The sequence below is a fragment of the Triturus cristatus genome, chromosome 4_1 (assembly GCF_964204655.1).
Source record: "Triturus cristatus chromosome 4_1, aTriCri1.1, whole genome shotgun sequence".
In the NCBI taxonomy this organism is placed as follows: Eukaryota; Metazoa; Chordata; class Amphibia; order Caudata; family Salamandridae; genus Triturus; species Triturus cristatus.
This window is the reverse complement of record NC_140585.1, coordinates 101,048,657-101,625,372: the sequence shown is the minus strand read 5'-3', so window position 1 is coordinate 101,625,372 and position 576,716 is coordinate 101,048,657. Positions and strand designations below refer to the sequence as shown.

General features: G+C 46.9%; 1 protein-coding gene across 5 annotated transcripts; it reads left to right on the top strand.

Moving 5' to 3' along the window:
- Positions 1 to 280,441: 280,441 nt before the first annotated feature.
- Positions 280,442 to 524,387, top strand: LOC146839649 (serine protease FAM111A-like). 5 transcript variants are annotated; one of them, XM_085651740.1, is made up of 11 exons: positions 280,442 to 280,763; positions 290,452 to 290,493; positions 312,382 to 312,423; positions 316,002 to 316,072; positions 348,598 to 348,711; positions 374,544 to 374,657; positions 396,498 to 396,611; positions 450,952 to 451,065; positions 485,021 to 485,134; positions 507,151 to 507,921; positions 523,203 to 524,387. In XM_085651740.1, exons 4-11 carry the CDS (start codon positions 316,025 to 316,027, stop codon positions 524,253 to 524,255), a joined length of 2,442 nt encoding a protein of 813 aa, XP_085507866.1. In that variant the 5' UTR covers positions 280,442 to 280,763; positions 290,452 to 290,493; positions 312,382 to 312,423; positions 316,002 to 316,024; the 3' UTR covers positions 524,256 to 524,387. The 5 variants fall into 5 exon arrangements, with proteins under 5 accessions (XP_085507866.1, XP_085507867.1, XP_085507869.1 ...); XM_085651741.1 differs by lacking the exon at positions 312,382 to 312,423 and having other exon boundaries at positions 280,446 to 280,763; XM_085651742.1 differs by lacking the exon at positions 450,952 to 451,065 and having other exon boundaries at positions 280,452 to 280,763.
- The last annotated feature ends 52,329 nt before the right edge of the window (positions 524,388 to 576,716 follow it).

Here is a 576,716-nt window from a genome sequence, read left to right as displayed (position 1 = left end):
CTACAAGAGTTATATTACTATACTAAGTGTACTAGTAATGAGTTATACTATTTCTAACATATGTGATCTGAGCAGCTGTTTGACTATCTGTATCAGTGTGTAAGTGGGTGTCTGAGTGCCTGTATTGGTGTGTGAGTTGGTGCATGAGTGGTGTATGAGTGAGTGGGTGGGTTTCTGAGTGGCTGTGTGGGGGTGTGAGTGGTTTTGTAAGTAGTTATGTGTGTATATGTGGATGTGTGAGTAGTTGTGTAAGTGATTGCGTAAGTGGCTGTGGGTGTGTGAGTTTCTGTGTGAGTGGTTGTATGGGTTTGTGACCGGGTGTGAGTAATTGTACGGATGTGTGAGTGGGTGTATGAGTTGTTGTGGGGGGTGTGAGTGGTTGTATGGGTGTGTGAGTGGTTGTGTGCATGCATGTGTGAGTAGTTGTATGGGTTTGTAAGTAGTGTGTGAATGGTTTTTTGGGTGTGTGATTGGGTGGGTAAGTCTATGTGTAGGTGAGTGAGTGGGTATCTGAGTGCCTGTATGTGTGAGTGAGTTAGTGTCTGTATGGGTGAGTGCTTGTGTGAGTGCCTGTATGTGTAAGTGGCGTTTGGGTGTATGAGTGGGTTTTGTGAGTGACTGTATGACTGGGTTAGTGAGTGGCTGCATGGGTGAGCGAGTGGGTGCATCATTGGCTATATGGATGAGTGACTGGGTAAGTCAGTGTATATGTGGACATATGAGTGAGTGTATGAGAGACTGCATGGTGTTGTGAGGGGTTGTGTTGACGATGTCATCAGTTATGTTATGTTATGTTAGTTCAATTTGTAACGCGCACAGATACTCAACAGAGTGACCCGGCGCGAACTAAGAAAAGGGGCCATAGGCTAAGACATTATCCAAAGAGATGAGTTTTTAGCTTTTTAAAAAATAATCGCAGGCTCATGATTGCAACGAAGCGCCAAAGGAAGAGCATTCCAGGCCAAAGCGGCCTTGCGGACAAAAGAGCTCCCACCCAGCCTCTGACGTGTAAATCTAGGTGTTGACATCAGAAATTGGGAGGAGGACCGCAGCTGTCGCATAGGGGACATAAAAAGCAAGCCTCTTCTGCAGATATGAAGGGCCTAGGCCATGCAACGCCCTATGGGCAATGACCAGAATTTTAAATCTTATACGCGCCTCCACCGGGAGCCAATGTAAAGAGCGCAAATGAGCCCGCACACCACATCTGCGAGATATACCCAACAAGAGTCTGACGGCTGAATTTTGGATGACCTGTAGTTTATTCAGGAGAAAGCCCGGAATGCCCACATACAGAGCATTGGCATAATCCAGTCATTTGAGATGTCATCAGTGATAACAACAGTGAGGTTACTGACCATGTCATGAATTATGTAATAGGTGAGGTCCTAATCAGTGCATTGGCATAAGTTATAGTTAGCTCAGGTAACTATAACTGCTGAATTTCACTGGTTTTGTACGAGTGAAATATGAGCATACCTATAACATTCCTGTAACTTTTGGTTTGTTCAGTAAATGTCTGCGTTTTTTAAACTCTTTAATCTTAACTGTAACCTGTCACCTTTGAGGGTGGGTGTGTGAGTTTCTGTGTAGGTCTGTGAGTGGGTATATAAATGCCTATATGTGTTTGAGTTTATGTGTGTGGGACTGTGAGTGGGTGTGTGAGTGCCTGTTTGTGCATGAGTGGATCAGTGAGTGTCTGTGAGTGGGTGTATGAGTGCCTGTGTGTGTCTGTGAGTGACTATGTGGGTCTGTGATTGCCGTTCTGGGTCTGTCATTGCCATTGTGGGTCTGTGAGTGGGTATGTGAGTGCCTGTGTATGTGTGTCTAAGTGGGTGTGTGAGTGCCTGTGTGGCTCTGCAAGTGTGTTTGTGAGTGCTTGTGTGGGTCTGTGAGTGGGTGTATGAGTGTTTGTATGGGTGTGTGAGTGCCTGCATGAGTGTCTGAGTGGTTGTGTGAGTGCCTGTGTGGCTCTGTAGGTGATCTGTGAGTGCCTGTGTGGGTCTGTGAGTAGGTGGGTGAGGGCCTGTGTATGTCTATGAATGGATGTGTGAATGGTGTTATGCATTTTGGACATTTGCATACTTAGTATATTTAAAAGGATACTTAGTATATTTAAAAGGAAGAACCATGGACATGAAAAGAAAGAAACAACTCATCACAGTTACTACATATCAGATTGTGCTCCAATAGATCAACGATGAATTGACCTCCATTAAGCATTTCATATCGTTTTTCAACTTGGGATACAAGAGGAAACACACTTGGTTTGCCTTCGTCAAGCCAAATAAGTTAGTATCATTTGTGCTTTACTGAAGTGGAACTTCAACTGGTGCACCTGCTATGTTTGTATTTGTAAGAACTTCCTGTTGAGGTTTAATTTCTGTGAAATCAGCACCAGGGCTAGAATTGAACCTCATTTTTTTTCAAGAAAAGTCCCTGGTTTTCTGAAAATGTCTACCAAACTGGAGTACTTTCATTTGGTTAATTAGTAAGTGCTACCTCGTTGGGTAAATGTCTTGTGAATATTCTACACTACAGCTGTGTAAAGGACCATAAGGCGTGCATATAATTTCCGCAATGTTATTGTTCCTCGAGCATCTTCATCCACAAATCTGTGAAAACATGAATCCTTGTCAAGAGAAGACGACGAGACTGCAAAGAGGTGAATCTCCACCAAACAGGGTTACTTGACCTTAACTAAATGAAGCATCTGCTTCGTTGTTTGGTGGAAATGTCCTCGTATTCCTCTGCATCAATAAAGCATCACCACAATTGGCGGAAACACGCTCGAGGCCCTTTTGTTAAGCTGTCCATCAAGATAGGAAAAGGGTGGAAGACCTTTGCATACTAGTAAGGAAAAAGGGGCATGACTAAATGGGAGGAACTTGCAAATGATTTAGGGCATTTAAGTACTCAGGATGGTTAAAAGGGAGAATCTCACCAGGAGAGATGAAAAAGAAACCACTCGTCACAGTCACCCCAGATCAGATTGCACTCCACTAGATCAACGATGCAGTCAACTGCTTTAAGGTAGTCAGATTGTTTTACAACATGGAATACAAAAGGAAACACACTTGCTGTGCCTTCCCCAAGCCCAAGAAATTAGGTTTTTTTTAAAACAAAGGGAGGGGAGCCCCAGGGATCCCACCCCCGTGGCACAGTCAAAATATATTAGGTGGGGCTGCACAGGCCCCCACCCTGGGCTGATTGTGGCCCTGGGGACCCCATCCCCAGGAGGAGGTTTTAAATCAAAATGTTTCAGGCTCCCATGTGTGGTGCCACAGGGCTCATCTTTGAGCCCTACCCTCTTCAACATTTATGTCACCCCTGTGGCGTATGATTAAAAATCATACACAGATAATACCCAGATTATCGTATCAATTTCGAGCAAAAATCAGGATACAGCCCATAATTTGAAGGAGTGCATGAGATGTGTAAGTGAATGGATGGCCGAAAACTGCCTCAAGTTGAACTCCAATGAAACAGATGTCCTACATTAGGCAGAGATACATAATTCTGGTCCTTAGAATGGTGGCCATCGGAGCTGGGGACTCTTCCCACCCCAGTCACCAAGGCCAAAAATCTTGGAGTCTTTATTGAAACCACCTTATCCTTTTCCCATCATGTAAAAACGCTTACTGTATCTATTTATTACACTCTGAAAATCTTGAGGAAAATTCTTCCATTTAAACCAGCAGAATTGCAGAAAACAGTGGTGGCGGCTTTAGTGTTGTCAAAACTCGATTACTGATACGGGCTACTGGTTGGAGCAATCAAAACAGTAGTGGCAAAATTTCAAGTACGCCAGAATTCTACAGCTAGATTGCTCCTTGGATTAGCCAAATATTCATCAGCTAAACATGCTCTTAACACCCTGCACTCGCTTTCGCTTGGTAGGAGAGCTCTCCTGCCCAAATCAAGCAAACTGCTATGTCAAGGGGCTGGGCACCCCGGGACAGAGCAGGAGCCAACCCTGGGGGGTGACGGTGCGTAGGGCCATTAACAGCTCTATAAGCTGAGCCATGCGGCACCCCCTTCTTTACAATGCGGTGGTGGTCCCCGGGGCCCCCTCCCATTATTATATACATGGCTCCGGGGAGGTGGTAGTTGCTGGGATGCTAGAGCCACTCGAGGAGGGCTGCGTGGCCCTCCTCCATTTTAAATGAGACTTGCCCAGCCCCTCAGAGGTGGCAGTCCCTTGCCCCAAGTTTGGCCATGGGTAAGGGTTCCTCATGCACCCCCTCGCCTTATTAAAAAAAATAAGCCCCCGCGATCTGGCCCACCAGGGAGCAAATCTTCAAAGAAGCATGGGAGCCTGCCCTTCTTTTGTAAATATTTTTGCCACGAATTCGCTACTCCATCACGTTTTCGCGGCCAAATATATATCTTTAAAATGCTTTTTTGCCCTGGTGGGGTTTGAGGGGGACCCCAGGACCAGAGCTAAGGGGTCAAGGTATTTCTACCCTGCCCCCTTTTCTTTTTTGCCAACTTTTTGGGGGGTTTCGACTGAGGTGAGTCCCAAGATGGCTGCCCACACTTCCTGGTTGTAGTGTTGGCAGCCAATCAGATTTAATCACGGGTCTGTCGGATCCTTGGAGGATTTGCGTCCCTATAGATATACAAATTTGGTTTTCTTTTAATATCTTGGAAACTACCAAACAGATTTACACCAATTTACAAAAGATCCCTTACTGGACCAAGAGCTACCTTTCTGCCAAATTTGGTGCAATTTCGTATTGCAGTTCGGGCTGTAGTTGTGTCTAAAATTCCTACCTGATTTTAAATTGAGCAAACACATTTTAGTACCCCCCTTTTTCTATGCCGCCGCTTGACAAATCACCCCAAAACATTCAACACAGCAGCTAAACGGACTGTCATACTAATTTTGAAAATTTGGTGAAGATTCATCAAACTGTGCCAAAGGATTTGGCAAAACAAAAAAGGCTTTTCCTATGGAAACTAGGTCCTACCTAAAACTACCTACTGGCAGCCACCAGTAGGTAATGTTTATAAACACACACACACACACACACACACACACGCACATACACGACATGCAACTGAGAGCCGAGACACTGGATGAATGCCTCAGACGAAATTAGGGGCATATTAGCAACGCTTTGCGATAACTATCGCAAAGCGCCCTTAGTGCTCATTTATTGAACGCCGGCTATTGCAGGTTTTTATCGCGGAGATATCGCGTTATTAGCAACGCATATCTCCAAGGCGATAAGAATTCCTGCGATAGCGGGGAAATAGCAGTTTTGCAGGAAACATCGCTGGTTTTCCAGCGATGTTCCCTGCAAAACGGCGATAACCTTGCTGATACGACCCTGTGGTCGTATCAGCATAATCCACCCTCTATGTTAGGGATAGCTAAGTCAGGACCGCCGCCGTTTTTGCCAAATTCAAACGTCTGCTGAAATCCTGTGGGCTGCCTTGTAAATATCGCCATGTCAACATCAGCGATATTCTACCAGGTAGTCCATTGGGGTACGCCCAGTGACGCCCACTTTGCATCTCATTAGAGATGCAAAGGGAGGCGTCAGGAAAAAGGGTGCTAACATGCGATTATGCATGTTAGCACCCATTTGTAAATAGGGCGATAGTTTTATCTCCGCTATTTTTGGCTTTTTAAGGTAAAGAAGTGAAGATAAAGCCCTTGTTAATATGCCCCTGAATGCTTGGGCTGAGTTATAAAGTCAAGGTACCAGCCACTAACAGGGGCCCTGCTCATGAGCTAATTTCTTTTTGTATGACAAGATGCGTAACAAGGCTCTTTCTGCAGCAATGTCCCTCACGAGTCACATGCAAAAGCATTGAAACCCTTTCATGAAACTTTTGCATTTGACTTGTGTCGACTCGTGAGGGACATCTAGTAACGACGAGTGGAACTGCAGCTTGAAGTAACAATAATTTCAATGCTTTTGCATTTGACTCGTGAGGGACATCTAGTAACGACTAGTTGAACTGCAGCTCTGTGTAGAATTATTTTGATATTGGATACTATAATATTCACTGCCCACTGCTAATCTTGTCCCATAATGCTTTGCAGGGCCTTTGGTTGGGATTGTATTTTTGCCAATAACTGTGCTTGGGGTGGTCCTCAGAGGATGGGACCACCGCCGAATCGTTCAAGAAAATGTGCTTTTTGTTTTCAAGGCATCTGCTTGGTTCTCTCCCTAGGTTAGGGAGGATCCCAAAATCATCACCTCTCTCACTGCTTGCTAATGTATCATTTTCACCTATGTGAAATGACTATATGCGTTATAGCATATAAAGACAGAAATTCTAATTTTATTGTAACTTGCAGTGTGCAAGATGCTGTGTTACCAGCTACGCATAGATAAAAGTGTACTCCGCGTAGCTACGTGTAGCGCCACTACGCCCAGGGTTACTCCTACCTCCCTCTCTAGGGAGATAAAACTGCCTATTATCCTTTTTTGTTCTTTCAGCGCAAAGGAACTTATTATCCTTATCATTCCACAGTTGGGATACATTTTTTGGGCATTAACCATGATATTCAATTTTCTGTTCAACCGAATAGTCCTGGATATTTCCGCACAGGCGGGGTTGCTCCTTGTTGCATGTTTCTCACCAGCATTTTATTCCTCTAGAGCACTCGGTGATGTACAGCGGCTGTACCAGAATTGGAGACGTTCTGTACGAGGCTCTTTCCAGTTCCACAATGAGGTACAAGGTTCGTTGTTGTCCCCATGTTACTTCTCTTGAAGGTGTTGGCTTTATGAGTTCAATGTCTTCAGTGTTTCTCAATCTTTGACACTGTGGGAGGCTCCTGCTACTACTCGCTTAGTCTGGAGAGTGGATGTTCAGAGTCTGTCTGTCCGTGTTCCTTCCTTGAGATTGTTCCTGCTAGAATGAACCCCGTTGCATATCTAGTTTTGTTTTAGGAGATTTGTTTGTCCACCAGATGCCATTCCCTACTCAGTGTACATGGCGGGTATGCTTTACGCAGTGCATAGGTGGCTGTGATATGGTCGTCCTATACTCTGGCCATAAGGTTGATTGATTTTAACCCGGCTTACCAGCATTGTTTTTTAACTTCAACGGTTTATCATCAATTGGGCTTAGGACGATTCTTAAGGCCAGGTCCGTTTCATAGACTGAGGCTCAGGATGTCTCTGCTAAGGGCCCAGTAGGATTGCTACATGAATTACTGTCTTCAATTCTAGAAGATGGGCTATGGCAAAGTTGGATGCATGTTTCCTTCTGACGGTGCATTGTTCAGCTTGAGTTCCTTGAGTTGGGGTGCTGTATTGTGAGTCTTGCACAGGTACGGTTTCATTTCAACCACTGTGTGGGAGCCGGCCTCGTGGCGTGGTCCTGTTTCCCCGCGCTAAGCCGCACGAGGTCCCATGCACCTCGGGGCTCCTCCATTTTGGACTATACGTCACTCCACGTGACCACCTATGTGACCCCGCTTCACCCGGCCTCTGTCCCAGCGAGGCCCGACATCGAGGCGCCAACCCCTGGCCCGGGGGATACCACGTGAACCCTTCCCACTCCCGGCGGAGGGCAGTATCGATGGGACCCCCAACCGTCCTTCCACACCTAGGTGCGATCGCCCCACAGCTCTCTGGGGCCTGGCGCCTCTCCTGCTGGGCGTCTGGCCGCTCCCTACCCGGCCTCTCCGCCCCCTCCGGGCGCAAGGGTCCGGACATCAAAGGGCTCCAGTCCTATATCTGGGGCGACCCGACAACAGGAGTAGTTGTATCCTGGAGTCAAGAGCCCTGCTGATCGGATCGCGGATGACCCTACGGAGGAAGACTCTGCCTGAAACTACCTGTTGAGCCCTGCTGACGACGTCGCGGCTCCATCGTACTTACAAGACCTTTACGAACCTTTGGGGCCCTGCTGACGCCGTCGCGGCCCGACCTTGTGAACTTGCCATCAGAGCCCAGCTGACCTCGTCGCGGCTCGACCGAAGCGGACCTACCACCGAGCCCTGCTGACTGTGTCGCGGCTCGACCCAAGCGGAACTACCACCCGAGCCCTGCTGACGCCGTCGCGGCTCTCCTCGACCAAGCCGCTCTGAGACAGCATCCAAGGTCTGGCACAGAGCCCCCTTCACCGTACCTGGTTGGTACTGAGACTGTCCCGCTACCCTATTCCCTTCGAGACATTGAGACTCTTACTGGATCCCTCGACCCCACTGTAAATATTGAACGTACTACTTTTTGATAAAGAACCAAGTCAAGCAACCGATATTGAGTCCTGTGTGGTGGTGTTACTGGGCCTAGTACGATCATAGGAGAAGGACCCCCCCCTGCAGCGGCTTCTCAGCGGCGCTCGGCTATATTTGTGCGGTAGGAAGGTGCCCCGGAATAGTCTCCCCGACTCCCCGGTGGTCCTCCCTCCAACACACTGCTTACTTTGTTATGGCTGGGAATGTGTCTTGTTGGCCCATCTCAGGAGTTGCTTTGTTATTCCTCATTGCTGTAATGAGTAAAGGGGCGAAGGTATAGTTACTGCGAGATTGGTCTTCCTTGCTACAATGAGTACTAACTACTCTTCCTTCCTCCCCTTCAGTTGCTGGGTCTGGCCACCTGGGAGCTTGGGGACATCACAGGATGCTTTGTTATAGGTGGTTCTTCTATACCACTACTGAAGGGGAGGGCTGAGCTCACAATTGTACTGTGGGAAGGGGACAGAGTGCCTGCCTGCAGAGGTGGACTCACTACATAGATGTGAATGGACACAGAGAAATGAAATTACTTAAGTAATCAAAACATTCATCCTTTAGACGCAGTAAAATGCAATGCTGCAACCACATGCAACTGACCCTAAACTGTCTCTACGCTGGGAAATTTCAGAATGAACATGTTGGTGTGCAATTTGGGCTGCATAGTGGGCCCTGCGCTCTTTACTAAATACAGAAGGGTTGTGAGAGTAACAGGCGCTTCCCACGGTAAATACTTTAAAAGTTAGAAAGTATGCCCATTCCCCATAGCGACACCCACCTGATTTTGTTAAAGTTTTCTTTGCCTCCGTGGGGCAAAAAATGACTCCACGCCAGGGCTATGTCTAGGACCCCAGAAATCTTGGTGCTTTCCCACTCTGCTCACTCACTCACACACTGCCCTGGGGAGGATGGGAGAGTGAGCGGTAGTGTGTGCCGCACTTACTTGCACTGGCAGAGGCTTGTTGGACTAGTCGAGGTGCCGCCTATCTCACTGATTACTCCTTATGCCCACGCCCTGCCTATCGCGGGGTCTATGTTTTCATTTGAACTATTTCTGTAGAATTTTTAATTTGTGATACGATGAGCTATATAAGTGAAGTGTTTAATTTCTGAAAAAATCATAACTTTGGCTATTGTCAGCCTGCACTTTTATCCTCTTCTTTTGTTTACCCAATGTGTGCCAACTACTTGGACCGGGAGTAGCGTAGTCCTTGTACGGACTTTGGTTCTCCCCGACTGGACCGGTCTCTATTTTATTGAATCTAGCATATTAAAATAAAGCTGTGGCTTTCTCAATAAGAATAAAAGACAAGGGGGCATATTATCAAGAAACGCAGTTAAAATTATCGCCGCTTTAGCGGCAGAAAACTGCTGCTAAAGCGGCGACAATGGGCTTGATAATATGCCCTTGTGAATTCCCATAGAAGCCCATGTTCTGATGTCAAACTGGGCTTCTATGGGAATTCTCTGCGGCATATTATCAAGCCCATTATCGCCGCTTAATCGGCAGTTTTCTGCCGCTAAAGCGGCGATAATTTTAACGCAGTGCTTGATAATATGCCCCTCAGTTTTTTAATGCAAAAACAGGGTTTCCAGGATATGCACCAATGGGGAACGAGCGAGCAGAAACCTTTTACTACAGAATACATTCGAAGATTCTCTCATAATACTACTGCGTTAGATACAGGTTGTCATTCTTGAGGTACGTCACGTTCAGCGTAACTGGGAAAGGCTCAGCTTTTCAGTGTATGCTCACAACTATTTATTAGAGCAAGGAAAATAACTGCAGCCATGATCACGTGGTGTACTACGATGTCACATTCAAAATGGAAGAACGCATGAAATTAGCTTATGTTAGCATAGGCTTGATTTCTAATAAATAAAACACTATAATTCTAAAACAGATACCACACTACCACTTGCCTTTTGCCTCTGAATCTACACCTGTTGTGTCCTGTCAGGCTTGTAAACAGTTCAAAGTGTTTCATTCTCAACATGGAGCCAACTATTGTGTAGTACGCTTGAGGCAACACGTCCAAGAGCAACACTGCTCTGTAGCAGGCCAAAAGGCGCGAAGGCAGAGCCCTGGTGCTACAAAGTGACGTACGTGGTAAGCACCGAGGCCTATTTACTCTAGCTCTTCCTGTGGGATTCTCACATATGCAGTAGTCACCCCTTCAGACCGGTTTATAGTTCAGATGCAGCCATGGTTCTTATTTGGCATCCGTTGGACCATGATGACACACCTCTCCTGTACCTACTTTATACGTAACATGAGTTGGGTGGGGTGTTTTCACCACAGCTGCACCCCGCATATTTCCCAATGCATACATATACTGATATCAGTGTAGGGTAGAGGTAGGGGAAGATAGGGAAGAAGGATAAGTTACTTACCTGTAATCCTAGTTCTCTTCCAGGGGTATCCTCACCAAAGTCATAAGCACTGAATATTCTTGCCCATGTGCGGGGACCCCGAAAAAATATAAAATTATATATGGAAATCATATATATACAGCTCTACATATATATATATATATTTACACATAGCCACCTCTGTGAATAAATCTCCTTTTGCAAAGCATTTAACGTCCACAGCATGCTGTTTTCTTGAATCTATCGGCGTTGGATTGGATATATACACATATATCATTTTTTCTCATACCAATGCAGCTCCCAATAGGAGGCTAAACAATGTAATTACACACATAAAGACTGTATTTGCCAATATATATATAAAAACACAAGAGGGCAAGTGGTACTTGAACTCTGTTTTTTAATGAGCAAAGTACTCATAAATAGTAAACTGCAAATAAAGTAGACATTGTTAGCCTACAGGCTGCACTGTAAACCAATAGCATAGAAAATGAAAGCATTTTCAACAAAAACTGGCACCGTGCCTTTAAAGCAGCCATGAGCCCTAGCTTCCCATCATGCCTCAGGGGTGAGTTAGGTCAGTTGTTCTTTGCATAACCCTGAAGGTCAGGGCACAAAGATATCCTTTAACACTTTAGAAACATCTCATTTACCTGGGGAGGCGGGTGGGTTGCTTATGACTTTGATGGGGATACCCCTGGAAGAGAATTAGGATTACAGGTAAGTAACTTATCATTCTCTTCCAGGGAATCCTCATCAATAGGCATAAGCACTGAATAGAATAGCAAGCCCATCAACCACCTGCCGGTAAATGAGAGCAAAAATGACCCAACATATTATAACAGCTGAAATCAGCTGTTGAACAGATTCCTCAAGGAGGCCTGGCCTACTTGGGTGTCTGTTCTGGTGTCTGAATCCAGACACTAGTGCTTCGTAAATGTATGGACGGACCTCCAAGTTGCCGCCTTACAAATCTAAGACATGGGCACATTATAAAAAAAAACAGTAGTAGCCGCTTTTCCTCTGGTAGAGTGCGCTTTGGGAGTAAACCCAAGGGGCTTCTGCACTAATTGATAAGCAAGTTTGATACATGAAACTATCCATCTGGAGATGGACCGCTTTGAAGCTGCAAAACCAGTTCTGATCGACCCATAGTTAACAAATAGTTGATCAGATTTTCTCATATATCTGGACCTATCCAGATAGAATTTTAAAACCCTTTTCAGGTCCAGAGAGTGTAAGGCCCTCTCAGCTGGAGTGGTGGGAGTGGGAAAAAAGGTGGGTAGAGAGATGGTCTGATTCACGTGAAAATCTGACACCACCTTAGGAAGGAAAGAGGGGTGCGTTTTCAACATGACCCTATTCAGATGGAAAACTGTATAAGGTTCTTTAGAGCAGAGAGCCTGTATTTCGCTCACTCTGCGAACAGACGTGATCGCTACCAAGAAAGCCGCTGTCAGGCTCTAATTACGGTACTCAACTTACACAGGAACAGAGATGCTAGTTCCCAAATCCACCCAGACAGCAATCCAGAGCTTAGTGTGACAAGTCTCTAGAGTGGCTCTCTAGGGGGAAGGGGGAAAATGGATAAAATAACAAAAGAGAGAAGAGACTGTTCTGCGGCTTCCTTCAGGAGTCCGTCCAGCAGACTTCTTTTGCTGAAGAGATAACCTGTAGACAAGAGTTATTGTTACCAGAAACTTTTAGTCCTTAACCTCTCTTATCTCTTAACCCCTATTGCCTTATTTCCTTACCATGCCAATTTCAGAACTCAGCTTCTCTTCTATTTCTTTTCTGTGTGTGCTTTTATTCCTTAACTATATTCTTCGTCTGCAATTAAAAAGGAAATAGCTAGAACCCAAGGTTTATCTGCCTCATATAAATCTTTCTTTCTGTACTTCTTACTTACTTTCCTATTTTTCTGTTCACTCTCCTATGTTTTATCTTCCTTGGTATCTGCCTTAGTTCACAGTTTCTTTTTCTTTTTGCACACCTGCAATATATGTACATTTATCTGTTAAGAACTGCTTTCTTTTTAACTAGGTGTTATCTAATTTAACTTGGTATTCTACTTACTGAGTTTGAGGTCTTTTCCTATTGGTAATTATTCATCTGTGTATTTAATGCTTTCTCTTCTTTTCGTGGTGGTATTTTACTCTCTGTACTCAGCTACTGTTCGACGACTTATTTCTGTGGTACGTATAGTTTTATCTTATTCTAATTAATTGTAGTTGCTCAAGCGTTTTAACCTGTATTGCAATTCTCTCTCTTCGTTTCTCAGGACTTGCTGTTACAACTCGTTACCTCTGTGAAGAATTACAGTAAAGCCACTTTCCTCAAAGTAAGTTCTATGACTCTATTGATATCAGTAATTTACTTCAGTTCTCTGACGTGACAAATATACACTCGTTAACGTAGCTTCGTTTTTTCTTTTTCTTCCTTCAGATGCTCCTGTTGATGCTGCTTCCTCTCCCTGACGACTCGTGCGAAATCTTCACAATCTGAGATTTGCTGTTCTCCTCAAACGTCACTTTACTTCATTAAACTCGGATTTCGAACTTGTATCTACTGACTTTCGAAAACCCTTCATATTAGATTCTGAAAAGCCTTCGAACGAAACCTGAAACACTTTTTGTCAGCGCGCTCTGAAATGCGCACCTGACTCTCTAGAATTCTTGGTGAAGTGCGCAGTTCCAAAGCAGCGCGAGACTCACCTAGGATTCCAGCACGTTCTCTGCCAAACACTAGAACGCTAACAGCTACTCGGTTCTGGTGGCCTTTTCTGGCGCCATTTCCGAGTCAGCTCCACCCATGCACCTTCCATTGCTCAGGGTGTACAAACTTTGAATCTTCGATGCGCAATTAAACCTATCTGTAATCTTGGGATCCTGACAGTACCCTCCAACAAGGTAGGTTCTCTCCTCTGGGGTTTAGTTGGTGATCATAGGTGAAAGGCCTTAACTAATCTTGGAGCATGGACATCTTCCTCTTGTTCCCAAGATCTCTCCTCGGGCCCATAACCCTTCCAGTCCACCAAATAGTATAACTTCCCTTTTTGTATTTTGGAGTCTAGAATTTCCTTGACTTCAAATTCAGTACCAGTCTCCAGCTGAAGAGGCCTTGGAGGCAGGTTTTTTCGTAGATTTTCTGGAGCCTTCTTCAACAGGGATATGTGGAAAACTGGATGTATTTTCAACTTTGGTGGCAATTGAACTCGGTAAGTCACCGGATTTATTTTCTCCTCTACCAGATATGGACCAATAAATCTCGGTTGAAACTTCCGATTACCTTTCAATCTCAAATTCTTAGTACTTAACCAAACCCTGTCTCCTATTTCCAATGAGGGGCCTACTCGTCTCTTTCTGTCTGCATAACTCTTATATTTTTCTTTAGCTAGTTCAAGATTTTCAATTGCCCTCTTATGTACCTGATCTAACTGTGTTACAATCTCCTCCACCGCCGGAACTGTGAGCTCGGTTTGTCTGAGGGTCGAGTTGGGATGTCTTCCATAATTCATAAAGAAAGGGGAATACCCAGTGGAAACATTCTTTGCATTATTATGGGCGAACTCTGCTGCCCACAAATAGTCCGACAAATTTCCATCTTGTTTCAAAAGAAACAATCTCAGATACTGTTCAAGTTCCTGGTTCACCCTCTCGGTTTGGCCGTCAGTTTCCGGGTGGTAACTGGTGGAAAAATGGACTTCTGTACCCAATCCTTCCATGAAAGATTTCCAAAAGTGGCAAATGAACTGTGGACCCCTATCTGTGATTACTATTTTAGGGATTCCATGTGTTTTCACTATTTGAGCACTAAAATGAGTCGCCAACTGCTTAGCTGTTGGCAGTCCCTTTAAAGCTGTAAAATGAGCCATTTTAGAAAGGGAATCTACTACTACTAAGATGGTATTGTAGCCTTGACTAAGGGGTAAGTCAGTTATAAGGTCTAATGTAACAGTGTGCCAAGGATAAGGTGGAGTGGGTAAGGGCATAAGTAAACCTTTTGGGGCCTGCCTTTCGGATTTTCCCTGAGCACAAATCTCACAAGTCTTAACATATTGCTCAATACTCTTCGACATTTCAGGCCACCAGTAGTGTCGCTGGATCAGTTCTCTGGTCTTTGCCTCTCCCTTATGTCCTGCCAACTTTGCATCATGGCATTCCTTGATAATCTGTTGCTGCAACTCTTTAGTGGGAATATACAGAGCTCCTTGGAAGTAGGGCAACTGATTACGAACCTCTCTTCCTTTCTTCTTCGCCCACTCTTTCAAGGTCTTTTCATCCATTGCGTCAGAGATACCCTGTTCAAGATCAACTGAAGTGATTGCTCCAATAATCTTCTCACTTGGGATAATGGATTGATTTCCTAGAGGCGTCTTTTGATTTTCTGTGTCTATCCTAGACAAGGCATCTGCTTTTCCGTTCTGGGCCCCTTGTCGATAAGTAATGACGAAATCGTAATCAGCAAAGTACAGCGACCATCGCAATTGTCTTGGTGTTAAGGTTCTGGCTGTTTTTAGAAATTTTAAATTTCTATGGTCTGTATATACTGTGACTTGATGCTGTGCCCCCATTAAATGATGTCTCCAATCTTTGAATGCGTCTTTTATGGCCAATAGCTCCTTCTCTGTGATGGTATAGTTTATTTCTGTCGGAGTTAATTTTCTTGACCTATAGGCGACTGGAGGCAGCTGCCCCGTTTGCTTGCTTCGTTGGGACAAAATTCCTCCCACCGCCTGATCAGAGGCATCGGTCTCCACATAAAATGGTTCTGTCGGGTCTGCATGTTGTAGGATTGGGGCTGACGTAAAACTTCCCTTTAGGGATCGGACGGCTTCTTCAGCTTCAGTTGTCCATTCAAATTTGACCCCTTTTTTCAATAGACGGGTGAGTGGTAAAATCTTATGCGAAAATTCTCCAATGAATCTCCGGTAAAAATTGGCAAAACCAATAAAGCTTTGTACTTCTTTGACGCTCTTGGGGGGACTTCCAATTTATCACCGCTTCGATCTTCTTGCGGTCCATAAGAATGCCCGTTGGTGAAATTACAAAGCCCAAAAATTCAACCTGGGAGACACTGAAAGCACACTTCTCTAGCTTTACAAACAGTCGGTTTTCTCTCAGCTTCTGTAAGACCCTTCTAACCTGATCCTGATGTTCTTCCTTGTTCTCAGAGTAGATAAGGATGTCATCGATGTACACCAGTGCACACTGGTCAATGAATTCCTTCAATACATCGTTAATGAAGTGTTGAAAGGCTGCGGGAGCGTTACATAGCCCATAGGGCATAACCTGATATTCAAATAGGCCGAACCTCGTTCTGAAAGCTGTCTTCCACTCATCACCCTCCTTCATTCTCACCAGATGATACGATCCCCTCAGATCCAACTTCGTGTAAATTGTTGCTCCTTTCACTTGATCTAGCAAAACAGATATTAGCGGCAATGGATAACGGTTCTTTTTTGTAATCTTATTGATGGCTCTGTAGTCGATGCAAGTCCTCAAATCTCCTTCTTTCTTTGGCACAAAAAATAGGGGCGAGGAGACTGGGGACTGCGAGGGACGAATGAAGCTGTTTGCTAGATACTTATCCAAATACTCTTTTAGGTGATGGTGTTCTTTTTCCGTAAGGGCATACACACGGCTGCAAGGTAGATTTGAACCGGGTTCTATCTCAATTTTACAATCATAAGGTCTGTGGGGTGGTAATTGTTCTGCCTCCACTTCATTGAATAAGTCTTCAAAATCTCGATATTCCTCTGGTATGTCTTGTACATGGATTACACAAATTGATCCTCCCGTCTGACACAACGAATGTGCAGGATTCACCTCTTGCTCCTGCAGCTGGCCTCTGAAACAATTTCCCAAACAATAATCTGATTCCATCTTAATGGCTCTGGTACTCCAGTTGATTGTGTTCAGTAAGCCAGGGAAGCCCAAGGATCAACTGGAATTGGGGGGCATCGATCAAGTTAAACTGGATCTTCTCCTCATGTCCGTCATTTGAGATCAGATGAATTAATTCTGTGTGACTGATTATTGGACCTGAGGACAGATTGGTTCCATCCACAGCCCTAACGGGCTCAGCTTTTAACTTTTTGATGGCTTCGATTCCCACCTTGCTCGCAAACATTAGATCACAAAAGTTTCCAGTGGCTCCTGAGTCGATCATCACTGAGACTTCCCTCAGCGTTACGTGTCGAAACCTGATTTCCATTGATAAAGTTAGATGTGGCGCTGCAGACTGTAGAGTATTGGCCACCCTATGTTCTTTTGGAGTCTGATCGAAAATCGCATCCACCTGTTCAACTCCTCCAACAGATGGTGCCTTTAGTTTTCCTTCGGCTTGAACCTTCCCTTGGGTTTCTTTGGACACGCACGTACAAAATGACCTCCCGATCCACAGTACATGCATAGGTTGTTGGTTCTTCTCTTTTCCTTCTCTTCTTTGGAAAGAGGACCCCTTATTGTACCAATCTGCATTGGTTCGATGCTCTGCTGACCTTCATTGCTTCGTCCTCCTTCCGACCTTACTCGATCAAATCGTGGAATCACTGACTTGAAATCTTTCCTCTTTTCACCTTTTCTTTCCCCATGACGGAAATCGATTTCAAACACTAAATCCACCAACGCTGAGATTTCTGTGGGTCTATTGGGTATTCCGGCCAATGCATCCTTTAGCTCATCTCTTAAACCTCGATAAAACACCGCTGCTCTCTTACTCTCAGGCCAGTTGGTTTCCACCACTAGTTTATTGAATTGAGCCAAATAAGAGACCACATCGCGGTTCCCCTGTTTCAGGTCGAGTAGCTCGTTGTCTACGGCTTGGGATATCCGCCTTCTGTCAAATTTTCGAAGGAACTCTTCTTTGAAGTTCTCATAATTCCGCAATATGGGATCGTCCTTTGAAATCAGAGGCAAAGACCAGGATGCTGCATCCCCACTTAAGTATGACAACACAAAGGCCACTCGAGACTGAGCATCGGGAAAAATGGAAGGGCGGCACATGAAGTGTAATGAGCACTGCTTAATGAATATTTGAGCCGTCTGCGGATCCCCACTAAAACGCTCGGGTGCCGCTAATGGAATGATAGGTGAGAGGGAGTGAATCACCTGGGTTGTCATCCTATTAGTCCCTTCTGTCAATGAAGCTTGAGCGTCCGACCCTGAACCAAAAGGTTGTCTAAGCCTTTGCACCAATTCTGCGGTTTCTTATCTAGAATTTACTACTTCTAATCTGAGGCTCTGGTTTTCCTCTCGGACTGCACTTAACTCTTTTTGTATGGTATCTAATATTGTTCCTAAACCTTGTACGTCTATTCCCTCAGCCATCTCTGTTCGGGTGTAAAATGCAACGTGGGGACTTCACTCTGTCAGGCTCTAATTACGGTACTCAACTTACACAGGAACAGAGATGCTAGTTCCCAAATCCACCCCGACAGCAATCCAGAGCTTAGTGTGACAAGTCTCTAGAGTGGCTCTCTAGGGGGAAGGGAGAAAATGGATAAAATAACAAAAGAGAGAAGAGACTGTTCTGCGGCTTCCTTCAGGAGTCCGTCCAGCAGACTTCTTTTGCTGAAGAGATAACCTGTAGACAAGAGTTATTGTTACCATACACCTTTAGTCCTTAACCTCTCTTATCTCTTAACCCCTATTGCCTTATTTCCTTACCATACCAATTTCAGAACTCAGCTTCTCTTCTATTTCTTTTCTGTGTGTGCTTTTATTCCTTAACTATATTCTTCGTCTGCAATTAAAAAGGAAATAGCTAGAACCCAAGGTTTATCTGCCTCATATATATCTTTCTCTCTGTACTTCTTACTTACTTTCTTATTTTTCTGTTCACTCTCCTATGTTTTATCCTCCTTGGTATCTGCCTTAGTTCCCAGTTTCTTTTTCTTTTTGCACACCTGCAATATATTTACATTTATCTGTTAAGAACTTCTGCTTTCTTTTTAACTAGGTGTTATCTAATTTAACTTGGTATTCTACTTACTGAGTTTGAGGTCTTTTCCTATTGGTAATTATTCATCTGTGTATTTAATGCTTTCTCTTCTTTTCGTGGTGGTATTACTCTCTGTACTCAGCTACTGTTCGACGACTTATTTCTGTGGTAAGTATAGTTTTATCTTATTCTAATTAATTGTAGTTGCTCAAGCGTTCTAACCTGTATTGCAATTCTCTCTCTTCGTTTCTCAGGACTTGCTGTTACAACTCGTTACCTCTGTGAAGAATTACAGTAAAGCCACTTTCCTCACAGTAAGTTCTATGACTCTATTGATATCAGTAATTTACTTCAGTTCTCTGACGTGACAAATATACACTCGTTAACTTAGCTTCGTTTTTTTCTTTTTCTTCCTTCAGATGCTCCTGTTGATGCTGCTTCCTCTCCCTGACGACTCGGTGCGAAATCTTCACAAGCTGAGATTTGCTGTTCTCCTCAAACGTCACTTTACTTCATTAAACTCGGATTTCGAACTTGTATCTACTGACTTCCGAAAACCCTTCAGATTAGATTCTGAAAAGCCTTCGAACGAAACCTGAAACACTTTTTGTCAGCGCGCTCTTAAATGCGCACCTGACTCTCTAGAATTCTTGGTGAAGTGCGCAGTTCCTAAGCAGCGCGAGCCTCACCTAGGATTCCAGCGCGTTCTCTGCCAAACACTAGAACGCTAACAGCTACTCGGTTCTGGTGGCCTTTTCTGGCGCCATTTCCGAGTCAGCTCCACCTGTGGTAAATATTTTAATTACCTGTACTATTTTTTATGCGGTAAAGTCTAGTAAGAATAACTCAGTAAAAATAAGAGGCAGAATCCGTGGTATTAGAGGTTCTGAAAGGCTTTATTCCTTACAAAGGAATTATGGTTCGAACCATGGCATCAAATTCCATCACCACGAAGGTTCAGGAAGGGAAGGCAATACATTATTGACAAGTAATAATATATATAAGAAAAACATTACATTGAGACAGATGCAGGAGGCGTAACAGCTGATAATATAGATAAGAATACACATACGTAATGAAAAGAGGCGTAATTAATAGGCGTATATTAGAAACGTCATTAAACATGATGTCACAGGTGGGTGGATCCATAGGAAAATCCTGCAGTGTCAGCAGAAATATTTGGCAGAGATGCGCGCGCAGCCGCATGACGTGTGATTGACGTGCAACTAGAGGGTGAAGGGGACTTGACATTTAGCTCTACATGTGGAGACAGAAGTCTGGGGGGTCAGGTCAACCTAATCCCAAATCATATCTAATATCTTATGTTTAAAGAACTGTATTATCCAAATGGAAAGGTCTCTCGGACGGAATCTATTCTATACTGACTGTTAGTGCGTGTACAAGCGTCTAAGTGTCTACGTGAGATGCGAGGGGGCAGGAATCTTCCATGGTAACAGGGGCTATGAATTACTGGCATGAAGACAGTGAGGCCGGGCCCTTTGCTCGGTAGCTGAAAGGATGTTTACCTAAACTACTAGACAGGAATGCATTGGATGAGGAGCGGAGCAGATAATCTTGAAGGTGAAATACAGTTTTTGGCAGGCAACAGGCCGGATCAGGCACCGTTAGCCGTGCAGGGAGTAGGACAAAGTTCATGGATACAGATGCAAGCTCAGACTGGAGCTTTCAGAGGCAGAAGGCAGGAAAAGACTTGATGGCAAAATTCAGGGCCTACTCGCTTGAACTGTAAAATGTGGAAAGTGAACCACATAAAGTCGGTGGCCTTTCATACTTAGGAACAGAATATCCGACCCATTCATGGCGGATCTGAAAGAGGGCATGTTGACGGTGGACGCACATGTATTTGCGTCTTCATAACTGGAACTGGAGGGAACATACATGTACTTGTAGCATGTACATGGAGCCGTTGGGGTCTAAGATAGGGGACATAACTAATCATAAAATTCATATTTCCTCATTCCCTCCTTGTCCCCTACGGACCCTTCATGAGATATCAATCTTTAGCAATCCATCAATCTGTTCATATAGCATCATTTGTTCTTCTTTCTTCTTCCGGGATCTTGAGCGAAAACTGTGAAGGCGGGATACACGATGTGGCACACAGACCACAAATCGCTGGTCCACATTGTAGACATAAGCAGCAACTGAATAGTATGAGAAAGCCAATACCTAGGAAGGATAGGATCCTCCATCCCCAGGCTGACAACACGCTCCAGAACCAACCGGACCAAGTCCAGGTGCCTGGATTCTGGTGTATCTGGCTTACAATCTTATGAAGGCGAGTTATGGCTTCATATACTGACGGCGAGTTTTCTGGTATGAAAACGCAGCAACCTGATCCGATGACCCTACAAGCTCCGCCCCTATCGGCCAGGATGACGTCAAGGACAAGACGATTTTGAAGAACAACAATCCGCATCGTGGACTGCTCCTCTGTTAAGTTGCCTAAGGCGGAAGTAGTTTCATTCACTACTGCTTCAAGGGTTCTAGTTAATCTACGTATCAGCTTACTATTAGTAACTGTACCTATATAGGGAAAGAAACCTTTATTGAAATCTGTGTATTGCTCCCATGCCGTTTCAGTGTAATCGACAATCGGGAGATCTCTCTGCTGTCTATTGTGTACTAAATGGGTTTTTCTGTGATAATCAGGAGGGGCTAGAAAAACAGGTGGTAGAAGGAATGCAATGTAACAAGTACCATCCCAATCTAGAGGTAAACGTATATATGCGGTCTGGCCACATATGAAGTTGGAATGACGAGAAGCTCTAAATGTAGATTTGCCTTGATCACTGAATTCTATTACAGTGGTACATTTACTATGGCCCATGTGTATTGAACCATTCTTACTTACACATAATTCACCTTTAACTGGAAATACTGACATAGCGGGCAAGATTGGTGTAGCTTCGGATTCAACATTCAGAATCATGAGGTTAAGTGTAAAATTACCTAATCCATATACTTCATTTTCTAGATCAGTTCCTGTTCTTTTGGGAAGTCCCTCCTTGTTAGGGTAGCAGACTTTAAGTAAAACTAGGTTCAGGTTTCCCCATACCCAGTTGTCTTGATAAACTACTGAATTTGAATCTAGGGAATTAATCAAACTAAACCATGCTCCACAGGAGCCATTGTGTGTGAACGGATACGGAAAGAGAGGTAGAACTCCCTTATAGTTCTGATAGGGAGGGAGTCGGCCACATATCCAACAATTGGTAGCATTGCTGGTCTGATGGGAATGATGTAACATACTAATGAAAGTGTTGTTACGCAGCGCAAATCTATAGGACAACTCATGCGGAGGTAATTCGCTAAAAGAATGTTCAGCAGTAGCATTGAAAACACGTTTAGAAATAGGGTAATACATATGTAGCAATATACTAACAGCAATTATCAGAAGACTTAGGAAAAACATAATTAATAATGTCACTATGCAGTGACTACGAAGTGATTTACAGTACGCATGTTTTTTAAGCTGTATCTGTCTATTTCTCTCTCTATTTCGGTCTAGAGGATACATGTCAGAGACAAATTCAACCGATTCACCTTGGAGAGGACTTAAACAGTCAAATTGTCTGACTTGCTAGACCTTAGTTTCAGTTTATACGTTTCACTCTCGGTCTTTTCAACCAGGGGTAGTTTTAAATCAGTCTGTGAGGGAATGCAGGGCTGAGGGTTCACGTCGGACGGTAGTCCATAAATTTTTTTGATGTGGCTCGAGTGCAACCACCCTTTACGTCCCTCAATCTTCACGGCTGTCCTTGTGGTCAATAAGACGAGTTTCTGCGACTGCCACCGAGGCTCCAGCTGGCTCCTCCTGTCAAAATTCCTCACAAGCACGAGGTCCCCCGGAACCACGTCGTGGGGCTTCACCTCAGTGTTGTCGGGAAAAGCTGCAGCTACCTGTGAACGACAAGATTGTAGTGCAGACATCAAGGAAGCCAGGTAATCTGTCAGCATATTACAGTCAACATCAGTGATTTTACGAGGTATAGGCGTCCCCCACATATTTGGCGGTCTACCGAAGATCACCTCATACGGGGATAGCCCTGTTCGAGAATGTGCTACCATTCTCATGTAAAAGAGCGCAACTGGTAAGGCTACTATCCAGTCGACACCTTTTTCTCTACATACTTTAGACAATCTAATTTTCAGAGTTTGATTATGGCGTTCCACGAGACCTGCTGCCTCGGGATGTCGGACACAGTGGAATTTCCATTGATAGCCTAACAGAAGTGAAACGTGTTTCATTAGCTCGGATGAGAATGGCTGGCCGTTATCTGAGTACACGACACGGGGCAGACCGTACCGTGGGAAGAATTTTCGAACTAACTGTTTGGCAGTAGTCGGGGCAGTGTAATCTGAAACCGGGTAGGCTTCTGTCCAACGGGAAAGAGCACAGACAACTACGAGAACATATTTGAATCCTCGACATCGTTCCATCTGGATATAATCCATCTGGAGGACTTCAAAAGGGTGATCGGGAGGTTGAAATCCACCTTGCTCTACGGGAATGCTTTTACCTGGGTTGAACTGACAACATATCATACAGGTACGTACTTTCTGTTTAGCTGCTGCTCGCAAATGTTTGTTGAACCAAATGTGTTGAATACTATCTAGCATAGCTTTCTCTCCTAGGTGCGCTGGACTATGTATTGTGTTAATGATGACTTGAACCATGGAGTCGGGAAGAAACCATATAGATTTTCCCTTCGTCATCCATCCTTGATCCGTTTGGATCCCTCCTAATTCAGTCCATTTCTTTATTTCTTCTGGTGTAGCATGTGTCTGTATGTCAATTACATCAAGGGCGGGATCCTTAACTGTCATGCAATGTGTTGGTGTCGGAACTATTGTCTTTGTCGTGTCAGTTGTATGAGTCTGATTCTGAGCAGTCTGTTTAGCTGTTCTGTCAGGGAGGTCGTTACCCTGAGAAATGATATCGGTAACTTTCGTATGGGCCTTGCACTTCATAATCGATATTGCAGTAGGTAGATGAATTGCGTCTAATAAAGCTTGAATGAGGGGTCCGTGCTGGATGTGGGTACCGTGAGAAGTTAAATAACCTCTCTCTCGCCACAGCACGCCGAAGTCATGGACGACTCCGAATGCATAACGTGAATCTGTGTATATGTTGACTTTCTTATTTGTGGCTTGAATACAGGCTTGTGTCAGAGCGATGAGCTCTGCTGCTTGAGCTGACAAGGTATCAATACAATTCGTTTCAATGACTTCAGTGTCTGTTGTGACTGCATAAGCGGCCACTAAATCTCCTGTACTTGTTCTCATGCATGAACCATCTACATACAATGTCAGGTCTGGATCTGGAAATGGAATATCTGTCAAGTCTTGTCTGGGTTTCGTCGTGATAGTAATGACTTCAATACAATCATGTGCCAATGGGTCTGTTCCATTTACTGGCAAAAGTGTGGCAGGATTTAATGTACTACAACGTCTGATTTCTATGTGTGGTTGGAACAATGTTAATTCATAACCTGTCAGTCTTGCTATAGTCAAGTGTTGTGTTTGTGTTCTGTTCAAGAGAACCTCTACTGCATGTGGTACTTGTACTGTTAATTGATGTCCTAACACTATGGCATCGCTTTGTCTGATTGCTAAAGCTGTTGCTGCCACTGATTTCAGGCACGCAGGAAGAGCCTGAGCTACGGGATCTAATGTACTAGAAAAATAAGCACATGGTTTGTGTGATCCAGCTTGTTCCTGAGTGAGTACTGACAAGGCAGTACCTTCGCGTTCTGTAACAAAAAGTGTAAAACGTTTGCTGTAACATGGTGTTGCTAGAACAGGTGCTTGACATAAAGCTTTCTTTAAGCTTTCAAAGGCTTGTGTATGTTCTTGAGTCCAAGGGAGGACAGTCGATGTGGCTGCCTCCTGTGTTGTCAACTGAATGAGTGGTTTTGCTAGAAATGCATATTGAGGGATCCACTGCCTACAGTACGAAGTGAGGCCTATGAAAGCCCGCACCTCCTTTTGTGTCTTGGGCGGCGGCATGTTAACAATTAACTGGATGCGGTCGGGTGTAAGCTGTCTCCCCTCCTTGGACAGCAAGTGCCCAAGGTAAACAACTTGCTGGACACAGAATTGCAGCTTAGAAGGGGACACCTTGTGCCCCTTGTCGGCTAGAAATTGTAAAACCGTCAGTGATGCTTTTTCACATTCAGGTTCGCTTCGGGCGGTGATCAGCAGATCATGTGGATACTGTCAAGTTCTCGTTTCAGTGCTTGGCTATAGATGCTGGGGCTTTCTGTGAATCCTTGAGGTGCGCGTGTGAATTTAAAGCTTCGTCCATTTAAACTGAATCCGAACAAATATTGACTTTCCGGATCGATTGGGACACTAAAGAAGGCATTCTTGAGATCAATTACAGTAAAGAACGTTGCTTCTGAATCAATGGCTGTTAGTAATGAAGAGATATCTGGGACCACAGGGTATTGTGGTACAATGCATTTATTTAATTCGCGCAGATCAATAACTAGTCGATATACTGGTGGCGCTTTTGGATCCGTTCTTTTAAGAATCGGAATTATCGGGGAATTACATACATTGGAGTCGGTTTCCACGACCACTCCTTGGGCAATAAGCTCGTCAATGATTTGCAGCAAAGCCACTACAGCATCTGGAGGTAACTTGTATTGTCGCATTCGGGGTAGTACCACTCCTGTTTTGAGTGTGACTCGATATGGTGTAATGTGCATGCAACCAACATCAGTGGGGCCTTGTGCCCATAAATGTGTAGGTAAATTCTGTAACCGGTGATCCATGTCTCTGGACACATAGTGACCTTTAAAGTCACGCAAAAATAATCGTACTCCTTCCGGAGAACAACATATTATGGCTCCTAGAGCTTTCAGTGTTTTTATGCCTAACAAGTTTTCTGGACATGATTTAGTAAGCAATAAATCTGTAGTTCGTGTCAATGGACCAACCGTAAGTGGAAGAGGTAGTGATACTTCATTAATAATAGGCTTTCCGGAGAATCCAAGGGAAATATTCTGTGAGCCTGAGAGGGGTGCCCCCGGAACTTCGCTGCGACGTATAGTTGTTCTGCTTGCCCCTGTATCAACTAAAAACTTTCTGTCTTTCCCTAATATTTCACTATGTACATAAGGTCCTTCTTGATCTACAGGAACCTCGATAAGGGGTAAGCCTACTTCCCTCTCTAGGCTATTTCATGTGTATCGCTGGTAATCGGGATAATCGGCTTGTGCATACTGGTACATCTGTTGTGTCGTTGCTTGTGTTGCAGCAATAGGCTGCGCCTGTGAAGTTGCTACGGTCTGTTGTTGTGGAACTGGCATAGGTTGCACATGCTGAGGTACTTGTTGCTGGATCTGATCCTGTCTAGGTGGACGTGGTCTCTCCTTAGTTTTACCCGTAGAGATATTATGTTTCAGAACTGCACAATCGTGTATATAATGACCTGGCTGTTTGCAATAGTTGCATGTCCCTTTTACAGGACCTGCTGAATCACTGGACTGTGTTGTACCCTTTCTGTGACCGTCAGCTGGAACTGACTGAGCAACGAGCATTTTCATTTTCGTGTCTTTCATACGTCTTTGTTCATGTTCTTGTTCTTCTCTAATTCTATTGTGGTGATATTGTAACATTTGTAACATCTGTGACGGGGTGTTACCTTGCCAGGTACTCTCGAATTTCAATACTCTATTCTTAACTTGGGGCAAGGAATTTTCAACTAATTTTGTCACAAACAGATGTGGATATGACTCGCTATTTGCTTTTATGCCACTATTAATACCAAAACATTTTTCAAATCGGGAATAGAAGTCACTAGTGTCTTCATCTTGTTTTTATTTACAGGCTGAGATTGCACCCCAGTCCTCCTTTTTCGTAGTTAATAAACGTGGCAGTACCTGCACTAGTAATCCTGGTAGTGCTGTAGTCTTTTCCCCAAGCCCTGATCCTGCAGCTCGGGCCTTTTCTTCGGTTTCTAATGCTGTCCAATCTATCTTTTGGTCTCCCACCTCCCATTCCTGTCTGAGTGCTTTTTCTGTGCGTCTATGCGATTCTTTACGCCATAATTCAATGGCATCTTTCTGTGACTGTCTGGCTTTCTTTTTCCATAATTCTTCTTCTACTCTCATGATGCAATCTGCATCCCAGGTCCCAGCTGCGGGCCACCTCTGACTTTCTGGTAAATCCTTGGTGTAGTCCACCCATAAATCAAGAAATAATACGGCATCTAGGCCATGCTTATGGTACATAAAGTACCCTGGAGTGTCCCTAGGTGGAATGGGAACAGCTTCTTCGAGTACCCCTTTTCTAGTTTTGATCTGTCTTAATTTTGAAAAGAGCGGCATCTTTAAACCTTGCTACTTGATTCTGAACACCAGTAATACAATAAACACAATAATGAACAATCATTCATACCACAATTTTGAAAACATATGAAAACATTTAACATTTAACATTTAACGAACAATGATAATTAGAAGAAAACTAGTTACTGACATAATACTAATACTAGAGAATACTGGATTATATACAAGACATACTAGATATACTGCTAAACAGTACAGATACACTGCTGAAACAGTGCAGACCGGATTTGTGTACCCAAACCCGTCTTGACCGGCACAACCTAATGTGCACGTCTAAATGCCTCCCCGGCAACGGTACTCACCGGGTAGCACGGAACGGAAGGCCTCGGAACTGAACTGGACTGGACCGGACTCGACTCGACTCGACACGGAACTTCGGAACCTGGTGGGCCTCTGTATACCTCGGATCTTGCTCTCTCAGCTAGGCTCTGGTCGGGATACTTCGCACTTCTCACCGCCTCGTCTGGGTGTTGATCGCAGCCTCAGTCACCCCCGCTCGGCCGGAGGGAGATACAGGAAATCCTGCGGGTACGCGTTGTTGTCCGTCCAGCTGTGGCAGGAGACCGGGCCTGCAACGCACCTCCGGCGCGTGAGATGAGAAAGTGTCCCTGTTCGGGCGCCAATTTATGTGGTAAATATTTTAATTACCTGTACTATTTTTAATGCGGTAAAGTCTAGTAAGAATAACTCAGTAAAAATAAGAGGCAGAATCCGTGGTATTAGAGGTTCTGAAAGGCTTTATTCCTTACAAAGGAATTATGGTTCGAACCATGGCATCAAATTCCATCACCACGAAGGTTCAGGAAGGGAAGGCAATACATTATTGACAAGTAATAATATATATAAGAAAAACATTACATTGAGACAGATGCAGGAGGCGTAACAGCTGATAATATAGATAAGAATACACATACGTAATGAAAAGAGGCGTAATTAATAGGCGTATATTAGAAACGTCATTAAACATGATGTCACAGGTGGGTGGATCCATAGGAGAATCCTGCAGTGTCAGCAGAAATATTTGGCAGAGATGCGCGCGCAGCCGCATGACGTGTGATTGACGTGCAACTAGAGGGTGAAGGGGACTTGACATTTAGCTCTACATGTGGAGACAGAAGTCTGGGGGGTCAGGTCAACCTAATCCCAAATCATATCTAATATCTTATGTTTAAAGAACTGTATTATCCAAATGGAAAGGTCTCTCGGACGGAATCTATTCTATACTGACTGTTAGTGCGTGTACAAGCGTCTAAGTGTCTACGTGAGATGCGAGGGGGCAGGAATCTTCCATGGTAACAGGGGCTATGAATTACTGGCATGAAGACAGTGAGGCCGGGCCCTTTGCTCGGTAGCTGAAAGGATGTTTACCTAAACTACTAGACAGGAATGCATTGGATGAGGAGCGGAGCAGATAATCTTGAAGGTGAAATACAGTTTTTGGCAGGCAACAGGCCGGATCAGGCACCGTTAGCCGCGCAGGGAGTAGGACAAAGTTCATGGATACAGATGCAAGCTCAGACTGGAGCTTTCAGAGGCAGAAGGCAGGAAAAGACTTGATGGCAAAATTCAGGGCCTACTCGCTTGAACTGTAAAATGTGGAAAGTGAACCACATAAAGTCGGTGGCCTTTCATACTTAGGAACAGAATATCCGACCCATTCATGGCGGATCTGAAAGAGGGCATGTTGACGGTGGACGCACATGTATTTGCGTCTTCATAACTGGAACTGGAGGGAACATACATGTACTTGTAGCATGTACATGGAGCTGTTGGGGTCTAAGATAGGGGACATAACTAATCATAAAATTCATATTTCCTCACACCCATGCACCTTCCATTGCTCGGGGTGTACAAACTTTGAATCTTCGATGCGCAATTAAACCTATCTGTAATCTTGGGATCCTGACAGCCGCCTTCCAAGAAAGATGTTGTAAGGTTGCTTTGTGTATGGGTTCGAAAGGCGGACCCATCAATTTCGATAGCACCAGGTTTAGCTCCCAGGGTGGTGAAGGAGGCCGGATCGGAGGGTAGACCTTCTTTAAACCCTGTAAGAAATCCGTAACAGCCTGCAACTGAAATAAAAAAGGTTGAGAAGGTGTGCGTCTATATGTAGTTATCGCTGCTAAGTGCACCATAATGGAAGAAAACTTCAACCCTTCTTTCGCCAGATAAAGTAGGTAAGAAAGGATGACCTCTTAATGACCCTTGGTTGGATTAAAGTTGTTTTGCACACACCACATATAAAACCGCTTCCACTTGCATGCATACGAATGCTACATGGACGGTCTTCTTGCTTCCTTCAAAATGGACATGCAGTCCTGTGGTAGACCTAGGTGGCCATACTGGAGGACCTCAGGAGCCATGCTGCCAAGTTCAGTGAGGGAAGGTTAAGGTGATGAATCCTCCCGTTCATCTTGGACAGCAGGTCCGGTCTGCACGGCAGCTTCCTGTGAGGGAATTCTGATAGGTGCAGAAGGTCCGGGTACCACCATTGTCTCGGCCAGTCTGAGGCAATCAGTATTATCCTCGTGCACAAATGAGACAGCTTGGTCACCACCTTCGGGATAAGCGGAAGAGGTGGAATGGCGTACACAAATGCCCCTGAACAGTCTATCAAAAGGGCATTCCCTTTCGATTCTGGTCGGTAGAACCTTGAGGCAAAGTCTCGGCATTTCGTATTTTCATCGTCCGCGAAGAGGTCGATGGTGGGACGACCCCATGACTGGAAGATGTCTTCGACAACCTCGTCATTGAGAACCCAGTCTTCTATGTCTTCGAAGTGACGGCTGAGAACATCCGCTCTCACGTTCTGTTTGTTCAGGTAGTACATTGTCATTGTACTGTCCGTCTGTACTAATACTGAGCTTGCCTGAATCGAGGGAAGGAAAGCTTTGAGGGCTAGGTGAACAGCTCTCAGCTCTAGCAAGTTGATGTGGTAGGATCGCTCTTTTGGAGACCATAGTCCTTGAGTCTGGAGAGGACCCATGTGTGCCCCCCAACCCTGCAGTGAAGCATCCGTGATCAGCGTCTGAGCAGGCGGAGACTGATGAAATGGAATTCCAACTTGCATATTTCCTTTTCTCATCCACCAAGGTATGGACGCTCATGCAGCATTCGATAGACTTATCTTGTCATCCCAGCGAGCTGTCTGTTGGTCCCACTTGTCCTCCAGATCCTGCTGAAGAGGACGCATTCGAACACTGTCTCTCCTCCGAAGGAAACACTTTTCCTACCTCGGAGTCTAGCAGAGCTCCTAAGAAAAGTATTCTATGCGTTGGCTGTGAAGTTGACTTGTCTAAATTCACATGCAGACCCAGCCGGTGACACAGTTTGAGACAGTTCAAGAAATAAATTAAATAGAAACTCAGTATTGGGGTTGTCAGAGGTACTATACATTACCAATATTGTACAGCATAGATCTTATTGTGATTTAGATGGCACATGTTACCGTTAATTTTCTCATAGCAGGTATTGTGATTAATGTTTGTTGATAAATTCGATGATGTGGGATTAAATACATGTCAGGATAGTACTGTTATGTGAGGGTATCATCTTTTGACGGTTGTTGTAACGCCAAGTTCGGCGATACACAGGAAAAGTATGAACTGCGTGGGAAAACGGACGTGAATAGGTAGATTTGTGGTGGTGACATATTGGAAATAGCGGAGCGACTAGAATAACTGGACCGTGATAGGCTCGAAAGGATTCATATGTCATCACATGCGCAGCAGTCTCGCTAGGTAGCGGACGTGACAGGAAACATTTCGTTTTGGTGACTTTAGAGTAGAGGACTTTATGGTATTACGTACGAACGGTTCAGAGACTAAGGGGTAATTTTAACCACCTTATCGTGATTGGTTTGAAAGGGTTTTATATGGAATGGACATGCGCAATAGTCGCGCATGGTAGCGGACCTGAATGGAAGCATTTTCCATTTGAAATTGTAGAATGGTGTGACCAGAATAATTGGTCAACTTAATTGAAATGATGAAATAATCGATGAAATAATCGAATATAAGACGAAGAATCACATTTTATTCTACTGGAAGAATTTTCTTTTTGGACATTATTAATGAACACTCAATATTTTCTAGATTGTAATTGCTGATTATTTATACGCTCCTTCTTGTAGTAACGTGTGTTCATAGATTAGTGGCTGGTTGACGATGGGCCACTAGAAGTAGAGCGTAACTGATGAATATTTAGTAACGCATTGATTTGGTTTGGATTAGCCTGCCTGTGCACTTATTGCTTAAACCCACATCGTCTTGTTCGGATTGGTAATGAGAGGATCCCACGAGAAATCGTAGGTATTGTCTGTGATGCTGATTGATCGGGACGTGAATGTGAGAAGTTGGCCGGATATATGCTGTCCACTAATTATAGTGGGCACCTTGTATCAGTCCAAATAACCCTTTATAGTGAATAGGTTAAAGACAACCTTTATGGAAAGCATCCTTTGTCCAGTTTCGCACCAGAGCAGGGGCAGGTAGCCCCTGCAACCGGTTTGAGCTGGACTATACACAGGGACACCAAGTGTGCCCCCAGTGCAGGACTTCAAAGCACCAGAGAGTTCTCCCGCCCAGCCCCAAAACACATCTGCCTGTCTGGGGAGGTGGTTCCACCTCCCTGGGACAGAAAACCTATTGTCCAGGCCTCCCCTGCCGGAGTTTTGGTCAGCAGCAGGATTCCAGACCGTGTCTGTGGCAGAGGCATCCATTTTGTGATGCCTGGGCTGTAGAAAGTCCTACCGGGTTAGCCCAGTGTGAACATGTCTCTCCCTCTAGAAGGGTGGAATGCTACCCCCGCTGCCAGAACAGGCGGGGGGGCGTAGTATTCCAAAGCGTTTGACATGTTTCCGTGCAGCCATCCCAAAGTTAGCATTTACCGCGAGGTTATAATGCACTTAAGAGTATATGGTCAGGCTGCACCACAAACAGCATCAGAGGAGGTACTCCGAACGCTGCAGAAGGGCTCTGCTCATGCAGGGGCACCCTCTCACATAAAAACCAAGCTCTCTGCCTTCAGGATTGTTAAGGCCTGCAATAGGAGTGACTTATAGGTTTTATATGTGTGTGCAATGGTAGTGATATAGGTAGCCTATACCACAGTAAGGGGTGCAAGCACACCCTTACCCAGGCTGCAGTAGCAGACCTGTGGTGCCATTTTGGAGTGCTTCCCAGGGGTGGTATAATACATGCTTCAGCCCCTGGTAGGCCTCTGAGGTACCTATGCCCTAGGTACACAGTATACCATATACTAGGGGCTTATAAGGCACCCCAGAATCCAATTAGATATGTACCTAAAGGACATGGAAACCATTTTAGAGAGGAAGCAGCTAGGCTGGGGTCCTGATTAGCAGAGCCACAACCAGACTAAGGTCGAAAAACAGTGAAACACCAGCAAAAAGTGGGGGTACCCATGTGAAGCAGATCCTACTCTCCTACAGTGAAAGTATGCATCTTGCAGATCCAGCGAACACATGTCTGAGATGTGGATATATTTGATGGAGAGCCAACATGCGAAACTTCTCATTTTTGATTGATTGCTTGAATGTCCGCAAGTCCAGAATGAGTCTGTATTCTGCCTTCTGGCCCTTTTTCTTTACCAAGAAGTATCTTGAGTAAACACCTTTCCCTCTTTGAGATACTGGTACCCTCTCGATGGCTGACTTTCTGGCAACTTCTCTCTGCAAGAGCTTTAACTGGTGTCACGACGGTGGAACTGGAGGGATTGAGGGGGGACGGTGTCAAAAACGTAGAGAGTACCCATTCTGCAGCGTAGCTAACACCCACTGATCCTTTGTGATAGCTCGCCACTCTTCGAGATGATTTGCGATACTTCCCTCCACTGGAGTGGTGAACGGCAACGGGGGAAGTGAGTACTCATTGCTTTGTCTGCGTCTTGGCAGAGTTGTTGCCTTGATGCTGATTTCCTCCTCCTCTGGAGGAACGCCTGCCCCGATAATGCGATCTTTGCTGGCCTTGCGGATCCTGATTTTTCTGCCAATGAGGGGTTTGAACCCTCTGTTGGGAGGATCACCGATAGTAAGGACGGAATCTCTTGTGGAATTCCTTCTTCCTTTCAAGGCCCACTGCCTTCAGCGTTTCCAGTTCTGTTTTCATCCAGGCCATCTCTTCATCCGTGTGAGTCCCGAACAGAGAGGAACCGGAGAAAGGAAGATTGAGGATGTGTGACTGCACTTCTGGCTTGAGCGCTGCAAGGCGGAGCCTAGACGTTCTTCTTGCGCATACCCCATGAGCATAAGCATGAGCCGAAGGGTAGCTCCCTCTGCCGCAGCACTGATGACCTGGTTAGACACCAGACTGCCCTCTGTTAGGATTTCCTCAAAATCTTTGCGATCTTCCTGTGGCAACTTTTCAGTGAATCTCTATAGTGAGTCCCACAGAGATCTTTCATAGCGGCCCAGGAGCGCCGATGCGTTGGAGACCTTCAACATGGAGGCCGAAGAGCCACAAACCTTCCTTCCCCAGGAATCTTGCGTCTTACTCTCCTTATCATGAGGAGCATGCTACCGCATGGGTCTTCTTTGCCGCAGCAATTATGACTGAATCCAGGGGAGGATCAGCTCTAAGGAAGAGCGGGTCGTCCTCTGGTGAACGGTACTTTTTTAAGATTCTCGCTGGGGCGGTCTCAACACTCGCCGGTGTGAGAATGCTGTCCATCACTGGCTCTATGAGGCCTGGTACCAAGGGGAGCAGAGGCTTAGATGCTGCTCTTTGGTGTAGAGTCTCGAAAATCACAGAGTACTTGCTTTGATGAGTAGGTACAGGGATACCCAGCTTTACCGCCCCTCTGCCAAGAATGTCCTGAAAAGTGTAGATGTCGTTCACCGGAGAGACCCTCAACGGCGGGCTGTTGGTCAAAGTAGGCGAGTAGTCTCTGTGGGACGTACGAGTGGAAGAAGAGGACGGAGTCGGGGATCTGTGCGCTCTCCTCCTGCTTCTTGATCTATACCTCCTTCTGTGCGAGTGCACAGGGGTACGGCTGCGAACTCTGGCTCTTGAAAGAGATCGTTCTTTATCCACTGCTTGTATTAGATGAGCCAACGGAGATCTGTGCCGAGGGCTCGAGTAATGCTGCTCCGCCGTGACCTTGTCAGTGGCCCAGTGATGCAACGGCCTGTACCATCGTGGTAACAAATGGATGGAAGGCAATCTGTGCCTCTCTCACTCCTCAGTGGATTGTGCAGGAGGGGGGAAGTTCACCTCCTCATGTGCAGACCTGTTTGGGGAATCTTGGTACCACTCTGACACTGGACTGCTGGACGTCGAGATCACCACCTCCGGGAATCTTGACGTTGACCCTCGGTGAGAACTGTGGTTGCTTGAAGGTGATGATGATAGGTTCACTGGAGGTGAGGCATTTCTGGAAGGGTGCCTTGACGTTGATCTGGAGCATCCGTGCGCCGACTGTCGTCTCAATGGAGATGTATGCCTCGACGTTGAATTTCCTCTCGACATTGAACGTCTCCCGACGCCTCGACGTCGACCAGCTTTGGGCTTCCGGCGACAGAGACTTCTGCCTCGACACTGCAGATCCTTGTACCGATCTTGGTGGCGTTTTCTGTTTCAAAGTCGATGATGTAGTATGACGATCGACGTTGAAGAGCCTTATCCTGACTTCGACGGAGACTTCTGCTTCTACGCCGAAGGAGGTGTCCTGTGTCTCGACGTCGAAGATCGTTGGACTGATCTTGACGTAGACCTGTGCCTCAACGTCGATGATGAGACGACGACGTTGTGATGTGCCTCGACGTCGATTGCCGATGATGAGGCGATGACGGAGCGATGTGCCTCGACGTCGATCGCCGATGCGGCGATGGAGTGATGTGCCTTGATGTCGAATGCCCAGTTGGCGCCGACGGAGATCTGTCTCTTGACGTTGAGCATCGCCTGGTTGACGTCAACGGAGGACCTGTTACCTTTGTCGACGATGATTTCATTGTCGATTGATGATGCGCCAGCATCACCGAAGACTTCGACGCCTATTTCTTCGTCATCGGCAGCTTCGACTTCGATCCCAACGGAGAACAGGTCGGGACTTTTCCTCTCGACGTCGACCGAGTTCTCTTCATCTGCTGCCTCACAGGAGACCTACCTCTTTCAGACAGGCCATAAAGTCGAATCCTCACCCTGTCCTTGATGGTCCTTCTTGACAACTTCTTACAATGATGATAGTTGTTAGAAGAGTGAGACCCAGGGAGGCAGAGAATACACACAGGGTGTGTATCTGTTCTGGCCTTCTTTTTGCCACAGGAAGGGCAAGGATTGAATAAAGAAGGCATTTTTAAAGAAAATAAACCTTTTCTGGAACACAAAAAAGGTGTTACTTGCACTCTAAGACTAAAAGATGTTGAGTGAAAGCAGAAAAACTAGATTTCTATAAGAAAGGAAGAGCTGAAAATCCAGGGTCCTGACTGAAGGAGCCGGAAAGAACAACTGGCCTAACTGTCACCCCTGAGGCATGATGGGAAGCTAGGGGTCATGCTGCCTTAAAGGCATGGTGCCAGTTTTTGTTGAAAATACTTTCATTTTCTATGCTATTGGTTTACAATGCAGCCTGTAGGCTAACAATGTCTACTTTATTTGCAGTTTACTATTTATGAGTACTTTGCTCATTAAAAAACAGAGTTTAAGTGCCACTTGCCCTCTTGTGTTTTTATACATATATTGGCAAATACAATCTTTATGTGTATAATTACATTGTTTAGCCTCCTATTGGGAACTGCATTGGTATGAGAAAAAATGATATATGTATATATATATCTATATGTAGAGCTGTATATATATATGATTTCCATATATAATTTTATATTATTTCCGGGGTCCCCGCACATGGGCGGGAATATTCAGTGCTTATGACTATTGATGAGGATCACCTGGAAGAGAAGTATCCTGTTTATTCAGGTGCTCACAAGCATGCCAGAAACTGTTAGCATGCTTGAAGCTGAATGTGGATACATGAAGCTGCCTTCAGGCAGCAGGGGTTTGGGCTAGAAAGCAACTGACCATGGAAAGGGAATGAGCAGACATAGGAGTCATACTATCAGCAAACCAGTGTAAGAACCAATAATAAAACAGGATATGAAGGGATGTTGTGCAAGTATTTTTTGAGTTATTAATGCTCGTCTCACCCTAACACACATCGCCTGTGATGTCACTCACTTGCTTAAGTCATGGATGCTCGATAGAACATTGTAGCATGTGAGCCATAAGTTACATCATGAACGCACACCTTGCCTTACCCCTCACTGAAAAGAAGGAAGCTTTCTGCGTTGGGGTTGAGGAAAGTCTTGACGGCTTTACTGAATGAGGCGTGGGTGAAATGGATCTGATTGGTATTTATATATGTATGTACGTTTGTGGCAGTTATTTAGCAGAAACTAAGCCAAAAGGCAGTGGAGTGCTGCACAGGGTCAAAGGCAAAGATTCAGCCAACGAGTGATGGGAGAAGCAGCTGGCTCTGTAGGTGGAAGTAGCTCTTTCATACATTTGAGCAGGGTTGGGGTGGTACTGATGGATACGTTGATGTCGTGCCACATTTGTGCACAGTGTTTAAATCAGAGGGAAGGGAAACAAGTAAAATACATAGGCAAGGTGGTTGCTAGCCATACTTTCCTAGGCATGTGGCTCATGAGAAGACTCCAGACGGATCCTCAACCTGACTAAAAGGATGCACATCACGCAGCACCTGAGAGACCTTCACTGGCTCCCCATCCAGAAAAGATGCCAATACTAGCTTCTGACCCATGCCTACAAAGCCCTCCAAGACCAATGACCGTCATACATGAACCACCGACTAAAGTTCCACCAACCAACCACAAACCTCCGCTTCGCTTCACCTAACCCTCGCACAGACACCATGCATCTGCCGCACCGGAGGACGATCATTCTCCCACCTTGCTACCAAATTCTGGAATGCCATTACAATCCACCTTCGAAAATCATACTCGTTGACAGGTTTCAGGAAGGGACTCTAGGCCCTGACTCTTTGACTGAGACCCGCAGCTCAGCACCAGGATACCCTCATGGATGATAAACTGTGCTATACTAGTACTGCTTGATTGATTGATTGATGTGGCCGGGGGCTAATGGGGATAATATTTGACCTTTATCTGCATTTAGTCATTCAGTCACTAGATACCAAGAGAACGTGCTCAGTTGACCTAGATATTTTAAAGAAGGAATCAAAACAACACACATTTTTTATGGAAGACAAACATATTTATATAATGTATGGATGTGAAAATATGCATATGGCTATCCTATGACTACCTTCTGACATCATACTCAAGCATGTAGTCCAGAGAGGACTTTTGCCCAAGGTTGCACAAAAAGTTCCCTGCAGGATCTGCAAGTAGATGGTGTCTTCTGGCAATTCAGTGATACACCCACATTTCAGATAACTTAGTCTGAGTCCTTTGGCAGGTGGTTAACACACACCTGCAGATGTGCTTGTGCTCAACACAAGTGAAGAATCGTCCTGGCACAATCGAATACACAAAAGCAAGAAGTGACCCCTGGTGACTTCCACTTAATACTTTAACTAAGATTGGATTGGTGCAACTAGAAGCGGTATGTATTGGCATCTAACTGCTGCACATCCTTTAGTGGACAAGGAATGCATCACAATTGGCCAAGCCACACACACATCTAACCCCATTCTGTTGCATGAGTGTGCAACTTGGACTTTTTCACATGTGCATGTTCAGATACAGTGACACAAACATGTTTCATGAATTTCCATAATTAGTGCATTTATGCATCTCTCAGTTTCAAGCAAAATTCATACCGCACGTCTGAAATTGTTTCCAGGAGTGAAGAGAAAATTATATTGTTTTGTTTTTGTGTTGTATAAGATCCAGGAAATAGATCATACTCTTACAATTGATTATTTTTTTATTTCTCTTCAAAGATATACAGGCTTTCACAGCTTGCTATAAATCGGGCGTCCTAAGTGGTGATGGAGAAAGCATTGTATGTTCTTCCAGGAATCTTCCTGTGCTCTGCTATGGGCTTCCAACTCCCCTCCCCACACCAACAGCTTGGGAAAATTGGATATGTGGGATATTCTGCAAAGGGGGGACCCTGGAGGCTCAATTAGGTGTCCAGCACCTGGGTAGAACAGGAGGTGACCATTCGTCTTCCCGTTCTTCTTCAGCCGCACCAGCACCTCATCCGCGTACAGTTTGCTGTTGTAGTTTCTGTCATCACCAGCCACGATGAAGAGTATGGAACCCAAGGCTCTCTCCACGGGCAGCAGACTGTCCTGATGCTCTGGTGCCCTTGGATCCACAAAAGCACCATGCACATCCACTGCCCCAGAATCAGTGATGTGAGCAAACTCCATCCTATAAGCAGGACCATTAATGCAGAGGTCCTGGTAGCGTAGTGTCATGCCATTGATGTTGTTGGTACCATTGATGCAGATCGTGGCTCCCACCTGTTTTAGGAATGTCGCCATGGCCAAGGCAATCTCCGCTCCTTTGCAGGTCGCCACCACTCCAACAGTGGGACCCAAGACCTGAAAAAAAATACATTTGTGATTAGGACATACCATTGACTTTTTAGCTTTACTGCCAGAAACAAGTGGTTTATCCTAAAATAATGGCCAGAATATGAGATTGAGCATCCTGACTTGAAGACATCCACTGAAAGGTGGATGTCATGGATGAGGTGGTAAGCTTAAGGACCAGTGGTAATTTGACCACATGGAATAAAACATGCATAAAAGAGGATTTACAAGGAGCTTTTAGAAAAGACATAGAGACATATATTGTGTCACGTCACAACTTCTCTTGTCTTCCAACATTGTTTTGTAATTCTTCACAGACAAAACACATAATTATTTACATACTTATACCAAGGGCATGACAACAACCCTAAGAGCCCGATTTCGATGTCAGACGGACCGGAGTCTGTCCGACATCAGTCATGAACTGGAACCGAACGACATCCTGTAGTGGGGTCCAGCCCTGGAATTAGGATGCAACCGAACCCTGTTCGGTCGCATGCCTATTCTTTTCAATGGGAGCATGCATTCCGAATGGAATGCATGCTCTCATTGACTTTGCAGAAATTGTGTTAACCAACTATACCAGCAACATAACTAGGTGGGGCTGCTACCCTGTACCGAGAAAGCGATGATTGATTATATGTTTTATGTTGTACGTTCAAAAAATACCAATAAAAACATTTTTTTTTTTAAATTTAAAAAAAGAAAAGAGCAGAGGTGCAGTTCATCCCTGCACCCCATGCCAGGCACTGGGTGCAGAGATCAATGGGGGGGGACTATAGATGCCCTCTAGGCTGCCATTCAGTGGCCTTGCACCCATGGGGGCCCTGCTGGGGGCCCCCAAAGCTGTTTCCGAATGCCTTTCTGTGCTGGAAAAGCCAGCACAAAAAGACAGTGAGAAACTGCCATCGTAGTCCCTCGGCCGGAAAGAGCCAGCCGGGGGATTACTGCAGAGTTTTCGAATGGCGGATGGGCTCTCTGAGCCCATCGGAAGCCATTCGGTAAACCGAATCAGATTCCCTTCCGACCGAGTCCATTGAAATGGCTAGGTCCGAAGGGAATCTGAAAAGCAGATTACGATGTGGTCAGGAGGGCTCCGACCAACAGTCAGAGCCCATCCTGTCCGCATTGTAATTGGGCCCTTAGTGTGATAAACACCACTCAGTTCTTCAAAAACATAAAATGTGTTTATTCTAGTACTTCCTCTTTCTGACCTACAACTCTCTATTAATTTGATAAGGCTAAAATCAGTCATTAGAATGTTGAATAAAAGCAATATAATTCTTAGTTCTAGTACAAACTAAAATTATTACCTTTACCTTTACATTTCATTTTTGTTTTACCAAGTGTTAACAGTATATGCAATTATTATTGACACTGTACGTTTTTAGACCACAATATGTTATATATTAGTTTTCAATATACAATCACCCAAATAAAGTATTCATAAGATAATAAAAAATACAATCTAATAATAGATCCGAAAATTAACCATTGTTAGTTGCACCTAGGCAATTCTGTGGTCGAACTAGAAAGAGAAATTAGCTATTCCATTTACAAAAGCCTTGACAGTACAGTAGCCTATCAGAATGGTTTTTGGCACAAGGTGTTGTGGTTCTGATTGGTGGCATTGGTTGTGCCGTCGTGGTATCCCTCACCCGAAAGGTTAGGTCAGTGTTCACTGTGGCAGCCAGGGTAGTGTCAGGCAAAATGACTTTAATCCAGTTGTATGTGATTTAATTAAAAAAGGATTTCATGGAATACCATTAGTAAGAAACCAAAGTACAAATACTGTTTAATGGAAATTTTCAGAATGAATGGCTTTTACCATTTCAGAGAAGTCAATTCAATGAATATTTATTTTGAAAATGTGCTTTTGGATGCTTATTTACCAGGGTGTAAAGGCAATGGCTATCAGTGGTAATTATTTCAGTGATTTATGTCTTTATGTCTATGTGTTTACATTGTCAAACAATATATCTGGTTGCTTTTAATCCGCTGACCCCTCACGACCTCTAAACACCATCCATCTCTGACTCCTAAAATCCCTCATCACACCTAAACTGCACCCACCCCTGATCCCTAAAGTCCACACATCTTTTTTTTTCAAACTCTGTTTATTAAAGTTTTCTCACATACAAAACTACAATACAAGGACAGTTTAGACTCCATCGCTTGTAACAAACATAACATAGCACCCCCCGAACCGGTCAACATTGCTCCATTTCCCACCAGTCATGGTGGGCCCGATTCACAGAACTAACTTAAGACAAAATCCTAAACTTACTACCATTTTGGTATTCACAGAAGGCACTTACTCATTTTGGTATTCACAGAAGTTAGGAGTCCTTACTTTAGGACTCCTAAATGCCTTCTGTGAATACCATAAGTCTTAAAATTAGGATTTTTCTCAATTTAGCAGTAGTAAAGTTAGGACTCCTAACTTTAGGACTCCTAAATGCCTTCTGTGAATACCGAAAGCCTTAAAATTAGGATTTTTCTCAGTTTAGTAGTAGTAAAGTTGGGAGTCCTAACTTTAGGACTCCTAAACTGAGAAAAATCCTAATTTTAAGAATTTCGGTACTCACAGAAGGCATTTAGGGGTCCTAAAGTTAGGACTCCTAACTTCTGTGAATACAGAAGTGAGTAAGTGTCATCTGTGAATATGAAAATGGTAGTAAGTTTAGGATTTTGTCTTAAATTAGTTCTGTGAATCGGGCCCAATATTCACAGTAATGCATCCCCCCACTGGGGATTCCCAATCACTAAAACAATCCTATCGCCTTTTAAGGTGGCATGTTGTTTGAGAGATCCATGCATCTGGTTAACATTTCACTCCATACTGCAAGGTCCTCCGTAGGTTTTTCATCTCTGCATTGATTTTAATATATCGGCGAGGGCCCACTCACTGAAGCCCTTTTTCCATGTAGTCACTTCCGATGCATTCGGAACCACTCAATGGATCCCAATTCTGCCTTTTGCCAGCACTCTCCCCTGTGCCACCCTTCGGAGTGCCATTGTACCCCGTTTCCATATCAGGAATATTCCAAGCAAACATACATTTATGGAATTATCTAGAAAAATTCCAGTAACTTCGCAAAATCTCCATTACCTCCCTCCTAAATCCTTCCAGGTGCAGACATGTCTAGGTAAGGTGCAAAAAACATAAGGCGCAATCAGCCTACATCTACTGCACTCAGAGTTGGCTTCTGTGGGGTATGGTGTGTCCTATGCAGGTCTTGAACCTGTACCAGTTTAAAGCCAGCGTTTGGGGATATGTGCATTTTGAACTTGTTCACAGGCCTTCTTCCATTCAGACGCTGACAATTCTGGAGCCCAGCGATCTCTCGCGTGTCTGTGTGCCAACCTCTGGCCTACACCAATGCTGCATGCAGGTCTGATTATCTTCATCTGGTCATCTTTAGCAGCTGCTGCATGCTATGTGTTCCTTGGGTCCTTTCGTAAAGGAGACCTATATACCTTGGGCCATATGTGCCAACCTCACCTCCTACAGAAACTGCCCAGGCCCACATCCAAACTGCTCCTGTCCCTCTAAGGAGGATATGAATCTGTTGTTGATAGACCGACCCCTTGCAGTTATACACACCCCCTCCTGCCATCAAAGGAAGGACACTTGAGTGAGCACATTTCGGGAGGCTTCAGGGACCAACAAGGAAGTGTCATTGCAAACGGTGCTCTTTTTAGGACTTTGATTACCACCCTGTGACAGGTTTCTGCTATCTGAAGGAATAAATACAGTAAACCTCTCAGGGCTCCCCCACCCATCACAAACTGCTCCGGTGATGTGTGATTTGAGTGCATGCCTCTCACCAGCTGTAGGAGAGTAGGATCTGCTTCTTATGGATACCCCCACTTTTTGCTGATGTTTCACTGTTTTTCAACTTTAGTCTGGCTGGGACCCTGCTATTCAGGGCCCCAGCCTAGCTGCTTCCTCTCTAAATGGATTCCATGTACTTTAGGTACACTCCAGATTGGATTCTGGGGTATACTTACAAGTCCCTAGTATATGGTATACTATGCACCCAGGGCATAGGTACCCCAGAGGCCTACCAGGGGCTGCAGCATGTATTATGCCACCCCTGGGAAGCTATTCAAAATCACAAAACAGGTCTGCTACTGCAGCCTGTGTAAGGTGATGTATGCACCCCTCTTACTCAGATATAGGTTCCCGATATCTAGCCATATCACTGCACATATAAACCTATCAGTCACCCCTATGGCAGGCCTTATCAATCCTGAAGGCAGGGTGCTGGGTTTTATGTGAAAGGGTGCCCATGCATGAGCAGAGCTCCTCTGCAGCCTTTGGAACCTTTATTCCAGGGTTGTTTGTGATGCAGCCAAACCATATACTCTTAAATGCATTATAACCTCACAGTAAATGCTAACTTTGGAATGGCTGCATGGAAACATGTCGTGTTTGGTGTCAAACACCTTGGAATCATACCTCCAGACCAGTAACTGGTGTGGGAGGTATGATTCCACCCTACTAAAGGGAGAATCATGACTTCACCGGTACACCCGGTACCAGCTTCACAGACCCTGGCATCACAAAATGGATGCTGCCAGCCACAGACAAGAGTCTGCCCTCCTGCTGCTGGACGAAACTCCGGCAGGGAAGGCCTGGAAAATAGGTTTCCTGTCACAGGGGAGGTGTAACCACCTCCTAGACAGGCTTTAGTGTATTGGGGCTCGGTGGGTGCACTCCAAGAGTGCTTTGATGTCTGGACTGGGGACACATTTGGTGTCCCTGTCCATAGTCCAGCTCAAACCATTGCAGGGGCACTCAGCCCCTGCTCTGGCGCGAAACTGGACAAAGGACATGGGTGTAACCACCCCTCTGTCCTGACACTCCCATTGGTGAGTCCCCAGAGTTTGTCCCACCCCTTCCTTGAGTTTAAAGTAGGAACCCCTGACTACAGGACTTCAGATTTACCAGGACGAAACTCTGCTACAGAATCCCAGAACTTCTACTATCTACACGTCGTTGCATGACCGAAGAATCTCCCTTGGAGTAAAGGAATTACTCCCCTGCAAGGCAGGCACCAAAGACGCATCTGTCCAGTTTGCATCGATGCTGCTCCCGAAGGACACCAACAATTTTGCAACACAGGAGGTGGTTTCCAAACTTCCCCGAGGCCGATCCGTGCTCTTAGCAAACCTGAGATCCAAAGCCCTCGTGGGGACCGTGCAACCCGAACCCCTGGACACCGTGACCATTTGCAGCAGCATATGCTTCTTGGCAATCCCTGAGACTGTGCTTGGGTCCCGAGCAGTGATTCCACTGAAGATTGCTGGCCTACACTCCTCGAGTGACCCGTGGGCTGGTATCTAGTTATTCCTCTTGAGGTCCCTTCGCGATCCCTTGCCTGTCGACTTATGGGTCCCTGAGAAGGGTACTTTGACTTTCAATGGGCTTACCTGGTTGCTCCAGACGTGCCCTGACTCTCCATCGCTTGGGGAGTCCACAGGACCTTGCTGGTCCACACTGAAGCCGTTTTTCTCTCACTGCGTGGGTTGCCGTTGCCAAGGCTTGTTGGTCTCTAATCCGGACACCGACCCCCCCAGCACTCAACATCCTTTGGGGACAGCTCGCCTGCAGACTGTGGTCATCCTCGACGCTTCCTGGTCTCCGTGGTAGTGGAGTCAAGCTTCACCTCATCGCACCTGAAACACCCGACATCGGTGGGCATTCGTCTATCGTGCCCCTGGTCACTGGCAAGTGACCCAGACTCTGTCCCCTCTGCTTTCAGGTTTTTCACATCTTTGATCCAGGCTTGGATCACACTGGACACTTCTCCTTTCCACGGCAGCAGCACTTTGCAGCACATCGCCATTGAAATCAACAACGATTCCCGACATCATTTGACACCTATGCACCCGGCTTCCCTGGGTGAGGTAACACGAGTACTCCAGTACTCCCATGGGTGCTGGCCCTAGAACCCTCTAAGTCTGAAAGCGTTTACTCAAAGTCCTCTCCTAATTGTCCTTATTCTTTAAAATTCCAACCGCGACTTTCCCATTGAATTGTACGGGGCTCGCGGCTGTGTTCTCACACTGCACATGTCCCCCGTGGGTCCCCTGTGTCACTGCCTTGGGTGGTTCCTTGGGGTCCCAGTGATTCTGCGTGCTCTAGGCACTGTGTCTAGTCAAGTCGTGGTTATTATACCACTTTCTTAATATATGTTTTGGTCTCCCCCTGGGGTCCATTGTATTATGTGCTATTTACTGTCGTTTAATAACTGTATTATTGTGTGCATTGCTCTCTAACTTCATAAAGAGGTTAGTAGAGAGTGTTTAGAAATAAATACATATATTTTAAATATATACCTTGTGTGGTTCTCCTTTCATTTAGTTATTCAAGAGGTTATAATCTGGTAAACCAAGCTGCTTTACGCTCCTTCAAGACGTAGCCTGAAGGCTGCTCTCCATAGCTACCACTAGGATAGTTTTAAATAAAGGTTGTCTTAAACCTATTCATCAATAAGGGTTGTTTGGACTGGCTCAAGGTGCCCACTATAACTAGTGGACAGCATATACCAGGCCAACTTCTCACGTTGGTGTGCAGCGGTTAGATTCAAGCTTGCTATTGCTTTACCAGATAATCTCTTTGAGTGACTAACTGAATACCACTATAGGTCCATAGGTACATTTAATACAAGCTTTAGAATACAGTCAGTTCTACTGAACTTAGAGTTGTGTGTCAAGGGCTTAGCACACCCTTTCTACAACTCAAGAGAATTTAGTAGTTCCCACTAGGTTAGGTAGGTGCAACACCTCACTACACTAGTATGTCTTCAAGAGCAGAAGCCATCGACTCCTTGCTGACTAAATATGACCTCGTCTCATTTCAGGAATTGAGAAACATGTGTGCATCTAGGGAATTGAAGACAGGGAAGAACCCAGGACTAAACGCCTCATAGAGGCCTTGCTTTTAGATGGCCTCAGAAAGACCCCAGGGTCTGATGAGGCAGGCACGTTGGGTGGGGCAGCAGATGAGGACAGGCCTAGAAGTGAAAACATCCAGGACCTAAAATCTGAAGCTGACCAGGAGGATCAAGATGATTCTAATCTGGACAATCCAATCTTTCCTGAGGGTGGAGGAGAGGTGCCAAGTGGTCCCCTTTTTACTCCACCTGGAAGGGTTAACAGTTTACCAAGAAGGTCTAGATCTCCTTCTCAGGAATCTAATCATTCTGGTACTTTTGTAGGGACCTCTGTTTCTAATAGGACCACTGCCTCTCATAAAAGGGAGTCCTCTTATGACAGTAAGTGCAGACTGCTTGACTTTGAGAGAGCAAACCTCAGAATCAAGAAAGAGCAGCTGGCCTTAGACAGGGAATCTCTGGAACGCCAGAGAGCTTCACAAAGATGGGGGCTAGAGCCCCATGGTGGCAGCAACAGTGTCCCTAGAGGTAGAGACCATTCTTGTGACCATAGGAACCTGAACAAGATTGTCCCTCCCAGAGTGGGGATGACATCCAGAAATGGATAACTGCACTTGAGAGGGCCTGTAAAGTACAGAGGGTCCCTCAGCAGCAGTGGGCAGCAATCTTGTGGCTCTCCTTTGCAGACAAAGGTAGAGACAAGCTCCTTACTGTTAGAAAAGAGGATGCTGACAATTACAAAGTCTTGAAGAGTGCACTGATTGATGGGTTTGGCCTAACCACTGAACAATACAGGTTAAAGTTCAGAGACACCCAAAAGGCACAGACTCAAGACTGGGTTGGCTTTGTAGATTTGCTACTAAGGCTCTAGAAGGGTGGTTGCTTGGCAGTAAAGTGTGTGATTTTAAAGGAGTGTACAATTTGATTATGAGGGAGCAGATCCTTAATAATTGTCAAAACTAGCTTATGCATCAGTACCTGGTGGTCTGATCTGACCTCTCCCCTAGAATTGGGCCAGAAGGCAGACAAATGGGTCAGAACCAGGGTGAGGCAGAAGGTTCAGAACCAAGGTGGTGACTCCAAGAAGCAAGATTCTAAAAACTCTGATAATGGTGGGGAAAAGGGTAAAGACCAGAAGTCTTCTTAAGGGCCCCAATAATATGCATCTGGTGGGGAGTCCCAATCTAACAAAGGAAAAGGCCAAAAGAAACCATAGTGTAAAATCTGTACACAGAATACCCACTGGACTAGTGATGGTACCAAGTCCAAAGACTCAACTCCAGCCACCATTGCCCCTAAGGCAACTGTTCGCCCTAGTTCAGCTCCAAGTGGTGTTACTCAGAATAAGGGTGTAGTAGGGTTAACCCTGGGATCTGAGATGGACTCTGGCCTAGTCAGAGTTCCTACTCAGGCTGTACTGTTCTGTGATGGAGGCACGGATATGGCCTCCTTATTTGCCAGTCGCAGTAATCTGGGCAAATACAGACAGCAGCCTTTGAGAAATGGAAAAGAGGCTTTGGCATCCAGGGACACAGGAGCAAGTGACACAATGGTGACAAAAGATCTTGTGGCTTCTGAGCAAATCATACTTGGGTAAATGTACCAAGTGACCAATGCTAGCAATGTCAGGCAGTTGTTAATTTTTCCTGGGGAGGGGTAACTGGGCGTAATAAGGTTGTGGTACGTGCAGACCTCCCTTTTGAATGCTTGCTTGGCAATGATTTAGAAACTTCAGCTTGGGCTGAAGTGGAGCTTAGGACCCATGCAGAAATGTTGGAAATCCCTGCAGATGTGTTTGCTATGACCAGGTCACAGGCAAAAATGTCTAACACTGGACAGGCCCTGGATTCTGGAAGAATGGACCAGGTGCCTCCCAAGAAAAGGAGCAGTAGGAGTAAGGCAGTGTTTCCCCCTGACTCAGAAAGCAGATCAGTCTCTTGAGGGAGATGATCTCAGTCCTGAAGAAGGAACTGTCCCAGAGGAGCTTGAACCTGATCGGGTTGAGTTCTTGGGGACAGGGGGCCATTCCAGGGGAGAGCTGAGCCAGGAGCAGCTAAGCGGCCCTTCTCTTGAACCCCTCAGAAAGCAAGTTGCTGATGAGGCTGCTGGGAATGCTATAGGAACCCATAGGATCTATTGGGATGATGGACTCCTGTACTCAGAGTGTAGAGACCCCAAGCCTGTTGCCACCAGGAGGTTGGTTATACCTCTGAAGTTCAGGAGCTTCCTATTAACACTAGCCCATGATATTCCCTTAGCAGGTCACCTGGGCCAAAACAAGACCTGGGACAGAATTGTCTCTCACTTTCATTGGCCCCACATGTCCGCAGACACCAAGGAGTTTTGTCCCTCCTGTGTCACCTGTCAAGCCAGTGGTAAGGCAGGTGGTACTACAAAGGCCCCCCTGATACCACTACCTGTGGTGGGGGTCCCCTTTGAGAGGGTTGGGATTGACATAGTTGGTCCCATGGATCCTCAAAGAGCATCTAGGCACAGATTTATACTGGTGGTGGTGGACCATGCCACTAGGTATCCGGAGGCTATTTCCCTTAGGACCACCACAGCACCTGTGGTGGCAAGGGCCCTACTTGAAATCTTTTTCAGAGTCTGTTTTCCTAAGGAGGTAGTATCAGACAGAGATGCAAACTTCATGTCTAGTTACGTGACTGCTATGTGGTAGGAGTGTGGTGTGAATTATAAATTCACCACCCCTTATCACCCACAATGGAATGGGTTAGTTGAAAGGTTCAACAAAACCTTCAAGGGCATGATTAAAGGTCTCCCAGAAAAGCTGAGGTGCAGATGGGACATACTTTTGCCCTGCCTTTTCTTTGCCTACAGAGAAGTTCCATAGAAGGAGGTTGGTTACAGCCCATTTGAGCTTCTGTTTGGACATCCAGTGAGGGGTCCATTATGTCTAGTGAAGGAGGGATGGGAGTTACCTCTCAAACCCCCTAAACAGGATATTGTGGACTATGTACTTGGTCTCCGCTCCAGGATGGCTGAGTACATGAAGAAGGCAAGTAAAAACCTTGAGGCTAGCCAGGAATTACAAAAGGCCTAGCATGACCAAAAAGGCTGTGCTGACTGTTTACCAGCCAGGGCAGAAAGTATGGGTGTTGGAGCCTGTGGCCCCAGCAGCCCCCCAAGATAAGTGGAGTGACCCCCATACCATAATTGAGCAAAAGGGAGAGGTTACCTACTTGGTAGACCTTGGAACTCCCAGGAGCCCCCACAGGGCACTCCATGTCAATAGGCTCATACCATATGTTGACAGGGCTGACATGGGCTTGCTCATGGCTACTGATGAGGGACAGGAGGAAGAGAGTGACCCAGTCCCTGACCTTCTCTCTCAGAACCCTGATGATGGATCAGTAGATGGTGTAGCCTTAGCAGCCTCACTGTCCAGCAACAAACTGACTGCAGAAAAGTTCTCAGCCAGCTAAGGCATATGTTTTCACTGACTCCAAGTCAGACTACCTGGTGCACTCATGAAGTGGAAACTGGGAACAGTCTGCCTGTTAAAAATAAGATTTACAGGCAACCTGACCATGTCAGGGATTGTCTCAGGGCTGAAATCCTGAAGATGTTAGAATTGGTAGTCATTGAACCCTCAGATAGCCCTTGGGCTAGTCCAGTAGTCTTAGTGCCTAAACCTCACACCAAAGATGGCAAGAGATAGATGAGGTTTGGTTTTGTGTAGACTACAGGGGTCTCAATGCAGTCACTAGGACTGATGCCCATCCAATCCTAGGGCAGATGAGCTTATAGACACTTTGACCTCAGCCAAGTTTCTTAGCACATTTGACCTGACAGCTGGCTGATCAGACTAGCTGATGATGCAAAGCCAAAGACAGCATTTTCTACCCCTAGTGGGCACTACCAATTTGTGGTGATGCCCCTTGGTTTGAAAAATGCACCTGCCACTTTTCAAAGGTTGGGGAATAAAGTCCTTACAGGCCTGGAAGCCTATAGTGTAGCATATCTCGATAATATTGCTGTCTTTAGCTCCACCTGGGAGGATCACCCGGTCCACCTATGAAATTTATTGGAGGCACTGCAAAAAGCAGGCCTAACTATCAAGGCCACTAAGTACCAGATAGGGCAGAGTCAGGTTGTGTACCTGGGCCACCTTGTAGGTGGAGGCCCAGTTCAACCATTGCAGAGCAAAATCCAGACCATAATGGACTGGGTTGCTCCAACCACCCGGGCTCAGGTCAGAGCTTTCTTGGGCCTGACTGGGTACTATAGAAGATTTGTCAAAGGTTATGGATCCATAGTGACCCCTTTGAATGACTTAACTTCTAAGAAAATGCTGAAGAAAGTTCAGTGGACAGTTAGCTGTCAAAAGGCATTTGATGACCTGAAGGAGGCCATGTGCACTGCTCCCATTCTACAAAGTCCTAACTACTCCAAATAATTCATTGTCCAAACAGATGCATCTGAGTTGGGGGTAGGGGCTGTGTTATCACAATTGAATGATGAAGGTCAGGATCAGCCAGTAGCTTTTATTAGCAGAAGGCTGACCCCCAGAGAGAAACGTTGGTCAGCTATTGAGAGGGAGGCCTTTGCTGTGGTTTGGGCTCTGAAGAAGTTGAGACCATACTTGTTTGGCATCCACTTCATTGTTCAGACAGACCATAAGCCCCTCTTATGGCTAAAACAGATGAAGGGTGAAACCCCCAAACTTTTGAGGTGGTCCATTTCCCTACAGGGGATGGACTATACATTGGAACATAGACCTGGGAGTAACCATGCCAATGCAGATGGACTCTCCAGATATTTCCACTTAGAACATGAAGACTCAACTGGTCAAGGTTAGTTTAATGTCCTTACATTTGGGGGGGGGATGTTGTGTAGGAGAGTATGATCTGCTTCTTATGGTTACCCCCATGTTTTGCTGATGTTTCAATGTTTTTCGACTTTAGTCTGGCTGGGACCCTGCTATTCAGGGCCCCAGCCTAGCTGATTCCTCTCTAAATGGATTCCATGTACTTTAGTTACATTCCAGATTGGATTCTGGGGTACCTTTATAAGTCCCTTGTATATGGTATGTACCCAGGGCATAGGTACCCCAGAGGCCTACCAGGGGCTGCAGCATGTATTATGCCACCCCTGGGAAGCCATTCAAAATGACACAACAGGTCTGCTACAGCAGCCTGTTTAAGGTGGTGTATGCGCCCCTTACTCAGATATAGGTTCCCTATATCTATCCATATAACTGCACAAATAAACCTATCAGTCACCCCTATGGCAGGCCTTATCAATCCTGAAGGCAGGGTGCTGGGTTTTATGTGAGAGGGTGCCCATGCATGAGCAGAGCCCCTCTGCAGCCTTCGGAACCTTTATTCCGGGGTTGTTTGTGATGCAGCCAAACCATATACTCTTAAGTGCATTATAACCTCGCGGTAAATGCTAACTTTGGAATGGCTGCATGGAAACATGTTGTGTTAGGTGTCAAACACCTTGGAATCATACCTCCACCCTACTAGAGGGAGAACCATGACTTCACCAGTACACCTGGTACCAGCTTCACAGACCCTGGCATCACAAAATGGATGCTGCCAGCCACAGACACGAGTCTGCCCTCCCGCTGCTGGCCAAAACTCAGGCAGGGGAGGCCTGGACAATAGGTTTCCTGTCACAGGGAGGTGTAACCACCTCCCAGCCCAGACAGGCTTTATTGGGGCTGGGTGGGTGCACTCCGAGAGTGCTTTCATATCTGCACTGGGGGCACATTTGGTGTCCCTGTGCATGGTCCAGCTCAAACCATTGCAGGGGCACTCAGCGCCTGCTCTGGCACGAAACTGGACAAAGGACATGGGTGTAGCCACCCCTCTGTCCTGACCCTCCCATAGGTGGGTCCCCAGAGTTTTGTCCCACCCCTTCTTTGGGTATAAAGTACAAACCCCTGACTAAAGGACTTTAGATTTACCTGGACGAAACTCTGCTACAGAATCCCAGAACTTCTACTATCTACATGACGTTGAATGACCGAAGAATCTCCCTTGGAGTAAAGGAGTTACTCCCCTGCAAGGCAGGCACCAAAGACGCATCTGTCCGTTTTGCATCGACGCTGCTCCCGAAGGACACCGATAATTTTGCAACACAGTAGGTGGGTTTCAAAGCTTCCCCGAGGCCGATCCGTGCTCTCAGCGAACCTGAGATCCAAAGCCCTCGTGGGGACCGTGCAACCCAAACCCCTGGACACCGCAACTATTTGAAACAGCATATGCTTTTTGGCGATCCCTGAGGCAGTGCTTTGGGCTACTTGTAGTCCAGACCCCAAGCAGTGATTCCACCGAAGATTGCTGGCGTACACTCCTCCAGGGCCTAGTGAGCTGGTATCTAGTGATTCCTCTAGAGGTCCCTTCGCGATCCCTTGTCCGTTGACTTGTGGGTCCCTGAGAAGGGTACTTTGACTTCCAAAGGGCTTACCTGGTTGCTCCAGACGTGACCTGACTCTCCATCGCTTGGGGAGTCCACAGGACCTTGCTGGTCCACACCGAAGCGGTTTTTCTTTCACCGCGTGGGTTGCCGTTGCCAAGGCTTGTTGGTCTTCAATCCGGACACCGACCCCCCCAGCACTCGACATCCTTCGTGGGAAAGCTCGCCTGCAGACTGTGGTTATCCTCAATGCTTCCTGGCCTCCGTGGCAGTGGAGTCAAGCTTCACCTCATCGCACCTGAAACACCTGACATCGGTGGGCATTCGTCTATTGTGCCCCTGGTCACTGGCAAGTGACCCAGACCCTGTCCCCTCTGCTTTCAGGTTCTTCACATCTTCGATCAAGGCTTGGATCACACCGGATACTTCTCCTTTCCACGGCAGCAGCACTTTGCAGCACATCGCCATTGAAATCAACAACGATTCCCGACGCCATTTGACGCCTATGCACCCGGCTTCCCTGGGTGAGGTAAAACGAGTACTCCGGTACTCCCATGGGCGCTGGCACTAGAACTCTCTAAGTCTGAAAGGGTTTGCTCAAATTCCTCTCCTAAGTGTCCTCATTCTTTAAAATTCCAACCGCGACTTTCCCATTGAATTGTACGGGGCTCGCGGCTGTGTTCTCACACCACACGTCCCCCGTGGGTCCCCTGTGTCACTGCCTTGGGTGGTTCCTTTGGGTCCTAGTGATTCTACGTGCTCTAGGCACTGTGTCTAGTCAACTCGTGGTTCTTATACCACTTCCTTAATATATGGTTTCGTCTCCCCCTGAGATCCATTGTATATTGTGCTATTTATTGTCGTTTAATTACTGTATTATTGTGTGCCTTGCTCTCTAACTTCATAAAGAGGTTAGTAGAGAGTGTTTAGAAATAAATACATATATTTTATATATATACCTAAGTTGGTTCTCCTTTCATTTAGTTATTCAAGAGGTTATAATCTGGTAAACCAAGCTGCTTTACACTCCTTCAAGACTTAGCCTGAAGGCTGCTCTCCATAGCTACCACTAGGATAGCTTTTAATAAAGGTTATCTTAAACCTATTCATCAATAAGGGTTGTTTGGACTGGTAGAAGGTGCCCACAATAACTACTGGACAGCATATACCAGGCCAACTTCTCACACCAGCTACTTTTCCAATTTAGGACAATCCTGAAATCTGTGAACCACATGTTGGAGTTGGACTGCGACACAATTTAAGAACAGGCTTGGCAGCCCTATCCCCCACTCAACCCATGGAAGTTTTAGTGTATCTAATTTTACCCTGGACCAGTGTATACACCTCAACCTGTCCAGTCGAGAAAATGTCAGGACCAGGCACACATATAGGCAGCAGGGGAGGAATACCATCTTGGCCAGTGAGATTCGACCCACTAAGGAGAGGAGCAGGGGTAGTCAGAAATGTACAGAGCGGCCTTCCAACACTTTGCTGATTAAGTTTGTTACTGTGCTCGAGGACGTGGCCAAGATGGCAGCCAGAGCAGATGTCTCGGGGTGAGTGCAGGTACGCCTCCACCCAGCATTATCCTGTGCTCCAGAGACCATTCTTGATATTTGGTAAGGCGCCTCAACTGCCCTCGCATTCTCTGACATTACTGGGCCACTGATTGCCTGCTGGTAAGAGCGGGGACCCTTCCCACAGTGAGCAGCAGGAACGGCCGGGTCGATGCTGCGGTGCGTCTCCGGCTTGGGAGGCACACAAAGAAGACCTGTGGAGTGGGGATGGGGGCCAACATCCGTGCAGGCTCAGATTATCTCCCTGCATGAACTTAGCAGTGCGGGGCTCCCAGGCCCTACCGACCGCTCTGGGGCCTGAGAGCAGAGATGGTGTCCTGGGCCTGCAGGGCCTTGTTTCTTGTGTGCAGCCTGCTCCCCTCTGCAGTCAGCGCAGTGTGGAATGAGACCAACTGGGCTAATGCTGTGGTGTGGAGGCACCCGAAGAGCACCCGGTGAGCGTACGAGCATCGACATCCATGCAGGCCCGGATCACCTGCTGACGAGGCACTCAGCAGTTCAGGTCTTTCGGGCCCGCCGACCACCCTGAGGCCTGAGTGCGGTGACGGCCTACTTCCAGGAGAGGTGAGCGGCAGGCAAGGTCCCGCCTGGCCCGGGAGAGGTGAGCGACAGGCAAGGCCCCGCTAAGTGAGAGCACCCGCTGACCTGTGGAGGGTAGCAGTATTCACCTTGTGGCCTCCTCCCCATGGTCCCAATTACTGAGGTAGATGTGGGGAGTGTCTGGACACTCGGATTGTCGAGCTCCGCTTGAAGGTAGGCCAAGCCTAGCGTGAACTGTGCATCCGGTGTTGTGCTGCGGATTGAGGGCCCATGGAGGTCGGTCTCTGTGAGGAGGGCTGGAGCCTGTGACCGGAGGACACTGAAGTGCTGTGACTGGCCCTTGGGGGCATCTTTAGCATGTGGGGCGGCGACAGGTGAGGGCGGTCCCACCCGAGGCATCTGCAGTGGCTAGTTGAATATCTGGGACCCGTGCCACTTGAGATATGGCAGACCAGTGATAAATGAGCACACTATTGCTCCGGGAGGGGAGTGACAACATTTTACAGCAACTAGCGTCTGATGGAAGTGACAAGAGGGGATGAGCAGAGGCCTGGCACACTGTGGTCAAATTGGGGATTCATGGTTTTGTTTTGCTTGTTTTTGTGTATGGGATTTATAAAGCGGATAGCTACCCGAGGGCTTCCCAACGCTACAGAGAGGAGGCGGTAGGGAATCATGTGAATAACCAAGTTTTACGTTTTTTCCTGAAACACTGTTCATTTTTAGCCTGTCACAGTTCCGAGGTTATTGAGTTTCAGAGCTTTGGGACCTGGTGTGAGAAGGATCTCCCACCCCATCTTGATCTCTTTTTCTTTGGTATGTTCATCAGCAAATCAGATGAGGACTTGAGAGACCTATTCGGGACATATGGGGAGACAAGGGTTTTTATCAGGGCAGGATATCTACCCTGCATGGCTTTCTGGGCTAGGCAGGGTGCTTTAAACCTAACCCTAGATTGAATAGGTAGCAAGTGCATTTTTTTCAGAAAGGATCTCACTGATTCCTGTCTGGGGATCTTCAGGAGCATCCTAGCTGCAGCATTTCGGCCAACCTGTAGCCTTACTTAGGAGACCCCAGATACAGGGAATTGCCGTAGTCCAGTCACGAGACCCTAGAGCCTGGACCACCGTCTTCCGAGCCTCTTCTGGGATTAGGTCTATGATCTTCCGGATAATCCGTAGTATACCGAAACAGGTTGCCGATAATTTTTTGGCTTGTGATTCCATGGAGAGATTCTGGTCTAGAAACATCCCCAGGTTTTTTGTGGATGGCTTAGGAGCGGGGGATAGACCCCAACCCCTTGGCCAACTGATCCCGGCCCATGGACCTGGGCCATTGCCCAGGAACATCAGCTCTGCTTTGTCGCCATTCAGTTTTAGGCTACAGTTAGTTAGCCATTCAATTTGCTATTTTTTCCATGCATGGTACTAGCTGCAGATGGTTCGAATTCATCTCTTCTGACAATGAGACTGTAACGCCCTGAACGTCTCAGGATCAATTAACAGACACGATAATGAGGACGCAACCACTTGTGAAGGGTTAGTTATTTTAATGAAGGCAAAAACAATACAACAAATAAACAAAAGTTATAGTCACTGGAATCCTCCAGGCTAAGTACGTTACCAGCCCACAGCACGGATGGTCCTAAATGTCCTCTGCATATACGCCGATCCCGGCGTATGCCAACAGAGGGCAGAAATGAAATGGCCGACAATGCCAATCGGTAGGCTGTGAGGGGCACGACGAGTGTTGGGGAGAATCGAGGAGTCAGGGAAACACCCAGCCGGGGTCTCTACCTGAAGGGAGCAGCCGCTCAACCTCTTCCTCCGACTGCACCGGGACGCGGAGTCACCTCCTGGTGATGCGTCACCGATACCCCAATCAAAAGCAAGAAGACTGAACCGAGAGCAGCCGCTCGATCGATCCTGTGGACTTCCGAGTCTGTAACGCGGCAAACACCTCCTGGTGTGCGTTACAGCTGGCAGTCCCTGTATCTCTGGTTGGGCTGGGAGTTACGACTCCAACCAGCAAAAGCGCCACTGCGCTTTGACTCAGCCGAGTCAAAAAGCGAAGCTCAATGGTTGACCGGTAGAGCTTCCGGGTCCTTCACAGGTGACGATGGGGCAAGACACGGCCCAGGGAGTAACGACTCGACCTACCTCCGTTCTTGCCTTACTGGAGCACCACTCCGGAACACTGCTCTTCACGAAGCAGGTACGTCGGTGTAAACACAATATCCGACAGCCTTGTACCTCCCGGTTCCTCCCTTTATAGGGCGTGTTTTCCTTGAGTTATGTAACAGCTCTCCTGTTTACATAAGGGCGTGTTTTCCCTTGAGTTATGTAACAGCTCTCCTGTTTACATAAGGGCGTGTTTTCCCTTGAGTTATGTAACAGCTCTCCTGTTTACATAAGGGCGTGTTTTCCTTGAGTTAGGTAACAGCTCTCCTGTTTACATAACCTCTCAACCGCTAAGCATCCTGGGAGATGTAGTCCGTTTACGCTGGTTACCGTTTTCCTCCCCTCGCATGACAGGAATTCTTGACAGAGACTACTAGCTGAGTCTCATCAGCATAGGAAAAAACTGACAAGCCATACTCCTGTACTATATGTGCTAGAGGACTCAGATAAATGTTGAACAGGGTCAGGCTGTGCGCTGAGCCATGAGGTACTCTGTAAGGGGCTGGGAGAGTGTCTGAGAGGATGGTCGATTCCATACACTGGGACGATCTGTAACTGAGGAAATCGGCAAGCCATTGATTGGCTTTATTCTGAATTCCTATCTCTCTGAGTCTATGTATTAAGATCTTGTGATCCACGGTATCAAAAGCCGAACTAAGAACCAAAAGTAGAATCGCAGCGGCTCACCCCTGGTCGAGTATCATTTTCAATTTCTCAGTAAACACTAGGAGGGATGACTCAGTGCTATGTTCTGGGCGAAACCCCATCTATGTCTGGTGCAGGATGTTATTCTACTCCAGGAACTGAGAGATGATGCAATTGACATGTTTCTCAGTGACTTTACCCAGAATGGGTAGTAGTGAGATGGGGCAGAAATTCCACAGTACCGTAGAATCATGTTGAGGCTTCTTGAGCAGAGGCTTCACCGCGGCATGCTTCCACTCTTTGGGCACTATCCCCATGCTTAGGGATAGCGAGATAAAGTCTGCAATTTTGGAGAGGATGGGATCCTCACCCTGAAGTAAGATGTCGGGAGGAGCGGGATAGAGTGGAGACCCAGATTTAATGTTGCTCATGAGGAGGCCCGTGCGTTCGTTGCTCAACGCTGGGAAGGTACCTAATAATGGGGGTAATGAAGGTCCAGGATGGTCTCGCCTGGGGAGTTGGCCATTCATACCAGAGCTGTCCTGTCTCACTTCGAGGTTGTCCATGGGACACTTGTGTAGTGAGTTATATATGTTTTCCACTTTGTTTTTTTAAAAAGTGGCTAACTCATTGCATCTCTCTTTTGAAGGGTGATGTGAGTGGGAGGGTGTGCTTGGGGGTACACAGTGTACCTCTTGCAGTGACCTAACCTGCAGTTAACAAGACCCTGCTAGGCTCTAGGAAGATGGTGAAACCACAGCAGCCTAAAAACTCCTCACCAACTGATGGGAAGCACTCACACTAGGATGGGGAACAAGCCGGAGGGGATGGCACACTGCGCTATTGTGAGGACCCTTTTAGGACCTGGGTTGGTGACCCCTGTTTTAGCTTAGTTTTGCAGTTCATGTTTTAATCCACATATTATTCATGTTAGCAAGGCTGATTTTTAGAGAGAACTTTCTACACATTTTATCAGTTTGCTTTTATTATAGGAAAGCAAGGATCATGCTGTTCATTTAATCAGCCTTCACACCAATATAATCAGTATTTCTTGTTACAACAACTATGCTCTCAGAAATAGACAGAGGATGAGGTAGGAACCTCCAGAACTTCTAGAATCACATACATCATGGTTGGATTGTTTATCTTTTTTTACCATGTTCGTAATGCTGATTACCTTGCTTTCTTTTATCTGCCTAATTATTGCAGCTTACTCTTTATATAGTAGATTGTGCTTGTTTCAATAGATGTATTGAAAACGTATATCGCATCTTTGTCTCTCACCTTGGCATGCATGGGTAACCGAGCAAAAGGGGTATGACCTGTTTCCACGGCTTCCCTGGGGAATCACCTTTACCCAGATAGGTTTGGAGGACTAAGTGAGACACTGTGAGCTATCCAGGAGTTAGGCCGGCAGTTACTAACTGTGTGGATATACTCAGGGTCAGATATATGATGGATTTTTGCATGCGCAAATGGGTTTTAGACCCGAGTGTGCATGCAAAAAACGTATGGCCCATGTACTAACCCTATTTAGCGAGTCATAAATGGATTTGCGACTCGCTAAATAGGATTTGGACTTTATAAGGAAGGGGCGTTCCACGGGCATCCCTTCCTAATAGTGACTCAGAACCCTATGTAAGAATGTTTTGTGACCGCAAATGCGGTTGCAAAACACTCGCCGTTTACCACCCTTCTCAGAAGGGTGGTAAAGCACTCGCAAAGGGGAAAGGGTTCCCAGGGGACCGCTTTCCCTTTGTGAATGCATGCAAAAATATTTTTATGGGGCTGGCAGTGGTCCCAGAGACCACTGCCTGCCCCTAAAAAATGAACCAAAATGTTTTAATTGTTCTTTTTTTAAATGCATCCCGTTTTCCTTTAAGGAAAACGGGCTGCATTAAAAAAAACTGCTTTATTTAAAAGCAGTCCCAGACATTGAGGTCTGCTGAGCCCAGCAGGCCACCATCCCTGGGAGGGCCAGTCATTCCCAATGGGGTTGCAAATTGTGACAGCCTCATTAATATTAATGAGGCATGCAATTTGCGACCCCATTGAGAATCGCAAACAGTGCCTCAGACACTGTTGCACATATCATTTTGTGACTCGTAAATTGCGCCTTGCAATTTGCAAGTCGAAAAATGTTATGGTCGTACATTTGGCCCTCAGTCTTTACTGTTCTGCCATCTTGAACACGCAGTCTTATTACCAAAATAGGAACCACATAGCGCAACCTCGAGGCCACCCTGGACGAACACCCAAACCAGTTTGAATGTATTCTACAGGCTATCCTGGCCACCAAAACAACCCTGGAATCTACAATAGATGAGGTCCCCTGGATGGTGGATTGCTCAGCGCAGATCATCGATGGCTGGCACAGAGGGTGGATGACACTGAGTCTGCTCTGACCATGATATGTCCCACGCTACACAACCAACAATCGTAGATACAGGAAATCAGGGCTGCTATCAGCTCCTTGCAATGGAGGATGCTGAAGGGCGATCAAAGTGCAATAATGTTTGCTTTGTGGATTTCCCAGAGCACTCTGAAGGTCGTAACAGGGAACTTTTCCTCAAAAAGTGGTTGATGGATACAGTATTGGCTGGTAGGGTACCGAAATTCTTTTCAGTAGAACCTGCTTCCCTCATGCTGGGATGCTCTTCCCTGCTGGGAGCCCTAATACGCTCAGTGATTGCATGGGTACTCAATTATAGGGACTGAGACCTGCTTATTCAGCTTTTCTGGACAAAGGGCCCCTGGTGGTTTGAAGACAGCTTCATCACTGCGTACCTGTACTACACAGCAGAAGTGCAGTGGTGACGTAATTCCTATGTGGCTGTGAAGGTTTTGCTGCAGAGCTTAGTAATGAAGTACACTCTTTTGTTTTCAGCCAAACTTAATGTGATTGATTGGGACTCCGCTCACTTTTTTCAGACTCCTGAGGATGCCTGGACCTGGTTGCATGCCAAGGGACTGATGGAGCGGCTGGCGCTGTCTCAGGGCTGACCACGTGGCCGCATCACCGGCATTCAAGGAAATCTCATAACAGGCCCACATCCAAACAGACAGTCATAGAACACGCACAGGTGGTGGAGGAAGTGTTACAGCAAGCCTGCAACCCCTTTGAGTTCTGTGCTTCGATTGTGCCTCCGACACTGTCATGGACACTGGTGGTCACCATGAATCGGGGTTGACATGACGGCTGACAGATGACCTGCTATGATGGATATTTTGCCCATATGGGGTGGTTAGCCCTGTGACTCGCTATTTCACCCCTGAGGCGGAAGCCGGAGGCTGCTCATTAGCTTTTTAAAAAATTTGTATTCTTTTGCACTGTTTGTTTGCTTTTTAACGCAATTGTTGTCCTACCTTGCTTCGCGCACTGCTGGGGGAAGGTCATTCTCCCGGCATCGTCATCGTCACCTCCCACGTGATTCGGAGCCACGCCCCTTTTTTAGCCACGCCCCCTCCCGGAGGCTTGAAATACGCCGCGCTGAGTAGCAGCCGGTGCTGACTCGCTATTTCACCCCTGAGGCGGAAGCCGGGGGCTGCTCATTAGCTTTTTAAAAAATGTGTATTCTTTTGCACTGTTTGTTTGCTTTTTAACGCAATTGTTGTCCTACCTTGCTTCGCGCACTGCTGGGGGAAGGTCAATCTCCCGGCATCGTCATCGTCACCTCCCACGTGACTCGGAGCCACGCCCTTTTTTAGCCACGCCCCCTCCTCTTCTCCATTACTATGCTCATCGCTCGGAAGCGCAGCGGACGAGCGCAGCGGGCACTTCCTCGGCACGCCGAAGACTAGCCCGTCTGTGCCCGTCCGGGCCCGGACGGGCATAGGGCATACCACTCTGCTCAACTCGTCCAGCCCTCGGGCCCCTATTCACAGGTATTCGCGGGACACACTGCTTGCTCTATGCACGTCCAGACACCCCAGCTGCTGCTATTATTGGACTGAGGGTTCTACATTTAGACATTGTCGTGTCTGTCGCCCGCATAACTTTTGCAAGGACCCTGACCCATTGACTATGGCTCTGCTTAATTGCAGGTCACTGCCTTGTCATGCTACGGAGGTTCACTCCGTCCTTTTGGAACATAGTCTTGATGTCTTATTCCTGACGGAAACGTGGCTGACCTCAGGTTCCGACCCCGACATTATCAACGCTCTCCCCACAGGATACCTCATATTCCATCTTGATAGGCCAGATGGGAGAGGGGGTGGAGTGGCCATTGTCTACAGAGACACATTCTTATGCAAAGCAGTAGACTGTGGCATCAACAACGCTGAAAGTTGTCAGTTTACCCTTTGCGTCTCCTCTACTGTCTCTATCTCTGGTCTCCTTGTGTATCGGCCCCCCGCTACGCTAGGGCACTTTGTGGATTCCTTCATGGAGGCTGTTATCCCCCTGGCTGCTGCCTCGTCCAACTTTGTCATTCTTGGGGACTTCAATTTTCATTTTGACGACCCCAATGACGTAGTAGCAAGGGATCTTTTAAGTTCGCTCAGGGCACTGGACATACATCTCGCTAATATGGGAGCTACTCATATTAGAGGTCATCAGCTTGATGCGGTTTTTGCTAATTCTGCTAACCTACTGGCTCTCCAGATGCTGGCTCTCCCTTGGACCGATCATCATCTCATTCCGTTTAGCTGGTTGCTGGGGAACCGGAGAGACCATGCACCAAGACAATATATTGTGGAGCGACTCTGGTCGAAGCTCCCGGTGGACAGTTGGGCGGAAGAACTGGCTATAACCTGTCCTCACCCCGTAGATGACCCCAACATCGCTGATCAGCTCTTAGGCAAATGGCTGACTAATTCTCTGGACCTTCTGATCCCAAATAAAAGGAGACTTGTCAGGGAGAGAAGAACTGGCTCTGCCCCCTGGTATACCCCCGAACTTAGGTGCATCAGAACCTCTTGTAAAAGGCTTGAACGTGCTTGGAGGAGAGAGCAGACGGAAGAAAGCCGGGCCAATTACAAAAGGGAGTTGAGGAAATATAAAAGCGCACTGAAGGACGCTAAAAAGATTTTCTTTAGTAACAGGATTGAGAGAGCAAGCAATTCTTCTGGAGAATCGTTTAAGATCTTCAAGGAACTTCTGAAAGCCCCGGTCCCTCCAGTGCTGTATGATAACCCTAAAGAAAAATGTGAGGAACTAGCCAGTTTCTTCCATTCAAAAATAGAGAATATCTTATCTTCCTTACCCACTATTCCTCAAAGCCATGAACCGGTTACTAACTTCACAAGTCACTCGATTGAGCTAGCATCTTTTGGCCCCTTCTCGGAAGAGGAGGTGATAAAAGTCCTGTTGGAGATGAAGAGTGGTTCCCCGAGTGACCCTGTTCCCATAAAACATCTTAAGTTTGTGGCTAACACCTTGTCAACTCCTCTGACTGATCTCTTGAACCTCTCACTCGCTCAGGGCACAGTACCCCAGAGATGGAAAAAGGCTGTCGTGAAAGCCCTATTGAAAAAACCACGATTGGATCCATCCAATTTGACCAACTTCAGGCCTATTTCACTTCTGCCTGGATTTTCGAAAATTGCAGAAAAGTTGGTCAACCGTCAGCTCTCTCACCATCTTGAATCTAACCACCTGCTAGGAGATTCCCAGACTGGTTTCCGCCCCGGCCATGGAACAGACACTGCCCTGCTGGCAGTAGTGGAGGAGGCAAGGAGCACTCTAGATACAGGAGGGTCAGTGGCAGTGATCCTCCTGGACTTGAGTGCTGCCTTTGACACCGTGAGTCATCAGGTGCTCCTCCAACGTCTGTCAGAGGTAGGTGTCTCAGGGACGGCCCTGAAATGGTTGGGATCTTTTCTTTCTGACCGTTTCTACCAAGTCTGGGAAGGGTCAGAGCAATCTGCCCTAATCCCTCTTCACTGTGGAGTCCCGCAGGGCTCATCGCTGAGCCCTACCCTATTTAATATATATATGACTCCACTTGAAAGAGTGGTCGCCCCTTCGGGGGTGAAGATCATCAGTTATGCTGATGATACTCAGCTGGTGGTGGGCCTCACTCAGTTGGCGGAACAACCTGAGGTGTTACACGACTGCCTTGCCAATGTTTTTCGTTGGATGTCCATCTCCGCTCTAAAGCTTAATGGAGGTAAAACCGAGCTGATGCTCCTGGGCAACCCCAGCCCCTCCATTATTGCTAGCTGCTGGCCCCGGTCTCTTGGTGACCCTCCATCTCCCAAGAAGGAGATCAAGTCCTTGGGAGTATGGTTGGAAGAAGACCTGTCCTTCAGGACTCATGCCAGGAAGACCGCAGGGGTTTGCTTTGGTTTACTGAGATCAGCCCGAAAGGTGCTACCTCTGCTTCCTGATTCAGCAAGGAAGCTGTTGATACGTGGCCTGATTCTTTCGAGGCTTGATTATGGGAATGCGTTGTTTCTCGGTGCTCCTGAAGCGACCTTCAAAACCCTCCAACAGGTGCAAAACGCAGCTGCGAGAGTCCTTATGGATGTTCCCAGAAGGCAGTCTGCTGCCCCGGCCCTCAAAGCGCTTCACTGGCTCCCCGTGAAGGAGCGGGTGAAATTTAAAGCGCTATGTACAGCCCATAAAATTTTACATGGCAAAGGCCCCCCCATCCTTGCTAATATGGCCCGTCCTTACAAACCCCCACGTCTGCTGCGCTCGGACCAAAGACATCTTCTGCAGTTAGCGAGAGTAAGAAGAGCTCGTTCTGGGGGCAGGCGCTTCTCTGTGCAGGTGGCCTCTCTTTGGAACTCTCTGCCCCTCAAGATTCGCTCAGAGCCCAAGATCCTACCATTTAGGAAACTTCTTAAGACCCACCTGTTTCCATAGCAGTGATTAGCGGTGTCTCTCCTTCAAGTCTTTTGCGCCGGGATGCCCCTGGGTAAGCTGAGCGCATTATAAATTTCATATTATTATTATTATTATTATCTCTGTGGGCAAGTCGACCTTTGGTGTCATTTGCAAGGGAGGACTGGGATGTGGACTACACACACACGAGCCAGAGGGCTGGTTTGCATTGCATATTGATTTCCATGCTACGAACCAATGTAATGGACTAGAGTTATACATTTCATGCTGTAATTGTGTGGTTGTATTATGCATAACTGTGTTGGGGCATTGGGAACTGTCTCAGTGTGGAGAAGGACTTGTTGTATATGTTGTTGGTTGAGAATTGGAGTTACCCGTACACAATAGCCTGACTGCCACCCGCGCAGTTAACACTCACACACTCACTAGAGAGCGGTTGGAAAGGGCCATGCATTGGGACCCGTAATGCCAGTGGGGCATGACCATCTCTGTCTGTTTGACCTTACACATGTTGCATGGGTACACCTGACAAGAATCTGACCCAAAGTACAACCTACAGACTTGGAATGCGAGGGGCATGGCCACTCCGATTAAGCTCTACAGGGTGCACAGTTACCTTACGTGACGTCACACGCACGTGGCATTCCTGCAGGAGATGCACTTGATGCAGTCGGAACTGCAATCGTTGCACACAAAATGGAGGGGCCAGGTGTATGGTACCACAGTCTAAGCCTCTGCCATGGTGTTCTAGCCTGGATAATCCAGGGGGGCTGGTTGTACAGGAATCTCACAAAGTTCACCCAGATGGCCAGTATGTTGTGGTAGAGGTGCATCTGGAAGGTAGGTTTGCTGAACTAGTGACTATTTATGCCATCTAACGCTGATCAGTATGCCTTCATTGACTAAATCACGCCAACTCTATTGCCTGACCCTCATACTCCTACCATATGTGGTGGGGATTTTTAATTGTCTGCTAGACGTTAACAGGGACTGATTGGTCTGGATGCCATTGGGGGCGATTTGTCACAGAAGCACACAGCATTTTCAGGACTGACTGACTAGCCGTAGGGTGTGTGATGTGTGGCACCTGTAGAATAGGGGATTCTCCTTTGCATCACTAGGCACCCTAATACTCTGTATGGAGTACCTGTTGCACTGACCACTTCCCGCTTTAGTGGTTGTTATGATGGGGGTATGCTTGCCCCCACATCCGATGTTGGAACTACAGGCTGATTCACTTCTCGACCCCTCACTCTTCTGCGAGGACTTGGTACTTCCAGCACAATGCTGGCTCCGCATCCTGTAGGGTATCTGAATGAGATGGTCACAAAGCAGTGGTGAGGATTATTGCATCACAACCACGTGGGGGTCCAGTCAGACTCTACAGAGGGACATACTGGCTAAAGAGCAGAAAGTGTGTCGCCTAGAGATTGAACAGCTGAGTCTCACTGGTAGAGCTCAGTCTCTGCTCCAGTTATGGCGGGAACACTAGGAACTAGAAACGCGACTGGAGCAACTTGATTATAAGCAACACCTTCTCAGACTACATGGGGAGAGAAATTGTGCTGGTGGGATGCTAGCCTGCCTGGCACACGATGGCCGGGTGGACGAAGATGAAATCCTCAATACCTAGAAAGGATCTTAATGCTGCCTTTGTGAGTCTTTATCAATCCCTCTATGTGGCCCTGGCGGGCCCCTCTGGGACCGCTTTGCATGGCTACCTGCGTGAATTGCCGCTACCCCATCTGAATGAACTGCAGAGGGCTGAACTGGATGCACCTCTTCAGCTGAACGAGATCCACATGGCCATCTCTAAAATTGCTCTTAATAAGGCTCCGGATCCCGATGGCCTCCCCATAGAATACTATGCTACTTATAGCTGTACCCTAACACCAAAGTTGCTGGAGATTTATAACAAGTCATGGGAATGTAGACACCTCACAGACACGCTGTGAAGCTCTGATAGTGGTGCTTCCCAAAATGGGCTGGGACTCGCTGGATGTTCATTCCTAAGGGCCGCTTTTGCTGTTCAATCTCGACTATAAGATTCTGGTGAAGTTTCTTGCAAATAGACTTCTCCCCATGGTTGGTACTTTGGTGCATGTAGATCAGAACATGTTCATTTCCACCTGCAACACTTCCCTTAATATCCGCAGGCTTTTGCAACTGATGAGGGCTGACCTGAGGGGCACCGGGGTGGCAGAGGAGGTGATGTTTGATATTGCAAAAGCCTTCGCTGGCCTGGGCTGGGACTAATTGTTTGCGACAATAGAAGAAATGTACATGGGTCCGAGTTACCTGAGCTGGATCTGGACCCTTTATAGGGGTACGGGTGTGAGTGTCAAGACGGGGCAGCTGATATCTGACTGATTTGATATTCACCAGGACACTAAGCAGGGCTGGCCTGTATCACTATGATCTTTGCCTTGACCATGAAGCCACTGGCCTGCCGTTGAGAGAGTAGGGGATTGAGGCACACAGGTCCCACTACGTGATCTGCCTATATGCGCCTGATACTCTGATACATTTACGTAACATCAGTCAATCAATCAATCAATCAAACATTTGTAAAGCGCGCTACTCACCCGTGAGGGTCTCAAGGCGCTGGAGGTGGGGGGAGAGGAGGAAGCAGCTACTGATCAAACAGACAGGTCTTGAGAAGTCTCCTGAAGGTCAGCAGGTCCTGGCTCTGTTGCAGGTGGGTGGGGAGGGTGTTTCATGTCTTGGCGGCGAGATGGGAGAATGATCTGCCGCCGGTGGTCACTCGGCGGATGTGTGGGACAGTGGAGAGGGCGAGGTCCGTGGAGGGAAGCTGGCGGTTCGAGGTGTAAAAGGTGAGTCGTGGTGATGACATTGATGGATGATTTTGGGGCAATGGCAGGCCGAAAAATTAGTGACCTGGGCCAAGCCCTGTCTGTTCCCCCTCTGTCCAACCTTGAACCTGTCTGAAGTAGACTGCCCCCGGCTTGACTCCAGTGGCAGTTCGGCTCATTTAAATATCTGGGCATTCAGATATACCACACTAATGGTGACCTCTTGGAGGAGAATGTGTATAAAGCGCTAGGTCCAGTGCGTTGATATGTACCGTTCTGGACGTCTCTCCCACAATCTCTGTTAGGCTGGGGGGCAATATCGAAAATGCTGATACTGCCACTGTTGCCATTCTATTTTTCAGCTCTACCGCTTGCTCATCCCACGCATTTCTTCGTTGAGTTCAACACATTTTTAGAGAAACTGATATGAAACTCAGGAAGGCAGAGAGATGCTCTTGACAAATTGTATAGCCTACTGTATGAGGACAGCCTTGGAGCGCCCAATTATGAATTGTACTATGTGGGCGCTGAGTTTGCAATTGCCGCTATGAAGGCTTGGGATGGTATTGTATGCTGAGATGGAGGATGTCCAGCTCTTACTGGACAGATTACACATCCAAACCTGGGCACTAGTTGCATCAGATGTGGATCACTAGATGCAGTTAGCAATAATATATCCATGGTAAGACAGCCCACCCCCCATACTCACCCTTGATCCAAATTTTGCATATGACGGCTGTGCAAGAAGTCATCAGATTAGACATCATGACATAGTGTGCTAGGGGGAGGTGGTTATGACATGTGTAGGGGAGTTTTCAGTGGGGTGTACACTTTGGTCTTTCCAGGAGATCAGTAACACAACATACATACTTGTAGGATTTTTCCTGACATATAATGCTGTTCAACACGCACTTACCTTGCAATTGGAATAGGGGTGCATGGAACCCCCATAGCGCTGCCACCTCCATGCCATGCTATCCTATGGTGGCATGTGTAGTCCTACTGACCCATAAACAGAAGCCGGACACTAGGTCCCATGAACGCTGGATGTTGGTCCTTCCAACGCAACTGTTGGAGAAACAGTGGAGTCAGGCCCTGCTGCAGGTTATAGAGGTCTCCCAGAATCGCTGCTTTTTGTTTACCCCATTTAACTACCTGCACAAATGTATTTCATGTCACACCACATAGCACACATATATTCCACCACTAATTCAGGGTGTCCTATATCCCAGGTGCTTGAAGTAGGCTTTTTACATTTAGTGTGTGACTGTCTGGTGATTGGGTGGGGGTGGGAGGAGATAGAGAGGACTTCCTCTCCTCTGTGTAGTCTTGGCCACCCCTGAATCTTGTTTGCTGGGCATCAGACCCAGGGCTAAGGGTGATAAATATCTCCATGGATTACTTAACCTGGTCTTTATCTTATATAAGTGCCAATTTCCAATAGCATGGAAATCTCCAGTAGCCCCGGAAGTGAAGAACTGGCTTTGCAATCCATTAAAATGAGTGAGGGACAAAGCAGATGTTCTGGTGGAGGCTCGTGGAAGGGGGGCACCAGACAGGGAATCACAGCCTGGGTTGCACCTCCCACCCTTTTCCAAGCCTTCCGCTCCATAGGCCATCCTCTCCACTAAGTGAAAATCGCCGGTTTGCCCTCCCCCCGACACTTCACCTTCTCCCTCCCTATATTACAGCTGGGCAGCACCAACCGTACAGGGCCCACTGGGGGGCTTCGGATCGCATACAGGCTCCCTCGGGTCAACCAGCTAATGCGGCCTAGCACAGTTTCTCCTCCATGACAATCCACTAAGGAGAGCTGCCTGTTGGCTACTTGGGTCTCTCTGCAGGTTCAACACGAGGCTGTCCTCTGTCGCTCTCCCTTCCTCTGCCAACTCCAAACAGGTTTCCACTCCAGAGACAATGAGCTTACACTAGGAGGCAGGTCACACACTCTGCCTTGGGGCTGCCATTCCGGCTTGTCAGGTAGCCTGACGGAGAATTTAAGATGGCCACTGGGTGTTTCTGCATCATAGGCCTCCAGCCCTGCTTCGGCACTCTGGGGTTGGGTAAAACATCCTCACCACCTCTAAACACCATCCATCCCTGAACATTAAAAATCCTTCACCACCCTAAACTCCCCCATTCCTGAACTCTAAAAAGTCCTCACCACCCCTAAACTCTACCCATCATTGAACCTTAAAACCTTCATTAGCTCTAAACTCTGCCCATCCATGAACCCCAAAAAAACCATTTAACGCCTGAACTCCACCCATCCTTAACCCGAAAACAACAACCCCAAAAATGGCCTCTGTATGGGTTACAGTAATGTATGTGGATTAATGGAAAAATATAAACTAAGAAACCACATTGGAGGAAGCTAAATCATGGAAAACCAATACTTAAGGAAAGACAATTTTAAGGAAATATAAATAAATTTAAAGAAACGTTTTAAAGGAAAGATCATTTTAAAGAAAAATCCAAATATACATTTAACATGGGGGGAGTTTAGTGGTATGAGCGGTTTATGTGATAGGCGATGTTTAGGGGTAACTAAAAAGTAAAAAGCACCTGCGCCATTTTGTAGGTGTGCTCATATGTTGTGCACGTGCCTACAAACGGATGCAGGCAGCCACATCAAAATCTTTCTTTTTTTATTTAAACTTTAGCCACACTGCACAGCATCAAATCGCAGATGCTGTGCAGCATCCCAAAAACGATTGGTGAGCCAATAGGTCATATAGGCGAAACCTATCAGCTATGCCAATGCTTGTTCTATTTTTCCTTCTCCCAGCCACCTTCTTGCCCAGTGGGGCTGCAGGATGCTTCCAGGGACAGGGGTTGTATTACAGGACTTCAACAACTCCTCAGCTTTTCACTAGCAGCTGCGACTGGCCGTCAACTGGGCATGGGGAAATGTGCGCATTCTCAAAGATGGTGTGTGTTATTAACGTAACATTAAAGGAAGGGACGAAAAGCTATTGTGAACACCAGTTATGGTCGGTATGGCTCACGGTTGGTTGGGCGGGCGTGGGGTCATGCGGGGTGGGAGGGACGGGCGAGGGTGGGAGGGTCGGTCGAGGAGGGGGTTCAATAATAACAAGCATTTGCAATGCAATAGGTCTCGCAGTTGTTAGAGTTTGAGCTATTGGCATTGTAAATGGCAATGCCTTTTATTTACGTGTTGGTTTTTAAAACATAAATAAAAGGCATTGCCATTTACAATGCCAATAGATTAAACTCTCGCAAATGCGAGACCTATTGCATTGCAAATGCTTTTTTTTTTAAGCAGAGGGGCAAGTTGCATGCTAAGTGCGGCCGTCCTGCCATTTCTTTTCTATTACTTTACTTTTGTTACAATCTAGGCACCCACGCGGGTGCCGTGATTTCAGCAAAAGTAAAGAAGTAGAAATAGAAAAACATGGTGCCGCGATTGCATCAAAAGTAAAGACATTTTCTATTTCTTTACATTGGATGCAGCAATAGGTCACGCATCTGCATTGTGACAGAACGGAATATTCTCTTCTCCTCTCTCTCTGTGTACACCCAGCCCTGCTGGCGGGAGCAGACGTCACGGCGTTAGCCAGGCCGAGCTTATGACATATGACAATGGATCATTTAGTTAAACTCTCACCGCTGCTCTTGGCATTTATCCATATGTCACTAGCTAGAATCCCAGCAAGATCAACTCTGCCTCTAGTTGTTCGAAATGACAGAAACGGATACATTTAAATTGGTAAAATTGCCTCCTCATTTTTACAGGCCTTAAAAACGGCAGGCTCAGTATGAAGCGCTATTTAAAAAGCAAGCCGTTATTCCGAAGTTACGTTTCACTGGAATGTATTCAGTGTGGGCAATGCAGGACTACAAATTAAAGAAGCATTTGCAATGCAGTAAGGCTGGCATCATTGAAAGTTTGAGCTATTGACGTTGCAAATAATAATGCAGCGCCAATATCTCAAACTTTCAAGAATGCGAGACCGTTGCATTGTAAATGCTTGTTTTGAACAGATGTCTCTCAAGCGCAAGCTGCAAGGACTTCAGTCCTGCTTCTTGGCTGCCGGTGCTGATGCGTTTGAGACTCAGATGCACGCTTGTTCCGATACCCAACTCATTTGCCACCCAATCACTTTTACAGAATAGCTTTGTCCGGTGGTAGAAACTCTTCTTCTTTCCAAAGCGTTTTAGTGCATCAGAATTGTCTAGAGGAAGTGGCGCTGTAGAAACGCAACTGCAAAACAAAGGAGTAAACTGCCATCGTAGTCCCGCTGCAATCAAGACCACACGAGCAATAACATAGCTACAGGCAGCACCAGACAACAGAGGTGCAACTAGAGCCAAATTTCGTGGGGGGCTAAGAAAAAATTTCGGGGGGGGCTGAATCTTTTAAGCCTTAGGCAGAGTGGAGCTGCAATGGCTCTTAGAAGGGGTGAAACAATAGCGAGGCCTCATTAACATGCAAATGGTCTTTTAAAGACCTGTGAAGTGCTTGGGTGCGGCTGGGTGTGTGCCGGGAAGCTGTCTCAACCCGGGCTGCCACACACGACGGGGGGGGGGGGGGGCTGAAGCCCTGTGAGTCCAATGGGTGTTGCGCACCTGCTAGAAAAGGCTGTATCACACCACAGAATGTGTCCCAAGATCAAAAGCTTAATTGTAACAGAGCCGAGCTCTGTTAATTCAGGAGCATGAACAGGGATTCGGGCAACCAGAGCTGTGACAGAGACCTTTCACTGCTGTGCTTCTCTGAGAGAATGAGACAGAGAGAAGGAGGGGGGTGGGGGGGGGCAACTGTCACAAGATGTGGGTCAGGGAGGAAGAAGGAACACCCACGGATGCGTTATATTCCCAAATGTTGTGTTGTTCTGGGGTTTGTGCAATTCCATGTCTCAGTCGGCATTCAATGTTTATGTGGCTTGATTCAAGAATATCAGGCTCTAGCGATTAAAAGCGGAGAGAGAAATGGAGCGTCACAGTAGACAGAGACGGAACGCCCCATTAATAACTTGTTTATTAATGTTCAATAAATGATTTTGCACTTTTTTTCACTGCGTATTCCTTTCAACAGGATAACAACAGTGAGGTCCAGCACGCACCTAATTATTACCATGGGGTGCAGCACTTTGTTCAACTGATGCAGTGCCACTTACTTTCGCTTTCTCTCACATAGGTCCATGGGAGGCCTCATAAGCAGTAAGAGTGCGAGATAAAACAGTGCTCATGAAAAGTGCTTCTAAAGGAAAATAAACTAGGTGAGCCCCCTTAAGTAAGTGTCTGTTCTGTCGCGGATACAAGTGAGCCTCAGATTCTTGCTTAGTTACGCAGCAGGAGAGTTGAGGTCGCTTGGCACTATTGACATCACCCAGTGGGTCAAGGCACCCGTTGCTGTCGCGTTGAAGGGTATTTTGTTCGCTGACATGGAATCTGGCACAGAATGAAACCGAAAGCAGCATCCCGGAGGCAGGGGAGGTGATGGTGTAGGATCTTGCAGTGGCCGTTGTTGTCCAGTATTTTCATGCATGTGGTTAGGCGTTGTTTCGTTTGCAGGCTATAAGTGCTAAAGAAGCATTTGCAAAGCCAATAAGTTTCATCTATGCGGGATCTATCGGCGTTGCCGTTCTATAAGATGTTGCACTTGCACATCAGCGCGGGCCGTTGTACAGTATGGCTCAAAGTAATTAAAAACAAAGCGCCGCACCCGTGTCGTAGCACCTTTTTGTGTTTACTTTAAGTAGTGGTCGAAGTGCATTCAAAAAACGCATGGGAACTGTGATGCTGTGCGCAATGCGAGTGGGGTAAATGAGCATGGAACGATGTAAAAGGTGTGTTTAAATTCTAAAAAAAATTCTGTCTTTCACCTTCAGATAACTTCATATGAAATAAGGAACAGCTTAAATGAACAAGCGGCACTGAAAGCGACCGCTTTCGCAATCGCTATTGTAAACAAGCGTTCTACACGCTTATCAAAAAGTTTTTTTTAAACTGTCGTAAAGTGACTGAAGCACTTCAAAGTATATCATAATGTCCATAAAAAGCTAGGAGTGTGTCACGGTGGGGAAGTATATCATAATGTCCATAAAAAGCTAGGAGTGTGTCACGGTGGGGATGGAGATAGCGATGTATAAAACAAACGAGAAGGGAGGGGGGAATGCCAGCAACAGAGGAGCCCGCGAAAGTGAAAGTGATCGTGATTACGATCGCTACGGAGTTAAGACACATGGCGCTGCGCGCGTGCACGTTCACGTGCACTGTAGCTTTAGGCCACGGCAGCACTTTGAAATGCCCAGATATAAAATGTCTCTTCGAGCCTTTGGCTCGCGAGACCTAAAAAGAAATTAAAACCTACCTTTCTGCCAGCCTGGGTCACGCGTCTTCACTGCTTGGTCTGCTCCTGCTTTCCGGACTCCATCAGGATCAGGAAGCAGACAGCCTCCCTCCCCTCTGTCAATCACAATGCTCCAGTGGAGCGTTGTGATTGGTTGGGATGCCGCCCAGCTTGGGGCTGTCGGGGATTGCATGTTTTCCATGTAGGCTTCAATGCAGCCTGCATAGAGAAGTGCAGAGTACGCATGACTGGTTTTCTCGGGCCGACCAAACCAGTCATGCGTACCCAGGAGTGGGCAAACCACCGCTACCCTGCCCGGTCTGCTTCGCCCACCCACTCGCCTGCATTGCGGAAAGAAACATAAAATGGTAAGAACCAAAAGTTATTACCATTTTAGGTTTTGGCTTGCTCGCACTGCGAGAAAGCAGTAGGGCGACGCTCCTACTCCCTAGTGGAGGAGCCACTCCTGGTGAACACTACAGAGATTATCATCTAGAATCATTTATTTTCTAAGTTTGCTTTGCTTTCAGTCCTAGTAGTATCTGCATTAGAACGTGTGAGATTCCTTCTCCATGCAAACCTCTGATAAACATGCATGCCTCTCGTGCGGTCAGACATTTCCTATTTCTATTTTTATATTCACAATGGAACTCTTCATTGTAGGCTGACCTCTTACTGGATTACTCATATGTTCATGCATATGTCCTCACGACTCTCATTGAGTGCTCATGGCTAACATGGTTCTGTCCTTAAATGTAAATATGTGGAGTTAAGTGTTACAAAGAGGATCTGCGGCAGAAGAAGCACAAGATCCAGATGGGTTCAGGTATGTTTATTCACCGTCTCCACTCCTCTCACAGCTTTGGTACCTCAACAGCCACCGTGAACATTCTAAGGTTCTAAGGTAGCGTTCAGAGCCAAAAGAGGGAGCTTTCCACTTTACATAGGAAGGGAGGGGGGTAAAGGAAGGTACCAACTTGAAGGAATAACATTACAACACATCTTTCCCCTTAGAGAAACTAATGGAAGAAGGGAAGGCACGGGGAAAGAGAGAGAGCAACCAGAGTAAAGCCAAAGGGGGTAGACAGAAGAGGGAAAATATTCAGGTGTCCATGACATAGTCTTTATGGCAGACCGGCATTTTGGATTCTCGGTGAGTCGAGGTCTCTCTGCTACGAGGGTTAGACTCGCTCCCGCTTCAAGATCTGTCATGGGAGTGCAATTGACGAGGGTCATGGGGTACCAATCTGTCCATGCTCCAACATCGTCCAATATCCATAATGTCTACATTTAGTTTTGTTGTAGCAATGCGCATTGGTTGGGAGAATTTGAACATTGACCCTTCCCGGCCGGTAGGCCTCTTTACATACACCCAGTCCCCAACATTCCATAGTTGACTTTTGGTGCCATGTTTGACATTGTATTGCCTTTCATTCTTGGCTTGGTGGAGTGCAATTTTGTCTCTGGCCAGGTTGGGGTTGTGAGAAACTCTAACCCCTCAACCCAACCAACCCAGAAATATTTTTGTACAGGGTTTTCTTCCCTTCAGAGCAGTGAAGGGTGAGACTCCCGTTACAGAGCTGGGAGTGGTATGGTAAGCCCACAACATTTCCTGCACAGCATTTTCTAAGTCCAAGTGGTTGGCCCAGGCTAACTGGATGCATTCCTTAACCATGCAGTTGATTCTCTCCACCGACCCATTGGCCCTGGGGCAGTACAAGGCAGGCTTAATGTGGCAAACATTAAGATGAGCTAGAAACTCCACCATGGCAGAAGACGTAAAATGCACTCCGTTATCAGTTATCAGTTATCAGTTACAATAGTGGCCGGAATGCCTTCACAGTAAAAGGAGTCTTTAAGAAACTTTTTTATGTGCTCGGTGCTGATTTGGTGAACCATTTTTGTAACCACCCAGTGAGAATTGTAATCCACCATAGCATTTGGTCACCCCTGCCTTGTTGATGGGACCAATAATGTCTAGGGCTACTTTCTCCCAAGGTTTGTCAGGGAACTGTACAGCTGATATGGGTGCATGATGGACAACCTTGGTTTTGTCGCTGTTGGCACATATCGTGCAGTCTTTCATCTTGGCCTCAACCATGCTGTCCATACCTGGGACCCAGAAGTTCTCCCTCACCCGTGACTTGGTGAGGCTCCTACCTAATTAACCTTCATGTGTGAGATTGATAACTAGGACTCTTAACCTTGCAGGGGGTATGATTTTGTTATTCCTGGTATTCATCTCATGTCTCACTTCCCCACAACGATTTCGCCTCATCTTCTATCTTGTTCCTGCTGTTAGGCCATCCCTGAAGAGCATATGCTCTGACTTTGGCCAGCACGCCTTTCTTTGCGATAGCTGTGTTCCATTCTTCATCGGTGAGTGCCAGGAGGTTGATGGCTAAGGTCGGGTACTCATATGTTTCGAATTCTTCTATTTCTTCTAAAGGAGATCTGGAGAGGAAATCCACGGCCTTGTTTTGGTTCCCTGGGACAAATTCCAGTTTGTAGCAAAAACTCTCTACTCAACAACCATCTGGCTATCCTAGGTGTGCTACTGTAAAAACCTTTTGTTGAAAACATGTGTATGAGGGGTTTATGGTCTGCTCTGATGTCAAATTGGATGCCCCACAGAAAAAATGTAAAATGTTTTACTGCCCAAAAACAAGCAGGGCTTCTCTTTCTTCTACAGAGTAGTTGGCTTCTGATTTGTTATGGCACGAGATGCAAAAGCCACTATGTGCTCCTCATCCACAATGATTAGTGAGAGGGTAGGCCCCAGGCCCTTGCTGCTTGCATCTGTGGTGAGAAGGGTTTTCCTGGAATGTTCGGAGTTACATAAATATGGGGCTGAGAGAATGGCTCTGTTGATGTTATTGAAGGCATTTTGATGTTCCTCTGTACAGTTGAATTCAGTATGGTTCTTCAGAAGTTCTCTTAGGCAGCATGTAAGTTCAGAAAATGTATGAACATATTTTGACATGAACTCTGCAAGTCCTAAGAAGGACTTCAACTCCTCTTTGTTTTTTGGAGCGACTACCTCTTGAACAGCCTTGAGCAGGCACATTTGGCTTGAATCCATCCTTTGAAATGGTATGACCCAGGTATTCTACGGTGCTCACCCCAATATTGCATTTCTCTCTCTGTAGGGTAAGTCCTGCATCTCTTAGTTTGCACATGACTTTTCTTAGGTGTATGTCGTGGTCTTGTAGATTAAAACATCATCCTGGAAGCAGAGGGTTTTGGGGATTCCCTCCAGGATACTTTGCATGATCTTTTGGAATACCGCGGCTGCGGACGCCAGGCTGAACGGCATTATGCAAAACATGAAGGATCCCATCAGAGTGGTGAAGGCCGTCAACCACCTTGACTCAGGATGCAGTTCAACCTGGTGGTATGCACTGGATAGGTACAGAACCGAGAAGCACTCAGCATCACCCATGGTGCTCAACATTTCCTGGATCCTAGGGAGAGGGGGTATGTTGATCCAGATGTTGCAGTTGAGGTCATGTAGGTCCACACACATTCATACATCTTTGCCCTGGTCCTTCTTGGCAATCACAATGGGCGCCAACCGTCCGAACTCTCAATCGGTTGAATAATCCCCTGACTTTGTGATCTGGATGGTTCCATCTTTAATGGCTCCTTCATGAGGTGCGGAATGGGTCTGGTCTTATGCACTACTGGCTTGAAGTCTTTTCTGAGTTAAATTTTGTGCTGAAACTCTTTGAGTAGGCCAAGTCTTTCACTGAATATTTCAGGGAATTCTTTGCAGTTCCAGTGCATAGTATTGGATTGGCTGATTGATCAGACTTGCTCTGGGTTGTTGGGGTCTAGTTTGATCCCAAATTCCTTTTGATGGTGGCAACCCAAAAGGTTGGACCCTTCCTTGACCACATAGACTTTGTCTACAGTAGTGGGATTTTTAAAGGTGAATAGGGATTTAAACATTCCTGTAAGAGGAATGGGGTCACGGTTATACCCACTGGTGGCAATGTCCAAGGTTTGAAGACATTCCACTTTAGCATTTTACATCTTGCTATAATCTGCAGAGTTGATAAAGGTGTAGGGGGAGCAGGAGTCCACATACACTTTGATAGGGTTGCTATCTAGGCTGATGTCGCAAACCGAGTAGTTGACAGCATTGATAGTGGTGAGGTCACCTACTTGCTAAATTATTTTCTTGACCGACTGTGTGACCTCCTCTAGTTCTCTACTTCCATTGCGTTTCTCTGTGTGAAAGGAGTCTCTGCAGACTCTCGACAAATGTCCCCTTCTGTTGCATTTTTTGCAAGTGGCGGACTTGGCCTGACAAAATGGAGAGTTGGCAAGGTGATTGCTACTCCCGCAGCGGTAACATTTCAGTTTACTGTGCTCGTTTTCACTTTCAGTTCTGGCACCATTGTGATTCCTTTTTTTGTATATTTCATCTTCGTGTTTACCTCTTTTATGACTGAAGTAGGTTTATTGGAGGTTGTGGATCTGATTTCTTTCATTTCTTTCAGGCATACTGCAGTGTGCTCTATAAATTTGGCAATTTCAATCGCTTCTTTCAAGTCAGGTAGTTTTTGTAGTAATTTCTATTGGATCCTTATGTTGTTGGTGCATCTCACTATTTGGTCTCTGATGAGTGAGTCATTTAAATCTCCAAATTCACACACACAAGTCAGTCCCCTCAGAGCAGCCACATAGTTTAAGATACTCTCTTGCTTACTTTGGGTGCAACAGAAGAATTTGTGCCTTTCTAAAACTAGATTAATTTTGTCTCCAAATTGCTTCTCTAATTTAAGGAATGCTACTCTATATTCATCTGCTCTGTCCTCTTCTTCATCAATTCAAATACTGGTTCAGGAAGTGAATTACATACTTTTCTACCATGTGTCCCCAAATTATGGAGACAAATGTGCTGTTTCCTAATTGGACTAAACTTTTCTCCTCCTATGGCTATTAAATATGACTCAAAAATGTTACCCCACTCCTTCCAGGGGATATTTGGTTCTTCCACCTCATTCAAGAATGGAACAGGTTGGGACATACCTGCAGCTTCCATGTTCTAAATGAGGGGCAATACAGAGGTATGAGAGTAATAAATTAGGCAAGGCAAAAATCACAGATTATATAGGCACATGCAATATCTGAAGTTATACTAAACTTTAAGAGGTCCAAGAAAATAGGGGGCATATTTACAAGCTGGTGATAAAAAATTATCGCCGCTTTTGTGGCCGTTTTCGGCCGAAAAGCGGCAATAATTTTATCGCCTAATAACGCGTGAAACCTTGCTTTAGCGTGGGGATTCCTAACGCCCAGCTTTGCATCTCTAATGAGATGCAAAGTGGGCGTTCCTGACCTAACATGACAGGGGAAATGTCGCTAGGCGACATTTCTCCTAACATCAAGCCCCACGCTATGAAGCATAGCGTTAGGAAAAGTAGCGATAACCCCTGTTATCGCTACTTTCCTTACGCCTGCTTCAGGACTTAGCCATGATATCCTATGGAAGGTGGATATCATGGCTAAGTTTGTGAGTCCCTATCAGCAGCGTGAGATTATCGCTGGGTTTCCAGCGATAATCTCACATTAGGCCGTTAGTGTGAGGATTTGTATCGCTGAGGAGATAAGCGTTGCTAAAAGCACGCTATCTCAGCGATAAACATCCACGTTACCCGGCGATAATTATCCTCACGCTAAGAGCGCTGAGCGATAATTATCGCCGGTTGTTGCTGATACGCCCCCACATTGTCTACTCCCAACAGTTACAAACCGCACAATAATATCTGTAAAGTGAATGAAACTTGAAAGGAAACTTGGTAATTACAGGGGGCATAGCTCTGGAAACATGGAGGCAAAGGAGAAAACCAAAGAACGCAGGGAGCGAACCTTGAAGTAAAATAGAGTCACAGCAATGTGGAGAGACACAGTCCCCCAATCAGGGAAGAAAAGGACCAGCAGAGAAAGCTGTGCTAGCCAGCGCAGAGCTGAAGAATGAATAGGGAAACCACTCTGTGTCGTAGCTGCAACTACCATATGTGAGGAACACCAAAGCTGTGCCCATCAGCGTGAAAGGAAGTAACTGACATAAGCTGTGCCTGTCAGCAAACCAATCCAATCCGAATGACTTTATTTCGGCCACTAGGGCCATCAAAGTACAGTTCACAGTAAAACAAGTATAATACATTTTGTAGTTAAAATTATACATTTCTCAAATTCATATATTAAACAAATCATCCAGTGGACATACACAAGTTAAAAATCTCACAAATAGTTTTTTTAAAAAAGCTTATGATAAAAGCATCAGCTGATAAAAAAGATAAAAGATAGAAGCAGCCGACTAGGGGAAAGCAGCACTCAAGGATTAATACACAGCTAAAAATGTGGGACTACGGCACTAAACCCAGAGCATGCATATAATTAACGAACCTATCTTAATTCAGTGCATTTCTACAGCCCCATGGTTCTGCTTTAGAATAGCTCGTCGAATGTGCCACATGCCATTTAAAAATCGAGACACAGCAAAGACTATTGGTGGATGGGTGTCATACTTTAAAACTCTGCAGCCCTCTGTGCAGCGCGCAAAGTCTAGGTTCTTGCAGAGTTGTATTAACCAGGGCTTGCGCGGCAACCAATAGACTGGAGTGAGGAACAGAACATGTATTTCGGACTCCGCCTTATAATTACAAATAGGGCAATCCCCCTTTTGTTCTGTGACCCACTTGCTGGTAAATGCTAGTAAGGGGAGGTTCCCTAGTCTAAATTGCACATGAAGGTTCCTAGCCAGTGGGGGTTGAATGAAGTCCAGAAACTGTTCCTTACTGTATGTATTTTTAACTAGCAAAAATTCTGCTCTTAAGCGACCACGTGGGGCACTTTCTTCTAGTGACATTAGATTGGTTTGTCTGAAACATTTGACTAGTTCAAGCCTCGATGTCACGGCACATGATGCTTCGGGAGTTCTCCAGAGGCCCGGGTTACCTAGCTTGGTGGCTATGTCCCTTATGTGATGGAACCACGGGAGCTTTTAAATAGTACTTAGGGTCAGAAGCTCCTTTAGCTCGGCCCTTTAAACGGACAGCTCTGGGGTCACCCAAAGCCTCCTCCAAAATGTTAATGGTCTCAGGGCAATCTCTTGCTCAAGGGGCCTAATACCCATGTCCATGCGGAGGGGAATAAGGGGGGTACTGAGGGGTAGGCCCACGAGCTGCCCCACAAAGTTGTTCTCGACCTTCGCTAAATTAGAGGTGGAGCAGTGCCCCCATAGCTCCACCCCATATAACGTGGCACCCCTTGCTTCAGCTTTGTAAATTTTCACCACAGAGGCTACTGGTTTAAAAACTGAACTTCTGTACATCTTCATTATACCACCCGCTTAACCGGAGTCTTGCTTTGGCCAACTGGGTCCCCCATTCAAAATGCTCTGACAGGGTGACTCCCAGATAGTCAAATATCTTTACTCTTTCTAAAGGAGTACCATTAAGCAAAGGGTTTGGCCTGGACATGCTAGGAGGGTTTTAGTTAGATTGATCTCCAGCCTTCGCAGCTCACAATAATTAGCAAAGCCGTCGAGTGTGTGCTGGATGCCCATTGATGTTTTTGAAAGTAACAGGGTGTCATCGGCAAACATCAGCGCAGGCACCCTCCCTGATGCTAACTTGGGAGCATCGATGTCCTTGATGTTTGTGAGATAATCAACCAGACCATTAATGAAAAGACAAAATATGGTAGGGGCCAGAACGCATCCCTGTCGTACCCCCTTTTGGACAGGGAAGCGAGAAGTAAGTTCCCCGTATTTTCCACAAAGTTTCCCAGGTGGAGCCTCTCTATGACCTTGAGAAGATAGGGAGGAATCACAAGATCACTCTGCACCTTCCAAAGCTTCTCCCGAGGAACCAGATCGAAGGCCGACTTCAGATCAACAAATATAAGGTAGAGGCTGCCACCCTCTATAATCACCGTTTTCCAGAAAAGTAGTTGTAATCTGAATATCTGGTCTATGGTTGACATGTTTGATCTGAAGCCGGCCTTGTAGGGACTTAGTCTTTGTTCTTCCTCCATCCAGCCCTGGAGACGGTCCAAAAGCACCCGGCCGAGACGTTTTTGGGTGATATCAATTAAGCTATTCGGCCTGTAGTTAGAGGGTGAAAGGGGGCAACCTTTTTTAAGTATGGGCACTATCTCCACCCCACGCCAGGTATCAGGGGGATCCAGACCCTTCAGAACAGCATTAAAAAGGGCACACAGATAGGGTACCCATATTTTTGGTTCTTCTCGGAAAAGGTCCCCCGGTAGTTTGTCTAAACCTGGCGCTTTGTTGGGGTGTAACTTTTTAATGGCATTTTCCACCTCGGTCATAGTGATCTCCAGAAACCCCGCCAAGTGGGCCTCAGCTATCATACCAGGGGAGTAGAATTGTCAGAGCCACCATCCCCTATGGCATATAATGACCCAACGTTGGTTTCCCAAGCTCCAGGCGCTATGTTAGGCTCAATAGCCGATCTCCCTTCTCTGTCACCCGAGCTTACTATGGCCCAGAAGGTTTCCAAATTTTTATCATTAAGGGCGATCCTAAGGGATTCCCACATTTCTAATTCCCAGGTTTATTTTTCCTGGTAGGTGATCCGTTTGTACGTGGCCCTAGAAAGCTTGGTTAGTGTCCTATCCTTCGCCTTCACCACATCCAAGAGGTCCTTCTTGGCTTTGCGGCAATTATTGTTAAACCAGGAACATTTATTTTGATTATTTACCCATCTGCGCAAATGAGGAAAAACACATCAGCTAGTTTTGTGGTTAGCTCGGTGTGTATTTTTACTGCCACTTCTAGATCCCGGGTGGGCCCATCCACCTGCGTTGCCTCCCACATTTTAGCTATCATTGGGATTGCTAGCTGGTACACTTTAGCGAGCTTAGTGGGAGACCGTTGTATATTGCCCCATCTAACCTTTCTTCTATTATTTGTTAGAATTAGTGGGCCTGTCCCATTTGTGGTGCTAGGAGGGGGATTGGAAATGCCAAGGTACCATGGTTTTAAAATCAAATTCAGGGCATTGTGGTCACTGTCCTGCCTCTGCGTGATGTAAATATCGAGGACCTTATCCCACAGTCTCGTTTCCACTATAATATAATCAATTAGGGAGGATTGACCTACTCTATTAAATGTGTGCTGGCTTGGCTGATCGGATTTGGTCCGTCCATTGCATGCCCTGAGTGATAGAGTTAGGGTAAGTGAGTTAAGCTGCATTACCAGTGGTGACCATACTTTGGTTGGGGCAGTCAAGGGATCCGGAATTGACCAGTATAGATCTTCTTCGGTGGAGGCAGAATGGTTAGGGTCAATGAGGGGTTCGAAATGGCAGTTAAAGTCACCTGCCACAATCAACCATATCTCTGGTTCCAAGGTAGGAATAAAATGAGCCATGTGGTCGATTGTGGCGGATTCTTGGCTATTGTTGACAGGGCGGGAGTACATGTTGATTAGGGCGATTTTTGTCTTTGAGGGAAAGGAGAGCAGGACACATTGTGTTTCATTTGTGGGTGTTATCATCTGCTCTGACCTACAACCAAGGTGAGTACCTACCCAGATGGAAAAACCACCTGAGGGTCTGCCCCTCCTCCCCGAGGATGCCAGAATGTTAAATGAGGCAAAACCCATCCGGTGGGGGTTTTCCCTCACCCATGTCTCCTGAAAGAGACATATATCGTGTTCATCAACAAATTCACCCCAGTCAGGGCAGGGCAATTGTTTTGATACCTGCCAGTTCCACAAAAGTAACCTCATTCCGCTTGCCTGCCCTCTTTCCTGCCTTGCAACCTTGGGGGCACCAGCACGGTGAGATAGAGGGTCACCAGTGCCAACCCCAGCCTGACTAACTAAAGCCCCCCTCAGTTGACCTTCTCCTTTAATGATGCCCAGCAGGACAGAGAAGGTCACATTTTGTGTCCTGCTTGTTCCTATCCAGCCACCTGCCAGAGCATTCTGATGAGGAAGGCCAGAGCTGTTACTCCTATTTGTAAATTTCGAGCCACCACCCTCTTTGCTCGTTGTGTAATGACCTGGCGGATCTATATCCACCCCCTTGAGGAGTCCCTCCATCAGTCAGTGTAACCATCTGTCTAAACTCAGTAAGGTAGATTCCCACAACGATCGACAAGTATCTGCGGAGTTTGTCAGCGGTAATAACACTGGAAGTCAGTAGGTGGCAGTAGATTCCTATGAATCTGATGGAGCGGGTAGTATCAAAATGTTGTATACCCCCCCTATTTGCATGTTCATACTAATTAGAATAATCTATTAATAATAATAATATTTTTGCATGAAAATTTAAACAACATTACTGATTTATCAAATACACGCGGGATTTGCAATTTGCATGGCTAAAATAATTTGTTATTAACATACGTACGCATATTAATATTAGAAAAATAGAATATTGCATGATATATGTTGCGTTGTGACGTTATCGTATGTTGCACCAGATGACATCACTGGGTGAATATAAACGCTTTTATTGTTGCTATCCGCTAGATAATTACAAGCACATAGGGGAATTAGTGAGGGTTAAACATTTTATTCGTTATTTCTATGTTTTAATTACTTTTTGTGTTTCTTTTGCTTAAGTTAACCGTTGCGCCTAAAATCAAGATAGCCACCAAAATGCCACGATGTAATGGCCACCGTTCCACGAGGTTCGGGGTGAAGTGCGCTTGCGCCACCACATGTACCAGTGGCCTCGTCATGACCCTAGCCTTCCTGTACCCTAGCAAGGACACGATGGCACGAATGCCAAATGCGCAAACAAAGGACTTGTGCAGAGAACCGGATGGATTACGTCCTCTGACCTAAAACTTTTGGACTGTGTGAAACCGAAACGGACGATCTCAACCAACCAATCGAAAGAGCCCAAATTAAGAAAATGTTACATTTTGACATTACTTTTATTATAAAAGACGGTAGAATAGAGAGGGGAAAAAAGCTTCTTTTCTGCTGCTGAATGGCGTATTTCCATGCTGACGGAGACGACGGTGACTCGACAAGACAGCTATAATCCTGAAACTTTGACAGACTGAATCGCTGCACAATTTCTTGATAAACTATGGACTACCTGAAAATTATGGGCACTGATTGATGCTTGCACGTCTCTGGTCCTTGACCAAATCTATGGGACTGTAGCGTGCTGCATGAAGAACTTTCCATTTTTGACAAATTGACTACCAAATTTGATGACTTAGAGGACGACTAATAGCCAGATTGGGTAAATATGACGTTCTCTGCTTACATAACGATTCATTAAAATTCTTGAATTATTTAGATAAATAAAATTATTGATTAACAAGAAAATGTGTTTGGTCCTTTATTGAGAGGGGATAGATCAGGATTTGAATGTGCTTTAGAGAGGATTAAATCACCACTCCAATTAACTAAATGATCTATCGATCATTGTGGAAGGGTATCTTAAGGTTCAGGCCTAAGATGTGCAGGAATGAGAATATTTAGTGTATAGATATGTAAATAATTTTTCTTTATAGGTCATAAGGTATTCCTTTCATGTCAGCGCTTGGAACAGTCCTCCCTCCCGTAAGTGTAGATCAGTGAGAAAGTGAATTATGAGTGTTTGTGTTATGGGCCCCACCAAAGAATACATTGAGTGAATGTGTTAGTGTGATATCTGGTCTGTGACGAAGGGAGGATTTTGGTACGGGGTTTGGTTCTGATTCCCGTTGCCCAGGTTTCCGCGCTGCATCAGTTTTTCTGGTAGCAGGATGATGGTTTTATTGTTTTGGTTTGGTGATTATTGCTTGTACATTGCTTATTGATTATTGATTAAGTATTGGTTTATGTATTAACACTCTATGTCGAGTTGCGTCGAATTCTATGTTGTTTGCACGGCTTCTGGGATGTAGGAAGTCGGAAGATTGTAATGGTTCCGTAGTAGAGCAGAGGTAAGCGCTGCTTTTGGGAAAGAAGGAATTGTTGTTGCCCTGTAGGTACATGGGGAAAACATGTAACGATTGGAGTTGCACGACGCATTGTCTGGGTTCGATTCGGTAGCATCGTCGTGTGTTGCCAGAAGGGACATTTTCTGTATGAAAAGTGTGTGCATGGTAGCAAAGGTCACCTGTGTAATTTTGGTCTTAGGTACCAGGAGGCCAGAAGGTACTCTGATAACGCTTATCACCGGAAAGGTAGCAGGTATTCCCTAAGCTTGCTAGAAGGATAAAGTAGAGGAAAGTGATACTTTGTTAACGAGTGTCATAATTCTGTAGTAGGACAGACTGTTCGCTGTTCTCGGGAAAGACAGAATTCTGTGTGAATGTACTATATTTTTTTCCGTGTGAAAGTGCGTGAATGAAAAGGCATTCGGGTTAATTGCGAAACTCTAGTTTTATTTCTCAGGAGCATTGGGTCTCCAACTAGGTGTCCTAATTCTGGAGAAAACAGTTAACTAATGCTTGCTAGAAGGGTAAGGTAGGGGGATGTGCTACTTTATCAACGGAAGTAACGATTCCGTAGTAGTGCAGAGGTAAGCGCTGCTCTCGGGAAAGAAGGAATTCTTGTGAAAAAGGTCTTTTTCCTATTCCTTGGTTAGCGAAGCGGACAATGGTGGTGTTTTTATATTGTTACTAACAGATTTGTAAGTTAGAAAAAGCGAAAAGAGCTTACCGAGAAATTTTATGTAAAGGAGGGGTCAGTAGAAGCAGGAGTAAGAGCAGCGGCTGTTGACGTCAGAGAGACTGCGCTGGGATTGGCCAGTCGGATTGGTGCGTTAGTGAGAGTCGCGCTAGGAGTGGAGAATTACAGGGTGACGTAATGCTCTGGATTGGTGCGTTAGTGAGAGTCGCGCTACGCTTGGTTAGAACAACAGAATCGTCGTAGGGAAAATCTAGCGATACACGGAAGAAAAATGATGTATTACGATCAACCAGAAAAAGAGAAAAAGTCCTGGTTTGGGAAAATCAAGAAATGGTTTAAAAAGGACAAGCCGATTGTGACTAGGGAAGGACAGTTACTTCCTCCACCAAAATCGCCCGCATCCTTTATGGTTGCGAAGTACGGATATCATACTTGTATTTGGTTAGACAATTGGGTAAAGTACATGAAGAATGACGGAGTCTTGGCATTTCCAGAGCATGGTTCATTTAATTTAGCGGTTTTAAGAATTTGAGAGAGAAAATAATGAATCTAGAACCAAGACCTAGACCAACACAATTTGAAGCATTGACAGAATGGGAAGATGAGATGCATGACAGAGAAAGACAGAGGAGTGGCGAAGATATAGGTACATGTTTGGTAGATCATATGGACATGAGAATCATGATGACAGAATAAGAAGGTGGCAGAATGCTAGTATGACCGAAGGTCTATCTCCTGTAAGAACTGCTGAAGAAATTGGAGATAGAAAATGTACGGAAAAAAGACATAATATAGAATCAGGAGGGTATGGAGTGCATGAAGCAGAGGATAATGTTCTTGATGACATGTTTTATAAAAATCCACCTCCGTATCAACCAGAATCTGAAATGTTGACACCAAGTGCCCCAATGAGAGAAACCTTGCGAATCATTAAGACTGAACCAGTATCCCAAGAATTAGGGAAAAATAATTCTGTTAGAGAGGTAGAGAGAAAATCAGATAATAAAGTGAGTGGGGAAAATTCAGCAGAATTAGCAAAAACAACTTTAGAATTAACTGAAAAGATAAGAGAATTGACTAAAAATTTAGAAGCTGTAACTGTTCCAGTGACAATAGGCCCTGTGATGCCCATTTTTGATAAACAGAAAAATAGTGAAAATGGTCTAACGGTCCCTTATAATAGTCATAAACAAATAGAAAAACCAAAGCAGAGTCAAAATGAAAATCCATGGAGACAGACGATGAATATAATTGAGCCAAACGTTTCGAATAATCCATTTGTAGGTCAAAACATAGCAGAGAGACATACAATGGCAGTGGAATCAGTAGTGGAAACCCAAAGGGACTTAGAACGAAGTAATGTTGAAAAACCAGTAGGTCCAACTTCTGATGAATTAAGTGAATGGTTGCGAAGCTTGCAGAGAAAAGACAAGGAATCACAATCAATAGATGTGGCCAAATTACGAATGGTACTAGAAGAATTAATAGTAGGGACCATTCCCACAGAGAAACTAAAAACTTACCAGGATGAGGAATTACTGTTTTTGTGTAAAAGTGTAACATGGAGAGCAAAAAATCTGCACGAAAGATTAGAAGAAATAGCAAATGAGATGGGTATAGATATTGAAAAGGTGAAGGCTCTACAAAAACCATATCGAATAGACTTTACTGAAAAGGATATTGAAAATCTGAATACTGCAGGACGAATAAGTCAGAATAAGGAAATAATTATCTTGTTGAGAAAATGGGGAGATGTGGATAAATGGAGGAGCAGGTGGTACCGAAAACGAGATGATGCCCCAGATAAAACCCTTGCAGCATTCCCTGTAAGTGAAAAGGAAAAAGTAGTAACAGAATGCCCCATGAGAGAAATTCCAGGAGGAGGATATGTACATGTCCCATGGACAAGGCAGGACATTTTGTCATTTACCAATGACTTCCCTCGACTACGTGAAAAGCCTATCAAGTGGTATAGACAAGTGGACAGATTCGTAAAATTGTGTAAAGTATTATGGATTGATTTGAACAGTCTATTTGACATAATAGTACCAGCAGATTTATGGACAGAGTGTAAGCTGATGATTAATTGGACTACACAAGAATACCCTAGAGATCCAAAGACAGGAGCACCTGATCCCGAGGTAATGAAGAAATATGAACAGGTTATTGCCTTTCTGAAAAATAAAGTACCCCGCAAAGAGACAGATTGGGTGAAAATTGACAAAACTCATCAGGAAAGTAAGGAGTCGGTACATGCCTATTACGAAAGGTTGATTTTGGCCTTTAAACAGTTTAGTGGTGATGAGAATTTGAGTGAAAAGGATTTGAGTCATTTCGTATACAGATTTGTATATGGTTTACGTCCAGAAATTAGTGAAATGATCAAACAACATACTGTAGATTGGCAAAACAAGAAAATAAATGAGGTATTAAGACACGCAAAATATTTCAGCGATGAAATTGAAGCCAAACAGCTTAAGCTAAAAGAAAAAGCTATGTGGGTGTGGAAATAAAATTGACAATTGTGCCCCATCATTTCCCTGTTTCTGCCTGGTAGCCATTTTCCTCAGACAAACACCCATTTTGTGTGTGACATGCTCTCAGCAACTTGTCTGAAAACTGTCCTTCACATCCCCATTGAATCTTGCACAACCCCCTGCTCCTTATGGTCGAGCCAATTCCAAGAAGCCTGCCTGTGTGCCTTCCCCCAGTTGTGCCAGAGACTAAGCCACATCCTGTCCATTGTTGGTGACTCAGCCTGTCACACCAGCTGCCCTGTCACCACCCCCAACTGAAAGAGGAAGCACGAGGTTAGACCCTGAAACCACACCAACTAATAGAGGAAGCACAAGGCTGTACACTGTGAACACACATTTCTGTGGTTCTGCCAATTCCTAGAACCAGCAAGATAGTTCCTGTTTTACACAAGATGGTTCCTGTTCTTGACTCTAAGCCATAGATAAACCCCCGAATGAGTAAGGGCCTTCAACTGAAAGAGAACACATTTCCACACATCACATGCCCTTTCACGAGACACAAGACATGCCCCTACCTTGACACATCTGTTGGAAATTACTGCTTGTCACTTCCCTTTTTCTTGTCACTTCTCCTTTCTTCTTGTTCCTATTGACTGAAAACTGTATAAATATTCTGATGTGTGAATAAAACTGCAGACCACTCCTGTACCCGCTTGGTGCTGGAGCTCTCCCCTTAACTCGAGTTACTGGACCCTTTTTTTGTACTCAAGCACCACGGACTCCTCTCTTTGCTTTGACTGAAATTATGATTATTAAGTATAGAAATTCTGAGATGAGGTAATATTGCAATAATTTACCACATTAATTGGCGCCCGAATAGGGACGTTCCCTTTTCCCCACGCGCCGGCGATATTGGACCCGGTACTGTCCCCTCCTGACCCTTGACGGACTTCAAAGTGCACAACGCGGGGAATTCCCGCTGACTCCCTCGACGCAAAGAGGGGGACCAACTGCGGCTCGGCATCCACACGAGGCGGTGAGGAAAATTGCGGAACGTCCTGACCCAGAGCCCAACCTGTGAAGAGACGAGTCCGAGGTTCTGCGAGCCCCACCTTAGAAGCTGCACGCATTTCAAGATCTTCAAGAGGCCTTCCAGTTATTTTTTCGGTGAGTACTGCTGAAAAGTATAAAGACAAACCCACAGCTTTTGTGGGTGCGGTAAAGATACATGTTTTTGTTGGCTTCTCACCTATCTTTGGTGAGGACTGCTAAACTAGTATAAAAGACGGACTCACCATTTTGTGGGTGCGGTAAAGATACATGTTTTTTTTGGTTTCTCACTTATTTTGTGAGGACTGCTAAACTAGTATAAAAGACGGACTCACCACTTTTGTGGGTACGGTAAAGATATATGTTCTGTTTGTTAAATCTTTGAAAAGTCTTGCCATCATGCCTATTTTCTCGAAAATACGTAAGATAGCAACCAAAAGGAGTATTCTTGAGAAGGAAAGTCCCCTTCCTCCTCGGTATACTCCAGGACACTTCATGTATGCAAAACATGGTGTTGGTGCAATTATTTATTGTGATTTATGGGTGGATTATACTAAAGACCTAGAACACAGATATAAATGGCCTAAAAATGGTACTTTTGACATGGAATGTATTATAAAATTAGAGGAACAGTTGTGGAAGAAAAAGGGAGTCCGCCAGTCACAAAGTGACTCGGTGGAATTATGGAGAAAAGAAGCCCATAGGAAGCAACAGAAGGAATTGCATAAAGTTGAAAAGGGTAAGAGAATGTCAGAGCAGGCCAAGAAAGAACAGTTACAAGAAATAGGGAAAGAAGTAGATAGTGAAAGGAATAAAAGGGAACAATCAGCCATTTCTACTGGTTTTTATCCTGTATTGCCATCTGCACCTGAAAACCTTAACATTGCACCACCTAAGACACAACCTACCGCCCCATCACCAGAGGATACTTTCACCAATTTCCTCTTAGATACTCCATCTCCATATGAGGTTCCAGTAATTCAGCACCCTCTGCCTCCGCCACCCCTTTTACAACATAACACACCACCTCTCACTCCAGAAGGGGGTGCCATAGGTCAAGACCCAGGTAAAACAATTCCCGACTGCCCCTATGACCGGACTCCGAGCAACACAGGGGAGGCGGGCCGAATAAGTAAAATACTTCATGACTCCTGGGAAGAAAAAAGACATCTACCAGCAATTGACACGTTTCTTCAAGGGGCCTCTGAGTTTCTTCGTACTGGAGAGAACTCACGAGCCATTAACGCTATGACTACAAGAAGATCACACCCTGTAAAAATGCACATGTATAGGTTCCTTCTTTGCTGTTTCATAAAACACATACAAGCAGAGGAAAGAAATGTACCAGTTTCACTTTTTGACTTATTAGATTCCGCATCCGACCACACTAGTCTAGAACTTATAAATGATGTACTAGACAGGTTCACCCGTAAGGTGACCCGTATTCTGCTAAACAGAACGCAAACACAGCATCTGACAATAGCCAGACTCACCGGATATGAGATGACGCTTTTTCAGCCACATATTTAGATTAGACGATGCAACATTTTAAACCCAGCAACACTGCTGCCACTGACCTCTCCTACTGAACAACTTCACGATTGTATTGACATGATTGATTTAGTGACCAAACCCAGACCAGATTTACAAGATACTCCCCTTTCTAAGGCAGAAATGACACTTTTTGTTGATGGTTCTTGCATGAGACTCCCCACTGGAGAACTAGCAGCAGCCTATGCCGTCACAAATGGTACAAACACTTTGGAAGCACACAAGATAGAGATACTGTCGGCACAAGCAGCCGAACTCATAGCACTAACACGAGCATGTCACTTAGCAAAAGGAAAATCAGTTAACATTTACACTGATTCACAGTACGCTTTCGGGGTTGTACACAACTTCGGCACATTATGGAAAGAGAGAGGATTCCTCACATCACACGGGTCTAAAATACAGCATGCTACACTCATCACTGCCCTCTTAGAGGCCAGTCAGTTACCAGCGAAAGTTGCAGTATTAAAGTGTAAAGCGCACACAAAAGGAACCGATGAAATATCAAAAGGAAATGATTCCGCAGAAAGTGCATCCAAATTAGCAGCAAACACAGAATTGAAAATACTACACCGCCAATACGCAATACGAGACCCCTTTTCTGACATCCAGGATGTCCAAAGTCACACCACACCACAGGAACTGCTAGAATGGAAGGAAAAAGGAGGGGTCCTTACAGATCAGGGTTAGATGACACCTGAAAGAGCAGTATGGTTTCTGCCGGATGCTATGGTACAGGTTATAATAAACACCATACATGGACCAGCGCATCTGGGAGAAAAAGCAATGTTAGACAGCATACAGAACATATGGCACAACAAACATTTGAGAGCTGCAGCCAAACAAAAAGTTAAAACGTGCATGATTTGTAATCAGTTCAACCCAGGTAAAGGCACAAAGGTGGAGCAGGGTGGGTTCCAACCCCCTGACCATCCATTTGAAGTTCTCCAAATAGACTATATCCAGATGGAGAGATGTAGAGGTCACAAGTATGTGCTAGTTGTAGTATGTGCTCTGACCAGATGGACAGAAGCCTATCCCGTCCCAGATTACACTGCAACGTCAACTGCTAAGCAACTAGTAAGAGAATATTTCCCGAGATATGGGTTGCCCCGCGTCATCTACTCAGACCACGGCCAGCCCTTCTCCTGTGAACTCATGAAGCAAGTGTCTCTTCTGTTAGGGTACACTTGGAAATTTCACTGCGTGAGACATCCTCAAGCAGCAGGTCTAGTAGAGAGACACAACCAAACTTTGAAGACAAAATTGGCCAAGATATGTACAGACAAAGGCGTGGACTGGATGGTAGCCTTACCGGTTGCCCTCTTCTACATGCGTATGGTAGCACATTCCAGAACTGGTCTATCTCCGTATGAGGTGGTCTTTGGCAGACCACCAAATATGTGGGGTACGCCAATGCCTAAAAGAATTACTGATGTAGACAGCAGAATATTGACTGATTACCTGGCTTCCTTGATGTCTGCACTCCAATCTTGTCGTTCACAGGTCGCTGCAGCCTTCCCTGACAAAAACGCCCCTGGAGAACACACCATCCGACCCGGCGACTGGGTGATGATAAGAAACTTCGACAGGACCAGTCCTCTTCAGCCCAGGTGGAAGACTCCGAAGCTCGCGCTCCTAACCACGCGGACGGCGGTGAAGGTCGAAGGCAGGAAGGGCTGGCTACATGCGAGCCACTGCCGGAAATATTTTGGACAAAGGGACACTGTTGCCGGCGACGCTGCCAACCCTAGTGACATTGTAACAGAACAATCTTTTGTGCCTTTGGAACTGACCCCACAACAAGAATATAAGTCAAAGTTGAGGTCTGCCATCCGGACTCTGGCTAATTAAGTCCACTGGGCGCAGGTCCAGTGGTGAAGCGGTTTGAGCATGGGGATGGATTTAAACACCTTGACTATGTAGGAAAAAGATAGTATGAAACGCAGAAACAAGAACTTTAAGAAATTGCGTAGTGGTTCTATCATATGTTTAATGATATTGATTTTCTTCATAACCATTATGACGTGTCTTGGTTGGATCCTCCACACTGTTTTTCCTCCAACACCACACACCTCTCATGCACCCAACAGCACTCAGGAACACACATATCATGACCTACCCCCTCATGAACAAGCCCATAGACTAGCCTTGCAAAACAATACCTTTATACAGATGCTACACTACACTCATCAGGCCAGCAATAGCACAAATCGCTGGATATGTGGACGCCTCCCACCTCATCAGAAAAAGGGAGGGATGCCTCTTTTCCCCTTTCCATTTTCCTATAATGGGACTTGTGAAGCATGGTTCGCCCTAATAACAGCTGACGATACCACCTCCACCTCCTGCCCTGACGGAAATAATTCATGCAAGAATGGGTGGCCTTGGGGGAACTTAAACAAGGTACTTAATGCTGCCTGTCACCCAAATAAGGATGGAAATCCTCAGGCGACAGGTACAGTCCTAGAAAGTGAAGAATACAAGCAAGGGAACATGACCATGTCCTACAAGATGTTAAATACCAAACCTAAAAAGAATGCTGGTCCCCCTTCCATCTCGGTCTCACCAGTAAAAGGACACCTGTGCATCCAGAAAAATGGCTCTGTTCCATTAGGACACAGTGACTGTCATACCACTATAAGTTTTGAAGACAGAGGACAGTCCTCATTTCAAGCATCTCGCCATACTTATTTCGTCTGTGGCCAAACGGCCTATGTGCAGCTGCCCTTGAACTGGGGGGGAACTTGTTATATAGCATTCCTGTTACCCCCTGTCTTTGTGGCCCCATCCACTTACCACCGAGACCTCCTAGTGCCCCATGTCAGACATAAAAGAACGATCGATACCTCCTTGGTTGACCAAACAGAAACCTCATGGGAACAGTACAAGGGGTTCTTCTTCTTTGTTGGCCCTGTACAGAACAGCAAGCTTATACGCAGGTTGACAAGGAACTTAGAGGCTGTTGTAAACCAGATGGCATCTGCCCTGGGGAGTTTAACCCAGGAGCAGTCCGCCATACGATTGGTTACTCTCCAAAATCGCCTTGTCCTTGACATCATCCTGGCTGACAGAGGCGGAGCCTGTAAAATTATAGGCTCTAGCTGCTGTATATTTATTCCTGATAATTCCCCATCTGTATACACGGCCATAACAAAATTACACAAGATAGCCGTAAGTTTACATCAAGAACCTGGCACTTGGACGTGGTCTGATTGGTTCTGGAAGATAATATCGTCCTGGGGATGGCAACTGCTGTCAGCAGCAGGTATAATATTCCTGATAATAACTGGATGCTGCCTTTGCATCCAATGTGGTCTTGCCCTGTGCGGTCTATGCGCTGCAAACTGCATTCCTAAACCACTTGTCCAGCAGAGAGAAAGGGAAAGAATTATGCTACAAGAATGTATAGATGATCTCATGCAAATTGAGATATAATATAGGTACACTCTGGGGCAAGGAGGGAATGTGGAAATAAAATTGGCAATTGTGCCCCATCATTTCCCTGTTTCTGCCTGGTAGCCATTTTCCTCAGACAAACACCCATTTTGTGTGTGACATGCTCTCAGCAACTTGTCTGAAAACTGTCCTTCACATCCCCATTGAATCTTGCACAACCCCCTGCTCCTTGTGGTCGAGCCAATTCCAAGAAGCCTGCTTGTGTGCCTTCCCCCAGTTGTACCAGAGACTCAGCCACATCCTGTCCATTGTTGGTGACTCAGCCTGTCACACCAGCTGCCCTGTCACCACCCCCAACTGAAAGAGGAAGCACGAGGTTAGGCCCTGAAACCACACCAACTAATAGAGGAAGCACAAGGCTGTACACTGTGAACACACATTTCTGTGGTTCTGCCAATTCCCAGAACCAGCAAGATAGTTCCTGTTTTACACAAGATGGTTCCTGTTCTTGACTCCAAGCCAGAGATAAACCCCCGAATGAGTAAGGGCCTTCAACTGAAAGAGAACACATTTCCACACATCACATGCCCTCTCACGAGACACAAGACACGCCCCTACCTTGACACATCTGTTGGAAATTACTGCTTGTCACTTCCCTTTTTCTTGTCACTTCTCCTTTCTTCTTTTTCCTATTGACTGAAAACTGTATAAATATTCTGATGTGTGAATAAAACTGCAGACCACTCCTGTACCCGCTTGGTGCTGGAGCTCTCCCCTTAACTCGAGTTACTGGACCCTTTTTTTGTACTCAAGCACCACAGACTCCTCTCTTTGCTTTGACTGAAATTATGATTATTAAGTATAGAAATTCTGAGATGAGGTAATATTGAATTAATTTACCACATGGGCACAAGCAAAAGTGGCAGAAAGACAGGAAGCTCAGTTAGCTGAACAAGCAAATAATACAGGACCGAGATCAAAGTTTATTCCTGGGAAAGGTAAGGGAAATTTTAATATAGAAGAAGCTAAAAAGAAATTCCCATGTCATAATTGCGGTAGAATAGGACATTGGAAATCCGAGTGTAAATTTCCCCCAAGTACTAATAATGAAAATGCATCATTGAATCCACAGGTGCAGAATGAGGTGAGTGGTCAACTGCAGGGACAGCAGCAGGTTGTTACCCAACAGAATCAGGTGCCAAAACCGCCTTTTCCGCAGAGCAAAAACTCACAGAAATACAGTAGTGAGACAGGATTCTACAACGAAGAACAGGTAAATAAGCTGCCGCGCGCTAGCGCCGTTTCGCAGTATTGGCTGCAACGCGATGAGAGCGAATCAGACGAAGGTTACTGACAGTGCCGAAGGGAGGAAGAGGCGTTCGTACTTGGCACAACTCTAGAAGTAGACCAGACAGGCCCATTTGTAGACGGAAAGATAAATACGAGAATATTACTTTCTTAGTCGACACTGGTGCTACTCAATCAACTGTTAGGTCAGCTGATGTTAAGAATCTTCCTCTCTCGGATGAAACAATCCAAGTAGTTGGTGTATCAGACAGATTAAAACATATCTTACAGAACCTGTGAAAGTTAGCATAGGGAAATTCTCTGAAATGCACCGCTTTGTTGTGTGGATACAAGTCCTGTGAATTTGTTAGGCAGAGATTTGTTGTGCAAGATGAATTGCACTATATTCTGTACTCCTGATGGTATAGCATTTGAAACCCCTGATGAAGATGTACTGTATAAAGTGACTATGACTAACAGGGAAACTGAGGTTACTGAAGCATACGCTGTATTCAACCCTGATGAATAACCTAAAGAATTGAAACAGACCGTAAAAGTCTGGGATTTTACAGTAGAAGATGTGGGACTAATGAGAAATGTAGACCCAGTAAAAATAACAATAAAGGAAGGAATACGTTATCCAAATGTCCCTCAATATAAACTGACACCTGACATAATCGAAGGAGTTATTCCTATAATTGAGAAAATTATAAAACAAGGCATTTTGAGAGAAATAATGAGTAGTCTGTGTAATTCACCGATTATGGGACTGAAAAAGCCTAATGGACAGTTCAGGATAGTGCAAGATTTGAGAAAAATAAACAAAATAGTTGAGCCATGTTGTCCCATTGTACCAAATCCATCTGTGATTTTGTATCAGATTCCCCATGATGCAGAATGGTATACCGTAATTGATTTATGCCATGCTTTCTTTTCCATTCCATTGCACCATGACAGCCAGTAAATGTTTGCGTTTCGTTTTGGCGAACGTATTTTGGCTTGGTGCCGAATTCCACAGGGGTATACAGAAAGCTCCTCAATATTTAATCAGATATTGAAGAAATCATTGGAAAGTCTAGAAATGCCTGAAAATTCAGTATTAGTCCAGTATATCGACGACCTTCTTGTGGCGTCAAAAACTCGCGAAGCTTGCGAATTAGACACTACAGCCTTGCTGAATCATTTGGCTGATGGAGGATTTAAAGTGTCACCATCAAAGCTACAATTTTGCAAAAAAGAAGTGCATTATTTAGGCCACAATATTGAAAAGGGACTGAGGAAGGTAACAATAGACAGAATTAAGATCATTAAAGGAATGAGAGCTCCCATGACTCAAAGAGAGGTGTGAATGTTTCTGGGAATCGTTGGATATTGTCGCCAATGGATTAGCAATTTCTCCCTGATTGCAAAGCCTTTAGTACACCTGACACGAAGTGATGTGAGAGACCCCATCGATTTGAATAAAGAGGAATTGGCTGCTTTTAAACGACTGAGAGCTGCGTTGTGTGAAGCGCCTGCATTAGGATTGCCTGATTATGAGAAAGAGTTCAGGTTATACTGCAGTGAGAGGAATGGATGTGCACTCTCTGTTCTAATACAGAAGCATGGAAAACTGAGGAGACCAATTGCATATTGCTCGTCAATGCTGGACCCAGTAGCTGTAGCTTTGCCTGGGTGCTTGAAAGCAGTAACTGCTACCTGTCGGAGTTTGGAACAGAGTGAAGGGATTGTGATGGGATATCCTGTGAAAGTGTTTGTACCACATGACGTGTCAAGTCTTTTAACAAGGAGTCGCACTCAATACATGACACACAGTCGGCTGACTAAGTATGAGAAAGTCATATTAGGTGCAACAAACGTGAGTCTTGTGAGATGCTTGAACGTGAATCCTTCAACGCTATTGCCTGATGCTGAGAATGTGGAAGTCAGAGATGAAGCAGATCACGATTGTCTGGATGTACTTGATTTTTGTATCAAACCACGTCCTGACATAAAAGATGTACCATTGCCAGAAAGTGATTTTGTGATGTTTGTGGATGGTTCTTGTCTGAGAACAGATGATGAAATGTTGAGCGCAGCATATGCCGTATGTACAGTTGCAGCTGTGATGGAAGCATCCTACCTGAAAGGAGTAAGATCAGCCCAAGTAGCTGAATTAATTGCTTTAACAAGAGCATGTAATATTGGGAAGAGAGTGAGAGTGACTGTGATAACTGACAGCCAATATGGATTTGGTGTGGTCCACGATTTTGGCCAAATATGGCTACAGAGAGGATTTTTGACATCGAGTGGTACTCCCATTAAGAATGCTGAGGTGGTTGGAAAATTGCTTGAGGCGATACAGCTGCCTAGGCAATTGGCTGTTGTGAAGTGTGCTCCTCACAGTCTAACTGGTGATTATATCGCCATTGGGAAGAAATACGCCAATGATATGGCTCAATACTGTGCACGTAACCAGAATTCAATCAATAGGGCAAAGGAGAGAGAATTGATTTCTTGCACCTTAATGTTTAATAACATTGTGGGTACTTGGGAGGAAGTAAGACAATTACAGGAAGAAGCAGGAGATGAGGAAATGAAGCAGTGGGTAAAAGCAGGATGTGCACCAAGGGAAAAGGATCATGTGTGGGTCTATCAGGATGGAAGACCAGTCATGCCTGATAGCATGATGTCTGCCATGGCACTGATGTATCATGGACAGGGACACATAGGGAGAGATGCTATGATCAGGTCATTTAAGCAGACCTGGTACAATGCAAAATTCAGACTTGTAGCAGAGAGTCTTTGTCAAAGATGTCTTATATGTCAGCAATATAACCCTTGGAGAAAGACAGTGGTGAGTCTAGGAACAATAGGTCGAGAGGGAGGGCAAGTAGATTTCATTGAAATGCCTCCCTGTAACAGAGATATGTCCTAGTTATGGTCTGTTTGTTTTCAAGATGGGTAGAAGCATACCCGACAAGGAGAAATGATGGAATTACAGGGCAAAATTGCTTTTGAGGGAATTCATTCCCAGATTCGGGTTCCCAGTAACAATTGAATCAGATCGAGGAAGACATTTTCATAATGAGATCATAAAATTGATTTGTGAAGCATTGAATGTACGACAAAAACTACATTGTGCCTATCGTCCAGAAGCTTCTGGTGTGGTGGAGCAAATTAATGGTACTATCAAAAACAGGACAGGAAAAATGTGTTTAGCCACAGGTATGAAATGGCCAGATGTCTTGCCTCTAGTACTCATGACTATTAGATTAATTCCTGACAGAACTACAGGGTTGAACCCCATGAAATCCTCATGGGAAGGGCAATGCGACATGTGTTCATACCAGTCAACAAGCTGTTGCCTATAACTGATGACATGGTGTTGGATTACTGTAAAAGCTTCGCTATTGGGGACAGGAGTGTTCTCTGCTGCTGCCGTTACCTAGGAGGGGCTAAGCCTGCTGCCATTGCCATCGCTGTGCTCACGGAAGGTCTTTGCACGGGACTCACTCACCCAGGAGTCCGTGCGCGTTCACAGCTGCACCGAGGTCCGCCCTCCCGCCATTGACCTTTAAAAATCCTTGCGGAACCCGCTGGCGCGGGTCCCGCTTCGCTATTGGGGACAGGAGTGTTCTCTGCTGCTGCCGTTACCTAGGAGGGGCTAAGCCTGCTGCCATTGCCATCGCTGTGCTCACGGAAGGTCTTTGCACGGGACTCACTCACCCAGGAGTCCGTGCGCGTTCACAGCTGCACCGAGGTCCGCCCTCCCGCCATTGACCTTTAAAAATCCTCGCGGAACCCGCTGGCGCGGGTCCCGCTTCGCTATTGGGGACAGGAGTGTTCTCTGCTGCTGCCGTTACCTAGGAGGGGCTAAGCCTGCTGCCATTGCCATCGCTGTGCTCACGGAAGGTCTTTGCACGGGACTCACTCACCCAGGAGTCCGTGCGCGTTCACAGCTGCACCGAGGTCCGCCCTCCCGCCATTGACCTTTAAAAATCCTCGCGGAACCCGCTGGCGTGGGTCCCGCTTCGCTATTGGGGACAGGAGTGTTCTCTGCTGCTGCCGTTACCTAGGAGGGGCTAAGCCTGCTGCCATTGCCATCGCTGTGCTCACGGAAGGTCTTTGCACGGGACTCACTCACCCAGGAGTCCGTGCGCGTTCACAGCTGCACCGAGGTCCGCCCTCCCGCCATTGACCTTTAAAAATCCTCGCGGAACCCGCTGGCGCGGGTCCCGCTTCGCTATTGGGGACAGGAGTGTTCTCTGCTGCTGCCGTTACCTAGGAGGGACTAAGCCTGCTGCCATTGCCATCGCTGTGCTCACGGAAGGTCTTTGCACGGGACTCACTCACCCAGGAGTCCGTGCGCGTTCACAGCTGCACCGAGGTCCGCCCTCCCGCCATTGACCTTTAAAAATCCTCGCGGAACCCGCTGGCGCGGGTCCCGCTTCGCTATTGGGGACAGGAGTGTTCTCTGCTGCTGCCGTTACCTAGGAGGGGCTAAGCCTGCTGCCATTGCCATCGCTGTGCTCACGGAAGGTCTTTGCACGGGACTCACTCACCCAGGAGTCCGTGCGCGTTCACAGCTGCACCGAGGTCCGCCCTCCCGCCATTGACCTTTAAAAATCCTCGCGGAACCCGCTGGCGCGGGTCCCGCTTCGCTATTGGGGACAGAAGTGTTCTCTGCTGCTGCCGTTACCTAGGAGGGGCTAAGCCTGCTGCTATTGCCATCGCTGTGCTCACGGAAGGTCTTTGCACGGGACTCACTCACCCAGGAGTCCGTGCGCGTTCACAGCTGCACCGAGGTCCGCCCTCCCGCCAATTGGTTCCTGCCCCCTATTAATATCTCCGCCTAACGCGGCGCGGGACGCGCGCGGGACGCCCAGGACGAAGCCCGGACAAAGGGCGGACAGTCTGTGACAGTCCGGGACAGGAGCGGGTAGGAGCGGGCTATTAACTTTGATTATTCGCTGGTTAACATATGTACGCAGTCAATTAGTGTGCTAGTTTGTGTATATTCATATTGATTGTGTAACAGCCGATATTTATAATGCCCAAAGCTAAACCAGCGGCTGCGTCGTCCACTATGGATAACTATTTAGTAAAAATGGTGGACAAAATTAACCAGGAAAGGAGAAAGTCCCTAGGTCGATCGGGGCCACCTAGTGTTAGTCATTGTCCTCCCACTGAGTCAGCTTCTCAGCCATCCTCCCCCGTAAATGTTAGTGTCCATACGAATGTATCTAATAGCCCCATTTTGGGTGATCTCAACGATTCTATAAGTGAGACCACAGATACTATCACGCCCACAGTTGAATCAGCATCAGGTGTGGATCTGTCTCTAGACCCAACCCCAAATGCGCAGGCCCCTAGGACACAAAGATCATTACGTTCTTGTAGAACTAACAGTAAAACCAACCAGCCTAAACGAGGGGGGAATCGCCCTGTGAAAAGAATTGACCCCTTAACGTCTAATATCCAGCACGATCTAACTAAGTCACAGGAAGGGCCCACGATCAGTTTGGATAAGGGGCAACTAGACTTTTTGCTGAACGCTCTAGAGGCCAAGCTTGACCTCCTTGTTAAACCCCTACTGACCAAACTCGCTACAATCACTAATGAAGTAGCTAGACTGGGTGGTTTAGTGGATACCCTCATAAGTTCAGTAAGTGCCATTAAGGCAGTATCTGTAGTTGATAAAGAGAAAGTATCTGCTGCGGTGTCCTCCAACCACCATATATCTGACACTATGATGATTGATCGTAATAATGTTAGTTCTGAGAACGTTCGGGTAGTTATCCCTGCTGTACCGGTCATACCTAACTCCCTTCCGCAGCTGCCGGCTCAGGCTAAATCCACTCTTAATCTAGTATCGAGGGAAAATATGGCCCCCAATTTAAGTCATAATAGTTCTAGCAGACCCCAGCCGGATCTACCACCGTCCTGTGCACCATTTGTAGCAGTTTTAACAAATGTCCCCCCTTTTAATACCTCTGGAAGCAACCACGGGTTTGTTGAATCACATTCATCTTTAAAGAACAGAACCGTGGATTGGCTCCATAGGCAGTGCGGTTTTCCAGTTGCACTTTCGGGGGATATTCTAAGCACTAGAAGAACGAATTGGGTGGGGAAATCACCCAAGACTTGTGGAGGGGATTGTGTAGTCATCAACTTTCGAAACCCCCAACTTACATCTACAGTGCTGATTAAAGCTGCTTCTCTTCCGGCCCGGGATGGAGGAATATCCCTGCGCCCTTTGGGGTATTTTTACAGGGATTTCAAAATTCTACCTGACGTTGAGTGTTTTCAAGCGAGGTCTAGCGGCCTGAACATGTGCGATGGCCCTAGTATCTCTTTGTTTAACAGATTCCAGCCCCTGAGTGGCCTTGACTGTAATGACTGACTGGGGTTACCTTTGGTGGTTTCAGAACCTGCTATTGTTTCCTTGGGAAGTGGAAATTGTAGCCCGATCAAGGGGGCTCACGAACTAGCTGACACCATCTGTATAATAGACTCTAATGTTAAACTAAATGATGTCTTAGTGGACAGCAGAATTGTAAGGCCATCCAATGGCGTAGCGGACATGACTGACCAAATTACGCCTACCGCATTAGACAATAGAGGCCGGTGCACTATTGCATGTTGGAATGTTGCTGGTCTCTCACAAAAGGATACTTGTCTAGGATGGTCTGATTTTATTAATAATTTTAGTATCATTTGTTTTCAGGAAACCTGGAGTTTGGTACCCATTAATTATTCTGGTTTTGTTTCTTACCACTTGCCGGCTGTGGCATCCACTTCAGGCAGAGCAAAGGGTGGGCTTCTGACTCTGATTTCTGTAGAGGTGCCACTTATTGTAAAGGAACATGTAACCATCGGGGTCCACTCCCAGGTTTTATGGCTTTCTGAGGAGCTGGGTAGAAATATCCTCTTAATCAATTTTTATAATAATGTGTTTGATAACACCAGACATGAGGTGGCTTCTGCTTTAGAATCCGCTTTGGCGGACATAGTAACGGGTAACAATGTTATGTTTGATTTCATTTGGTTAGGGGATTTTAACACTGTTGTCTGCCCACCTCTGGTTCAAAGGGCATGTGGTTTCGTTAATTGTTGCGGGGAAGGTGTTTGTCATTTTCCCCACAATATATATGGAGAATCACTTAATAAAATCCTGGTGACCTATGATATGGAACCATTGGAGAATTTGACAGGGGACTCTGGTGAAACTATCCCCACTTTTACGGGCCGGAATGCAAACACTGTGATTGATTTTATTTGTATTTCATCCAGCCTTAACCAGTGGTGTACAGCCCCTCTGATAGTGGAAAACCTTATCAGTGATCATAATTGTTTAACTATGGAAGCTGTACTATGGAAGGCGAAAAGGGGCCCTAAACCTAATATTATTGTTAATATTGAACCCCATCGTCCCAATGGCATTAGAATTAGGTGGAAAGGGGGTAAAGCAGATATCTTGTCCAACTCCATTATTAATAGCTGTTTAAACGATATTATTGCTATTTTAGAGAACAACGAAGTATCGGATGTAATCATCCCTAAGTTTACAAATATTAACACTACCATAGATGCCAAATTTACAGTGTATCTAAAGGGAAAATCATGCAGGTCTAGAGGATGGTTTGATCATGCTAGCACCAATGCACTTAAGGGTCTCAAGGAGGCGCTTGCTGCTAAACCTAGAGACATAAATTTGGTAAGGGAACTAAGAGCCAGTTATCGGTCTTCAATTAATAACAGGAAGGCCGAATTAAGATTAGAGGCATGGGATAAGTTAGAACAAGCTGCTGAAACCTCAGACTCTTCCCTATTCTGGGCTACTGTTAACAGTCCATTCCTTAAAAACGAGGAAATGCCAGAGCTGACCGCTAACGTCAGCGTGGAAAGCTGGGTCTCCCATTTTTCAATGATTTTTGAGTCTAACATAAATTTGGATGTAGTCCGAAATGACTGGTCTGCCATTCCCTTAGATATCTCCATAATTGAGGTTGTGAACAGTATCTCTGCCAGCAAGGGAGGCAAGGCCCAGGGGCCAGACGGGGTTCCCATTGATATCTACAAAAAAGAGCCAGAGATCTGGGGCCCGTTATTAACGACTGTGTTTAATGCAGCAGTCTGCCTCTGTGTCCCACCCACATGGGAGGAATCTATCATAGTTCCAATATATAAGAAGGGGGATAGAAGTGATGCTAAGAACTACCGCCCAATCTCCCTTCTTGATTCCTCCGTGAAAATCATGAGTAGGGTGCTCTTGGTTAGACTTGAAGAATGGGCTGATTCTAATAATATCCTGGCCAATTCTCAATATGGTTTTAGGAAGGGACGGGGAACAATAGAACAGTGTCTCAATCTTGAACTTCTAATAGGGAAATATACGAGGGCAAAGAAAGGATCTCTTTATCTCTGCTTCGCAGATCTGAGCAGCGCCTTCGATATGGTGAACCATAAGATCTTATGGGAGAAACTCCTGGAAATGGGTGCACCTGAGGGCATTGTTCACTTCCTGGCCCGGCTCTATGCCAACCTTAGATCGAGCGTACGTTACGGCTCGGCTGGGGAATGTACCCCTAAGTTCCCCATTAGACGTGGTATCAGGGAGGGTTGTGTACTGGCTCCCCTGCTTTTTACACTTTTTATTAAGGAGGTTGATTCGGTCTTAAAGACCGTTGCGGCCGACACCCCTAAAACCCCTGATTTTCATATTCCTGTCCTACTTTATGCAGACGATGCCGTTATTTTATCTAGGACTCCTATCGGTCTGCAACGTTTAATGGACAGATTTTCTCTGTTCATTAAGGACAGGAAGTTAAAGATTAACAAATCTAAAACCTTTGTCATGGAGTGTGGCAAAAGTTGTAAAAAGCCACATTCCTTTTTCATTGAAGGACAAAAGGTTTTAACAGTGGACACTTTCAACTACCTAGGTATTACCTTTTCTAAATCTGGTAGCTGGTCTAATGAGATTAATTATGTAAGGGGTAGAATGGCGAAAAGTGCCCATGGGGTATTCCAGTTCGCTTCTAAATTAGGGGATAAACGGCTCATGGACATGTTAAAAATTTATCAAATGAGGTGTCTTTCTATTACTCTCTATGGTGCCGGTATCTGGGGGCATGCACCGAGTAGCAGTCTTCAAGTGGAAGAAAACACCTTTCTCAAAAGACTTTTAAGTCTACCTACTTCGGCCTCCACTGATCTGGTGCATAGGGAGTTTGGGATCCAACATCTCTCAGACCATGTAGCCCTTAGACCGCTTATGCTTTGGCGTGCAATATGGATAAAGGAAGAGACATCTCTAAATAGAGCCACTATTGAAGATTGTCTCTCCGCCGATAAGCATTTATTGATTCCATGGGTAAAATTTGTTTCTGAAAGTTTTTCCAAAATTTTTGATCTCAATATATTAGAGGATCATCATGCAGCCTCTTGTTTTACCAAAAATGAGCTGAAATCTACTTATATGAATCACAGAAATGAGAAGCGTGGGAGGACCAGTGACAACTTAATAACCTGTCGTTTTTATGGAAGTTTTAGTGAAACGATAGGATTTCAACCATATCTGAGTTTTGTTTCTAGACCCTCCCATCGATTTGTTTTGACAAGGCTCCGTTTTGGTATTGTCCATCATCTGGTCGCATTTCCAAGCATTAAGAAACACCCAACAGGTCCTTGCCCATGTGACCATATTACCGCACAAAGTACTGTACACTTCTTATTGTTCTGTTCATTTTATGGAAACCTCCGATCTGCTTTTTTAAAACCTGTTTTTAAGAAACACGGAGTCAGGACTGTAAAAGACACTATGAATCTGCTATTTAACATGCCACCTGATGTATGTTTCTTTACTGCCACCTTCCTTTTGCGGGCTATCAAAGCAAGGCCTAATCTGTCATTTTAAATTGTTTTTAATGTATTTATATATCTAATTGTTAAAATGATGAAGTTTTTATGTATGTTTTGTGCTTTTATGGACTTTGTTTTAAGCTCCGAATAAAGCCTTATGAACTGAACTACTGTAAAAGCCTGGCAGACGCCGTTCATTCTGTGTTTCATCAGGTTGGAGCTGATGCCACCACCCTTGAAAAGAAGCAAGTTCATGATCTGAGCCCAGGGGACTGGGTAAGAATAAAGGTACACAGAAGAAGAAACTGTTTGGTTCCAAGGAGGGGAAAACCAAGACAAGTGATTTTGACCATGACAACAGCTGTGAAGTGTGCTGGAATTAAAAACTGGATACATGCAAGTCACACATTGAGAATTCCAAATCCAGTGGATAGCACAGAAAGAGAATACTTTGATGAATCAGAATCAAGTACTGAATCATATGATGAAGAGACAAGAACAAGAGAAAACCCTGAAAGGGGGGAACCAGGATCGGATCTAACTTCTGTCCAAAGAAGTATTTCCTTGAGAAGAAGATTACAGATTTCTGATACTAGCTCAGACTCCGAGACTGAACAAGGAACAGTACGCTCGAAAAAAAGAAAAGACAGTGAGAAGACCATTTAAGAGATTGTTGATAAACAAGTTCCAGATGAAAAATTGAGAGAAATTCCACCTGAAATAACAAATTTAGATGGACAGGTGCCATATACAGAGAGAGAGGGAAAGATTTTTGCGGAAAACCCCCGAGGAGGTGTAGGGAACTCCAACATCCAGTTAGAGGAAGGGACAAGTAGCCAGCAGGAAGATTGCTTGACGGAGATTCGAGGAGGGACAGAAGTAGGGAAATCAAAAGAAGTGGTGGAGAAGGAGACTGTTGAAAGTAAAAAGCAAGTTGAAACAGAGTCAGAGGAAAGCGTAGACGAAGTACCAGAAGGTCGAGTTCTAAGAAAAAGAGCTTGGAGAACTGAAAAGAATAATAAAGAAGGTAGACTGAAAAGAGCAGCCAGAGATGAAGTTTGTCCAAATAAAATAAAGAAACTGAGATATCGATTGACACGAGTGAATTCACCAGGAGCTGAACAGGTGAATGAAGTGACAAGTCAAGAAAAATCAAAAGACGAAGAAATAATTGTAGTAGAAGAAAGCAAAAGAACGAGAAAACCTAACCAGAAGTATAAGTCGCCAGAATGGACCTATGTGGCCCTGCCTGAAATAAAAGAAGAGGCAGATAGTCAAGGAAATCCAGAGGTGACTGTACTGGAAGTGGCTGAGGAAGACGAAGAATCGGAAATCCTGAGAGTTCTCTTGTCCGATATTGGAGAAGAAGAAGCGGATGTTCAGGAAATTCCACATTCAGATCACGAAGGAAGTGTGAAAGATGATGAAATGCCAAATTGAATGAAACAAGGAGGCTGCTTATGGAAAGACAATAAAACAAAGAAAAGACAAAAACTGGTAGAACCAAGTAGGTGCTTAGAGCCTTGGGTTAGAAAACTAGTTGTGAAGTAGAAGAGGCTAAGTCAAAAGACACTGTTCATTCATCAAAATGGCTAACACAGATAGTAGAAAAGATAAATAGATTTTTGAAGAGATGGAGTAAAATGTGTTGTTGTTGTACAGGATTACTAATGCTTCTATGGAGTATATTAGCTCTAACGATCTCATTTAAGGTTACTATAGATACAATAGAAGGACATAATGAAAATAAAACTAATATAGAAAAGATTCAGAAAATAATTCCGACTAGAATAGATAGAAATTATTTGCATAAGGATAGGTCTATAACTGATTTTTCTAATAATCAATCAATCAATCAATCAATACATTTGTAGAGCGCGCTACTCACCCGTGAGGGTCTCAAGGCGCTGGAGGGAGGGGGGATGCTGCTGTTGCTCGAATAACCAGGTCTTGAGGTGTTTCCTGAAGGTGAGATGGTCCTGGGTCAGTCATAGGTGTGTGGGGAGGGAGTTCCATGTCTTGGCTGCCAGGTAGGAGAACGATCTTTCTCCGGCGGTGGTTCTGCAACTCCGTGGGACGGTGGCGAGGGCGAGGCTGGTGGAGCGGAGCTGGCGGGTGGGGGTGTAGAACGAGAGGCGGTTGTTGAGGTATTCGGGGCCCATGTTGTGGAGCGCTTTGTGTGCGTGGGTGAGCAGCCTGAACGTGATCCTCTTGTTGACGGGGAGCCAGTGCAGGTTTCTCAGGTGGGCGGATATGTGGCTGTGGCGAGGGATGTCGAGGATGAGTCGTGCGGAGGCGTTCTGTATGCGCTGAAGACGTTTCTGAAGTTTGGCTGTGGTTCCTGCGTATAGGGCGTTCACATAATCCAGTCGGCTGGTGACGAGGGCCTGGGTGACCGTCTTTCTGGTCTCGGTGGGGATCCACTGGAAGATCTTTCGGAGCATGCGCAGGGTGTTGAAACATGAGGATGAGACTGCGTTGACTTGCTTGGTCATCGTGAGGGAGGAGTCCAGGATGAATATCAGGTTGCGTGCGTGGTCCGTGGGTGTCGGTGCAGTGCTCAGCATCGTGGGCCACCAGGAGTTGTCCCAGGCGGCTGGGGATTGTCCGAGGATGAGGACCTCCGTCTTGTCTGAGTTGAGCTTCTGACGGCTGTGCTTCATCCATTCTGCGACATCTTTCATTCTGTCCTGGAGGTTGGTTTTGGCGGTGGATGGGTCTTTGGGGCGGGAGAGTATCAGTTGGGTGTCGTCGGTGTAGGAGATGATGTTGATCTTGTGTTTGCGTGCGATGGTGGCGAGGGGGCTCATGTAGATATTGAAGAGGGTTGGGCTGAGTGAGGAGCCTTGGGGTACGCCGCAGATGATCTTGGTGGCCGCGGAGCGGAAGGGAGGGAGGCGGACTCTCTGGGTTCTGTCAGAGAGGAACAATGTGATCCAATCCAGGGCCTTTCCTCGGATCCCAGTGTTGTAGAGCCGGGTTATTAGGGTGCAGTGGTAGACGGTATCAAAGGCTGCCGAGAGGTCCAGGAGGATAAGAGCGGCTGTCTCTCCATTGTCTCAGGGTCCTAATGTCATCGGTGGCTGCGATGAGGGCGGTCTCGGTGCTGTGGTTGGCTCGAAATCCGGACTGGGATGGGTCGAGCGAGTTGTTTGCTTCGAGGAATGCAGTCAACTGTTTATTGACGGTCTTCTTGATGACTTTAGCCGGGAAGAGGAGAAGAGAGATGGGGCGGAAGTTCTTGAGGTCTTTGGGGTCCGCTGTGGGTTTCTTCAGAAGGGCGTTGATTTCTGCGTGTTTCCAGCTTTAAGGGAAGATGGCTGACGTGAAGGAGCTGTTTATGACGTTCCGGAGGTGGGGTGCGATGATGGTGTCGGCTTTGTTGAAGATATGATGAGGGCATGGGTCGGAGGGGGTGCCAGAGTGGATGGTGCTCATGATGTGGGTGGTGTCTTCAGTGCTGATGGGGGTCCATGCGCTGAGGGTGGTGGTGGGGGTCGTTGGTTTGGTTGCTGGCGGCGGAGTTTGGGGTCCGAAACTGTCGTGTATATCTGCGATCTTGCGGTGGAAGAATGTGGCGAGGGAGTTGCAGAGGTCTTGCGATGATGTGATGTCGTTGTTGTTGGCGCTGGGGTTGGATAGCTCTTTGACGATGCTGAAGAGTTCCTTGCTGTTGTGGGTGTTGTTGTCCAGCCGCTCTTTGAACGATGTCCTTTTGGTGGTGCGGATCATCTGGTGGTATTCGCAGGTGGCGCTCTTGAGGGCTGTCTTCTGATGTCCGTTTGTGGCGCCAAGCTTTTTCGAGGGTTCGGCATGATTTCTTTGCGACTTTGAGGGCATCTGTGAACCATGAGGTTTTTCTGTTGCCAGTGTTGCCTGGGGGTTTCCTCAGTGGGGCGAGGTCGTCGGCGCAGTTGGTGATCAACTGTGCGAGATTGTGTGCTGCGTCATTGGTGTCAGGGGTGTTGACAGGTGGGTTCTGTCTTAGCGATGTGGTCAGCTGGTCTGTGGTGACTTTGCTCCAGCATCTGCGGGGGATCTGTGGCGTGTGGTGGTGGGATGTAGTCTTCTTGAAGGTGAAGTGGATGCAGTTGTGGTCGGTCCAGTGTAGTCCGGTGGAGTGGCTGAAGGAGACGTGGTTGCTGGCGGAGAAGATGGGGTCGAGCATGTGGCCAGCGAGGTGGTTGGGTGTGTCCACCAGTTGCTTGAGTCTGAGGTTGGCCAGGTTGTAAAGCAGGGTGGTGGTGTTGTTGTCTTTGTTTTTCTCCAGGTGGAAGTTCAGGTCCCCTAGGAGGATGTACTCTGGTGAGGCTAGGGCATGCGGGCTGATGAAGTCGGCGATGGTTTCGCTGAATTGTGTCCGTGGGCCCGGGGGTCTGTAGATGAGCGTTCCTCTGAGGGTGGTCTGGGGGTCGGTGTGGATCTGGAAGTGTAGGTGTTTGGCGGCGGTGAGAGTGTCTTCGGCGTTGGTCGTGACGCTGATGGTGTTCCTGTAGATGATGGTGATTCCCCCTCCAGTTTTGTTGACGCGGTCTTTCCGGGTGATTTTGTAGCTGTCTGGGATGGCTATGGCGCCGAGGAGGCGTTCATCCAGGTTTCCATGAGGAAGGCGATGTCTGGTGCTGTTGTATCAAGGAGTTCCCAGAGTTCGACAGCGTGTTTGTGGACGGAGCGAGTGTTGAGGAGGATGCACTTGAGGTGGTTGTTGTTCTTGTTGCTGTGTCCGGTGGGCGGGGTGCAGGTTCGGAGGCAGGTGAATTTGCAGGTTTGGCAGGTAAAGGGTCCGTGGGTGCGCTTCGGGGTGGCTCGGTGGCAGGCAGCAGGTCGTCCGGTGTTGAGTGCGATGAGGGCGGCGGTGTTGTATCTCAGTCGGGGTTACTGGCGTCGGCTGGAACCAGGGATACTGGCGCTGGGCGTGGTCCCGGCACGGAGGGGCGCAGATGGGCTTGCCTTTGGCACGCCAGCAGCATGCCCGCTGCGCGCGTCTGCTGCGCGGCCTCCATATGAGGGGCAGAGGGAGGGAGGAGCAGCTGGGAGGCGGGAGCGGGAGCGGGGCGGAGAATGGGAGGCAAGGGGCCGCAGGGACGCAGCGGTGGGAAACGGAGGCAGGGGGCACGAAGGAAAACAGGCAACGGGGGTTGCAAAAACACAGGGGCAAAGAGCAACGACAGTAACAATGCCAACAGGGAGAGCGGGGGTACAGAAATCAAAAATGGAAAGGAGGCAAGGGGTGACACAGGGGCAAAGGGCACGACAGTAACAACGCAAACAGGGAGAGCGGGGGTACAGAAATCAAAAAAGGAAAGGAGGCAAAGGGCGACAAAGCAGGAATACCAGCTGTGCGGGCGGAGCCCGGGTGGCAGAGCAGCGAGCACAGGTCACACAGGGGGCTGCGCGGCGGTGAGGGGAGCGACCTGCCTGGGGACAGGGTCAAAGGTCGCTCTCTCTACCGCTGCGCGGCCTCCATATGAGGGACAGAGGGAGGGAGGAGCAGCTGGGAGGCGGGAGCGGGCGGCGAATGGGAGGCAAGGGGGCGGGGCCGCAGGGACGCAGCGGCGGGAAACGGAGGCAGGGGGCACGAAGGAAAACAGGCAACGGGGGTTGCAAAAAGACAGGGGCAAAGAGCAACAACAGTAACAATGCCAACAGGGAGAGCGGGGGTACAGAAATCAAAAATGGAAAGGAGGCAAGGGGTGACACAGGGGCAAAGGGCACGACAGTAACAACGCAAACAGGGAGAGCGGGGGTACAGAAATCAAAAAAGGAAAGGAGGCAAAGGGCGACAAAGCAGGAATACCAGCGGTGCGGGCGGAGCCCGGGTGGCAGAGCAGCGAGCACCGGTCACACAGGGGGCTGCGTGGCGGTGAGGGGAGCGACCTGCCTGGGGACAGTGTCAAAGGTCGCTGTATTTTCAGAACTTTTGTATGAGTATGTAAAGACAATGGATGTAAGGGACTGCTAGGTTTGTATGCAGTTACCTGCATCTGTATCGGAGGGAGTGACCTATCACCACCTTCCAGTAACTTATGGAATAACTTGTAGTGTAATAGCTAGTTTATTTTATCAAACAGGGAAATTAGAATATTATTTTTCAGATGTAGATACCATATTTGCACAAGTACCTTCAATTAACAATCTAAATAAAGTAAAGCCTGCTAAGGTATTAGGTGAATTCTTCTTAGAGACTAAAGAACTAACATTAGAATATATTTTTAAACATCATTTAACTTGAAGTTTAAAGAAGGAAGAAAAGACATTCTTGGATATGGTTGAAGAAAGAAGACTAAAAATGCAAAGGAAGTTCAAGAGGAGGAAAGGTAGAAAAGACAGTCTGGGATGTAGAAATGGAAAAACACTTGAAAGGAGAAGCTAGTCCAACTATGGCTTTAGATTGGCCTCAGAAGGGAAAATTGTGTATTAGGAGGAATCAAACTGCATATGGTAATTACTTTGTAGGGAATAGTGAGTGCCATGATACATACCGAATCATGGGTGGATGGGGATTTAAAGGTGGAAAGGATCCAGTTTTTCCTGGATTATATTTTATTTGTGGGAACAGGGCGTATAATTGTTTGCCAGACCATTGGTATGGCACATGTTATGTAGGCCTTGTTTTTCCAAAACATTTTCACATGGAAAGAGGAGAAGATGGTGTACATAGTTTAGGCAATTACTTAACACGTAGCAAGAGAGAGACTTGGTCAGAAATTGTGGGTGACATCTTTGGAGCACTGATACCAGCAGTTGGAATATCTCTGAATGCAAACAAAATTAGAAAATTATCAACAGTAGTGGATCGCTTGTCAACAAGCACCGCTGGAGGATTCTTATTGGTAAATACTGAAATGGTTGCAAATCGTGCCATGGTGATGCAAAATCGACTTACCCTTGATATTTTATTGGCAAAAGAGGGTGGAGTCTGTGGAATGCTGAAAGTTCAACATTGTTGTACTTACATTCCAGACGAAAGTAAAGATTTGCAAATCTATATTAGAAACATAACTGAACTGCATGATGAAATTGCACCACTGGAGGTTGAAGGTGTTTGGGAAAAGATTGGAAAGAAAATAGCTGCTATTAAGAATTTCTTAGTAAATTTAGGTAGTACCTTTTTAGGTAAAATCTTATTTCCATTAACATGTGTGGTTTTCTTAGTATTAATAGTAAAATTAGGATGCCTTTGTCATAAAAAGAAGAAAATTCTGAAAAGATTAAAAAGAGAAAATTTAAAGAGAACAGATAAGAAACAAGAAAGGGAATTTGAAGAAATAGAATTAGAAGAATTCAAGGAAAATGTATATAAGACAGCAAAGAGAGAAGAGACTTGGGAGACTGAAATATAAATAAAGCAAGAAATCACTTTGAAACTCCATGAAAAGGGAAACAAAATGTTAATGGTGTGGTGATAAAATCACCAAAGGGGGGATTGATGGAGTGGGTAGTACAAAATGTTGTATACCCCCCCCCCTATTTGCATGTTCATACTAATTAGAATAATCTATTAATTATAATAATATTAATGTTTTTGCATGAAAATGTAATCAACATTACTAATGTATCAAATACACGCGGGATTTGCAATTTGCATGGCTAAAATAATTTGTTATTAACATACGTACGCATATTAATATTAGAAAAATAGCATATTGCATGATATATGTTGCTTTGTGACGTTATCGTATGTTGCACCAGATGACATCACTGGGTGAATATAAACGCTTTAATTGTTGCTATACGCTAGATAATTACAAGCACATAGAGAAATTAGTAAGGGTTTAACATTTTATTAGTTATTTCTATGTTTTAATTACTTTTTGTGTTTGTTTTGCTTAAGTTAACCGCTGGGCCTAAAATCAAGATGGCCACCAAAATGCCACGATGTAATGGCCACCGTTCCACGAGGTTCGGGGTGAAGTGCGCTTGCGCCACCACATATACCAGTGGCCTCGTCATGACCCTAGCCTTCCTGTACCCTAGCAAGGACATGATGGGACGAATGCCAAATGCGCAAACAAAGGACTTATGCAGAGAACCGGATGGATCACGTCCTATGACCTGAAACTTTTGGACTGTGCAAAATCGAAACGGACGATCTCCACCAACCAATCAAAAGAGACCAAATTAAGAAAATGTTATATTTTGACATTACTTTTATTATAAAAGACGGTAGAATAGAGAGGGAAAAGAAGCTTCTTTTCTGCTGCTGAATGGCGTTTTTCCATGCTGACGGATACGACGGTGACGCGATAAGACAGCTATAATCCTGAATCTTTGACAGACTGAACCGCTGCCCAATTTCTTGATGAACTATGGACTACCTGAAAATTATGGGCTCTGATTGATGCTTGCACGTCTCTGGTCCTTGACCAAATCTATGGGACTGTAGCGTGCTGCGTGAAGAACTTTCGATTTTTGACAAATTGACGACCAAATTTGATGATTTAGAGGACGACTAATAGCCAGATTAGGTAAATAGGACGTTCTGTGCTTACAGAACGATTAATTAAAATTCTTGAATTATTTAGATAAACAAAATTATTGATTAACAAGAAAATGTGTTTGTTCCTTTATTGAGAGGGGATAGATCAGGATTTGAATGTGCTTTAGAGAGGATTAAATCACCACTCCAATCCAACTAAATGATCTATTGATCATTGTGGAAGGAGTATTTTAAGGTTCAGGCCTAAGATGTGCAGGAATGAGAATATTTAGTGTATAGATATGTAAATAATTTTTCTTTATAGGTCATAAGGTATTCCTTTCATGTCAGCGCTTGGAACAATCATCCCTCCCGTAAGTGTAGATCAGTGAGAAAGTGAAGTGTGTGTCGGTGTTATGGGCCCCACCAATGAATGCATTGAGTGAATGTGTTAGTGTGATATCTGGTCTGTGACGAAGGGAGGATTTTGGTACGGGGTTTTGTTCTGATTCCCGTTACCCAGGTTTCCGCGCTGCATCAAATCCTCCCAGTGGTGGCTTAATTCCGGAGAAAAAGAAATTCCCTCCTCCTGGTCAGCTCAGTCCAGGGAAGACCACTTAGGTGTGCCAGTATGAAGGAAGTACGAGGAAAGGGGCGGCTCACCACAGGAAGCTGAGAGAACGATGAGGCAGATGGCTCACCATACACCATACAGTTGCTCCGAGATGCGCTGACTTAACAGAAATGAGGTGCCCACACGTTCGACGAGAGCTGCCCGGCGCTCCCCTCCCAGCTCCAGCAGTAAGCGAAGGCAGTGGAAATGTGACGCGCTAGCGAAGCTCCTTACAAAGCAGCATGGAAGAAAGGAGGCTAAGCGCTATGCACACAGAGATGCTGCGGAGGCTCCAACAGGCCTGGTTCTAGAGGGTGGCTCACCCAAACATGAGTCTGGCCCACCCAAACATGAGCCTTGGCCCTCACAGTGACTCTGCCAACGATAAATAAGCGGCAAATCGTGGCCCACCCTGATGCACCCTTGGCCCACCCAAATAAGAATTCCTGGAGTCGGGCCTGTTCAGGCCTCTTCTGAAACCTTCCTGTCTTCAGCTGTATTCGAGTTTCTTCACGTGCAGCATTACGACTGATGTTGCGAGGACGAGGCGATGTCGCAACGCCAAGTGAGTGTGTCAAGACTGGCAAAAGATCTGCTCTCTGGCCGCTGCAACTAAAGGGTGCATGTGGAGCCTGGATTTGCACCATCCTAGGGCACCCGAAGGTACATCTGCAGACTTCTACCAATGCTCGCCCTCGGGTTGGTAGGTGCATTTTGGGATCCAGTGTCAGATGCGAGTGTCTCTACATCCAGCAGGGAAGGGAAAGGAAAACAACGGCAGTGGTTACAACTGAAACACCCCGTATTTAATATTTCACAGAGAAACCGTCCCGTCACAAGTTAGCAACCTCCAATGAGCATTCAATGTACGTTTACATTAATGGGGCATACTTAAACCAAGGAAGACTCGTCCGTCGGCTGCGCTGCCGACTTTGGTGCAGGAAACCAGGGTTCGAGCCTCGAGGTCACGTCCACATCCTGTGATTCTGGACAAATCACTTAGGGGCAGATTTATGAGGCCCGTTGCGCCATCGGAACGTCACTTTTTGTGACGTTCCGTGGCGCAGAAGTCTGCGTGATATTTATCAGGCAGCACTGAGCCTCTTTTTGTGGCTTAATGCTGCCTCATAAATATCAGTCCCTTTAACGCAGTGTTCTGCGTTAAAGGGGCGTGCAATGGGTGTTGCTGGGGGCGTTCCCAGCAACATCCATGGCCTTTTGACACTGCCCCAGATTTACGAGAAATCGTAAATCTGAGGCAGCGCCAAAAGCTTCCGCCTCCCCAGGGGAGGCGTAAGGGAGGCGCAACGGGGAGAAATATCTTTATTTCTCCTCGTTTTTCCTTTTTCTATGTGTGCTGCATTCTGCAGCACCCATACAAAGAGGAAAAACCTCTTGTGATTATTTTTGTACAGAAAGGTTTCCCTTCCTGTACAAAAATATTCATCTCCGCAACGCAGGCACCCTTGCACCATGGTGCAGAGGTGCCTGCGTTGGCGCAGGCAGCCCATTGTGCGCCGGCGCAGGGGAAAAGGACAGGAATGCGCCGCATTTTATAGATACGGCTCATCCCTGCCCTTTTCTTTTGCCGTAGGGAAGCGCAGCAGGAAGGCCTGCTGCGCTTCCCTACGGCAAAACCTCATAAATCTGCCCCTTAAACTCCCCGTGCCTGAATGTGTAATGTAAATACGGTGCTATGTAAAGCGCTCCAATACCTTCGGGTCGATTTCGCGCTATATAAAAGATGCAACAAAATAAAGAAAGAGGTCCATCGATCCAGCCGATCCTGCTATGCTCAGAGGATAGGCCACAGATGGAAGTCGTACGGCTGCCTTCTTAGCAAAGGCCCCTGTGTATCCTAATGTAAAATAATGGGTAATATTAACAAGAAGTCTTAAGTCAAAGGTAACGTATTGCGGGCAATAGTTATAAATGAGTGCAACCTTTCACAAGCTTATAAGTAATCCCAGGAGCTAGACGGGGTAGTCCCCTGGCCCAGTGGGTCCCACTGCAATCACAGAATAAGCAACCAACACGGAACCCTGCCCATTAATAGACGAGCAGCGTTCTGATAAAGGAAGCCAAGCCATCGTATGTCCAGGATATAATGTCCTATAATAGAATTAAAGGTGATATTAGCACGGAGTCTAAGTAGTGGCTGAAGCATTATTAGCACTCCTTGTGGCCGAAGTCCACATCAAAGGCTTACTTACATCCAGCACGAACAGATCGACTTGCGAGGTCGACAGACAGCCGTCATTGACAATAAAAGTCCAAACAGCATGTGTTGGCAATTACGGGGTACGGACAGGGGTATGTGGTTGAAGTACATTACCTCCTCGTCAACCCTCCCGTCCCAGTCCTAACTACATGAGCATAGCTCCTCCCACCAGAAACTCCCAAGCAACTTAAAACCCATCCCTTCCCTCCAGGCCACACCCATACCCTGAGGCATATAACCCCGTGGCCCGCCAGTCCACCTCCTGTTTGTTTTTTCTGCTGAATCACTTCCGGGCAGACTTCGTCGTGGGAGGTGCTGGAACTGGCCTCCTGTCGGCGAAGTGTGAGACGGGATGTTAAGCGCCCATTTAAACCCCTTATGTGCCGGTTTGTTAATGGGGGCATATGCTTTGAGTCCCTGCTTTAGCGGGACCATGAGGTTGGGGGGTCCGGACTACCTGGTGTGGGGTGGTGACTCCCTGCTGCGGCCTCCCCTCTTCCGGGTTCGTTCCCTGCTCTAGTGGGATCACCCGGGGAGGGAGGGGAGGTGTGTGGGGCGCAGCTTGCCTTTCTGCGCGCCGAGGGTGTGGCGGTTTGGCTTCTCCACGGATTACCTGTCACGGTGCTCGTGTTGAGCCGTGTTTTCCCGTTTGTGGTAATTACTGCTGTCCTTCGGGGAATCTTGGGTTTAGTTTCTTCAGTGGGGGCACGAGGTTTGTGGATTTCATCTTGTCTCCTGATTAATTCAAGCCACTACGTTTATGTTGAGGTGTGCTCCCTCTACTGGCAGATCGGTATACAAATTGCAGTTTTTGAGTTGCTGGTGGAGAGTTGCTAGGGCTTACTCGGGTCTTTGACTCTGGCTATCATGGTTAGGTGGTCTACTCCTGTTGATTGGATGGAGCTGCTTTGAGGACACCCTGGTGGGGAGTTTTCCCTGTCCTCGAGTCTGTCTCTGCTGTCTGTGGGGGTCGTGTGGGGTTTTTGTGGCTCTAATTACAGATCTGCTGGAGCATTGGGGAGTTTCTTACCTCTGTGTTCGCTGGTTCCTGGGGCGGGGGCTTCTGGGTTCCTTCGTATCCTTACATTTGGGCCCTGTTCAGTCTTTTCCTTTTATAGGTTTGTAGTGGTCTCTGATTGGCCGGTTTAAGAGCCGGCCTTCGGTCCTGTTGGGGATTGGCTGGGGATCCGTGGGGCATTCCCTGGTTGGCCCTTGGGAATTTTTTTCTTTGTTGGTCTGGGTATTTCTTGGGGTCTGGTTCTCTGTTCTCCTGTTCACAACATGGAGGGTAGAGGTGTGGACGTACGTGAGCTCGGCTGTGTGGATGAGGTGGTGGTCGCTGGGTCTTCCACTGCTCCTTCCTTGGCGGATATTCAAAAGATGATTGAGGCTGCTGTGGCGGCGGCCTTTGTGGCTCGTGATCCCAAGGGGCCTAAGAAACAGAAATTGGATGCCTCGGCGGAGGTCGATCCAGATATTGACTCTGATGAGGAGGTGAAGGGTCGTTTTGTCCAGGGGTCAGACCTTTGCTGTGTTCTGCAGCATGTTCGAGACAATTTGGCATTCCCTGGTACCGTGGCGGGTGGAGAGCCTGAAGGAAGAACCTGAAAGCCTCCCCATTCATTCTTCTGTACGGAGGGTGCTGGAGGGGGAGTGGAAGGATGTTGACAAACATGCCTTTCCCCGGTCTCTGGCTAGGAGGTATCCCTTACAGGGATTCACGGAGGAATTTCCGGCCGTGGTGAAGGTGGATTCCCTGCTTGCTGGTATGGCATCTCAGAGCCTGGTGGTGTCTGAGGATGCGGTTCCTTCTGACAAGCGAGTTGAGGGGGCCTTGAAGCGGTCCTTTGCTGAATTTGAATTTTGAATTTGAATTGGGATTTGTAAAGCGCATAGCTACCCTAGGGCGTCCCAGCGCTGACCTGACTTAAAGTTCCAGAGGGTGGAGTAGAAGAGGTGGCAGTTTATGGGAAGAGCCAAGTTTTTAGTTGCCTGCGGAAAGCCAGAAGATTGTGTTCTCTCCGCATGGCAAGAGGAAGGGTGTTCCATAATTTAGGGGCGTTGTAGGAGAACAAGCGCCCCCCGGATCGGGACTTTTTTATTCTGGGGACGCTGGCAAGGGAGAGGGAATCCGATCTGAGTTGTTTGTTAGATTTATGGTGATTGACGAAGGATCTCAGAATCGGGGGGCCTCTGCCTTGCATTATTTTGAAGGAGATGCATAGGGTCTTAAACGTAATCCTTTCTTTAACTGGAAGCCAGTGCAGACTTTTGAGTGCTGGTTTTGCAGAGCATCTCGACTTGGTTCCGGTTAGGAGTCTTGCTGCGGCGTTTTGAGCGCATTGCAGTCTATGAATAACTGATGCCGGTGCCCCCAGATACAGGACATTGCCGTAGTCCAGTCTGGAATTCACCAGCCCTTGCAGCAGCAATTTCCTAGATTGGAAGGGGATCAGATGAAGGATCTTACGCGCCATTCAAATGAGGCCAAAGCAGGTGCCCGTGGTTTTTCTGGCCTGCGTTTTGAAGTTGAGGTCTCGATCCAACCAGATGCCAAGGCTTTTGACTTCGGGTTTGGGGGCAGGAGGTGTTCCCATACATGGCGGCCAAGAAAGGGATAGAGGGGGATTGTGTGAGTTTCCCAGGAGAAGTATCTCGGATTTTTCTCCGTTTAATTTTAGTCGAGATTCACACACCCAGTGGAAAACACTCTCGAGACACCTTGACAGATTGTCTAGGCTATTATTCGTCTGGTTGATAGAAACCACCGGCTGGGTGTCATCGGCATACATGACTGTTTTTATGCCAAAAGGAACAATAATATCCTCTAGAGGGGACATGTAGACGTTAAAAAGTGTGGGGCTCAGGGAGGAGCCCTGGGGGACCCCACACTGAAGTGGCAGGGCTGTGGACACTGCTGTGCCATCCGACACTTGGAAGGTTCTTTCTTCCAGAAAGGAGTTGATCCAGGACAGGGCGGAGTCGGAGACTCCTATCAAATTTAGCCGGTGGATGAGGATGGCATGGTCCACCGTGTCGAAGGCGGCACTCAGGTCGAGGAGGATCACTGCCACTGATCCTCCTGCGTCTATGATGGTTCTTGCCTCTTCAACCACGGCTAGTAGAGCGGTGTCAGTTCCCTGTCCGGGTCTAAACCCTGTCTGAGATTGGCGCAGGAGTTTATTGGTTTCTAGAAAATTGGAAAGTTGTTGGTTGACGATTCGTTCGGCCACTTTGCTGATTGCGGGGAGAAGAGAGATGGGTCTGAAGTTGGTGGGGTCTGCGGGATCGAGATGGGTTTTTTTTAGAAGAGCCTTAACCGTGGCTTTCTTCCAGTTGGCTGGAACTGTCGCAGTCCAACGTCCTCAGGGTCGCACGATGCTGTAAGGGGTCCACCTCCCGATAGCCCCTTGGTCTGGTATGTATATGACAGACACAAAGGGGTGATCAGGCGAGGGAAGGAAAGGAAGGGGACTGCGGGGAGGGAGATCTGGAAGAAAAAGCACAAGGCAATATGGTTAGGACAACCCCTAGACTCCCGTACTCAATGTCCCCTACTGTCCCATGCTGTACCTGTAAAGGAAAGAAAGCACTCCTGACTGGGAGACCTGGAGAGACGAGGAACAGCAGTTCGTGACCTACAGAAAGGACATGGTTTAGCCACAAGATACCCCTAGTTGCCTTTCCCCTCTCTCTCTCCTTTATCCCCTGAACAAAACGGACATACCACAATTCCTGAACCTCGGGTAGAACAGGGGGTGGGGAAGGACGTATGTCAGAAGTCCTCTCCGCCCCTGTTGGAACACAAATAAACAATTGAGGTGCAGCGAAGCTTAAGCCCTGATGCCAGCAGCTCCGTCACCGGTATCTGTACAATCTCAGAGCGCTACTCCCATACTCCAGGGATAGCGTGAACTAAGGATCCTCTTTCAGGAGGAAAATCGGAAAGGCTCCAATCCTTGGAGCGGCTGGTATACAATTACCAACAACACAGTGCAATGTCTCACCGCTCGGGCGATCCCGCAATACCTTAGAAAGGCGTCCAACGGAACCGCAGCGGTTCTATTTCACCCTCGGAATTTTGCACGGACACACACACCCTAGTGCGCAAAACAGGCAGCTGGAAGTCAAGGCTGGTGCGTAGCACCCCTACCAGAACGCCACTTATCGTCCGCACTCGATCTCGTCCGCACTCGAACCTGGTAATCCAAAATAACCGGCACCCGCTTGATGCCGGAAGTTCCTTTTCATCGTCTTCGCGCCGTGCGCGATGACGTCGGAGCGTCATCTCGCAAGGCGCGCTGGGATATGTAGTTCCTTACGCCCGTCTCCTACGGGCTTGCCGTCCTCGGACTGTCAGTGCTCTACGGTGCGCTATAACAGGAACAGTGCCAAGTGTGAAAGAGGCATTAATGAGGTGGGTTAGAGGAGGGGCAACGGTGGAGGCGACTAGTTTAAGTTTGCTCACGGGGGCTGGGTCTGATGGAGCGCCACTTTTTATGGTTTGTAGAGTGGACAGAAATAACTCTGTGGAAATCTGGGTAAAAGATCTGAGGTGTGGCGCATCTGGGCAGGGGTGGGGGGTGTCTGGAATTTGAAAGGAATTGGGGGCTGGAAGTGAGGTAAGGATTTTGTGAATTTTTGATGAGAAGAACTCAGCGAGCTGGTTGCATCTAGTGCCCGATGGGTCGGGTGTTGGTGAGGGGTCTGGAATTTTAGTGAGCGAACGTACAATGCGATATGTTTCTTTCGCTGAGTTGGCTGCTGCTGCTATTTTTGCCTCGAAGTAGGTTGCCTGTGTGGTTTTTATACAGTTTTTGTAGAGCTTGATGGCGTCCCTATACTCGTTTTTGCTTTCCGTCAACCAGTTCTTTCTCCAAATGCGCTCAAGTTTTTTGCATTTTTTCCTGAGATTTCGTAATTCTTGGGTGAACCACGGGGATTTGGCTGTTCTCTTTTTACTGGGGAGGGGTTTAGCTGGCAGGGTAGCGTCGAGGGATTGGTTAATCCATTCGTGTAGTTGAACGTCTGCTCTGGAGGGGTCTGGGTCCAGTACTGGTATGGTGGCAGTGAGTACTTGTGCCCAAGAATTGGCGTCCAGATTTTTCCATGGGCGGGAGGGTGCTTGGGGAGGAGGTCTTTCTGGCACCTCAGCCGATAATTGTAGCTTGAAGGGGACTAAAAAGTGGTCTGACCATGGGACAGGGAGGGGGGTACTTACAACTAATCTTGTGAGGTTGGTAAATATGGGGTCCAGTAAGTGGCCATTGTTGTGAGTGGGCAGGTTGCTTTGTAGGTGGAGATTCAGGGAGGCCAGATCTGCTTTGAGATCGGCGGCTAATTTATTAGAGAGGTCGTCGAAGTGGAGATTCAAGTCTCCCAAGACCGTGAAGTTTGGGGATAGACAGGCGAGGGAAGAGGTGGTGTCCATTAGGGAATCACAGAATCGTCGTTGCAGTCCTGGTGGGCGATAGACTAGTATCCCCGAGATGGTAGTGGATGGGGGCTGATGGATAGAGAAATGTACGTTTTCACTGTCCAGGATGGGGCTTTCTTTAAACTGGCAAGACAGGTAATCTCGGTAGATAATTGCTATCCCACCTCCCATACCGGACGGTCTGTTCTGGTGCTTTATAAGATAGCCAGAGGGGAGTGATTGGATAATGTCTGGCGCCGAGTCTGAAGTAAGCCAGGTTTCAGTGAGAAAAAGTGCCTCGATTTCCGAATCCTGTAGAAGTATGTTAATTTCTGCCTGGTGCTTCGGGAGGGATCGGCAGTTGAGCAGGGCCATCCTGAGCCAACTTGGTTTCGGGGGGGAGTGTGGGGTCAACCTATATGTGCATTTTAAACATCGGGAATGTCCTTCCTCTAAGGAGATGATACAGCGACAGGGCGCGGAAGGGAGATCTCTTAGCCTGTGAAGGGTTTCCTGGGTATATATAAGTGGACATGGAGACGGTGAAGCAGGGGTCCGGGGCTCTGGGCTCGGTCTGGCGCGGACGGGCGCAGACGGGCTTGCCTTAGGCGCGCCTTCGGCGCGCAGACGGCGCTCCCGCTGCGCTCGTCCGCTGCGCTTCCGACCGTGGCACATGATATATGCAGTTGCCCAGTGGGAGGGTCAGATGGGCGTGGCCTAGAAAGGGGGCGTGTCCTGATTCCTCGCGGTGCTGGCGTCGGGAGGAGAGATCAGGTGAAGGCTAGGCGGCAGCGCTGAAATCCGCTCCCCGTGCCAATTCGTGCTGGTCAAGTGCCCTGCGGCGTGGTGAGTTTTTTTTTAAAAAAGGTGCTCACACAGATCAAGTGACAGTAGTAATGTTTTAAAAAAGCTGTGCTTCGTTCGATTCTCTCCCGGCTTCCGCCTCAGGAGTTTTAGTCAGTTCTGGTATATGGCGCTCGTAGTCAGCGTCTTATACTCGTCGCAGTGGGCGTGGCCTAGAAAGGGGGCGTGTCCTGATTCCTCGCGGTGCTGGCGTCGGGAGGAGAGATCAGGTGAAGGCTAGGCGGCAGCGCTGAAATCCGCTCCCCGTGCCAATTCGTGCTGGTCAAGTGCCCTGCGGCGTGGTGAGTTTTTTTTTAAAAAAGGTGCTCACACAGATCAAGTGACAGTAGTAATGTTTTAAAAAAGCTGTGCTTCGTTCGATTCTCTCCCGGCTTCCGCCTCAGGAGTTTTAGTCAGTTCTGGTATATGGCGCTCGTAGTCAGCGTCTTATACTCGTCGCAGTGGGCGTGGCCTAGAAAGGGGGCGTGTCCTGATTCCTCGCGGTGCTGGCGTCGGGAGGAGAGATCAGGTGAAGGTTAGGCGGCAGCGCTGAAATCCGCTCCCCGTGCCAATTCGTGCTGGTCAAGTGCCCTGCGGCGTGGTGAGTTTTTTTTTTAAAAAAGGTGCTCACACAGATCAAGTGACAGTAGTAATGTTTTAAAAAAGCTGTGCTTCGTTCGATTCTCTCCCGGCTTCCGCCTCAGGAGTTTTAGTCAGTTCTGGTATATGGCGCTCGTAGTCAGCGTCTTATACTCGTCGCAGTGGGCGTGGCCTAGAAAGGGGGCGTGTCCTGATTCCTCGCGGTGCTGGCGTCGGGAGGAGAGATCAGGTGAAGGCTAGGCGGCAGCGCTGAAATCCGCTCCCCGTGCCAATTCGTGCTGGTCAAGTGCCCTGCGGCGTGGTGAGTTTTTTTTTTAAAAAGGTGCTCACACAGATCAAGTGACAGTAGTAATGTTTTAAAAAAGCTGTGCTTCGTTCGATTCTCTCCCGGCTTCCGCCTCAGGAGTTTTAGTCAGTTGCTGCCTCTAATCTTGCAGTTCGGTCTGCAGCTTACACCAGCTATCTTGTTCAGTCGCTTCTTAAGGACTGTCAGGGTATTTCTGCGCAGCTCTTGCAGGATGAGGATCCCTCAGAGTCTTTGTCCATGTTGGAACAACAGTTGCGTTTCTTGGCAGATTTGTCCTTCGACTCCCTTAGCGCTGCAGCGGAGGCTGCTGGTGCCTCTGTTGCTGCTAGGAGGCAGTTGTGGCTTAAGTCTTGGAAGGCGGAGGCTGCTCAGAAGGCAGCCGTGATGAAGATTCCCTTCACGGGCTCTAAGCTGTTTGGTGAGTCGTTGGAGGCTTTGAGAAAGAAGACAGCTGAGGACAAGAAATTGTTGGCTCCGGTCCACTCTTCTCAGAAGGGGAAGTTTGCGGGTTATAAGCGGGGTTTTGGGCAGGCGTTTCAGTCTAAGATGGCAGCCCAGCCCTTTTGTGGTAGGGAACGTGGCCGGGGTGTCCCTTCCTTCCACAAGTCCCGGGGTCAACAGGGTGCTTCCTCTTCTGCAGGTCCCTCCAAGTCATGACTATGTGGTGAGTTCCTTGGGGGTACCTGTTGGGGGTCGCCTCACTTCTTTTTGGTGGGTTTGTTGCATGCTCAGGGTATACAGGTGTTCCCTTACTTAGACGATTGGTTGATTTCTTCCTCTTCTTTCCTTCAGGCTCAGGCACATTCCCTGGAGGTTTGCAGTCTCCTTCAACAGTTCGGGTGGATTCTGAACTTGGAGAAGTCTCATCTTCACCCCACTCAGGAACTGCTGTTCATGGGGGGGGGGTGTTCAACACCAGGTTGGGAAAGGTCTTCCTGTCGGAACCACGCAGACTGACTCTTATGCACGAGCTGAGGAAGGTGTTGGGGGCTCAGTCTTCCATGGCTCGCCAGTGGTTGCGTGTTCAGGGGCTAATGTCAGCTACTGTAATGATTGTTCCTTGGGCCCGTTTACACTTGTACCCCCTGGTGAATCATCTTCTGGGACATTGGGATCCGGCCTCTCTGAATTACGAGCTGTTGATAACAGGGGGTGTGTCCATCACCCAAGAGTTGTCCTGGTGGCTGGTGGATTGGAACCTCTTACAGGGCTTGCCCTTTGTGTCCCAGGAGAGTTTGGTCCTGACGACCGATGCCAGCGAACTGGGTTGGGGTGTGGTCTTGGGTCAGGAGTCGGTGCAGGGTCTTTGGTCTGTGCCGGAGGCGGAAATGTCCTCGAATTGGAGGGAGTTGAAGGCGGTTCAGTTGGCGTTGACTCATTTTCTGCCTTGGGTCCTCCAGAGGGATGTGATGGTACGGTCAGACAACACGGTGGTGGTGTGTTCTATCAACCGCCAGGGGAGCGCGAAGGTGGCTTCCCTCTATTTGTTGGCACAACGTATCGGCCTGTGGGCGGAGTCTCACTTGTTGTCTCTGAAGGCTTTACATCCTCCGGGGATATTGAACACGGAGGCGGATCGCCTGAGCAGGGTGTTTCCCTCCCTGTCGGACATGTGCCTGTCGCAGGATGTGTTTGGTTGCCTGATGGCCCGGTTCGGGGTCCCGGTGGTGGACCTGTTTGCAGCCCCGGGGAATGCCTTGAGGGAGAGGTTTTGTTCTCTGGTTCGGTCTGCCGCGGTTTGGAGGGTAGATGCCCTGTCCTTCCGGTGGGAGGGGGGCCTGATGTATGCCTTTCCCCCTATTGCTCTGCTTCTGCGTGTTCTGCTGAAGGTGAAGCTAGATCGGGCTTCGGTGATCCTGGTGGCTTCGGATTGGTCCAGGAGGCCTTGGTTCCCTCTGTTATTGAAGTTGGCAGAGGGGCCTTGCTGGAGGTTGCCGGTGGTCCCTTGTCCCTTGTCGTTTCCCCCTCTGTCTCGGGAGTGTCTGGTCCGCCTGCGACTAGCGGGTTGGCTGTTGAGAGGATGAACCTTGTGGCTTTAGGGTGTTCTCCTTCAGTGGCGGAATTTATTCAGCGGTCCAGGTGCCCTTCGACTCTCAAGTCCTATGCCAGGCATTGGGTTTCTTTTCAGTCTTGGTGTACGGCGCGTGGGTGGTCTGCATTGGAGGTGGATCCGGTGCATGTCTTGGAGTTTTTGAAGGACGGGTTTGACTTGGGTCTAGCTGTGTCCTCCCTGAGGGCTCAGTGGGCTGCTGTCCGGGCCTTTCGGGGTTCGGTCTGTGACCCGGTGGTTCCCCTGGTGTCCCGCTTGTTGCGGAGTTGTTTCCTTCAGAAGCCTGTCATTCGGTCCTTTGCTCCTAGTTGGGATCTGCCTCTGGTTTTGGGGGCTTTGCAGGGGGCTCCCTTTGAGCCTCTGCATGAGGTGTCTTTGAGGTTTCTGATTATCAAGGTGCTGTTCCTTGTGGCTATTACCTCGGCTCGGCAGATTGGGGAGTTGGGCTCCTTGCTTTGTTCGGTCCCTTTAAGTTTTTTTCCTGATCGGGTGGTTCTGCGACCTCATTCTTCCTTTGTTCCCAAGATCCCTTCCTCTTTTCACTGCTCTGCGGATCTGGTTTTACCTGTTTTCTGTCCTGGTCCTCTTTCGGAGGTTGAGGTGCGGCTGCACTGTTTGGACGTTCGGAGGGCTCTGGAGATCTATTTGATGCATACTGAGCTTTTTCGTAAGGTGGAATCCCTTTTTGTGACCTTTGGGCTGGCTGGTCAAGGTCTGAAGCCTTCTGGGGCTACCCTCAGTCGTTGGTTGCGGTGGGCTGTGGGTGCTGTAGAGGCCTGTGGGGTGTTGGCTCCTGGTTCTGTTCAGGGTTGGCTTCCCATCGAGGCAAATCTATCTACAAGACTGCCTGCATCACCCACAAAGCCTTCCACTCCTCCTCTCCTCGCTACCTGGTGAATAAACTGAAACTCTCTGGAGGCTCTAGACCATCACTTAATGCGGAAAATGTATTGCTTGAACCTCCCACTTTAAACAAGCATTTGCAATGCAATATGTCTCGCATTTGCGAAAATTTGGACTATTGGCATTGTAAATGACAATACCTTTTATTTATGTGCTTTGCAAACCTGCAAGAGGTGCGTAAACACACACTTTGTACATATAGTCGTTGCTTAGGAGAAGCTAGGCTGCCAGTAACTGCACCTCTTTTACTGCCAGCCTTGCTTCTCATAAGCAAGGACTAAGTTTAAAGTGCGTGTTTCGCACCGCTTCCAGGTTTTGAAAACACAGAAGTAAAAGTCATTATCATTTACAATGCCAATAACTCAAACTCCTGCAAATGTGAGACCTATTGCATTGCAAATGCTTGTTAGTTACTTCTCACGTCGTTGCTTCGTTAGGAACTTAATGGAATACTTTCTGTACTTTCGTTTTTGAAGGGGAAATTATACTTATTAAACGATTATTGGAACCCACAGATCATGGAGAAATCACTCCTCCCAAAAACCAAAGAATATCTTCCAAAGAGATCTGAACTGAACTTACATTTTGTGCTTTCATTGTGAATGTGTGTTTACATGTGGCAAGATGTTGCTAATATTAAAGATGTTTTGAATCAATACTGCGGTAGAGGCATGTTCTCTCTGTCCCTTTCAGCTTCTTAATCAATCCAGTAAAGCCTTTTTGCAATAGTCCCATGGCCAGCTCTTTTTTTTTCTTCACAGTGACTTGCATTACAGAAATATATCTATTAGAGAAAGTTCAATTCTGGGGATTGGGATAAAAATCAACATTAATGAAATTGCATGCATATTTTTTTTGTTTTTAAGATTCAAGCAATAGGTTAAAACACATCCCTAAACTGAAATCACCAACTGGGGTTTAAATGATTGTAAACAGGAATAAGGATTCTGATTGCAGTGTTGGTCTGCTGAAAAAAAATACCCCACAAACCAGAACACATTCACATTTCTTGTACTTGTGCAAAAAACACAGATGCAGTTACTGAAAATATAGCTGTTTGAATACAAGTCTAAATTGTTGTTTTAAGTTATTAGGAGACTGGAAATTGGGTTTATTTTGGAACAATGCTGAACTAAATGAAGTCTCTCCTTTTGGGATTTTGAATTTTAATACCTAGAATACATTTGTGTAAGCATAGATGATGTTTTTTGCTCGCCTTCCAACACTGAAAATAAATTACATGTGATGGCTTAGAAGTACAAACAGTGAGAAAGGGAAAAAAAACGCAAATCTCTTGAGAGTGCGTTGAAATGTTCTTAACAGAAAGAGGGTTCTGTGGGCCAGGGATGTAAACTAACTAAAGTGAATATTAAAGAACCAGTAACAGTTGGTAATTTCTATCCAAGACACTTTTCGCAGGGATACAAATCCTATGAAGTAAATGCAGCGCCAGCCAAGAAGTATACTATAGGGCATATTAAGCATGATTTTGCGACCCCCTTGCACCACGCAAGAGAGGGGAAAGGCGACACAAAATCTAGAATTACATTTACCAAGCCAAGCAAAGCCTCCTTTGGTAAATGTGGAATAACGCAAGACAGCGCAAGCCGCTGCCTTGCGTTACTCTGCCCCAGGGAGACATTCCATGGGTGGAGGGTGGGTGTTCCCACACAGACACCCATGAATTTTGGTGCAGTCCCAGATTTACCATTACTGGTAGACAGGGGTGGCTCCTCCATTAAGGTGGAGAAGCATCGACCCACTGCTTTCTCGACGTGCGAGAAGCAGAAACATAAAATGGTATTATGAATACCATTTTATGTTTCTACTTCGCGCACTGCGAGAAAGCATAAGGGTTAGGTTGGGGGCGGGCTGGTGGGAGGTCCTGCTGCAGGGCAGGGGAGGAGTGACTTGCCCACTGTTGTTGGCACTGACTGTTTGGTCGGCCCCAGGGGTGACCAAACCAGTCATACACACTCTCCCATAGATGCCTGTGTGGTCGGCGTCACAGCCAATCACAAAGCTGTCATTGCAGCGTTGTGATTGACTTAGGGGAGGAGAGGGATGATGCCTGTTTCCTGGGATGAGTCATGGGACCACACCAGGCATGTAAGGGAAGGTTTTTATATTTTTAAATTAATCCCCACTGCGTGATCCCCTCCCCGCGTGACCTCACCTCCCCCCCCCCCCCAGCGAGTCATGCCAGCCACAACTGCTGGTACACCTGGAAATGCATCCAAATGCTAGGCCTCCCCAAGGCAAGTGTAATGAGGAGAAATATGCTTATTTCTCCTCTACTTTCCTCTTCTGTCTGGGCTGCATTCAGCAAATATAGAAAGAGGAAAAAGCCACAGAGGATTGTTTTTGTTCAGGAAGGTGTCCCTCCCTGCACAAAAACAATTCTGCATATAACTGAGGAATCCATGCACCATGGTGCAAGGGTGCCTGCGTTGGCCATAGGCATCAGTTTGTGTGCCAGCGCAGACACAGAGCAGGAAAGCTCCATATAATGTTAAATACTGCGCATTTCTACTCTCTCTGTTTCACACAGCGCCAGCAAGGTGGCTTGCTGCGTTGCCGTACGTGAATATTTGGTAAATGTTCCCCAACTTTTGCAGCCCTGGTTATGGTTAGATGGCTTGCACACAAGTCAGTATGCTGCGAGGCAAACAAAATAATGCACTTTTAAGTGCATCATAAAAATGAAATGCAACAGGTTGCACTTCTCAAGCGCATCCAATGCGGGTAGTTGCATTAAAGGAGGGCCAGAGCCCTGTTCGGGTCCGCAAGGCAACACTCTCAGCCACACTTGCATTTCAAGCACAAGACCACATGGCTTGCTTACACTAGCACACTATTAAACACGTCATGGTTGACACAATGGCATCTGTGTTTCAATATACTCATTCTATACTATATTCAAAAGTTTAAGAAACATACCGGATGGGTTCCATATGTCAATTGTGGTTGACAAAAACCTCCTAAATAGCATAATGTATTTTTTAGTTTGATATTTTTTTACATTTTTCGGGAGCAGAGTTATATTCCTATTGAATTTGGGAAAAAACAAAAAAAACCTTAATCCCTGATCCAATCTTACCAATTCCTACCATTCCTTTCTATGCACGTTATTCATCAAGCTTTCCACTTCTAGACACTTGTTGATTTAAGAGGGGGTGAGACCATGTCAACCAAACTACCGCAATATTATGGTAATTACTGTATAATTTTAATGGAAGAGTCAACATGTACTAGTGAGCATGAATGTATAGTAATCCGATATTCTGCAACTGTATTTTCACATGTTTAATCTGTAATCAATAAGAAGAATAAAAAGAAAATTAAAAAAAGCTTCCCACTGCTGTCTGTATTGTATATTGTGTGCTTATGGTGCACTGCCCCTTCCTAACTCCCATTGTGAATTATGTTACTGGAAATTATAATTTTGTTTCTCCCGCTGAAAACAACTCCTTTCTGAGCGGAAATACATTGATAGAAAACTACATGCACAATAATGTTCATGCAATGTTTTCTCTACCAGTGTAAATCCATTAGGGCATCGGAGTAGTTTAAACTTCCGGAAATGGAGCTCCTGGGTACCTGTCCACTTATGGGATGATCCGAGGATCGATGAAATGATATGTTCACCCCAACTCCCATAGCTGCAGGGACGCAGGCTTCTGTGTGTATTTAAGAAGCAGAAACCTAGTTTGAAAGCACCAAAGCATTGTCCAAAGTGGCAAGAAGATGTCAGTAGCACAGGGAGTATAAATATTCTGTCAATCAATCAATCAATACATTTATAGAGCGCGCTACTCACCCGTGAGGGTCTCAAGGCGCTGGAGGGAGGGGGGATGCTGCTACTGCTCGAATAGCCGGGTCTTGAGGTGTTTCCTGAAGGTGAGATGGTCCTGGGTCAGTCGTAAGTTGGCGGGGAGGGAGTTTCATGTCTTGGCGGCCAGGTAGGAGAACGATCTTCCTCCGATGGTGGTTCTGCGAATCCGTGGGACGGTGGCGAGGGCGAGGCTGGCGGAGCGGAGCTGGTGGGTCGGAGTGTAGAACGTGCGGCGGTTGTTGAGGTATTCGGGGCCCATGTCGTGGAGCGTGGGTGAGGAGCCTGAACGTGATCCTTTTGCTGACGGGGAGCCAGTGCAGGTTTCTCAGGTGGGCAGATATGTGGCTGTGGCGAGGGATGTCGAGGATGAGTCGTGCGGAGGCGTTCTGTATGCGTTGAAGTCTTTTCTGAAGTTTGGCTGTGGTTCCTGCGTATAGGGTGTTCCCGTAGTCCAGTCGGCTTGTGACGAGTGCCTGGGTGACCGTCCACCGGAAGATTTTTCGGAGCATACACAGGGTGTTGAAGCATGAGGATGAGATGGCATTGACTTGTTTGGTCATCGTGAGGGAGGAGTCCAGGATGAATCCCAGGATGCGTGCGTGGTCCGTGGGTGTCGGTGCGGCGCCCAGCGCTGTGGGCCACCAGGAGTTGTCCCAGGCGGATGGGGACTGTCTCCGAGGATGAGGACCTCCGTCTTGTCTGAGTTCAGTTTCAGACGACTGAGCTTCATCCATTCCGCGACGTCTTTCATTCCTTCCTGGAGGTTGGTTTTGGCGGTGGTTGGGTCTTTGGTGAGGGAGAGTATCAGCTGGGTGTCGTCGGCGTAGGAGATGATGTTGAGGTTGTGTTTGCGTGCGATGGCGGCGAGGGGGCTCATGTAGATATTGAAGAGGGTTGGACTGAGCGAAGAGCCTTGGGGTACGCCGCAGATGATCTTGGTGGCCGCGGAGTGGAAGGGAGGGAGGCGGACTATACTGGGTTCTGTTGGAGAGGAACGAGGTAATCCAGTCCAGGGCTTTTCCTTGGATCCCAGTGTTGTGGAGGTGGGTTATTAGGGTGCGGTGGCAGACGGTATCAAAGGCGGCTGAGAGGTCTAGGAGGATGAGAGCGGTTGTTTCCCCGTTGTCAAGCAGGGTCCTGATGTCGTCGGTGGCTGTGATGAGGGCGGTCTCGGTACCGTGGTTGGCTCGATATCCGGACTGGGATGGGTCAAGGGAGTCGTTTGCCTCGAGGAATGTGGTCAGGTGTTTATTGACGTCTTCTCGATGACTTTTGCAGGGAAGGGAAGAAGAGAGACGGGGCGGAAGTTCTTGAGGTCTTTAGGGTCCGCTGTGGGTTTCTTCAGAAGGACGTTGATCTCTGCGTGCTTCCAGCTCTCTGGGAAGGTGGCGGACGTGAAGGAGTTGTTTATGACGTTCCGGAGGCGGGGTGCGATGATGGTGTCGGCTTTGTTGAAGATGTGGTGAGGGCATGGGTCAGAGGGAGAGCCAGAGTGGATGGTGTTCATGACGTGGGTGGTGTCTTCAGTGCTGATGGGGGTCCAGGCGCTGAGGGTGGTGGTGGGGGGCGTTGGTTTGGTGACTGGAAGAGGAGTCTGGGCGCCGAAGCTGTCGTGTATATCAGCGATCTTGCGGTAAAAGAACGTGGCGAGGGAGTTGCAGAGGTCTTGCGACGGTGTGATGTCGTTGCTGCTGGCGCTGGGGTTGGAGAGCTCTTTTACGATGCTGAAGAGTTCCTTGCTGTTGTGTGTGTTGTTGTCCAGCCGCTCTTTGAACGATGTCCTTTTGGTGGTGCGGATCAGCTGGTGGCGTTCTTGAGAGCTGTCATGTTTTCTGTCGTCTGTTCGTGGCGCCAGGTTTTCTCAAGTTCGGCAGGATTTCTTTGATTCTTTGAGGGCGTCGGTGAACCATGTGGTTTTCCTGTTGCCGGTCTTGCCTGGGGGGTTCTTCAGTGGAGCAAGAGCGTTGGCGCAGTTGGTGATCTACTGTGCGAGATTGTGGGCTGTGTCATTGGTGTAAGAGGTGTCGGTTGGAGGGTTCTGGCTCAGTGATGTGGTTAGCTGGTCTGTGGTGACTTTGCTCCAGCATCTGCGGGAGATCTGTTGTGGGCGGTGGTGGGATGTAGTCTTCTTAAAGGTGAAATGGATGCAGCTGTGGTAGGTCCAGTGTGGTCCAGTGGAGTGGCTGAAGGAGACGTGGTTGCTGGTGGAGAAGATGGGGTCGAGCGTGTGGCCGGCATAGTGGGTGGGGGTGTTCACCAGTTGCTTGAGTCCGAGGTCGGCGAGGTTGGCGAGCAGGGTGGTGGTGTTGTTGTCATTATTGTTCTCCAGGTGGAAGTTCAGGTCCCCTAGGAGGATGTATTCTGATGAGGCGAGGGCATGCGGGCTGATGAAGTCGGCGATGGTTTCACTGAATTGTGTGCGTGGGCCCGGGGGTCGGTAGATGAGGGTTCCTCTGAGGGTGGTCTTGGGGTCGGTGTGGATCTGGAAGTGTAGGTGTTCGGCAGTGGTGAGGGTGTCTTCGCTGTTGGTCGAGACGCTGATGGTGTTCCTGTAGATGATGGCGATTCCTCCTCCGGTTTGGTTGACGAGGTCCTTACGGGTGATCTTGTAGCTATCCGGGATGGCTATGGCGATGTCGGGGGCTGAGGAGGCGTTCATCCAGGTTTCCGTGTAGAAGGCGACGTCCGGTGCTGTTGTGTCGAGGAGGTCACAGAATTCGATGGCGTGCTTGTGGACGGAGCGGGTGTTGAGTAGGATGCACTTGAGGTGGTTGTTGTTGTTGCTTGATCCGGGGGGCGGGGTGCGAGTTCAGAGGCAGGAGAATTTGCAGGCTTGGCAGGAGAAGGGTCCGTGGGTGCGCTTCGGGGTGGCTCGGTAGTGTGCGGGTGGTCGTCTGGTGTTGAGTGCTTTGAGGGCAGTGGTGTCGTATCTCAGTCGGGTTTCCTGGTTTCGGCGGGGGCGCGGTCCAGGTGAGGGTGGGCGCAGACGGGCTTGCCTTTGGAGTGCCTTAGGCGCGCCAGTGGCACGGCCGCTGCGCGGCCTCTATATGAGGGGAAGAGGAAGGGAGGAGCAGCTGGGAGGCGGGAGCGGGGCGGCGAATGGGGGACCAGGGGGGCGGGGCCGCAGGGGACGCAGCGGCGGGAGAGAGCGATGGGGGAGCGGGAGGGTGGCACAGAAGGCAAAAGGGGGCAGAATGGGCACAAAGAAACGGCGGGGGAGACAGTAGTGTACAGAAAAAAACAAGAGGCGGCAGTATTCAAACACAGATACAATAACAAAACACGAAGGAAGCAAAGACCAGACCACGGAGTACAGCGGTCGGGCACAGCGAGTGGCAGCATCGGGAACCGTCACACAGGAGGACTGTGTGGTGGCTGAGGGGGCGACCTACCTGGTGACAGGGTCAAGGGTCAGAACGGTATAGCTGTGGAGAAGGTGCTGGGAGTGAACCTTTTCAAGTGATTCCCTCGAAGAGACGTCTCTGGTGCTTTTCTGCAGTGCAGCAGGGGAAATCCTAGGCTGATGTGAGGTGGAGGGATTTCATTTCCTTGGTGTGGAGCAAGACATGGGTGGCTCTGTGTGTTTTGATTTTTGCACTTCTTCACTGCTGGCCTCGTGCATTGGCCTCTGGAGATATATCTATTTGTTTGTCCGGTAGCAAGGTGTGATGATGGTTACTGCTTTGCGGCTTATTTACAAGCCCCTTAAGCTGTCGTGCCTTCCAAATCCGAGTCCTCAGGGCTGTGTCGATGCTCTATGGGGGCCCACCTCTGAATCGACCCAAGTCTGGCACATGTAGAATACACAGACTCTTGGGGCAATTGAGCGGGGGAAGGAAGGGATGGGGACTGCAGGGAGGGAGACCTGTAAAGAAAAGAAAAGACAGCCTGGAACACAGTCACAGAAACCTCCAATGTGGCAATGTATGAGAGTCACCTGTAGCAGTCAAACCCAAGAGGCCAGGGTTCTCTACAAGATTTTTTCTTGTTCGTTCCTGAGGAAAATGAATACAAATAAAGAAAACAACACTTCTGCACAATAGTGGAGCACGCTTAAATGCAGGTATATGGCCCCACCAGGAGCTTGGCCAAATGAGGGAATTCAGAGGTCGTCGTCCCTGACCACAACAGTTGTGTGATTAACAACCACACTCTCACTCTCTCTATAAACTAAACTATAAGGATGATGTCGACGGAAAGTATACTTAATCAAGGTGGTGTGTTTCTTCCTCCACTCGTAAGTCTACTCACACACCCACACTGACTGCGTTGAGCGGTCGCTCATGTATGTACTGCACTTCCCAAAGTTCGAAAGGCAAAGCACACTGCACGCTCACCAAAGACTTGTTTATACGAATTTGCCTGTCTTTCCAGTAAGCAAAAGTCACTGCTTACTTTACGCTCACCACTCAAGGCGTTTTTTCCATATGAAGATAACTCGCGGGCACCACTCCCTCCCTGCAATAAAGGACCTCGAGTTGGCCTTTGTCCAACAGGGAGAAGGTAACCCACGCGCCACTACGGGCGACGAATCCCCTCTGCACGTAACGGCTGGATAGCCCGTTACAGCCAACAGAGGAGAACTTGGAACTAAGAATGTCCGATACTGAACCAAAGATTTAGGAAACGGCGGTTCCGAGAGAACCGCTCTCCAGAACCGTCTTACCGCTACCACGTAGACGAAGACCTACTTCCTGGCACTGGAACAGTCACGGAGAGGAATAATCGGCAACGCCGCCCGGGACTCAGCCTCCTTGTATCTCGTTTCCGGGTCCCGGCTCCGCCCCTACGTGCGCACGTCGCGTTCCTCGGGGCAGTCTGGGGAATGTAGTTCCTGGCCGGATATACGCGATCACAGCTAGCGTAACACCTGGCCAGGGAATCGTGACAGGACATCCCCCTTCCCTGAAAACGCTAGCTGTCACGAGGGGCATTCGGATGAAGTTTATAAAACTGGGCCATCAACTTAGGCGCATGCATTGCATCCTTGGGTTCCCAGGAGTTCTCTTCCGGGCCATACCCTTTCCATGCGATAAGGTACCACAGTTTGCCACGTACCCTCTTAGCGTCTTGTATCCCCTGTACTACATATTCTGGCTCCCCCTGCACCAACACTGGACCTGGCCTTTTCTGTATCTTTCCCTGCACCGGTTTCAGGAGGGAAACGTGGAACACAGGATGGATGCGCATATGCGAGGGAAGTCTGAGTTTGATTGCCACAGGGTTTATGTGTGTCACAACTTGATATGGACTTATGTATTTAGGATGGAATATGCTATGTCTCTTGAATCGTATATGTTTTGTGGCCAGCCATACCCACTCCCCCTTCTTATACTGGCGATTGGCTCTTCTGTGTTTATCCGCTTGTTTTTTATACTGCTCTTTAGCTTGGATTAAATTGTTTCGTGTTTGTATGAGCGTTTTCCGCATATGGATCAACTTCTCTTGAACAGTGGGAAAGCGGACTTGTGTACTAGGAAGGATCAAAGGAGAAAAGCGGGAGTGAAACCCATAAGTGCTGTAGAAAGGAGAGTGTTTTGTGGATGAATGTAGTGCACTATTGTAGGCTATCTCTGCAATCCATAGCCAATCGACCCACTCATCTGTGTTTTCTGTGACATAACATCGGAGGTATTGTTTGAGTGTCTGATTCAGACATTCGGTTTGGCCGTCCGTCTGAGGATGGAAGCTGGTGGACAGGGACGAGGAGATTTTGAGCTCATGACACCACGTTTTCCAGAACCCCGCGGTAAATTGAGCCCCTCTGTCTGATACAATGTCTGTGGGCAGGCCGTGAAGACGTACTATGTTGATTAACAACAGCTTGGCCAATTGGCTTGCAGTGGGTGCTTGTCTGCAGGCAATGAAGTGACCCATCTTTGTTAAAAAATCAATCACTACAATTATGGTTGTGTTGCCTTGATCAGCTGGCAAACCTACCACGAAATCCACCGAAATTCTTTCCCATGGGATCTTTGGAGTGGGCATGATTTGTAGCTGTCCTTGCATTTTCTGATGATCTACCTTCATCTGTGCACATTTTGAGCATTCCTGCAACCAAGTTAGAACGTCGGGGCGCACCGTTGGCCACCAGAACTGTCTTAGTATTCTCTCTAGGGTTTTCATACCTCCCAGATGCCCTGCCCAGGGGAGATCGTGACACCATGAAAATGCGATCTTGCATAATCTTGGAGTAGGAAGCAGTACTTGTCGGTTTTTTACCGGGAGCCCTTGCCTCATTCGCCATTCGGGATGACTCTTGATCCAGGTTTTCCATTTGAAGGAACAAATGCCTCGACGTACTTCCTGCAGGAACTCGTCAGTGCGGACTGCACACAACACCCTACTGGGTTAAATTATGGAGTGTTCACTGGGACTCGTATTTGGAATCGCGAGCTCTTGTCTCGTCAGTGCATCTGCTTTCTTGTTCTGGATCCCTGGTCGAAAGGTGACCACGAAATGATATTCTGCGAAAAAGAGCATCCACCAGAGTTGTCGAGGGGTTAGATGCCTAGCTGCTCGCATAAATTGCAGATTTCTGTGGTCGGTGTATACCGTTACTTGATGACTCGCCCCCATCAGCCAATGTCTCCATTCAAGAAACGCATCTTTGATCGCCAAGAGTTCTTTCTCTGCGATGGTATAATTCCGCTCTGCGGAATTGAACTTTCGTGACATGAACGCGACAGGATGGAGACAACTTGTCTCTTCGTGTCTTTGTGACAAGACCGCTCCCAATGCCACGTCCGAAGCGTCGGCCTCCACTACAAATGGCAAAGATGGGTTGGCATGTCGAAGGACTGGAGCCGTGGTGAATGCGGTCTTGAGGCCATCAAATGACTCCTGGGTGTCTGCAGTCCACACGAATGGTACTTGTTTTCTGGTCAACCGAGTCAAGGGGGTTACCAAATCCGAAAACCGATGAATAAATCGACGGTAGAAATTGGCGAATCCTAAGAGACTCTGGATTTCTTTCACTGAGCTGGGACGAAGCCAGTCCAAGATGGCCTTCACCTTTCTTTCCGCCATGATTTGTCCCGAGGGGGTGAGCATAACCCCTAGGAACTCCACAGTGGTGACATGGAACTCACATTTCGTGATTTTGCAATACAGGGAATGCTCTCGAAGGGACTGTAATATCAAGCGCACAAGAGCAGCGTGTTCTTCTTTGTTGTTGGAATAAATCAAAATGTCGTCAATATAAACGACGACAAACCGATCCAGATACTCCCGCAAGACTTTGTTTAAAAACTGTAACGCAGCGGGGGCATTACATAGCCCGAAGGGCATTACCAGGTATTCGTAAAGCCCATAACGCGTTTTAAACGCTGTCTTCCATTCGTTCCCTTTCTTTATTCGAACCAGGTGGTATGCTCCCCGAAGATCCAATTTGGTGTATATCTCTGCCATTCGTACTTGCTCCAGAAGCACGGGTATCAGGGGGAGCGGATACTGTTTTTTTACCGTGATGTCATTCAGCGCCCTGTAATCGATGCAACAGCGTAAATCTCCGTTAGCCTTCGCAATGAAAAACAGTGGGGACGCAGCAGGCGAACGAGATGGTCAGATGAATCCCAGTGCTAGATAATTGTCCAGGTATGTACGGAGATAAGTCGTTTCTGGCATCGTAAGGGCATAAACTCTCCCGCAAGGGACGACCGAACCTGGTATCAGGTCTATCCGACAATCATATTCCCTGTGGGGTGGTAGCTGTTCTGCCTTGGTATCGCTGAATACGTCCATAAAGTCTTCGTAGCAGGTCGGCAGTTCCACCTCCTTTTCGGCCGCTGTTGCGACGTGTTGAACAGTGGAGAGAATTTGGGCTGGCTGCGGACCATGGGTAAGACAATGGGTTTGACAGTACTCGGAGTTAAAGGTCAGAGTCTTGGTGGTCCATCGGATATTTGGATCATGTAGTTGTAGCCATGGGAGGCTTAATATGATCCCATAGTGGGGTGCTTGGATTATTCCAAACAACACCGTTTCTCGGTGTTGACCGTCGGATACTAATCCACAATCCGGGGTGTTATGGGTGATGGGGCCTGAGTCCAGTTCTTTCCCATCCACTGCATACACTCTTTCTGGTCTTGGCTTGGGTACCAACTGAATTCCTAGTCTATTGGCCTCTCCTTTATCCATAAAACAACCTGTGGCTCCTGAGTCGATCATGACCATTACCGGAGTGATGGTTTGATTTATTTCCAGAGTCATTGCGATAAAGAAGTGGTCTGTCTTGGTAAAAATGAAGGTATCCATAGAAGGGATAGACTGACCGCTTGAGACCCTCCCTTCTTGAGCGCTCAAGCTTTGGAGTTTCCCTCCTCTTTTTCAGTGGATAGGGCTACCACTTGTCCTTGTCTGAGTCTACTGAGCTTGGGTTTAACCGGACATTCCCTCAAAAAATGGCCCTTATTCCCACAGTACAGACATAATCCTTGTTTCCTTCGATAGTCTCTCTCGCTGATGGTTAGCGAAGCTCTTACTGTCCCTATTTCCATCGGTTCCGACGATGAGGTCGGTTTTTCCATAGGGTGTACTCGCTCCCCATTGGTAGGATGACGATCTTTTTTCTTATGATCTCCTCTGCGTTCTCGCAGTCTATGATCCAACCTCAGGGTGAGGTCTATGAGTGCGGAACAGGTTCGGGGTTGAGGATCTATTTGCGCCAACACATCTTTTAGGTCGTCCGAGAGGCCTTGATAAAATATCGCCGACTGTTTTGCTTCTGGCCAGTCTGTTTCGGCGACTAACCGTCGAAAGCTATTCAAATAACTGATCAGGTCGAAAGACCCCTGTCGAAGTCCCAACAGATCTCTATCTGCCGAGAACGTCTCGGCTCTTCTATCAAATGTCTTTTCGAAATTCTCGCGGAACTCATCCCAATCGTACAACGTCGGGTCATCTCTTCTTACTATGGGGACCGCCCACTGGGCTACTTCTCCCCCTAGGTACGAAATTAGAAATGCCACCCGAGCTTGGTTGGTAAGAAACATCTTCGGTTTGCAAGAGAAATGTAGAAGCACCTGAGTGAGGAATACTTGAACTTTCTTTATATCCCCATAAAACCTCTCAGGGGGTGCTAAAGGAATTTGTGCCGGCATTTCTACTACCACCGACTGTGGGTGCGAGGTACCACTCACATCAAAGGGGTTCTTTTGCATTTTGTCTATTCTGGTGTGGAGCGCTGCAGTTTCCTGACGTGAGGTGACTAATTCTGCTTGAACCTGTGCCAAAGCGGCCACTACGTCTTCTAACGTGGCCATCCCTACTTTCAACACAACCGGGAGGAAACTAATTCGTGGGCCGATTATTCTGTCGTGCCTTCCAAATCCGAGTTCTCAGGGCTGTGTCGATGCTCTATGGGGGCCCACCTCTGAATCGACCCAAGTCTGGCACATGTAGAATACACAGACTCTTGGGGCAATTGAGCGGGGGAAGGAAAGGATGGGGACTGCAGGGAGGGAGACCTGTAAAGAAAAGAAAAGACAGCCTGGAACACAGTCACAGAAACCTCCAATGTGGCAATGTAAGAGAGTCACCTGTAGCAGTCAAACCCAAGAGGCCAGGGTTCTCTACAAGATTTTTTCTTGTTAGTTCCTGAGGAAAATGAATACAAATAAAGAAAACAACACTTCTGCACAATAGTGGAGCACGCTTAAATGCAGGTATATGGCCCCACCTGGAGCTTTGCCAAATGAGGGAACTCAGAGGTCGTCGTCCCTGACCACAACAGTTGTGTGATTAACAACCACACTCTCACTCTCTCTATAAACTAAACTATAAGGATGATGTCGACGGAAAGTATACTTAATCAAGGTGGTGTGTTTCTTCCTCCACTCGTAAGTCTACTCACACACCCACATGGACTGCGTTGAGTGGTCGCTCAGGTATGTACTGCACTTCCCAAAGTTCGAAAGGCAAAGCACACTGCACGCTCACCAACGACTTGTTTATACGAATTTGCCTGTCTTTCCAGTAAGCAAAAGGCACTGCTTACTGCACGCTCACCACTCAAGGCGTTTTTTCCATATGAAGATAACTCGCGGGCACCACTCCCTCCCTGCAATAAAGGACCTCGAGTTGGCCTTTGTCCAACAGGGAGAAGGTAACCCACGCGCCACTACGGGCGACGAATCCCCTCTGCGCGTAACGGCTGGATAGCCCGTTACAGCCAACAGAGGAGAACTTGAAACTAGGAATGTCCGATACCGGACCAAAGATGACTCGCGGGCACCACACCCTCCCTGCAATAAAGGACCTCGAATTGGCCTTTTTCCAACAGGGAGAAGGTAACCCACGCGCCTCTACGGGCGACGAATCCCCTCTGCACGTAACGGCTGGATAGCCCGTTACAGCCAACAGAGGAGAACTTGGAACTAAGAATGTCCGATACTGAACCAAAGATTTAGGAAACGGCGGTTCCGAGAGAACCGCTCCCCAGAACCCTCTTACCGCTACCACGTAGACGAAGACCTCTTTCCTGGCACTGGAACAGTCACGGAGAGGAATAATCGGCAACGCCGCCCGGGACTCAACCTCCTTGTATCCCGTTTCCGGGTCCCGGCTCCGCCCCTACGTTCGCACGTCGCGTTCCTCGGGGCAGTCTGGGGAATGTAGTTCCTGGCCGGATATACGCGATCACAGCTAGAGTAACACCCGGCCAGGGAATCGTGACATACGCTGTCGGTGTGTCACTTTTTCCCATATTAAAAGTGACGCTCCAGCGGTGCAAAGGGCTTGTACATAAGCCCCTTTGTGAGCAATGCAGCATTATCTTAAAGATGAATTGTGCAGGAGAAACCCATATCAAATTTTCTATGTGGCACAGATGTGGTAGCATGTCTTCAGTTCTTTCTATAGAGCAGAGGACGAATCTCTTCATTGGGGTGAGGGGTTAAGTCAAGAAACCTGATAAGTAATGCATTGCCACATCCTGGTGAGATGACAATGGCTTGAATGGTGGGATTGAAACCTTCTTTGGTGAGGGAAGACCTGACATGCTTGGGAATGAGTTTTAATTTCACATTGTTTTTGTTTACTCTGTGGTGTGGGATTGACGGGCGCGGAGAGCCTTTATAATAAGACCAAGTGATTTCAAATATGTAGTGAGTTGAGTGAATTCTTTCAAGTTTATAATAAGTAGTCATGCCTGACTTTGAGGTTGTGGATGCAATTTGTGATTTGGATGATTCTGTCTTGATTGAGTTTAATTTCAGATAGACTCTTAAAGTCCATGCTTAGATGTAGTAGGAGTATTTTTTGTAGCATAGAGTTCCTTGTACTGTGCAGACTTCAGGAACAATTGTGTCTGTAACATATGTGAAGGTTCAATACAAAGTGAACAAGGAGGAGTCCAATTGGTTCCAAACACAAGTTGATGATCAGAGGAGGGATCCCTGTGGGAGAGCCCCGGGCAACGGTGGCTGCTAAGAACTAGCCCTCATGGATGATATGGTAGCAACCAGAGAGTTAAGGATGTAAGGCATCGAACTTCAGTGCCAGTAAAGTGTGTGTTGTAGGAAGCTATACATGAGGACATCCATGGTCTGGCAACGTGTTAGAAATGATTACCCATGGTTTGTCTATGAACATAAAATAAGGGTACGTATCAGAATGACAGCCTGTTGCGGGTGATCACTGATGCTCAAAACAGCTGGTGCAGTTTACTGCAACAGAAATCCCACTCGCTGGCTCACAGGGAATCCCGGATGGCAGTGGGATTGTTCAGTGTCTAAAGATTGGTGCAGGTTACTTATATACAATCTCAGGCCTCATATACTAGATGTATACATTAGGTTACAAGTTCTACCCTGGCCTCAAATAGTACATGCACACAGTAGGTTACTGGTTCTGCCCTGATATAGTATGCCCATTACCCGGGTATAAAAACAACATATTAGCATGGCATTGCCATTGTAGGTGTATTCACGATGCCTTTGTAGGTGAGCGCTCTTGTTTGTCAGAATTAATATTGCCTAGGTAGATGCAGTATCATTCTGATGAAAGAAACCATGCTGGTCTGGATTGTAATGCGCCATGACAGTGGACCTTGCTGTGGTTTTGAATGGAACTCTGACAAGGAAAAACGAAGCCTATGTGGACAGGAATCTGCTTTATTTCACAGGTCAGTAATAACAATGAAGTAGTAGCAAACAGATGCTACTGCAGGTCAGTCACTGCCTCTCCAACCGCCTCCCAGAATCTCCCCTTCCAGCATGACACCTTATGATTCCACTCCAAACCCAACAAGAATATATATATATATGCTTACATCTAAAATGCCACACAAACCATTTGTGGTCATGTCAGAACTCACATAACCTGGGAATAAACAGCACCATTGTCAAGCCAGGATTCACATTAGGGAGTTATTTACCGTGCTACTGTCATACCAGAAACCAAATTGCCCCAGTATGCGAAGATCCATTTCAAAGTCACAATTGCCAACCATGCTACCCACCCCACCTCCTAACCTTTCTCTGCCCCTCCTAACATTTATTTGCCCCATTTCTTCTCACCATCCTACACGCAGCTGGCTCGGCTGAAAGGGGTAAGTGGAACCAAAGGGCTGGACCTGCAAGCGCTCAGAGTTGAAACAAGCATTACAAATGCAACAGGTCTCGTCTTTGTCCAAGTTAGAGCATTTTTTTTAGCAAATGGTGTTTCTTTTTAGAAGTGTTTTTATTATTGTGTTAGCAGTTTTCAATGTACATAATATGCATGTTTATGCATGCATTTAGAGGTTACGTTATTTAGATATGCAGATGTATTGTATGTGTATATATGTGCATATACATGTTGGTCTATATATGTATATAGGTATATAATAGCATATGTGCATACATAGACAGATCTATACATGTATCAAAGCAGATTTTAGTGCAATTGGGATGGATATATGTATATATAGTGATATCTTTAATAAAATTGCTTCAACTTTCACAAATGCGAGACATTTGCATTTGTAATGTTTGTTATTTAGTGTATACATATATGTATATATGTGCATATATATGTGGTAAGATATATGCATATATATATATTGACATATGTATACATATACATCTATATATATGCATATATATGTATGCGCATATATATTTGGAAAGATATATGCATATATATATTGACATATGTATACATATATATCTTTATATTATCTACTGGCGGTCGCCAGTAGATAGTTATAGTTAGGACCTATTTTCCATAGGAAATCCGCTACATTCTATTCCCAATAAGTCTGGCGCCGGTTGACGAATCCTCGTGAAATTTTCCAAACTTTTGGCCAGCTCCGCTCCGCTCCTACCTTGAAAGGTTTATGGTGATCCGTCAAGCGGGGGCCGAGAAAAAAGGGGGGTCCCAAAACGCGTTTTCCCCATTGCAATTTCCCATAGGATCTGTTATCGCAGCTACAGCCTGAACCGCTGAACGGAATGACACCAAATTTGGCAAAGAGGTAGTCCCCAGTTCGGACTCGTGCCTTTTGCATATATGGTGTGAATCTGTTCAGTAGTTCCTGAGAAAATTAGGGTAAAGAAGTTAGTGATATCTATGGCCGGGGAGGATCCGCGGACCGTACCCGCACCGTAAGCGCACCCTCCCCGAACCGAGCGCGCACTCTCCCGATCACGCGCTGAATGCTAATTGGCTGTCGAGTGTCTCTCTACATTCGAAACCAGGAACTGTTGGCGGCCATTTTCTGCCTCGGTAGAAGCGAGGCTGAAGAAGCAAGGGGAATAAGTGTGTAAAACATATAAAGGGGGCAGAGAGGAAATACTCTGACCCTCTAGAGGTGCCTAGGGGGTCCCAGAAGGACCCTCTGGGGCCCCCTTTTTAAAAAACAAATACGGCGAAATGCGCGCACGATGCGCGCATCCTATCGCGATGGATGCACGGATTCTTGCGCGGTGGGTGCGCGGATCCACGGCAACGTTTTTTGAAAAACGACAAGAAATTATTGGTTGTATGACAACTTTGTACACTGAAAGGTAGGTTGTATATTTCTGTTTTTTAATCGTATGATTGTTATTGGTGAACAAAAACAGATTGTAAGGAACATTATATATGATAAACTGATATATTGAAAAGTCAAGCATACTTCCTGTCTTGTGTAGGAACATTGTGTGCTGAACTTGTGACCTGTGAGCTCAGTGCAGTGTTCCATGACCTGTTTCTATGGTGACAGGCAGAAGGCAGATTGGGGGAAGGGTTGAAATGTATTTCAGTTGGAAAGGGTTGAAATGTTTAACCAATAGAAATGTGTGATTGCTTTTGAGTTTATGTGTGAAGGATTGTGATTTGATGTTTACATGTATATGTGTGGAAAATGAAAGGGAAACTATTCCATTCTTTGCTTTTTCTGAGAGGTGCACAGTGCAGAGATTCTGTAAAAGAAAATATGGTGAGTGATTGATATACTTCTTAATCTACAAAAGAACTTGAAAGATGAGTTATTTAATTGTGAGGGGATGTATGTAGACTATTTTGATTTTATTCAGACTAATGTATTTTTCCTGCTAAAGTGTAGGGAGCACTTTTTTTCTCTACAATGTGTGTGCATGTAGAAACCATTCTGTGATAAGCATTTGTGTTTTTCATGTGTTTGTAAACAGATAACTTTTTTAAAACCTGTCACGTTGTGAAGTTTTAGTAGCATTAGAATCCAGTCTTTGTTTATATGTTGATTAAATGAGTCATACTTTGACACTGATGTGCTGTACTTAAATATGTAGATTGTGTGCAGTCCCCTTACCCCTTTCCACAGTAGTCAATGAGTTTTGGTAAAGTCCTAGGATAGTGTTGATTGTCTAAAATCACACTGTGAGTCTGTGTGCATTTGGGTAAGGATTGTGAGAGAAGCATTTGATAACATTGTGTATTTACTGACAGATAACTGTTTTAAAACCTGTCATGTTGTCAAGTTTTAGTAGCATTAGAAGCCAGTCTTTGCTTATGCGTTGATTAAATTAGTCAGGCATTGACATTAAAGTGTAGTCGTGAAATATGTAGATTGTGTGCAGTTCCTTTACCACTTCCACTGTAGTGAAGGAGTTTTGGTAAACTCCTAGGGCTAGTGTTGTTTGTCTAGAATCACACTGTGAGTCTGTGTGCATTTGGGAACCACTGTGAGAGAAGTGTTTGGTAACATTGTGTATTTGCTGACAGATAAGTGTTGTAAAACATGTCATGTTGTCTAGTTTTAGTAGCATTAGAAGACGGTTATGGCTTACGCTTTCATTATATGAGGCAGGCATTGACAGTAAATTGCAGTTGTGAAATATGTAGATTGTGTGCAGTTCCCTTACCACTTGCACGGTAGTGAATGAGTTTTGGTAAACTCATAGGGATAGTGGTGCTTGTCTAGAATCACACTGTGAGTTAGTGTGTATTTGGGATCACTGTGAGAGAAGCATTTGGTAACATCATGTATTTGCTGACAGATAAGTGTTTTAAAACCTGTCATGTTGTGAAGTTTTAGTAGGATTAGAATCCAGTCTTTGCTTATGCGTTGATTAAATGAGTCATGCTTTGACACTGATGTGGTGTACTTAAATATGTAGATTGTGTGCAGTACCATTAACTCTTCCAGAGTAGTGAATCAGTTTTGGTAAACTCCTAGGATAGTGTTGCTTGTCTAAAATCACACTGTGAGTCTGTGTGCATTTGGGTAAGGATTGTGAGAGAAGCATTTGGTAACATTGTGTATTTGCTGACATATACCTGTTTTAAAACCGGTCATGTTGTGAAGTTTTAGTAGCATTAGAAGCAAGTCTTTGCTTATGCTTTGATTATATGAGTCAGGCTTTGACATAAAAGTGCAGTCCTGAAATATGAAGATTGTGTGCAGTTCGCTTACCAGTTCCACAGTAGTGAATGATTTTTGGTAAACTCCTAGGTATAGTGGTTGTTGTCTAGAATCACACTGTGAGTTTGTGTGCATTTGAGAACCACTGTGAGAGAAGCATTTGGTAACAGCGTGTATTTAATGACAGATAACTAATTAAAAACCTCTCATGTTCTCAAGTTTTAGTAGCATTAGAAGCTAGTTTTTGCTTATGCATTGATAAAATGAGTCAGGGTTTGACACTAAGGTGCAATACCATGTACAGTTCTGTTCACTGTGGCAGAACTGAAAATGTAAAAGTTTTACCTAAGCACTGTCCTAGAAGTAGTCTGATTATTTAGTCAGTTTCTAAGTACCAAATAGACTGCTTCAAATGTCTATGCAGTATGCATGTAGTGTTCTAACATACTATACACTTGTCTTTTACACCTTCAATTCCCTAGTCAGTATCCATACACTTCCAGGAAACATCCTGTCACTTCCTTTGCAGTCCTCTAGAGACCCATTCAACAGCATGTACTAATCCATTCACTGTGCCAAAACCCAAACACTTATAAATTCACCAAGGCACTCTCCTTGCAGTACTCTAATCATTCAGTCAGTGCCTAAGTATTCATGCACTGAGCCAGGCCTTAGCACATGGACTGCTTCAAATGCCTATCCAGCATGCATGCAGTCCTCTAACCACCTACACAGTTGTCTTTCACACCTTCAATTCCCTAGTTAGTATTCATACATTTCTAGCAAACACCCTGTCACTGACCCAGTTTGTCTCCTTATAGTACTGTAATCATTTAGTCAGTTAGCATGTAGTCTTTTAGTGAGGTAGGCTTTAGGGCATGAACTGCTTCAAAGTAGTATGCACCATGCATGTAGTGTTTTAACCATCGTCACACTTGTGGTTCAGGGCTATAGTTTCTTAGTCAGTTTTTATATAAAATGTGTTTTTACAGTAATGGAATAGTATAAATTTGAAAGTTATTAATATACATTTATTTGTGATTCTTTTTTACAGATACAGAACAGGAGTGTTTCTCATCAGTCAGTCAAGAAGGCTTTATTTCGATATGAATATATCTTAAAAAGCAGAAAAACAGTAAAATACATTAAAATAGTAAAAAGGAACCGGAGCATGGAGAGGTAAACAAACATTTCATACTGCTACAGGTGCCAATAAATTAACTAAAAGCCATATGTATTTGGTTAAAAAAAAGATTAAACAAGATACAAAAGCCTAGATGATCTGATACGCCAGGCCCATCCTAAGAACTTGGCTAAACCACAAGCAAAGAGGGGCCGTGGATCATTTTTTAAGATTCGTAGAGCCTCTAGATAGTGTCTGGTTCCCAAGACTCTGCATAGTGGCTTAAGCCATCTACTCCGGGGGGCTGCATAGGCCGGACATTCAAACAGGAAATGGGCAACGGACTCAGAACTTTTTACACAAAGAGGACAAGAGGAGATTGTCTGGGATGGAACCTTCCACTTGGAAGTCAATTCACCGACAGGAAGTAAGCCTATTCTAAATTGAAAGTAAAGTGCTCTATCCTTACGGTTTGAGATTATATCCAAGTAAGGTTCGCAGAAGTGGACATCCTTAATCAGAAGAAAATCCATGGCGGACCTACACAGATTGGCATTACTACTTCTGGTGTCGGCTACCCAACTCCAATAGATCTTTTTCAAATCAGACTTGGGGGGTGCAGTTCTATTGTACCAGTCCTCACCACGTCCGAGGCTAAGAAGAAGACGCTTAACTTCCCTCAACCAAGGGATCTTGGCCCAGCCTGGTGACCCCAACACGTCAGTTAGGCCGTCCGCATAACTGGATAGTTCTGATTTTCTCCAGATTCTTGCCCATAAAAGAAGAGGGTGGAGCCTAGCCTGGTCACTAATTGACCGGGTTCCCGTGTCTAATAGCAAAGGAAGGGTTGGGGTACTGTACGGGAGCCCCATTAAATCTTTAAGGAATTTGCTTTAAGAGCGGGATAAGTAGACCATCTTATGAACCCCCCACAGTTCAGCCCCATATAGAGCAGCGCTAACACCCCTTGCCCTGTAGATGTCTAAAACGGGAGCGATGGGTTTTAGGGATGAAGCACGATGTTCCTTAAGAAGGGCACCCACCACCCTCTTGTGAATCAACAACATCTTTTGGTGGTGGCATTTCCAGGTCATGGAGTCACAGAGACGGATACCGAGGTAATCAAACTCTGAGACTCGCTCAAGGGCGACGGAATCCAGAGTCGGAGGTTTGGCCAAATTTTTCGGGGGATTGAGGACCAGGTACTTTGTCTTCGCTGTGTTGATGACCAACCCTCTTTTATCGCAAAAAAACTTAAAGTTAGTTAATAAACTCTGCAAGCCAGCCGGGGTTTTAGAAATCAGGAGGGTATCATCTGCAAATAGAAGGGTAGGTATTTTTCTACCAGCCAGGGATGGTGCATCTGCGGGATGTTGAAGCAGGTGCTCCACCACTCCATTAACATACAATGAGAACAGCGTGGGAGCAAGAACACATCCCTGGTGAACCCCTCTATTTACAGGTATGCGTGCTGTTTTTTTACCCTAATTACCCCACCTGATTTGTGCGAAATTATCAGCATGGAGGTTTATCAACAAACCCAACAAATAGGGTGGAATACCCTGATCATCAAGCACACGTCATAGTTGGCTGCGGGGAACTAGGTCAAAGGCAGTCCGCAAATCTATAAAAGCGAGATACAGACTGCCCTTGCCCAGTAGAACTGCTTTCCAATATAGCATTAAAAGTCGAAAGGATTGCTCTATTGTCCCCGTGCCCGATCTAAATCCTGCCTGGAAGTCCGAAAGAATTCCCCTTTACTCTACCCTCTGCAATATCCTAGTCAAGATCACTTTCCCAGCCACCTTTTGTGAAGTATCTAAAAGGCTTATTGGACGGTAGTTGGCTGGGTCATTCCGACAGCCTTTCTTAAAAATTGGGACGACCTCAGCACCCTTCCATGAGGTCGGGAATATTGCCCCTTTAAGACAGGAGTTCAATAGGGCAGAGATAAGTTTTCCCCATTCTTCCGAGTTGAAGCGTAGCAAATCTCCAGGTATACCGTCCGGACCTGCTGCTTTGTTGGGCACCAGACTATTAATCGCCCCTACCACTTCCTTAGATGTGAACAGAAGCTCATCCTTAGGCTGGGACGAAACATGAGGGTGTCGTGCTCTCGAACTATCCCCCTCTTCCTGGACCATTAGATAAAGTTGGGAGAAGTGGTCAACCCACGCACTCTCTGGTACGTTGCATGTAATCATTAAGTCCACTGGTTTTTCCCTAGATCTTAATAGGTCCCAAAAACCCTTTGCATCTTTCCTAGAGCTTTCAGCCTTCAAGTCCCACCAAAACTGATCTTCCCAGTCAACCTTAGCCTTTATTAAGGCTCTCCTATAGTTGCCCCTTGCGGTACAAACCAGGGCACTATTCTTGGATTTAACTGCCTTTAGTAGTTCCGATTTAGCTGCTCGACATGCAGCTGAGAACCACCCAGCAGGAACATTCCTACCACCTCTCTCATTAGCCCCCTTTCCCATATTGTTGGCTATGAATAACTCACCTATAGCCTGTGTAGTTTGTGCAAAAACTGCAGATACCTCCAGCGCACTGAAAGAGGGAGAATCCAGGCGGGGTATGAATTTAGCTAGTATAAATTGTACCTCCCGCATCTTACCCTCATTGCCGATGAAATTCTTCCATTTCAGGCGCCTGCCACAATTAGAGGGGCACACTTCATGTGATGATTTCCACACATGGGGAATTAAGAGAGGGGGGCTGCCCTTCCACAGAGGGGACAGAGATAGAGCTAAGGGGTTATGGTCACTATCAATGGAAGGCAGGACCTCCATATCCACCAGAAAAGACCACAAACGAAAGTTCAACATAATATAGTCAATCCTGGAGGAATGGCCTATTCTATTAAACGTGTGAGCCCCCAATTGGTCTGATTTGGATCTACCATTGGTTGCTCTAAGACCGTGCTCCAGACAGAGGGCATTGAGGTCAATTGCGTTTTGAGACCACCTTTTAATTGGGGCAATTGAAAGCGGCGGGATGCCTCTCCTTACATCATCGTCACTAATACCCAACATGTCGTCCACATCAAGAGGTTCAAATGTGCAGTTAAAATCCCCAGCTAGTAGAACAAGAGAATCTGGGCCACAGTTCTTGAGTTCCTCGTCAATACCCGTTGAGGAAAGAGTCGGTAAACCACCCCTAGTGCCTCTGACATAGATATTAAATATTTTGAGCCCTCCTCCTCCACACGGGCCTCTAACTGAGAGTCTCTGGAGGTCTGGGGAAGAAGTGGCTATGCATTTAATAGAATACCGCAGGGAGATGCTTGCCCAAATTAATAGACCACCGGAGGGACGCCCCTTACCTCCGTTCGGACGAACAGCTGGTAAAAAATAGGTGGTATAACCCAGCTTGTGCTGTGGTTCCAGGCACCAAGTTTCCTGGAACAAGCAAATCCCAAAGGATTCGATAAATGTATTCCAGTCTGGGGTATTTATATTCCGAACTAGACCGGCGATGTTCCAGCTAACTACCTCCAGGGGCAACCCTCCGTGCCCTGAATCTAATGTTCTTATAGTAGGGGTAATGACAAAGGTAGTGTCTATTTCGCCAACAGGTAGAGCCACAGCATGAGGGGTTTGAGAGTCTTCGACGGGCGACTCCCTACAATGCTGGGGCACCACCTGTATTTCTCCCCAAGGAGTAGATAAAGGCGAGAGAGTAACAATGGAAGGGCTCACCTGGCGCTCTTCGTAGGGTAAACTATCAATTTGTAACTCCCTGGAGACTTCAATATACAGTAGGGGAGATTACCTGTCAATAATTCTGTCAAAATCGGCCCTGCGCTTGGCTGAGGCTATTGTTAAATAGACTAAATTTAGAGGTGATTAAAATAACTAAGGTCGTAAGTGCCTATTGTGCCCGTGCTCCCTACTAAGCTGACTTCGTTCGTAGGTCCCCTGCAAATATAGTTAACGATCCTTGGGTCTTCAAAGTTCACTATGATACAATCCCCATTTATCGATTTTTTCCTAGTGCCAATCCATCCTACTCTACGTACATGGATGATCCGGCCCTCCCAAAAGTCGGGCAAGGGTCTATTCTCTTTGAGCCAGAATAAGGTCTTGTTAAATAATTCAGTGTAAGGCTCGCGCTTATCCGGGCTAAGCACCGGTACCCCGGTCAGCACAACTACGTAGGGCTGGCAGTCAGGGGGGAGATTTATATTAAGATCCTTCCCACAAGAAGGGCCCTCACTTGGCTGCAGCACCTGGCCCTTTACCGTTTCGACTGGATTAACAATTGGGGTCTCAAGAACATTGTGAACTACTGGAGAAGTAACTACAATACCAGAATTTTCCCTGCCAATGCAAACTGAGGCTGGAGGGCGTGCCATCTTTTTGCCTGAAGTAATAGTTGTAACCCTAGAGGACTTGAGTTTCTCTGCAGACTTAGAGAGGGAATGGCCAGGGTTACTGGAAGTATCTACCGTCAACACAGAAGGGCACAAAATACGATTAGTCGCTTCCAAAGCAACTGCTAAATTATCAACTATGGTGACTGAGCTAGGTTGAACAGTAGATGGTACCTGGTTGTCAAGACCCCCCCCTAGGCCATCATCCCTTATTCTTAACTGCAGTTTTAAAAATGATTTTAGTGAAAAAAAAGTTATCTAGAGTTGTCTGCTCCATTTTATCTATTCGCTCAATTAGCCCTCTAATTTTATCAAAAACTGGAAGGAGTTGGGATTTCATTATTTCCTCCATTTTTGAGATCAAGGAAGAATCTAGGGGGAGAGTCGCTACTCTACCAGCAGTCTGGTTTTTGGGAGCAATAGTTACAAGCCCCTCAAAAGTGCCCTCTTCGATCTCCTCTTGTAAAGGACTTGAGGCCCCCCTTACTACATTTTTGGGAACACCCCTCCTAACACTTGCTCGCCTCTGGTTCTTACATGTTTTGGTCGGTCTGCTTATTAGTGGGGAGTCAAACTTTCTCCTCTTCGTGGAGACTGGATGTATTTCTGACTGCACCCCAATAGCCGCCGGGGGGGGGGTGACATTGGAAGAGTAGTGCGGTCAGCCGGATGTGTAAAAGAAATGGCAGACTTAATTACTGCTAAGGCAGGAGCCACATGGTCTTGAACATTAAGTACCGTGTCCGACAGATTTTCGAGCCCTTCTATGTTGGCTCTCAAGGCCGCCACTCGAGGATGGTCCAAAGGAGGGGGGACAAAAAGGAGCGGGTCCACTGTTCGCTCCGGGGAAGGTATCCGAGCTATCGGGCCAATCGAAGATCGTCTATCACAAAACGGGCTTCGAGAAAGCCGCCGCTCGGCCATGGTGATTTCTTTGTCGATGACGTTGGCCACACGGGTGATAAACTGGTCCATGGTGCCCACCATGCCCCCCTCGCTCCCCCTCAATCTTTTACCTGAACGTGTTGACATTACTAAATATAAAAACAGTCCGTAAATAAGTTCAAAACAAAGCCCTGTCAAAAGTTTAGACAGTAGATTGCAGTGGGGAATACATGAGGATAACAGACAAGTATCAAAGCGGGGGGTCCCAGACACTAACAAGCCAAAAATACGTGGGAGGGCTTCCTCAAATAATGTCCAGCAGACACCACCCTAATCCGAGTCCACAACTTTAGGCAAATAACGACACACAACTGTAACAGTACCTGGAGTGGGACAAGTGCTCTAAGTCCAGGATTAGGAAGGTGGGCCCGGCCCGGCCTCCAGCGGCCCCGGACGGCCACAGACGGTCCCGGGCTTCTCCCGGCGCTGCCCGCGCGCGTCCCGCGTCGCGGGGAGCTGGCTCAATTAAGTAGCACCTCCGGGCGCGCAAGAAGCATCGCTTCCGTGACCCAAAGGATCCTGGGTGTCGTGGTCCCTTCAGGCGCTCCCCCCGCACAGCGGTCGCGGTTTCATGCGACGGCGGGAGGGAAACGCAACAGCCAGCAAGGAGACGGAAGCCACAGGAGTCTCAAGCCCCCACAGGTACGTAGCAGGGCTCACGAGGACGCGGTCAAGGATTCAGTACACGGCCCCCCATCTGTTTGCACTCTTCTTGTGCAAGATTGTTTGGATGAAGGGTCCTTAGGTGTTTCATCATACTTGCTGTGTCGCATGAGTATTTTTTGTTCGGATCCCCTCGTAACAGAACTCTTTGGCAAATCTTGCGAATGAAGAAGGTGGCATTGGTCTTTGTTTGCCCCTTGGAAAAAGTTAAACATTTCTTCACCACTGAAGAAAAACGTTGTGGGCGTGGAGCCTTCTGCAAAAAAAAATCCTCAGATTCGGTAAAAATTTTAAAGCGGCAACATTTACAGTTTTTGTAAGTTAAATTTATAAAATTTTGTTAGCTGTATGCATTTTATATATCTGTGATTTGTTTCTTGTGGCATTTTGTTGAGAATACCATATTGGTTTTTTTTAACAATCTTTCTGATTTTCCAGGTCTTTCGTCGACATCCGTGGTTATTTGCTCAGCTCAACCACACCTGCTACTTGCATTTGGAAGGCACTGTTCGAACTTAAAACAATCGTCAACTTTTAACCTGCACGTGTCGTTAAATGTTCAAGAAAATGTTACAAAAAAATATCTTTAAGTTTTAAAAAATTGATGAACTTTTAACCTGCACGTGTTGTAGAATGTTCTAGAAAGTGTGTTGATAGAATACGTTGCACTTTTGACTTCTATGTGTTGTTGAATATTTAAAAAACGGTTCATATGGAAAATTAAAAAGAAACCAATAGAGAAGTTTTGAAACCTAAAAGAATCAAGGAACTATTCTAATTTATTCTTTACATGTATTTATGTGTGCAGCAACAAAATTATAGACACAACAGCACTAGGAAGAGGAAGAAGCAGGGAGTGGGGGGAGTGGGGGAGATGAGCAGAATGGCACACATGAACAATTAAGTACAACACACATATAGACTAACAATGGCCAAAATGAAACACACCAACAAGTAGCACAAGTCACACAACCTGCCAACATCACACCACTGAACGAGCATAGAAGTGAAAACCACGCTGCATTCATACAGGATGTGTACAAAGGCCAGTCGTTGGTGTTGTGGGATGTCTGCGACCGTTGTCTTCATGGATGAGATGCCCAGCATGTGGCACATGGTCGTGTTCACTGTGTGTTGTGTTGCCAAACGGCCGCTCCTCCCTCCCACGAGCCCCCACACTTTTGTACGGTGCCCTGTTGTATCTCGTGCACTCGTACGGCACACCATTGTAATGCCTATTTGCGCATGTCCTGCTACATTCCAACTACACCATCACAGTGCCGTTTGGAGGTGGTGCATGCCACTTTGCAACATCGACTGCTGCGGCTCTTGTAGCAGGCCACACCAGAACACAGAGACACACTTACCGCACTTCCTGTACACGGACATGTCCGAGACACCCCGTTCCCCTTGCCGGATAGGCACACCCCTGCACTGACCTGTGAACCCCAGACCAGCACACGCCAGTTGTGCATGCAGGAGGATGCGTGCGTAGCTACACATCCAGGCTCACTGCCAACGCTGAGGTGACAGCACACTGTGATGTTGCAGGGCTTGTGCCTATCATGCTAAGACAATGACCACAGGGACACACTTACTAAGATGTGGGTTTGGGGGGCATTGGCGGTCCTGGAGTTGTTGAGATGAGTCTTCTGGCCCTCATGGGTATCCCTGTATCATGCTCATTGACTCTATGGCACGTGTGGGTGTTCTGGTGTGGCTCTTGGCTGTGTTCTGTTTCATCGTGCAGGTATTTGTCCTGCTTAACACCAGCAGAAAGCAGGTGTAAAATCCCTGGTGCTAGCGTGTCTTATCGCTGGAATTTGTTTCGCATTGCAATTAGTGTGAAAGTTGTGATGTGATTTTTTTCGTGTGCAGAACAATATACAAACTGAGCAGTGTATCTCGTCAAGATCCAGCACCTGGCGCACTATTCCCAATCAATATAAATACAATGAGATTTCTTAATAGATTTTGTGTGTACACTGTAAGTGCAGCCAATACCTCAGTGCAATTCAATACAGGATTTTAGTATTTAGAATAAATTGGAAAGGTGCACCTCGTGTCTTTTTGCACGAGAACGGCTAGTCTCCATTTCATTATCAGCACTTTAATGGAAGTAAAGTTGAGATAAATCTAACACACTATTCAGAAGTTGGTGCAAACTGGCGATATCACCAGTATTCCAGCGATAAGTGCCCCAAAATTTAACACCATGGTGGACTCCATCAAATAACAGTAATAAGAACAAGAAAGAGTCACACAGCAGTTAAGAGAACAACCAAAAACGTTATTAATTTTTTTTTCAAACTTTATTTTTTATAATAATAAATATATAAATGATAAACTATTTTCAAACTTTATTTTTTTATTAACATATATATGAACGATAAGCTAATAAACAAAATGTAACAACAATAATACAAAACAACAAGGCGGAACAATCCTGTGGGGACCATGGATGTCGACGACAGACCTGGAAAATCAGAAAGATTGTTAAAAAAAAACGAACATGGTATTCTCAACATAATACCACAAGAAACAAATCACAGATATATAAAATGCATACAGCTAACAAAAGTTTATAAGTTTAACCTACAAAAACTGTAAATGTTTCTGCTTTAAAATATTTACCGAATCTGAGGAAAATTTTTTGCAGAAGGCACCACGCCCACAACGTTTTTCTTCAGTGGTGAGGAAATGTTTTACTTTTCCCAAGCGGCAAACAAAGACCAATGCCACCTTCGTCACGCACAGGATTTGCCAAAGAGTTCTGTTACGAGGGGATCCTACCAAAAAATACTCGTGCGGCACAGCAAGTATGATGAAACACCTAAGGACCCTTCATCCAAACAATCTTGCACGAGAAGAGTGCAAACAGATGAGAAACACTCCTGTTCTGTATCTGTAAAAAAGAATCACAAATAAATGTATATTAATAACTTTCAAATTTATACTATTCCATTACTGTACAAACACATTTTATATAAAAACTGACTAAGAAACTATAGCCCTGAACCACAAGTGTGACGATCGTTAAAACACTACATGCATAGTGCATACTACTTTGAAGCAGTTCATGCCCTAAAGCCTACCTCACATAGGGCCATATGTAGGTAAATTACATTTACCGATTCTTAAATACCGAATTTTACCGATTCGGTATTTATGAATTGGTAAATGTAATCTGGTAAATAATTACCGAATCGTATATGTCGGTAATTTAGAATCGGTATTTACCGATTCGGTAATGGCAACTGGCTTCCCATTCATTCCTATGGGCCTGGAGGCCCATAGGAATGAATGGGAAGCCAGTTGCCATTACCGATTCGGTAAATACCGAATCGGTAATGGGGGAGGCATCATCATGGGTGGCAGGGTGTCACATTGACACCCTGTTGCACCCCTGATTCGTCCATGTGTGCACATGTGGCGCACATACATGCCCTAAGGGCATGTATGTCTGCCACATTGCACACTTCAAATGGTAAAAAAATGCTTTTTTACAGGTATTCGTCATATACCATCAACTTTTAGTTGGTGGTAAATAACGAATCCCCACACCAACGGCACACTCCCCCTACATATCTTTCCAGGATTTGGAATTTACCGAATCGGTAAAATTACCGATTCGGTAATTTTACCGATTCGGTAAATTACCGAATCCTGAAATATGCCCCCTACATACCAAAAGCCTAAATACCGGTCGGTAACGGGATATTTACCGAAAATCGGCCGTTACCGACCGGTATTAGGCTTCCTACATATGGCCCTAAAAGACTACATGCTAACTGACTAAATGATTACAGTACTATAAGGAGACACACTGGGTGAGTGACAGGGTTTTTGCTAGAAGAGTATGAATACTAACTAGGGAATTAAAGGTGTGAAACACAACTGTGTAGGTGATTAGAGGACTGCATCCATACTGCATAGGCATTTAAAGCAGTCCATGTGCTAAGGCCTGGCTCACTGCATGACTACTTGGGTACTGACTGAATGATTAGAGTACAGCAAGGAGAGTGCCTGGGTGAATTTATAAGTGCTAGGCTTTTCGCACAGGGAATGGATTAGTACTTGGTACTGAATGGGTCACTAGAGGAGTGCAAAGGCAGTGACAAGTGCTGGACTGTATGGATACTGACTAGGAAATTGAAAGTGTGAAAGACAAGTGTCTAGGTGGTTAGAAGACTGCATGCATAGTGCATAGGGGTTTGAAGCAGTCCATGTGCTAAGGCCTGGCTCAGTGCATGAATACTTAGGCACTGAGTGAATGATTAGAGTACTGCAAAGATAGTATCTTGGTGAATTTATAAATGTTTGGGTTTTAGCACAGTGAATGGATTAGTACATGGTGCTGAATGGGTCACTAGAGGACTGCAAAGGCAGTGACAGGGTGTTTCCTGGAAGTGTATGGATACTGACTAGGGAATTGAAGGTGTGAAAGACAATTGTGTAGGTGGTTAGAGGACTGCATGCATAGTGGATAGGGGTTTGAAGCAGTCCATATATAAAGGCCTGGGTCACTGGATGGGTACTCACTGAATGATTAGAGTACTGCAAGGAGAGTGCCTGGGTGAATTTATTAGGGTTTGGCGCAGTGAATGGATTAGTACATAATGCTGAATGGGTCACTAGAGGAGTGCAACGGCAGTGACAGGGTGTTTGCTGGAAGTGAATGGATACTGACTGGGGAATTGAAGATGTGAAAGACAAGTGTGTAGGTGGTTAGAGAACTGCATGCATAGTCGATAGGGGTTTGAAGAAGTCCATGTGCTAAGACCTGGCTCAGTGCATGAATACTTAGGCAGTGACTGAATCATTAGAGTACTGGAAAGAGAGTGTCTTGGTGAATTTATAAGTGTTTGGGTTTTGGCACAGTGAATGGATTACTATATGCTGTTGAATGGGTCTCTAGAGGACGGCAAAGGAAGTGACAGGGTGTTTCCTGGAAGTGTATGGATACTGGCTAGGGAATTGAAGGTGTAAAAGACAAGTGTATAGTATGTTAGAACACTACATGCATACTGCATAGACATTTGAAGCAATCTATTTGGTACTTAGAAACCGACTAAATAATCAGACTACTTCTAGGACAGTGCTTAGGTAAAACTTTTAAATTTTCAGTTCTGCCACAGTGAAGAGAATAGTACATGGTACTGCACCTTAGTGTCAAACCCTGTCTCATTTTATCAATGCATAAGCAAAGACTAGCTTCTAATGCTACTAAAACTTGACAACATGACAGGTTTTAAAAGGGTTATCTGCTAACAAATACACGATGTTACCAAATGCTTCTCTCACATTGCTTCCCAAATGCACACAGACTCACAGTGTGATTCTAGACAACAACCACTATACCTAGGAGTTTACCAAAAATCATTCACTACTGTGGAAGTGGTAAGGGAACTGCACACAATCTTCATATTTCAGGACTGCACTTTTATGTCAAAGCCTGACTCATTTAATCAAAGCATAAGTGTTAGACCTACGTCTAAGGGGGTAGCTTGGCTCAGGTCACTTGGCTCACCACTCCGTCTGGCTTTTCAGGCCTGCATCTCACTCAGCTCGCAATCCTGCGCCACATCACTCAAAAACAACGCTACACCGATTAATGTTAAGGATTACCAGTCGTCTTTATCCTCTTTTTCTTTAACTGTGGTTATACATGTTCATATTTAAACAAAACAGAGAATTTCATTACATTTGTTTTGACCATCTAGTTTCACATTTGTTACCCCTCTGTAGCTCTTTTCCTACCCCCCTCCCCTGTGATTCCAACCCAACTCTATGCCTCCGGGGCACCAATGTATACATCTACGCGCTCACCCTGACATCACATTTTTCTATACATCCGTTGGTTACACAGTCTCTGCAAGGTTCTTCTGACATGACTACTTTAACTATTCATTCTGGTCCTTATTGCTGACTCCAATTCTGCCACTCCTACACTCAGGGATAAGTGGGGGGGTATTACACTCTACTACTGGTCTTAGCAGGTGCTCTCTAGACAGTGTAAACTTATTTTATCATAAATTACATATGCATTTCAGGATAGCCACTGTCACAACCCCGCCACCTAGACATCTAGAGGATAACAGCTATTTCAACATTTCATTTCATTGCAACAGTACCTAGGCTTCAATCGCGTAGATGTCTGTATTTGTCTACTCTGAGTCTGGGCTTCACAGAGACTATAAAGGACATTTACTGAACTCAGTTGTGTGTTTCCCTGGACTCTCTTTCCCCCTTCCCCTCCAATACCCAGCTTACGGTCCAGTCCCGGTGTCCTCTTTTCCAGTGGTCCCGTCCGAACTGGAACCAACTCCCCCTCACTTCGTGAGAGACGGACTTCTTCGTCGGCGAGGCGTTCCCCTTCTCAGGGAGGGCGAGGACCCGGGAACTCCCACCAATCCCCACTCCCGAGGAATTACTTATGGGAGATCCCCTTTCAGAGGGATAATCCTCAATCGGGCTCTTTCCCGCCCCCTGTCCGGTTCCGTGCCTCCCTCCGCAACGGTCTCCTGGACAAACAGCTGCTGAGGACTCAAATCGGGGACCGGGACGTTGCGCGATCCCCGCCTCTAGGGACAGGACGGGACGCAGTCTCCCTCTCCTTCCGGCAACGAAGGGCGGCGCTTTGGCCCCTTCCCACGTGATCGGAGGACGGCTGCCTCCGGGCCGGACACGCCCCCCCTCCTTCTTCCTGAAGCGACTTCTCCTCAGAGGATTGGCAACGTCGCTGGCTCCCAGCCCCTCACCTCTCCAGCTCCTGGGCACCGCGGATCCACTTCAGAGGGCCCCCGGCCACGCTACCGACCACGGAGTGGCGGCAGGGTCCATTTCAGGTAGGACCTCGTCGAGGGAATAACGGGGCAGGGGGGGGGGGTCTCGGGGCGGCACCAAACGCTGCTAGGAATTCCCCGGTCCAGGTGGCACAGAAAGACACAGTCCTCTTAGCCTCTTAGCTACGGACTGCGGTCAGCTTCTCCTCACTTAGGGATAAGGGGGGTTAATCACCAGGGCCAGTCTAATTCTTCCTCTCCGGCCCGCGGGATGAGTCGGTCTCAGACAGCAATCTTGGACCCCCTTCAGGGGTTCTGGCCACTTTTGAAAATCCTAGAATTACGCTGTTCCACCAGTTCACTGCCTGCATTCAGGGACCGGTCACAAGGGTAGGGGTGGCGTTACTAGGATTAAGACTCAGTGCAGACCCGTGGACCTGTCCGTTCCTCTCTGAGTACAACCACCTCCTCACACAGGCGCCTTACTCCTGAATGACTCCACAGCCCAACTTGATTCTAAAATGGCCGCCCTCCTGCCACCTCTATTTATCACCTTGGGCTGGACTTGCCAGAGGGGTCCAGAAGGTTCTGGAACCTCCCATGGCAGTCATGGCCCGGGTGCTGAGGTGACAGTTGGAGCCACCATTTTGTGAATCCTACCTTCCTCATCTATCTACCTCAGGGGAGCACCTTGCGCCTTTCCCTCAGGTAATGAGGAAGAGGCGCCCAGAACCTCTACATCAGCACCCCAAAAAGCTTGGTAGACAGAAAAAATGAGAAGGGGACAAGGGATAAAAATATTAAAATGAGGAGGGAACTGCCAAAGGGCTGACAGGTCTAACAATAAGCAAAGACTGGCTTCTAAAGCTACTAAAACTTAACAACATGACCGGTTTTAAAACAGTTATCTGTCAGCAAATACACAATGTTACCAAATGCTTCTCTCACAATCCTTACCCAAATGCACACAGACTCACAGTGTGATTTTAGACAAGCAACACTATCCTAGGAGTTTACCAAAACTCATTCACTAGTCTGGAAGAGTTAATGGTACTGCACACAATCTACATATTTAAGTACAACACATCAGTGTCAAAGCATGACTCATTTAATCAACGCATAAGCAAAGACTGGATTCTAATGCTACTAAAACTTCACAACATGACAGGTTTTAAATACATGATGTTACCAAATGCTTCTCTCACAGTGATCCCAAATACACACTAACTCACAGTGTGATTCTAGACAAGCACCACTATCCCTAGGAGTTTACCAAAACTCATTCACTACAGTGCAAGTGGTAAGGGAACTGCACACAATCTACATATTTCACAACTGTAATTTACTGTCAATACCTGACTCATATAATGAAAGCATAAGCCATAACTGTCTTCTAATGTTACTAAAACTTGAGAACATGACATGTTACCAAATGCTTCTCTCACAATCCTTACCCAAATGCACACAGACTCACAGTGTGATTTTAGACAAGCAACACTATCCTAGGAGTTTACCAAAGCTCATTCACTAGTCTGGAAGAGTTAATGGTACTGCACACAATCTACATATTTAAGTACAGCACATCAGTGTCAAAGCATGACTCATTTAATCAACGCATAAGCAAAGACTGGATTCTAATGCTACTAAAACTTCACAACATGACAGGGTTTAAATACATGATGTTACCAAATGCTTCTCTCACAGTGATCCCAAATACACACTAACTCACAGTGTGATTCTAGACAAGCACCACTATCCCTAGGAGTTTACCAAAACTCATTCACTACAGTGCAAGTGGTAAGGGAACTGCACACAATCTACATATTTCACAACTGTAATTTACTGTCAATGCCTGACTCATATAATGAAAGCATAAGCCATAACTGTCTTCTAATGTTACTAAAACTTGAGAACATGACATGTTTTAAAACAGTTATCTGTCAGCAAATACACGATGTTACCAAACACTTCTCTCACAGTGGTTCCCAAATGCACACAGACTCACAGTGTGATTCTAGACAAACAACACTATCCCTAGCATCTTACCAAAACTCATTCACTACAGTGGAAGTGGTAAGGGAACTGCACACAATCTACATATTTCACGACTGCACTTTAGTGTCAATGCCTGACTCATTTAATCAACGCATAAGCAATGACTAGCTTCTAATGCTACTAAAACTTGACAACATGACAGGTTTTAAAATAGTTATCTGTCAGCAAATACATGATGTTACCAAGTGCTTCTCTCACAGTGGTTCCCAAATGCACACAGACTCACAGTGTGATTCTAGACAACAACCACTATACCCAGGAGTTTACCAAAAATCATTCACTACTGTGGAAGTGGTAAGGGAACTGCACACAATCTTCATATTTCAGGACTGCACTTTTGTGTCAAAGCCTGACTCATTTAATCAAAGCATAAGCAATGACTGGCTTCTAATGCTACTAAAACTTGACAACATGACCGGTTATAAAACAGTTATCTGTCAGCAAATACACGATGTTACCAAATGCTTCTCTCACAATCCTTACCCAAATGCACACAGACTCACAGTGTCATTTTAGACAATCAACACTATCCTAGGTGTTTACCAAAACTCATTCACTAGTCTAGAAGAGTTAATGGTACTGAACACAATCTACATATTTAAGTACAGCACATCAGTGTCAAAGCATGACTCATTTAATCAACGCATAACCAAAGACTGGATTCTAATGCTACTAAAACTTCACAACATGACAGGTTTTAAAAAAGTTATAGGTCAGCAAATACATGCTGTCACCAAATGCTTCTCTCACAGTGGTTCCCAAATGCACACAGACTCACAGTGTGATTCTAGACAAACAACACTATCCCTAGTAGCTTACCAAAACTCATTCACTACAGTGCAAGTGGTAAGAGAACTGCACACAATCTACATATTTCACGACTGCACTTTAGTGTCAATGCCTGACTCATTTAATCAATGCATAAGCAATGACTGGCTTCTAATGCTACTAAAACTTGACAACATGACAGGTTTTAAAATAGTTATCTGTCACCAAATACACGATGTTACCAAATGCTTCTCTTACAGTGGTTCCCAAATGCACACAGACTCACAGTGTGACTCTAGACAACAACCACTATCCCTAGGAGTTTACCAAAACTCATTTACTACAGTGCAAGTGGTAAGGGAACTGCACTCAATCTACATATTTCAGGACTGCACTTTTCTGTCAAAGCATGACTCATTTAATCAAATCATAAGCCATAACTGTCTTCTAATGCTACTAAAACTTCACAACATGACAAGTTAAAACAGTTATCTGTCAGCAAATACACGATGTTACCAAACACTTCTCTCACAGTGGTTCCCAAATGCACACAGACTCACAGTGTGATTCTAGACAAACAACACTATCCCTAGCAGCTTACCAAAACTCATTCACTACAGTGGAAGTGGTAAGGGAACTGCACACAATCTACATATTTCACAACTGCACTTTAGTGTCAATGCCTGACTCATTTAATCAACGCATAAACAATGACTGGCTTCTAATGCTACTAAAACTTGACAACATGACAGGTTTTAAAATAGTTATCTGTCAGCAAATACACAATGTTACCAAATGCTTCTCTCACAGTGGTTCCCAAATGCACACAGACTCACAGTGTGATTCTAGACAACAACCACTATACCTAGGAGTTTACCAAAAATCATTCACTACTGTGGAAGTGGTAAGGGAACTGCACACAATCTTCGTATTTCAGGACCGCACTTTTGTGTCAAAGCCTGACTCATTTAATCAAAGCATAAGCAAACACTGGGTTCTAGTGCTACTAAAACTTGACAACATGACCGCTTTTAAAACAGTCATCTGTCACCAAATACACAATGGTACCAAATGCTTCTCTCACAATCCTTACCCAAATGCACACAGACTCACAGTGTGATTTTAGACAATCAACACTATCCTAGGTGTTTACCAAAACTCATTCACTAGTCTAGAAGAGTTAATGGTACTGAACACAATCTACATATTTAAGTACAGCACATCAGTGTCAAAGCATGACTCATTTAATCAACGCATAACCAAAGACTGGATTCTAATGCTACTAAAACTTCACAACATGACAGGTTTTAAAAAAGTTATCTAGCAGCAAATACATGATGTCACCAAATGCTTCTCTCACAGTGGTTCCCAAATGCACACAGACTCACAGTGTGATTCTAGACAAACAGCACTATCCCTATGAGTTTACCAAAACTCATTCACTACCGTGCAAGTGGTAAGGGAACTGCACACAATCTACATATTTCAGGACTGCACTTTTCTGTCAAAGCATGACTCATTTAATCAAATCATAAGCCATAACTGTCTTCTAATGCTACTAAAACTTCACAACATGACAAGTTAAAACAGTTATCTGTCAGCAAATACACGATGTTACCAAATGCTTCTCTCACAGTGGTTCCCAAATGCACACAGACTCACTGTGTGATTCTAGACAAACAACACTATCCCTTGCACTATACCAAAACACATTTCTTCATCTAGAAGTAGTACTACATTTTAGTATAGAAACATAACATAACTCATTTCACAAATTCATAAACAATGACTGGTTACCAAAATATAAAAACAGCACAGTTATCTGTCTGCAAACACATGAAAAACACAAATGCTTATCACAGAATGGTTTCTACATGCACACACACTGTCAATAAGATTGTAGAGAAAAAAAGTACTCCCTACACTTTAGCAGGAGAAATACACTAGTCTGATTAAAATCAAAATAGTCTACATCCATCCCCTCACAATTAAATAACTCATCTTTCAAGTTCTTTTGTAGATTAAGAAGTATATAAGTCACTCACCATATTTTCTTTTACAGAATCTCTGCACTGTGCACCTCTCAGCAAAAACAAAGAATGGAAAAGTTTCCCTTTCACTTTCCACACATATACATGTAAACATCAAATCACAATCCTTCACACATAAACTCAAAAGCAAATACACATTTGTATTGGTTAAACATTTCAACCCTTTCAAACTGAAATATATTTCAACCCTTCCCCCAATCTGCCTTCTACCTGTTACCATAGAAACAGGTCATGGAACACTGCACTGAGCTCACAGGTCACAAGTTCAGCACACAATGTTACTAAACAAGACAGGAAGTGTGCTTGACTTTTCAACATATCAGCTTATCATATATAATGTTCCTTACAATCTGTTTTTTTTAACCAATAAGAATCATACCTTTAAAAAACAGAAATATACACCCTACCTTTCAGTGTAGAAAGTAGTCATACAACCAATGATTTCTTGTCTTTTTTCCAAAAACATTGCCGTGGATCCGCGCACCCAACACGAGAGAATCCGTGCACCCAACGCGATAGGATGCGCGCACCGTGCGCGTATTTTGCCGGTTTTTTTAAAAAAAAGGGGACCCCAGGGGATCCTTCTGGGACCCCCTAAGCACCTCTAGAGGGTCAGAGTAATTCCACTCTGCCCCCTTTATATATTTTACACACTTATTCCCCTTGCTTCTTCAGCCTCGCTTCTACCGAGGCAGAAAATGGCTGCCAACAGTTCCTGGTTTCGAATGTAGAGAGACACTCGACAGCCAATTAGCATTCAGCTCGCGATCGGGAGGGTGCGCGCTCTGTTCGGGGAGGGTGCGCTTACGGTGCGGGTAGGGTCCGCGGATCCTCCCCGGCCATAGATATTTATGTACGTTTAACTCTAATTTTCTCAGGAACTACTGAACGGATTCACACTATATATGCAAAAGGCACGAGTCCGAACTGAGGACTACCTCTTTGCCAAATTTGGTGTCATTCCGTTCAGCGGTTCGGGCTGTAGCTGCGACAACAGATCCTATGGGAAATTGCATGGGGAAAATGCGTTTTGGGACCCCCCTTTTTTTTCAGCCCCCGCTTGACGAATCACCACGAAACTTTCAGGGTAGGAGCGGAGAGGAGCTGGCCAAACGTTTGGAAAATTTCGCAAGGATTCGTTAACCAGCGCCAGACTTATTAGGAATAGAATGCTGCAGATTTCCTATGGAAAATAGGCCCTAACTATAACTACCTACTGGCGACCGCCAGTAGGTAATGCATATATATGTATGCATGTATATAGGTAAGTGTGTAGGCCTTTTCTTCGAGTCTCTTGGTTGGGAGCAGTCAGGATCCTCACATCTGATGCAAATGCAGCAGGGAAAACAAAGTCTCACACTTTGTTAGCACTTCACTTTTAAGAAAGGCAGCTTGTGGACAATGACACAAGCCAATGAAAAATATGGGCAGAGAGTGGGCGGAGCTTCAAGTCCATACCTGAATACAGCATGCCTCGCAGAGCAGCGCATGTACTGCCCAGGCTCGACCTAAAAACATTATTTGATGCCCAAATGCCTCAGCTAAGAAGCTTATAGGAGCAATTGGCTCTCCACTGGCTTACAATTGACAGTACCGATTATAAACTTTAAAGAGAGGTTTATTTTGCGCAGAGGCACCACATAAGAAATGACCCATCACTAATCTCCTCAGCAAGCAGCATTACTGGCATCCCACCAAAACCAACTTGAAAAGGAGAAGCCAACAAGAGGAGATCACTTCACTTCCCATCATTCATCTGCACAGGAAGTGACATCACTTCCTGCCTTCTCCTTACTTCAGTCAACTCCCCTGGGCACCCCAGCAAAACGTGGACTCAGACAAAAGCACTCACTGTTTGTGCCAGATACCCCTGTGCGTCACCCAGCCCTGCATACCATCAACCCCCACACCGAGATACAGACAAGCCAGACACTCGCATAGCATTGGTGCTACACATACACAACCTTGTACACGCCCCACTAACTACTGCACACACCTCTTTAACTACAGAACACACATTCCAACTCATGCTCATTAATGCTCACTCAGCATACTCCATGCACCAGACGTCGCAGATCGCATCAGCTATGACAAGCTTGACACCCTCCTCATCACACAAACATGGCGCACACCCACATCATCACACATCCTAGGAACCATCTCCAGACAGGCTACAGCAGCCGTCGTGTGGACTGTGCACAAAAGAAGGGAGGAGACTTCGCTGTCATCCGTAAATCATCCTGGTCCTGCACCTTATGCAAGTAACACTCAACGCCAAAGCCTCCTTGGGCGTATAAAATCATAATTGATGAATTCTCGGGTGGTCTCACCACCTCATCTTTCAGACACACCCACACCACCCTCTTGGGTAACTTCACCTTCCCAGAAAACCAAAGCTTAAAAACACAAGAGACACCGTGTTGGACCCGGCCTCGTAGCATGGCCCTACTTGCCCCCGCACCACATAACCTGGTACCTGCAGCCCCAAGCACACGGCCTAGCCGATCCTTCCCACCAGAACACACGCACCCGACCCGGGCATCCTCGTCCATGGCCTCTCTCCTTTCGGCCACCCCGGGCCCGCGTGCCCACTTCATGCACCAAGATGGCCGCCCGGCCCCAGCGCGACCCGGGCCTAGCGGCGCCACTCTGGCTGGAGGACATCACGCTTGCCAGGGGATGAGAGAGGGAGGAGCAGTTTCTATCGCACCTCTGAACTCCCCTGGGACGATGGGTTTCGATCGGCACTCCGGCCTCCCTGAGGGCTGGCTCCATGCCTGCTGGGTGTCTGGGACTCCTCCCGACCCGGCCCTGAAAGGATCAAAAGACAATGGCAGGAAACCTCGACAAGCGACCCCCAGGTGACAAGACCCCTGCCTGCACAGACTCCGGACATCAAAGAGGGGTCGACCTATAACAAGGGGTGCTCTGGGACTGTCCGGCAGATTCGACGCTAGAACAACGAGAGCCTGCTGACGCGGTCGCGGCTCCTGGAACTTAGAACCACCTGAGCCCTGCTGGGTGACTTGCGGCTCCCTGAAGATCGTAAGACCTCCGAACTTGTACCTGAGCCCTGCTGAGTGACTCGCGGCTCCCTGAAGATTGTAAGACCTCCGAACTTGTACCTGAGCCCTGCTGAGTGACTCGCGGCTCCCTGAAGATCGTAAGACCTACGAACTTGTACCTGAGCCCTGCTGAGTGACTCGCGGCTCCCTGAAGATCGTAAGACCTCCGAACTTGTACCTGAGCCCGCTGAGTGACTCGCGGCTCCCACAGACTCCCACGGTCCCGCCGGACCCCAACTACAACAAGCATATCCCCCAGCTCGAGGATTGTGAGCTGTGCGCCGGGTACGTCCCTGCCTTGAACCTTTGCCAGAGACTGTCCCGCTACCCCCTATCCCTTCCGAGACTCATTGAGCCCGCGCTCTCCTTGTACATATTTGCAGTGCTAACCTGATTGATAAAGATTGATTCCTAAGAACGCACGGTGTGGTGTCTCTGTGTCGTGTGGTGCCAGAGGTACGATCCTAGATACGAGATTCCTCCCCCTGAGGAGTCTCCCGCCAGTGCCCGGCTACGATACTTTGAGGGTGGGTCTCAGGATAGTCAGGACCCCTTTCCGGGCTCCTCTGAGGTCGCCGTCTAACATTGGTGGCAAGCGACGGGATTCGGGCCCATCACCTAGAGATCGTACCGTGAACGACGGACGCACTACCGACAAAGATGGCAGAAGGAAGCGCCATGAGCCCCGCAGAAACCAACGCCAACAGGGTGTTCCAGGTGGAACAACTAGAAGAATACACGCACAAAGAACTAAAGCAATTCTGCAAAGAACTTAAAATCGCTACCACCGGTCTCAACACCAAAGAAGATTTGCAGAAAGCACTGAAAGCTTGGGTGGATGCCGGGGCCTCCCGCCCAGAAGGCACGGGGGAGCGCCCCGACGAAGCCGAACCCCCCCAAGGCGAAAGCAGCAGCAATCAGGTGCGAGGCATCGTACCAGACGGGGGCCTATCCCCGGAAGAACTCGCGGACAGAGAGAGAAGCCGCAATCACGAACTCGAGTTAGCCAAACTCAAAATCGAAGGCGAATTGAAGTTAGCGGAAAAAAAGCTAGCAGTAGAGCAAATGCGCGTGCAAGGCGAGCTAGAAGAGAAGAAGCTCCAACGGGAACACGAAGGAAGGAAGCTCCAACTAGAACACGAACGCAGCTTGAAGGAAATCGAGCTCAAGGCCAGAAACGAGGAAAGGAGGCCCCCGGGAAACCGAGAGGCGGCCTCCCCAGCGGAGCAGAAGGTCCACATCCCCAAGGACGTGGTCAAAGAATATTATAAAAACGATGACATTCAACAATGGTTCAGGGCCTATGAGGTCGCCATGACCTCCCATCGGGTCCCGCAGAAGGACTGGGGGGCAGAGTTGTGGGGACGGTTTCTGAGCGAAGGAAGAGACACCCTGCTCGATCTACCCATCTCTCTGCAGACCTCCTACAGCCACATGAAAGAGGCTCTACTCACAAGGTACGGCCTCACCCCCGAGATGTACCGTCAGCGATTCCGGGACTGCAGGAAAATCCCGGGCACCACCTGGGTGGAGTATGTAAACTTTTTCAGTCGGGCCTTCGATGGGTGGATCAAGGGCAGCAAAGTCATCACCCTTGAGGAACTCACCGACCTCATGTTGTGGGAACACCTGGCTGCGAACTGCTTTGTGGAACTATGCCAGCATCTGCTCGACAGCAAACTCACCGATCCCAGGAAGCTGGCTGTGGAAGCAGACCGCTGGACCAACACCTGGGTCCCCCGGGGCATGGTAGGAGAATACCCCCGAGCCAGTCAGGGACCACCCCGCCAGAGAGGAGGAGGGAACCAGGGAGGACAGCGAGAGTCCCAGCCTAGCCCCCCAAAGACCCAACCTCCACCTTTCCCAGCGCCCCCCCCACCAGTAACCGGACCCCCCGGGAGACGGGGACACCGGGTAACCGTCACTTGTTTCCGTTGCCAGAAGCCCGGGCACTACGCCAATGACCCAGAGTGCCCCATGGCCACCCAAATCCCCCCTGCGGCAACCCCTGCGAGACAGATAGCCAACGTAGCTCTGGGGGAGGAGGTTGAGGAAACCGGGGAGTGGGAACCCGCAGCTATGGCCCTAGTATCCCTGGGAGATAGAGAGATGGTCCCTGGTAGCCTCCTGCCCTCCAACACGAAGAAATACGGGCAGCTCGTCAAGATCAATGGCCACCAAAAAGAGGCCCTGCGGGACACCGGGGCCAGCATCACCGGTGTCCTCAGGCACTTAGTCCCCGAGGAGCAGATCCTCCCCAACGTCTTTTGCCCGGTAATTTCCGCAGATAAAAGAGAGAGTATGTGTCAGGTAGCCCTGGTGCCGTTTGAGTGGGGTGGGGTGATAGGTAAACTAAGGGTTGCCGTAAGAACCTCCCAGCCGGTCGACTGCCTCTTAGGGAACGACCTGGAGAGTTCTCCCTGGAAGCACGTCGAGCGCAAGGCCCACCTAGGAATGATGGGACTCCCCGAGTGGGTGTGCGCCACCACCCGATCTATGTCAGCCCGACTCACCCCCCTGAGAGAAGTCGAAGACGCCCCGACCGAAGAAGTCAGAACAGTAACCGCCGAGGGTCCTCCCGTCCCCCCATCGGAAGTGTCAGCCGCCAGCGACGAACCCTCACCGTCCGACACCGCCCCGGTCCCCGAGTTAGGCGATCTACCCGAATTGGCCCAATGGCGCCACGAGGGCGGGCCCACCCGGGAGGAATTTTGCCGGGAGCAAGCCATTTGTCCTTCCCTGATCAGACTGCGGCGCCAGGCCGAGGGCCAAGCCGCAGGCGACCAAACCGGAACGCACCGAGTTTATTGGGAGAATAACATTTTGTACAGTGAGCAGAAGTCGGTGGAGCTGGGATCCGGACGGGTGCCGGTGGTACCCCTACGCTTCCGAGACTTCCTCCTGGGCTTAGCCCACGACGTCCCCCTCGCCGGCCACCTGGGTCAAGACAAGACCTACAGCCGTCTCGTGACCCATTTTTACTGGCCTAGAATGAGAGCAGCTGTAGAAGCCCTCTGCAAGTCCTGTCCCACGTGCCAAGCTAGTGGGAAGAGTGGGGGGAGGCGCAAGGCTCCCCTCCAACCCTTCCCGGTCGTCAGTACCCCCTTCGAACGAGTCGGGATCGACATCGTGGGGCCCCTGGACCCCCCACCTCCCAAGGTCACCGGTTTATCCTGGTCCTAGTGGATCACGCCACCCGCTATCCTGAGGCTATCCCCCTACGCACCGTCACGGCCCCCGTGGTGGCCCGGGCCCTGATGGGGATCTTTTCCCGGGTGGGTTTTCCCCGCGAGGTCGTGAGCGATCGCGGCACTAATTTTATCTCGAAGTACATGACGTCCCTGTGGCAACAATGTGGAGTGTCCTATAAGTTCACCACCCCGTACCATCCCCAAGGGAACGGCCTAGTAGAGAGGTTTAACAGAACTCTGAAAGGGATGATCACCGGCCATGAAGAGCCCCTCCGGCGTAAGTGGGACATCCTGCTCCCCTGCCTCTTGTTCGCTTACCGAGAAGTCCCCCAGAAGTCCCTAGGGTTCAGCCCGTTTGAGTTGCTCTATGGACACCCCGTCCCAGGTCCCCTCAGTTTGGTTAAGGAAGGGTGGGAGGCGGCACCCCAGACCACCCCACGAGATGTTTTCCAATATGTTCTGACCCTCCGGAACCAGACCAGGAAGTTCCGAGCACTGGCCGAGGCCAACCTAGAGGCAAGCCAAGAAGAGATGAAGCGCTGGTACGACCAGAATGCCACTCTGGTCGAGTTCCAGCCGGGCCAGCAAGTATGGGTCATGGCCCCCGTGAAGCCGTGCGCCCTCCAGGACAGGTGGACCGGGCCCTACAAAGTGATTGAGCGGAAGAGTCAAGTCACATACTTGGTGGACGTCCAGTCGCCTCGGGATCCCCTTCGGGTCCTTCACGTGAACCGCCTCAAGCCTCACTTCGTGCGGACAGAACTGAGCCTCCTGCTGGCCACCGATGACAGGGCCGAAGATGAGTCCGATCCCCTCCCGGACCTCCTGTGTGTCAAGGAGCAGGATGGCTCAGTGGAAGGAGTGAACCTCTCATCAGCCCTCACTGCCCAGCAACAAGAGGACTGCCGCCAGCTCCTAGGACAATTTTCCGACCTCTTCTCCCTGATCCCCCGAGTCACCGACTGGTGTGTCCATGACGTGGACACCGGGGACAGCCCGCCGGTGAGACACCGAGCATACCGGGTCCCTGACCGGGTCCGGTCCTGCATTCAAGCTGAAGTCTCGAAGATGTTGACCCTGGGGGTGATCGAGCCATCTGACTGTCCCTGGGCCAGCCCCGTGGTCCTGGTCCCGAAGGCAGCGGCCCCCGGTGTCGCCCCCGAGCTCCGATTCTGCGTGGACTACCGGGGGCTCAATGACGTCACCCGAGCCGATGCCCACCCCATTCCACGAGCCGACGAGCTCATTGACCGACTCGGGGCAGCCCGGTTCCTCAGCACATTCGACCTCACCTGCGGATACTGGCAGATTGCGCTCACCGAGGGGGCCAAGGAGCGGTCCGCCTTCTCCACCCCAGATGGGCACTACCGCTTCCGTGTAATGCCCTTCGGAATGAAAAATGCCCCGGCCACCTTCCAGCAACTGGTGAATAGAGTCCTGGCCGGGCTGGAACAGTTCAGTGTGGCCTATCTAGACGACATCGCCGTTTTCAGTTCCGAATGGAGTGACCACCTCCAGCACCTCCGGACGGTGCTAACCGCCTTGCGCCAGGCAGGCCTCACAGTAAACGCCAGAAAGTGCCAGATTGGGCAAGGATCAGTAGTCTACCTGGGGCACCAGGTCGGGAGCGGCCAGGTCGCCCCTCTAAAGCCGAAGATCGACGCCATCTTGGCCTGGGAACCACCCACCACCCAAACGGGGGTCCGAGCCTTTCTGGGCCTCACTGGCTACTACCGAAGATTCATCCGGGGTATGGCAGCCTTGTCGGCCCCCTCACAGAACTCACATCTAAAAAACAGCCAAAGAAGGTGCAGTGGACGACTGCCTGCCAGGAGGCGTTCGATGCCCTAAAGAAGGCCATGTGTACTGTCCCCGTCCTCCAGGCTCCCGACTACTCCAAGGAGTTTGTAGTCCAAACCGATGCCTCCGAGCATGGCATTGGGGCCGTCCTGTCCCAGATGAATGACCAAGGCCTAGACCAGCCCATCGCCTTCCTCAGCCGGCGGCTGTTGCCCAGAGAACAGAGATGGAGCACCATTGAGCGCGAAGCCTTTGCCGTGGTCTGGGCACTCAAGAAGCTACGCCCCTACCTGTTCGGCACCCATTTCAAAGTCCAAACCGACCATCGGCCCTTGCGATGGCTCATGAAGATGCGAGGAGAAAACCCCAAGCTACTGCGGTGGTCAATCTCCCTCCAGGGGATGGATTTCACCGTAGAACATCGCCCTGGTACGGACCACGCCAACGCTGACGGCCTCTCCCGGTTCTTCCGCCTCAGCGAAGAGAACCCCCCAAGATGATGGGCAGTTCTCTCCAGCTTTCAGCTGGGGGGGACGCGTGTTGGACCCGGCCTCGTAGCATGGCCCTACTTGCCCCCGTACCACATAACCTGGTACCTGCAGCCCCAAGCACACGGCCTAGCCGATCCTTCCCACCAGAACACACGCACCCGACCCGGGCATCCTCGTCCATGGCCTCTCTCCTTTCGGCCACCCCGGGCCCGCGTGCCCACTTCATGCACCAAGATGGCCGCCCGGCCCCAGCGCGACCCGGGCCTAGCGGCGCCACTCCGGCTGGAGGACATCACGCTTGCCAGGGGATGAGAGAGGGAGGAGCAGTTTCTATCGCACCTCTGAACTCCCCTGGGACGATGGGTTTCGATCGGCCCTCCGGCCTCCCTGAGGGCTGGCTCCATGCCTGCTGGGTGTCTGGGACTCCTCCCGACCCGGCCCTGAAAGGATCAAAAGACAATGGCAGGAAACCTCGACAAGTAACCCCCAGGTGACAAGACCCCTGCCTGCACAGACTCCGGACATCAAAGAGGGGTCGACCTATAACAAGGGGTGCTCTGGGACTGTCCGGCAGATTCGACGCTAGAACAACGAGAGCCTGCTGACGCGGTCGCGGCTCCTGGAACTTAGAACCACCTGAGCCCTGCTGAGTGACTCGCGGCTCCCTGAAGATCGTAAGACCTCCGAACTTGTACCTGAGCCCTGCTGAGTGACTCGCGGCTCCCTGAAGATCGTAAGACCTCCGAACTTGTACCTGAGCCCTGCTGAGTGACTCGCGGCTCCCTGAAGATCGTAAGACCTCCGAACTTGTACCTGAGCCCTGCTGAGTGACTCGCGGCTCCCTGAAGATCGTAAGACCTCCGAACTTGTACCTGAGCCCGCTGAGTGACTCGCGGCTCCCACAGACTCCCACGGTCCCGCCAGACCCCAACTACAACAAGCATATCCCCCAGCTCGAGGATTGTGAGCTGTGCGCCGGGTACGTCCCTGCCTTGAACCTTTGCCAGAGACTGTCCCGCTACCCCCTATCCCTTCCGAGACTCATTGAGCCCGCGCTCTCCTTGTACATATTTGCAGTGCTAACCTGATTGATAAAGATTGATTCCTAAGAACGCATGGTGTGGTGTCTCTGTGTCGTGTGGTGCCAGAGGTACGATCCTAGATACGAGATTCCTCCCCCTGAGGAGTCTCCCGCCAGTGCCCGGCTACGATACTTTGAGGGTGGGTCCAGGGTAGTCAGGACCCCTTTCCGGGCTCCTCTGAGGTCGCCGTCTAACACACCCTCACCTACCTCATCGACACAATCAACACGATACAACACATCGCTCAACCAACACGCTTCAAACGCCACAACTATGACCTCGGCTTCTCAACAGCACCAGCAATATAACGCAAACCACACATGCTCCGGACCAGACCACCTCACAATCTCTATCTCCCTTCTCAGCATCTATCAACAACGGACTGCCTGGTCTGCAGTGGTTTCTACATCGTGGTGCAAGAGGGCGCCTCTTGGCAGCAGAGTTCAGCCGCACAGGCACCTGGGGAGGATGTGGCCTAACACCCAGAGCGGATGACTTTGGAGCGGAGGATCGGGTAGGTTCGAGTCTCAAAAATGACTCCAAACATCCTGTGATTCTGGCCAAATCACCTATTCCCCCCTGCCAAGCAAAGATGAATGTGTTCTCGTGTAACACAACTGGTGCTCATGTAAAGCGCTCCGATACCCTTGGGTCGAGGTCGCGCTATAGAAAACTGCAAATGTAGCGCCAAGAAGCAGGAACAGACAGCGCTTGTCCTGCCAGCCTCATAGACGTGCGCTCTCTCCAGTTTATAATGTGTCCCAGCAGGAGGCGCTCTGCAGCCCTGATCTCTGCCCTCCATCACCAGGGACTGTCACCAGGGGGGTGGGGGGCACTCACTCTATTCTTCAAGGGTGGGCAGTGGCAGGGGCGCCGGACAGTGCTCTCATGCCCACTGTCCCTGTTCTTGCCCTCATCGCTTGGTTAATGCCTGGTGTGCAATGGTTTCTACATCCTGGTGCAAGAGAGCGCCTCTTGGCAGCAGAGTTCAGCCGCACAGGCACCTGGGGAGGATGTGGACTAACACCCAGAGCGGACGACTTTGGAGCAGAGGATCGGGTAGGTTCGAGTCTCGGCAATGACTCTAAACATCCTGTAATTCTGGCCAAATCACATATTCCCCCCCTGCTGAGCAAAGATGACTGTGTCCTCGTGTAACACAATTGGTGCTCATGTAAAGTGCTCCGATACCCTTGGGTCGAGGTCGCGCTATAGAAAACTGCAAATCTAGCGCTAAGAAGCAGGAGCAGACAGCGCTTGTCCTGCCAGCCTCATAGATGTGTGCTCTGTCCAGTTTGTAAGGTGTCCCAGCAGGAGGCGCTCTGCAGCCCTGATCCTCTGCCCTCCATCACCAGGGACCGTCACCAGGCGGGGTGGGGGGCACTCACTCTATTCTTCAAGGGTGGGCAGTGGCAGGGGCGCTGGACAGTGCTCTCATGCCCACAGCCCCTGTTCTTGCCCTCATCGCTTGGTTAACGCCTGGTCCGCAGTGGTTTCTACATCCTGGTGCAAGAGAGCGCCTCGTGGCAGCAGAGTTCAGCCGCACAGGCCCCTATGGAGGATGTGGCTGAACACCCAGAGCGGACGACTTCGAAGCGGAGGATCGGGTAGGTTCAAGTCTCGGCAATGACTCTAAACATCCTGTGATTCTGGCCAAATCACCTATTCCCCCCCTGCCGAGCAAAGATGAATGTGTCCTCGTGTAACACAACTGGTGCTCATGTAAAGTGCTCTGGTACCCTCGGGTCGAGGTCGCGCTATAGAAAACTGCAAATGTAGCGCCAACAAGCAGGAGCAGACAGCGCTTGTCCTGCCAGCCTCATAGACGTGCTCTCTGTCCAGTGTGAGGGAGAGAGGGGGGGCACACAGCTCATGTGCCCCTACAGCTCTCACTCAGTTGTGCGCCCTTAAAATCACAAATGTATCAAGCATTGACAAACTCAACAGGCGGGGCTTCGTTGCTTCTCTTTGTGTAATGCAAGCAGATGCCACAAAATTAAATCAAATCAAATGCAGGTGTCTAAACTTGGCTGCCGCACGTTTGAAATAAACATGTTAACATTATAAAACATTCACTGAGGCGGCTGCTTCACTAGTGGGGTTTTTAAATAGCAAGCCCTTCGGTTGCACGGGACATTGTACGATTATTTGAGAAGGAGACAAGAATAAATCAACACCAAACCCTCCGATCACAAGCGCTCTGATCACAGGGACCTCTGACGCGTCACTTACGGGACTTACTACAACAGCTTTAAAACAAGCGCTCGCCATGATGTAGACTTTTGGCTTTTTCACCCGTCCCACTTGGACAGCCGCGCCTGCTTTCCTTCTGAAGAAAAAGGTTTCTTATCTTTATTGGGCCCTATGGGAAGCAGGCGAGGCCGTCCAAATAGGACGGCTCAAAAAGCCGACGGAAAACATCACAACCAGCTCTTTTCCAATGGCTGGCCACCATTTAGCATGAACGGTGACGCCACCCAATGGAAAAGAGGGGTGGGGCTAAATATACCTAAAAACTTTAAATCTCGCCAGCGAGACTGCGCATGTGCGCAGCCCACGCTAGCCGAGACCTAAAAAGCTGTCGACCCATATGTGGCCCGGGTGCCAGCTGCACAGTATGCTTGTGCAGACATAGGGCCCGATTCACAGAATTAACTTAAGACAAAATCCTAAACTTACTACTTTTGGTATTCACAGAATGCACTTACTACTTTTGGTATTTACAGAATGCACTTACTACTTTTGGTATTCACAAAATGGATTTACGACTACTAACTTTACGTCCGCACTTGGGCTGGAAATTCCGGCCCGGAGGCGGAGCTTCCGGACCGGAGGCGGGGCTTCCAGCCTGGAGGCGGGGCTTCCAGCCCGGAGGCGGAGCTTCCAGCCCAGAGGCGGAGCTTCCGGCCCAGAGGTGGGGATTCCGGCCGGTGGCGGAGATTTAGCCATGGCCGAAATCTCCACCTCCGGGCCGGAAGCTCCGCCTCTGGGCCGGAAGCCCCACCTCCGGGACGGAATTTCCAGCCCGAGTGCAGACGTAAATTTAGTAGTCGTAAATCCATTCTGTGAATACCAAAAGTAGTAAGTGCATTCTGTGAATACCAAAAGTAGTAAGTGCATTCTGTGAATACCAAAAGTAGTAAGTTTAGGATTTTGTCTTAAGTTAATTCAGTGAATCGGGCCCAACGAGTTTCTGAGCAGACCCTCTGCTGTTTAACTTTTATTTCACCTACTTTTTACTGTGTTTAACATGTACTTCCCTGCTATAACTTCAAAGGCACTTTTCCACAGCCTTCATATGTTTAGTTACTCCATCACTTTTCCCAAAACATCAAGAAAACAAGTGACAAGGTTAAGTATAATTTGCCATTAGTAATAAAAACACTATGTTAGAAAAAAATAATTTATATCTGTAAATTGTTCTTTAATTTGGGATTGGTTGGTATAACCGGTAATTAATTGAAACACAATTCAAATAATTATAAACTTAAAAAGTAAGTCAATTACATTTACAGTATACAGGTACTAAACCAACCACTGTGTGTATTAAAATAATTGAACGCAATTAAAGAAATACAAATATATTGTGTATTGGATACTATTAGGGTTATCATTCAGGTTAGAATGAAGATTTGTGTTAAACTTAGATGAACTTATTTTAATTATTTCTGAAAGTGTGATTTCATTTCATTTGGGTGCCGATTCCGATAGGGTAAAAAAAATTCCCGTACGACTCGTATTCGAATATTTTTACGTACGAATCGTACAAGTCCCCTACAACCGGTGAAGTACGATTCGTACGTGAAAAATACATACGATTCGCGTCGGGAAAAGGTGTACGAGAGGGAGCAGGACAGTTTTACATACAAATCGTAAAACTGAAGTCCGAGCGTGCAAGTACGATCCGTTCCGCCCTTCCGAATACACAAGCGCATGGAAAACGCCCCGTACGAAGCGAACACAGTACCACTCGTATCCGGGTAAACTTGTGCCCGGGATACGAGTCGTACAGCCCACCCCTCTCCCCGCATATGTCAGCACCGTACCCCTGTATGTCATCACCGTACCCCCCCATGTCCTCACTGTACCCCAGCCCCGTACGTGTACGTGCCGTACCCCAGCGCCGTACCCCAGCTCCATACTTGTACGCACCGTACCCCAGCACCGTACCCCAACACCGTACCCCAGCCCCGTACTTGTTTGCACCATACACCACTACCGTACCCCAGCCCCATACTTGTACGCACCGTACCCCAGCACCATACCCCAAGACCATACCCCAGCCCCGTACATGTACGCACCGTACCCCAGCACCGTACCCAGCCCCGTACATGTACGCACCGTACACCACCACCGTACCCCAGCCTCGTACTTGTACGCAACGTACCCCAGCACCGTACCCCAACACCGTACCCCAGCCCCGTACTTGTACGCACCGTAGCCCAGCACCGTACTCCAGCCCCGTACTTGTACGCACCGTACCCCAGCACCGTACCCCAACACCGAACCCCCGCCCCGTACTTGTACGCACCGTACCCCAGCACCTTACCCCAACACCGTACCCCAGCCCCGTACTTGTACACGTACGTCTGCTAAGGTAGTACACGTACGTGTACAACCAGTGCGTACACGTACTTATACACGTACGTGTACTAAGGTAGTACACGTACGTGTACTACCAGTGCGTAAACGTACTTGTACACATACGTGTACAAGTACGTGTACTAAGGTAGTACACGTACGTGTACAACTGGTGCGTACACTTACTTGTACACGCACGTGTACTAAGGTAGTACACGTATGTGTACCAAGGTAGTACACGTACGTGTACAAGTACGTGTACGCACTGGTAGTACACGTACCCATACGTGTACTACTAGTGCCTACACGTACGTGTACAACTAGTGCGTACACGTACTTGTACATGTACATGTAGTACCTTAGTACACGTATGTGTACAAGTATGTGTACAACTGGTGCGTACACGTACTTGAAGGCACTGGTAGTACACATACGTGTACTACCTTAGTACACGTACGTGTACAAGTATGTGTACGCACTAGTTGTACACGTACGTGTAATACCTTAGTACACGTACGTGTACTATCAGTGCGTACACGTACGTATCAAACGCACTGTGCAACTGGTGCCGTAGGGGTATGCGTGGTACGGACCGTACCCACGCCCTCAGAGCGTGGGTACGGTCTGTAGCACTATATTAGTGGTGACATAGGGGTACGCATGGTACGGACCGTACACACGCCCTCACAGCGTGGGTACGGTCCGTACCACCATTGTAGTGGTGACGTAGGGGTACGCGTGGTACGGACCGTACACACGCCCTCAGAGCGTGGGTACGGTCCGTAGCACTATATTAGTGGTGACGTAGGGGTACACGTGGTACGGACCGTACACACACCCTCAGAGCGTGGGTATGGTCCGTACCACCATTGTAGTGGTAACGTAGGGGCACGCGTGGTACGGACCGTACCCACGCCCTCAGAGCGTGGGTACGGTCCGTAGCACTATATTAGTGGTGACGTAGGGGTACGCTTGGTACGGACCGTACCCACACCCTCAGAGCGTGGGTACGGTCCGTTATACTATATTAGTGGTGACGTAGGGGTACGTGTGGTACGGACCGTACCCACGCCCTCAGAGCGTGGGTACGGTCTGTAGCACTATATTAGTGGTGACGTAGGGGTACGCATGGTACGGACCGTACACACGCCCTCAGAACGTGGGTACGGTCCATACCACCATTGTAGTGGTGACGTAGGGGTACGCATGGTACGGACCGTACACACGCCCTCAGAGCGTGGGTACGGTCCGTAGCACTATATTAGTGGTGACCTAGGGGTACGCGTGGTACGCACCGTACACACACCCTCAGAGCGTGGGTACGGTCCGTACCACCATTGTAGTGGTGACGTAGGGGTACGCGTGGTACGGACCGTACCCACGCCCTCAGAGCATGGGTATGGTCTGTAGCACTATATTAGTGGTGACGTAGGGGTACGCGTGGGTACGGTCCGTAGCACTATATTAGTGGTGACATAGGGGTACGCGTGGTACGGACCGTGCCCACGCCGTCAGAGCGTGGGTACGGTCCGTAGCACTATATTAGTGGTGACGTAGGGGTATGTGTGGTACGGACCGTACCCACGCCCTCAGAGTGTGGGTACGGTCTGTAGCACTATATCAGTGGTGACATAGGGGTACGCATGGTACGGACCGTACACACGCCCTCAGAGCGTGGGTACGGTCCGTTCCACCATTGTAGTGGTGACGTAGGGGTACGCGTGGTACGGACCGTACACACGCCCTCAGAGCGTGGGTACGGTCCATAGCACTATATTAGTGGTAACGTAGGGGTACGCGTGGTACGGACCGTACACACACCCTCAGAGCATGGGTACGATCCGTACCACCATTGTAGTGGTGACGTAGGGGTACGCGTGGTACGGACCGTACACACGCCCTCAGAGCGTGGGTACGGTCCGTAGCACTATATTAGTGGTGACGTAGGGGTACGCGTGGTACGGACCGTACACACACCCTCAGAGCGTGGGTATGGTCCGTACCACCATTGTAGTGGTGACGTAGGGGTACGCGTGGTACGGACCGTACCCACGCCCTCAGAGCGTGGGTACGGTCTGTAGCACTATATTAGTGGTGACGTAGGGGTACGCATGGTACGGACCGTACACACGCCCTCAGAGCGTGGGTACGGTCCGTACCACCATTGTAGTGGTGATGTAGGGGTACGCGTGGTACGGACCATACACACGCCCTCAGAGCGTGGGTACGGTCCGTAGCACTATATTAGTGGTGACGTAGGGGTACGCGTGGTACGGACCGTACACACACCCTCAGAGCGTGGATTCGGTCCGTACCACCATTGTAGTGGTGACGTAGGGGTACGCGTGGTACGGACCGTACCCATGCCCTCAGAGCGTGGGTACGGTCCGTAGCACTATATTAGTGGTGACGTGGGGGTACGCGTGGTACGGACCGTACCCACGCCCTCAGAGCGTGGGTACGGTCCGTAGCACTATATTAGTGGTGACGTAGGGGTACGCGTGGTACGGACCGTACCCACGCCCTCAGAGCGTGGGTACGGTCCGTAGCACTATATTAGTGGTGACATAGGGGTACGCGTGGTACGGACCGTACACACACCCTCAGAGCGTGGGTACGGTCCGTACCACCATTGTAGTGGTGACGTAGGGGTACGCGTGGTACGGACCGTACCCACGCCCTCAGAGCGTGGGTACGGTCCGTAGCACTATATTAGTGGTGACGTAGGGGTACGCGTGCTACGGACCGTACCCACGCCCTCAGAGCATGGGTACGGTCCGTAGCACTATATTAGTGGTGACGCGGGGGTACGCGTGGTACGGACCGTACCCACGCCCTCAGAGCGTGGGTACGGTCCGTAGCACTATATTAGTGGTGACGTAGGGGTACGCGTGGTACGGACCGTACCCGCGCCCTCAGAGCGTGGGTACGGTCCGTAGCACTATATTAGTGGTGACGTAGGGGTACTCGTGGTACGGACCGTACCCACACCCTCAGAGCGTGGGTACGGTCCGTAGCACTATATTAGTGGTGACGTAGGGGTACGCGTGGTACAGACCGTACCCACACCCTCAGAGCGTGGGTACGGTCCGTTATACTATATTAGTGGGTACATACCGTACCTATGCTCTGAGGGCGTGTGCACGGTCCGTACCATGCGTACCCCTATGTCACCACTAATATAGTGCTACAGACCGTACCCACGCTCTGAGGGCGTGGGTACGGTCCGTAACACACGTACCCCTACGTCACCACTAATATAGTATAACGGACCGTACCCACGCTCTGAGGGCGTGGGTACGGTCTGTACCACGCGTACCCCTACGTCACCACTAATACAGTGCTACGGACCGTACCCACGCTCTGAGGGCGTGGGTACGGTCCGTACCACGCGTACCCCTACGTCACCGCTAATATAGTGCTATGGACCGTACCCACGCTCTGAGGGCGTGGGTACGGTCCGTACCACGCGTACCCCTACGTCACCGCTAATATAGTGCTATGGACCGTACCCACGCTCTGAGGGCGTGGGTACGGTCCGTACCACGCGTACCCCTACGTCACCACTACAATGGTGGTACGGACCATACCCACGCTCTGAGGGCGTGTGTACGGTCCGTACCATGCGTACCCCTATGGCACCACTAATATAGTGCTACAGACCGTACCCACGCCCTCAGAGCGTGGGTACGGTCCTTAGCACTATATTAGTGGTGACGTAGGGGTACGCGTGGTACGGACCGTACACACACCCTCAGAGCATGGGTACGGTCCGTACCACCATTGTAGTGGTGACGTAGGGGTACGCGTGGTACGGACCGTACGCATGCCCTCAGAGCGTGGGTACGGTCCGTAGCACTATATTAGTGGTGATGTAGGGGTACGCGTGGTACGGACCGTACACACACCCTCAGAGCGTGGGTACAGTCCGTACCACCATTGTAGTGGTGACGTAGGGGTACGCGTGGTACGGACCGTACCCACGCCCTCAGAGCGTGGGTACGGTCCGTAGCACTATATTAGTGGTGACGTAGGGGTACGCGTGGTACGGTCCGTACCCACGCCCTCAGAGCGTGGGTACAGTCCGTAGCACTATATTAGTGGTGACGTAGGGGTACGCGTGGTACAGACCGTACCCACGCCCTCAGAGCGTGGGTACGGTCCGTAGCACTGTATTAGTGGTGACGTAGGGGTACGCGTGGTACAGACCGTACCCACGCCCTCAGAGCGTGGGTACGGTCCGTTATACTATATTAGTGGTGACGTAGGGGTACGTGTGTTACGGACCGTACCCACGCCCTCAGAGCGTGGGTACGGTCTGTAGCACTATATTAGTGGTGACATAGGGGTACGCATGGTACGGACCGTACACACGCCATCAGAGCGTAGGTACGGTCCGTACCACCATTGTAGTGGTGACGTAGGGGTACGGACCGTACACACGCCCTCAGAGCGTGGGTACGGTCCATAGCACTATATTAGTGGTGACGTAGGGGTACGCGTGGTACGGACCATACACACACCCTCAGAGCGTGGGTACGTTCCGTACCACCATTGTAGTGGTGACGTAGGGGTACGCGTGGTACGGACCGTACCCACGCCCTCAGAGCGTGGGTATGGTCCTAGCACTATATTAGTGGTGACGTAGGGGTACGCGTGGTACGGACCGTACCCACGCCCTCAGAGCGTGGGTACGGTCCTTAGCACTATATTAGTGGTGACGTAGGGGTACGCGTGGTACGGACCGTACCCACGCCCTCAGAGCATGGGTACGGTCCGTACCACTCGTACCCCCAGGGCACCACTAATATAGTGCTACGTACCGTACCCATGCTATGTATGTGTGAGTACGGTGCGTATCACTATTGTAGTGTTGCCATAGGGGTACGCGTACACATCCACTTCCGTTGTTGTAGTGCAGGGATTGGTGGACACGCCCCCCGAAATGACCAGACCCTGGAGGTAATGTATGTCCTCAATAGTGTAGGTTTTAATTTGGGTAGGGGGTATGTTTCCTGCCCCTCACCCCCCCTTGACCCCTGGGTGTTGTTCTCACCTTCTGGGGCGTGTGCGTCGGGTTCGGTGCACCAGGTCGTAGGCTAAGAGGGCCGGGATGATACGTAGGATGGGGTCCATGTCTATCTGTCGCGTACCGGGGCTCCTTTTTCGCGTCGGACTCAGGTTTCCGGCTTTTTTTAGCTGCCGTAAAAAAATAGCTGTGCGGAATGACGTAGGGACGAATCGTACTTGCTGGTCCGTAAAACGCTGCCTGACTCCGTGCGGACGTCGCGTACGCGCTGTCCAGGATCAGAATAGTAGGTATTTTTTAGCCGGTCGGTGTTTTTTACGATTCGTACGGAAATGCTATTTCTGTACGAATCGTACTTGCTGGTTTGTAAGGTGGATTTCCCGGGTACGAGTCGTACGGAGAATACGCTCCGTACGACCATTCGTACCCGGGTTTTACAGGATTAGAATCAGCACCTTGGTGTTATTGGAGTTAAGGGTCGGTATTCTAAAAGTTGCTGTAAATAAATAAATTAGGAGTCAGGTCAAGGAGGTGGTAAACTTTATGGTAGGAATAGGTGACAAAGTGAATTTAAGATGAGCGAAGTAAAGCTTGTTTCAATATTACATACAGGTGGAGATGTAAAGTAAGGATGAAGCAAATGTAGGGAAGTAAATGTCTGAGGAAGCAAAGGTGGTTAAAGTAATAACACACCACTATGTCTATAGCAGTGCAAATCTGCTGAATTAGAACTGCATCATGTAAAAAGATTTCCTAAAAGCCACGAAAATCTCATTTTAATCAATTTGTCTCTGTATAAAAATGTTTTATATTCACAAAGCATGTGCTTTCTAAAAAAAAAACCTACAAGGTTTGCAACTGCAAACCTTTTTAACAGTGCATCAAAGGCCTTTTACGAGTCTGAAAAGTATTTGTGATTTGTAAAATAGGCTTCATGATGAATCACATAAAGCAGGGGTCCAAGGGGCGTCCCACGCCCCATGGGATATCTTTCCCTTTGGGAATTGTCGGCAGCATTGGAAGGGAGCAGGTCATTTGACCAGGGCTTGCCCCCCTTGAAGTACACCCAAATGAAAAACTTTTCTTAAGCAGTCCCTGTCCCTTTAATCTATATGGACTGATTAAAAAAAAGCTCTCTGGTCTGGCTAAGCAAATGTAGGGAGGGAGGTCGTTGCCCCTTACTGGCCTTCCGCTCTGCATTCACAGCCAATTACAGGGGGTTTTGAAATTGCAACCTGTCTATAGAACATTCATCAGGTAGGTCGTTGTGCGAATGGACAGTTTTCAGTGTGACCTATTAGTACAGACCCAGGACAACAGACACAAACACCTTGAACTTGACTGGTGTTGAATATAACTCCTTGTGCTGCAGTCGATTAAGACACCACCAGGATGCCACATTGCGTTGTGGGCAGTGTTGATTCCTGCCCAAGATCAGACGGTTCCTCGTTTGTTATGCCCCGTGTTATTATAACAGCAATAACTGATGCCAGACGTGAGGTAGGCTTATGGAGGTCCTGGTAAGAAACATTGGAGAATCCATTCAAACTATTAATAGTGGTTTTAGGATCACAACTTGAGATGTCAGAAGGTAAATTAGCAGGTCATATGTGGTGACATCTAGTGTTTGTATTGTTAGGGTGACATTAACGTGGCAAATCCTGTTTTATTTGCAGTGCTTAATACCGTAGTTTCATTATTTGCAGGCACTGAAAATGACAGGTGTTATTATTACCGAGTTTAATGGTATTCAATGTATCTACCTCAGAAGGATGACAGGCTAAGTTGGCCTTGCCAGATTTTGAACTTGCAGGCTATTCCAGATGCCAGTAGCGAGCGCTTATCCGTAAGTGTCATCTCGGCGGCCGACATTGGTGGTGGTGGAGATTAAGGCACCGGCAGGTGTTGTACTTTACAAATGACCCCTCTGACCTCACGTAACATAGGAGAGATGAGCAAATTGAAGCATTTTTGAGCGTGTTAATTTCAACGGTATTAGCAGGATGCATGCATTCTACAAAATGGCCACACGAGGGCTCTTAGACTGCGGCTGACACCACGCTCCACTGAAGTGATTTTAGGGCGAGAACGTCATTGATTTATTATGTGATGTTAGAAACACTGTAAAGTAACTGCCCAGGGCATGACCAAAGGGAGCATCGTACATAACATTTGCAAAAGATTTGTTTCTAATTATCTATACAACATTTTAAGCAATTTGACAGAACTGTCGTCATAACAAGTGTATGACTAAGATCACACTAACGATAAAATACTTTGAGTGATTTCATGTCGTGGGAACGTTTACTTCACCGGATCTGCATCATGGCAGTTTTGTGAGATAATATACTCCCTTTTTTGTTTGTGCTTATGTAGTATCCACTGAGGTGTTCGAGACGCTTGTATTCCTACCTGTCTGTGTTCCTTCAGCCTGTTAAAATGCCAAGAGGCGCGTGCCTCGCGGAGCAGCAGGGGGAGGGGAGAGAGGAGGGGGCCTGCGCAATTCCCTTGAGCGAGCAGCAAGGCGCGATAATTGCTACCATATGGCGCCTCCGCTCGCTCCTGCAAGGGAATCTCCAGAGGTACACGCGTTGCTATTGGAAGCAATGCAACGCGTGCACGTTTTTGCAGGGAAAGCTGTGCCGATGGCTAAAGGTCTCTTTCTATCCTTCTATGCTGCAAGGGAATCTCCAGAGGTACACGCGTTGCTATTGGAAGCAATGCAACGCGTGCACGTTTTTGCAGGGAAAGCTGTGCCGATGGCTAAAGGTCTCTTTCTATCCTTCTATGCAGCACGAGACCTAAAAAGGAAAGATCGATGGCCCAATCCTTTTCAGGCAACACAGTGAGAATCTGGAACTCACTTCCGCCTCCGCTACGGACCACCACCTCTTTCCGGTCCTTCGAAACTGACCTCAAAGTTCTCCTCCTTCAAAGACACTTCCAAATCTAATTCACGTCCTCTCTATTCCCTGAAGGAAGTTCTTCCACCAGGCGCGCAACACCCATTGGACTCAATGTGGAGAGGGATTGGGTGTGATGGAGTGTAATTATGTGCAATGGGATTTTGTGGTGTGGAGTAGTATGTAGTGGAGTTTAATTATGTGGTGTGCTGTTGAATTTTGTAGCATGATATGGAATTATGTAGTTTGGATTGGATGTATGCGTTATGTAATTTTGTTGAGTTGAATTATGGTGTTTGTTGGTGAATTATGTGGTGTGGAATGGAAATGTGTGAAGTTGAATTGTGTGGCATGAAACTGTGTGAGTGTGATGAGTGAAGGAGCAATGTGATAGAGAGATAAGGGACTGATGGGAAGAAAGGGGGAAGGAATTAAGAGAAGGGAGGAAAGATGGCGAGGATTTGAGGAAGGGAGCGAGGGACGGAGTGAGGGAGAGAAAGAGGAAAAAAGGATAGGAGAGAAAGCAAGAAGAACAATGTAAGTACTTAGTGAAAGGCGGAAAGGCAAGATATGATTGACTGGAATAAGTGAAGTTGAAATTAGGGTTTAGGAAATAAGGCGAGGGTATAGGATTAAGGAGTGAAGAGAGGGATTAAGAAGGGCAAGAAGGAGGAAAAGAGGTAATGAAGAAAGATTGGGCGGTAGAGAGGAAGATAGGCAGATGGGACAGTGGAAGTACATAGGAAGGAAGAGTTTGAGGGAAGGAGGAATCAAGGAAGGGGGAAGAGATGGTTGGAGTAATGAAGAGTGGGAAAAGGAAGGAGGGTTAGGAAGGTAAGCAAGGTAGGAAGGAAGGGAAGAAAGAAGTAAGAGGGATTAAGGAGGCCAATAAGGAAAAGGGGAACGAGGGAATAAGGAAGAGAGAGAAAAAGGAAGGAGGGGTGGGTCTGAACAAATTGTATCGGGAGGATGGGTGGAAGAAATGTTGAAAGCGAGTAAAAGGTAGGAGATTAGGGTGGATTTGAGGGAAGGAGATCAACAAATGTACATGATTGGTACTTGTTTAATTGAGTTAAGCTGCCAACCGTAAAAGGAGAATGTTATACTATATGATATAAATGAGAAAATTGTTCAGGAGTACTGACCATACCTATAGTTTATAGATGATGGTGAGAATTTTTGTTGTCTGCATGCTGTTTTTAGGGGTGGTGGAGTTGCTTGGTAGATAGGGGACACTTGTTGGGGATTCCAAGGACATTGTGTTTGGTATAGTGGTGAAAGTTTTGGTTGTGTGTTTGGTTCAGCCTGCACGAGAGAAAGCATGTTTACATATGTATGAAGCGGGAAGTTAACCAGAGGGGATTGGAGCGCTATGTATGAGCAGCAGTTATATATTTACACAAGGACACAGTGCTGCTTTTACTTACAGCGTCCCCGACCCCACTGAATGTGCCCCACCACTCAGGCGAATTCCTTCTCACACATTCAAGAAAATTACAGAAACAGAGCCGGAGGTGTAGCCCTCTTGTACACCACTCCTAAAACATGGGTGGGATGGCCTCACACCACATCAGGGCACTGCATGTATTTATTGTAATTAGCAGAATTGTATTACTAAGTAACATAGGTTTTGTAAATATTTCTTAGCAGAAACCTTACTGAGCATTATTAGGCAAAGTAATAGATTCCTCGCACCTTTTAACTGAACTCACATAAGAGCAGCTTTTGTTACACACGCCGCTGCCGGGGTGCTGAAAGTTAAACACCAGAAAGACACTCTCCCTTTAACTTACTTTCCTTTGAAGTAGCTGGGGGTGGCGCAGAACTCCAGGACCCGAGGCAAACAATTGTTTGTGAATCAGATAGGGCTGGGTCAGCGACAAACTGCTGACTACGGGGGGGGGGGCAGATCTGATTTCCAACACATGTGGAGTTAGGCGGTAGGAGGCCTCCTTCGTTAATTAGGGTGGTGAGTGGTGGTCGAAGAAGTTGCAGGCAGGTATAAAGAAGGAAGTAGGGGGGTGAGCCTGAAACAATAAAGGGCAAAAAGGTTTAGGGCGGGGCTTTACAAGTGCTGGCATGCCCAAGCAGCGAGGTATGCATTTGAGCACAATTGGTTCAGTGGAACGAAGGGGCAGGTCTGCAGGTTTATGGGGGCAGGCCAAAGGTCAGTGCAAGAACAGCAACACCCTCATAGGAAGAAATTGCTCATGTAGCAAAGGATGTATGTTTGCGGTTTTACTGTGGAGAGGCAGACAGTGGAAGAGGGGCGTGGCGAAGCACCCCCAGGCTGCAATATGGCTGCGAGGCACAATTCTGTGAATCGGACATACACTGCGTGGATTGTAGCCCAAAATATGGCTGTTAGCCCAACTTGATTTTCCCTTGCACAATTAAGTTAGGAAAAATATTGCCAAATTGTGGGAGATGTAGCCCAATGTGTCAAATGGGCACAAAGCGCGGAGGGGGGAGGAGAGATGGGGGGCTTGAGGCCTCAGAGCATGAGTGTGTGGGCTGGGGGAGGGGGAGCACAGGGAGAGGGTAGGAAATATGCTGTGGGAGCCTGAGCTTTCCCATTGTCGGTTGTTTAAAAAGCACAGAAAGCAATGTATATTATTGCTAGCTGGACGGCAGTCGGTGTGCTGCAGAGCGGTTCGCCCCTGCTGTTAAGGGTTTCTCTACTGGCACTGCTCAGCGGCGACAGTGTATTGTTGGGGAACTGTCACGAAAATGAGAGGTGGGGCATGCATGTTTCTGAGGACCAGAGCTGCAGAGGACCTCATTGGGAGCTTGGGGGGCAGCCGAGCACAGCGAGGTCTGCCCCCCGGGCAGATTGGGTGGGGGCGGGGGGGAGTGGCCGGCGCGGCCATTTTGGATGATTTGGGCTACATTTGGGAATAGCTCAAATGTAGCCCAATTTTGAGTTTGTAGCCCAAAGGGGATATAACGAATTTTCGCGCTAACCCAGCCACCATTTTAGGTTTGGTGACCTGGTGGCTGGGAGCGCTTGTTCAGGGCAGGTTTTTGTCCCCACCCGCCCACCCTAGTTTCTGGGGTTTTAGGGGGCGTTTTTTGCGGTTTAGCCTTTTTTAGTGTGGGGAGTTTTTTGCAGGCGGCATTTGTTGGAATAGGTACATAAGGGCAACTTGGTGTATTGTCGCTTGGAACAGGTGCAGGCGGGGTGGTTGACAGTTGGCCGGGATTGGCTGGAGCTTGTTGTTATATGTTTGGTAGTTTGTGAGCAGGAACAGGGAAAGGGTAACCAGGTAGGATTAGTTTAGATTAGAGGTTTGTTAGTTACAGTAGCACAAAGGCAGGTAGGGATTACGGTCAGGGGAGTTTAGGATTTGGAAAGGCTAGATTGTGTAGGATTGGGTTATATTATGGTTATGGAATGTTATGTTGTATTTTGTGGGATGGGGGAACTGATGTGGGGATCGTAGGGGTGGGGGGAGGAACAAGCGGTCAGGAAATTCTTGTATAGTGAGGTGATTAGATTTGTAAGGCAGTGGCCAAGGGATGAAATTGTGATATGCACCTGTTTCAATAAAGCGGCCTTTTACACACGATATACTGGTCTCGTGTCGGCTCGCGCCCCCCTCCTCCTTTATCTCCCAAGCTCTGTTGCTCGCAGTTCTGCTGAAGGGTGTTTTTCTGCAGGCTTTCCGCTTCGTCCAACACTTGAATGGCGCGGAGACTTTGGAGCAGAATGACGATTAAAGATCACTATTTTGGGGGATTAAAGCAAAGTGCCGATGGGGTGAGCTGCTAAAAAGCACGTTAGTGGACCAAAAGCACTGTTCACACAGAGTAACAGCCCGGCTGCAATTAGTGGCTGCAGGGCCCTACAAAAAAGTAATTATAATAATAAAAAATGTTTACATGCCTGCAAGCAGTTTGCTGAGGAGCGGGTGGGAGGGGGGCAACATGGGAATGGAGCAGAGGGGAAAAGCATCACACATGCAAGAGAGAACAAGGGAGAGCAAAGGTAAAACAGGCAGTGGACGAGCAAGCACATGCGGCCGAAGCTAATTGAAAATGCGCCGGAAGGAGAGATGTGGGGGTTCTGGAGGGCTCGGAGCACAAGTGTGCGGGCTGGGCGAGGGGGAGCACAACCTAAGCTTTACCGTGGTCGGATGTTTAACAAGCAGAAAGAAGGAAAACATTGTAGGAGGGAAAACAACGTGTAAAACAGAATATGTTCAAGTCACTGTGACATGCGTCTTACTATTTTCAGACCCTAGTTATACACAGAGATGCTAATGAGCAAAATGCCCTGTGACCAAGTCAAGTATGACTGACTTTGGAAGAAGAAAAGCTGCGCTCACGCGATGCCGCGAGACACAGAAAAGGGATTCGAGGAATTGTTGTTGATTCTTTTCTTGTTAAATTGCAGTAAATCCTATTTAACCATGTGGCGCTTTATAGTAACCAGCAATACATCCAATTTAAAGGTTGCTTAAAGGTATGGATGCAGTTGACGATGAGGTGGGGGAGGGGCAGAGCGAGGCGCTTGGGAGAGCACTGGGCTTCATGAGCCATGACGGCCAGACGGAGGAAAGCGCTTGTAAACGCAAGCTTGAGGTCAGGAAAAGCCTCTGGTGGCAGTTTTAAAAGCCACTTACTAAATGTCTCGAAGACACAGCGCATGCGCTGTCTCAGGGGAGACCTAAAAAGTAGCCCTCCATAGACCAGATAAAGGAGTGTAGCGTGATGACACCGTACTTAGTCCCTGCTGCATGGGAGGAACTGAAGTGAAAAAGGAGGGACAAAGAGGCAGGACTGACCACTGGCAAGCAAGCATTTTTGAACGACACTGACATAGACAAATAAAAAACAAAACCAAGCAAAGGGTGGAGTTGGAACTCCACAAAGCAATTACTATAGGTTGCTTAGCGTCAGCGCAAGCGCTGCCTAGGCTCGACCTAAAAAGTGGGAGTGCGCATGACTGCTTTGTTCAGTCCTGGGGCCGACCAAACAGTCAGTACCCACAACAGTGGGTAAGCCACTCCCCCACTGCACTCAAGCAGGACCGCCCACCCGCCTGACTCTAACCAGTCACTCCAGGCACTTCTACTTTCTAGCAGTGCCAGAAGCAGAAACATAAAATGGTACTTTTACCATTTTATGTTTCTGCCTTCTCCTACTACGAGAAAGCAGTGGGGGCAACGCCCCATGCCCCTATGGAGGAGCCGCCACTGTTGGCAGTGCTGGCAGTGGCAATGGGTGGAGCAAGCTGTAGTGGCCCCCTGACGAGGGTCCAGGCACATATTTTTCTACAAATTAAGCGCTGGTATCTCCCAGCAGCGGCTGGTGTCAGGGCATAGTGGCTGGGTAGAGGGATGAATAATAACGACGAAAATACAAACAAAAAAATAACTTACCTGCTGCCTTCCACATCGCCGCTCTTCTGGTCCTCTCTGGCTCCAATCCTCTGAAGGCACAGGCCCCCAGACTTCCGTGTGGCCAATCCAGGTCTCATGCATGAGAGCAGCGTCAGAATTGGCCTGAGACCCCTGGATTTGCGCTCCCACTGAAACTGGGAGCCTGTGCCTGCTGTCTCCAAACTAGCAATGCAGCTCGGGTTGGAGACATCTCCGTGCGTGTGTCAGTTTGGCAGTCCTAAGACGGCTGGCCAAACCCACATGTGCACTGACAGAAGTGCGCACCAGTCCTCCTGCAGCCTGCCACCGATTAGACCTTGCCCCCAAGACTCGGCCTGGGAAAGAAAAATAAAATCATAATAAATACCTTTTTATTAACATTTTATTTTTCCACGTTTTGAGGCCGGTGACGCTCGACCGCCATAGCGGAGGAGCTGCCGCTGGTATCACCAATGAAAGTTTGGGAATATTTGCCATAAATGGCACATTTAAAACAACATTTGACCAGTAACACTGGTCAGAACAGGGATATTATTTAAAAAACACTTTGCAAGACTTCTTCATATTTACAAAGTAGTGTCATGCGGCCTATAATACCATTCACAACCCCACGCATTTTGTTAAGATTGCTTTACATGCCTGTAGTTTTGAGCTTTTATATGTAATGTTAAAAGCAAAACTACGAGTCCCAGACTTCCATGTGCTATCAATTAAAGGCCAGTACAGGCCTATTGACAGTCGAGGTGAATGTGGATTCTGGCCCAAGCAATTGTTGTAAATGTTATGGAAACACTGCCTTTTTAAAGAAGACCATTCAAAGTTGGATATCATTTAAGAATAAATTTGCGGTAGAGGCAGATCCTAAAATGGCTGCTGTTTAGCTCAGCGTTGAGGTCCTGTGCCCTGGTTCTCCTAGTGTGAGATGTCCTATTGTAGCCATTGTGCCTGCATTTGCTGGCTTTTCATTGCACATTTTATCGGCCGCTGTTGATGCTGGAAATTAAAAGTCTCCCTCTGACCATCAGCTCAGTATTCCACCAAACAATGCTAAAGGCGCCCAAGAGGCTGGTGTTAGTTCCGCTCTGGGCTTGAGACAACTTGACAAAGGAGCCCAGGGAGCTGTCTCTTCCCACAAGACAAATGGAAGTGGAGGCAGTGGGGCTAGAGCAAAAACTGCCACCATCAGGATCTTTATTTTGAAGAAAAGCATCCATCTTCTGATCTGTTAAAAGCTCATGTGTCTGAGATATGACTGTCATTTGCAAGTACCAGCGAAAAGGAAAGGCTTGCGGCTCCTATAACTATGCAAGCGCACCAAGCCTCAATTCATGGCTTGCCACATGGAAAAGAGGTTGGTCCAGATGCCATTCACTCGAGTTCTATATACTTTTTCTTTCCATTATATATGAACGATTCCTTTCCCCATGGCTATGTATACATCACAATCTTGGACAGAAACTAAAATTATCATATTTTTAAAGAAAGACAATGAATGCCGCTACACAAGGGTCCCATCGCCCTATATCACTAATTGACAGGGACCCGAAGGTTTACTCTAAAGGATCAATGCCAGAGTCGTCTCACCATGGCAACATGGCCTGGTCGAGAAGCTATGAATCATATAAATTGTAAGGGTGGGCGGTATACTCCGCTCTTCCGGTGGAGTTCGAGGAGAATTTGCCACTTCATGCTTGTCTTGGAGCCCAGGGTTTCAGAAAAACTCTGCCAACCGCCACGTGGCGGAGTTTTTTCTCACGCATGGCTCGCCAACTGTAGGTTGGCGAGCACAGGTGTGAAAATCAAGTGCTAGACCATCTCCCCATGAGATTTCTCGACGGAGGTGGTTGCGGCAGGTCGCTACAGCTCACTTTGAGAAAGCTGCCGCTTGCAGTGTTTAAGCTGGCACTCAAGCGGAAGAATGAAGCAGTGCCCTCTGGAGTGCAGCGTGGTGCAGTTTGTGCTGATTTTACAGTGTGGCCAAGCTCCCGGCGGTAAAAATCAGCACGAGCAGTGCAACATACTATGACGCTGCCGCTCACGTAACTCCACGGAAACTTGCTGAGTATTTTTGTAACTTCAGGAAGTTCTTCCCGGCCTAATAAATTGGGCAATCTCCCACATTTCTTTGTTTGTTTTTTAAAATATATATTATTGAATTTTTCAATATTATCAACAGTCTGCTTTGCATTCATCACCATACATTGGGAAATTTTTTGTTACATCACATATGCTTTAAGGGTTACATGGTCGCTACAACTTACATCGCAGATGTTAATCAGGTTTAATGTGCCTTATTTATACATGGTATATCGTCATATCCCTGCGAGTGTAGGCATACCGCTTTTCACCATAACATACTGCTGTTACAACGTTTATGATTCATGATGCCCATCAACGTTTTGATGGAATAGCAGATTAGTTTGACTAAAACGGAGAAACCAAAAAGAAACTTTAAACCAACCCGGAGCACCCCTCCCACCTCCCTATTCAGATCCTCTTCATCTCTCTTATGTCTAATGCCTGCGTGCTCATTCCCTACAGTGGCGTGTAGTTATGTGTGTATGTGCATCAAATATGTTGTTACTGTCCAGGTGTCTCAATTATTCTGGAACTGCGGTGCACATGCTCGTTTTCAGTCTACTATGTCAGCTTGCTGAGGGGCCCCTCCTGTTTCGCCCATGCTCTGCTGTAGATCCGCCAGGATTGCTTCCCAGCTTATGACATTGGGGACTTTGCATAAGACTATAGTTTCTTCACGTCCAAAAGCAATGCTTTCCTCTTTGGCCCATGCAAGCACTGAGTGGCGCCATGCATGCGCGTGTGGGGAGTCTGGTGCTTTCCATCTCTCGGTAATCAGCCTCTTGGCGGCCACTATACCTAGATCCAGGAATCTAGAGGTTACCTTGGTGCTGGGGGTTCTACAGAATTTGTGCAGGAGATATGTCGGCCATTCAAAAGGTATCATACGTTCAGTACAGCCATACAGCATACTTGCAACCTCCCTCCAATATACGTGAATAAGAGTGCAGCTCCAGAGCATATGTAAAGATCAGTGTCTAAGATAGCGCATCTCGGGCATGCAGCATCCTCACGTTTAAAATGCCAGTTAATTTTGGCAGGCGTGAGATATGCTCTCTAAATTATATAGTACTGAGTTTGCCAGAACTACATATTTCTGGAGATACGTACTGGGCTTTCCAGCACCTTAGCCCACTCCACATCTGAGAATTGGCAGCCTAAGTCTCGTTCCCAGTTGTGCCGGAGGCAGCCCAAGCCAATCGATGCATGCAGTCTGAGAGAGGCCACTAATCACCGTGTGAGGTGCCTACCCTGCCTATGATGTGCAAGTATTGCATGGTGAGGTGCATCTGTGGCTCCATGGTAAGGTCATCTCACTTGGCTGTGAGTGTGGTTGATCCAGCGGTAATTACCTGGTAATTTCCCTATTCAAAACCACATTACCTATGGTTTACCACTGTAAAAGGGTGAAAAAAAATTATGGATCTTTTGATGACCGTGTTTCACCAAACAGGAGACCTTACATATATATGAAAATTAAATGCAAACAATATTAGAGGCAATAATGAGAGTGGTGAGTTATTTTAAATGGTTTTATTTTAAGTCAAAAGTTAAGGTTCTCTGACTCTTTATCCATTAGACAAATATCAATCAGGTTACAGAATTGATAAATAGGAAAAAATAGCATTAATACAGAACATATTACAGTCTGCATATAAGCATCACATATAGGAAGGGAAATGTGGCGCAAATTGTCAGTCAAAACTCTTAAAGAGTTTCTAAGAAAAAGAGTAAGTCTTACAAGGTTAATCAATAATAAATAATGGCAAAAATATTGCATAAAAAGAAATAAATGCAGCTTAGCACCTAAAATCTAAATCTGTTCTGATCCTTTCAGCTCTTTCCCTTTGCCTCTGCTTCGCTGTGCTAGTCTGTGTCTCTGTCTCAAGCTGCACCATAGCCCCCACAGAATGCAGCCCCTCCCTGTCTCTGTGTTCAGCACAGAAACTGGGCCTGGCCCTCAGAAAAATGAAAAAAGAAGATGGAGGCAAAAAGCAAGGCAAAAAGGCACTCCTCCCACTTGTAAGCCATATTTCAAGTAAAAGTTCACGTGCTCAGTCCTCATAGCTGGTCCAATCAGAACTTCAAGACATATCACCTCCCCATGGGCTGACTGGATACGTCATTTAAAAAAACCAAGAGAGGAATCCGAGGTCTAATATACAACCCTTGATCTGAAATTCAAGAGAGTTGACTAATAGCAATTTTTATGCCAATGGTGAGGTAGTATAGGTAAACATGTGATAGAGCGATACAACAGTTGAAAGAAGCAGAAGGTGAAGCAAAAAAGCTTGATCTAAGGATAATCAGCATCCCATCATTGCACTCTTAAAGTGCCCAGTGTCATCATCTGGGTTACCAAACAACTCTTCTCAAAGTCCTCATAATGTATCGAGGCTAAATGAATGAGTTGTATCCTCTTCTCAAGAAACATCCAGAAAAAGAGGAAAAAAGCGAAAGTATGTAAAAGAGTGCAAAGAAAATAAACAAATGTTTTTGTATTTTACCAGTGCTCATAAAACAGAATACACAATTGATATGCACTAGATATAAGTGAGTACTGAACTGTGCCCCATCAATCGTATTTCTATCTAAAATAGCGAGAAAAAGAAAAAGGAAGGCAGGTAACCAACGTTTGCTGCCCACTGATTGGTCGACATGTTTCAGCCTTCCGGAGAAACTCTCCTTGGCTTTCTTCAGGACCTCATGAACAAAGTCCCTAGTATGGACTTTGGAAAAGAAACTGGGTTACTACCATACCCTTGAATATGTTATCCAATTCCTCTATGTGATTGCTGATGTTAGTTGACATCTACAAGACAAGAAAAACAACAGAATAATAAATTAAATGAAGAAAAAATCACATGAGACATTTGGCTTCAGGACGTCTGTAACCTCATTCTTCTGAAGAACGCTTAGAAAAAAGAATCATGCTTACCGAACAATATCTGAGGAAAAAGCCCCACCTCACTCGGCACCAGCTTAAGTCAAGGAAGAGGCCCCGCTCTGTAAGTAAACGTGAGCCAATAAATAAACCGGTCTCTACCACTAGAGAACGGTACAATTGTCAAAACAATTTGTTTTACAAAAAAAGGGTTTTGTCAGCGCTTGACGATGTCTCACACTCATAGTAGTGACCGGGACATGTCAGCCGAGTTATCAATGGCATTAACTTAAAACAACATAGCTAAATTTGGCATGAAGACGAAATGCAAAACTCCACTTCCGAAAAAGACGGGTTAATCCACCAAACAATCTATTCAAGGCAGAAACTTTTCATCCTTAGATAACTTGTAAACTGAATAGCTCGTGTTACAGCGCTCAAGGTGCATCGTTATTTAAAGCGAAACTTCGCAGAATCCGAATTGCGGCATGCGAAGCTGTGAGCTTAAAAATAAATACACATGCAAGGGTGTAACTCCTGAGCCGTACCTGTCCGTCGGTACCTCCGGCTGGGACTCGTACTGGGATGGAGGTACCTGACGTGACGGGATCGGCTGTTTTTATGTCGAGTCGGGGAGAACCGCACCTGTCTACAATCAGTAACGCCCGTCAGACGAGTATCTGGCGCGCTGAGTGTGACGTCTATAGAACTACAAAAAGGAATCTCAAATGCTGGTTATTGTAGTTCTAGGCTAAGGCTGTGTTAGACAGCCTATAGTTGTCCCTTATCAGTCAAATTAACTCAATTAAGATGGTGATTCTACCAAAGTGTTTGTATTTTTTTTCAAGCAGTGCCTCTCGACCTACACGCTACTTGTCTCAAAAGACTACATTCCATGTGTGTTACGTTCTTTTAGGAGTATTCAAACTAACGTAGGGCATTAAAGTATCTCAGACTGCCTATATCAAGAGGAGGTTGGGAATTCCTGAACTTTAGATGTTCATGCTTTTCCTCCTTGATTCAACACACGAGTGTTGGAAAACGAGGCAGCATCTGTGAGGCCTGCACAAATAACATGACTACATTTGTCCTTCACTAGGATCGAAACACCCATTTGTAGTGCCTGATTCTCAGAGGGTAGCGTTGCAGAGCAGTCTGAGGCTTACTCAAGGGAGGTGGTGTAGGCTGGTAATCGCCATTTGCGGGTGCGCAAAAATAACACTCAATAATTGATTGTCCAGTCTGTACTTTGCTTCATAAAAGTAAGAGTACATTTATTAAACACACACAACTCAATACTATGCACCAATTTACAAATATACATAAGCTGTTGGAATTACTTTGTGACATTGCATAACATCTCCACCCCTCCCGTGGAGGGTGGGGTCTAGTACCACCACTCCCATGTATGCACATCATCTTGCCCCCAATGCCATTAGTTGAACATAACCTGGGGCGTGGGCCCTGCGCACTGGCACTATCCCAGTGGCGACCCACTCCATTACCTCAACAAGCATTAAAAATGGGTACACCTGCCTTGGTGACACATGACCTTGACTGAGCATCTCCTACAGACCATAACGTATGCACCTCTATATCTTAAGGGTTAGCAGTCTGGGGTCTTCACCTAAGTGCAGCAGCAAGAATACATGTTTAAGCACACTTTAGAATGAGAGTACTCAGCACATTTGTGGATCATTAGAATGTATTGCAATTACAGCCCTAAAGGCATCACAGATGAAATCACAGGATTACATGTACAGCCAGACACCCTAGTAGGAAAGTCTGGTCACATAACCCCACTTTGCTTATGACATCACCTTACACCAGTACTTCACATTGAACATGTGAACTTCAGTCCCTCTAAAAGAAATATCCATTAGTAAATGCATTTCAGTGCAATTACACCACTTTACCTCCAGGGAATGCCCTTCTCCAGACATCCGCACCTCAGCCCTTCACTCCTTGATGCAATTATCAATACACCCTCAGCTAAAGAACAAGTAATCCCAGCCCAGAAGGTATTAATTGCTGGCTGAGCCCTGGAGGGGTTATTCCTTTCGAATCACCAGGACACCTAGGGTGACTTGTCTCTTCATGGTGGGGGGGAGACTGCGCTTCTCCAGCAGCGCCCCCAGCACCTTTTCACCATTGAGGGTGACCCCCCTCCTCTGGGGGTCACCAGGCACCAAAAACGCTGCATTTTCAGATGCCTTGCAAGGCACTGTGGGGCGCTTTGTGCTCCGCTTTATGAATATTTGATGAGCAGCTCTCCCGCTGTGCCAGGGAGTGCCGCTGTGTGCTGCCTGCGGCTTCGCCACATCATCAGGCCTCGTTGGGGGGCCCGGTCCCACTCGGACACCCAGGTAAGTCCACCCCCGGCCGCCTTGCCCATTGTCGGGGGCCCAGTCCCACCCGGGCCCCTTTCCTCTTCTTTCGGGGTCCCGGTCCCACCCGGGACCCCAGCATGCCTTCCTGGTGGAGGCCAGCTCGGGGAGCCCACCCCCGGCTGCCCCCGGCCGACTCCCCACACCCTCTGGTGCGTCCGCGGGAGCCGGAGACTTCTTTGACGCCGGAATGGGCAGGCACGGAGGCGGCCTCCCTAGCCGCGGGTCGGGTGCGACGGCACTCCTCCCTCTTCCACCACTTCGCCGGGGCCCGGGGATGGGGTCCCGGGCGCCTTGGGCACCTTCACGGGGAGCGCGACGGCGCTCCCCGGCTTCCATCTTCAAGGGGAGGGGGGGCGACGGCGCTCCTCCGCCTCCATCTTCGGTGGGGGCCAGGGTGGGCTCCTGGCCCCATCTTGGGCACTTCCACGGGGAGCGCAATGGCGCTCCTCAGTTTACCTTCTTCTGGGGGCAGCCCCCGGGGCCTGACCCACCCTGGGGGCATCTCTGAGACTGGCGGCAGAGCCCCACGTGCTTCGTCATCGGTCTTCTTGGAGGTCAAAGGTTGAGTACCTTCAGGGGGGCATATCTCAGCCCCCAGGGGTCCGATCTTCTCCATTTTTATGTATTCTTGCTCCTGGTGGTGCCCCTCAGCCACTGGGAGCACTCTCCTTTGCCCTCCGGGTCTCCAAGAGGGTGCATTCTGCAGGGAGCGGTCTTCACTGGCTCCCTGTGCCAGCCTTTCTTTTGGCTCTCCTCCTTCGCCTCTCTTGTTGTTGTTGTATACTTGTAAAGCTCACAGCTGCCCCAGCAACGGGGCGTCCCGGCGCTGTGTACTGCTGGGGAACCCATCCTGGCTTTCCCTGTGAGATGGTCCCTACTGGGCATCTCCAAGGTGAAGACAAGCATCCCCGGCGCTGATGGGGCCGTAAGTGGAGATTAAGCAAGCTATTGCCCAGAGTTGCTGAGTGGGATCCATGGTTAGAGTAGGCACCGAGGCGAGAATTATCGAGTCCACTGACCTTGGCCCAAGACCCTGCCGCGTCGGGAATCGAACCCTGGTCCCAGGCCGACCTCTGCTTCCGGGTCTGCCGCCTCTAACCAGTGAGCCACACCAATCCACTGCGCAGAGGCCACTGCTTCTGCGCACCGGTCCTGGCCTCTTCTTCTGGTGCTGATAGGGTCCTGGGGGCAGTCAGGGGGTCTCTCCTTCCAACTGCCCATTGCGCCAGGCTCCAGCACCTTCAGCGTCAGCAGACCACACCCCAGAGAGCTTCTCTTCCTGTGCCAGCACTTTTTAAAAGTTGAGTAATGGGCTGGCAGGAAGTCTCTGTTGGTCCTATCAAACAGTGACACATCACTTCCCTGCCCCTGCTCCCTCCTTCTTGTCCAGCCTCTGGGCTTGTTCAAAATGGTGTTGTCCAGTGTCTCTTGTCACATGTCTCTGAAGCCCCTTCCCCCCACGCTGCCTTCCCTCCTTGGTGCAGCCTGGTGCCTGGCACCCAGTGACAGCTGCTAATGGATGAGCCTGTATCCCCACCCATCTTCTCTTCGTGGAGAGGAGGCCCTAGCTTGTGGAAGAAAGGTTATCAATCCATCCAACTGAGGTCAGCCCTCAGCCTGGGTCTGGTCATGGCTGGCTAAGAGAAATATGACTGTTCTGGATGACCCAAAAGCAGTACAAATATGACTTTGGCCTCTGCAGAATACTTCTTTTCACATCCGCCACAGTGGACTTAAGTGCGTGTCTGGATTCTGTAGGCCTAATGGAAGTTAATCTAGCCCATGGGCTCCACATTCCCATAGGGGAATAATGAAAAACAGTAAGACACACTGACTTTCCCTGGCATGTTTCTTTCCAGTGTATAAAGTCTATTCCATGTCTCCACCCAATACTGCATAAGTCCTACCACATCATTCCCTTTGTAGCTGCTCCTGGACTGCGCACGCTAGGAATCTCCCCTGCTCAGCCCATACACGTGTGCACACGCATGTACACATGTGTCTGCAGGTAACCAGCCCGGTGTCCCTTACTCCAGCTGCTGCGCAGTGGCCTGGTCAAGCCGAGGTACACCAGTAAAATCCCCATGCAGTCTCTTTCATAGTGAGTTCACTGTGGGTGAGTCCCAATTTATGAGGCTTCCCCACAGTAAAAGCTCAACAATTAGGTGCTCAAAAAGCGAAAAATCCGTGCGGCCCATAGTGTCAGAACCACCTTCTAACAACAAGTTATTTACTATCTGGCCAAGTTACTAACATGCAAATGTATTGAAGACTACCCTCTAATTGCAATGAGGCAATTGTTCTTAATGACATTTGTGGAACAAAGCTATTATTGAAAAGCAAAGTGTGCTTTAAGGATTTACTTGCCACGATCAAACTAATGAAAACTTGGTTAAAGATGTTTAAGATTATAAAATATTATTACTATACTCCTTTATGGAACTCTGCATCTTTAGTGACACTTTTACGTGATGGTCATCAAAAATCTGGAATCGAGAAGGTAAAGACTGGGTCATATCTTATAGATAATACTCAATATTTGTTTCCGCAGTTGCAAAAGAAATATGGTCTCTCTGATCAAATATTTTGTAAATTATTTGCAAATTAGAAAAAAGCTATTAGGTATCGCAGATGGGTGGAATAAAAGGCTCAGGTTTTAATATATGATCGTTCAGAAACGATCACAATTGATCCAGAGTCTCAGGTAGAATGCATGCCCACTCGATGAATAGAAATGGAAGGGAGTTTACATTACAGGAGTCTAGTAAATTAGAAAGGGTGTTACTGTCATCAGCAAATCTGTAAATGCAGCATTACAGACACTGGATAACCTTTACCACACTCCACGCAAATTATGTAAGTGGTGTTATCCAATAGGGTGACCAGAAGTCCCGGATTTCCCCGGACGGTCCCCGTTTTGTGAGAAGTGTCCCGGTGTCCCGACACTTTTCACCAAATTGAAGAAATGTCCCGGTTTTTGGGTAATGTCTGGGTTACTATACGCACCGGTGTCAAACAGATGTGCGCATACTTTCTTTTCACTGCTGGAAAAGTTACAACGCGATGAGGTCGCATAAGTGATTGTTGTAGCAGAAGGGAAATCTTTAAAGAGAGACATTTTCTCTCTGATTTTCACTTCTTTTTATGACACAGGACGCAGCAAAAACGTCCTTGCACCAGCCATCAGGACAAGAGTGCCTTTGAACCACGGGTGACCAGCAAGACCCTGCTTTGCTCACAGGGGTCAGAGGTCGCCACCTACAGCAACATCCAGCTAGCCACCTGTTTAACCCTGCTCTGCCCTTTTACGAGCGTGCAAAATACACCAGAATCAAGCAGCTGCCAAAAGTGAAAGGGGCCTGGAGTGGAACCATCCTGCATTACCCGTCCCCAGCCCTAACAGCACCAGCAAGTCGTGACCCAGCCTCTGCATCAGAGCTTTTCTCTTTTTTCCCACCTGTCCCCCAAAAATACCGCACATTTGTTTAATATGTCATGGGCAGTAGTCAAAGATGCTGAGGGAAGGAGGTCAGTGTGCCAGAGGGCCTCGATTTGTGAGTGACTGAGGGAAGGAGGTCAATGTTACTGTTGTAGGAGTGGCAGAGGATGAATTTATGGAGGGCCCATTGGAGCAAAAAAGAAACTGTTAGAAACTCCTATGATGGACTCTTGAGGTGTGGTGGGTCTTGTTTGGTGGTGGGTGGTTGATCCCTCATCCAAAACGTTCGTAAGAAACTTGTTACGGCCTGAAGATTATGCACCTTCATTGTGCTTTGCACCTTCCTCGTGCTTTGACTCCCAGAACAGAACATATAACATGCAGCTCTGAGCCAGATTTTCTCATTAGGGGGCACATCAACAACAACCGGCGATAATTATCGCTGAGCGCACTTAGCGCTCGGATAATTATCGCCGGCTAGCGCCGATTTTTATCGCTGAGATAGCGTGCTATTAGCAACACCTATCTCATCGGCGATAAAAATCCTAGCGCTAACTGGCTAACGTGAGATTATCGCTGGAAAGCCAGCGATAATCTCACGTTAGCTAGTTGATAGGGACTCACAAACTTAGCCATGATATCCACCTTCCATAGGATATCATGGCTAAGTCAGTCCTGAAGCAGGTGTTAGGAAAGTAGCGATAACAGGGGTTATCGCTACTTTTCCTGACGCTATGCTTCATAGCGTGGGGCTTGATGATAGGAGAAATGTCGCTTAGCGACATTTCTCCTGTCATGTCAGGTCAGGAACGCCCACTTTGCCTCTCATTAGAGATGCAAAGCTGGGCGTTAGAAATCCTCACACTAAAGCAAGGTTTCACGCATTAGCGTGACCTTGCTAATATAGCGATAAAATTATCGCCGCTTTTCGGCCGAAAACGGCCGCTAAAGCGGCGATAATTTTTTATCGCCTCGTTGTAAATATGCCCCCTAGTTTTCATGGGAAACAGCCTTAAACACTCAGCACAAACTATGCTAGGCTAAACCATGCAGGCGGTACCACGCACGTCTAAGCCACGAATATGCCTTAAGCACGCAAATGCGTCATTAAGACATATGCGCAAACTGGTTGCTGCTGTCGCCGGGCGAAAGAGCAGGAAGCAGGAAGAGCAAGGATCAGGACGAGGCAGAGAGGTAATTTGGGTTTTGTATGGATGTGTGGGGTAGTTTGTAGGGGTTGTTGGGTAGTCAGGGTTGTTTACAGGGGTGACGGGAGTCCGGAATTTTAGGGCTCAGGGAAGGGGACAGGAGTGGGGGTAAATAATTTGAGTTGGGGTAGTTTTGGGGGGTCGGGGTAGATTTTAGGGCTGTGGGGTTGGGATTTTTAGGGCTCAGGGCAGAGGACAGGAAAGGGGCAGTTTTAAGGCTAAGGAGGCAGTTGGGCGGGGTAGATGGGTTAGGTTTTAGGGGTGGGGGCTTGTTTTAGGGCTCAGAGAGGGACTAGGGTCAGAGTATTTTTAAGGGGTCTGGGTTGTAGGGCTCAGGGTAGGGGGCAATGTAGGTGCAGTTTTGAGGTTGAGGGGGCAGTTGGGCTGGGGTAGGGCGAAGTAACAATTTTAAGTTTAGGGTGATTTTAGGGTTTAGGGCAGAGGGGCAGGAGTGTGTTCTTTACCACACATGCCCATTTACCAAACACATTTACTGCCAAATTGCGTGGTGAAGGCATGCGTGGTAAAGGCATGCGTGGTAAAGATGCGGTCGGGGTTTAGTCTATGTCTATGACTGACAGCTGTCAAATAGTCCTTCTTTTATGTCGATTGTTGCTACAAACTGTAGTCCTACTTCTATGTCTATGGCATGTCCCGGTTTTTAGGTCTCGCCTGACCCAGCGCATGCCCTGGTCTGGCGAGACTTTTTGTGAGGGCTCTAAAAAGTGCTCCCATGGCCAGCCTAGAGCTACAGTGCATGTGCGCGGGTGCGCGCCGCGCTTGATCGCGATCACATTCGCGGCCGCACGGCTGCTTTGATGTTTGATCGTGATCACTTTCACTTTCGTGGCCGTACGGCCGCTTTGATGTTCTCTGTGAGCCAATGCTGGTTTCCTTTTGGCTTCTGTAGAACTAGTACGTATCAAATGTGAGACCTATAGGCTTTGTCAGGACTTTGTGAGCCTAAGACTCTAGTGCCCCTCCCCCAGCTCTTTATAGCCACCACATCTTTTTGGGTAAGTTTCTTTTGACCCACCAAAACTTGGTAAAATGTGTCTTTATTCTCAACACATATGTGCTTAAATTAAAAGCTTTTGTCTGCTATGTAACAGTTTGTTGATACATGCCAGATGGTGCGTTAGTTTGGCTGTAGGACATCGCTCGTTGCAATCGAAAGCAAGTTGGCTGTGTTGAGAAGCCTTCTCATATTGGCATCTGTCCTTTAGTGTGTGTAAAATACCTTGTTTGTTCTCAGAGACCATGCAGCGCAGGCTTGCTCATTAAATCATTACTTCTATTTAGGTCTGGCTATAGTTAACTTGGTATGTTTTGCCAGTATTCACGTCATACTAAAACTGTAGAGAGATTTGCCTTGATGCTGCCCATTTTTAGGTCTCGCCTAGTGATGCAGCGCAAAAGCGCTGCCATCGCTTTGCGAGGCATGCAGTATACACTATAGCTGGGGGAAGCTCCGCCCACTTTCCATCTATAAGTTTCATTGGCTTCCTTTATAAATTGAGCAGTCTGATTGGTTTTTAGCTTCTTAGTCCCGCCTCCTGACGGCCATGTTGTCATTATTATTCTTCCGAGGCTATCAGCCCCTTTACTGTAAAAACCGTTTTGTTCCCCTGCCTCTAACCCTTCCCTCCCGCAGTCCGTAATTTTTTTCACCACAACCACCCTCCCACCCCCTCCCATTCGTGCCTTCTTTAATGCCCGCACTTCTGTTTCAAATGCAACAGGGCTCGCGTAAATACGAGTCCTGTTGCATTTTCAGTGCTTGTTTGTTTTCTGATTGGTGGCCCAAATTGCACTCTTTGTTTCACATGCGCGCGATGCCTTACATCGTACGCATGCGTGACAAATCAGTGCCGCTTTTTCCAATTGACTGTGGGAGGCAGAGACAGCACAAGTAGCGGCCAGGAAAATGCTGGGAGAAGATAATGAGCATTTTCCTGGCCGCTGCTTGTGCTGTCTCTGCCTCCCACAGTCAATTGGAAAAAACGGCACTGATTTGCTGTTGGACAATGGAGGTCGCCATAAGTTTTCCATAGAAGCAGCCAGAGTTCAACAGGAGGACGTCAGGAGAACTGAGTTGATGCCTCAGCAGGTGACTTCCAGGGCGCCAGCACCAGAGCGGGAGGAGACGCGGAGGCTATATGAGTGTGAGGCACTTGTTCTTCAAGGCAGCATAAGAAGGTTTGTAAAGGCCATCGGCGTTCTCCGGAGCTGAATCAAACTTCAGTCACAGTGGGCTTGCAGCATCAGAAGTCCTGCAGGAGCGTTTGCAAAGCACCCTAGGCACCCCCATAGCAGAGCATGGCAGATTGATGTTCAGTAGTGACAATACATGCACGCTCCACCTAACTATGTCTTATAGCGCTCGAAATCATACGGTTGTATAAAACATGTTTGCAGCACATATGGACTACCACAACATACAGTCACCCAAATGCTTTCATATTTTGAACATTTTGTGCGCTATAAGTAAGTTTACAATTTTATTGGGTGAATGTCTAGAGGAAAATTACGTGTGTGTGGTGTCTGAGGCAGTAACAAACTCAGAGATGTTAAACAATAAACTTCTACTTGAGTGAACTCTTTCAGCTACCGTTTAGTGCAGGGTTTCGATAGCTCTTGCCATGCTCGTTTGCTCATTTGTTTTGTGCCGGAGGATGTGGGTGGGAGTGATGCTTGCTGGTATCTCCACTCATGAAAGCAGGCAGCCTACTTACTTCCTTTTACCCGCTGATGTCACAGTGTGAGACCAAGCACGGTCCGTGACAGTTAGAGGGAACAACAGTTAAAAGCTGGCAGCTATGAGATGGGTCACTTCTGAGACCAGAGGGGGTCAGCACATCTAACGAGGCTGTGTCACGCCGGCCTAGGACCAAGGGATTGTATGTAGAACTTTGTCATCTTCATGTGTTGTTCTTGCTGTGTCAAACTCGGAGAAACGTCTTGCTGGGTGGCCTCGTGTTAGCACCGTTTTGGTGCACGGAAAAGATGCAAGGGTGAGAAGACACATGTGACACGCGGTATGGAGTGCAGGGGTATCGAGAAAGGTCTATACAAACACAGAAAGAGTAAAGGACATGTGTTTTGAAGATTAGGAGAGAATTGGGGGAAGGGAGATTGTGGGCAAAGAGGCTGCAGAAGAGCTTGCAAGGAAAGGAGGACTGCGAGTGAGTTCACACAATGTGCACCAATCTAATAGTTACAGTGGCAGAAGGTTTGGTTTCATCTGAATTCCGTTAATTGTTTCTTTTTCTCTTCCTATTAATCACTGCTTACGTCTGCCTGTTTTTTCCCTTTCCTTATTGTTCCCCACTTCATTTATCACATTCGCTGGTACCGGTTTTCTCGGTTTCATATCCCTCCTCACTTCTGCTGCAGGTATAGCTATAGATGCTCTCCACACCTCAATTTCTAACAAAAGGAGGTAAGGATGGCCTATTTTTCTGTAGGGCCAATGACATTACTGTTAAGCCACTGTCTTCTGCCCCATTGTCTCTTTCACATGCCTCACCTCTTCTGCATGGTCACACTAGGTTTTTCAGCTTTTTCTGCACCTTATATTTGCTGAACTTAAAAACACTGTGTACTTTACCTCTGCTAAGGAGGAATAAAGTAAAACTGCTCACACTCTATACCTGGTTAAATTGGCATACAACTGATTAACTTGCCTACACATCCCTAGGACATGGTGTAGCAAATGCATCCTGGGTCCGGCAGCTAAATGCCACCTGTGGCCTGCAGTAACTGTTATGCCTTCCAGAAGGTGGGCCTGTAAAAACTTGGGACCTTCGCCAAGGGTCATTCAAACACGCATTTGCAATGCATTAGGTCTCGCATTTGCGAGATTTTGTGCTATTGGGATTGTAAATGACAATGCCTTTTAGTTATGTGTTGTTTTTTAAACATATAAATAAAAGGCATTGTCAGTTACAATGTCAATAGCACAAAATCTCGCAAATACGAGACCTAATGCATTGCAAATGCTTGTATGTGTATGTACTTTGTGGGCTCTGGAGATCAGCCCTAGGACTTGTCTGCTTCCGCTTAGGGACTTTTTTTATGTTCAACTGCCTCTATTTAACTGTCTAGATAGAAAACAATTAGTAAATGTAAGTAAAATACCAGAATTGCTTTCAGCTGAGGGACTTTCTTTTTTAAATTTTTCTGGCAACTGCCTCTATTTAACTTTCTTGACAGAAATTGACCAGCAGAGGTCAGTAAAATACCAGAATCACTTTAGCATTCCCTAGATTCCAGTCCATAGATATTGTCTTCCAAGAGCACTGGCAGTCAATAATATTTTTTTCAAATCTTGTATTTTCCGTGATATGAAGACCGAAGGCCCTGGTTTTATATTAAAAACAGAGCTTTGGGGAGGAGGAGCCTAGCGCGCAACCAAGATGGACGCGTAGGCACAGGGCTCCCGGGACCCTCGTGGCCTCCCACATCTATCCTGGCTGTAATCCTGTTAATTTGAAGGAATATTCCTGGTGAACCGAAGCGGAGGTGATTCCCGTTTTCGGAACTTAAATCGGACTTTGGGAATTCGACTTATCCTGTACTCCAGAGAGAGGCCTGTACCGTGGCGCCACCCCGGACTTGGGTTGGCACTGTCCCCGAGCTCCAATCGAACAACAACGGCTCTGGGGTCTTGGGCGGGCCCATCCCCCCCTGGTTTCACTTTCGCTTTTGACTTTCCTCTACGAGTCTGGTGACGGGCGCTCGCAGTCGCTCTGCGTTGGGACCGATCTGTAGCGATCGAGTGGCATTGATAAAGGGGGCTGTCCATCAGTCAGGTGGACTCCCCAGGGTGATTGCTGCACCTCACAGGTATACTAGATCTGCTCTCCCTGCTGAGTGATGACGACCCGGCTGGACGGTGACAAGCACAAGTCTAGAGCTCCCCGGAGGGGTAGCTACGTGCAAGCTAACAACATGGACCGCTACGCCCAGCAGAAGGGATCTCCCGGATCGAGTGGGCTTTCAGATGCAGCCAAGGAGGGCCCGTCACCCTCGACGGAATTGTCACTACAAGATGTCATGGGTGCCATCGACGCCATGAAGGTCTCGGTCGGCCAGCAATTCGACTCGCTGGCCCACAAGCTTGACACCGTGTTGATCGATATCAACTTACTTAAGGCAGATCTGTTAAAAACTAGTGAGAAGGTCAAATCGCTCGATCTCACGTCATCAGGCCTCAAGACGGATGTCTCTGAATTGCAGACGGAGATCCATACTTTGCGGGCCCTCAGCGACCTCTCTGCTAAGAAACTGGAGGATTTTGAAAGCAGGGCCCGGCGGAATAATGTACGCATCATCGGTGCACCGGAGAGATCGGAGGATGGGCCGGTCGATCTCTTTGTGGAAGATCTGATCCTGACCAAACTAGCGCCAAAAGGCCTCAGCAACTTCTTTACGGTGGAGCGGGCACACAGAGTTCCGGGGGGCCGGCCGAGGCCTGGGGCCCCACCACGACCTATCATTGCCAGGATATTCAACTTTCGGGACCGTGACGCAATCCTGCAGGCCTCCCGTGTGCATGGCCCGACGAAATATGAGAATGCGGATATCACTTTCTATCCTGACTTTACACAATCGGTGCAGAAACAGCGAATGGACTTTATGACTGTCAAGCGGCGGCTGAGGGACATGGGCTTGAAGTACTCTATGCTTTTCCCGGCCAAGCTACGTATTGAACTGGAAGAACGGACTCATTTTTTTGACCGGCCCGAGGCAGTTGAGGATTGGCTTGACACTTTGCACCGTCGGCACGGCGGGGAGGAACGAGCTGCGGATGAGGGTGGTGGATCAGCGGAACAAGGGTGAACGAATGACTTGTGGTTCCTTGACAATCTTGTGTTCACCCCTGACTTGGGTTTGATGTACTGGGGTTTTTCTTTTCTAGGACTGCATTACCCTTCCTTCATCATTGGGAGGCCGCGGGGTATCTGGTGAGATTCTTCCTCCTCGGGGGGGGGGTTTCCTTCTTTCTTTCCGTAGAGTAGGTTTATGGGGGCGGCGACAGGCACACTGCGAGTTGGGGTGGCTTAATGGTCCTGTGCAGGGGTGCAGGGTGGGGGGGTGTGTAGCGGGAGTTGGGGGGGTGGCGGTAGGGGTGTTGTTTTTGTGTGATGTTCGTTTTATACCAGGCAATCAGTGTGCTGTTTTTAACTCTCAACGTGGGTGGGGTGTCCGTTGCTGTGGAAATGGGGGGTAGGGGGTTGCGCATTTTAACATGGAATGTCAATAGTTTGGAGGACCGATTGAAGCGAGGGGTGGTGCTACAGTATCTGAAACGTCTCTCTCCTGATGTGGTTCTGTTGCAGGAGACGCATTTGGTGGGACACTCATGCCATGCTATGAATAGAAAGGGCTACCGTTTGGTGGCCCACTCTGGTTTTACTACCGGCTCCAGAGGGGTGGGCATTTTGGTTCGATCCTCTCTCCCGCTGGAAATTGATGAGGTGATACACGACGACCTGGGGCGCTACGTGGTGTTGGTGGGCTGGTGGGAAGGACGGACTTTGTGTTTGGTTTCAGTTTATGTCCCACCGGGGTTGCAAACCACTACCTTTGCGGACTTGGGAGGGTTTCTGCTTGGGCTCCCGGAGGGCCTCTTGCTGGTGGGTGGTGACTTCAATTCTGTGGTGTCGGGTAGAGAGGATCGGCACCCTCCCAGAGACCTCCCCGGGGCGCATTCCTGGCTGGGTGGCTTTATCGACACTATGGGGCTTGTGGACTGTTGGAGATCAATGCATCCGGGGCTCGCCCAATTTACATTTCACTCTGGCGTCCACGGCTCCTTATCTAGATTGGACTATATGCTGATGCCGGCCGCCCAAGCCCAAATGATCGGGGAGGTCAGACATCTGGCCCGTGGCATCTCTGATCATTCCCCGGTCCTGCTCCACTTAGATGTGGCCATGGGGGTAGAGGGGAGGGTGGCCCCGATTAATCCCTGGTATTTGCATGACCCCACGACTCGTGCCCTTTTGGTTAAGTCTCTGGACCGTTATTTTGAGGAAAATCAGGGTTCAGTCTCATCGGCCGTAACGTTGTGGGAGGCTTTCAAGGTGGTCATCCGTGGGCAGGCCCTGTCCTTGATCTCCCATGCTAAGAGGCGTAAAACTGAGGAGGTGGTACGCCTGAAGTCGGACATAACTAACTTGGAAGAAGATCTCGGGCGAGGGGTCACGTGTGACAAACTCCATGCCCTTTGCCTGAAACAAGCGGATTACAGTGCGTTGGTTACGGATGCTGCCAAGCTCGCTAGTAGGGAGCAACAGGGGCGCTTGTATGATGTTGGCGACAAGGCTGGAAGGTTGATTGCATGGCTGGAGAAGAGAGAGCGAGCGAGTTGTGTGGTCCCGGTGATTGTGCGTGCTGATGGTGTGAGTGTTACGGATCCGGGGGAGATTGTGAGCTGCTTTGCGGACCATTTGCGGGACGTCTACTCTCCGGTTTCGGAGAGGCCAGAAGATGACTCTCGTCAATTGCTGCGAGATATTGCATTGCCGTGCCTTTCGGTCGATGATAAAGAACTGCTGGACGCGGCGCTTACAAACGATGAGATAGCATTGGCGATTCGCTCGGTCCGTTCAGGAAAGGCTCTCGGCCCCAACGGCCTTCCGATCGAGCTCTACAAGCTTCGTCCAGATAGGTTGGCACCTCATCTCCGCGAGATGTTTATTGCATCCCGAGAGGCCGGCGCCCTACCGCGTGATCAACGTCTAGCGACCATTGTGGTGCTCCATAAAGAGGGCAAACCGCGTGATTGCTGTGCGTCTTATAGGCCCATCTCCCTTCTAAACGCTGAACCCAAGATTCTCGCTAAAGTGCTCGCTAATCGTCTGATTAAAGTCATCGGTGACCTGGTACACCCGGACCAGTCTGGTTTTATTCCGCACCGCAACACCGCGCTGAACCTGCGGCGCCTCCATGGAGTCCTCGCGAGAGTTGACTCTATTCGGGAGCCTGCCATTTTGGCGTCTCTTGACGCCACGATGGCGTTTGACACGCTGGAATGGTCATATCTCTGGGCGGCGCTGGCTAGGTTTGGTTTTGGACCTGGATTCATTGGATGGGTGAAGTTGTTATACGTGGAACCACTGGCGCAGGTGGTGGTGAATGGTAGAGTTTCTGCCCCCTTTTTGCTTGGCAGGGGCACGCGGCAGGGTTGCCCCCTGTCCCCGCTTCTTTTTGCTCTTGCGTTGGAGCCCCTGGCGGCGTGGCTCCGGTGGGAACCCTCCATGACGGGTATTCGGTGGACACCGACGTTTGAGGATCGCGTGTCACTCTACGCAGATGATATTTTGCTCTATCTCACCTCTCCGCGGAAATCGTTGATAGTCTTATTTGATGTATTGAACTCCTTTGGTCGCAATTCAGGGCTTGTCATTAATTGGGTGAAATTCTGTGTCTATGTGCTGGTTGGCGACCCCCCTCTCCTCCCGCGTGGCTGTCCAATTCAGATTTCACATTCTGGATTCAAATATTTAGGTATCCACGTATCCCTCGATCCGGCGGTCCGTTATGCTCTGAATCTGTTGCCCCCGCTCCAGCGGCTGCGGGCCGTTGTAACTCGTTGGCGTAAGCTCCCGCTATCACCGCTTGGCCGGGCAGCCTTATTCAAAATGATGTCTCTTCCACGCTTTCTGTATGCATTGCAGAATACGCTGGACGTGGTGCCCGCCCGATATTTTAGTGAGGTAGAGAGCTTACAGAGGCAGTTAGTTTGGGATGGGAGACCGCGCATTGCTCTCGCTAAATTGACCCTACCGTGGTACGACGGTGGCATAGCTCTCCCTGGTATTAGACGATATTATTGGGCGTCCCAGTTGGTGGCGATGAATCATGGGACATACGGCCCTGCGGTGAACCCCGCGTACGAGATGGATAAGCTACTGTTGCCGGGCAGAGATTTCAATAGGGCGCTTTATTCTACGAAGGGAAGTACTAAATTGACCGGTCCTACGAAAAATGCGGTGCGCGCCTGGCGTTGTGCCACCGCTGCTACGGGATGGACGGGCCGTCTGTCTCGTGCGACTCCACTGTATGCGTCGGACACGTTGGGAGGTTTATGGCGTTCGAAAGGCTTTAAGAAGTGGGACTTGATCGGAATTAGTCGTGTGGGGGATCTTTGGACGAAGGGCGCTTTTAAATCGTTTGAAGCTCTTCAGACGGAATATAAGCTGAGCGATAGGGAGTTCTTTCGTTATGCGCAGATGCGCCATGCGTTACTCTCAGCTTTCCCGAATCCTGCAGTTATCCCCGAGGCCTCCCCGTTGGAAGATCGTCTGCTTGATGGTTACCTGCAGTGGCGGCTGGTGACATTTGAAAGCAGTGGGCGTAAAAGTTGGGCATGATTTTAAGCCCCAAGCAAAGCGAGTAAGCGAAGCTAATAAAAGTGGGTACAGGTTTTGTCCTCCTCCAAAGAGAAAATTGGAAAAAGATTGGCAAATGGTGATTTTTAAAGCAAAACTATTCTGCTGTTAAGTGGCTGAAGAAGATTTGCTTTCAATGCAGGAATTCCTCCCTGCCAAGTAATAAAACCTTCCTACTGAACAAAAGCCACACTTTACATTATCAATACCGACTCAATGGCAAAAAACACTGCTGGCATGGAAAAGCTATTAATTTAACAGTATGACGTATGGGTGCAACACAAGCTTGGCTCACACCCGCTTTAAACACTTATGTGACTATAGGCGCCTCAGTGCGGGGATTGAGTGACGGCAACGGGTGTGCATCACACGCTCATTGCTACTGACATCATCTAACACCTGCAAGACAGTTGGCACTGCTTGGCAAACACGGTGGCAGCATTAGAGGCCGACAGCAAAGTTAAGGAATAACCCCAATCAATGACCTCTGTGGTTTTTAAGGCCCGCTGCTCGTGAATCTGGGTTAGAGCTGCCAGGGAACCTTAAGGGGGTGAGTCACTTAGAGGCACTTAACATACCAAACAGAGCTGAAGACAGCCCTCTCAGGGCTCCAGAGAAAGCTCGCTACGTCTGCTCGTATCAGCCAGCAGGCAGGGTTTAAGGCAGTACAAACAATGCAGTCCCTACAATCTGTGGTGCCCAAGTGTTGCTAAAATATAGCGCCTCTGTCTTCACTCTCCGAGGCAGGTTCATGACAAGAAGCTCTTACACTCGAAACCACTGGACTTCAAACACAAACAGTGCGCACTCCACCCTGTGTGAGAAAAGACAGCCCACTCGCACGTCACGTGTTCCAAGAGACACGAGTGTGCATTAGCAATGAGCACCCTATGCGACCTCTGTTTCACACAACTAAGAAACAGACCCCGGGCTGCCTGAATAGCACACCAGGGGTGTTTATGTAGGCAGGTGGGAGGCGGGGACACAGGGCCAGAAGTCCCTTCTGGTGTCTAATGCTACAAGCGGCCTCCAGCCCTCCCTTTAACAGACCAGCAGTGAGAGCACAAACTGCACTGGTGTCGGTAACTGTGGACTCTGCAATTAGCGGCTGTAATCTCACAGCTGATGTATAACACTCAAAGTCCTCAAGTCTTAAACTCCTGGAAACCAAAACAGCGCAAGATTAATGTCACTAAACAAAAAAACAACGAGCGCGAGATTAATGTCACTAAACAAAAAAACAACGAGCGCGAGATTAATGTCATTGAACAAACAAACAACACAGCAAGCAATTAATGTCAGAAAATTGAAACACAACACAGCGGGTTAATAATGTCATTAAACAGACACTGAAACGCCTCTTCCATAGCACGGGCGGAGCAGGAAATAAAATGAGCACAATCCGTGGTGAGACTGAGAGCACATACTGCCACCCTTCACTTTTCACTGTGATACAAACTCGCAGCACCAGTGGTTGCGGGTCCACTCACTATAGTGCACTTGTGGGACACCCCCGCGCCGCACGGCCACCAGCTGCTGCGTGTGCCCCCTACCTGCCCTCTGCCTCGCTGCCGCCTCGTCTGCCGGTTGCCGGCTGCCTCCGCTGCGGGGATTGTTTTGCCTTGTTTTGCCTGGTTTTGACGATCATTTGTGCCTGTTTTGTTTTACTTCGTTTAACCTCTTTTTTTCCGTGTTTTGTCGTTTATTTGTGCCTGTTTAGCATTTTTCTTTCTGCCCGTGTTTTAGGCTCTCCTTCCTTGTTGTCCGCCTACCTCGCCGCCCTCCGCCCTCCCTTCCCGCCACCGCCGCTTGTCCCCGCCCCTTTTCTCTTCTGTAACCCTCCCCGCTCCCGCCTCCCAGCTGCTCCGCCCACCCGCGCACTTGGCCTTAAATGGCGACCGTGCGACGTAGGTGAGTGTGACCCACTTGTGGGACACCCCCGCGCCGCACGGCCACCAGCTGCTGCGTGTGCCCCCTACCTGCCCTCTGCCTCGCTGCCGCCTCGTCTGCCGGTTGCCGGCTGCCTCCGCTGCGGGGATTGTTTTGCCTTGTTTTGCCTGGTTTTGACGATCATTTGTGCCTGTTTTGTTTTACTTCGTTTAACCTCTTTTTTTCCGTGTTTTGTCGTTTATTTGTGCCTGTTTAGCATTTTTCTTTCTGCCCGTGTTTTAGGCTCTCCTTCCTTGTTGTCCGCCTACCTCGCCGCCCTCCGCCCTCCCTTCCCGCCACCGCCGCTTGTCCCCGCCCCTTTTCTCTTCTGTAACCCTCCCCGCTCCCGCCTCCCAGCTGCTCCGCCCACCCGCGCACTTCGCCTTAAATGGCGACCGTGCGAACGCGCAGCGGTCACGCGCAGCGGGCGCGCTGATTGTGCACCGAAGGCGCGCCAAAGGTAAGCCCGTCTGCGCCCGTCCGCGACCGGATCGCGACCAGCGCCAGGACCCCTGGTCCTCGAAGACCCCGTCCGACCCGCAGGACGTACTCAACCGCCACCCTCAACGCACTCAACACCGGCCGACGCCCAGAGTGCCACCAAGCCACACCACGTCACACCCACGGACCCTTCAGCTGCCACGCCTGCAAGTTCTCCTGCATCCGGACCTGCCTCGCACCTACACCCGCCAAGGCAAACACCAGCAGCACCCACCTCAAGTGCATCCTGCTCAACACCCGCTCCGTCCACAGACACGCCATCGAACTCTGGAACCTCCTAGACGCCACAGCCCCAGACGTTGCCTTCCTCACAGAGACCTGGACGAACGCCTCTTCAGCTCCCGACATCGCCATCGCTATCCCAGAGGGCTACAAGATCGTCCGGAGGGACCGAAACGCCAACCAGATGGGAGGAGGCATCGCCATCGTCCACAGGAGCACCATCCGTCTCACGACCAGCACCGACAACACCCTGACCAGCGCCGAACACCTGCATTTCCAGATCCACACCAACCCAAAGACCACCCTCAGAGGCACCCTGATCTACCGACCCCCTGGACCACGCACACAATTCAGCGAGGACATCGCCGACTTCGTCAGCCCGCATGCCCTCCCCTCCGCTGACTACATCCTCCTGGGGGACCTCAACTTCCACCTGGAGAACAACAACGACCGCAACACCAGCACCCTGCTCGACAACCTCGCCAACCTGGGACTCAAGCAACTGGTGTCCACCCCCACCCACCTCGCCGGACACACACTCGACGCAGTCTTCTCTTCCAGCACAGACATCGACTTCAGCCACGCCACTGAGCTTCAATGGACGGACCACAGCTGCGTCCACTTCACCTTCAAGAGAACGACGACCCACCACCACCAGCAACAGGCCGCCCGCAGAAGCTGGAACAAGATCTCAGCAGACCAGCTCGCCACCTCCCTGAGCCAGCACCCTCATGCCAGCTCAGCGAACCCCAGCCAAGCCGCCGACAACCTCACGAAGTGGATCAGCAACTGCGCGGACGAACTCGCCCCACTGAGGACCCCGCCTAGCAGACTCGGCAGCAAGAAGGCCCCATGGTTCACCGACGAACTCAAGAGCTCCAAGAAGAACTGCCGAGCCCTCGAGAAAGTCTGGAGAAGGGAACCGACACCGGACAACAGGACCTCCTTCAAACTCGCCACCCGGAAACACCACCAGCTGATCCGCGCCGCCAAGAAAACAGCATTCAAGGACCGGCTGGACAACAACGCACACAACTGCAAGGAACTCTTCAACATCGTGAAAGAGCTTTCCAACCCCAGCGCAGGAAACAACGACATCACCCCATCGCAAGACCTCTGCAACTCCCTCGCTTCATACTTCCACAACAAGATCGCGGACATACACAGCAGCTTCAACAACCAACCAACGCACACCATGACCGAACAACCGCCCCCCACCACCACCCTCCACGCCTGGACCCCGATCAGCACCGAAGACACCATCCGCACGATGAACTCCATCCACTCCGGATCACTGACCGACCCCTGCCCTCACCACGTCTTCAACAAGGCCGACGCTGTCATCGCACCCCACCTGCGAGACATCATCAACACATCCTTCGACACCGCCACCTTCCCTGAGAGCTGGAAGCACGCCGAACTCAGCGCTCTACTCAAGAAACCCACAGCGGACCCCACCGAACTCAAGAACTACCGCCCCATCTCGCTCCTCCCGTTTCCAGCCAAAGTCGTCGAGAAGACCGTCAACAAGCAGATGGCCGCCTTCCTCGAGACGAACAGATCCCTCGACCCCTCACAGTCCGGCTTCCGAGCCAACCACAGCACCGAGACCGCCCTCATCGCCGCCACCGATGACATCCGAGCCCTGATGGACAAGGGAGAAACAGCGGCCCTCATCCTCCTAGACCTCTCCGCGGCATTCGACACGGTCTGCCACCGCACCCTAGTACGGCGCCTCAGCAACATCGGCATCCAGGACAAGGCGCTGGAATGGATCATCTCCTTCCTCGACGGAAGAACACAGAGAGTCCGCCTTCCACCGTACAAGTCAGAGGCCTCCGAAGTCATATGCGGCTTCCCCCAAGGATCATCTCTGAGCCCCACCCTCTTCAACGTCTACATGAGCCCCCTCGCGGCCATCGTACGCAAACACAACCTCAGCATAATCTCCTACGCCGACGACACCCAGCTGATCCTCTCTCTGACCAACGACCCCGCCGCCGCCAGAGCCAACCTGCACGAAGGGATGAAAGAGGTAGCCGAGTGGATGACAACCAGCCGCCTGAAACTAAACTCGGACAAGACGGAGGTCCTCATCCTGGGCTCCTCACCCTCCGCCTGGGACGACTCCTGGTGGCCTCCCGCCCTGGGCACCGCACCCAAACCGACAGACCATGCACGAAACCTGGGCTTCATCCTGGACTCCTCCCTCTCCATGACCAGGCAAGTCAACAACGTCTCCTCGGCGTGCTTCAACATCCTACGCATGCTACGGAAGATCTTCTGGTGGATCCCCACCGAGACCAGGAAGACCGTCACCCAGGCCCTCGTCACCAGCCGACTGGACTACGGCAACGCCCTCTACGCAGGTACCACCGCCAAGCTCCAGAAGAGACTCCAGCGGATCCAGAACGCCTCAGCCAGACTCATCCTCGACATCCCACGAACCAGCCACATCTCCGGACATCTGAGAGACCTTCACTGGCTCCCCGTCAACAAAAGAATCACCTTCCGCCTCCTCATCCACGCACACAAGGCCCTACACGACCAAGGCCCGAGCTACCTCAACAGCCGAGTCAACTTCTACGCTCCCAAACGCCACCTCCGATCAGCCAACCACGCCCTCGCCGCCGTCCCCCACATCCGAAGAGCGACTACAGGAGGAAGGTCCTTCTCCTACCTGGCCGCCAAGACCTGGAACTCCCCCCCGACCGACCTGCGCCTGACCCAAGACCACCTCTCCTTCAGGAAGAAGCTGAAGACCTGGCTGTTCGAGCAGTAGCGGCACCCCCCCCCCCCCCAGCGCCTTGAGACCCTACGGGTATGTAGCGCGCTTTACAAGTATCATTGATTGATTGATTGATTGATTGTTCACCACACTGCGAGCCTGCTTTGTGCTCCCGCTCTCTCAGCACCACGGGTTGAGAGACAACTTAGTGCTCGGCATTACCCCAGTCCCCAAACACTCGCGCAACACGTGAGTGTGCACACTTTTTAACTCACGCTGCCAACCAAAATGCCATGTGCTATAGAAGTGTTAAGTGTAGATACCGTTATTGAGAAGGGCCGGTACATTTCCATTAAAAATATTGAACTCCCACTAAGAAGTGTAGGCACCAGCGGCGGCCGGCCTGCTCGAGGGAGACGGGGAAGGGGGGAGTGGGGGGGGGGGGAATTAAACAATAAATATAAAACTTACCTGAGTGCCTGCCGGGTACCGCAACGCCTCCGCTCCAGGCCAGCCACGTTGTATTCAGTCGCGGCCAGCATAATGGGCGGGGGGGTGGAAATGGGGTAGTCAGGTGGGGTATGGGGGGAAGCGGGAGGGGTTAAATAACTTACTAATACTTCAAAATATTAAATAAAACTTACAGAGCTTCTGGATGGGTTCGACGACTTCCGACTCCCCCCGTCCGGTCCAGCGCCAATTCCTGCAGCTCCTCCTCGTCAACTGAAAACGAAAGGCCGCCTCGCTCTGGAAAGGCCGCCTCCCTCCACCAATCACAATGCTGGTGAGGCGCTGGGGAGAGCGCCCCAGCCGCGCCATTTTCCCCGCATTGAGAAAAATGGAGAGTGGGCGGTCGTGCTCGAGGGCAGGGGGGGGAGTGGCTTACCCACTCTTGTGGGTATTGACTGTTTGGTCGGCTTAGGGCCGACGGCCAAACAGTCAGTATCTACAACAGTGGGTAAGCCACTCCCCCCCGCCCTCAAGCACGACCGCCCACCCTCCCGCCCCCAACCAAGCACAGAGGCACTTCTGGTTTCTTGCAATGCGAGAAGGCAGAAACATAAATGGTCATTTTTACCATTTATGTTTCTGCCTTCTCGCACCGCGAGAAAGCAGTGGGGCAACGCCCCAACGCCCTAATGGGGGAGCCGCCACTGGTTACCTGCCAGACAGTACTATTTCCCTGATCTACAAAAAACTGATTAATACTCGAGCGGACCTTCTCACACATTTGCGAGAGGTCTGGGTCGCTGATGGCCTAGAGTTGGATGACGAGGACTGGGTCGCGGCCGTAGCCTCACCGAGGGAGGTTGCTATACCGGCTCCCCTTCGATTTGTACAGTTGAAGATACTACATAGGGTCTATGTCACCGGTCCCCGCTTGCTTCAAATGGGTTACCCAAGTGATGGTTTATGTCGGCGCGGTTGTGGCTTGCTTGGTACTTTTCTTCATATTCTGTGGGAGTGCCCAAAGGTGATACGTTTCTGGACTGGTGTACATGCAGTGATGGAGGAGGTTACGGGTGTGGCGCTGCTCCCTGAGGCTCGGCGATGTGTGTTGAATGTGTGGGAACCGACTGACTGCGATGTGGCACAAGAACGTTGGGTGACTTTGGGCAACATGATCGCTAAAAGGGACATTGCGCAGCTCTGGGGGTCCGGCCGGCCCCCCACAGTTACGAAATGGAAAGAAAACATGGATTGGTGCATGTTCCGAGAGAAGACGGTTTATGTGGCCAGAGGCAAGCCTAGGGCATGGAGTAAGATGTGGGGTCCCTGGAATTCCTATTGGGGGGATATCTGCGCCCCCCCCCTTGGCGGTCGCACCAGACGTAACGATGTCCCCTTGACTTTGATGTTCCTGGTCGCTTTGCGGGAGGGATGACCGAGCCTCTTCCTGCCCCCCGTGCCCTTTTTCACGCAAATAAATGTGTAATTGGCTTCGTTGTCGCTGTTGTCCCCCGCCCATGAGAGAGCAAGTCCCTGTTAATGGAGTTCTTTTGCCTGGTGTAAGTTTCTTTTTGTTGTTTTATTTGTAAAAAGTTAATAAGAAACCTTTCTGAAATACTATGTTCAGTTGTGGGCGGCTGCAGCCGCTAGGTGTGCGGTTCGCTTCGGCTCTTCTAAACTGCTGTATTGTTGTTTTCTCTACATTAGCGGCCGGCACGGGCGGTTGTAGGCCCATGACTGTCAATATTCGATGTGTAAATAAAGGTTTTTAAAAAAATAAAAAAAAACAGAGCTTTGGACATACCATTTCCCACTAAAAGGCAATATTTCGCTCCCTGTGTTCCGATACCTGGCGCGTCACGCAGTTTGGTGATTACTTTCCCTCCATGTCAAAGAACAGTAGATATTTCAGCACCCAGGTTAATGTGCTGCACAGCTAAATACATATAAGGTCCCAAAGGCGAGACTGATTGCATTGCAAATGCTTGTTTGATTAGCCTTTTGTTGTAGTGAATAGTGCTTCCATTGCAATTGCTGCTGGATCCCAGCAGTGACTGCTGTAGGTTTTCAGAGTCTATAGCAGCATGATGAGGCTAAAAACCACGGCAAGAACTGCAGCAGCACAGCAGGGAAAGCTTTGGCATGGCAGGGACTGTGGGAGTGTTGTCTGCACAGTGGATCTAGCAGGGAAAGGCCCTATGAATAACGCCCTAACCCCTTTCGATTATGAAACTCGCATAATATATGCATGGCCACCAAACAGAAACAAGCATTGGCATAGTCAATAGGTTTCGCTTTTGCGACCTTATAAGTATTTAGTTATGCAGCACAATATCCTTGGTGCAACAACATCAAGTGTTGCGTGGCTAAACACTTATAAGGTCCCAAAGGCGAGACCTATTGGCTATTCCAATGCTTGTTTGTTTTGAGAATCTGGTCACCCTAGTTATCCAGCTGATGATGGTTGTCGCAGATACGCTATTCCCGGAGCGGATATTGTGCAGATGTTGGCAAGATGCCATGGTCCTGTCCTCCTGAGACACCGGAAGAGAGTTGAGGACCCCAGAGGAGTGCGCGCCTTCCAAAAAGGCGTCACCGATGCAACGCTCCTCGTCGTACGAGACTTATTTCCTTATACTCCCCCCATCAGGCGCCCCACCTTTACGTGCGTGCCACCAGTGAAAGGGCGGGTTCTTAGTGCTGATTTCTGTGTGCCTTGGTCAGATTTCAACCTCACAAAGGAAGGGCGGACCCGAAACACCTGGGCCCGGCTCGCTCAGGATTTCCGCGTTAGAGGCTGTCACTAGGAGCAGAAGCACTTCTCTCTCCATCGAGCGGACACAAACAGGAGCAGAGGTAAGAGACCTTCTTTCTACTTAAAGGACCGTAGTCCGGCTCTTTAATTCTACACATTGTATGCAGTTTCGACTCAAACCCCGTCTCTCCAGCCCCCAAGCTCAGTGTTTCCCAAACCATGGTCGGAAGCCGACTTTTGGTGGATCGGGAAACTCCAAGCAATAAATAAAGGTGTCTTTCAATTCTGTGCTGTTGATGTAGCGCTTGAAAGTTTGAAAATTGTAGGGGTGCGTTATATTCACTGTTAGTCGGCACCCGCATATAACCAAATGTGTACTCAGGTATTTTGTGTGCAATGTATTACGAAGTGTATAACCTATATCGATTTTAATAGAAGTGCTAGCTATGTACAAGCACATTGTAAACGTATTAGAGAAATGTATAGAGTTTAGCTTGCGTGAAATGTAATGTGGTGTTAGAAATGTGTACCCTAGACTTCGTGTCTGTAGTTTGTTTAGTTTGACCACACATGAAAGAAAGACGTAAATGTCAATACTGTGATTTAAACATGCTTGTGTAACCGAAGTAGTGGCCAGAATTCGCATATATCGTTGAGGCGAAAGGCCTGGTATTTTCTTATGTTGGCCAAGGGCAATAGGCCAAAAGGGATTTATCTCAGTAGAGATTTTAAGCTGTAGTAAATTGCAACTTAAAAGATGTGAAGAATGTCTGCTTTGCATGATCTCACCCCAGGTGCAAGGACAGTTGCTCGTTAGTAGAGAAGCTCTTTGTTCACAACTTGACTTATGTAGTAAAAGCCAGACATGGGAGTGTATTGGAATGTGCCAATCGTAACTCCTAGTGCGGATGGCGTCTGGGACTCAAGGCCAAGCGATGGACGATGGAACTGGACAGCGCTCTGTGGAAAAGTACTGAAAGTCGACCCCGGAGAAGAGGAGGCGCAAAGGGCGTGTTCTGAGACTTGGGGTTCTGTATTAGGGACAGCGCCCCGAGGGTGGAGGCAGAGCAGAGCTGAGCAGCCCAAAGCAGAGGACGGCTAGGCGAAGGGTTAGAGGGGGCAACTTAGACCAAGCTCTCTAAGTGAAGACTTCTTAGGAAGTTTCACACTGACACCTTTATCTGATGAGGGTCTCAAGGGATTGCTATGTAGGGATGTCACCTAGTGCAGAGTAGGGACAGAGATGGTATGGTTCAGTGTCCCTAGTATCGACATTTGCTTGGTAGTGTTCTACCTCATGCTTTTAGAGATTGTACTTTTAGTTATTTTTAGCCGTATGCGGATTCTTCGTAGAGTAGCATTTGTGTTAGTGCCTATGTACTTGTTGTGCCTCGTATTGAGGACTTTGTATCTTCAAATCTTTATGTTGATAATAAAAACCAGAGAGCCAAGAGATTAAGTCTCGAGTCCTTGATTATGGCAATTTGTGGACAGTAATTTTGATAATTGTGTTTTTCCCTCCACGCTATTGGGCAAGTAAAAAGTTCCATCTGACCAGAGTGGGTTCCAGTAGATAATTGCGAGATACTAGAATGGGCCGGAACAGTTGGTAGCAAACGAGGATGGTTTCTTTCTGATAGCGAGGGAAGATTAGATAAGGATAAGTGACCCTTGAGGCCCGAGAGACGATAAGTGATGCTGAATCATCAGATGGCGAGCAGCAGACGGCAGCAGATGAGCATCGACGGCGAGTAGCAGCGCGGCAGAAAGCAGCAGTTCCAGGAGTGAGTATGAACATAATGAGATGTTGTAGATTGCGGTGTTGATTTGTTGTGTGATGTCTTGCGGAGTTGTTGTGTATGTCGTGTGATTGTGAGATCAGGCTGTGAGCGCGCGCAGCCCGGGAATTGTGGTGTAGAAGACACCTGAGAGAGATTTTGTTGACCACCCAAAGGAGATCGTGAGGTACCATCGATCACCTGGACCGAGATAGGGGGAGCGAATGCGTGTGTGTATGGCAACTTAACGCTGGTCGTGGGTTGTGGCGTGCAGATCGGAGTGTTAGTAACCTATCAGAGGCGATCTGTCTGGCCGGACGGGGGCAGACGGGCGCCAATTGAGGTCAACAAGGTCGAGAGACTGTGGACGGACAGTCAGAGGCTGTGGACGGACAGCCAGAGAAATAACTTAATTGGTTATTTCAGTGTATGAATGGGACGTGAGTAAGCGTGAAACGAGTTTTGGAGAAGGGAACTGCTGCGAACGAAGGAAGGTGACGTCAGAGAGTGTCGCGCTGTGATAGGCCGGTTGGTGTGAGTCGCGCTGTTATTGGAGGATTTGAGAACAAGAAGTAAATAGAGCGCGAGATCGAATTTGCTCATCATGAAGTGTCTTAGGGCTTTGCGGGAGTTGTGTAGAGGTGATAGGCATGTGGTTGTCCGCGGGGGAGAAGAAGCCCCTCCCGAGGATACCCCGGCACATTACATGGCACAGAATGTGGGGTTACATACTATAGTTTGGATCGAGAATTGGCACAAGGTTACGCAAGGTGAAGGGGAATTAGCTTTCCCGAGGTACGGCTCATTTAGATTAGCGGTGCTGTACCAACTGAAGACGGTGATGGGGTCCTTAAAACCCTTGCCAAGACCAGCACAGTTTGAAGCATTACATGCGTGGATTAGAGCAGCGCATGATAAGGAAAAGGGAAGAAGTCAGGAGAGGATGAGGAAGTCGATTAGGGCATTTCAGGATGCCAAGTGGGACGCAGCGGAGAAAAGATGGAGAGTGCAGACAATTGAGGAAGCGAAACTGTATCCCGCGATAATGGAGGAGACGGGGATAAGGCACGGGAAAGCACAGGATGAGGACAGTGATTCTGATGATGGTGTATTGCAAAGGTTGCTAGACGAGAGACCACCCCCTTATAATCCAGATGAAGTGGATGATAGGTGGGGTGGGAGGGGGGAAACTAGAAGGGTAACCACCCAGCCTGAGACCCGAGTGGAAGGGTTGGTCTCGTTTGAAACAGCGAGTTCACAGGGTCAGTCGGAGACCAGCGGAAGGATTGAAAGAGAGATGAGGTTACCGGATGCCTTGAGGGTACCGGTTACCATTGGACCGATTGTGTCTATATACAGTCCAGAATCAGAGGAGAGAGAGAGGTCTGAACGAGTGGCAGAAAGAACTAGGAGAGAAAGCGGGGAAAGTGAGTTGGAAGGGGCAACGGCCCGACCTCCAAGCCCTGTACAATGGAGTACACCATTAGCAGCGGTGTCAGACACATCTAGGGCCGAAGAGGACGAGAGACCGGTGAGGCCGAGGATTCTGATGGAGTCAAGACCAGATTTAGGGTCCTGGGTACCACCAAAGAAGCAAATGAGCTGGAATATGGGCCGAGCGGGGACAACCCCAGTTGCCTTTACGAGCCATTCTGCTCCCATAGAACCACCAGAAGAAAGGAGAGAGCAGGAACCGGAATGCGAGTATGATGAGGGACGTGGAGCAAGTTGTCAGGTGTTGAAAGGGACCTTGAAGGTAGGAATGATAGATGTAGTAAGACTTAAAGCAGAGGCGGATGAAATAATATATGGGAATCTACCTCTTGAGAGAGTAGTGACATATACTCCAGATGAATTGCTTTTTGTGGCAAAAGATGTGACTCGTAAAGCACGAGCGGCACATGAGAAACTGGCGGGTTTGGCTAGAGAATATGGGGTGGATCTATCCAAGACTAGAGCATTACAAGGGAACCATAGGATGCACTGTACCGAGCGGGAGTTGGAAGAGAAAAGAGTTGTTGGTCTAAGGTCACATACCAAGGAACTGATTGTAGCTATGAGAATATGGCTGATGCTTGATAAATGGCAAGAGAAATGGGCTAGGAAAAAGAATTCTAGGGGAGCGAAAGGAGGGAGCTCTGAAGGGGATTTGCAGGAGGTAAAGATTCTTCCCTTGAGAGAGGTGGCGAATGGAGGATACGTGCATGTACCATGGAGCAGGGGGGGATTTGGCATCATTTACGAATGATTTTCCCAGGCTCAGGGAGAAGCCTGCAGAGTGGTACCAGCAAGTTGAGCGTTTCGTTAAGATTTCGAAGGTGTTGTGGATAGATCTGAACACCTTATTCGATATCGTGGTTCCGGGAGATCTGTGGAACGCATGTAAAATTGCTGTTGATTGGCCGGACTATGAGCCTGATAGGAACCTGGTTACAAATGGTCCGTCGCCAGCAGTGATGAGGCTGTATGAGAAAGTAATTACTTGGTTGAAATCGAAGGTTTCACCCCAAGACATCGATTGGGTGAAGATAGACAGGACAGTGCAGGAGCCAAAGGAGACAGTACATGAATTTTATGAGAGACTTTTGAAGGCTTTTAAGCAGTACAGTGGTTTAGATGAGCTGGAAACGAAGGACATGGGACAGTTTGTGTCTAAGTTCGTGCTGGGTTTGAAGCCCGAGGTCAGTCTTATGATACAGCAGCATTTGATCTGTTGGCAGAATAAGCCCGTAGATGAGATCTTGCGGTACGCCAGGTACTGCATGGATGAGATTGAGTCAAAGCACAAGAAGATGAAGGATAACTTATTGCTCATACAGATGCAAGCGGCTCAGGGACCGCCGACTGGGGGTCCAGTGGTGCGGAGACAGGGAAATTATCAGACAGGGAATCAGAATGTGCAGGGTCAGGGAAGGCCGAGACCCGTGGACCCTAGAACCGGCATAGATGTAGCGATCTTGAAAAAGACGACTGCCTGTCACCAATGTCACCAGGTGGGACACTGGAGGCGCGAGTGTCCCCTGAACCCCTATAATCAGCCGCAGATGGAGGGAGGAATGGGTCAGGTCCCTGGGGCGGAGCAGGTACCGACGGTGACTGTACCGAGAATGGTGCAAGGGGGGACCGGCGTCTCGCAGGTGCAGGTTCCCCAGCCACCCAGGATGCAGAACATGCAGCAGGGAGCTCGGACTTATTTGCAGATGCCCATGTTCGAAGTGGAAGAGGAGAAGGATGCAGATTTGCTGGCGCAGTTAAGTTTGGGTCAGGATGATGATTGCATACTTAGGGCCATTCTAGAGGTAGATCAGAAAGGACCCTTTGTGGAAGCAGAACTCGATGGACGCCCTACTACCTTTTTGGTAGATACGGGGGCTACCAGGTCAACCATAAGATCAGCAGTAGTTCCGGGGGTAGCCCTTTCTGGAGAAAGCATACAAGTGGTTGGAGTGGCGAATAAGAGACTAGTTAGCCCCTTGACAGAACCGATTCCAGTCAGGATAGGAAACTTTAGGGATCGACATCAGTTCGTGGTGTGCGATTCTAGTCCTGTTTGTTTGTTGGGAAGAGATTTATTGTGTAAGCTCAATTGCACAATTTACTGTACCCCGAAGGGAGTAGAGGTACAGACAAGAGACGACGACGCGACCTTTAAGGTTGCAAATCAGCGGGTGTGCGTGGAAATGTACCCGGCTCTGACAGTGGAGGAGCTTCCACAGGATTTGAGGGAGTCTGTAGCGACCGATGTGTGGGATCTAAGCGGAGAGGAGATCGGCTTAGTCAGGGGAGTGGAACCAGTGAAGATACAGGTTAAGCCAAACGCGGAATTCCCGAGAACACCTCAGTATAAACTGTCGCCTGAAACGATTGCTGGGATTAAACCTGTGATTGAGTCTATGATTAGGCAGGGAATACTGGTGGAGATCATGGGTAGTCCATGTAATTCACCCATTATGGGACTGCAGAAACCAAGCGGGAAGTTCAGGATAGTGCAAGACCTGCGGAAAATAAACAACATAGTTGTTCCATGTTGTCCAGTGGTACCGAATCCATCTGTGATACTGTTCCAGATCCCATGCGAAGCTGGATGGTTCACAGTGATTGACTTATGTCAGGCATTCTTTTCGATTCCCCTACATGAAGAGAGCAGATTTCTTTTTGCATTTAGGCTAGAAAATCGTATATTAACGTGGTGTCGTATCCCACAGGGGTATACGGAGAGCCCATCTATTTTCAATCAGCTCTTAAAGAAGAATCTGGAAGGTCTTGTGTTGCCGAAAAACTCTGTTTTGGTGCAATACATTGACGACCTGCTTGTCGCGTCAGAGACAGAAGACGCTTGCAGGGTCGATACCATTGCATTGTTGAACTTTCTGGGAGAGAACGGTCACAAGGTGTCTCCAAACAAGCTGCAATACTGTTTACCTGAGGTACAGTATTTGGGGCACAGAATCGAGAAGGGTAAAAGGAAGGTGTCGCCAGATCGCATTGATGCGATTCTGATGATGAATACAAGCCCCAGCTAGGCCCGCAAGAGACAAGGGTTCGCTCTTCTGTAACGAAATCTATAAGGAAGTTGGCACGGAAACTGCAAAGTACAAAAACAACGTTTATTAACCCTTAAGGGTGGTCCTACAATCCACACAACACTCTTCAGTATTGCAAGGAGTAGCACAAAGAACTTACGTACACAGTCCCCTTATATACACAACAGAGGGGCTCATGAGTGGGTGGATAGCACATGAAGTCGAAGAACATTACCATTTAGGGTCATTCTCGATTCTAAATCAATACATGGGCGGAGCTAACATACTCCTTGAGCCCGCGAAAACACATGGTCAAGCAGAACTAATTATAACAGACGTGGTCAGTTCTGGGCATGCGCCAAATGGACAAGAGGACTATTTATAAACTGTTGCTAGGCAGATTACAAGAGCAACTAACACAGAGGTCGGACTCTCCTCATGGCGAACACGTGGCAGCATGTCAATACAAAATGGAGTCCAGACTTCGGCCAACATACTGAGGAGAACACGATAAAGGGAAACATTAATGTTTTCAGTGAATGCTTAATCACGATCTGCCTTAATTTACAACAGACGACCCTTTCAGCATTTACTGAAGACATCCGGCTTCCAGGAATAATCATCGTATATATCAATTATCATCATTCCTTTAACCTCTTTAGCTAGACCCTTCTGGCGAGCAACTTCGGCAATAGCTTTCTTATCTGGAATGCAGAATGAAATGCATACAGAACAGCATAATGGTCCACATTGAATACACATACAGAGAAAAAACAGAATTGCTATGATAATACAGAGGCCAGTTAGAACCTTCCAACCCCAGGCAGTAACCAACGCCCAAAACCATCCAGAAAAGGACCATGTGCCGTTTTCCGTGTGGATTTCGGCGGCTATTTTATGCAACTTATTAATGGCACTATAAACAGATGGCGTATGATCAGGGATAAACACACAGCAGCTACTTCCAATAATTTTACAAGCTCCTCCTCGATCAGCTAACATCACATCCAATACCATACGATTCTGTAATGCAACTATTCTGGTGATTTGCAGTTCTTCCGTAAGATTCCCAAGAGCAGCAGCAGTCTGATTAGTCACAGCCTCTACTACTCTCGTTAATCTTCGGATTTTCCTACTGTTCAGAGCAGTTCCAACAAAGAAGAACAGTCCCAAGTTGAAATCAATATACTGTTGCAAGCTAGTGTCCGTCTGATCTACTTCATTAATCGATAAAGTACGTTTATATCTATTTACAGTCACATTATTCAGCAATTTCAGATCTTTGTGATACGATGCAGGTGCTAGGAATACAGGGGGTAATAGGAATGATACATAACATACCCCAGACCACCCAGCTGGCAAACGGTAATAACCTTTATTCCCGCACACAAAGTAGGTATTATGGGATGCTAGGAAGGTGCTGTTGTTCAGCCCGTCAATATTTAATACCTTTATACAATCACTGACACCAACAGGAATAAAACCCACACTCTGGACACATAGGTCCGCTTGGGCTTGTGCCACTTGGATTACAAACTTATCCTTCCCCACAGTGTCTCTAGTATTTGTGAAGATATAGGGAATGGATTCATTGTCCGGTCGGTATTCTTCCCATTCCCAAATTGTTCCATTCGCTTGTGGGTATCCACTTCTGTCCTGATGACATTCTTTATTAAGTCTGAACAGCAATCGTCCCACTGTCGGTTTTCGAGTAGCAAACAGCAAAGTGTACCATGCTCTACAAGAGCCATTGTGAGAGAAAGGAAGTGGTATGAATGGCGTACCTCCTTTCTTCTGATGAGCTGGCATCATCCCACATATCCAACAGTTCGTAGCGTTCGTAGCAACGTGGGTATGATGCAGCATCTGGATAAAAGTGTTGTTCAAATAGGACTGCCGATGCTTCAATTCTTGATATGGCAATGTATAAAAGTAGTGCTCCGCAGGCACCGGAGTCGTCAGCACAAGTATATTCCGAGCAGGGGTAACCTCCTCCACAAACCATGTGGTTATACCAACAATAGCTATGGTTAGCATGAACCCCAACGCACAAAAGATTTTCTTCTTTTCCATGTCAAAAAGAAACAATGCCCTCATATCTTCCTGAAACTAAAAGTCTGTCAGAACTCTTCCCCTTGGGCAGCGGTTGATTTCTTCACCAACGGGCCAAGACGGGTGTCACTACACTAATGCAGGGCTGATCCCCCCCCCTTGCCACAGCGGCTCTCCGTTTCACTAACCCAAGGGCCGTTCTGACAGTATGTCCCGGTACTGGAAATCTCACTTCCTTGGTCGCAGATGATATCGCCTTCCTCCAGAAGTCGTGTGGTCCGAAAAGAGCTCCTCAGTGTCGTTTGGCTTCGCAGCACGGCCTGTCTCTGCTGCCAGGACTTCTCGTTGATCGGTCAGCACGGCAGACTCCACCAATCCGGGCGGCACCTTCCGACAGTGCAGGGAATGGATCCAGTTTTTCCTGTTCGAGACTCGTACTGCCGTCCTCGTCGCAAGAAGGACTTGCTCAGGTCCGGTCCATCTGGGCTCCAGACTGTTCGACCTGTCGAAGACCTTGATCATCACGTGGTCTCCGGGCCGCAGACCATGTCCTTCGCCAGTAGACCGATCAGGGAGCGCCTCTCGGACCTGTTGATGAATAGAAACCAAGTTATCCGTTAACTGTGCCAGATAATCACTCATCATCACACAAGGTACATCATACACAGCCTTAGGTCTCGGGGGACCCCAAATATTCATTGGGCGCCCAAACACAATCTCATAGGGCGTAAGGCCGGTTCGAGAGTGTGGCACCGACCTAATGGACAATAACGCCAGTGGCAAGGCGTCTGGCCAGGTCAAAGATGTCGAAGCTTGGATTTTGGCAATTTTAAGCTTCAGTGTACCATTGTACTTCTCGACTAGTCCTGCAGACTGGGGGTGGAACACGGCGTGGAACTTCTGGGTGATGCCTAGGCCCTTCAAGACATACTTTATAACATCCGCTACAAAGTGAGGGCCATTGTCACTCCACAGAAGCCTACAGACGCCGTATCGAGGGAAAAACTCTTTCAGCAATAGCTTCGCTGTAGTCATTGCAGTATTGTCTTTCGCAGGGTACGCCTCAACCCATTTACTAAAGGCGCACACCACTACTAGAACATACTTCAAATTATTACAGCGCTCAAGCTGGATGTAATCCATCTGCAGAACCTCAAAGGGTGCAGTGGGCGTCGCAAATCCTCCTGCTGGAGTTCGCGTGCCTTTCCCTGGGTTATACTTCAGACAGACCATACAGGTCTGTACCACCCTCTTTGCTGTGCTAGCAATCTCTGGATGCTCCCAGACTTGGGTAAGCAATTTCACAATTGCGGAAGCTCCAACATGTGCTAGCCCATGTGCCATTTGAACCATAGGTTGTACGAAAGCCGTGGGTAACTTCCATCTATCCATCTGTTTATTTCTCCAACAACCCTCGTCATCCAACTCTCCCTCGCTAGCCCATTGCTCCCGCTCCTTTTCAGAAGCGGTCCTTTGTATTTCTCGCACTTCTTCCTTTGCATCACGCCATCTCTCCATCTGTGATTTCACTACATACATGGCAGTAGCACCAGGCTGCATCGCAGTTTCCCGTGCCACTCGGTCTGCTAACGCATTCCCTTCTCCAACTTTGTCAACTACTTTCCTATGGGCGCTACACTTAACAATAGCAATTTTCTTCGGGTACGTCAATGCAGTTAAAAGATTGTGAACTAACTCTCCATGCATTATCTGTACCCCATGTGACGTGAGAAACCCTCTCTCCTTCCAGAGTAGACCGAAGTCATGTGCTACTCCGAAGGCATAGCGGCTGTCTGTGTACACATTCACACACAATCCTGTACTGAGCTCACACGCTCGTGTTAACGCTATTAGTTCTGCTGCTTGAGCTGACTTCTGTGGTATGCGTGCTGTCTCCACTATCGTTTGTAACGTGGTAATTGCATACGCTGCTGAAGTCGTACCATCTGGTAGCTTCAGACATGACCCATCTACCCATAGTTCTCCATCTACCTCTGAAAAGGGCGTATCCTGGAGATCGATACGACCCTTTGTCTGTTCCTCAGTCACAAGAATACAATCATGCGCTTTCTGCGCCTCCGGCTGGGTCTCGGGGTATGGCAACAATGTGGCCGGGTTTAATGTCACGCACCTTTTCAACGTAATATGAGGAGCCAAAAGCGTCAACTCATATCCCGTTAAACGGGCACTGGTCAAATGCTGCGTCTTTGTTTGGTTAAGCAGGGCATCAACAGCATGGGGGACTAACACCAACAGTTTAAGGGACAAAACACAATTCCTTCACTCTGCCGTATTGACACAGCTGTCGCCGCAACCGAGCGAAAACACCCCGGCAATGCGCGGGCGACAGGATCAAGTACGGCCGAAAAGTATGCACAAGGGCGCTGCTTATCACCATGCATTTGCACTAAAACTGATAATGCACATCCATCTTTCTCATGCACATATAATGAAAAGGGTTTTGCATAATCAGGGGTTCCTAACACTGGTGCTGAACAAAGGGCCTGTCGTAGTTGCTGAAAAGCAGCATCACACTCATCTGACCAAGGGATTGGGGTGGGCGTATCTTTTGTCAGGAGCGCTAACAATGGCTTAGCCGTATGTGAAAACCCCAATATCCACTGTCTACAAAAAGAAACGAGACCCAAAAATGCCCGCACATCCTTCTGCGTGGATGGTCTCGGTGTGTCCAAGATCACTTGGATACGGTCTGGTGTGAGTGCACGCCCCTCCTTAGACAAAAGGTGACCTAGATAAGTCACCTTTGGTCTACAGAATTGCAATTTCTTCCTAGAGACCTTGTGATTGTGGGAGGCTAAAAAGGAAAGTAAGGATAGTGTGCTTTTCTCGCACAACTCCAGGGTGTCAGCCGCCAGCAAGATGTCATCGACATATTGAATGAGGGCGACCCCCTCGAGTAAAGCAAAGGAATCCAACTGTCGTTTCAAAGCCTGACTGTAAATACTAGGGCTTTCTGTGTAGCCCTGGGGAATTCTACAAAAACGATAAGATCTATTGTTTAATGTGAACCCAAAAAGATATCGGCTATCCGGGTGAATGGGAATAGAAAAAAAGGCATTTTTCAAATCAATCACTGAGAACACGGTCGCCGTAGGCGGGACCAAAGTAAGCAACGTCGTGATATCGGAAACCACCGGGTACTGAGGTATCACAATCTTGTTAACCTCTCTCAAATCAATAATGAACCGATAGACCTTGGCATCCGTGTCCTTTTTCAGAATAGGGAGAATCGGACTGTTACAGATATTGTAGGGAACCTCTTCCACTACTCCTACTGCGATCAAATCTTGCACAATCTGTATGAGAGCTTCCTCGCCCTCCTGGGAAATGCGATACTGCGGGAGGCGTGGTAGCACCGCCCCCTCCTGGACACTAATGTGGACCGGAGGAATCACCATTTGTCCCACATCTGTGTCCGAAGTCGCCCATAAAGCGCGGGGGAGGGTAGCCAACAGAGCTTCCTCCGAGATCGTACACATCCGCTCAGATCGGGGGTAGTTGTCATTTAGAATCACTCTCACACCCTCGGGAGAACAGCGAATCGTAGCCCTAAAGTGTTTTAACATGTCAAGGCCCATAATGTTATCCGGTGTATACGGGGCAAGCAGAAACGAACAGGGCGCAGAAAAATAATCAACCTTAAATGCAAGGGGCTGTGAAAGAGGGCTTCGAGAGAGTGTACCGTCAAACCCTACCGATGTAACCATTGAGCCGGATGGGGGAGCCCCTGGAGCCAAGTACCTAGACAATGCACTACGTGTCGCTCCTGTATCCACTAGGAACTGATCAGTAGAACCTAAAACCTCAGCCGATACATAAGGACCCGTCTGATCGACCGGCACCTCAACTGCTTCAGACCCCCATCCAACGCATTCCTATGCATGCTGAGAATCATGATATCCCGAGTGATCGACATCTGATACATGATACTGGTGTTGACGGTCGAAAACGTTTGAGCTATCCCGGTGCTGCCCCGCAGTGTCGAAGCGGACATTATCATTAGGATTTCCTCTAAAGTTCGAGAAACCCCCTCTACCTCTCTGGCCACCCGGGGTGTGCCCCTGCCGTGAAGCATGCAACGCTGGGCACTCCCTGGCCCAATGGCCCAATTGCTTACAGTACGCACATTGGTTTTTATTCAAATCAGATCGGCCCGAAGGGGGACCATAAGATCCGCCCCTGCCCCTATTATTAGTATTACCCCGGCGGGGCGGGCCATATACTTGTGCTAACATCACTTTTGTTTTGAGATCTTTCGATTTCTTCTCCTCCTGGCCCTTCGCCTCTTGCTCCTGACGCTCATAATACTGGGCGATGGTCAGAAGGGCCGTTGGTGTCGCGGAGGACCAAGAACTCTCACTCGCTTTTAACCGGGCCGCAACTGCCGGCAGCAGATTAGCCACATATTTGTCCGCGAAAAGGTGGCGGCCTGTGTCGTCGGTAAGCGACTGACCACTAAAGTCATGGAACGTTTCTTCAAAGCGCGTGAAGAAATCCGCCACTGACTCATCAACCTTCTGCTTACATGCCGCCAACATATTCCAATCAATCTTTTTAGGGGGGATTATGGTTTTTAATTTAGCGACAATAGCAGCCGGAAGATCTAGAATATTCTGGGGTGGTTTCTGTGCGGGCTTCCGCTCCCTATCCTCATCCTCAAGGTCAGACCACCGGGCCTTAAAAGCAACTATATCATCCACCTTTCGGACAGATCGCCATGTGTCCGGTGGTAGAATAAGGCCAAAGAACAGATCTATATCCGCTAGGGTCATAATGCAAGAGTTCAAGGCCCCCTCAACTTCTTCATAGAAGGCCGCCGGATTCTTGCGGGGGTCAGGCAATGCATTCTTTAATGCCATAACATCGGCCCTATGCCAAGGGGTATAAACCCAGTTATACACAAAATATCCCTTAGCATCGGCGGAGTTAATATCGGAACTAGTCCCCGCTCCTTTAGGAGGAACGTACAAAGGCGCCGCTTCTCGCATTGGTTTAACATGCACAACAACATCCTTATCTGACTGGGAGGTGGATGAATGGCCCCCTGCTGCAACCGAATCCTGCTGCTCCTCCTCAGCTCGGTGACGTGCTTTCTCTCTAAGCGCCAGCACTTCGTCCCGTAAGGCGAACAGTCGTCGAGCCGCCTCTGGAGCCTTAGGGGGAGAAAAAACACCGTCATGTAATGCTTTAACCTCCGAGGTCACCTCTGCAGGCTCAAAAACACCGGAATATTTTCGGAAAGCAGCAATTACGTCGTCAGCAAAATGAGACAAAAAATACACCCTCTCTCTATCTTGCCATGACCCCCAAGTTTGAAATAAGTCCTCTATGGACATCCTGCCCTTGAGTGCACGAAAGGAAAGTTTCCGAAGGTCAGCCATGTTCTCGGCCGATAGCATGGACCGCGTGTCTACCTTACCCGAAGCTGGGCCAGAATCTTGCGGCCGTGGTGCAGATGCGCCAACATAAGGGGGTGGAGAGCGATCTAGTAAATAAAAATCATCGTCAGGATTATTAAGGACAGGATAAAGCGGCTGGCGAACGACATATTGACCCGAAACTTGGAGCCTACGCTCTTTCTCTTGTTTCTCCGCCTGCTCTTTGTCCTCCCGACTCTTCGCTTCTTCTGCTCGCACATGATCATTCTTTCGTTGCTCTTTATCAAACAGCGCTTTCTCACGTTTCTCTCGCTCACGCACTTCCTTCACCCATAACCGCACACACTCAAACATATCCTGACGAGCACGACGCTTACACAGACACTGTTCCACATACTCAATCTTACGCATATCAAACGATCCATACAACGGCCATCGCAACTCAGGATCCTTCCTGGTATATTTCCTCCACAATGTGCTGTACATTATGGAAGAAAGACCATGTTTCACATACATATCCCTATTAGGAGTCCCCTCTGGGGGGGCTGGAGCAGATTCCTCGAGGTTCAACCGGTTTCCAAAGCAGCAACACCACTTACGGAGTGCGCTAAAAGCAGGCATGCTAAAAATAATGCAAAATATGCAGTATTATCAAAAAAATGGCACTTAATCGTTGCGCCGTTCCAAGTTTACACAGCTCCGGAGAAATTTCTCCACATTACCTGCCTATATGTGTTGCAACGCATATATTTCACAAAGACAAATTCAAAATATGACTAGTCATCACAAATCAAACTCAAATAGCCAACCCAGGCTTCAAAACTCGGAGCAAGTACCGTACAACGGTTCTTACCAATCAAGAGTCCAGGTTCCAACTGCCAAGCTCCACAATCGCCCAAACGGCTCTCACGGCAGGACCGACAGAAGAGGTCTCAGTCGATGACCGGCGCCACCCAGACGGTCAGCTCGGAAGGGAAGGAAGAAAAACCTCGGGATGCCAGGGCTAAGACGCCGCTGGCAGTGATCACGTCCCCGGCCAAACTCCTCACCTTCGTCGCGACCAGTCCTTCGAGCATCCGAGTCGCCGATGAGCCCCACGTGACGGGCGCCAATTGATGAATACAAGCCCCAGCTAGGCCCGCAAGAGACAAGGGTTCGCTCTTCTGTAACGAAATCTATAAGGAAGTTGGCACGGAAACTGCAAAGTACAAAAACAACGTTTATTAACCCTTAAGGGTGGTCCTACAATCCACACAACACTCTTCAGTATTGCAAGGAGTAGCACAAAGAACTTACGTACACAGTCCCCTTATATACACAACAGAGGGGCTCATGAGTGGGTGGATAGCACATGAAGTCGAAGAACATTACCATTTAGGGTCATTCTCGATTCTAAATCAATACATGGGCGGAGCTAACATACTCCTTGAGCCCGCGAAAACACATGGTCAAGCAGAACTAATTATAACAGACGTGGTCAGTTCTGGGCATGCGCCAAATGGACAAGAGGACTATTTATAAACTGTTGCTAGGCAGATTACAAGAGCAACTAACACAGAGGTCGGACTCTCCTCATGGCGAACACGTGGCAGCATGTCAATACAAAATGGAGTCCAGACTTCGGCCAACATACTGAGGAGAACACGATAAAGGGAAACATTAATGTTTTCAGTGAATGCTTAATCACGATCTGCCTTAATTTACAACACTGAGAATGCCAGTTCCCTCGACGCAGAGGGAAGTTAGAATGTTTTTGGGAATGGTGGGCTATTGCCGCCAGTGGATCCCAAACTTTTCCTTTGAGGCGAAGCCTTTACAGCGGCTGACGCGAAAGGATGTAAATGATCCGGTACCATGGGACGACGACTGTTTGAAATCATTTCTGAGGCTGAGAGAAGCCTTATGTAGCGCTCCTGCGTTGGGAATGCCGGATTATAACAAGGCATTTGCATTGTTCTGCTGCGAAAGAGAAGGTTGCGCATTAGCAGTGTTAACCCAGAATCATGGAGGTGTCCGTAGACCAGTTGCTTATTTCTCAGCTACTTTAGATCCAGTAGCTTCTGCGTTGCCCGGATGTCTCAGGTCCGTTGCGGCAACAGGTGTCAGCATCGAGAGATGTGAGAGCATTGTGATGGGTCATCCACTTACTGTGCATGTGCCACATTCTGTTGAATTGTTGATGACTAGGACTAAAACACAGCACCTCACGAATAATAGGCTGACTCGTTATGAGCAAGTTATCCTTGCAGCCGATAATGTGACATTGAAGAGGTGTGCTGTTTTAAATCCTGCTACATTGTTACCTGTTCTAAAAATAGATGATAATGAAGATTGTGAGGACCATGATTGTCTCGATGTGACTGAACTATGCACCAAACCGAGACCTGACATTGTCGATGAACCACTCCCGGTGTCAGATGAGATTTTCTTTGTGGACGGTTCATGTTTAAGAGACAGTGTCGGTCGATTGAGAGCAGCGTTTGCTGTATGCACCATCACGGGTGTGGTTGAAGCCGCTTGTTTAGAAGGGGTACACTCCGCGCAGGTGGCTGAGCTCATCGCCTTGACTCGTGCCTGTTTGGCAGCTGAGAAGATCCGTGTAACTATTTACACGGACAGTCAGTATGGGTTTGGTGTGGTTCATGACTTCGGACAGCTCTGGTCCCAGAGAGGGTTTATGACGTCTTCAGGTTCTCCCATAAGAAATGGTGATCATGTGCGGAAACTGTTAAAAGCATTGCAAGGTCCTGATGAAATTGCTGTTGTTAAATGTGCTGCACACACGAAGGGAAGTGATTTTGTCTCGTTGGGAAATAACTATGCCGATGAAGTCGCTCGATTTTGTGCAGAACAGGGATGCAACTTTACTGAGACCCACATTGAGGAAACCGGGGAGGAGGTGGTGTACGGTCAGATGCTAGCAATGGCTGACTCATGGGAGGAACTGAAGCAGCTTCAGGAAGGGGTCTCGGATCAAGAACGTGACAGCTGGATACGAGCTGGATGTGAGAAGGGAGATGTGGATATATGGGTTTCGAATGATGGACGAGCAGTGTTGCCGGAAAGTTTGTTGAATCCCATGGCGAGGTTGATACATGGTGCTGTACATCTGGGTAGGGATGCCATGATGAGAGTGTTTCGTCAGACTTGGTACAATCCGAAGTTTCGTGCAGTGGCCGAAACGGTGTGCCAGAGGTGTGTCACTTGTCAACAGATGAATGTAGGGAAAAGAACTGCTGTGACATTGAGCCACATAGGGAGGTCAGGGGGACCTTTCAATAGGATGCAGTTGGATTTTGTCGAAATGCCGAAGTGTAATGGGTTGAGGTACATATTAGTGATAGTGTGTGTCTTTTCCAGGTGGGTGGAGGCATACCCTACACGCAGGTGCGACACACTCACAGTAGCGAAACTATTATTGCGAGAACTCATTCCTAGGTACGGGTTCACGACGTCCTTTGAATCGGACAGGGGAACTCATTTCCACAGCGAAGTTATGAAGTTGCTTTGTGCTGCTTTGAATATAGATCAGAAGTTACACTGTAGCTATAGACCAGAAGCTTCAGGGATAGTGGAGCAGGTGAATGGAACTCTGAAGGCTCGGATGGCGAAAGTGTGTTCGTCTACGTCTCTGAAATGGCCTGATGCATTACCTTTGGTCCTTATGAGCCTTCGAAGTGTGCCTGATAGAAGAACTGGGTTGTCACCCCAAGAAATCCTCATGGGAAGAGCGATGCGTTTGCCTGCAATACCTGCTACTGCTCTGATAAATATCACTGATGATATGATCCTGGACTATTGTAAAGGCCTTGCTGACGTGGTCCGTTCTGTGTCTCAGCAGGTGCAGACAGCAACGGTTCCAGCTGCGAGTGACAGGTGCCACGACTTGGACCCAGGCGATTGGGTCCTAGTCCGAAAGCACGTGAGGAAGAGTTGTTTGGATGCTAGGTGGCGTGGCCCTTTCCAAGTGATTCTTGTTACGAACACAGCTGTCAAGTGCGGAGGTTTACCGAACTGGGTGCATGCTTCTCATACCCGTAGAGTTCCAGCACCCTTGGAAGACACAGCCCCTCTCGAGAACCAAGATCCCAGTGAGCCGACAGAGCCTCCTGAGAGGGCCAGTCAAGCTGTAAGGGTTGCTGAAGCGGCTGATGGTGCACTGAATCGAGTTGGGGGAGAACGTGAAAGAAGTACTGACCCAGAAACCGGCGAAGGAGCAGGAGGTGCAGTGGGTAGTACAGAATCGAGTTCTGCCGAAGAAGAGGAAGTCAGTGCACAGGGTATCGGAGAGAAGACCGGAGGTGCCACCGAAGCAGAAAGGGTTTGGCCCGCAAAGCAGAACCGGGTAAACCTGAGGTTGGCCCCAGACACAGACCTTGCACCAGTTTCGGAAGAACCCGAAGAAGAATCGGGAGACGAGGAGAATCCTCAAGGTAGTGTGAGGAGGTCCAAGAGAACTCGAGTGCCAAGTCGGAAGTACGCTTCACCAGAGTGGGCATACCAAGTGACTGATGCCAGGGTTACCGAGCACGGGAAGATTGAGGTCGATGACATTGGTCAACAGTGTCCCGCTCCAGAGGGTGGAAGTGTTGCTGAAAGTTCCGGGATTGGAGATCGAAGGAATTCTGACGATTCATATTCCAAGTCCGCCATTCCTGAGTGTCATTCGAGGTATGATCTTGGACAATTTAGAGTTCCCGACGTTCACAGCATTGCCGGATCCACAAGAACTGATTATCCTTAAGCTCGAAATATTGCAGGGAGTCCTGGAACTGTTGGGACCAGCGCTTATGTTAGATTGATTTGAGAAGGTTGCAAGCAGAGAAGAAGATAACCTAGAGCCGAGCGGAAGAAGAACAAAATTAGGGATTTTTCCGTTGTAGAACGAAGAAAAGTTAGGGAGGTTTGCCTAAGTTCACGAAAGAGACATTAATGAGAAAGAGACTTATCCTTTCAGAGACTGTATTGGACATTGAGCATATTCCGAAGATGGCAGATCCTGTAAACCCACATCGTAGGGCTAAACTGATAATAGGCACATTGATAGGAGTTGTAGTAGTCACCATATTTGCGGTAGTGATCAGTTCATACATGGTGGCTCACAGGCAAGAGGGGAAGGTTCAGGGAGCACCCACACCTATTACCCCAGGGCAGAGTGGTGTCAGTATTAGGGAACAGGAATTATCGGAGTTGAGAGATGTTCGCAGACTCCACATGGATTTGTCAAAGGGTGATTTTAAGCTTAATGCGTATGCAAGGTTGCTGTATGAGTATGTTGATGCGATGGATGTGAAGGATTGTTATGTGTGCATGCAGTTGCCTGCTTCAGTGGATGAAGGTATCAAGTATCATCATCTCCCATTGACTTATGGGATTTCTTGTAGTTTATTGCTCAGTTTATTTTATGACAGGAGACAGTTCGAGTATTTCTTTTCAAATTTTGATACGGTACTTCCCGAGGTTCCAGCAATCAAGCATTTGAACAGATATGATCTGGATAAGAAAGAGGACAGACTCCTGAAATACTTTAAACCGACTATGAAACTGGATACGGCGCATGCTCACAGGAATAGCCATGTCTGAACTGGGGTGGCAGAGTGGGCTAAAGAACGGTGATGGATCAAACCCAGATCTGTTGACTGGGTGTGAGTGTTTGATTGGTTCTGATGCTCCGTCCATCACCACCCCCTTTTGTACCGCTTTGTTCGCCCTAAGTTGGCAGGGTATGCTCAGACGTGAGTCCCTTGCTCACTTTGCCACTGGATTCAAGCAAGCCTGGCTGAAGACGGCTGAAATGCCAGAAACCGGTCCTAGGAAGCTTGTTTCCGGTCCAGGGAAGGCATGGCTTGGCAGTTTGGGCTGGACTGTTCCCATGAGGCACAGGGTCAGACTGATTTGCATATGGCCATGTCTGAACTGGGGTGGCAGAGTGGGCTAAAGAACGGTGATGGATCAAACCCAGATCTGTTGACTGGGTGTGAGTGTTTGATTGGTTCTGATGCTCCGTCCATCACCACCCCCTTTTGTACCGCTTTGTTCGCCCTAAGTTGGCAGGGTATGCTCAGACGTGAGTCCCTTGCTCACTTTGCCACTGGATTCAAGCAAGCCTGGCTGAAGACGGCTGAAATGCCAGAAACCGGTCCTAGGAAGCTTGTTTCCGGTCCAGGGAAGGCATGGCTTGGCAGTTTGGGCTGGACTGTTCCCATGAGGCACAGGGTCAGACTGATTTGCATATGGCCATGTCTGAACTGGGGTGGCAGAGTGGGCTAAAGAACGGTGATGGATCAAACCCAGATCTGTTGACTGGGTGTGAGTGTTTGATTGGTTCTGATGCTCCGTCCATCACCACCCCCTTTTGTACCGCTTTGTTCGCCCTAAGTTGGCAGGGTATGCTCAGACGTGAGTCCCTTGCTCACTTTGCCACTGGATTCAAGCAAGCCTGGCTGAAGACGGCTGAAATGCCAGAAACCGGTCCTAGGAAGCTTGTTTCCGGTCCAGGGAAGGCATGGCTTGGCAGTTTGGGCTGGACTGTTCCCATGAGGCACAGGGTCAGACTGATTTGCATATGGCCATGTCTGAACTGGGGTGGCAGAGTGGGCTAAAGAACGGTGATGGATCAAACCCAGATCTGTTGACTGGGTGTGAGTGTTTGATTGGTTCTGATGCTCCGTCCATCACCACCCCCTTTTGTACCGCTTTGTTCGCCCTAAGTTGGCAGGGTATGCTCAGACGTGAGTCCCTTGCTCACTTTGCCACTGGATTCAAGCAAGCCTGGCTGAAGACGGCTGAAATGCCAGAAACCGGTCCTAGGAAGCTTGTTTCCGGTCCAGGGAAGGCATGGCTTGGCAGTTTGGGCTGGACTGTTCCCATGAGGCACAGGGCCAGACTGATTTGCATATGGCCATGTCTGAACTGGGGTGGCAGAGTGGGCTAAAGAACGGTGATGGATCAAACCCAGATCTGTTGACTGGGTGTGAGTGTTTGATTGGTTCTGATGCTCCGTCCATCACCACCCCCTTTTGTACCGCTTTGTTCGCCCTAAGTTGGCAGGGTATGCTCAGACGTGAGTCCCTTGCTCACTTTGCCACTGGATTCAAGCAAGCCTGGCTGAAGACGGCTGAAATGCCAGAAACCGGTCCTAGGAAGCTTGTTTCCGGTCCAGGGAAGGCATGGCTTGGCAGTTTGGGCTGGACTGTTCCCATGAGGCACAGGGTCAGACTGATTTGCATATGGCCATGTCTGAACTGGGGTGGCAGAGTGGGCTAAAGAACGGTGATGGATCAAACCCAGATCTGTTGACTGGGTGTGAGTGTTTGATTGGTTCTGATGCTCCGTCCATCACCACCCCCTTTTGTACCGCTTTGTTCGCCCTAAGTTGGCAGGGTATGCTCAGACGTGAGTCCCTTGCTCACTTTGCCACTGGATTCAAGCAAGCCTGGCTGAAGACGGCTGAAATGCCAGAAACCGGTCCTAGGAAGCTTGTTTCCGGTCCAGGGAAGGCATGGCTTGGCAGTTTGGGCTGGACTGTTCCCATGAGGCACAGGGTCAGACTGATTTGCATATGGCCATGTCTGAACTGGGGTGGCAGAGTGGGCTAAAGAACGGTGATGGATCAAACCCAGATCTGTTGACTGGGTGTGAGTGTTTGATTGGTTCTGATGCTCCGTCCATCACCACCCCCTTTTGTACCGCTTTGTTCGCCCTAAGTTGGCAGGGTATGCTCAGACGTGAGTCCCTTGCTCACTTTGCCACTGGATTCAAGCAAGCCTGGCTGAAGACGGCTGAAATGCCAGAAACCGGTCCTAGGAAGCTTATTTCCGGTCCAGGGAAGGCATGGCTTGGCAGTTTGGGCTGGACTGTTCCCATGAGGCACAGGGTCAGACTGATTTGCATATGGCCATGTCTGAACTGGGGTGGCAGAGTGGGCTAAAGAACGGTGATGGATCAAACCCAGATCTGTTGACTGGGTGTGAGTGTTTGATTGGTTCTGATGCTCCGTCCATCACCACCCCCTTTTGTACCGCTTTGTTCGCCCTAAGTTGGCAGGGTATGCTCAGACGTGAGTCCCTTGCTCACTTTGCCACTGGATTCAAGCAAGCCTGGCTGAAGACGGCTGAAATGCCAGAAACCGGTCCTAGGAAGCTTGTTTCCGGTCCAGGGAAGGCATGACTTGGCAGTTTGGGCTGGACTGTTCCCATGAGGCACAGGGTCAGACTGATTTGCATATGGCCATGTCTGAACTGGGGTGGCAGAGTGGGCTAAAGAACGGTGATGGATCAAACCCAGATCTGTTGACTGGGTGTGAGTGTTTGATTGGTTCTGATGCTCCGTCCATCACCACCCCCTTTTGTACCGCTTTGTTCGCCCTAAGTTGGCAGGGTATGCTCAGACGTGAGTCCCTTGCTCACTTTGCCACTGGATTCAAGCAAGCCTGGCTGAAGACGGCTGAAATGCCAGAAACCGGTCCTAGGAAGCTTGTTTCCGGTCCAGGGAAGGCATGGCTTGGCAGTTTGGGCTGGACTGTTCCCATGAGGCACAGGGTCAGACTGATTTGCATATGGCCATGTCTGAACTGGGGTGGCAGAGTGGGCTAAAGAACGGTGATGGATCAAACCCAGATCTGTTGACTGGGTGTGAGTGTTTGATTGGTTCTGATGCTCCGTCCATCACCACCCCCTTTTGTACCGCTTTGTTCGCCCTAAGTTGGCAGGGTATGCTCAGACGTGAGTCCCTTGCTCACTTTGCCACTGGATTCAAGCAAGCCTGGCTGAAGACGGCTGAAATGCCAGAAACCGGTCCTAGGAAGCTTGTTTCCGGTCCAGGGAAGGCATGGCTTGGCAGTTTGGGCTGGACTGTTCCCATGAGGCACAGGGTCAGACTGATTTGCATATGGCCATGTCTGAACTGGGGTGGCAGAGTGGGCTAAAGAACGGTGATGGATCAAATCCAGATCTGTTGACTGGGTGTGAGTGTTTGATTGGTTCTGATGCTCCGTCCATCACCACCCCCTTTTGTACCGCTTTGTTCGCCCTAAGTTGGCAGGGTATGCTCAGACGTGAGTCCCTTGCTCACTTTGCCACTGGATTCAAGCAAGCCTGGCTGAAGACGGCTGAAATGCCAGAAACCGGTCCTAGGAAGCTTGTTTCCGGTCCAGGGAAGGCATGGCTTGGCAGTTTGGGCTGGACTGTTCCCATGAGGCACAGGGTCAGACTGATTTGCATATGGCCATGTCTGAACTGGGGTGGCAGAGTGGGCTAAAGAACGGTGATGGATCAAACCCAGATCTGTTGACTGGGTGTGAGTGTTTGATTGGTTCTGATGCTCCGTCCATCACCACCCCCTTTTGTACCGCTTTGTTCGCCCTAAGTTGGCAGGGTATGCTCAGACGTGAGTCCCTTGCTCACTTTGCCACTGGATTCAAGCAAGCCTGGCTGAAGACGGCTGAAATGCCAGAAACCGGTCCTAGGAAGCTTGTTTCCGGTCCAGGGAAGGCATGGCTTGGCAGTTTGGGCTGGACTGTTCCCATGAGGCACAGGGTCAGACTGATTTGCATATGGCCATGTCTGAACTGGGGTGGCAGAGTGGGCTAAAGAACGGTGATGGATCAAACCCAGATCTGTTGACTGGGTGTGAGTGTTTGATTGGTTCTGATGCTCCGTCCATCACCACCCCCTTTTGTACCACAGGAATAACCTGACATGTGCGTTGTCTGAGATAGAGAAGAAATTCATAGACCAAGTAGAGGACAGGTATAGAAAGTTGACCGAGACACGACACACCGGAGATAGCCCAGTAGATTGGACGGACGAGGAGAGAGCTCACAGATCCAAGGGAAGTTATGGACCAATAGCGTTAGATGAAGCACAGAGAGGGAATTTGTGTATTGCACGGCCTCAATCCAAGACGGAGAAGGTCGCAGTAGGACATAGCACTTGTTCTCAGACCTTTACAATGGAAGCTTATGCTAAGAATTTTCTGCAAGGTCCAGTAGAGGTAATTCCGACAGTGTATTATGTATGTGGGACGAATGCTTATGTCAGGCTACCCGACAATTGGTATGGCGTATGCTATTTGGCTATCATATTCCCGAAGATTTATCACACAGAGGATTTGGAGTTGTTAGAGACAAAGCGACAGTCTAGGAAACGTAGGGCTACAACCGCCGGTGCAGTGATTGGGGACATATACGGAGCAATGATACCTAGCATGGGTGTGGTGTTGAATGACGTGAAGATCAGGAGGTTGGCGACTGTAGTTGATGAGTTGTCTATGAACACGGCGAGATCTTTGTTGTTGGTGGCTGGAGAGATGTTGTCGATCCGGAATATGGTTATGCAGAATCGCCTTGCTTTAGACGTATTATTAGCCAAAGAAGGCGGAGTCTGCAAATTATTGAAGGTTCAGGAATGCTGCACATATATTCCAGACAACTCGAAGGAGATAGGGAAGTACATAGACAACATCACGACTATTCACAAGGAGATTATGGATTTGACGGAGGTGAATGTGTGGGAGAAGATTGGATTAGGATTTGGAAGAGTGGGAACTTGGTTTGCGAATCTGGGAAGAGGATTTCTGGGATCAGTGTTGAAGCCAATCATCATTGCTGTGGTTAGCGTGATTTGTTTGTGGGGATCCGTGAAGGCATGGAAGTGGTATCAAGGAGGCAAGGTTGAAAGAGCTCTTAAGGCAAACGAGAAGAGGATGGCGAAGCTCCAGGAGCAGCAATATGAGAGTCTTAAGAAACTGGAGGGAGTTCGACATGGAAATGTTATGACTAGCGCGGTTTAAATCAGTCCTAAAGAATGGAAATGTAATGGTGTGATGACGGATGTCATCAAAGGGGGGAACTGATGTAGCGCTTGAAAGTTTGAAAATTGTAGGGGTGCGTTATATTCACTGTTAGTCGGCACCCGCATATAACCAAATGTGTACTCAGGTATTTTGTGTGCAATGTATTACGAAGTGTATAACCTATATCGATTTTAATAGAAGTGCTAGCTATGTACAAGCACATTGTAAATGTATTAGAGAAATGTATAGAGTTTAGCTTGCGTGAAATGTAATGTGGTGTTAGAAATGTGTACCCTAGACTTCGTGTCTGTAGTTTGTTTAGTTTGACCACACATGAAAGAAAGACGTAAATGTCAATACTGTGATTTAAACATGCTTGTGTAACCGAAGTAGTGGCCAGAATTCGCATATATCGTTGAGGCGAAAGGCCTGGTATTTTCTTATGTTGGCCAAGGGCAATAGGCCAAAAGGGATTTATCTCAGTAGAGGTTTTAGGCTGTAGTAAATTGCAACTTAAAAGATGTGAAGAATGTCTGCTTTGCATGATCTCACCCCAGATGCAAGGACAGTTGCTCGTTAGTAGAGAAGCTCTTTGTTCACAACTTGACTTATGTAGTAAAAGCCAGACATGGGAGTGTATTGGAATGTGCCAATCGTAACTCCTAGTGCGGATGGCGTCTGGGACTCAAGGCCAAGCGATGGACGATGGAACTGGACAGCGCTCTGTGGAAAAGTACTGAAACTCGACCCCGGAGAAGAGGAGGCGCAAAGGGCGTGTTCTGAGACTTGGGGTTCTGTATTAGGGACAGCGCCCCGAGGGTGGAGGCAGAGCAGAGCTGAGCAGCCCAAAGCAGAGGACGGCTAGGCGAAGGGTTAGAGGGGGCAACTTAGACCAAGCTCTCTAAGTGAAGACTTCTTAGGAAGTTTCACACTGACACCTTTATCTGATGAGGGTCTCAAGGGATTGCTATGTAGGGATGTCACCTAGTGCAGAGTAGGGACAGAGATGGTATGGTTCAGTGTCCCTAGTATCGACATTTGCTTGGTAGTGTTCTACCTCATGCTTTTAGAGATTGTACTTTTAGTTATTTTTAGCCGTATGCGGATTCTTCGTAGAGTAGCATTTGTGTTAGTGCCTATGTACTTGTTGTGCCTCGTATTGAGGACTTTGTATCTTCAAATCTTTATGTTGATAATAAAAACCAGAGAGCCAAGAGATTAAGTCTCGAGTCCTTGATTATGGCAATTTGTGGACAGTAATTTTGATAATTGTGTTTTTCCCTCCACGCTATTGGGCAAGTAAAAAGTGCCATCTGACCAGAGTGGGTTCCAGTAGATAATTGCGAGATACTAGAATGGGCCGGAACACTGTTTATCTTGTCTCATTTGCGGTCAAATCTCAAGCTGTGTCTTCTGACAATTTGCTGCTTATTCTTTTAACATGTATTGGTGGTTACTGACTTTTCTTTCCGTGACGTGAAAATGAGAGGAGTTTTTAAATTGAATCATGTGACAATTTTTGGATATCGTTTTTTTTCAACACACATCACAGTGTAAATACCTAGAAATTAAATGTATACATTCAGAAGTTAGGAAAGGAAAACTGAAGTACATATATTTTTTGTAATTCTGAACTGTGCTGGAAACAGATATTTTAATAGGCTCAAAACAAATAAATCCACTTAAATTTGTGATGCACAAATGACACATATTCACAGAAACCTCCTTCCCACACATTATCATTTGAGTGCTGTATGGTTTAAACTTTTAACAGTAAAACTATATGTCTGTGCAGTTAGAGGGTTTCTGTTCAGCGATACTACACGCAAAGTGCCAGTTTAAATCTTTATTTTCAGCCCTGACGTTAGTGTGAAGCTTTTTCCTCCAGGCAACAGCTCCAACGGACCTTTCACACGTAGCATAGAATTTAGAATACAGCTGTGTAATCCAGTGACATCATCAAGACAATGGCGAGAACAAAACTATGTAATCCAATGACATCAACACAACAGGCGAAAACACAATTATGTAATCTAATGACATTATCAAAACAAAGATGCGACACATCTTTGTAATCCAATGACATCATGAAAACTCAGTCAAGAATATAACTAAATAACCCAATGACATCATCAAGACAATAGCAAGAACACAAGTATGTAATGTAATGACATCATCAAACCCATTGCAAGAATATGACAATATAACCCAATGATATCATCAAGCCCATAGCCAGAACACAACGATACAATATAATGACATCATCAAGACAAGGGCGAGAACTTGACTATTTAATCCAATGACTTCATCAGGACAACAGCTTAGACAATCAGTATCAAGCCGACAAAGGGACACCATTTTGTTTCCTGGAAACGTATAACACTTTTGAGTAGAAGACTGGCTAAAGCCACTTGTTGCTCATAATTTACCAAAGAGTCTCTGTTCGTCAGTCTCTCAAGAGTGCAGGTACATTCATCCTTAACCTCAGTAAGAGGGTGGCACTGGTGGGGTGCATGAGGCAGGGCAAGGAGGCTTCTTTGGATGGAGCGTATACACAGAGCATCTGCCTACAAGCCGGGTCCATTCAGTACATTTTCCTAGTTATTTCAGAAAATTAGCACAAGCTTGCATAAAAAGTAAACAACAAATTAGTGGTACCTACGGCCAAGGTCACGTGAAATGTGTTATTAAAAATCACCCGATTCTGGAGAATTCAGTAAATGATACTTTTACTTTTGACATCCGGTGACCCTCCTGCTGGACATCAGAGATATAATGCCAGGATGGTGGCACTTTATCTGCCAACTGGGTAAATAGTGGATATTCTCTGCTAATTACCCTGCATCTGGCTTAATAGTAAAAACTATTATTGTTTGGCCAGCAGCCTTGCAAATGGCAAAGAAACTTCCCTATTTATGCAGCTGCTGGTTAACTAGCACAGAAATATCATTTTGGTCCGCAATCGTGCAAATTACAAAGGAACTTTAATTTTTGCCTGGCCTATGGCTAAATCGCCGCCATTATGTACTTTTACCCAGCGGGCAAGCAAATAGCAAAGATTCTTCACTATGCTCCCAGCCAATGGCTGAACAGCGAACATTATGCACTATTTGCGAGGCAGTCATACAAATTGCTAAAACAACTTCACTCTTTTCCCAGCTGCTGGCAAAATAGCCGGCACTATGCACAATTCAGCCAGTGGCCAAGGCAATAACAAATAAGAATCATTATTTACCTGGCTGCTAGCTAAATAGTAGAAGTTATGTATGTACGGAAATTCCTCTTTTTGCATGTTAACCTGCACATTTCTGGACTGATGCTTGCTCACCAGACCTCAGTGCCAGTGTTCTAACACCTTACAAAGAGTATGTCGAATTGGCTATCCCTGATTGGCAAGAACTGACTTACTTACCAGTCCTTAGTATATGGTACACAGGGTACCCAGAGCATGTAAGACAGTGTCTACTCAAGGCTGCAGCACTAATTGTGCCACCATCTGTGTGACAACGCACAAAACAGCTCCCAGCCTGCCACTGCAGACTGGAAGAGCAGTGGTCACACTGCTAATTCGACTTTGCCATTCACACTAATGGCAAAGCCACCTCTTCCTTTAGTATTTGTAAGTCTCCCTGAAGGAAGGCCTATGGAGCCCTAAGGCAGAGAGCTATATATTATTAAGAGGGACATGTACTTTTCCATATATGTCTTAGCAGCAACACCTCTAAATGTTCGTTTTGCTTTGAAAAGGCTAGTAGCCCCATTGGCTAACACAGAGTTATCAGCTGACCCCTTAGCCTGGCTAACCTCCGAATGGGAGTGTCTAGCTGGGTATTGTAAGGTATCAAATTAATCGTTGCCTAAAACCAGACTTGATGCCCAAGTTGAATTTAGTGTCACTATGAAAGAAAATGCAGTATTAGGAAAGTTTCCACTCTGTAACCCAGTTTGTCCTGTGGCCACCAGACAGCTTTCTGCCCTCCTAGGGAGTAGTGTGAATGACTCCCTGGCTTAGGAACAATAGCTGCCTGCTGCAGCGCGAGGTGTTACCTCCCCGTTCCAGGAAGCCACTTTGGGTGGTAGCCCAAGAGGCAAACTACAAAGGCGAAGCTGCTTTTGTTGGGCAAATATCGATCTCAATCCTGAGGGGCTGTCCTTTGTTCAGGTAGATGGACTGGTGACAGGGACAGAGAGGGAAAACCAGTGCCTAAACTGTTTTTCCCGTGTGCATGTAGCCCACAGGTAGCCTCACCTCTAGGGCGGTCTACTAAGCACCTAACAGCAGAGGAAGAGTGCAGACATAGTGCACTCTGGGTTTGTCAGATGCCACACATTGCCGTAAAGTCATCACCAAGAAGGAAGGGACCTGGTAGCCATTGGCTAGTGACTGCATCACCCCTCATGAGCATTTTTTGGGAATAAATATGGCACCCTGAAGCTCAGATGACATCAGAGCTGGAACAAAGAACAATGAAGAACTGCCCTGCTGCCCCCGGACTGCACAAAGAGAGGCTGCACCATCTGTTCGATTGCACCTACTGCACCTTAGGCTAGCAAAGAGACAACTGTGCCTATAGCTCCTAGCTCATGGAAAAGTTGCGCCCCAGTCCCAGACAAAAGAAGTGACTCTAAGGGTCAGTTGGATGACCCACTGGAACCAGCTCTAGGGACAAAAGAGCTAAAGAAGCCCAAACAGGCAAGTCAGTAGCCACTTTGGAAGAATCCCTACTGACTGCCACTGGGTGCCACAAAATACTAATCCTCAACAGTCAAAAGTTGCACTTGAGTCAGCAAAATCCGGTAGTGTCATCTGAGTCCAGATTGGTTGCCCAAGAGGGACACCTGCCTCCACCAAAGGATACTGCTCGAACCACTATGTACAGAGACCTGTAGTCCAGCTGGCTTTCTACTGGCTCAAAGAGGACTTTGAGGGACTCCAACCTCCGTGGCCAAAGTAGCCCCACCTGACCCACGGACCGAGGAATAACCTCAAAGCCAACCGGTGAGTGCATCCTTGAACATCTTCATCACTTGTATCCTCAGCATCAGGACCACTCCATTGAAGTCTCAGGCGGTTGTGCTGTAAAGTTAAGAATTGGACTCAAAAACACTCTGGTGGCCAGTTAACTGTCCAAATCTACCCCATTGGTGCCCCAGAGCTTCTCCCTGTCGGATTTGGTCACCCAAGCCGGGCCGGAGTAGTCAAATGAACTTTTATTAACTTTCGAAAAGATTTCAATTTTGCTCTTCTTGCACTCTAAAAATTCATAAAAATATAATCTATTTTTATAAATTGGTGTTCTGTTTCTTTCATGTTGTTTGACACTGTTAAATGCTTTACACTAGTTCCTTTGTTCAAGCCTTGCTGCTAGAAGCCCTAGCTACCCCGGGTTGAGCCTAATGTTGTTCATACGGTTCCGACTGGACCCAAAGCAGTTTTTTAGAGTGTATCCCTCGGTAAGGCCGCACATCCTTACCATATAATACATCCAAATCCCCCAAAATGCACTATTTAGATAGCAGCCTGGCAAAGAAAATTCACTATAAATCTAGCTATTGGCTTATAGCATGCACTATATCTAATTGAACTGTAGTCATGCAAATAGTGAAGAAACGTCACCATTTACCAGGCCGCTGTCTAAGTAGCAGACATTATGCATGATTTGGCAGGTGGCTGTGCAAATGGCAAAGAAACGTCCCTACTCACCTGGCTTTTGGTTAAATAGCAGCCAGACAGCATACATGATTTGGCCGGTGGTCGTGCACATAGCTGAGAAACTTCACTATTTACCTGGCAGCTGTCTAAACATCTCAAATAATATATTGCTATGACTAGCCCAGATTTCAGTAGGTCCTTACTACCAGGTAGAAAAAGAAGTGAACACAGTTGACAATGTTTGAATGTTTCTAAGTTAATTTGGAAGACATGGTACAGAAGGCACTCCCTTGTACCACGGGCCAAGACTTAGTGACTTAGGAGACTTATGCAGGAGCTGTCTCTTACTCCTCAAATACTCCTCCTCTTTTATTTTTACCTCAAGATGTGGCTAATGATAAAGATGATTAAATCCTTTGCAAAAAGTGCAGATTTAAAAAGTGCACAGGGTTTAACTGGTTTTAGTTGACCAGATACATCTTATTCATTAATGAATAGGATGTATCTGGTCAACTAAAACCAGTGAGGAACATCCAATCTTCACCTGTTTTTATCAAGTGCCAGGCTTTCAGCCATTACAATTGCTTTGGTTAAACCCTGTGCACTTTTTAAATCTGCACTTTTTGCACTCATCACATTTTTTGATTGGCACATGACCAACATTCAGCTCCGCTGTAACTAAGCACCGAAGCACACCAGGGGTGCAGTAGGCATCTCTGGTGGAACCCTATGATGAAGCATATCACCAACCAGGTTGGTGAGTGAGGGTTCATATACTAAATCTGAGTGATTTGTCACATGCGCACATATATATATCTATACTTATGTATATATATTCACCTTCTTTCCTTGTATCCACACACTCTTTTGTTGTTTAACATTTATCGCCCAGGAGGACTAAGAGTGTGTCTCTACCCTCTCTCTCGTTGTTTTTCCATGCATTATATTAAAGGCAAGGAAACGAAGATTATCCCTTCTAATTCTCCCATGTGCGAGAATTTATCTTTTTTCTTCCAGTTTAACTTCAAGATTATGTTCCCACTCAAGAAAATGTATTGTTTCATTAGCCCTGTTTCTCATGATACTAATCTAGATTTATTATCGTCATGATGTTCATCGGTTTCTTATGGACTGTGGAATTTGTTTATATTTTAACATGTTTATGAAGGTTTTTTTCATTGTAAAGAAGCCAGTGCTCCTCCGGCTGATTGGGAGACCTTCTACACTGCTGACCTCTTTGTGCTGTTTTATATAAATTTTGTTCAGCATTCTTATATGTACAAGATGTTTTTCTTGGCTTGGCAGTAATGATTGACAGCATTTAGAATCACTCCCAAAATAACCTAATTTCCATTTTTATCCACATTTAAAAATAAACACAGACGAGAAAATAAATGTGTTTCTCTCTGTATTCATCTGTAAAAATTAGCAAAAACAAAAAACAGGGAGCCTTCTTTAAAATACATTTACTCTCAGCAGCACAGTGTTATCATGAGGTTTTGGGACACCAGATGACTCTCAATGAGATTGGTATAACTTGATTTATTTAATTGGTTAAAAATGTTCACTCATAATATAATGTCTTAGCCTTCGTCCTTCCTAGGTTATCGGCTTATGATGGTGTAGAAATTTTCAGGTTTGAGCACAATGATGTCTCTTTTCCTTCTTCTTATTTGCAATAGGTGACCTTCTTATCCAGAGTCCTCAGGAAAAGAAAAGCACAGGTAAGTGGTCTATTTTAGGAAGAAAATGCTGCTTTTCACTCTTTCTTCTCTATGTATCTCTTCTTGTCTTTGCTTCTTTTCCACTCTCTTTTAATCCTTGGTACTTTCTCTTTCTTGTATCTCTATGTGGAGTTATCTTTCCCCACTGTTTTTTGCTTGCTAATGGGATTCTAATATTTTGCCCACCATTCCGGATCTCAGGTGGATGCTGATCCCCTTATGGCTGTCTTGCAGCCATAGATTTAGGACCAGATGTACAATTGTATTTAGCTAAAATGGGTGGTGATATGTACAAACCCTATTTTACGAGTTGGTAAAAGCATACAATACTGGTACTGCAAGGTATCAGAGGAAGAGAGCAGCTTGGGCAGGGTTACGAAAGGAGTACATTAAGGATTCTTTAGAGTTTCGTATTGGAAAGGGAAACATATTGTGTCATGCCAGGAAAAAAATTGGAGCCCGCAATAGGTAAATTTTTATTCCAGTCTAAAATATATGTAGCAAGCTAACTTGCATGTTTATTCCAGAAGTAAATAAATGGAGCCGGCTTACTTATATTTTTATGCTACTGAGTTTAATTTGCACATTGTGATGTCCCCAGTTCCCCACTTACTCAAATACATTTTGAGCGTTTACTAAAATCGCTCAGGGACACATGACTAACAACTGTCTTCGGGCTCTGTGTGAAGTAATTAGCTGCGGCTCCATGAACACGGACATAAAGCCACGGATCTACTTTGAAGTTATTTGTTTTTGGTGCATATGAAGCACATGACTTCAAGAACACCTGTGAAGCCCGCGTTTCCCAGACAGCAAAACCGGTTCCTTAGTTGCATTACCGAGGTCTCAATCACATCTATACTAAATGATAAGGCAATCAGTGGAAGTCATACCAGGGTTAATCTATAACAATAATACACATATATATGTTATGGCCATATCCATTAGAATCTCACATACTAAACACAATCAAATTCCCCATGCATACCAAAACAAACGTGTTCTTGTATAATGTAACTAGTGTTCATAAAAAGCGCGCCTATACCTACGGGTCTAATTAAAATAAGAGACAGTGCAAAAACACACATACACTGTTACACGGGTAGTAGCGAACATATTAGAGTGCGGATCTATAAGAAATCATGGCTAGCAATTTAGTAAGCGGTGGCTGTTTGGTAATTAGCTCCGTATATGTCGTACCCGTTCACCTCTCACATAAATGTATAGCGCTGCTTAATTTGTAAACATAATTGTAGTTTCTGCCTAAATCAATATGATGTCCAAACTACTTTTCATCCCAAACACCCGAACCAATCCCTTAATGCCATTGCCGAGCTTTAAATCGTGTTTATGCTAAATAAGAAGGAAGTCGGCTGCAGTGACACAAAATGCAGTTCTGTCCATCTCTCTGCCCGTAGCTTTGGATGCGCTCCCTCTCTCAAAGAATGTCACATGGAGTAGCGCTGCGCATTAAAAATGATGGCGAGCACTTTGCTACTTTGCTGGTAACAGCGCAGCCTAGTCAATCTTTATAAACCAGCAGCAGCTACATTGGTGACATTTAAAGGTGCATGCTAGTATAGCAATATGTGTTCATATGTGGAAGCCGGGGCTATTGCGGCAAATAAAATAGCAACATTTACAGGGGCGCTGCATGCGCTCGACGACTTGTGTCTGCTTACGGGTTTAAAGGCGTGTAAGGCACTCATCTTTCTGTATTTGTACAAAAAAGACTATCAAACATCCAGGCACTCACAGGCTTGAACGAAAAAAAAAAAAAAACACAGCGCAGCATCGTCAAATTTTATAAATTAGCATCAGCTCCAATAGTTATATCCAAAGGGTGTCACACATTTAAAAGCATATTTTCCTTAAAACAACGCCCGATCAGAAGCAACAGACAAGCTAAATACTTCGCTCACAGGGTACAAAGCATATGGAGCCCTCCTCTGCTTACAGGTTGAAAGGCGTGTGGGACCCCCGTTTTTTTGATGGCTAAATGGCACACTTTAAAACAACATCTCATCCTAAGTGGCAGGCGCGCGCGCTGCATGCGCTGTACAACGAGTGTTTGCTTACTGTTTAAAAGCATGTGGGACACTCCATTAACATCACGGGCTTCATCGAAAAAAAAAAAACATCATCTCATCCTCTTTCTATGACTAAATTGCTTGTTCTTCTATGACTAAATTGCTTGTTCTTAAAAAAATTCCCGGTCCCAAGCAGCAGCCGCTCTGTATGCAGCAGCCGCTCTGAATACGTTACACAACGAGTGTCTGCTTACAGGTTTAAAGGCTTGTAAGGCACTCGTCTTTCTGTATTTGTACAAAAAAGACTATAAAACATCCAGGCACTCTATTAACATCACGGGCTTGAACGAAAAAAAAAAACAACTCAGCGCAGCATCGGCAAATTTTATAAATTAGCATCAGCTCCAATAGTTATATCCAAAGGGTGTCACACATTTAAAAGCATATTTTCCTTAAAACAACGCCCGATCAGAAGCAACAGAGAAGCTAAATACATCGCTCACAGGGTACAAACCATATGGAGCCCTCCTCTGCTTACGGGTTCAAAGGCGTGTGGGACCCCCGTTTTTTTGATGGCTAAATGGCACACTTTAAAACAACATCTCATCCTAAGTGGCAGATGCGCTGTACAACGAGTGTTTGCTTACTGTTTAAAAGCGTGTGGGACACTCCATTAACATCACGGGCTTCATCGAAAAAAAAAACCCATCATCTCATCCTCTTTCTAGGACTAAATTGCTTGTTCTTCTATGACTAAATTGCTTGATCTTAGAAAAAATCCCGATCCCAAGCAGCAGCCGCTCTGTAATCAGCAGCCGCTCTATAAGCAGCAGCCGCTCTGAATACGTTACACAACGAGTGTCTGCTTACAGGTTTAAAGGCTTGTAAGGCACTCATCTTTCTGTATTTGTACAAAAAAGACTATAAAACATCCAGGCACTCCATTAACATCACGGGCTTCAACAAAGAAAAAAAAACAACAACGTAAACAAGGGCACCATATGTGTGTGCCTAGGGAGCATTCCATCAGCATCACGTGCAGATAAAAAAGTCTGTGCCTGGGAGGCACTCCATTAACATCACGTGCTTTAACTATGTGTTTCTGCCTAAATCAAGTGCTTTAACGATGTGTTTCTGCCTAGAGCGCATTCCATCAGCATCACGTAGTGAGCATCACGTGCAGGAAATAAAACAAAGTCCAACAACCAAAGCAACGCCCCTAATACAAGTAAAGGGGCCAATAGCCATAGGCGTGACTAACAGCTCAAAAGGAGGGACTTTAAACACTTGTAACCAATACCAAGTAGAAACAGTTTGAGAGGCACATTGAAGAACGAATGAGAACAACTATTTAAAAAGAGGCGGTCAGACCCTCACTAAAGTATATACTGCATGTCTCAACGAGACAGCGTAAGCGCTGCCTAGGCGAGACCTAAAAATGGGTACACCTGCCTTGGTGACACATGACCTTGACTGAGCATCTCCTACAGACCATAAAGTATGCACCTCTATATCTTGAGGGTTAGCAGTCTGGGGTCTTCACCTAAGTGCAGCAGCAAGAATACATGTTTAAGCACACTATAGAATGACAGTACTCAGCACATTTGTGGATCATTAGAATGTATTGCAATTACAGCCCTAAAGGCATCACAGATGAAATCACAGGATTACATGTACAGCCAGACACCCTAGTATGAAAGTCTGGCCACATAACCCCACTTTGCTTATGACATCACCTTACACCAGTACTTCACATTGAACATGTGAACTTCAGTCCCTCTAAAAGAAATATCCATTAGTAAATGCATTTCAGTGCAATTACACCACTTTACCTCCAGGGAATGCCCTTCTCCAGACATCCGCACCTCAGCCCTTCACTCCTTGATGCAATTATCAATACACCCTCAGCTAAAGAACAAGTAATCCCAGCCCAGAAGGTATTAATTGCTGGCTGAGCCCTGGAGGGGTTATTCCTTTCGAATCACCAGGACACCTAGGGTGACTTGTCTCTTCATGGTGCGGGGGAGACTGCGCTTCTCCAGCAGCGCCCCCAGCACCTTTTCACCATTGAGGGTGAACCACCAGGCACCAAAAACGCTGCATTTTCAGATGCCTTGCAAGGCATTGTGGGGTGCTTCGTGCTCCGCTTTATGAATATTTGATAAGCAGCTCTCCCGCTGTGCCGGGGAGAGCCGCGGTGTGCTGCCTGCGGCTTCGCCGCATCATCAGGCCTCGTTGGGGGGCCCGGTCCCACTCGGACACCCAGGTAAGTCCAACCCCGGCCGCCTTGCCCATTTTCGGGGGCCTGGTCCCACCTGGGCCCCTTTCCTCTTCTTTCGGGGTCCCGGTCCCACCCGGGACCCCAGCATGCTTTCCTGGTGGAGGGCAGCTCTGGGAGCCCACCCCCGGCTGCCCCCGCCGACTCCCCGCACCCTCTGGTGCGTCCACGGGAGCCGGAGACTTCTTTGCCGTCGGAGAAGGCAGACACGGAGGCGGCCTCCCTAGCCGCGGGTCGGGTGCGACGGCACTCCCCCCTCTTCCGCCACTTCGCCGGGGCCCGGGGTTGGGGTCCCGGGCCCCTTGGGCACCTTCACGGCGCTCCCCGGCTTCCATCTTCACAGGGGGGGCGCGACGGCGCTCCCCCGCCTCCATCTTCGGTGGGGGCCAGGGTGGGCTCCTGGCCCCATCTTGGGCACTTTCACGGGGAGCGCGATGGCACTCCCTAGTTTCCCTTCTTCTGGGGGCAGCCCCCGGGGCCTGACCCACCCCGGGGGCATCTCTGAGACCGGCGGCGGAGCCCCACGTGCTTCGTCATTGGTCTTCTTGGAGGTCAAAGGTCGAGTACCTTCGGGGGGGCATATCTCAGCCCCCAGGGGTCCGATCTTCTCCATTTTTGTGTCTTCTTGCTCCTGGGGGTGCCCCTCAGCCACTGGGAGCACTCTCCTTTGCCCTCCGGGTCTCCAAGAGGGTGCATTCTGCAGGGAGCAGTCTTCACTTGCTCCCTGTGCCAGCCTTTCTTCTGGCTCTCCTCCTTGGCCTCTCTTCTCCCTGCGCAAAGGCCACTGCTTCTGCGCACCAGTCCTGGCCTCTTCTTCTGGTGCTGATAGGGTCCTGGGGTCAGTCAGGGGGTCTCTCCTTCCAACTGCCCATTGCGCCAGGCTCCAGCACCTTCAGCGTCAGCAGACCACACCCCAGAGAGCTTCTCTTCCTGTGCCAGCACTTTTTAAAAGTTGAGTAGTGGGCTGGCAGGAAGTCTCTGTTGGTCCTATCAAACAGTGACACATCACTTCCCTGCCCCTGCTCCCTCCTTCTTGTCCAGCCTCTGGGCTTGTTAAAAATGGCGTTGTCCAGTGTCTATGGCCACATGTCTCTGAAGCCCCTTCCCCCCACGCTGCCTTCCCTCCTTGGTGCAGCCTGGTGCCTGGCACCCAATGACAGCTGCTAATGGATGAGCCTGTATCCCCACCCATTTTCTCTTCGTGGAGAGGTGGCCCTAGCTTGTGGAAGAAAGGTTATCAATCCATCCAGTTGAGGTCAGCCCTCAGCCTGGGTCTGGTCATGGCTGGCTAAGAGAAATATGACTGTTCTGGATGACCCAAAAGCAGTACAAATATGACTTTGGCCTCTGCAGAATACTTCTTTTCACATCCGCCACAGTGAACTTAAGTATGTGTCTGGAATCTGTAGGCCTAATGGAAGTTAATCTAGCCCATGGGCTCCACATTCCCATAGGAGAATAATGAAGTTAAAACAGTAAGACACACTGACATTCCCTGGCATGTTTCTTTCCAGTGTATAAAGTCTATTCCATGTCTCCACCCAATACTGCATAAGTCCTACCACACCATTCCCTTTGTAGCTGCTCCTGGACTGCGCACGCTAGGAATCTCCCCTGCTCAGCCCATACACGTGTGCACACGCATGTACACATGTGTCTGCAGGTAACCAGCCCGGTGTCCCTTACTCCAGCTGCTGCGCAGTGGCCTGGTCAAGCCGAGGTACACCAGTAAAATCCCCATGCAGTCTCTTTCATAGTGAGTTCACTGTGGGTGAGTCCCAATTTATGAGGCTTCCCCACAGTAAAAGCTCAACAATTAGGTGCTCAAAAAGCGAAAAATCCGTGCGGCCCATAGTGTCAGAACCACCTTCTAACAACAAGTTATTTACTATCTGGCCAAGTTACTAACATGCAAATGTATTGAAGACTACCCTCTAATTGCAATGAGGCAATTGTTCTTAATGACATTTGTGGAACAAAGCTATTATTGAAAAGCAAAGTGTGCTTTAAGGATTTACTTGCCACGATCAAACTAATGAAAACTTGGTTAAAGATGTTTAAGATTATAAAATATTATTACTATACTCCTTTATGGAACTCTGCATCTTTAGTGACACTTTTACGTGATGGTCATCAAAAATCTGGAATCGAGAAGGTAAAGACTGGGTCATATCTTATAGATAATACTCAATATTTGTTTCCGCAGTTGCAAAAGAAATATGGTCTCTCTGATCAAATATTTTGTAAATTATTTGCAAATTAGAAAAAAGCTATTAGGTATCGCAGATGGGTGGAATAAAAGGCTCAGGTTTTAATATATGATCGTTCAGAAACGATCACAATTGATCCAGAGTCTCAGGTAGAATGCATGCCCACTCGATGAATAGAAATGGAAGGGAGTTTACATTACAGGAGTCTAGTAAATTAGAAAGGGTGTTACTGTCATCAGCAAATCTGTAAATGCAGCATTACAGACACTGGATAACCTTTACCACACTCCACGCAAATTATGTAAGTGGTGTTATCCAATAGGGTGACCAGAAGTCCCGGATTTCCCCGGACGGTCCCCGTTTTGTGAGAAGTGTCCCGGTGTCCCGACACTTTTCACCAAATTGAAGAAATGTCCCGGTTTTTGGGTAATGTCTGGGTTACTATACGCACCGGTGTCAAACAGATGTGCGCATACTTTCTTTTCACTGCTGGAAAAGTTACAACGCGATGAGGTCGCATAAGTGATTGTTGTAGCAGAAGGGAAATCTTTAAAGAGAGACATTTTCTCTCTGATTTTCACTTCTTTTTATGACACAGGACGCAGCAAAAACGTCCTTGCACCAGCCATAAGGACAAGAGTGCCTTTGAACCACGGGTGACCAGCAAGACCCTGCTTTGCTCACAGGGGTCAGAGGTCGCCACCTACAGCAACATCCAGCTAGCCACCTGTTTAACCCTGCTCTGCCCTTTTACGAGCGTGCAAAATACACCAGAATCAAGCAGCTGCCAAAAGTGAAAGGGGCCTGGAGTGGAACCATCCTGCATGACCCGTCCCCAGCCCTAACAGCACCAGCAAGTCGTGACCCAGCCTCTGCATCAGAGCTTTTCTCTTTTTTCCCACCTGTCCCCAAAAAATACCGCACATTTGTTTAATATGTCATGGGCAGTAGTCAAAGATGCTGAGGGAAGGAGGTCAGTGTGCCAGAGGGCCTCGATTTGTGAGTGACTGAGCGAAGGAGGTAAATGTTACTGTTGTAGAAGTGGCAGAGGATGAATTTATGGAGGGCCCATTGGAGCAAAAAAGAAACTGTTAGAAACTCCTAGGATGGACTCTTGAGGTGTGGTGGGTCTTGTTTGGTGGTGGGTGGTTGATCCCTCATCCAAAACGTTCGTAAGAAACTTGTTACGGCCTGAAGATTATGCACCTTCATTGTGCTTTACCCTTCCTCGTGCTTTGACTCCCAGAACAGAACATATAACATGCAGCTCTGAGCCAGTTTTTCTCATTAGGGGGCACATCAACAACAACCGGCGATAATTATCGCTGAGCGCACTTAGCGCTCGGATAATTATCGCCGGCTAGCGCCGATTTTTATCGCTGAGATAGCGTGCTATTAGCAACACCTATCTCATCGGCGATAAAAATCCTAGCGGTAACTGGCTAACGTGAGATTATCGCTGGAAAGCCAGCGATAATCTCACGTTAGCTAGTTGATAGGGACTCACAAACTTAGCCATGATATCCACCTTCCATAGGATATCATGGCTAAGTCAGTCCTGAAGCAGGTGTTAGGAAAGTAGCGATAACAGGGGTTATCGCTACTTTTCCTGATGCTATGCTTCATAGCGTGGGGCTTGATGATAGGAGAAATGTCGCTTAGCGACATTTCTCCTGTCATGTCAGGTCAGGAACGCCCACTTTGCATCTCATTAGAGATGCAAAGCTGGGCGTTAGAAATCCCCACACTAAAGCAAGGTTTCACGCATTAGCGTGACCTTGCTAATATAGCGATAAAATTATCGCCGCTTTTTGGCCGAAAACGGCCGCTAAAGCGGCGATAATTTTTTATCGCCTCGTTGTAAATATGCCCCCTAGTTTTCATGGGAAACAGCCTTAAACACTCAGCACAAACTATGCTAGGCTAAACCATGCAGGCGGTACCACGCACGTCTAAGCCACGAATATGCCTTAAGCACGCAAATGCGTCATTAAGACATATGCGCAAACTAGTTGCTGCTGTCGCCGGGCGAAAGAGCAGGAAGCAGGAAGAGCAAGGATCAGGACGAGGCAGAGAGGTAATTTGGGTTTTGTGTGGATGTGTGGGGTAGTTTGTAGGGGTTGTGGGGTAGTCAGGGTTGTTTACAGGGGTGACGGGAGTCCGGAATTTTAGGGCTCAGGGAAGGGGACAGGAGTGGGGGTAAATAATTTGAGTTGGGGTAGTTTTGGGGGGTCGGGGTAGATTTTAGGGCTGTGGGGTTGGGATTTTTAGGGCTCAGGGCAGAGGCCAGGAAAGGGGCAGTTTTAAGGCTAAGGAGGCAGTTGGGCGGGGTAGATGGGTTAGGTTTTAGGGGTGGGGGCTTGTTTTAGGGCTCAGAGAGGGACTAGGGTCAGAGTATTTTTAAGGGGTCTGGGTTGTAGGGCTCAGGGTAGGGGGCAATGTAGGTACAGTTTTGAGGTTGAGGGGGCAGTTGGGCTGGGGTAGGGCGAAGTAACAATTTTAAGTTTAGGGTGATTTTAGGGTTTAGGGCAGAGGGGCAGGAGTGTGTTCTTTACCACACATGCCCATTTACCAAACACATTTACTGCAAAATTGCGTGGTGAAGGCATGCGTGGTAAAGGCATGCGTGGTAAAGATGCGGTCGGGGTTTAGTCTATGTCTATGACTGACAGCTGTCAAATAGTCCTTCTTTTATGTCGATTGTTGCTACAAACTGTAGTCCTACTTCTATGTCTATGGCCTGTCCCGGTTTTTAGGTCTCGCCTGACCCAGCGCATGCCCTGGTCTGGCGAGACTTTTTGTGAGGGCTCTAAAAAGTGCTCCCATGGCCAGCCTAGAGCTACAGTGCATGTGCGCGGGTGCGCGCCGCGCTTGATCGCGATCACATTCGCGGCCGCACGGCTGCTTTGATGTTTGATCGTGATCACTTTCACTTTCGTGGCCGTACGGCCGCTTTGATGTTCTCTGTGAGCCAATGCTGGTTTCCTTTTGGCTTCTGTAGAACTAGTACGTATCAAATGTGAGACCTATAGGCTTTGTCAGGACTTTGTGAGCCTAAGACTCTAGTGCCCCTCCCCCAGCTCTTTATAGCCACCACATCTTTTTGGGTAAGTTTCTTTTGACCCACCAAAACTTGGTAAAATGTGTCTTTATTCTCAACACATATGTGCTTAAATTAAAAGCTTTTGTCTGCTATGTAACAGTTTGTTGATACATGCCAGATGGTGCGTTAGTTTGGCTGTAGGACATCGCTCGTTGCAATCGAAAGCAAGTTGGCTGTGTTGAGAAGCCTTCTCATATTGGCATCTGTCCTTTAGTGTGTGTAAAATACCTTGTTTGTTCTCAGAGACCATGCAGCGCAGGCTTGCTCATTAAATCATTACTTCTATTTAGGTCTGGCTATAGTTAACTTGGTATGTTTTGCCAGTATTCACGTCATACTAAAACTGTAGAGAGATTTGCCTTGATGCTGCCCATTTTTAGGTCTCGCCTAGTGATGCAGCGCAAAAGCGCTGCCATCGCTTTGCGAGGCATGCAGTATACACTATAGCTGGGAGAAGCTCCGCCCACTTTCCATCTATGAGTTTCATTGGCTTCCTTTATAAATTGAGCAGTCTGATTGGTTTTTAGCTTCTTAGTCCCGCCTCCTGACGGCCATGTTGTCATTATTATTCTTCCGAGGCTATCAGCCCCTTTACTGTAAAAACCGTTTTGTTCCCCTGCCTCTAACCCTTCCCTCCCGCAGTCCGTAATTTTTTTCACCACAACCACCCTCCCACCCCCTCCCATTCGTGCCTTCTTTAATGCCCGCACTTCTGTTTCAAATGCAACAGGGCTCGCGTAAATACGAGTCCTGTTGCATTTTCAGTGCTTGTTTGTTTTCTGATTGGTGGCCCAAATTGCACTCTTTGTTTCACATGCGCACGATGCCTTACATCGTACGCATGCGTGACAAATCAGTGCCGCTTTTTCCAATTGACTGTGGGAGGCAGAGACAGCACAAGCAGCGGCCAGGAAAATGCTGGGAGAAGATAATGAGCATTTTCCTGGCCGCTGCTTGTGCTGTCTCTGCCTCCCACAGTCAATTGGAAAAAACGGCACTGATTTGCTGTTGGACAATGGAGGTCGCCATAAGTTTTCCATAGAAGCAGCCAGAGTTCAACAGGAGGACGTCAGGAGAACTGAGTTGATGCCTCAGCAGGTGACTTCCAGGGCGCCAGCATCAGAGCGGGAGGAGACGCGGAGGCTATATGAGTGTGAGGCACTTGTTCTTCAAGGCAGCATAAGAAGGTTTGTAAAGGCCATCGGCGTTCTCCGGAGCTGAATCAAACTTCAGTCACAGTGGGCTTGCAGCATCAGAAGTCCTGCAGGAGCATTTGCAAAGCACCCTAGGCACCCCCATAGCAGAGCATGGCAGATTGATGTTCAGTAGTGACAATACATGCACGCTCCACCTAACTATGTCTTATAGCGCTCGAAATCATACGGTTGTATAAAACATGTTTGCAGCACATATGGACTACCACAACATACAGTCACCCAAATGCTTTCATATTTTGAACATTTTGTGCGCTATAAGTAAGTTTACAATTTTATTGGGTGAATGTCTAGAGGAAAATTACGTGTGTGTGGTGTCTGAGGCAGTAACAAACTCAGAGATGTTAAACAATAAACTTCTACTTGAGTGAACTCTTTCAGCTACCGTTTAGTGCAGGGTTTCGATAGCTATCTTTCAGCGCCGCCCTTTACCGAGGGCTCTTGCCATGCTCGTTTGCTCATTTGTTTTGTGCCGGAGGATGTGGGTGGGAGTGATGCTTGCTGGTATCTCCACTCATGAAAGCAGGCAGCCTACTTACTTCCTTTTACCCGCTGATGTCACAGTGTGAGACCAAGCACGGTCCGTGACAGTTAGAGGGAACAACAGTTAAAAGCTGGCAGCTATGAGATGGGTCACTTCGGAGACCAGAGGGGGTCAGCACATCGAACGAGGCTGTGTCACGCCGGCCTAGGACCAAGGGATTGTATGTAGAACTTTGTCATCTTCATGTGTTGTTCTTGCTGTGTCAAACTCGGAGAAACGTCTTGCTGGGTGGCCTCGTGTTAGCACCGTTTTGGTGCACGGAAAAGATGCAAGGGTGAGAAGACACATGTGACACGCGGTATGGAGTGCAGGGGTATCGAGAAAGGTCTATACAAACACAGAAAGAGTAAAGGACATGTGTTTTGAAGATTAGGAGAGAATTGGGGGAAGGGAGATTGTGGGCAAAGAGGCTGCAGAAGAGCTTGCAAGGAAAGGAGGACTGCGAGTGAGTTCACACAATGTGCACCAATCTAATAGTTACAGTGGCAGAAGGTTTGGTTTCATCTGAATTCCGTTAATTGTTTCTTTTTCTCTTCCTATTAATCACTGCTTACGTCTGCCTGTTTTTTCCCTTTCCTTATTGTTCCCCACTTCATTTATCACATTCGCTGGTACCGGTTTTCTCGGTTTCATATCCCTCCTCACTTCTGCTGCAGGTATAGCTATAGATGCTCTCCACACCTCAATTTCTAACAAAAGGAGGTCAGGATGGCCTATTTTTCTGTAGGGCCAATGACATTACTGTTAAGCCACTGTCTTCTGCCCCATTGTCTCTTTCACATGCCTCACCTCTTCTGCATGGTCACACTAGGTTTTTCAGCTTTTTCTGCACCTTATATTTGCTGAACTTAAAAACACTGTGTACTTTACCTCTGCTAAGGAGGAATAAAGTAAAACTGCTCACACTCTATACCTGGTTAAATTGGCATACAACTGATTAACTTGCCTACACATCCCTAGGACATGGTGTAGCAAATGCATCCTGGGTCCGGCAGCTAAATGCCACCTGTGGCCTGCAGTAACTGTTATGCCTTCCAGAAGGTGGGCCTGTAAAAACTTGGGACCTTCGCCAAGGGTCATTCAAACACGCATTTGCAATGCATTAGGTCTCGCATTTGCGAGATTTTGTGCTATTGGGATTGTAAATGACAATGCCTTTTAGTTATGTGTTGTTTTTTAAACATATAAATAAAAGGCATTGTCAGTTACAATGTCAATAGCACAAAATCTCGCAAATACGAGACCTAATGCATTGCAAATGCTTGTATGTGTATGTACTTTGTGGGCTCTGGAGATCAGCCCTAGGACTTGTCTGCTTCCGCTTAGGGACTTTTTTTATGTTCAACTGCCTCTATTTAACTGTTTAGATAGAAAACAATTAGTAAATGTAAGTAAAATACCAGAATTGCTTTCAGCTGAGGGACTTTCTTTTTTAAATTTTTCTGGCAACTGCCTCTATTTAACTTTCTTGACAGAAATTGACCAGCAGAGGTCAGTAAAATACCAGAATCACTTTAGCATTCCCTAGATTCCAGTCCATAGATATTGTCTTCCAAGAGCACTGGCAGTCAATAATATTTTTTTCAAATCTTGTATTTTCCGTGATATGAAGACCGAAGGCCCTGGTTTTATATTAAAAACAGAGCTTTGGGGAGGAGGAGCCTAGCGCGCAACCAAGATGGACGCGTAGGCACAGGGCTCCCGGGACCCTCGTGGCCTCCCACATCTATCCTGGCTGTAATCCTGTTAATTTGAAGGAATATTCCTGGTGAACCGAAGCGGAGGTGATTCCCGTTTTCGGAACTTAAATCGGACTTTGGGAATTCGACTTATCCTGTACTCCAGAGAGAGGCCTGTACCGTGGCGCCACCCCGGACTTGGGTTGGCACTGTCCCCGAGCTCCAATCGAACAACAACGGCTCTGGGGTCTTGGGCGGGCCCATCCCCCCCTGGTTTCACTTTCGCTTTTGACTTTCCTCTACGAGTCTGGTGACGGGCGCTCGCAGTCGCTCTGCGTTGGGACCGATCTGTAGCGATCGAGTGGCATTGATAAAGGGGGCTGTCCATCAGTCAGGTGGACTCCCCAGGGTGATTGCTGCACCTCACAGGTATACTAGATCTGCTCTCCCTGCTGAGTGATGACGACCCGGCTGGACGGTGACAAGCACAAGTCTAGAGCTCCCCGGAGGGGTAGCTACGTGCAAGCTAACAACATGGACCGCTACGCCCAGCAGAAGGGATCTCCCGGATCGAGTGGGCTTTCAGATGCAGCCAAGGAGGGCCCGTCACCCTCGACGGAATTGTCACTACAAGATGTCATGGGTGCCATCGACGCCATGAAGGCCTCGGTCGGCCAGCAATTCGACTCGCTGGCCCACAAGCTTGACACCGTGTTGATCGATATCAACTTACTTAAGGCAGATCTGTTAAAAACTAGTGAGAAGGTCAAATCGCTCGATCTCACGTCATCAGGCCTCAAGACGGATGTCTCTGAATTGCAGACGGAGATCCATACTTTGCGGGCCCTCAGCGACCTCTCTGCTAAGAAACTGGAGGATTTTGAAAGCAGGGCCCGGCGGAATAATGTACGCATCATCGGTGCACCGGAGAGATCGGAGGATGGGCCGGTCGATCTCTTTGTGGAAGATCTGATCCTGACCAAACTAGCGCCAAAAGGCCTCAGCAACTTCTTTACGGTGGAGCGGGCACACAGAGTTCCGGGGGGCCGGCCGAGGCCTGGGGCCCCACCACGACCTATCATTGCCAGGATATTCAACTTTCGGGACCGTGACGCAATCCTGCAGGCCTCCCGTGTGCATGGCCCGACGAAATATGAGAATGCGGATATCACTTTCTATCCTGACTTTACACAATCGGTGCAGAAACAGCGAATGGACTTTATGACTGTCAAGCGGCGGCTGAGGGACATGGGCTTGAAGTACTCTATGCTTTTCCCGGCCAAGCTACGTATTGAACTGGAAGAACGGACTCATTTTTTTGACCGGCCCGAGGCAGTTGAGGATTGGCTTGACACTTTGCACCGTCGGCACGGCGGGGAGGAACGAGCTGCGGATGAGGGTGGTGGATCAGCGGAACAAGGGTGAACGAATGACTTGTGGTTCCTTGACAATCTTGTGTTCACCCCTGACTTGGGTTTGATGTACTGGGGTTTTTCTTTTCTAGGACTGCATTACCCTTCCTTCATCATTGGGAGGCCGCGGGGTATCTGGTGAGATTCTTCCTCCTCGGGGGGGGGTTTTCCTTCTTTCTTTCCGTAGAGTAGGTTTATGGGGGCGGCGACAGGCACACTGCGAGTTGGGGTGGCTTAATGGTCCTGTGCAGGGGTGCAGGGTGGGGGGGTGTGTAGCGGGAGTTGGGGGGGTGGCGGTAGGGGTGTTGTTTTTGTGTGATGTTCGTTTTATACCAGGCAATCAGTGTGCTGTTTTTAACTCTCAACGTGGGTGGGGTGTCCGTTGCTGTGGAAATGGGGGGTAGGGGGTTGCGCATTTTAACATGGAATGTCAATAGTTTGGAGGACCGATTGAAGCGAGGGGTGGTGCTACAGTATCTGAAACGTCTCTCTCCTGATGTGGTTCTGTTGCAGGAGACGCATTTGGTGGGACACTCATGCCATGCTATGAATAGAAAGGGCTACCGTTTGGTGGCCCACTCTGGTTTTACTACCGGCTCCAGAGGGGTGGGCATTTTGGTTCGATCCTCTCTCCCGCTGGAAATTGATGAGGTGATACACGACGACCTGGGGCGCTACGTGGTGTTGGTGGGCTGGTGGGAAGGACGGACTTTGTGTTTGGTTTCAGTTTATGTCCCCCCGGGGTTGCAAACCACTACCTTTGCGGACTTGGGAGGGTTTCTGCTTGGGCTCCCGGAGGGCCTCTTGCTGGTGGGTGGTGACTTCAATTCTGTGGTGTCGGGTAGAGAGGATCGGCACCCTCCCAGAGACCTCCCCGGGGCGCATTCCTGGCTGGGTGGCTTTATCAACACTATGGGGCTTGTGGACTGTTGGAGATCAATGCATCCGGGGCTCGCCCAATTTACATTTCACTCTGGCGTCCACGGCTCCTTATCTAGATTGGACTATATGCTGATGCCGGCCGCCCAAGCCCAAATGATCGGGGAGGTCAGACATCTGGCCCGTGGCATCTCTGATCATTCCCCGGTCCTGCTCCACTTAGATGTGGCCATGGGGGTAGAGGGGAGGGTGGCCCCGATTAATCCCTGGTATTTGCATGACCCCACGACTCGTGCCCTTTTGGTTAAGTCTCTGGACCGTTATTTTGAGGAAAATCAGGGTTCAGTCTCATCGGCCGTAACGTTGTGGGAGGCTTTCAAGGTGGTCATCCGTGGGCAGGCCCTGTCCTTGATCTCCCATGCTAAGAGGCGTAAAACTGAGGAGGTGGTACGCCTGAAGTCGGACATAACTAACTTGGAAGAAGATCTCGGGCGAGGGGTCACGTGTGACAAACTCCATGCCCTTTGCCTGAAACAAGCGGATTACAGTGCGTTGGTTACGGATGCTGCCAAGCTCGCTAGTAGGGAGCAACAGGGGCGCTTGTATGATGTTGGCGACAAGGCTGGAAGGTTGATTGCATGGCTGGAGAAGAGAGAGCGAGCGAGTTGTGTGGTCCCGGTGATTGTGCGTGCTGATGGTGTGAGTGTTACGGATCCGGGGGAGATTGTGAGCTGCTTTGCGGACCATTTGCGGGACGTCTACTCTCCGGTTTCGGAGAGGCCAGAAGATGACTCTCGTCAATTGCTGCGAGATATTGCATTGCCGTGCCTTTCGGTCGATGATAAAGAACTGCTGGACGCGGCGCTTACAAACGATGAGATAGCATTGGCGATTCGCTCGGTCCGTTCAGGAAAGACTCTCGGCCCCAACGGCCTTCCGATCGAGCTCTACAAGCTTCGTCCAGATAGGTTGGCACCTCATCTCCGCGAGATGTTTATTGCATCCCGAGAGGCCGGCGCCCTACCGCGTGATCAACGTCTAGCGACCATTGTGGTGCTCCATAAAGAGGGCAAACCGCGTGATTGCTGTGCGTCTTATAGGCCCATCTCCCTTCTAAACGCTGAACCCAAGATTCTCGCTAAAGTGCTCGCTAATCGTCTGATTAAAGTCATCGGTGACCTGGTACACCCGGACCAGTCTGGTTTTATTCCGCACCGCAACACCGCGCTGAACCTGCGGCGCCTCCATGGAGTCCTCGCGAGAGTTGACTCTATTCGGGAGCCTGCCATTTTGGCGTCTCTTGACGCCACGATGGCGTTTGACACGCTGGAATGGTCATATCTCTGGGCGGCGCTGGCTAGGTTTGGTTTTGGACCTGGATTCATTGGATGGGTGAAGTTGTTATACGTGGAACCACTGGCGCAGGTGGTGGTGAATGGTAGAGTTTCTGCCCCCTTTTTGCTTGGCAGGGGCACGCGGCAGGGTTGCCCCCTGTCCCCGCTTCTTTTTGCTCTTGCGTTGGAGCCCCTGGCGGCGTGGCTCCGGTGGGAACCCTCCATGACGGGTATTCGGTGGACACCGACGTTTGAGGATCGCGTGTCACTCTACGCAGATGATATTTTGCTCTATCTCACCTCTCCGCGGAAATCGTTGATAGTCTTATTTGATGTATTGAACTCCTTTGGTCGCAATTCAGGGCTTGTCATTAATTGGGTGAAATTCTGTGTCTATGTGCTGGTTGGCGACCCCCCTCTCCTCCCGCGTGGCTGTCCAATTCAGATTTCACATTCTGGATTCAAATATTTAGGTATCCACGTATCCCTCGATCCGGCGGTCCGTTATGCTCTGAATCTGTTGCCCCCGCTCCAGCGGCTGCGGGCCGTTGTAACTCGTTGGCGTAAGCTCCCGCTATCACCGCTTGGCCGGGCAGCCTTATTCAAAATGATGTCTCTTCCACGCTTTCTGTATGCATTGCAGAATACGCTGGACGTGGTGCCCGCCCGATATTTTAGTGAGGTAGAGAGCTTACAGAGGCAGTTAGTTTGGGATGGGAGACCGCGCATTGCTCTCGCTAAATTGACCCTACCGTGGTACGACGGTGGCATAGCTCTCCCTGGTATTAGACGATATTATTGGGCGTCCCAGTTGGTGGCGATGAATCATGGGACATACGGCCCTGCGGTGAACCCCGCGTACGAGATGGATAAGCTACTGTTGCCGGGCAGAGATTTCAATAGGGCGCTTTATTCTACGAAGGGAAGTACTAAATTGACCGGTCCTACGAAAAATGCGGTGCGCGCCTGGCGTTGTGCCACCGCTGCTACGGGATGGACGGGCCGTCTGTCTCGTGCGACTCCACTGTATGCGTCGGACACGTTGGGAGGTTTATGGCGTTCGAAAGGCTTTGAGAAGTGGGACTTGATCGGAATTAGTCGTGTGGGGGATCTTTGGACGAAGGGCGCTTTTAAATCGTTTGAAGCTCTTCAGACGGAATATAAGCTGAGCGATAGGGAGTTCTTTCGTTATGCGCAGATGCGCCATGCGTTACTCTCAGCTTTCCCGAATCCTGCAGTTATCCCCGAGGCCTCCCCGTTGGAAGATCGTCTGCTTGATGGTTACCTGCAGTGGCGGCTGGTGACATTTGAAAGCAGTGGGCGTAAAAGTTGGGCATGATTTTAAGCCCCAAGCAAAGCGAGTAAGCGAAGCTAATAAAAGTGGGTACAGGTTTTGTCCTCCTCCAAAGAGAAAATTGGAAAAAGATTGGCAAATGGTGATTTTTAAAGCAAAACTATTCTGCTGTTAAGTGGCTGAAGAGATTTGCTTTCAATGCAGGAATTCCTCCCTGCCAAGTAATAAAACCTTCCTACTGAACAAAAGCCACACTTTACATTATCAATACCGACTCAATGGCAAAAAACACTGCTGGCATGGAAAAGCTATTAATTTAACAGTATGACGTATGGGTGCAACACAAGCTTGGCTCACACCCGCTTTAAACACTTATGTGACTATAGGCGCCTCAGTGCGGGGATTGAGTGACGGCAACGGGTGTGCATCACACGCTCATTGCTACTGACATCATCTAACACCTGCAAGACAGTTGGCACTGCTTGGCAAACACGGTGGCAGCATTAGAGGCCGACAGCAAAGTTAAGGAATAACCCCAATCAATGACCTCTGTGGTTTTTAAGGCCCGCTGCTCGTGAATCTGGGTTAGAGCTGCCAGGGAACCTTAAGGGGGTGAGTCACTTAGAGGCACTTAACATACCAAACAGAGCTGAAGACAGCCCTCTCAGGGCTCCAGAGAAAGCTCGCTACGTCTGCTCGTATCAGCCAGCAGGCAGGGTTTAAGGCAGTACAAACAATGCAGTCCCTACAATCTGTGGTGCCCAAGTGTTGCTAAAATATAGCGCCTCTGTCTTCACTCTCCGAGGCAGGTTCATGACAAGAAGCTCTTACACTCGAAACCACTGGACTTCAAACACAAACAGTGCGCACTCCACCCTGTGTGAGAAAAGACAGCCCACTCGCACGTCACGTGTTCCAAGAGACACGAGTGTGCATTAGCAATGAGCACCCTATGCGACCTCTGTTTCACACAACTAAGAAACAGACCCCGGGCTGCCTGAATAGCACACCAGGGGTGTTTATGTAGGCAGGTGGGAGGCGGGGACACAGGGCCAGAAGTCCCTTCTGGTGTCTAATGCTACAAGCGGCCTCCAGCCCTCCCTTTAACAGACCAGCAGTGAGAGCACAAACTGCACTGGTGTCGGTAACTGTGGACTCTGCAATTAGCGGCTGTAATCTCACAGCTGATGTATAACACTCAAAGTCCTCAAGTCTTAAACTCCTGGAAACCAAAACAGCGCAAGATTAATGTCACTAAACAAAAAAACAACGAGCGCGAGATTAATGTCACTAAACAAAAAAACAACGAGCGCGAGATTAATGTCATTGAACAAACAAACAACACAGCAAGCAATTAATGTCAGAAAATTGAAACACAACACAGCGGGTTAATAATGTCATTAAACAGACACTGAAACGCCTCTTCCATAGCACGGGCGGAGCAGGAAATAAAATGAGCACAATCCGTGGTGAGACTGAGAGCACATACTGCCACCCTTCACTTTTCACTGTGATACAAACTCGCAGCACCAGTGGTTGCGGGTCCACTCACTATAGTGCACTTGTGGGACACCCCCGCGCCGCACGGCCACCAGCTGCTGCGTGTGCCCCCTACCTGCCCTCTGCCTCGCTGCCGCCTCGTCTGCCGGTTGCCGGCTGCCTCCGCTGCGGGGATTGTTTTGCCTTGTTTTGCCTGGTTTTGACGATCATTTGTGCCTGTTTTGTTTTACTTCGTTTAACCTCTTTTTTTCCGTGTTTTGTCGTTTATTTGTGCCTGTTTAGCATTTTTCTTTCTGCCCGTGTTTTAGGCTCTCCTTCCTTGTTGTCCGCCTACCTCGCCGCCCTCCGCCCTCCCTTCCCGCCACCGCCGCTTGTCCCCGCCCCTTTTCTCTTCTGTAACCCTCCCCGCTCCCGCCTCCCAGCTGCTCCGCCCACCCGCGCACTTGGCCTTAAATGGCGACCGTGCGACGTAGGTGAGTGTGACCCACTTGTGGGACACCCCCGCGCCGCACGGCCACCAGCTGCTGCGTGTGCCCCCTATCTGCCCTCTGCCTCGCTGCCGCCTCGTCTGCCGGTTGCCGGCTGCCTCCGCTGCGGGGATTGTTTTGCCTTGTTTTGCCTGGTTTTGACGATCATTTGTGCCTGTTTTGTTTTACTTCGTTTAACCTCTTTTTTTCCGTGTTTTGTCGTTTATTTGTGCCTGTTTAGCATTTTTCTTTCTGCCCGTGTTTTAGGCTCTCCTTCCTTGTTGTCCGCCTACCTCGCCGCCCTCCGCCCTCCCTTCCCGCCACCGCCGCTTGTCCCCGCCCCTTTTCTCTTCTGTAACCCTCCCCGCTCCCGCCTCCCAGCTGCTCCGCCCACCCGCGCACTTCGCCTTAAATGGCGACCGTGCGAACGCGCAGCGGTCACGCGCAGCGGGCGCGCTGATTGTGCACCGAAGGCGCGCCAAAGGTAAGCCCGTCTGCGCCCGTCCGCGACCGGATCGCGACCAGCGCCAGGACCCCTGGTCCTCGAAGACCCCGTCCGACCCGCAGGACGTACTCAACCGCCACCCTCAACGCACTCAACACCGGCCGACGCCCAGAGTGCCACCAAGCCACACCACGTCACACCCACGGACCCTTCAGCTGCCACGCCTGCAAGTTCTCCTGCATCCGGACCTGCCTCGCACCTACACCCGCCAAGGCAAACACCAGCAGCACCCACCTCAAGTGCATCCTGCTCAACACCCGCTCCGTCCACAGACACGCCATCGAACTCTGGAACCTCCTAGACGCCACAGCCCCAGACGTTGCCTTCCTCACAGAGACCTGGACGAACGCCTCTTCAGCTCCCGACATCGCCATCGCTATCCCAGAGGGCTACAAGATCGTCCGGAGGGACCGAAACGCCAACCAGATGGGAGGAGGCATCGCCATCGTCCACAGGAGCACCATCCGTCTCACGACCAGCACCGACAACACCCTGACCAGCGCCGAACACCTGCATTTCCAGATCCACACCAACCCAAAGACCACCCTCAGAGGCACCCTGATCTACCGACCCCCTGGACCACGCACACAATTCAGCGAGGACATCGCCGACTTCGTCAGCCCGCATGCCCTCCCCTCCGCTGACTACATCCTCCTGGGGGACCTCAACTTCCACCTGGAGAACAACAACGACTGCAACACCAGCACCCTGCTCGACAACCTCGCCAACCTGGGACTCAAGCAACTGGTGTCCACCCCCACCCACCTCGCCGGACACACACTCGACGCAGTCTTCTCTTCCAGCACAGACATCGACTTCAGCCACGCCACTGAGCTTCAATGGACGGACCACAGCTGCGTCCACTTCACCTTCAAGAGAACGACGACCCACCACCACCAGCAACAGGCCGCCCGCAGAAGCTGGAACAAGATCTCAGCAGACCAGCTCGCCACCTCCCTGAGCCAGCACCCTCCTGCCAGCTCAGCGAACCCCAGCCAAGCCGCCGACAACCTCACGAAGTGGATCAGCAACTGCGCGGACGAACTCGCCCCACTGAGGACCCCGCCTAGCAGACTCGGCAGCAAGAAGGCCCCATGGTTCACCGACGAACTCAAGAGCTCCAAGAAGAACTGCCGAGCCCTCGAGAAAGTCTGGAGAAGGGAACCGACACCGGACAACAGGACCTCCTTCAAACTCGCCACCCGGAAACACCACCAGCTGATCCGCGCCGCCAAGAAAACAGCATTCAAGGACCGGCTGGACAACAACGCACACAACTGCAAGGAACTCTTCAACATCGTGAAAGAGCTTTCCAACCCCAGCGCAGGAAACAACGACATCACCCCATCGCAAGACCTCTGCAACTCCCTCGCTTCATACTTCCACAACAAGATCGCGGACATACACAGCAGCTTCAACAACCAACCAACGCACACCATGACCGAACAACCGCCCCCCACCACCACCCTCCACGCCTGGACCCCGATCAGCACCGAAGACACCATCCGCACGATGAACTCCATCCACTCCGGATCACTGACCGACCCCTGCCCTCACCACGTCTTCAACAAGGCCGACGCTGTCATCGCACCCCACCTGCGAGACATCATCAACACATCCTTCGACACCGCCACCTTCCCTGAGAGCTGGAAGCACGCCGAACTCAGCGCTCTACTCAAGAAACCCACAGCGGACCCCACCGAACTCAAGAACTACCGCCCCATCTCGCTCCTCCCGTTTCCAGCCAAAGTCGTCGAGAAGACCGTCAACAAGCAGATGGCCGCCTTCCTCGAGACGAACAGATCCCTCGACCCCTCACAGTCCGGCTTCCGAGCCAACCACAGCACCGAGACCGCCCTCATCGCCGCCACCGATGACATCCGAGCCCTGATGGACAAGGGAGAAACAGCGGCCCTCATCCTCCTAGACCTCTCCGCGGCATTCGACACGGTCTGCCACCGCACCCTAGTACGGCGCCTCAGCAACATCGGCATCCAGGACAAGGCGCTGGAATGGATCATCTCCTTCCTCGACGGAAGAACACAGAGAGTCCGCCTTCCACCGTACAAGTCAGAGGCCTCCGAAGTCATATGCGGCGTCCCCCAAGGATCATCTCTGAGCCCCACCCTCTTCAACGTCTACATGAGCCCCCTCGCGGCCATCGTACGCAAACACAACCTCAGCATAATCTCCTACGCCGACGACACCCAGCTGATCCTCTCTCTGACCAACGACCCCGCCGCCGCCAGAGCCAACCTGCACGAAGGGATGAAAGAGGTAGCCGAGTGGATGACAACCAGCCGCCTGAAACTAAACTCGGACAAGACGGAGGTCCTCATCCTGGGCTCCTCACCCTCCGCCTGGGACGACTCCTGGTGGCCTCCCGCCCTGGGCACCGCACCCAAACCGACAGACCATGCACGAAACCTGGGCTTCATCCTGGACTCCTCCCTCTCCATGACCAGGCAAGTCAACAACGTCTCCTCGGCGTGCTTCAACATCCTACGCATGCTACGGAAGATCTTCTGGTGGATCCCCACCGAGACCAGGAAGACCGTCACCCAGGCCCTCGTCACCAGCCGACTGGACTACGGCAACGCCCTCTACGCAGGTACCACCGCCAAGCTCCAGAAGAGACTCCAGCGGATCCAGAACGCCTCAGCCAGACTCATCCTCGACATCCCACGAACCAGCCACATCTCCGGACATCTGAGAGACCTTCACTGGCTCCCCGTCAACAAAAGAATCACCTTCCGCCTCCTCATCCACGCACACAAGGCCCTACACGACCAAGGCCCGAGCTACCTCAACAGCCGAGTCAACTTCTACGCTCCCAAACGCCACCTCCGATCAGCCAACCACGCCCTCGCCGCCGTCCCCCACATCCGAAGAGCGACTACAGGAGGAAGGTCCTTCTCCTACCTGGCCGCCAAGACCTGGAACTCCCTCCCGACCGACCTGCGCCTGACCCAAGACCACCTCTCCTTCAGGAAGAAGCTGAAGACCTGGCTGTTCGAGCAGTAGCGGCACCCCCCCCCCCCCCCCCAGCGCCTTGAGACCCTACGGGTATGTAGCGCGCTTTACAAGTATCATTGATTGATTGATTGATTGATTGTTCACCACACTGCGAGCCTGCTTTGTGCTCCCGCTCTCTCAGCACCACGGGTTGAGAGACAACTTAGTGCTCGGCATTACCCCAGTCCCCAAACACTCGCGCAACACGTGAGTGTGCACACTTTTTAACTCACGCTGCCAACCAAAATGCCATGTGCTATAGAAGTGTTAAGTGTAGATACCGTTATTGAGAAGGGCCGGTACATTTCCATTAAAAATATTGAACTCCCACTAAGAAGTGTAGGCACCAGCGGCGGCCGGCCTGCTCGAGGGAGACGGGGAAGGGGGGAGTGGGGGGGGGGGGGGAATTAAACAATAAATATAAAACTTACCTGAGTGCCTGCCGGGTACCGCAACGCCTCCGCTCCAGGCCAGCCACGTTGTATTCAGTCGCGGCCAGCATAATGGGCGGGGGGGTGGAAATGGGGTAGTCAGGTGGGGTATGGGGGGAAGCGGGAGGGGTTAAATAACTTACTAATACTTCAAAATATTAAATAAAACTTACAGAGCTTCTGGATGGGTTCGACGACTTCCGACTCCCGCCGTCCGGTCCAGCGCCAATTCCTGCAGCTCCTCCTCGTCAACTGAAAACGAAAGGCCGCCTCGCTCTGGAAAGGCCGCCTCCCTCCACCAATCACAATGCTGGTGAGGCGCTGGGGAGAGCGCCCCAGCCGCGCCATTTTCCCCGCATTGAGAAAAATGGAGAGTGGGCGGTCGTGCTCGAGGGCAGGGGGGGGAGTGGCTTACCCACTCTTGTGGGTATTGACTGTTTGGTCGGCTTAGGGCCGACGGCCAAACAGTCAGTATCTACAACAGTGGGTAAGCCACTCCCCCCCGCCCTCAAGCACGACCGCCCACCCTCCCGCCCCCAACCAAGCACAGAGGCACTTCTGGTTTCTTGCAATGCGAGAAGGCAGAAACATAAATGGTCATTTTTACCATTTATGTTTCTGCCTTCTCGCACCGCGAGAAAGCAGTGGGGCAACGCCCCAACGCCCTAATGGGGGAGCCGCCACTGGTTACCTGCCAGACAGTACTATTTCCCTGATCTACAAAAAACTGATTAATACTCGAGCGGACCTTCTCACACATTTGCGAGAGGTCTGGGTCGCTGATGGCCTAGAGTTGGATGACGAGGACTGGGTCGCGGCCGTAGCCTCACCGAGGGAGGTTGCTATACCGGCTCCCCTTCGATTTGTACAGTTGAAGATACTACATAGGGTCTATGTCACCGGTCCCCGCTTGCTTCAAATGGGTTACCCAAGTGATGGTTTATGTCGGCGCGGTTGTGGCTTGCTTGGTACTTTTCTTCATATTCTGTGGGAGTGCCCAAAGGTGATACGTTTCTGGACTGGTGTACATGCAGTGATGGAGGAGGTTACGGGTGTGGCGCTGCTCCCTGAGGCTCGGCGATGTGTGTTGAATGTGTGGGAACCGACTGACTGCGATGTGGCACAAGAACGTTGGGTGACTTTGGGCAACATGATCGCTAAAAGGGACATTGCGCAGCTCTGGGGGTCCGGCCGGCCCCCCACAGTTACGAAATGGAAAGAAAACATGGATTGGTGCATGTTCCGAGAGAAGACGGTTTATGTGGCCAGAGGCAAGCCTAGGGCATGGAGTAAGATGTGGGGTCCCTGGAATTCCTATTGGGGGGATATCTGCGCCCCCCCCCTTGGCGGTCGCACCAGACGTAACGATGTCCCCTTGACTTTGATGTTCCTGGTCGCTTTGCGGGAGGGATGACCGAGCCTCTTCCTGCCCCCCGTGCCCTTTTTCACGCAAATAAATGTGTAATTGGCTTCGTTGTCGCTGTTGTCCCCCGCCCATGAGAGAGCAAGTCCCTGTTAATGGAGTTCTTTTGCCTGGTGTAAGTTTCTTTTTGTTGTTTTATTTGTAAAAAGTTAATAAGAAACCTTTCTGAAATACTATGTTCAGTTGTGGGCGGCTGCAGCCGCTAGGTGTGCGGTTCGCTTCGGCTCTTCTAAACTGCTGTATTGTTGTTTTCTCTACATTAGCGGCCGGCACGGGCGGTTGTAGGCCCATGACTGTCAATATTCGATGTGTAAATAAAGGTTTTTAAAAAAATAAAAAAAAACAGAGCTTTGGACATACCATTTCCCACTAAAAGGCAATATTTCGCTCCCTGTGTTCCGATACCTGGCGCGTCACGCAGTTTGGTGATTACTTTCCCTCCATGTCAAAGAACAGTAGATATTTCAGCACCCAGGTTAATGTGCTGCACAGCTAAATACATATAAGGTCCCAAAGGCGAGACTGATTGCATTGCAAATGCTTGTTTGATTAGCCTTTTGTTGTAGTGAATAGTGCTTCCATTGCAATTGCTGCTGGATCCCAGCAGTGACTGCTGTAGGTTTTCAGAGTCTATAGCAGCATGATGAGGCTAAAAACCACGGCAAGAACTGCAGCAGCACAGCAGGGAAAGCTTTGGCATGGCAGGGACTGTGGGAGTGTTGTCTGCACAGTGGATCTAGCAGGGAAAGGCCCTATGAATAACGCCCTAACCCCTTTCGATTATGAAACTCGCATAACATATGCATGGCCACCAAACAGAAACAAGCATTGGCATAGTCAATAGGTTTCGCTTTTGCGACCTTATAAGTATTTCGTTATGCAGCACAATATCCTTGGTGCAACAACATCAAGTGTTGCGTGGCTAAACACTTATAAGGTCCCAAAGGCGAGACCTATTGGCTATTCCAATGCTTGTTTGTTTTGAGAATCTGGTCACCCTAGTTATCCAGCTGATGATGGTTGTCGCAGATACGCTATTCCCGGAGCGGATATTGTGCAGATGTTGGCAAGATGCCATGGTCCTGTCCTCCTGAGACACCGGAAGAGAGTTGAGGACCCCAGAGGAGTGCGCGCCTTCCAAAAAGGCGTCACCGATGCAACGCTCCTCGTCGTACGAGACTTATTTCCTTATACTCCCCCCATCAGGCGCCCCACCTTTACGTGCGTGCCACCAGTGAAAGGACGGGTTCTTAATGCTGATTTCTGTGTGCCTTGGCCAGATTTCAACCTCACAAAGGAAGGGCGGACCCGAAACACCTGGGCCCGGCTCGCTCAGTATTTCCGCGTTAGAGGCTGTCACTAGGAGCACTTCTCTCTCCATCGAGCGGACACAAACAGGAGCAGAGGTAAGAGACCTTCTTTCTACTCAAAGGACCGTAGCCCGGCTCTTTAATTCTACACATTGTATGCAGTTTAGACTCAAACCCCGTCTCTCCAGCCCCCAAGCTCAGTGTTTCCCAAACCATGGTCGGAAGCCGACTTTTGGTGGATCGGGAAACTCCAAGCAATAAATAAAGGTGTCTTTCAATTCTGTGCTGTTTATCTTGTCTCATTTGCGGTCAAATCTCAAGCTGTGTCTTCTGACAATTTGCAGCTTATTCTTTTAACATGTATTGGTGGTTACTGACTTTTCTTTCCCTGACGTGAAAATGAGAGGAGTTTTTAAATTGAATCATGTGACAATTTTTGGATATCGTTTTTTTTCAACACACATCACAGTGTAAATACCTAGAAATTAAATGTATACATTCAGAAGTTAGGAAAGGAAAACTGAAGTACATATATTTTTTGTAATTCTGAACTGTGCTGGAAACAGATATTTTAATAGGCTCGAAACAAATAAATCCACTTAAATTAGTGATGCACAAATGACACATATTCACAGAAACCTCATTCCCACACATTATCATTTGAGTGCTGTATGGTTTATACTTTTAACAGTAAAACTATATGTCTGTGCAGTTAGAGGGTTTCTGTTCAGCGATACTACACGCAAAGTGCCAGTTTAAATCTTTATTTTCAGCCCTGACGTTAGTGTGAAGCTTTTTGCTCCAGGCAACAGCTCCAACGGACTTTTCACACATAGCATAGAATTTAGAATACAGCTGTGTAATCCAGTGACATCATCAAGACAATGGCGAGAACAAAACTATGTAATCCAATGACATCAACACAACAGGCGAAAACACAATTATGTAATCTAATGACATTATCAAAACAAAGATGCGACACATCTTTGTAATCCAATGACATCATGAAAACTCAGTCAAGAATATAACTAAATAACCCAATGACATCATCAAGACAATAGCAAGAACACAAGTATGTAATGTAATGACATCATCAAACCCATTGCAAGAATATGACAATATAACCCAATGATATCATCAAGCCCATAGCCAGAACACAACGATACAATATAATGACATCATCAAGACAAGGGCGAGAACTTGACTATGTAATCCAATGACTTCATCAGGACAACAGCTTAGACAATCAGTATCGAGCCGACAAAGGGACACCATTTTGTTTCCTGGAAACGTATAACACTTTTGAGCAGAAGACTGGCTAAAGCCACTTGTTGCTCATAATTTACCAAAGAGTCTCTGTTCGTCAGTCTCTCAAGAGTGCAGGTACATTCATCCTTAACCTCAGTAAGAGCGGTGGCACTGGTGGGGTGCATGAGGCAGGGCAAGGAGGGTTCTTTGGATGGAGCGTATACACAGAGCATCTGCCTACAAGCCGGGTCCATTCAGTACATTTTACTAGTCATTTCAGAAAATTAGCACAAGCTTGCATACAAAGTAAACAACAAATTAGTGGTACCTACGGCCAAGGTCACATTAAATGTGTTATTAAAAATCACCCGATTCTGGAGAATTCAGTAAATGATACTTTTACTTTTGACATCCGGTGACCCTCCTGCTGGACATCAGAGATATAATGCCAGGATGGTGGCACTTTATCTGCCAACTGGGTAAATAGTGGATATTCTCTGCTAATTACCCTGCATCTGGCTTAATAGTAAAAACTATTATTGTTTGGCCAGCAGCCTTGCAAATGGCAAAGAGACTTCCCTATTTATGCAGCTGCTGGTTAACTAGCACAGAAATATCATTTTGGTCCGCAATCGTGCAAATTACAAAGGAACTTTTATTATTGCCTGGCCTATGGCTAAATCGCCGCCATTATGTACTTTTACCCAGCGGGCAAGCAAATAGCAAAGATTCTTCACTATGCTCCCAGCCAATGGCTGAACAGCGAACATTATGCACTATTTGCGAGGCAGTCATACAAATTGCTAAAACAACTTCACTCTTTTCCCAGCTGCTGGCAAAATAGCCGGCACTATGCACAATTCAGCCAGTGGCCAAGGCAATAACAAATAAGAATCATTATTTACCTGGCTGCTAGCTAAATAGTAGAAGTTATGTATGTAAGGAAATTCCTCTTTTTGCATGTTACCCTGCACATTTCTGGACTGATGCTTGCTCACCAGACCTCAGTGCCAGTGTTCTAACACCTTACAAAGAGTATGTCGAATTGGCTATCCCTGATTGGCAAGAACTGACTTACTTACCAGTCCTTAGTATATGGTACACAGGGTACCCAGAGCATGTAAGACAGTGTCTACTCAAGGCTGCAGCACTGATTGTGCCACCATCTGTGTGACAACGCACAAAACAGCTCCCAGCCTGCCACTGCAGACTGGAAGAGCAGTGGTCACACTGCTAATTCGACTTTGCCATTCACACTAATGGCAAAGCCACCTCTTCCTTTAGTATTTGTAAGTGTCCCTGAAGGAAGGCCTATGGAGCCCTAAGGCAGAGAGGTATATATTATTAAGAGGGACATGTACTTTTCCATATATGTCTTAGCAGCAACACCTCTAAATGTTCGTTTTGCTTTGAAAAGGCTAGTAGCCCCATTGGCTAACACAGAGTTATCAGCTGACCCCTTAGCCTGGCTAACCTCCGAATGGGAGTGTCCATCTGGGTATTGTAAGGTATCAAATTAATCGTTGCCTAAAACCAGACTTGATGCCCAAGTTGAATTTAGTGTCACTATTAAAGAAAATGCAAGTATTAGGAAAGTTTCCACTCTGTAACCCAGTTTGTCCTGTGGCCACCAGACAGCTTTCTGCCCTCCTAGGGAGTAGTGTGAATGACTCCCTGGCTTAGGAACAATAGCTGCCTGCTGCAGCGCGAGGTGTTACCTCCCCGTTCCAGGAAGCCACTTTGGGTGGTAGCCCAAGAGGCAAACTACAAAGGCGAAGCTGCTTTTGTTGGGCAAATATCGATCTCAATCCTGAGGGGCTGTCCTTTGTTCAGGTAGATGGACTGGTGACAGGGACAGAGAGGGAAAACCAGTGCCTAAACTGTTTTTCCCGTGTGCATGTAGCCCACAGGTAGCCTCACCTCTAGGGTGGTCTACTAAGCACCTAACAGCAGAGGAAGAGTGCAGACATAGTGCACTCTGGGTTTATCAGATGCCACACATTGCCGTAAAGTCATCACCAAGAAGGAAGAGACCTGGTAGCCATTGGCTAGTGACTGCATCACCCCTCATGAGCATTTTTTGGGAATAAATATGGCACCCTGAAGGTCAAATCACTTCAGAGCTGGAACAAGGAACAGTGAAGAACTGCCCTGCTGCCCCCGGACTGCACAAAGAGAGGCTGCACCATCTGTTCGATTGCACCTACTGCACCTTAGGCTAGCAAAGAGACAACTGTGCCTATAGCTCCTAGCTCATGGAAAAGTTGCGCCCCAGTCCCAGACGAAATAAGTGACTCTAAGGGTCAGTTGGATGACCCACTGGAACCAGCTCTAGGGACAAAAGAGCTAAAGAAGCCCAAACAGGCAAGTCAGTAGCCACTTTGGAAGAATCCCTACTGACTGCCACTGGGTGCCACAAAATACTAATCCTCAACAGTCAAAAGTTGCACTTGAGTCAGCAAAATCCGGTAGTGTCATCTGAGTCCAGATTGGTTGCCCAAGAGGGACACCTGCCTCCACCAAAGGATACTGCTCGAACCACTATGTACAGAGACCTGTAGTCCAGCTGGCTTTCTACTGGCTCAAAGAGGACTTTGAGGGACTCCAACCTCCGTGGCCAAAGTAGCCCCACCTGACCCACGGACCGAGGAATAACCTCAAAGCCAACCGGTGAGTGCATCCTTGAACATCTTCATCACTTGTATCCTCAGCATCAGGACCACTCCATTGAAGTCTCAGGCGGTTGTGCTGTAAAGTTAAGAATTGGACTCAAAAACACTCTGGTGGCCAGTTAACTGTCCAAATCTACCCCATTGGTGCCCCAGAGCTTCTCCCTGTCGGATTTGGTCACCCAAGCCGGGCCGGAGTAGTCAAATGAACTTTTATTAACTTTCGAAAAGATTTCAATTTTGCTCATCTTGGACTCTAAAAATTCATAAAAATATAATCTGTTTTTATAAATTGTTGTTCTGTTTCTTTCATGTTTGGCACTGTTAAATGCTTTACACTAGTTCCTTTGTTCAAGCCTTGCTGCTAGAAGCCCTAGCTACCCCGGGTTGAGCCTAATGTTGTTCATACGGTTCCGACTGGACCCAAAGCAGTTTTTTAGAGTGTATCCCTCGGTAAGGCCGCACATCCTTACCATATAATACATCCAAATCCCCCAAAATGCACTATTTAGATAGCAGCCTGGCAAAGAAAATTCACTATAAATCTAGCTATTGGCTTATAGCATGCACTATATCTAATTGAACTGTAGTCATGCAAATTATTATTATTATTATTATTATTATTATTATTATTTATTTTTATAAAGCGCATAGTCACCCGGAGGTATCCCAGCTCTGAAGAACCCTAAAAACAGTAAAACTGAGGACCGAGGCTGAGTTCACGAGGGGGACATAGGAGCTAGGGAAAAAGATGTGTCTTTAGCAGTTTCCTAAAACGAAGGTATTGGGGTTCCAGACGGAGAACCCGAGGAAGGGAGTTCCAAAGACGGGCCGCATGGACCGAGAACCGTCTTCCTCCTGAACGTGCTTTCATAAACCTTGGGGCGTTGATGAGATTTTCTGCGTTGGAACGGAGGGATCTCGTGGCTATGTAAGGGGTGATGAAATTGCGGAGAACTGGGGGGCCTTGGTTGTTCAAAGTTTTGTGCACCAAACACAAGGCTTTAAATTTAATTCTCTCCCTTATAGGGAGCCAATGCAGGAGTTTGAGGGCAGGTTTGGCCGATGATCTGGCCGGGGTGTTGGTAATAATCCGGGCAGCAGTATTCTGAATCCTTTGCAGTTTATTCAGTGTTGCTTCCGGTGCACCCAGATAAATCGCATTACTATAGTCCAGTCTTGATATAATAAAACCCTGGACTAATAGTTTTTGTGATTTCGGAGGAAGAAGGGGCAGGACTTTCCTCAAGGATTTTAGGAGACCGAAACAGGTCCCTACGACCTTCTTTGCTTGCGGGGCGAATGAGAGTTCCGAGTCATTCCAAACACCCAGACTTTTCACCTCTGTCTTTGGGTCTGGGGGAGGACCTAGACATGTTGGCCACATGTCCAGAGGAAGTGAAGTTCCTTTTGAGCCGAGTACAAGGACCTCGGTTTTTGTCCCGTTTAGTTTTAGCGCTGATCTATTCATCCAATGATGGACCTGCGTAAGGCAGTTGAGGAGATCAGCTTTCTGTTGTTTAGGGTGGGACAGAGACACCACTAATTGTGTGTCGTCAGCATAGCTGATGACACTCACTCCGAAAGGGGTGATAACCTCCTCCAATGTGGACATATAGATATTAAATAATGTGGGGCTCAGGGAGGAGCCCTGAGGCACACCACATTGGAGGGGCATTTCGGAGGAGCGGGCGTTCTTCTCCCAGATCTGATAAGATCGTTGTGTCAGGAAGGATGAGAGCCAGGATAAGGCTGTGCCTTCCAGACCAACTCTTGCCAGCCTTTCGATGAGGAGTTGGTGGTCAACGGTATCGAACGCTGCGCTAAGGTCGAGGAGGATCACTGCCACTGATCCTCCTCCATCCAGCAGCGTTCTGGCTTCCTCTACCGCCGCCAGGAGGGCGATGTCCGTGCCCTGTCCTGGTCGGAAGCCCGTCTGGGAATTTTTCAGTTTGTTGTTAGCCTCTAGGTATTGCGAAAGTTTCTTGTTGATGAGTTTTTCCGCGATTTTACTTACTCCTGGGAGTAAGGAAATGGGCCGGTAATTCGCCAGGTTTTCAGGGTCAAGAGTGGGTTTCTTCAGTAAGGCCTTTACCACCGCCTTCTTCCAGCTCAGGGGCACAACTCCCTGTTGAAGTGACGTATTAATCAGCTGAGTGAGGGAAGGGATGATAGAAGGGGCTACCTCTTTAAGGATCCGAAGAGGAGCAGGATCTCTGGGGGAGCCGCTCTTCATGGAGTTGAGCGTCGTCCGTACTTCGTCTGAGGTGACCTGGCCCCATGTGGACAGGCCGGTGGAAGAAGTCGGATATGGGAGAACGGTTTCTTCCCTCGGGCTCAGGGGAGGAATTGAATCCAGGATTAATCCGATTTTGTCCTGGAAGAAGTTAGCCAATTGTTGGCATTTCTCTTGGTCAGTTTTAGGGTCAGAAGGGGGTCCCCGTTCTTGTTCTGGTGGTTTTGAGAGTTCTTTGAGGATAACAAATGCTTCCTTCCCGGAGCCACCCGCTCTCTCTATTCTCTCCTGAAAAAACACGCTTTTGGTTTTCCGGATAGCGGTTTTATAATTGAGAAGAGAGATGGAGTAGATATTTTTATTTGCTCCTGTTTTATCACGTCTCCATGAGCGTTCAGTTTTTTTACATTCTTGCCGTAGGGCTTTAAGCTCTGGAGTGTACCATGGAGCAGGGGATATCTTTTTAAGCTGTTTAAAAGTAGTGATTTTTGGAAGCAAAGCGTCGAGAGACGACGTAATCCAGTCACTGAATTGTTTATCGGCCGCATTCGGGTCCGAGGAAAGCTCGGGAGTGGAATCTGTAAGAGAACGGGCCCATATATCAAATGGCAATTTGTGCCATTGGCGGTCGGTAACCTGGGTTTTAGGAGTTAGGTGATTAGATATGGGAGTTTCCCAGAAGAACGGAACCAGGAAATGGTCAGTCCATGGAAGGGTCACCGGAGGGTTAGAAGTCATCGTTGGAATATTGGTAAAGATGGGGTCCAATAGATGGCCCTTCTCGTGGGTGGGCTCGTTGTTCACCAGACATACCTCTAGAACTGTAAGGTCATGTCTGATGTCCGCGGCGACACGATCCGTTGGATCAAGGAAGTGGAGATTGAGATCACCTAATAACAGGAAGTTGGAGGTGGAGGAGGCTAGTTGGGAAATGGATTCAACTATGGAGTTGGGGAAATTGCCTGGGGCCCCAGGGGGGCGATAGGTCAGAAGCCCCGCCACAGTGACGGCTGGGGAGATTTGGATGGAGAACTGGCCGCACTCACAATCCTCGATATCAGCGTTAATCATCCTACAGACGTATCGTTCCCTGTGGATTATGGCTACCCCGCCTCCCCTCCCTTTAGGTCTATTTAGCGTTTGGCAGAGATAACCTGTGGGGAGGGCTGTGACGACATCCGGATCGGTGCAGTCAGAAAGCCAAGTCTCTGTTAGGAACATTAGGTCGAAATCCTGATTTTGGATTAGGAGATTTACTTCGGTGGCGTGTTTCGGGAGGGAGCGGCAGTTGAGGAGTCCAGCTTTCAGAGCCGGTCTGGTGATTTTAGGGGGGGGAGTCGGATTGCAGTTTGAGCAGGTCAAAAAGACCTTACCTTCCGTAACCGTGTGGTAGCAGGTCAGGGTGGTTTTCGGACGTAGGGCTCGTAGTGTATCAGCTGTATACATCACTCGCTCCTGAGGGTCACCTGGCAGAGTAACGGGGCCACGGGCCGTCCGGGTCCGGACGGGCCCAGACGGGCTTGCCTTTGGCGCGCCTTTGGCGCGCCCGCTGCGCCCGTCCGCTGCGCGTCCGGTAATTGCACATTATTTTATGGGTTTAAGGAGGGGGGTGGGGGTGGGCGTGGCCTCAGGTAGGCGTGGCCTTGCTTCCTCGCCGTAAATGGCGGCGGGAAATTGTTTTCCAGGGTTTGCTCGTTGCAGCGAAGGAGTCGCTGTTTCAGCGTGACTCTAGCCCGCTCTGCCTGTTTGCCGGGTGAGTGCGCTTTTTAAAATACAATTTTAGTAAGGTGACACAAAAATACAGTGGTGATAGTTTTTAAAAGAATTTCGGCGTTCTCCCGGCTTCCGCCTCAGGAGTTTTCAGGTTCTGAAGTGAAGTGAAGAAACGTCACCATTTACCAGGCCACTGTCTAAGTAGCAGACATTATGCATGATTTGGCAGGTGGCTGTGCAAATGGCAAAGAAACGTCCCTACTCACCTGGCTTCTGGTTAAATAGCAGCCAGACAGCATACATGATTTGGCCGGTGGTCGTGCTCATAGCTGAGAAACTTCACTATTTACCTGGCAGCTGTCTAAACATCTCAAATAATATTATTGCTATGACTAGCCCAGATTTCAGTAGGTCCTTACTACCAGGTAGAAAAAGAAGTGAACACAGTTGACAATGTTTGAATGTTTCTAAGTTAATTTGGAAGACATGGTACAGAAGGCACTCCCTTGTACCGCGGGCCAAGACTTAGTGACTTAGGAGACTTATGCAGGAGCTGTCTCTTACTCCTCAAATACTCCTCCTCTTTTATGTTTACCTCAAGATGTGGCTAATGATAAAGATGATTAAATCCTTTGCAAAAAGTGCAGATTTAAAAAGTGCACAGGGTTTAACTGGTTTTAGTTGACCAGATACATCTTATTCATTAATGAATAGGATGTATCTGGTCAACTAAAACCAGTGAGGAACATCCAATCTTCACCTGTTTTTATCAAGTGCCAGGCTTTCCGCCATTAAAATTGCTTTGGTTAAACCCTGTGCACTTTTTAAATCTGCACTTTTTGCACTCATCACATTTTTTGATTGGCACATGACCAACATTCAGCTCCGCTGTAACTAAGCATCGAAGCACACCAGGGGTGCAGTAGGCATCTCTGGTGGAACCCTATGATGAAGCATGTCACCAACCAGGTTGGTGAGTGAGGGTTCATATACTAAATCTGAGTGATTTGTCACATGCGCACATATATATATCTATACTTATGTATATATATTCACCTTCTTTCCTTGTATCCACACACTCTTTTGTTGTTTAACATTTATCGCCCAGGAGGACTAAGAGTGTGTCTCTACCCTCTCTCTCTCGTTGTTTTTCCATGCATTATATTAAAGGCAAGGAAACGAAGATTATCCCTTCTAATTCTCCCATGTGTGAGAATTTATCTTTTTTCTTCCAGTTTAACTTCAAGATTATGTTCCCACTCAAGAAAATGTATTGTTTCATTAGCCCTGTTTCTCATGATACTAATCTAGATTTATTATCGTCATGATGTTCATCGGTTTCTTATGGACTGTGGAATTTGTTTATATTTTAACATGTTTATGAAGGTTTTTTTCATTGCAAAGAAGCCAGTGCTCCTCCGGCTGATTGGGAGACCTTCTGCACTGCTGACCTCTTTGTGCTGTTTTATATACATTTTGTTCAGCAGTCTTATATGTACAAGATGTTTTTCTTGGCTTGGCAGTAATGATTGATAGCATTTAGAATCTCTCCAAAAATAACCTAATTTCCATTTTTAGCCACATTTAAAAATAAACACAGACGAGAAAATAACTGTGTTTCTCTCTGTATTCATCTGTAAAAATTAGCAAAAACAAAAAACAGGGAGCCTTCTTTAAAATATATTTACTCCTGTTTTCTCAGCAGCACAGTGTTATCATGAGGTTTTGGGACACCAGATGACTCTCAATAAGATTGGTATAACTTGATTTATTTAATTGGTTAAAAATGTTCACTCATAATATAATGTCTTAGAGGTAGTTAGCCTTCGTCCTTCCTAGGTTATCGGCTTATGATGGTGTAGAAACTTTCAGGTTTGAGCACAATGATGTCTCTTTTCCTTCTTCACATTTGCAATAGGTGACCTTCTTATCCAGAGTCCCCAGGAAAAGAAAAGCACAGGTAAGTGGTCTATTTTAGGAAGAAAATGCTGCTTTTCACTCTTTCTTCTCTATGTATCTCTTCTTGTCTTTGCTTCTTTTCCACACTCTTTTAATCCTTGGTACTTTCTCTTTCTTGTATCTCTATGTGGAGTTATCTTTCCCCACTGTTTTTTGCTTGCTAATGGGATTCTAATATTTTGCCCACTATTCCGGATCTCAGGTGGATGCTGATCCCCTTATGGCTGTCTTGCAGCCATAGATTTAGGACCAGATGTACAATTGTATTTAGCTAAAATGGGTGGTGATATGTACAAACCCTATTTTACGAGTTGGTAACCAATTACTGACTTGCAAAATAGGGTTTGCAAGTCGCTGTTCGGAAGGGGCGTCCCTTCCTATTAGCAAGTGCACTGGTTTGTGCGGGCTGGTCGCAAAACACTCATAGTTTACCACCTACTTCAAGTAGGTGGTAAGCCACTCGCAAACAGGAAGGGGTTCCCAGGGGACCCCTTTCACTTTGTGAAAGGATGCAACATTTTTTGTTAAGAGCTGACAGTGGTCCCATGGACCACCTGTAAAAACTGCCTACTTTTAAAAAATGAAACAGAAATGTTTAATTTTTCTTTTTTAATGCATCCGTTTTCCTTAAGGACCCCAGCAGGCCACCATCACTGTGAGTGCTGGTCATTCCCAATGGGTCGCAAATTGTGACCTGCCTCATGAATATTGATGAGCCATTTGCGACCCCATTAGGAACCGCAAGCAGTTTCTGAAACACTGTTGTACATTCTATTTTGCAAGTCACAAATTGCAAGTTGCAAAACATCGCAATTTGTGGCTCGCAAAATGGAATGGTCGTTCATCTGGCCCTTAATTTTGCGTCTTTCGCCCCAAACAAAATAGTTTTGAAAAGCAAACTTATGGCAGGTTGAAAAAACACAAGTAAAACTGCTTTCTATTTGTAGGATTTTCCTACCATATTCGGTTTCTTCATAAGGATCCTTGCTTTATTTCATGTTAGCTACCCCGTCGTTAAGAAAACAAACATTTAAAAAAAAAAACTCCCTAGGAAGTTCCAGTCACTTTCGACCACTTGTTTGCCAGGAACTGCTGTCCACCCTTGTCTGCATCTGTGCGAGCCGTGCTCCTCCTGGAGCGTGGCAGGACCGAGGGCTGCTCTGGTGGGTAGCACCATGGAGCATGCCTTCGTCTTTGCTTCGCTGGATTCAGTGCGTCTTTCGGCGTCCTCCTCACATCTTAGCTGTTCCATGGGAGTCCCGATTCCTGTTCGTCACCGCGTCCTAATTTCTCTTCTCTTGTACTTCTTTGCTGTCGTCGTCTCTATCAGTTCATCCCTGTAAAAATAGTAGTTCTCTCTTTGTTTCTGTTTACCTTTCCTTGTTCTGTCCTTCTTCTCTGGTAGCCATCTCTTTTTTTGTTTTGCTGAGTTCGAGGGCAGTATGGGCCAGAGGGGAGTTCCTGTAATTCTTCTGTATAGTTACCGGAGATCCCCTTGTAACACCCCCCCTCCCTAAGATTTACCCGATCGGGGAAAAGTGGATATCGTGAAAGGAAAATCTTTACTGCCCTATTGTTTTCCCCTTTGATGTCGGGCCTTGTTTTGTAAAGGCTTGAGGGACATAAATCATCCGAGGACCCTAGGATTAGTTCCCTTGTTCCTGTTTAACCAAGTTAGAGAGGTGTGGTCAGTATACTAAATGAAAGACCTACCTTCCAAATAATATTGCAATTTCTCGTTGGCCCATTTAATACTAAATACTCCTTTTCAATTATCAGGAAGGATATTTCACTGAGGAATAATTTATAGCTGATACAGAGAATAGGTTCCTCTTCACCTACTTTGTCTCTTGAGACAAGACAAGTTTTTGAAAGATCAGGAGATTATAGTATTGGTTTGGATGAAATTATCTGCTTTAGCTGATTGAAGGCATCAAGGGCCTTTAATTAGGGATATTTAACCGCCCTGTTGGTTGCCCTCTTCTTAAGGAGATTTGTTAAAGAGGCGGATATTTGTGAATTCTTGGGTATAAAATTCCTAAAATAGCCCAAGAATCCTAAAAAGGCCCCATGCCTCGTTTATTCACAGGAAATGGGGTCTCGGTAATGGCCTTTACTTTTTCTGTCTACGGCTCAATTATCCCCTCTTCTTGCATATAGCCCAGATATCTGAGTTTGTTATATGCAAACCTGGACGTATCTCGCATTAATATGGAGCTGAGCGGCCTGTAATTCTGCAATTACGGAATATTACAATGTGGTATAGGTATGCTGAGGCATATTGTTGATCAATCATCGGGGCTTATTTAGCACTGCTTGTCACCCATGGGGTCTCCAGGCATTGTGTGGTTTGAGTGATCCTCAGTCGGAGAGAGGTTGAGGTCGAAAAGCCAGGTCTTCAGCTGCTTCCTGGACTCCCTCAGAGTGGGGGATGTGTGCAGGAGGCGAGGGAGGTCATTCAAGGACTTGGTGGCGAGGTAGGAGAAAGAGTAGCCACCGCATCGGCTGTGATGCATATGTGGGCTAAGGTGAGGGTGCCGGAGCGGAGCTCTTTGGTCGGTTGGTAGAAGGTCAGGTGGTTGTTGATGTAGATGGGTCCCGTTTGGTGGAGGGCTTTGTAGGCATGAGTGAAGAGCTTGAAGAGGCAGGTCTTCTGAACAGGGAGCCAGTAGATGGCTCTAAGGTGAGGGCTGATGCTGGCTCTTCTGGGAAGGTTGAGGATGAGTCTTGCCGCCAAGTTCTGGATGGTTTGGATGTGGTTAAGGAGCTGTTTGGTGGTTCCGGTGTAAATGGCATTGCCTAATCGATTCGGCTGGAGATGAGGGCCTGGTTTAGAGTCTTCCTGGAAGAGGAGGCGATCCACCGGAAGATCTTGTGGAGCATGCGGAGGATCTGAAAGAAGGCAGAAGAGACGGTGTTGATCTGTTGTTTCATGGTAAGATGGGTGTCTAGGGTGATCCCAAAGTTGCGTGCGTGATCCGAGGGGGAGGGTGATGGGCTAAGGGTAGAAGGCCACCAGATGTTGTCTCAAGGGGAGGGTTGTTGCCAAAAATAATGACCTCTGTCTTCTCTGAGTTGAGGTTTATGGAGTTGGTTTACCTCCAGGTGGAGATGTTGGTCATGGTGGTTTGGAAGTTGAGCCTTGTGGTGTCTGGGTCTTCTGAGAAGGATAGGACAAGCTGGGTGTCGTCGGCATAAGAGACGCTGTTGATTCCATGGGTGCGGGTGATGTTGGTCAGAGGTGTCATGTACGTGTTGAAGAGGGTGGGGCTGAGGTAGGAGCCATGGGCTGTGGAAGGAGTGGAGGGAGGAGCCCTGGGCTGCAGAGGCGAAAGGTGGAAGGTGGATGCTCTGGGTTCATCCGGATAGTAAGGAGTCAATCCAGTCAAAAGTCTTGCCCTGGATGTCTATGTTGTGGAGTCTGGTGATGAGGGTGTGGTGTAAGACCGTGTTGAAGGCTGCAGAGAGGTCGAGGACGATGAGGGGGGCAGAGCTGCCTTGGTCGAGGAGTCATCTGATGTCATCCATGGCTATGATCAGGGCAGTCTCGATACTTTGGTTAGGTCGGAATCCTGACTGGGATGGGTCAAGCACGTTATTCTCATCGAGGAAGTTGGTCAGCTGGAGGGTGATGACCTCTCCAAGACTTTTGCGGTGAAGGGGAGGAGCGAGATAGGTCGGTCATTTTTGAGTTTGTTGGGTTTGGCTGTGGGTTTCTTTATGAAGAGTTTGACCCTCGGCGTGCTTCCATCCATCATCCACGGTGGCTGTAGTGATGGAGGTGTTGAGGAGTCCTGTGAGGGGAGCTCGAATGGCTTCACTTCCTAGGTTGAAGATGTGATGAGGGCAGGTGCCCGTGGGTGATCAAGAGTGTATGAAGTTCATGATAATGATGGTGTATTCCGTTGAGGATTGCTTCCATTCGGTGATTCGGTGGAAGGTGGCGTCGCTATGGGTGCGGGGTGGGTGAGGTTGGTAGGTTGAGGATCAAAGTTGCTATAGATGTCGGCGATCTTACGGACAAGAAGTCTGACAGTGTGTCGCAGTGGGCTTGGGAAGGGCGATTGTGTTCTCAGTGGCAGTGTTTGCCACGTAAACTCTCGGACAATGTTGAAGCGTTCCTTAGTATGGTTGGTGCTCACCTCAAGTAGGGAGGTGAGGGCTTCTTTCTTGGTTTTCTTGAGCTGTTGGTGGTAGCTGTTGAGGGCGGTCCTGAAGGAGTTGGGGTTTGCCGGATCACCAGAGTCTTTCCAGCTTCTTACAGTGGCGTTTGAGCATCAGAAGTTCAGGGGTGAACCAGTTGGGCTGCTTGGTGGTTCTTTCCCTGGGAGGGTTCTTCAGGAAGGCAATGGTGTTGGTGGTTGAGATGATCCAGTTGGAAAAATTCTGGATTTTGAGTTTGAGGTTGTCCATGGTGGGTGGTATGGTTTCGTTTAGGACTGTGATCCAGAGGGGCTTGGTGACTTTGTACGAGTTCAGACAGTAAAGGGCCATAGATGAAAAAGTGAACGATGCTGTGGTCTGTCCAGGACAGCTCAGTGGTGTGGGAGTATTTGGCGCAGTCGTTGGTGGAGAAAATGGGGTGCAGGGTGTGTCCTGCGCTGTGCTTGGGGGCGATGACCAGCTGAGCCAAACCGATGGTGCTCATGTTCTCAAAGTGCTGTGGTGTTGGAGTCGATGTGGTCTTCGAGGTGGAAGTTGAGGTCTCCTAGGAAATTGTAGTGGTTGGAGTCTAACACTAGGGGGGCGATGAAGTCCCGGATGGCATTGCAGAAGCTGGCACGGGGGCCTGGTGGTCTGTAGGTGAGGGCTCCTCTGACTGTGGTTTTGGTGTTCAGTTTGATCTGGAAGTTGAGGTGTTCCATGATCGGTGTGGTGTCGTCGTCCAGGGCGGAGCAGTCGAGGGAGTCTTTGTGGATGAGGGCAATGTCTCCGCCAGGTCTGTTGGGGCGGTCGCAATGGATCATTTTGTATTTGGGGGGCGTGGCGGTGGCGATGTCGCGTGAGGACAAGGGGGTGAGCCAGGTTTCGGTGAGGAACATCACGTCGGGAGCGAGTGTGGTTAACGTGTTGAGCTTTTAGAAGGTGGTACATTAAATGTTGGAAAGTGGTGGGAGCTCCATGCAGCCCAAAAGTAAGAACAGTACATTTTAAAAACCCATAAGGTGTTGGAAAGGCTGTTTTCTCTGTATCTTCAGGTCTCAGTTGAACTTGCCAGTTTTCCTTGATGAGATCTATAGAAGAAATATACCAAGCCTCCCCAGTTGTTCAATCAGCCCATTTATTCAGGACAAAGGGTAGTTGGCTTCTGGAAGTCAGTAGGTATGTTGTTTTACCACTATCTCTTGGTATGGATGGGATGAAAAGCCAGATGGGTTTTCTCAGGGAGATCAGAGAAGATTTGGGCAATGGGTAATAAACCTTGCAAGAGTTCATCCGTCTGACAAGTAGTAAGAGAATCATTCAGAGAGACCTTGCCAAGAGTATTCTCTGTAGGCTGCAGCGAAACAGTGGATTGTACTGCGACTGGCGGAGGTCCAAACCATTTATAAAGCAAATTTATATGATAGATTTATTTAAGTCCTCCAGCCATCTGAAGTTTATATGTAATTTGTCCAATCTTCTCTACAATTGGGCAGCAATATTAACACCCATTCACTAACTGCTAATTCCTTCAATTTTTTCCCTTAACTATAGAACTGTCTTTGCCTTTTTTGTTCCGTTTCTAAATTAGTTCCAGAGTTCCCTGAGTTTTCCCAATAGGGCTCATAATTGGGTAGTATGATGCAGAAGATTCCCTGCTTCCTGTCGGTCATCTCTCTCCAATGCTTGTTTGGTAATTTCTAACAAAGTACGAGGTTTACGCCCAAAGAGCAACTTGAGTGGGAAACAACCCAGACTTCTTTAGGTCTGACTTCTGAACAGGCCCAACGGAAGGAGGCGATCCCAATTTCTCCGTTCGCCAGTCAACATCTTTTTTAGAGTGAGTTTTAGTGACCCATTATATCTTTCAACCAACCCATCAGTCTGAGGGTGGTACACGGAGGTTCTCAAGTGAATGATATTTAGTTGTGTACAGATTTGATTCATCAATCGGGACACAAAGTCCAGTCAAGATCTCCTTTGGGAATCCCATTCTAGAGAAGATTTCTTTCAAGATTTGGGCTATTATTTTAATGATGGTTTCCCGAAGAGGAACGGCTTCAGGATACCGGGTAGAATAATCCACCAGTACTACTACATATTTACGTCCCTTACTGGAACATGTTAGAGGTCCTATTAGATCTATTCCCACTCTTCCAAAGGCTTCCCAACTATAGGCATTGCTTATAGTGAAACCTTAGGAGGCTGATGGTTTTCCTGTGCTTGGTTATTTGAGATAGGATCCATAGCCAGCAGATATGGTTTAATATGGCCTTGTACTTTTCTTGGCCTCTAAATGCCCTGTCATTAAATGAGAGTGATACCAAAGGGGATGATCGACGGAGCGCTTGAGCAAATAAAACACTCACCCCTAGTCAACTGATCTGGTTTTAATCCATCATCATTCTATAGCTTACTCCACCCCCCAGTTCAGACATGGCCATATGCAAATCAGTCTGACCCTGTGCCTCATGGGAACAGTCCAGCCCGAACTGCCAAGCCATGTCTTCCCTGGACCAGAAACAAGCATCCTGGGACCGGTTTCAGGTTCATAATCCTCATCAGCCAGGCTATCTTGAATCCAGTGGCAAAGTGAACAAGGGACCCACGTCTGGGCATACCCTCCAACTTAGGGCGAACAAAGCGATACCAAAAGGAATGATGGACGGGGTGCTTGAGCAAATCAAACACTCACCCCCAGTCAACTGATATGGGTTTAATCCATCATCATTCTTTAGCTCACTCCACCACCCCAGTTCAGACATGGCCATATGCAAATCAGTCTGACCCTCTGCCTCATGGGAACAGTCCAGCCCGAACTGCCAAGCCATGTCTTCCCTGGACCGGAAACAAGCATACTGGGACCGGTTTCAGGTTCATAACCCTCATCAGCCAGGCTATCTTGAATCCAGTGGCTAAGTGAGCAAGGGACCCACGTCTGGGCATACCCTGCCAACTTAGGGCGAGCACAGCGATACCAAAGGGGATGATGGATGGAGCTCTTGAGCAAATCAAACACTCACCCCCAGTCAACTGATCTGGGTTTAATCCATCATCATTCTTTAGCTCACTCCACCACCCCAGTTCAGACATGGCCATATCCAAATCAGTCTGGCCCTGTGCCTCATGGGAACAGTCCAGCCCGAACTGCCAAGCCATGTCTTCCCTGGACTGGAAACAAGCATCCTGGGAACAGTTTCGGGTTCACAACCCTCATCAGCCAGGCTATCTTGAATCCAGTGGCAAAGTGAGCAAGGGACCCACGTCTGGGCATACCCTGCCAACCTAGGGCGAACAAAGCGATACCAAAGGGGATGATGGAGGGAGCGCTTGAGCAAATCAAACACTTACCCCCAGTCAACTGATCTGGATTTAATCCATCATCATTCTTTAGCTCACTCCACCACCCCAGTTCAGACATGGCCATATGCAAATCACTCTGACCCTGTGCCTCATGGGAACAGTTCAGCCCGAACTGCCAAGCCATGTCTTCCCTGGACCGGAAACAAGCATCCTGGGACCGGTTTCGGGTTCATAACCCTCATCAGCCAGGCCCAAGGCTCACTCACCCTCATTCCCATCCCATCCACCGGGGCGCCGCACTTAAAGTTTCAGCATGGCGTCCACTGTTATATCAGCATGGGCACCACCCTTAATATTTAAGCAGGCGCCTGCTTTTATTGTTTTTTTAAAATTAGCATGGCTCCCACTTCACGGGCTGTCATACGCATAACTTTTAACTGCACAGGCGCCACACTTTAAATTTAAGCATATCCTCTCTTTCTGCTTTTGTCTCTCGTCTGTGTCTTTAGCATTTATTTTAATTTACAATTTCTTTGTTGCAACTCACTCTGCCTGACTCTTTGCCCCTTGTGTTTCCTTTTCGCTTTGCCCACAGCCCCCCTTGCCCTCCGCAGCCCCCTTCTCTCCCTTTCACAGATAGCACAGTACACAAATGATTCGAGCGAGCACAAAAGGCAGTTTCAATATTTATTCAGGCCCAGCAGGGCTACTTGAAGATGTGTGCGCCCCTGCCCACCCACCTTTTAAACAAGCATTTGCAATGTAATAGATCTCGCATTTGCGAGAGTTTAAGCTATTAGCATTGTAAATGACAATGCCTTTCATTTATGTTTTAAAAACCAAAACATGAGTAAAAAACATTGTCATTTACAATGCCAACAGCTCAAACTCACGTAAATGCGTGACCTATTGCATTGCAAATGCTTGTTATCTATGTAGCAATACCATGACTATGACATTGCTCTGCATTCTGTCCATCAATAGTTCTTTTTGCATTTGTCACCCGGAGTGGGACGGGTATGCTCAGATGTGGGTCCCGTGCTCTCCATGCCACTGGAATCAAGCTATCCTGGCTGAAGAGGGGTGAAACCCCAAAACCGGTCCTAGGATGCTTGTTTCCAGTCCAGGGAGGACCTGGCTTGGGACTTCGGACTGGACTGTTCCCATGAGGCACAGGGTCAAGACTGATTTGCATATGACTGGTTCAAACTGGAATGGCATGGTGAGCAAAAAAACAATGGATTTTGGCCCAGATCTCTGTACTGGGGTGAATGTATGACATTGTTCTGCATTCTGTCCATCAACTGTTGTTTTTGCATTTGTCACCCCGAGTGGGACGGGTATGCTCAGACGTGAGTCCCGTTCTCTCCATGCCACTGGAATCAAGCTATCCTGGCTGAAGAGGGGTGAAACCCCGAAACCGGTCCTATGATGCTTTTTTCCAGTCCAGGGAGGACCTGGCTTGGCAGTTCGGGCTGGACTGTTCCCATGAGGCACAGGGTCAAGACTGATTCGCATATGGCTGGGTTCAAACTGGAATGGCATGGTGAGCAAAGAAATGATGGATTTAGGCCCAGATCTCTGTACTGGGGTGAATGTATGACAATGTTCTGTATTCTGTCCATCAACTGTTGTTTTTGCATTTGTCACCCCGAGTGGGACGGGTATGCTCAGACGTGAGTCCCGTGCTCTCCATGCCACTGGAATCAAGCTATCCTGGCTGAAGAGATGACCTGGCTTGGGAGTTCGGTCTGGACTGTTCCCATGAGGCACATGGTCAAGACTGATTCGCATATGGCTGGGTTCAAACTGGAATGGCATGGTGAGCAAAAAAATGATGGATTTAGGCCCAGATCTCTGTACTGGGGTGAATGTATGAAATTGTTTTGCATTATGTCCATCAACTGCTGTTTTTGCATTAAATGAGAGTGAGCATAAATTAAGATTTGATCTAAAAAATTATTAGGGACTAATAGTTTGAGTGATTCATTTTCCTTCCATATTCTATACAGAAGCCATTTTTTATCTGAAATAAGGGATACACCTGGATTTGGTTCCTTTCCTTTTGTCTGGCCCTTTGCTAAGTGTGTTTCAGGGCAGCATCATATAATTGGGGGCTCTGAAGTTGCATTCTAATGTCCATGGTTCATGTGCAACTAAAGTATCCTGAGAGGGACCTCTGGGTTGGGCTGCTTGCCCTAATTCTTATGTGTTATGGGTTTAATAAAGGGGGCTCTCTTTAACGTTTATCATGGGAAAGGGGTTTCCTGTAACCCTGCATGGGGTTCCTCCAGTGTCCTCCGCATTAGGGTGAGGAACTGGGGGTTATCACTTCCCAGGAACACATCTTCCAGGAGATTCCTAAGTATCTCTGCTTCTGCCAAGGTTTCCTGTCCTCACATTATTTGGCTAGTGAATCAGTTCCGTGTCCCCATATACACACGTAAGACAATCTTGTTTGTTGGTAATAATTTGTTGGAGCAGGATTGGGTCGTCCTTGATTATGGAATGTCGGAACCCTAAATCTAAAAAGGCAATCACCCACGTCTGCTTGATTTGCAAACACACATACTAACTGGATCCCATTTCTTGTGTGAAGTAAATGGACCGATGCACATAATTGACATCCATGTGTTCATTCTCATGTTCCTAATTCCTACAGAATTGGGCTTACATGACCCCGCTCAGTGCATTTCTAGCATTGGGGTCCCGAGGCTTGTGCCTGCTTGCCTTTGGTAGGTTGCTGTTTAGACCCATCCACTTGAACTTTAACAGGCGTCTTGCTATTTCACCCTGTTGAAGCAGTCGGTAACGGCCTATTCCACCTTTCGGCCTCAAATAGACTGGTTCAGGACTAGGCCATTTATAATGCTTATTATAGAGTTAATCTGGGATTCTATCATAACCACCGTTGGGTAAGGCTTCCAAGTACATTTTTGTTATTATCTCTTTTTTGGTCACTTCTTGGGGCTTGAGCCAGCGGTCTGTAGCATCCTTCATTTTGAAAAAAAAAAGTTCTAGGCGGTTTTGCTCGGTTGTCCCGCTCATTCCTGAAGTCTACCCGGTGTGTTTCTTCATCTACCCATAACCGATCAAGTATGATCTTTTTGATTTCCAAGTACAGGATGGTTCCTGTGAAACTGGCGGCTTGATAGGCGACTTGTTTTTCTCCTGTTGAAAGGTGAGCCAGATAATGGGTCCACCTGTCCACAAGCCATGAACTTACTCTGACAGCCCTCTCAAAATTGAGAAGAAAGTGTTGCAGCAAACTTTGCGTTCTGTTGTCGTAAATAAAGTATTACGCACTCATAATTTCTATAGGTATCAATAGGATCATGCATAAAGCAAGAGGCTGAGTCCGTGGTATCAGGTTCAAAAGGGCTTTATTCCAATAACTCGAGTTATAGGGAGAATAGTTCCATCACCACAAGGGATCAGGAAGGGTCTTCTGGCACTTTATTCACAGAGTACAGTATATATACATTCAATATTATACGTAAGCAGGAGCGCTTCAGGCAGAGCAAGAGAGAATGAGATAAGAGCATGTGGGCGTGTAAGTAGGCGTGAAGGTGGGCGTCCATGTGGGCGTCCACTTGATGAGTCATAGGTGAGTGTCATAGGTGGGTGGGTACCTGGAGGGGGTTGCGTGATCAGCTGGAACTTTACTGGAACTTTGCCTTACTTGTGCTCAACTCGAGCATGACTTGTAACTGACGTGTAACTGGGGGAAGGTTGCTGTGCAGCCGGGGAGTCTGGAAGAGAGGCCTTCAGTGTCAGGACGACCAGCACATCTTGTATTATCTGATATCTAAAGTCTGGAGCAGGAACCGATCTGTGACATAGGTTGCCCATCATCAAGAGCCAATGTGGCATCTATTTCTTCATTCACTGCGTAGGCCTTACATGGGGGCTATGGGCTTTTCACTGACGTGAGCTTTGCAATCACACAAAAAGAGACAGAAAGGCTAGGCTCTCTACTTTGCAGACGGGTTGTGTTTATTCCTCCTTCTCCAGGCAGGAATGTGGTTCAGTCGGAGTAAGCAGATTACCGTGCTCAATACTGTCTCGGCACCTCGGACAGGGCCCCTTTGGCTGAGGCCCAAGTGTGCAAGGCCAAAGATATGCAGCTGCAGCTCTCAGAGCGTCTGAGGCCTGAAACCTCTTTTCGGCTCTGGCTGAGCCACAAAAACGGGCTTTCATGAAAATGACACGAGTGCAGGAAAACATGATGCAAAACGTGTAGGCCTCAATGCAGATTTGTCGTTTCTCTCATGGGAGACTGGATGATGGCAGGCCACGTTATAGCATAAGCATCATGATAGACAGGCCATGGAGGGGAAATGCATGGGATACATGCATGTGTACATAAAGCGTTGGGGGGCACATAGGGGACATATAGGTCTCATAATTTTTATTTCCTCATTCCCTCCTTGTCCCCTAGTGGACCCTTCATGTCACATCTATTCTCATGAGACAGTCGATCTGTTCTTGCGGCATTATTTTTCCATTTTCAATGCTCTGTAGATGGGGATGTGGAACACATGCAGTAGCACACAGACCGCAAACGGCCGGGCCACACTGCAGACATAGACAACAACTGAATATCATTAGTAGTATTAATCCACAGACGGTCAACACTTTCCATCCCCATGCCGATATTATTCCCCAGAGCCAACTGGACCAAGTCCACGTGCCTGGGTCTTGATGTATGCTTTGGGCAATCTTGTGGAGCCTTGTTATTGCTTTGTATACAGACGGTGCGTTATTAGGGATGAAAACGCAACAGCTGGAGCTGATGATCCTACAAGCCCCGCCCCTATCCGCCAGGATGACGTCAAGAACAAGACGATTCTGAAGAACGACCATTCTCATAGCAGACTGTTCCTGGGTCAAGTTCCCCAGGGCTGATGCAGTCTCATTTGCAACTGTTTCTAGAATCCTTGTTAACCTGCGGATAAGTTTACTATTCTGGACGGGACCTATGAAGAAAAAGAATCCTTTGTTGAAATCTGTATATTGCTCCCAAGCTGTCTCCGTCTGGTCAATGCCGGAAGCATCGAGCCCTCGTCTGTGTCTGATAAGTGCTAGTTGGAGATCTTGATGATAGTTCGATGGGGCCAAGAAAACGGGTGGTAAAAGAAATGATATGTAGCACGTCCCACCCCATTCTAAGGGCAGCTGCACATAGGCTGTCTGGCCACAAATAAAGTAGGTGTGTCGTGATGCTCTGAAATAGGACTTTCCTTTGTCTTTAAACACTATTATAGTATTACACTCGCTGTGCCCCAAATGTACTGAGCCTTCTTTTCTGACACACAAGTTCCCTTTTACTGGCAGGACTGTAATTGAGGATGGACCTAAATTGTGTATGGGCTTGACATTCAACACTATAAAGTCGGGGGTCGCATTTCCTTGCAGATACTCTTCATTTTCTAGATCTGTACCTTTCCTTTGGGGAAGACCTTCTTCATCTGGGAAACATGCTTCATTCATTACTTTATTCAAGTTACCCCATACCCAGTCGCCCCTACACTCCTTGTCTTGACATTCTTTGGCATCACCGTTGATGGATGTCATTAAGGCAAACCATGCTCCGCAAGAACCATTATGGGAGAACAGAAAAGGGAAAAGAGGCAACACTCCCTTCACCTTCTGATACGGGGGAAGTCGGCCACAGACCCAGCAGTCTGTAGCATTGCTAGTCTGATGTGAATGGTGCAGCATCTGAAGAAAGGTATTGTTGCGTAAGGCAAGTCGATATGATAGCTCATGGGATGGCAGATCACCAAATGTGTGCTTTATGGTATCATTAGTGGAGTAGTGTAGGAGTGAGGCAATAGGAGGAAAAATAGCATGTAGTATTAAGCTGATACATATTATCGTGATGCACAGAAGAGATAGAAAAATCAAAGTCACTATACATCTACCACGTAATATTTTACAGTATTTGCTTTTCATCTTGCTCTTTTTATCATTATTATTGTCCGAGATCTTATGCAAGCCAGAATACATGTTCAACCGCTTCACCACCTAGTGGACTTAATTGATCAAACGGGTTCTAACTTTTTAGATCTAAGTTTAGCTTTGTACTCCTGCTGGGGAGTCTCCTCTAGTAAAGGGGGCTCAAAGTCTGAAAAGTTTGTGTCCTTTTTAAAAGAATCGTTATTCCCGAAGTAGCGTTTACAATGATGAAGATGAACCCATCCTTTCCGTCCTTCGACTTTAACGGCTGTCCTCGTGGTTAATAACACTAACTTCGGCGCCTTCCACCTCGGCTCAAGAGGGCTCGATCTATCAAATTTCCTTATTAGGACATAATCCCCAGGAGCGATGGAGTGTTCCTTGACCTGGGTGTTGTCAGGGAAGGCGGCAGCAACCTGCGAATTGCAGGAGAGTAGTGCAGACATCAAGGAAGCCAGGTAATCTGGCAGCATGTTACTATCAACATCAGTAATCTTTTTAGGCATTGGAGTGCCCCACATATTCGGTGGTCTACCAAAGACCACTTCATAGGGAGATAAGCCTGTTTTAGAATGGGCTACCATTCGCATGTAAAAGAGGGCAACCGGCAGGGCTACCATCCAATCTACACCTTTGTCTGCGCAAATCTTTGCTAGTTTTATCTTTAAGGTCTGATTGTGTCTTTCTACAAGGCCTGCAGCCTCAGGATGTCATACGCAGTGGAACTTCCAGGTATACCCTAACAGGAGGGACACCTGTTTCATGAGTTCAGAGGAGAAAGGCTGACCGTTGTCGGAATGTACGACACGCGGTAATCCATAACGTGGGAAAAACTCTCGCACCAATTGTCTGGCGGTAGTTACAGCAGTATAATCAGGGACTGGATAAGCTTCTGTCCACCTTGTCAGTGAACATACTACTACCAGGACATATTTGTAACCTCTACATCTGTCCATTTGGATATAATCCATCTGGAGGACTTCAAAAGGGTGGTCAGGTGGATGGAATCCACCTTGTTCCATCGCAATGCCTTTACCTGGATTGAATTGGCAACAGATCATACATGTTCTGACCTTTTGTTTCGCTGCTGCACGCAGGTGCTTGTTGAACCATATATTCTGTAAGCTGTCTAGCATTGCTTTCTCTCCTAAGTGTGCAGGACTATGTGCGGTATTTATGATCACTTGTACCATCGAATCAGGAAGAAACCATGTTGCTTTGCCCTTAGTCATCCAACCCTGATCAGTCAGTACCCCTCCTTGTTCCGACCATTTCTTTAATTCGTCTAGAGAAGCATGTGTCTGTATGTCTTGTACATCCCTGGAAGGATCCCTTACTGTCATGGCTTTGGTCATTGATGGTATCTGTGAGTTTGTCATGTCTAGTGGGGTCTGAGCTGTCTGTTTAGCAGTTCGGTCTGCCAGATCATTGCCTTGAGAAATGGTATCCGTTGCTTTCGTATGTGCTTTGCATTTCAGGATAGCTATGGCTGTCGGTAAATGTATTGCTTCCAGAAGATCTTGAATAAGGGGGCCATGCTGTATCTTGGCCCCGTGAGAGGTCAAGAAACCTCTTTCTCTCCACAGTACTCCGAAATCATGAACTACCCTATATGCGTATTGTGAATCGGTGTAAATGTTTACTCTCAAGTGCTTAGCTCTTATGCATGCTTGTGTCAGAGCGATGAGCTCTGCAGCTTGTGCTGACAGTATGTCTATTCTTTTAGTCTCTATGATTTCAGTAGCAGTGGTCACTGCATACGCTGCCACTAATTCTCCCGCCCCCGTCCTCATGCATGAGCCGTCAACATAGAGTGTTAGGTCAGGGTCTGGAAGTGCAACGTCTGTCAAGTCTTGTCTTGGCTTAGTCACGGTATGTATTACTTCAACACAGTCATGTGGGGAAACGTTTTCTGTACTGGAGGGCAAAAGAGTAGCGGGATTCAGTATGTTGCATCGTCTGATCTCTATGTGTGGTTGAAATAACGTCAACTCATAACCTGTCAGTCTCGCTACAGTCAGGTGTTGTGTTTGTGTCCGGTTCAAGAGAACCTCCACTGCGTGCGGTACTTGTACTGTCAGGGGGTGGCCCAGCACTATTGAGTCACTTTGTCTTATGGCTAAGGCCGTTGCTGCAACAGATTTTAAGCACGCAGGCAAAGCCTGTGCTACTGGGTCCAATGTACTAGAAAAATAAGCACAGGGCTTGTGTCTTCCTGCATGATCTTGTGTTAGGACAGAGAGTGCTGTTCCATCTCGCTCTGTCACGAAAAGCATAAAAGATTTGTTGTAATCAGGGATTGCTAAAACTGGTGCTTGACATAAAGCTCTTTTTAATTCTTCAAATGCTACAGTGTGTTCCTGTGTCCAAGGGAGGACATTAGTAGAAGCTGCCTCTTGTGTCGTTAACTGTATTAGGGGCTTGGCTATGTAAGCATACTGGGGAATCCACTGCCGGCAATATGAAGTGAGGCCAATGAATGCACGTACCTCCTTTTGTGTCTTGGGCTGTGAAAGGCCACAAATTAATTGAATACGTTCTGGTGTCAGTCGCCTACCCTCCTTGGATAGCAAGTGCCCAAGGTACGCCACTTGCTGTTCACAGAATTGTAACTTCGAAGGGGACACTTTGTGCCCCTTGTCAGCCAGAAAATGTAAAACCGTGAGTGATGCATCTTCGCAGTCAGTTTCCGATCTTGCAGTGATGAGAATGTCATCTACGTACTGTATCAGTGCTGTACTGGTAGGCAAATGAATACTGTCTAGTTGTCGTTTAAGTGCCTGACTGTAGATGCTAGGACTCTCTGTGAAGCCCTGTGGTGCTCTTGTGAATCTGAAGCTACGGCCTTTTAAACTGAAGCCAAAAAGATATTGGCTGTCTGGATGTATTGGGATACTGAAAAATGCGTTCTTCAGATCGATAACTGTGAAGAACGTAGCCTTCGCATCAATAGCAGTCAATAATGAAGAAATGTCCGGGACCACAGGGTACTGTGGCACCACACATTTGTTTAATTCTCGCAGGTCCACAACTAATCTATAGACAGGTGTTGTATTGGGATCAGTTCGTTTAAGAATAGGAAGAACAGGTGAGTTGCATATGTTTGAATCTGTCTCTATCACCACCCCTTGTGCAATGAGTTCATTGATTATTCTCAGTAACCCTACTTCAGCCTCAGGTGGGATTTTGTATTGTCTAATCCGTGGCAGCACTACTCCTTCCTTGAGGGTGACCTGGTGTGGTGTAATGTTCATGAAACCTACGTCAGTCGGGCCTTGTGCCCATAGGTGCTGTGGTACATTTTGGAGCCTGATGTCAAAATCTTTCATTACAAAATGTCCCTTGAAATCACGTAAATACAGTCGCACTCCTTCTGGCGAGCAACAGATAATTGCTCCCAGTTCCTTTAGTGTCTTTATACCAAGTAAGTTTTCTGGGCATGATTTAGTAAGCAGTAAGTCCGTTGTATGTATCAGTGGACCAACTCCTAAAGAGACTGGTTCCGAAACCTCATTAATAATTGGCTTTCCTGAAAAACCCAGGGATATGCTCTTTGAGCCCGAGAGGGGTGCCCCTGGAACCTCGGAATGACTGATGGTAGTTCTACTCGCCCCATTGTCAATCAAAAACTTTTTATCCTGTCCCAGTAAACGTGCATGTACATAGGGACCCTCTTGGTCCACAGGAACTGGAATAAGGGGCAAGTCGAATTCCCTCTCTAGGCTGCTTCATGAATATGCTTGGTATTCTGGATAGTTAGGTTGAGCGTGCTGATACATTTGTGCTGTGGCGTGGGTTGGTGCAGGTGCATGGACAGGCGGTGGCGGCGGTGGAAACGTGTCTGATGTCTGATGCGTGTTATTTTCCTTGGGAGGATATGGACGTGGCTTTGTTTTACCTATAGCTATATTGTGTTTCAGCACTGCACATTCATTTACGAAGTGGCCTGGCTTCTTGCAATAATTACAGGTCCCACTAATTTGTTTCGTGCTACTCTTGTTCGTGTTTGTGTTTGCCGGTGTCGATTGGGCCACCAGCATCTTCATCTTTGTATCTTTCATGCGTCTCTTTTCCTGGTCGTGTTCTTCTCTAATTCTGTTCTGGTGATATTGTAACATTTGTAACATTTGGGAAGGGCTGTTTGCTTGCCAAGTACTCTCAACCTTCAGTACCCTATACTTTACCTCGGGTAGGGAATTTTCTACTAGTTTGCTCACGAAAAGATGGGGATATGAATCGCTACCGGGCTTAAGGCCACTATTGATAGTAAAACATTTCTCAAACCTAGAGTAAAAATCGCTTGTGTCCTCGTCTGGTTTCTGTTTACAGGCTGAAATAGCATCCCAGTCTTCCTTCTTAGTAACTAATAATCTAGGCCAAACTTGTATAAGGAGTTCAGGTAAGTCTTTAGCTCGGGGACCCAGACCAACCCCCGGGCCTCTGGCTTCTTCCTCTGTTTCCAACAGATCCCAGCTAATCTTTTTCTCTCCCACCTCCCAGTCCTTTTCTTTAAGCTTCTCGTAAATACCAGCAGGCAATAGTACTTTTAATAACTTTAGGATGTCAGCATATGTATATTCTCCTAAGCGGAGAATGTCTTTTAGTTCTCGGTGAAAACCCCCCGGGTCTTTATCATGGGAGGGCAACATTTTTTTCATTTCCAGTATCTCTAATTTTGACAAGGAGGTGTAGACATACACCCGTTGTAGCTCATTGTTTGCATTTTTTACAGGATGAACCTCTCGTAGGGGGTTCAGTTTGTCGTATAACTGTCCCTTATCCTGGGGTGGAGCGGGAAGCAGGGACCTAGTCACGTATACTATATATTTGTGTCGCTGGTCTAGGATGACATTAATCAATTCAGTACCCATGTTCATCCACCTGTCTAGTATTATGTCGTCCAGCAACTTATACAATAGACTGGGACCAGAATATTGACTCTCATACAACGTAATCAAATGTTGGACCATGTAAACACCAGCTATGCGCTGTTCGTTTGGTGGGAGGCTCAAGAACGTCTGTGCTACGATATCATTATTATATGTATCATATTGGGATACCCACAGGGTGGCTGATCGTGCTAATTCATTTTCGGTCGGGGTGAGGGGCTGATCGTTACCTAACCATTTATTCACCGCTTTTTCGGTGATTTGGAATAAACTTTCAAGGGAATATCTTTCTTTTATAGCCGTTCCCTGTTTACGGTGATTGAGGCCCTTGGGCCTCTCGAACCGCCGGGCATGGCCCACATATAGTACTCTGTCTTTGTCCCCTGCTTCGTCATCAGAGGATGACTCAGCCTTTTCGTTCGGTCCTGCTTTGTGTGAGGCTATTATTGCCTTTCGGATTTTGGTCAACATGTTGTCTGTCTGTCCTGATTTATCATGCTGACCGGCATCTATGCGATCACTCCAACCAATATAACAACGGTCTACGTCCCCGTCACCTTCGTCTTTTTCCCTGATCAGACAGTTAATTAGGAAGCGAAGGATATAGTTCTTAATAATTACTTTTCTATTTTGTATGGCTTCTGCTATGCACTCAGGACCTTCCCCTGTTCTTATGAATGTGTACATTTTCTTTAGGTGTTTATCCATATCTGGTAATTTTTCCAAATCTGCGACTGCTCATCTAAGCCTTAGTGAAAACACGAGCATTCTGCCCTTTCCTGGATCTGGATCATATATACATTCGGAGATATCTACTTTTACTGTCGGCCCCCCTCCTGATGTTGTCCCGGATCCCTCCCCGCCGTCCTCGAGCTCCTGGAGCTGGGCTTGTGTTGGGGGTGCAGGGAAAGATCCGTCCACGTATGCTGGTGGGGATTCCTCTAGGTAGGTGTTAATAAACGTTTCGGATGCTGTGGGTTTTATTTTTCGGGGTACTTGCGGTGGCACTCTAATGGGTCTTTCTACTGGGGCCACTCTTGCTAGTTCCTCTGAAAGGACGGGATAAATACCAGCAACAACAGTATTTCTTTCTCTTTCAGTCTGCTCTCTTTTTACCCGTTCCCCTTCCTCCTGTAATTTCTTTTCTTTGGCTTTTTCAGACTCCTGTCTACTTCTCTCTCTCTGCTTTGTCGAACTCTTTCTCTGTTCTTCTATGTGATTCCTTGCGCCATAATTCAATGGCATCCTTCTGAGCAGGTCTACATTTTCTCTTCCATAGCTCTTCCTCTACCTTCATGATGCATTCCGCATCCCACGTTCCCGTGATAGGCCATATATACTTTGTCTCTAAATTCTTCGTGTAATCCACCCACAGTTCTAAAAACAACACGGCATCTAAACCATGCTTACAGTACATGAAATGTCCAGGTGTGTCTCTAGGCGGAATGTTAACTGGTTCCTCTAGTACACCTTTTCTGGTACATATCTTACGCAGTTTTGAAAACAACGGCATGTTGGAATGTAACCGAAAACAAAAATCACAATGACCCAAAAACAAAAATCACAATGAAACAAACTTACATAAAAACCTGACACATTCAAACCTAACTGAACCTGACTAAGACAATAACATTCATACAGTTAAATCGGTGCACCTGAATACTTGAATACTTGAATACTTGATGCATGCTCTTGAATACTTGAAAACATACCGGTCTCACAAGTGAGACACGTCTTTACCGTGTTCATTAAATGAACCCGTCTTTATGCAACCCCCATGAAAAACTCACCGGGAAGCAGAACTTGAAGGCCTCGGACACTTGACGCTGCGCAGGGAATGGCGTATCTTTGGTGGATCTCTAGAAACCTCGGACACAGCTCTCTCGCAGGGTGGGCTCTGGGTCGGGACGATCCGCAATCCTCATCGCCTCGTATGGATGCCTGGTCGCAGTCCGTCTCCTTCGTTGGCCTGAGGGAGTTGGCGGGAATACCCGCGACGTGCGCACTTGAAGTCCGTCACGGCTGTGGAAGGGGGCAAAACTGGACCTTCATCTCCGGCGTGTGGGGAAAGAGATTTGTCCCTGTTCGGGCGCCATTACTGTCGTAAATAAAGTATTACGCAGCTCATAATTTCTATAGGTATCAATAGGATCATGCATAAAGCAAGAGGCTGAGTCCGTGGTATCAGGTTCATAAGGGCTTTATTCCAATAACTCGAGTTATAGGGAGAATAGTTCCATCACCACAAGGGATCAGGAAGGGTCTTCTGGCACTTTATTCACAGAGTACAGTATATATACATTCAATATTATACGTAAGCAGGAGCGCTTCAGGCAGAGCAAGAGAGAATGAGACAAGAGCATGTGGGCGTGTAAGTAGGCGTGAAGGTGGGCGTCCATGTGGGCGTCCACTTGATGAGTCATAGGTGAGTGTCATAGGTGGGTGGGTACCTGGAGGGGGTTGCGTGATCAGCTGGAACTTTACTGGAACTTTGCCTTACTTGTGCTCAACTCGAGCATGACTTGTAACTGACGTGTAACTGGGGGAAGGTTGCTGTGCAGCCGGGGAGTCTGGAAGAGAGGCCTTCAGTGTCAGGACGACCAGCACATCTTGTATTATCTGATATCTAAAGTCTGGAGCAGGAACCGATCTGTGACATAGGTTGCCCATCACCAAGAGCCAATGTGGCATCTATTTCTTCATTCACTGCGTAGGCCTTACATGGGGGCTATGGGCTTTTCACTGACGTGAGCTTTGCAATCACACAAAAAGAGACAGAAAGGCTAGGCTCTCTCCTTTGCAGACGGGTTGTGTTTATTCCTCCTTCTCCAGGCAGGAATGTGGTTCAGTAGGAGTAAGCAGATAACTGTGCTCAATACTGTCTCGGCACCTCGGACAGGGCCCCTTTGGCTGAGGCCCAAGTGTGCAAGGCCAAAGATATGCAGCTGCAGCTCTCAGAGCGTCTGAGGCCTGAAACCTCTTTTCGGCTCTGGCTGAGCCACAAAAACGGGCTTTCATGAAAATGACACGAGTGCAGGAAAACATGATGCAAAACGTGTAGGCCTCAATGCAGATTTGTCGTTTCTCTCATGGGAGACTGGATGATGGCAGGCCACGTTATAGCATAAGCATCATGATAGACAGGCCATGGAGGGGAAATGCATGGGATACATGCATGTGTACATAAAGCGTTGGGGGGCACATAGGGGACATATAGGTCTCATAATTTTAATTTCCTCACTGTTTCTGTGATAGTCCTGTATCGCTCCAGAGTCCATTCCAATTTCCTCTGTCCTTCGGCCAGTTGTTGGAGGATGTTTTTCATCTTTTATCAGATGTAGACGATCCCACATCCGACCCCACATCTGACACCACATGTCATCTTGAGTCTTTGGGAAAACAGATGACGACTCTCGATAAGATTGGTGCGACTTGATTTATTTAATTGGTTATGAATTTTCACTCATTATATAGTACATTAGAGGTAGTTAGCCTTCTTCCTTCTTAGGTTATCGGCCTATGATGGTGTTGAAACTTTCAGACTTGAGCACTAAAGTAAGGATGTCTCTTTTCTTTCTTCACATTCGCAATAGGTGGTGTTTCAGTCTGGAGCCCTTGGGAAAAGAAGAGCATAGGTATGTGCTCTATTCTAGGACATAAATGCCGCGTTCTCCCTCTCTCTTCTCTATTTATCTCTTCTATCTCTTCCTTTTCTCTGCTTCTTTTCCTACCTCTTTTATCTTTGTTGCTTCCTCTTTCTTTTATCTCTGGGCTTCGTTTTCTCTGTCCTCTGTTCTTTGCTTGCTTAGGGCTGTCTAATATTTTGCCCACTATTCCAGATCTCAGGTGGATGCTGATTCCCTTACGGCTGGCTTTCACCCAGGGACTTAATGCTGGAGTCTGTCGACCCAAAAAAATTGGTTTTGTAAATAAACCTTGTGATAGGTAGAAAAAACACTGAAGTAAAGCTGCTTTCTGTTTGTAGTGTTTTCCTCCCCCATTCAGTTACTTCATAAGGCTCCCGCTTTATTTCAGGCGAACCCATTCGTTAGGAAAAATTTAAATAAAAAAACCCACCCTAGAAGGTTCCCTTCACTTCCTACCACCCAGTGCACCCACCTGCCAGTAACTGCCCAACACCCTTGTACACACATGTGCAGTAGGAGCGTGGCAGGACCGAGGGCTGCTCCTGTGGTTACTGCCACAGAGAGTGCTTTTCGTCTTTGCTTCACCAGATTCAGACCTCTCCACTCCGTCTTCCAGGGCAGTCGGTGTTTATCCCCTAAGTGAGTCTTTTGATATCCTCCTCACGTCTTCGCCGCTTCGTGGGAGTCCTGATTTCTGTTTGCCTCCTGCCCCTTCACCACCTCCTCTTTGCCCTCCTCTCGTCCGTCTTTGCTGTTGTCGGTTGTCTCTATTAATGCGAGGACTGCCTGGACCAGAAAGGAAGTTCCGGTAAGTCTTCAGTATTATCCCTTGGGTCACACAGTAAAGTGTTTTTGCCATTCTGTCGGTTCTAAACATTGTTCTCCATTGTTTTACATTTTGAAAAGCACAGCATTTATTCCTGTTTTCCAGAAGCACAGTAATGTGCTTATGTATTTTGACTGTCGTAAGATTTTTTCTACATTCTTTTCAATGTTATGAACTACTACATTTACATTTGGTTTTTCAAAGTAAACTAAATATGTCAGTTTGCCTTTTTTAAACGTGCATCTCTATTTTCATTATGGTGGACACTAATATCACGTAATTAATTGTGTAAACTTGTTTATGGTTGATTGTACATGCTTTCAAACAAACTTTAGGACTCGGCCCCAGTAGAGAGCAAAGTTGAGTTGCTGGTGCATTTTTGTTGATTAGGTTCTACAAGTGATTGTCTAGTCATATTATTGTATGTGTGTTTTCAATAAATGATAGCTTATAATAGGAATAAATGCTTATTTCCTTAATTTCCAAATCATCTTTTGTCTGGGGTGAGTAGTGTGGTTTCTTGGTGCTGTAAAAATCAGCATTCTGCTGAATATCACACTTGGAATAGCATGTACACCAAACCTAATTAAGGGCCGGATTTAGAGTTCGGGGACGGGATACTCCGTCTCAACTGCGATGGAGATCATGTCTGCGTATTATAAGTGCAATTGGTTATACTGCACTTATAATACGGTCGACTGGATATCTGTTACAGTTGCGATGGAGTAATCCATCGGCCAAACTCTAAATCAAGCCCTAAGTTTCTAACTTCAAGATTGAGCACAGATAATTAGGAGGACAGGAGGTGAATACAAATTCACATTCTTTGAGCCTATCTTCTCAAAAAGATCCCTAAAACGAACACCTCAGACAGAATAGTGAAAGTGGAAATTAGTGGACAACAGTCTATGCACAAGAAAGAAGGATGCCATGAAATCCTGCAAGCCCTTCTGTTAGACCTGTGCCTATGAGATATTGATGATAAATAAAGTTCCAATCTTAACGATAAAATAGATCTTGCACATTTGTTCATCAGTGCAACTCTTAACCAGTCCCTGTGGTTTCCAAATAATGCATCTCTTCTCCAAGCAAGAACACAAACAACCCCAGACCTTGTTTGGCGTATTTGTACCTTTTCGAGAGAATGCTGTTTAATTCCTATGGCACAGTGAGCACAGGACCCATACAAACACAGAAAAGGCATTGCAGCTAAATTCCTATCTAACCTCACACCACAGGGAATTCTACCCAATGGAACAATTCTAAAGATTATAGACAGAAAGGCCTTACCCACATTTTTGTGGCATGCTTCATCATCGGCCAGTCCTCATCGCCATGTTAGGACAATTCCAACACAGTAGCCTTAACCTTATTGAAAGGGAGACCAAGTTAAAGTGCTTCTGGTTAATCGAGAGGTCCAGATTTAATTCTAAAGCAACCTCTGTGTAAACCCAGGGGATTCCCTTGATTAAGTGGGTATGTAGGGTACGGTTAAAAGAACAGTCTTGGATGCTAATATGAGTCAAAGTCTCAAACATCTGTCAAAGTCATAAATTGCCACATGTTTCAGCCATCAAAAGGTTACATTCGTTAAAAAAAGTAGTGTCCAGGGCCTTCGTCCGGGTAAAAAACAGTACCCCTACAGTCTCTCCTGCATTCGTGTCCATGCACGAGTACCTATATTGAAAATACAGAGTAAAAATATAAATTATATCGGGATACTTTGTCCACAAGTCAATGTTAAAGACAGTGCGATGAGTTTCAGTGTCTATTCAGCAATCAATAAATGTAATGAATAATTTGACAAAAGTATATCACATATATTTTATGCATGCTCACAGACAAATGAGCATGCATAACTCGTGCTACCACTTACCCTATCATAATAAGCGTCCAAGTCAACAAGTCACATTGGTGGGGGACCACTCCTGTAGTCGCACACTAGTGAAAAAAGTTAAAAACAAAAGACATAAAAAGACAAAGGATTTAGGCTCAATTTGGCTTAAAGACAGAAAGGTCTGTTGTCTGGAAGGCACAGGAATGAGAGCCATATCCATCAAAGCAAAGACTATGCCTCTCATAATCGAACCATAGTCAACCTTAAGAACTTAGGTGAAGGCCATTGTGGTCTACTGAATATTGGTTGTCACTGCCATGATATCTCATGGAGCTATATCTCCTTACATAATGGTATGATTGTAGTGTAGGTAGACTTATCACTCCTCCAAAATGACATATCTCTCGTAGTCGCATTCTTCCTATGAGGTGACAAACCCATTCATTCATTCTCAAAAATAGCTCAAATTAAGGAACACCATCACTAGTACCTTTAAAAAAAAATCAGCCATCAGAAGATCATCGCAAGGTCCATGTTTGTTGTAGTCTTATACACCGTTAATGACAGAAGTTTATATCAATGAATAACCCCCCAGAAACACTCAATGTACACACACGTTATGGACTCCAAATCGGTCTCCCACTCATTCTCACATTATGCAAGGGACTCTTATAGTCATACTTTGAAAAATGGTCTGTCCCATTATTGTTCACAACAAGGATCTAGTGAAGGGTAGGGACATCATGTTGCTTATGTTCCATAGCTACTGATGTTGATCAATGTCGTAAACCCATAGATAGATGCTTGAGTTACACATTTTGTATAGACTCCAAATACTGGTCCCATTCATTCTCGTGCAATGATTCTTGATCAATAAATTCTCTTTTAAATTATTTATTTCAGTTAGAACAAGCGCAACAGCAGTCATGGATAAAAAGAACACTACAGAAGACGTCAAAAGACATGACTTTCTGGTAAGAGGGAAATGTATGATGACAATCATATGGATTAGTTACATTGTTATGAGCTTGGAGATTACCTTTGTTGTAGAGTTGCCTGCGAAGGTGTCAGTGGTACAAATGTGGAGTGCTGCCCAGTTGATGTACATTTGTAGGTCTTTGTATCACTACGTTCTGAGAGTCAGAGCCTGTGATGTGTAACTTTTAATTATTTGTGACACCAAACAAATCAGGCAGTGTAATAATACAGTGAAATTTAAAATGAATCCCCCAATCTGAACAACTGTGCCGGGAGCAGCCACCACCTTCATCCGTCAGGGTATTTCCATGTTATACACCTCCGTAGTTGTATCATGGAATAATGCAAATGCTTTCACCTGCCGCAGTCTCCCACACCTCACCTAAGGTCACAAATGAACTGGATTAAATGCAATGTGCCACCACTTTAAAATAACGATTTCGCTACCAGAGGGCGCAAATTACCATGAAGTTGAACTTGCTGGTAATTTGCAAAAACTTTGAAAAATGCACTAAAGTTGCAGGTTACACACACACATGCCCTTGGGGCATATGTGTGCGCAACATGTGTGCACAGAGCAATTTCAGGGGTGTAACTGGACATCCTTGCACCCTTGAAATTGCATGCGCAATTTGCGAGTACCTATTGGTACTCGCAAATTGCGCATGCAATCTCCCATAGGCCCATAGGAATGAATGGGAAGCCATTCCTTAATTGGCACTTGCAATTTGCGAGTTGCAATTAAGGATTGCGTAGGAATCGCTATTCCTATAGCGATTCCTACATGCATAGGCTTTTGCGAGTCCTTCATTGCGATTCCTTAACTATCGCAATTAAGGACTCACAAAATCCTAGCTTGATGCATGTGCCTGCAAATCATTTTACACATCTGCAACTCCCTTTTCACTTACCTCTTTTGTTTCTTTCCTGATTTTCTGTTTGCCTTTCTCTGCCTTGGCAATAAAACAGTTATACTCATATGCAACCCCGCACAAACATATACCACTTTACACAGACCCATAAACACTCCAGCACATACACATCCGTATACTCACTTTAATATGCCCATTATGACACCCACACTTAAGTTACAAATCGCCGTAAACACATGCAACTCTTTGCATTTTTGTATTCATGAAAATATGTACAAAGGTCTGGGCATCACCATGTTCCCTCATCATCTGCTCGCAAAAGCAGCGAAAGCTCCAAAAGAGGAGTGTAGGAAACTGACTGGTGTGGATTTGATTCCAACAGTTATACTTTTACTTGGTTGTTGCTTACTGTGTTTGAGGCAGTCTGGAAAGAACTATGTGATCTGTTTTTCACCCAGCAAGTCAGCTGCTCTCAGCCCCAGTGCCAGAAGTAGGGGTCTGTAGATCACATGCTGCCTAACATATCACACATTCCTTGAAAACGTTTTTCAAGTGCCCCATAGAATACACTACACCAGCCTTTTCTCACAGCCCTAAGAAAGAGGAAATAAGTCATGTTAGAAGAATGATGTCTTTCAGAAAGAGGTGTGCTCAAAGATGTTGTGCTCATTGCTCACAGTTGTGTCTGAACCGCTCAGGATGTTTAATCCCAGAGACGTACAAGTTTAACAGGTTGGTAAAGTTTCAAAGCTTAACATTTTCCTGGCTCTTTCTGGTTTACTGATTTATGTCAAAGCCATGGGATTCTTGACTATGCATGTCACCATTTGCATGCACAAGCAACAGAAATGAAGTTGAAGATGTACCTTTGCTGTGCTATTCAACCCATTCGCTCCTCTGTTGCCCTAAACCCTACAGTCCTTTTTGTTTTTTGAAATTGTGCACTTTTGCACTAAAAGATATGATAATTTTATTTACAAATCCAAGTGGCATCTGCCACCTCGGGTCAGTAAATAAAAAAAGGAAGCAAATGTCATTTCACTGCCACACGCATTCATTCTGATGCATGCACAAGGATACATCATCACACATGCATTTATCATTTGTCCATTTAATTTATTTATTTTGACAATCCTGCACAGCATTGGGAAAATGGTGGACACTGTGCAACATCACTAAAAGGCATTGAGAAAGCCTACAGGTGCTAAAGGTGAGCCCTATTTGTTTTGGCAATGCTGGTTGTATACTGCTAGGAAGCGTCAAATAATGTAATCACTGTTTCAGTGGTATATCATGGACATGTCACTGCTTTCAGGCAGGCTTTAATAGCCCTCAGAGGACCAGAGGACTTCACTGAGTGCCTGTCTCTCAGTTCCCCTGCATAGGTGTCAGATGTGGTCCCATGAATGCACTATTATAAGGTTCCTACAAATATAGCAGGACTGTGTATTAGACCCTCACAAACTTGGCAAAATAGAGACTCAGTCCACATATACCATTAGTAAGTGTTGTATCTCGGTTAGCTAACAGTACCACAGCCAACCAGGGATAGATGTTGTTGGCAACCTCCAACATGGCACTAAGATTCCCCAAAAATTCTGTGGAAAAAGATCTTCCCTTTTTTTAGTCACTCTTGCATGCCCAAGGTACACACAACAAGGGCACAAAAAGCATTTTTGAAATATTTATTGAAAACGCCACTTAAATATTCCTGTAAATGACTTAAAAATCAATAAAACCAATTTAAAAGCAAAATGGTTGAATTAAAAAGTCTAAAAGTCGTCCATACTACACGACGGTTGCCAAGGGAGATCCACCAATCATGTTGTCATTAGCTGTTTGCCTCCCGGGCGCCGAGAGATCCCCCTGGGGATGATTCGTCGCGCCATACAAATACTAAATTAAAAATTAAATTAAATAGCGAAAACATTTTGAACATTGAGATCTGCCACCTAATAGAAAATTCTGCAAATCCATGTTATCAGAAAAAAGAGATACATGTTGCTTAACCGCGGACAAAGTGGAATGCTCTAGCCACTGCTGGCAAGCTTACCCACACTGTAGGTAGTTATTTCACCTGAATGTTGTCACTGGACATATCTGGCGTCTGGTCTGCACCATTTCATTAAGCTATTCTTCTGTGAGATTAATGTTCTGTTGCCATTTATCGAATCGTGCAACAGAAGGAATGTTTGGTGTGTTTACATTTTTAGTGCTAGCCAATCCATGACACAGTCTGCTGCACTATTATGTTTAAAAATATAATTTGTCTGGGAATCAAACAAGCCCTGAATAAAGCATCAGTGCCCTGGACCTGCCAGTGTCTTGTACCCCATATAGATTTTCAATCAATATTTTCTTTCCAATATTCGTGACTCTTCAATGTCAATTGGGAAATAAATTTCATTTTGTCAGCATATTTTACTTTGCCAACTTATAATCAAAACGGGGTCTGTGGGGTCAGGATCAGAAAAGTAAGGAAGCTTCTTCAAATATTGAGCATATTTATGGTAAGAAAACATTTCATCATATATCCCAGAATTTAAATAAAAGTCCTCATTTTCGAATACAGTGTAAGATTCTAGTTCAGATAACATGTTACAAACAGTTTCCACATCCCAATCATGAGATACAACATCAGGGTAGACAAAGTCATCTAAAGCAATCTTGAAAACATGGAATTTGTAAAGTTTCTGTGGGACCAAAAATGTCATGTGGAATCTTATCCTAAACAATACCATCATGGATTGGAAATGCAGTAATGTTCTTAAGGGGCAAGTCTCTTCGAACTGTGTGTGAAGATGAATAAGGCTTAAGTACTTCAGCTACCAGTTTTGGAGAAGAACGCTCTGTGACATAGTGTCCATTCAACAGCAGAAAAACAACTGTAAGGAATCCAACCCAGATGAAGAGAAAGATCAAGGAAAGACCAATTCAAAGGTAATACCATGAAGCAATTAAATACGTTTGTTTTCAAACAAAACCATAGTGCACAAGAACCAATACAAGGAAGTGTGTGAAGAATCTGAAGAAAATTATCAATGTCAGCAAAATAACCGGAGACAGTCTGTGCAAAGACAGGAGCAGTAGGAGGCAAAGGAGAGTCTGTAGGTACCTCCAAAGGTAGTTGATCTTATATAATTTTGTTGCCATTAGTAGCAGTGGAGCATTGTATACCCACATGAGAAACATATACCGCGTTGGCAGTAGAAGCAGGCATATGTGCTTGTTCAGCATCAGAAGACCCCATCCGCGGAGTAAAATTATTAGGACTGTTTAATGTAAATGTCTAGTTTTTGTAAAGCGCAAACAATTACTTGAAGGTGTCGGGGGCCCTCGGGAAGATTAAGCGAGCTATTGCTCAGAGTCACATGGTGCTGGGCTGATCTGCCGCCGGCACTGGAGATCGAACCGTGAGCCCCCGGGTTCCTGTGCCAGTTGCCCTGGCCGCTGCGCCGCACCTCTTCCACTAATGCATGCAGAGGGCTCTCCTGAGAGGAGAGCAGGAACTTCCCAGATACCCACTTGGCCTACTGGTAAGTACTGGCTACATGATAGTATTTTTGTGTTTCTATTTGCAACCATCAAGTGGTGGCAACATCACAGCTAGGGTACCTTGAACAGCAAAAACAGGCACCAGAGCTCTTTCTGTCTGTAACCTTCTCCAAAGCCAGAGCCCCAACTTCAGGAATCCAGCCAGAAGTTGCTGGTTGCTCCTTCACTTTCTCAATGGCAGAAATGTTAGTGGTTGCATTTGAGCGCTCATTCCGAAAGTCTTGTAATTCCTGTAAGATAGTGAAATGTTTATTGATGTCAAAGAAGACTTCATAGGGGGTCTGACCACCTAAAGATCTTCTTTGCTGATTAGTTAAAGCTCTCTGGATCCCATAAAGATGATGGATCCAACTACAACTTGAACCTAATACTCTATTAATTTGTTGCCAAATGTCACAAGTGAGGACATATTGTTTATTCTGTTTATAGAGCACCTGCCACCAGTATTGTTTCTGTAACAAGAAAACTGCCGCCACCACAACAGCATAGGCAGATGCTAATCATTCATGAGTAGCAATTATTAATTCTAGCCTGCGGTCCTGGTTGGGTATCACTCGATCACCCAACCTGGGAATGTAGGCAAAAGGAGTATTTTGGACACTCAACAGAGTATTTTGCAGGAAATGTTTTTGGTAATGTGGCGTGCCAGTAGTCGAAACAGTGACCGCTGCCCTGATGTCACAATCAATTCTCGTATGGGAATGAGTAATCACAGCTTTTTTGTTCAGTTTGAAGAGCCCCCTTAGCAACTTCATCAGCCAATGAATTTCCTATGTGTACATCAACATGCTGATGACCTAATGTATGTATTACATCATCCAAAGCATCCTTAACAGCTGCCACCGTTCCTCAAAGCAATTTGTTCTTGATAATATTACCTTTAGATTCACTGAATTCATTCAAGAGGCAAGATTGTAAATTATTGTTACGAGACTAGATGCAGTAATAGGAATCACACATTATGAGTGTCAGGAATTCAGGATCCGTATTCTGCAATGCCAGAACCAATGCTTTCAATTCAGCCAGCTGAGCGGTACACTTACCTAAGGTTTGTGGGCATGTTTTTTCTGCGTTTGTAGGAAGCTGGCTCTGTGTATGATATTGCCCTGGGTGGTAGTACCATCCACAGAGTCCAGGTGTTCCCCAAAAGTGTATAGGGCTCAATGTAAAACCCAAAGTGCTCCATTAGTGGTAGTGTGGGTGAGCAGCCTTAGGTCTAACAGAGAGGAGTGTAAGACATATATTGCACAACAGTGATCAATAATAGACACATGACTGAAAAAGGTGATCCAGACCAATCCTATAAAATGATACTTTATTTGTACTTTATTTTAAGACCAAGGTCTATGCAATCAGGAAGGTACATTTTCAATTAAAAATGCTTTTTAGATTCAGAAGTCGACAGTGCAGTTTCAGAATAGTTCAATATTATCCTGTGGAGGAAAACAATTATGCAGTGTAACAGGCAAGTGCGCCACTTACAGTTTCAGTCCAATCTTTGGGTGTCTAAGACCAACACTGGGTACAACGTCAGTCGTGTGGGACTCGAGGCACTCAGATCACAATCTAGACCGATGTCCTGGCAATAATATTTACTCTTGCGGTCCGCAGAAAGCAAGGAAGGGAGATGGTATTCAGCAGACCGGCAACACAGCTACCATCAAATGTAGGAGCTCCGCCGCCAGTGGAACGTCATGGAGCAGTCGTGGTCGGGCCGGGAGTGCAGAAGGTGCCCGATGGGCCGAAAGGGCCACTTCCAGCAGGGTACAGATTCTTTGGCTTGGAGCTAGACACAGCTTGGGTCGTTGGGCCAAGAGCATCCCTCGAGGTCGTGGAGGCCGTCCGGCTAGGATGCTTTCTTCTGGTAGGACAGAGTCATGTTGACAATAGTGCCGGCCCTCTACCGCTGCTGTCTGGGAGTTCTTTTGTAGCAGTGAGTAGCGCCGACACATGTGTCGGTCCTCTCTGCCGCGAACTGGAGCCTTTAGTCTGAAGGAAGGTTCTTGACACTTTGTTGAAGGTTGAAAGGCCTCCGAGGATTCTTGGAGGCCTTGCAGGGTTTCTGAAAGAAAAGCAGACCCAGTAGTCAAACCGGTCGCATGTGGCGAGGGTTTTGCCTAGTTTTTCCTGCTGCGGATTACTTCCTGGTCCTTCAGTGGTCGTATTCCGTCTTCTTCATTGGTCCATCGAATCTAGTTTCTAGGTCTGAGGGAGCCACCTAAATACTACATTTAGGACTACACCCTCTATCATGCTATCCTCCTGTGTGAGGGGGGCATAAACCTATCCCCGATGGGAAGGGTCTCTGAGGTGGTGGGGATTGAAAGTTGTGCTTCACCTCGCCTCCCCCTCCTTAGGGATGTGGTTGACAGAGGTGGGCACACCTCCTATTCTTTTGAATTTTCATACCGGTTTTCCCACCCAAAGTGGGGGTGTAAACCTAGGGCTGCCATCTGCTGCTAGCAGCAGAGGCTGAGGGTCGTATCACAAAGGCGGCAGGCCTTTGAAGCTGCCCTCTTCGAGCACGTGCCCATCCTGGGGGAGGAGGTATGAGACTTCCGCTGAGAATTTGCATTGTTTCTGGTCCCAGTAAGCAGGGGCTCTCTACCCAGGGGTGCAGAAACATGTCTGGTGGTGGCTGGCTGCTTACAGCCAGTTAGAGACCACACCACGGATGGGCATGAAAGGAGTAGTTTGGTACCAAGCACTCCTGATTCAGTAAAGCCATTGTGGTGCTGGGGGACTCAAGTTGTCGAGTTTCCAACCCATGTACTCTCTATGGCTTCACTGGCACTTACAGTAATAATGAATGGCACCAATATTGTTGGGGCATATAGGCTGTTGCCTACTGGGGACACGTTAGTAGTTTGACAGGGCCAATTTGTTTTACAAATTGCTCCCTACAGGAATGAAATATTAATTAAGTATTTTATCCCAGTAGGGTGTTAACTTCTACTTGGATAAAATACTTACTGAACATTACTTTCCTGTAGGGAGCAATTTGTAAAACAAATGTGCCCCGTCAGACTACAAACGTGTCCCCAGTAGGCAACAGCCCTTGCAGTAAAAATGACTAATTGAAAAGAATAACCTCCCAAATGGCTGTTGTGTTGGGTATTGACAGGATTCAACCTGATTGTAACCTCATTAATGTTGTACTTTGTATATATTGTATGTTTAGTTTCATGTTCAGTACAGTGTGTATGTATGTGTAGATAACTTGTAGGTGGTCTGTCTTTCAGATTGACATGTTTCGCAAATGACATGAACATGCAAAAAGATTTAAAGAGAAGTAAATAAATACTTCAGACCATTTGAATCAGAGAATGTTCTTAGTCTGTTGAAGTAAAAGCAGCACTCTAAAGTGATATCTAGGTTCTTATTTGTTTAAAAAGTTGTATAGGCCCTACCTAGCTGCCTTTGGGCCCAGCACCCCCCTTTTTTTTCGAACATATTGTATAAAGAGCATGTCCTGCGATTATTAGGAAGACGAGACATTATTGTGATCAGCATTTTTAGAATGGTAAACAATATGAACACTTTTTGCTAATGTTTGCATACTCCTATCCATAGTCTAGCCTCCATACCTTGGTTTTAGGTGTCAAGAAGCGAGTACAGGTTATCCTCCTTGGTAGGATGGAGGTCGGAATTAGCAGGGCTGCATCTCAGTCACGGCTCATAGCGATTCTATGATAGTCCCAGCATAGAAGTGCTCCTCTCACTGAGTCTTAGCACGGAAACTGTTTATATAATAAAGTAGCGTTCTTATCACACTGCCAGAGAGAGGCAGATCAGCTAGCTAAAAAGAAATGTCACCTAATGAGTACACCAAGATAGCAAAGAAAAGGACCTCATGTTCACAAATGTGTGACCCTGGAACTAGCTGTACAGACAATAGGATGTCAGTGTCTATTAGAAACTGCACATACAGCACACTCATGCACTAAATTGTGGGAAAGGTTTTCATGAAAAGAGGATGTCAGTTTAGGGAGTTGGCTCTAAAATTACTACTATCTGCAAGCCACGCAACAGGACCTCCGCCCAAGATAGTTCAGATTGATTTGCATCCCTCACTGCTGGGCATTACGATGCCGAAGCTCCACAATTCAAACGTTTAGTTTCCGCAGACATTTCAGTAGTACAAAGAACTCATAGCTCTGCACTGGTGGCGCCCGTTGCGGTGCGACCATCTTTGTTGGGGCTCCCCTCATGACCTCCTTGAATTTCCTCACTACCACCCTCCAGCTGAGCCTCTCATCTATCTATAGCCTCTTTCTCACTTTTATAGAGCTACTTATCCAAATGTAAAGTGTCAGATCCTTTCACATCACACCCACATAATCTACAGAAATGAATCATAGAAGTATGTAAATCAATGTATAGGAAATGTTACATAAAAGAATGAGTGTTACATGGTGTAGGAGTCTCATGTTATCCATACTGGTAAGCATTATATGGTAAGATTACTTGGGCTGATTTCCATGGTATCGACATGTGTCATAATTTATAATGAATATGATTTCCAGCAACATTTAAACTCTTAGTTAAAAGGGTATTCATGAGTTATAGCATGAAACCACTCTTGCCCCATGACCCAAGCTTCAGTTTGTGTCCAGGCTGTAGGCAGAACAGACAGCACAAATCAGAAAACCCTTTCATCTAAGAGACACAGGTCTTAAAGTCTACTCATGGTCCAAATGTGTCTGTTGCACTCACTCATTGTTGCCAAGTTTCTCAGGTTCATGTGGGATGAGCTGCTCTATCCAGGTTTTTATTCCTTTGAATTCTGGGTAATTTAGCCTTGGTTTTATAGACTACAAATCCAAGAATGCAAAGAAAAATCCGGGCTGGAGCAGCTTGTCATGCATGGAACTGGGAAACTTGGTAGGGATGCTCACTCTTACTGGTGGTGGTGGGAGCCGCTTTACAGCATTGTATACCTCAGGCTCCTTGCAAATCTTGTCTGACGTTGCAGCACAAAAAGAGATCAAAACACATATCATTGGTTTTGGTGAGCGTCTGCTGTGAAGCCGATTTTCAGACCATGTGGGTTAGCAGTGGCTGAAGCTGAGCCAAAAGCAGTACAGGTGGGTGAGCTACTGAAGGCTGGAGCCAGCTACCAGGCTGTGGTTCAGCTCGAGGTCCTCTTCGACCCTCAGGCCCAAAAATAAGATGAACTTTTATGTGGCTTCAGACTACCATCCTCACTATAACCTCAACTGCAAAGAATTAAAGACAGAGCAATGTACCCAGAATTAATGAAAAGCGATAACTTTTAATGTAAAACAAGAGAGAGAAAGAAATACCATTTAGTGGGTTGTGCAATGTGAAACCAGACATCCGCAACCAGTACTGGCTTCCCTGCTTGACCAAATTATGTGAATCTAGGAAAACATTTTCTTTCACCATGCCTTCTGTTTCTTCGTAATTGCAGATAGGAACAACTTGAAATATGTAAGTGCAGGATGTGCACTGTAAAATAACATCTCTCGTTTGATTTAACAAACCAATTGGGAGGCAATCATTAGGCTACTATATTATGTTATATTTGCAAAAGGCCTCTTTTATCAGAAACAAGTTGGGCAATTCCACCGCCTCACCCATGCAAAACATACCAAAATACCCACTCAACTTTCTAACAATTTGTTATTAACCCATCCTGCACCCATAAACAACTCCATCCCCAACATTTCCCTTCTATGTTTTCCTAAATGACAACACATTTCAAAGTTATGCCTTAAGAATCTTATTGGTTCTCCTTTCTGACTGCCCATTTCTATAGATGATTCACCTGCCCAACTGGGGGACCAGACCCCACGTCATTTACTCCTATTTCCTCTTCACTTGTCTCATATTCTCTCTCTTTCTCCTTTCTCTCACTTAACCATCTCTCTGACTTTGCCCTATCAAACCATCTCCAGTACACCCTCCCCGTGATGAGTCTGGAGCCTCAAAGCTCCAGACTCATTCAACTAATTGTCTACCAATACCATAAGTGTCTCCAGATTTAGCGTGTTCCCAAGCCAGTAGTGGCAGCTACCAGACTCGGATGGTGGGGCGGGGGCAGGTGGATGGGGGGGCATAAAAAACATTTTTAAAACCCACTTACCGCCTCTCATCCGTCCTCTTATACCTGCTTTGGTCATGCAGCAGGATACAGGAAGCAGCAGGAAGCACCCGCCTCCCAGGCTCCCGACAGCCAATCACAACACTGCAATGCAGCGGTGTGATTGGCCTGAGCACAGTGGATCAGCACTCAGCCAGGGAATGGGGGCCTGGGCATGTTCTCCATGCAGTCTGCCATGCAACCTGCGTGGAAAATATTGGAAGTGGGCATGACAATTTCGGGCGGCCCGAGAGGGCTGACCAAACAGTCATGTGCACTTAGGAGTGGGCAAACCACTCCTCGCTTGCTCCTATGTCCTTGGAGCAGCCTGCCCAGAAAGCTGCCACAGCAGAAGGAAACATAAATGATAATAAAGCGAGTTATTATCATTTATGTTTCCTGCTGCGGAGTAGTGGTGGTGCGACGCTCCTCTGCCATAGCGGAGGAGCTGCCACTGATCCAAGCATGAAACGGAAGACCCCATCATGTTGGAGTAGCTCCAGGTGCTCCCCCAGCACCTGCCTGTCCAAAACCTTTGTCCCACTTTTGTGTCTTGGTAAACACCCCTCCTCATGCCCCGCATGCTCAAAACCCAACCCAGTCAGTAAACCAGAAAACCTCTTTATCAGTTGACCATCTCAGCAACACTGTACTCCCCCTACCCTTCCGATCTGTCTCACTCCTCTTTAAACGAAGGCCTCACCCCTGTGCATTCCAAGTGATGTGTCCCATCTGCAGGCCACTGTCACATCTTGTCTCCACCTATTCTGATACTTTAAATGCCCCCCCCCAAAATAATTGTAAAAAATGCCCCAAACCGCATGCCCTCCCAGTTAGAAGCACACATGAATCTCACCCGGCTTCTAAACATCTTTGTCATCCAGTTTCCTCAACCTCACTACCCTACCCTTCTCTGCGGACCATCCTTCCAAAATCTTACTTCCAAACTCACTCCACAAGGATCATACAACACAGCACCTTCCCATAGAAAGCGATCCCTGCCATGTTCCCCAAATTTTTGCCTGTGCCAGACCCTTCTCAATATGTCCAATTATTATTTTTAAATATTTTTCTTTGCTTTTGAAAAGACAAAACAAAAGGTTCACAAACCAGTGCCCCAGATACATACATACAAATAACACAAAGGCATCAATATTTCAAGTGTTTTCAAATTGACTGGTGAGAACAGCAGAAGAAAGAATAAACAAGTTACATCAATTCGGCAGGTATGACATATCAGGTTACACAGTTTAAGAGGTGTGAGTGTGGAACATATTATTAGCATTGCCTTGTAGCTCAAGTCCATATTAATTGATCCAATTACCCCATATTTTGCAGAATGTACACAGGCAACCCCAGGTTTGATGTAACTCGTTCTGCTGGCATTTAGAGATCCATGCCTCCTTTCCACTCGGTCATGGATGGAATCTCTGGAGCCTCCCTAACGTTTGGCCAAATCTCTTTTGGTCATGACTAAGCCTAGGTTGCGAAGTATCAGTGTCATCCGTTGGAGGTTAATTTCCACTGGAGCCCTAAGAGTATATATTTGGGGTCTTGAGTAGTGTGGTCCCTATGATTGTGTCCAGTTCCATGAACACTTTACTCTTGTCCAGAGTGTGTCAATGAAGTCTCCCCGTTGTTCGCTAAACAGCCAACATTTCAGTGAGACTGCCCTTCCCATTTTGTGGAAGCGAGCCCTATCGTAAATCTGGTGAAGGATTTTGATTTGGATGGGTTGCACCTCGGATTTGATTGCTACCTCTTGCAGAAGCATTAGCGCAGCTTCCCAATCCAAATCATCTATTTCCCTAGTTCATTTGCCCACCTATGCCTTAGTTTGTGTAGGGTGTAGGATGTGTAGGATTGCTAACCCTGTGGCTCCACCCCAGCCCGGAATTGGGGAAAAGGTATGTCTGCTAGCTCCCTCCACGCAATCGGGAAAACCCGTGGTGGACCAGGGAGCAGTCTCGGTACTGACGCAGCACGAGGGGGAATAGCACAGGATAAAAAGTAAGTTTAAAATAAGAATAAGAATGAAAAGTGAGTTTAAAACCGACCGATACAATCAGCCGTAATAAATTAGGAAACTCAGCAGCCTTACAGCAAAGCGAGGTGAGACAGATGAAGTCATGAAACCCCTTTGAGATCATAACTGTCCAAAGTCATGACCAGCCCAAAGCCATACTGACTATCTGTAAATATAGACACTCATTTGAGCTGTTAGACTTTATGTTCTTGTAAGGGCAATCGGTTCTCAGGACACCTTCATTGGTTCTCAGACATGAGCCATTCACAAAGATTACACATGAGACTCAATCAAAAGTTCATCTTTTATGTCTGGCCTTGGCTTGGTGCATACATTTGTGAAATCTTCACCCTCATGCTCAAAATCATCATTATTTACATCACTCTTGGGCAACAGCAACAATAGGCTTATTTGAACAGAAGCACCAATCTGACATTGCTTTAAAACAATGGTCTCTGAAGCACGGATTTGATGCTCATATTTTGTTAGTGGGAAATTTGTCTTGTACTGGGTATTCTTTCTGGTAAGCAGAATCTCCACAGAGTGTAGGACCATAACAGATACAGGATGTACCATAACTATGCTGTCACACCTCTCTGCGCTGACACCAACAGCCGCCACAAATTTAAGACAACCAGGCAGCCCTGTGGCTATTGGGTCAAAAGTAATTGAAAAGTATTTCAGAGGTCTTCTCGAATCACCATGAATCTCAGTAAGAATGAGAGAGAGCAGCTCTCCCTCTCACTGCAAAACAATGTGAACATTTTACTGGAATATGGGATTCCTAGTGTTGGGGCAGGACAGAGAGTTTCTCTCAGCTCTAGGAAAGCTTTCAAGTAGATCAGGCACTTCTTTGTGTGTCAGTCTTAGTAAAGGCTTAGCCACTAGGGAAAAGTTTGGTATCTACTGTCTACAGTAGCCAGCTATTAAAATTGTAGTTCTGGTTGTCACAGTTATACAAGCAGGAACCACAATCCTGGTCAGAGTGAGTCAGATACACGCTAAAAGATTTCCTGTGCTCACCTTCTGGTAGCTTGGCACAGAGCAGCAAGGCTCATCTAAAGGGGCAATGTGTAAAGTATTTATCCAACACAGCACACAGTAACACAATGAAAACACCACAAAAATACTCCACACTGATTTAGAAAAATGGATTATCATTTTATATCTAAAACAGGACCAAAGCAACAAAAATCAAATGAATGGAGGTCGAGATATTAAATTGTAAAAAATAAATGCAGTTTTAGTGCTTAGAAGGGGGTTATCTTGTCGTGCTGCACTGGGACAAACTCAAGAGTTCAGGCCGTCTACAATGGAGTGCAGGCCGGATACAGGACCCACACAGGGACTGCTGAGTAAAAGTATTTTAGTCTTTGTTGCGAACACAAGATGCAGGATGCGTTGATGACCCTCCAGAAGTTGAAGAGATGGGTTGATTTTTCACACGCGTGGATGGCGATGTGTTGGTTTCCGAAAACAAAGCACCATATCCACAATGCATTGATTCTTAACCAATACGACAGATTTCTCTACGTTTGTCGAAGAGATGCGTCAATCATCCTTCAGTGGTGGCAGTGATGCAGTGGTTTCAGAGCTGTGTTGGTAGCCAATTCACAGGGTTTCTCCACGCTTGTCGTTGATTGTCCTTCAGTGGTGGTGGTGATGAGCTGGTCAGTTCGGCAGTTCCGGAGGCACAGCTCAGGCCCAAGTGGTATGCGCCAAATCTACTCCTGCAACAGTCGATGAGCTAGTTCTACTCCAAGCAGACATGAGATGGATCGATTTCTCTGGGGCAGGTATCTGCATCCACTTCCAGTGAACCAGGCACAGGAGCAAGGATTGAGACTTTGATAGCCCTGAGTTTCAAGCAATAGTAGACACGCCCTTGGAGATCATTTTGGTTGCAAGCCAGAGTCCAGCTCTCTCTCAGCAGGGTCAGAGAGCAGCAGGCAGCCGGGCAGCACAGACGAAAAGCAGGTCTTCCAAACAAGCAGTCCAGCAGTGTTAGTTCTTGTAGCAGCACAACAGTCCTTCTGATGAAGATTAGTTACAAGTCCAGAAGTGTCTAATTTGAGGGGGTCAGAGATCCAGTACTTATACCCAGTTGTACTTTGAAGTGGTGGTGACTTCAAAGAAGGGTCTTTGAAACGCACCGACATCCTTTCTTCCCAGCTCTGCTCCAGACTATCTGTGGGGGGTAATCCAGTGCTTAATTTGTGCCAGTGCTTTCCGGTGCTTAGCACCGGCACTTATTTCTTAGGGCCGGGTCTACGCGCTATAACTGTCTCCCTGGCGAAGAGAATATATTAGAGGCCAGGTAACTGGTAAATCCATGCCTGCCTGGGTTTAGAGTGGTGCGGTGCCTGATTGCACTGTATTTGTTTATGCCGTAATGAACATTTACATTTGGATGGAGCGGCTGCCCGCCTTTTCACGAGTCACACGGACGCCACATGCACACCGTCAGAAACTGCCTGAGCTGGGTGATGTCAGCCCCTTCCTCCCTCCTTGGCTTTGAATCGTCAAGTGTCCTCCCCCACCCCCAGTCGGATGGACCAATGCTGATCAGAGTCCCCGCTTTTCTCCCGCCCCAGCGTAATGCGCAGCTGCATCATTAGTCATTCGAACGAAGTAAGCAGCTAGCAGCAGGCCTAGAAATAAAACCAAAAAAGGGCGGTAAGTAATTATTTTATTGTTGTTTTCTATAACATGCTTTGGAAGCAGGTCTGTCTTTTTGATTGTTTTGGTACATGTGTGGCCGGCAAAAGTGCTTCATTTTAGTGCTTGTTTTATGCGCAAGTATTGAGGTTACATGCGGTGCCGGCAGTCTCACATCTGAGCGCCGGGTGTGGGCCAGTACTAGACTTCGCCTGGATCGTAACCTCATCAATCAGGTTTTGGGGGCATCTGCCACCTAAGTGCTGTGTGCTAAATATCGTAACTTTTGTTTTGCTTGCTTTTGAGGTCTTCGTGCAGTGCCTCTGCTGCCAGGAGTGCCCAACATTTGGATGTCCACTTGTAAAGATTACTGGCCTCCTAGTTTATCTTTCGTTGTTGGCATCGTGTACCTATTAGCACGCACTCTTTAAGGCACCCAGAGTAATCAAATGGATCAAAAAACATGTTGGCGTGTTCCAGCACAGTGGAAGGCCATTTGTAAAAGGTTGACAGGTCACGTTTCAGTTGCTTATTGCTGTTGCTGGTAGATAAACTGGTACTAACGAGGTGACATTTTTGCGCAGTATTACCATGTGTATACAATGACAAAATAAGGAGGTAATGCTATCTCAAAATGTACTACTGCATTACGTTGCATGATTTGCCTTTTCCTTTCAAATAATTTGCGAACCCTAGCACATAATTTGGTCCTCCACTGTCGCATAATTCCAGTGCCCCTATTCATGAGGACATGCATAAAGCAGAGCAAAGGCGTTAAAGGGAATTAAGTTATGATAGACACCAATCCGAAGCCTTGAAACACCATTATAACATTGGCACACTAACGGCCTCTTTCTCAGAGGCACAAAAAATGTAAAGTCGACCACAAAAAATTTGCGCCCCATTTAAACCAAAGTTGCATTTCAAATTACACTCAGTCGCAAGGTTTGAGTGCCTGTAATTTCCTGTAGGTAATACCTGGAAAAACATTGCAGTAAAAACAATGTGCTAAGGGTAATCTGCCCTTGTATTGCTCACTAACAGGAGTTTCCTGGCTGCTGTTTCTTGGATAAAATTGACTTGTCGCTTGGATAAAAGTGTGTTAAATGCTCCCAATCATTTTTTAATTCAGTTAATACTATAAAAAAAGTTTTGACACAGTTTACTTCTAGTGACTCACATAGTTTGAACATATATATTGTTTCTTCTGAAAGCTGCAGTCTGAAGGAAAGCATTGTTTGCTCTGCCATAATTTAGCTATTCGGCTGTTGTGGTTGTGGTTGTTCTGCATGTCGACATTTTACTATATTTTTTAGAAAGAATTTAAAATTGGTGTTACATTCGGCGTTGCGATCACCTTATTAGGCCATTTCCCACAAACGTATTATTCACCTTCTGATAACGTGTGCAGTTTGCTGTTTATCAAAACACCTCATGAGGTGAAGGTGTACTTTTTAACTCCATTTCTTGCTCCGGCAGATAAAGGTGCCGATTCCGATCCTGAAAAAACCGGGTACGAACCGTCGGTCGCAGCGTTTTCTCCGTCCGACTCGTACCCGGGAAAAAAACCCTACAAACTTGCAAGTACGATTCGTACGGAAACACCATTTCCGTACGAGTCGGAAAAAACACCGACCGACAGTAAAATACATACGAATGTGATCCGGGACACCGCGGACGTGACGTCCGGACGGAGTTAGGCATGTTTTTACGTACCAGCAAGTACGATTCGTACCGACAGCAGTCCGGACGGCAATATTTTTACGGCACCCAAAATGTGCCGGAAAAGCTAATTACGCCGCGATGCGAGCGGAATAGGGGGCCCGGTACGCGCCGTCCCCCCCGCCCCCGTATGTACGCGCCGTCCCCCCCCAGCCCCCGTATGTATGCGCCGTCCCCCCAGCCCCTATATGTACGCGCCGTCCCCCTCCAGCCCCCGCATGTACGCGCCGTCTCCCCCAAGCCCCCGTATGTACGCGCCGTCCCCCCCAGCCCCCGCATGTACGTGCCGTCACCCCCTAGCCCCCGTATGTACGCGCCGTACACCCCCCAGCCCCCGTATGTACGCGCCGAACACCCCCCCAGGCCGCAGATGTACGCGCCGTACCCCCAGTCCCCCCCGCAGATGGACGTGCCGTACCCCCACCCCACCCGTGTATGTATGGAGCGTACCCCCACCTGTGTATGTACGGAGCGTACCCCCACCCGTGTATGTACGGAGCGTACCCCCACCCCACCCGTGTATGTACGGAGCGTAACCCCACCCGTGTATGTACGGTGCGGACCCCCACCCCACCGTGTATGTACGGAGCGTACCCCCACCCGTGTATGTACGGTGCGGACCCCCACCCCACCCGTGTATGTACAGAGCGTACCCCCACCCGTGTATGCTTGTTTTATTTTAGAACCAACAATAGGTATTAAAATATACTTTCTCAGAATGAGATGCTTTGTATAAATACTTTTGCAATATGCAATTCACTTTTCTAAACAGTTACAAGTGGTTGCAATAGGCAACACTATTTTAAACACAATAATGCATTGAATTCAATGGAAGTTTCAAGTTATTTGCAACAGATTACTTTTAGGATTGCTTTTGGAATTCCAGGCCTGGATCCTAGATTCAGTCCTGGGTCAGTACTTAGACTCAAGTGATGAAAGTCGACTTAATTACTGTGGTGATTTTTAAACAATATTTAGCTATTTCAAAAGTTGACACTTTGAAAATATTTCAGAGAAAACAGACAATGATTCCCTATGGAAGAAAATTCAAGTTGCAGGTACAGTATGTTCTCGTTACTTTTGTAATCCAGTACTGGGTACCTAGACACAGTACTGGGACCTATCTCCAAAACAGGTAAGTAATTACATTTTCAGATATTTTACGATTTTTAAGGAATATTTAAAGATTGCAGAAATTGACACAGAAGAAATTTCACAGAAAAACAGTCAATGGTTTCCTATCGAAGAAAATTGGGTTACTGGTAAGTACAGTTGTAAGTATTTTTCAGAGTCAGTGCTGGGCACCAAGATCCAGCACTGGGAGCTCACCTAAGAGCAGGTGAGTATTTTCGTGTTCGTTACTCGGCTGATTTTTGGTGAATATTTTAAGATTTGAAAAGTCCACACTTAGAAGAAATTTCAGGAAAAAGCCAGTCAATGTTACCCTATGAAGAAAATAGAGTTATCGGTTAAAAGGTAAGTACTCGACTGACAGAGTTGAGGTTCTGAGCATAGACTCAGGGGTCCCCCAGGGTCAGGTAGGTACAGTTAGTTCACCCTCAGCGACACTAGGGCGGCCGGGTGCAGAGAGAGTTAGGCCCAATGTTATCCTATGAGGGATAGGGGGCCTTGGTTGGTGGCTCCTGACTAGCAAGCCACGCGGCTGTGGGAGCTGGGCTTCTGGTCACTTACTCAGGGCAAGTGGGGAAGTAGATAGGTGTAGAGTTTGCACTGCCAGGGCCACTCGGGCGGTTGGGTGCAGGGTGCTTTTGAGCCTTCGGGCGCTCAATTGATTTTAATGGGAAATCTCCGGTTTGGAAAAAGACTGCAAGCTCGGGGACGAGGATTCTTCAGGTGCCACCACCACTTCGAGAGGTAAGTTGGGTAGTTGGAGGATAGGTAGGTACCCCGGGAGTGGGCACAGTGGGCCGCGGGGTGCCGCGTGCAGGGGTGCCTTTTGGTGTCGGAAAATCTTACCCTCTGTTGATCGCGGTAGGGGGGGGCACCTTGCTCTGAGGCTGCAGGCTTCTTCAGGAGGGTCGAGGGAGGTCCTTGGGTGCCGAACTCGGGGTCACAGTCGACGTGGGGTCGTCCTCGGGGTCTTTGTTCACTCCGGCACCGGCCAGGCTTGGCTGGTGCAGAGTGTGCTGGGTTCGCGGTTCCGGGTTGCTGCCAGGGATTAGAAGTGAGTTCTTGAGTAGAGCCTCTACTCATGGGAGTCCCAGGGGCTCAGAGTTGAAGGGTAGCCAGGTCCTCCGGGGTTTGTGAGGTTGCTGGCCACAAGAGATGCCGGGTTGGAGCAGGAGCATGTTCGAGGGTCGACAGGCCGGTAGGGCTGGGGCCAAAGCAGTTGGTGTCTTCCTCTTTTCAGAAGCTGCAGGGCAGGTCTTTTGTCTTCTTGCTCTTCTTTGTAGTTTGGAATCTAGAATCTGGGGAAGGAAGGTTCAGGGTGCTCCTAAATACTAGATTTAGAGGCGTTACAGGTAGGTGAAGGGCAGGGACCAATGGGTCCCTGTCCTGGGGTGGGTACACCCCCTATCCTGCCTCTCTCCTGTGGGAGGGGGGCAGTAGCCTAATCCTGATTGGCTAGGGCTTCCCATCTTCAAGATGGCGTGAGCCCGGGGATGTGCTTCACCTCGCCTCCCCCACCTGAGGGGTGGGGTTGGCAGGCTGGCACATCCCCTGTCCTTATTTGGGGTTTCCGGCCAAGCTTCCCGCCAGAGTGGGGGGTTGCAGTGGCCTGGGGAAACTCACAGAGGCAGCATGCCTTTGAAGCTTCCCCCTGCCCATCCTGGGGGAGGAGATTTAGCACCTCGCCCAGGATGTGCATTGTTGCAGGCCCAGGAGAGCAGGGTCTCTCCTACCCAAGGGTCCAGCAACATGTCTGCTATGTGGCAGCCTGGGCAGCCTTAGAACAGACGGGGATGGTAGGTTAGGTTTTAGGGGGCATCTCTAAGATGCCCTCTGGGGTGCTTGGTACATTAAATCCCACACTGGCATCAGTGTGGGTTTAATGTGCTGAGAAGTTTGATACCAAACTTCTCAGTCTTCAGTGCTGCCTTTATGGTGCTGTGGAGTTCGTTTTGACAGGCTCTCAGCACCATGTACTCTTAAAGGCAGCCCTGCACTTACAGTGCCCAGGAATGGACCTGGGTACTGTAGGGGCACAGGGCTCCTGCTCTTGTGTCCACACCATTGGCATAGGGCACCCAGCTAGAGGGGTGACTGATGTATGCCATGGCAGTGTAAGTGATGGGCATGGCACAAAGGGATGTGTGCCATGTCGACTCTTTGTTTTGTCTTGTACCCAGACACCCAGCCTGCAAGGGCAGTGTGTGTGTGTAGGGGTACAGGGTCTCTAAGGGTGGCACAATGAGTGCTGCAGCCCTTAGAGGCCTTCCCTGGTCACAAGGCCCTGGGTACCTAGGGTACCATTTACCAGGGGCTGACATGTGGCCAGGGTTTGCCAATTTGTGCCAATTTGTTTTTTGTGTTTTTAGTGAAGGAACATAGGCCCTGGGCACCTGATTAGCAGGAGTCCAGGGTACACTCAGTCAAAGTATGTTGGAGGGAGGTCCACCGGGTAGTCGGGGAGACTATTCCGGGGCACCTTCCTACCGCAAAGTTATAGCCGAGCGCCGCTGAGAAGCCCCCTCGGGGAGGTCTTTCTCCTATGATCGTACCAGGCCCAGTAACACCACCACACAGGACTCAATATCAGTTGCGTGACTTGGTTCTTTATCAGCAGTAATACGGTCAATATTTACAGTGGGATCGAGGGATCCTATCAGAGTCTCAATGTGCGTTAGAAGGATAGGGTAGCGGGACAGTCTTAGTACCAACCAGGTACGGGAGGGCTCTGCGCCAGACCTTGAGTGCTGGTCTCAGAGCGGCTCGGACGTGGGGAGCCGCGACGGCGTCTGCAGGGCTCGGGTGGAAGTTCCCCTTAGGTCGAGCCGCGACCCAGTCCGCAGGGCTCCGGTGGTAGGTCCGCTTCGGTCGAGCCGCGACGAGGTCAGCTGGGCTCTGATGGTAATGTTCAACAAGGTCGGGCCGCGACAGCGTCAGCAGGGCCCCAAAGGTTCGCGAAGGTCTTTAAGCACGGTGGAGCCGCGACGTCGTCAGCAGGGCTCAAGTGGTGGGTTCAGGGTGAGACTTCTTCCGTAGGGTCAGCCGCGATCCGATCAGCAGGGCTCTTGACTCCAGGATACAACTACTGCCCTGTTGTCGGGTCGCCCCAGATATAGGACGGGAGCCCTTTGATGTCCGGACCCTTGCGCCTGGAGGGGGCGGAGAGGCCGGGTAGGGAGCGGCCAGACGCCCAGCAGGAGAGGCGCCAGGCCCCAGAGAGCTGTGGGGCGATCACGCCTAGGTGTGGAAGGACGGTTGGGGGTCCCATCGATACTGCCCTCCGCCGAGAGTGGGAAGGGCTCACGTGGTATCCCCCGGGCCAGGGGTTGGCGTCTTGATGTCGGGCCTCGCTGGGACCGAGGCCGGGTAGAGCAGGGTCATGCAGGTGGTCACGTGGAGTGACGTATAATCCAAAATGGAGGAGCCCCGATGTGCATGGGACCTTGTGCGGCTTAGCGCGGGGAAACAGGACCACGCCACGAGGCCGGCTCCCACAAAGTACATTCAGCAATTTAGCAAAAAGTGGGGGCATACCATGCAAGAAAGATGTCACTTTCTCACACAACCCCCCTCCCCCCCCCAAACGAAAGGTGATGCGACTAACCTTGCATTGGCATGGGCAGTCCCTGGTCTGTGTTCCACTTCAAAGTCCATTCCCTGTAGGGAGGTTGTTGGACAGGCCACACGAAGGGCTTGCTCCCTCCCCGCATGACAGGTCCCAAGCCCCGGCCCGCCAGGCGTGACCCACGAGAATCACCCGCACCCCGTCTCCCGACGGAACTCCTGCCCTCGGACCTCCATGTATCACGGGCCCAAGCCACCACCGGCTCCCCCGGCCGGGTCAAGCCGCCATCTTGGGCCCTGCGCCACGAGGCCGCGTGGCCTCCACCCGACCCTAACCCTGGGCCTGGCCGGCCCCGACATCCCGGCACCACCATCCACCCAGGAGGTGAGCGGACCACTTGGCAGGTCAATGGGAGAACGAAGCGCCAAGGACTCTCCCCCGCCAGGTGCCGATCGCCTCCAGCTCCCCCAGGCACCGGCTCCACCCCCTGCTGGGTGTCTGGACACCTTCATCCCGGACCCTCCGACCTCCAAGTGCGAGGGTCCGGACATCAAAGGGCGCCTGCCCTATAACTGGAGCAGCTCCGGAGCAGGAAGGAGTTGTATCCTGGAGTCGAGAGACACCGAGAGAACTCAGCCTTGACGGACTACTGGCGCTGCCGTAGCCCTATCTTGCGAACTATCGTCCTGCCTGCTGGCGCTGCCGCGACCTTCTGCAACATCCATCCTCGTCGGGACCTGCTGGCGCTGCCGCGGCCCGTTGTAACGACCATCTTCACCGGGACCTGCTGGCGCTGCCGCGGACCGTACATCGACCATCTTCACCGGGACCTGCTGGCGCTGCAGCGGACCGTGTATCGACCATCTCCACCGGGACCTGCTGGCGCTGCCGCGGCCCGTACCAGCTAGACCACCAAGCTCGAGGATTGTGAGCTACCCACCATACCATCTCAACTACCAGACTGGTAACCAGACTGTCCCGCTACCCCCTTTTCCTATCTTGAGAGACTTGAATCGAGGGGACCCCTGAGTCCAGACCTCCTTGTACCATTTCATCGTACCTTAAGAAGTGCTTATAAAGAACGCTAAATCTTCTCCTTGTGTGGTATCTGTCTGTGGGGGGGAAGTTATTTGTCTGTATGATCGCTGGAGACGGCTCTCCCCGGAGACCTCTCCCCTTGTCCTCGGCCGACCCTCCCGGTCCGTCTAACATTGGTGGCCAGCGGCGCGATCCGAATCAACGCGTAATCGTACAGAGAGTAGCTCACCCCACGACAAAATCACGATGTCAGCCAGAGATAGCGGTTCCACTGAAAAGTTCCAAATGGATAAGTTGGAAGAATATAGCCACCGCGAACTTAAACAATTCTGCATGGAACTAGGCATTGCTACCACCGGCCTGAGTACCAAAGACGATTTGAAGCGCGCCCTTGAGTCATGGGCAGAAACTGGGATCGCCGGATCCTCCGACCAAAACAGTGTCGCACCAGAGGGGAACGCCACGGCTCCCGAGGAGCGGGGAACGGGCCTCTCGCAGGAGGAGATCCAAGAAAGAGAAAGAACCAGATTACACGAGTTGGAAATGGCACGACTCAAGATGGACGGTGAACTAAAGTTAGCCGAGCAGAAACTAAATCTAGAGCATCTGCGGCTCCGAGAAGAACGAGAAGAAAAGCAGAGACAGAGAGAGCTTGAGGAAAAAAGAATAACACTCGAACACGAGCGCAAACTGGCGGAAATAGAACTTCGGAAACAGAATAAAGAACCGGGGGTGCCTGAGCGACCGCACACCCCGGGGGCAACCGAGAAAAAAGTCCACATCCCCAAGGATGTTGTCCGAGAGTATGTCCGAGAAGACGACATACAACAGTGGTTCAAAGCCTACGAGATCGCCATGACCTCCCACCGGATCGACCGGAGTGATTGGGGAGCCGGACTATGGGGGAGGTTCGTCAACGAAGGCCGCGATGCCCTGTTGCAGCTCCCAGATCACCAAATGTCGTCCTACGACCACATGAAGGCTGCCCTCCTCACCCGCTACGGCCTCACACCCGAGATGTACCGCCAGAGGTTCAGAGATTGCACCCGGATCCCGGGTACAACTAGGGTGGAGTACGTCAACTATTTCAGCCGAGCCTTCGAGGGTTGGATCAAGGGGAGCCATGTAACGACCTACAAACAACTCTTTAACCTTATGGTATGGGAACACCTGTCGAACAACTGTTTCGTCGAGCTCAGGCAGCACCTCCTCGACAGCAAATTGACTGACCCCCGGCAGCTCGCCGCTGAAGCTGACCGATGGGAAAGCACCCGTGTGGGCCGGAGAGGACCACACGAGCCAAACCGAAGCAACCAAGGCCAGCACCGTCCTCGGGGAGGAGGAGGAGGCCAGGGGCGAGGGAGAGACACCCTCCCGGCAACACCCGTGGCCAGCACCCCGCCCCCGGCCGGCCGGGGCAACCCCCCGATGCGTCCTGGGTTCCGAGCCAACGTCACGTGCCACCGATGCCAGCGAGTCGGCCACTACGCCAATGACCCGAGCTGCCCGCAGAACCAAACGCCCAAGCCCCGCCAGGTAGCTGCCGCCGCACCGGGGGAAGAACGACTATCAGAGGAACAGGAAGAGTATGAGCCGGCCCAGCAAGAGTGGGAACCGGCCGCCATGGTTCTAGCGTGCCTAGGGTGAAAAGACATGGTCCCGCGGGCTCCCCTACCCGCCAACACCAGGAAATACAGTCAGTGGGTGACCATTAATGGGCAACGGGCCGAGGCCTTACGTGACACAGGCGCCAGTGTGACGGCCGTCCGCTGTCACCTGGTGAAGCCCGAGCAGATCCTGCCGAACATTCTCTGCCCCGTCCGCTCAGCCGACAATTCCGAAAGTCTGTGTCAAATGGCCTGCGTCCCCTTCGAATGGGGAGGGGTCTCCGGCCTGTTGAAAGTGACGGTCCGGGATGATGCCCCCGTGGACTGCCTCCTGGGGAATGACCTTGAGAGTTCCCCGTGGGCCACCGTCGAGAGAAGAGAGCACCTGGGGATGCTGGGCCTCCCGGACTGGGCCTGCGTAACCACCCGGTCCATGGTCGCCCGTGCCGTCCCCCGATCAGAAGAACCGGAATGGCCAGCACCTCCGCCCCCGGTCGCCCCAGTAGAAGACAACGACGAGGCCAACCCCCCGGAACCAACGACCGAAGGGGACGCGCAACCCCAGGACTTTCCCGGCCTGGCTCAGTGGCGTCAAGAAGGGGGGCCCACCCAAGAACAGTTCCGCCAGGAGCAAAAGACCTGCCCCTCCCTCGAGGGACTCCGCCAACAAGCCAGCGCCCAGAGCGCAGGGGACTCCACCGGAACTCACTGGGTCTACTGGGATAACGACCTGCTATACAGCGAACAAAGAATCGCAGAGCTAGGAGCCGGTCGAGTACTGGTGGTACCTCTCCGCTTCAGAGACTTCCTGCTCAACCTGGCCCACGATGTCCCCCTGGCTGGACACCTGGGCCTGGACAAAACTTACAGTCGCCTAGTGACCCACTTTTTCTGGCCGAAGATGAGGAACGACGTCCTGAACCACTGCCGGTCCTGCCCCACGTGCCAGGCCAGCGGGAAGAGTGGCCGTAAGCTGAAAGCCCCTCTGCAACCCTTCTCAGTGGTCACCACCCCGTTCGAGAGGGTAGGAATAGACATTGTGGGGCCCTTGGACCCCCGCACGGCACAAGGACACAGGTTCATCCTGGTACTGGTGGACCACGCCACCCGCTACCCCGAGGCGGTGCCCCTACGAACTGTAACAGCTCCGGTGGTTGGCCGGGCCCTAATGGGGATCTTCTCCCGGGTGGGCTTTCCCCGAGAAGTCGTCAGCGACCGAGGCACGAACTTCATCTCAAAATACATGAAGTCCCTCTGGCAACAGTGCGGGGTCACCTACCGATTCACGACCCCCTATCACCCCCAAGGGAACGGACTAGTGGAGCGATTCAACCGCACTCTCAAGGGGATGATTGGGGGATTGGAAGAGCCCCTCCGTCGCCAGTGGGATGTACTACTCCCGTGCCTCCTCTTCGCCTACCGAGAAGTTCCCCAGAAGTCCCTCGGTTTTAGCCCTTTCGAACTCCTGTACGGGCATCCTGTGCGAGGGCCCCTCAGCCTAGTCAAAGAAGGTTGGGAGATGGCCCCCCTAAAGACCCCTCCAGACGTCTTCAAGTACCTCCTGGCCCTACGCAATCAGACCCGGCGCTTCAGGGAGATGGCCAAGGCGAACCTCGAGGCCAGCCAGGAAGACATGAAGAGATGGTATGATCACAATGCCTCCTCCGTCGAGTTCGAACCTGGTCAACAAGTGTGGGTGATGTCCCCCACCGAACCATGTGCCTTGCAAGATAAGTGGACGGGGCCCTTCAAAGTGGTCGAGCGCAAAAGCCCCGTCACTTACCTCATCGACATGGGGACCCCCCGGAACCCCCTTCGGGTCCTCCACACCAACAGACTCAAACCACACTTTGTGCGCTCAGAACTCAGCCTCCTGATGGCTACGGACAGTGGGGCAGAGGAGGACTCCGAACCCCTCCCGGATCTCCTGAAGACTCAGGAGAACGACGGTTCCGTGGACGGGGTCCGACTCTCCGATGCCCTCACCCCAGAGCAACGCCAGGGCTGCCGGGACCTCCTGCTGCGGTTCGCTACACTGTTCTCCCTCACCCCCGGGGTCACCCCTTGGTGCTTGCACGACGTGGACACCGGGGACAGTCCCCCTATCCGACACCGGGCCTACCGCGTACCAGATCGGGTACGGGCCTGCATACAAGAGGAAGTGGCCAAAATGCTCACGATCGGGGTCATCGAGCCCTCGGACAGTCCCTGGGCCAGCCCGGTTGTATTGGTCCCCAAAGCCGCTGCCCCCGGCACCACACCTGAACTGAGATTCTGCGTCGACTACCGGGGCTTGAACGCTGTCACCCGGACCGACGCTCATCCTATCCCCCGAGCGGACGAATTGATCGACCGGCTGGGGGCCGCCCGCTACCTCAGTATCTTCGACCTAACAGCGGGCTACTGGCAGATCGGTCTCACACCCCGGGCTCAGGAACGGTCCGCCTTCTCTACCCCCGATGGCCACTACCACTTCAAGGTCATGCCCTTCGGCATGAAGAACGCCCCCGCCACGTTTCAACGTCTTGTGAACCAGGTCTTGGCGGGGCTCGAAGAGTTCAGCGCTGCCTACCTGGACGATATCGCTGTATACAGCCGCCACTGGTCCGACCACCTCCTCCACCTCCAAGAGGTCCTACAGGCCCTCCAGCGGGCCGGCCTCACGATTAAGGCCGGCAAATGCCAAATTGGTCAAGGGTCCGTGACCTACCTTGGGCACCAGGTGGGAAGCGGGCTGGTGACCCCGCTGCAACTTAAAATTGCTGCCATCCAGTCCTGGCAGCCCCCCGTCACCCAGACCGAGGTCCGAGCCTTCTTGGGGCTCACCGGCTACTACCGGCGGTTCGTGAGGGACTACGGCAGCATTGTGGGGCCCCTCACGGGTCTCACGTCCAAAAACCAACCGAAGCGGATTAACTGGACCCCCGATTGTCAAGCGGCCTTCAAAAAGCTGAAGGCCGCCCTGTGCACCGCCCCTGTGCTCCAGGCCCCCGATTACAGTCGGGAATTCGTTGTACAGACAGACGCCTCCGACCACGGCATCGGAGCGGTTCTTTCCCAATTGAACCCCGAAGGTCATGACCAGCCGGTGGCCTTCATCAGCCGATGTCTCCTGGCCCGAGAACAGCGCTGGAGCACAATCGAGAGGGAGGCCTTCGCAGTGGTGTGGGCCCTCAAAAAGCTCCGGCCCTATCTCTTCGGTACCCATTTCCGGGTACAAACCGACCATCGACCCCTGCAGTGGCTGATGCAGATGCGGGGGGAGAACCCAAAACTATTGCGCTGGTCCATCTCCCTGCAGGGAATGGACTTCACCGTGGAGCACCGACCGGGCCAAGACCACGCCAACGCAGATGGCCTGTCACGCTTTTTCCGCCTCGACGAGGAGAGTCCCCAAGAAGATGGGTGACTCTCCCCGCCTTCAGCTGGGGGGGACGCATGTTGGACAGGCCACACGAAGGGCTTGCTCCCTCCCCGCATGACAGGGCCCAAGCCCCGGCCCGCCAGGCGTGACCCACGAGAATCACCCGCACCCCGTCTCCCGACGGAACTCCTGCCCTCGGACCTCCATGTATCACGGGCCCAAGCCACCACCAGCTCCCCCGGCCGGGTCAAGCCGCCATCTTGGGCCCTGCGCCACGAGGCCGCGTGGCCTCCACCCGAGCCTAACCCTGGGCCTGGCCGGCCCCGACATCCCGGCACCACCATCCACCCAGGAGGTGAGCGGACCACTTGGCAGGTCAATGGGAGAACGAAGCGCCAAGGACTCTCCCCCGCCAGGTGCCGATCGCCTCCAGCTCCCCCAGGCACCGGCTCCACCCCCTGCTGGGTGTCTGGACACCTTCATCCCGGACCCTCCGACCTCCAAGTGCGAGGGTCCGGACATCAAAGGGCGCCTGCCCTATAACTGGAGCAGCTCCGGAGCAGGAAGGAGTTGTATCCTGGAGTCGAGAGACACCGAGAGAACTCAGCCTTGACGGACTACTGGCGCTGCCGTAGCCCTATCTTGCGAACTATCGTCCTGCCTGCTGGCGCTGCCGCGGCCTTCTGCAACATCCATCCTCGTCGGGACCTGCTGGCGCTGCCGCGGCCCGTTGTAACGACCATCTTCACCGGGACCTGCTGGCGCTGCCGCGGACCGTACATCGACCATCTTCACCGGGACCTGCTGGCGCTGCCGCGGACCGTGTATCGACCATCTCCACCGGGACCTGCTGGCGCTGCCGCGGCCCGTACCAGCTAGACCACCAAGCTCGAGGATTGTGAGCTACCCACCATACCATCTCAACTACCAGACTGGTAACCAGACTGTCCCGCTACCCCCTTTTCCTATCTTGAGAGACTTGAATCGAGGGGACCCCTGAGTCCAGACCTCCTTGTACCATTTCATCGTACCTTAAGAAGTGCTTATAAAGAACGCTAAATCTTCTCCTTGTGTGGTATCTGTCTGTGGGGGGGAAGTTATTTGTCTGTACGATCGCTGGAGACGGCTCTCCCCGGAGACCTCTCCCCTTGTCCTCGGCCGACCCTCCCGGTCCGTCTAACAGAGATGGACCACCTTAGTAGTTTTGGATTTTCCCCTTTCATTTGCATTAGCCATCTGAGAGGTCTGTGGTCAGTTTGAACCAGGAAGTGAGTACCAAACAAGTATGGCCTCACCTTCTTCAGGGACCAAACCACAGCAAAGGCCTCCCTCTCAATGGCACTCCAACGCTGCTCTCTGGGGAGTAGCCTCCTGCTTATAAAAGCAACAGGTTGGTCTTGGCCTTCATCATTGGTCTGGGATAGGACCGCTCCTATCCCTAGCTCAGAGGCATCAGTCTGCACTATGAACTGCTTGGCATAATCTGGAGCTTTTAGAATTGGTGCTGAGCACATTGCTTCTTTTAGGGTGTCAAAAGCCTTTTGGCAACTAACTGTCCAGTTAACTTTCTTGGGCATCTTCTTGGAGGTGAGTTCTGTGAGGGGGGTCACAATGGACCCATATCCTTTCACAAATCTCCTGTAGTACCCAGTCAAGCCAAGGAATGCCCTGACCTGAGTCTGGGTTGTTGGAGCTATCCAGTCCATGATGGCCTGGATCTTGGGTTGTAAGGGCTGTACTTGGCCTCCACCTACAAGGTGGCCCAAGTACACCACAGTGCCCCGCCCTATCTGGCATTTGGATGCCTTGATAGTGAGACCTGCACTTTGCAGAGCCTCTAAAACCTTTCCCAGGTGGATCAGGTGATCCTGCCAGGTGGAGCTAAAGACAGCAATATCATCAAGATAAGCTGCACTAAAGGACTCCAGCCCAGTCAGGACATGGTTCACCAACCTTTGGAAAGTGGCAGGGGCATTCTTTAACCCAAAGGGCATTACAGTAAACTGATAATGCCCATCAGGGGTGGAGAATGCTGTCTTTTCTTTTGCTCCTGGGGTCATGCCAATCTGCCAGTACCCTGCAGTCAAGTCAAAGGTACTGAGAAATTGGGCAGCCCCTCATTTATCTATCAGTTCATCTGCTCTTGGAATAGGGTGAGCATCTGTCTTGGTGACAGAGTTGAGCCCTCTATAGTCCACACAGAACCTCATCTCTCTCTTTTCACCCTGTTGATGAGGTTTGGGGACCAGAACCACTGGGCTAGCCCAGGGGCTCTCAGAGGGTTCAATGACCCCTAACTCCAGCATCTTGCTGACCTCAGCTTTGATGTTTTCCTTAACTTGGTCTGACTGTCGATAGATTTTGTTTTTGACAGGTGCACTGTCACCAGTGTCCACATCATGGGTACACCAGTTTGTCAGACCAGGGGTCAGGGAAAAGAGGCTAGCATACCTTTGCAAGACTTGCTTGCAGTCAGTCTGCTGTTGGGCAGAGAGGGTGTCTGAAAAGACCACACCATCCACTGACCCATCTTGTGGGCTGTAGGAGAGGAGGTCTGGGAGAGGTTCCCTCTCTGCTTCCTGTTCCTCATCAGTCACCATCAGCATGGTGATGTCAGCCCTGTCATTGTAGAGTTTGATGCAGTTCACATGGGTGACCCTTTTGGGTGTCCTGCTAGTGCCCAGGTCAACTAGATAGGTGACCTCACTCTTTTTCTCTAGGAGAGGGTAAGGGCCACTCCATTTATCTCGGAGAGCCCTTGGTGCCACTGGCTCCAAAACCCACACCTGTTGCCCAGGTTGAAATTCAACCAGTGCAGCTTTTTGGTCATACCAGTGCTTCTGGAGCTCCTGGCTGGCCTCAAGGTTCTTGGATGCTTTTTCCATGTACTCGGCCATTCTGGACCTTAGGCCAAGCACATAGTCCACTATGTCTTGTTTGGGCTCTTGAAGAGGCCTCTCCCAGCCCTCTTTTACAAGACACAGTGGTCCCCTCACAGGATGACCAAACAGAAGTTCAAAGGTTGAGAAACCTACTCCCTTCTGTGGCACTTCCCTGTAAGCGAAAAGCAGGCATGGTAACAGGACATCCCATCTCCTTTTGAGTTTTTCATGGAGACCCATGATCATACCTTTCAATGTCTTGTTGAATCTCTCAACCAGGTCATTAGTTTGTGGGTGGTAGGGTGTAGTAAACGTGTACTGCACTCCACACTCCTTCCACATGTGTGTTAGGTAAGCAGACATGAAGATAAATAATAATAGTTTCTCTCCTGACGAAGGGCTTTGACAGCCCGAAATGCATTGGGCAACCAGGTCATCATATGTGCAACTTCAATACTTACATCGGAATTTACAGTATTTAAAGAGATGATTTGAGAATCTTTTGAACATCCAATAAACTGATACAATTTTGGAACAACCATAAGGACTACTAATTCATTAAAGTTTAGGATTAATTTCCAATTGTGAGTGCAAACTGGGAGACACGCTCCTGACCTAGGAACGTGCTTTCACCTTATATTTATATCCCTACTCAGGGGGATTTACCCTATTGCACCTATAACTCACTTGAACCTCAACTACCACAATTGATTAAACACGAGTGTGTTTTTTTCTTGCTCTCTATGGTATAGATCCATCTTGATGTCATTGGTTGCTGCAATGAGGGAGTCTCATTGTTGTTATTTGGCTGAAATCTTGATTGCAACGTATCAAGGAGCCGGTGTGCGTTGTTGTAGTCGAAGATTCCTATATTCTTGGGCTTTTTCCATTACTTTGGCTGGGTGTTGTAGAAAGGAGATAGGGCGGTAGTTTGCTAGCGTGAGCAGTATATTGACCATTGCGTGTTACCAGACATCTGGTAACATCTTCGTGGTGAAAGAGTAATTACAGTGTGGGTTGAGGACTTTGCTATGAGAGCAGCTTCCATGTTGTAGATGCGGTGGGAACAGGGGGCAGTGGGTGCCCTAGAGTGGATGGCTTTTATGATTTCGTGCATGGTGAATACTTTACAGGACATCAGGGTTTTGCCATGGGTGTTTGATGGAAGGCTGGAGGCGATGTTGTATTGGGTTGGTTGAGGGTCGAGGGTATTGTATATGGTTTTTATTTTGTATTTGAGGAAGTCCTGCGAATGAATGATGCAGTTGGTGGTTAGAGAAGTGAAGTTTTTGATGATTGTGAAGATTTATTTTATGCTGTTGTCTATGCACTCCTCTAAGGCCTTCTTCTTTGATTTTTTGATTATTTGGGTTTTTGTGAGTGGGATCACAGCCTCAAAGGAATCCCAACATGTTTCCCTAGCTGCCCTGCATCATCTCCATATGTAAGAGTAGCTGGTGGTATCTGGTGCTCCAGAACAGTCGTGCCTACAGTTTGGGAACTTGTGACAGTGAATTCTGGCACAGGACGGATGCATTTGCACTTCCATAAATGAACATCTCTTGAGAGCTGGGATTATGGAGTGGGTTGGACTCCGGTGGGTTGGCCAAGAGCCCTGACCAAGGATTGTGTTCAAATCTCTCCTGGCAGATTTTAATGTATAAAGTGATGGTCATGGATAGAGACGCAGCAGTATGGAGATGAGAAATAGGTGTACAGAACCCATAGAGTAAACAACGAGTATTCTAACAGTCTACAGTGTACAGTCTGAGTAATAGAATGACATGCAAAAATGGAGAGTAGATCCTAAATTCATTACAGCCACTTTAGACTTGGTCAACTTTCCGTTTACCAACCATGCTTCAGCTGTCTCAAATTGTAATTACACATACTAAATATAGGGACTGAAAACAGTAGTAACTTGGCTGATTGTGAATAGTGCTAGAATTTGGGTTCTGTCTCCTTCAAAATCTCAAGTGTTCATTTCCTCCACAGCGATCAAGGAAAAGCTCTGACCAGACTGCTGATGCCTCAGGTGGTGGAAGCCAAGGAGAAGGTGCTAGCATGCCAACATCGCAGTGTGAAGGTCAACCAATGACTAGGCAAAAGGTGAGCATTTGGCTGCAGGAAGCCTCAAGGCATGTTTAATGCATTGATAGTAAAACACATAGAGAAAAACTGACCTCGGGTCCGCTTTAGTATACACTTAAAAAGTTTGAAATAAATGTATTATGGTCATTCTTGTAAAAAGCAAAATACATGGTAGTTGTCATAAGAAATCTTCAGATTTAATAACAGGAATCAAAACAGGAACATACATAGTTCATAATAGAGGGTAGGAAATTCAACAGGAAACATTAAGGATAAACAGAGGAACATTTCATAACACATCCCCCTTCCTTACAAAATAAAAAGAAAGGAAAGAAAAGAAAAGAAAAGAAAACGAAAGAGCAAGGCAGAAGGGCAAATAAATGAACAATGAAGAAAAGGAGCAGACTGAGCAAACAAACAAAGACTTGAGGAAGGCGATGGAAAAATCGAAGGAATATATATAGGAATGCTGTGATTTGCTGGCTGCATCCTGAGTAGAAAGTTGCAGCTGACATTTTATCGATCGGGAATGGTTCCCGGGGCTGAACGTTTCTGTGAAAGCTAACATAAGAGGTCAGGGTGGAGGGACTCTGATCCCATGTTTGAGAAATGGGGGTGTTAGTGACACAAGTTATGTGTGCAAAATAAAAAAAAAATAATCACTGATATTCGTGATGTTGCTGTGACTGCCAGCGTAGCCATAACCCGTGTACTGTCAAGGGGGCATCGTGACCTTTGCGGCAAAATCACAAATATTGATAAAAATATTTTATATATATATATATATATATATATATATATATATATATATATATACATATATATATATACATATATATATATACATATATATATATATATATATATTATCTACTGGCGGTCGCCAGTAGATAGTTATAGTTAGGACCACGTTTCCATAGGAAATCCGCAACATTCTATTTTGAATAACTTTGGCGCCGGTTGACGAATCCTCGCGAATTTTTCAAAATAGGTGGGGCGCTACGCTCCGCTCCTACCCTGAAAGTCTCGGGGGGATTCGTCAAGCGGGGGCTGAGATAAAAGGGGGGTCCCAAAACGCGTTTTTCCCATGCATTTTTCCATAGGACCTTTAGACACAGCTACAGCCCGAACGGCTGAACAGAATTACTTGAAATTTTGCAGAGAGGTAGTCCTCAGGTCAAGGAAGTGCCTTTTGTAGGTTTGGTGTAAATCTGTTCAGTAGATCCTGAGAAAATAGCCTTTAAATCAATATATATATCTGTGGCAGCTTACCGTACGCGTACGGTGCCGTGCGCGAGCGCGATTCTGATTGGCTGTTAGATCTTAGTAAACATTCGAATCGGTCGAAACCAGGAAATGGCGGCCGCCATTTTCTCTCTCGCACTCTGACAGGGTGTTGAAAAACAAAGTCCAAAAACATGTTAAGGGGATGTTTAGAAAGCTCCCAAGCACCTAGCCATGTTGAGGGAGTCCCCAACGATCCCCCAAGTGAAAAAAGGCAAATTAAATTTTTTCCAAAATTTCGCCGATTACGCTTACCGTACGCTTACGGTAAGAAATATTAAAAAGAAAATAATAATATCCTAATTCTCCCCACCCCGTGTGCAAAAGGTGCCCGCAGGGCACCTTTTGTGCATAGCTTATAAGATCTAAATCCAACATATATTTTACCTGTCACAACGATGCTCATCATATGTCCTCCATGTGCGCACGGTGCGCGAAGCGCATCGTGCGTTCATGGCCCATGTAGCGTAACGTGCTTCGCGCACCGCGTGCTCAGTGTGCGCGCACGGTGCGCGAAGCGCACCGTGCGCGCACGGAACGAACTGCGTTAAGTGGGCGCGCACGCCACAAATGGCGTAAAGTAACTTAGCATTTAAAAAAACGTACAAATTCACTGAAAAAACCATAGGTTTCACACACGTTATAGTTAGGAATTAGCATTTAAAAAACCTTGCAAATTCACTGAAAAAACCATAGGTTTCACACATGTTATAGTTAGCTGGACATTTTACTGATAAAAAACCAATGAAATTCCTCCGTTATAGTTACTGTAGGCAAATATAACTCACGCGACCGCAATCCTCTGCTGATGACATATGTGTCTTTATGAAAAAAATATATTTGTAATATATGTATAGCTAAAATTTAATGGAAGAAGACATGGGCAAATAAGTGTCTAAATACAGTATTAGCATCAGCAGAGGATTGCGGTCGCGTGAGTTATAGTTGCCTACAGTAACTATAACGGGGGAATTTCATTGGTTTTTTATCAGTAAAATGTCCAGCTAACTATAACATGTGTGAAACCTATGGTTTTTTCAGTGAATATATATATATATATATATATATATATATTCACCAAAGTGCCCCGGAACATAGAGACGACACTCCACGAGGATAGATTGCAAATCTTTAATGCTCAGAAACACGCTAGCAGCCCCAACTGGTGTAAAATCCCTGACGCGTTTCGTTGCTCCTGCAACTTAATCATAGGGACAGGGCAACAGGCAAAATCCGGTTTGTACTTTAAATTGCTTTTTTTTACCCAAAGTGCATCTGCTTTCCAGTAAGCTGTATGCTGGGATTTAAAGTCCATTCATTCCCTTCCAGTAGGGTCCGTATATATTGCCAACACTGTTTTTAACCCATTTCATATTTCAATGTTCATGGCCCTCCGGTGGGCTTCAGGGCTGCTCTCGTGGTTCAAATATGGCCAATCCTCGCGCTGGCAGGCTATGACTGTTCACAGCCTCGCAGACCTGAATTCAACTTCCAGACGGTGCATCTCCCGCGGCTCGGAGCCTGCCGCGTAATTGTCCATTCACCAAAGTGCCCCGGAACATAGAGACGACACTCCACGAGGATAGATTGCAAATCTTTAATGCTCAGAAACACGCTAGCAGCCCCAACTGGTGTAAAATCCCTGACGCGTTTCGTTGCTCCTGCAACTTAATCATAGGGACAGGGCAACAGGCAAAATCCGGTTTGTACTTTAAATTGCTTTTTTTTACCCAAAGTGCATCTGCTTTCCAGTAAGCTGTATGCTGGGATTTAAAGTCCATTCATTCCCTTCCAGTAGGGTCCGTATATATTGCCAACACTGTTTTTAACCCATTTCATATTTCAATGTTCATGGCCCTCCGGTGGGCTTCAGGGCTGCTCTCGTGGTTCAAATATGGCCAATCCTCGCGCTGGCAGGCTATGACTGTTCACAGCCTCGCAGACCTGAATTCAACTTCCAGACGGTGCATCTCCCGCGGCTCGGAGCCTGCCGCGTAATTGTCCATTCACCAAAGTGCCCCGGAACATAGAGACGACACTCCACGAGGATAGATTGCAAATCTTTAATGCTCAGAAACACGCTAGCAGCCCCAACTGGTGTAAAATCCCTGACGCGTTTCGTTGCTCCTGCAACTTAATCATAGGGACAGGGCAACAGGCAAAATCCGGTTTGTACTTTAAATTGCTTTTTTTTACCCAAAGTGCATCTGCTTTCCAGTAAGCTGTATGCTGGGATTTAAAGTCCATTCATTCCCTTCCAGTAGGGTCCGTATATATTGCCAACACTGTTTTTAACCCATTTCATATTTCAATGTTCACGCGTCAGGGATTTTACACCAGTTGGGGCTGCTAGCGTGTTTCTGAGCATTAAAGATTTGCAATCTATCCTCGTGGAGTGTCGTCTCTATGTTCCGGGGCACTTTGGTGAATGGACAATTACGCGGCAGGCTCCGAGCCGCGGGAGATGCACCGTCTGGAAGTTGAATTCAGGTCTGCGAGGCTGTGAACAGTCATAGCCTGCCAGCGCGAGGATTGGCCATATTTGAACCACGAGAGCAGCCCTGAAGCCCACCGGAGGGCCATGAACATTGAAATATGAAATGGGTTAAAAACAGTGTTGGCAATATATACGGACCCTACTGGAAGGGAATGAATGGACTTTAAATCCCAGCATACAGCTTACTGGAAAGCAGATGCACTTTGGGTAAAAAAAAAAGCAATTTAAAGTACAAACCGGATTTTGCCTGTTGCCCTGTCCCTATGATTAAGTTGCAGGAGCAACGAAACGCGTCAGGGATTTTACACCAGTTGGGGCTGCTAGAGTGTTTCTGAGCATTAAAGATTTGCAATCTATCCTCGTGGAGTGTCGTCTCTATGTTCCGGGGCACTTTGGTGAATATATATATATATATATATATATATATATATATATATATATATATATATATATATATATATATATATATATATAGCGAAACGAAACCCAAAGTATCCCAGTCTCCATGGCGGAGCACAAGGGCGCAGATTCCAGAATGTGTTCCTTTATTCACACATCCAGGTCCAAATTACGCGTTTCGGTCGCCAGACATGCGGCCTTGATCACGCAGCGCGCTGATAGTAAATGAGTGAAATTTATACATGCACAAACAGTAGTATTTTTTCTATGTTAACACCATGAGTAGGCATTTCACCACCTTACACCGACTTTTACTGTAGCGCTGCTTTCCTGCTGACGGTAAGTCAGAAGTGAATGACCTCATTGGCTTTACAGACATAGCGGACATACTCTTCACATCACCTCAAACTGACATAGGCCTCAATGTTATTATTGAAGTGAAACCTTTAGAAACGTTAAAAAACGTAAAAAACAGTAACTGCCAATCCTCCAATGCTGCGACAATATATATTGTAAGCATTAATCAGAAGGAAAAAAATGAAAAAAAGGTAAAAAAATTGTGCAACGTGACTAAATCTCGAGGGAATCCGGGCCTAATTGGTCAATGGCGAGCATCCGTATTTGTTGCACTGGGGCCCCAGCGAATATCTGGAGTCAGAGGTGGCAGTGTCCGGTGATAATATTGAATTAGGCTCTACGAATTAAGTTGTACTCGACTGTGGCTGGTGAAGAGCTGCGGGCAGGGGCGCGCCAGCCTACCACTGCTAGTAAGTCAAGGAATGCATAGCTCGAATGCTTAAGGATTAAAAATCCGCTGGTCCTGAATGGGAATTTGTTGTTGCGCAGAGTGCCGCATTTAGCCTCAAAAAGTCGGCAGAAGAGTTAACGGTGGTTATATAAATAAGTAGTTAAAAACGCTACTGCTGCGATTAAGTGCCGAAGTGAAAAATGTGAGAGGTACGGGAAGTGATGAAGGGAATGTGAAGCAAAAGGTGCGTAATATTTAACAGTGAGTTACGTGACAGCAGCGTCATGGAAACATTCGCTCACATGTACTGCATTATAGTGCCGGGTAAAATACGTGAAACATTTAAAGATGTAAAAATTGGACGACTACCAAATCCAAATGGTTAAATTGACTTTACAAAGGATAGGCTCAGACATATCATAGTGAATACATTGAAACTCACTTGCACAAATGCAGTTAATGTATATATAGAGCAGTGAAAAGGATAGGAATTGTTCACATTTCAAGGCTCACAAGTGCACAAACAATGATTCCATATATTGGGTCCCTCATTGACCCTCTGATGGTTGAGAACTCGTAGTGTGTTCATATGCGCAGAGGGATGCTTAGTGTATTGGTGTAAGCAGAGGACTGACCTGAGGACTGCAGCATTATGGAAATGGCAGTGCTCAAAGCTACAGAAAGCTCAGATGTTTCAGTGAATACATTAAAGCTCAGTTGCACAAATGCCATTAGTGTATATACAAAGCAAAACAGCGGATAGCAGTTATTTATACTTCAGAGCTCGAAAGTGCCTCAGTACTTGTTACATATATATGATCCCTATGTGACCCTCTGATGGTAGATAACGTGTAGTATGTTCATATGAGCAGAGGAATGCATGGTGTATTGATGAAAGCAAGGGAATACCCTAAGGAATGCAGCATTAAGAAGTTTGTGGTGTTCAAATCTACAGAAAGTTATGGAAATCCTCACTGGTATTGAGGCCAGTGGGTGTCTTGGTGTTAAATTCTAGGCTGTATCTACTTTCCAGCTGGCAGAGTAGTTTCTCTCGATTCCTCCCTTTCTTAATGCGGGTACGCAGTCAATCACACAGTATTGGAGGAGGTCAAGGTTGTTGTTATGCACCTCCTTAAAATGCCTGGCTACAGGGTAGGAAGAATCATTGTTCACAATGGCCCTTACGTGTTCTAAAATGTGTAGGTGTACTTGTAACTTGGTGCTGCCAGTGGAGCGCAGACCACATTTACACTCAAGTACGTAAACTGTAAACTCTGTTCTGCAAGTGAGTCGGTGTTTGATGTTAAGAGGTTCTCTCCTGAAGGTGGAATCTAATTGTGTGATATTTCTACCAAATTTACAAGCCCTACAGCTGTTACATTTGAAGAAACCCTTCATGTCAGATAGCCAATTCAATTTAATGTTGATTTCAGGACTGTTCCTCACTAGGGCATCATGCATGGAGAATGCACATTTGAATGTGATATCAGGATGTCGTGCAACTACTGGACCCAGCGTTGGGTCAGATGTAATAATCCCCCATATTTGTTGATCATAGATCGAATAGCACGTTCCTCAATGTATGTAATTATGAGCCTGGTGCTAACTGTGCATGGACTTTCTGTCATCTCACTAATGGCAGTGTCGGTGTCAGCTGCGGGCTTCCCTGTGAGGAGTTCTTCCCTGGGTATGGCGTTGGCTCTATTGGTGGATTTCATGAGGATGCTTCTGGAGTAACCTCGTGCCCCGAATCTGTGGAAGGCCTCCTTCTGACATATCTCTAGGTCTTCAACAGAGCTGCATATTCCACGAAGGCGAAGCAGTTCACCATAGGGAATGCTTACAATTAAATGCCAGGGGTGAAAGCTGGAGGCATGCAGGGTCGAGTTGCCTGCAGGAGATTTCCTATGTAGTTTTGAGTGTTGTGCCCCATTGGAAATATAGAGCTCGACATCAAGGAACTCAATGGAGGTGTTGTTCATACTAGCATTGAATTCCAAATTGAGATTGTTGGTATTAATCTCTATGATGAAGGCCCTCAAACTCTCAGCATTAACCTTCCAAATTACAAAGACGTCGTCTATGTATCTAAGCCATGTGACGATGTTGTTGTTCCATGCATCCGAATAGTCAGCCATGAGAGACCGCTCCTCCCACCAGCCCACATGAAGGCATGCGTAGCTGGGTGAGAAGCAGGCTCCCATGGCCACCCCCCTCAGCAGCTGGTACACAGTTTTGATGAACATGAAAACATTATGAGTTAGACACCATTCTATGAGGAACAAAATGAATTTGTTATGCTTGAAACAGTGAATTGGTCTTTTGCCAAGGAAATGTTTGCAGGCCTCTAGGACATCACTATGGCAGATGCTCACGTACAGTGAAGTGATGTGAAGAGACATAAGTATGTAGTCCTCACACTATGGAATGTCCTTGATTTTCAAGAGATACTTGGGTAGACTGAGGACCAGGTCCTGTAGGAAGAAGTCAACGTATTTAGATATGTTTTCACACATGTTCTTTCTCGACAAGATGATAGGACAGCCTGGGGTTGGAATGGTGTTGTTGTGGACCTTGGGAAGGAAATATAGGATAGGGAGTGTGAGAAAGTGGCTCTGTATATACTGTTCCTTAATAGGTACAGGGTGTACAGAGTCCACAGTCCCCAAGGGTTTGGCAGAGGCTAAAGTTAGATATAACCTTTCTCTCTAAAGTGGTAGCTTGGTCGAGCAGTAAGGCAACATCAGAGGACAGTGTAAAGCATTTGTTGTACACACTCAGTCAGCAAATAGTATCACACACTCAATGACTGAACTCTAGGCCAATGGTTTATATATAAAAAAATATATGCTTGTTTTATTTTAGAACCAACAATAGGTATTAAAATATACTTTCTCAGAATGAGATGCTTTGTATAAATACTTTTGCAATATGCAATTGACTTTTGTAAACAGTTACAAATGGTTGCAATAGGCAACACTATTTTAAACACAATAATGCATTGAATTCAATGGAAGTTTCAAGTTATTTGCAACAGATTACTTTTAGGATTACTTTTGGAATTCCAGGCCTGGATCCTAGATTCAGTCCTGGGTCAGTACTTAGACTCAAGTGATGAAAGTCGACTTAATTACTGTGGTGATTTTTAAACAATATTTAGCTATTTCAAAAGTTGACACTTCGAAAATATTTCAGAGAAAACAGTCAATGATTCCCCATGGAAGAAAATTCAAGTTGCAGGTACAGTATGTTCTTGTTACTTTTGTAATCCAGTACTGGGTACCTAGACTCAGTACTGGGACCTTTATCCAAAACAGGTAAGTAATTAGGTTTTCAGATATTATACGATTTTTAAGGAATATTTAAAGATTGCAGAAATTGACACAGAAGAAATTTCACAGAAAAACAGTCAATGGTTTCCTATGGAAGAAAATTGGGTTACTGGTAAGTACAGTTGTAAGTAGTTTTCAGAGTCAGTGCTGGGCACCAAGATCCAGCACTGGGAGCTCACCTAAGAGCAGGTGAGTATTTTCGTTTTCGTTACTCGGCTGATTTTTGGTGAATATTTTAAGATTTGAAAAGTCCACACTTAGAAGAAATTTCAGGAAAAAGCCAGTCAATGTTACCCTATGAAGAAAATAGAGTTATCGGTTTAAAGGTAAGTACTCGACTGGCAGAGTTGAGGTTCTGGGCATAGACTCAGGGGTCCCCCAGGGTCAGGTAGGTACAGTTAGTTCACCCTCAGCGACACTAGGGCGGCCGGGTGCAGAGACAGTTAGGTCCAATGTTATCCTATGAGGGATAGGGGGGCCTTGGTTGGTGGCTCCTGACTAGCAAGCCACGCGGCTGTGGGAGCTGAGCTTCTGGTCACTTACTCAGGGCAAGTGGGGAAGTAGATAGGTGTAGAGGTTGCACTGCCAGGGCCACTCGGGCGGCTGGGTGCAGGGTGCTTTTGAGCCTTCGGGCTCTCAATGGATTTCAATGGGAAATCTCCGGTTTGGAAAAAGACTGCAAGCTCGGGGACGAGGATTCTTCAGGTGCCACCACCACTTCGAGAGGTAAGTTGGGTAGTTGGAGGATAGGTAGGACCCCGGGAGTGGGCACAGGGGGCCGCGGGGTGGTGCGTGCAGGGGTGCCTTTTGGTGTAGGAAAATCTTACCCTCTGTTGATCGCGGTAGGGGGGTGTGGTAAATAATTTAATTACCGGGACTTAATTTGATACAGAAACATAATAAAAATAGCTCAGTAAAATAAGAGGCAGAATCCGTGGTATTAGAGGTTCGGAATGGGCTTTATTCCAATGGACGATTCGAATCGGTTGCTCCAAGTTCCATCACCACGAAGGTTCAGGAAGTGAAGTACATACTTTATTGATAATTAATCACTTTTATACAATAGGCATTACAGTGAAGCAAATGCAAGAGGCGTAACAATTGATAGTGTAGATAAAATGTACATACGTAGCAAAAGTGGGCATAACTGGGTGTGGCTAAAGAACGTCATCAGGTGTGATGTCGTAATAGGGTGGTTCCATGAAAGAATTTCGCAATGTCAGCAGAAATATTCGGCAGAAATGCGTGCGCAGCCGCATGACGTGTGATTGACGTGCAACTAGGGAGAAAAGGGGGCTTGACATTTAGCTCTACATGTGGCGACAGAAGTCTGGAGGGTCAAGTCAACCTAATCCCAAATCATATCTAACATCCTATGTTTAAAGAACTATGTTATCCAAAAGAGAGGTCTTCTTAGAGTAGAATCTTATTCTATACTGACTATACTGACTGTTAGTGCGTGTACAAGCGTCTAAGTGTCTACACTAGATGCGAGGGCAGAAGTCTTCCATAATAATAGGGCTATGAATTACTTGCATAAAGACAGAGAAGCCGGGCCTTTGCTCGGTAACTGGAAGAATGTTTACTTAAACTACTAGACAGGAATGCATTGGGCAGGGAGCGGAGCAGATAATTTCGAAGGTGAAATGCAGTTTTTGGCAGGCAACAGGCTGATGTCAGGCTTCGTGGGCCGCGCAGGGAATGAGACAAAGTTCATGGTCACAGATGCAGGCTCAGACTGGAGCTTTCAGAGGCAGAAGGCAAGAAAAGCTTGATGACAGAATCAGGGCCTATTTGCCTGGACTGTAAAATGGCATAAGTGAACCATATAAAGCCGGTGGCCTTTCATACTTAGGAATGGAATATCCGGCCTATTCATGGCGGATCTGAAAGAGGACATGTTAACGGTGGACGCACATGTGTTTGCGTCTTCATAACTGGAACTGGAGGGAACATACATGTACTTGTGATTCATACATGAAACCGTTGGGGTCCAAGATAGGGGACATAACTGATCGGAAAAATCCACATTTCCACATTCCCTCCTTGTCCCCTACTTGCCCGTTAAGAGATATCAATCTTCATCAATCCGTTGATCTGTTCATATAGCATCATTTGTTCTTCTTTTTTCTTCTGGGATGAATGAAATCTTGGTGGTGGAATACACGATGTGGCACACAGACCACAGATCGCTGGTCCACATTGTAGACATAGACAGCAACTGAATAGTATGAGAAGGCCAATACCTAGGAAGGATAGGACCTTCCATCCAAAGGTAGATAATACACTCCAAAACCAACCGGACCAAGTCCAGGTGCCTGGATTCTGGTGTATCTGGCTTACAATCTTATGAAGGCGAGTTATGGCTTTATATACAGATGGCGAATTTTCTGGTATGAAAATGCAACAACTTGATCCGATGACCCTACAAGCTCCGCCCCTATCGGCCAGGATGACGTCAAGGACAAGACGATTTTGAAGCACAACAATCCGCATAGCAGACTGCTCTTCTGTTAAATTGCCTAAGGCGGAAATAGTTTCGTTCACTACTGCTTCAAGGGTTCTAGTTAATCTACGTATCAGCTTACGATTAGTAACGGTACCTATATAGGGAAAGAGACCTTTATTGAAATCTGTGTATTTTTCCCATGCTGTTTCAGTGTAATCGACTATTGGGAGATCTCTCCTTTCTCTATTGTGTACTAAATGGGTATTTCTATGATAATCAGGAGGAGCTAGGAAAACAGGTGGCAAAAGGAATCCGATGTAGCAGGTACCATCCCAATCTAGAGGCAAACGTACATATGCCGTCTGACCACATATGAAATAGGAATGGCGGGAAGCTCTAAATGTCGACTTGCCTTGATCACTAAATTCTATTACAGTGGTGCATCTACTATGGCCCATATGTATGGAACCATTCTTTCTTACACATAATTCACCTTTTACTGGAAATATTGACATAGCGGGCAAAATTGGAGTAACTTCGAATTCGACATTTAGAATCATAAGATTAAGTGTAAAATTACCTAATCCATACACTTCGTTTTCTAGATCAGTTCCTGTTCTCTTGGGAAGTCCCTCCTTGTTAGGGTAGCAGACCTTAAGTAAAACTAAGTTCAAATTTCCCCATACCCAGTTGTCTTGATAAACTGCAGAATTCGAATCTAGGGAATTAATTAAACTAAACCATGCTCCACAGGAGCCGTTGTGTGTGAACGGGTATGGAAAGAGAGGTAGAATTCCTTTATAATTCTGATAGGGAGGGAGTCGGCCACATATCCAACAATTTGTAGCATTGCTAACCTGATGGGAATGATGTAACATACTAATAAACGTGTTATTGCGCAGCGCAAATCTATAAGACAACTCATGTGGAGGTAATTCACTAAAAGAATGTTCAGCAGTAACATTATAAACATGTCTAGAAATAGGATAATATATGTGCAACAATATACTTGCAGTAATTATTAAAAGACTTAAGAAAAACAAAATTAATAACGTCACTGTGCAATGACTACGCAGTGATTTACAGTACGCATGTCGTTTCAACATTTTTCGGGTGTTTTCTCTATTCAGGTCTAAGGGATACATGTCAGAGACAAATTCAACCGCTTCACCTTGGAGAGGACTTAAACAATCAAATTGCTTGACTGATTAAACCTGAGTTTTAGTTTATATTGTTCGTGATTACTTGATTCAACCAAAGGAAGTTTTGAGTCAATGGGGGAAGACACACGAGGTGTGGTATTTACATCCGATGGTAGTCCATGAAATTTCTTGATATGACTTGAATGTATCCAGCCTTTCCTGCCCTCGATCTTCACGGCTGTCCTTGTGGTGAGCAAGACCAGTTGCGGCGACCTCCACCTAGGATCCAGCTGAGTCTTCCGATCGAAGTTCCTCACTAAGACCAGGTCCCCCGGGACTACGTCATGGGGTTTCACCTCAGTGTTGTCAGGAAAAGCTGCAGCTACCTGTGAACGACAAGATTGTAGTGCAGACATCAAGGAAGCCAAGTAATCTGTCAGCATATTACAGTCAATATCAGTTATTTTGCATGGTATAGGCGTCCCCCACATATTTGGTGGTCTGCCAAAGATCACCTCATACGGGGATAGCCCTGTTCGAGAGTGTGCTACCATTCTCATGTAAAAGAGTGCAACTGGTAACGCTACTACCCAGTCGACACCTTTCTCTCTGCATATTTTGGACAATCTGATTTTCAGGGTCTGATTATGTCTTTCCACGAGACCTGCTGCCTCGGGGTGTCGGACACAGTGGAATTTCCACTGATAGCCTAACAAAAGTGAAACGTGTTTCATTAGTTCGGATGAGAACGGCTGGCCGTTATCTGAGTAGACAACACGTGGTAAACCGTATCGTGGGAAGAATTCTCGAACCAACTGTTTGGCAGTAGTCGGGGCAGTGTAATCTGAAACCGGGTATGCCTCTGTCCAACGGGAAAGAGCACAGACAACTACGAGAACATATTTGAATCCTCGACATCGTTCCATCTGGATATAATCCATCTGGAGGACTTCAAAAGGGTGATCAGGAGGCTGAAATCCACCCTGTTCTACGGGAATGCTTTTTCCTGGGTTGAACTGACAACAGATCATACAGGTACGAACTTTTTGTTTAGCTGCTGCTCGTAAATGTTTATTGAACCAAATGTGTTGAATGCTGTCTAGCATAGCTTTTTCTCCTAGATGCGCTGGACTATGGACAGTGTTAATAATGACTTGGACCATTGAATCAGGAAGGAACCACACAGATTTTTCCTTCGTCATCCATCCTTGATCCGTTTGAATCCCTCCTAATTCAGTCCATTTCTTTATTTCGTCTGGTGTAGCATGTGTCTGTATGTCAATTACGTCAAGAGTGGGATCTTTAACCGTCATACAATGTGTTGGCGTCGGGACTATTGTCTTTGTCATGTCGGATGTTTGAGTTTGAGCAGTCTGTTTAGCTGTTCTGTCAGCTAGATCATTGCCTTGAGAAATAATATCAGTAACTTTCGTATGAGCTTTACATTTCATAATCGATATTGCAGTGGGTAGATGTATTGCATCTAATAAGGCATGAATGAGGGGTCCGTGCTGAATGTGGGCACCGTGAGAAGTTAAATAACCTCTCTCTCGCCACAGCACGCCGAAGTCATGTACAACTCCGAATGCATAACGTGAATCAGTGTATATGTTGACTTTTTTATTTGTGGCTTGAATACAGGCTTGTGTCAGAGCGATGAGCTCTGCGGCTTGAGCTGACAAGGTATTTATGCAATTTGTTTCGATGATTTCAGTGTCTGTTGTGACTGCGTACGCGGCCACTAACTCTCCTGTACTTGTTCTCATACATGAACCATCTACATACAACGTCAGGTCTGGGTCTGACAATGGGACATCTGTCAAGTCTTGTCTGGGTTTCGTCGTGATTGTAATAACATTAATACAATCATGAGCTAGTGGGTCTGTTCCGATTACAGGTAAAAGTGTGGCAGGATTCAATGTGTTACAACGTCTGATTTCTATATGTGGCTGAAACAATGTTAATTCATACCCTGTAAGTCGCGCTATAGTCAAGTGTTGTGTTTGCGTTCGATTCACGAGAACCTCTACTGCATGTGGTACTTGAACTGTCAATGGATGTCCTAACACTATGGCATCGCTTTGTCTGATTGCTAAAGCTGTTGCTGCCACTGATTTTAGGCATGCAGGCAAAGCCTGAGCTACGGGATCTAATGTACTAGAAAAATAAGCACATGGTTTGTGTGATCCTGCTTGTTCCTGTGTGAGTACTGACAAGGCAGTACCTTCGCGCTCTGTAACAAAGAGTGTAAACTGTTTATTGTAACATGGTGTTGCTAAAACAGGTGCTTGGCATAAGGCTTTCTTTAGGCTTTCAAAAGCTTGTGTATGTTCCTGAGTCCAAGGGAGAACAGTCGATGTGGCTGCCTCCTGTGTTGTCAATTGAATGAGTGGTTTTGCTAGAAATGCATACTGAGGGATCCACTGCCTACAATATGAAGTGAGGCCTATGAAAGCCCGCACCTCCTTTTGTGTCTTGGGTATTGGCATGTTAGCTATTAACTGAATGCGGTCGGGTGTAAGCTGCCTTCCCTCCTTGGACAGCGAGTGTCCAAGATAAACAACTCGCTGGACACAGAATTGCAGCTTAGAAGGGGACACCTTGTGCCCCTTTTCGGCTAGAAATTGTAAAACTGTCAGTGATGCTTTCTCACATTCAGGTTCGCTTCTAGCGGTGATCAGCAGATCATCGACATATTGAAGCAAGGCAGTGTTAACTGGCATGTGGATACTGTCAAGTTCTCGTTTCAGTGCTTGGCTATAGATGCTGGGGCTTTCTGTAAATCCTTGAGGTGCGCGTGAGAATTTAAAGCTACGTCCATTTAAACTAAATCCGAACAAGTATTGGCTTTCCGGATCTATTGGGACGCTGAAAAAGGCATTCTTGAGATCAATTACAGTAAAGAATGTTGCTTCGGAATCAATAGCTGTCAGTAATGACGAGATATCTGGGACCACAGGGAATTGTGGCACAATGCATTTGTTCAATTCGCGCAGATCAATAACCAATCGATATACTGGCGGGGCCTTTGGATCTGTTCGTTTAAGAATCGGAATTATCGGTGAATTACATACATTGGAGTCTGTTTCCACAACCACTCCTTGGGCAATGAGCTCGTCAATGATTTGCAGTAAAGCCACTACAGCATCTGGTGGTAACTTGTATTGTCGCATTCGTGGTAGTACCACTCCTGCCTTTAGTGTAACTCGATATGGTGTAATATTCATGCAACCAACATCAGTAGGGCCTTGTGCCCATAGATGTGTAGGTAAAGTCTGCAATCGCGGATCCATGTCTCTAGACACATAGTGACCTTTGAAATCACGTAAAAACAATCTTACTCCTTCCGGAGAACAACATATTATAGCTCCTAGAGCTTTCAGTGTTTTTATACCTAACAAGTTTTCTGGACATGATTTAGTAAGCAATAAATCTGTAGTTCGGGTCAAAGGTCCTATCGTAAGTGGAAGAGGCTGTGATACTTCATTAACAATAGGTTTTCCTGAAAAACCAAGGGAAATATTCTGTGAGCCTGAGAGGGGTGCCCCTGGAACTTCACTACGTTTTATCGTTGTTCGACTTGCCCCTGTATCAAGTAAAAATTTTCTATCTTGGCCTAATAATTCACTATGTACATAAGGTCCTTCTTGGTCTACAGGGACCTCGATAAGGGGTAAGTCAACTTCCCTCTCTAGGCTGCTTCATGCGTATCGTTGATAATCAGGATAGTCATACTGTGCGGTCTGGTACAGCTGACGTGTCGTGGTTTGTGTGGCAGCAACAGGCAGCGCTGGTGCAGCTGGCACAAACTGTATAGACTGTGGTGGAGCTGGCATGGACTGTGCATGCTGCGGGGCTCCTTGTTCATTCTGATCCTGTCTAAGTGGCCGTGGTCTTTCTTTTGTAATACCTGTGGCGATATTACGCTTCAGGACCGGGCAATCGTGTATGTAATGACCTGGCTGTTTACAATAGTTGCATGTCCCTTTTACAGGTCCTGCTGAATCACCGGAATGTGTCGTACCCTTTTTATGTCCTTCAGCTGGAACTGTCTGAGAGACTAGCATTTTCATTTTCGTGTCTTTCATGCGTCTTTGTTCATGTTCTTGTTCCTCTCTAATTCTATTGTGATGATACTGTAACATTTGTAACATTTGAGATGGGGTGTTACCTTGCCAGGTACTCTCGAATTTTAATACTCTATTCTTCACTTGGGGTAAGGAGTTTTCAACTAATTTTGTCACAAACAGATGTGGGTATGATTCGCTACTTGCTTTTATGCCACTATTTATACCAAAACATTTTTCAAATCGGGCATAGAAATCACTAGTGTCTTCATCTTGCTTTTGTTTACAGGCTGAAATTGTACCCCAGTCTTCCTTTTTCGTAGTTAATAAACGTGGCAGTACCTGTACTAGTAAACCTGGTAGTGCTTTAATTTTATCCCCAAGCCCTGCTCCTGCAGTACGGGCTTTTTCTTCTGCTTCTAATGCTGACCAGTCTATCTTTTGGTCTCCCACCTCCCACTCTTTTTGCTTGAGTTTTTCATAAATGCCAGCAGGCATTAATACCTTTAATATTGTCATAATGTCGGGATAGGTATACTCTCCCATGAGTAACATGTCTTTAATTTCTCGGTGGAAACCCGCTGGGTCTTTGTCATGACTGGGTACCACTTTCTTCATTTGTAACAATTCTATTTTTGATATGGGCGTATATACAAATACACGTTTAAACTCATTGTCTTCGCCTTTTATTGGGTGTACTTCTCGTAAGGGGTTCTGTCTGTCCATGTAATACGTCGTTCTTTCCTTGATTCCTTGATGGGCAGTGAGACATGTTCTGGGCATACAAAAAGAATGTACTGCTTTCTTGATTCTAGTATTTCTTTAATTAACTTAGTACCTGAACCTCTCCATCTATTCGTGAGTAATTCAGTCAATATATCAGGTAAGGGACCAGGATCTGAATGCTGACTCTTATATAGTATAAGGAGTTGTTGAATCATATAAATCCCAGCTAAACGCTGTTCATCTGGGGTGAGATTCAAAAATGTGTGTGCTACTGTATCATCACCATACTTTCCGGGACTGTCAACCCAATGAACGGCTGACCTGGCTAATTCTTGTTCATCCATAGAATCGAGGAAATGATAACCCCTTCGTTCTCGGAGTAATTTATCAGCGGCTTGGAACGAATGCTCGGGGGACCTTATATTTATTATAGGTGTTTGGAAATTCCTGTTATTATCTGGACATATCGGACGTATCGGGTCAATAAAACATCTAGTACTATTACAAGATCTTCCTCTACCTACATAGGCTATGGTTTCTGACTGTCCTGTGGGCAGTCCTGATCCTTCCTCCTCGCTTTGTTCGAACTGGTCTACCGCTAATCTCTCTTCGTGTAGGCGTTCTATTTCTTTACGGATTTTTCGGCACATGGCTATTATACAATTTTGCTTATCATGTCTCCCTTCTGATATATTCTGGCTCCATCTGGTAAGAGTTTGCATTGCTTCCGGGTCTACCCCCGGTCGGTCTTGATTTCTGATCACACAATTTATGAGGAAACGTAACAGTTCCCCCTGTATCTCCACTTTCTGGTATTCCATAGCTCTGTTAATACATTCAGAATCTCGCCCTGTTTGGACAAAATGATATATATTATCTAGATGCACAGTCATTCCTGGTATCTTCCCTAAATACACCGCGGCTCGTCTGATGCGTAATGATGCCATGATCATTTCGTCCTCTTTGCCGGGCACAGGGTCATATCTACAATCTATAAGAAGTTCCTTAAGCGTGCGGGCATTTATGAGTTTGGGGGAACGTGAATGTGCTGATTCTTGAAAGGTAAGTTTATTTACTCTGGGTGGCGTAGAAAAAATATTGGTAGCACCTCCGGTAGCCCCGTCTGGGGTATCGGGCGTGAAAGGATTCGTTGAACGCGATACAGCAACTATAGGTGTGGACACAGCTATAGAAGTAGCTGTAGGAACAGATGTAGAAACAGATGTGCTTTCCGGAACTTGTGTCTGGATTTGTTGCTGTAGAGATACAGATACAGGATCTTGGCGTTGAACCTCCCTGGCAGGCGGTCTATGTGGGGCGGGGTTAGCATACTCGGGAGCTGCGTCATCTAAGTATGAGGAAAGAAAAACATCTTCTGCTGTTCTAGGATGCCCCTTAGGATGCATTTTTATTGGAAACAATGGGGGTGGCAAGTCTTTTGGTATCTCCGGAGTAGCCTTAGGTAATCCCTCGGCCAGGAGGGGATACATACCATTCATAAGGGCATTTCTTTGTCTGTCTACTTGTTCTGATTTCACTCGTGTACCTTCTTCAATTAATAGATTTTCTCGGACTTTATTTGAATTCTCTTTATTTTTCTCTTCCTGTCGGAGTGCTTTTTCTGTACGTCTATGAGATTCTTTACGCCATAACTCAACGGCGTCTTTCTGTGACTGTCTGACTTTCCTTTTCCATAACTCTTCCTCTACTTTCATGATGCACTCTGCATCCCAGGTCCCAGCTGCGGGCCACCTCTGACTTTCTGGTAATTCCTTGGTGTAGTCTACCCATAAATCAAGAAATAATATAGCGTCTAAGCCGTGTTTATGGTACATGAAGTACCCTGGAGTGTCCCTAGGAGGAATAGGAACAGCTTCTTCGAGTACCCCTTTTCTAGTTGTGATCTGTCTTAATTTCGAGAAGAGCGGCATATTGAGAACTGATCTGATACTTGATCTTGAACAAACTTAATACAATAAACACAATAATGAACAGTCATTCACACCACAATATGCAGAACGTATTTAAAACATTTAACATTTAACATTTAACTGAGCAACAATGATGATGACGATCTAAGGAAAACTTAATCACTAAACATAATACTCGGCATTAACTGAATTATTCTGAATTTATATATTTGATATACTAGATATACTGCTAAACAGTACAGATACACTGCTAAAACAGTGCAGACCGGATTTGTGTACCCAAACCCGTCTTGACCGGCACAACCTATGTGCACGTCAGAACGCCTCCCCAGTAATGGTACTCACCGGGTAGCTCGGAACGGAAGGCCTCGGAACGGAACTGAACTGGACCGGACTGGACTCGACTCGAAGACTTCGGACACTTCGGACACCTGGTGGGCCTCTGTATACCTCGGATCTTGCTCTCTCAGCTAGGCTCTGGTCGGGATACTTCGCACTTCTCACCGCCTCGTCTGGGTGTTGATCGCAACCTCAGTCGCCCCCGCTTGACCGGAGGGAGATACAGGAAATCCTGCTGGTACGCGTTGTTGTCCGTCCAGCTGTGGCAGGAGACCGGGCCTGCAACGCACCGCCGGCGCGTGAGATGAGAAAGTGTCCCTGTTCGGGCGCCATTCATGTGGTAAATAATTTAATTACCGGGACTTAATTTGATACAGAAACATAATAAAAATAGCTCAGTAAAATAAGAGGCAGAATCCGTGGTATTAGAGGTTCGGAATGGGCTTTATTCCAATGGACGATTCGAATCGGTTGCTCCAAGTTCCATCACCACGAAGGTTCAGGAAGTGAAGTACATACTTTATTGATAATTAATCACTTTTATACAATAGGCATTACAGTGAAGCAAATGCAAGAGGCGTAACAATTGATAGTGTAGATAAAATGTACATACGTAGCAAAAGTGGGCATAACTGGGTGTGGCTAAAGAACGTCATCAGGTGTGATGTCGTAATAGGGTGGTTCCATGAAAGAATTTCGCAATGTCAGCAGAAATATTCGGCAGAAATGCGTGCGCAGCCGCATGACATGTGATTGACGTGCAACTAGGGAGAAAAGGGGGCTTGACATTTAGCTCTACATGTGGCGACAGAAGTCTGGAGGGTCAAGTCAACCTAATCCCAAATCATATCTAACATCCTATGTTTAAAGAACTATGTTATCCAAAAGAGAGGTCTTCTTAGAGTAGAATCTTATTCTATACTGACTATACTGACTGTTAGTGCGTGTACAAGCGTCTAAGTGTCTACACTAGATGCGAGGGCAGAAGTCTTCCATAATAATAGGGCTATGAATTACTTGCATAAAGACAGAGAAGCCGGGCCTTTGCTCGGTAACTGGAAGAATGTTTACTTAAACTACTAGACAGGAATGCATTGGGCAGGGAGCGGAGCAGATAATTTCGAAGGTGAAATGCAGTTTTTGGCAGGCAACAGGCTGATGTCAGGCTTCGTGGGCCGCGCAGGGAATGAGACAAAGTTCATGGTCACAGATGCAGGCTCAGACTGGAGCTTTCAGAGGCAGAAGGCAAGAAAAGCTTGATGACAGAATCAGGGCCTATTTGCCTGGACTGTAAAATGGCATAAGTGAACCATATAAAGCCGGTGGCCTTTCATACTTAGGAATGGAATATCCGGCCTATTCATGGCGGATCTGAAAGAGGACATGTTAACGGTGGACGCACATGTGTTTGCGTCTTCATAACTGGAACTGGAGGGAACATACATGTACTTGTGATTCATACATGAAACCGTTGGGGTCCAAGATAGGGGACATAACTGATCGGAAAAATCCACATTTCCACAGGGGGCACCTTGCTCTGAGGCTGCAGGCTTCTTCAGGAGGGTCGAGGGAGATCCTTGGGTGCCGGACTCGGGGTCACAGTCGACGTGGGGTCATCCTCGGGGTCTTTGTTCACTCTGGCACCGGCCAGGCTTGGCTGGTGCAGAGTGTGCTGGGTTCGCGGTTCCGGGCCTCTGCCAGGGATTAGAAGTGAGTTCTTGAGTAGAGCCTCTACTCATGGGAGTCCCAGGGGCTCAGAGTTGAAGGGTAGCCAGGTCCTCTGGGGTTTGTGAGGTTGCTGGCCACAAGAGATGCCGGGTTGGAGCAGGAGCAGGTTCGAGGAGCGACAGGCTGGTAGGGCTGGGGCCAAAGCAGTTCTTGTCTTCCTCTTTTCAGCAGCTGCAGGGCAGGTCTTTTGTCTTCTTGCTCTTCTTTGTAGTTTGGAATCTGGAATCTGGGGAAGGAAGGTTCAGGGTGCCCCTAAATACTAGATTTAGGGGCGTTACAGGTAGGTGAAGGGCAGGGACCAATGGGTCCCTCTCCTGGGGTGGGTACACCCCCTATCCTGCCTCTCTCCTGTGGGAGGGGGGCAGTAGCCTAATCCTGATTGGCTAGGGCTTCCCATCTTCAAGATGGCGAGAGCCCGGGGATGTGCTTCACCTCGCCTCCCCCACCTGAGGGGTGGGGTTGGCAGGCTGGCACATCCCCTGTCCTTATTTGGAGTTTCCGGCCAAGCTTCCCGCCAGAGTGGGGGGTTGCAGTGGCCTGGGGAAACTCACAGAGGCGGCATGCCTTTGAAGCTTCCCCCTGCCCATCCTGGGGTAGGAGATTTAGCACCTCGCCCACGATGTGCATTGTTGCAGGCCCAGGAGAGCAGGGGCTCTCCTTCCCAAGGGTCCAGCAACATGTCTGCTATGTGGCAGCCTGGGCAGCCTCAGAACAGACGGGGATGGTAGGTTAGGTTTTAGGGGGCATCTCTAAGATGCCCTCTGGGGTGCTTGGTACATTAAATCCCACACTGGCATCAGTGTGGGTTTAATGTGCTGAGAAGTTTGATACCAAACTTCTCAGTCTTCAGTGCTGCCTTTATGGTGCTGTGGAGTTCGTTTTTGACGGGCTCTCAGCACCATGTACTCTTAAAGGCAGCCCTGCACTTACAGTGCCCAGGAATGGACCTGGGTACTGTGGGGACACAGGGCTCCAGTGTCCACACCATTGGCATAGGGCACCCAGCTAGAGGGGTGACTGATGTATGCCATGGCAGTGTAAGGGATGGGCATGGCACACAGGGATGTGTGCCATGTCGACTCTTTGTTTTGTCTTGTACCCAGACACCCAGCCTGCAAGGGAAGTGTGTGTGTGTAGGGGTACAGGGTCTCTAAGGGTGGCACAATGAGTGCTGCAGCCCTTAGAGGCCTTCCCTGGTCACAAGGCCCTGGGTACCTAGGGTACCATTTACCAGGGGCTGACATGTTGCCAGGGTTTGCCAATTTGTGCCAATTTGTGTTTTGTGTTTCTAGTGAAGGAACATAGGCCCTGGGCACCTGATTAGCAGGAGTCCAGGGTACACTCAGTCAAAGTACATTCAGCAATTTAGCAAAAAGTGGGGGCATACCATGCAAGAAAGATGGCACTTTCCCACACAACCCCCCCCCCCCCAAATGAAAGGTGATGAGACTAACCTTGCATTGGCATTGGCAGTACCTGGTCTGTGTTCTACTTCAAAGTCCATTCCCTGTAGGGAGATGGACCACCTTAGTAGTTTTGGATTTTCCCCTTTCATCTGCATTAGCCACCTGAGAGGTCTGTGGTCAGTTTGAACCAGGAAGTGAGTACCAAACAAGTATGGCCTCAACTTCTTCAGGGACCAAACCACAGAAAAGCCCTCCCTCTCAATGGCACTCCAACGCTGCTCTCTGGGGAGTAGCCTCCTGCTTATAAAAGCAACAGGTTGGTCTTGGCCTTCATCATTCGTCTGGGATAGGACCGCTCCTATCCCTAGCTCTGAGGCATCAGTCTGCACTATGAACTGCTTGGCATAATCTGGAGCTTTTAGAATTGGTGCTGAGCACATTGCTTCTTTTAGGGTGTCAAACGCCTTTTGGCAACTAACTGTCCAGTTAACTTTCTTGGGCATCTTCTTGGAGGTGAGTTCTGTGAGGGGGTCACAATGGACCCATATCCTTTCACAAATCTCCTGTAGTACCCAGTCAAGCCAAGGAATGCCCTGACCTGAGTCTGGGTTGTTGGAGCTATCCAGTCCATGATGGCCTGGATCTTGGGTTGTAAGGGCTGTACTTGGCCTCCACCTACAAGGTGGCCCAAGTACACCACAGTGCCCCGCCCTATCTGGCATTTGGATGCCTTGATAGTGAGACCTGCACTGTGCAGAGCCTCTAAAACCTTTCCCAGATGGATCAGGTGATCCTGCCAGGTGGAGCTAAAGACAGCAATATCATCAAGATAAGCTGCACTAAAGGACTCCAGCCCAGTCAGGACATAGTTCACCAACCTTTGGAAAGTGGCAGGGGCATTCTTTAACCCAAAGGGAATTACAGTAAACTGATAATGCCCATCAGGGGTGGAGAATGCTGTCTTTTCTTTTGCTCCTGGGGTCATGCCAATCTGCCAGTACCCTGCAGTCAAGTCAAAGGTACTGAGAAATTGGGCAGACCCTAATTTATCTATCAGTTCATCTGCTCTTGGAATAGGGTGAGCATCTGTCTTGGTGACAGAGATGAGCCCTCTATAGTCCACACAGAACCTCATCTCTCTCTTTTCACCCTGTTGATGAGGTTTGGGGACCAGAACCACAGGGCTAGCCCAGGGGCTCTCAGAGGGTTCAATGGCCCCTAACTCCAGCATCTTGCTGACCTCAGCTTTGATGTTTTCCTTAACTAGGTCTGACTGTCGATAGATTTTGTTTTTGACAGGTGCACTGTCACCAGTGTCCACATCATGGGTACACCAGTTTGTCAGACCAGGGGTCAGGGAAAAGAGGCTAGCATACCTTTGCAAGACTTGCTTGCAGTCAGTCTGCTGTTGGGCAGAGAGGGTGTCTGAAAAGACCACACCATCCACTGACCCATCTTGTGGGCTGTAGGAGAGGAGGTCTGGGAGAGGTTCCCTCTCTGCTTCCTGTTCCTCATCAGTCACCATCAGCATGGTGATGTCAGCCCTGTCATTGTAGAGTTTGATGCAGTTCACATGGGTGACCCTTTTGGGTGTCCTGCTAGTGCCCAGGTCAACTAGATAGGTGACCTCACTCTTTTTCTCTAGGAGAGGGTAAGGGCCACTCCATTTATCTCGGAGAGCCCTTGGTGCCACTGGCTCCAAAACCCACACCTGTTGCCCAGGTTGAAATTCAACCAGTGCAGCTTTTTGGTAATACCAGTGCTTCTGGAGCTCCTGGTTGGCCTCAAGGTTCTTGGATGCTTTTTCCATGTACTCGGCCATTCTGGACCTTAGGCCAAGCACATTGTCCACTATGTCTTGTTTGGGCTCTTGAAGAGGCCTCTCCCAGCCCTCTTTTACAAGACACAGTGGTCCCCTCACAGGATGACCAAACAGAAGTTCAAAGGTTGAGAAACCTACTCCCTTCTGTGGCACTTCCCTGTAAGCGAAAAGCAGGCATGGTAACAGGACATCCCATCTCCTTTTGAGTTTTTCATGGAGACCCATGATCATACCTTTCAATGTCTTGTTGAATCTCTCAACCTGGTCATTAGTTTGTGGGTGGTAGGGTGTAGTAAACGTGTACTGCACTCCACACTCCTTCCACATGTGTGTTAGGTAAGCAGACATGAAGATAAATAATAATAGTTTCTCTCCTGACGAAGGGCTTTGACAGCCCGAAATGCATTGGGCAACCAGGTCATCATATGTGCAACTTCAATACTTACATCGGAATTTACAGTATTTAAAGAGATGATTTGAGAATCTTTTGAACATCCAATAAACTGATACAATTTTGGAACAACCATAAGGACTACTAATTCATTAAAGTTTAGGATTAATTTCCAATTGTGAGTGCAAACTGGGAGACACGCTCCTGACCTAGGAACGTGCTTTCACCTTATATTTATATCCCTACTCAGGGGGATTTACCCTATTGCACCTATAACTCACTTGAACCTCAACTACCACAATTGATTAAACACGAGTGTGTTTTTTTCTTGCTCTCTATGGTATAGATCCATCTTGATGTCATTGGTTGCTGCAATGAGGGAGTCTCATTGTTGTTATTTGGCTGAAATCTTGATTGCAACGTATCAAGGAGCCGGTGTGCGTTGTTGTAGTCGAAGATTCCTATATTCTTGGGCTTTTTCCATTACTTTGGCTGGGTGTTGTAGAAAGGAGATAGGGCGGTAGTTTGCTAGCGTGAGCAGTATATTGACCATTGCGTGTTACCAGACATCTGGTAACATCTTCGTGGTGAAAGAGTAATTACAGTGTGGGTTGAGGACTTTGCTATGAGAGCAGCTTCCATGTTGTAGATGCGGTGGGAACAGGGGGCAGTGGGTGCCCTAGAGTGGATGGCTTTTATGATTTCGTGCATGGTGAATACTTTACAGGACATCAGGGTTTTGCCATGGGTGTTTGATGGAAGGCTGGAGGCGATGTTGTATTGGGTTGGTTGAGGGTCGAGGGTATTGTATATGGTTTTTATTTTGTATTTGAGGAAGTCCTGCGAATGAATGATGCAGTTGGTGGTTAGAGAAGTGAAGTTTTTGATGATTGTGAAGATTTCTTTTATGCTGTTGTCTATGCACTCCGCTAAGGCCTTCTTCTTTGATTTTTTGATTATTTGGGTTTTTGTGAGTGGGATCACAGCCTCAAAGGAATCCCAACATGTTTCCCTAGCTGCCCTGCATCATCTCCATATGTAAGAGTAGCTGGTGGTATCTGGTGCTCCAGAACAGTCGTGCCTACAGTTTGGGAACTTGTGACAGTGAATTCTGGCACAGGACGGATGCATTTGCACTTCCATAAATGAACATCTCTTGAGAGCTGGGATTATGGAGTGGGTTGGACTCCGGTGGGTTGGCCAAGAGCCCTGACCAAGGATTGTGTTCAAATCTCTCCTGGCAGATTTTAATGTATAAAGTGATGGTCATGGATAGAGACGCAGCAGTATGGAGATGAGAAATAGGTGTACAGAACCCATAGAGTAAACAACGAGTATTCTAACAGTCTACAGTGTACAGTCTGAGTAATAGAATGACATGCAAAAATGGAGAGTAGATCCTAAATTCATTACAGCCACTTTAGACTTGGTCAACTTTCCGTTTACCAACCATGCTTCAGCTGTCTCAAATTGTAATTACACATACTAAATATAGGGACTAAAAACAGTAGTAACTTGGCTGATTGTGAATAGTGCTAGAATTTGGGTTCTGTCTCCTTCAAAATCTCAAGTGTTCATTTCCTCCACAGCGATCAAGGAAAAGCTCTGACCAGATTGCTGATGCCTCAGGTGGTGGAAGCCAAGGAGAAGGTGCTAGCATGCCAACATCGCAGTGTGAAGGTCAACCAATGACTAGGCAAAAGGTGAGCATTTGGCTGCAGGAAGCCTCAAGGCATGTTTAATGCATTGATAGTAAAACACATAGAGAAAAACTGACCTCGGGTCCGCTTTAGTATACACTTAAAAAGTTTGAAATAAATGTATTATGGTCATTCTTGTAAAAAGCAAAATACATGGTAGTTGTCATAAGAAATCTTCAGATTTAATAACAGGAATCAAAACAGGAACATACATAGTTCATAATAGAGGGTAGGAAATTCAACAGGAAACATTAAGGATAAACAGAGGAACATTTCATAACACATCCCCCTTCCTTACAAAATAAAAAGAAAGGAAAGAAAAGAAAAGAAAAGAAAACGAAAGAGCAAGGCAGAAGGGCAAATAAATGAACAATGAAGAAAAGGAGCAGACTGAGCAAACAAACAAAGACTTGAGGAAGGCGATGGAAAAATCGAAGGAATATATATAGGAATGCTGTGATTTGCTGGCTGCATCCTGAGTAGAAAGTTGCAGCTGACATTTTATCGATCGGGAATGGTTCCCGGGGCTGAACGTTTCTGTGAAAGCTAACATAAGAGGTCAGGGTGGAGGGACTCTGATCCCATGTTTGAGAAATGGGGGTGTTAGTGACACAAGTTATGTGTGCAAAATAAAAAAAAAATAATCACTGATATTCGTGATGTTGCTGTGACTGCCAGCGTAGCCATAACCCGTGTACTGTCAAGGGGGCATCGTGACCTTTGCGGCAAAATCACAAATATTGATAAAAATATTTAATATATATATATATATATATATATATATATATATATATATATATATATATATATATATATATATATATATATATAATCTACTGGCGGTCGCCAGTAGATAGTTATAGTTAGGACCCTGTTTCCATAGGAAATCCGCAACATTCTATTTGGAATAACTTTGGCGCCGGTCGATGAATCCTCGCGAAATTTTCAAAATAGGTGGGGCGCTACGCTCCGCTCCTACCCTGAAAGTCTCGGGGGGATTCGTCAAGCGGGGGCTGAGAAAAAAGGGGGGTCCCAAAACGCGTTTTTCCCATGCATTTTTCCATAGGACCTTTAGACACAGCTACAGCCCGAACGGCTGAACAGAGTTACTTGAAATTTGGCAGAGAGGTAGTCCTCAGGTCAAGGAAGTGCCTTTTGTAGGTCTGGTGTAAATCTGTTCAGTAGTTCCTGAGAAAATAGCATTTAAATCAATATATATATGTGGGCGGAGCCTAACCACACATCTCATCCTGAGATCTGATTGGCTGTCAGCACTTCATCCAAGAAGTGTTGGCAGCCATCTTGGGACCAATATACATGATAGCACCTCATTAAAAAGCATTGCAGTTAATAGAAGATTTTAAGACTTTAGTTACATTATAAATCATTTGTTGATGGTACCATACTCATTTTAGGAATTGTGGTATGTTCTAAGGTGATTTCACCATGTGAAAAAGCCTTCTGCTGGGATATCATGATTGAGAGAAAAATATTTTCTCATGCTTTTACCACAGAGGTTTGGAAGGTGATCTATAAGCTAAACTGAGAGCTTATTTTCTATAAATTCACATTATCTTTCTAAGTCATGTGAGAATGAAGTCTGACATTCTCAGTAAAACATGTACATCCAACAAGGGCAGAGACTGTCAGTTGATTCCTTTGTGTTCTACTGCAGCTTTCCAGAGTGTTCCAAAGAACTACTAGAGCGCTAACCGTCCTACTTATGATAAATGTATGGCACACCTGAAGCCATCTTGCTTGGATTAAAGTGGTAACTCTTAAAACATTTAATTTAAAAAGGAACAAAATGAGGTGGTTCATTTTTCCATAAAAAGTATGATTAGTGCTGCATAAAGAAAAATTAGGGCACATTTTGAGTGACTTCTCAAATCCTGGCATGCAGACTGAAACATGCACTTTCAATACCAGGAGCAGTTTTCCCTGGTGAGCAGTAGCTTTACTACCGTGATCTAATGAGCAAAAAGAGTGCTAACATTCTGATTTTATGGCAAATCTGTGACACATTTGAATGCCTTCTTGATGGAATCAAAGTAAAAAACTGAAAGTATTTCCTACTGAGGAGACTGCAGTAAATGAGGAAATTAGGAAACTTCATAACAAATAAGTCTCCCAAGATGGCCACCAGAGACAAAAGAGCCCAAATGTAGCCCAAATATCACCCAGATGTAGCCCAAGTATAGCCCAATGACAGAATGTCCAAGAATGTTCTTAAAAACAACTAGAGCACTTACTGTCTTCATTATGACAAAAGTATGGCACACCTGAAGCCATCTTGATTGGAATAAACTGGTAACACTTAAAACATTTAATTTAAAAAGGAACACAATGAGGGGGTTCATTTTGCCATAGAAATTATGATTAATGCTGAAGAAAGAAAATGAGGGCACATTTTGAGTGACTTCTCAAATCCTCTTCTATTTCATTAAAAAATTCTGACATGCAGACTGAAACATGCACTTTTAATACCAGGAGCAGACTTCCATGGTGAGCAGTAGTTTTACTACAGTGATCTAATGAGCAACTAGAGTGCTAACATTCAGAATTCATGGCAAATGTGTGACATATCTGAATACCTTCATGATGGAATCAAAGTAAAAAACTGAAAGCATTTCCGACTGAGGAGACTGCAGTACATGAGGAAATTAGGAAACTTCATAACAAATAAATCTCCCAAGATGGCCACCGGAGACAAAAGAGCCCAAATGTAGCCCAAAATCACCCAGATATAGCCCAAATATAGCCCAATGACAGAAGTGTGCAAAACACTTATTATTTTGTGTTTTTGCAGTGTTATATAGTGCAGACTTGTCAGGTATTGGAGTGCTTTACATGAGCATTGGTTACATCACACAAGAACAAATTCATTTTGGTTGTAGACATGGGGAGACTAAGTGATTTGACCAGAATCACAGAATGTCGAGCTGAAGCAGAAACTTCAACCTGGTTCCCCAGTTGCAAAGTCTGCAGTTCTGGAAGTAACACCACATCCTCTCCCCTATGTGCAACATTTAATCAAGTTGTCAACTAGATAAAAAAACATAAAGATAACAAATAATTTAAAAGTGCTTTGTCGCTATTTGAAAACTCAGAAAATATGTCCTTATTTTAGTCTTTTAGAGCACTAACCATAATTTTGATGCCAATAAGACCCTCTCATATATGTAATTTCTAAAGGAATGCTCTAGGTATTACAGTTTTGATTACATCAAGATGATGTCAGGCGCTCCACACTTTTGTAATAAATATAGAATGTTAGCAATCTAGTTGTTCATTAGGATACTGTTGAGAGGCAGAGGCCAGGGGCACGGACTCTGAAAATTGAAGGCAGGTAGGAGGGTGCAAATGCAACAATTTAACCACACTGAGCAGGCAGGAAGGGCAGTGGAAGCACAACAGACTATGGAGGGCAGTGGAAAGGGGGGCAGGGGCAACAAACCAACAATACAGGACTTGCAAGAGAGGCTGTTGGAGGGAAGATCTATTACGGGTCAAGGAAGCTAGGGGCGGTCCCCAGAGCCCCGGGAGCCACCACAGAACTGAGCAGGAGAGTGAGTCAGGGACAAAAGGGGCACCTTAATTTGAGCCGGGGTGCCTAGGAACGCTTGCTCCAAAAATGAAGAAAACAGACATATGAGACATGGAATTGGAGGCAGAATACAATGGCAGTTTAATGAGAAGATGCAACTTCAAAGAAACCGCAGAATAGAGACCTAAAGTACAAAATACAGAATCCAGATAATCATACAGCTGTCATGATATTCTCTGTATCTCAATTAATGGACTGACAGAGAGAGAGAGAAAACACATCTATAAATGCATCATGAGAAACAAGTTACACCAAGGAAAATGTTACCTAGGGACACTCACATTTACTCTTAGAGCAAGCATTCCTGCAATTACAATACAACATCTTTTAAATGCAAAAGTAAAGAGAACAATGGTTAAACATAACATGACATTTCATATAGGTAAAATAGCCGAGCAAGACATTTTAAGCAAAGGAAGACAAGAGCTCCCAGTTCTTGGGGAAAACCTGCACAGCCTGTTAACCTACATACAGACGGCGAGGTTGTCCGTCGATATCTGTGGGTGCTCCCTTTTTATATCATTTTGTGGGCTCCTTTGCACGCTACATCTACCTACGTATGCTACCCAAAAGCTTCGTCTGCAGATTTTACCAGACATTTCGTCATTTACCCACTTAATGCTGACAATGGACTGGGTGAAAAGGTCAGTCTCTCAGGCCAATCGCTTATCGTAAGTTCCATAGAGCAAGCAGAAAATAATGGGTATTGTACAGGAATTCAATATATTCATGTATAAAATCTCCTCAGTTCTCCTAACTTGACGCTCTGCGGTTGCCACTTCCTTAAAAGCGGGAAACCTGCCCAGGAAGCAAGTACCAGTCCAGGATGCAGCCTACTGTATGTCGACAGCTTCAGGGGGATGTTGAACTTTGATACCGAGCACGGAGCACTCGGGTAGGGTGGGGGCTACTAGTTTGGAGCAGAAGGCCTCGCAGACCTGCCTTCAGACTGCTATACACTAAAATTGCAGAGCTATGGTCAATTTAACAAAGAGGCCTACATATTGAACAGAAGGGCCTACACAGGGGTTTTATGCTGGCTGAGTGGTAAGGATGTCTCAGGATAATTATATAGCAACACAGGACCCGCTGGTCAATTTAATACGGCCTACAAATGCGGCTGGCAGGGCAAGGACAAGGGTCTCATACTTCAGGTGTGGACAGAACGGGCCAGGGGCCCCCTGTGATACAAAATCTACCCTCCTTCAAGGCTGTGGCAATGTAATAGACCATTGTGGGCAGAAGGAAGAGGCAATGGTAGTACAACCATACATGCCAACAGACCCGATTCAGCCAGGAAACGTCCAATGTTTTTAAGCTCAAATGGGCTTTATTTGATCTGTCTCCTGTCTACAATATCCTCTTTTTCAATGTAACTCAAAGGGGAAAATCAATACCCCAGTTTTTTTTCAAAATCTCCCTCTTACCAAGTTCAAAATGTTCGCAAGTATGGTACATTGGATCATGGAAGGAAATGGGATAGGGACATGGACTTGGATAACAGAGGACAGGAGAGACATGGAGAGGTGCACCAAACTGACCCTGCAGGGCAGGCATCAGGGTTTGCAGCAGCACAATACACCACACAGGGCATGCAGGACGGGAGTGCAGCACAACAATCCATAGAAAGCAAGAGGGAGGGGACAGGACCATGCACATGGACAACAGAGAACAGAGTGGCAAGAGGCAATGGTAGCTAGCTGACCATAATGGACAGACAGGAGAGAAGGCTGCAGCATAACAGACCATAAAGGGCAGGAGGGACGGATCAGGGGCATTACAATGGAACAGACAAGCCAGGAGGGAGGGAGTAGGGGTCTGCACATGTAAACAGAGGGCTGGGGGCAAGGGGGCAGGGCAGGAGCAGCAAGATGGCCATGGAGGTCAGGCAGGATGGGCACTAGAAGCAAGACACAACATGAAGAGCAACAGTGAGACTGTGATGGCATACACACAGACCATGGAGGGAAGGTGGGAGGGGGTCAGGGGCAGCTAACTGACCACACAGGGAAGGTGGGAGGGGCCATGGCAGCACAGAAGACCATGCATGGCAAGTGGGAGGGTTAGTGGCAGCACAATGGCTATGATGGGCAAGAAGGAGGGTGCAGGCGCATGCACAAAGGACGATGGAGGATAGAAGGGAGGGTCAGGACCTGTGCACAGACAAGAAAGTTCAGGGGAAGGGGCCTCACAACAGACCACACGGGGCAGGCAGGAGGAGCAGTTGCAGCACAACAGACCAGGGAGGGCAGAAGGGTGTGGCAGTACAATGGACCATGTAGGACAGGAGGAAGAGGATAGAGGCATGGCATGTGGACAGGCAGGGTGGAGGTGGCAGGGACAGGTTACAGTCATCTGACAATGCTAGGCAGGTGGGAGGGGAGTGGCAGCTCAACAGAACACTCAGAGTAGATAGGAGTGGCAGGTCCATGGGACATGGTGGGCTAAAAGGATGGAGCAGGGGCATGCACAAAGACATCGGAGGGCAGGGGGAAGGAGAATAGGGGCAGCAATCTAAGCACAGAGTTTAAGCAGGAGGTCAATGATGGGGCATAGAATTGGGCAATGGAGGGCAGGAGGAGTGGACTGGTACATCATACTAAATTGAGGGCAGTGGCAGCACATCAGACCATGCATGGCAGGAGGGAGGAGGCTAGTCCATGGATTCACACAACAGAGGATAGGGAGGAGGGGGATGGGGCAGCAAGCTAACTGTTCAGAGAAGGCGGGTATTAGAAACTTTATTGTTTTTAAAACATTTTGTCTGTGCAAACTACTTAAAATATGAACAAGTATGCAGCATTATCTCACTTTTATTCAGGAAGAAGAAGACGTTAGTGACTGTGACTCCGGGCTCACTTGGCAAAAACACCCCCTGACCCTCCACCCCCTATCGCAAAATGTAATGCCCGTGAAAAGGGTAGGTGAACACAGTGTTATATAGAACATAGTCCTGAGAGCACGATTGAAAATGAAAACTAGATATAGTGTATGGTATAAACTATGCACCAAAAAGTGTGATATAAGATGAACCAGGCGTGAAATATAATATGCAATACATTGTGCGCAATGACAGATTCATTTGAGAGCGCGAGATAGCACAGGCACTAGCGTGTGCTATGCGATATGCGCCTTGGAGTGTAATATGCACAGGGCAGTGTTGTGTAACCTAACTAGTCTCTAAAGTTGTAATATAAAATATGTGCTGGGGAGTGTAACGTTGCATATGCACTGTGACAAAGATATGGATCCCAAATTGTAATATGTATGGCATAGCACTGTGCGTTATAACATAGGCATCGAGGAAGGCACGTTAGATGGGGCAATATAACCCGTGCGAAGACAAGTGTGGCATGACATTTTCACGGGGTGGTGTTACAGTGCACATGGGCTAGAGAGTGTCATAGCATATGCACTAGCTAGTGGAATACAATACAGAGGTGTGTGGCACTCGGCAGGCAATGGTGGGTGTAACACAGCATTGGGCTCTGTCAGGAGCGCGCTGTGACTCGCAAGTGATGTTCGTCCCCTTTCCAGAGAGTAAAATAAAAAGTATTACACATCCGGCAGTGGATGTGTGTTTTATTAACTGTGAGGGGGGTTTCTTGCATAGTTTTGGTCGAATTTTTGTCGAATCCCCTTTGAATGGCTTGGTGTGCATGTGTATTAAATGTGCCCGTCAATAGCTACCCATGTTTGTATAAATAAATGACAAGGGTGTCTACCGGGATTAGGCACGGTAGAGCATCAGACATGTCAGAGCTTCACTAGTGGTGTAAATACATTCCACGTGGATTAATTGCATGCATAGTCGCCTTTTAATGAATATCACTCAAATCGTCATGGTGATAGGTACGTACGGTTTGTCCAGCATGTCCTAGGTGTGTCTATAAATATATATTTTTTAAAAATAATAAAAAACAGTGGCCGGCCCTGGGGATTGGGGTCAAAAAAATATAATTAGGAGACAGGCCCTGGGGGATGGGGTCATCAGGGCCAATAAATTAGAATAGGAAGGGGAACCACACAGCCCCCCTTCTTAAAAAAATAAAATAAATAAAAGACTGGCATCGTGCCGGAGGCCATGCCCCCTCCATGCAGCACTCTGCAAACGCGCCCCCAACAGGCATCTCCAGTATGCGCCAGGGAGCTGCGCTGCAGACAGGTGTTCTGAGGCCAAGCCCCTTTTTACACCTCTCTGCAACGCAGCTCTGTGGCGCTTACTGGAGGTACCTAGTGGTCTAGTGTGACCCTAGGGACCCTTAGGATTCAAGGGGACTTAATCTCTCAACTTAGAACAGCCACAGGGCGCATTTACACAGTGGTGAAGGGAGGGGACGGGGCCTGAGGTGACGTGTGCAAACACGCACCATGGCACGTTTTAAATTGGGGATATAATTTCCCTTCAATACTGAGGGCCCCTGGGGGCTAACTAGCCCACCAAGTGCTTCCAGTAAGCGCCACTGAGCTGCATTGCAGAGAGGTGGTCCAGGCCGTGCCACTTTTTACACCTCTCTGCAACGCAGCTCTGTGGCACTTACTGGAGATACCTAGTGGGCTAGTTGGAGCCTAGGGACCCTCAGGACTCAAATGAACTTAATCTCCCAACTAAAAACGGACACAGGGCGTGTTTACACAATGGTGAAAGGAGGGGACGGGGCCTGAGTTAACGTGTGCAAAAACGCCCTGTGGCCTGTTTTAAGAGGTAGTTTTAATCCCCATGCCCTATTATATACTAGGGGCTTATAGAGGAGGTAAGGCTAATCACAGGGGGACCCCAACGCATAATGTTCCCTAGTGTATGTAGGTGTTTTCACTGTATTCTAAGTGTCTTTTAACATAGCACTGGCTCTAGGACTGGTTAGTCAGACTCAGTTACCACCAGTATCCGTCTGAAAAAGTTGAGGGTACAGGATGATTTTGCAACAAGGCTTCTTTCTGCTCTTCTTTTTGTTCTTTCTGCACGTTATCCTTCTTCCTGCACTTATCTTCGTATTTGAGGACTTCTGTTGCTTCTTTCTGCACTTCTTTTGTTTCTTTCTGTGCATTTTTTCTTCTTTCTTCACATGTCCTATCTCTGTAGGCATAGTTAGAAATTAGCATTTAAAAAACCTTTGAAATTAACAGAAAAAACCATAGGTTTCAGGCACGTTATAGTTAGGAATTAGCATTTAAAAAACCTCAGAAATTCACTGAAAAAACCATAGGTTTCAGGGGTGTTATAGTTAGCTGGACTTTTCACTTGTACAAAACCATTGAAATTCCCCCGTTATAGTTAGTTCAGCTAACTATAACTCGCGCGCCCGCAATGCACTGCTGATGACGTCACATATTACATCACTCATGACATGGTCAGTGACATCACTCATGACATCACTGATGACATCTCAAATGACATCACTGATGACATCACTGATGACATCATCCTTGTGATAGAGTGGCAGACCTCCTCTCACCCTAATATAACCTTTGATACACACATTCAAAAATAGAGACTAAAATTTTCAAAACAATGGACATACCAATACCAGTTACAACAACCTCTTCAGTAATTCTAAGATCCACATACACATCCACTCATTCACCAACAGTCCAATACAGTCACTCATACATGTACTCACTCATCATATGTACTCATACACCTATACATCCTGTTACACAATGCCACTCATCCATAGTTACTCACACACATAGTCACTCATGCTAATAAAGAATCAAACATACATTTACTTGCATATACAGTTATACACACACCACCACACTTACTTCTACGGAAACTTACACATACTTAGTCTTTTAAACAATCACTTATAGAAACACATACTTATTCATACAGGAACTCTTTCAATCTCTCACTCTCACATATACTCACATATATACACCAATAGTCACATATACTAGTTTAAAACATATGTAGTTACTCATAAAGACACTATTGAGACAGTCATTCACTCACTAACACACCCATACACACACTCATCCACCCATACAGTCCTGCACACATACTGTGTTCAACACATACAAACAGTGAGTCACTCATTCATGCACCTATGCACTACGTAATACCCCCACCGAACCATGCAGACACTCAGACTGATACTCAAAAAACCAACTAATAACCTATATAGACACCCATGTAGCTACTCACCAACCCATGCAGCCACTTATACACAAAGTGAGAGACTGATACAGATATTTACATATTTAAACATTACTCACTAAGCCATGTATTCACTATGATACACTTAATCAGTCAGTTACACAATCAATTTTTCAAAAACAAATCATCCATTTAGACACTTATATACCCATTTATTCTTCCATCGACCTTGAGATATACATTTATAAAACATATTTAATTTTCAGAATAACACACATTCACTGGATGATGTCATCAGTGATGTCATCAGTGATGTCATTTGAGATGTCATCAGTGATGTCATGAGTGATGTCACTGACCATGTCATGAGTGATGTAATATGTGACGTCATCAGCAGTGCATTGCGGGCGCGCGAGTTATAGTTAGCTGAACTAACTATAACGGGGGAATTTCAATGGTTTTGTACAAGTGAAAAGTCCAGCTAACTATAACACCCCTGAAACCTATGGTTTTTTCAGTGAATATATATATATATATATATATATATATATATTATCTACTGGCGGTCGCCAGTAGATAGTTATAGTTAGGACCACGTTTCCATAGGAAATCCGCAACATTCTATTTTGAATAACTTTGGCGCCGGTTGACGAATCCTCGCGAATTTTTCAAAATAGGTGGGGCGCTACGCTCCGCTCCTACCCTGAAAGTCTCGGGGGGATTCGTCAAGCGGGGGCTGAGATAAAAGGGGGGTCCCAAAACGCGTTTTTCCCATGCTTTTTTCCATAGGCCCTTTAGACACAGCTACAGCCCGAACGGCTGAACAGAATTACTTGAAATTTTGCAGAGAGGTAGTCCTCAGGTCAAGGAAGTGCCTTTTGTAGGTTTGGTGTAAATCTGTTCAGTAGATCCTGAGAAAATAGCCTTTAAATCAATATATATATCTGTGGCAGCTTACGGTGCGCTTACCGTGCGCTTACGGTAAGCTTACCGTACGCGTACGGTGCCGTGCGCGAGCGCGATTCTGATTGGCTGTTAGATCTTAGTAAACATTCGAATTGGTCGAAACCAGGAAATGGCGGCCGCCATTTTCTCTCTCGCACTCTGACAGGGTGTTGAAAAACAAAGTCCAAAAACATGTTAAGGGGATGTTTAGAAAGCTCCCAAGCACCTAGCCATGTTGAGGGAGTCCCCAACGATCCCCCAAGTGAAAAAAGGCAAATTTAATTTTTTCCAAAATTTCGCCGATTACGCTTACCGTACGCTTACGGTAAGAAATATTAAAAAGAAAATAATAATATCCTAATTCTCCCCACCCCGTGTGCAAAAGGTGCCCGCAGGGCACCTTTTGTGCATAGCTTATAAGATCTAAATCCAACATATATTTTACCTGTCACAACGATGCTCATCATATGTCCTCCATGTGCGCACGGTGCGCGAAGCGCATCGTGCGTTCATGGCCCATGTAGCGTAACGTGCTTCGCGCACCGCGTGCTCAGTGTGCGCGCACGGTGCGCGAAGCGCACCGTGCGCGCACGGAACGAACTGCGTTAAGTGGGCGCGCACGCCACAAATGGCGTAAAGTAACTTAGCATTTAAAAAACCGTACAAATTCACTGAAAAAACCATAGGTTTCACACACGTTATAGTTAGGAATTAGCATTTAAAAAACCTTGCAAATTCACTGAAAAAACCATAGGTTTCACACATGTTATAGTTAGCTGGACATTTTACTGATAAAAAACCAATGAAATTCCTCCGTTATAGTTACTGTAGGCAAATATAACTCACGCGACCGCAATCCTCTGCTGATGACATATGTGTCTTTATGAAAAAAAAATATTTGTAATATATGTATAGCTAAAATTTAATGGAAGAAGACATGGGCAAATAAGTGTCTAAATACAGTATTAGCATCAGCAGAGGATTGCGGTCGCGTGAGTTATAGTTGCCTACAGTAACTATAACGGGGGAACTTCATTGGTTTTTTATCAGTAAAATGTCCAGCTAACTATAACATGTGTGAAACCTATGGTTTTTTCAGTGAATATATATATATATATATATATATATATATATATATATATATATATATATATATATATATATATATATATATATATATATATATATAGCGAAACGAAACCCAAAGTATCCCAGTCTCCATGGCGGAGCACAAGGGCGCAGATTCCAGAATGTGTTCCTTTATTCACACATCCAGGTCCAAATTACGCGTTTCGGTCGCCAGACATGCGGCCTTGATCACGCAGCGCGCTGATAGTAAATGAGTGAAATTTATACATGCACAAACAGTAGTATTTTTTCTATGTTAACACCATGAGTAGGCATTTCACCACCTTACACCGACTTTTACTGTAGCGCTGCTTTCCTGCTGACGGTAAGTCAGAAGTGAATGACCTCATTGGCTTTACAGACATAGCGGACATACTCTTCACATCACCTCAAACTGACATAGGCCTCAATGTTATTATTGAAGTGAAACCTTTAGAAACGTTAAAAAACGTAAAAAACAGTAACTGCCAATCCACCAATGCTGCGACAATATATATTGTAAGCATTAATCAGAAGGAAAAAAATGAAAAAAAGGTAAAAAAATTGTGCAACGTGACTAAATCTCGAGGGAATCCGGGCCTAATTGGTCAATGGCGAGCATCCGTATTTGTTGCACTGGGGCCCCAGCGAATATCTGGAGTCAGAGGTGGCAGTGTCCGGTGATAATATTGAATTAGGCTCTACGAATTAAGTTGTACTCGACTGTGGCTGGTGAAGAGCTGCGGGCAGGGGCGCGCCAGCCTACCACTGCTAGTAAGTCAAGGAATGCATAGCTCGAATGCTTAAGGATTAAAAATCCGCTGGTCCTGAATGGGAATTTGTTGTTGCGGAGAGTGCCGCATTTAGCCTCAAAAAGTCGGCAGAAGAGTTAACGGTGGTTATATAAATAAGTAGTTAAAAACGCTACTGCTGCGATTAAGTGCCGAAGTGAAAAATGTGAGAGGTACGGGAAGTGATGAAGGGAATGTGAAGCAAAAGGTGCGTAATATTTAACAGTGAGTTACGTGACAGCAGCGTCATGGAAACATTCGCTCACATGTACTGCATTATAGTGCCGGGTAAAATACGTGAAACATTTAAAGATGTAAAAATTGGACGACTACCAAATCCAAATGGTTAAATTGACTTTACAAAGGATAGGCTCAGACATATCATAGTGAATACATTGAAACTCACTTGCACAAATGCAGTTAATGTATATATAGAGCAGTGAAAAGGATAGGAATTGTTCACATTTCAAGGCTCACAAGTGCACAAACAATGATTCCATATATTGGGTCCCTCATTGACCCTCTGATGGTTGAGAACTCGTAGTGTGTTCATATGCGCAGAGGGATGCTTAGTGTATTGGTGTAAGCAGAGGACTGACCTGAGGACTGCAGCATTATGGAAATGGCAGTGCTCAAAGCTACAGAAAGCTCAGATGTTTCAGTGAATACATTAAAGCTCAGTTGCACAAATGCCATTAGTGTATATACAAAGCAAAACAGCGGATAGCAGTTATTTATACTTCAGAGCTCGAAAGTGCCTCAGTACTTGTTACATATATATGATCCCTATGTGACCCTCTGATGGTAGATAACGTGTAGTATGTTCATATGAGCAGAGGAATGCATGGTGTATTGATGAAAGCAAGGGAATACCCTAAGGAATGCAGCATTAAGAAGTTTGTGGTGTTCAAATCTACAGAAAGTTATGGAAATCCTCACTGGTATTGAGGCCAGTGGGTGTCTTGGTGTTAAATTCTAGGCTGTATCTACTTTCCAGCTGGCAGAGTAGTTTCTCTCGATTCCTCCCTTTCTTAATGCGGGTACGCAGTCAATCACACAGTATTGGAGGAGGTCAAGGTTGTTGTTATGCACCTCCTTAAAATGCCTGGCTACAGGGTAGGAAGAATCATTGTTCACAATGGCCCTTACGTGTTCTAAAATGTGTAGGTGTACTTGTAACTTGGTGCTGCCAGTGGAGCGCAGACCACATTTACACTCAAGTACGTAAACTGTAAACTCTGTTCTGCAAGTGAGTCGGTGTTTGATGTTAAGAGGTTCTCTCCTGAAGGTGGAATCTAATTGTGTGATATTTCTACCAAATTTACAAGCCCTACAGCTGTTACATTTGAAGAAACCCTTCATGTCAGATAGCCAATTCGATTTAATGTTGATTTCAGGACTGTTCCTCACTAGGGCATCATGCATGGAGAATGCACATTTGAATGTGATATCAGGATGTCGTGCAACTACTGGACCCAGCGTTGGGTCAGATGTAATAATCCCCCATATTTGTTGATCATAGATCGAATAGCACGTTCCTCAATGTATGTAATTATGAGCCTGGTGCTAACTGTGCATGGACTTTCTGTCATCTCACTAATGGCAGTGCCGGTGTCAGGTGCCGGCTTCCCTGTGAGGAGTTCTTCCCTGGGTATGGCGTTGGCTCTATTGGTGGATTTCATGAGGATGCTTCTGGAGTAACCTCGTGCCCCGAATCTGTGGAAGGCCTCCTTCTGACATATCTCTAGGTCTTCAACAGAGCTGCATATTCCACGAAGGCGAAGCATTTCACCATAGGGAATGCTTACAATTAAATGCCAGGGGTGAAAGCTGGAGGCATGCAGGGTCGAGTTGCCTGCAGGAGATTTCCTATGTAGTTTTGAGTGTTGTGCCCCATTGGAAATATAGAGCTCGACATCAAGGAACTCAATGGAGGTGTTGTTCATACTAGCATTGAATTCCAAATTGAGATTGTTGGTATTAATCTCTATGATGAAGGCCCTCAAACTCTCAGCATTAACCTTCCAAATTACAAAGACGTCGTCTATGTATCTAAGCCATGTGACGATGTTGTTGTTCCATGCATCCCAATAGTCAGCCATGAGAGACCGCTCCTCCCACCAGCCCACATGAAGGCATGCGTAGCTGGGTGAGAAGCAGGCTCCCATGGCCACCCCCCTCAGCAGCTGGTACACAGTTTTGATGAACATGAAAACATTATGAGTTAGACACCATTCTATGAGGAACAAAATGAATTTGTTATGCTTGAAACAGTGAATTGGTCTTTTGCCAAGGAAATGTTTGCAGGCCTCTAGGACATCACTATGGCAGATGCTCACGTACAGTGAAGTGATGTGAAGAGACATAAGTATGTAGTCCTCACACTATGGAATGTCCTTGATTTTCAAGAGATACTTGGGTAGACTGAGGACCAGGTCCTGTAGGAAGAAGTCAACGTATTTAGATATGTTTTCACACATGTTCTTTCTCGACGAGATGATAGGACAGCCTGGGGTTGGAATGGTGTTGTTGTGGACCTTGGGAAGGAAATATAGGATAGGGAGTGTGAGAAAGTGGCTCTGTATATACTGTTCCTTAATAGGTACAGGGTGTACAGAGTCCACAGTCCCCAAGGGTTTGGCAGAGGCTAAAGTTAGATATAACCTTTCTCTCTAAAGTGGTAGCTTGGTCGAGCAGTAAGGCAACATCAGAGGACAGTGTAAAGCATTTGTTGTACACACTCAGTCAGCAAATAGTATCACACACTCAATGACTGAACTCTAGGCCAATGGTTTATATATAAAAAAATATATGCTTGTTTTATTTTAGAACCAACAATAGGTATTAAAATATACTTTCTCAGAATGAGATGCTTTGTATAAATACTTTTGCAATATGCAATTGACTTTTGTAAACAGTTACAAATGGTTGCAATAGGCAACACTATTTTAAACACAATAATGCATTGAATTCAATGGAAGTTTCAAGTTATTTGCAACAGATTACTTTTAGGATTACTTTTGGAATTCCAGGCCTGGATCCTAGATTCAGTCCTGGGTCAGTACTTAGACTCAAGTGATGAAAGTCGACTTAATTACTGTGGTGATTTTTAAACAATATTTAGCTATTTCAAAAGTTGACACTTCGAAAATATTTCAGAGAAAACAGTCAATGATTCCCCATGGAAGAAAATTCAAGTTGCAGGTACAGTATGTTCTTGTTACTTTTGTAATCCAGTACTGGGTACCTAGACTCAGTACTGGGACCTTTATCCAAAACAGGTAAGTAAATAGGTTTTCAGATATTATACGATTTTTAAGGAATATTTAAAGATTGCAGAAATTGACACAGAAGAAATTTCACAGAAAAACAGTCAATGGTTTCCTATGGAAGAAAATTGGGTTACTGGTAAGTACAGTTGTAAGTAGTTTTCAGAGTCAGTGCTGGGCACCAAGATCCAGCACTGGGAGCTCACCTAAGAGCAGGTGAGTATTTTCGTTTTCGTTACTCGGCTGATTTTTGGTGAATATTTTAAGATTTGAAAAGTCCACACTTAGAAGAAATTTCAGGAAAAAGCCAGTCAATGTTACCCTATGAAGAAAATAGAGTTATCGGTTTAAAGGTAAGTACTCGACTGGCAGAGTTGAGGTTCTGGGCATAGACTCAGGGGTCCCCCAGGGTCAGGTAGGTACAGTTAGTTCACCCTCAGCGACACTAGGGCGGCCGGGTGCAGAGAGAGTTGGGTCCAATGTTATCCTATGAGTGATAGGGGGGCCTTGGTTGGTGGCTCCTGACTAGCAAGCCACGCGGCTGTGGGAGCTGAGCTTCTGGTCACTTACTCAGGGCAAGTGGGGAAGTAGATAGGTGTAGAGGTTGCACTGCCAGGGCCACTCGGGCGGCTGGGTGCAGGGTGCTTTTGAGCCTTCGGGCGCTCAATTGATTTCAATGGGAAATCTCCGGTTTGGAAAAAGACTGCAAGCTCGGGGACGAGGATTCTTCAGGTGCCACCACCACTTCGAGAGGTAAGTTGGGTAGTTGGAGGATAGGTAGGACCCCGGGAGTGGGCACAGGGGGCCGCGGGGTGGTGCGTGCAGGGGTGCCTTTTGGTGTCGGAAAATCTTACCCTCTGTTGATCGCGGTAGGGGGGGCACCTTGCTCTGAGGCTGCAGGCTTCTTCAGGAGGGTCGAGGGAGATCCTTGGGTGCCGGACTCGGGGTCACAGTCGACGTGGGGTCATCCTCGGGGTCTTTGTTCACTCTGGCACCGGCCAGGCTTAGCTGGTGCAGAGTGTGCTGGGTTCGCGGTTCCGGGCCTCTGCCAGGGATTAGAAGTGAGTTCTTGAGTAGAGCCTCTACTCATGGGAGTCCCAGGGGCTCAGAGTTGAAGGGTAGCCAGGTCCTCTGGGGTTTGTGAGGTTGCTGGCCACAAGAGATGCCGGGTTGGAGCAGGAGCAGGTTCGAGGGCTTCCCATCTTCAAGATGGCGAGAGCCCGGGGATGTGCTTCACCTCGCCTCCCCCACCTGAGGGGTGGGGTTGGCAGGCTGGCACATCCCCTGTCCTTATTTGGAGTTTCCGGCCAAGCTTCCCGCCAGAGTGGGGGGTTGCAGTGGCCTGGGGAAACTCACAGAGGCGGCATGCCTTTGAAGCTTCCCCCTGCCCATCCTGGGGTAGGAGATTTAGCACCTCGCCCACGATGTGCATTGTTGCAGGCCCAGGAGAGCAGGGGCTCTCCTTCCCAAGGTTCCAGCAACATGTCTGCTATGTGGCAGCCTGGGCAGCCTCAGAACAGACGGGGATGGTAGGTTAGGTTTTAGGGGGCATCTCTAAGATGCCCTCTGGGGTGCTTGGTACATTAAATCCCACACTGGCATCAGTGTGGGTTTAATGTGCTGAGAAGTTTGATACCAAACTTCTCAGTCTTCAGTGCTGCCTTTATGGTGCTGTGGAGTTCGTTTTTGACGGGCTCTCAGCACCATGTACTCTTAAAGGCAGCCCTGCACTTACAGTGCCCAGGAATGGACCTGGGTACTGTGGGGACACAGGGCTCCAGTGTCCACACCATTGGCATAGGGCACCCAGCTAGAGGGGTGACTGATGTATGCCATGGCAGTGTAAGGGATGGGCATGGCACACAGGGATGTGTGCCATGTCGACTCTTTGTTTTGTCTTGTACCCAGACACCCAGCCTGCAAGGGAAGTGTGTGTGTGTAGGGGTACAGGGTCTCTAAGGGTGGCACAATGAGTGCTGCAGCCCTTAGAGGCCTTCCCTGGTCACAAGGCCCTGGGTACCTAGGGTACCATTTACCAGGGGCTGACATGTTGCCAGGGTTTGCCAATTTGTGCCAATTTGTGTTTTGTGTTTCTAGTGAAGGAACATAGGCCCTGGGCACCTGATTAGCAGGAGTCCAGGGTACACTCAGTCAAAGTACATTCAGCAATTTAGCAAAAAGTGGGGGCATACCATGCAATAAAGATGACACTTTCCCACACAACCCCCCCCCCCCCCCCAAATGAAAGGTGATGAGACTAACCTTGCATTGGCATTGGCAGTACCTGGTCTGTGTTCTACTTCAAAGTCCATTCCCTGTAGGGAGATGGACCACCTTAGTAGTTTTGGATTTTCCCCTTTCATCTGCATTAGCCACCTGAGAGGTCTGTGGTCAGTTTGAACCAGGAAGTGAGTACCAAACAAGTATGGCCTCAACTTCTTCAGGGACCAAACCACAGAAAAGCCCTCCCTCTCAATGGCACTCCAACGCTGCTCTCTGGGGAGTAGCCTCCTGCTTATAAAAGCAACAGGTTGGTCTTGGCCTTCATCATTCGTCTGGGATAGGACCGCTCCTATCCCTAGCTCTGAGGCATCAGTCTGCACTATGAACTGCTTGGCATAATCTGGAGCTTTTAGAATTGGTGCTGAGCACATTGCTTCTTTTAGGGTGTCAAACGCCTTTTGGCAACTAACTGTCCAGTTAACTTTCTTGGGCATCTTCTTGGAGGTGAGTTCTGTGAGGGGGTCACAATGGACCCATATCCTTTCACAAATCTCCTGTAGTACCCAGTCAAGCCAAGGAATGCCCTGACCTGAGTCTGGGTTGTTGGAGCTATCCAGTCCATGATGGCCTGGATCTTGGGTTGTAAGGGCTGTACTTGGCCTCCACCTACAAGGTGGCCCAAGTACACCACAGTGCCCCGCCCTATCTGGCATTTGGATGCCTTGATAGTGAGACCTGCACTGTGCAGAGCCTCTAAAACCTTTCCCAGATGGATCAGGTGATCCTGCCAGGTGGAGCTAAAGACAGCAATATCATCAAGATAAGCTGCACTAAAGGACTCCAGCCCAGTCAGGACATAGTTCACCAACCTTTGGAAAGTGGCAGGGGCATTCTTTAACCCAAAGGGAATTACAGTAAACTGATAATGCCCATCAGGGGTGGAGAATGCTGTCTTTTCTTTTGCTCCTGGGGTCATGCCAATCTGCCAGTACCCTGCAGTCAAGTCAAAGGTACTGAGAAATTGGGCAGACCCTAATTTATCTATCAGTTCATCTGCTCTTGGAATAGGGTGAGCATCTGTCTTGGTGACAGAGATGAGCCCTCTATAGTCCACACAGAACCTCATCTCTCTCTTTTCACCCTGTTGATGAGGTTTGGGGATCAGAACCACTGGGCTAGCCCAGGGGCTCTCAGAGGGTTCAATGACCCCTTACTCCAGCATCTTGCTGACCTCAGCTTTGATGCTTTCCTTAACTTGGTCTGACTGTCGATAGATTTTGTTTTTGACAGGTGCACTGTCACCAGTGTCCACATCATGGGTACACCAGTTTGTCAGACCAGGGGTCAGGGAAAAGAGGCTAGCATACCTTAGCAAGACTTGCTTGCAGTCAGTCTGCTGTTGGGCAGAGAGGGTGTCTGAAAAGGCCACACCATCCACTGACCCATCTTGTGGGCTGTAGGAGAGGAGGTCAGGGAGAGGTTCACTCTCTGCTTCCTGTTCCTCATCAGTCACCATCAGCATGGTGATGACAGCCCTGTCATTGTAGAGTTTGAGGCGGTTCACATGGATGACCCTTTTGGGTGTCCTGCTAGTGCCCAGGTCAACTAGATAGGTGACCTCACTGTTTTTCTCTAGGAGAGGGTAAGGGCCACTCCATTTATCTCGGAGAGCCCTTGGTGCCACTGGCTCCAAAACCCACACCTGTTGCCCAGGTTGAAATTCAACCATTGCAGCTTTTTGGTCATACCAGTGCTTCTGGAGCTCCTGGCTGGCCTCAAGGTTCTTGGATGCTTATTCCATGTACTCGGCCATTCTGGACCTTAGGCCAAGCACATAGTCCACTATGTCTTATTTGGGCTCTTGAAGAGGCCTCTCCCAGCCCTCTTTTAGAAGACACAGTGGTCCCCTCACAGGATGACCAAACAGAAGTTCAAAGGGTGAGAAACCTACTCCCTTCTGTGGCACTTCACTGTAAGCGAAAAGCAGGCATGGTAACAGGACACCCCATCTCCTTTTGAGTTTTTCAGGGAGACCCATGATCATACCTTTCAATGTCTTGTTGAATCTCTCAACAAGGCCATTGGTTTGTGGGTGGTAGGGTGTAGTAAACTTGTACTGCACTCCACACTCCTTCCACATGTGTGTTAGGTAAGCAGACATGAAGATAAATAATAATAGTTTCTCCCCTGACGAAGGGCTTTGACAGCCCGAAATGCATTGGGCAACCAGGTCATCATATGTGCAACTTCAATACTTACATCGGAATTTACAGTATTTAAAGAGATGATTTGAGAATCTTTTGAACATCCAATAAACTGATACAATTTTGGAACAACCATAAGGACTACTAATTCATTAAAGTTTAGGATTAATTTCCAATTGTGAGTGCAAACTGGGAGACACGCTCCTGACCTAGGAACGTGCTTTCACCTTATATTTATATCCCTACTCAGGGGGATTTACCCTATTGCACCTATAACTCACTTGAACCTCAACTACCACAATTGATTAAACACGAGTGTGCTTACCCTGTTTTTTTCTTGCTCTCTATGGTATAGATACATCTTGATGTCATTGGTTGCTGCAATGAGGGAGTCTCATTGTTTTTATTTGGCTGAAATCTTGATTGCAAAGTATCAAGGAGCCGGTGTGCGTTGTTGTAGTCGAAGATTCCTAAATTCTTGGGCTTTTTCCATTACTTTGGCTGGGTGTTGTGGAAAGGAGATAGGGCGGTAGTTTGCTAGCGTGAGCAGTATATTGACCATTGCGTGTTACCAGACATCCGGTAACATCTTCGTGGTGAAAGAGTAATTACGGTGTGGGTTGAGGACTTTGCTATGAGATCAGCTTCCATGTTGTAGATGTGGTGGGAACAGGGGGCAGTGGGCGCCCTAGAGTGGATGGCTTTTATGATTTCGTGCATGGTGAATACTTTACAGGACATCAGGGTTTTGCCATGGGTGTTTGATGGGAGGCTGGAGGCGATGGTGTATTGGGTTGGTTGAGGGTCGAGGGTATTGTATATGGTTTTTATTTTGTATTTGAGGAAGTCCTGTGAGTGAATGATGCAGTTGGTGGTTAGAGAAGTGAAGTTTTTGATGATTGTGAAGATTTATTTTATGCTGTTGTCATGCACTCCGCTAAGGCCTTCTTCTTTGATTTTTTGATTATTTGAGTTTTTGTGAGTGGGATCACACCCTCAAAGGACTCCCAACATGTTTCCCTAGCTGCCCTGCATCATCTCCATATGTAAGAGTAGCTGGTGGTATCTGGTGCTCCAGAACAGTCGTGCCTACAGTTTGGGAACTTGTGACAGTGAATTCTGGCACAGGACGGATGCATTTGCACTTCCATAAATGAACATCTCTTGAGAGCGGGGATTATGGAGTGGGTTGGACTCCAGTGGGTTGGCCAAGAGCCCTGACCAAGGATTGTGTTCAAATCTCTCCTGGCAGATTTTAATGTATAAAGTGATGGTCCTGGATAGAGACGCAGCAGTATGGAGATGAGAAATAGGTGTACAGAACCCATAGAGTAAACAACGAGTATTCTAACAGTCTACAGTGTCCAGTCTGAGTAATAGAATGACATGCAAAAATGGAGAGTAGATCCTAAATTCATTACAGCCACTTTAGACTTGGTCAACTTTCTGTTTACTAACCATGCTTCAGCTGTCTTAAATTGTAATTACACATACTAAATATAGGGACTGAAAACAGTAGTAACTTGGCTGATTGTGAATAGTGCTAGACTTTGGGTTCTGTCTCTTTCAAAATCTCAAGTGTTCATTTGCTCCACAGCAATCAAGGAAAAACTCTGACCAGACTGCTGATGCCTCAGGTGGTGGAAGCCAAGGAGAAGGTGCTAGCATGCCAACATCGCAGTGTGAAGGTCAACCAATGACTAGGCAAAAGGTGAGCATTTGGCTGCAGGAAGCCTCAAGGCATGTTTAATGCATTAATAGTAAAACACATGGAGAAAAACTGACCTCGGGTCCGCTTTAGTATACACTTAAAAAGTTTGAAATAAATGTATTATGGTCATTCTTGTAAAAAGCAAAATACATGGTAGTTGTCATAAGAAATCTTCAGATTTAATAACAGGAATCAAAACAGGAACATACATAGTTCATAACAGAGGGTAGGAAAGTCAACAGGAAACATTAAGGATAAACAGAGGAACATTTCATAACATATCCCCCTTCCTTACAAAATAAAAAGAAAGGAAAGAAAAGAAAAGAAAACGAAAGAGCAAGGCAGAAGGGCAAATAAATGAAGAAAAGGAGCAGACTGAACAAACAAACAAAGACTTGAGGAAGGCGATGGAAAAATAGAAGGAATATATATATATAGGAATGCTGTGATTTGCTGGCTGCATCCTGAGTAGAAAGTTGCAGCTGCCATTTTATCGATTGGGAATGGTTCACTGGGCTGAACGTTTCTATGAAAGCTAACATAAGAGGTCAGGGTGGAGGAACTCTGATCCCATGTTTGAGAAATGGGGGTGTTAGTGACACAAGTTAGGTGTGCAAAATAAAAAAAAATTAATCACAGGCGATATTCGTGATGTTGCTGTGACTGCCAGCGTAGCCATAACCCGTGTACTGTCAAGGGGGCATCGTGACCTTTGCGGCAAAATCACAAATATTGATAAAAATATTTAATATATAAATATATATATATATATATATATATATATATATAATATATATATATATATATATATATATATATATATAATGAGCAATAATATCCTTATGAGGGAAACACTTTAGTGCTGGTGCCGGCGTCGATGAAAGGACCCGTCCTCGTTTGAAATTCCAAAAGCAAATGAAGAAAAACGCCGCACTCGCTCCAGTGTAGTCAGTTGGTGTTTATTGACTACATAGCTCTTCACCTACGCGTTTCAAGCTGGACACAGCTCCTGATCACGGTAGTTTTACAAGTCTTTTTTCAATTTCCTTATTTTATACCAAGATGTCACATGAGCTGATGGTGGTGCATTGTGGACTTGGTAGTCCGTCTAATGTTATAATAACATTTATTTTGTTGTATGGGTTCATTTATGTAATGGTTCATAATCAATTGTGATGGATGGTTCCTTATCAATTGAAAATTGATTAAATTAATTTAATTAAATTAAGTAATTTAAATTGAATTCAATTAAATTAAATTAAATTGTTTGGCCTGAGTGGCCTAAAATGAGCAAAGGTTAGGTTTCCTAAATTACGGCATTTAGCATAGTTGCTATTGTCTACTCGTATTATTGCTCATAGTTTTGGGGGCTGAGTGCCCTGTTATTACATAAAAAATGTTTTGAAACCAATCAACAAAGAAATGTGTTATACCAATAGCTTGACATGGACATCTAATCACTCCGAGAAAAAGAGAAATGAAAAAGAAGAAGGAGAGAAAGAATTATGAGATTATGAGGAAAAGATGGGAGTCAAAGATAAGAATAGAAAAGAGAGAAGGGAGAATAAGTAAGGAAACATGGTACGCAATGGAACGGGAGAAGAGTTGAGATATGGCAGTCATTAAATTTCATTATGCTTATTTGTACAGAGATCTACAGATGTACATGCATCTCCTCATCCCCATTAAGTCCAAACGGATTCTTGGTTTTGAACCGTATTATAAGTTTGGATTCTAGTCGTCGTAGTTTTTGAGTTCTATTGCCTCCTCTTTCATGATTTGGTATTGATGCTAGACCTGAATATTTAATGTCTAACCAAGTTTTGCCCTGATGTTGCTGGTTATGCTTTGCTATTGCGTAGGTGTTATCTTTATTTTGAATCGCTCGAATATGTTCCAATATGCGTTTTTTCAATGGACAAATTGTTGATCCTATGTATCGTTGGCCACAGCAACATTCAATTAGATATACGACAAATTGGGATTCACAGGTGATGGTGCCCTTGATTTCAAAAGTTTGGCCTTTGGGGTCTTTGATCGTTCGTAGATTTCTTCCCACTTTGCAAGCCTTGCATTTGAGGCATTTGGTGAATCCTGGTTGTCTTTTTTGAAGCCAAGTCTCTGTTTTTTTGGTCTCAAAATGGCTGTGAACCAGTGTGTCCTGAATTGAAGGTGCTTTTCTATAAGAAATCAATGGTTGGTTTCCTATTTTTGTTCCAATATCAGGATCCTTTTTGATTATATTCCAATATTTCATTATTGTTTTACGAATTTTAAAACTCTCTTTGGAATATGTCAGGATGAGTCTTGGTGGATCATTATTCGATGCTTTGGTTTTGTTTTTGTCTTTGCAAGTTAAAGTTTGGGCTCTTGATTTCTGTCTAGCTTTGATCTCACCATTTGTAATATCCTTATGTTTATATCCCCTTTGAAGAAAACGTTTTTTGGTGTCTTCAAATTTAGCCTCCATTTCTTCCGGTTCGGAACAATTTCTTTTCATTCTTAGAAATTCTCCGTAAGGAATACTTCTTTTTAAATTCTCTGGGTGGAAGCTATTTCCATGGAGGATACTATTCGTAGCTGTTTTTTTTACGAAATAGAGTAGTGTGTATCTTGTTGCATTTTATATACACCTTGGTGTCCAAGAATTCAATTTCCTTCTGTTGGATGTTAAAGGTGAATGTTAGACCAACGTCGTTCTGATTTAGTATTGTTATGTACTCTATCAGTTTGTCTTTAGATCCCTTCCAAAGAAGGAAGAGATCATCAATGAAACGCAGCCATAATGCTATATTGCCAGTGTATAGGTCGTTTTCTTCTCTCCAAGCCACGTTTTTCTCCCACCAACCCATGGTGAGATTGGCGTAGCTTGGAGAGAAGGAAACTCCCATAGCAGTTCCGCGTTTCTGCGAGTACGTGTGTTTATTGAACAAAAACACATTATTGGTTAGACATACTTCGATCATTTCTAGTAGCATAGTAGAATGCTGTAGGTCGCCAATAGGTCTCTGTTTCAGACAGTAGGCAATGGCAGCTAGCCCAATATTGTGATTGATAGAAGTGTACAAAGACACGACATCAATGGTTACCAGCAAATATTCGGGGTGCCAATCTGTTTCCATCAGGATTCTCAAGAAGTCCCCAGTGATTTGTCCAAGTTGAAGGGAGTCTGAGACACAGCCTAAAGTGAGAGAGGCATTGCTGATTTTTGTCCAGAAAGGGGAAATGGTGTGGTTAAGTTCTTTTATGATTGTGGATGGGATTGGGTCCATAGTGTGGGAGGAAGGTTTGAGGTTAGAAATTATACTGAAAACCTCATTTTCCGACATTAGCTCAAAGTCGGACCAATGTGCATTGTTTTTTAGCTGGAGGCAGACCTGATTGTCCTTGGTAAGAACTCTTTCTGAATGATCAGGGGTGATTAGAGTGGGGCAGGTTAAGAGGGAAGGAGGATTAGAGGTTTGGATGAAGGATTGATCAATTTTCGAGACTTTATTAGTGAAGAAGGTGCCAATTTCTTCACAACGCTCATTGGTGACTTTGATTTCTTGAGAGGGAGTGCAGTTAGTTTGGCTTTTAACAATGTTGAAGAGTTCTCTCTGTCTGTTTTTCATCAGATGTAGTTGGCTGCGGAAGAAAGATGCCTTTTCACTGAAAATGTGTTTTTTGTATGCTTGCCGAGCAGATCTTAGTTGCGCTAGGTGTAAGGTCGAGGGGTTTAGTCTCCAAGACCTTTCCGTTTGTCTGAGACGACGCCTTTCCTCATTCAGATCCACGTTAAACCAGGGTTTCGATTTGGTTCGCCTCAATTGTTTGAGTTTGAGAGGAGCTACTTGGTCTAGAACCTCTGTCATTTTTGAGTTAAAGTGTGTGGTGAGGTCATCAGCCATCGATGATGAGGGTTGGAGTTGAAGATGGGCATGAATCCTGGATTCAACTTCGGATAAATGGATTGCTTTGATATTTCTGGTCCAGTGTTTAGGTTTGTCATCACGAATAGGTTGGTGTAAGACAAGTGCATCAATCTTGAACAGAATGAGGTGGTGGTCGGACCAGTCAATGGGAGAAATCGCTCTCAGAGAGACCAGATCATTGTTGGTAATGATCGCATCCAGTGTTGCACCTTTGATGTGAGTTGGTTTATTACAGAGTTGTTTGAGGTTATATATTTCAAGTAGGTTGGATAGGTTCTGGGCAGTGGAATCCTCTGCGTCGTTCCAGTGGATATTGAGGTCACCCAGGAACACGTCTCTAGTGTCTGTCATGGAGAACCGTGATATTAGGTCTGTTAGTTCTTCGGGGAAAAGGGTATGCTCTCAAGGAGGATGGTAGATGGTGTGGAATTTGATGGGTGAGGTGCCCTTGGCAGTGAGTTCGACACCCAGGTATTCAAACGATAGGTATTCTGCAGGTTTAAATTTGGTAATCTGTATTCCTGCCTTGTGGATGATGGCTAGTCCACCCCCCGTTTTGATCGATCTGTCTTGTCTGATGATGGTGTACCCTGGAGGGGTGAGAATGTCAAGAATGGGGTGGAGTGGACATTGCGCCAGAATTCAGTGAGGAAAGCGATGTCAATTTCTTCAGCGAGTAGAGCTTCAGCAATGTCTGTGGCATGTTGTACTGCTGATCTGCAGTTGAGGAGCATGCAAGAGAGAGGACGGGGAGCCTCGATGATGGGGGAGTAAGGTGGATAGAGGAGTATTGAGCAGGAGGTCTAGGCGAGTGGACATTTTTAGGGATTCTGTTAGTGCCGATAATAACAGGGATGTGGCAAGGGGCTGACTTCTGGCTCAAAGCGAGGTAAGAGTCGTTGATCATCAGATTAGGTATCGAAAAGGGTTGGCGATCCCGGTTGGGTCGAGGTGCCTGACTCGCTGATGGACTGGAGGGACGAGGGGTGCACTGTGGGGCCAAGGGAGCGGTATTGAGTGGGGTGGGAGGAAATCTACTTGGGGAGAGGGAGCACGACGGCTTGGTCCTGTTGAGAAGATCTTATTGTAAATATAGGAAATCATCAGCAAGGGAGTTAATTTTCAGCTCCATTCTGTTCAGTTGCTGTGCTATTGAGCTGAAAAAGTTTAAGGTTTTTAGGCAGGGGCCGAGAATGACTTGGGTCTTTGGAGGGAAAGTGGACAGGGGTCGGGGATTAGACGGAATCAGTGGGATTAGGAGAGGGGAGAGGTTGGACGCGGGGAACCGGATAAGTAATGCTCCCATTCAAGGAGTTCAAAGGAGGAGTAGAGGGTCTATTGTCCAAGTGAGGAGGGAGAGAAATTCTAGGTAAGAAGTCAGAGTTCCGGGAAATGTCAATGAGATAAGCGGTGGAGGAAGGTTGTATATGTGGGTGAGCGACGGCGAAGGGGGAGCGTGTAGTGATAAATGAGTTTATAGGATTGGTGAGGACATTGGCCATGGGGATGTCATGGGGTTGTCAGTGAGGTAATCGGTGGAGACCGGTTGTGTCTGTGGATGTGGGACATCGGAGGGGGAGTGTGCAGTGGTAGTAGGGGGGAGATGACGTTGGACATGGGGGAAGTAAGGGTCGGGGGAAAAGGGTCTGTGTTGGAGGAAGAGGTATTTTGTGAGTGAGGGTTCAGACGGGTCGAGCGGAGAGTGCCTGTGGGGATTTCAGTCGCGGGAGGGCAGAGGTTGGAGTCCGATCTGGATTGGTCTTGTGGTGTTTGTTAATTGTGAGTTTGTTGTTCCTAGTGTGCTCAGTAGATGTAATAGTTGTGGGTGTTTGGCGGAGAGTAATTATAGGGGTAGTGTGATTATAGAGAGTGATGGTGGATGTCCATGAGTTGAAGAGAGGTTCTTCAGGGCAGGGAGATTGGATCAGTTTCACGTTATTAGTAAGGGTGATGGTGGGTTGGGGGATATGGTTTGATGTATCAGTTGAGTTAACGAGGAAAGAAGTGTGGGGAAGTGGCGGTCAAAAGTGGTGAGGTGCGGGTCGGTGGCCTGTATGAGAATGGTTCCAGTTCTGTAGATGGAGATGGTGAGTTCCCCTTTGAAGCTCGGGGTAGATGGTGGTGGAGATTTTTTCACCATAGGGAATGAATACTGACTTGGCGACTTGAAGGTGAAGAGAGAAGGTGGTTTTCCATTTAGCCAGGCGATTTGTGTAGAAAATGAAGTTAGTTTTCGTGTTGCCGTTGGACGCTGTGTGGTAGTTATCTACAATGAGTGTTTCCGGTTGTTGTTTTAGAGTACTATGCTTGAAGTTCTTTTTTGCATTACTGGTCATTTTGTCTGGGTAGTTAATGGACCAGGAGTTGGGTCCGTAGCACACAAGATTCGAGTTCCGGGTGGGGTAAGGTGGGAGCATGGTTGAACTGTAGAAATTCCGAGATACAATCAGGATTCAGGCCAATGAAGAAAAGCCGAGGCACAGTTCGGAATCAAGCATAAGGCAGGGTGGTAGTTATCATACAATTTTATGCAGTATTTACACTAAACTTTAAAGTGCCATATTAACTGCAGTGTAAAATTACATTAAAATTCTCATTCGGGGGGGGGGGGGCGGGCTCGTGCCTGCGATAAATGTAAAGGGTCAACTCGCTCCGCACTCTCAAAAAGCTCCAGTGAAAGTGTTCAGTGTCGTGGATGATGTGGGAATCAAACATCCTCCGAAAAAAATGGCTGCTGCCCAAAGTTCCTGTGCCCCCAAAACAAATAGAAGCACACACAGGTCAGAGCACGCTCAATCTAAGCCACCACATGGAGCCAGCAAGGCTCAAGAGCCGAAGTTTATGTAGCCACCAAGCCGCCTCTACAAAGAGTTCAAGTGCCCTCAGGGCTGATGCCCAGTGAAGCACTCGATGCTGATGGGGGAGGGGCACTGTGCTACAAAAACAATATCGGCCCCAATGCTGATCAGTTCTCAAGACCCCCCGGGTCGCTGATAACCCTGTAGTCAAGGATAAGATGGGGGGGGGGGAGTTTAATAACGATGCCCCCGACCTCCACAGGGCCCCGGAAAAACCGGCCTCCTGCCTCCGCAGCCCACTCAATAATCATTTAGAAAGCAGCCCTCCACTCAAAGGGGCACAAAGCGCCACTCCACTGTTTATAGCCACATGGCCCACAACGCATAGTTTCTGCAGCCTCCAACCACCCATGCCTATATAACCACACACAACCCCTTTCCCACATCTTTCTGATGGCTTCCTTCCGTCTACTCTGGATAGCACAAACACCCTCTGAGATAGGCCCCCAAAGCCACACAGTAAGGGCAGTATGACCCTCCTCCACCCTACAAAATCACCAAATCCTTCAGGGCTTTTTTGTGGTAGTCTTACCTGTTCTCAACACACTAAAGATCCTAGAGCTCCTGTGTTGTAACGCACGTTGTATGCACATATTCCACATATGAGCCAGCTTAGCTGCGCTGCCCCTTTTTATCCGTTAAATATGCATGTAGCTCAGTACATTAGCGAGCCTACTGCAAATGTGTGTGTGTCTTATTTTTATTTTGTATGTTTTGGGCACAGGTTGAAACAGTCTTTGAGGTGAACTACTAATTTCTACTGGTTTAATGTCTATGATAGCCCATAAACAACCTGTGTTGTTGCTGGGGCCTCATTCCCACATTTCTGCCAGTTTTCACAAAGCCTTGTAAGAATGCGCTTTTTCGAGATAAGCACACGATTTATAGGGTCCTTTTGTTCCACCATAAAAATTCCTTGTGTCCTGTTTAGGAGTGGAGTGGAGTTGGGGTTTTTATCACCCTTCTGTCCGTTTGTCTGGAAACCCTATCCAGAGGTCAGCTACATCTGGTGCCAGGTTACAAATATTGTGGACAAATATTTACTGTTTGCGATAAATCCAGGGCTTGTTCTACCGTAACTTTTAATAATTGTGTCTGCTTTTGAATTTAGTATAATATGGCTATCAGTGCTTCAAATGTAAAAAAAAAAGTGTCAGAACTTAATTATTGGAATGGGTTTTGAGGGTTTCGTAAAGGTGTGTTATCAACTAAGCTGCCCACATCCCATAATAAAGCAAGTAGGTTAAATAAGTCTACTTAAGTTAGTTGCATTTACAACTCAGGGGGCGCTTTCCTTAAAAATTGCCTGCACATAGCTGCCAAAATTTCAGCTTGCTATATGTAACTTTTTTCATAATTTAAGTGTAATTATAACTGACTTTTAACAACTATAAGTAACACTTTCTTACAGGCAAAAGCAAGCAAGTTTAACGTCAAGCGCAATTTTCAAACAATGCAAAAGGTTTAAGCCCCTGCCAATCTTGTGCCTATCAGGTATAAACGCATATATATTTTCGGATCACTGACATAATATCCAGAAGGAGAATATCGACTTGCCAAAATATCGAGGAAAAAATATAGAATGCCAAAATATCGAATCCCTATCTACAAACAGGTAAGTGCAAAAATATAGAATCCAAAATATCGATATTAAAAATATAGGTGCCGATTCGGATCCTGGAGAAACCGGGTACGAACCGTCGGTCGGAGCGTTTTCTACGTCCGACTCGTACCCGGGAAATAAACATTACAAACATGGAAGTACGATTCCCACGGAAACACCATTTCCGTACGAATCGTAAAAAACATCGACCGACGAAAATATACATACGAATGTGATCCGGGAATGCTCCGACGTGACGTCGGGACGCATTCAGGCTGCGGTTCGCGAACCAGGAAGTACGATCCGCACCGACGTCACCCCGCACGGATTATATTTTCCGGCTGCCAAAAACTGCCGGGAAATCAGGACGACGCGCACAAGGAGCACCTGTACGCGACGGACAGCCATGGACCCGAACCTACGTGTCATCCCAGCCCTCATAGCAGTCCTCCTGCTCTACAGGCACCGACACAGACGCCACAGAAGGTCAGAATAACACCTAGGGGCAAAGGGGGGGGCAGGGGCAGGACACATAACCCCACACAAGTCACAAATCACACATGCCCTGGACATACCTGACCTGCAGGACCTGGTCACCTCGAGGGGGTGGGGGCGTGTCCAGCAACGCAAGCGTCCGCCACAACGGAAGTGGATGTTGACGCGAACCGGCAACACAACAATACCGGTATGTACCGTCCCCTGGCATTAAGAGCGTGGGTACGGGCCGTACCACGCCTATCACTACGTCACCCCAACAATGGCGGTACGGCCCGTACCCACGTAATAATGGCCTGGGGACGGGCCGTACCAGCATTGTTGGGGTGATGTAGGGGTACGTGTGGTACGACCCGTACCCACGCTCTGAAGGGCTGGGGACGGTGCGTACCCCTACGGCACCCCATTGGGGGTCTGCACCGTACCCAGGCCCTCAGAGCGTTGGTACCGATCGTACCACGCGTACCCCCACATCACCCCAACAATGCTGGTACGGCCCGTACCCAGGACATTAGAACGTGGGTACGGGCCGTACCGCCATTGTCGGGGTGACGTACTGGTGGGCATGGTACGGCCCATACCCACACTCTTAAGGCCTGGGGATGGTACGTACCCAGGCCTGCAAACCGTGGGTACGGGAATGTACGGAGCATACCCCCACCCATGTATGAATGGAGCGTACCCCCACCCCACCAGTGTATGTACGGACCGTACCCCCACCCCACCAGTGTATGTACGGACCGTACCCCCACCCGTGTATGCATGCAGCGTACCAACTCCCCACCCGTGTATGTACGGACCGTACCCCCACCCGTGTATGAATGGAGCGTACCCACACACCACCAGTGTATGTACGGAGCGTACCCACACCTGTGTATGAATGGAGCGTACCCACACCCGTGTATGTCCCGACCGTACATGCCCAGACATAGGAGGGGTGTGTGCAGAGTCCTCCCAGCAGTGCCCAGACATAGGAGGGGTGTGTGCAGAGTCCTCCCAGCAGTGCCCAGACACAGGAGGGGTGTGTGCAGACTCCTCCCAGCAGTGCCCAGACACTGGAGGGGTGGGTGCATGGAAAGAAAAGGGTGCAGTACCCACAGATACAATGGCCACAATTGTCAGTCAGGTGCTCAAAGACGGAAAAAAGTCCAGATTCAATTCGGACGGGGGACATTTTTCCAGGATCCGAATCGGCACCTTAGTTAGTCAAAATATCGAATTTTTTAAATGTCTTAAAAGTAATGTAAAATTAATGAGATAATAAATATAATTAACTAAAACATACTTAAAAATACTTAAATAACTTTACAATTAATAAATAATGAATGTAAGTAAAAACTATTTTAATTTTTAATACCTATATATTAACGTAATATTAATAAAAAATATTCAATATTTTTAGCGTAGGATAGCGGGCGGGTAAAATTTACTATTACCACTCCAGTAAGTCCAACAGTAGGGAAAGCATTCCCACTCCAGAGAGTGCAACTGTAGGGAAAGCGCTGGATAGCGGGAGGGTAAAAATTACTATTCCCACTCCAGAGAGTGCAACAGTAGGGAAAACATTGGATAGTATAGGGGTAAAATTTACTATTCCCACTCCAGTGAGTGCAACAGTAGGGAAAGCGTTGGATAGCGTAGGGGTAAAAATTACTATTCCCACTCCAAAGAGTGCAACAGTAGGGAAAGCGTTGGATAGAGTAGGGGTAAAAATTACTATTCCCACTACATAGAGTGCAACAGTAGGGAAAGCATTGGATAGCGGGAGGGTAAAATGTACTATTCCCACTCCAGTGAGTGCAACAGTAGGGAAAGCATTGGATAGCATAGGGGTAAAAATTTACTATTCCCACTCCAGTGAGTGCAACAGTAGGGAAAACATCAGATGGCGTAGGGGTAAAAATTACTATTCCCACCCCAAAGAGTGCCACAGTAGGGAAAGCGTTGGATAGAGTAGGGGTAAAAATTACTATTCCCACTCCAGAAAGTGCAACAGTAGGGAAAGCATTGGATAGCGGGAGGGTAAAATTTACTATTCCCACTCCAGTGAGTGCAACAGTAGGGAAAGCATTGGATAGCATAGGGGTAAAAATGTACTATTCCCACTCCAGTGAGTGCAACAGTAGGGAAAACATCAGATGGCGTAGGGGTAAAAATTACTATTCCCACCCCAAAGAGTGCCACAGTAGGGAAAGCGTTGGATAGCGTAGGGGTAAAAATTACTATTCTCACTCCAGAGAGTGCAACAGTAGGGAAAGCATTGGATAGCGGGAGGGTAAAATTTACTATTCCCACTCCAGTGAGTGCAACAGTAGGGAAAGCATTGGATAGCATAGGGGTAAAAATTACTATTCCTACTCCAGTGAGTGCAATAGTAGGGAAAGCGTTGGATAGCGTAGGGGTAACAATTACTATTCCCACTCCAGTGAGTGCAATAGTAGGAAAAATAATAATATAATATGTTATTAAAAATAAATTAATTATTAATACTAATAAAAAAAGTATTAAAATTATTTACCAATCACACAATCTTTAATAATTAATTATTTATAAATACCAATAATTGTTTTAATTAATTACCTATTAATAATTAATTAACAACCAATTAATTTCCAATACCAAAAAATAATAAATACAAATAATACCAATTAATAATTAATTAATAATTAATTAATTATCAATATACAAAAATACTTTAAAAAATTAATTATTTACAATTAAATTACTTCCCACCATATTCCCCTATAAACCCACAACCCGCTACAAATAATAAATTAATACAATTAACATACTTATCAATTAAACAATGAATACAAATTAATTACCGATTAATACACATTAATAATCAATTAATAATTAATAAACAACCAATTAATTTTCAATACCAAAAATTGATAAATAATAAAAAAATACCAATTAATAATTAACAGTACATTAATTATCAATACACAAAAATATTTTCAATAATTACTTAATTATAATTAAATTACTTCCCACCCTATTACCCTATAAACCCACAACCCGCTCCCAATAATAAATTAGTACAATTAATATAATTATCAATTAACCAATTAATACAAATTAATTACCAATTAATAAAAAATAATTACGAATTATTACAAATTAATTACCAATGTATAATTAATTACAATAAATTAATTATCAATACCAATTAATAATTACTTAATAACAATTAAATTACTTCTCACCCTATTCCCCTATAAACCCACAACCCGCTACGGAATTAAATTACAAAAAAATTAAATAACATAAAATTAATTACTTTAAAAATATTCAAACATACATTCCAAAATTAATACATACTATTAACACATATACTAACACTTAAAACACTATAAAAAAATTCGATATTTTTAACAACTATATTATGACTGTCGATATTACTTACTTCGATATTATGTACATCGATATTTCTTACCTGATTTTCGATATTCTTCACCACTATATTTTGGCAATTCGATATTCTGTCCATTCAATATTAAAAACTCGATATTCTGTCCAGTCGATTTTTTTTTCTCGATATTTTGAGTGTTTACCATATTTTCTGATGCTGCCTAGGTTGGCTCCGTCTTGCACAGGTACATATAGTTTTGTAGCATGTTCTTAGTGTGGCATCTGCCTTTGTATTGTTATTACTGATTACATTCTATTTTTGTACTATGCTGTTTTTATTTAGTTAACCCCTTCGCTGCCAGGCCTTTTCCCCCTCCTATGCCAAGCCTTTTTTTGGCTACTTGGGGTAGTGCGCGATGAGGCTCCTGTAACGTTTTGACCACATTAGGAATCCACGCCAAATTTGCGTCCTTTTCTTCCAACATCATGGAGATTCTAAAGGTACTCAGGGTTTGTGGATTCCCCTGGAGGGGTCCCAGAAATTAGCCAAAATACAGCAAAATTTTGGATTTTTGGGAAAAATTGGAAAAACGGGCTGCAAATGAAAGCGTCTGGGTTTTTCTCTGCAAATGTTATCAAAAAAGGGCTTGTGGGGCTGAAATCACCATTTTTCCAGCTTTTAGGGAATGACAGACTTTTGACAGAAAACCAAAAATTTTTACACAGTTTTGGCATTTTTCTGGGACATAGTCAATTTTTGCTATTTTTTGTGCTTTCAACCTCCTTCCAGTTAATGGTAGAAATGGGTGTGAACGTAATAATGGATCCTGGAAAGCTATACATTTTAGAAAAGTAGACAAAATTCTGAATTCAGCAAGGGGTCATTTGTGTGGATCCATCAAGGTTTCTTTATAGAAAGTAACAGTTAAATATAGGAAAAATTGAAAATTAGTTGAATAAAACAGCCTTTTGTGTCAACGTTTTCACCTGTAACTTCTTCTAATTATGACAGCTGTTTGAAAGCAATATACTGTTACATCCGTTGGACCTTACTGGTTCACCAAGAACCCGACGAACCCAGAGCCAAAAACTGAGCAGCAACTTGCAATGGTTTTTTATTATGTTCCGGGTAAATAGCAATTATTGTGGGAAAATGTATAAATGGAAAAATCGGTATGAAAGACACCTATGTATTTCTAAAATGGGAACAAATTATAGAGTTTAGAAACAGTACATATGTGCACCTTTTCGAAATTGGGAAATTGGGAATACTCATACTAGCATGAGAATTATCGGTCATTTTTCAAAATGACTTCTTTTTTACACAAAGTCATTCATTTGGAAGGCAGAAATGCATCAAAAATCAATAGGTAATAACAGGTGCTTTACAAATCTGAATTACCCCAAGTCTCCCAATAAAAATGGTACCTCACTTGTGTGGGTAGGCATAGTGCCCACGACAGGAAATGGCTCAAAACCCAACGTGAACACACCACATTTTCACAATGAAAATGTACCCTTTTTTTAGCGAAGTGTCTAGCTGTAGTTTTTAAACACTAGCTCTGCCGGCACGTAGTAAAATGTTGCAAACCTATAAATTTTTGAGAACTGGACACCCAGGGGAATCCAGGGTGGGGTAACTTGACTGCCTCCCACCAGGTTCTATTACCCAAAATCCCTTGCAAACCTAAAAAATTGTCCCCAAATTTTTTTTCCCACATTTCTGTGGTGGAAAGTTCTGGAATCTGCATGGATCTACACATTTCCACCCACCCCGCGTTCCCCTGAGTCTTACGAGAAAAATGGTACCTCACTTGTGCGGGTCGGCGTAGTGCCCGCGACAGGAAACCGCGCAAAACGCAACGTGGTCACACCTCAATTTCGCAGTGAAAAATGACCCTTTTTTGGCAAAGTGCCTAACTCTAGTTTTTGAACCCTAGCTCTGCGGGCACCTTGGGAAACCTACCAAACCTATACATTTTTTAAATCTAGACACCCAGGGGAATCCAGGATGGGGTGACTTTTCTGCCTCCCACCAGGGTCTGTTACCCAGAATCCCTTGCAAACCTAAATAGTTTTTAAAAAAACCATATTTTCTCCACATTTCTGTGGTGGAAAGTTCCGGAATCTGCGCGTATCCACAAATTTCCACCCACCCCGCGTTACCCAAAGTCTTACCGAGAAAAACGGTACCTCACTTGTGCGGGTCGGCCTAGTGCTCACGACAGGAAACGGCGCAAAACGCAACGTGGTCACACCTCAATTTCGCAGTGAAAAATGACCCCTTTTTGGCAAAGTGCCTAGCTGTAGTTTTTGAACCCTAGCTCTGCGGGCACCTTGGGAAACCTACCAAACCCACACATTTCTAAAAACTAGACACCCAGGGGAATCCAGGATGGGGGAACTTGACTGCCTCCCACCAGGGTCTGTTACCCAGAATCCCTTGCAAACCTACAAAATTGACCAAAAAACCACATTTTCCCCACATTTCTGTGGTGGAAAGTTCTGGAATCTGCGTGGATCCACACATTTCCACCCACCCCGCATTCCCCAAAGTCTTATGAGAAAAATGGTACCTCACTTGTGCGGGTCAGCATAGTGCCCGCGATGGTAAATGGCGCAAAACGCAACGTGGTCACACCTCAAATTCGCAGTGAAAAATGACCCATTTTTGGCAAAGTGCCTAGCTGTAGTTTTTGAACCCTAGCTCTGCGGACACCTTGGGAAACCTAGCAAACCTATACATTTTTGAAAACTAGACACCCAGAGGAATCCAGGATGGGGTGACTTGACTGCCTCCCACCAGGGTCTGTTACCCAGAATCCCTTGCAAACCTAAAAACTGTAAAAAAAAACACATTTTCCCCACATTTCTGTGGTGGAAAGTTCCGGAATCTGCGTGGATCCACAAATTTCCACCCACCCCACGTTCCCCAAAGTCTTACGGCAAAAATGGTACCTCACTTGTGTGGGAGGCCCAAGTACCCGTGACATCAAAATTGCCTATCTCAAAACCACCTGGTTTTGCAAGGGGGTCACTTGGGTTGTTGGCCCGGTGCTCGGTGGCCATCTAGGGAAACCTACCAAACCCATACATTTCTGAAAACTAGACACCCGGGGGCTTCCAGGGAGGTATGGCTTGCGTGGATCCCCCAACGTTTCCTTACCCAGAATCCCCTGCAGACCTCAATTTTAGCTGAAAAAAATCACTTTTTTCACACATTTTTGTGTGGGAAAGTTGTGGCATCACCGGGCTCACTCAAATCTCCCACCACCCAGCGTTCCTCCGGGTCTCCCAGTAAAAATGGTGCCTCACTTGTGTGGCAGGCCCAAGTACCCGTGACAGGCAAGGGCCCAAAACATAGTGAGGCGACATCAAAATTGCCTATCTCAAAACCACCTGGTTTTGCAAGGGGTCACCTGGGTTTTTGGCCCCGTGCTCGGCGGCCATATAGGGAAACCTACCAAGCTCAAACATTTCTGAAAACTAGACACCCGGGGGCTTCCAGGAAGGTATGGCTTGCGTGGATCCCCCAACGTTTCCTTACCCAGAATCCCCTGCAAACCTCAATTTTCGCTGAAAAAATCACTTTTTTCACACATTTTTGTTGTGAAAACGTGTGAAAAAAGTGATTTTTTCAGCTAAAATTGAGGTTTGTATGGGATTCTGGGTACGGAAACGTTGGGGGATCCACGCAAACCTTACCTCCCTGGAAGCCCCCGGCCGTCTACTTTTCAGAAATGTGTAGGTTTGGTAGGTTTCCCTAGATGGCCGCCAAGCACGGGCGAAAAAGACAGTTGACCCCCTTGCAAAACCAGATCGTTTTGACATAATTAGTTTCTACAGCGTGAGAATTTTGGCACAATATTGCAAGGAAAATGTGACAGACATTTTGAGGTTTGCAGGACATTGTGGATGAAATAACTTTTTGGAATTCACAAGAGAGACATCACCATAAACTCCCATGGGTTTACAACAATATCTACAGTTGGTGGGTTATTCTTACATGGAACATGCACCTTGGCAGAGAAACTAAAAAGACAAAGATTCCTGCACAGCCATCTATTCCTCAAACACACACACATACTGGTTGGATTTGGCACGAGGGCGAGTGATGGTTCAGTATATTAAATTGTATTAACAAGAGATTTCACAAAAATGAAATACACTGTCAATAATTAAATGGACAAAAAACTGAACCAATGACTCGCAGCTCGTGAGCTGTAAAGCCACGCAAGGCACCAACCGCTTTACAGGCCATTCACACACCTTTCATACGTGATACACACAAGACCATTCACACCACCAGGCACAAAACCAACACATCACAACATTCACAAAAAGGGACAAGGTACACCCTGCTTCAGGAAGACAAAAAAGACAAATATTACTGCACAGCCATCTAATCCTAAAGCACACACACATACTGGTTGGATTTGGCATGAGGGTGAGTAATGGTTCAGTATATACAACTGTATTAGCAAGTGATTTCACAAAAATGAAATGCACTGTTAATAATTGAAAGGACGAGAAACTGAACCATTGACTCACAGCTCATGAGCTGTAAAGCCACGACAAGTCACCAACCTCTTTACAGGCCATTCATACACCTTTCATACGTGTGACACATACAAAATATTCACGCCGCCAGCCGCGGGCCCATCACATTACAACACTCACACCAGCAGACAGCGCCATTCAAGGGCCCATCACTTCCACACGCCCACATTCCTGACACAGCATCTACACAAACTGATGGATTGCGCGGAGTGGCGCTCAGCTAGCAGTGTGTGTAGTGACCGGCAGCGAGTCACTACACACACACCGCCAGCCGAGCACCAGTCCACACACACCGCCAGCCAAGCGCCAAAGCACGCACACCTCCAGCCACGCGCCTGTCCACGCACACCTTCAGCCAAGTGCCAGTCCACGCACACTGCCAGCCAACCGCCACTCCACGCACACTGCCAGCCAAGCACCACTCCACGCACACCACCAGCCAAGCGCCAGTCCACGCACACCACCAGCCAAGTGCCAGTCCATGCACACCTCCAGCCAAGCACCAGTCCACGCACACCTCCAGCCAAGCGCCAGTCCATGCACACCGCCAGCCAAGCGCCACTCCACGCACACCGCCAGCCAAGTGCCAGTCCACGCACACCTCCAGCCAAGCACCAGCCAACGCACACCGCCAGCCAAGCACCAATCCACGCACACCTCCAGCCAAACACCAGTCCAAGCACACCTCCAGCCAAGCGCCAGTCCATGCACACCGCTAGTCAAGCGCCACTCCACGCACACCTCCAGCCAAGCGCCAACCTACACACACCGCCATCACATTTAGGATTTTATATACAAAAAAACAAAAACAAATTGCAAATAGATACAAATTGACTAGCACAATATCTGAAACTAAATACATTGCACTAATGCCAACCTTGAAATGTAATAATTTTTTTAAACAATACAGACCAGGCAGTTCACTTTACCACTCATGGAAGCTCCCAAAATTTCTTTTGCGTGTGGTACGCTCTAAAACAAGCAGGCATACACAGCCCAGGGTTAGAAGGACACCCGGGACAGAAATAACGAGACTCCTTCCGCGTACCTCTTCGCCAACAGACTCTACATCTCCTAGTGGGAAAATCTTTTGAAGATGTGGGAGGAATGTAATCTGGAAAGTGGCGATCTTTCAATTGAGCCACATCCTCCACCACTCCAAATCTAGGAACACTTGCCTCTTCCACAACAACAAGACTAGCTATCACAGAGTGCTGAAACTGAAGAAATGTCAACTTTGACGCAGGAGAACACTCCTTGAACACAATAAAAGCATTGAAACTCAAAGAAATGGATGGCCAACTTCTTATACCAAACATAAGCCTTCCGAATAGCAGTGTAAGGTTCCAACCTCTGATCTACTCTGTCAACACCACCCATGTGCTTATTGTAGTCTAGAATGCACACAGGTTTGCGCACTTCAGCAACCTTACCCCAAACAGCCACAGGTGAAGTACTCTCATCATGGATGGTAGTCAGCATGTACACATCCCTCCTGTCCACAAATTTTACAGCTAGTAGTTCATCACTACACAAGGAACTGCACTGCCCCCTCTGAAGTTTTTTGCAAACAAGCTCTTTGGGATAACCTTTACGGTTAGAGCGGATTGTGCCACATGCAAAAGTGTCCACTTTATACAATTCCTTAAATAATTGCACAGCAGTGTAGAAGTTATCAAGGTACAAATGGTGGCCTCTGTTAAACAGTCTTCTAGCAAGATCCCACACAATTTTCTCTGAAACTCCAAAAGTGGACGGACAACCTGGGGGGTCAATAGTAGAATCTCTACCAGTGTACACACGAAAATTAAAAACATATCCTGTCCTACTCTCAGACAACATATACAGCTTAATTCCATAGTGTGCCCTCTTGCTAGGGATGTACTGCCTAAAAACCAAACAGCCCTTGAACAAGACCAATGACTCATCAATAGATATTTCTTTCCCTGGAGTATAGATCTCAGAAAACCGATTCACAAAGTGATCAAGAACGGGCCGAATCTTAAAAAGACGGTCACAGTCAGGGTGATCTCGTGGCAACGCCATAGAATTATCAACAAAATGCAGCATACGTAGCAAAAGTAAATACCGATTACGAGTCATAACTGCAGGAAATATGGCAGTTGCCAACAAGGGGCTAGTAGACCAATATGAAACCAAGTTTGGCTTCCTTACCACACCCATCAATAAAATCAAACCCAAAAACTTCTTAATCTCTTCCAGATTTGTGGGAGTCCACCGGGTAGCTCTAGACTGGGACTACGTTTGTCACTGTTGTCCCTCAAAAACTGTTCAGTATACATATTCGTATGCTCAACAATCTCACCCAAAAATACATCATTCATAAACAACTGAAAAAACTGTATAGGCAAAAAATGTTCACAATCCACTCTACACCCTATATCACCGCTAAAGGCAGGCAACACCGGCTGCACCATGTTTGGATCAACCCAAAGTCCAGCACTTCCAGTAGGAAGCCTAGCAGCCTCAGACTGCAATCCAGATGCCTCTTGCACCATCGGCACAGCAGTTTCCTCCTCTAAAACAGGCACTTCATCCGCACTGAGAGTTGCTTCATCCACACCAAGAGTACCTTCATTTGCACTGAGAGTACCTTCATCATCCAATGATTCCAAGTGGAGAGAAAACTCACTGCCAGAATCTTCCCCTCCCTCCTCTCCCTCAGACGCACTGTCTGTCTCATAATCATGCTCAGAGAAAGTTTCAAGAAGCATACCAACCACCTCTTGAGCAGTCATTCTATGGCTAGCCATAATGCTTACTAATAAAGGTAACTTGTCAAACAAGTCAACAACAAACACTTTGTAAAATAAGTAATAAAGAAAAATCACCTTTTTCAAAAACACATATATACTCCAAAACAATACCACTCACTTGCCAGAGGCAGCTAAACTACTCACCACCACCTACTCTGCACAGACACAGTATGGATCAACAATATCCCACTAAAAAAGAAAGAGAAAAGAAATTACACCTAAGACCATGCAAAACACATCGCAAAGAATTTCATGCTCAAAACACTAACTAAATATGCTGCCATTATGACATCACTTACAAAAAAATTCATTCAAACATTACAATATTACTCATTTGGAGTAAATATTAAAAAAAACAATTCTTGCCAAAAAAATGCAACTACACAAAACTGCAGAACAACCACTGTCGAAACCGGAAACGGGAATCAAAAGCTTTAGACTAGAAAAAAAGGAGAAAAAAACCATTACTGTCACATATGCATATAATGCACCAATCCACACACAATCCACCCACAAAGATAAGGGGTAGGTGGACCTAAGAGTATAAATTAAATATTCACTCCCGTAAAAGGTGAGCAACCCTTGTGGCCACTCCCAAACACAAAAATTTTAAAAACACAGGTGTCTAGTGGCTTCTGTCCCCCTTGGGGGCAGATGGGCCTAAAAACATACTGCTATCCTTCCACCCAAAGAGTGCAGAAATGGCCACAATCATCCACCCATAAAGGGGGGCAACCCTTGTCCAAGGGGCCGCTCCACCAAACAACAAATACAATAGTAAATTGAAAATCTGCGGCCGCCAGGGGGCAGACACATCCACTCGCTGGGGCCGATTCCGATCCTGGAAAAACCGGGTACGAACCGTCGGTCGGAGCGTTTTCTCCGTCCGACTCGTACCCGGGAAAAAAACATTACAAATATGCAAGTACGATTAGCACGGAATCACCATTTCCGTACGAATCGTAAAAAGGGGGTGGGTGCAGAGTCCTCCCAGCAGTGCCCAGACATAGGAGGGGTGGGTGCCTATCACTCCCAGCAGTGCCCAGACACAGGAGGGGTGGGTGCCTATCACTCCCAGCAGTGCCCAGACACAGGAGGGGTGGGTGCAGAGTCCTCCCAGCAGTGCCCAGACATAGGAGGGGTGGGTGCAGAGACCTCCCAGCAGTGCCCAGACATAGGAAGGGTGGGTGCCTATCACTCCCAGCAGTGCCCAGACATAGGAGGGGTGGGTGCAGAGTCCTCCCAGCAGTGCCCAGACATAGGAGGGGTGGGTGCCTATCACACCCAGCAGTGCCCAGACACAGGAGGGGTGGGTGCAGAGTCCTCCCAGCAGTGCCCAGACATAGGAGGGGTGGGTGCAGAGTCCTCCCAGCAGTGCCCAGACATAGGAGGGGTGGGTGCCTATCACTCCCAGCAGTGCCCAGACACAGGTGGGGTGGGTGCAGAGTCCTCCCAGCAGTGCCCATGGAAAGAAAAGGGTGGAGTACCCACAGATACAATGGCCACAAATGTCAGTCAGGTGCCCAAAGACCCTGCAGAACACGTAACACATGTGTGCGAGGCTGGGAGTACACACATGCATAGTGTGTAAAAGGGAACATGTCCACATGAAGTAATGTCAATAAACTCCATACACAAGTACAGTGACCACCAAGGATGCCACTAATAATGCAGGTGAAGACATTGCCTAGCATGCATGGCCAAAGTTGAACGGATCTGTCACACACCAAGGAAATGTAGACACAGCTCAGCACAACATTATGGAAACACCCTGCAGGGAAGATGTCAGGGTCCACAGAGGGAGGAACACACCTTGGGACAATTTCACCATACAGTAAGAACACACATGAGCAAATATTATTTGCAGAGCCCTTGTGATGGCACACAGATACCAGGGTCCACCCCATGAGCAGCACACCACAACATTTCCCAGACACCTAACACATTATCACCACCCCAAATCATGGAGCAGCACCACCAACAGCAAGGGACGGAGGACTCCACCACAAGGGGTGGGGCAGCGCCAAAGGTGGTGGTGAGAATGGCGCTGCACACGGTTGCAAGGTCCCCCAGCGTCTCCCCTGCACCCGAAGGAACCACAGGCCCCAAGGAGGGGGAGGGGTCGGAGGGATGGGTTGCAGCGCTAATGGGTGAGGGTGTGGACAGGGGGGGGGACTCAACTACCCTGACCGGGGACTCCTTTGACCGCTTGTGGGGTGGTGTCACTTTGGGGCTCAGGGACAGAGCGGCCATGAAGGAATCTTTGTTGGAATCATGGCCAGGAGAGCTGAGGGGAGTGGATTCGGAGGGAGTGTGTCGTGAGGAATGTGGACTCCCACTGTGGCTGCGTGTCTTCCGTTTGCCCCCCGACCCAGTGGGTGTGCCTACTTCACCCTGTGTGTGCGTGAGAGGAGGTGTGCGCTTGGCCTTCCCTGGTGGTGTGGTGCCTGTGTCTGGTGGCGTGCCTGCATGGGGACGTCTGGGTGTGCGTGGGACAGGCAAGGGAGTGGGAAGTGTGGATGGTGCAGGGGTAGGGGGGGGGACGCAGCGCTACAAGAGATCCACTGCTGCAGTCAGTGTCGAGTCTATGGACCTCAGCAACTGGCGTTGGTCAGACTGCATAGCTGAGATGCCCTCCATGTATGCCTCCATCTGGGTGAGCACTCGGGTGTGGGCATGGAGGACATTAAGCATCGCAGTCTGACCAACCTGCAACTGGCGCAGGATGTCCACAGACTCGGCATTCACGGCAGCAGTGGAGACAGGGGCAGGGGGTGCGGTGCCTGGCAAGAAGGAGACACGTGGTGACCTAGCACGGCGGGAAGGGACCCGAGCAAGTGGGAGGCCGGTGATGGTAATGGAGGGGGCGGGTTGAGATGGAGTGCTGCTTTCAGCTGTGGGAGCTGCCTCCGCCCCCTCTGGGAGCTCAGCCTCGGACCCGTCAGCGTCATAGTCGGTGGTGGGACTGGACAGGTCCTCCGCCTCACTCCCCTCGGCCTCCGTGCCACTCGATGCGCCAGACAAGACAGCACTGCTGGCACTGGTGCTCGCTCCCTCCTCACGGTCCGTGCCCGTGTCTCCCTCGGAGTCCCCCGACGATGCTGTGGGCAAGGTGAAGAGACAGGAAATAATCAGACACCTGTATACATATGTCACATGAGTCAAATCTACATAGGTCACAGTGCATAGCCTGAAAAGCAACATGAGTAACATCTACAATACAAGGTACATATGTAGGCCCTGCAACACACAGTTGGTTGACCCACCATGCCACTGAGAAACAATGGAGAGCATGACACAACAGCAAATTACTTGATATTAAATTGGACAGAGGAGCCAGGCTCTGGGGACAATCGTGCACAGCATCTGCACCACACAGCGTTTCCAAAAAAGGGATGAGCAGGAACCATGTATATCAACTTTTTGCACATACTGCAAAGCTAATATATTAAACCATGCCCAACATGACTGGGTCACTGCACCTTGAGTGCATGTGCAGACAAACATCACACACAGGCCAGACCTAGCAAGGAGACTCCATATTTTGACATGTAGGCCTTGCCCGCACAAACCACCCCCTACCTGAGACAATGTGATTGAGACAGAGGAAGTACTTACACCTCTTACTCTGGGATGAAAACACATGGCCTGCACTAAATCCTGATTGTACACAAACTACCCCTGGTGCGCCTGTCCACATATATCATTGACAATCAACCATCATCAGATTGTCGTACGAATACACACAGGCACTGCCCACTGTGAGTATGCACAAGCAAAATTGGGCCACACTGTACAGTGGACACATGTAGCACAGTTTATGTAAATACAGATGAGGCCAGGGTACAATGCCACAGAGCCCAACCTATGCCGAAGACACAGAGAATGTCCACATTGTTGGATGACACACATGATACCTAGGGAAAGGTGCCCCAGGGCACGGTAGTGGCCACACTCCTCCATGGTCCTGGATGGATATGACTGCAACTGAAGCAACCGTCCCTGCACTATGCATTACTCCCACTCATGCACATCATGTCAGAGGGCCCAACATTGGACATGCATGCTGGAAGGCAGTACACTTTTAAGACACACTCCTATGTTGGGACTCTGCATCAGTGCCAACTGACATGGACTCCACAATTACTGAACTGGCCAGGGCACAGGCAAGGACCCAAAACCTGTTACACACCACCCCCACACATGATGCTGCAAGCATTGGGCACTTGGATTAACTGCCAGCCTAGATAACCTTGTGCAAGAGTGACTACACACAGACCAGGGAACACATGGCAAGGAGGGGAAGGGAGGGAGAACAGCACCGGTTTACTTAGGGGAACAGGTTATGCACTGCACATTTAAACCCTGGCAGTGCATCCATGCAACTGCGCACTTCCAAAAGTTGGTGGACACAACAAACACACATGTACCTACCCCCTTCCTGCTGCTGCTTCTCCTGTAAGCGCCTATCCAAGTCGGGGAAGACCACCGCCAGCACACGCTTATGGATGTGGGTCAGACGCCGGCGCCCACGGTTCTTGTGGCTCTCAGGTGAGTCCCCCAGCAGGACCCGTGCGATCCTCCTCGCCCAGCACCGGATATCCTGCCAGCGTTTCCTCACCTGGGCTAGGCGCCGCTTCCGACCCTCCGTAATCCTCACGGCACTGACGGCTTGCTTCCATATCTCCCCCTTGGCATGGACGCCTACCTGTGAGGATGCACAAGTGAGAATACTTCAATACACCTGAGCAATGACACAGAGACACACATATTAATAATTGTTCTGGTTTGAACAGGCCATGGTATGCAGGCAACTCATTGCACCTTTGTCATAGGGACATTATCCTCTGGGGAAGGCCAAATGCACTACGTGGCATTGAAAGTACACAGGTGGCATGAGGGGTGCCACACAATCAATGATCCTGGATCACACTGTGCATCACAAGCTACACCAGGATTATGTACAGCACCTCAAAGCAGTCACATGCCCCAGCCCACTGACTCAACCTCAGCAGAGTACACAGACACACACAGGCACAGGACAATCATCTGCCATTGACAACTGTGGGTACAAACCTCACTCTGCCCATGTGCCACTAGACTGGGGGGTGTCACAGGTGTGGGGCTGGCTCAGCACGGCAGTCACACAGCACTGCTCCCTGCTCACATCAGATGGGCAGGGTATATCCATCCCTCATGCAGCTGGCGTGCAACACTCCACATATGCACTCACCCACATGACAGGGGACTCACACACACACACCAATGTCCAGGGGACGAACACATCATTTGGACACTCTCAGCACAGGTACACTAAACAAACACACATCTATGGGTACTGTCACCTGTCACACTGGGGGGACCACAGAATCACATCAGGACTGTAGAAACAACATTCCCAGGAGGAGTAGCCAGGCTGAATGTTGCATGCACCATGCATTGATTGTCACAGTAAGCACTATGCAAGTGAGGAGTGCACACAGGAACTACAGCATGCTCTGCATGGGAGACATGAGGCATTCCCCACCCTGGGACCCACTCTAAACAACATTGCATGTCTGTCACACATGGACACAATGCCAGAAGTCACAGTCACAAAAAAGGGGCACAGTCTAAGCTAGTGGAGTCAGCACCCACCTGCTCCCCTGGTCGACCATACAGCATGGTGTACTGTGGGAGGATCACATCCACCAACACCATATTCTCCTCCATGGTGAATGGCTGGGCCCTCTCCACAGACCTGGACATGGTGCCAGAGGAATCACGAGCAGCAGCAGTGTTGTGGAATAAAAGGATGTGCAGGCAAGTGCTCTCTCATGGGACCTGGCTGCCTTATATCTGCCTTGCTGGGCTGTTTCATTTACAGGAGTACAGAGTGATTGATCAGTCACATTAGTATCCTACGTTTCCTCCAATCCCTTTAAGCCTACCCCAGTGAGTGGCTTTGCATGGTTTAAAAATTGAGCATGATGTCAAGTCAACAACCACTTTGCAACAAAGTATATTGTTTCCAACCGACTTCTGCTGGCCACCTGATGCAAAAATTCAAACTTTAAACTCGGTCTCCATGACAACCAGCATGCATTTAGGCCCTTATACTTGTCCCTCATGTGTCCCCTATGTTATTTCAATATTTACACATAGGTACGGTGCGTTGCACGGACCTAGGGCACCCCAAATGCAGTGAAACGGATCGTACAGGCGTGTGTACGGTCCCTATCACTATGGGAGTGCTGACGTATGCGTACGCCATAGTAAGACGGACCGTACACGCGTGTGTACGGTCCGTCTTACTATGGCGTACGCATACGCCAGCACTCCCATAGTGATAGGGACCGTACACACGCCTGTACGGTCCGTCTTACTATGGTGTACGCATACGCCAGCACTCCCATAGTGATAGGGACCGTACACACGCCTGTACGGTCCGTATTACTATGGCGTACGCATACGCGAGCACTCCCATAGTGATAGAGACCATACACACACCTGTACGGTCCGTATTACTATGGCGTACGCATACGCCAGCACTCCCATAGTGATAGGGACCGTACACACGCCCTCAGAGCGTATGTACGGTGTGTTTCACACCTGACAGTGGTGACAGGCGGCACACAGACAGGAATAGAGCTGTCATACTTGGCCAAGGCTGGACATCAAGGCATTGTCTGTGCAGTACTACATGTGTCGGGCACAGGTGTGTCAGGCTGTGTTGTGGCAGATTACTCCTGAGGTGTGAAGCAAATAAATGTATGATGAGCTGTGTACACATGTCATGTGTGATGGTGCACTATGTGCCACACATCCCCTTCACTCATTTGACATGTGTGCATGTAGTACAGACTTGTTGAGCCATGTGTCACTGGCATGGCACAGTCACCGACACCCGCAACTGTCCCCTGATGCAAGGAACACGGAATATTACACCTGAGATGTGAATGCCCGCGTTGCACGCTGTAACTATGTCATGTGTGTGTCATGTGTTCCCATAGGTTTGCTGTAGGTGTTTGGTCAAATGCATCGGCAGTTGCTGCAACCAACATGTGTCTGTGTGTAGATGGGCATGGCACACTGTTACGCACATAAGCCCACATGTGTAATCCGACGTAAGGTGTGTATGTATGCAGCGACACGGAGTTTCAAAACAAGGACATATCTGCATACTCTCAATGTATGTATGATCAGTCTTGACATGTACTCCTTCATGGCAAGGTGTGTGGTCTGTCCTTTTTCTATGACATGTGACCTGTGCCTCTAGTGTTCCGCAACCTGTCTGTATGATTAACATACTAATTCTGCACATATGCGGATGTCTGGCACTCCTGTGATGCGTCTGCCTGTTCACTCACACTGGCCCACAGCTAGTTTCATGCCATGTCATGTTGAGCTTGAGAATCCACGTTTGTGGCTGGCTCTTGGTAGGAGTGTCACCTGCCTGGCATACGTGTCCAGGATATGTTGCACAGACCTGACTCTGTATGTAGCATATGTGTATTGCCTGTTGAACATGTGCTCAGTACATTGACTTTGGTGGTGTACTGTACTCACTCTTCGTTGTCCCTTCAAATTTACTGCAGGGCTCCGCCTCTCCCCCGACCAATGCCAGACTTGGCTGCCCTACGCCGCTACCGCTTCAGCCAACCGTTGATTGAGGACTTGACCGCCCGGCTGGAAGCACACCTCCAACCGCTACACAGGTATCCTACTGCACTGACACCCAAGATGAAGGTGATGGCAGCCCTACATTTCTTTGCCACGGGTACCTTTCAATATACCATTGCTCATGTTGGTGGCATGTCCCAAACCATGTTCAGCCGTGTTCTGCATGATTTTTTAGAGGCCATGTTGGATCACCTGGATGAGTTCATTAAATTCCCAAATCCTGAGCAGTTGACAGGTGTCAAGCGTGAGTTCTATGCCCTGGGAGGGATGCCCCATGTCATTGGGTCCATAGATGGAACACATGTGGCTTTGGTACCACCACAGGCACAGGAGGTAGCGTATAGAAACCGCAAGCATTACCACTCCATTAATGCCCATGTGGTGTGTCTTGCCAACATGGTGATATCACATGTCTGTGCTCGTTTTCAAGGATCAGCTCACGATGCATACATCATGAGGCGTAGCAGGGTGCCTGAAATAATGCTGCAGCTGCGCAACGAACGAGCATGTATTGTTGGTGGGTATACTCTGGCAGTCCTGTATTTAGCGTCATCTTCCTGTCTTACTGCTTCTCCTGACCCACTTTTGTCCATGATGTTTCCATGTAGGGGACGCTGGCTATCCCAACATGCCATGGCTGATCACGCCTCTCCGCAACTCCAGCACGGCTGCCGAGCACCGCTACAACAACGCCCATGGGCGGACCAGGCGAGTGATAGAGACGACGTTTGGCCTCCTGAAGAGCCAATTCCGTTGCCTCCACAAAACCGGCGGCGCACTCCCATATGCACCGGTGAAAGTCTGCAAGATCTTCCTCGTGTGCTGCATGCTGCACAACATGGCAGTGGAGAAAGGTGTGCCACTCATCCTGGATCCGGATGAGCAGGACCATCCACCTGTGGAGGATGAAGGGCTTGGTGACGAGGCAAGTGATGTGGAGGAGGAGGAGGCGGTGGAGGACATCCGTAGTCGGCTCATACGCGACTTCTTTGCTTAGTGGTGAGTTCAAGTGTCTGAGTGTGCATGCATTGGGCCGTGTGTGGCATGTGTTGCAATGTGTGTGTCCATCTGCATGTCTGCAAAGTGAGTCAGAGGTGTGATTGGATGTGTCACTCGAGTGATGGTGCAATAGAAGAATGTTTTTCCAGAGTTATCATTGTCACCTAGCATGTTGACAACCTTATACGTGTCGAGTACATGCACATGCATGCGGATGTGCTTCTTTTGGCTGACTCCTTGTGTGTCTCTCATCCACAGGTACTTGTGCATGCTGTCTGCTGGTGGCATTGTTGTGCTCCTGCTATTCCTCATGAACACAGCAACATGTGCTGAATCAGCGTTACATGCACGGACAAGTTTGAAAATCTCCTTAGGGTAAGGGATGCAGCACGGCTTTTTGGGTGTGGTATTTGTTTGGAATGTGTGTGCACTGCTCCTGTTCATGTTTGGTTACTTTGCCTACATGTAGAATCACCATGGGGCACATGACATGGAGCTGAATTCACCTGAATTGATGGTCAGACTTGGTGACAGTCATCTGTAATGGGATACTGGATTGTGATGAAGCCATCAATGTGTGTAACACTGCCCTCGGAAACATACGGGTTGCACCGGGTTGACATGGTGTGTGAATTCCCCATTAGAGGCTCAATGGTGTATAGCAGCCTCTCCGTGAGCAGCAGGGGGTGTTTAGCTGTAACCCGTCACTTGTGTGCCAGTTCTATGGATTTCCAGCATCTGCGGTGCAAAGGGGGGTGCCAGTGTCGGTCCCACATGTTCATCCACATGACCTGTGTATGTGTTGACGGAGTTGCATTAGCATTCCGACACACATGACTAATAAAGGTGTCCCTCTGCCTCCAAGGTGCCTCATCTCTGTCAATGGTGGTCTGTTGCCACTGTGCATGCGGCATGTCTGGCATAGTCATCAGAGATAGTGCATATGAGTCTATGTGTAAAGTAGCAAGATGCAAGATGTTTGTCAGGGATTAGAATCTGTATTGTGCATGAGGTCCATGGCTGTGTAGGTATTGTGGCATGTCAGTCTCCACGACGGCAACTGTGCTGCATGTGCATCCATTGTGTGTGTGTGTGTGCCATGTTGAACCAGACATTCCTTCCTTGACATACACCTTTTGCATAGTTCCTTCCTGAGATCCTTGTCTTTGTGTGCAACTTGTGGCATTGTTTTCTTGACATGGCGCATGCTGCTGCAGGCCCTGCAGCAAGGGCACCCAGTGTCCACGCAAACAAGCTGGTGTTCATCATGGATTGCTTGCTGACATGTGCTATGCTGATCAGCAGCATCTGTGCCTCATGCTGCAGCACACTCTGCATTATGCAAAAGATCCCCAGTTCCATCCACCTCAAGGCAAGAGAGACCATCCCCCAGGTCAACTACAACATCCGTGTCTAATCCTACCATGCACTCTACGGACATGTGCGTTACAACTCATATGATACTTGTCCACATCCAGGGTGCATCTGCACAGCTCTGCTTCTACATCCGGCAACCAAGCCACATCAACGTCCAACAGAGATGGGGGGAATGGATCTCTGCCAGCTGCAGGATGACCTTCTCAATCCACGCACACACTCAGGATGCAGCCCACAACCACAACACAACCTTGTGCCACTGTGATCCAACACCCCATTGTGCCATCTCCATGCATCCAACCTTGGCCGGCCCACCATTCTCCACATCCACCTGACTCAAGCATGCAGGACATGGTTCTGCCACGTGTCTACACATACCTGGGAGTAGCACCACAGGACACTCCACATGATCCCTGACCTCTGCGCATGACTGTTGCTCTTCTAAATAGGTCTGTAGGCACAGTTGTGCAGGCACCCCCTCAGCTGGTTGGGCCCATCACGGGTGAGTATGGTGCTCCATGTCTGTATTGGATGATACATTGTGACCCATGTGTGTCCTGTGCCAGACTCAGACCCCAGGGTATGGATGGTGGAGTTACTTCTGAAATCAGGCATGGGTTGACTTTACAACACACACATGTAGTGGAATAATGCAAAATGACGGCATCATCTCGTGATTGTGATGATTTTTATTTGTGGTGGGGTACATGTTTGGGGGGATGACAAGAGGTGCTTGGCGGGAGTGTAGAATCCAAGGTTCACAGGGGGAGTTGGTATCCTTGCCATTGGAAGTCATCAGAGTCTATGCCACAGTCTTTGTCAACATTGGTCAGACAGTGACCAGCAAGTCCATGTGACAGAGAATGTCATGTGATGATGTGCTGCTGTTGGGCCAGAGGGCCAGGTGCCAGGCCAGGTGACCTGGTAGATGGTGATGTTCCGCTGACTCTCACAGTCTTTTGAGTGGACGACCCACCTTCCTGCGGGGACCCTCAGAAGCAGGCCGTGACGATGCTTGTGATGCTCTGTCGGATGAATCCTCCTCCTCCTGATCCCTCCCTGTGGGTGGTGATGTTCTTCGTCTGGTGGCACAGAGAGGGTTGCCCATGTTTTCGGCAATCCGACGGAGTACACGGGTCATGTCCGTTTGCACCGCCACGAGCTCAGCCTGTCTTGCCTCCATCCGTGCTTGGTGTCGCTGTTGACAGGCATGTTGCTCGGCCTGCAGGGTCTTCATCTCCTCGAGGGTCCCCTTGATGTCTGTGAGGGTGGACGCAATCTGGACCATGCCCCTGGTGTCACGCCGGTATGTGTCCAGGATGTTGCTGACGTGTGACATTACCGGTTCCTGAGCCAACTGGTCAGATTCGCGCCTCTGCCGTCCTCCACTCCCACCACCCCTGCCCACTTGCGCCTGGCCTGCCGTTGTGGGCACATCGGGTTGTGGTAAATAATTTAATTACCGGGACTTAATTTGATACAGAAACATAATAAAAATAGCTCAGTAAAATAAGAGGCAAAATCCGTGGTATTAGAGGTTCGGAATGGGCTTTATTCCAATGGACGATTCGAATCGTTTGACTCCAAGTTCCATCACCACGGAGGTTCAGGAAGTGAAGTACATACTTTATTGATAAGTAATCACTTTTATACAGTAGGCATTACAGTGAAGCAAATGCAGGAGGCGTAACAATTGATAGTGAAGATAAAACATACATACGTAGCAAAAGTAGGCGTAACTGGGTGTAACTAAAGAATTGTCATCAGGTGTGATGTCATAATAGGGTGGTTCCATGAAAGAATTTCGCAATGTCAGCAGAAATACTTGGCAGAAATGCGCGCGCAGCAGCATGACGTATGATTGACGTGCAACTAAGGGGAGAAGGGGACTTCACATTTAGCTCTACATGTGGCGACAGAAGTCTGGAGGGTCAAGTCAACCTAATCCCAAATCATATCTAACATCCTATGTTTAAAGAACTATGTTATCCAAAAGAGAGGTCTCTTAGAGTAGAATCTTATTCTATACTGACTATACTGACTGTTAGTGCGTGTACAAGCGGTTAAGTGTCTACACTAGATGCGAGGGCAGAAGTCTTCCATAATAATAGGGCTATGAATTACTTGCATAAAGACAGAGAAGCCGGGCCTTTGCTCGGTAGCTGGAAGAATGTTTACTTAAACTACTAGACAGGAATGCATTGGGCAGGGAGCGGAGCAGATAATTTCGAAGGTGAAATACAGTTTTTGGCAGGCAACAGGCTGATGTCAGGCATCGTGAGCCGCGCAGGGAATGAGACAAAGTTCATGGTCACAGATGCAGGCTCAGACTGGAGCTTTCAGAGGCAGAAGGCAAGAAAAGCTTGATGACAGAATCAGGGCCTACTTGCCTGGACTGTAAAATGGCATAAGTGAACCATATAAAGCCGGTGGCCTTTCATACTTAGGAATGGAATATCCAGCCTATTCATGGCGGATCTGAAAGAGGACATGTTGACGGTGGACGCACATGTGTTTGCGTCTTCATAACTGGAACTTGAGGGAACATACATGTACTTGTGATTCATACATGAAACCGTTGGGGTCCAAGATAGGGGACATAACTGATCAGAAAAATCCATATTTCCACATTCCCACCTTGTCCCCTACTTGCCCGTTAAGAGATATCAATCTTCATCAATCCGTTGATCTGTTCATATAACATCATTTGTTCTTCTTTTTTCTTCTGGGATGAATGAAATCCTGGTGGTGGAATACACGATGTGGCACACAGACCACAGATCGCTGGTCCACATTGTAGACATAGACAGCAACTGAATAGTATGAGAAAGCCAATACCTAGGAAGGATAGGACCTTCCATCCAAAGGTAGATAATACACTCCAAAACCAACCGGACCAAGTCCAGGTGCCTGGATTCTGGTGTATCTGGCTTACAATCTTATGAAGGCGAGTTATGGCTTTATACACAGATGGCGAATTTTCTGGCATGAAAATGCAACAACTTGATCCGATGACCCTACAAGCTCCGCCCCTATCGGCCAGGATGACGTCAAGGACAAGACGATTTTGAAGCACAACAATCCGCATAGCAGACTGCTCTTCTGTTAAATTGCCTAAGGCGGAAATAGTTTCGTTCACTACTGCTTCAAGGGTTCTAGTTAATCTACGTATCAGCTTACTATTAGTAACGGTACCTATATAGGGAAAAAGACCTTTATTGAAATCTGTGTATTTTTCCCATGCTGTTTCAGTGTAATCGACTATTGGGAGATCTCTCCTTTCTCTATTGTGTACTAAATGAGTATTTCTGTGATAATCAGGAGGAGCTAGGAAAACAGGTGGCAAAAGGAATCCGATGTAGCAGGTACCATCCCAATCTAGAGGCAGACGTATATACGCCGTCTGACCACATATAAAATAGGAATGGCGGGAAGCTCTAAATGTCGACTTGCCTTGATCACTAAATTCTATTACAGTGGTGCATCTACTATGGCCCATATGTATGGAACCATTCTTTCTTACACATAATTCACCTTTTACTGGGAATATTGACATAGCGGGCAAAATTGGAGTAGCTTCGGATTCGACATTTAGGATCATAAGATTAAGTGTAAAATTACCTAATCCATACACTTCATTTTCTAGATCAGTTCCTGTTCTTTTGGGAAGTCCCTCCTTGTTAGGGTAGCAGACTTTAAGTAAAACTAAGTTCAAATTTCCCCATACCCAGTTGTCTTGATAAACTGCAGAATTCGAATCTAGGGAATTAATTAAACTAAACCATGCTCCACAGGAGCCGTTGTGTGTGAACGGGTATGGAAAGAGAGGTAGAATTCCTTTATAATTCTGATAGGGAGGGAGTCGGCCACATATCCAACAATTTGTAGCATTGCTAACCTGATGGGAATGATGTAACATACTAATAAACGTGTTATTGCGCAGCGCAAATCTATAAGACAACTCATGCGGAGGTAATTCACTAAAAGAATGTTCAGCAGTAACATTATAAACATGTCTAGAAATAGGATAATATATGTGCAACAATATACTTGCAGTAATTATTAAAAGACTTAAGAAAAACAAAATTAATAACGTCACTGTGCAATAACTGCGCAGTGATTTACAGTACGCATGTCGTTTCAACATTTTTCGGGTTTTTTCTCTATTCAGGTCTAAGGGATACATGTCAGAGACAAATTCAACCGCTTCACCTTGGAGAGGACTTAAACAATCAAATTGTCTGACTGGTTAGACCTGAGTTTTAGTTTGTATTGTTCGTGATTACACAGTTCAACCAAAGGAAGTTTTGAGTCAATGGGTGAAGACACACGAGGTGTGGTATTTACATCCGATGGTAGTCCATGAAATTTCTTGATATGACTTGAATGTACCCAGCCTTTTCTGCCTTCGATCTTCACGGCTGTCCTTGTGGTAAGCAAGACCAATTGCGGCGACTTCCACCTAGGATCCAGCTGAGTCTTCCGATCAAAGTTCCTCACTAGAACCAGATCCCCCGGAACTACGTCATGGGGTTTCACCTCAGTGTTGTCAGGAAAGGCTGCAGCTACCTGTGAACGACAAGATTGTAGTGCAGACATCAAGGAAGCCAAGTAATCTGTCAGCATATTACAGTCAATATCAGTTATTTTGCGTGGTATAGGCGTCCCCCACATATTTGGTGGTCTGCCAAAGATCACCTCATACGGGGATAGCCCTGTTCGAGAGTGTGCTACCATTCTCATGTAAAAGAGTGCAACTGGTAACGCTACTACCCAGTCGACACCTTTCTCCCTGCATATTTTGGACAATCTAATTTTCAGAGTCTGATTATGTCTTTCCACGAGACCTGCTGCCTCGGGGTGTCGGACACAGTGGAATTTCCACTGATAGCCTAACAAAAGTGAAACGTGTTTCATTAGTTCGGATGAAAACGGCTGGCCGTTATCTGAGTAGACAACACGTGGTAAACCGTATCGTGGGAAGAATTCTCGAACCAACTGTTTGGCAGTAGTCGGGGCAGTGTAATCTGAAACCGGGTATGCCTCTGTCCAACGGGAAAGAGCACAGACAACTACGAGAACATATTTGAATCCTCGACATCGTTCCATCTGGATATAATCCATCTGGAGGACTTCAAAAGGGTGATCAGGAGGCTGAAATCCACCCTGTTCTACGGGAATGCTTTTTCCTGGGTTAAACTGACAACAGATCATACAGGTACGAACCTTTTGTTTAGCTGCTGCTCGTAAATGTTTGTTGAACCAAATGTGTTGAATGCTGTCTAGCATAGCTTTTTCTCCTAGATGCGCTGGACTATGTACAGTGTTAATAATGACTTGGACCATTGAATCAGGAAGGAACCACACAGATTTTTCCTTCGTCATCCATCCTTGATCCGTATGGATCCCTCCTAATTCAGTCCATTTCCTTATTTCGTCTGGTGTAGCATGTGTCTGTATGTCAATTACGTCAAGAGCGGGATCTTTAACCGTCATACAATGTGTTGGCGTCGGGACTATTGTCTTTGTCATGTCGGATGTTTGAGTTTGAGCAGTCTGTTTAGCTGTTCTGTCACCTAGATCATTGCCTTGAGAAATGATATCAGTAACTTTCGTATGAGCTTTACATTTCATAATTGATATTGCAGTGGGTAGATGTATTGCATCTAGTAAGGCATGAATGAGGGGTCCGTGCTGAATGTGGGCACCGTGAGAAGTTAAATAACCTCTCTCTCGCCACAGCACGCCGAAGTCATGTACAACTCCGAATGCATAACGTGAATCAGTGTATATGTTGACTTTTTTATTTGTGGCTTGAATGCAGGCTTGTGTCAGAGCGACGAGCTCTGCGGCTTGAGCTGACAAGGTATTTATGCAATTTGTTTCAATGATTTCAGTGTCTGTTGTGACTGCGTAAGCGGCCACTAACTCTCCTGTACTTGTTCTCATACATGAACCATCTACATACAACGTCAGGTCTGGGTCTGACAATGGGACATCTGTCAAGTCTTGTCTGGGTTTCGTCGTGATTGTAATAACTTCAATACAATCATGAGCTAGTGGGTCTGTTCCGATTACGGGTAAAAGTGTGGCAGGATTCAATGTGTTACAAAGTCTAATTTCTATATGTGGCTGAAACAATGTTAATTCGTAACCAGTGAGTCGCGCAATAGTCAAATGTTGTGTTTGCGTTCGATTCACAAGAACCTCTACTGCATGTGGTACTTGAACTGTCAATGGATGTCCTAACACTATGGCATCGCTTTGTCTGATTGCTAAAGCTGTTGCTGCCACTGATTTTAGGCATGCAGGCAAAGCCTGAGCTACGGGATCTAATGTACTAGAAAAATAAGCACATGGTTTGTGTGATCCTGCTTGTTCCTGTGTGAGTACTGACAAGGCAGTACCTTCGCGCTCTGTAACAAAGAGTGTAAACTGTTTATTGTAACATGGTGTTGCTAAAACAGGTGCTTGGCATAAGGCTTTCTTTAGGCTTTCAAAAGCTTGTGCATGTTCCTGAGTCCAAGGGAGAACAGTCGATGTGGCTGCCTCCTGTGTTGTCAATTGAATTAGTGGTTTTGCTAGAAATGCATACTGAGGGATCCACTGCCTACAATATGAAGTGAGGCCTATGAAAGCCCTCACCTCCTTTTGTGTCTTGGGTATTGGCATGTTAGCTATTAACTGAATGCGGTCGGGTGTAAGCTGCCTTCCCTCCTTGGATAGCGAGTGTCCAAGATAAACAACTCGCTGGACACAGAATTGCAGCTTGGAAGGGGACACCTTGTGCCCCTTTTCGGCTAAAAATTGTAAAACTGTCAATGATGCTTTCTCACATTCAGGTTCGCTTCAAGCGGTGATCAGCAGATCATCGACATATTGAAGCAGGGCAGCGTTGACTGGCATGTGGATACTGTCGAGTTCTCTTTTCAGTGCTTGACTATAGATGCTGGGGCTTTCTGTAAATCCTTGAGGTGCGCGTGTGAATTTAAAGCTACGTCCATTTAAACTAAATCCGAACAAGTATTGGCTTTCCGGATCTATAGGGACGCTGAAAAAGGCATTCTTGAGATCAATTACAGTGAAGAATGTTGCCTCGGGATCAATAGCTGTCAGTAATGACGAGATATCTGGGACCACAGGGAATTGTGGCACAATGCATTTGTTCAATTCGCGCAGATCAATAACCAATCGATATACTGGCGGGGCCTTTGGATCTGTTTGTTTAAGAATCGGAATTATCGGGGAATTACATACATTGGAGTCTGTTTCCACAACCACTCCTTGGGCAATGAGCTCGTCAATGATTTGCAGTAAAGCCACTACAGCATCTGGTGGTAACTTGTATTGTCGCATTCGTGGTAGTACCACTCCTGCCTTTAGTGTAACTCGATATGGCGTAATATTCATGCAACCAACATCAGTAGGGCCTTGTGCCCATAGCTGTGTAGGTAAAGTCTGCAGTCGGGGATCCATGTCTCGAGACACATAGTGACCTTTGAAATCACGTAAAAACAATCTTACTCCTTCCGGAGAACAACATATTATAGCTCCTAGAGCTTTCAGTGTTTTTATACCTAACAAGTTTTCTGGACATGATTTAGTAAGCAATAAATCTGTAGTTCGGGTTAAGGGTCCTATCGTAAGTGGAAGAGGCTGTGATACTTCATTAACGATAGGTTTTCCTGAAAAACCAAGGGAAATATTCTGTGAGCCTGAGAGGGGTGCCCCTGGAACTTCACTATGTTTTATAGTTGTTCGACTTGCCCCTGTATCAAGTAAAAATTTTCTATCTTGGCCTAATAGTTCACTATGTACATAAGGTCCTTCTTGGTCTACAGGGACCTCGATAAGGGGTAAGTCAACTTCCCTCTCTAGGCCGGTTCATGCGTATCGTTGATAATCAGGGTAGTCGTACTGTGCGGTCTGGTACAGCTGTCGTGTCGTGGTTTGTGTGGCAGCAACAGGCAGCGCTGGTGCAGCTGGCACAAACTGTATAGACTGTTGCGGAGCTGGCATGGACTGTGCATGCTGCGGGGCTCCTTGTTCATTCTGATCCTGTCTAGGTGGCCGTGGTCTTTCCTGTGTTTTACCTGTGGCAATATTACGCTTCAGGACTGGGCAATCGTGTATGTAATGTCCTGGCTGTTTACAATAGTTGCATGTCCCTTTTACAGGTCCTGCTGAATCACCGGACTGTGTCGTACCCTTTTTATGACCTTCAGCTGGAACTGTCTGGGAGACTAGCATTTTCATTTTTGTGTCTTTCATGCGTCTTTGTTCATGTTCTTGTTCCTCTCTAATTCTATTGTGATGATACTGTAACATTTGTAACATTTGTGATGGGGTGTTACCTTGCCAGGTACTCTCGAATTTTAATACTCTATTCTTCACTTGGGGCAAGGAATTTTCAACTAATTTTGTCACAAACAGATGTGGGTATGATTCGCTACTTGCCTTTATACCACTATTTATACCAAAACATTTTTCAAATCGGGCATAGAAATCACTAGTGTCTTCATCTTGCTTTTGTTTACAGGCTGAGATTGCACCCCAGTCTTCCTTTTTCGTAGTTAATAAACGTGGCAGTACCTGTACTAGTAAACCTGGTAGTGCTTTAGTTTTATCCCCAAGCCCTGCTCCTGCAGTTCGGGCCTTTTCTTCTGCTTCTAATGCTGTCCAGTCTATCTTTTGGTCTCCCACCTCCCACTCTTTTTCCTTAAGTTTTTCATAAATGCCAGCAGGCATTAATACCTTTAATATTGTCATAATGTCGGGATAGGTATACTCTCCCATGAGTAACATGTCTTTAATTTCACGGTGAAAACCCGCTGGGTCTTTGTCATGACTGGGTACCACTTTCTTCATTTCTAACAATTCTATTTTCGATATGGGCGTATATACAAATACACGTTTAAACTCATTGTCCTCGCCCTTTATTGGGTGTACTTCTCGTAAGGGATTCTGTCTGTCCATGTAATACGTCGTTCTTTCCTTAATGGGCAGTGAGACATGTTCTGGGCATACAAAAAGAATGTACTGCTTTCTTGATTCTAGTATTTCTCTAATTAACTTAGTACCTGAACCTCTCCATCTATTCGTGAGTAGTTCAGTCAATATATCAGGTAAGGGACCAGGATCTGAATGTTGGCTTTTATATAGTATAAGAAGTTGTTGAATCATATAAATCCCAGCTAAACGCTGTTCATCTGGGGTGAGGTTCAAAAATGTGTGTGCTACTGTATCATCACCATATTTTCCGGGACTGTCAACCCAATGAACGGCTGACCTGGCTAATTCTTGTTCATCCATAGAATCGAGTAAATGGTAACCCCTTCGTTCTCGGAGTAATTTGTCAGCGGCTTGGAACGAATGCTCGGGGGACCTTATATTTATTATAGGTGTTTGGAAATTCCTGTTATTATCTGGACATATCGGACGTATCGGGTCAGTAAAACATCTAGTACTATTACAAGATCTTCCTCTACCTACATAGGCTATGGTTTCTGACTGTCCTGTGGGCAGTCCTGATCCTTCCTCCTCCTCATTTTGTTCAAACTGGTCTACCGCTAATCTCTCTTCGTGTAGGCGTTCTATTTCTTTACGGATCTTTCGGCACATGGCTATTATACATTTTTGCCTATCATGTCTCCCTTCTGATATATTCTGGCTCCATCTGGTAAGAGTTTCCATTGTTTACGGATCTACCCCCGGTCGGTCTTGATTTCTGATCACACAATTTATGAGGAAACGTAACAGTTCCCCCTGTATCTCCACTTTCTGGTATTCCATAGCTCTGTTAATACATTCAGAATCTCGCCCTGTTTGGACAAAATGATATATATTATCTAGATGCATAGTCATTCCTGGTAACTTCCCTAAATACACCGCAGCTCGTCTGATACGTAATGATGCCATGATCATTTCGTCCTCTTTTCCGGGCACAGGGTCATATCTACAATCTACAAGAAGTTCCTTAAGCGTGCGGGAATTTATGAGTTTGGGGGTACGTGGATGTGCTGACTCTTGAAAAGTAAGTTTATTTATTCTGGGTGGCGTAGAAAAAATGTTGGTAGCACCTCCGGTAGCCCCATCTGGGGTATCGGGCGTGAAAGGATTCGTTGAACGCGATACAGCAACTATAGGTGTGGACACAGCTGTAGAAGCAGCTGTAGGAACAGATGTAGAAACAGATGTGCTTGCCGGAACTTGTGTCAGGATTTGTTGTTGTAGAGGTACAGATACAGGATCTTGGCGTTGACCCTCCCCGGCAGACGGTCTATGTGGGGCGGGGTTAGCATACTCGGGAGCTGCGTCATCTAAATATGAGGAAAGAAAAACATCTTCTGCTGTTCTAGGATGCCCCTTAGGATGTACTTTTATTGGAAATAATGGGGGTGGCAAGTCTTTTGGTATCTCCGGAGTAGCCTTAGGTAATCCTTCGGCCAGAAGGGGATACATACCATTCATAAGGGCATTTCTTTGTCTGTCTACTTGTTCTGATTTCACTCGTGTACCTTCTTCAATTAATATATTTTCTCGGACTTTATTTGAATTCTCTTTATTTTTCTCTTCCTGTCTGAGTGCTTTTTCTGTACGTCTATGAGATTCTTTACGCCATAACTCAACGGCGTCTTTCTGTGACTGTCTAGCTTTCCTTTTCCATAACTCTTCCTCTACTTTCATGATGCACTCTGCATCCCAGGTCCCCGCTGCGGGCCACCTCTGACTTTCTGGTAATTCCTTGGTGTAGTCTACCCATAAATCAAGAAATAATATAGCGTCTAAGCCGTGTTTATGATACATGAAGTACCCTGGAGTGTCCCTAGGAGGAATAGGAACAGCTTCTTCGAGTACCCCTTTTTTAGTTGTGATCTGTCTTAATTTCGAAAAGAGCGGCATATTGAGAACTGATCTGATACTTGATCTTGAACAAACTTAATACAATAAACACAATAATGAACAGTCATTCATACCACAATATGCAGGACGTATTAACACATTTAACATTTAACATTTAAATGAGCAACAATGATGATGACGATCTAAGGAAACTTAATCACTAAACATAATACTCGGCATTAACTGAATTATTCGGACTTTATATACTTGATATACTAGATATACTGCTAAACAGTACAGATACACTGCTAAAACAGTGCAGACCGGATTTGTGTACCCAAACCCGTCTTGACCGGCACAGGCTATGTGCACGTCAGAACGCCTCCCCAGTAATGGTACTCACCGGGTAGCTCGGAACGGAAGGCCTCGGAACGGAACTGAACTGGACTGGACTGGACTGGACTCGACTCGAAAACTTCGGAACATCGGAAACCTCGGAACTTCGGAACTTCGGAACTTGGTGGGCCTCTGTATACCTCGGATCTTGCTCTCTCAGCTAGGCTCTGGTCGGGATACTTCGCACTTCTCACCGCCTCGTCTGGGTGTTGATCGCAGCCTCAGTCGCCCCCGCTTGACCGGAGGGAGATACAGGAAATCCTGCTGGTACGCGTTGTTGTCCGTCCAGCTGTGGCAGGAGACCGGGCCTGCAACGCACCGCCGGCGCGTGAGATGAGAAAGTGTCCCTGTTCGGGCGCCATTCATGTGGTAAATAATTTAATTACCGGGACTTAATTTGATACAGAAACATAATAAAAATAGCTCAGTAAAATAAGAGGCAAAATCCGTGGTATTAGAGGTTCGGAATGGGCTTTATTCCAATGGACGATTCGAATCGTTTGACTCCAAGTTCCATCACCACGGAGGTTCAGGAAGTGAAGTACATACTTTATTGATAAGTAATCACTTTTATACAGTAGGCATTACAGTGAAGCAAATGCAGGAGGCGTAACAATTGATAGTGAAGATAAAACATACATACGTAGCAAAAGTAGGCGTAACTGGGTGTAACTAAAGAATCGTCATCAGGTGTGATGTCATAATAGGGTGGTTCCATGAAAGAATTTCGCAATGTCAGCAGAAATACTTGGCAGAAATGCGCGCGCAGCAGCATGACGTATGATTGACGTGCAACTAAGGGGAGAAGGGGACTTCACATTTAGCTCTACATGTGGCGACAGAAGTCTGGAGGGTCAAGTCAACCTAATCCCAAATCATATCTAACATCCTATGTTTAAAGAACTATGTTATCCAAAAGAGAGGTCTCTTAGAGTAGAATCTTATTCTATACTGACTATACTGACTGTTAGTGCGTGTACAAGCGTCTAAGTGTCTACACTAGATGCGAGGGCAGAAGTCTTCCATAATAATAGGGCTATGAATTACTTGCATAAAGACAGAGAAGCCGGGCCTTTGCTCGGTAGCTGGAAGAATGTTTACTTAAACTACTAGACAGGAATGCATTGGGCAGGGAGCGGAGCAGATAATTTCGAAGGTGAAATACAGTTTTTGGCAGGCAACAGGCTGATGTCAGGCATCGTGAGCCGCGCAGGGAATGAGACAAAGTTCATGGTCACAGATGCAGGCTCAGACTGGAGCTTTCAGAGGCAGAAGGCAAGAAAAGCTTGATGACAGAATCAGGGCCTACTTGCCTGGACTGTAAAATGGCATAAGTGAACCATATAAAGCCGGTGGCCTTTCATACTTAGGAATGGAATATCCAGCCTATTCATGGCGGATCTGAAAGAGGACATGTTGACGGTGGACGCACATGTGTTTGCGTCTTCATAACTGGAACTTGAGGGAACATACATGTACTTGTGATTCATACATGAAACCGTTGGGGTCCAAGATAGGGGACATAACTGATCAGAAAAATCCATATTTCCACATGGTCTCCGGGACCCCTGAGGGATGGCATTTGCGGTGTCGCCTGCCTCCTCCTGGGTGCCCAGAGAACCTTGTCCCTCCTGGACAGACTGGCTGTGTTGTTATGTGCGGGCAGGGCTCCTGGGTGTCTCCTGGGATGTGGCAGGAATGGGGGTGGTGGTTGGCACAGTTGTACCTAACGCAGGTGCTGCAGGTGGTTGGACACCAGAGGTGCCAGGTTGGTCTGAGTCATCCACGGAGTGGTGAGAGTCGTCGCTGCCGGTGGGGTCCTCTTGACGCAGAGCCTGGTCCTGTGAGTCTTCCCCCCCAGTGTTGGGGAGAGATCAACGACGTTGACCTGTGTGTGAGAGAGACAATGTTAATTGTGTTACATGTGACATCCATGTTTCATTCATTTTTGAGTTGGCACAGTTCCTCTGGGTGGTTGGATTTGGCTTGCATTCCTCTCACAGTCCACTTGTGCATGGGTATGTCCCTTGGCCACAGATTTCGGCACTTTACCTATGTGTGACACAATCTTAGTTGATGCATCTTTTTTTAACGCAGTCAGCAGTGTAGTGAGCGGGCGTAGCAAGCCATGCAGAGCCGCCTTACGTGTTGCACTGTACGTGGCCAAATGGTGTTTTTTCCATGCTATTTGAGAATGCAGGTAGGTAACTTAAGCATTTGTGACAGGGTTCTGACAAACACAGTGGGTGGGTATACTGGGTGTAAGGTTAGGTTTGTGCCTGCAGCACGGATGTACTCGTGCACAGATTGACACATGGCCCAGTGTTTATCAAAGGTTTAAGGGGGGGTTCACGCACTGCCAAACCTTGTCTACATGCACACAGTCCACCTGCTGACGAGCGGACATGGCCACACCACCCAAGGGTGATTTGGTCTCCCTCTGTCTCCCTTTCTCCCTCCCTCTGTCAGCCTCCTCCCTCTGTCCGTCTCCCTTTCTCCCTCCCTCTGTCAGCCTCCTCCCTCTGTCCGTCTCCCTCTGTCTCCCTTTCTCCCTCCCTCTGTCAGCCTCCTCCCTCTGTCCGTCTCCCTCTGTCTCCCTTTCTCCCTCCCTCTGTCAGCCTCCTCCCTCTGTCCGTCTCCCTCTGTCTCCCTTTCTCCCTCCCTCTGCCACCCTCCTCCCTCCCTCTGTCTGTCTCCCTGTGTTCACCTCTGTCTCCCTCCCTCTCTCTCCCCCTCTCCCTCCCTCTGTGTGTCACCCTCTGTCACCTCAGCCCAGCTTCCTGGGCACACACAGTTTGCAGGTCTTTCAAAGGCCATTGGCTTGTTCATGTGGGTTTGTTTCTTATCTCCGGGCACCCATTGGGCGGAGTGTCTGAGTCTGCGCTGCTGCTGTGGCGGTGTGTGCTGACACTCTTTCAGAGTGATGCGTCTTCATTAGCTGCTGTTATGTGCAAATTGTGCCTTCATACCCATGTCATCCTGCAACGCGGCCACCATTTGCAGGCAACACAGTACTGTGTGGGGACACACTGTTTGTATGGCTGTGCCCTAGGCCATATGGGCTGAGGGCATTGTTGTGTGCTTCATAGTTGCTCTATGTTAGTTTTGAGGCCCACCCTCCCGGCATCGGGGACATCCTGTCTTGTGTTGGTGTTTTGTGTGGCCTGTGACTTGGCATGGCCTTGCTTGGGGCATGGGGCATGGAGGCGCTAGTGGCATGTGTGTGTTTTTGGAGTGTGGTTGTGTCCGGTGCTGGCTTTGGGGGGGTTTCGTGCATGATTGGTATTTTGGTTGTGTATGGCGTTCCCCCCATGTGAGGTGAGTTGTTTGTGTACTCACCAGGCTCTCGGACTCCTTCTTCTCCCACCGGCGGCAGCGTGGCCATCACCTTCTCCTCCCAGGGATAGTAGTGTACCGGTCTGCGGGGCGGCCCTCCTCCAGTGATGTTCCCCTGGTTGTGATCGTCCGTCATTTTGCGGCGGACCGTCCTCCGCAGATCGTACCACCTGGCTTGACAGTCATGCCTGGTCCTTCTGGTGGACCCAACAGCATTCACAGAATTGACAATCCTCTGCCACATGGCTGATTTTTCGGATATGCTGGTCCGTCTGACCAATGTTCCAAAGAGCTGTGACAATTTCGTCGACAAGGACCTCCAGCTCCTCCTTTGTGAACTTTGGATTCTTTTTAGTGGGCATGGTGTGGGGTGTGGGTGTGGATGGTTGTGGGGGTGTTGGTGTGGATGGTTGTGGGTGTGTGAGTGTGGTTGTGAAGGTGTGTGTGTGTGAATGTGATGAGGGGGTGTTTGTGATGGTGGTTGTGTGAAGGAGTGCAAGTGTAAGGTGTATTGATGGATGTAGTATGGTGCAGTGCATTGTCTCTGTGGTCTGGCAGTAGTGGATCTGTTGCAAAGGATCATGGTTTGTGTGTGTTGGGCCTTTTTATTGGTCCATTTGTGGGTGTGGCTGTGTTTGAACTTTGGGTGGGTGTGTTATAAGGAGTGGTTGTGTTTTGGGCATCTGTTTAGCTGTTTGGCAGTTGCAGGTCAGTGTATAGGATGTATTTGGGCTTGTTGGACATGTTGTGTGGTGTTGTGTGCATCGAATTGACTCTCCTTGTGTTGTTTTGGTTTGTCCTGGTTCAGTATGAGTGTTTTTGGCGTCTGGACGGTGCGTACATGGGCCATGTTCTTGTACAGTGCTGTCCATTGCTATGGCTTAGTACGACTTGTACATGCGCGATGTTGGGTGAGGGTGCTGGTGTAGGGGCCTGGGGTAGGGTGCGTACAGACACGGGCAGGGTGTTGGTCCGCACCGTCCATCGGTGGTGGTGTTTCGCACCGTACATACAGGGGGGGCTGGGTGTATGCTGCGTACATACACGGGTGGGGGTACGCTCCGTACATACACTGGTGGGGGTTCGGCGCGTACATCCGCGGCCGGGGCGGGCGTTTGGCGCGTACATGCGGGGGCTGGGGGGGGTGTTCGGCGCGTACTTACGAGGGCTGGGGGGGTGTTCTGCGCGTACATACGGGGTCTGGGGTGGGGTGTTCGGCGCGTATGCGGGCACATGTCTCCATGGTTGCTATAGGAGTTCGGTCCATACGGTGTTTTTTCCATACGGTTGTAAATTCGAAAGGACGGGACTGATCGTACTTGCGCGGTCCGACTTCATTTTTCCGATTCGTACGGTAAATCGTCCGGGGATATGTCGGACACATTTTCCGACCCGAGGACGAGTGGGGAAATTTTCCCAATGCGATTCGTATGGACTTTTTCCCATGCGAATCGTACTTGGCAGTTTGTACGCTACTTGTACGATTCGTACGGTAAAAAATCCGGATACGATTCGTACGGGGAAAATTTTTCCAGGATCGGAATCGGCCACACTATCTCTCCATCCTAAACTCTACTCTCGAATCCATTCAAAACTGGATGTTAACTCATCAACTGATTCGGAATCCCTCCAAAACTGAATTCCTCCTCCTCACTTTCTCTATCATGGATGGATCAGAAGAATCTACTTGACAAAAAATCCATCATTGTTGACAGCGCACCATTCCTTAGTGTCATACTCGACAAAAAACTCAATCTACTCTCCCACATCAATTCCTGCACCTTCTTTGGGGGATTTGGCGCTTCTTCCCGGAGCAAGACCTTCAAACCCTGGTCCAATCGCTGGTTCTCTCCAGATTGGACTACTGCAATTCTCTTCTTACTGGCCTGCACAATCCCACCTGTCCCCCCGTAAATATGTTCTCCATTCAGCAGCTCGTTTCATATATGGGGCCAAAAGAAGCGACCACATCACACCCATTTTATCCACCCTCCGTTGGCTTCCCATCGAGGCAAGATCTATCTGCAAGAATGCCTGTATCACCCACAAAGCCTTGCACTCCTCCTCTCCTCACTACCTGGCGAATAAACTGAAAGTCTCTGGAGGCTCTAGACCATCACGTACTGCGCAAAATTTATTGCTTGATCCTCCCACTTTCAAGAAGGAAAGATCGATGGCCCAATCCTTTACAGGCAACGCGGCGAGAATCTGGAACTCAGCCTCAGCTCCGGACCACCCCCTCTTCCCAGTCCTTCAAAACCAACCTCAAAGTTCTCCTCCTGCAAAGACACTTCCAAACTTAATTCACGCCCTCTCTATTACCTGAAGGAAGTATTTACATTACAGGAAATTCTATTCTCCATGCCTATAGAAGTGCCTTCCCAGTGTGTTCCTGTGCTTTGAGTGTCTGCCATTTATTGCAGTTTTATACCTCTACTTGTACTTTGTACTCTTTTGTAACTTGCACACATGTCACTTTTCCTCTTGTAACGTATTGTTTGCTACCTCTTGTATTTTGTTTGCTTTTGATACATGCACAATTACCACCATTGCCTCATGTAACGTTATGTTTGCTCTTGTGTACTGAGTGTCTGCCATTTATTGCAGTATTTTACCTCTACTTGTATTTTGTACTCTTTTGTAACATGCACACATCACTTTTACCTCTTGTAACGTAGTGTCTGCTACCTCTTTCATTTTGTTTGCACGTGGCCATAAGGGGAGCGACCCTTGCCTAAGGGGCCGCTCCCCCAAAAAACCCCAAACCTAAAGGAATGCATAAAAGAGACATCGGGGGAAAGGAAAGCCCTTTCCTTTCCCTCGATGCCTCTTTCACTGAAATCCCCCCTCCCCAGCTCCAAAACTCACCTCTTTCTTCTACGACGCGCAGGAAGCAAATAGCTTCCTGCGCGTCGGAGAACAAAGGGGAAACCTCCAATGACGTCAGCGTGGCTCGCGCGCTGACGTCATTGATGACGTGGGGTGGGGGGCGGGGGGAGGCAGGGGAAGGTCTTCCCCTGCCTTCCCAATAAAAAAAAAAGATCGACCACTCACGGGGGGAGCGCCAGCGCTTCCCTCGTGGGTGGGTGTCATGACGAACTGGACTCGTCATGGGCACATGGCGACTGTGCTCCATGACTAGTCCAGCTCGTCATAGGCACAGAAAGGGTTAAGCCGGTGATGTTTACAAGTGCAGAAAGTTACAGTCCCACCGATTATGTGCCTTCTAGGCAGAAACACAAAGGGGCAGATTTACAAGCCCCTTGCGCCACTTTTGCCTCACTTTTCCCATGTTAAAAGTGACGCAAAAGTGGTGCAAGGGGCTTGTAAATCTGCCCCACAGTTTTTTATTTGCAGCTGCTTAGTGTGTGTCCGTCGTCTTTTTAGGTTTCGCCTGATCCAGCGCATGCACTGGTCTGGCCGAGACATTTAGTAGCTGCTTTGAAAAGTGCTACCAAAGCGTCCACCAGCTTAGTGTCACGCGCACAAGCACGCACGCTGCTGCGCACGCATCTCTAGCGTGCTTTAGCGTGTCATCGCGATCACTTTCGCTTTCAGAGTGATCGCGATGACTTTCGCTTTTACGGCGCGCGGTTTTACTTTCACTGCCGCGCGGACAATGCTTGTTCACTTTTCTGGCGGTACTTTTTCCTTTTGCTTAAGCACTCCATAAGAGTGCATGTGTATGTCAGCAGTCTCCCTTGTGTACGTCTCTCCCCCCAGCATTCTCCAATGTTCCACTCCCTCGCCCATGTGCTTTTCCCCACCAGCTTTATGGTGCTCTCTCTTATTCCCATTTGCCCCCACCAGCACTCCACTTTGATCTATTTCTGTGTCCTTTCCCCTTCAGTGCCCTCCGTGTTGCTTTACCCTCAATGCGCCATCCGCCAACTGTGTTACTTTGGCCTACCTGTGCCCCATGTTGCTTCTATCCCCCATCCGCACACCCCCATGTTGCTTCGGCCCCCCTTGTTGCTTCCTTTCCACTGCTTGAAAAAAAAATTTTAGTTTCTTTTTAGTTATCAATCTCCGGTAAGTATCTAAAAACTTGAAGTCGCGCATCTATGGTGCGTTTCTTTTTTCGCTGTGTCAATTTTTTTTTTCTTTTAGGGGGTGGTAGATTCTTTGGGATGCTGTGCTGCATGACTAAAAACATTGGCAAAGGTAATACGTCTTAACGATGAGACTTACTGGCTTTGCCAGATCTTGTTTCTCTGCTTTTTGTGCCTGATAAATCAAGTATTTGTGGTACTCACCCTTTTTTTCCCTTAAAACGCATGAGAGGGGGTGTGGATATGCCTAGTGTTTGCCTGTAATGCGATCTCATGTCATATATAATCCACCTGATCTTGTTCCTAAGTACAATCAAGAGTACCTTTGGAGGTTAACCTGATTCCAAGTTAACGTTTCGCAGAGAAATAACAAGTCCCAGCTACAGTATCTGTATAAGCTTTATGGATTGACATGAAGTAACAAGCATTGGCATAGCCAATAAATCTCGCCTTTGAGACCTTATAAGTGTTTAGCCAGGCAACAGTTGATGTTGTTGAACCAAGGATATTGTGCTGCATAACTAAATACTGATAAGGTCCCAAAAGCGAGACCTATTGGCTATGCCAATGCTTGTTGTAAAGAGGGATGGTAGACAGGTGTTAACACGATAGTATGAGTTATTGTGTGAAAGCTGTAATAACAGTGATTTGGGAACGGCATCCGTATATGTTATTAGATTGAGACTCCGCAGACTTGGTGACGATATGGCTGAGTATAGAATGTGGGAGACCAGTTGGGTTGTTTCGTCTTCCCGCACCCAAAAAAAGATAAAAAATGGGGAATGAAGTGTGTACACACCCAGGAGTATTTGTGTGTATATACCCACAAACGGCGATTGGGCCTGTAATACAGGGGATGTGTGGCTAAGAAGTAGGAACACTCCCCACGTGGTGCGTTGCCGGTATGAATCAAGATAGCAACCACCGGGTAAATATTTTACTACCACTACTATTCATGTGTTAACAGCAAGGCCAGACTGGTTAACGTCTTTAAGTAATTTTATTGGTTGGCGCCATCTGTTTTTCTTTTTTATTGTTTGTTAAACACCACAGGTTAAGCTCGAAGTACCAGTGAGGTGAAGACTGGTCCCCGAAGCCCTGATGAAATTGCCTCAATTTACTGGCAATGAAACATGTTGGCCTTTCCTGAATCAAATTGTCTGAAGCATACCATTCGTTTTAATTTGAGTGTGCTCAGGGCACCCAAGAAAGTACATATATGTGCAAGTGAGTCACAAATCATTTTAGCTTGGAAAAGCAAAGTGTACTCTTTTTTCACTATGGGGTCCAGTGGGCATAGAATGACAGGAGCACCTGGGCGTGCATTCTCTTGCACATCATTTCTGTTTCTTTCCTTCACCTCTTGAGCATAGTTTTGACACTGAATTTATTTTCTATTTCACGGTCATGAAAGTCACCAATGATGAAAAACCTGAGCAAACTGGTGAGAACCAACCAGCAGCTCCCTTGGTGATGCTTACTTGAGGTACTGCTTGACCTCTCACACCTTTGTTTACCTTGATTATTTCAACAAAGAGTGTTTGTTCCTTGGTAGTTTGACAAACAGCGAGATTTGTACACCCAGATCCGAATGTGATTAGCATTTTTGAGAAGCCAGCCTTTGAGCAGGGATATTAATATACTGCTCTTGGATTCATCGGAACGTGGCGGGTGCTTATGGGCAATCAGGTCTTTTATATATTGTGCCCATACAGGGAGTACCCTTAACCTGACGCACATTACCTGGATGCCCAGGCTGGACTCCAGAGGTTCTGCTTAAATAAGTGCACTAGGAATCATTTCACCTGGACCCATGGTAGGCTAGGGCCCCATAACCAATAGAAACCCAAGCCCTAAACCCTAGAGCCAATAGAAACCATAATTTTAAAACTAAATGAGACTCTAGCCATAAGACCTCATACAATGCCAGAGTACCTACTGCTTTTTGGAATGCTTACTCTGCTGCAAAGTGAAAGCATGTACCCTTTATAATATAAGAAGTTCAGGTGCACGGAATCTGCAAGTGCTTGCTCAGGTAAAGCAGGTGATGGAGGAAGCTGGAATAGACTTCTGTTCCTTATCTGCCTGCAGAGTCTCAGCCTACTTTTGCATATTGGCGTAGATCTCAGACTGGTTGCAACACCTTCCACACCATCTCCTTCCGTGTGGCGGTGATTATGAGTTTGGAGAAAATTACCAGCATTTCACAGGATTGTTAGTTAGAAGGTAACTCCAAGCACAGGACAGACGTGTGAATGTGCTCAGTGTATGTGTACGTAGAAATGGCTTTGCACCTTCATGCATGCCTAGTCTTGACCTTGCAATCAGCTTGTGGCTAAGGTATGTTTGAAATGATTATCTTTATTGACTGAAAATAATGGCCAGAGGCTATAAGGGTCATTGATAATCCTAAGTAGGTGTTATTGTAGACCCATACTTTCTGAAAAATATGCAGATATGTCTGATGTTGACTTTTCTACACCTGTATTGCAGAGGCGTAGCTAGAGCTTGTGGCGCCCGGGCTATGCCTCAAATTGCTACCCCTGGAGAGGGTATAAGGGGGGGGGGTGCTGGGGAAAAAGGACTGAGAGACACGTAGTATCGCTGCTAATAGTTACCTCGATCATGCAAGTTACATGCACATACATGACACGGTCCGAGGCTACACAGTTGAATACACCAGTGACCGGCAGTACAAAGGAGAATACACAGACTTACACCCTGCAGGATTTCCAGAAGGGCCTAAAAACATGTTTATTCGATTAACGTCCCTCATAAGCAGCATCGCCCCCACCCCCCAGCGCCTAGATACCCTCACAGGTGATAAGTAGCACTATGCAAATACTGTTTGTTTGATTGATTGACACCCGATTCCCACACATCGTTTGTGCGCTATATCAGTTTTATCTGTAAAACAGTATGTCTTTGCAAGTTAAGTGACCCCTTCAATGGAGATTGTGCTGTCTATAAATGACAGTGCGTGAACACACCATGCTTTAATGATATATGTGCAACATTGTGAGTTCATTGATGGCAGCGACGCCACTCTGAAAATTGTCGAGCACCACTGGGTGCTCTCAATCCTGTTTCTCTTGGTTCTTACCTTCTCTGACTCAAGGAAATTCTAGTCCCCCTCCCATATGAATGTGTCACAAGCCCTCTGGACATTATTAAGGCAGGTATTGCCCTGATAATGTGGTAACCACATATTTTACTCATTCGCATTTATAAATGTGTGTGTGTTTTTAGTGTCTCACCAGAGTGGCCAAAAAAGGAAGCCTGCTGTGGTAGGCCCTTTATAGTTTTCAGAGCTCGATACAGTCTCTGACAATTCTATGTTTATTTGTAAATTGCTGGCCTCTGTGCTAAGGCTCGGTGTTAAGCAGTCTGGATTCCTCCTTGCACAATTTTTGGCGTGCGCAGGCCTCTTTTGCGTTTCCTTTTTAAACTGTTTCTTATCCTCCTGTCATTTATAAGACATGATTCGTTGGCACAACATTAATGAGCACCATTTAGCTTTATCTCCTTGATATAACCTTTTACTAGAGTTTAGTAAAATTATTGTGACACATCGGTCCCTGGGGTTGCAGTAAATTTCATGGAACCTGACAGGAAAGCTGCTCGTGATACCTAGTTTGTCTGTCAGATTCGCCAAATTAGTGCCAGACTGACACACTCTAGTCTAGCCAGTCGAAAAATCACTGAATAAAGAGACAAGCAAATATTTGCGCCAAACGGAAATTTGGAAGCAAAAGTGGGTATTTCTCAACGCAGGCACTAGGGTCATAAAAACAGACAGCACAGTCCACAGGCACGCATAGGCTCTGAGTGGCAGCACGTCCCGTGTTATTAGTGGTCGTGGTCGTGTTTTTTTTAAACACGCAAGCGCGTCCCATGACGCATTGCAGTGGCACAGAGAAAGAGTGTTGTGCCCTGTAAGCCACCGCGCTGCTTTTCCTCACACCCATTCCCAGCGTCTGGCTGCTTTTAAAACTGCGATGTAGCAGCAACATTCCTGCCCTGAACCATTTGATCTAAGCGTTGAAAGGCATCTGCCTGCCTCCACTTACCTGCCTCTGTTCCCTTTTGCAATAGAGTGGTGGGAAGCGTGGATAGGTAACCATGCTGTACATTTAAACAGCTCTCTCACAGGTCCGGGAGACACATGTTTCCAATCTTGAGCCATGTTTACAGCAGTGACAGCCAGGCCTGGCTCCCACACACTGTCACAGCGCCTGCAATGAACTGTAAGGAAATTGATGTCGCTGTGCCGTGATATCTGCAGCAACACCGAGCAAGTGACTTTATCATACCATATTTCACCCGTATGCTACTACATTAAACTGTCATTTTGGGAAACTATGGCAAAGGCAAAGATAACATGGTGAGTGTCACCACAAACGTAGAAGAGTGACTAGAAATGAGCATTATGAGGGCGGGAAGTGTTCAGCTGCACAGTTACACAATTGTTTTACTGTACGATCAGTTTGCAAGGTTGCTAGGTGAGTGCCCTTCGATTTCAGCTGCTTCAACATCTTACAGTTTTTCGTTGCATATATATATATATATATATTTATATATGCTTTCACATGTTTTCCCCAGATACGAGGCCGCACTCCATTACAGGTAGGTAACAAACCTTTATTTTCAGAGGCAGGCAGTTTCTCATTCCGTCTGATTGTTCCCCGGCCTGACGCGTTTTAGGGAATCCTTTCCCTTTCTTCAGAGGCCAATTTTGAGCAACTTCAAAGTTATGTGCAACTGCACTGTCCCATGCACAGAATTTAAACAGTGTTTGCCTTCGGTGTGCCGCTTCCGGTGTGCCTGTTAATTAATCCCCTTTCGAGGTGCATGCTGGAACCTGCAGTCAATCCGTGCACTAATTATACCCTCCAGTGGGTTAACCCTCCAATGGGTTAAGTGCTCATATTATCTTTCAGGGGCCAATCCTTACAGCTCTTCAGTGAGCCCCTGAATGAGACTCTGCCTGTCTATCACTGAAGAGCTGTAAGGATTGGCCCCTGAAAGATAATATGAGCACTGCTGCACACATGTACGCCTATGAAGGGGGAGGGCTCGTCGGCTGGATGATACCTTAGCTGAGAGAGCTCATTGGAGTCTTCCCCCTCTCACCTTTGTGACCTTTGTGACCCGGTCGCGCACTCACCACACCCCAGCACCACCACTATGTTAGGTGGTGGTGCGTGCAGCGTGGATGCGCTGCAGACAGCAGTTGCAAGCAGGTGAGCTTGCTTGCACTTCAAACGGGGCCGTGCGTGCGGCACTGGTGGCCCATTGCGGTGGCCCTTATAATTTATGTGGGGACTGGGGACACTGACTGACACCACTGTAAAGTGTCAGACAGTGAGTGTCCCCAAATAAATTATAAAGGCAGCCGCAACGAGCCACCAGTGCCGTGCTACCGCCACCCCCAAAATAGTGCTGCCTGGGGCAGTCTGCCCCACCCCCCCTAGCTACGCCACTGCTGTATTGTAGTCCAGGAATGTTAAAATTGTAGAGTAGTGATAGATGAGGCTTTCAGACCGTCATGACAAGGAACTACATCTTTGATTTATACACTGAAGTTCAAGGGACTTACGGTTTTGGGGCAACTCATACACCTGGCCACACCTAGGTAGATTGCACCATGCATTGGAGGCTGTGGATAAGACCTGCCTGAGGAAAGCTGGGATTATGGAGTGGGTTGGACTCCAGTGGGCTGGAACAGGTTTAGCCAAGACCCCTGACTAAGGATTGTGCTCAAATCTCTCCTGGCAGCTCTGACTGTATACAGTGTTGGTCTTGGATGAAGAAGCAACACTACAAACATGAGGAATAGGACTACACTTCCTATTGAGTAAACAAGGAGTATACTCATTGTCTACTGTGTCCTGCCCTGTTGACAGAATGGCACGCGAAATCGAGAGCAGGTCGTAAATTCATTAGATTAACTTCAGACTCGGTCAACATACCGTTTACTAACCAGGCTTCAGCTGGATCACATTGTACCAAAAAATTCTAAACATAGAGACCCAATCCAGCAGTAACGTGGTTACTCATGAGAAGAGTTAGATGTTAGGTTCTGTAAAATCTCAAATCCTATTGGTCTCCACAGGGATCAAGGAAACACTCTGACCAGACTGCTGATGCCTCAGGTGATGGAAGCCAGGGAGAAGGCGCTAGTTTGACAGAATCACAATCGGAAGATCGACCAGTGACAAGACCAAAGGTGAGCATTTGGCTGCAGGAGCTTCATGGCATGTTTCAAGCTATAAATACCACAACACAGAGAAATACTGACCTCCGGTCCGCTCGAGTGTACAAATATTGGGTTGCAAACAAAGTTAATCTGCTCATGTGATGGAGGAGCCCTGTGTACTTAAGTACACACCTGGGTATCAACAGAAATAAAAGGAAAGAGTTACTTTGGAATAGATAGTCTACAATTTGAATGTTATGATATCAATCAGTCTCATGTCAAATAACCACATTTGAATATGCATTTTTATTTTGCATTAAAATGTAAAAACATATAGAAAAAGGAACATTATATGAACATGGATTAAACATCTTAGTAATATTTAATAGACTAAAAATGCACTGATAACAATGAAGGGGGAAAAATCAATAACAAACCAATAGTTCACCCACCTAAGAAACACTATAGCCATGATTCTGAGTTCAGCAGAGAAGCCTTTTTTCTCCAATAAAATGTAAGTGGGCCATTACTCCCATGCTCAGATGTACCATGTGCAGGAACAGCAGGACACATTTTACAAGCAAAAGTATCCGAATAGTAACACCGCTTTTTGGGAGTGGTCTGCTTAGCAGCTTTCATCCGTTTTCTTTCCCCTTTCCGACTCTCAGACGTGGCACAGTCAGTGGCTGGTAATATGTGGACAGTGTAGGGGAGATTGAGACATTGCTTGTTTGGGGAATGAAGGCTTATGAAGAGGTGAGATACAATTAGATTTCTCATTTGTTGTAGGAGATGTGTGGTGTGAGTAGAGGAAGAGGTTAGGAAAGTTAGAAAAGACAATTGTGAGTTCAGACATGTTAGGATAGGTAATAAAGATGTGTTGGAGTGTTGTAGTATATGGATGTTGCCTTGGGAGCAATATTGGGAGGAGAAGAGGTTAGGAAAGGATAGAAGGAAGTAGTAGACATAGGTGGGTGGAGGATGGACATGCGAAATAGGAGGAAGGGGCAGTTGAATTAGTTGTGGTACTAAAGTGTAGCTGAGTAGAAAGTGAGTGGGGTGGGATAGCGGGATCATAGTCATTAGTTGGGATAGGAGTGTGATAAGAGAATAACGATGAAGTGTCGTAGAGTATGTAGGAGAGATGGGTAGAGTTGTAGGATAGGAGTCTGTGAATATGGATGCATGTCTATTTAAATACGTCAGAAATGCAATCAGGATAAAATTCTTGTGGTATGGTGGTGAGTCTGTGTAGTGGGTATGTAGTAGAAAATAATCATGGAATTTCCACAACGAGTCTTATCTTGCCTTATTCTTAGTATAGCTATTGTGAGTGGCAAGTGTACCTGTTTACTTCTTCTGGGTGGGAATTGGGCAGGGTTTCTGGTCCTCTGCCCTCTCCGGGCCATAACTGGCAGTACACGTAACCTGAAGCCCTTTACCTGGATGCCAGGCTGGCCTCCAGAGGTTCCGCTTACATAAGTGCACTAGGAATCATTTGACCTGGACCCATGGGAGGCTTGGGCCCTATAGCCAATAGAAACCCAAGCCCTAAACCCTAGAGCCAATAGAAACCATAGCTTTAAAAGAGACTCTAGCCATAAGACCTGACACTATGCTAGAGTACCTACTGCTTTCTAGAATGCGTACTCTGCTGCCAAGTGGAAGCATGTACCCTTTATAATATAAGAAGTTCAGGTGCACGGAATCTGCAAGTGCTTGCTCAAGTAAAGCAGGTGATGGGAGAAGCTGTGGGCTGGAATGGACTTCTGTGCCTTATCTGCCTGCAGAGACTCAATGGACTTGTGTATACATGGGTAGATCTCATTCTGGTTGCAATGGTGCAGATCGGAGCTTCCGAATCCCCTCTACTTCCACGGACGGAGTGATCTCACAGTCACACACGCACACACACATCACACGCTGGTGGGGCCCATTACACCAACATTCATCCTACCACTCTTATCCGTGCCATGTATAAGGGGAAACACTTTCTGATACCTAACCAATCTGCATGTACTTTGAGGTCAATGCGACCAACTAGTTGCTTATAAATCTAGCGAAAACATTTCACACAATATGCAAATAAATTCAATAATCATGACAAATAATAACCACCCGACACAGAGATTCAAACAGAATGTTCGTTTATCTAAAGTTGTAGGAAAAGCCAATTAAATGCAAATTAATTTCTCTCATATTTACCTATTCTGTCTAAATGTCAGATCCTAAGTCAGAACCGGTCCTCAGTAGAAGAAACAGAGTGTTTTGCCGTCATGTAGAGTCTCCGTCCTCTCCGTCAGCATAGGGACCTCGGATCATCAGTTCGGGAAGAAGTCGCGCTAGACCTCTCTAGTCTACTAATATTTATACTAAATTTACATTCTGTAATGTTACATTTTAATATTCAGAACGGATGAAATGGCGGAAATAATGTCATCTTGGTACGGTTGCGATACAGTGCAAGATTTTCTCACACTTAGATTGTCCCAAATAATGAATAGAAAAATTGAATGTCCATGACTAATTCGATACTTCTACGGATGTCTTTTTAAGATAATTTGTATCCCAGTGGTGGGATTATCAGTTCATAAGTTCAGCATTCGTATTCGATACAAATTTCATGTTCAGGGGCTCTTGGCATCCTTCCTGGATTTGTCGTCATGATCATGGCTTTTCAGTTTTGTCGAGTGGGCAAGGTCACAGACAGCGCGAAGCTTCCTTGCAAAAATTTCCATCAACTCGAATGCAGGCTGCGGGTGGTAGCCATCTTTTGGTAGGCCACAATGGCCAACTTAAATGAAATAAGACATAAAACAGAATTACTGCACGGAAATGATTATACAGTGTTATTCCCCTGCTAATGCCCTTATGTGTATGTATTTATCTAGCCATTTGCGACATCAAAAGCCATTAATGCATATTAATTATAAGCGCAAACACAATAACATTACATAAGCAACCTCGATTTCTGTCAGTTTGCTCACCAACTTAGTTCACTTATTATTGTAGCCATGCAATAGCATTCCCACGTGTAATTCTCTTGTTAATAAGGTTGGTTAGGCAAGACTTTAACATCTCTTTAGTAATTAATGATTAATCAGTAGTACTTTTAATTATAACATGCGAAAATGAAACAGGTATTCAGTTTTAAAGAAAAAAACCCTGCTCCATCAGCAACACCTTCCACACCATCTCCTTCCGTGTGGTGGTGATTATGAGTTTAGAGAAAATTATCAGCATTTCACAGGATTGTTAGTGAGAAGGTTACTACAAGCTCAGGACAGACGTGTGAAGGTGCTCAGTGTATGTGTACGTAGAAATGTCTTTGCACATTTATGCATGCCGTCATCTTGCAGTCATCTTCTGGCTAATGTATTTTTGAAATGATTATCTTTATTGACAGAAATAATGGCCAGTGGCTATTTGGGTCATTAATAATCCTATGTAGGTGTTGTTATAGACTCATCAATCAATCAATCAATCATAGTATTTGTAAAGCACGCTACTCACCCGTGAGGGTCTCAAGGCGCTGAGAGGGGGGGGAGTTTCGCTACTGCTCGAAGAGCCAGGTCTTGAGGAGTCTTCTGAAGGCGAGTAGGTCTTTGGTCTGCCGTAGGTGGGTAGGTAGGGTGTTCCAGGTCTTGGCGGCGAGGTAGGAGAAGGATCTGCCACCGGAGGTTGTTCGTTGGATGCGGGGGACGGCGGCAAGGGCGAGGGTGGCGGAGCGGAGCTGGTGGGTGGGGGTGTGGAAGCTGAGTCTGCTGTTCAGGTAGGCTGGTCCGGTGTCGTGGAGTGCTTTGTGTGCGTGGGTGAGGAGTTTGAAGGTGATCCTCTTGTCGATGGGGAGCCAGTGTAGGTTTGTCAGGTGGGGGGTGATGTGGCTGTGGCGGGGGACGTTGACGATCAGTCGGGCGGAGGCATTTTGGATGTGCTGTAGTCGTCTTAGGTGTTTGGCTGGGATTCCGGCGTAGAGTGCGTTGCCGTAGTCCAGCCTGCTGCTGATGAGGGCCTGTGACACGGTTCTTCTTGTTTCGGTCGGGATCCACTTGTAGATCCTGCAAAGCGTGCGGAGGGTGTTGTAGCAGGAGGAGGAGGTCGGCGATGGAGTCGCTGAACTGGGCCCGGGGTCCGGGGGGTCTGTAGACGAGCGTTCCTCTGAGGGTGGTGTTGGGGTCGGTGTGGATCCGGAAGTGCAGGTGTTCGGCGGTGTTGAGGGTGTCGTCTGCGTGGGTGGTGACCTTGTGGGTGGACTTGTGGACGATGGCAATTCCTCCTCCGATGCCGTTGGCGCGGTCCCTGCGGATGATCTTGTAGCCGTCTGGGATGGCAATGGCGATGTCTGGTGCAGAGGAGTCGTTCCACCACGTCTCGGTCAGGAAGGCTACGTCCGGGGCAGTGGCGCGAGCAGGTCCCAGATCTCGATGGCGTGTCTGCGTGCGGAGCGGATATTGAGGAGTATGCAGCGGAGGTGGTTGGGTCTGGTCCTTGATGGTTTGGTGGTTCTGTCGCTGGTGAAGCTGCAGCTGCGGCAGGAAAGGATCCGTGGGTGCGTTTCGAGGCGGCCTGGTTGCAGCGTTGGTCTCGGCCGGTGTTGAGAGCGTGGAGGGAGTCGGCGTCGTAGCTGAGGCTGGGTATGGTGCGGTGGGGTGCGCGGGGTCCAGGGGTTCTGGCGCGGGGCGCGGTCCAGGCACGGACGGGCAGATTGGCAGATATGTCTGATGTTGTCTTTTCTACACCTGTATTCTAGTCCAAGAATGGTAAAGTTTGAGAGTAGTGATAGATGAGGCTTTCAGGTGGTGTCATGACAAGGACCTAGATTTTATGATATATACACTGGAGTTCAAGTGACCGTTGTGGTTTTGGGGCAACTTATAAACATGGCCACGCCTAGGTAGATTGCCCTATGCATTGGAGGCTGTGGACAACAACTGCCTGAGTAAACCACCAATGAAGTAAAACATAGAAGAGAAAGCGGCTGAACAGGAGTCTGTCAAGAAACACAAACACCCTGGGCCATTTCTGCAGGGAGGCCTCAAAGTGTCCTGCTTTTCCAAACGACTATCAGCTATGCCTTTTCGGCAGCCATCGGCTACATTTCTGCTAACTAGATACCAGCTGCAAAGTTTTTTTAAAGCCTGGGCATAGTGGGCAATCGCCCAGGGCACCCACCTTCAAAGAGGCCAAGGAAAAGTGAACTGTCTCTTCATCTCATGTCTTTACATGTTTTTCTCTATCTCAACCTTTAACTTATTATTTAATATTGTTTGGTATCATGCAGCTTGAATTAGCAGAAAATGGGTGACAAAAATACTATGGTGTTACGAATAGGAGCCCTGAGCTATGTTTTAGCTGGGGTACCTAAAGACCTTAAGATAACATTGAACATTTGGATCCACAGCACTTCATCCTCTTCTGATGGCGTTCCATTCCAGAGTCCTCAGACCTTCATTCGGAATTTGCCTAGATGCACAACCACACTGCCACTGCTACCTTCCACGAGCTCTGCAATCTGTAGCTGGGACTACTTCTCTTAACCACAGGGGCCTCCAGTCATTCAGTAATGCTGGAAATCTGTGTACCCTGAGCAGAGCACAGCAGAGCTGGATTATGGTGTCTCTGTAGTCTTCAGGCAAGGAATTGTTACGTTATGCTATGATTATTTGTATAGCGCGCTTGTCAGTCGTAAGGGTACCCAGGCATTTTAGCAAGTCGGTAGATGGCTGGAGCCTGGAGTGTATTAAAGAGCCAGGTTTTCAGCTTCCTGCAGAACTGAAGAAGACAGGAGGAGGCCCTGATTTGGTGTGGGAGGTCGTTCCATTCTTTGTGGGGAGAGATAGGAGACGGCACGGCCTCCAGCTGTGGCTTTGCAGAAGTGGGGTATGCTTGCCGGTGAGAGTCCGGTTGAAAGGACGTGTGTAACAGTGAATGCAGCTGGTAAGGTATGCAGGGCTGGTTTTGTATAGTGCTTTGTATGTGTGTGCCAGCAGTTTAAATTGGGTGCGGTTGTGGGTTGGAAGCCAGTGTAGTTCCCTGAGGTGTGGTATGATGTGGGTATGGCGAGGGAGGTTGTGTGCGCGTGTCGCTGCGGTCCCTCGAATGGCCTGGAGCCGATTCAGTAGCTTCTTGGTGATTCCTGCATTTTGCATTTTGCCTTAATCCAGTTTACTGATGATCAAGGCCTGACTGACTGTTTTCTTGGTGTTCTCAGGCAGCCATTTGAAGATGCTTCTTAGCATCTTGAGGATGTGGAATCAGGGGGAAGTCACTGCGTGTACTTTGGCTTATTTCGAGCTTGTCTTCTATAATGATTCCCAGATTTCTTGCTTTGGTGGAGTCCCAAGGGTATGTTTTCTTTCTGAAGATCACTACTTCCGCTTTGTCCGTGTTGAGCTTAAGGCAGTTTGTTTTCATCTATCTGGTTACATTGGTCGTGCATGTGGAGAAGTTGGTTTTTGTGGTGGGGTTTTATTTGATCAGGAGAGTATCATCTAGGTCTCGTCTGCATTGGAGAGCATGCATATGGTGTATGATCTGATGAGTTCAGCCAGTGGGGTCATGTAGATATTTGACCAGGTAGGGTAGAAAGGAGATAGGGTGGTAGTTTGCTAGTTGCTCGTAGTCTGCAGAGGGTTTTTTGAGCAGTGTGTTGACAATTGCATATTTCCAGAGATCTGAGAACATGATGTAGATGAGGTCTCCCATGTTGTAGATGTGGTGGGTGCAGGGGTCAGAGGGTGCCCGGAGTAGACTGCTCTCATGATGCTGGCTGTTTCTTGCATGGCAAATGTTTGCCAGGCCATCTGGGTTTTGCTGTGGGTGGAGGCTATGGTGTAGGGGTTTGGTTGACAGTCGAAGTAGTTGTGTATGATTTTGATTTTGTCGTTGAAGAAATCTGAGAGGTTGTCACATATTTCCTGCTAGGGGATAAGGCAGTTGGTGTTGGGGGTTGGAGAGATGAAGTCTTTTATCATGGTAAAGATTTCTACTCTTCTGTTTGAGCTGTTGCCTATGCACTCAGCTGGGTCCTTCTTCTTTGTTTCTTTGATTAGTTGGTAGTTGGCTTGTTGAGATTGGAATCACTGCCTCAAAGGAACTCCCAACATTCTTCCCTAGCTGTCCAGCATCATCACCAAATGAAAGAGCAGCTGGTTCGATCTGCTGCTCCAAAACAGTCTTGCCTGTACTTCGGGAACTCTTGACAGTGTATTCTGGCACAGGCAGTTGCTTTTGCACTTCCATAAATGAATATCTCCTGAAAGCTGGGATTATGGAGTGGGTTGGACTCCAGTGGGTTGGAACAGGCTTAGCCAAGACCCCTGACTAAGGATTGTGCTCAAATCTCTCCTGGCAGCTCTGACTGTATACAGTGTTGGTCTTGGATGAAAAAGCAGTAATACAGACATGAGGCATAGGAGTAGACTTCCTATCAAGTAAACAAGGAGTATACTCGTTATCTATTGTGTCCTGCCCTAGTGATAGAATGACAGGAAAAATTGGGAGCAGGTCGTAAATTCATTACAGCAACTTCAGACTCTTTTTTTTTTTTTTGGTGTGTCCTCATTCTGCCAACTTTCTTGTAGTTTGTACTCTAATCCCTCTAGGTCTTACGAGGGGAGACCAAACAAGAGACTCGAGGAGGAAAAGAAAGAGTAGCGTCCCGCAAGGATACTGCTGTTTCCACTTCCATCTCCTTTACGTACTGGGACCACCGGCGGGTAGGAGATACCATGGCCGACAGCATGATTGGCTTAATGATTTGACTCACTTGCCTTCTCTCTCCACTTTACCAATCAGGCCCAGATCTTATCTTTACTTCTTGGGTCGCAAGCCATATCAGACGCACCTGTGTATATGATGTTTCTACGACACTCAGTGAAGGATGGGGGGGCTTTCAGATTTCCATAGCCTGCAGATCTCACGCCTTGATAACAAAATTGCATAGAACAAAAACTTTGAGCTAACCACATTAATCTGTACTTCTTCCTCCGGGTTTTGCCCAAAGAAAATAAGGTGAGGGCTCACTTTAATCTGTTTCCCAATAATTTCTCCTATAAAGTCACAGACCGAGTTCCAGTATGATACTATTTTTGGGATTAACATAAACAAGTGTACATCATCTGCTGCTATGAGCATACATCTGGGGCAGTTATAAGTATTGCCAGTAACCTTGGACAGCTTAGCTGGTGACCAATGAACTCTATAGGTGGTGAATAGGTGGTTACGTTTAAGTGATGCAGGTTTTACTACTTTTCGTAACATGCCATATGAATCGTACCACATTTGCTTCAGATCTTTATCACTAAACTCTTTACCCCATAGATTTAGGATTTCAGTTTCAATCTTTACATGTATCTCCAGGAAGGCCCAATACCAGAAAGAAATTTCCTTTTTCCACTGATCTGTTCTCATCACCTGATCGAATTTTGACTCCTCCTCCTCTTGTGCCCAATCTTGTGTCTTCCACCAGCAGGGATTCTGCACATACACAGAACTATGCACAGGAAACCAGGTATGTTGTGGTGTACCAAAAAACACACTTCAGTACCCAGAACCCGTATCCGGCTAGCTATAGTATCTCATTCGTTCCCCATACTACAGCCGAGCTACCAATGATTAGCTATCCTAGAACAATGCAACTCGGGTCCTCTCAGAATTCGTCCAACGAACAAGACACTCTTTCGCTTAGACATTCATACCTGTTCACAATGTGTGTAACCAGAGACAGTTTAAAATGTTTATTTCAACTAACGAGCTCTGTAATGCAGTACACTTGCTAAAGTGAGCAAAATAATGCATGGAAATATGATCAGCATAGCTACAATTCCATATAGTACAAATGTTGAAAGCATATTATAATGACAGTGGATTAAGATATATAGTGCTTACCACCCTCCCCATGCTACAAGCTATGTTTATTATATCTGTGGAAGACCTCTGGGCTTGGACAGCGGAACCCCCTACCTCAAGTCTTAGATGATAGGATTTACATTTCTAGACAAGCAAAGCTCTTCCTCTGGAAAGGTTGTTCTCCAAGTGTGTTTAACCTGCATCCTGTGCAATATTAAAAGCATTTGAAATTCAGTAGCGCAGCTGTGTTCCATGTTATGTTTATATGTGCGTGAGACGGACCAAAGCCGATTAACCAGTGGAGTTGCACAGCAGAATGTAGAAAGGCAGACAGTTCTCATGCGAAGAAGCAAAATAAGTGTTCACGAGAACCAATGCATGTAGTGTCATGTGCAAAAAGCGGCACTATGGAGGTAATGTGAGGAACGAACTCATGCTAACTTAGTAACGTCCGCTGACACCCACAAACCCTCACGACACTTAGTTGGTAGTATTTCAACCTCGTTCACTGTCCTTTGGTACAGTTGTTTAACGCTTCCCAACTCATTAAATTTCAGCCCATTTTAAGATCTGCCCAATAACAGATACCCCCCGATATTAGGGAATAAGTTAATCCCTCAAACATTCCGGGGTACCCGGAGAATCCCAGATCAGAGCACGTGATGAAAAATATGGAATTCCCAATCTTTTCCGCACACACATCCAAGCACTTAATAAGGACTTAAAAATCTTAAGCCTCACCTTTTGAAAAATTCTTTGGGTCTCCATATTTAGGGGCCGATTCCAATTCCGGATGCAAAACGTCCCAACTGACACGGACCCGGACCGGAGACCGACCAACACGGACCGGCGCCATACGATGCAACGGGTGTGAATTACAACCAACACGTACGGAATGCAAGCCGTACGACTGAGCCGTAGGGAAAATAGTGATTCGGCCGGAAAACTGACTCAAGTTGCACCGACCGACACGTACCTGGAATGAACCCGACCGACACGTACACACGGTGTCCGGTCAGCGGAGTACGATGCAATGCGTGTAAACCAAGACCGACTCGCACGGAGCCCAAGCCGCATGACCAACACACACAGAAAACCGGGAGCCCAAGCAATAGAGATCCCCGCGACCGACGCGTATGAAACACAGAAGAAAGTCAGCGTGAACGAGGTGGAGAAGCCAGCATGAGCCAACATCAGCATCCGTCTCGGTCAGAAGAACGTCTCCTTCATGCCTAGAAAACCCAAAGGAAAAAAAGCAAAAAAAGGACCAAACAAGCAATGACAAAGCAAATAAATATTTTTTTAAAAAACCTGGGACAAAGACACACCCACAACTCCACCTATATAAAGGACATCAATTACTACCATGATCCTTTGCAAATAGGAGACAACAGCCAGCAGCAAACACCATCACACAGCAACCACAGACTCTCACAACTCATCCATCACACAACTCACACACCATTAGCACCTCACCAAAAGCACACACACATACGGCTAGCAAAACCAACTCACCCACCCTCACTTGCACCCTCACACACACATCACTCACCACCACCACCCATCACCATGCCCCCAAAGAAGAATCCAAAGTTCACAGATAGTGAGTTAGAAGTGCTGGTAGATGAGATCATCAGAGTAGAGCCACATTTGTTTGTTATATTGGTCCAAAGGACCCCCATGTCACAGAAAACAAAGATGTGGATGAGGATTGTGGACAAGGTGAACGCACAAGCACCTACAAGGCGCACAAAGGACAATATCCAGAACAGGTGGTATGACGTGCGCAGGAGGGTCAAAAAGCTCATTGAGAAAGATCACGCCTTGAGTCAGTGCACTGGCAGTGGCCCTCCTGCCAAACCAATCTACTGAAGGACCTGGGAGGAGAAGGTGCGGGACATCCTACCACCAGAGAGCGTCCATAGTCTAGCAGACATACCAGAGCCTGGTGAGTACACAACCAACATACTCAATATTGTGTGACAAGGGGAGAGTGAAACCATGCACCGTTAGCAAAGCCACAGTAAACAATAGATAATCATCCCAAGATGTGTATGCTAGTCAGACAAACACAATACCTGCTATCTCATAGTGTCTTGGAACTGTATCATGACCAACAAATAGAGCAAGGCAGTGGCACAAAGCCAAATAAACACTGTTAGACAGTTTGCCAACACAAACACACTGCCTCACAGTGCAGCTGACTGACAGGAAGGAATAGTGGGTATGTAGGTGAAGTGAGTGTATCCAAAAGCATGATGGGGTTTGTAGTCACAGATAATGCTCCACCTCCAAATTGGCCTATCAAGACCTCTCTGAAACATGCCCAGATCACAGGGAGTGGAAAATGACTGACAAGATGTCTGACAATGGGTCCTGCTGTGGGGAGCACAAGGCCCTGGTAGGGGTTGTGCGCAAATCAGAAGCAGGACACCACTGACTGACATCCTGAAAGACAACTTTCACGCCCTCCAATGGAATAAGGTTTCATGGTGGGATGTGGGGCCGGGTGGGAAGGAGGAATGACAGCTCTGACCATACTTATCAGCATGTAGAGACACACACACCCCCCTCAACACAAACTCCACACAACTCACCGGGTAGAATGCATTGACCCACACCTCAGTGAAATATCAGCAAAAGATACACCGTACTGGGTGCTGCTGTGTGAAGCACAGGGGCTCTCTTTGGACTTGTAGCCAAACAAGCACCAGGATTTCACAGTCAGCCATCTTGCCATTCCTGTCACACCCCCTCACAGGGAAGCAGAGTCAAGAGAAAGGAAGAATGGGCATGCTGGGAAGGGGGTGTAGCCAAGAGCATGATGGAAGTTGCAGTCACAGACAATCCCCAGCCACCCACATGGCCCAGCAAGCTCACACTGAACCATGCTCGCTTCACAGGGAGTGGGAAGGGACTGACAGGATGTCTGACACTGGGCTCTGTTGTGGGGAGCACAAGGCCATGCTGGGAACTGGGAACCAACAAACACCAGGACTTCACAGTCAGCCATCTTGCCATTGCTGTCACATCCCCTCACAGGGAAGCAGAGTCAAGAGGAAGGAAGTATGGGCATGTTGGGAAGGGGGGGTGTAGCCAAGAGCATGATGGAAGTTGCAGTCACAGACAATCCCCAGCCACCCACATGGCCCAGCAAGCTCACACTGAACCATGCTTGCTTCACAGGAAGTGGGAAGGGACTGACAAGATGTCTGACACTAAGCCTGAGAAATGATGTGGCTGACAATCACACATATGCACTGGCCAAACAAAACCCGGTTTCACACACAGCCATTGCAACCATATGTTCCAAATCATTGTCTGGGAATGCAGTGTCCAGGGGTGCCCCCTGGCCGGGCAGGGGAGGTGTGTCTTGCAGATAACAAATGTGGAGAGCCATATATGGTACATTGCACAAAACACACAGGAACTCACATATACATCATTGACAGGGGACATCTGACAGTGAATGGAATGGACACACCAAAATAGCCGACACCATAGCATGTTCGCATTCACACTCTGTGAAGCTGCATTGCACTCCTACATCGTGCTGAAACATAGGCATCCTTCACACAACACACCACTCACTGACATAGACACTGTAGACACAAGGTCAAACCTGGACTGCATTTGAGGAGACATGCTACTCACAGCAGCCAAACTGCAACACACACACCACCTGCCCTCACTGTCATGAGCATTGAAAAGCCAGAGTGCTACCTTGCCCAATCCATGTCACCATGGAGAACATTGACAAGTCAAATCACATATGCATGTACAAAACTCAACACCAGACTCATTAACGATGGTGACATCATCACTTGTATGAGATGAGATGGGAACTAGGAACACTGTTAAAATACACTTCCTCCAAGGAGATCACAGGCATACCAGACTGTGACCATGTCGTACCAATACACCAATGTGGCACACAAAGACTAGCAAGCTCTGCTACCACACATGCCCCAATAGTACAACATATCCCCAGTGGAATAGCACGTATGTCCTTTTTAAAGCTCACATGTGTACAGGGATGACACACCTGTGTCAGCAACGTGATGGCCATTGAGTAGTAATGGTCATGCACAGACAAATCTATCCATGAGCTGGGCATGCACACACTTCGACATGCACATTGAAATGTTTCATTTTGGCTGGGCAATGTGCAACAACAATATCAATCTCTGTCTGTGACAACCCGGAACAAAGCAGTGTACAGGCAGGCATCCGTTCGTACAGTAGAACATGTCATGTTTGTGAACCATTGATGCCTGTAGAAACCTAACTGACATTGTGTGTCTCTTCCAAACACAGTTGGTGCTGGGGACACAGCACCAAATGAAGAGGATTCCCAGTCCCAGACTCTGGTGGACACTGAGCTCTCTGGTTTGAATCTGTCTCTGTCCTCTTCGGATGGCGACAAACAACCTGGCACATCCGGTGTGAGTCATCATGCAGCACCAGCAGCACCACCATCTGCACCCCCTGTACCCACGCCTCCAGCATCTGAAAACAGACAGGGCACCCCCGCCAACATGGACAGACCAAGGCCACAGAACACCGACAGCACAGGGACACAGGACCCCCCTGGAGCTACAGCCAACACCACCAGCAACACCACCCAAGGGGTCCCAGTCTCACCTGTGTGTGCCATACGCAGGTCCTGCCCGTGTGGATAGGGGTGCTAGGAGGGATGGGAGGCAGACGGCGCGCCTTGCAGAAGGATATGGACTGCATGATGACCCCCAACTGGCACGCATCATAGATGCGTACCAGGATAGCACCGGAGGATTTGGCCAGGTAGTGGGGATCCTCAAGGACATACAACAGGAGCAGGCTGCCCACCATGCCCGCATGGAGGCAAAGTGGGATGCACTTACTGCAGTTTATCGGGACATACTCCAATGCCTCCGCCAGATCAGCACAAACATGTCCACACCTCTCAGTGTGGCCACAACATCTCACAAAAAAGACACCAGAGCACACCATACATTAGTTACTCTCATCCCTTGTGCATTGGGCACTATCTCCAACCGTATGTCATACGACAAAAAGTTCCAATATTAATAGAAATCAACGTAGCTGTAGATCAATCAGATTTTTATTTCTTTATAGAGCACAACAGCTGACACGCGTTTCGCCCCACCTGGGCTTCCTCAAGGCTGCAAATTACATATAAAAACATATATTGGAATATATGTATCTTATAGTATTTAAAAACATCATTTTTAGACATCCATTTATTACATTTAAAAATTACTCATTTAGCAGTCTATGCTGCTGTTTCTTGAAACCAGCCACCAATCACCCCACAGTGACATAGATAGAAAAAAGGAGTCTTAAAAAATATTTATGTGTGTATATATATATATATATATATATATATATATATATATATATATATATATATATATATATATATATATATATATATATATATATATATATATATAGGTAATGATGCACCCAATGAAAGAATTAAAAGGCCAACACGTATCTTTCCAAAGATAACACCCTGTGTCTGTTTATGTCAAAACGATGTTAGTTACACTTCCACCTTAACACATAAAGCGAAGAGAAAAAGAAGAAAGACAAACCAATCGTCTCATCTCATCAATGTTATAACTCACATATTGTTTGTCAAATGGGCAAGCAAATAATTCCAACAATTGAATACTCATATGTCCAAATTGCTGCAAAGATATTAATAAAAATATAACTTTCCATTTGTCCCCAATACACACCAAAATCAACAAGTTAATATAATTAGCGAGTCAGGGCACACCAAGGCACCCGCCTCTTACCTAATTTTCGAATTCTTGTTATGTCCTCCGTTAGTGTTACACATAGAGATCACTGTATATTCTATGTCCAGTATCAATCCATTCGTATCCATCAATATCGTGGAGCCATGCTAAGTTCCATCTGCCATAAAAAAGTAATGACACGTGCTATTTTAATCGAAATATTCCCTCTTTGTATCTCACAGCTTAAAATATTATCCTCATCGTTTAAGCCCGAGTAAGAACGTTACTAGTATCGCGTTGAGACTATTAATAAAACCGTTTACTCTCCAAGCTTCACAACTATAGTATTATTCTCAATGTCTAAGACCGAGTAGAAACATTACCAGTATCTCGTTACAACATATTAATAAAACCGTTTACTCTCAAAGCTTCACAGCTACAGTATTATTCTCAATGTCTAAGACCGGGTAAAAGCATTACTAGTATCTCGTTTTAACATACCGCAAAGTTAAACTTCCGTTCTCACAGCGTCTCCGTGTTTCCAATGTCTAGCTTTCACACACCCGTATCTCCCGACTCTATTTTAATTACGTGAACGTCAGAAATAGAGACTAAGAACGGACACTATTATCTAGGTAGCCTCCTTTTGACACTATCATAGCGGCCATCTTTAAATTGGCATAAATAACATTGCCAGTAGATGCAAATATATTTAAAATCTTTGGGGGCGCTAGATGGCGCGCACGCAGTATGGCCGCACTCCTGTGAGGCTCCTACTGCCTGGATGACTAATCTGACATTTATCCTTTTTCCCTGACCGCCTTCCTTGCGCTGATCGAAGATAAATGTGCCTGCTCCCCTCCTGCGGCTCCGATTAAAGTTTGGAGGCTGTACGCCGCGGGAGAACGAAGTTATCTGCGGTGGAGCGACCGGCGCCCTTGGCCTCAGGCTAGTGGAGCGCTCACCCGGACTGCTGTTGTACGCTGGGCCTAGGCGTGCCGTGTGGCGGGTGGGCCCCGGTGACGGAGCCGACGCTGCGGAGCCCGGGTGAGCGTGCCCCGTGGAGGCTGCACCCGTGTGAGGCTTGACGGGGGCTGCCCGACTTGAGGACGCGCCCTGTGCCTGGCAGGATCCTGGCGTGCTCGGCGGCCGTGGAGACCGGAGATCGCTGGGACTGGTGACCGCAGCGGGAGCCCCCCCCCGACTGGCTGTGAGGCTGCCGGGCCCGGCGACGCTGCGTGGGACTGCCCGTGAGGTGGGATTCCCGGACCCCCTCCCCACCCCTCATGCTAGAAGGGGCAGTGGGGCGACGACGGAGGGTTGGCTGCCCCCCCCTTGCGGCGTGGCTGACCGGAGCACACGTCCTTACGGGGCGGCTGCTGGACGCCGAGGACTGCCCTACCAGACGCTGGGGCCTTGCTGGTTGCCGTGCCCCGGGATCTCAGGGCTACTGGCCTGGACTGTTGGCACGCTTACCGGATTGCGGGCGCCTGGGGCCGCGGTACGGGCGCCTGGGCGCGAACTTGGTGGAGAGAGCCCTGGGACCACTTGCAGAGAGGCCCCTGCCGCGCGACTACGAGTGTTGACTCGGGGCCCTTGGCTGACTTGGGGTCCCCTTCCCTCCCGCTTGCGGCACTCCTGGCTGATGTGGGAGGGCGCTGGCTGGCGTGGCCCTGGAGGCGGCGTTGGATTGGGGGGCCCTCGCTCCTGCCCTTTGCATCGGAGAGCTTGCCTGGGCCTTCTTTCCGGCGGGCACCGGCTGCGCCCACGCCGCGCCCTGAGACTCGGCATTCAAGTGCGTCCTGTGGAGGATAGCCCTCTCTCTCTCGCGCCCGGCACTGGCCCCCCGCCGCAGGCCCAGGATGGGTAAACAGGATACCAAGCAGCCGAAACTTACGTTTGCTGCCCAAACGGCTAAGATGGGACTGCGAACTGCGCCGGATGCAGAGGCCCCGCGGGGCTCGGATGTGGACGCGGCCTCTCCACCATCAGACCTCCAACAGATGATGCGGGAGATGAGACAAGGCTTTGCCACCATAGTGGACAAGGTGGACCGCCTCTCGTCACGCATGGATGCGTTTGCGCAGAAGTTAGATGCCCACGAGGACAGCCTGACTGAGGCTGAGCGGCGGATCTCCGATAACGACGACACCGCGGCCTCTCACACCACGCAGCTTTCCAGAATGGACAATGTGCTTAAGATTATAGCGGCCAAGAACGAGGAGTTGGAGGTCCGCAGCCGGCGCAATAATATCCGCGTGGTAGGTGTGCCCGAATCCACCAACACTGGCCGCATGGAGGAGTACGTGGAAAAGATCCTCCTGGCCTCCATCGGCCCTGAGACATTCTCGAAGCAGTTCATTGTTGAAAGGGCGTACCGTTCCCTGGGGCCGCGGCCCCGTCCTGGGGCCCCGCCTAGGCCCATCATCGCCCGGCTCTTAAATTATCGAGACCGCGATGCTGCACTGCGAGCCGCACGCTTGAATCAAAATCTCTCCTGCGAGGGGGTCAACTTCACCGTCTACCCAGATTTTATGCCTATAGTCCAGGAACAGCGGCGCAAATTCGTTGAGATCAAGAAAAAACTCCGTGCCCTCCAAATTGACTACGCGCTTCTATATCCGGCGAAGCTGAGAGTCACTCATCAAGCAAAGCAAAATTTTTTACGAACCCGCAACAAGTGGAGGACTACTTAAAGACCCTTCGAAGGGCTAGAGCGGCGCAGCCAGAAGTGAAGGATGCTGATCTTAGGGACGAACAATAACTGCTTGTCTGCTTTTCTCCGGGGCCTGTCCCCTGCACGCGAGGGGGTGCTCCAGACATTTCTCCTAGTGTTTCTCCATCCGTGCCCCCCTCTGGGACAGTGCTGTGACTGATCGTGACTGCTTGGATCGGTTGCTGGTCGGCGGTTGGTAAAGTATTCCAGGCATCATCCTCTCCCCTTCCCGTGCTGCTGTTCGGGAGCGGGTGGTAGAGGGTGAATCTGTGCGCCCCTGGAGGTCCCCTGGTGGGTGTACCCCTATGTGCGATCGGAATTTGTTGCTCCTGTTGAGCTTTGTGTGGGCTGTGCTGGGGTGGGGTGGGGGAGTATTTTCTGGCAAGTTGGGGCTGCTTCAGTGGGTGGGGGGGCCCTTTTGAGTCCTCGCTGGACCTTTCTGTGGCCCACCCAGGGGTTGGGGTGTTAATGTTTCCAGTATTAGCTGCGACATGCCGGATGACGGCACTGGGGTCACTATTGACCTGGCTTTGGTATGGGGGTGGAGGATGCACTGTGGTACTGGCTAGGCCCCTGGGCTCCCACTCCCGGGTGGGTGCGCGAGTCTCTATTTTCGAATGCCATAGGGGGGATTGTATTAGGCCTTTATATAGGATTGTTATTTCGATTGATGCAGGATACATAGTGGGGTTGTCTTTGGGGCTGGGCGGGGGGACACTGTTGTTTGACACTAATGATGCAATGCTGGGCGAAGCCAACATTACAGAGATGTTACTCGCTAAGTTGACATGGGTTTACGCCATAGGATTAGGTAGAGGCCCCTTAGAGTGCTCTCTAACGCGCGTAAGTATTGGAAATGGATGCTATTGTGCCCAGAACTTTGAGTTTGCTCACAGGAAGCGTGGCCTCTGCGCGGGGAGAGTGGGGTTGCAGACGGGTATGACCAGAGGGAGGAGACTGTGGTTGGTCCCTATACCAGTGCACGCTATTTCTTGTTTGTTTCTGCCCGCCTATGGGAGACAATGATTTGAATATACTCACTTGGAACGTCAGAGGACTGGGGGACCCTAGGAAGCGTAGACAAATCCTTTCTTATCTGGATCGTCATGCTGTACACATAGCGTTTCTTCAGGAGACACACTTCCAGGCACAGGCCACTCCTACTTTTGCCGGCAGATGGGCGCAATATACTGCCTTTTCTTCCTATTCTTCGTACGCTCGTGGGGTTGCCAAACTGGTGAAAAAGGGGACCCCCTTTATTTTGTCGGGCACCAAGAGTGATAGCCAGGGCAGATACTGCCTGATGTGGGGAAGATTAGGACATAGGACAGTCACCCTGGTCTGCTGTTATGGTCCCAATGTGGACGACCCACGCTTCTTTACAGACCTTGGCGCCCTCATAGTGGGCATAGGCGCACAGCGCCTCATATGGGGAGGGGATTTCAACACCACCCTCCATCCTCCAATGGACAGGTCCCACCCAGCCTCACACCACTACACCCAGCCCCGAAAGGCACTGTTAGAGATAATAGTGGAGCATCACTTGATTGACACGTGGAGACACTTACACACTGCAGACCGCGAGGGAACACACTTCACGGCACAGGCGAAATCCTGGGCGCGGCTAGACTACGTCTTCCTGGCCCCACACTTTCATGCGGCGCTGGCTCGAGCACACCACCTCCCGAGAACATTTTCGGATCATGCGCCGGTGCGTGTCAGCTTACGAGCGGCTGACTTGGCCCCCCCGCGGACGGCCTGGCGTCTCCAACCCACGATGCTGCTGGATGCTGTTTTCCAGGAGGAACTTAGGGAAGAATGCTTAGATTTCTTTCAGCGCAATAAGGACTCTGTGAAAGATGTGGAAACTATCTGGGATGCGTTCAAGGTGACGCTGCGGGGTATCTGCATCGCCAAAGGGTCCGGGGTACTGAAGAGTATTACCACACGACTTCGCACCCTAGAAACTGACCTGAAGACGCTTGAGGCGTTGGTGGCGGACAGCCCTGATGATGCGGTTCTGGCTTGTATTCGGGAGAAGCTCTCGGAGTATATGGCCGAAGCCGATAGGGAAACTAAATTTAGAGGCAAACATTGGACCGCCCGCCGGTACAGCGAGGGCGAGAGGCCGGGGAAGGCTCTGGCGGCAACAGTGCGGTTGCTGCGGCCGAATAACACTATCATGGAGGTGGCGGGAGACGCCGGTGCCTTATATGGAGATACCGCAGACATACTAAACGCGTTCGTTATACACTATCGCAACTTATACACTTCGGCCAGGTCGGAGGAACTGCGCTTGCACGAATATCTTGAGGACGTATCACTGGGATGGCTTAGCGACGCGCAAAGAGAATTTCTGAGTTCTCCCTTCGAGTTGGACGAGGTGCGCGAGGCTATTATGCATATGAGCTCGGGCAAAGCCGCTGGACTGGACGGGATACCAATTTAATTTTATAAGACATACATCGAATTTATGGCGCCGGTCTTGCGCGATGTGTATGAAGACGCATTAGAGGTGGGCCACCTTCCCCCCTCGATGCGTGAGGCCCTCCTCACGTCCCTTCTCAAGCCAGGGAAGGCAGCTAATGACTGCGACTCCTACCGACCCCTGTCCTTGCTGAATTGCGATGTGAAAATCCTAGCCAAACTTATAGCCGCTCGCATCAATCTGCTTCTCCCCAACCTGATCTTACCGGATCAGGCGGGGTTTGTGCCTGGTCGGGCTACATCCCATAACTTGCGTACTTTCTTTTCGATTCTGAATTCAGTGCACGACGACCAGCCCATGGCAGCTGTCTTCCTTGACGCCACGAAGGCATTCGACTCCTTAGAGTGGGACTATTTGTTCCAAGTCTTGGCGCGCATGGGGTTTCCGGGCATCTTTATCTCTTGGATCAAGTTGTTATACACTGCTCCTACCGCCAAAGTACTGGTGAACGGTCAGCTTTCTTCTTCTTTCCCCATCACCAGAGGCACCAGGCAGGGGTGTCCTCTGTCGCCCTTGCTATTTGCCCTGGCCATGGAGCCTCTGGCGGCGAAACTGCGGCAACATCACAAAGAGAAGGCGTTGAGATGTTTCCAGAGACAAATATTGATATCTCTATACGCGGATGACATCACTCTCTATATCCGCGACCCAAAGTATAATCTCAACCCGATTCTTCAGGAATTCATCCGCTTTGGTGTGATTTCCGGGGTCCAGATAAATTGGAGCAAGTCGTGTTTGTTCCCCCTCACGGCCTCCACTGGGCGATTCGGGTTGGACTTCCCCCTCGCCTGGTGCGAGGGGGATTTTAAATACTTGGGTATACACATAGAAAAAAATAGGGAGGAGCTCATGCGGGCTAACTATGGTACATCAATTACCCGCATTACGGACTACGTTACTCGCTGGATCACCTTACCTTTGTCCATGGCAGGCAGAGCATCGCTGATTAAAATGATAATACTACCGCAATTGCTTTATCTGTTTTTGAATATCCCATTCCATCCTGGTGCCTTTTTCTTTAAGCAACTCCGCACCGAGCTCATAAGACTAGTTTGGGGCGGTAAATCGCCCCGGCTCAAGTGGGAAATTCTTACCAGGCCGTATGATCAGGGCGGGTTTGGTGTCCCCAATTTTGAGCTGTATTATCGGGCAGCCCAGGCGCATTTCGCATATTTCTGGATACGACAGCCCTGATATATGCCACAGCTCGCAGCTGAGCACTGGCTGGCTCACCCAATCCCCGTGGAGGGCGCATTTTATATCCCAGTGCCGGGAAGAGATAAAACGCCGACAACGGTACTCAGCACAGTGTCAGCATGAAATCACTTCCCTGCCTCCTTGGGGCAAGACTTGTTGTACGCACCGCTTCTGCCCCTTACTTACCACCCGTATGCCCCTGCTGCAGGAGGCGGGGTTCCGGAGGCTGCTTCACGCCATCCATGTCGCGACTTGGGGTGACCTGTATCACAATGGCACATTTCGCTCTATGGAGCACCTATTTGAGGGATGGGACCCCTCTCCGCTTGACGTCTTTCTCTATATCCGGCTTCGGCAGGGGATACGGGCGCTCACGCCCAGTTTTCCACAGGAACCCCCGCAGATGGCACCGTTGCAGCGCATTCTAGCCGACGACGCCCCAACTAAATTGGTTTCCAAAATATATGGGGCGGTACATTCGTTAATGCCAGCGCCGCAGCTTACAGCTAGGGAAAAATGGGACAGGGAGTTGCAGACCCCGTTGACGGACAAACAATGGCGGTTCTGCTTGTCACAGACGGAGCGCATTTCCTCCAGTAGCCGGTTCCGAATCATACATTACAAATACATTCATAGACTATACCACACACCTGTCAGGCTTCATGGCTATGGGCTCCGAGACAACGATCGCTGTGATAGATGCCGGGCCCCTATTGCGGATTTTCTTCACCTGGCCTGGGCCTGCGAGGAAGTGCATAGATACTGGTGTCCGGTGTTTGCAGCACTCTCTAAAATGATCAACACAGATGTAGAGCCCTCACCTCTTCTGGCCCTGCTGGGGTATGTGGAGCCGATACAAGCGTCACATCGCAAATTCATCGCACTCGCTTTCTTGCTGGCTAAGAGGAGAGTTGCGTGTCGCTGGGGCAGGGGCAGGGCCCCGAAATTCAAGGACTGGGTGCGGGATCTTATCTATTGCCAAGAACAGAACTGCACGTTCTCTGAGCTTATGCCGCCAACGTCCCGGCCTAGGGACATCTGGGCTCCGCTGAGATGCTATCTTTTGGCGGGAGAGGCCGAGATGGGCACATAGGTCACTGCATGGAGCCCGTGGGGGCGGGGGGCTCCGGGGGCTTCGGACGGGAGGTGGCCCGGATCCTTGCTGCGGGCCCTCTGGTGGGTGTGCTAGGGGTCGGTTGTGTCTCCACTCGGCTCTGCCGGGCGTAATACCATTGTTGGAAATTCCAAGAGGGGGACCCCCCAGGCGGGGTCGGCGTGATAGCACCTTCTGTGAGTGTCCACCTGTGGGGGCTACTGCTGTGTCTGGTTGGGACTGTTATATTTGCACTGTCTGCCATGTCATCTCTGTATCTCCTCACTGCCTCCTCTGTATTTACGTTGCTGAAATGTGAACCCTTGGTCGCAATTGGTTTACAGCTGTATGTTCACTGTAAAGTTTCAAAATAAAGTTTAAAAAAAAAAAATATTTAAAATCTTTTAATTGAAACAGTCGTACTAAATATACCCAATCCTAACCAAGCCACCTTTCATCAGTACCAGTGTTGTTATGAACCAATGTCGACTCAGTAATTTCCACAAATATATATGTATGTATCACAAGCTAACACAGGTCATGTAACTATAGCAAACATGCACCCAATTCTCTGTTTAGATACGATTGACATTATTGAAATAATGATATATTTTCTGAATTTTTTTGTTGTTGTTGACAAATACGTTCTAATTTTCAGAAACACTTAGTTGTTTTGTTCATTGCAAAACAACATACACTGCACATTCCACAAAAAAATGTTCGCCATCTCTTCCCAACCTCTATATGGGGTATTTTGAATCAATACATCTATGGCGTAAAGGCCCAGTTAACTTGATGAATAACATTTTGTATCTAGGCAGATACATTGATGATATTTTAATGTTCTGGTCTGGTACCAGTGAGGAGGTAGAACAGCTCTTTGTACACATGAATGATAATCCCTTCAATTTAAGCTTCACAAAGGAACAAAGTACCACTAGCATACATTTTCTGGATATCACCATTGTGGCTAGCAATGATAAATTATTATCAGTACCCTACAGGAAACCAACTGCATGCAATGCTTTATTCACATCCAATATCAAAAATTAGATCCATTCCTTTCGGAGAAATGGTGAGAACCAAAAGAAACTGTAGTGACATAACCAAACTGGATGAAGAACTATACCAGGTCGAGAAATGATTATTGGCTCGGGGATACGATAAAGACATGATTGGCAAAGCACGTTACAAAATAAACAAAAGAGAAAGAAACACCCTCTTGACAAAGAAACGCAGGAAAAATACACTAAATAACAACAATTAGATTAATTACACCCTACTCATCGGTTAGTACAGAGTTGTATAGAATTTTGAATAAACATTGGCACTTGTTGATGGAGGAGTTGAGTCTGCATGAAAATATATGTATCAAACCTTCAATTGCATTCAAAAAGGGAAAGACACTAAGGCAAACGCTGTGTCCGGATTACATTCCACCAAGGAAAGCCAACACATGGTTACCCACTGCTCCAAAAGGATTTCACAAATGTGGAATGTGCAGTGTAGGTTTTTCAATGAGCAAAACAACTAAGTTCCAATATAATACTGCAAAAACATACACTGTGAATCATTTCATTAACTGTAACATGACACATACAGTATATTGTATTAAATGTATTTGAAATAAAATGTATATTGCCAGTACAGTGAGGCCTCTTAAGGAGAGAATTCAAGGGCCATGCGTAATAACAATACACAATACCCACTTGCAGTACATTTTAACACCATACATGAAAATAAAGAAATAATTAATATAGGGTTTCATGGCATAGATGTCGAACAATTGGGTCAAAGAAGTGGCAATAGAACATCTAGATTACGACAAATTGAAAGTAAATGGATCATTTCCCTACGAGCTGTGGAACAGGGAATTAACAGAGACAAGGAACTCTTTGAGTTTCGATGATGGAGATATTGAGACATGTGACCTCTGTGCCTATGAAAACAACAAATATCTGCAAAATGATTTGGTTTGTGAGTGAAGTTATTATGGATAGGGAATGTATAACATGACCATTAAGGTTAACATCTAAGATTGACAAATAAGTGAATTTGTAATAATGATTGTTTGATGTACTAATTCTGCAATTCTTTTAACATTACGAGTAAGTTTGCTAAAATTAGGCAAACTGCTGTTGAGTGTAATTAACATTTTTGCAGACCAAGACATCCAATTGGTTCATAAAGATGTAAAATAGTGTTTCTGAAAATTAGAATGTGTTTGTCAACAACAATTTTTTTTTGTGAAAATATATCTTTATTTCAATAATGCCAATCGTATCTAAACAGAGAATTAGGTACATGTTTGCTATAGTTACATGACCAGTGTTAGCTTGTGAAACATACATATATATTTGTGGAAATTACGGAGTCGACATTGGTTCATAACAACACTGGTACTGATGCACCCAAGGGAAGATGGAAGGCGGCTTGGTTAGGATTGGGGATATTTAGTTTGACTGTTTGAAGTAAAAGATTTTAAATATATTTGCATCTATTGGCAATGTTATTTATGTCAATTTAAAGATGGCCGCTATGGTAGTGTCTACCTAGATATTAGTGTCCGTTCTTAGTCCCTATTGCTGACGTTCACATAATTAAAATAGAGTCGGGGGATACGGGTGTGGGAAACCCGGACATTGGAAACACGGAGACGCTGTGAGAACGGAAGTTTAACTTTGCGGTATGTTAAAACGAGATACTAGTAATGCTTTTACTCGGTCGTAGACATTGAGAATAATACTGTAGTTGTGAAGCTTTGAGAGTAAACGGTTTTATTAATAGTCTCAATGCGATACTAGTAACGTTCTTACTCGGGCTTAAACGTTGAGGATAATATTTTAAGCTGTGAGATACAAAGAGGGAATATTTCGATTAAAATAGCACGTGTCATTACTTTTTTATGGCAGATGGAACTTAGCATGGCTCCACGATATTGATGGATGCGAATGGATTGATACTTGACATAGATTGTACAGTGATCTCTATGTGTAACACTAAAGGAGGACATATCAAGAATGGCATGACATGGCATATCACGTTCCCGCCACAAAGCAAGCGTAAGTCCTACAGGTAGTGGCCACTGTTGTCTCTGCAGGCCCTAAATGTATGTCTCTTAGACATACACACTTTATCAAGGTTGCTGCACAAACCACATGGATGTGGAGACTGTCTCCCATTGGGCATATTTGATCAGCCACATCTGAGACACAACATGCACATAGACTGTGGGTGTACATCAGAATTGTGGCTACAGGTCTCACTGTGACGTACATGCCATCACCCCCAGGACTCAGGATGTATGTGACATGTCCGAAACATATCCAACCTGCAACTGTGTCCATGACTCATGCCCATAACTGTACAGTTGCACATCACAGTGGTAATGTGCACAAGACACAAAGGATTCTGCCCCCATGAACATGTGCACAGCCTGGGAGTGGCTGAACAAAGTGCCACCAAACAAACCAAATGTTGCCCCCCCCACACACAGGGAATGCAGCCTTACATGCCATGGGATACTGTGTGGCCAATGCTGTAGTATGGTAGGTGTGCACATGTGTCCCTGGCAAGTAATTGTGTGTTGAAGCCGTCAAATAGTCACACCAATGAGGTCCAACGTGGATGACAATGCGTACGCATTGCACGGTTCATGACCGAGCCGTGCGTACGCTTTGCCATTGACTGCAATGAGGCCCGAGGTGGGTGACAATGCGTACGCATTGCACGGTTTATGACCGAGTCATGCGTACGCTTTGCCATTGACTGCAATGAGGCCCAATGCGGGTGACAATGCGTACGCATTGCAAGGTTCATGACCGAGCCATGCGTACGCTTTGTCATTGACTGCGTCGGGCAAGCATGGTCCGAGACAGGCGTACGCCTTGGCTATTGAATCGTATGGAGACGGGTGCATGTGTATTTTCAAAATACGCATTGTACAGTCAGTTGACCGCACCCATTGGCTCTGGACTGTCATGGAGACGGATGCAGATTGAAAACTTGTACGAGTTGTTGCGCTGGAAATTCAGTTGGATACCTACAACAATGTTGCAATTCCTAGGGTTTTATGAAGGTGAAGATTTGAACGATGCGGAAGACGTGTACGAGTTTTACATTTCCATGGATTGGCCAGATTCATAGAATGCAACCATGTTGGACCTTTCACTGGGGACAAATGGCACAGAGTCTGCCTCTGCAGCACAGATATGAGGCTGGCTGTCCCCCAGGGAGCTCACTTGCCTGCACTACATGCTACTGGACCACATCCCTGCTACCACTGCTGCTATCTCTGCATCCTCTGGCTACTGCTATGGCACGTACTCTGGAGAGGGCCCCAGCCTTCACTGAGGAGGAGAACCAGGCCCTGCTGGACGGGCTCCTTCCACATTACAGCAAGCTGTATGGGAAACCAGGGGGGCAGGTGAGTGTGCATTCCACTGCCTTCCTAATTATGCATGTTGTCTGACTAGCAGTACTAGCAGTGTGTACACCAGTGGCAAGCATACTCACTGAGTACTTTCTTCCCCCAAAGTATGTAGGTACATGTAATGAACATGTGTTCTGCAGCTAAAGTGCATTTGTGCAAGCTTAAACTTCCCACGCATTGTTAACATGTCAGACATGCAGGGCATTTGTCCTTTTCCATGGGTGCACTACCTGTGTCACTCATTTTCCTTTGTGATGATGATATGTATATCCAACTGTGTGCAGCACAAATATGGGGCATGTGTGTTAATGGACTTTTAACTTTGTCATCCTCACAGATTGATGCCCACCAGAAGCAGGAGATATGGCTGACCATCGCCAGGGCAGTTCGATCGGTGCAGGTCTACAAGCGCCAGATCAGCAACTGCCAGAAGAGGTGGCAGGACGTTCGGGTCTGGACCCGGAGGATCGCAAGGGTCCAGCAGAAGCTGTCGCCTCCTCACAGGAGGGGCGGACACTGGACCCTGACCCCTGACCCACCACAAGCTCCAGATACTGGCGGTGGTCTTCCCGGACCTGGATGGGCAGCTGAAGGCCAGACAGCAGCAAGGAGGGGGTAAGTCCATGCCTAATCTGTGTACTATGTCTGACATGCTAATTGCAGTCTTTTGGCCTGGTCACACTTCCACATTACGTAGGTCTTGTAGTCCCTAAATCAGGTCCCTCATTTGTGTGATGCACCCTCCTCATCTGTTCCACAGGTGTGGCCCCTTCAGTCTGTTGCTTGTGTCACTAGGGCACTGTGTCCCTGCAGTCAGCTATGCTTCAGCTTTCGTACAGCATCTGTTCCCGTGACTCTGTTGTGTGTTTCATGGGTGGGTCAATTGTTTGCCCAATGCCTGGGATCTGACATGCGATCTGTGTGTGCTCTTGATATGTGTTCCAATTGCTGGTCTGACTCGCCACATGTGCCTGGGGTATTTCAAACAAAACCATGCAGCAAGGGACTCCAATTTGTGTGCCTCAGGAGTATGTATATCAGGTGTGTCACACTTGCTTAGCCACCTGACTACTGTCCTGGGCTTAAACACTGTTTCATGTAGACCTGGCCAGTCATGCCTACTCAAGGGCATTTAGAAACACTCTGTTATCCCACTCCTGTGAATCAAGTTACAGGTTGTGCTTAGTGACATGTGTCTTCAGGTGTCTGCCTCTGTGTCATTGTGGTGTGGCTTCCTTTTCTGGACAACTGGGGTGTTCATGAGTTTGAGGGTCAGCAGGACATCTGAGATGGGACTATGAGAGACAAGACCTGTGTGACATATAGGAGTGGGATCATTTGACAGTGCACAATGGTGTATGCAACTGTGCACTTCAGGCAGCTGGGTTACATGCACAGCAGACTGTGATGTGCTAATGTACAGGGAGTTGTGTTCGCAGAGACTCTTTTGTTTGATTTGTATGATGTGGGGTCTTCTGGGTCTGGGATATGTTCTTGGCAGGGGATGGACAAGTGCACTTGTCAGCTGCAGAGTTTGCTTTACCCCTGAGCCCTGATTGTGACACAGTGCATACTGTTGTTGTCTGGATGCCCTGCCCCTGTGACAGGAGACAGTGTTGACTGACTCTCCAGGCATGCCAGTGCCATGGCATTTAACTTGCTATGAGTGATCCTGCATTGGGGTCAAATGTGCTCCATGCACCCCATTGTGGCATTGACTATCAGGACATGAGAACATAATAGTGTGTGTTGCTGGCATGCATCACAAGCATGTGAAATGAGTCTCTGCCCATCCCTTCATCCGGACACCTGTACTGAGTCAGTGGCAAGAGATGTGCTGTGTGTACAGTGACATACTCCTACATGTTCACTTGCATGTCCAACAAATGTGTGGGTGGTGCATGTCGACACATTGGGGTATTAGCATCCAACATGCAACAGACATATGGGTGCAAGTCCAGGAGAGATATGAGTGCCATGGTTGATGGTGAGAATGACAATTGGCTTATTCCAAACAGTGTGAGCACTTTGATCTGTGTTCAGCTGATGATGCCAGGGCTTGCCCTGTGATGTGATGTACTCACTGTGGTGTGTGCAGTCAGTGCAGGTGACTGATGTTGTTCTCTTTTTTCCTATTTCTATCCAGATACATCCATGGCCACAGGAGGGGACAGCTCCACGGACCAGGAGGAGCCAAAGAGCCTGACTGGGACAGAATGGCAGCAGTGTCCCTCCTCCAACAGTCCTGCACCTCTCCTACCCCTGCACCACCCACGATTCCTTGCACCCTACCTGTCCCAAGCACCTGCACACATGCACATTCTCACAAACCCACAGACACGGGCAGCACACAAACACCCAAACCAAGGTCTAGACGTGCACACAAGCAAGCGCAGCGGACTGATACCACACTCACAGGGGATGGTTTGCAGACACACAAACAGTCATCCGCAACCACTCCGCAGTCCTCTGATACCTCTCCATCCCAGCCCCCTTCCCTTGCCTCACCTGCAACCCCATCTCCACAGAAGCTCTTCCTCTGTGACCTTGGCCTCTTCCCCACCGACCCAGCAGATCCATCTTACAAGGGGAAGAGGAAGTCCCCACACACAGAGGGGAGTGCCCCTCACACCCAGACACCCTCCCCCAGGTGCAGTCAGACTGAGGCCCCCACCCGCAAGTCCCCCCGGAGCCGGAAGAGCAAGACCCCGCCCCTGCCCCGTTGCTCCACGACGAAGTCTCCGTCCTCCATCCCCCAGGCCATCACTCCAGAGGTTCCCCACCACACCCTGCCCCAAGTTCCCCCACCCACAGATACACCATCCCCAAAATGCTGAGGCCCTCCCCCTACCACTTGCTCTTCCACCCCCGGTCAGACAGTTAGTGCCACTGATGTGGGGACCGTGTCCCCCCCTCTGTCCTGCCGACCTCACCTGAACCCCATTCCGCTCCCATTGAGTTAGGCACTGCAGTGGAGTCCACAACCACCCCGTCTGTCTTGGGCACTGCAGTGGGGACCCAGTCCACTCCATCTGACCTGCCCACTGCAGTTTTGCCGGCACCCACCCCATCTGACTTGTGCCCCACAGTTGTGACTGTACCCATTACTTCAGTCAGCTGCACTGCAGGTGCCAGTGACTCTTCTGCATCCACCACCCCTTCACTGCCTCCTTCTGCTGCGCCCTGATCCTGGCCCTGCGGTGCCTGGCCTGCCCCCATGTATGCCCCTCCGAGGGGATGTCCCCTGTCCTTACCAGTGCAGGCAAGCAACGTGTGACAGTTGTCACTCAAGTTTACTTCTTGTCATTTGATAATGGTCTGGCTATTGGCCTTTGTTCTGAACGGACTTATAATTTTTCATCTGCTGAATAAAGCTTTTTTCTTTATCCTTGTGAATTTGATTTAGCTGTACATTATGTTGATGATGTTTAGCATGAACTTACAGTTGTAATGCTGTAGTTCAAATGTTGAATACTGAGGTGTTGATGTGAGGTACTCCATGTGGTCCATGAAATGTGTATCCTATTCTGATCGTTATCCATCTCATCCTTTGCAGCTAAATGGGTGTGTCATGATTAACAATTAGTTGACACTCTGTAAACATTTCATTTGCATGCTCACATCTGTGGCTTGCACCCATGCACATATGATGTGCTTCCCATTGTCCAATTTGTCTATTTCCCTGACTGCGGGCGCATCTCCACTGGACCTGCAGGTGTGGGCATCATTGGTGTAGGAGCAACTGGGTCCTCTGTGCAACTTGCTGGACATATGTATTGAGTATGTGCAGATGACTTAAGGGACACTGCCGTACCCAGGCTGCTGTGACCAGAGCCTTCATTGTGTGGTAACTGATGGCTGACTGACCAAGTGTTCTGCTGACATGACTGAGACCTACTGGGGCTATGTTTGACACAGTTGAGCTTCCACAGGAGTTGAGTCCCCTCGAGTAAGGGTGTTGTTCCGTGACATTGCCAGGGCCCATGTTGTGTGTTGTGTGGGCATGTGTGTGTCCACATCACTTTTCATACACAGGTAGTGTTGCCTTGATGTGTTCCTGTTGATGCTTGCTGAGTGGTACTGTGTTCATCCCACAGCTTTGCCATGGGATACCAGATGTGTGGGTACATGACACACTACTGTTAATTTGTGTTTCATCATTGGGATTTGTCAGTTCTGAGTGGTGATGATGTTGTCAGATGCAGATGGGACACAGTCAGGGGTCCCCAAGGCACTTGTTTGTTCGCAGTATCATGTAGTTGTCCCTAGGTGGTACTTTTCAGTGATTGAGACATGTGTATGTGTGTGCGACTGATCCCACTTGTCCGGTTCAGGGCTGCAATGTTTGCAGGTGTCAGTATGTGTGCCTTGGGGTTCTAATTGGCCTCTGCATTGTCCTGGGACTGTGGCAGGTATTGTGCAGGTTACGTGAGCTTTGACGTCATGGCCATGTACCGCATATTGTGCAGCATGTCTGTCATTCACCAGGGTTGTAAACTGTCCTTGTGTGATGAATCTGTGCACCTTATTTCCTCCCAACATTACTGTGTTTGTCATGGGTGCATGTGCAATGTCACCTGTCCATGTGGGCTTCACAGATGCACATTGGTGCAGTTCAGGGTGTGTGGTGTTGAGGGTGGACTGATGTAAATATTTACATGGATGGGCCCGTAGCTCCCATTTGTCCATGGATGACAGGCCATGCTGAGTGATTTGTGTTTGTGTAGGTGGGATGTACGTTTGTGGCACAGGACACATGTCTGGGTTTCACAGGTTGTACAACATCTACCTTTGTCAGCACAGTGGAGGTGTCATGCATGCTTGTGTCACCCCAATGTCTGGTCCCTGGGGTTAGTGATGTTGTGTGTCAGTCTCTTGCTGTGTTAGTTGCTGTTCATTCCAGCTTGTGTCACATGTGTCTGTTGTGCTCCATCTCATCTCACAATGCCTGATTGCCCACTAAGGGAGACCCATTAATGGGTTACTTTTGTATGGCACTGTGTCCACATCTGTCTCACTGTAGTTCAGCCCCTCTCATGTGTTGTGTAGTTGCCTGGGGATACTGAGACACACACACACATGTTGTGTCAGATGTGCAGTGTGAGGTTGCCTGTTTGTGTTTGTGCATCTGCACCAGTGCATTGGTATTGCTGTTGTGGGCCATTGTCTGGATGTTGTTTTTGTGATTTACCCTGCTGTCCCTGTGAGTCATATCACATCATTGTGCACATTCATCCTGGTTGTTAGGTGCCATTGCTGGCATGGAATGGGAGTTTGTGACCTGACACCTACAGTCTACACAGGATGTTTTGATTTGTGTGTCTATTTTCGAGATGTGTGTATGCTTTGTGATGGTCACTTCTGCTTTTGTGTCATTGTACACTGAATGCATTGTCAGCCCCCATGGGTGGTGCTTGTCTGCACATGGCCGAGAGTATGTTAGGTTATCACTGCACTGTTAGCCTCACCACATCTCTGTGGGTGTGGGACACAACCACTACTTTGCCCCAAAAGTGTTTCATGTGTTGGAACCAGAAATTATACATGCTGTTTGGCATTTGCAGCTTTGTCCATGATGACACTTACCTTTTGGTCACTGTGATGAGGGGGGTTTTGGTCCCCATCACCACAATGCTCAAAATCTGCTGCAGTTTGGAAGCACACACTTAACTTTTGTTCTACACAGTGAGGGGGTGTTATTTTTACATTGCCACAGTGCTAGTGATGCTTGCCTTGTGTAGACCACACTCAGTTTTTGGTCACACATGTGATGGTAGTTACATTGTATGTTTGAAATCATGATCACTGTTGTGGGCTTTTGTCAGGGGGGATGTATTTTGCTGACTTACCTAATGTGGGTGTATGATGGATGTGTGGCGTATCACACATCCTATGAGTGGGGGTGGCATTAGTGATGGCCAACAGGTCCCCTATGGGTGGGGGTGGCAGTAGTGATGGGCAACATAAGCCCTATGGGTGGGGGTGGCAATAGTGATGGCCAACAGGTCCCCTATGGGTGGGGGTGGCAGTAGTGATGGACAACATAAGCCTTATGGGTGGGGGTGGCAGGAGTGATGAGCAACATAAGCCCTATGGGTTGGGTGGCAGTAGTGATGGCCAACAGGTTCCCTATGGGTGGGGGTGGCAGTAGTGATGGGCAACATAAGCCCTATGGGTGGGGTGGCAGTAGTGATGGGCAACATAGTCCCTATGGGTGGGGGTGGCAGAAGTGATGGGCAACATAAGCCCTATGGGTGGGGGTAGCAGTAGTGATTGCCAACAGGTCCCCTATGGGTGGGGGTAGCAGTAGTGATGGACAACAGGTCCCCTATGGGTGGGGGTGGCAGTAGTGATGGGCAACATAAGCCCTATGGGTGGAGGTGGCAGTAGTGATGGCCAACGGGTCCCCTATGGGTGGGGGTGGCAGTAGTGATGGGCAACATAAGCCCTATAGGTGGGGGTGGCAGTAGTGATGGGCAACATAAGCCCTATGGGTGGGGGTGGCAGGAGTGCTGGGCAACATAGTCCCTATGGGTGGGGGTGGCAGGAGTGATGGGCAACATAAGCCCTATGGGTGGGGGTGGCAGATGTGATGGGCAACATAGGCCCTATGGGTGGGGGTGGTAGTGGTGCTGGCCATACAACCCCTATGGTGGCCTGTTAATGGCCAGGATATGGATCCCCTGTATGTGTGTGACAGTTTTGCGGGTACATGTCGTTTGTTTGTGTGGTGGGTGTCTGACTTACCGTCTGCACCGTCCGCATCTGTTCCTGATCCGATCATAGATGTAGAGTACTGGTATGACCTGCGTGATGGGATTCATGATGTGTTCGTCTCGTACACGCTGCTTGTTGCTCCGTCTCGTATCCGTTGCAAGCTGGTATGTCTCGTAGCCGTGGATTTCTGGTGCGAATCGTACCTGATATGCTTCTTTTCTGGATGCTGTGACGTACCGTACGTGGCGACCCGTCCGGCGCGTTGTAAGTACGCATCGTACTTGTCCGGGCGGAAACTGTTACGGATACTGCTTCTGGGCGACTCCGTTGGGCGTTAGGAGTTACAGCTCGGACAGAGAATGAAGCTTGAATCACAGCCTACGTGTCGGTCGGATTTTTGGCAGTTATGCGCATCGTACTATATCAACTGGACGGACCGGCTCCGGGTACGGGTCGGTCGCAAGATAAGGCTATGAACAGCTCTCGGAGAGCTGTCCGACCCGGATCGGAATCGACCCTTTAAAAAAAAAAGTGATGCCGACCTTGCGGGATATCCACCAACATAGCCTCCCAGCAACTTTAGACTCGGTCAACATACTGTTTACTAACCAGGCTTCAGCTGGATCACATTGTAACGAAAAATTCTAAACATAGAGACTCAATCCGTCAGTAACTTGGTTACTCATGAGAAGAGTTAGATGTTGGGTTCTAGAAAAATCTCAACTATTATTTTTCTTCACAGCGATCAAGGAAAGACTCTGACCAGACTGCTCATGCCTCAGGTGATGGAAGTCAAGGAAAAAGCACTAGTTTGCCAGTATTGGAATCGGAAGATCAACCAGTGACAAAGCAAATGGTGAGCATTTAGCTGCAGGAGCTTCAAGGCATGTTTCAAGCTTTAAATACCAAAACACAGAGAAATACTGACCGCCGGTCCGCTCGAATATACAAATAATGGGTTGCAAACAAATGTAATATGCTCATGTGATGGAGGAGCCCTGTGTACCTAACTACACACCTGGGTATCAACAGAAATAAAAGGAAAGAGTTACTTTGGTATACATTTTGTACAATTTGAATGTTATATCAACCAGTCTCTTGTCAAGAAAGCGCATTCAAATCTGCATTTTTATTTTGCATTCAAATGTAAAAACATATAGAAAAAGGAACATTATATGAACATGTTTTAGAAGAGCTTTACACAATTTAAGTAAACGTATCTAATGCAATTATTTAAACATCTTAGTAATATTTAATTGACTAAAAATGCACTGATAACAATGAAGGGGGTAAAAGCAAATACAAACCAAGAATTCACCCTCCTAAGAAACACTATAGCCATGACTCTGAGTTCAGTAGAAAAGCCTTTTTTCTCCAATAAATTGTAAGTGTGCCAATGCTCCCGTGCTCAGATTTACCATGTGCAGGAACAGCAGGACACATTTAACAAGCAAAAGTATCCCACTAGTAAAATTGCTTTTTGAGAGTAGGCTGCTTAGCAGCCTTCATCCGTTTTCTTTCCCTTTTCCGACTCTCAGACGTGGCACAGTCAATGGCTGGCACTATGTGGACAGTGTAGGGGAGATTGAGAGATTGTTTGGGGAATGAAGGCTTATGAAGAAGTGAGATACTATTAGATTTCATATTTGCTGTAGGAGATGAGTGGGGTGAGTAGAGGAAAAGGTTAGGAAAGTTATAAAAGGCAGTTGTGAGTTGAAATATGTTAGGATAGGTAATAAAGTTGTGTTGTAGTGTTATAATTTCGGGGTAAGATAAATCCACTTTGGTAGGTTGACCTTTATCAAACTCTACTTTGAGGTGCGTCTCTCGTGATGCTCCTACGATCTTGGGAGCATCACTTGTGACGCACCTTGAGGCAAGTGTAACTACAGGGGTCCCTCAATTCCTCCCGTCCCATGAGACATCCCTACCCCTAACCCGGGGTTTCGAAGTCTCAAAGACAAAGTTTGACAAAGGTCAACCTACCAAAGTAGATTTATCTTAGTCTGTTAGAGACTAGATAGAAGCCCTCTTTTTCACTTCCTGATGAATGCCATGGACCCTCCTGGCCACGATTGCAGAAACATGTTGACGACACTGATGGGGATGGGACACTAAACCCCTGTGTCTCCTCTCTTCGTTTTAATATTGAGCAAATTCTGCGTAAATAAAATGTTATGGAGTATATGCATCAATTTTTAAATCAATCACTCACTCACTTTCCCAGCACGCGCCACCACTTAGTTGTAGAAGTGCCTCCCTGTCTTCAGGTGAAGGCCCGCTCTTTATCAAACGTGGTTTTTAAAGAGCGAGGACTGCCGATGATGAAGCATGACACCTGGTGGTGTGTGAGGACAGTCCTTACAATTGTTTGAGATGCCCAACACAACATAGATAAAAGGCATGGTGTACCCTTGTCTGCCTTTAGAATCAGACACTTAGTCAGGTAGCTTCTTGTTGTGTGTACAATGTCCTCAGTGTGACACAGGGACACCACAAGTGCATGGTAAATCTGGCACTTAGTAACAAGCATTGGTTGACCAATGACACTCTGCCCTCATCCTAGCTCTGGTCAATCTACCGGTCCAATGCCTAATCCTGACTTTCACATGCTTGTCTACAAAAGGAGGAGGGGACCCTTCTGCCGAATCTGAGTGCTGTAGCAACACATGGTCAAACGATGGACTACCTTCTGCTCAGTATTGGTATCTGCCTTGACCTTTTTAGTCACATTAGGACTACCTTATTGACCATCAGTATCAGATCATCCAAACATAGACCATCAATATCACTGAACAGTCTTTCATGTTGACCACCAACGACATTCATGCCTTAACCTTAGCAAAAGGAAACTAAGTCCGTTTTCCCTTGTGTAACTGAACTACCACCAAAACCCTCCTGTTCCTTCACATTATCTACCACCACCAGGTGATTGCTTTTCAGCCAAGGAGATTGTTAGTGTGGTTTCACTTGGGGGCATATTATCAAGAAACAACGTTAAAATTATCGCCGCTTTAGCGGCAGAAAACTGCAGCTAAAGCAGCGAAAATGGGCTTGATAATATGCCCTTGAGAATTCCAATAGAAGTCCATGTTCTGGTGTGAACATGGGCTTCTATTGGAATAATTTTAACGCCGTGCTTGATAATATGCCCCTTAGTTCCCTATATCTATGGCCATATTTTTAAAACCAGGTGAAAACTTTTTAATTGAGTATGACATAGATGTGTCAAGAAATTCTTAAAGGTTTTTCTTAAAAATGTTTGTCTTTTTGCAACACTGGCATTAGACATGTGGTCTCTATTATTCTCATTATTCATGATTGTTGCACAAAATTAGTGATTTGAACCCCCACCATGTCGATTCACAACAAATATGCCTATATAAATAGCCATAGGTATTTTTGACTGTGCAGGAAAAAAAAACCTCTCACCAAAATGTGCTACTAACACTGACTAACCAAGCTTCTTATATATCAAATACATATAATTTTAAGCAGAAAACATTTGTCTTATTTAAAAAGTTAAATAAACATTCAAAAAATAAACATATTTGCATCAATGAATCCGAATAAGTCAATTCTGAGTGAGACCTAGTCTCAAACTCTTAAAACATAAAGTAAAAGCCTAGTGCCGGGCCGCTGGGCCACACACCTCCCTAAGCTATTCCTGCTCCAGTAGCAAAGAAAACCTTGCACAAACAACTTGTCAATAAGCAGAGAATTAATGATATTGACTCCTCTGATGAGATCACGCGCCTGTTCCAGTCTGTTCCTACACGACTACAAATTCACAAGCTGCCTACCACTGCTCCAATTAGGCTTGCAGGACCATAGACACTCTCCCCTTACAAAGCGCCAAGTTTTAAAGTCAACTATCACCACATCACATACACCTTATGCAAAACTTAAGTTCCAGCAGCAATTAAAGAGGGATTTACTTATGGACTGCCCTAGTAGTAGGGTTATAATGGCTTCTCTGTTGTTACTGCCTGCCAATGTGAGCAAGAATATGGGAATTGTAGTCGCTTTTAAGTGCTGTAAACCAAACAGTGAGAAAAGAGACTATTATATAAGCCTCCGATCTTGTAATAAAATTATGCTGCCACCATTGTCCAGCGAATTCATTGGTCGTTTTATGTGCTTTCATCTTGGAGTTGTAGCAGCTTGGTCTCCAGTGGCCAAGAAGTGGATGCTTATCCTTGCCAGGACTTAACCTCTCAATCTGGGCTTTGGGTGAGGGTTCATGTCCTGACTTTCATGGCTTCCTTTATGGATACTGCCATAAACTTTGTTGTCCTTGAGCTGATGACACTCAAAAAAATGAATCAGATTCCTCATGATTTGCTTAGAAGTTCTTCTTCCCTTGTCTTCAAGATGGGTTTGAATTTATGATTTCTCTCCTCTCATAGGGAGTAGTGGTGGGTGAGGTGGTTGGTTGTCTGTTACCTCTGTGTTGCCCACAGAGACATTTTTTTAGGCATAGGCAGAAGTGGGCTATTGCCCAGGGATCCACCTTCCAGGAAGCCCAATGGTAAAGTGATCAGATTAGTTAGAGGTCCAACTGTAACAGATATGATAAAAAAACTATTTTTAAAATTGTCAACTGGACGGGAAGTACAGTACAGGAAGTACAGAAGAGTATTGTGCTTGCCCCCCCTGCCCAACCTTAAACCTCATACTCTTATCGATTTGGGGAAATTACATAAAAAAATTATGTGCATTATGTTACTCTCCACACATCATGTCAGCTCTTCTGTCTCACCCCCCTCTCTTTGCCTCTCTATATGTCTCCTTCTCTCTTCCTATCTCTGTATCTCTGCAGCTCTGTGTACCTACCCACCTCTCAACTCGCTGTAACTTTTTGGGATTGCCCTCACCTTTCTTTTAATTTATCTCTCTCTACTCAACCTCTCTCTCACAACCTCTCCTCTGTGTTCATACCACTCTATGCTTTCCGCTACGTCGCTGCCTCTCTACCCACTCTCTCTACCTCAGCTCCCTCACCCTCACCTACCTCTCTGCACCCAGTGCTCTATTTGCATCTCACCTTTCTTAAACTCATCTTTCTTTACCTCACCTCTCCAGTTCTCCTTCTCCCAATACCTAGCTTTACTAAGTCTCTGTCAGCTCTGCCTCTTCCTCACCACTCTCTACCAGGTTTGTATCACTAACTTATGTCTCTCTTAACCTCCTCTCTCTCACTTTACCTTTCTCTTGCTTTCTCTCTCTCTCTCTACCCAACTTCTCAGTTTACTTCACCAATCATTCAGTACCTCACAACTACCGCTCTCTCTCTCTCTGGCTACCTCTGTTCGCTCTACTTCACTTCTCACACTATCGTACTCCTTTCTCACTCCCTTTCATTCTCCACCTCTACCTCTTTTTGTATGTCATTACCTCCTCTCTCTCTCATTTCTCTCTGTAGCACCTTCTTTGTGTCAACTCATAATCACTCTACTTCTTTCGTTTTGTACATGTGTATACCTCACCTCTTCCTCTCAACTTCTGTAGCACCCATCTCTTTCCTAACTGACTCTACTTCACTTCTTTCCCTCTATGACTTGTCTCTTTCTACCCGTCCACCCTCTATCTAGCTTTTCTACTCTCTTTACATGGCTTCGCCAGTCTCGTTCATTACATAGTGTCTCTCTATACTACTCTCACTGTGTCATCTCTCCAAAAATCTCTGCATCTCTCTGTCTCTACCTCTCTCTAACTCCCCTGTTTCAGTCTTACCTATCTCTTGCTCTCGCTCACCTGTCTGTGTACCCCACTCCACATTCCCTCTCTACATTCCATTTTCCTTCTTTCTATCTCACTGTCTTTCTCCCACACTCTAAACCCTTACCTTTCTCCCTGCCTCTCTTTTTCTACCTGCATCCTTGCTCTGTGCCACAGCTACCAGGGGTTGAGCTCAGGGTTATTTAGTGACAGTAGTGCACCCTGACAGGGCTCAAAAAATTCTCACGATGGCACTTTTCTCATAGACAACCCTCATTGGTTGCTTGGCCCACCTAAGGCTGCTAAGTAGTAAGACATTAAATAGATCAGCTCTTAGACCAGCTACTTAATCACCATCATAGCTTCGTCCTTCATGTCACTTAGCCTACTAGTTTGCCGTCCTATGTTTTGTGAGTACCTGCTCTTCTCTTCTTCACCTTTAGCTTATTGCTTTTTAGGTCTCGCATAGGCAGCGCATTCACTGCCCCTCCGAGGCATCAAGTAATCAGTATGTTGGGTGAAACTCCGCCTACTGCCGGGTAATTTCTGTTGCTTCTTGCCATTAGTTTAACTTTGTGATTACTCTTGTTAGCTGTGTTTTTATTCGCTGTTGATGTGATACTCACTTCCGTTTAGTCCGGAAGCAGCTGCACCTAACTACTGTTTTCTTCCACTTTTCAACTTTCAATAGTAGCGCACTTGCATTGTCGTGTCAATGTATAACACGCATGCGCAAGGGATCAGTTGCCACCTTTGCAGCACCGTGCTGTGATGACGATTGCCTGCCTTTGTGAGCCGCTGGAAGTTCATAAGATTCGATGGCTGGCGGTGCATTCTAGTCGATAAACTTTTTGTTTTTGCAGTGTTGTACATTATTATATGCTGCCAAGCACTGTCAGCCTGCCAAACTGTGCTTCAGATGGTTGATATTGCTGCATGCATTCATATTTAATGCAAATAGGTCTCGCATTTGTGAGTTAGAGCTTTTGACATTGTACATGGCAATGTTTTTTAACTACACATTTTATTTTTGGAGTGAATGTATGTAGGGTGAAAAATCCCTTGGAAAGGTCCTGCACTTTGTAATAAATATATTAAGAAAGATGCAAAGTGTGGATTGTGTCAACAATTGCTTGGCATGTACCTCATGGGTGAAATGTTGCCACACATGCACACCATGGTGCTTTAATCATGCAAAACTCATTAATAAAAGTAGTGCTTACAGACTAACCAACACTATCGGGATCAGAGCATGTGAATCCAAATCCCGGCTTCTCTTTCATTTTCTAGACTATTTGACTCACTCTTCTGCGTCTTGGTTATCCCCCAAACACTGGGAGGCAATGAAGTTTGCCAAGGGGGTGGGGGGTGGGGGGCAGGGAGGCTTCAGGGGTACATGAAAATGTATTCATTGCCTAGTTGTCAAAGGTTGCCCGGTGCTATTAGTTAAAAGTGTGAAGATTTCATTAAGATATTAAGAGTACTTTACTCGCATCTATGAGAAAATCGACCTTAAGTAAACAAAATGCCGGAATGCGTGTCAGTTTTCACAGTGTTTTAGACAGTATTGGTTGCTCAGTTTCATTGCATTAATTTTTATATTTACTCTTTTACAGAGCATCCAAAGTAGGTTACCTAACTCCAAAGCCCCGAGTTGTTAAATGACCCATAGAAGGGAGTGTTTTACAGTTGAGCAAATGTGTCCAAATGTAATTTTGGTAGTGCCATGGACTGATCAGCCAATTAGGTAGTCGATGAGCAGGTATTTAACTACACGTTCAAAAAGTATGGTATTGTGGCTGTTTTTTGTTTGTACACAACCACCTCTCTGAATGTGCTTATTAACACAGAGCTTCATCTACCAGACAGTGCTCACAGAGGGGCGACTAAAGCACAGAACAAAATGTATTCATTTATCCTGAGTGTGAAGGCACCCGAAGGCTTTGTTGCCGCCCGGAGAGGCTAGGGATCCCAGCGCTTCTGCAGACTCTGCCGTGCTCCTCTGCACCAGCAGGGCACAGCTCAGAATCTGTTGCTTCTACTAAGAATAGGTGAGGGGGATGAGGTTGGGGCATGCGAGAGTTGCCGGCAGATTATTGAAAGTGATGATTCTGACATGAGGCAATGGAGACTGACTTTGTCTGTTTGTGTGCACCAGTCTATTTCTCTACCATTTACCAGGCTCACCGTCATGTATCCATTCATCTCTTTGTTAGAGGTGCGCAAGCTAATATATTAATTAACAGATAGAGCCAGTCGAAGATGAGCCAAGGGTATACGAGCCAGTGGAGGAGCCGTGAAAATGATCGGCATGTTAATCATTCAGTAAACATGATGTAAGTGTGCGATAATGTCTCTTCAGAATTCAAAAAAGTGCATTTCTTTAGCGCGTCACCTCAGTACACATGATTATAACACTGAATTGAGAGGAGGTTATTGAAAGTGCTCGTTTTAAACATGAGTTAAAACACTGCCACTCCTCCCGCCTGACAACAATGCCATTTGTGAACTACGAGGTGTCAGTTTGAAGAACCAGAACCTTATGGGCCTGGCGGCGCAGGTTACGCCTTAATCTTCTGGGTTCACCTGCTTTAACTAACAGAGACATGGGACACTCTGTCAGGCGTAAAAGATCAGATTTATTAGCTGCAGCTAGCACAGTTTTCCTAGAAGTACACACGGTATATTCTCAGGAGACTGCCACTTCACTCTGTGGCGCACAATCTTTTATAGTACATGGATCACATATACATTAATCAAGAACACACCTAAAACAAACATGAAGAACCAGTAAGAATAGTTTAAAGATAGGACAGAGCCAATAGAAATAGTTGGAAAACAAAGTATCGAGTAACCCGAAGAAGCCTCTCCTCCAACTGTGTTTGCCACCCCTCCCCACAGGTTAAGGTATTAACGGGTCTGTAACTGACTTTCAGGTGGCGAGACACGTTTATGTGTTTTGGAGGACAGTTGTGAAACGAGAGAATACGAGCAAACAACAGCGAAGGCCAGACGATAAGATAAAGTCAGAAGAGAATAGTGTGAACCAACAGATAGTTTGAGACAGGGATTAGGAAAACCAGACGGGATTAGTGTACTCGGCCAGTCTCTAACACCAGCTTTGCAAACAGAGGCAAAAGGCTATTTTGACACAATATTGCAGGAAAATCAGAAAAGACTTTGTTCGCCGTGCTGCCTGAGTGAGGGCAACATAAAATGGCGGCGGAGTACAAAATGGCGGGTCGATATGATCGCGATTGAAAATCAAATTTCCTCAGACCCTCCTTTTGCCAGAACTGAGGCAAGATACATAGACTCACGTTAATCTGAGTCAATGTCGATGGCCATGAGGTCATCGAGCTGTTGCTGTACCATCATTCTAATATTCTCCGTTCTTTGTGTCTTAGGTTTTGGGATGCACACAGTAGCACAAAGATCGCAGATAGCGGGACCACAGTGCATACAAAGACAACAAGAGAAAATGACGGCTAAAACCATACCAAGGAATGTTAGTACTTTCCAACCCCATTTGGACAGTAGCCCCCAAAACCATCCCAATAACGACTCATCTCCTTCGTCCTGATGAATTGACTTGGAGATTACATGTAACTTAGAGATGGCTTGGTATACTGTTGGAGCGCCATCAGGTATGAAAATACAGCAACTCGACCCGATCAATTTACACAGTCCACCACGGTCCGCAAGAACAAAGTCTAAGGCAACTCGGTTCTGTAAGGTCATAAGACGATCCGCTTGTAGTTCTGCCATGATATTACTCAAAGCTCCTACAGTGATGTCTATAGTGGTTTCTACGACGCGAACCAGTTGTCTTATATTCCTGCTGTTTGCCATAGGACCCCAAAAAGGAAGAAATCCTTTAAGGAAATCTCCTCCCTCTTGTCCTGCTGTGTTTTTGGAATCAATAATTCCTCTGCCATATCTATTTCTATGATGGTTTGCAGAAGCGGTGTATGTAGGGGGAAGAAGGAAGGCTATATAACAGGTACCAGAAAAACCAGTCGGCAACCACGTGTAAGCCCTATCAGGACAGATAAAATACGTGCCTTGAGATGGTACTAACGGTGGCGAATTCAGAGATGAGTGGATGTATGTGTGAGAAGAAAAGCTATATAGCAAGTTCCAGAAAAATCAGTCGGCAACCATGTATAGGCTCTATCATGACAGATGAAGTACGTGCCTTGAGATGGCACTAATGGTGGTGAATTTTGAGATGAGTAGATGTATGTATGGGAACAGAAACTTTTTCTCTGTTTGATGTCAGTAGTCTGGTCATTTATTTGTAAAGAGAAAATCCTTTTGATGAGGTACAGTCCAAATTGGTGGAGATTTTCCTTGTCTAACCTTATCACTAAGGCTAGTGATATAATGAGTGACGTTCCAATTAGTATATGCTTTTCTCTCATCAGTAGAAATTTTACTATTTTCCATGATTTTAGCAATAGCTACCATTCCCTTTATTAATGTACTATGATCGGACCATCTATTTGTGAACTGACAGGTCGTTTAAATCGGCTTTGATAGAGAAGATAACAAAATAGGCCCAAGCGGAACCCTCATAGGAGAACAGAAGGACAAAGTATGGCACCCCTTTTTCTGTGGTATGAGGCATAAGTCCACACACCCAACAGTCGGTTGTATTAATCACTAATTGGTGTTGGTGTAATAACTGAACAAATGAGTTGTTGTAATATTCGGTTCTTCTAATGAGTTCATGTTGAGGAAGTGTATGAAATAAATGTGGAGAGATAGTAGAATAAGAAGGCACAGTAATAGAAGAAGAGACAACCTTTTGCTGCAGAGCATGAACAATCCAACCTATACACGCCAATAGAATACACAATAATATAAAAACACATAAAGTTATACCACAACGATTGTATATTATTTTACAAAAATTATTTTTCATTCTGTTCTTTCTCTCTCTTTCACCAAATGTAGTTTCCATCTTTTAAATGGATGCTCACGGCAATTTTCCTCAATCACTTGGTTACGATTGTCTGCCGTCCTATGACACTGCAAGTCCTGCAGGCTTATTGCCACTACTCAGGTCACAACCAAGACTCCTACCATGACCCTGCAACCGGGATAGAAACTACATAGAAGAGAGAATCTCAAGTTTTCTTTCTCAGTCTAGGTCTTAAATCGTAGTGAGCCTTATCAGGTACAGTCTGATCCTGAAATAATGTTCGTGGATTTGTGGTATTTAAGCGACGATGTGATGGGATCGCTTCCTGAAGAATGTCGTCGTCCTGTTTCTCCGACAATGTTCCGTTCAGGCGTGCATCACTTAAAGGTATGAATTGTGGAACCTTTTCGCTTTCGGAGTCACTAAAGCCTCTACGAACCCACTGATCAAAAGGCAAAGGCAAAGGCACTTTCTTGCAATGCACGCCGTGAATCCAGTTTTTCTTTCGTTCGACCTTCACCGCTGTACGAGTAACTAACAGCACCTGTCGAGGTTCCCGCCAACGAGGTTCCAAATTCTTCGTTCTTTGGAAATTCTTCACACAGACCCAATCACCTGGTCGGATGGAATGACCTGGGTCTGTGGAGGCCTCTGGGCAAGCACTTTGAACCTGTTGATGGAGAACACGCAATTTAGTTGTGAGGTCGTGTAAATAATCAATCAACATTGGGTATGGCAAATCTGAATACTTTTTAGGGCGAGGGACTCCCCATATATTAGCTGGGCGTCCAAAAACCACCTCGTATGGGCTAAGTCCCAAACAAGAGTGTACTGCTCTTCTGGTGGATAGAAGAGCCAATGGTAGAGTATCTGGCCTATTAAGTCCTGTACTGGCTTGTACTTTTGCAAGTTTTAATTTTAAAGTACCATTGTAGCATTCTAGTGGAATGCTACAATGGTACTTTAAAATTAAAACTTGCAAAAGTACAAGCCAGTACAGGACTTAATTGGCCAGATGCTCTACCAAAAGTTCCATGCGGCAAACCATCCACAGTCAGCTGACTGTGGATGGTTTGCCGCATGGAACTTTTGTTTTATACCAAGACCTGCACAAACTTTTTGCATAACTTGGCCCACAAATTCACTCCCATTGTCACTCCAGACAATGCGCGGCAAGCCAACCCTAGGGAAAAATTCTTTCAAAAGTACTTTAGCTGTAGATAAAGCAGTGTTAGCTCGTATCCAGACAAGCGAGCACTCGTAAGATGCTGCATTTTCGTCCTATTTAGCAAGGTATCCACTGCATGTGGCACCATAACAATAAGAATGTTATCTAGTACCACTCCAGAAGACTGTCGGATAGAAATTGCTGCTGCTGCTGTCGCTTTAAGATAACTAGGTAATGCTTTAGCTACTGGATCTAACGTAGCCGAAAAATAGGCACATGGCCGCTGCTTGTCTCCAAAACGCTGCGTTAAAACTGACAACGCACAACCCTCTCTCTCGTGGACATAAAGCGTGAAGGGCTTACTGTGATCAGGAGTACCCAACACAGGAGCAGAGCATAGAGCAGTTCGTAGGTCAGTAAAACTCTTCTGACATTCGTCAGTCCATGGAAGGGGCTGAGGCGTATCTTTCAAAGTGAGTGTCAACAGAGGTTTGGCTACCAAAGAAAAGTTCGGAATCCATTGTCTACAATAAGAAGTGATGCCCAGAAAGGCACGTACCTCTCTTTGTGTGGATGGCACAGACATTTGCACAATCGCCTGAATTCGTTCTGGGGTCAATCGTCGTCCCTCCTTGGATAATAGATGACCCAAGTAGGTAACTTCTTGGCGAACATATTGTAGCTTAGAAGGAGAAACTTTATGATTCAGATCGAACAAATGACGTAATAATGCAACAGTCACATTTTTGCAAATATCTTCTGAATCAGCAGCGATTAATACGTCATCCATGTATTGAATAAGAGTAGCACCAGATGGTAAAGAAAAAGCATCAATATGACGTTTCAGGGCTTGACTGTAAATAGAGGGACTTTCACAATAGCCCTGAGGTGCGCGCTTAAACCGGAAGCTTCGACCTCCAAGAGAGAAACCAAAAATATCCCTACTTTCTTTGGCAATGGGAATACTAAAGAAAGAATTCTTTAGATCGATAACAGAAAACCAAGTCGCTGTCTAAGGTATCATTGTCAACAGAGCAGTGATATCTGGGACAACAGGAAACTGTGGTACAACAATTTTGTTTACCTCCCAAAGATCAATTACGAAACGATAAACAGGAGGCTGAGAAGGATCAGTGCGTTTAAGAACGGGAAGAATAGGACTGTTACATATGTTTCCTCTTGTTTTTTCAACCACACCCTTCTGAATCAAATCATGGACAATTTCCAAAAGCGCTCTCTCACCTTCAGTGGAAATTTTATATTGAGAATCACGTGGCATTTCAGCATTGGGTTTGAGGGTAACAACATAAGGTGGGATCTCAAGACACCCAACATCGTTTGGACCCGTAGCCCAAAGCGTTGCAGGAAGAGAAAGCAATTCAGGCGGAAATTGATCTCTAGACAAAAACATTGGACAAGTCATTTTCTGTCCTAAAGTAAGATGTACACCAGAAGGAGAACAATATATCGTGGCATGCATTCTTTTGATTAAATCTAAACCCAACAGATTCTCACCGCAACCATTCGTTAACAGAAGCGGAGCTTCTAAATCGTAGGGGCCGATTGAAATTGTCAAAGGGCAAGAAACCGGATTACGAACAGGGGCGCCAGAAAATCCTACAGATACATTCGTTAAGTCGGACAAAGGTGCCCCAGGGAGTTTAGAATGAATGATAGAACTTCTCATCGCACCAGTATCTAGAAGGAATCGCTCTGAAACACCCATTGTAGTAACATTAACATAAGATCCATTCTGATCTACTGGAATCGACATAACCCCCTTACTTTGTCCTTGGCTGTCCTAGTTAATATGAAGACTTTCATTTTCGCTTTCGACATAATGGTCTTCATTGCAGTACTGTGTAGACCTAGCGTTTTGCTGATCAAAGTAGTTCCCGGAATTTGGAGGAGGAAGGGAACGCTGTTCTTGGGTCAACACACCTCGACCTCTGCCTCTATTTGCTGACTGCAGACCTCCACGACCTCGAGGAACAGATAGTGCTCCATTGCGCTGCAATAAAACTGGACAACTATTCTTAAAATGACCTTCCTCTCTACAATAGGCACATTGATTAGGACCTAACAAAGGTCTCGGAATGTATGGTTCAGGCTTTTGATACAACCTCTGAAACTGCGGAGGCTGTTGAAACTGAGGCTGAACATAACGAGGAGGCTAAGCCTGTTGCAAGAGAACCTTAGTCTTCAATTCTTTAGTCTTTTTCTCTTGCTTTTCTTTTTCTTCTTTATCTCTGTTTTCATAATATTGAGCAGTAGCCAATATCTGGGCAGAAGAAGAAACAGCCCATGAACTTTCGGAGTCTTTCAACTTGTGTGACAGCTCGAGAAGCAAATTGAACACGAATTTATCCACAAATAATCGCTGTCCACCCTCTGTAGCCATATCTTGACCACTGTGATCAATAAATGTCTCCTCGAAACGAGTAAAGAAATCGGAGACACTTTCATCTTTCTTTTGTTTACATGCTGCCAGTTTATCCCAATTAACTCTCAAAGCAGGCATCATCGTTTTCATCAATGTGATAATTCTACCAGGGAGTTCTGAAATCAAAGCATCAGGCTTCGCACCACCCACTTGACCTCTATCTGCGGCAATTATAGCATTCCAATCGCCACCTAATTCTTGAGCGTGATCCTCTCTACGAATCTTAGCCCATAACGTTTGCGGAACTACATTTCCCATCAACATATCAATATCAGCTAGGTTCATGATACAAGCATCAACCGTCTGTGACAATTCTTTATAATAACCAGCAGGGTTTTTACGTGGATCCGGTAGAGACTGTTTAAGAGCCAAAACTTCAGATCTTTTCCAGGGGACATGTACCCATATACGCTGGAAATGGGCAGGAACAGCTTGAACACCAGCTGCTGCCACAACTTCTTCCTTCCATACTGGAGAAACCTCTCTCATTGGGTAATTTTTCAGTGTTAACCTAACCGAAGGATCGGAATCAAGAAAAGTCTGAGAGGATAACAAAGATCTAAAGGTAATAAGTGTCCTTACAGCGTTCTCAACCTTAGAACCCACAATAAGTCCTTTATCAAAGTTAGCCTGAACATCTAACAGACCCTGTGGAACCGCACCCAGATTCATATCCTCCCATTCTTTAACAAGAGTGTCACACATAGCGTTAAAAACATATCTTTGTGTAGGCGCATTCCATTGTGAGAAGGTAGGTATAATATCGGGCACACTGTACTGGGGACCCTTCTCGATCCATTTGCGTGCGAGGGAGTCCAACTTTTCTCGTTCTTCAGAAGCTGGGAACTGACTACGCGACTGTCTTCGAGCAAAAGCCGGAGACACATTTAAAGCTTCAAAGAAAGGAGATAAAAGACCAGAGACAGTATCTGTGAGTCGCTTACGCACAGACGGAGAATTGGACATAAGGATAGAGGACAAGGTATTAGGCGGACTAACTGAAGAGGAACCAACAACTACCAGAGGAGCAGAAGGCAAAGGAGATGAAGGTAAAGGAGTCGAAGGCAAAGCTGGCAGAGATGGCAATACTTGAGGGGGCAAATGTGGAAGAGCCGGAACAGGCGGAGGCGCAACCGGTGGCTGAACAGGCTATAACAACGGGGGTGCATTAGCACCTTGTACATAGGGCGGAGGCAATCTCAATAGGTGAGACATTAAGGGATCTTCCTCCAAATCTTTTCTTTTATCAGAGGGGGAAACAGGCAACAACGGATAGCATTTATCTATCGCCATTCGATGCTGTCTCTCTGAAATTTCCATTGCATTATCTACTTCATCATTTTTAAATTGCTGGGCAGCCTGTATAATTGTCATACCCTGTGCTTTTCTATCTTGTTTTGCTTTAATTCCTCTCTGTTTGGCTTCCTTACGCCAAAGGCGAAAAGAGTCAAACATTGCCGGCCGGGCTTTTCTTTTGAATAAAGTTGCTTCCAAATTATCTAGCACATCAGGCTCGAAACTACCATTTTCTGGCCATTTTAAAACACCATCTTTCTTCGTGTATCGGGTCCATGTCTCGTTAAAGGCAATGGGGCCGACACCATGTTTAGAATAGAGCTCATAAGTGGGAGTTCCAACCGAAGGAATCGGACAAGAATCCTCAAGCCGGGAATCCCTATTACAACCAAAGCAACAAAGTTTTCCAAACTTAGTCAGACCAGACATCTTGTGATTTCACTGGACTGTTCACAAACATCAAGGGGGTAAAATTAATTTACACAGCACAAATTCACTTACCCCTCGGCTTCGGCTATTGTAATACCCGAATCTAAGTGCCTAAGGACCAAAGGAACAAGGAAACAAATAACCAAAATTGTGGGCGCGACCTACCAAACCAAATACTTAACTAAGGATGTCTTCTTACACCAACAGAGGCCCGTCTATTGTCTCGCCTTACCATACATCATCGAAGGAAGGGCAAAGGCAGGCGGCAGTCAGGGCAGCAGTCATCAGTAGCCGTCAGGAAGGAGTAACCACGCTGCAAAAGACCTTCGGACCACTTCGACATACAGGGGTCGCTTGACGTGGTTCGCGATTCCTCCAGAATTTTCTTGCGGGGTTCCTCACGACCTTCAGGCAGAACCACTACCACTGAAGCCGCCCCACGTTGGGCGCCAGTTGAAGAACCAGAACCTTATGGGCCTGGCGGCGCAGGGTATGCCTTAATCTCCTGGGTTCACCTGCTTTAACTAACAGAGACACGGGACACTCTGTCAGGCGTAAAAGATCAGATTTATTAGCTGCAGCTAGCACAGTTGTCCTAGAAGTACACACGGTGTATTCTCAGGAGACTGCCACTTTACTCTGTGGCGCACAATCTTTTATAGTACATGGATCACATATACATTAATCAAGAACACACCTAAAACATACATGAAGAACCAGTAAGAAAAGTTTAAAGATAGGACAGAGCCAATAGAAATAGTTGGAAAACAAAGTATCGAGTAACCCGAAGAAGCCTCTCCTCCAACTGTGTTTGCCACCCCTCCCCACAGGTTAAGGTATTAACGGGTCTGTAACTGACTTGCAGGTGGCGAGACACGTTTATGTGTTTTGGAGGACAGTTGTGAAACGAGAGCATACGAGCAAACGACAGCGAAGGCCAGACGATAAGATAAAGTCAGAAGAGAAGAGTGTGAACAAACAGATAGTTTGAGACAGGGATTAGGAAAACCAGACGGGGATTAGTGTACTCGGCCAGTCTCTAACACCAGCTTTGCAAACAGAGGCAAAAGACTATTTTGACACAATATTGCAGGAAAATCAGAAAAGACTTTGTTCGCCGTGCTGCCTGAGTGAGGGCAACATAAAATGGCGGCGGAGTTCAAAATGGCGGGTCGATATGATCGCGATTGAAAATCAAATTTCCTCAAGTTGCCATGTATACCCCGAATGTTGCCTAGAGTCTTATTATATTTAGAGTAACATTAAAATCTAGTTCATTAACCATGAGAAGTTTTTGTACAACACGCATCTTGAACTCGCATATTTCAAGGTGGCAATAATAAAGATGAAAACGGAAGTGCCGGCAGGCAAGAAAACACGAATGGGAGTGGGGGAGGGGCCGGGGAGCATGAGAAGTCACAGACTGAGGGAGTGGGTGGTGGGGTGGGGAGATAGGGGCGAAAATAGTTTTGGGAGTAAATGGGCCAATAGCCGTGGAAGGATACAAATGATGAATGAGGAGGGGCGAACAAGACTCAAACCAATCGGAAGGCAGCATTTAAGACAAAAGCCAATGGGCAGAGAGTGGGCGGAGCTTCCACACTACAGTATTTACTGCATGTCTTGCAAAGCGATGGCAGCGCTTTCGCTCTGCAATGCTAGGCGAGACTTAAAAGAAAATAGTGTCAGGAGTAAAGGGGTCAATAGCCGTGGAAGGATACAAATGATGAATGAATCAGAGTAAGGGTTTTTGGTAAACAGGGAAAATCCTAGGTGCTCTACCCTATAAACGCACACATTCTAAAATAGAAGTACAATCTGTATGGTGCAGCTAGGAGAGGGGATTAGCCCTATAACCCCCAATTGTGTGTGGGTAAAACCCGCACTGAACAAGCAAAACAGAAACCTAGGCACACATAGATAGTAGGTTTACACCGTACATATATGTAAGTGCTACAGTACAACATGCATAAAACAAGAGGAAAAATTGTCTTCAGAGATGTTGCGCAATGTTCATCCTTTTAATTTTTTTCTTAAAATTCATTGATCAGTGGAAGAACCAGCAGACACATGTTTCGTCACATATGGAAATTACTTCTGCGACTTCCTCAGGGCTGGGAAGGGATACAAGGGATAAAGGTGATACATACAACGTAGTACTGCATTATTAGGATTTTTAAAATGCAATTTCCTGATTTGGAAGATCGTGTGTCAATGAAAGGTGGAAACCCACAACACCCAAAGGTGAGAAAATGTTATTCTTTACTAAACTCAAATGAGCAATGCAAATCTTGAAAGGTGGTGACGGAAAACGCTGAGATAGTGGAAGTGCATATCAAAAGTGCGAAAGAGTACTAACTATGACGGTAAGATTATTCCCACACCATATAAAGATGTTGAGTGAAAACAATATGACAAAAAAAGTTAAATCCAACCGAATAATGGTGTACACTTTGTACCTGAATACAGATGGAGAGTATCCGGAATGTCTGCGAGGGGTAAAGGTGATAATGAAAAAAAATGGGCAAAAATGTAGTAAGGAAATTACCAACATACGGGTGGGAATAAAGACGAGTTTGGCGATAGTACAGAGAAGGGTCTTGATAGGAGGTGAACGCACAGAGTAGTTGTGCAACAAGCAAAGAAGTAGATAGAGGGAGGCCAAGGACAAAAGTAAAAGTGAGATGGAAATAATGACGAGGTTTGACCAAGGAGAAAAACACCATAGAGCTTACCACTCAGCCGGTGATAATTCCAACCCGGCTGGGCAATGCCAGTCAGGGTAAGTCTGTTCGTTCTCGAAGTATTTGGCAGTGTATAGAAAAGAAGGGGAGTGCTTATGAGAAAAACAAGTATGTCGGCGAATGCGACAAACACTTTAAACATCTGTATACTTTTGGCCGAGACGCCAAAAATGGTCGGCGTAGTCAAATTAGAGTACATGCTCACCTAGTCTGCGGTAATGTAGAGTATCCCGCATACGTTGATTGATTTCCGAAACAGTGTTTCTCAAACGATTAGAAATCATCACAACAGGTCAAGGTGAACCAGCTGCAGCGGTACATAAGCAACGACCCTTATCAGCGATTAAGCAATAAAGAACAAATAGTTGTTAGAGAAGAAGAGGTTCAGGTTATTAACCTCTCTTCAAAACCACTGACTTCTGATATGATATCTCTTTTAAACAAGGGACTTAGCTTTAATCCCCTTTCTTCTGGGGATATTTGCAGACTTAAGATAGATCTATTCAAATTTGTCAGAGGTCTTAAAATAAAAAAACATTTTGCATGTAATCAATTGACTAATAAAAATGTGAAGAACATTCCCACTGAATTTGGGTCTGATGTTTTAACTATCAATGATATTCAGGCGACACAATTACTTTTATCCCTAACAGATCTCGAGCAGCCACCCTATGACATGGACTTACTAATGGAAGAACTTAACATTGAATCAGATTGCAGTATAGCTAGTGGTCTAAAATCCAAATCGAAATGGGTGCCAACTCTTCCCTTCTTTTTCTGCTCTCAACCCTAGTTCCTTCCTTCCACTTTATTCTCTCCAGTTTTCCATCTTCCATCTATGTATATCCCAGTCGCCTGCTTCACCTCTCTGCTATTTTCTTTTCTCTCACGCTTTTTCCTACACCTGTTTCGCTACCTCCAAAATGTGCCCACTCTATTTTCTTTCTCTAATCTCCTCTTTTGTTTAATCGCTCACAACCTTTTCACCTGCCTTTCTCCCTGTTTCAACCCTGCATTTGCTTCTCTGTCCGCCTATAACAATTTATTTTTCCTTTGAATATCTATATTTAATGGTCTCTATCACTGTGCCTCTCTCTAGACTGCCAACCGCTCGTTCTTTCTGTCTCACTCCCCACAGTCACTAACTACCTCGGCTTATCGTTGCCAAAACAGTTTGCGTGTCCTTTCCAAGCTCGCATCCAGCAACAGGTTTAGAAATCATGCAGTGATTCGTTTAAACAAACCATGGGGAAATAGGTCACAAGCTGAGCCATTTAAAATCCAGGCTGTTTATCCTGGCCACATTCAGAACTTTTAACTAGCCTGTCCGGCTTCATGGTGGTCCTCCCAAACTGCCCTTTCTTGCATTTGCTCTGTGGAGTTCATATATACTATAAAGTGCACGTGATCTCTGGTGGGGCCTGTCTGCACTCTCTCACTACATCACAAGGGTAGATGGTCTGTCTCTCTATTTCCGAGACATTGTTTGCCTTCTCATTGGACTCAGTGCAGCACGTTATTACCTTTATCCCAGTGGTATTTCCAGTACACGACCTCCAAAGTGTACACTTTTCCCATGTACACAGCACTCTGGTGCAAAAAATTACTTGGATGCCTATAGAGAAAGTTAGACTCCAAGGGTTAATCAATCAAATCAATCAGGATTTATAAAGCGCCCTTGCCCTTGCCTGGTGTTGCTGCAGTTTGAAACATCTTGTCATGGTGGTTTCTTTATTTATCTTTATTCAAGACTTTTCTGACCTCCGTGGCTCTTTAGTGGATAGTCTTGGAGTTGGGTTCTCTTTTTATTATGCTCTGGCATGTGTAATGCTGTGGATTCATGTCACTATTATTGAAGCATTCTGCTTGTGAAGCTACTGGTTGTCAGGCCTCAGTTGTGGGCTACACTGCATGATGTTCTACACCAACTGTGTAATGTTTATTCTGTGCCAGAGTCCCTTCAACCAAAACTTGAAATAAAAGCCAATTCAAATGCTTGTAAAGAATACATTTCTTTCTGGAGGTCTCTTAACGTTATTGCTGTAACCACATACATCAACTCTATAATACATGGGTAAAATACATTGTCATTTACAACGCCAATTGCTCTAACTCAAGCAAATGCGAGACCTATTGCATTTCCAATGCTTGTCTTGTTAAATGTTTCTGTTTTGGGTTATTTTTCTATTTAAGGTTGCACAGTACATAGCCAGCATTTACCAGGGGGAGGTACAATGATCAAAGCACATCCTAGACTAGTGGTGTGGGGCACCTGCTCCCACTTGACTTCTGTTCACCCATTTGATTTAATTAGAATAAAGGATGACACTTCAGCTTTCTCATTTATATTCGTGATCCGAAACAAAAGCAGCAAAAGCAGCAAAAGACCCCTAAAGGAAGTGGAAAGCACCAGTCACAGAACAACAATGTAAATAGATGCTGAGTATACGAAACCCCTGCAGAGCAGATTATTGAATGTTTGCTCTGCGATCTGCAGGCGTATGATAGTTTGTGCTCATCAGGCGCAAATTTCAACTCGTAACATGTGAGCAAATTATTAGTTTTGCACCCTGTCCTCTGGGGTGAGACAACACAGTTTGAACTCTTTATACAATTGAACTAGTAAAAAACGACAATATCGAGAACAAGACTATCAAGGGGCAAAATATTGGAAGGTACGTGCATATAGGGATGTATAGGTTTTACTATCCCTAACTCCACATCTACGTCCCGTGAATATATCTCTATCGCATACGTACATGGATGTCGAGTTAGGCATAGAAAATCCAGACTTACTTACCTGCTGATATTTTGTTTACAATATTTTGTCCAATCAATATTTGGTGGTCAATATCAGGGTTCACACCACTTTGTACTAAATTTTCGTGACCTCTCTCTAGAGAAAAATATTTTAAGAACAAAAGCAAAGGCTTCAGCGTGTGTCTCTCTCTCTGGGTTCTGCACCTTTGCAGAGAGAGTTCCAGATTTTCACTGGATCCCTGTGCACATGTATACAACATAACATAACATGCGCATGTCTACTTGTTTCTCGAATATGAATTTACATAAAATAAATGAAAAGACAAGAGGCCTTTGGCAAAACAGGAATAAGTTGGTTTCATTAAACGAAGCGGCCAGGAGAGAGTCAGCAGAATGTGTCTGAAGAAAGTCTCTCAGTGTACAAAGTTTCGGCTGACAATTCATACATCTCATGAGGTACAATAAAAGTGATTTTACATTCTTGAAAAGCATCTCAGTCATAAATAACAACTTTTGCTCATCTGAAGGACACAGATAGCTCTCGACCTTGATGAGAGCTAGGGTGGACCACTGTGTTTGTGTCCAGATGTCTGGTGTGGGGGGCGCGTGAGCACTATGTGTGGTGTCCATGTCTTGTCCCGACTGGCTTAGTGTTTCTTTCTCCATGTGGCATCTAGCTTGGTGGTATTTTTTTGGGGGGAACGCATGCCTCTGACCAAACTGGTTTTATTGGGGCTAATTTCCTCAGACCTGTTGTGGGCTAACTGACTATCTGTGGGATCGATCAGGGTTTCCCTGTGAGCACGTTTGTCTCCGGGCTAAGCAAGGCCACACCTGTGACTTGTCACTCAATAACCATAAGTTGGGGTCGCAGGGCCTGTCTATCCATGTTTTTTTGACTCTGGTTTGTTGGAGAGGTGAGTTTGGGTGAATCCGACAGCAATGATATGAGTTCATCAGAACTCTTACGAATAATGTAGAAAGCATTGATATTACTTTTACTGACACCCTATTTATTGTGCGTGCAGATGTCATAGCGTACACTGATTTTGTCTTTACTGGTTCGGACAACGTTCTTTGTATGTCAAACAGGGAGTACATTGAGATAATCTTCACTGGTGTTGGTATTGCCATGCAGACATGGAATATGACATACAATGACATTGTTTCTACCAGAGTCGTAATTGTTGCACGGACATAGTTCATTGCCTTCATTGACATTGCTTTGATAGGTATGGTCATTGTGGTGCAGGCATCGGTTATGGCATACGTTGACATTGCCTTTATTGGTATTGCCGTTGTCGGGAATGCACACATCACAGTACACATTGACATCGTATTCACCCATTCCAACATACTCATGGTTTACTCTCTCTCATTACAGAACGTGAAGCTAGAAAAATCCCCAGAGGAGCCTGTATCACAGTCTCCTGAACCTGGCATGGAGAAGAAGACAAGAGAGCCCCAACAAAAAGAAAGAAGTTTCAAGTTTCAAATTAAGAACAAAGAAAAAGTAATCACAGTTAATGGAGGGTATAACACACGTCTAATCAGTGCCATCAAAAAATCGGAATACTTTCAAAATGCATTAAAAAAGTCAAAAAATAAGGGGCTCCTCCTTCATGCCAGCACCAAACTTGAAGCCATGGTGAAGTCCAACATGCCTTGCGCCTTGATCCCACAGGATGAGCATGTGATAATCACATTCATTAAAGGGGAGCAAAGGACAGAAGACGCTGTTTCAGGATGTGACTTGAAGCTCTTCTATGTTGAACCCAAAGGTGAAACCGAGAATGGAGGCCATCGGATCATTCTGGAATGTGAGCCCCTGAGAAGTAAGAATGTGCGCTTAGCTGTATGTGGGCATCCTAACCAGGACCTCCGGAAGGCGTTGACAGCTGATGGAAGGTTCAAGAAAGACCTTCTGCAGAATGCATTTGAACTTCGTCGGACAGATGGTCGTGGTGCCTTTGAACCCACCATCACTCTTGTACGTCATCTGAAGGAAGTGCCCTATAAAATGATAGTCACCAATGATCGCTCACGCACTGCTCCACAAGAGAATGATGGACTTCCTTCAAAGCAGTTAGTTGGTCGAGACAAAGCCCCGGAGGAAGAGTGGGTAATAGAAGGCCCTGCGAGCCGCAAGGTACAGGTATGTTCACTCTTCCAGTTGGCTGTGATGGAGCCTTTCATTGAAATCTTATTGTTTGTACCAGTTTTGTATTGGGTGGTATTTTATTTGTATTGTATGTCTCGACATACAATATTTGAGGGGTTCCTCAACATGGCGGATATATATCAAGCTGCTGGTCTATGTACCCGTAATGAGGTCCCAAGGCACCAGGATGACCAGGCCGCACAGAGATGCAAAAGTATTCTCCACTACTTTTCCTGCCCACGTCTTTGTTAGTAACACCTGGAATGATATGGGACTTTTGATGTGAGCGAGCCAAGGGGTTTTCTGTTTCTTTTCATCCCTTTGACAGCAGTGCTGCTATGCATACATGCATGTGTAAGGCATTTCTATAGTGCAAACCTAGACACAAGGCAGCAAAGCACCACCTTACCCTTGTCAATTCAATGAAGGCACTTCATGAATACAGAGGAAACTAAAGAACAATGCAAAGACATACTATTTCCATAAATGCCTAGGGGGAAGGCGGGCAAGAGCTGAGGATGCGGACAGAGCAGTCAGGTACCGGAATGTCATAACTAAGATACCATCTGACACAAGTATATCGCCCCACTGAAGTTAATAGTAGATCTACTCACAGTGAGACAGTATTTTCACAAATTATATTTATTACATGAACTTGCTGATAGACGATATTTAGCTAATGATATTCGGCTATAAGTTGGAAGTACTCAGAGTAGGATACAGGCCCTTTCTTAAGGTAACTGCATGGCCATGGACACCTACCAAACACCTACATGCAGCCAGTGCAGTGGAACCTTCCTGCTCTGTATGCTGGGGCTCTCAGCGGGTGATGAGCCACCACACGGGATGCTTGGATGGGTTACAGACACTGGTCTCATGTCTCCAGAGGCGTGTTTGATGGTTGCATTGCGCTCCAGCTGCGGAGGCCCACAATGAACATTAACATTTTCTGCATCCTGTCTCGCACAGACGTAAAAATTTAGGTATTTACTTTCACTGACACGTTGGCAATCCATGCAGTCCAACTTCAGCGGTTCTGGCCAACATTTAAATGTAGGCTCGGATGCATTACTCTAACGACAATGAAGGCCGCCAATCATCGTATTGATGGGGCAGTCAAATAACCTACGGGGTTATGCTAAAATGAAAACAGCAGCAGAGGCGAGGCACAGAAAGACTGTTAGGCTTGCACCCCTTTGGGAGGAATATATCAGGTATTTCGCGAGGGACGGCATGGATTGCCTGCATGTAAGTGAAAGCATGTATGTGAGACAGGATGCAGAAAATGTTCATTTGTGAACTGTTGAATTTTTAACAATGAAAAAACGATTTGCGAAGTGCACGCTACCATGGCAGCCAGGTATTTTGGGAATTGGACTAAGATTGCAGACAGTCCTTTGTTGCTGACTATAGTTGTATTCTCCAATGAGATTGCTTAAACAAAGCAAATTTAAACACATGGTATTTGAGGTGCATTTTTACCTTAACACTGAGGAAGGAATCACGCCGAAATGCATTTGCTTATTAAAATTAACAGTGTCCCAGTGAGTGGTACGTGTTTGAGCTTTTATATCTCTACATATATATATAGATATGATGTATAGATGTGGAGTTCAATATGGTAAATCTTTACTTACCTATATATTCTGAATGTGCCATTTTAGCAGGACAATTTTGAAAACTCAGTCTTGTGGTTGAAGACCATCAAGCTTTGGAAGTGGAAGGCATATTGTACTTTTTTCGTTCGGTCTACCTTCTTAAGCAAGGCTCTGCAGCAGGCATCTTCCTCTTAGTCGTCAGGGTCTAGTCCTTACCGAGTCAACCTTCTTCTTAAGCAAAGCACTGCAGCAGGCATCTTCCTCTTAGTCCTCAGGGTCTAGTCCTTACCGAGTCAACCTTCTTCTTAAGCAAAGCACTGCAGCAGGCATCTTCCTCTTAGTCCTCAGGGTCTAGTCCTTACCGAGTTTACCTTCTTCTTGAGCAAGGCTCTGCAGCAGGCATCTTCCTCTTAGTCCTCAGGGTCTAGTCCTTACCGAGTCAACCTTCTTCTTAAGCAAAGCACTGCAGCAGGCATCTTCCTCTTAGTCCTCAGGGTCTAGTCCTTACCGAGTCTACCTTCTTCTTGAGCAAGGCTCTGCAGCAGGCATCTTCCTCTTAGTCCTCAAGTTCTTGTCCTTACCGGGTCAACCTTCTTCTTAAGCAAGGCTTTGCAGCAGGCATCTTCTTCTTAGTCCTAAGGGTCTATTCCTTATTGAGTGTACCTTCTTCTTTAGCAAGGCTCTGCAGCTAGCATCTTCCTCCTATTCCTGAGGGTCTATTCCTTACAGAGTCTACCTTCTTCGTAAGCAAGGCTCTGCAGCAGGCATCTTCCTCTTGGTCCTAAAGGTCTATTCCTTACCGAGTCTACCTTCTTCTTGAGCAAGGCTCTGCAGCAGGCATCTTCCTCTTAGTCATCAGGGTCTATTCCTTACCGAGTGTACCTTCTTCTTTAGCAAGGCTCTGCAGCAAGCATCTTCCTCTTAGTCCTAAGGGTCTATTCCTTATTGAGTGTACCTTCTTCTTTAGCAAGGCTCTGCAGCTAGCATCTTCCTCATATTCCTGAGGGTCTATTCCTTACAGAGTCTACCTTCTTCTTGAGCAAGGCTCTGCAGCAGGCATCTTCCTCTTAGTCATCAGGGTCTATTCCTTACCGAGTGTACCTTCTTCTTTAGCAAGGCTCTGCAGCAAGCATCTTCCTCTTAGTCCTAAGGGTCTAGTCCTTACAAAGTCTACCTTCTTCTTAAGCAAGGCTCCGCAACAGGCATCTTCCTCTTAGTCCTAAGGGTCTAGTCCTTACAGAGTCTACCTTCTTCTTAAGCTGGGCTCTGTAGCAGACATCTTCCTATTAGTCCTAAGAGTCTAGTCCATACAGAGTCTACCTTCTTCTTAAGCAAGGCTCTGCAGCAGGCATCTTCTTCTTAGTCCTAAGGGTCTAGTCCTTACCGAGTCTACCTTCTTCTTAAGCAAGGCTCTGCAGCAGGCATCTTCTTCTTAGTCCTAAGGGTCTAGTCCTTACCGAGTCTACCTTGAAATGAAATGAAATGAAATTGCAATTTATAAAGTGCTCAACTATCCATTTGTGTTTAGGTGCTGAGAGATTCTGGCAGAGGAAGGAAAGACAAAAAGCAGGAATAGGTGGAGGAAGTGATGAGATAATATAGGCATAGCTATTTATTAAACAACCATGTCTTGAGAGCCATTCAGAAGGTCACTAGGTTTGTTGTTTTTTTAGTTTCAGGGGCATTGAGTTCCATAGTTTGGAAAGTGCCACCACAAAGCTTTTGCTTCCCTAGGTGGCTTTCTTAACTTTAGGCACAACCAAATTAGCCAGAGAGGAAGATCTTAGTGGTCCTGGAGGAGTGTACCATTGGAAGAACTGCCTTAGGTGAAAGCTATAGAAAGCTATAGAAAGAGATGTTCAAGGTGAAAGCTATAGAAAGAAATGTTCGAGGCATATGAGCTGCAGATTACACACTATGCATACATCGCCATCTGTTGTTCGGCCCGGATGTTTGCGCTTGTTTTTGTCCTGGAAAGTCTTTGGAAGTCACAAGGTAGGTGACTCCTCCTTAGGATGCTAGTGCGCATGGGCATCAGATTGTTTTTTTTCCGCCATCGGGCTCGGTATGTGTTTCTCGCACTCCAGTTCGGAACCGTTACTGATTCCATTTCGACGCGCAATCCTTCACGCTTTCTACAGTATTGTCTCGATCGCAACCCCTACTCATCACGCATCTCTCCAAGTCGAAGTCTTCGATTCTGGTCGTCGACGAAGGCCTTCGGGCCTACCTGGGCCTTAGCATCTGGCTCATGGAAAGGACGCCATTTAAAAAGTGTCGTCGATGTGGGTCGAAGTTTCCCCACACCGATCTGCATGAGGTGTGTAACCTCTGCTTGTCACCGGAGCACAAGGCCAGAGACTGTCCAGCTTGTGCATCTTTCCACTACAAGAAGACCATTAGGGATCGGCGAGCTCGGAGGACCATGGCTCGCTCGTCGACAGCAATCCTCGCCGACCTCTTCCAAGAGGGCGTCGATGTGCCGGAGCGGATTGAAGAAGGCCTCGTCAGCGCTTCCGAAGCCGATGACTCCGACGTCGAAGAAATCACTCCGGTGCAGAGAGTCGTAAGTAAAGACGTCAACCCCGACCCCCTCCATACAAAAAAGGCTTTGGTCACACCTTTGCCTTCGGGCCCAGGAGCACACCGACACACCACTTCCCATGCCCCACCCTCTGGCCCGGCAAAGAAGCCTACCAAGCCTTCAGGTGACTCGGGCTCAAGCCAGCCTGCGTCCGGTGCCGAAACTCAAGCTTCAACACCGAAAAAGAAACCGCCCTCCTCCTCCGTGTCGACCGCTGCTTCCACCTCAAAGCCCTCGACACCGAAAACAACAGCAACCACCGACTCGACGGCACAGAAAAAACACTCGGAGCCGAGCAAAAAGCCACTCCCCAAGAGTTCGGATTCACACTCTTCGGTGCCCAAAAAATCATCGGGACCCAAAAAACATACAGAGACTGTAAAACACGGGTCCAAACCCAAGGACACTCAGTAGCTGGTGCCGAAAAAGCCCTCGGATCCGAAACACTCGGCGCCGAAAAACCAAGCTTCATCAGAAAAGCTTTTTCGACCAAACCCTGCACAAAAAACTCTAGTTAAAGACCCTAACACAGGTCATTTGACACTAAGCTCCAGGAAAAGACCACTGGACAAGCCTACACCTGCTCCACCACCTAAAAAGAGGGACATTGCTACATCCCCTCTTAGAGTCCCTTCTCTACCTCCTCCTCCCTCGCCCCCACCACCTCCTCCCTCTCCCCCACCACCTCACTCTCCTACACCATCTCCTACACCAGTAGACGATGATGACACCTCTGATGACTCGGGGGTGCGGACGATGTGCCACTAGGGGATCCCAGCCCACCTGGTTCCCCTGACCCTTGGGATGACTATAATACACCTGATGTCCCTAATATCCCGCAAGACAACATCTACCCCTCTAGGCCTTCACCACCAGAGGACACCATGGGCTTTAATCAGTTCGTACACCGAGCTGCCCAGTACCATGGGGTTGACCTACACACAGACCCCGTCGATGAGGATTTCTTGTTGGACACTTTTGACACCACACAAAGGTCAACATCTACTTTACCCATGCTCAAAGGGGTTATTAAGCATGCTCCCGATGTTTTCAACGATATTGTTAGGGTTCAAGTCATCAACCCTCGCATAGAAAAGAAATACAAAGCTGCCCCTACAGACCCAGGTTCAATTAAGGGCCCTGTTCCATTAGACTCCATGGTGGTATCCAATGCCAGAAAGAGAGCTAACTCTCAGACATCGGGTGACGCAGCCCCACCCGATAAAGAGTCTAAACTCTTCGACGCCGCCGGCAAGAGTACATCCTCACAAGCAGCTAACATATGGCGCCTCGCCAACACTCAGGCCCTGCTAGCCAGATATGATAGGGCACATTATGATGAGTTAAGAGTCCCTATTGCAACACCTCCCAGACAAATATAAAAACAAAGCCAACAACCTCATACAAGAGGGTAAACTAATAACCAATACCTCCATTCGTTGCGCTCTTGATGTGGCAGATACTGCCTCCAGAGCTGTAAATACCAGTGTCATTTTGCGTAGGCACGCTTGGCTACGCATTTCAGGCTGTAAGCCTGAGGTACAAAGTTCAATCCTGAACCAACCATTCGACCAACAGCACCTCTTTGGCCCTGATGTAGACTCCTCCCTGGAGAAAATGAAAAAGGACACGGACACAGACAAGTCAATGGGAGCCTTGCAATCTCAAGCTCCCAGACGTTCTTTTCGTCGCTCCTCCTACAGAGGCAACTTCAGAGGCTCCTCATCAGATAACCCTTCCACCTCTTACAAGGCTTCCACCCATTCAACCTTCACCAAAGGTTACCAGAGAGGAGGTTACAGAGGCAACAATAACAAGAGCAGAGGCAAGACTAACAACACCCGCTCTGCCTCCACCCCTACCCAATGACTTCCCTCCGCTTCCCCCGAACCATTCCACTCCTGTCGGGGGAAGATTACAACAGTTCCTTCCTGTCTGGACCAACATCACCACAGACGGGTGGGTGCGACAAATAGTTCAATCAGGTTACTGTCTCAAACTTACCTCTACCCCCCAAACATACCACACAAACAACGTCCAATGTCACAAGAACATCTATCTCTGCTAAAGCAGGAGGTAATCTACCTTCTACAAAAAAATGCAATAGAACTGGTTCCCCTGCGCCAACAAAACACGGGAGTCTACTCCCTGTATTTTCTCATACCAAAGAAGGACGGCTCTCTGAGACCTATTTTAGACCTCAGACCCCTAAACCTATACATGCACTCAGACCATTTCCACATGGTCACACTTCAGCAGGTCCTTCCTCTTCTTTCACAAGGCAACTTCCTTGTTACCATAGATCTCAAGGATGCCTACTTCCATAGTCCCATTCATGCAGCTCACAGGAAGTATCTCAGGTTTGTAGTGGACGGGCAGCACTATCAATTCAAAGTGCTCCCGTTCGGGGTCACAACAGCACCAATGGTATTCACCAAGTGCCTAGCGGTAGTAGCAGCCCACTTAAGAAGACAGCAAATTCACGTCTTCCCGTATCTCGAAGACTGGCTCATAAAAGCCAGCTCATACAACCAGTGTGTACACCACACTCATGCGACTATCCAACTACCCCACGACCTGGGGTTCACAGTAAACCACACCAAGTCTCATCTGCAACCATTCCACACACAACAATACCTCGGTGCCACCATAGACACCTCAAGAGCGCTAGCCTATCACACTCCAGCCAGGATAGCAAGCATGCAGGCTCTCCTCCCCAAATTTCAACCTCAACACTCCCTTCCAGCACGAGTGTTCATGCAACTCATAGGGATGATGGCCTCTTGCATATTTATAGTGCCTCACGCAAGACTCCAGATGCGTCTGCTACAAGCGTGCTTAGCATGCCAATGGAACCAGTCTCAAGGTCAGCTAACAGATCTGGTGTTGGTAGACGGTGGCACTCATCGCTCTCTGCAGTGGTGGAACACCAAGAACCTTTCCAAAGGGCGACCGTTCCTAGAGCCAGTTCCACAAATTGTCATAACAGCGGATGCATCGCTCTCTGGCTGGGGAGCTCACCTATTACATCACACCATGCAGGGCAGGTGGACACCTCAACAAAAGTTACTCCACATCAACCACCTGGAGTTACTAGCCATATTCTTAGCCTTAAAAGTATTCCAAAGGCACATATCAGGCAAAGCTGTCTTAGTCCGCACAGACAATATGACGGCCATGTACTACATACAAAAACAAGGCGGGACACACTCTCTGCAGCTCTCTCAGCTAACACAGAGCATATGAAGATGGGCTATACCACAGAATATATTTCTCCTAGCCCAACATGTCCCAGGAGTCCAAAACACCATAGCCGATCTGTTAAGTCGTCAAACACAACAGATCCACGAGTGGGAACTTCATCCGCAAGTTCTTCAACCATTCTTTCAAATGTAGGGGCAACCACAGATAGACCTCTTCGCCACCCACGAAAATGGCAAATACCTCTTCGCCGCCAGATATCCACACCCATTGTCCAAAGGCAATGCGAAATGGATGAATTGGTCAGGCAGATTTGCGGACGCTTTTCCGCCTCTCCCACTCATTCCACTGGTGGTGCGCAAACTACAGCAACACTCGCTAACTCTCATTCTAATTGCTCCAACTTGGGCCAGACAACCGTGGTACACCTCATTACTGGAACTGTCCGTAGCTCTGCACCAAAAATTACACCTCTCACCACGCCTCTTAACCCAGAACCGTGGAAAGATCAGACACCTGGACCCAGCTCAGCTCAACCTTGCGATCTGGCTCCTGAAGTCTTAGAGTTCGGTTACCTTAATCTTCCCCCTGACTGTATGAACGTCATTAAAGAAGCCAGACGTTCCACCACTAGAGCCTGCTATGCAGCCAAGTGGAAACGTTTTGTGATATATTTTCATAACAATAACATCAACCCCCTAGACGTGTCTATGCAACACATCATAGGTTACTTACTACACCTCCAAAGATGCAACTTAGCCTATACGTCTATTAGGCTACATCTTGCTGCCATAGCGGCATATCTACAAAATAGAAAGCATCTATCACTTTTCAGAGTACCTGCTATAAAAGCCTTTATGGAAGGCCTCAAAAGAATAATTCCTCCCAGAGTACCACCTTCACCTGTGTGGAATTTGAACATCGTTCTCACACGACTGATGGGTCCTCCCTTTGAACCGCTACATATATGTGAGCTACAATTCCTAACATGGAAAGTTGCTTTCCTAGGGGCCATTACCTCTCTACGAAGAGTTAGTGAGCTACAAGCCCTAACTATTCAGGAACCTTTTCTGCAAATCCATCATAATAAAGTTGTTCTCCGAACTAATCCTAAATTCCCTCCTAAAGTCATTTCTACCTTCCACCTCAGTCAGTCTGTGGGGTTGCCCGTATTTTTCTCGCAACCACAGACAGTCGCAGAAAGATCTCTTCATACTTTAGATGTAAAAAGAGCATTGCTATATTACATCGAAAGAACACAGCCCTTTTGTAAGACAAAATAACTTTTCATGTCTTTCTCACCACCACACAAAGGCAACCCCATATCAAAATCGGGGATAGCTAGATGGATTGTTAAATGTATACAAACTTGCTGCCACAAAGCAAAACTTACTTTATCTGTTCCTCCTAAAGCCCACTCTACACGAAAGATAGGGGCTTACATGGCATTTTTAGGGAACATTCCCTTAGATGACATCTGCAGAGCTGCTACATGGTCTACACCGCAAACATTCACAAAACACTATTGTGTAGATGTGCAAACAAAACAACAAGCTAGTGTGGGCCAGGCTGAACTCAAAACACAATTTCAAACTACTGCAATTGATACTGGTGGTCGCCGCTAGGCAGGAAGACTGCTATACAATCTATGCATAGTGTGTAATCTGCAGCTCATATGCCTCGAACGGAATATGCAACTTACCTGTATGCATCTGTTCTTGGCATGTAGAGCTGCAGATCTACACACGCCCACCCACTCCCCGACTACCTTTATCTGATCCAGTAAGATCTTATTTAGATACATCATACACAGGCATATTTCCTGTTTCTTACTAAGCTCCATCATTTCCCTGCTGGCGAAAAACAATCTGAGGTTGGAGCCGATGCCCATGCGCACTAGCATCCTAAGGAGGAGTCACCTACCTCGTGACTTCCATAGACTTTCCAGGACAAAAACAAGTGCAAACATCCGGGCTCAACACCAGATGGCGATCTATGCATAGTGTGTAGATCTGCAGCTCTACATGCCAAGAACAGATGCATACTGGTAAGTAGCTTATTCCTTTTAACTCCACCCACTTTTTCACTGAGGGCTAGTGGAGTGAAGGGAGAGTGTGGAGAGTGTGAAGACCGGCTGATATTTTGGCTTCTTCTTAAGCATGGCTCTGCAGCAGGCATCTTTTTCTTAGTCCTAAGGGTCTAGTCCTTACCCCTCGAAAGAGACAGTCATGCATTGCCTCTTAGGTCCTCGTGTTCCTCTTCCCAGGGGTGCAGAGTTCCTTCTACAAAAGGTGAGCACTGGATATTCTGCAGGCTGAGTTTGTATCCACTCCTGGGAGTAGTTGTCCCATGAAACTTTCCAGTCTGTTTCAAAGGTAAACATTTGCCAAACATTTGGGAAAACCAGAAAATGTTGAGCACATTTTCCTTTCAGTGTGTCTCACTTCCATTGCAACCAGTTTCAGGTTAAAATGTCTTCCTGGATTTGTGTACTGCAACTTTCTCCAGGACCACAAATGACATAATGTGAGTTTTGAAGGGAACTAGGGTGACCAGTAGCCTCTTTTCACTGTGGCATGGCCTGGCCATGGAGAAGTTAAAAATCTACATTAATAGGGGCACCACTTTGTTTTATCTCATCACCCAGCAGAGCCTAGCATTTAGTTTGTGAGCAAGTTGCCAAAGTCGTGTAGAGCACTTCTCACGAGACTTGTGCCAAACGTCGTCTGTAAAGAACTACAGACATACTCTGACAGAATGATGAAATACAGAGCAGGAAGTTGCTTGACATTACACTGGGACTTTCACCACTATGCTGTCTACTGAAGTGTAAATCTCCTCTTTATCAATATAATGATGATGAATTACCAAACCTACTTCCGGTCAAAAGTTCCAGTACTATTAACCCTCTAGTTATCAAGACAGGAAGCAGAAGCCAGTCAGAGAGTCTTCCACATTAAACGTTTGTCTTGCTCCACCCATCCTGAATTTGCTTTCTTTCCTGTTGTTGAATAGATCTTGCATGCGTTTGAGCCCAGAGTCACCAGTCAGACCAGTTCTGACTGTTCAAGGCCTTAGATGAGTTGTGTTTGTGGTGAAAGGTAACCTTTCATCTGTTTCTTTGGCCAAGAGAATTGGCGTCAGCACAGGAAATGGGAGATGGCTGAATTTTACTCAGGGTAGTGGAAATCTTCTCAGGACAAAGGGAATGTACTGGTGACAGCCCCATTTACCTGTAACACAGGTGTCAGAAAGAGGTACCGAAAAAATATAGAAGGACTCGTCTGCCCAGCAAGAACATAGGTATCACAAAGGAAACCACCATTGTGTACAGACCTCACATGCGCGCGCACACACGCACACAAGCACACACACGCACACACACACACACCCACGCACACGCAAACACACACACACACACTTCATACTTGTTCCACATATGCTGAAGGCAAGGGAACCTAGCTATGTCGAGTGAATGGGCCATCACTGAGGAGAGCCAATAAACAGCCTCTATCCCCCCGCCCCCCAGAGTTATAAGCAGAAAAGTCTGTTTCCTTAGGCAAGAATCACGCTGCCACCATTGTAATTCACCTCATAGTCTGAGCTGAGGAAGTACAGTATAAGCAAAACAATATTTCTGTTGGATAAAGCTAAATGAAATTACAAACAATTACTGGCAATCCTTATAACAGATCAGCACATCCACTTTTATGTTTTCGTGAAGTCAAGATTTATACACAAAACCACTGAAACAGGTCTTGAATTAATAAAATATATTGAATGCCAAGTAATTGAAAAACCAATACAACTCAATAAGACATTCAATGTGCATTGCTTGGAAATGCCCCGTGCAAGGGAGGGTGTGCATAAGCGATGGGGGGAAAAAAGGTTCTAATAGAAATAAATCTTCAATTGGGGTTTACAGTTATGTCCACAATTTTTTTTAATAATATTTGTTTTGAGCTACAACTCCTCGAAAGCCCATTAATTTTATAATAGCTCACACATGGTATAGACCGATGGTATGTCGACGTTTTGACCCCAAGCATATGATTGACTTTAAAATATCTATTGGGACTTCCTCAGATTAACATAGAAAAGCACCCTAATAAGGGGATCAATGAAATCATGACACAGTCGTAGAAATTAAAACTGAAAATACAGGTGTGAGAAGCTGGCCTCGTATATGATGTCCACTAATGTAAGTGGGCACCTTGCACCAGACCAGACAACCCTTATGGTGATTTAAGAGGTCTTAGACTACCTTATAAAGCTCTCTAAGTGGTAGCTTTGGAGAGCAGCCTTCAGGCTTAGTCCAGAAGGAGTGTAAAGTAGCTTGTTTTACCAGAATGCAATCGTATAGTATAGATTAAGTGAAAAAGAACCACACCAAGTATTTATAAAAATATCTATTTATTCTACAACGTTCTCTAGAATTTTCAAGTATCTCCAACACGGAGATGAACACAATTCACACAATACTTCAGTTAGAAATGCAGTAAATAGCACATAATACACAGTGAACCCCTGGGGGGGGGGGGGGGGGAATACCATCATACCAACAAGCTTTATTCGACGTCAAGTCATAAAAGCACAGTACATACAGATTAAAACTCCATGATAAAATATCTATACCAGAGGGGGAATACACCATATATTAAGAAAGTGGTATAAGAACCACGACTCGAGTCAGTACGATGTCGAGAGAATGTAGAATCGCTGGGGACCCACAGAACTACCCAAGGTAAGTAGCTAGGGACCCCACGGAGAGCGTGTGCAGGGTGAGTAACGATTGTGTGCTCTGTACCATTCTATGTGCAAGTTTCGGTTGTATTTTTAAAGATTAGGGACCCTTCCCAATGGACCCTGAAGAAACCCCTTATGAGTTAGAAGGTTGGAGAGCCACCCCACCCATGGATACCCTAGTACCCACGTTACCTACGCCAGGGACACCGGGTGCATCGGTGTGAAGTGGTGTTGGTAAGCGCCGTTGAATCCAATGGAGGACTTCAAGAAAGTGCAGCTGCTGGAAGAGGAGAAAGTGTCCGTGGGAATCCAAACATGGATTCTTGAAGAGTACCTGAAAGCAGAGGGAACAGAGTTTATGTCACTCGGGAGTGACCAGGCGACCTGGAAGATGAATGCCCTCTGATGTCGGGTGCTTCAGGAAAGATGACGGTGACCGTGACTCTGCAGCTGCACGGACCAGACGATGCTGAGGATGGCCAGATACGAGCTTTCCGATGAAGGATGTTGAATGCTGAGGGGTTGGTGTTCAGCGGAAGCACCAACAAGCCTTGGCAAATGCAACCCAGTCAGGAAGTCAAGAAGGTGCAAGGTTGGGACCAGCAAGGTGCAGGGGACTCACCACAAGCAGGAGAGTCAGGGCATGCCCCATGCAATCAGGGGAGCTCAAGAGAAACAAAGATGACCTTCAAATGGACCCACAGGCCGGAGGCACAGGAGTTTCGAGACGACATTGAACAGCTCAGCAAAAGAGCAGGCCAGGGTGCCCACGAGGTGATGAGGCTGAAGATCTTGGTGGAAGAAGTTGCCAGAGGTTGGGGCTACTCAGTCCAATGCACTTGTTGCAAAGTTGCCAACAAGCATCCAGTAGAGCAACGGCGGACCTCTAGTTCCACACCTCATGCCAGTTCCAATTAATGAGTTTACTGCGCAAACAACCCCTATGCCAGCCGTTGTGTGATGCTACTGTGCTCCAGATCAAAGTTACTTTTTGTGAAATGGGGGTGCGCAGATCATAAAGTCCAATAGCCTAGTAGTGATGTGTAAACTCAATTTCTTTATTCTAAATTTGTAAAATTCAGCAAACTGAGAAACTCCAGCCAACGCATTTCATTCCCATACTGGGAACTTCATCAGGGCAATGAAAAATGACAACTGGAATGTACCCTCTCACAATGGCCAATATCGGTGTTCCGTGGTATCAAGAAGTGCCGATTCTCCCAAAGTTAATGTGCATCCAATTATATGCCTCGTAGACCGTTGGTTTCTTGCAAGGGTTTCTATTTGTGACGGTCCCGTGTATTGCACTGGAGCCAAACCAAAAAATAGCAGGTGTGGTGCCGTATGTGTGGTCCTCCTTCCCCATGTACCTACACGGGGAAGGAGGACCACACATACAGAGTCCAGATGCCGCTTGGCAGGATTTATCACACCTGCTATTTTTCGGTTTGGCTCCAGTGCAATACACGGGACTGCCACAAATAGAAACCCTTGCAAGAAACCAACGGAGTGAATTACGTCATTCACAACCCAGAGGCGAAAACACATACTTGCAATTCACATCCTTGGAATTTACTTTTTGCTCATCTATAATTTTATGTTATGTATTTGCCCCGTAATCATCTGCCCCTGCTCTCAACTGCTACACATGGGCAAAGGAGTAATGGGGGAGCCAAACATAACATGGGCTCTCTCTCCTCCCTGAATCACCTATGAAAAGAATACCTTACCTGGCCTCTGTAATCAACCCTCACCTCCTTCCCCCTCCTGCAGCTGTGGTTTCTGCCCTCAGTCGAAGCAGGTAAGCAGTGCTGTGCTGACGGGCTCTCAAAGATCCCTGTCAGCCTGGAGGCCTTTACGATGTAGCAACCGTGGGTAACGAGTTTTGTTATCAATTGTTTACATTAGAAATATGGCCTCCTTGCTGGAAGGTGCTTCTGATAGTCAACACTAATATATCAGCTCTGCTGAGAAGAACTGGCACTGCCTTAATACAAGTATTTCAACCCTGGAAAGAAGTAACCAGTTCTTTCCAAACAAGTGTGGTCATAAATTCATGTTTGAGGTTTCTGCCTGGTATATAAAAAGAGTGACATTTAGTATATCGTTTCAGTGCAGAAATGCGATTTGTTAAAAAACTTCACACTGTTTGCTGATCAAAATGTGATTTCCTGTAAAGAAATATATGTAATCAAATCTGTCTATTTTATGAATGTTGGGTGGTTCCATGTTACTGGTTTGATGTTGTCTTAGTCCATGTGTGAATGTTGTCAAATCAATTTGTTATATAGGTGTGTTGTCGATCGGCTTTTTCATTTTTTGATTGTTTGTACTGTACAAATGTTAAATTAATGTTTTTGCGTGTATTGTCTAAAAAAAGAAAAAAAGAGAGGTTCACATTTTAATGAAAAAAGAAATGTGTTGGTTCTTATGGAAATAAAATAAAAAAGTATTTCTGATAAAATTAGATTTGGGTGACATTGATTAAAGTCTGTGCACCGACTAGTATTTGTTGTTAAAAGAAAACATCAGTATTGGCAACTTTGTTGTTGTTTGAAGAGGTGCTAGAGGGCACAATTAATGGCGTATCTGCCCCCAATGAGCTGTTATGTTGTTTTATAAGTTGTATAGTCCTGCTCCAGTGTGAGATTAATATTGAGGCCTTATAGTATGAGTTCTTTCTTATCACCATACCCGATTCCCCCGTCTTCGCCACACCACTGGTACCCACCTCCCAGAGCAGTGAGTTGCTGGTGTGCCTGTTTCCCCATGCCCAGCTCTGGAGCTGGCCCTGGAATAGAAGTGTGCTACACCCTTGCGTTGCTGGTAGCAGGGCTGAGGGAGGTACAGGAAGGAACAGGAAGTACAGGTGAAGCAGTGCAGCTCAGGCACCTGCTGCCAACACTAGACTCAAACTGAGATGGATCCTGGACTATGGAGTCAAAAGAGAGCAGGGAACCTCACCCTCAAACCCCCGGGGCAGCCACCTGCCTCCCTGGCCCCTAGCAGAGCAGTGGAAAGGATCACTAATGATACGAATGAGCAATGTTCAAGTATGGAGGAGAGGAAACAATCTAGTGCTCTAACAAAATGTCTACTTAAGGACGCTAACTCTGGGAACTTGTCTGTTTTTATTCTCCCTTTAGATACGGCGGACGGACCGAGGCGTGCCTTACTTTGAAAAAGCGCTTCTGGACGGGTACCCCAAGTTGAGCGCTCAAGGCCAGTGGCTGGAGGAGGCCTTGAAGGCTGACAGTGAGGCTACGAAAAAGTCCCGTGACTTTTTTAAAGTATTCAAAGAACAATTTGGAAAAGAAATCCATAACTCGATAACGATCGCTCTTCATGAAATGTTGGCCGAGCTCGGGCGCTCAGTGGGGTATGTGACATGGCCAGGGATCCCATCAAAACACCCATCCGCCACCTGCTTTGTGCTAAAAGATGAATTTGTCATCACCAACCATCACGTGATCCAGCAAATAGTAGGTGTGGGCAACACCCAGGAAGAAATGTGGTCGCAAACGATTAGGGAACGTGCCAGGATTCATTTTGTGCACACACATGGTGTCCCTCACGATAAGGACGGTGGCTGGTTTTCAGTTAAATCCTTGACAAAATGTTATGACAGGGATCTGGATTATGCCATCCTGCAGTTGGAAAAGAAAGAAGGAATCCCTCCTGGGCTGGCAACAACCATTCCTAACAATATACCAAACGACCTCATCTATATCATTGGCCACCCAGATGGTGGCGCCAAGGCAACTGACACCTGCAAAATCATCTTCTACCCTGCTGATGTGTTTAAAATGAGGCTCAAGGAGGGGGCCAGCCTCCTCTGCCACCCAACCAACTGCGTGGGCGTGCTTCCTCAAGGGGATTTTAATTGCCTGCATTTAATGAGTCGACGTTATTGCGAAACACCAGGTGAGGATTTTCCAGAACTTCAGCGAAAAGACAAGCTGGCGTATGACACCTCCTTTTTCTGGGGCGCTTCCGGTTCGCCAGTGTTCACTAGTATGGGGGGTCTGATAGCCTTGCACACTTGTGGATATGTAGGAAAATTTCAAAGGAGGCCAAAGCACCTCCTAGAATTCGGCACCTTCATGTCTGCAATCCGCTCACATGTTGAGAAAACAGATGCGGAGTTGTACGATAGACTGTTTTACGAAGAGACCAATGTTCCGATGCAGGTTGACTAACTGAAAGTATTACTGAAATCCCCTCGCCCAAAGGCTTTAGGATCTGTACCCTTTTATCCAAAAATAATTTCATCATCATAAACTTTATTCGACAATTGAGTCATCAAGTACATTTTAAAAAAAACACATCAATCATTCGTAAATACATCAATTCCATACCCAATTAAGAAAAGTATTAAATTCAGTAAGACAACTCATGAGGAATAGGTTTAAAACACAATAACTAAAACCTTCATTTTATAAATACAATAAACACAATTTCATGATGTATAAAACATACCAATAGCTAATACATAATTAATGGGTGGAATGTGTCATTTCTTCACAGGAGGGTACAGAGGGCCTTGCAATTAAGCTCTGGGGGAGGAAAGTAATTTAAAACGGATTGACCATGTCCAATGCAAAAATTTTGCCATAGCAATTGCAAATATGGGTTTCGGGTCTGACCTTAAAATTCTCAGAGCGTCAGAATATCTCCGAGTACTCATGAGTTTACAGATAGGTTTAATCCACGTCCGGCGTGGTACAACATATTGGGGGCATCCAAACAAAATATGACCAACTGTCTCTTGTTGGTCCGGACACCAGGGGCATCTGTCACTTTGGGTCCCGTCCAATTTCCTCGTAAACTGTCTAGTTGGTAATGTACCAATCCTAAATTGGAAATATAATTTACGGTCGTAGGGACTTTCAATTGCGTCCCAATATTCTTCAAAGTCAGGTGCATTTTTAAATTCGAGAAACCGACCCGTAAGATTTACAGAAAACTTTTCCTTCTTGGATGCATAATGCACCATTTCCCAATATCTTACTTTCATAATTTTTTGAGATGGGAAACTTGCATTTTGGGGATTGTTCCACAATTCTGACATGCCCATATTCCCTAAAAGTGCTCTGATCTCCTTCAACCATTTTATCTTGTGGAAGGGGTCATTGTTGATGATATCCATAAGGCCCCAAGCATAATGCATCAGTTCCTCCGTAGTCCATAATCTACGCCAATATAGCAATGGGCGCAATTTTGCTAAATCTTTGACCCCTTTTTTCCCTAGATCCCATTATAAAGGAATTAAGGGGGTACTTTGGGGGACACCTGTCAACTTACGTAGAAGCTCATTTTCCACCTTAACCAACCGAGTTGTAGTCTCAAAGCCCCAGAGTTCGGATCCATATAAGGCCGAACTCAATACCTTCATCCCGTAAATCTCCAAAACTGGACGCATAGGTTTTGTTTGTGAGCTTTTAAATTTCTGCAGTAGACAACCACCTTGTTGCTGGTGTTTCAAAACAGCCAAATCAATATGGCGATTCCAGCACATGCCCCTTTGCAAAGTTACCCCCAAATAAGTAAAGGTATCCACCTGCTCTAGAGGGCAATTATCCATAACTATATTGCCTCTAAAGGATCTATGTTCATTAAACGCCATAAACTTAGTTTTGGCCGTATTTATTTCCAGCCCGTGTCGACGACAGAAGTCCTCAAAACGCAGCACAGCCTTCTGTAGGCCACTGGGAGTCTTAGAGATGATTAAGGTATCTTCCGCGAACATGAGAACAGGGATGCGGGTACCATCCAGCGCCGGGGCGTCCGTGGGACACAGAGCGAGGTAATCCACCACCCCGTTGACAAAGAGTGAGAACAGGGTAGGCGCCATTACGCACCCTTGCCGCACTCCTCGTTCAACAGGGAAGGTTTCAGTAACCTCCCCCTGTAGCCCCCACCGCACCCGCGCAAAAGTGTTCTCATGCAAGCGGACGATCAGTGTCAGTAGATCCGGAGCCATCCTGAGATCTTTCAAAACTTGCCATAATTTGGCCCGCGGGACTAGATCAAAAGCTGCCCTCAGGTCCACGAACACTGCATATAGAGACCCCTTTCCCAGGACCACGGTTCACCAACACAGATTTACAAATCGGAAAACTTGATCTATTGTGCTGGTTTTCTTGCGGAAACCTGCCTGTAGTGGACTCAAGATGTTGTTTTCGTCAATCCAAACTTGTATCTTAAAAAGAACTAACCTGCCCATTATTTTTTGGATAGAGTCAATCAGGCTAATGGGCCTATAATTACCTGCTACTGACTTATCCCCTTTTTTATAGACAGGCACGATTTCAGCCCCCTTCCAAGAAGGTGGAATCGCCCCACCTTGAGCAATTGCATTAGCCAATAAAACGATATACTTCCTCCACACTTGCTTGTCATATAAGAAAACGTCAGCGGAAATACAGTCCATCCCTGGGGCCCGTCCCTCTGTAACAGTCTCAAGAGCCCTATCCACGTCTTCCAAGCTAAAAGTATCAGCTTTAAAAAAAAAAATGTTTGGAATCATTTCTCCACACTCATACCTTCTATCACATGCATATTGAGGCTTGAAAAGTTCAAGCCACTGGTGTTGGGCTACATTATTCTGTACACGTTCAGGGCACCCTCCCCTGTCCCATTTAAATATATCCCAAAACAATTTTGGGTTCTTGGCTTGGCAAGCTTCTTTTAGCTCCTGCCACTTACATCTATCCCATTCTCTTTTTGCCTCCCTCTGATCCTCCCTGTACAGCTTCCTCGCCTCCCTTACCTGAGTGGGGTCCCGTTTTTTTATTGCTATCCCCAGATTCAGTCTGGTTTGCTTACAGACCACATTATACCAACCTTCTTCCTTCTTCTTATTTTTTACCTTTCCCCGACCCAGTTTACAAAAATAGGTCTTAAGTTTATCGAAGAGTGTACCATGTACCTGAATAGTACTAAGTTGGAAATCAGGGGTTTGCTCATGGGATCCCAGGAGTAGCAACACCTTAACTACTTCTTCCCTAATAAAAAACAAAGTCTCAGGATACCCAACAACCCTACTCCATTTTAAATGGCGCTCATCATTTGCAAGAACTACTTCTGGAGCTATGCTTTCGCCATTGACCATTCCTAATCTAACTACAGCCAATTCGAAAGAAGAGGCAAGCGGGTTATGATCACTCTCTACGCGCCAGATAACAGCCATATCCCTAAGTCAATGCCATAGCCTTAAATGGACAAACATATAGTCTATCCGACTAGCCCTACAGCCATTATCATACGTGTTACTACCCCGCCTAGCCGAATGAGTACGTCCATTAGCAGCTCTCAAATGGTTCCCCAAGCAAAAACCCTTTAATTGGATGGCCGCTTCGGTCCATTTTTTTATAGGAGTCAGTTCAAGCTGAGGAACTCCCCATCTCGAGTCTTCCTCTTCCGATATATTTTGATCCTCGTAACCCAAGGGTTCGAATGTGACATTAAAGTTCCCTGCAATAAGCGGCAATGTGTTAGATGGTAAAACCTCAATTAGATCTCCCAAAGCGGAGATTACCGGTGATTTCTTCCCTCCCGGGAGGCCTCTAGCATACACATTGTAAATATATAAATTTCCACCTAATGAAAAGCAAAGCCTCACCGCCAAAATATCTTTGTTAGGAATCGATAGTTGACGTATTTTACAACCTAATTTTTGTTTAACCCAAGTAACTAATCCTCCCATAGGTCGCCCCCTTTCTCTTCTATCTGCTGGGATACAAAAATTCACATACCCCTCACGAAAAGCAGGTTCCACCAACCACGTCTCTTGAAAAAGACAGAAATCATATGTATCTATAAAAGTAGCTCATTCGTCCATCTTCAATTTTGACCCCAGTCCCGCCACATTCCAGGATACCATTGACAAGGGGGGAGAGCCAGGAGATCTCCTAAAAGGTTTTTCGATATTTACATTGCCCCTAAAGCATTCCATTCGTTCATTGTCAAGTGGGAGGGGCACTAATACATCATCATAGTCCTGGGCCGGTCGGATAGCATTCTCTAAGCTACCTGAATCGATATCAACAGTTAGAGGTATACCTTCTTGTATAAGGTCAACCTTCTCCTTCCTGTTACATTGACAATTTTCAGGAAATGGAGGTTGACGTCAATCGCAATCCTCCAGTCCCGACAATACTTCAAATCTAATATGGTTGTTGAAACCCAATACATTATTCCAGTTCCAGCTCCCTCTAGTTGACATCAACTTCCTAGGCAGAGGGACTGTTACTGGATAAAAATAACTCAAAGGCAGTGACTGTATCCCGGTAGTTGTATCTTCATAGAATCTTTTACATATATTCAGCAACCCTTCTGTCTCTAAAGTTAATAATTATACAATCACCATCTTTGGATTTGCTCCGCACCCCTACCCAATCTTCTCTTCTTACAAATAATATTTCTGCGGATACATTGGGGGGGAGCGGGCGATATGTGTTGAGCCAGAAAGTACATTTATTCTTAAGATCCATATATGACTCTCTCTTCCCCTGGGCCAGTTGTGGAACCCCCACGAGAACCGCCACGTACGGGGAAGACTCTCGGGGAAGGTCAATTCGAGGTAAACTCTCTAGAGGGTATGATGGTTGGAGAATAGTAGTAGTAGCCCTCCCCAATTGGGCCTGAGTTGCGATTTGTGGCATTTCCGCTACTTCCACGGCTTCGTCAGAGCAAGGAGGATTAGCATTTGGACCTAAAGGCCTATTACTTTGCAACAATACAGGACTTTGTACCCTATCAATAAAATTATCCTTTAAGACTTCCTGTGCTTTACCTAAAGTTTCAACCATTCCTGTATTCTCGACTACTGTCTTATTGGTGCGATTTACTCCAGTTGTCCGCAAACCTCCCCGGAATTGACCCGAAGCAACAGCAAGTTCTAAACAAACAAGCCTACTTTCAATAGCATCCAATCTATCATAAATCGGGAGGCAAGTTTTTAAAAAAAATAGCCTCCAGCTTACTCCAAAATGTGGGCCCCGCTGCGTCTATCAGTACACCTACATTCAAACTCGATGCATCCATATCCGCTTCACTGACAACATTAGCAGGGCAATTAGTGGGGCTACTTGATGGAATTGGGTCTAAAGCACCATTGGTTTTCTTAATCTTAGCTTTCCTACCTTTAAGTTGCATTTGTGCCCCGCTACACTTCCTTTTATGTGTCTTACTTGCTACTTGGTAATTCTCCCCAACCTTATTACTATAGGTAGATCTAGTCCTAACGCTGGAAGGCGGCGATAATGTTCCAGAGTTACTAACTCTCAAAGGTGCGGACACAATGGTGACAGGAGGAGTTGTAGTAGGTGCATTAGACACCTGCGAATTAGGCCGACATCCATCATCATTTAAGGAGGGATTCTCCTCCCTTACCCCAGAATATAATACATTATCATTGACAGATACCACAGGAAATGTAGGGGACCTAATCTGGGATATTCTACCCAGGGACGATCTTTTGCTAAGTGCAATATCCAAAGAAAGTCTTTTTTCTGTCGGACGAGGCTCTGACTAGGAACTGGTCCAGAGTACCTACCGTTGTGCCTCCCGAATTTAAATTCCTTACTCGGTTAGGCATACTTTAGCTTCAGCTATATATCACAGATGCACTAGCCTTCCACAGATGGAAATATGGTGGCCCGTCCCGTTCTCTCCGATCTCGAACGGGCTCAAACGGGCCCGCCCTTGGCCCGGGCTTCGCCCGGCGACCGCCCGCGCGCGTCCCGCGATGCGTAAGCGGGGCGTGGTTATCAGGCAGCAAGCAGGTGGGAGGGAACTCGGCGGGAAGAGGCACCAGCTGTGGAAACAACTAGGGCTGCTGGTCCTCGCAGTCCCGGTGAGGCGATGGCAGGTCCAGAGAGTTACAAATCCGCACAGCCAGCTACTGCAAACGGCGCCCGCGAAGCGGGGGCCGTGAGGAGTTATCAGGCAGCAAACAGGTGGAAGGGAACTCGGCGGGAAGAGGCACCAGCTGTGGAAACAACTAGGGCTGCTGGTCCTCGCAGTACCGGTGAGGCGAAGGCAGGTCCAGAGAGTTACAAATCCGCACAGCCAGCTACTGCGAACGGCTCCCGCGAAGCGGGGGCCGTGAGGAGTTATCAGGCAGCAAGCAGGTGGGAGGGAACTCGGCGGTAAGAGGCACCAGCTGTGGAAACAACTAGGGCTGCTGGTCCTCGCAGTCCCGGTGAGGCGAAGGCAGGTCCAGAGAGTTACAAATCCGCACAGCCAGCTACTGCAAACGGCTCCCGCGAAGCGGGGGCCGTGAGGAGTTATCAGGCAGTAAGCAGGTGGGAGGGAACTCGGCGGGAAGAGGCACCAGCTGTGGAAACAACTAGGGCTGCTGGTCCTCTCAGTCCCGGTGAGGCGAAGGCAGGTCCAGAGAGTTACAAATCCGCACAGCCAGCTACACCAATAGTCATCTTAACTGACTCCGTCCCTCGTTGGCTCTGGACTCCTCACTTTGTTTCCTTACTCCAGAATAATTTCTTTTCTTACAGCCCCAAAAGATATCTATTACAGCAGTGCAACAATTATTAAAAAATAAGTACAAAGGCCCAATGTTTTTATCCGCACCCGCACAGCAGAATGCTGTGATTGTCATTCCCAAGGCTTTCTAGTTTTTTGGGGCGTGCCAAGTGGCCGACCACCATGACTAGCATTTAAGCTCGGGCGGACTTCGCTCCAGTCTATCCCTCCTACGAGATCCTTGCACCCATCTGTCACCATCTGAGACTGGGATGTGGGAGACTCTCAGACAGCATGGGCATGTGCCACCGGCTCAGGAGGCAATCGAAAGATAAGGGGAGCAGTAGCCCCAGAGTGACTTGCTGCCCGGCCTTCCCCTGCGGCCTACACAGCTCCTGCCACTACGGTGCCTTACTGAGCAAACATTCCTGATCTGATGAGCAGCCTAAGATCTTCCTGGCCTGAGTGGGGCTGCTACTCTCTGCGGCTGACTAGCTGGACACCCACCGTGCTTCTGACCCCCTCCCCCATTGCTGGCCTTTGGTGACCTGTGGGCTGCGGCCTGCATTACTCCTGCGCTTGACTGTGGGTGCACTTGGTGGCCGGGGCCGATTTCCCTGGGCCCTGTCGTTGCTTCTGCTGCGGAGTGGGGGTGAAGCTAAGGCCTCTTCATTTATTGAGGCTACCGCAGTGAGACCGCTGACGATGTACACAATGGGAGCAGAGGGGGCGCTGCCTTCCTAAGTGCCTGCAACATCAAGGTAATGGAGTCTCCCCAGAGGCCTCACAATGACATGAGCCATGGGTTAACCTGAGGAGCCGGCCGCCTGGCTGTGCTGGGCCGAACTAGTTGCCATCAACGCTACCCACCTCTTGCACCCGCTCCCTCCTCCACTTCCGTAGTTTGGTGGACTGCAGTCACTTTCTGAGTGCAGTGGGGCATGGAACCGCTGGGGGATGTGAGTGCCCCCCACTTCTGCACCAATGGCTGGATTTCACCATTGTGCGGTGCTCTGGGGCAATCCTTCCTTGTGCAGCTGGACTACTGGGCCTGTTTACAATAATCACCTCCCACACTCACTGGGCCTCTGCCCCTCCACCTACTTCGCTGGAGACCCTGTCGATCCGGTGATGGTCTAGGTGTCACCCCACAGCTGTGCTGCTGCTTGGGGCAGCTCTCATCTCTGGCACCATCCCAATCCTCCTGCAGTGTGTCTCGCCCTGTGATTTCATCATAACACTTCCCCTTGCCCTGTTACTTGGATTTGTTTCACTTGGGCCCCTATGGTGTAAATCTTCCTCCCTCTGGTGAGCTGTCCATTACCTGAAGGCCTGCGCAAGATTGTGCAACACAGCCCAGTGGAGAACATGCCAAGTGCGCATGACTGTTTGACTGGCCCCAGAGGGTTGACGAAGCCGTCATGCATACTTAGGGAGGGAGTGCAAACTACTCCTGCTCAATCTGGCGGCAGCAAGCCTAGCCCCACCCAACCTGGCTGGAGTTCTGCAAAGAAAAATAAAATGATAATAACTTCTTGTTATTATCGTTTTATTTTGCACTGCTCAAAGAGGAGCTGCGCACACTGCCAAGCATCAAATGTACAGCAAACAATGGTTGACTTATGCCCTCACAGTCATCCCTCTTGCAAAATATCACGTGTACGGCAAGCAACAGGTGGCTTTCCCCCCGAACAGTCATCCCATACCAAGCATAAAGTGTACAGCAATGAATGGGTAAACTCTACCCCATACTTCATCCCAAACAGAAAGGCAACTAGTATACAGTAAGTAACGGGTGACTTAGCCCCTCACAGTCATCCCACACATCTCACAGAAAAAGGTCCAAAAATACAACTGCACAAAATTGGGTGCACATCCATTCCCCAAGAACGATTGGACATCTCATAACCAGCCAGCTGGTTCACTCCCGACCTCCGTGAGTCCAGACGCACCTGTAGACGACTCGAGAAGAGAGGAACAACAAAACCCCGGAAACCCACGCAACCACACACCACCTTCTCCCAAAATCCACAAAGAAAACAGCCCTTCAAAACAGAATCCATGCCAACGCGCAGAATAGTAAAGAACTCTTCACCTTCGTCAAGGAGTTTGCCAGACCCAGCAGTGAGACCACGGATGTCCTCCCAAGAACTCTGTGACAAACTCGACACCTACTTCCTCCACAAGATCAGACTTATCTATGACAGATTCGATATCCAGGACCCTGCCACTGAGTCCGACACCATCGCACCCAACCACACCGCACCCACACCTACGCTGTCCAACTGGACCCCACTCACCACGGACAACACACTCAGGACTATCCACTTTAGAGCCCCATCGGACCCCTGCCTTCACTGCATAATTCACAGAGCAGCCACCGCCATCGCCTCCGAACTCCAGCGCACCATCAACTGATCCATCGAGACCGCCACCTTCCCCGGCGACTGGAAACACGCCAAGATCAACCCCCTGCTGAAAAAGCCATCCAACAAATCGACAGACCGAAAAAATGTCCGAACCAACTCCTTGCTCCCCTTCCCAGCAAAGGTCATAGAACAGGCCATCAGCTCCCAACTCTGCAAATTCATCGAAGTGAACCACATCCTGGACATCTCCCAGAACTGGATCCACTCTTTCCTCTCCGGCTGAACTCAACGAGTCAGACTACCTCCGTTCCGCTTTGAACCTACACAGATCACCTCCGTAGTGCACCAGGGCTCCCCCCTGAGCCCCTCCCTCTTGCACATTTACATGGCTCCCCTCGCCGCCATCGTAAGAAGCCGCAGACTTAACATCATCTCCTATGCCGATGACATTCAGCCGATCCTATCCCTCACCAGCGAACCCTTGGGCACCAGGATCAACTTCCACAGCGGGATGAAGGCCGTTGCCTCCTGGATGAAGGACAGCTGCCTCAAACTCAACTCGCACAAGACTGAAGTACTCATCCTGGGAACCACCCCCTATGCCTGGGACAACTCCTGGTGGTCTGCCACACTGGGAACCCCACCCACCCCCACGGACCATGCACACAACCTCTGCATCATACTAGACTCCTCGCTCACAATGAACCGCCAGATCAACGTCGCATCCTCCTCATGCTTTCACACACTACGCTTGCTTCAAAAGACTTTCAGATGGATCCCCATTGAAGCAAGAAAGACGGTCAGCCGCGCACTCATCACCAGCAGGCTTCACTATCGATCGCAATACTCTCTACACCGACATCATCCAGAAACTCCTCAGGACACTACAGAACATTCAAAACGCCGCAGCAAGACTGGTCCTCAACACCCCTCGCCACAGCCACATCATCAAACTCACTAAACACCTTTGTGTACTTCACTGGCTTACAGTAAACAAAAGAATCACCTTCAAGCTCTTCACTCATGCCTACAAAGCCCTCCACGACGCTGGACCAGCAGATCTGAACCACTACCTCACATTTCACGTTTTCACCAGACACCTCCGTTTCACCCAGCTGGCCCTGGCCTCCATCCCTCGGATCCACAAGACAAGAACCGGAGGAAGATCCTTGCCTCCAAGACCTTGAACACCCTGTCCCTATACCTCAGGCAATCCCTGTTTCTGACCCACTACAGGAAGGATCTCAAGACCTGGCTCTTTGACTGAACTCAGATGGATCAGCAGCCCTCCCGCCTCCTAAGTGCCTTGAGACCCTCACAGGTGAGTTACTGTGCTATACAAACTCCTGATCGATTGATTGATTGTTAACCTTAAAACCAAACCATATAAGTCCATATTGACACTGCGTTTCGAACAGCAACATAAATCAGCAAAAGCAAGGATGAAGAACATAAGTATAGCCACCCACACAGCACGAACAAACATTTTACAGCACTCAAAAAAGCCCCCAACCATAAAACTTGACCTTAACAGGCTGGAGGCACAAACTTAACCCCAATTTCAAAATAATACCTCACAATTCTATAGAAACTCCAGCTTTGCCCTAAGTCACACATTCCTCCCAAGGCTAGATAAAGATTTTGGTCAAGGACCGGCATGTTCAATATGTCTACTGATCAGACCATGTTTCTGCCACCTACAAACAGTCATTTTCCAGCAGTTGCCTCAAACTGAACACAGTCATCGGTCTATTATCCACAAATTGAGCACAGTTAAGTTACCCCAATAAAGTCTTGTTGTAAAGCGGAAGTATTGTAGAATTAATTTAAACCTGCCAAAAACAAAGATGGAGGCACGTAAGAATAAACAGCACCGGGTCGCTTCAGGCGCGTGCGTGCTCTAAACGTTGTTGCACAGCACATGTCATTCGTTAGCAACAGGAAAGCGCCACAACATGCGTGGCAACATCTCCACGCCCACAAGGCACCCACTGCATCTCGTCTCATCAAAGAAAATTTTAGGCACCCGCTTCAGATTTAAACAAAAACTCTGCCCACGTTAAGGTAAAACATTTTTTTTTAAAGTTAATCCACCGCCTGGCAATAACAAATGTCTATTACCGACATAAGGACATGTACGGTCACCGGCTCCATGCTTCCCAGATAAACCCACTGTATGGTGCCAGATTTCCAATCCAAAGTAAACGCATAGATCTCTTTTCCAGCCTGCCTACAAGGAAAAATAAGATGCTGGACACACATCTTGCTTGTAAACGTTGCCAACTCCCATCAAAGTCTGCCCGCTTTTTCCACACAAACGATGAAAAGTCCCAAAATATATCAAGTTACTGGAAATGTTCAGTTGTCACCATAGTATGAACTCCAAACATGTATTAACGAGAAGCACGTCCTAGTTAGGGTCGTCCGATGTAGAGGACACTGGTGGGGATGCAGAGCTTAATGATATGATATGATAAGCTCTATACTAAGCCCCACTCTCAACCTCACAAGCACCCCTTCTCCCTAATCCCGGCAAGGATCCATTACATTTCAATTCTAATAGGCTCTTGTTGCTTCACATTTGGATAATGAAATATTGGTGAAAGCCCTCTCCAGCCGTCTTTCATTATTAATGGAATAAATCATTCCTCCTTGCAATTGGAATTTGTCTTTCATCGCTCTACAACGTTCAACTTGCACGCTGTCTTCTCGATACTCCACAGAATTTCTCCAGAGCTACCTGCCGTGATAGTTCTATTGGACGCCGAGAAGAGGTTTGACTCCTTGAGGTGGTCTTTTCTCAATGCCGTGCATTGCAAACCTGGCGTTCCCAGCGGCTTTTTTTCCTTGATAGATCTCATGTATGAGCAACCCTCGGCCCGCCTCACAGACAATGGTTCAATTACGGAATCTATTCCCGATTTCGAGGGGTACGCGTCATGGCTGCCCACTGTCACTCCTACTTTTCATAATAGCAGTGGACCTGTTGGTCTGCCATCTCCATGTGTGTCATCTTCACCGTGGCTTTCAATTCAAATCTGGCCCCCTCCTCATCTCTCTATATGCGGATGATATCTTACTCTTCATCCGACACCCAGAAGAGAACCTAACTCCGATTCTACTTGAACTGACACAATTCGGAACCCACTTTGGACTTCAACTGATACAAATCTGAACTGTTTCCTATAACACTTACCACAAAACAGACCCCATGTTCTTTCCCATTAACCTGGTGTTAAGGGCCACTTAAATATTTAGGTATCTTAATTCACCCTGATAAGGAACAGGCGATAATGTGAGGTGTGGCTGAATTACAGTCCCACCATCGACCCCCTAACAACACAAATTGATCACTGGATTCACTTGCCACTTCCAAAGGCAAGCAGGACTGTGATAATAAAAATGGTAATCCTCCCCCAATTCCTCTATTTATTCCTTAATTTCCCTATACCCCTAACCAATTTGTTCTTCCTTCCCTCATGTGGCTTACTCCTCCAACTTATTTGGGCAGGTCAGCAACCTCGCGTTAGCTGGGACACGTTAGTGCCCCCATACGAGAGAGGCAGATTTGGAGTACCTCATCTCCAGCTTCATTTTCTGGCCACGCAATCCCAGTATGCCCATCATTGGTACCATGCTGATAACTATGCACCAAACCTTAAGTGGACCTTGCTGCACCTACTCAACTTGCCTCCATGCTTCCTAAAGGGATCCCCTTGAGCCCCTAAGAAATTCAAACACTCTCCACCACCTGCTGGGCATGGAGGAAGCTCCGATGAGACCTGGTAGCCACCCTTCTTTCCTCGCCTGTACTAACTTTGGCAGACAACTCTTGGCTCCCTTTAACTTGTAAAACCCTGGTAAAACCCATCCTGGCAAGATGCGGCCTCCACACTTTCAGTGACCTCTTTCTGGAGGGACAAGCGCTCACTCACTTCATGGATCTGCAACATGAGGCACCCCTCATGGACTGCTTCATCGTGCGTCACTTACATAATGCGTGACGAGTTCCCTCCCTTAACGTTAGTGATTAATGACCCCGAGGGAGGTAGACAGGCTTCCAAACTATATCGCACTAGTATTGCACTTCTTCCAGCTCACCATGGAGCGCTCAGGTCCTGGTGGGAGCGGGACCTGGGTAGGTCCATAACGAATAAGATATCGGCTGTTTGCTGGGCCCAAACCCGGATGGTTTCACCTAACCATCGTCATAAACTTCTTAATTTCACATTTCTGCATCCCGCCTACATAACCCTTACTGATCAACACAAATATGACCAGTCTCGCTCCTCGAAATGTGCCAAGTGCCACACCCCGGGAACAGACTTTCTCCACATAACATGGACCTGCAGGTACATAGCACATTACTGGAATGTTTGTACCTGATGCTGGAGATTGGCCTAGTGGCTGATCTCCTAAACGCCCTGCTGGGCTTTATACAAGACTTTCCCAAAAGTGGTTTACAGCGATGGCGCGACTAATGGCCAAAAGCGAAATTGCAATACATTGGGGTAAGCGGCAACCACCCATCGTCGCCAACTGTCTCACTAGTATGACACACTTTCACAACACCAGTGAACTGCATGCGTCACTACACCCCGACCTCTAGACTGAAGGAAATTTGGTAACCCTTACATGATTATTAATTTTTGATTGGTGATCAGTTCCAAGAAGCCCGCTCCGTCACAACGGAACCTCCACACCATGATCAATGATTCACTTTCTAGTCGTCACCAAATCTGCGACCCCTATGTAGCCTCTCACAGACGCCATGCCTGGGACAGTTCAGAGAGACCCCACCAACTATCCCCTCTCACCCCCCAACCAACTCCCCTATTCCTTTACCTCCCCCCCTCTTCCAGGACCTTCTTTCTCCAGAGTGCAAACGTTGATTCTTCCCCTCATCATCTGTTTTCAGTAGTACGGCCTAAGCGACCCTATCTATCCGTTATGGAGGAAATAACTGGATTTGTTAGATATTTTTCCTTGTTCAAGTTTGATCACTTGTTGTCGACCATATTACATGCGCTGATTACAATGTAACTTCTCCCGACACTTACGTTTCTCTGTCTATGGCATCTGATTATTTGCTCCTTATTTTTCTTATAATGCTGTACCACTGTGACATTTGATGGCCCTTTTGACAGACGTATGTATGTATGTTACTCATGATTGTCTTTTACTTAGTGGCCATTCACTACCTGCATGTTCATGTCATGAAGACTTATTTGAAAATAAATAAAAACAGTGAAAAAATAAAGCTTTTCTAGTTTTGATTCTCCCTCATGCCTCATTCTTTCGACACCATAGACTTACTTTCTGTTTATCTCAGGAATACCAAGGCAGCCTCTTCATTCCACCCCATGCCTTTTTTCTTCCACCACACTCAATTTCTAGTCGCTTTATTTCATGAATACTAATGTAGACCCCTGATTCTACCCCACTTTTTTCTTCCACCACACTTCATTTCCTATCTCTTTATTTCATGAATACCAATGCAGCCTAGTCTTCATACCATCCCAAGCCTTTTTACTTCCACCACACTTCATTTACAATCTGTATATTTCATGAATACCAAGGCTGCCTAGTCTTGAATCCACCTCATCTCTCTTTCATCCACCACACTACACATTTTGTCTCATTATCTTCTCCAGGTTATTTTTCATTCTCCAATTTCCCTTTGCACTGTTGTCTTTTTCTTCATCCATCCTTTTTGTTCTTTCTTCATTTTTTTGATTTTGTTTGCAGTAACATTAGCAAACATAGTCATTTCTGTACTACAATTTATTACGTCACTCATGTACATTAAGCTTATTACAGGTTTAGTGCATCGTTAACAGCGTGGAACGTAATATTTCCATTCAATATGTATAGACTACAGCCCATGCAATTCTCACTAGCAGAAAGTCCCTGGGTTGTGCCCCCCTCCAGGTAACCACGCTTGCATGTCCCTGGGCAGTCAGAAATGGCACATTGGTGTGTGCCAGGGTTACTTCTAATCCAATTAACCTCCCCACTAATCCATCATAAGGGGTTTATGCCCCGTCACTCAGCTTGTGAGAGGGATTGTTCGATAGGTATGTCCTCAGTGGGTCCCATATGTCTTTCGGTCTGGAGGTCAATGGTAATAGCTCTGCATAGATGAGTGATTGTTCCTGCCAGAATACGAGGTCATGAATCATATCCTTAAACTTGTGCCCCATCTGCAGACCACCCTACGCTTAGCTACCAAAAGTGCCAGGGAGATGTACCTCCTATAGGCCGCCTCTACCTCTTCTGTATATCCCAGCAGTGTACCTTTCCAGACACTCATATCAACTACCATAAACACAAATCCATCTGCCATCATGTTTTAAACCTCACTTTTCTCTTGCAGCTTCATAATTCACTGTCAGCTCAAATACTAAGGCCTAGGCAAATATGAAAGGTCAACTCTTCTCTTGTCACTGCTGTAAGTTTCACCATGTTTCTCAACCCGTCAATATGCGTGTGGGCCTCTTTGTGGTGTCATGATACATCAAAGGAAGCCTACAAATACAGAATACATCTGTTACATACCAAATGGTTTCTAAATTTGTGTACAAGAAAGTGTATGTATTACTTTCCCTTCCTTAAACAGGACAAGTGAGTATTAAAAGTGCTATTTATTTTATTTGAAAATTTGACAGTTTTGAAGTTTGATATATCTTCTCATTTGAACAAGTATTTTAACATATATCAAAGAGCTAATAGGCCTAAGTTTTTAAACAATAGAATCTACTGTATATGGCACAACCCATGCCCTCATCCATTCATACACACAGCACCTGTACACTTATGAATCACATAGCGACTAGCTTTGCACTCATTAATTTACTCAAGCAGTACCTATGCACTCATTCATTGACTCAAGCACTATCAATGCCCTCCTGCACTCACCCAAAGAGTACCTTTGCACTCATCTATCTCAACAATCATGCACTAATCCTTGCACATATCTATTTGTTCATGCACTTGTCCATTCACTCAGGCACTATTCAGGCCCTCATCCAATCACCCATGTACCATCCATGCACTCATCCAATTACTCAGGCACTATCCTTGCACTCAACCATTCACTTAGGGACTATGCATACCCTCATCCATTCTCTCAGGCACTACCCATGCACTAACCCAGGCACTACCCTTGCACTCATCCTGTCACCTATGAACTACCCATGCACTCATTAAATCACGTAGGCACTACTCTTGCACTCAACCAGTCACTTAGGCACTATGCATACACTCATCCATTCTCTTATGCACTACCCATGCACTCATCCAATGACCAAGGCATTACCCCTGCACTCATCTATTCACTCAGGCAAAACTCATGCAATTATCCAGGCACTACCCATGCACTCTTCCAGTCACTCAGGCACTACCCTTGTACTCATCCATTCACTCTGGCACTACTCAAGCACTCATCCAATACCCAAGCCACTTCCCATGCACTCATCCAATCACCCAGGCACTACCCATATACTCATCCAATCACTCATCCATTCTCTTAGGCACTACCCTTGCATTTATGCAATGATGCAGGCACTACTCTTGCAGTCATCCATTCACTCAGGCACTACTCTTGCACTCAGCCATTCCCTCAGGCACTAATCATGCAGCACTAATCATGCACTCATCCATTCTCTCAGGCACTACCCATGCACTCATCCAATTACCCAGGCACTACCCTTGCACTCATGCATTTACCCAGGCACTACCCATGCACTTATGCAATCACCCTCACACTATCCATGCACTCATCCAATCACTCAGTCACCACGCATGTACTCATGCAATCATTCAGGCACTATCCTTGCACTCAACCATTTACTAGGCCACTACGCATACACTCCTACATTCTCTTAGGTACTACCCATGCATGCATCCAGTCACCTAGGAACTACCCATGCACTCATCTAGTCACACAGGCACTACCCATGCACTCATCCCAATACTCAGGCACTACTCTTGCACTCAACCATTCATCCAGGTGCTACCCATGCACACATCCATTCTCTCAGGCACTTCCCATGCTCCCATCCAATCACCCAGGCACTACCCCTGCACTCATCCAATCACTCAGGCACTACCCATGGACTCGTCCAATCATTCAGGCACTTTCCTTGCACTCAACCATTCACTCAGGCACTACACATAAACTCCTACATTCCCTCAGGTACTACCCATACACTCATCCAGTGACCAAAGCACTTACCATGCACTCATCTAATCACCCAGGCTCTACCCATGCATTCATCCACTCACCAAGACACTACTCTTGCACTCAACCATTCACTCAGGCACTATGTATACACTCATCCATTCTCCCAGGCACTACTGATGCACTCATCCAATGACCCAGGTACTACCCTTGCACTCATCCATTCACTCAGGCCCTACTGATTCACTTATCCAATGATCCAGCCACTATGCATACACTCATCCATTCACTCAGGCAATACACATGCACTCTTCCAATCACACAGGCACTACCCATGCACTCATCCAAACACTCAGGCACTACCCATGCACTCATCCAATCACTCAGGCACTATCCTTCCAGTCAACCATTCACTCAGGCACTACACATACTCTGCTGCATTCTCAGGCACTACCCATGCACTTATACAGTAAACCAGGCACTACTCTTGCACCAACCCAGGCACTACCGATGCACTCATCCAGCTACCCAGGTACTACCCATGCACTCATCCAATCACTCAGGCACTACTCTTGCACTCAACCATTCACTCAGGCACTATGGATACACTCATCCATACTCTCAGGCAATACTCATGCACTCATCCAATGACACAGGCACTACCCTTGCACTCATCCATTTACTCAGGCTCTGCCCATACACTCATCTAATCACCCAGGTACTGCCCATGCACTCAGGCACTACCCATGCAGTCATCCAATAACTAAGGCACTATCCTTGCACTCAAATATTCACTCAGGCAGTATGCATACTCTGCTTCATTCTCTCAGGTACTACCCATTCACTTATCCAATGATGCATGCACTGAAGTACTCTGATTTTTGAGACCCCAGAGGTGCCAGGGGTAGCACCCTATGACTTCGAGTACTTCCTGTTGTGGTATTTGAAAATTCCACTCTCATGGTAATATAACAAAGAACTTGGCAAAGAAGCTGAAATATGAAAAGACATCTTTATTAAACTCAAATGAGTGAGACTACGTCGCACAGAAGCCTTAGCAACTGAATGAGGCAGTCTGCAGAACAAAAACCAGTCTTCTCTTTTATACAGAATATTACGCTCTGGGCAACACCGCCCTTCTCTTGCAGTTGGTCAGTCACATATTTTACTTCAAAGAACAAGCAGATTCATGATTACAATCCCACATTTCAGTTCAGCCAGCCCGCAATTATTTACCCAGTGAGGCTCAGATCCCTCATCAGATATCAGCAGACCCCAATAAACACGGGCAGCTCCTGTTTGCAAAACAGGCCATAAAGCAGGAACAGTCAGGTGTGAAAGAGATTAGCCGGAGGCTTGTGTGGGATGAAAAGGCTTTATGGTGTGTCAAACCCTGATGCTAATCGCAGGTGGCCGTAGGACGGGCAGCTCGTGGGACCGGACTGACCTGGGGCGGTGGAGCCAATTCGCACAGGTCACAGAGAAGTCAAAGGAAGGCGCATGTGTTCTAGAGGCCTGTATTTGTTCTTAAAGTGTAGCCTATGTGAGGGCAACTATAAGATGGCCACCGCTCCAAGATGGAACCCACGGAGCCAATGCATAACATCGTATACATAGTATATTTATCAATGAAATGTTATGCAAAGTACTTGTATATACCGTATTGGCCATTTGCGTTTCGCTAATACCGGAATAGACAGGGGTAGGGCCCTGCCTCCTACGCGGTCCCAAATTTCAAAGTACCACAGACCCTCCTTTTGCCCTTACATAGGCAATAACTATACTCATATCAATCCGAGTCCAGGTCTACAGACATGAAGTCATGGAGACGTTGCTGTAGCATCATCCTATTATTTAGCGACTCTCACGGGACACGTCTCCTTACACATGTAGTAGCACAAAGGCCACATATGGCAGGACAAAATAAGGAATACCTCTGTCTGTAGTAGGCGGCATAAGATCACACACCCAATAATTAGTGATGGTTATTACTAACTAGTGTTGATGGAGAAGCTGTACAAAAGAATTGCTTACGAATTCTGATCTTCTAACCTGCTCATGTTCAGGAAAAGGGTGAAAAGAGTGCAAAGAAACAGTAGTGGGAAAAGACATAGGTTGGGAAGCGGGTGCAGAAGTCAATTGGGTAGAGAAAAACAATCCCACCCATAAATGACAACGTCATGTTTAAAAAAGATACTAGAAAACACGTTATTAAGAACATATAGACAACGGGAGAAAGTAGTGACCACTATTACAAATGAAATAGTAATTTTTCACAACCGTAAGCAGAAAGCAAATCCTAAAACTATCTAGTAACATTTTTAGGGCTCCTATGCAATTCAGTGATTTGTTTTGTATGTTCAGGTGAAACAGTGGTGACCCTCATCAATGCTCTGAGGTGAAAAAGGGGGTACTCTTTCCACAGAAAATGGACTTCATTCTGTTTTTACTAAACAGAATAGTACTTTAAAACAATGCCAGCAAAACAATCTGTCTCCTTAACACCTACTCTATACAATCACACGGAAACCTCTTGTGAAACCACCTATGCCCAGAGTCCGTTCAAAAAGCCTCTCTGGCAGGCTTCTATTGTCCATCAAATCTTCTTCTGTTGTTTTCTTTTGCATGGGCCTCTTCATTCAAGCCTTACATGAGAAAAGTACTGCTTAGTTGGAGTGCCCTCCTGGCAAACACCCACAGCTCACTCGAGCGTCTCAATGTCTCAAGGCAGTGTGCCAGTATCTTTCCTTTGCGGCAGGCACTACAGGTAGTGTGCTCTCCATTGATCAAGGGCATAGGTCATCTCGTGCAGACCCGGGACCATTCTCAGGCTCCAACACTCATCATTCAGTGTCAGAGGACGCTCGGGCTGTTCTTTCATGGGCCCTAGAATTAGTGCCTTTTGTTAATCTTGGATCCGCCGGTGCACTGCACTTCCATTGGAGCAAAGGAAAAAGAGGGGGGTGTGTGGCCAAAAACTCAGGCCAAGGGGCTCAAGGGACTGCACACTGTCAGAGGTTACCAGCACATGACAGGCGCTCTTGTGCACTAAAATTCTGGTTCTGTGGCAAAACCAGCTCCTCCTTCTTTTCTGATGTTGAACGCCTTCTGATGAAGCAAGTGCGATGCTTTAAACAGTTCATTGTATAACAAGGGGACTGCAAACAGGTGGCCTGCGGTCTTTCAAAGGAGTGGCCACACGCCATGGGACAATTTTGGTCTAGAATACACTGTCATTCTCAAAAAGCAATACAAATATAAAGGCAGTAGGTAAAACAGCGTCTCTAATCTTTTCAACTGGGTTTCCGTGTGAGAGCCTCCATCATCTAAGGGTAGATAACTACACGAGAATTCTATCTACATGGATGTCTTCACATATGGTGGCATTGTGTAATGGGGCAAACACATTTTTTTTCTCAATGATTACATCTAGGTGTTCCTAAATTCCTTATCTAGAACATCTCAATAGAGAATTCACATGGTACAGATTATCATGGGCATGTAGAAAACTTTCACATCAGGTGCAATATGCAATACACAGGCTAATAGCATAATGCGTCATTGGTCAGGGGAGAAGCAACAAAAGAAAAAAAAAATCTATAGGAAGAACAAAAATTATTTGGATGATAGTCAGGCATGTGACACAACATCAAGAGTACGGATGATACACAAAAGGCCAAAGTTACACAAATTTTAACTCTACCTCTGGCGACTACACCATATACGGTAACCCTAGGTAATGTTCCAGTTCCTTCTTCAGGGAAAAATATGAAAACCTGGTTTTTCTTTTAAGGAGCAAGAGCCATATGCTACTTAGGAAACAGAACATCATTAACTAATGTAATATAGAAATTAGGCCACCTTGAGTCACAGATCTATAATTTCATCCTGAGGTCCAATCAAGGATACATAAATGTAAGGCTGCCTGTTCCTTTGAGGGAAGGGGCAGTAACGTGACTAACTACAGGTGACACACTTTGATCCTGTATATCTCTTTTATTTCCCTTCAATACAATTATAGCCAAATAGACATGCACTGGTAAAGTTTTGTCTCTCATGTTCACAGCATGAAATGTGGAATTTAGTAACCAGAACAAGTTCAACCAACTGTTGCGTAGCGATGAGCATCGTCATGACCATTCCCTCACAACACAGGTAAACTTGTAATAGTATCAAAAGCAGCAACAAAAACAACGAAAACATGCAAAAAAAAAAAACGCACAAAACGTCAAGCCATCAGATATACTTGCTGTATATCAAGCACAAAAAGCATAGACAAATTTCAATAGCATATGTGAGTAAGCGGTGACACACAAACACCATGTCATGTACTTTATGCACTGTAAAACTGCAGCTCAAAACCCAATATTTGGGCCTGTTTAATTTGTCAGGTTTAAAATTCTTACCCTCCTTTTGACAGCAGATCACCAGGCAATGGAAATCTGCTGTCAAATATAACTTTATTGTTTCTCTTCTAACGTACAGGACCAGCAAGAACAATTCATGATAGGACCAAATACACAAAAATTAATTTCCCAGCGCGCAACCAAGATGGCCGCGTAGGTGCGAGGCTCCCGAGGACCTCCGCGACCTCCTGAATTAATCCTGGAGATATCCTGTCCTTGTTGAGGGGACTGTGTCGGGGAACCCGAGCTGAGGCGCCACCCGTTTTTTGGGCTCGAATCGGACCCCGAACACCGGTGGGAGCATCGATTGCAGGTTGCGGCCTTCTCCTCGCCGGCCCCCCGGACTGGAGTAGTGGGGCGATCCGGGGACAAAGTGAATAACAGCGGCGAGCGGGGCTGGGCGACTCCCGTACCCCGCACTTTCACTTTCGCTTTTGCGCCCTCCTTGCTCTCGGGCGGGGTCGGGCTGCGGATCGGGGTGCGGTGGTGTGATCTTGTCAAGGTGCCCGGTTGACCCGCCGGCGGTGGGTTGACCCGCGGCTCGGTGGTCGCCCCCGCCCCCCCCTGACACCCGTGATTTGGTATAGCGGCCCGTTTGGAGATCTTGGCACGACGGTGGAAGAGCCAGCATGTCCACCAGGCAAGATGGCGACCGGGCGAAGGTGAAGACAACCCGCCGTGGCACGGCGCACCAGGCTAATAGTATGGACCGCTACACGCTCCAGAAGGGTTCTCCGGAGACATCGCGGTCATCCCCGGTGGGCCCGACGGAGGCATCTACTCATCCTGGGGACCTGACCCTCCGGGACGTCATGGGCGCCATCGCAGAGATGAAGGCCTCAGTGGAACAGCGTTTCGACACCTTGGCGCAAAAAATTGACTCGGTCCTGGTGGATGTGAGCCTTGTGAGGGCAGACTTGTCCAAAACGAACGACCGAGTCGACTCCCTGGCCCACACCACAACGAGCCTCACGACGGACGTGGTGGCCCTCCAGAAGGAGGTGCGCCGGCTTGGCCAGGCGAGCGCCCTGATGGACCGGCGACTGGAGGATTCCGAGGGTCGGGCCCGGAGGAATAATGTCCGCATTATTGGTGTGCCGGAGGGACGAGAGGCGGAGGCGGCGGATCTCTTCGTGGAAGAACTGATCCTGACCCATCTCCAGCCCCGGGGGCTGAGTAAGCTTTTTGCGGTGGAGCGTGCCCACCGGGTCCCCGGGGGCCGCCCTAAGACCGGTGCCCCGCCGCGGCCTCTTATTGCCCGGATTTTTAATTTTCGGGACAGGGATGCCATCCTCCAGACCTCCAGGCAACAGGGACCGGTCAAGCTGGACAACATGGATGTACATTTCTACCCAGACTTTACACCGGCGGTCCAGAAGCAGCGGCAGAGCTTTCTTGGTGTGAAACGTCGCCTAAGGGACCTAAACCTCAAGTACTCAATGCTCTTTCCAGCTAAGCTGAGGGTGGAGGTGGATGGTCGTACGCACTTCTTCGACCGTCCCGAGGCGGCTGGGGACTGGTTGGACACTCTGCCTGGGGATCGGGGCCGGGGGGGCGGGGGGGGCGCGGCTGGCGAGGAGGGCCCGCCGGACCAGAATTGAGGGGTGACTGAATAGGCCTTGCTCTGGATGTTGTTCCTTCACCATATATTGATTGCGTATGTTCCCCTCCCATGGAGGTCGTGTGGGGTCTGCTGGGGGCTTCCCTCCTCCTCTGGGGGACTAGTTAGTACTTAGCTATGGGGCGACAGGCACACTGCACTTTGGGGGGGCTGTCTGGGCTCATGCAGGGGTGCAGGGAGGGGGGAGTTCTGTTGGGACCGGGGGGTGGGGGGGTGTGTTGTTTGTTAGCACCGCAAGGCAAACCCGCTACTGTGTTGTTGTTTTTAAGATGCTCGGTGGGGGACAACCGATTGTTTTGACGTATGATGGGGGGTAGGGATTTGACTGTGTTGTCATGGAATGTTAACGGCCTGGGGGATAGGATTAAGCGTGGTGTGGTCCTGCAGTACTTAAAACGTATTTCACCAGATGTTGTCTTCCTGCAGGAGACGCACCTTATTGGTAACACCTTTCATGCAATGAATCGGCGGGGATATCGCTTGGCGGCCCATTCCGGCTTCACTTCGGGCTCGCGGGGGGTGGGTATTATGATCAAGAACTCGCTCCCGTTGGAGATTGACGAGGTGCGCCATGATGAGAGGGGACGCTACACTGTTCTGGTGGGACGAATGGAGGGTAGAGTGTTTATCTTTGTGTCAGTGTACGTCCCGCCTGGGTTACAAGCCACCACATTTGCGGACCTGGGGCGCCTCCTTCTGGACCTTCCGAGTGGCCTGCTGGTGGTTGGAGGGGACTTTAATGCGGTAGCCTCTGGGTCCATGGATCGCCATCCCCCTAGGGACCTCCCCCGGGCACAGGCGTGGCTGCCCGGCCTTCTGGACACGCTGGGCCTGGTGGATTGCTGACGATTAAAGCATCCCGTATTGCAACAGTACACCTTCCATTCGGGTGCCCATGGTAGCCTCTCGCGGCTTGATTACATCCTTGTCCCGGCGGCCCATGCAGGGAGGGTGGGGGAGGTGCGCCATCTGGCGCGGGGTATCTCAGACCACTCCCCATTGTTGTTGCATTTCGATGTCTTCCCGAGGGGGGATGGCAGGGTGGCCCCGATCAATGCATGGTATTTGCGCGACCCCACCATTCGTGCCGACTTGATCAAATCCTTACAGCGATATTTCGATGAGAATGTGGGGTCGGTCCCGTCGGCCATCTCCCTGTGGGAGGCTTTCAAGGTAGTCCTTAGAGGGGAGGCCCTCTCCTTTATTTCCCATGCCCGGCGGCGCGAGCGGGAGGAGGTGACCCGGGTAGAGGCCGAGATTGCAGAACTGGAGGGTGACCTGGGGAGCGGGGTAACAGATGCCAAGTTGCATGTTCTACACCTAAAGCAGGCGGCCTATCGGGCCCTCGTCACGGAGGCGGCCAGGGGCCTCAGTAGAGAGCAGCAGGGGCGATTGTATGATGTGGGTGACAAGGCTGGCAAATTGATTGCGTGGTTGGATAAGAGGGAGAGAGCGAGCCGCGTGGTGCCTTTGATTGAGAGTGTGGATGGTGCGTGTGTCACTGAGCCGGAAGCCATTGTCTCCTGCTTCGCGGATTACTTCCGCGAAGTCTACTCCCCGGTTTCTCCCTGCTCGGAGGAAGATTCCCAGGCCTTGCTTCGGGACATCGCACTGCCCTCCCTTACGGGGGAGGACAGAGATTCGCTGGACGCCCCTCCCACCTCGGACGAAATTGCCTCGGCTATTCGCTCGGTTGCGTCCGGCAAGGCCATGGGCCCCAATGGTATTCCCATTGAGCTATACAAGCTACGCCCGGATGTGTTGGCGCCCCACCTGCGTGCGATGTTCCTGGCGGCCCACTCGCAGGGTTCCCTCCCGCCGGACCAGCGTCTGGCCACAATTGTTGTGATCCACAAGGAGGGGAAGCCCCGTGAACGGGTCACATCCTATGGGCCGATTTCGCTCTTGAACGCGGAGCCCAAAATCCTCGCCAAGGTGTTGGCCAACCGGTTGGTTGGCGTGGTGGGCGATTTGGTCCACCAAGACCAATCGGGCTTTATACCACACCGCAACACGGCGCTCAATCTGCGGCGCTTACACGGGGTGCTCGTGCGTGTCCCATTTGTGCGAGAGCCGGCCATCTTGGCGTCCTTGGACGCCACCATGGCGTTTGATACGCTTGAATGGCCATACATCTGGGCGATGCTGGCGAAATTTGGGTTTGGCCCGGGTTTCATTAGCTGGGTCAAATTGCTATATACGGGCCCATTGGCGCAGGTGGTGGTGAATGGGCGAGTCTCGGCCCCATTCGCGCTGGGGCGGGGCACGCGACAGGGTTGCCCCCTGTCGCCTCTCCTGTTTGCCCTGGCCCTGGAGCCCCTGGCGGAGTGGCTGCGGTGGCACCCTTCTATCCGTGGTCTCCGCTGGACCCCCGAGCATGAGGACCGCGTGTCCCTCTACGCTGACGATATCCTTCTGTATCTCGCCTCCCCGCGTAAATCACTGATCGTCCTGGTTGATGTGTTGCGCTCATTCGGTCGCAACTCAGGACTTGTCATCAACTGGGCGAAATCCTGTGTATACGTACTTTCCGGGGAGGCTCCGGCCTTGCCACGGGACTGTCCGATCCAGATTGCCTCCCAGGGGTTTCGGTACCTGGGTATATATATCACTCTCGACCCGGAGGCCCGCTATGAGCGGAATTTGCTGCCCCCCCTCCAGCGCCTAAAGGAAGACGTGGTGCGATGGCGGCGTCTGCCGCTTTCGCCGCTCGGCCGAGCGGCCTTGTTTAAAATGATGTCCTTGCCGCGCTTCCTTTACGCCCTCCAGAATACTATGGACTTGGTTCCGGCACGCTATTTCCGTGAGGTGGAGGGCCTCCAGCGGCGCCTGTTCTGGGACGGGAGGCCGCGCATTGCTCTAGCTAAACTGACGCTCCCGTGGTACGATGGGGGGGTCGCCCTCCCGGACATCAAACGGTATTACTGGGCCTCCCAACTTGCTGCAATCAATCATGGCCTTTACGGGCCCGCCTTGAACCCGGCATTTGAAATGGACAAGATGCTCCTGCCCGGTGGCGATTACAATCGAGCGCTCTACTCTGGCGCGCCCGACTCCCGTCTGACGGGACCGACGCGTGTCATGGTGCGCGTCTGGCACGCGGCTAATGCAGCTATGGGGTGGAAGGACCGTTTGACCCGGGCGTCACCGCTATATGCGTCTGAGAGGTTGGGCTCCCTGTGGACGTCGAAGGGCTTCGAGAAGTGGGACACGATCGGAATCAGCACGGTGGGAGATCTCTGGACGAGGGGGGGATTCAAAACTTTTGAGACGCTGCAGGCGGAGTTTCAGCTGCAGGGCAGTGAGTACTTTCGGTACCTACAAGTCCGCCATGCGCTGGGCTCCGTCTTCCCGGATGTCGCATCCATTCCGGAGTCTTCCCCCCTGGAGGACAGAGTGCTAGATGGCCATGTCCCGGACAGCACGATCTCCCTCATATATAAAAAACTGATCAACGATAGATCGTGCCTGCTGACTAGTCTCCGCGAGGCTTGGGTTGCCGACGGGCTGGAGCTGGACGACGAGGATTGGATTTCCGCGGTGGCCTCTCCGAAAGAGGTGGCCATCCCGGCTCGCCTTCGTTTCGTCCAGCTCAAGATCCTTCACCGGGTTTACGTGACGGGGCCAAGGCTTCTACGTATGGGTTTTGCTGGTGACGGAATGTGTAAGCGTGGCTGTGGTGCGTTGGCGACCTTCATGCATATACTGTGGGAGTGCCCGAAAGTGGAGCGATTCTGGCGTGGTGTGCATGAGGTTCTGCGAGTGGTTACGCGTGTCGCGCTGCTGCCTGAAGCGAGGAGATGCTTGCTGAATGTATGGGAACCAAATGACTATTCGGTCCCGCAGACGCGGTGGGTGACTCTGGGATACATGATAGCCAAGCGTGACATAGCCCAATTGTGGGGATCCCAGAGGCCCCCTGCGGTGTCGGCCTGGAAAGAGCATATGGATTGGTGTATGTTTCATGAAAAGGTGGTGTATGTGGCGAGGGGTAAGCCTGGGGCGTGGGTGAAACTCTGGGGCCCCTGGAACGCCTACCGCGGGGGTATTTGTGAGCCGCCACTGCTACCGGCTGCCTCGCCTGCTCCGTCTCCCTAGACGGCCCCCCTCCCTCGGCCGCGGGCGCGCGGTCCCCCAGTCCCTGATATACTCCCATTCCCCTCTTCAGAGTTCTGCTGCTGGTTTGGATCCCCCACTTATGGAGCACGTGTTGTCATTTTGTATTGCGGGTTGCCTTGCGGGTGTGGTTTTTTGGTGTTGTTTTGCTTTCAGAAAATGGAACCGTACTGTGGACATGGAGCTGTGTGGCCTGCACCATTGATTACTCCTGTTTTTCTACTCTGTACTGCTGAGATACTTTTATTGTATGTATGCACTATGCGTTTGACACTCTAGCGGCCGGCCGGGTGGTTGTAGGCCCATACCTGTAACTTTTACAAACTGCAATAAACGGTTTCAAAAAAAATAAAAATAAAAAAAAAAAAAATTAATTTCCATTACTTAACTGTTACCCTCTTGTCAGTCCTTGCAACATCAAGCCACCGTAGTTTTACCTTTCTGAAAATAAAAATCGTTACATGACACTCCATATTAATTTGGCACCTACAATTTCCATTGTGAAAAAGAAGTCTTAATTGGCAATGCGTTCTCACGTAGGCATGTAGCCTTAAAAAAAAAAAAAAATTAGAAAAAGGCTGCATCTTGTTTTCTGTCTAAGACTTAATGCAACACTTCGTTTTCTGTTAAATAACACAAATGTATCAGTTCTGCAAAGCATTTAACATGATGTTTGGGCTTTCAAAGAAAACCCCTTTTCTATATTTTCCCTTTGGAATTAAGTTCTTTAGTTTTAGTGATGTTGTTATGGAGAAACCAGAAACCCCAGCTTTAGAGGCCCCTGTAGCAAGGTCATTCTGCATTCCACAGAGGCAAGGCCCTAATTTAAAAGGTCATAAATGTCAACGTGGCAGCCTACTCCATTGTTTACACTAGAGATAGCATCTCAGCTGACCGAGACAGCCTCTGCAGCTCCCCCAGCCCCCAGCTTCTGCCACTCTGAATTTGTCAAAGCCAGAAGGCCTTCCTAATTCCTCCTAACTTGCAATAATTCACTCTATTTTGAAAAATAATTTCTCCTTTTTAGGCGCTAAAAAAATTATCCCTATTCCCAGATTATTAAACTACATGTACTGTGAATAATTCACAAAACTTAATAACACACATACCAGTTTTTAGAATAAATGCTTGTTGCAATCCTATGCAATGGTACACATTTCATCAACTTTAAATTAATGAACTTCTCAGTAGGCCCAGCTGAAGTTAGAACCTTCAACCCTGATATTAAAACAAGCCGTTGTACTGGCATATTAACTCATTGAATCATAAGAAGGCACAACCTGTAAATATATATCAAACCTAAATGTATGTATTTACTGAAGCCTGAGACACTTTAAAAAGTACTCTGAATGAAAGAAAATGCAGTTTAAACAGCGCTTTTACCCAAATTCGACTTTGATATTTTAGGCATTAAAAAATGAGTATCCTACAATTGTCTTGCATAATATGCATTACCAGAATGTCCATTACATAACCCATGAGTCAGGCATTGGAAATAATAACTTATACTTTATAAAAATGAGCTTGTTTGCGCCTGCGCCAAGGGAAAATTGTACACACGAATGCTTGCCATTTTTGTGATGCAACACAACTCAAATCAAATTTTAATGCTAGGAGGTCATAGTATGAGTATTAAGCTTTATAAATATCAAAAAACGATTTTGAAAAGCACTTATTTTTTAAAATAATTTTTCCATGATTAATAATTTAAAAAAAAAAAAAAAAAATCCCAATTATTCGTTTTTGTGATAATTCCATGTATAAAAAAAACAAGCTGCATCCCTTGCCTATCATTTTGGACACATTTAACTCACAAGCCTAAGCGCATAAGCCCAATTTGAAACGCGTCACATTTTTGCGCCACTTTCATTTAAAAGGACGGTTATGCAAAATTCCACCCGTGTTTAACTGGGAAGGTGCTGGCTGGATGAACATTCTCTCAAATATACTGCAGCTGAAAAGTTTGCCTGTGAACATCTAATACAATGCATCTAAGGAAAATGCTGTAAATTTAGTTACTTTTGCAAAAATATATAATTTCGTTTTTGGGGCCTTATTTATATCTATTGAATGTGTTTCTAATTATATCCTTTAAGCATTTAACGGCAATTTTGTATATGTGCACAATTGCTCATTCTATAAATTAAAGAGCAACATATAGCTATTTTAGCACATCACACCGTTCATTTCTGCATTTTTTCCTAAGTTTCTACTTGATATTAATTAACCAACATTTTACTTAACAGACTGAAAACATCAAAAGACCCACAAACACATATTGAGCTCATTTCAAACATAAACGGAAAGGGTGTCAAACAGACAATACAGCGTGCTTTAGCCATTTTTCATAAATAGCGCCGTCGCAATTTACTTACAGAAGTTGCACTAATGAGAAAACCACATAGACATTTAAACACACAGTTGACTTACAAATCAATACGCATGACAGAAAGAAAGAACAGCTCACAGACTATACTTGAACCAAACCATTTGCAAATACTAGTTGTAAGTCATATTTACAAGAAACGCTTCTCAATAGTGTTCCAAAAGGCTGCAAAAACAGCCCAACAGACTGATGTAACTCCAAGAAGTAGTGAATACGCTCAATTCACTAGCTTGGGCTAGCAGAACACCAAACAAAATCGTTCTGCATATCTTCATTCATAAAACTGCGCAGAACAAAGGATCCTTGTTTTGTATTATGTCATATTTTAATTCCCTGGGGATACAAAATCACCAAGGAAGAAATATGTTTTCAAATCTAACCGATTTTAACTATGGTACCTTCTAAAAAAGCAACACATTTTTTTATGTGAGCTTAAAAACAGGCATGCCAAAAACACTGCGGAAACCAAATGGAGAAATATCTCCTCATTACCTGCCTACACAAATTGCAATTCGCATATTCAAACCTATACACCAAAGTTCCAAAGCTACATTTCCACATTTGCTAAGATCAGGCATCTTATAGCTCACTAATCTTATCTTATCTTATCTTATTGTTTTGGTGAAGCGCAACAGCTGCCCCGGCAATGAGGCGTCCCGGCGCTGAAACCCAGATCCGATCTTGAGCTAGAGGGTCCGAGGACGGAGGAAAGTTTACGGGCAAGGGAATAAAAGAGTTTTCACTGCCTTCCGGAAAGCAGATAGGTTGTCTATCTCGCGAATATGATGTGGTAGTTCGTTCCACATCTTGGCTCCCAGGAACCTGAAGGAGCGTCCGCCCATGCGGCAGAGTTTTATGCGTGGGACGCAGAGAAGGTTTTGGTTGGAAGATCTTAGGTTCCGTGACGGCGCATAGGGAGTGAGAAGGGGTTGAAGCAGAGGGGGAGTGTTAAGTTTGAGAATTTTGAAGGTCGTGATGAGGGTCTTAAACTTGATTCTGGAGTCAACCGGAAGCCAATGCAGTTTCCTGATGGTTGCTCTGGCTGAGCATCTGCGGGGGAGGCCGACCAGAGTTCTAGCGGCCGAGTTCTGCACGCGTTGGAGTCGTGCTAACTCACATTTGTTGGCGCCAAGAAGGAGTACATTGGCATAGTCCAGACGCGAGAGGATGGTGGCTTGGATGATGAGTTGGCGGGTCTTTGCGTCAAAGAAGTTTAGTATATGGCTAAGGCTTCTCAGTAAGCCAATGCAGGTGCCGGCAACTTTCTTGGTGTGAGCTCGAAAGTTGAGTGAGTCGTCCATCCAGACACCTAAGTTTTTCACTAGGGTTTTGGGGGGAGGGATGGTACCAAGGGAGGATGGCCACCAGTGCTCATTCCAAAGGCTGGTGTTTTTGCCAAGGAGAAGCACCTCTGTTTTTCCGCCGTTGAGTTGTAAGCAGTTTGTGGTCATCCATTGGGCGACCGCAGAGAGTCCGTTTTTAAAATTAGAGGAAAGGTTGGAAGGTCCGTCTGAGAGGGCAATGGCCAGTTGTGTATCGTCAGCGTACGATACCAATGTCAAGCCCCATTCTTTGGCTACTGCCGCTAGAGGCTGAACATAAAGATTAAAAAGAGAGGGGCTTAGCGCAGAGCCCTGTGGGACACCCTGTTCAATAGGGTGGGGTTTAGATAGAAAGGGGGGGGCAGAGACTCGGAAGGACCTGTTTTCGAGGAAGGATCTGAACCACTCCAAGGCATGGCCCGTTACTCCAAAGGTTTTCAGACGTTTAAGAAGGATGACATGGGATACCGTGTCAAAGGCCGCGCTGAGATCCAGGAGGATCAGCGCAGCACCTTGACCGGCATCCAAGATCGTCCGGAGGTGCTCTGTGGTGGCTAAAAGAGCAGACTCAGTGCTATGGCCTGGTCTGAACCCATTTTGTGATGGGTCCAGAATGTTGTTATTGACCATATGTTGGGATAGAGCGTTGTTAACATGTGCTTCAGCGAGTTTGGAAAGCCATGGAAGCAGGGAGATTGGGCGAAAGTTCTCCGGTTTAGATGGATCTAGGGTGGGTTTCTTGATGATGGGTGAAACCCACGCTTGCTTCCAGGCAGATGGTACACACGCTGAAGTAAAGGAGAGGTTCAGGATGGCGGTTAGCGCTGGTAGAAAGAAGTTGATTGAGTCAAGGAATTGGGCCGGGCGCATAGGGTCTGCGGGGGAGCCAGACTTGACTTTATTGCAAAGTAAAATAAGAGTGTCTTTGGAGATTTCTGGGATGTAGGTCAAAGTCGAGTAGCTAAGAGAAGCGGAGGGGTAGCTAATGGTATTAGGGTCATGCTGGGGGAAGGAGGTGTAAATTTTCTGCACTTTGTCAACGAAGAACATAGCAAGTTCTTCGCACTGTTGCTCAGAGGAGATCATAGGGGGGGGTGTTTTACTGCTCTGTAGTTCTTGTACGAGTTTGAAAATTTCTTTCGCGGGGGTGGGACTAGTTTCGATTTTGTTGGCGTAGAAGGCGGTCCGTGCAGCACGGATGGCTTTATGATACGTTTTTTGTAGCAGAAGGTATTTACTTTTTTCTTCTTTATTGTATTCCCTACGCCAAAGGCGTTCTGCCTTTTTACACTCTTTTCGTAGTTTTTTGAGTGTGTCGTTGTACCAGGGGTTCGATGGCGAGTTACGACCTTTTGTCCATTTAGCAGGGATAAGACTGTCTAGTCCGCTCGTGATCCACTCGTGAAACGTGCTGTAGTTAGTGTTGATGTCAGCGTTAGAGTCAGGGTGAAAATCCCCTAATGTCTTGTGTAGGTCATCATGAGACAGTTTGTGCCACGGTCTTTTTAAACGGCTGGTCGGTGCCGTGTTATGCCTGCTTTTGTAGACCGGAATGGCTAATTTAATAAGGGAATGATCTGTCCATCCCATAGGAAGGGGTGGCTCTGAGGTGAGTTCTTCTAAGTTGGAGAAGACTGGGTCTAGGATGTGGCCGGCTAAGTGAGTTGAAGTGAAGATGAAGGGGTTGAGTTGTAGTGCAGAGAGATCTGCGAGGAGCGTTTTGATCGTGGAGTCATTAAGTAGATCAAAGTGGAGATTAAGGTCTCCCAGAATGGTGAAATTGGGGTTTTTGGTGATTAAAGAGGTTATTGAGTCAAGGAGGGCCTCAATGAATTTTGAAGAGGGGCCAGGTGGGCGGTAGATGTAGAGACCCGACACGGTGAAGTTGGGAGTTATGGTAATTTTGAAGTTGGCGCATTCAGAATCAACCAGATTTTCCTTGACAAAAGAACAAGAGAGCGTTTTTTTGTGGATTATAGCGAGACCGCCTCCTCTATCCTAATCTAGCTTCAAACTTCAAGGGGTTATCTCTACCAATACACTCGCAAATATACGAGACCCTTGACTATAGTAATTGCAATGACCAAATCAAAAACCAAGAAACCAACCCCTCGGCTTTGGTAATTGCGATAACCAAATTAAAGACCCAAAGAACCAAAGGACTGGGAGCGACCCATTTATACTTAATTCTTATTTTTACTAATCAAAATGTTACCCAAATTCTAACTGCCAAGTTCTGCATGACTAAACAGTCTTTTATAATACTCACGCCAAAAGGGTTCTCATGCAAGAGTGACATCATGTGTAGGATCAAAATCAGGAAGATCAGAAATATACTGGGCTGCATAAAAGAATCTCCAGAATCCCTGTGCACAGATTACCTTCTTGGTAGAGTCCTGTTCTGTCCTCCTCAGTAGATTTCAGTCTCCTGACAAGATCACTCCCACAAGAAGTCACTTCGCTGATGAGCCACTCTGTTGGGGCGCCAACTGAAGTACTCTGATTTTTGAGACCCCAGAGGTGCCAGGGGTAGCACCCTATGACTTCGAGTACTTCCTGTTGTGGTATTTGAAAATTCCACTCTCATGGTAATATAACAAAGAACTTGGCAAAGAAGCTGAAATATGAAAAGACATCTTTATTAAACTCAAATGAGTGAGACTACGTCGCACAGAAGCCTTAGCAACTGAATGAGGCAGTCTGCAGAACAAAAACCAGTCTTCTCTTTCATACAGAATATTACGCTCTGGGCAACACCGCCCTTCTCTTGCAGTTGGTCATTCACATATTTTACTTCAAAGAACAAGCAGAGTCATGATTACAATCCCACATTTCAGTTCAGCCAGCCCGCAATTATTTACCCAGCGAGGCTCAGATCCCTCATCAGATATCAGCAGACCCCAATAAACACGCGCAGCTCCTGTTTGCAAAACAGGCCATAAAGCAGGAACAGTCAGGTGTGAAAGAGATTAGCCGAAGGCTTGTGTGGGATGAAAAGGCTTTATGGTGTGTCAAACCCTGATGCTAATCACAGGTGGCCGTAGGACGGGCAGCTCGTGGGACCGGACTGACCTGGGGCGGTGGAGCCAATTCGCACAGGTCACAGAGAAGTCAAAGGAAGGCGCATGTGTTCTAGAGGCCTGTATTTGTTCTTAAAGTGTAGCCTATGTGAGGGCAACTATAAGATGGCCACCGCTCCAATGCATAACATCGTATACATAGTATATTTATCAATGAAATGTTATGCAAAGTACTTGTACATACCGTATTGGCCATTTGCGGTTCGCTAATACCGGAATAGACAGGGGTAGGGCCCTGCCTCCTACGCGGTCCCAGTTTTCAAAGTACCACAGCACCACCCTTGTATTCAACCATTCTCTCAGGCACAACCCATGCAGTCATCCATTCACTCAGGTACTACCATGCACTCATCTAATCACACAGGCTCTACCCATGCACTCATCCAATCACTCAGTCACTATCCTTGCACTCATCCATTCACTCAGGCACTACCCATGCAATCACCCAATTACCCAGACACTTCTCTTGCACTCAACAATTTACTCTGTCACTACCCATGCACTTATCCAATGACACAGACACTACCCTTGCACTCATCCATTCACTCAGGTACTACCTATGCACTCAGCCATTCTCCTAGGCACTAGCCATGCACTCATCCAATCACCCAGGCAGTACCCATGCACTCACCCAATCACCCAGGCACTACCCAGGCACTCATCTAATCACCCAGGCACTACCCTTGCACTCAACCATTCACTCAGGCACTACTCATGCACTCATTCAATAACCCAGACACTACTCGTGCGCGCAAGCATTCACTCAGGAACTACACATGCACTCATCCATTCTCTTAGGCACTACTGATGCACTCATCCAATGACCCAGGCACTTTGCATCCATTCATTCATTCACTCAGATACTACCCATTTACTCATACAATCACCCAGGCACTACCCATGCACTCATCCAATCAATCAGGCACTACCCATGCACTCAACCAATCACTCAGGCTTTATCCTTCCAGTCAACCATTCACTCAGGCACTACACATACATGGTTGCATTCTCTCAGGCACTACCTATGCACTTATCCATTTAACCATTCACTACTCTTGCCCTCATCCAGTCACCCAGGCACTACCCATGCACTCATCCAATTACCCAGCCACTACCCATGTACTCATCCAATCACTCAGGCACTACTCTTGCACTCATCCATTCACTCAGGCACTACACATATACTCATCCATTCTCTCAGACACTCTAATGAACTCATCCAATGATGCAGGCACTACCCCTGCACTCATCCGTTCATGCAGGCAATACCCATACACTTATCCAATCACCCAGGCACTACCCATGCACTCATACAATCACTCAGGCACTATTCATGCACTATTTTTGCACTCAGCAATTCACTCAGGCAGTATGCATACACCCCTGCATTCCCTCAGGTACTAGCCATGTACTTATCCAGTGACACAGGCACTACCCTGGTATTCATCCAGTCACCCAGACACTACCCATGCACTCATCCAATCACCCAAGAACTGATCTATTCACTCAGGCACTACCCTTGCACTCATCCATTTGCCCATGCACTCATCCAATCACTCAGACACTATCCATGCACTCATCCAATCATGCAGGCACTACCCATGCACTCATCCAATCACTCAGGAACTACTCATGCACTCATCCAATCATTCAGGCACTATACTTGCACTGATCTATTCACTCAGGCACTACCCATGCACTCATCCTATCACCCAGGCACTATCCTTGCACTCATCCATTTACCCAGGTACTACCATACACTCATCCAATCACACAGGCATTACCCATACACTCATCCAATCAGCCAGTCACTATCCTTGCACTCATCCATTTACTCAGGCACTACCCATGCAATCACCCAATCACCCAGGCACTACCCATGCACTCATCCAATCACTCAGGAACTACTCATGCACTCATCCAATCATTCAGGCACTGTTCTTGCACTTATCTATTCACTCAGGCACTACCCATGCACTCACCCTATCACCCAGGCACTACCCTTGCACTCATCCATTTACCCAGGTACTACCATGCACTCATCCAATCACACAGGCATTACCCATACACTCATCCAATCAGCCAGTCACTATCCTTGCACTCATTCATTTACTCAGGCACTACCCATGCAATCATCCAATCACCCAGGCACTACCCATGCACTCATCCAATCACTCAGGCACTACATATGCATTTAACCATTCTCTCAGGCACTACCAATCCACTCATCCATTCTCTCAGGCAGTACCCATGCACTCATCCAATCACTCAGGCACTACCCATGCACTCATCCAATCATTCAGGCACCATACATGCACTGATCTATTCACTCAGGCACTACCCATGCACTCATCCTATCACCCAGACCCTAACCATGCCCTCAGGCACTAATCGTGCACTCATCCATTCTCTCAGGCACTACCCATGTACTCATCTAATCACCCAGGCACTACCCTTCACTCAACCGTTCACTAAGGCACTACGCATGCACAAATCCAATCACTCAGACACTATCCGTGCACTCATCCAAACACGCAGGCACTACCCATGCACTCATCCATTCAAACAACATATACTTTCTTCTTTTTTATACCAGATAAGTGATCCCATAAAAAACGTTTTTTAATAAACTATTTTATATATGTTTTGTTTTTTTCTAACTATTTCGTAGGTTTTTTTTTTGGTGTGTTTTAAAAAATAAAAATAATAAAATGTAAACAAAATAACATGCCAAATTGGGGGGAAAAAATCAACAACGATGGTTGTTAATGGTGTCCAACATGGTTTGGACAACCTGTTCCCCCACACTCAAAACAAAACCGTAATGCATTTAGGGCAAAAAAGTCATGCCGTGGCAAAATCAGGCAGTGTTGAAGGAATGGTTGGTAGCCTGTCACCCTGCCTTGATGTTCCTGGCAAAAGACACACAATTGATGGACAGAATGCAGAACAAATCAAAATATTCTCCCCCAGTCAAGAGATCTGGGTTAAATGCATCATTCTTTTGCTCACCATGCCACCCCAGTTTAGACATGGCCATATGCAAATCAGTCTTGACCCTGTGCCTCATGGGAACAGTCCAGCCTGAACTGCCAAGCCAGGTCCTCCCTGGACCAGAAACAAGCATCCTAGGACCGGTTTCGGGGTTTCACCCCTCTTCAGCCAGGATAGCTTGAATCCAGTGGCACAGTAAGCCCGGGACCGACGTCTAGGCATACCCGGCGCACTTAGGGCGAGAAAGCAAAAGACACACAATTGATGGACGGAATGCAGAACAAATCAAAACATTCTCCCCCAGTCAGGAGATCTGGGTTAAATACATCATTCTTTTGCTCACCATGCACCCCAGTTTAGACCTGGCCATATGCAAATCAGTCTTGACCCTGTGCCTCATGGGAACAGTCCAACCCGAACTGCCAAGCCAGGTCCTCCCTGGACCGGAAACAAGCATCCTAGCACCAGTTTCGGGGTTTCACCCCTCTTCAGCCAGGATACCTTGAATCCAGTGGCACAGTGAGCCCGGGACCTATGTCTAGTCATACCCGGCGCACTTAGGGCGAGAAAGCAAAAGACACACAATTGATGGACGGAATGCAGAACAAATCAAAACATTCTCCCCCAGTCAAGAGATCTGGGTTAAATTCATCATTCTTTTGCTCACCATGCCATCCCAGTTTAGACCTGGCCATATGCAAATCAGTCTTGACCCTGTGCCTCATGGGAACAGTCCAGCCCGAACTGCCAAGCCAGGTCTTCCCTGGACCAGAAACAAGCATCCTAGGACCGGTTTCAGGGTTTCACCCCTCTTTAGCCAGGATAGCTTGAATCCTGTGGCACAGTGAGCCCAGGACCGACGTCTATGCATGCCCGGCGCACTTAGGGCGAGAAAGCAAAAGACACACAATTGATGGACGAAATGCAGAACAAATCAAAACATTCTCCCCCAGTCAAGAGATCTGGGTTAAATCCATCATTCTTTTGCTCACCAAGCAACCCCAGTTTAGTACTGGGGTAAATGTATGACATTGTTCTTTTTGATGTTCCTGGCAGCACATCTTGGCCACCTTCCTTCTCTTTGAGTCTGGTGAGTTCTGCCCAAGCAAGCTGGTTCTCATGCATAGTCTTCAGATGTTTGTACATGGAAGATGTTCCAAATGAATACTTCTTCTCGGATCCCCAAGACAGCATCTTATTGCAGACGTTACAGGTGACATTCTGTGAGTTCACCTTTTTCTGTACCTCAGTAATTGTGGAAAAACTCCCACACCACACTCTCCTTTTTCTTTCGGAGTGGCTCCTCTTCTTCCTAAAGGTTTTGCTCCTCTTCTTCAAATCTGCAGAGGTGCCACTTTAAATCCTCAATTCAAAAACAAAAAAACAACCAAACCACCTGCAAAATAGCTTCTTCAAGAATGAGTGTGTCTGTTGCTAACAACACCCTAAAGTAGAAGAAAGAGGGTGGGATCTACCTAGGTTAATGATGACAGGATGTTTAACCAATCAAATCTCTTTTTTTTTGTGTTAAATGGGGTCCGAGACCCCTACGCGGTGGCACTGCGTACCCAACGCGATTCCACAACTTCTTTTAATTTTACATTTGCACGATATTTGGTTGTATCTTATAATATTTGATTTACAAATAACTGTACCTCTTCATTTAAACTAAAGTAAATTAATCTATATCTATATATATTATTATTGTAAAAAAGAAATTTAGATGCGCTTCCCCTACGCGAATCCGGAAGTTGTGATCTACGCGGACAGACCGCGACTCCTGAAATTATTATTAAAAAAATGTGAATAACTTTTTCTTATTAATATGCATGTTTGTTTACTATCTTAGCAAAACTGTAACCTTGAATTTAAGATTATTATTGTATATATATATTCACAGAAAAAAACATAGGTTTCAGGGGTGTTATAGTTAGCTGCCCATTTCACTCGTACAAAACCATAGAAATTCCTCCGTTATAGTTAGTTCTGCTAACTATAACTCACACGCCCGCAATGCACTGCTGATGATGTCACATATTGCATCATTCATGACATGGTCAGTGACATCACTGATGACATCACTGATGACATCTCAAATGACATCACTGATGACATCATCCACTTGACAATCCGATACACCACATCATACACTAGTATAACCTTTCATCACTCACTGTAAAATACAGAGTCCCATATTTGAAACCATTGACACACCAATACCAGTTACTACATACCCACTCACTGATTCCTAAGTCTACACACACAACTACCCATTCAACAACAGAATCATCTATACATGCAGTCATTAATTAATAGAACACTATCAAATGCGCTTATACACATATATAGACATTGACACATCAGCAGTCATCTTAGTCGGTTATGCAGTCATCCTACTCACTCATGAAAAAAATGTATCGCACTTAAATTTACTCACTTACACAATTATCCAACGACACCTCATTTATTCAAACACATAGTAACTCATTGTTAATATGTTAAAAAAGCACCATTACAATTATACACTCATTCATATATTTACTCTCACAATCACTGACTCTTACACAAACGTATTTATATACACCAACTCTCACATACAATGCCTTTTATTTTTTTACTTTGTTGAAGATGTACAACTAAAACATATATCCGCTCACCAACACACAAATAAATACACTCAGTCACCCAAACAACTGTTTCCACATGCACTCTTAAACCCATACACCTAGTCAATCAACCATTCACACATCTATGCATAGAGTTACACACACCCCATCCAACCATACACAAACTCAGTGTCCCATACAAATACTCACCCAACTAATCAATAACTAATATACACACTCATGTAGTTAGTGACCAACTGAGGCAGCATGTTATACAACAACAGAGACAGTGCTGCACACATTCACATAGTTTAGTTACTAATCCATGTATTAAGTGAAACACTTTTAATTACTCACTTAAAAAGACAGTCAGACAGCTACTAAATCCTCCATCCAGAGAGTTATATATCCACTCAATCTTCAATACAGATTGGTATATATATAATACATATTTAAATTTCAAACTAAACCACATTCAGTGGATGATGTCATCAGTGATGTCATCAGTGATGTCATTTGAGATGTCATCAGTGATGTCATCAATGATGTCACTGACCATGTCATGAATGATGCAATATGTGACATCATCAGCAGTGCATTGCGGGCGCATGAGTTATAGTTAGCAGAACTAACTATAACGGAGGAATTTCTATGGTTTTGTACGAGTGAAATGGGCAGCTAACTATAACACCCCTGAAACCTATGGTTTTTTTCTGTGAATATATATAAACATATAAATATAATCTGCATATCTATATAAATATAAATTCATGCAAACATATACATATATGCATACATATGCATGGAATGTATATGAAAGTTTGAAAAACTCTAATACAAGCAAAGCTAAAAAGCCACTTATTACAAACAGAATTGCTTTAACTTAAACGAGGGCGAGACCTATTGCATTTTCAATGCTTGTTTACTTTGATTCCATCAAGAAGGCATTCAGATGTGGCACATATTTTCCATGAATTCTGAATGGTAGCACTCTAGTTGCTCATTAGATCACTGTAGTAAAGCTACTGCTCACCAGGGAAGTCTGCTGCTGGTATTGAAAGTGCATGTTTCAGTCTGCATGGCAGAATTTTTTAATGAAATAGAAGAGGATTTGAGAAGTCACTCAAAATGTGCCCTAATTTTTCTTTTTTCCTCACTAATCATAATTTCTATGGCAAAATGAACCTCCTCATTGTGTTCCTTTTAAATTAAACTACTCACTCTCTACTACTCACTCGCTACTACTTTCTACTACTCACTCTCTACTACTCACTCTCTACTACTCTCTACTACTCTCTACCACTCACTCTCTACTACTCTACTACTCACTCTCTACTACTCTCTACTACTCTCTCTCTACTACTCCTTCTCTACTACCCACTCTACTACTCTCTACTACTCACTCTCTACTACTCTACTATGCTCTACTACTCTCTACTACTCACTCTCTACTACTCACTCTCAACTACTCACTCTACTACTCTCTCTACTACTCACTCTCTACTACTCTCCACTACTCACTCTACTACTCTCTACCACTCACTCTCTACTACTCTCTCTCTCTACTACTCACTCTCTACTACTCTACTACTCTCTACTACTCTCTCTACTACTCACTCTCTACTACCCACTCTCTACTACTCTCTACTACTCTCTCTCTACTACACACTCTCTACTACTTGCTCTCTACTACTCACTCTACTACTCACTCTACTACTCACTCTACTACTCACTCTCTACTACACCCTACTACTCACTCTAATACTCACTCTCTACTACTCCAGTACTCTCTACTAATCACTCTCTACTACTCACTCTGTACTACTCTCTACTACTCACTCTCTACTACTCTCTACTACTTACTCTCTACTACTCTCTCTTTACTACTCACTCTCTACTACTCTCTCGCTACTACTCTATACTACTCACTCTCTACTACTCTCTATTACTCACTCTCTACTACTCTCCCTACTACTCTCTACTACTCACTCTACTACTCATTCTCTACTACACATTCTCTACTACTCTCTCTCTGCTACTCAGTCTCCACTACTCACTCTCTACTACTCTCTACTACTCACTCTCTAATACTCACTCTCTACTACTCTCTACTACTCACTCTCTACTACTCTCTACTACTCCCTCTACTACTCACTCTCTACTACTCTCTACTTCTCACTCTCTACTACTCTCTACTACTCACTCTCTACTACTCACTCTCTACTACTCACTCTCCTACTCTCTCCTACTCACTCGCTGCTACTCTCTCTACTACTCTCTACTACTCTCTCTCTACTCTCTGTTACTCATCCTCTACTCTCTACCTCTCTACCTTTCTCTACCTCTCTCTCCACTACTCTCTACCTCTCTACCTCAACCTCTCTACCTCCTAGTCTCTACCTCTACACCTCTACCTCTCTACCTCTCTCTACCTCTCTCTACACGCACACATATGCACATATATGCATTTATATATATGTATGTATATATATATACATACATATATAAACATATATATAATCTGCATATCTATATAAATGCAAATATAAATGCATGCATACATATACATATATGCATGTTATGTACATGAAATTTTGAAAAAAAAACTAATAAAAGCAAAGCTAAAAAGCCACCTAATTACAAACAGAATTGCCTTAACTTAAACGAGGGCGAGACCTATTGCATTTTCAATGCTTGTTTACTTTGGTTCCATCAAGAAGGCATTCAGATGTGACACATTTGCCATAAATTCTGAATGGTAGCACTCTAGTTCCTCATTAGATCACTGTAGCAAAGCTACTGCTCACCAGGGAAGTCTGCTGCTGGTATTCAAAGTGCATGTTTCAGTCTGCATGTCAGAACTTTTTAATGAAATAGAAGAGGATTTGAGAAGTCAAAATGTGCCCTAAGTTTTCTTTCTGCAGCACTAATCATAATTTCTATGGCAAAATGAACCCCCTCATTTTGTTCCTTTGCAAATTAAATGTTTTAAATGTTACCACTTTATTCCAATCAAGATGGCTTCAGGTGTGCCATACCTTTGTCATAAGTAAGACTGTTAGCGCTCTAGTTGTTCTTTAAAACACTCTGGGATTTCTGTCATTGGGGTATACTTGGGCTACATCTCGGTGATATTTGTGCTACATTTGGGCTCTTTTGTCTCTGGTGGCCATCTTGGGAGACTTGTTATGAAGTTTCCTAATTTCCTCATTTACTGCAGTCTCCTCAGTAGGCATACTGTCAGTTTTTTACTTTGATTCAATGAAGAAGGCATTCAGATGTGTCACACATTTGCCATAAATTCAGAATATTAGCACTCTAGTTGCTCATTAGATCACTGTAGTAAAGCTACTGCTCACCGGGGAAGTCTGCTGGTGGTATTGAAAGTGCATGTTTCAGTCTGCATGACAGAATTCTTTAATGAAATAGAAGAGGATTTGAGAAGTCACTCAAAATGTGCCCTAATTTTTCTTTCTGCAGCACTAATCATACATTCTATGTCAAAATGAACCCTTTCATTTTGTTCCTTTTTGAATTAAATGTTTTAAATGTTACCACTTTATTCCAATCAAGATGGCTTCAGGTGTGCCATACCTTTGTCATAAGTAAGACTGTTAGCGCTCTAGCTGTTCTTTGGAACATTCTGGGAAGCTGCAGTAGAACACAAAGGAATCAACTGACAGTCTCTGCCCTTGTTGGATGTACATGTTTTACTGAGAATGTCAGACTTCATTCTCACATGACTGAGAAAGATAATGTAAATTTACAGAAAATATGCTCTCAGTTTAGCTTATAGATCACCTTCCAAACCTCTGTGGGAAAAGCATGTGAAAATCGTTTTCTCTCAAAGATGATTCATGATATCCCAGCAGAAGGCTTTTTCACATGGTAAAATCACCTTAGAACATACCACAATTCCTAAAATAAGTATGGTACCATCAACAAATGATTTATAATGTAACTAAAGTCTTAAAACCTTCTATTAACTGCAATGCTTTTTAATGAGGTGCTATCATGTATATTGGTCCCAAGATGGCTGCCAACACTTCTTGAATGAAGTGCTGACAGCCAATCAGATCTCACAATGAGATGTGTGGTTAGGCTCCGCCCAGATATGTATATGATTTTACTTTTGATTTTCTCAGGAACTACTGAACGGATTTACACCATATATGCAAAAGGCACATGCGTGACCTGAGGTCTACCTCTTTGCCAAATTTCAAGTAATTCTGTTCAGCCGTTCGGGCTGTACCTTCGACTAAAGCTCCTATGGGAAAATGCATGGGGAAAACGTGTTTTGGGACCCCGCTTTTTTCTCAGTCCCCGCTTGACAAATCACCCCGAGACTTTCAGGGTAGGAGCTGAGCGGAGCGCCCCATTAGTTTTGAAAATTTCACGAACATAAGTCAACCGGCGCCAAAGTTATTCAAAATAGAATTTTCAGATTCCCTATGGGAACTCGGTCCTAACTATAACTATCTACTGGCGACCGCCAGTAGATAATACATACATATATAAACATATATATAATCTGCATATCTATATAAATGCAAATATAAATGCATGCATACATATACATATATGCATGTTATGTACATGAAATTTTGAAAAACACTAATAAAAGCAAAGCTAAAAAGCCACCTAATTACAACCAGAATTGCCTTAACTTAAACGAGGGCGAGACCTATTGCATTTTCAATGCTTGTTTACTTTGGTTCCATCAAGAAGGCATTCAGATGTGACACATTTGCCATAAATTCTGAATGGTAGCACTCTAGTTCCTGATTAGATCACTGTAGCAAAGCTACTGCTCACCAGGGAAGTCTGCTGCTGGTATTCAAAGTGCATGTTTCAGTCTGCATGTCAGAACTTTTTAATGAAATAGAAGAGGATTTGAGAAGTCAAAATGTGCCCTAAGCGTTCTTTCTGCAGCACTAATCATAATTTCTATGGCAAAATGAACCCCCTCATTTTGTTCCTTTGCAAATTAAATGTTTTAAATGTTACCACTTTATTCCAATCAAGATGGCTTCAGGTGTGCCATACCTTTGTCATAAGTAAGACTGTTAGCGCTCTAGTTGTTCTTTAAAACACTCTGGGATTTCTGTCATTGGGCTATACTTGGGCTACATCTCGGTGATATTTGTGCTACATTTGAGCTCTTTTGTCTCTGGTGGCCATCTTGGGAGACTTGTTATGAAGTTTCCTAATTTCCTCATTTACTGCAGTCTCCTCAGTAGGCATACTGTCAGTTTTTTACTTTGATTCAATGAAGAAGGCATTCAGATGTGTCACACATTTGCCATAAATTCAGAATGATAGCACTCTAGTTGCTCATTAGATCACTGTAGTAAAGCTACTGCTCACCGGGGAAGTCTGCTGCTGGTATTGAAAGTGCATGTTTCAGTCTGCATGTCAGAATTCTTTAATGAAATAGAAGAGGATTTGAGAAGTCACTCAAAATGTGCCCTAATTTTTCTTTCTGCAGCACTAATAATACATTCTATGGCAAAATGAACCCTCTCATTTTGTTCCTTTTTAAATTAAATGTTTTAAATGTTACCACTTTATTCCAATCAAGATGGCTTCAGGTGTGCCATACCTTTGTCATAAGTAAGACTGTTAGCGCTCTAGCTGTTCTTTGGAACACTCTGGGAAGCTGCAGTAGAACACAAAGGAATCAACTGACAGTCTCTGCCCTTGTTGGATGTACATGTTTTACTGAGAATGTCAGACTTCATTCTCACATGATTGAGAAAGATAATGTGAATTTACTGAAAATATGCTCTCAGTTTAGCTTATAGATCACCTTCCAAACCTCTGTGGGAAAAGCATGTGAAAATAGTTTTCTCTCAAAGATGATTCATGATATCCCAGCAGAAGGCTTTTTCACATGGTAAAATCACCTTAGAACATACCACAATTCCTAAAATGATTATGGTACCATCAACAAATGATTTATAATGTAACTAAAGTCTTAAAACCTTCTATTAACTGCAATGCTTTTTAATGAGGTGCTATCATGTATATTGGTCCCAAAATGGCTGCCAACACTTCTTGAATGAAGTGCTGACAGCCAATCAGATCTCACAATGAGATGTGTGGTTAGGCTCCGCCCAGATATGTATATGATTTTACTTTTGATTTTCTCAGGAATTACTGAACGGATTTACACCATATATGCAAAAGGCACATGCGTGACCTGAGGACAACCTCTTTGCCAAATTTCAAGTAATTCTGTTCAGCCGTTCGGGCTGTACCTTCGACTAAAGGTCCTATGGGAAAATGCATGGGGAAACCGCGTTTTGGGACCCCCCTTTTTTCTCAGCCCCCGCTTGACGAATCACCCCGAGACTTTCAGAGTAGGAGCTGAGCGGAGCGCCCCATTAGTTTTGAAAATTTCACGAACATAAGTCAACCGGCGCCAAAGTTATTCAAAATAGAATTTTCAGATTTCCTATGGGAACTCGGTCCTAACTATAACTATCTACTGGCGACCGCCAGTAGATAATATATATATATATAGGTATTAATATCACAAATTAAAAACATAGTCGCGTCCGGACCGCGATTCTGTATTTACATCTTGGAAACAAACACGGAGATACAACATCTTTTAAACCAAAATATTAAAGTAATAATCAGTTCTAAATTGTGCACCATCATAAATATGACTATTAGAAATCACACTAGAGCCACGATCCCTACGCGCAGCCGGAAGTAAGGCTCGGAAGTGTGCGCGATAGTATTGCAAACCCACAAAATACACACATTTAATTTTTAAATTGCCTTTAGCATAATTACATATTAATTTTATCACTCTAATAGTAAACTACTACGCTTAAGATATACATAAAGTATTAATTACACTATATTTTACACTTGAAACTATATAAATGAGTTTGCGCACAAAACGCAGGGAACCCCGTCCGGTACTCATTTCCATTTTTCTATTTAAAAAAAAAAAGCATTTTTATGCATATATGTATATAAATATGTATATATTTTTATATAAATATATAAAAAGTATTGTTCTAGGAAAAATATTTATATGTATACAATTATTTTTATATATGTATGTTAGACCTGGTACCATTGGCGTGAGTCTCCCTTCCACTTTTTTTTCTGATTGCCTCCTCTGTTTTTGATATGTTTGCTGGTTTTAGATGCTTTGGGCAATGTGCCACTGCTATTCAGTGCCACAGTGCAAGTGCTCCCTACGGTAAATTGATGTACCAATTAGTGGCTCCATGATTGGGTTATTTGATTTATCTGATTGTCAGACCCTAGTACAGTGCACCATGTGTGCCCAGGGCTTGTAAATCAAATGCTGCTGGTGGGCTTGCAGCACTGGTTGTGCCACCCACAGAAGCAGCCTGTAAAGTGTGTCTCAGGCCTGCCATTGCAGAGCCTGTGTGCAGTCTAGTACTGCCATGTTGACTGGCAAGTGCACCCACTTGCCAGCTCCGAAACCTTCCCTTTTCTTCATATCAGACACCCCTATGGTAGGCCCGAGGGCAGGGTGCATTGTAAGTATACGGTAGGACATTCCCTGGTGTGTGAGGCATGTCCTAATAGTGAATTACATCCATTTTCGTTTTTCACTATTGCAAGACTACCAGTCCCCATAGGCCAGAATGGGTAGTTTGATTATAACATCTTATAATCCTAACTGACCCATGGAACACGGTAGAAATTCGAGTTTAGTATGCCTGAACACAGAATGATAAAATACATATTTTAGTGAAGTTGGTTTTAACATTCTGTGTTTGAAAATACCACTTGCTTGCCTAACTATCCAAGCCTGCCTCTGCTAGGTTGTGTATTCCTTGTCTGGAATTTGAGTGACAAGGGCTGGGGGATTCCAGGAGACAGGGTGAGTCAGCACAAGGCTGAATAGAGAGATCTACATGGAGAGTGAGGGGAGGAGTTGCACCTGGGTCTAAATAGGGCTGTGCCTTCCCTCCACAATGCTGGCTCCACCTCCTGTGGTGCATCTGATGTCCCTGGGCGTCTGGTGTCCCTGGACAGTGACGGCCCCCGCCAAAGGAAAGATGGAGTCCTGTAAAGAAAGTGCTCCTGGACTGCCCAGAACTGGTTTGGACTAGGCAAAGGCCTCTCTGCCTTCAGAGAACTAAGAGATAATGAGTATAACAAGCATTTGCAATGCAAGTTGGTCTTGCATTTTTTAGAGTTCGAGGTAGCGTTGTAAATAACAATGTATTTTACCTACCAAACGAATGAAAGAGGAAATAATATGGAAACAGAAAGGATGCTAGAGAAAGGAGGAAAATTAAATGGAGATGGAATGATTCTGAGGAAAGGGGATAATTGGGGTGAAAAGAAAATAGAAGGGAAAATCGAAACGGCACAGTAAAGATCGAATGATGAAAAAGAGAAGTAAAGAAAGCAAAAATATCCAACGACTGAACCATACAGAGAGAGTAGGAGAGACGCAACTAAAAGACTGGCAAAGAAAGAAAAGGACAATGGCACAGAAAGGGAGAAACAGGAGGAAGAAAGATAAACAGAGATAAAAAAAGAATGGAAGCGAGGGAGAGAAAAAGAAACTAGCACTGAGATTAAGGAAGACTGAAATGCAAGGAGGGACTGAGATACGCACAGAATAAAAAGAAGTGGAAGGAGAGACAAGGCAGAGACAATGAGACTTTTACAGACAGGTACAAAGAGAAATGGAGCAAGATCGTGAAAGGTGAAGACTTCAAAGAAGTCTATACGTGTGAGACGTGGCTTTGCAATTAAGGCAACCTCTTGAGCGCACTCTGCTCTGGTGCTGCTGGTAGGCAGCGGTGCTGACAAACGCTTTTAAACAGGATGGTGGCAAATCAAAATGCTCTAAATAAAGTGTTTAAATAAAAACATTTGATCGTTATTTTTTTACCTCACACACCATGATATTGCACGTTCACTGTGCTGTGCACTCCACTGTTTTACATAGCTAGATCTGTACTACTCATATACTGCAAATTAAATACGAGTATACCTGTGCACTGTCAGTGACCTGGCCAACAAGGGCATGAAATAGCTGAAACTGGATCATAAATTCAAAGCTCTTTCAAACAGGGGCCTCCAAAATCCTTAAAATGTCCCTGTTAAAGAGGGGCCACTGATTTAGCATCCTCATGAACTGTCCACCTGCAATATTTCAAGTTCTGATGTGTTAGGCAATGGTAAATACAAACAGAAACTGCAACAAACCACAAACAGCCCGTTCTCGGACTACTGGAAGGCAGCGCATTAATTAGAAACAATGTTTTAAAACAATTTAAAAGAGTTTCTTTTTGGGGGTTGGGGAGATGGGTTGTGGAGAAATCCTGGGCATTATGCAACGAAAGGTGGAAAAGGGGGTTCGGGGTGATGAGAAATAGATGTGGGAGGAGGGATGAACGGAGCGCACTACTGCGGCAAAAAAAAAATTGAAACGATAGAAACGGATGCCTTGTTTCTGCTTTTGCTTGGATTTCTTATGATTTCGTTTCTGGCTCACCTTAACTTTTGCCAGGAGTTGCCACGATTTCAGAGCACACCAGCTCCCGGACTCCTGCTTCACGCACTGTGCCCAATAAAGGTGACAGGTGCAGCACAGCACTGTTTAAAAAATGTTTGTGTGTGCCACAGCCCTAAATAAAACAGCGTGTTGGGGACTGAGTGTGTAGCACATCTGGCACATACCCTTAATGCTTCAAATCAGCTCTGGTCATAACGCTTAAGCCATCCCTCTTTTCTAGTGAACTACCTTCGTCAGAATGACCCTTTTCCCCCCAAAAAACTATGGGGCATATCAACAAGGGCTTTATCTCTGCTGTTTTGGCTTTAAAAGCCAAAAAAACAGAGATAAAACTAGCACCCTATCAACAACAGGGTGCTAACATGCAAATTCGCATGTTAACACCCTTTTACTCTACGCTTCCCCTTGCATCTCTAATGAGATGCAAAGGGGGCGTTCCAGAGTAAAATAATAGGAGAAATGTTGCTAAGCGACATTTCTCCTATTATCAAGAATATCGCTAACCCTGTTAGAGACAAAAAAAGCAGCGCTAACCGCGGTTAACGCTGCTTTTTTACGTCTGGTATTTTTCTGACTTAGCCATGATATCCTATGGAAGGAGGATATCATGGCTAAGTTTGTCTGTCCCTATCAACAAGCTAACGTGAGATTATCGCTGGGTTTCCAGCGATAATCTCACGTTAGCCACTTAGCACCAGGATTTTTATCGCTATTGAGATAAGCGTTGCTAATAGCACGCTATCTCAGCGATAAAAATCGGTGCTAGCCGGCGATAATTATCCTAGCGCTAAGTGCGCTCAGCGATAATTATTGCCGGTTGTTGTTGATACGCCCCTTAGACAGCTGATCTTCGGTTGTCTCACAAAAAACCTTTAAGGTAACAATCTACTCAGACCAACTCAATTGGGCTTCCATACCATTCATTCAACAGAAACTGCACTTTTGAACGTTTCTAACTTTACCACCAATGCACACAGCAATCACCTTTCTTTAGTCCTTATTGGCTAGACCTATTAGGGTCATGTAGAGTGACCCATCTATGACGAGTCCTGATCATTTAACCTTGTATCACCCCCGCAAGACACCTTTACCGCCAATCACCTGAGCGATCACCCTCGTTCCAAGAATTGAAAAAAAACAAAATGGCATCCCAAGCAAACGAGTGCTGCCGTTCTGTGAACGTGTATATTGCACGTGTAGGTGTGTGTGTGTAATCGCGTATGATATTCGTGCACGTAGGTATATTGAGCTCATTTCGAAATATATTCATTGGAGAAATAGCCACTACCCTACTCTATCGTTTATATAACGCTTATTGGTACTGCAGGAGGGCGTGTCTGGTCGAAATATTAAACCTGCTCCTGAACAAATAGGGAAATTTAGGGGCATATTATCAAGCACAGCGTTAAAATTATCGCCGCTTTAGCGGCAGAAAACTGCCGCTAAAGCGGCAATAATGGGCTTGATAATATGCCGCAGAGAATTCCAATAGAAGCCCATGTTGACACCAGAACATGGGCTTCTATTGGAATTCTCAAGGGCATATTATCAAGCCCATTATCGCCGCTTTAGCGGCAGTTTTCTGCTGCTAAAGCAGCGATAATTTTAACGCCGTTTCTTGATAATATGCCCCCACGTCTTGAAGCTGTTAAAAGCCTAATTTGAGCTTGCCAGTTGTGTCATTTTGTTTACTCTTGGTTTCACCAACGAGAACGCTGATGTCGGGATTGCACCCCTGTCCTTGGAGGAGGTGGTGGTGACTACGGAATATTCTTTCAATGGAGTGGTCTGAAGACTCCCTCTGAATTGTAGTTTGCCTAACAGGTTAGCGTGACTCGAAGCAAGCCTGTGGTCCGGAGTAAGGGGTTTGTTTATCATGCATCTCTCCGATAAGTGACGTTTTGATGGGCGTCTTTAGAAAGCAAGATTGTGCAGCACTCCGTGCTCCTCGCCCTATGTGACAGGTTCTGAACGTGTGCGCGCAGCAGAAACGAATACGGACCGGTGTTAACCGTCGTGCGTGTATGGTACCGTTGGTGAGCAGAGTCCACGTCCACGGGCTGGAGCTACTGCCCTCGCGTACATGGTCACTGTCTGCAGGTCGGGGGTCCACGCAGCGTTATACCTACAGTCAGCGTAGCGCGTACGTAATAACCTATACCGCACCAACTTGATATATCAGCAACGACATCAAAGCCGAGCCACTCACTGTAATTTTCAGTCTGAATTTTAGTTTGATCACAGCAAGATCATTGGAGGCAGAGGGCAGTGAACAACAAGCATTGAAAATGCAATCGGTCTCGCCCTCATTTAAGTTAAAACAATTCTGATTGTAATTAGGTGGCTTTTTAGCATTGCTTTTATTAGTGTTTTTCAAACTTTCATTTACATAACATGCATATGTATGCATATATGTATGCATGCATTTATATTTGTATTTATATAGATATGCAGATGTATATATATGTTTATATATGTATGTATATATACACATACATATATAAATGCATATATATACATATATGTGCACGTAGAGAGAGGTGTAGAGAGAGAGGTAGAGAGTGAGTAGAAGAGAGTGAGTAGTAGAGAGTAGTAGAGAGAGAGTAGTAGAGAGTGAGTAGTAGAGAGTAGTAGAGTAGTAGAGAGTGAGTAGTAGATAGTGAGTAGTAGAGAGAGTAGTAGAGACTGAGCAGTAGAGCGTGAGTAGTAGAGAGTGAGTAGTAGAGAGGAGAGAGTAGTAGAGAGTGAGTAGTAGAGAGTAGTAGAGAGTGAGTAGTAGAGAGTAGAGAGTGAGTAGTAGAGAGTAGTAGAGCGTGAGTAGTAGAGAGTGAGAAGTAGAGCGTGAGTAGTAGAGAGTGAATAGTAGAGTGAGTAGTAGAGAGAGAAATAGAGAGAGTAGTAGAGAGTAGTAGAGAGTGAGTAGTAGAGAGTGTGTAGTAGAGCGTGAGTAGCAGAGTAGTAGAGAGTGAGTAGTAAAGAGGAGAGTAGAGAGTAGCAGAGAGTAGTAGAGCATGAGTAGTAGAGAGAGTAGTAGAGAGTGAGTAGTAGAGTAGAAGAGAGTAGTTGAGAGTGAGTAGTAGAGCGAGAGTAGAGAGTGAGTAGTAGAGAGTGAGTAGTAGAGAGGATTAGAGCGTAGTAGAGAGTGAGTACTACAGAGTAGTAGAGAGTGAGTAGTAGAGAGGAGTAGAGAGTAGTAGAGAGTGGGTAGTAGAGAGTTAGTAGAGAGTGAGTAGTAGAGAGTTAGAGAGGGATTAGTAGAGTAGTAGACAGTGAGTAGTAGAGAGTGAGTAGTAGAGCGTAGTAGAGAGTGAGCAGTAGAGAGTGAGTAGTAGAGTAGAAGAGAGTAGTAGAGAGTGAGCAGTAGAGAGTGAGTAGTAGAGAGAGAGTAGAGAGTGAGTAGTAGAGAGTGAGTAGTAGAGGGTGAGTAGTAGAGAGGATTATAGAGTAGTACAGAGTAGTAGAGAGTGAGTAGTAGAGAGTGAGTTGTAGAGTGGAAGAGAGTATTAGAAAGTGAGTAGTAGAGAGTGAGTAGTAGAGAGAAAGTAGAGAGTGAGTAGTAGA

Excerpts from the sequence above, each read along its gene's own strand:
- LOC146839649 (XM_085651739.1), top strand. The coding sequence starts at position 299,667 with ATGACCTGGCTTGGGAGTTCGGTCTGGACTGTTCCCATGAGGCACATG. Across the intron at positions 316,073-348,597 it reads TCAAAAGACATGACTTTCTG|CGATCAAGGAAAAGCTCTGA; the intron begins GTAAGAGGGAAA and ends TTTCCTCCACAG. Across the intron at positions 485,135-507,150 it reads AACCAGTGACAAAGCAAATG|AACGTGAAGCTAGAAAAATC; the intron begins GTGAGCATTTAG and ends CTCTCATTACAG.